Source organism: Misgurnus anguillicaudatus, chromosome 9 (genome assembly GCF_027580225.2).
Source record: "Misgurnus anguillicaudatus chromosome 9, ASM2758022v2, whole genome shotgun sequence".
Classification (NCBI taxonomy): domain Eukaryota; kingdom Metazoa; phylum Chordata; class Actinopteri; order Cypriniformes; family Cobitidae; genus Misgurnus; species Misgurnus anguillicaudatus.
In genome coordinates this window covers 26,166,723-26,669,743 of record NC_073345.2, presented here as the reverse complement: position 1 = coordinate 26,669,743, position 503,021 = coordinate 26,166,723, and the positions used below count along the sequence as shown (strand labels likewise).

At 37.6% G+C, this 503,021-nt stretch overlaps 7 protein-coding genes and 1 long non-coding RNA gene across 19 annotated transcripts; 2 read left to right on the top strand and 6 right to left on the bottom strand.

Annotated features, from left to right (window-relative positions):
* Positions 1–8,010: 8,010 nt before the first annotated feature.
* whrna (whirlin a) lies at positions 8,011–141,680 on the bottom strand. The gene is made up of 13 exons (XM_055179994.2): positions 141,069–141,680; positions 140,075–140,954; positions 78,100–78,321; positions 64,042–64,167; positions 49,161–49,369; positions 46,234–46,270; positions 32,145–32,357; positions 31,811–32,020; positions 24,753–24,824; positions 21,081–21,558; positions 19,114–19,274; positions 17,939–18,061; positions 8,011–9,357 (listed from the first exon to the last, which is right to left on the bottom strand). The coding sequence occupies exons 2-13, from the start codon at positions 140,798–140,800 to the stop codon at positions 9,175–9,177; spliced, it is 2,760 nt and encodes a 919-aa protein (XP_055035969.2). The 5' UTR covers positions 140,801–140,954; positions 141,069–141,680; the 3' UTR covers positions 8,011–9,174.
* Positions 141,681–171,425: 29,745 nt separating this feature from the next.
* Positions 171,426–194,166, bottom strand: man1b1a (mannosidase, alpha, class 1B, member 1a). 2 transcript variants are annotated; one of them, XM_055180599.2, is made up of 14 exons: positions 193,736–194,166; positions 192,679–192,808; positions 190,597–190,705; positions 190,123–190,310; positions 189,187–189,323; positions 188,388–188,494; positions 187,979–188,170; positions 184,612–184,760; positions 183,592–183,780; positions 182,205–182,395; positions 178,138–178,258; positions 177,687–177,881; positions 177,351–177,482; positions 171,426–172,449 (listed from the first exon to the last, which is right to left on the bottom strand). In XM_055180599.2, exons 2-14 carry the CDS (start codon positions 192,778–192,780, stop codon positions 172,243–172,245), a joined length of 2,019 nt encoding a protein of 672 aa, XP_055036574.2. In that variant the 5' UTR covers positions 192,781–192,808; positions 193,736–194,166; the 3' UTR covers positions 171,426–172,242. The 2 variants fall into 2 exon arrangements, with proteins under 2 accessions (XP_055036574.2, XP_055036573.2); XM_055180598.2 differs by having other exon boundaries at positions 193,807–194,166.
* LOC141366239 (uncharacterized) lies at positions 172,915–174,458 on the bottom strand. The gene is made up of 2 exons (XR_012371341.1): positions 174,331–174,458; positions 172,915–173,098 (listed from the first exon to the last, which is right to left on the bottom strand). It is a non-coding gene; the product is annotated as an uncharacterized lncRNA (long non-coding RNA).
* Positions 194,167–196,284: 2,118 nt separating the features above from the next.
* Positions 196,285–291,025, bottom strand: LOC129423848 (uncharacterized). The gene is given in 68 exon segments (XM_055180337.2): positions 196,285–197,688; positions 200,215–200,397; positions 200,527–200,607; positions 200,693–200,802; positions 201,585–201,750; positions 204,179–204,241; positions 204,386–204,439; positions 204,621–204,638; positions 204,889–204,942; positions 205,030–205,083; positions 205,156–205,209; positions 205,295–205,348; positions 205,552–205,605; positions 205,697–205,750; positions 205,920–205,973; positions 206,098–206,151; positions 206,418–206,471; positions 206,573–206,626; positions 206,704–206,811; positions 208,077–208,130; positions 208,292–208,345; positions 208,523–208,576; positions 208,678–208,731; positions 208,906–209,013; positions 209,138–209,191; positions 209,279–209,386; positions 209,472–209,525; positions 211,292–211,345; positions 211,431–211,484; positions 211,583–211,690; positions 211,787–211,831; positions 212,730–212,774; positions 212,934–212,987; positions 213,110–213,163; positions 213,266–213,319; positions 213,410–213,463; positions 213,749–213,802; positions 215,104–215,148; positions 215,842–215,895; positions 216,009–216,053; positions 216,139–216,192; positions 216,316–216,369; positions 216,501–216,608; positions 216,731–216,784; positions 216,863–216,907; positions 218,275–218,328; positions 218,530–218,574; positions 219,326–219,379; positions 219,456–219,500; positions 219,582–219,635; positions 219,812–219,856; positions 219,978–220,031; positions 220,167–220,211; positions 220,393–220,446; positions 220,578–220,631; positions 220,797–220,904; positions 224,010–224,063; positions 225,281–225,334; positions 225,427–225,465; positions 229,005–229,124; positions 230,544–230,588; positions 234,768–235,313; positions 256,938–257,018; positions 257,204–257,314; positions 258,038–258,233; positions 261,221–261,379; positions 264,283–264,427; positions 290,676–291,025. Coding segments are annotated over 68 exon segments (5,325 nt in total). The 5' UTR covers positions 290,797–291,025; the 3' UTR covers positions 196,285–197,544.
* Positions 291,026–291,520: 495 nt separating this feature from the next.
* Positions 291,521–468,250, bottom strand: cacna1bb (calcium channel, voltage-dependent, N type, alpha 1B subunit, b). 10 transcript variants are annotated; one of them, XM_073871366.1, is made up of 48 exons: positions 468,014–468,250; positions 460,456–460,595; positions 406,623–406,714; positions 406,234–406,386; positions 402,616–402,803; positions 389,800–389,903; positions 362,457–362,572; positions 362,016–362,105; positions 361,686–361,775; positions 361,041–361,259; positions 360,161–360,273; positions 359,790–359,902; positions 359,566–359,697; positions 357,299–357,371; positions 357,059–357,176; positions 354,543–354,610; positions 353,799–353,905; positions 351,627–351,689; positions 348,954–348,989; positions 347,855–348,493; positions 347,524–347,699; positions 342,951–343,077; positions 342,690–342,819; positions 341,709–341,768; positions 340,439–340,545; positions 332,561–332,657; positions 331,362–331,522; positions 329,236–329,376; positions 328,667–328,868; positions 325,356–325,520; positions 324,649–324,759; positions 320,421–320,504; positions 318,183–318,299; positions 316,672–316,737; positions 315,162–315,253; positions 313,834–313,984; positions 312,564–312,691; positions 312,075–312,171; positions 307,538–307,643; positions 307,185–307,292; positions 306,755–306,861; positions 305,410–305,570; positions 305,138–305,258; positions 304,839–304,949; positions 301,593–301,631; positions 297,712–297,949; positions 294,646–294,857; positions 291,521–294,565 (listed from the first exon to the last, which is right to left on the bottom strand). In XM_073871366.1, the coding sequence occupies exons 1-48, from the start codon at positions 468,179–468,181 to the stop codon at positions 294,041–294,043; spliced, it is 6,762 nt and encodes a 2,253-aa protein (XP_073727467.1). In that variant the 5' UTR covers positions 468,182–468,250; the 3' UTR covers positions 291,521–294,040. The 10 variants fall into 10 exon arrangements, 9 of the variants coding, with proteins under 9 accessions (XP_073727467.1, XP_073727466.1, XP_073727468.1 ...); XM_073871365.1 differs by lacking the exon at positions 312,075–312,171 and adding an exon at positions 311,427–311,523; XM_073871367.1 differs by lacking the exon at positions 312,075–312,171 and adding an exon at positions 311,427–311,523 and having other exon boundaries at positions 362,049–362,105.
* On the top strand, positions 362,781–368,900 carry LOC141366190 (GTPase IMAP family member 8-like). Its single transcript, XM_073871677.1, has 8 exons — positions 362,781–362,950; positions 363,315–363,551; positions 365,356–365,459; positions 365,569–366,285; positions 366,843–367,562; positions 367,899–368,008; positions 368,534–368,683; positions 368,829–368,900. The coding sequence occupies exons 3-8, from the start codon at positions 365,396–365,398 to the stop codon at positions 368,898–368,900; spliced, it is 1,833 nt and encodes a 610-aa protein (XP_073727778.1). The 5' UTR covers positions 362,781–362,950; positions 363,315–363,551; positions 365,356–365,395.
* LOC141366189 (GTPase IMAP family member 8) lies at positions 368,975–386,581 on the top strand. Its single transcript, XM_073871676.1, has 7 exons — positions 368,975–369,200; positions 369,339–369,488; positions 380,273–380,980; positions 382,384–383,094; positions 383,199–383,317; positions 384,767–385,430; positions 386,327–386,581. Exons 1-7 carry the CDS (start codon positions 368,975–368,977, stop codon positions 386,539–386,541), a joined length of 2,793 nt encoding a protein of 930 aa, XP_073727777.1. The 3' UTR covers positions 386,542–386,581.
* An 8,480-nt stretch (positions 468,251–476,730) lies between the features above and the next one.
* On the bottom strand, positions 476,731–502,052 carry ehmt1b (euchromatic histone-lysine N-methyltransferase 1b). Of its 2 annotated transcripts, none has more exons than XM_055181015.2 (27): positions 501,953–502,052; positions 494,970–495,057; positions 493,501–493,997; positions 493,221–493,380; positions 491,557–491,693; positions 490,861–491,013; positions 490,702–490,767; positions 490,478–490,595; positions 489,061–489,198; positions 488,412–488,548; positions 488,098–488,241; positions 486,791–487,020; positions 486,147–486,341; positions 485,963–486,045; positions 485,776–485,882; positions 485,462–485,584; positions 485,220–485,321; positions 483,760–483,864; positions 483,488–483,642; positions 483,091–483,258; positions 482,825–482,969; positions 482,504–482,581; positions 481,164–481,279; positions 480,714–480,800; positions 480,446–480,524; positions 478,514–478,689; positions 476,731–477,033 (listed from the first exon to the last, which is right to left on the bottom strand). In XM_055181015.2, the coding sequence occupies exons 1-27, from the start codon at positions 502,004–502,006 to the stop codon at positions 476,850–476,852; spliced, it is 3,825 nt and encodes a 1,274-aa protein (XP_055036990.2). In that variant the 5' UTR covers positions 502,007–502,052; the 3' UTR covers positions 476,731–476,849. The 2 variants fall into 2 exon arrangements, with proteins under 2 accessions (XP_055036990.2, XP_055036991.2); XM_055181016.2 differs by having other exon boundaries at positions 490,702–490,764; positions 501,953–502,050.
* Positions 502,053–503,021: the final 969 nt, after the last annotated feature.

Here is a 503,021-nt window from a genome sequence, read left to right as displayed (position 1 = left end):
AGCCAATGAGCAGCCGGCTGGGGCTGGCTGCAGGATGACTTAAAGGGCGTTTTGCAGGTAAAATTTTTCAACGAATTTGTGCAATTTGCTTGTTGATAATAAACATTTAAACTGTTATTCATTGTATTTTATGTTGTTGGGTATCACAAAACCCGAAAAAGTATGAAAAAGTACAGCAATTTGCAATGATTCTCCTTTCCCTCACAACGCACTGTATGACGTCACGCTGGGGAGAGAATTGACCAAAGCCGCCTTGAGAGCATTGAGAATGACTATAGAAAGACGAGTAAAGTACAGTTCTGATAGCGCAGATAATAGATAAATACATACATACATACATACATACATAGATAGATAGATAGATAGATAGATAGATAGATAGATAGATAGATAGATAGATAGATAGATAGACAGATAGACAGATAGACAGATAGACAGACAGATAGATAGATAGATAAGATAGATAGATAGACAGATAGATAGACAGACAGACAGACAGATGGATAGGCTAGTATAGAGAGATAGGCAGACAGCCAGATAGCATAAGGTTAGCATATCTTCGTGTAGAAAGTAAACAAACAATTAACATACTCGTGCATGCTGGCTTGAGGGGGTCCATGATCCTGCCTGAAATGGGTGTAACTTTATGCGATCTTCAGCACAAACGGTTTTGGCAGCATGTCTCTAATCCTGGAAGGTGAGTGAAGCACGTCACGTCTGTTCGCGGGGACCAGCGACCCAAACGCACTCACTTTCTTACAGCCAGTAGCGGAATGGCAATCGAGAGAGTCGGGACTTTCCCGGGCCGATCTGATAATAGTTATACATTTCGAGTTATTTTAGCAACACCGTCTGGCGGCGTGATGTGCGCCGGTTCCCGCAGCCCGCTGGTCAAACTGTGCAGGCAGCCTCTCTGCTCAATAAAGTATATAAAAGTGCTCAACCTGTTCGGCTGGTCCAAACATGTACAGGATTTATAAAAATACGGTGATCAATGAGCGGTTCCTCCTCAAATGGCATAGCCTTTCGTGATGTAAAAAGCCGCCGAACGCCTGTTTATTACAGTATGTATGCGGTCGGATCCGAGTATGCTGCAGCTGCTGACTGCTGCTGCGTATAAAATGATCGTGTGATTCGTTATAATCGCATAAACAATATAACAAAGCATCCTTTTATTTCACAAAACAATATATTTGAGATATTATTTGATAGACTAGTAAGTGTGGATTAAGGATGTTTAAAAATCTCTAGCCTGGTGGTCAGGACATGAATGGATCAAATCAGCAGATTTGCGAAGTTTTATTTATCTCCACATATATCATAAATAATAATTAGCAAGGTAACTTTGCAGTATAACACATTATATATTTCCTACGATGTATATATGATTTCCAAATTATATACGTAAGTATTAAACAGCCATAAATGTCTCATCTATCTCTATGGCTCTGGCTGAGTCTTTCTCCACTTCTCCCCAACGTGACGTCATCGCAGAATTGCGTTAAAAAAAACCGTTAATACCAAAAACGTAAAAAAAGTGGTCTTTAAGACCATTTTTGAGACATTTTAAAAATTATACACATATCTTGAGTGATTTATGTACCCATTAATCGACAGTGGTGGTTAACCTGCAACATACACTTTAACCTCCTCGCTCATGTTTTATCAGACAACTACTACTCAAGATTTTGCTTTAGTATAATTTTCGGGGAAATTAAAGCGGGATTCGGGATTAAGATTTTGCTTCAGTATGATTTTCGGGACAATTAGAGCAGGATTCGGGATTCGGGACACTAGCTTAGATTTCGGGACTGTCCCGAATTTTTCGGGACGTCTGGTCACCCTACAAGTGGCTCTGTTGGAAATATTTTGATTTCAGGTCAAGCACTGTAGGAGAGAAATTTCAATCACCGTCCATTATGACACAAGCAGACATCAGGGTTTCTTTTTATTCATCTTTATACCTATTCTTCAAGAAACCACTTATTTAATCAGCACTGTTTTTAAAGCTCATCTAAACATTGTTGTTTGACATGTGATGGATGCGTACTCATGCTGATAGAGCTGAGGCAGTCATGACGAGACATTAAATATTTATTCAATTGCTTGACAAGTGCAGATATCTGTCCTGTTTTGTCCGTATTTTGTAAACAAGAATTATCTGGGATATCACTGTAAAAAAAAATCCGTAGAAATTGCAGCTGGGTTGCCGGTAACTTACCGTAGATTTAAATTTATGTTACTGGCAATATTTTGTTCAAAGTTAAATGAACAATAAACATTTACAAGTCTTTGTCTTTACAGAGTAAAACTAAAGAACAGCATCAAGCAAAACATTCTGGGAAACAAAATCTGAAGCAAAAAAACAGAAAAAGGTTGATGATGATTTCTGGTTCCCAGAATGCTTTGCATGAGGCTGTTATTGTATGGTTTTATTCTGTAAAGATAAAGACTTGTTAATATTTAAAATTTATTTAACTTTGAACAAACTCTTGCCATTAAATAACATAAATGTGAATCTGCGGTAAGTTGCCGTAAACCAGCTGCAACAACGTTGTAATTTCTACGGAATTTTTTTACAGTGTATTGAGAAAACCCAATAGGATTTTACATTATAATTTTGGCATAACCTTGATTTGCCACATATTGCACAAACATCCAGGGGTCTCCAACCTTTCTTTGGGCAAGGGCTACCACAATGTATAAAACAATCTGGAGGGCTACTTTTTGATATAGTTTACTGCAGTGTTTCCCAATCCTGGTCCTCGAGGACCCCCTCCCAGAAAGTTTTAGATGTCTCCTTATTTAACACACCTGATTTAACTCATCAGCTTGTTAGGGAGACATGTTACCCATTTTGGAAGGAGGCTGAAAAGTTGAATCAGGTGTTTTAAATAAGAAGACATCTAAAACTTTCTGGGAGGGGGCCTCGAGGACCAGGATTGGGAAGCACTGGTCTACTGAAAACTTTTTAGTTTTACTTGTTGATTTTATTTTATTTTACTTGTGGATATGTTTAAGTATTGTTTAAAATGTTAACATACGTAAACCAAGCCAAGCTAATATAATTTCTGTAGAAATTACAGTATTACTTGGTATTACTGGCAACTAGCTGCCAGTAACTTACTGTAGATTGTACATTTATGTTATTTACTGGCAACAGTTTGTTCAAAGTTAAATGAACATGAAACATGTTCAGTCTTTATCTTCTACAGTAAGTTACTGGCAACCAGCTGCATAATTACAGCAATTTTTTTACAGTGCACCTTTGTGTTTGTGTGTGATTGAGCATGTCTTTTCTATATTGCATTTGTGCTTTAGTACCAGGCCTTCTTTTCTATGTGAAATTTTCAGATTTATTTTGGATGATTAAAAAAAGGATTTTTTTGCATTTCCCATTCATTTTCAATTGGACCTCTTTTGTAAAAAAATTACACATCTTCAGAACGACCGAATCAAGCCCTGGTTTTTTATACATATATTGACAGATAATGTGGTAAAGCAACAAAATCTTATTTCACTGAAATGAAAGGAACCATTTTTTAACTAAAGAAAATGGCTTGGGGGTCATCCTGACCCCAAGGGACTTATAAGGGTTAATATATGCCCAAAAATAAATGAAAGAAAATAAATAAATGAAATCTATCACCTTCTTGACTTTGCTTATAGGATGGAATATCATACATCCGCAAGTTATTTTGGCAAAAATGACATGTAACCAAATTCAAGGTTATTTTCACTATAAGTGTGTTACTCATATCAGACTACACAAAAAAAAGTGAAGCTGAACACACCACTGATCTACTGGCCTTCCTTTAAAGTGAAACCCAGCCGATGTCTGCCCAGTAACCACTGACCGCTTGCTGTTTAATCCACTATATATATATATATATATATATATATACAATGTTTTAATTCCCATAAAATGTTATAATATAGTATAATATAGTATCTGATATAATTATATTCTCTATAGAATCTCAAGGGGTTTTTAAATATAAATTTTTCCTCCTAATAAAATTAGTTTTTTCCCTTGTTTTTTTTTAACCCCTAGGGAGTCAGCTGACATTGGCTTAACTTAGAACTCTCTTCTATACTCTCGCTCGCTCGCTAGTACGACTTAATTTCAGATTCTATCCTACTTTTGATGTCTCCTGTTTTTTTTTGGTGATTATTAATGCGAAGCTGCTTTAAAACAATTAAACAATTGTGAAAAGCACTATATAAATAAAATTTAATTAAATGTTTAAATATTTGACCAAACAACAACCCAGCATAGGTTAAATTACAATAAAACAGGCTTGGCTCATCCCTTATTGACCCAACACTGGGTTGAAAATAAAAAATTTTAAGTGCACTGTAAAAAATTTATTGCTGCCTTAAATTTTCTTGTTCGATTAACAATTTACAAGGATTTACAAGTGGTTTTAACTTACTATTATTTTGATTAGAAATGAGTTGTTATAACTTAAAATAAGTCAACTTAATTTTATAAGTTGTAGAAACTCATCTCTTGTTAAGATAAATAAAATGATTTGTAAATCAGTTGATTGAAATTTTTTTAAGGCAGCAAAGAATTTTTTACAGTGTGTATATCGGGTGAAGGTGAAGTGACGTCTATATTGCTTGCAAAAATCACAAATAAAACCACGCATGACCAGTGTGTTTTCTCAATGTCTGATTCGTACCTTTTCTCATGTATTTGGAAACACATAAGACTAATCATAAATTATGCACACCTGAAGGTCGACACGGTCAGACATGCATTTTGTTTTGATCTGTATCCTGTCCACCAATAAAACGCAAGCTCCGGTGTCCCACACGTGTGCGAGACAGAACTGCTTTCCATTTGAAGAGCTACATCGCTGGGAAAGAGATGCTGCTCTAAATATCTCTCTTTTTCTCCTCACCTTTAGATGTCTTTCACAATGCCTTTGTGCATTCAGAATTTTGCTGTGAATTGTCTGCATCTGTGGGGTGAGCTTTCAGGAAATGTTTTGACAAAGATGTCTAGATCATTCAGAGAAAAGCATTTTCTTTGCTTTCAGACAACTGGATGAAACCTGCAGTAAACCCAGGCGTGGGGAGTAAAACAGTATAACAGAGTATGCAATAAACAAAACAAACAAGTGCTAAAATTGGACGTTTTAGTGTCTGAATCATTCAAACTTACCAGTCTCTGAGTCCTCCGAGCACAAAGGAAAAGAGTTTAGGGTATCATCGACCTTTTACAAATTATTTACTCAAAATATAGTATTTTAACATCTAAACACTGTTTAGATTTCACATTGGAATCTAATAAAATACGTACTGTGTTTTGAGATGTCATAAAAAAGACATAAAAATGTGGGTTTAAAATGGTGGCTAAGTGGGAAAAAACAAGCCTTATGCTTGCACTAGTCAATTTTTAAAGCCTAAGGAGAGATTGACGGCATGTTCTCATTCAGGTGGCTCTTTCACACATGGTCTATGGGACTGTTTCACACAGTCACACTCTGCCTCTGCATTACAATAACACCCTTCCTCAATTTCCTTTTGCCTCTTATGCAACATGACTGACACATTGCTTTGTGTCACCACCTTTTTTGAATCCACCAGATTCCTCGCAGATGAGATTAGCTTTTTATTAGGTTTAATAGCTGCTCGTCTCTGATTGCCATGTCTCTGATTCAGTATGAGCATAATTGGATAAGGGGTTGCTTCATTTTCTCCCTCCATCTAACCAAATCTGATTTTCCTTATATTGCAGGCTGTTTTCAAAGGCTCTGCCCACAGGCTCTGTTCCAATCCTAGTGAGATACCCATAATGCCCTCTAAGACAACATCTCAAGTGTAATACCCATGAGACACTTGCTGTAGCCTACATATACATTATAGGAAGCAAATCAATGAACTTTACATGAAGTGCACTTCTACAATGTCTAATGTTGCTTCAGATTTCACTCTCTTCCTGAAACTCACGGAAAGCTCTGTGTCCCTGATTGGCCAGCTAATCTGTATGTTGTGATTGGCCTGAATACCTCTGACATCAGCCGGAAATGTGATGCTCCTTACCATGTTTAAAAGATTCGCTTACAATGCAATGCTAACAGGAGTAAGCTGGAGGAATTATGATAATGTCGGTCTTGTCTACATCACCAATCCCAAGAAGTAAACCGTTACCTACAATCCGTGTGTTTGTTGTAGTACAAAAAAAGAGATTTACGTTTTAGACAATAACGCGCATCATTGTTTACTTTGGGCCATGTACCTTTTGCATATCGTTAACATGTACTAATATACACTTACACACCAAAGGAAACGGAAAATCGTGAATCAGGCAATAGGTGCTCTTTAAAATCTGTAACTTTTGCTTCTATATCGGCATCTCTGTTTGAAGCATAACATTGCAGTTTACTTTACACACTCATTTATTGCCAGGCACATTTCAATCCAATAAAAAGACAATCATCACAATCATCCATATCAAAATATGATATAAAAATTGGTTGAATAAATACATAACAAAAAAATAACAATATCATCATAAACTGTCAGAAAAAGGTACAAAACTGTACCTTTTCTGTCACAGGTGTGGTACCCATTTGGATCAGTTTTGTACCTTTGCAGGTATACAAAACATAATACTTTTTTGGGTACACTACTGTACCTTAAGGACCTATTGTATACTTTGAAATGTACAGTTAAATGTTTTGTACCCCTCAAATTTAAAGGATTAGTCCACTTAAAAAAAAAAAAAAAATCCAGATAATTTACTCGCTGTTGATGTCTTCCTTTGTTCAGTTGAGAAGAAATTAATCTTTTTGAAGAAAACATTCCCGGATTTTTCTTCATTTAATAGACTCCACCGGACCTCAACAGTTTACAATTTCAATGCAGTTTAAAATTGCAATTTCAACGCAGCTCCAAAGTGCTCCAAAAGATCCCAAACGAGACACAAGGGCCCTATCCAGCAAAACGACAGTCATTTTCGGCAAGAAAAATAAAAATATGCACTTTTAAACCACAACTTCGTCTTGCACTATCCATGTGACACGCCAGCACGACCTCACGCAACGCGTCACGACGTGGAAAGGTCACGCGTTACATATGCAAAAAACGCACATTTGCAGACGATTTTAAACAATAACATAACACAAGGACATGAATACATTTTTAGTCCACATCAGTGTTGGGGAAAGTTACTTTTAAAATTAATGCATTACATATTAAGTTACTCCCCAAAAAAGTAACTAATTGCGTTACTTTAAAAGTAAATGCCTACATTACTTTTAAGTTACTTTTTCTTACTTGGCTGAAGCTTGATCTCTTTCAGGCCTTGCAGGTGTTTTTTATGATCGCAAAAAATGTCAAGCTCTGGCCTGCCATCTCAGTTTCTGAATCAAATTGTTCCCGCTCAGGTGCACGGAGTGCGTAATTTTACGTTAATATTCTCAGTTTAATTCAGTACATTATTTTATTTTTAAATTGAATTCATTCAACTGAAAAGTAACTTGCATTACTTTTTCAAAAAAGTAACTCAAATGTTAATGTGTACATTTATAAAGTAATGCGTTACTTTACTTGTTACTTCAGAAAAGTAATATTATTACGTAATGTGCATTACTTGTAATGCGTTACCCCCAACACTGGTCCACATACAACAATGTCAGAACGGTCCTCTTCTCCACACTTGTAAACACCGGGGCGGTAGTTTTGCATACCTTTGACGTCATGACGCATTACGTGAGGTTGCGCAAGAAGTTGTGGTTTAAAAGTGCATATTTCTCTCTTGCCACAAATGATGAACGCCCCGCTAGACAAGACTACCACGCCTTGGTTGGGATCACCTAAAGCCCCTTGAAGTTGCGTTGAAACTGAAATTTTAAACTGCAAATTGTTGGGGTCCAACAAAGTCCACCAAATTGAGAAAAATCTATTTTTTTCTTAAAAACAGTAATTTCCTCTCGACTGAACAAAGACAGACATCAACATTTAAAGAAGACATGGGGGCGAGTAAACCACTGGGACCTTTCCTTTTAAAAAGTGGAGTAATCCTTCAACTGGTACACAATAGTTCCTTAGGGCGGAGCATTGTACACAAAAAGGTAAAACAATAATAACATACTTTTTTGACAGTGTACAAATAACTTAAAAGCTTCAGTTTTGCGTACTTATATTCACTGTATATTGGTTGAAGTCAAACTGACACGAAATCCAACTCAACAGTTCAAATGATAAATAATTATTATAAGCTTACCTTTGAGATTTGAGAGACTTTCTGGTTTTACCCAAAAACGTTACTTGCTTTTTGCTACTGAATGAATTAGAAGTACATATATATTACTTGCCGCAATGTATCATGGGATTGCCTTCTCCTGAAAAGATACGTGATGCCGCCTTGGAATTTGGCAATAACAAGGTATCGCCTTCTCTAACAGCCGTAGCAGGAGTGCGTATAAAACATTGATTATGTAGGCCGCTCACTAGGTTTTGGAACAGAGCTGTTGTCTCTAAACACTCCGGCATTTTCTGTCCCAGTGGTTAATTGTCACAAATGGGTAATTACTGCATAATGCTGCAAAACAATTCAATCAAAAACTGAAACCGACTAGCTAAAAAAGCAAATATATATTCTGTAGTGACAAGCATTGTAGTTCTTCTGTAGGGTTAGTCACTATTTAATATGGTCAATAGTATGTCCACCACTTACATTTTAAATATATTCTGTATGTATATATTTATATTTAAATACATTTTTTATAAAATAGCTATGATTAAAAAAACTGTAATGCTTTTCTTGTGTCTTGCTCAATCCCTGGACAAGACGTTGCATCTCAAACAGTGCACAGATCAAAGCCCCGTATTCAACAGCCTCTCGCCGTATTACAGTCACGTGACCGAATTTATTACAGAGGCTGATAAAGAATAAAGTGACTGGAAAGATGATTTCATCCTCTTGAACACACTGCCCAGAACAACCTGAACTTTTCCTCCGTCCTGGCATTTGCCTTCGAAAAGGTCAACAGGGGGTTGATTCACGCAGGATGGCCTTTCGAACACTGTCTGGTTTCAAACATCACAGCGAAAGGTGATTGGATGTCTATTATATAACAGGATTCTAGGGGTTAATCATGGCAAGACATCTCGCTGGGTCCCAGAGCTCTTTAATAGTTCATGGGGATTGTATGGGTCCTATAGAGCCACATTTAACTCTGTGATCAAGAAGTCAATGTAGTCCTTCTCTTTGGTTTTAAAGGCCTCCGCGATGAGTCTAGCTGCTTCCCGATGTTCTTTTCCTCGGAGTGAAACTCCATTTACCTCCAGGATTACTTGACCCACCTTCAGTTGTCCAGAGTTATGGGCTGAACCACCTCTCTGTTGGAGAGACAGACAGATTGGTCATTTAAAAAGTGGCAATATTAATTCAGTAACTATTTAAACCATGTAAAACTATTGTCTACTGTCGAGTAACTCATTTACCATCACAATTTATTTACACACCGCATCTAATTTTTCTTACATATGGTGCTTGAAGGGTGCTAGAACAGATCAGTGGGATCATTTGTTAGAGGAGATTTGGTTTCTAATAGAAGAAAGTTAGATTGATTCCCCCGGGTTAAAAATTGATGGAATTTAAATTTGGCTAAATCGATGTCATTTGTTTTCACATTTCAACTGGGAAACCAGACACATGCAATCAAAGTCGAAAATTAAAACATTAAAAATTTCTCTTCGAGCGAACCCAGAAGTACGGACTTATAATTGGTTGAAAATCCAGTTTTAATCACATCAGATAGTTTTAGGGCAGTTAGCAACTTTGAAATGAAGTTGCTGATCTGGTGAGTGATTATAAAGACCTAAAAAGCATTGTGAGATATGATTAGACTATCAAAGAAGTGGTCATCGAGTTAATGAAGTGAAAATGTTTCTGTGGATTAACTGGTAGAGCATTTTTTTAGCAACCCAAAGCTTGCGGGTACGGTAGAAATGCCAGTTAACACACATAGCCCTACTGATAACATTTTATACTTTGGATAAAAGCGTCTACTTTTCATGACTGTAATATACATGCAAAAATTATAACTTTTAGCATTAAGTCTGGTCTTCTTTGCAAATGATTCCCATCAAATAAACATGAAACAAATAATAGCAGATGACTTTTACACTGCATGGTTTAAAGGGACACTCCACTTTTTTTCACTCCACTTTTCTAGAGTTAAACATTTGATTTTTATCGTTTTGGAATCCATTCAGCTGATCTCCGGGTCTGGGCCGTACCACTTTTAGCATAGCTTAGCATAATCCATTGAATCTGATTAGACCATTAGCGTCGCGCTAAAAATAACCAAAGAGTTTTGATGTTTTTCCTATTTGGGGCTTGACTCTTCTGTAGTTGCATCGTGTACTAGGACCGACAGAAAATTTAAAGCTAATCAGTAACTTTGCTGATGTAACATGGCTGCAGCAGGCGTAGTGATATTACGCAGTGCCTGAAAAAAGTCCCCTTAGTTACTTTCAATAGCAGGGGACTATTTTCAGGCGCTGCGTTATATCATTGCGCCTCCTGCGGCCATGGTGCGGCAGCGGGGTTCTTGATTATTGCGCCAGAATGAGAGTATAGTTCCTAGCCATATCTGCCTAGAAAATCACAATTTTTAATTTTCTGTCAGTCTTAGTACACAATGTAACAACAGAAGAGTCAAGTTTTAAATAGAAAAAATATCAAAACTCTTTGGTTATTTTTGAGTGCGATGCTAATGGTCTAATCAGATTCAATGGATTATGCTAAGCTATGCTAAAAGTGGTTCCGCCAGACCCGGAGATCGGCTGAATGGATTTCAAAATGGTCAAAATCAAATGTTTAACTCTAGGGGAGCTGGAGGATGAGCATATTTTCAAAAAAGTGAAGTGTCCCTTTAAGTGACTCAATTCAGTTTTTTTCTCTTATGTGGCACTGATTGGTAATGACCAACAGATGTGTAAGAAGGAATAAAGTGCAGATTCTGATGTTCTCAAATCAGTTTCAGGCCTCATTCAAATAAATTGGATATGAATCGTATAAGTGCATTTGCATCTGCAATGTACAGTAAGTGAAAATATTCTTGTGTGAAGACAATCCCTGTGTCCCAATCTGCATATCCAACCTAAATAGTATTAAAAAAAAAATTAGAATTAGTATGTCCCAAATCACAGTATGTTAAAATGAGTATCCATAAAGTTCCCGTGTGGTCTATGGTTTTAGGTGAAAATTCAAACACTTCCATTTCGCTTAATTTTGTCCCAGTGTGTGCATACTGTGTTGTTCTGCACTCAACAGTATGTACTTTCCCAACACAAAAACAGTACATACTATTAGGGCATAGTATTAAGCCCTATTCGTATGGGATTAGTATTACCTGGTGACTTCTAGTGATTTGTAATAATTAAAGAGATTGCCTGTTATCTTTCTCCTGTGCAAACCAACCATGTACGCAAATGACCTACCATATTTCGCTGAACACAGAGGTCCTGTGATAATATTAGTAGTCCCGTGTGAATCGGCATCTCTGTAATTTGGCCAGGATTTGGCGGGGTCGTATATCATTATTCAAAGCTTTTGTGACCTGTGCGCCCTTTTATTTAGTTTTTTTTCGGTTTCTACGCCTCTCGGAGTGCAGCTGAGGAGTCCACATATAATACAGAGACACATCCCTCTGCTCCTTATGGCTTCTTTCCTTGTGAAACTTGAGGGATTTGTTATATATTTCTGATTTTAAATCTAATCAGTCTGTCCTCGTCTATGTTTGATTATTAATATTCAGAATGTGCAGAATTGTCATTGTTTGAGATCTCTGAGTTCAGGTGGAGCTGTCAGCCGTGACATCGCAAAACCGTTTCTAAAATTAAATCCACTGATGCTGGCTGATTGGTACAAAAACTCAAATGAACAGTGTAAAGGTACCTTTAACCGTTGTGTGTATAGGCAAAGGTGTTACACAAATCCTCAACGTCATATCCGGAGTCAGTAAATGTAAGTAAAATCACAGGCTTTGCTTATCCCGTGTGAACAAGCCACATAGAACTCAAATCTAGGGGGGTAATTTCCAAATCACACAAGGTCCCCAAATAAAACCAATCCTGTGCGAATAGTCCTCGAGTATGCAAATTGGAATGCAATTACATCTTTGAAAAAGCAACATTTGCAAATGAAGTCAACCGAGGTGGACACCACCCACAATTACATGACTCTTAATCACTGCATAAAATAACATAAATCTATGTTTATAATTGCAGCAGATGCCATTTAGTAAAGTGATCTCATCCAAATGCTACAGTGCCTGATGCTAAGGTACACCAAGGTGTTTAAACATGGCTGAAAATGGCAGGTGGATGCCAACTGTGAGTGCTGCCAGCGTTTCTTTAGCTACAGTAAGCACCTTGGTTGCTATGATAGTTCGGTTTTGTCGTTGTACGATGCACCGGTTGGTTGTGGTATTTCTCCCGCCCCTCCACCACTGTGATTGGACGGCTGAGTTAAGAGTTACATTGACCAACTGAACGTTTTATCCAAATTTGACAATTTTTCAACTCTGGGTGCTTAGCACGATGCTTCCATTGGAAACAATTGAAAACATGCGTTGCCAGCAAGCGAAAACACCTTGGTGTACACGCCCCCTAGAATACAGATCACTGCAGTCATTCTTAGGGTGACCATACGTGGCATTCTTCCCAGATGCATCCTGGCCAGGATTTCGGGTTCGTCTTCCGGAAGTCGTATTTGTCGACCGCATACATCATAGAGGATTATTATTATTATTACAGAAAAGCAACATTTTAAGGTAAGAATGAAACTACGATTGTATTATGTTTTTAAGTGAATGGCGTATGCGGTCAACAAATACGACTTCCGGAAGATGTACCGAAATCCTGTCCAGGATGCGTCCGGGAAGAATGGCACGTATGGCCACCCTAGTCATTCTGCTTCAGAAAGTGACATTACTTTAAAGGGACACTCCACTTTTTTTGAAAATATGCTCATTTTCCAGCTCCCCTAGAGTTAAACATTTGATTCTTACCGTTTTGGAATCCATTCAGCTGATCTCCAGGTCTGGCGCTAGCACTTTTAGCACAGCTTAGCATAATTCATTGAGTCTGATTAGACCATTAGCATCGCGGCTAAAAATAACCAAAGAATTTTATATTTTTTCTGTTTAAAACTTGACTCTTCTGTAGTTACATATGTACTAAGACCGACGGAAAATTAAGCTAGGACTTTACTCTCATTCTTGCGTAATAATCAAGGATTTTGCTGCCGTAACATGGCTGCAGGAGGCGCAATGATATTATGCAGCAGTCGAAAATAGTCCCCTTAGGGGGCGTGCACACCAACACTTTTACGACCGCGGCCGGCGCATGTTTTCAATTCATTTCAATGGAAACTTGGCGTTTTTCAAATAAGCCAGCAGCTAGCGGTTTTCTTCCGTGCTGAAAACCGGTGCCCGGCGGTTTTTACGCGCTCGGCGCTGAGCACAGAGAGTTGAAAAATGTTGACCTTTGGAAGAAAAGCTCCGCTCGTCAATGTCAGTTTTCACACGGCCGCCCAATCACAGTGAAGGAGGGGCGGGACATTACCACAGCAACCAACCGGCTCGCAGCTGAAGTATCAAAGCTACCAAAGCGCTCATCTGAAGAAAGCTGGCACTCAGCTGAAAAACAGCTGGCATTCGGCGTCCTCAAGGCGTTTTCAGCCGCGTTTAAAAGTTTTGGTGTGTCCAGCCCCTTAATAACTTTCAATGGCAGGGGACTATTTTCAGCTGCTGCGTAATATCATTGCGCCTCCTGCAGCCATGTTACGGCAGCAAAGTCCTTGATTATTACGCCAGAATGAGAGTATAGTTCCTAGCCATATCTGCCTAAAAAATCGCAACTTTTAAGTTTCCGTTGGTCTTAGTACACAATGTAACAACAGAAGAGTCAAATTTTAAATAAGAAAAATATAAAAACTCTTTGATTTTTTAGCGCAATGCTAATGGTCTAATCAGATTCAATGGATTATGCTAAACTATGCTAAAAGTGCTAGCGCCAGACCAGCTGAATAGATTCCAAAACGGTAAGAATTAAAATGTTTAACTCTAGGAGAGCTGGAAAATGAGCATATTTTCAAAATAAGTGGAGTGTCCCTTTAACAACACAAAGTAGTAAACTAATAGCAAAAGCCAATTAGTTCTCACCAACACACTGTATTATTTCATACAACGGCAAAACATGACAAAAGAGGCTCACATTATCTCATCTGCGGCCTCTTTGTTGTTGGATTTTTAATGCTTAGCTGATGAATCGCCCACAGCTGGGGAATTAAAACCCACCCATGCCTGTCCATTTGCACACTCGCTCTCTCATTTACACCATTTGGGTCTCATTCATGAACTGTACGTAAAACCTGTGTGCATATTAATGCAAGGATTCATTAAGTTTGAATTTACAATTTCTTCTATATTTAGGATGAAACACATAACCAATTCAAGCCACAAAGCAGAGTAGCAAAAATGATAGCTTAATAAGTTCTGAATATAAATCATATACTGCACTGCAAAAAATTATTTTCAAGAAAAAAAATTCTTAGTATTTTTGTCTTGCTTTCAGTAAAAATATCTAAAAATTCTTAAAATAAGAGTCTTTTTTGATGAGCAAAATGACCCAAGAAAATAAGTCCTAAAATAAGGCCAAAATGACCTAAGAAAAATTTTTTGCCAATGCGGTAAGCAAAAAAATCTTGAATTTTTTTTGAAACACTAAATTCAAGACAAATTCAAGAAAAATTTGCTTACCCCATTGGCAGATTTTTTTCTTATACACAAAATCACTTAAATTTAATATTTGTGGTCTTAAAACTTGACTTATTTTCTTGGGTCGTTTTGCTCATCAAGAAAAATCATCTTAATTTAAGAATTTTTAGATATTTTTACTGAAAACAAGACAAAAATACTAAGAATTTTTTTCTTGAAAATAATTTTTTGCAGTGTGTATATAAATGCCTTTATTTATTTAGAAAACACAGATTTGTCAACATTGTAATAAAGATGAAGGCACATATGTCTATGCAACTTTTGTGAAAAATCTTGCACAAAATCCTTCTCTGCACATCTTAGCCAATGACACCCTTTATTTCTAGCTACCATTATGTCTCCTTAAGTTTCTGCTCATTCTGTGCTTTCTGTCTTTTATAAAAAAAGTGCTTAATTGCTGCAAAAAAAAGGCAAAGAACAGTCCTGTTACTTCAAATTCGGCTATCAGAATCTAATACATAATATTCTCTCCGGTACATTGAGACACAGAAAATGTAAGAGCATCATTCAACATAACGCCATCATCTCTCACAGCAAATTGCACACCTAACCATCTGCGTTCTCACGTTTTTTGTAAAAGAAAAGACTGAATCAAGTTTCAAACGCAGCACCTGCTTACCGCGCTACAGCTGAGCACAATTGTCCGTCTTTAACATTTACTGTACAGCAATGAAACTGTAGCACAATGCTCATTATTTAATTCACTAATGCTGTCGGCGCTCTTATAGACCTTTTTGTAACTGACGGCACGCAGCTTACGATTGCAACTTCATTTCGAGTCTGTCCTTGTCTCAGACTTGCACCTGACAGAGGGTTTAAAAAATATAATAGACTTTAAAACCTGGCAGCCACCCAATCCGTAGAAACCTACAGGGTGGTATTATTCTGGTGATTCATATTCAGTATTGACATTTAAACAGAAGTGTGTGTTGAAGATTAGTACGAATGTATAAGTAGTGTTTAAAGAATGCATTATAGACTGGATTTTTTACAATTTCTAAAGAAACTGTGAGAGGGGGCTTATTCGTGCAAAAGTCCCCTACACAATACCAGAGTGTGAAAGTTTTATACAGACCCCATTTACACAGAACTTTGGGCCCAGAAAATTTCTGTAAAATTGGCAGAAAGGGTTCTGTGTTTTTAAGAAAAGTGTTTAAGGAAAACACTTTTAAATTTGATATTTTTGGTCTAAAAACTAGACTTATTTTCTTGGGTCGTTTTGCTCATGAAGAAAAAGCATCTTAATTTAAGAATTTTTAGATATTTTTACTGAAAACAAGACAAAAAAGAATTTGTTTTCTTGAAAATCATTTTTTGCAGTGTAGATATGATTTAGGTTCCTCTCATTTTAACAATCGCCAGTCCTAGGAAGCATTTATGTATTTGGCAGACGATTTTATCCAAAGTGGCTTAAAATGCATTCAAGGTATACCTTTTACTAGTATATGTGCCCTCTGGGATCAAACCCATGACCTTTGTACTTTGTACTGAATGTGTACTGAAAAACAGACCTTAAATAAGATGTGCACCAATACAATATTTGTGCCAATACCAATATTCAATTACTTGAAATGACACCAATACAGATAGTTTCCAATAGTTTTGCTTTATTCTGGTTGTTTCAAAGGATTATGTTGTAAAAATTCTGTTGCCATTGTCAACCAATTCAAAATAATCACACAAAATGAGTGCTTATGCATTTTTATGCCCCGTTTGATTGCCAGGTTATAATATGCCCTGATCAGCGGCAGTGGCAGCTGGTGACTGCTCTTCCAAGGGCGCAAATTCAAAGTATGTGTTCGGAGTGTCATGTGCATTGCTCGTAATTTCCAAATATCTGTTTGTTGCGTCATGTGAACCATGTGCATCACGTGATTCGTCAAAATAAGTGCCTGCTGCACACGCATTTAAACTGTTTATGATAAAAGAGATATTCACATTCACAAAATACTCGCAAGTACACTAAGTAAACTCTGATTACGCATGAGATTATGCGAGTATCTGGCAAACGCGAGCGTCTCTTTTATCATAAACCCTTTAAGCCCGGGATACACTGCACGATAATTGGCTGTCCCAGACGAAAGATTGGCATCGTGAAACTATCATCGCGATTTCTGTGATCGTGGCTCTCCATCGGTGGTCCTATGTCGTACAGTGAGAGAGGTTCAAAGACGGCCGTTTTCCCGGTCTTGCGTCCAAAGATAGCCTACGATAGTTTTCTGGCAGTGTCAGAAATTCGGCATGATCACCGCACAGTGTGTTTGCTGCTACGACCTGCGCGCCGGTATTTGTTTACCACGAGGGCATGCTGGTGACGTTGCGCAACGTGTGACGCAGCCGCCGAAGCTTCCGTGTCATCATCGTACAGTCTACATGCCTCTCGTACCCGAGGAGGTTAAACGATACATGTCGCACAGTGTGATAAGGTAATGATCTTATAAGAGGCCAAAAATCGTGCAGTGTATTCCGGGCTTTAGACATGTCTGCAGCAGGCACATATTTAAGACACGTGATGCACATAGGTTCACTTGACGCGCCAAACACATTTTGAAATGACAAACCACACACATGATGGACTACATACAGAAAATAAGTATTTAACCAATCAGCATTTTTATCAGTAAGGGGATTTGTAAGTAGGCTATTGACACAAAATCTCCACCACATATTCCATCCATTTTGCACCTTCATGTGTGCACTTATTCCCTATGTCATTTCACTTTATTTATTATGACTCAACTTGTATACTTAAATGTTCTGAATTCTTTGTATAAATTCAGTATTTGTCTTGATGGCTACATCTGGTGCAAATTTTGTGTCAATAGCCCACTTAAAAATCCCCTTACTGATAAAAATGCTGATGTGTCAAATACTTATTTTCCCTGCTGTACATGTTGTGACGAGCTTCGCATTGTGCGCCCTCGAAAAAGAAGTCACCGGTCGCCACTGATCATCTGCTATTTACAGTACATTATAAACAATCGTCAGATGTCCTAAAGTAGGAAAAATGCTTTTATCTGCCGATATATTGCTGCATCCCTACCTTAAATCCACTGTACATTTTCCAAATGCATAGAAATGCAATCAACGGTTGCACTTGTAATTTAAAGAGTCTGGCTTTGCTGACTCACCTGTATGGTAACGATACGTGGGAGAGGCTGACGTGTGTTCGCTCCCCCTTCTATTGCGATGCCCAGCGTACTGGCGGTTTTTGCCACTCGCACCAGAGCAGAGGTCGGTTCCAGCAGGCCAGGCTGCAAGGCACATCATACGAGAGATAATAAGAGGCAGGATGAGTGAGATATAGAGACAGTGAGAAGGAGGACAGTAAAGTAGCAAATCAAAGGAAGAGAGAGAATTACGGGGAACAGAGATACGAGCATATTTGGCTTTGATGATAGATGTCTATTTGTATCTGTGACTGCCTAAGATAAGGTCACATGACGTGGTTTAAGCATACCCACCAGGAAAGAAATATCACAAATGAGATCTCTTTGATATCTCATTTAATATAATTGTTTCGCTAGAAAGCAGTGAGGTTGAACAGAGAACAAACAGGCTTCTGTATAAAATGCCTGACTCTCAGATGCTTCTCCTGTGATAGCAATCCCAGAAATATCATACACGCGTACTTGTCTTCACAAAACTGTCAGAGGAGATCAAACCGTGCTCATATTTGCAAACCAAAGACGGACATTTTGATACATACAGTACATTTCTAATCAATTCCCCCCACATTCAGCTTTACAATCATCTCCAAAGGACCTCTCTTTACAAAGCTGATACTTAAAATAATAAAATATAAAACGTTAAAAAAGAGCTATATAAGAGCCTCTTCTGAGCAATAAACCATTCCTCCGGCTAACCACAATGTCCTCAGATAGCACTATTTGTCCATTCTGCAAGATCAATGGCACAGCTTGTGCATATAAGAAAGCAGAGAGGCATCTAGCTAAACGACGGCCACCAGAAAGACAGATGTGTCTTGGTTCAGCAGAATGAGATTGGTTTTTCAGACAACTGAATATGAGATGAGATGAGATGAATTGGACAAGTCAACAAAGGATGAACTGAAAAACTCAAGTGTATGCATGTACCATAAGCAGAAGAGAAGTGAGAATTAATGGTGATAAATTCAAGCGCTCTCAATGACACAGAGGGACAGAATACAGATTAAGTTGAAAAAACAGGCAAACCTCTTTTGTTAAAATACTCTCATTCACTTTTAATGTCTTTCCTTTTTCATTATAATTCATTTTCACACATCAACTTTTTCCCTCCCTCCCTCTCTTGCCCTCGGTCTCACCGGTTTGGCAGCCGTCTCTTTTCCGTGCCCATCCTGTTGGGTTCTGGGCCGAGTTGGACGCGGGCTGCTGTCCTTACTAACACATCCGGATTCTGCGATGTCCACACCGCTGTCCTCACTGAGGGTCTGTCCGCTGTCCGAGAGCTGAGACAATGTCCCTCCTATAGCAGATGGATGTACATTAAATAATGAAAATGATCTTATTGATTATTTATCTTCATGTTGTTCCAAACCTACTTTTTATAGAAGGGAAAATCTTCACATAGCTTATTTGCATTCACCAACATACCAACCATGGCTCTTATACTGCAAAAAATGACTTTCTTAATTAGTATTTTTTTCTTGTTTTCAGTAAAAATATCTAAAAATATTTAAATTAAGATGCTTTTTCTTCATGAGCAAAATGACCTAAGAAAATAAGTCTAGTTTTTAGATAAAAAATATACAATTGAAGTGAATTTGTGCTTGAAACAAGTAAACTATCTGGCAATGGGGTGAGAAAAAAAATTACTTTTTTCTTAAACACTTAATTTAAGCAAAATTTTCTCACCCCATTGGCAGATATTTTTTCTTGTTTCAAGCACAAATTCACTTAAATTATATGTTGTTTTGTCCAAAAAATAGACTTATTTTCTAAGGTAATTTTGCTCATAAAGAAAATACATCTTCATTTAAGAATTTTTTGATATTTTTACCGAAAAATCATTTTTTTGCAGTGTACAGAAAACGTCTCGGTTACGTATATGTAACCCTGGTTCACTGCAAAAAATTATTTTCAAGAAAAGAATGTATTATTTTTGTCTTGTTTTCAGTAAAAATATCAAACAATTCTTAAATTAAGTAGCTTTTTTAGTGTATAAGAAAAATTTTCAAGATGTTTTTGCTTACCCCATTAGCAGATTTTTTTCTTGTTTATGCAAAAAATCACTTAAATTTGATATTTTTGGTCAAAAAACGAGATTTATTTTCTTGGTGCGTTTTGCTTATCAAGAAAAAGCATCTTAATTTAAGAATTTTTTTAGATATTTTTACTAAAAAACAAGACAAAAATACTAAGAATTTTTTTCTTGAAAATAATTTTTTGCAGTGTGCACACATGCTTCGGTATATGCCAGAGAAAGTGGGCGTTCCTTTCTGCCGTATTTATGCTCCCTGTGCTTCCGTCTATGACGTCATGCCCAGCCATTGGTCGAATTTGATATAAATACTCAGACGCCGTCACGCTGTGTAGGCGTTCCCCATAGCGTCAACTCTACGCTGCAAAAAATGATTTTCAAGAAAAATATTTCTTAGTATTTTTGTCTTGTTTTCAGTAGAAATATCTAAAAATTCTAAATTAAGATGCTTTTCCTTGATGAGCAAAATGACCCTAGAAAATAAGTCTAGTTTTTAGACCAAAAATATTTTTTAATTTTTCTTGAATTTAGTGTTTAAGAAAAAAATTCAAGATTTTTTTGCTTCCCCATTGGCAGATTTTTTGCTTGTTTTATGCACAAAATCACTTAAATTTGATATATTAGGTCTAAAAACTACACTTCTTTCTTGGGTTGTTTTTCTCATCAAGAAAAAGCACCTTAATTTAAGAATTTTTTGATATTTTTACTGAAAACAAGACAAAAATACTAAGAATTTTTTTTCTTGAAAATATTTTTTTGCAGTGTATGACGGAGCGTTGAAGTTCACTCAAAAGGAAACGACTGTTTAAAGATTCATATAAAACTACTACTGTTTTGTCCCGAAGAATAAAATAAGAGCATATGTTTTGGAACAACATGACTGTGAGTAAACAACCAAAATTTTTTTGGGGGGTAAACTATCTTTATACATATTTATAAAAAGTATAAATATTAAAAATGTATATATTTGGACATTGAGAATAATAAGTTGTAGCCATTAAATGGTTAAAAAATGGTCTGCTACAAGATATTTTTGGCTTTCTGACAATCGACTAGATCCGACAATCTCACCTCGAGCCTGTGGCAACGGTCGCACTTCATTCACATCTGGTTCTGCATTAGGCCTGTGCACTTCAACCATGACAAAGTGCTGATTGGGTGCTGGAGAGGAAGGGGCGGGTTTATCAGGGCATGGGGGTGGAGGCCCAGGGGGTGCAGGAACACTTGGAGCGGGTGCCGGTGCCATAGATCGGGTTTGGATAGGTGGCTTTACTTTGCTGGGAGACTGGACACGTGGGAAAGGCCCGATAGGGTGCTGGCTTACGACTGACAACTGAGATACCGGGACCTCAGTTTTGGGGTGAGGTTTGGAGTGTTTGGGTTCTTTGGTCTGTGTGCGAGAAGGGGCGGTGAAATATAAGCCGGATTGGGTTGAGGTGGAAGATGGTCGTTTACTAAGTGTGGCTTTTCGACCCGGGCGGCGTTGAGCCCCTGGGGGAGGAGGTGGTTTAAAAGAGGGAGGGGACTCTGAGGTGGATTGTACCTCATCCTAGGATGAAAGGAGAGCATTATGTTGTCATTATTCATCATTTTATCCTTAAATCATTTTGATAGGGTTGCAAACATATTATTAGTGGAAATACAGCACAATTGACATTGAACCAGACACACAAACAATGCATACAACAAAGCATAATCATCCATAATTCAGTGCTTTGAAAACACAATCAAGACTCAAACTCAGACAAAGGTTTCTCTCAGAACCATGGGCTCATTCAGACCAAAAGGCAAGAAACGTGAAACAAAATAAAAAAAGGGCCATGAAGAAATTAAGGCTGAATGAGGTGAGCAGAAGCCAGATGAATGAGGTGTCAGTGTCAAAGTAATCAAACTAAAATGCGAGTCATATGAGTGGGTTTTATTTTGGCCTGAGAAATCTCCGGAAACATTGCGCTCAGACACGGTTGACCCGTTGGCATCGGTTCGTGTGGAATGGCCTAATAGAGCTGTTGGTGCGTGATGGGGTTTCATCAGAGTACCAACAGGAAACTCTTGTAAGAAAGACCCCAATCTTCCCTGGGCATCTCACTCACAACAGGAAGTCAACATTGATGGTATAATCATCTCCCTTCCTTTTCTCTCTCACTTTCTCTCTCAAAAACGATCAGTTGTCTGTGTAGCCAAGCCTTCACAACCATTTCATATCACACCGTATTGTAATAGCAATAAAAAAGCCATCTTCACACCGGTCATAAACTCGCCATACTGATTTTCAAAGGCTCCATTCCAAAACCTGTGGCCACAGCACTTTAAGACGAATGCTGTTCCGAAAGTAAACCATCTTAATAAAAAAACATGCATTGAATGTGTCCTTCCTAAAGTATGCAATCCCAGAATGCACTGCAACAAGCTCCTTTAACAAAATTAATTCAGCACACTGCAAAAAGTACTTTCTTACTAAGTATTTTTGTCTTGTTTTCAGTAAAATATCTAAAAATTCTTAAGATGCATTTTCTTGATGAGCTTACCTAAGAAAATAAGTCTAGTTTTAAGACAAAAAAACCCATAAAATGTAAGTGAATTTATGCTTAAAACAAGAAATAATGCCAATAGGAAAATAAAAAAATCTTAAACATTTTTCTTAAACACTTAATTCAAGAAATTTTAAATAATTTCAATAATTTAAAAAAATACATCTTGATTAAAGAATTTTTTTTATATTTGTACTGAAAACAAGAAAAAAATACTAAGTAAGAAAGTCATTTTTTTTCAGTGCAGGGTGAAAGAAGTGAGAAAAATAAGTAGCCCTTTTTTTAAGTACTTGTACTTACCTTATACATGTATGGTAAATATGTTGTACTTATAGACAAATGTGTCGTACTTACTTTTGAGTATCTACATGGTAATTAAATGGTATCATTACTGTACTTACCAGTGGTACATGCTTATTATGTAACTCTAGATAAGTACTGTGTAATACCAGATAAATACTTATCTTATTTTATGATCTTACTAGTTAATACCTGTATAACTCACAGTGGCATACTGTATAGAGACAGAGCACAACGCGTCATAACCTGAAAACCACGCCCACCGGGGGGAAAAACAATCCATCCGTCTCCATTGACTTTGTATTGTATTGCGAGAGGCTGCCTCCTTGTCATTTCAAAGCTGCTGTGTGACAGGATGTACAGCTAACAAGCTTAAAAAACCCAGAAATATGTTTTTATAAGCTGTCGACCCAAAAAACAGGCGTTTCAAGACACAAAAGTGGATATAGGCAACTACTCCATACTACTAGAACTACGCCCACTTAAGGGAAACGTAGTCGGCGATCCACTTTTGTATCTTTAAACACTTGTTTTTTGGGGTGACAGCTTATAAAAACATATTTCTGGGTTTTTTGGCTTGTTAGCTGTACACCGTGTCAGACAGCAGCTTTTAGGCATTATGTTTTTTGTTATAAGTCAGAAATGACAAGCAGCCTCACGTAATGCAAAGTGAATAGAGATGGTTGGATTGTTTCCCCCCAGGTGGGCATGGTTTTCAAATTAGCATAACTGCACTCTGTCTCTATACTGCTATATCTTAGGTGGTAGGTCCTATGTAATTACTGTGTAAAATGTGGCACTTTATTTTACAGTCCTGTTTTCATGCAGTTACTATGGAGGTACTAGTGAATGTACCCAGTTGTTAATACGTACGGAATTCAATGCTTAGGTTTAAAGGGTACAATAAAGGACAAAGATTTTGAGTACAAAAATGGCACATCAGTAGTGTTTGTTATTAGTTATCATATACGTGCACTATAAATATCTGTCAACTTACACTGGCCTGTAAGTACGACACACTAACCATGTATATACAATTTGTAAGTACAGTAGTGTTTCACGTTAGTATACATACATTATATGTACTACACCCTTACCATGTACATACAATTTGTAAGTACAGAAGTGTTTGTTATGTTATCATATTATATACACTATAAGTACCTGTCATTAACCCACACTTGCCTGTAAGTACTAAATACTTATAATATACATTCATTTGTAAGTACAGTAGTGTTTCTTGTTAGTTACAGTATACCTACACTATAAGTATGTATCTGGTATTACCCAGTACTTATATAGAGTAACATAATAACTCCGAAGTTTGTACAACTGGTAAGTACTAATGTAAGAATAATGATTTCATTTAATTACCATGTGGATACTCAAGAGTAAGTACCACACATTTGTCTATACGTACAACATACTTACCATAAATGTGCAAGGTAAGTACAAGTACTGTAAAATAAGGTTGCTACTGGAAAAAATGTCAATCCAAAATACACTTATTTATTTAATAATTGAAAGTATTAAGAGTTTAAAGTAATATATAAAAATATTTCACCAAAAAGGTGTGTCTAATAAAGTATCATCTGTCTATAAAATATCTCGTGTGCTGGGTTGTTTCAACTCATGGTTGGGTGAAATATGAACAAACCCAACCGTTGGATTAAAATGAATCTAGAAAATGTTCATGTTTGACTTACCATGTGTTGAAACAACCATCAATGTTTTTTTTAAACCAAACAGTTGGGATTTTCCATATATGAAAAGCATTTTAAGCTATCCTATGTGGGCAGTAGGCCATAAGAACCACGCAGGGTTTTGAGCTGGTTTCCCATTTTCCAATTTTTTTCCAGCAAACTCTCTCCCTCTTTTTTCATTCTCCTCTTTCTCATATCAATGAGCTTACCAGAGAGACGTCAGGCAGGGCGTTGCTCTGCTCGAGAGATTGTTCCCCGTTGTTCTCTGTCATACTTTCGTTCTGGTGAGAGAGAAAAAAGAGAGACAATAAACAAGCGAAAACGCAGCTGTGCGTTTATACCTCCGACAAATGTCCGTTCCAAATTGCATTTCGTTAAGGGCCCATTTCACAGAGGGACATCAAACCGCGATTGCATTTACAGTCCTGCAGTTCAATCTTGCAGCCACTCTCATTTTCTGTCTAACATGCATCTGTCACACACGCAATGTCAAACAAGCACACACACAGAGACTTTATTCTGAAAGCCCTGATTTAGCATGTGCGGGTGATCAGCTGAAAAAAAGGTTTTGTGTTTCAACGCTGACGGCTTGCATTTAGACCTGTGATTTAGCTCATTAAACCCCCTCCCCACCCAAACCGAAAGCCTCATCAACCCACTTCATTTGCTTGCTCACCACTTACAAAGAAGGCTTATGGGCTCATTTGTTTTCAGCAAGACAGGCAAACCTTACTTTGTGTATATCTGTGGATGGGTATTTGTGTGGGTGTCAGCCATTTTGGTAATATCCGTGATTACTGATTTGTTTGGACAAATCAACTTTATTAGTATTGTTGAGTAGATATCATTTCATAATATACATATTCCACCACTAGGGCTTTATAATTTTATTTGCAACAACAAATGCACTTATTAATATGTCTATATAGCCAGCACTACACCAGTATCAATGTTAACATTTTTGTTTAAAGTATATCCACAAATCTTAGACATTATAAGTGTTAGCAAGAAATAGTTAAAGGGCACCTATTATACAAAATCTACTTTTACAAGGTGTTTGGACATAAATGTGTGTTGGGAGTGTGTTAAAGGGACACTCCACTTTTTTGAAAATATGCTAATTTTCCAGCTCCCCTAAAGTTAAACATTTGATTTTTACCGTTTTGGAGTCTATTCAGCTGATCTCCGGGTCACTTTTGGCATAGTTTGGCACAATCCATTGAATCTGATTGGACCATTAGCATCGCGCTAAAAAATAAGCAAAGAGTTTCAATATTTTTCCTATTTAGAACTTGACTCTTCTGTAGTTACATCGTGTATCAAGACCGACAGAAAATTAAAAGTTGTGATTTTCTAGGCAGATATGACTAGGAACTATACTCTCATTCTGGCTAATAATCAAGGACTTTGCTGCCGTAACATGGCTACAGCAGGCGCAATGATATTACGTAGTGCCTGAAAGTAGTCCCCTGCTATTGAAAGCTACTAAGGGGACTATTTTCGGCTACTGCGTAATATCATTAAAAGCGCTCACTGTCTGTTGGTAAAAGAGTAAGGACAATTGCTCATTTGCATGTAAAGGTACACACATAAACATTGCTTTTTTTGCTACCCGAATAGGGGCATGTTGGACATGCTAAAACAAATGATCTGTGGGGTATTTTGAGTTAAAACTTCACATTTAGATTTATATTACATTTTGTAAATATGGGCATAATATGTGCCCTTTAGAATTATGAATCTTTAGCGATTGATACATCACATATCCATGACAACAGAGATCAGCATGGTACTTTTAAATATGGTGGCAGGTTGATAATATAATAAGTGCAAAACATACTACATATGACTAAACAGGGGGTGCGTTTCCCAAACAATGACGTAACTCGTTGCTGAACGACCATAGTACGATGCATCGTTGGAAAAACGAACTACCTTGTCACGACTGTTTCCCGAAAGCATAGTAATTTTGGCGCACATTCGTCGTTTGAACGATGTTGGTTAAACACATAATCTGTGCAAATCGATTTAATGTCAGATTATTGCTGTAAATAACATATATTGCATCGGAAGACTGATTTTGTTATCGTGATTTAGTTATCTATTGTTTATTTTCAAGATATTTAATTCACGCGCAAGTTCCCTCTTACGTCACTCCTCCCAGTATATATGATAATAACAAGGAACGATGCTTCTAACGACAGGTCAAGAGCTGCCGTTCCAATGACAGTTAGCGATGCAGTTTGCGAATGTTCGTTTGAACGGTGGTTTCGGGAAACACCAAATCGTTGAACGATGTTAGTAACGATGGAACTTACGATGTTCCTTGGCTAACGATGATTTTGGGAAACGCACCCCAGAACATAAATAAAAAAACTGAAAACAAGAAAAAAAATCAGCAATTATGATAATGATTTATCTTTATAGAGCAATGATAATAAGCAAAAATGATAAACGAATAATAATAATATAAGTATTTAAGTAATAATAGTATGTATAATAATAATAATAATTCTAAAGATGGTTATAATTACAGGAATATTTTATAATGACAGCAATAATAATAATAATAATAATAATAACAATAATAATAACAGTAATAATTACATTGCTAAAAGCAATGCTACATATGATGATGATAACTATAGTTTATGTCCATAATAATCACTTCATATAAATAATAATAACAACAACTATAATATTATGTTAAAAGATGGTGATGATAATAATATTTTGTGGTGACGTCAACAGTAATATCAATAATGATAACGGTAATAATAATAATGATGATGTAATAATAATAATAATAATAATAATAATCTCATGTGTATCGCGACTAGTTATCATATGCATGTTTTTTAAGAAACTATACTACCAAGAACTAACCGAACAGAAGCCCAATTCACTTCCATAGTATTCTTTTTTCCTATTATGGATGTCAATAGGGCTTCTGATCGGTTTGGTTACAAGCATTCCTTAAAATATCTTCCTTTGTGTAAAGAAATTTATACCGGTTTGTAACAACATGAGGGCGAGTAAATGATGACAGAATTTGGGGGAACTATTCTTTTAACAAAATTGCTGTCTTAACGCAAAGAAAACTTTCTATTTTCTAGTACATCGTCGTCATGTAATCCCACCCTAAAGCTGACATCCATCACTCAGAGAACAGGTTGTGTGCATGGTCCAAGTCTTCCAACTTCCCACAATTTCCTGCTGTGCTCCACTAGAGCATAAATGAGGATGCTCTCTCTCAGAGGTTTTTTTTAGCTATAGGGTGGGGGGGGGCTTATCAGCTGTGACAGCTCTGTGTATGGCTGGCGAGGTGCGGTTACATTGCAAGAGTCCCAAAGCGATCGTTTCGTCAACAGAGATCCGCAGGGCTGCGGTGTGGGCGACTGCCGCTGCTTGTAATTACTAGAGCCAGAACTGGCAGGTCTACAATAACACCAATCCACAGAGGAGGGCCCCGAACAAAGCTTGCATACAAATACGCTCACTTGAACATGTTCGCTAATTTCCAAAGTGCTCGCATACAGGTGCACTCTTGCAAATGACTCGTGCAAAGTCACGGGTGACACATTATTGATTTGTGATGGATACAGCCGTACACACGAGTCCTAGTGTCTGATCACTGCAACCCACACATACACACACTGACAAATGATTCAGAGAAATGAATCATTTTAGGAGGGGTCAATCCATGCAGTGAATGTAGAGTAGATTACTGTTTGAGTGTGCATTTATCTAAAAGTAACCAATTCAAGCCCACACCACAGAAAGATCACTCTATAATTGGTGTGCTTTGTGTACGCACCTTTACAAAAATGTATTTCAATAACATTGTATGATGATAACAAACAGAAATGGTAATACAGTATATAAATGCTGATCCTGTAGCTCAATTGGTAGAGCACTCAGGTGTTAGCAGCATATGTCAGGGATTCGAATCCCAATAAACACATACTGTAAAACAGCTTGAACGCCCTTTGGATTAAAGCATCTGCCAAATGTATAGGTTTTATAACTAGTACCGTAAAACTATAACTTGATGTTTTTGACATTTTGAAAAGCTTTAACACTAACAATAGTGCATGGTATTTTGGTTTTGGTACATTTTTGTAAGGGTAAGTGACAAACTGTTTAACCTACCTCCATCATTTCTATCAGAAAGATCAGTCTTTAATGTTTTATTGAGAGGGATGGGGAACTGTTAGTTAAACTCTGTCTGTCATTTACACTGTTTATAAATCTTTCACGGAAAACTCATCAATCAGTCAAAACAACATCACACACACCTGAGACTATTACATTCGCATCCAAACAGCTACACTATCAAAAAACACATAGTGAAGCTTAAGTAAGACACTCATAGACAAAGCCAGAAAGACAGGACGAAAAGCTTTGACTGAACGGACAAAAGCCGTTTCCCCAGCAACTCTAAAATCCTTTATCTTATATAATAGTACTCAACATTTGTGAGTCTCTTTTCCTTAAAGGGACACTCCACTTTTTTTGAAAATACGCTCATTTTCCAGCTCCCCTAGAGTTAAACATTTTTTTTTACCATTTTGGAATCCATTCAGCTGATCGCCAGCGCAATAATATTACGCAGAAGCTGAAAATAGTCCCCTTAGTATCTTTCAATAGCAGGGGACTATTTTCGGCTGCTCCATAATATCATTGCGCCGCAAAAGTCCACAGCAGTCACAGAGGCAAAGTCCTTGATTATTATGCCAAAATGAGAGTATAGGTCCTAGCCATATCTGCCTAGAAAATCGCAACTTTTCATTCTCTGTCGGTCTTAGTACACGATGTAAGTCAAGTTTTAAATAGGAAATATCTAGAAACACTTTAGTTATTTTTGAGCGTGATGCTAATGGTCTAATCAGATTCAATGGATTGTGCTAAACTATGCTAAAAGTTGTAGCGCCAGACCCGGAGATCGGCTGAATGGATTTCAAAACGATAGAAACCAAATATTTAACTCTAGGGGAGCTGGAAAATGGAGTGTCCTTTTTGAATTGTCTAACAGTTTTGTAAACTCTCTTTCACAACACACACACACGCACGGTTGAATTAACTAAATAATAGTAACTATTTTGCATGGAATATTTTAGCATACCTGTACCTAAATTAAAGGGATACTACAGCCAGATATCCAAATTACCCCATGATTTACTCACCCTCAAGCCATCCAAGATACACATGTCCATCATCTTCCAGATGAACAGAATTGGTTTTAGTAAATGTTCTTGCTCCTCCTAGCTTTATAATGCTAAAAACAGTGATCAGGGAACAAAATTCTGACTTTAACCACCCAAAAAAGCATTCATCCTTTACAAAAGTAAATCTACACGACTCCAAAGGGGTTAATATACATATTTCAAACATTATTAACTATAATAACTAGCTTCCGGCAACAATGCCATCTTGGACTCTCGTGATTCATTAACTCTTTCGCCGCCATTGACGAGATAACCCGTCAACCAAGAGAAAACGCTTCCCTGCCAATGACGAGATTTTCCGTCTTTCCGCAATACCGCTATTATATTATAACTTTCGCAACTTATACAACCCGGAAGTAGCGCCTCACGTGAAAGAGAAAGAACTCCGTGTATGTTTTAAAGATCGCTCTGCATCTGATCTCTATCAAAAGTCCTTCACAAAAATGGAATTATCTCAGCTTTTTGCTCAAAATTGGGTGTTTTTGAAGAAACCTACCCATGTTTGAGAGGTGATTACAAGAGAACTAATGAAGGTAGGATGAAACGGTTTTTTTTTTTGAAAGCAGAGGGTCTGTTCTTTCATTTGATATATTGTTTGTTTATATATTTAAAGAAGAACATTTTCTGGAAGGCATTAAACTTTTGTGAAAATCATGAAAAATGCTGGCGCTGGCAACTTTTTTTTTTTAAACGCTGGCGGGGAAAGAGTTAAAGAGTTTTAGCATAGGTACATTGCGCAGTGACTTTCCTGAATCATGTGAGTCCAAGATGGCGTCGTTACCGGAAGTTAGTTATTATAGTTTATTTATATTTTTCATAAATCACATCGATTACCGGCTGAAGACCTTTATTAACCCCTTGGAGCCATGTGGATTACTTTTGTGAAGGATGGATGCACTTTTTGAGGGTTTTAAAGTCAGAAGTTGTTTCCTGATCCCTGTTTTCTATCGTATTATAAAGCTTGGAAGAGCAAGGACTTTACTAAAATAACTCCAAATTTGTTTGTCAAGAAGATGATTTCAGGTGATCTCCTGGCTTTCTATGTCATTTTGCACCTTGTTCTCACCTGTGTTTAATACTTATTCCGTGTCATTTCACTTTATTTATTATGACTCAACTTTGTATACTTAAATGTTCTGATTTCTTTGTATAAATTTTATATTTGGCTTGATGGCTACATCTGGTGGAAATTTTGTGTCAATAGCCCAGTTAGAAATCATCTTACTGATAAAAATGCTGATGTGTCAATTACTTATTTTCCCTGCTGTGTGTCTGTGTAAGTTTAAGGATCGCTTTGAATCTGATCTCTATCAAAAGTCCTTCACAAAAATGGAATTATCTCAGATTTTTGCTCAAAATGTTTTTGAAGATACCTACCCATATTTGAGAGGTGATAAAAAGAAAGCAATTTTAAAGCAATTTATTGTATGTTTATATAATTTAGGAAGAATATTTTCTGGAAGGCATTAAACTTTTGTAAAAATCATGAAAAATTCTGGCCCTGGCTGGCAACTTAAAAAAAACGTTGTCGAGGAAAGAGTTCAAGACGGAGGAGCTACTTAATATCTCCCACCCTAAGTTTATGTTTAATGCAAATTATATTAACACTTCAAATAAAGCTGCACATTAAGGCTCTTCAGTAGGTCTGGACAACTCTGGGCCGGATCCGCACCAGATCTGCACCAAAGTTGGCAGCTTCAGTGTGGACCCAATGCATGCCCAGAATCGTCTGATGTATGGGAGTCCTACAGTGTAAAACAGTCTAATAGATTGCAGTCCCAGAAAAGTATGGGAGATCCTACAGACTGCTGCGTCCCCCACAACTGCACTCATAGCCCACCAAGATCATGAATTGCATAGTGCAAATTGAGTTCAGCACGTACCTCGTGGGGACGTTTATGCTGTTACCTGATTTATTAAATTGATATAATGAATTGGGTGCTACAATAACACAGACATTGCATGCAAACAAACAATGAATGCATTCAACAACCATGAACTCCATATACCACGCATACACAATTTTTTCTTCCTCTTACCCTTGCGGAGCTGAGGGTCGTGTTGGTCATATAGCTGGCCGAGGATGAAGCCAGAGTGTCGGGGTATGACACCATAGAGAAGGAGTCCTGAAATCCAGCACCTCCGTGTCTGGCCTTCAGAGCTTCAATCTCTCGTTTCAGAACCAGACTGTCAAACCTCTCCACATCTTGAGGGGTCACAAGTCCCCTGACTTCAGACAGCAGAGAAAACTGCAATACATACAAACTTTATTAATAAATATTCATTAATGTGCAAAATAATATGTTCCAATATATAAAAGCAAAGTATATACATTTGACATGAAATGTAAAAAACTGCATCATATCTGTTCACCTTGGCATGTGTATTGAGTAACTCAAAAAGCGCCATTACGAGCTGCTCCACGCCGACATGACCGTCTCGATACTCCTGGATGTAATAACCCATCGTTTGCCTCTCCGTTTCAGTCAGTAGATGTCTGGATTGTTCCTCCAGCATCGCCCTGCTTTGGTTCACCAGACTAGACAGAGTGACTTGGGAACCTGCCATACCTTTATAAAAACCAGCCTGAGAGACAGTAAAAGAGACATTGAGTAATATGTGAGCTATATGAGAGGACACAGAAAGTGTAACAAAAAGTTGAAATATTATAAGAGCCGACTAATATTTAGTTCCACACGTCTGTGGTTCATTAATCCTGAAGGCAAATATCTTAAGTCTTACGTCATTTTTAAATGAGGACATCACAAGATAAGCCTGGTACATTTATGCTATAACTCTTATCTTCATAAAGGAAAGGGATAAGAGTGCAGTCACTTATTCAGCCACTTATCCATGTTTCAGTCACTCAAGAGCTGCTTTCCCTTTCACTAAGCTTAGAATGAAAAAGTACTGCTTCAGAGTTACCATAATAATTGATCAGTTTTACTCAAGAACAGCTTTACAGTAAAGGATGAGACCAAAAAAGACACATAAATTTGGGGGAAAATACCTACTTAACTCGATTAACTTAGTTTAACTGCTAGAGCAACATGAATGTAAATAGATAACTAGCTTACTGAATGACTCAGTGGCTAACTCTTTGTCTGTCTGTTTTCCTGCATGTCTGTCTCTTCACTGTCTATCTGTTAAGGGCAGGGTATACTTTTTTAGTGTCCGGCAGCTTTCAAGGCATACTCAGCCGTGTTCGACACGTACACAATACAAATGATTTCTTATTTAAATTATTAATCTACCAGGCCATCAGGGCAGGGCTGTGGCTCAACCAAAGCTTTTTCAAGCTTTGGTTACTATTTATATTTATGTTACTATCTATTGGTATCTATTTACTGTTTGCCTATATGTTTGTGGGTTCGTGAGTGTGTGTGCGTGCATGTGTGTGCGTGTGTATGTGTTGGATCATGCTGATCATGCTGAGTTGTGGTATTGTACATCCACTGATGCTCAAAACAAACGAAGTTCCTAACGGATAAATACAGTTCTTTGAAGTGAAGTTGAAGTATTTACGTCTATCTGTCCATCTTCCTGCATGTCTGTCTGTTCACCTGTCTGTCTATCTATTGACCTGCCTGTCTGTTAGTCAGCCTGTTTGTCTTTCTGTTGACTTGTCTGCCTTTTGGTCTATCTGTCTGTTGGTCTGTCTGTTTTCCTGCATTTCTGTCTCTTTGCCTGTCTGTCTGTCTGTCTGCCAGCCTGCCTGTCTTTTTGTTGACCTGTTTGTTGACCTGTCCGCCTGCCTGTCAGTCTATTTGTCTGTCTGTTGACCTGTCTGTATGTTAGTCTATCTGTCCATCTTCCTGCATGTCTTCCTTAGTCTATTTGTCTGTCTATCTATTGACCTGCCTGTCTGTTAGTCTGCCTGTCTTTCTTTCTGTTGACTTGTCTGCCTGTCTGCCTTTTGGTCTATCTGTCTGTTGGTCTGTCTGTTTTCCTGCATGTCTGTTTTTTGTCTGTATGTTAGTCTGTCTGTCTAACAGCCTGCCTGTCTTTCTCTTGACCTGTCTGTCTGCCTGCCTTTTGGTTTTTCTTTCTGTTTTCCTGCATATCTGTCTCTTTGTCTGTCTGTCTGTCTGCCAGCCTGCCTGTCTTTCTGTTGACCTCTTTGTCTTTCTGTTCACCTGTCTGCCTGCCCGTCAGTTTATTTTCTGTTAGTCCGTCTGTTGACCTGTCTGCTTGCCGGTCAGTCTATTTGTCTGTCAGTCTGTCTGTTGATCTGTCGGTATGTTAGTCTACCTGTCTGTCTTCCTGCATGTCTGTCTGTTCACCTGTCTGTCTGTCTATATACCTGCTTGCCTGCCTGCCAGCTTGCCTGTCTTTCTGTTCACCTGTCTGTCTGCCTGCCTGTCTGTTAGTCTGTCTGTCTGTCTGTCTGTTGACCTCTTTGTCTGTTTGTTGACCTGTCTGCCTGCCTGTCAGTCTATTTGTCTGTTAGTCTGTCTGTTGACCTGTCTGCCTGCCTGTCAGTCTATTTGTCTGTCAGTCTGTCTGTTGACCTGTCGGTATAGTCTACCTGTCTGTCTTCCTGCATGTCTGTCTGTTCACCTGTCTGTCTGTCTATTGACCTGCTTGCCTGTCAGCTTGCCTGTCTTTCTGTTCACCTGTCTGTCTGTCTGTCTGTCTGCCTGCCTGCCTGTTAGTCTGTCTGTCTGCCAGCCTGCCTGTCTTTCTGTTGACCTCTTTGTCTTTCTGTTCACCTGTCTGTCTGCCTGTCTGTCTGTCTGTCTGTCTGCCTGCCAGTCTTTCTGTTGACCTGTCTGCCTGTTAGTCTGTCTGTCTGTTAGTCTTTCTGTTTTCCTGCATGTCTGTCTGTTAGTCTGTCTGCCAGCCTGCCTGTCTTTTTGTTGACCTGTTTGTTGACCTGTCCGCCTGCCTGTCAGTCTATTTGTCTGTTAGTCTGTCTGTTGACCTGTCTGCCTGCCTGTCAGTCTATTTGTCTGTCAGTCTGTCTGTTGACCTGTCGGTATGTTAGTCTACCTGTCTGTCTTCCTGCATGTCTGTCTGTTCACCTGTCTGTCTGTCTATTGACCTGCTTGCCTGCCAGCTTGCCTGTCTTTCTGTTCACCTGTCTGTCTGTCTGCCTGCCTGCCTGCCTGTTAGTCTGTCTGTCTGTCTGTCTGCCAGCCTGCCTGTCTTTCTGTTGACCTCTTTGTCTTTCTGTTCACCTGTCTGTCTGCCTGTCTGTCTGTCTGTCTGTCTGCCAGCCTGCCTGCCTGTCTTTCTGTTGACCTGTCTGCCTGTTAGTCTGTCTGTCTGTCTGTTAGTCTTTCTGTTTTCCTGCATGTCTGTCTGTTAGTCTGTCTGCCAGCCTGCCTGTCTTTCTGTTGACCTCTTTGTCTGTTTGTTGACCTGTCTGTCTGCCTGTCAGTCTATTTGTCTGTCAGTCTGTCTGTTGACCTGTCTGTCTGTCTATTGACCTACTTGCCTGCCAGCTTTCCTGTCTTTCTTTTCACCTGTCTGTCTGCCTGACTGTTAGTCTGTCTGTTCGCCAGCCTGCCTGTCTTTCTGTTGACCTGTCAGTCTATCTGTCTGTTAGTCTGTCTGTATGTTAGTCTATCTGTCTATCTATCTATCTATCTTCTTGCATGTCTATCTGTTCACCTGTCTGTCTGTCTATTGACCTGCTTGTCTGCCAACTTGCCTGTCTTTCTGTTTACCTGCTGGCTTCCTGTCTTTTAGTCTGTCTGTCTGCCAGCCTTGCCTGTCTTTCAGTTGACTTGTCTGCCTAGCTGCCTTTTGGGCTGTCTTTCAGTTTTCCTGCATGTCTGTCTCCTCGTCTGTCTGTCTACCAGCCTGCCTGTCTTTCTGTTGACCTCTTTGTCTGTTTGTGGACCTGTCTGCTTGCCGGTCAGTCTATTTGGCTGTTGACTTGTCTGTATGTTAGGCTATCTGTGCGTCTTCCTGCATGTCTGTCTGTTCTCCTGTCTGTCTATTGACCTGCCTGTCTGCCTGCCTGTCTATCTGTTGAACTATCTGCTGGTCTGTCTGTTGACTTGCCTATCTGTTAGTCTGTCTGTCTGTCGACTTGCCTGTTAGTCTGTCTGTCTGTCTATCTATCCATCTATCAGCAGTTTGGTGATTGGTCCACTGGGTTTCAGGTGCAGCCAGGTAGCACTAATGTATATATCAGGGGTAGGCAACGCCGATGTCCTGCAGAGTTTAGCTCCAGCTCGAATCAAGCACACCTGAATTAGCTAATCAAGGCCTTAAGAGTCACCTGAAAACTACAGGTAGGCAAGTTTTTATCAGGGCTGGAGCTAAAATCTGCAGGACATCGGCACTCCAGGACCAACGTTGTCTACCCTGGTCTATGTTATCAAACAGTCAAAAGACACAAGGCTTTGAACTGAGCATGATCAATACAGACAGGGACGAGAGAGAGAGGAGAGAGAAGGCTGATCATATCTACTCTGACCTGAACTTTTCATGTCCTTATTTTTTTTCATACTCCCCAGAACAAAGCTTTGTGGTAAACATCTGGAATGGGTAGATAACCTCTACTGTTGAGCACTTCGACAGGAACTAATGCATTTGGGTTGCTTTGTACGGCACAGCATTTATTTTCACATTATTCCTGAGGAAAAGTCCTGAACACTACAGTCCATTGGGCTAATGTCCTTTACTGGACAGTGAAGAATAGACGGTCTGAAAAGTTTTGCTATATTTGCATATGAAAGCAAGAAACGTGAAAAGGAAGAAATTAAAAACAAAGGTGGGAAAGTGTGTAAAAATCCCTGTTGAAAAGACCAGATTAAACCAGCATGGTGGATCTTCATGTATCAAAAAAGTGTTGCTGGTTCATCAACATCCCTTACAAACATCAACATTTGCTCAATTTCAACAGGGTTGCAAAAAGTGTGTGAAGTTATAGAGCTGGTAAGATATCCAAATAAAAGCATTTGTTTTTCAAGCATGGGATATTTTCAACCCAGCGTTGGGTCAAAAAGAGACAAACTTAACTGTTGGGATAAATTACAACCAAACAGAAACTTCCCTTTACTTCCCTTTCACATCATTTTAAAAATGTATTGATTTCATAAAGACGAATGCAGTGTGAGGTTAGGATTACTGCTGAACCCGGATTCAACATCGCTTGAAAAACAAATAGCTTCTGAGGCCAACTGCAGTCGAGATGGACCCAGACATCTGATCACCAAACCATCTAATGAGAACGCTAGTGTCTGTGCAATCGAAAGTTCTGACCTTCAGAGTATCTGTGGGAAATCATCTCCACTGCTTAATAACGAAAGAAACAAGATGATCAATAAACTAGCAGGAAAAATATGTGGTTTTCATAATTCCATATGAATGATAGCAGTCATGATTGGATCAATCACCATGCATGGTTACCCATTATAACATCAATAGACTGGTGAGCTCTTTAATTACAAAAACACGTAACGCTGATCATTTTTAGTCCTTGAGACAGCCTGATCGGAGCAAGTATTTTTTTCCGTCCTGATTTTTGATTCAGACTGAGAAACTTAAGTCTTGTCCCCACACGTTACACCCCAATGAATTTGAATAGGGCTCAAATGAGACAATTTAGCCTCAGACTGAGCTTTATCTGAAAGAAACAAGATTTAATTTACCAGGAGCTGAGAGACATTTGATTTAGAGCATAAATATAAAAATGAGAAAATAGCATGTCAGAGGGGATTTGTTTCAGGATTGTGGAGGTTTGGGAACCGCAGAGGAGTTGGCCTCGGGTAAAGAGCAGGGGCGGGCAGTATTTCAGTCCAATGTACTTTAAAGTAAGGTGTAACAAAATTGCCACAAACAAAAAAAAGCTAACTACTAAATTAGATCTATTTAAAGTAATAACAAAATCCGTAAAAATATACTAAAATATAAGGGAAAACAATCAAAATTAACTATTTCCCTGCCAGCTTTATTAATAAAAGTTGCCAGACAGCACAAGCATTTTTTATGATTTTCACAAAAGTTTAATGCCTTCCAGAAAATGTTCTTCTTTAAATATATAAACATACAATATATCAAATAAAAGAACAGACCCTCTGCTTTCAAAAAAAGTTTCATCCTACCCTTTATTTGTTCTTTTTTATCACCTCTTAAATATAGGTAGGTTTCATCAAAAATACAAAATTTTGAGATAATTGTGATTTTGTGAAGGACTTTTGATAGAGATCCGATTCAGAGCAATCCTCAAAACATACACAGAGTTTGAACTGTTTGCCCTAAGGGAATACTTCCAGGTTATTTTTATGTTTTTTTGAGGAAAACATTCTAGGATTTTTCTCATTTTAATGGACTTTAATGAACCCCAACACTTAACAGTTTTAATGCAGTTTAAAATTTCAGTTTCAAAGGAATCTAAATGATCCCAAACGAGGCATAAGGATCTTATCTGGCGAAACGATTGTCATTTTTGGCAAGAAAAATAAAATATATGCACTTTTAAACCACAACTTTTCATCTTCCTGCGGTCGTGTGACTCGCCAGCGCGACCTCATATATACGTCATCATCACGTCAAGAGGTCACGGATGACGTATCGAAACCACACCCCAGTGTTTACAAGTGTGGAGAAAGAGGACCGTTCCGACGTTGTTGTATGTCGAATGATACTAATTAATGTCTTTGTGTGAGTTTATTGTTTAAAATGGTCCGCAAATGTGCGTTTCATATATGTAACACGTGACCAATTACGTGAGGTTGCGCTGGTACGTCACACAGCCATAGGAAGACAAGAAGTTGCATATTTTTAATTTTTCTTGCCAAAAATTACAATCGTTTCGCTAGATAAGACCCTTATGCCTCATTTGGGATTGCGTCTAGAGTCCCCCAAAACTGCAATCCCAAACTACATTAAAACTGTTAAGTGTTGGGGTCCATTAAAATTAGAAAAATCCAGGAATGTTTTCCTCAAAAACATAATGTCTTCTCAACTGAACAAAGAAAGAAATCAACATTTTGGATGACATGGTGGTGAGTAAATTATCTGGATTTTTTAAAGAAACTAGTACTGTAATTTTGCTATAAAAAAGAACTGTGCAGGTGCAGGGAATCAAATCTGTGACTCGTTTAAATGAACCAAAACACTACAATGAATCAGATTTGATTATGTCACTGGGTGGAAAGGGGTCTCGCCTACTAGGAACCCATTTGCATCTTATCACAAAACAAATAAGCATTGCTTCAGATGACAGCATATAAGATAAATTGCCTAACACTGTCTATACAAGCTGTGTCATTCTGATCATAATGTTTGGTGCTGATGCGACCTGCAGCTGATGGTCACCATGTATCTGTTTTTTAAAGCACCGCAGAGCCGCATTTCCCCTCTGTCTAAATTAAAATTATGAAATAAAAATTAATAAAAAATAGGATATGTGTGATTTTTTTCCTGATATGAACTGTATTGTGCATTTTTATAACCGTAACCTGTGACTTTATGGTTTAATTTTAAATAATCATTTGCTTGTATACAAAAAAATGTGTATCATCGATTTTTTCAAGAGGCAGTGACACATTACCTAAACCTGCTAAAAACAACCAGCACCCAGTGGAACAGCCACAAGCAGAATGATGTTCAACAATATATGAAAAAAAAACAATACAAGATTTATTTCTCTAACCAGTGCACACTGCTACTGCTGCATCTTCTCATGAGTATAGCCACCATTTAAACTACAGCTTCATTTCCCCCCTCAGGTCTTGTGCATCTAAGATCACGTCTCTGGCAAAAAGCCGATTTTTACACCTCTTCAAAACAGTGTCAGAGCGAAGCTGTCGATAACTGATGTGCTCAAGGCTCACAGGAGATAAGCTGCCTGAGATAAGCAAGCTTTCTTCTACACAGGCCAAACATCAAAACATTCATATCTCATGATGCTTTAGAAGATTCTGTAATATTGAAGAAAAACTTCAGGCTGCAAGGAAAATGTTTACAAAGACATGAATTATTTAACTTAAATGTATAATTTGTGTAATTTAATTTAAGGTAAACTAATTCTCCAGTTCAAGTATATTTTAAAACTACACTCTAAAAATTGCTGGGTGGGTTTTTTTACCCATGCTGGGAAGATATTGGACAAAACACATGCTGGGTTAAAATGACCCAATGTTGGGTTGTTGTTATACAACCATGGGTTAAAATATCCCGGCAGTTGGGTCAATTTTAACCTAGGAGTGTGTTCTGTCCAATATTTACCCAGCATGCCAAACGGTGCCTGCCGTGAAGAGCCGTGTCCCTAAAGGGACAGTTTTTTGGGTGCACAGGCAAGGCGTGTGGACCAACTCTTCACTTAGTGATTAAGGTTCAAATCGCTGTAAATTGTTCCTTGCATATCAGTATCTGAAAGGCAGCCGTGTCTGCTGCTTTTAAAGATACTGCTTACAACTGTTGCTTCTCCGTTCCAAAATCCAAACAAATGAGAAATCATGGCCGGCTCTAAATCCAGCTGTGGGAAATGAAAATGACTACTGTGCGCAAATGCAAAAAAAACTGAATTTGTTATTATTATTTTTTATATTTTTATCATAGACAAAGGCTATACAATTAATAAATGACATCTTATTGTGATTACGTTAATTAAAAATTAATTAATATTAAAACTTATTAAAGAGTAACTAAACCCTAAACCAACTTTTTTTAGTTAATGACCTTTAAGAATGATGCTTTATTAGTGCTCTTCATTGATTTTAGTAAGTTTTTTGACGTTTGGATTAGGGACTCACCGATATGGACATTTTGGCCGATACGATAACCGATAACTCTTTATATTTGGGGGCTGACAACCAATATATATATATATATATATATATATATATATATATATATATATATATATATATATATATATATATATATATATATATATATATATATATATATATATATATATATATATATATATATATTATATATATATATATATATATATATATATATATATATATATATATATATATATATATATATTATATATATATATATATATATATATATATATATATATATATATATATATATATATATATATATATATATATATATATATATATATATATATATATATATATATATATATATATACACATCCCTAATTTGGATATAAAGTGTTTCAATACTATAATATATGGTGTAAAAACGTCTGAGTGCTGCCCTCTTCAGGTTGAACGGTGGCTACTGCAGTTGAATTTTCCTATTGGATGTTGGGTCCAAAAAGTAACTCGTGACGTAAGCAGGTTCAAGCTCACCACGCCCTTGTTACGATCTCACCACGCACTTGGTACGAGCTTAGTTCGTCCCCTCTATCTCCGTTGGGATCTGCCCACTTTTCTTGCATTTTTCAAATATTAACAGTGGGCGGAGTCAGGCTCTGACCAGGGGTTTAGTTACGCTTTAAATTCATATTTTATGACATGTCCGGTACACGCTTAAAAAAATGCGGGGGAATGAGCGTAGGTTAGTATTAGCTTTTGCAGGCAGTCAACAAATTTACAAAAATGGACATACGCACATATTTCAAGACTTCATGTTTCAGACATTAGATTAGAACAACAACACGTCAAAATCAATTTTGCTCGTAATTGCTTTATTTCAAATTTAACATTAGTTTCTGAACATATAGCTGTTTTTTTTAAATAAATGTGTGGGGGGAGTTTATTCTTGAAGGTGTAGGTTGTTTACCGCATGTAAATATGAGAGCACTCGTAAAATAATGTGAGGATGCCTGAAAGAAAACCTGCAACGCATGCCCCCCCTCCGGGCATTTTTGATTGGTCCACTGTACTAGAACTGACATTGATGAGCTTGACACTGCGTTTAAAGCATGCCGCTGCAAAAGACGAGCGCCAAACACATCGATCTATGAAGAAAAACAATGAAATTAATGCGAAGTGCAATAAAAAAAACACGTTCTGTGTGAATCGGCCCTTAGCCGTATGTGGCGTTCACACCAGCCGCGGTAGAGGCGGCAAAAACACGCTATTTGCGCGTAGTTGGACGCTTGAACATTTTGAGTTTACTCGCTTCATTCGTGCGTGAAATTATAGTCATTTGAGACATTCACGCGGAAATATCTGCCAAAGTTCGGATTTTTCAACTTGCGCGTTTCCCGCAGCAACACTCAATTTGCGCGAAACGCGCCATTCGCGCAACACGTTCCATGCACTCTGCCCCATCCGCGCGTACCGCACTGCAGGATGCCTATTTGCGTCTTTGCATTGAATTAACATGTAAATCACTCGTGCTTGCCGCCTCTTCCGCGTCTGGTGTGAATGCCACATTACCCTAAAGTTGATTCACCCTCCGCCTATGTCATCAACCTACAGTGTTTGCCGTGGTTTTAAGCCATCATTATTCGTAATGAACGCAACTGCTCTCTGCGTCTGTCATTTTTGTTTTATTTTGTGAGCGTTTGAAAGTTGTGTGAGCTTATTTCATCAATTGCTTTGAAATATCTGAGAAAGCCCTTCCTGTACATATGGGTGATTCTCACGAAAACTTGGTTTTAAAAATGTCAAGCATGAAAATGTAAAAATTGCTTAAATTTACTTTTTTTCCCACCAGACATTGAAAAACAAAGTCTGGAGTAAATGGGAACATTAATTTAAAAACTTTTACTTATCATTTAACACTTTTTGTAACATAATTAAAAAAATTTGTCCTAAAAAATCTCATTACTGCAACAGTCAGAAAACATCAACACTGACATATTTTCAAAATGACATGACAAACCTGAAAGAACATAATTTGTAGATTCTGCACATGCATTTAAAATCAAAGTATTATGTTTCTATTAATTAAATTAACATTTAATAAGCATCTGTTGCGGTAATGATAATCAAAATGTCGTGTAAGCATTCTGACAAGACAATATTTCAAATTAACTGTAAAAAAATGATCTTACCTGGTAGGCATCTTGAAGTAACTGGTCCATGTGCTTGGTCACTCAAAATCAAACCTTATTAAAATTCTGTATGTGTGCTTAAACTGTTCTCAAAAAGTGTTGCGGAGGATGAGAACATCAGGCATGGACACATCATTTTCCTAATTTTTCTTCATTATTATTATACATGAATATTCAGTAAATATTTTTTCTGTCATTTTAAGTAGTCTAGCAAAACATCAATTTATTTTTTACTTAATATTTTTGTGTTAATTTGATTAAATTACAACATAACGCATGTTCAAACACAGCCGGACACATTGCGGTAATGAGAATTTCAGCAGAAAATGAGATAAAATTTACAATTATAAATTCTTATGTTGAAATCACACATTGTGCAAGGTAGAACACAGTATTGTGTTAATTCTGATGCTTTTTAATGTTACTATATTACACATTTTAAAGCTAAAATCATTAGTGCCGTGGTGTTTCAATGGTTTCGTGAGAATCACCCATATACATGTACAAACGTTGAACATAATATTAGTGTGCATCAACTTTAACCCAGCATTTCTCCTGTTCGTGTTTTAACGAATGCAAAGGGACTCACCCATAGACCATCCCCTCGAAGCGGTCAAAAGACACGGATTTAAACACCAGGTGTAAACGGGACTGTCTCTCTCTCTCATCCACTCGTGATCCGATTGACCAAAACACATCTTAATACCAGGTGTAAACATGGCCTTGGAGACTTTATTTAGCACAGCTGAAATGGGTTCGGGGTGCATTGAGTTGGCAAGGAAGGGTTACCTTCAAACAAGCTCATAAACAGTACAGAGACCTTGCATCAGGCAGTGAAGTAAAGCGTCTTACTCAGCAAAGACTCTACAAGGTCACTCGGCAAGAATTTCTGGCCCGCAAAAAACTTCGGCACGGAGCTACAAAACTTCAGAGGCTAAATAATTGCTGCGCAGTAAAAGATAAGGGAGAGAATTTACATCGCTCTTTCATCCGACTGACAGCGAGACCAGCGAGTCAGAAATAGAAAAGTTGTGACCCCGCATCATTGTTTGACTCATTTTTATTTCATGAGCCCAGTCAGTGTTAAACCAACCGGAAAGCGTAAAATACAACCAGATGCGAATTCAATCTCAAACGTCTGGTTCAGAAATGAGTTTCAACTAAGCAAATGATACAGTGATAAACGGACTTTTTTACATGCTGTACGTGTACAGACAGTTTCTAAAGTACGTCTTCATTTTCGGAGTCTCCTATGCAACACTTAACTTACTGTATGCTATTTCTTTTTTACAATTATTAAATGTTTGAAATGAAAACATAATGAGGCATTTTTGTGATTATCAATTTATATGCTTGGATCGCTTTGAGGTCAAACGCTTGATAATCTTTCTGGTGAAAATATATCTGAAGCAATGCACATTTCACTGCGTGTGCTATTCTCCTCCAGCTACAGTGATGAAACTGAAGTGATTATATTGTTATTAACCATAATTTCAATGTTTTTATGCTGGAATCGAATAATTTATGTGTGTGCAGATAAATTTAGACATTTGTGTCTATATATCGTGCGTGATTAATGACTGACTGTGCTTTCTCCCCCCCAAAAAATGATGCATGCAACTTATCAACGTCCTCTGATGCATTATGGAGCCAAGGCTCTTTGGGATGCAAAACGAGCAACGCACTGCAAAAGCTCATAGCCCGCAGACACGTCCGGTCCAGACAGTCTATCTAACAGTGTCCTTTCGACTGTCATTCTCACTGTATTCAATATTCAGCCTCGTCGTATAAAGCAAGCTCTCACGCTTTGCTGGAGCTTTATTGGAAACCATTGTTTTATGCATATACCTTGTAAAACCCTGTTAATCAGGCGGGTCACCTTGCTGTTTTTTTTTCTTCTTCAAACTTTTTAAATCTTCTTGCCACATTTGCTTTTCTTTAGTATATACGCATACTGAATTTTTACCCCTTCTCTTCTATCATTTTCTTTCTTGGCAACCTTTCCAATATATGTTTGCCCTTAGTTGCATACATCTAAGCCACCACACACATGCATATACACAGTGACTGGCAAGAATATTAAGAGTATATGTCTTCAGCATGAATACAGATCACTTTGGATACGGCATGCCCAGGGGATCAAAGACTCTCCACAGTGACATCCTTTTTAGCCAGAGTTAGAAAGTGACGCTACTCGAACCAAGACAGCAATTTACAGCGATACCACCTTCCTCTTTCATCTTTTTTGTCTTCGCCCTTCCCACGTCTTTCATTTTACTTTCCTTTACCTGTTCACCTCATTACGTCCCCTTGGCTTTCTTTGTGTCCGCGGCATAGAGCGAGCCACACAAGAGGTGATTGTCTAACAGATGTCAGAGCTGCAGTGCATATTTAATTTAAGCAACACTGGCGTGGGTTCAACCCGTTCCCATATCAACCTCACGGTTCATTGATAGCTACGTTGCGGCTGCTGTGTCCAAATATGCATTGACCCCATTTTTCTTTTGATTAATCTGGCAAAGGTAGCAAAAAACACAATGAGATTCTTTCGGTCATCAAAGCAATGCAAATATATTGAGTCTGATCTATTATGCTGCTTAAATCACTGAATGTCACTCATTTGCATAAAGACAATATAACTTTTCAACGGAGGACAAAAAAGATGGCCCTTTGAACATTAAAAAGACGCAGAAAAAGATCCAGGAGGCGTTTTATGGGTTCTTGTGAGCGGGGAAAGATGATAATTCAAAAGCAAAGACTATAAATGGGGTTGAGTCCTTCAGGAACACATCACACAGAAACTTGTCATCGTCGCTTACTAACGTCAACTTCATGTCGTTCCAAAACCAGAGTTTCTTTCAATTGTGGAACACAAAAGGAGAAATTCTGTTTTTTATACAATTATAATGGGGACTGAAGCTTTTAAAGCTTCAAAAAGATTGCAAAGGCACCATAAAAGTATTTAAAAAGTGGATTAGACTCTTTGTTCCTAGTCTTCTGAAGCCAGACTTTGTGTGAGAAACAAACAAAATTTTAAGCGACTGACAGGAAAATATGCACTATTTTGCATGTTGAGAGTGGTAGCATTGTCCAAATTTATTTCACAAAACCAGTCTGGATGGTCAGATGGTCATTGATTCATACAGCGGTTAACAGCTCACTGGAGGGGATTATTATTATTATTAACAGCGAATAATGACTATTGGTCCGTTTCTCACACAAAGCTTTTATATGCCTACAGGAGACTATACACAGCACAAGACCATTTTTATGATACTTTTATGATGCACTTGTGTCCTTGTTGAAGCTTGAAGGATTTCGTTTTCGATCATTGTAGATTGAGTGCATGGAAAGGCCTGACCTTCATAACTTCTCTGGTGTTCCACAAAAGAAAGAAAAAGATGAGTTTGCAATGACTTGAGGGTGAGTTATTTGGGGTTTTCATTTTTGGGTACATTTTTTTATTCCCATAGTAGCTTGGAAGATACCATGATCATGATGTCTCAACATGACATCAACAGGGACAAAAAGAAGTGAACACTTTATTCGAATAAAGAAACAAATACTTACCTTTCCTGATGCTGATGCTCCCTGGTCCAGAGAGAGTCTGTGGGAGAAAAGGTACAGATGAAGAGTTCAATAACGTATATAAAAGGTACAACCCCTCAAATAGATGATGTATCTGAAAGATGTGCTTATTCGTCATGTATGAAACTAATGCTAGAGATGTTAGGGGGCATGCACACCAAGGCTTTTACACAATGCTAACACATTGACCCCAGGGGATCTTATGAAAAACTTTTTTTACTTGAAGTCAACAAAAATCAAGCAGGACAAAGAAGTTTAGCTACGACGTCCCAAAGATGACAGCAGCAATGACAGTGTTCTTAATATGACAAAAGTAAGTGTTTTGATTAAAGCCATTAATGTTTATTTTTTTATCAGTGTATACTAGTTAACTAAATGAATATAACATGGCAAAGATGAATTCACATTTATATATTAATTCAATAGATTTATAGCTTCTGAAAAAAAACTTGTCATGAATTTATTGCATTTTGCAGAAAAAATCAGTTTTATAATAAATCTTAGAAAATGTTTATGATATTATAATCTAAAGATGCTATGTGAATGTTTGTAACTGAAAATAGTATTAAAAACGTCAGATTAATGCCAGACCTCCATGTAAAAAAGTTCCTCGCATTACATTCACACGGGGCGAAAGCGTTAACGGTTGACGGAAGGCTTGTCTGAAGCGTGGCCAACGGCCAATCACAGTGGCCGCAACACATGCTCCGGTCTTCCATAAACGTAATTGGCTGGTTCTGCCTAGGTTATCTGCATAAGGCGGTCTGATTGGCTCACGCACGCGATCGGATCCATTATTCAGTTCGGCAATGCATGACATCACCCATTGAAAGTGAATGGGAAGCGTTAACGCTTATGCCCTGTGTGAACATACCGTTATACTGCTGGCAGTATTATATTAACATTAATATCATTAGAGCCCAAGCACCAAGGTGCGAGGACCCTATTGTTCTTTAAAGAGTTATTATTATTTTATCACATTGTATTGCATATAATATATTAAATCATACTAACTTGCTCCCCGTCATCAATTAAGAGAAAACGCTTTCCTGCCAATGACGAGTATTTTGGGAGTATCACCCTAGGACAAACACCTGTATGTCCGTGTAAGTTTTGAGGATCTCTCTGCATCTGATCTCTATCAAAAGTCCTTCACAAAAATGTAATTATCTTATGGCGCTTTTCCATTGCATAGTACCCCACGGTTTAGTTTAGTTTGGGTTGGGTCAGCTCACGTCCAGCCGTTGGCGCTCCGCGGAGCCTCATTTAGGTTGCATTTAAGCATATATAATGCTGGCGTGCTCGTCGCAAATGTTCCGCCACAAACTGCAAGTCTGGAAAAAACTGTTATGGTGTCACTGATTCTCAACATGTGGATGTTTTTCATCGCTAAATGGGAGTTTGGGAACTTAAAGCAGAGCAGATGACAACATGTTTGCTCGAGACAGCGCAAGCTAGCATTGAGGTAAAGCTAATTTTTTACATTATAGCGATGACGTGACGATTCTCTCAGACCAATCAGGGATCTACTGTGTTTTCGCGTCACGTTTGGTATCAGCTCGGGTCGCTTGGAACCCCAACCGAGGTGGTACGAAAAAAAGGATCGGGTACTACGTACTGCACCCAATGGAAAAGCTCCCAAAAGTAAGCTGACCCGACCCAAACTAAACCAATCCGTGGGGTACTATGCAATGGAAAAGCACCATTAGCTTTTTGCTCAAAATTTGGTGTTGTCTGGGAAAGAGTTAAAGAAAAACAATACAGTTCAGTGGGGGCACAAGTTTTATAATCTTTGTACAGATGGCATATTATTGTTATGTTATAATTTATGTATTGTCACTTTAAATATTATATACATTTAATTTTGCGCCATGTCAGGTTTATTCTGTGATAAGAACATGCTTACGCAGTGTGATAAAACCATATTATACCACAAGCTGTTGAATGCTTTATTCTGATTGGCTGAGAAATGCTGCAGAGATATACATTACTTTTCAATAAACGCACACCTGACCTTGTAAAATGTCTTAAAATATACACCAGAGCAATGTCTGTGGTAACCGTGGTATAAGCAAAATAACTGACTCCGGTCCTTTCAATTATTTAAAAATAATGCACGCCCGTGGTGTAAGGTGGCATTACCACCTTAGTTGTGCCATATCATTTAATAATTCAAAGGCCCGGCATCAATTATTCCTTACAAATAACACATCCTAACAACCACTCATATATCACATCCTAACAAAATCGTAATCATCAAGTAATCATTAAATGATCGAGTCCATCAGTAGCAGTAAAAGTTACAAACACATTCCTCTGCCAGTTGTCCTTGGTTTTTTACACGTTTAGCTTGATGAAAAGCTGTTTCATAAAATACCACCTTGCATTTTTGCTCCAGCATGAGCTCATCAGCTAACCTCCATTAAAAAGCAGGACCAGAGTGCTGGCGCAGGACACACCTGAGATGTTTTATGACACTGTTACAATCCGCACACACACACACACACAGCACAGACACAGATTCACATTCTGCAAACAGGCCACAAAACACCAGCAGCATCTATAATAATCTTCTACAGCCCTCTGCGATTAGGGCTTGGTGAGAAGAGGCTGATATTTGATACTAAACAATTCAGACAATTCAGGGCAAATATGCAGAGGATAGTGGAAAATAAAAAAGGACCCGGAGGATTTTTCCACTGTTTTGAAAATAACACTGTTGAAAAAGCAACGAACTTGGGCATCATTTGTTAACATCACCAACAAAATCGCTGGGTCATTCATTTCTAACTTGACAGTGATATTAGAGAATATACAGTAAGTTTAACTTGCTGTCTGTGATGCTGATTCATTCTCCATTTTACTAACACATCAGTATTGGGTATTGACCCATTTAATCTTGTACTCACCCTGTAACACTGCTGCTAGCTGAACTTTCTGTGATCTGTGAGCTTGCAATCCACTTGGTCTCGCCCACTACGGTGCGGGCGTGCGGCAGTCGCCCGACATCCTTTACCGTCATCATTAGGTGGTGAGAAGACTTCAGCACTCGCACGGCCTCGTCATGCGGGATGCCCAAGAAACTTCGTCCGTTGACCTCCAGGATCTGATCCCCCACCTGTGGAGATGATGGGGAAGAGAGAGGAGAGGTTGGGTGGTCTGGTACAGGCAGAGCTGGGCAGCGGGTAGAGAGAATTGGAGACGGGGGTGGAGAGAGGTGCGAGGCATCCTGGTAGGTTTGGTTCAATAAAAATGATGTGAAAGGATCAAATTTGTGGATGAACAGAAATGTTTGGTTTTAATTACATTTTCAGAAAGACAGTAAATTTAATGTGGGTAAACTGGGCCACAAACATCTATGGAAAAATATAGACACACTCGCAAGAGTAATGTGGTCTGTTTTTTCTGCATCTTGTCAGTAGAGTTCAGGCAGTCTCATTTTAACCATCCTTTCATCTTCCTACACGTTCAATCTGCACTTATTCTTTTTCCCATAATCCCTTTGCTTGTCACTCATTTCTCATTCATTTTCACTTATTTTGTTTTTCACACTAAAGTTATTTTCAGATGGGATTAGTTATATAAGCAGGTACATGGAATATACATACTGTAATTACCAGAACTATTGTGTGGTTTTAATCCAGCCCATCTCAGTAATTCTTCTTGACCTTTTATATAAATGCATACAATTTGTGTCTGGCAGGACAATAAGTGGATAGCTATAAAAAAAATCAGCTTATTATAAAAAGCTGTTCCCTTTCAAGGGAGCTTCACGCTGCATCACAGAGCTGACGCTTTTGGATCGCCTACAGCGTGACGTTGTCCGAGTATGTATATCAAATTCGACCAATGGTTGGGCGTGACGTCATAGACGGAAGCCAGAGAGCATAAAGGGATGAAAAGAAATGCCCACATTATCTGGCTTATGCCAGAGCGGGTGTACATGTACGCGGGAAGTATGGCAAATGAGACGCAGCGTTTCGTTCCCTTCTCAGGAAACACAGATTACATACGCAACCTGAGACGTTTACATGCGTTTACATGGAAATCAATAAATCAGCTATACACAGAAAACTACGTTTTCACAGGATTTGGAGATTTGTCAGCAATAGTCTGCTTAGTCATTTAAAAAGCTGGTGGGAAATCTGTCTAAAGCTTTACGGTACATTCAAACGGGGCAAAACGTAAACGCTTGACGGAAAGCTTGTCTGAAGCGTGCGCAACAGCCAATCACAGTGGCCGCTACACATGCTCCGGTCTTCCATAAATGTAATTGGCTGGCTCTGCCTAGGTTATTTGCATAAGGCGATCTGATTGGCTGACGCACGCGTAGCTGCTTGAAAAGTTGAGAAATTTTCAACTTCTGCCGCGAGCAATGGCACTGAAGCAGCGCCGACGAATCCACAATTCAGTTCGGCAAAGCATTACGTCACCCATTAAAAGTGAATGGGAAGTGTTAATGCTTACGCCCCCTGTGAATGCACCGGTACTGTTGTCTGCAGAACCTGTAAATGTAACACAAGTTTTAAATTTCGCAGTTTCTCCGGCATCTAATAGTTTACATCTAATGCGAAATCAAGGTAAGGTGCAGAAATGTACCTATGGCGAGCGGATTTAGCTTCAGCCGTTTATGAGCTTTCCCTGATAAAAGAAAATAGTTTTATACGTTAACATGACCTTACACATTATCAGTTTATTAAGCATAATCAGAGTAACTATGCATTTACACCAGCCGCAGTAGAGGCGGCAAAAACGTGATATTCGCCCGTAGATTGATGCTTAAACATTTTGAGTTAACTCGCTTCATTCGCGTGTGAAAGCCGCGCGTGAAATTCTAGGTATTCAAGACATTCACACGGAAATTTGCGTCATGGGAGGGGCTTCCGCGACTCCGCTCGCTTCCTGTAATCATGTCACTAAGGGCGCACTCACATTATCCAAACCAAACCATGCCCCAGCGCGACTGTCACCCCTCCCTACTCCCCCAAATGCACACACTAACACTGTACTTTTTATCAATCCGAGTCCACCCGTGCTTTCGTCATTAAGATGCGATTGTTTTGAAAAAAAAAAGCAGGAAGTAAAGCTCTCTCTTAACACTGGAACCCACCGTAAGGATAAGTCTGTGTTTTTATTCGGAGTCGTTTGGTGCGCGATTACAGACAGCCCTCTCACATGTCATCATATTGCTTAGTTGATCTGTCACGTGTGCAGCTCGCACATTCACGTAACCCCGCTGCTCGCATCAAAAGGTTTTTACGGAGGCAGACGAAGGTGAGTGGTCGCGCAACTGACGTCTTCACCTTTTGAATCGCGCTCAGGCGCGATTGTGCTCACATCACAGCCTTCCGCGCCTGAGCCCAAGTGAACCGCGCTCCGGCCCACCTCTGCACCCCGGCCGCGGCGCGAGTTCAGATTTTTCAACTTGCGTGTTTCCTGTGGCAACACTCAATTCGCGCGGAACGTGCCATCCACGCTGCGCGTTCCACATCATTCGCAAATGGTTTGCATTGACTTAACATGTAAATCACTCGCGCTTGGTTCCTCTTCCGCGTCTGGTGAGGCACAAAGACCCTAAAGGGCTCGTTATAGTTGAGCATAGGTCCTACAGCGTAGCCACAACGGCGTATGTTCCGCGTCGGTTTTCATTTATACTTTTGCGTCGTCGACGTGCAAACACGCGCTGACCGCTGGTAGGCAGTATCCACGCGTGTAACCACAGTAGCAGCGCGACCGTCAAAGAAGAAGACGTTAACCCACAAATGAAGAAGAAAAAGCAACTTGTGTATTATTTGAGAAGCCAAGCAATGATGGAAGAAAATAAACAGCAACTTTTGTTACAGTTTGAGTTAAATCACTCCTCAATTTAGCTCATCTTTGTTTTCACCATCGCAAACGGAAATACCTATGACGCAGTTTTTTTTACCTGAAGGAATCTGGTGGACCAATCACAGCGCTTGCGGTCCGCATAGAACTGACGCGCTGTTAAAAATTTTGCCAGGTGCACGTAAGGCAGTCAGGGCACCTTTCTGTAATGTGACCGTTTTGCAGTTTCTTACCTTAAAAAATATCAACATACAAAACCTACAACAATAACACAGAGTAAAAGTTATATAATTTGTGTAATAGATAATTGCGATTAACTGAGTGTACATTTTCAGCTATAAAGAAATTAATTATCATATGCAAACTGGCAATAAACACCACAGATGTCCACATAAACAATAAATTTACAGACATGTCCTGAATAATAACGCCATCTGAATATTTCTATTCGTGAGGCCATTAGTGTGGGATCTTTCTCTCTCTCTACTTCTCACCCTCGCTTATTCTGGATCAATACCTCCATTCTGAAGACTCTTGAGGTTAATTAGGAAGACTCTGAGGTAATCACAATATTAATAAATTATTGAGTTGATCAATTCGGACACAACAATGCTTTGTTTTTCAATTGAACACAAGAGAGACTTGAATGGTTCGAAATCGATGCAGCAGATAACAGAACGCTTGCTTCCCCAGTGATACACCAGATTATTAATTTATAGCTTCATCTCACTGCATTACTCATACTGTATGTGTTCGTACATTCTGTGGGATTTCACATATGGTGACTATACAGTAGGAAACCCATCAAGATGCTGAGAACCATGAGGGTTATTTCATAAAAGTTTTACATAGCCAAAAATGAAAATTCTGTCATCATCATGACACAAAAGAATATTCACATTGGATTTTTCTTCACAATGAAAGCATACTGTAAAGTACTTCAGGAACACATGGTTCTGTCTGAAGGTTATAAGATCGTAGACTCAAAGAATAGTCAAATTATTATAGAAAAAAGGAAATCACAAACCATGACAGGCTAAGAAGTGCAGGAGTCATTGAGAGTAATAGTACTGCATAGTACTGAATACCGTACAATTTGGCCTTGAAAAAGCACAGCCACTATCTGCTGAATATATGAAAAAAGTTATTTATGCAGATGATAAGCCGAAAATGTCACGTGACACAAGGCAAAACAAACACACTGGTTAACTTCCGAAACTATATCATTTTTTGTTACACTCCTAAAATAAAGGTGCACAATATAAATAAATAAATAAATAAATAAATAAATAAATAAATAAATAAATAAATAAATAAATAAATAAATCATTTTTTGACGAACTGGGGACTTCAATACTATTACGTCCGTTGCATTCTCTTCTCCTATTTTCTTACCATTTTCGCGTCGGTTTAGGGTTAGATTATGCAAAATTAAACAGTGTATGCGAAATTAAACAGTGTACGCGAAATTAAACAGTTGTCACCTGGCGTTGGGGTTAGAAACAGTTGTCACCTGGCGTTGGGGTTAGAGTTAGGTTTGGGTAGGGATGTCATTATGTAAATCTAACCCTAAACCGACGCGAAAATGGTAAGAAAATAGGAGAAGAGAATGCAACGGACGTAATAGTATTGAAGTCCCCAGTTCGTCAAAAAATGACGCGAAAGGTATACCCTCCGCGTCACATATTGACGAATGGTCAAGTGTCGTCAAATATTGACGACATGGGGTGAGACTGGGTTGATATATACATATATATATATATATATATTTATATATCAGTATATCAGTTAAAATGATATTTCATCAGAAAACGTTTGAAGGTTTGATAGGTCTGGTAAGTTTTTAGTATCCAATAAAAAAAGACTACCCTTTGCCTTTTTTAATTTTTAATTTCTTCAATCTTTTTCCCACTTTTAATCACCGTTTACCTTCCCTTCTCTCTCTATCAATCGGTTTTCTCATTCTCTCTAACAACGGCCTTGCATTGAATATGGACATCACACTGCCAGACCCATTCATCTATTCATTCATCATTGTACTTAATGAGCATTTAAGACTTATGCCTACAGTACTCAAGGTTTGAGTAATACTAACTCAGTGACAGGAAAAGCTATACAGACGACCGAACTACATACCCCTCCACCACAGACAGAGGTATGGCGTGTCAAAATGGATTACAAATGAGCAGAAGTGGTCATGTTCACAGTCTAAAAGGCTTTTATAAGTCCAGAGGGATTTTTCACAGCTTCCACTTCTAGGACTTTATAAGTCTGTGGAAGTCTGTGCCTGCTGGTAAAGAAGGAAGGCAATCAAAAGAATTGAAATTTTTTGGCTAATTTATTTTACATATCACAGTAATGTGCCAAGCGAACGTTACCAAGTGAAAGTTTTCAGGGCAAATGACTTTCTGCTCAAGGACTGAAGTAAATTAGCTTTATTTGACACTGCACCAATAGGGAAGGTCCCGGCACTCAATATGACTGATAAGGATCTTGACAGCTCGCAATTTCAAACGCATGTGTTGTAAAATATTAATAGGGTGAAAAATCACATTCCATAGATCTAGCTCCAAGCTACAGTATACAAGCAATTTTAAGGGTAATTTACATATAATACAAAGCATCACTTTATACGGTTATTGTAAACAAACTGGGAAGGTCATATACAGTATTTTTTGAGTTCCACTTTCTGCATTTTTGCCACTTTTATGAAACATGACTATTTTGGAAATGATTTAAAGCGGAATCGAACGCTAGACATTTTAGCCTGTTATCAAGTGTAATTTATTTCCATTTTGCATTTTACATGAGAAAAAATAAATTTGCACAATTTCGATAATTAAATTGAAAGTGTGTTGAAGGGGAATTTTCGTAATGGTCTTTGATGGACTCAATTAACCAGAATGCACTGCACGAAACTGAGTCATTAGCTCCACCCATTAACCAATGATCGATGCAGCCTTCAGGCTTGTTTTACTTCATTCGGCACCACAAGAACTGGCAGCCGGATGACAGCAAAGTTCCGCGAGAGCGATTTATTTTTATTTATTTATTCATTTAGCTGACGCTTTTATCCAAAGCGACTTACAATTGCTATATATATGTCACAGGTTGCACGCCTCTGGAGCAAATTGGGGTTAAGATTTAAAAGCAAACTCCTCCATATGATTTCGCAAATTGCTCTAACGTTTAGCTCATCCTGTGCAGCTGTCAAAGAACGTTATCATCTATTGTCAATCATCTCGCCTCAACACCTGTCCCCATTTAGAACGTTCAGAATTATGTAGTCGTGCATTTTTCTTCCGGTGACGAAGCGTCAAATCACTGTTACTATAGTAGTTAAAAGCTTTCATTATTTATATGGAGTTAGTACATTTTATGGCAGCACAATCAACTACATATATGTGATGAAATATTGTGTTGGAGAATAATGTTGTTTTAGGGTGGAGTTCCGCTTTAAGCAACAGTTCATCTCAAAACAGTTTATCCAAAAATATCTGCTCATCCTCCTCCAAACCTGCATGACGTCTGTGAAACACAAAGAAAATGTGCAAATATTATAAGTGAAATGTTTGAAGAGTATCTATGAACATTTCTGTGAAAGAAAGAATGTAAGGAAAGGGAATGAGGGGGAAGGAGGGGAATGGAAAGGAAAGGAGGGGAAAGGAAAGCAGGGAAAGGGGGAGGAAGGAAAAGAGGGCAAATTAAAGAATGGGACAGGAAAGGAGGGGAAAGGAAAGGTGAAAGAAAAGGGAAAGGACAGGAGGGGAAAGAAAAAGGGGAAAGGAAATGATGGGAAAGGTGAAAGAAAAGAGGAAAGGAAAAAGAAAAAGGAGAAGAAAAGGAGGGGAAAGGAAAAAGAAAGAGGAGAAGAAAAGAAGGGGAAAGGGGAAATGGGAAAGGTAAGAGGGAAGGAAATGGGAAAGGAAGGTAAGGGGGAAGGGGAAAGGGAAAGGGAAAGAAAAAGGGAAAGGTAAAAGGAAAGGAGGGGAAAGAAAAAGGGAAAGGTAAAAGGAAAGGGGAAAGGAAAAGGAAAGAGGATAAGGAAAGGAGGGGAAAGGAAGGGGGAAATGGGAAAGGTAAGAGGGAAGGAAAGGGGAAAGGAAAGGAGGGGAAAGGAAAGTAAAGGGGAAAGTAAGGGGGAAAGGAAAAGGAAATGGGAAAGGAAAGTGGAAAGGAAATGAGTAAGGAAAGGGGAAAGGAAAGAGGAATGGCGAAAGGAAATGGGAAAGGAAAGGAGAAAGGAAAAGGAAAGGGGAAAGGAAAGAGGAAAGGGGAAAGGAGGGGACAGGAGAAGAAAGAAAAGGGGGAATGAAAGGAGGGGAAAGACAAAGGGGAAAGGAAAGGGGAAAGGACAGTAAAAGGGAAAAGAAAGAGGAAAGGAAAGGGGAAAGGAGGGAAAAGGAAAAAGGAAAGAAAAAGGGGATAGGAAATGGGAAAGGAAAAGGGAAAGGAAAGAGGAGAGGAAAGGGGAAAGGAAAGAGGAGAGGAAAGGGGAAAGGAAAGAGGAAAGGAAAGGGGAAAGGAAATGGGAAAGGAAAAGGGAAAGGAAAGAGGACAGGAAAGGGTAAAGGAAAGGGGAAAACGAAAGGAGGTGAAAGGAAAAGGAAAGGGGAAAGGAAAGAGGAAAGGAAAGGGGAAAGGAATGAGTAAAGGAAAAGGGAAAGGAATGAGTAAAGGAAAGGGGAAGGGAAGGGAAAGAAGGGGAAAGGAAAATTGAAAGGAAAGAAGGGGAAACTAAATGGGAAAGAGGAAAGGAAAAAAGAAAGGAAAGGGGAAAGGAAAGGGAAGGAAATGGGAAAGGAAAAGGGAAAGGAAAGAGGACAGGAAAGGGTAAAGGAAAGGGGAAAACAAAAGGAGGTGAAAGGAAAGGGAAAAGGAAAGGGGAAAGGAAAGAGGAAAGGAAAGGGGAAAGGAATGAGTAAAGGAAAGGGGAAAGGAATGAGTAAAGGAAAGGGGAAGGGAAGGGAAAGAAGGGGAAAGGAAAATGGAAAGGAAAGAAGGGGAAACTTAATGGGAAAGAGAAAAGGAAAAAAGAAAGGAAAGGGAAAGGACGGGAAAGGAAATGGGAAAGAAAAAGAAAAGAGGACAGGAAAGGAGGGGAAAGGAAATGGGGAAACGAAAGGAGGTGAAAGGAAAGGGAAAAGGAAAGGAAATGAAATGAAAGGAGGGGAAAGGAAAGGCGAAAGGAAAAGAGGGGAAAGGAAAGAAGGGGAAACTAAATGGGAAAGAGGAAAGGAAAAAAGAAAGGAAAGGGGAAAGGAAAGGGAATACATTTTTCATGAAGAAACCAATTTGTATCATGATAGAGTAGATACTTCAAAGATAATTGTGTGTCTCAGGTTGTGTACAATGTGAGCTAATGGATGAGCAGTTTTTCAGAATGCTGAATTTCAGTAAAATATCTCAGTAAAATAAATGAAGTACTAAAGCCTTTATCCATTTAGGGTTTTAGTAATTTGACCAGTACAAACTACATCGCCACTCCCATTAAATTGTTTTATCGTCCTGCGGCCAAGATGTGCCCTAATTGTATTGCACATTCCCCATTCAGCAAAGTTATGGAAGACCAGAGTAAGGTTACAATAAATAATCCAGAGTAATATATTCCCATACACATAAAAGACTACAACTGCGGAAAAACATGCCCAATATGTGTAGGAAAAAATCTAAGGTTTCAATTAATGCACAATCAAGTTCAAGTTCATTTATTTATAGAGCACATTTAAAACAGCCACAACCCTGACCAAAGGGATGAACATTAAAGCCAGAGCATAAAAAATATAAAGCAGAAAAACAAATACATTAAAAAACCAAATGCATATAAAGTAGAAAGAAAAAAAACATGGTTATGTAATGATCTATATCCCAGTAAGAGTATTTTAAAATTGATTTTAGATTGAATAGTTGAATACTGGTTCCCAGTATGGGGGTGATGTGGTCACATTTGCGACTATTTTTGAGGAAATAATTAACTCTTCTGGGATGAGCAGAGATTTTATGTTCTGTAACACTTTCACACAGACACTAAGAAATAAAGATTTTATTCAAATCAAACTACAAAGGCTGAATCTGGCTTTAAGACCCCATCTCAAACCGGTTTTGAGTTTCTATTCTTCAGAGTCAGAGATAAATAAAAACCGAAAAATGAGAAAGAACAACAAATGTTGTCTGTAAATTGCTAGTGTTGCTTGTGGGTGAAAATGTTAATGCGGTCATAATCGTTTCAGAAATGGAATTAAATTCATCCATCACTGTTGTGCTGAATGTGTGATAAGCACATTTCTCTGAGGCACCACTGAATAATCGTCAGTCTCACCTGATATTCAGTGAAATTCATTCATGTTTCCAGTCCATTTTTTTACGGCTGGAGTAGAAAGCATCTGAAAGTAAAACTTTTAAGTTCTGTGCCACTAACTTACTGCATCGGATAGAGTTAAAAGACCAGAGCGACTAAAATACGCCACAGTTTTTATACTGCTTTGATCACCATTTATACAGCAAATTAAATGAACCACACTCTTGAAAATAAAGCGTTCATCACAGTGAGCCATTTTTGGTTCCCCAAAGTAAGTTTTTCATTTTATATTTGTCTATATTTGGCATTGGGGTCAGGGGTCACAGGCTGCAAGCAGTGTAATAACACAATCGCTCCGAGTGTCAGACTATCTGGATAAAAGCTTTTTTCTTTACTCTGCAATGGTGGATTATTTTCAAGGCAATACTATGCTCATAACGACAGCAGTGGCCACAGCTGTCAAACCAAAAACAGGGCCGTAAAAACACCCATATGACCGCCTGCTATATTTCAGGTTTTCTAAAGGCATGCAATAACTTTTGGTTATTTATTGAAAATCTTGCCATTGCTCATTTTGACATTATCATGCAACTTTAATGAATTATGAATAAATATTGAATAATTTAATGAAAATATATATAAAAAAATTCCCTCAAAGAATGGGAGAAAGGTTATTTTATTTTGTATTTTTGTGTCCCTTTTGAGAAGTGTAAATTACAAGATTTATTATAACACAACCTTAGACTCTTAAAAATAAAGGCGCCACATATCCATGATGTCATAGAAGAAGCATTTTTGGCTAGACCTGTCCTTAAAGAACCTGCCTGTTTTATTTATAAAAACGACATTGCTGTGAAGAACCCTTGTAGCACTTTTATTTTTAAGAGTGCACACTATATGCTTATAAATACTATTTTATCAACACTTTTCTAATATAAATATAACTGGTTGATTCTCACGAAATCCAGATTAAGAAGGTGTCCAGCATCAGAATTTTTTAAAAGCCCTTGAAGCCAATTTTTTTTGCACATATAAAATTAAGGTCTGAACTTAATATAACCATTATTTTTAAAGGATTTTAAAATATTTCCTATAGAATTTTACACATTTTACATACATTTTTTAGATGATCATTACTAAAAATTATCATTACCGCAATGCAATGATATTACATTAAATATATCTGTTTAAAAAGTCATGTTTCGGTAATGAGAACTAAAAAGTAGGGCTGTCAATAGATTAAAAAAATTAATCTAGATTAATCGCATGATTTCATGAGTTAACTGCGATTAATCGCAAATTAATCGCACATTTTTATCCATTCTAAATTTACCCTAATTTAACACTTTTCAGGTTTTTAATATTCTAATCATATATACATATATAGATGCTTTATGCAAATGTATGTTAACAACAGCCTGTTTACATTTTAACAGAATCCCCAGCCATTGTTTTTTATATGAATTTTCCTTTCAGAAAATTTTCTTTCTCCATTTTTGTTTGCTGCTGCATCATTTGTGACCTGTGCTGGCAAGTTGAGTCGGAATTAGCAAATTTAAAAAAAATAGTTGTTCATATTTTGACATTCTCTATTAAAACATAGAACAATGCATGATTTGTTGAAATATAACAAAATATGACAGAACTACACGTGTTTGAAGTTGAAAGAGTCAAATTACCACAAAAATTTCCACATCCATACATTATTTTACAACATCAATACCTTAAAATCACTGGTAAAACTAATAGATTTAGCACACACAAAGCAAAAACATCATCAATGTATGTTCAACTTTTTTTCCTTTTGTTTGATTGACATTGAGACAGACTGCTTAAAATCTAAGTGATCTAATATAATGTTACACATCAGATAGTTTTACCCAACAGTTAACCAAACATTTACTTAAAACATAACAGATTATAGAGCCTACCTGCGTGAATTCTTATCAAAACAGATATTTGTAAAACTGTAATTTTGTGTAGATGTCTATATATCCGGGTCGCGAACTCGCGCGTCTGTGTTCACGCGCTTCAGATATCAGTCAGTCAGAGGGGATCGCTTTTGAGTCTTGTCGCTCTTAATAACTCTTTAACATTAATCAGGTACCGAACTTTATCTCTCTTAATGACTCTTTTAACATCAAGCAAGTCCTGCAGTCTATTTTCTAAGTCATGCATAAAAGCGAAACCAAAATGAATTGAGACGCATTTTTGTATTAGATTAAGCATTAGGAGGACGGTAACGTTACACCTCTCAGACGTATAAATAAAGATCATATCAGATGTCCAACGAGCATTTAGAGCATTGGATTTGGTAGACAATTTGCTTAATGTTCTTATTTCTATGAAAACCTTTTACTCATTTAGAGAGAGTCACATTTGTCTGCGTCTCTGTTCATTCAACTATGGGCTGGACCAAGGGTCAAACAGAAATTGCGCGTTGCGTTAATCTCCGTTAATAAAATTAGTGGCGTTAAAATGAATTTGCGTTAACGCGTTATTAACGCGTTAACTTTGACAGCCCTATTAAAAAGTTCTATGACAAACAAAATTTTTACTTTTTTCTGGAAAGAACAAATAAGAACTGCTTACCTGGTAGCCATCTTGAGTGTCACAGTCAATTATGTCCCTTCCAACTAATTTTTTTTTTGAAAATGTTAGTTACTTGAGGCCTTAAACAATGATTGAAAATTGTTGCGAAGGATGAGAAAATTGGTCTTGGACACATTTATAATCCTTATTATTGTCTCTACATTTACCAATGATCACCAAATACCACTTTTCTTTACTGTAAATGTTTATAGTATAACATGCACTGAAGCTTTTTATTTTTTAGATTTTTTAATTATAAATATTTCCATGTCAAAGAAACCAAATCCAGTCATGGACACGTTGCGGCAATGAAAATTTCCCCCTTAAATGTGGAAAAACAACAAAATTGTTTTGTATGATGTCATTTGAAATCATGCAAAATAGTACATGAAGAGATGTTTGTTCTTATTTTTATACCTTTTACTTTTTTTTATCAAAATGACACCTCATAAGTCTAATTTTGTGAGAATCACCCAACTATGATTTTAAAACAAAGTGCATCTATTACTGTTTTGCATTGACGTACATTTGATTTTTTTCCCCATGCTTGTGTGCAAGTTTAACAGCATTCATAAGGTTGTTTATCACATACGTAGCATGATAAATGCTGGTGAAGTTGCTTTCATGTTTGTGGACCTTATTGCAGAGAACTGGGGCATTGTAAACAGAGTCTGCTGCCAAATAGGCACCCAGAAACCCATCTCTCATCTTTCTTCAGAACTGGCGTATGGCCTGAAGATAAAACACCCAACTCTCTCTCACTCCACTGTGCCTGGATCGCTCTTCTTTTACACTGTCATCTTTTAATCCAACCATAAATCTAACGGCGGTGCACAATGCAAACTGCAGGTGTGAAAAGAGTTGGAAATGTCATCTGATGATAATAATAAAAAAATGGTATTTATCTTAAAAAGGCTGCAAAAATGAAAAATGGAACTGAATAAAGGATTAAATGCAGAATGTCCAGGTGAATTATTCAGCGATGCTTTAGAGTAGCCAGAGAAATTCACAGTGGATTTTGTAAAGTCCTCCTCTACTTTCATACACACAAAGTTGAAGAAAATCTCAAAATGTGAAGCAATATGAAAATCGCTGGAGATGTTATTCAAACAGTCTTTGATTTATGATGTGGGATGTGAAAACAGTCTGTCTATTAATAGCTAATGTCCAGCAAAATCTTCCTTATTCATTATAAAGCCTGCAGTATAGTCTGTTTTTTTACATGTATGTGAACATGCGTGCACATTTGAACGCACAACCTTGCAAAGTAATTTTAACACATTATGTGTCATTTTGTGTTGATTTTGTGTAACACAAGTTGTGTTAAAATGTGTTGTTTCAATAATAACACAGAGATGGGTGGATTCTGAGACAACGCATTTAGTGTGTTGTCCCAGAATCAACACTAATGTGTAATCTGGCGGTGCACGTACAGTGCAGTACTTTCTAGTAATAAAAATTGTGTCACATTCACTGTGGGTGGGTAAGTGTTAAAAATGAACCATACTTCGGCCTTAAAGAGCCACACAGATCCAAAACCGAAACTGACCTGTATTGCAGTGTGTCATGTAACTGTCCATCAATGTAAACAATGTGCAAAGTAGTTGAACCAAAAAGTGCACGATAAAGTTATTGGCTTCTAAAGCAGAGTCGACTCTGAATTGCTGAAACGAGTCATTATATGGATTGGATCTCCTGCCTGACTTTTTCCACGTCACACAAACGCTTCCACGTCACATGAGATACTAATCTCCGCCTACAGCCTTGCCTGCGGGAAAAACGAAAACTATGGACTGCCCACAGCTAGTTATTGTGTGTAAACATCATATCATGCTGTGTTTTCAGTTTGTGTGGTTTTCACTACCAAAGGAGACTTTTTCAAGGAGGGATATACTAAACGTGTCTGGCTGTGAAGAATCAGTGGTTAAAATTAATTTTTAATGGAGGGTTTTAGACGCTTGGCAATGAAAGATGGTTCAGTACCCACTTTATTTGGAACAACATGCGTCTCCTAACCACAACCTGTAAGTATGATTATAGCTACATACTTGCTTAAATGAGTGTCAAATATCTATCGTCGTTTTTATGGCTTGGATTAATGATGAATGATATCGTTGTTTCAACTCTAAATATACTGTCAGAGAATCACGTTAGCAAGCGGCTAACGTAACGCATGCTCACTTAGGGTTTTGCTATGACCCGGTTAGTTTACATAAATGCTTAAATGAGTGTAAATTGTTAGTTTCTATCGTCATTTTTATTGCTTGGATTATTGATGAATGATGAGAGTCATGTTAGCAAGCGGCTAACGCATGCTGCACTTACGGTTTTGCTACGACCCGGTTAGCTTGCGTAAATGCTTAAATGAGTGTAAAATGTTAGTTTCTATTGTCGTTTTTATTGCTTGGATTAATGATGAATGATATGTATTGATGTCGATAATGTCTTCTCAGTAAATCGTGTTAACACTAGGTCAATACATGTTGCACTATTGTTGGTCTGTGCCACTGATCTGTGGTCTGTGCAGTCATTGAACGGCTTCATACGAATCGTTTGGGGATCTCTGAGAAATGGGGTAATTTTACATTTATATTTTGAGAAAATTACAGTGTTTTTTGACCTTGCATGCATTTAAATACGTTGTCCGGGACTTATAAACAGTGATAGGATGCTTAAAATTGGCATCTTACTGGCTCTTTAAGCTTACGAAAACACAAAGAGTAAATTCTTAACCACAAACACTTTACCGACACAGAAGCGAAGACACAAAAGCCTCCCATGATTCATTTCATGATGTTGGTTGAGATAATGCCTAATGTGGAGCTATAATCTTGGCAAAGAATGGCTTCTTTAAAGAAGATAAAATATATAATATAACATAACATTTACTTAATCACTACACACTTCAAATACTTAAAATAATTGTATTAGTTATGTGGAAAAAGTACTAATAAAGATTAAGTGAGTGTGTCAAAAAGTTGGCAGCATAAAAGAATCACAAAATTAAAGAGAGAGAAAAGATTGCAACAGTGGGACAAAAAACCAAAAGGGGAAAATAGGGGTGTAAATAGTACCTTCAATCCACCACACTCTGCTGCAGACCCTCGGTCCACTCCTGTGATGTAAATGCCCAGAGAGTATTCAGCCCCACCACGAATCATGAGACCCAAAGAACGTCCATCATCCAACACCAAATTCACCTGACAAGAAGAAAAGAAGTGTTAAGATAACAAACTAACACTTTTAAAGGCACAATTTGTAATTTTACCGCTAGAAGTCGCAAAACAATAACAAAGGTGTAATATAACAAAACGGACAAACTACGGCTGCGTTTGTCCCTTTTATTTAAATTTTAACATTTCCCAACTCCATGAAAAATGAGAGCTATATTACATTGCATCTATACACCCATACCAAGAACGCTGAGGTACAAAACCAACTAAAGTGACTCACCCTCGACCCCTTCAACACCCGCCGCAAAAACACAACAATAGTACTGCGATTAAAATGCATTATGGGATTCCCGCAGAGCCAATCAAACAGCTCCATCCACGGAGTCACCACCAACCCTGCGCACTCTATGAAATCAAAGCACCTGACGCCCACCAGCACGCTGCTTGAAAGGTTACCACCAGCCATCCCTGAAAGGTCAGGGTGCGTAGGGCCGTACAGCATTTGGTGTTTGTCATCGTTCGTAATGTTACACATTTATAAACATCACCGTTGTGAATAGGTGTTTATATAGCCTTGGCTGATTTATACCTGCATAAAACTCTCCATATAATCATATTTAACAATTTTTGGCACACGAAAAAGAACAGGAAAATAAAGTTGGATAAGGAATAATGTTGAGTCAAATTCAAGCTTAACAGTGTGACGGCTATAATGAAAGATTAACGAAAAGACGAATAGGTTATCTTTAAGAGACGGCAGAATTGATTCAGTTTGTTTCCTGTGGTCTAAAACAACATAGTGATTGATTGTTTAATTTGTCTGACCAACACTGAGCGCGTACAGGACCCTAGGCAAATAGAAAATATGCAAACAATTTTTTTTTCTTACTTTTCAATTATTTTATATACATTGTTTGAAATTCATTGCGTGACTGCAGCCGTCTCGGCTTCGCTCAGGTCTGATGGATTAATTGTGGAACAGACTGCCTCTTAATGTTTCATACATATTCAATAATAGTCTTAAAACATGAATGCTTGGGTTTGGATTTGCTCCATATAGACAGCATTTTTCTAAACTGATACTGGATCAGAATGGAAATCCATCGAGTCAAAAACATCAGTGTTTTATCTGTTGAGTACACACTGCACACTGTACTGCAAATACAGTGGCAGCACACAACATAAACGTGTGTGTAGACATATTAACTATTTTGGGAAGTACTGTAAGTTATTTACCATCTAATTACTAAAAATGACACCAACAGTTGCTGTCAGCTGTGGCATTTAAGGCAACAACTATTTAGTATACCATTCTAAATCTTTATCCTTATACACATCCCAGTATCATGAAATTACATACCTATAAACTCTAAAAAACAAACGGTGCTATATAGCACCAAAACTGTTGCTTTGGATCGTAACCATAGAAGAACTATTTTTAGTGCCATATAGCACCGGTGTAGCACCTGTGTAGAACCATATAGGGGCCATATAGCACCACTATAGCACCACATATGGTTCTACAAAGCACTATATGGTTCTACACAGGTGCTTCACCGGTGCTATATGGCACTAAAAATGGTTCTTCTATGATTACGAGCAAAGAACCACTTTTGGTGCTATATAGCACCGTTTGTAGTCACGTAAATTTGTGAGTCTTTTCCATGAAACTGACACGCTTTTCCGCCTTTTTGCGCCTATTTTCTTTCCATTGTCGTTTCGGTTTAGGGTTAAATTTACATAAAATGACATCCTTACCCAAACCCAACTCTAACCCTAATGCCAATTTAATCATAAAATATAAAAAACATAAATCATGAAAAAAGGTATAAACCAATACTTAAAGTGATTTCCTAATGCAAACATCAAATCTAACCATTAACCGAAGCGTCAATGGTTTGAAAACAGTTGAGAAACAAATACATGACAGTAGGGCTGTGCAAAATATCTAAATATTATTTTTAAAAACCCATCAAATCCAAGTCAAACAACCTCCGCCGCTGCTGTAGTTGTCGCTGTCTAGTTCTCTGTCATATACGGCTATCCGGCCAATGTCTCAGAAGTTAGCGGGAGTGAGAAAATGACAGAAATTTTAAAAACACAGACGTGTGGAAGCACTTTGGCTTAAAATTTTTTTTTTTAATTCAGCTCTATTTTTTTTACATTTTTGATTAAAAAAAGGAAAAGTATTGCAATGTATCGCAACATGCAACGTATTGAATTGCATCGTATTGTGATACAGTTTTATCATGCCCTATGTATCGTGATACGTATCTTATCGTGAGGCCCTTGCCAATACCCAGCCCTACGTGACAGTGACACGTAAACAGAAATGTGTGACTAGGGCTGTTGAAACCAATTTCAGTAATTGAATATAATTCGAATTAAAAAAATTAATAATAATCGAATGTTAAAACTACTATTCGAATGGGATTTTTAAAAAAATGTAATACATTTTTTTAAGTGTTCACTATCTAACGCATTTATGCTGTTAAATACCGCTAGCTACCTCGACCCGTGTTTCCATCGGCTAATTGAAACGAAACCAGCAGCAGGAGGTACGTGAGAAAGAGAAAGCGGAGCTGATAGCGATTGCGGAGGAAGGTTATGAGGATGACAAGAACGGAGCAGCCAAGGTGAAGAGGACACAGTGTCAGGAGAAAACCGCTCTCAGTGCTATGGGCGACCGTTTTGGGAATGTCTTTAATGCTAATTTGTTTGGATAAGTTTGTCTTTTTGACCAGTGACAAAATACTTGTTCAAGATCACACTTCCTCTAAGGTATGTTTAAATGAAAAAAGAATAGTGAAATTGGAGGCCAGGGGATGTGTGTGCTGTGTGTAAGTATTGTATAACTAATGATGCGATCTACGCAGCCCTCATACGAGAACAAAGAGAACTGCGTTGATAATGAAATTGTTCATTAAAGTTGACAACTTTGTTAATTTTGTGTCTAAGCTTAATCATTAATTAGCAAGAAAGATATCACCTGTTATTAAATAATTACATGTTTATTAGTAATACTGCAATGTCTTCTAGTGGACATAATTTAAAACAAGTCAACTATACGAGCTCATAGTGGCATTGGCAATGCATAAGCCCGTTTTTACAATGTGTGTAGATAGATACATAGTTAATGTTAATAAGTCAAATTTGAGCATTAAACAATCGATTATAAATCGAATATTAAAAAAAAATAATGAATGAAATTCGAATGGGATAATAGAGGAAGATTGACAGCCCTATGTGTGACATGTTCACACAAAAAGGCGGAAAAGCGTGTCAGTGTCACGGAAAACACTCACAAATTTACGTGACTATACAGGGTTGATATACAACACACCGGTAACTATTGATTTTAAAGACAAAACTATGGCTAGAGTTAGGGTTGGGTATAGACAAGGGTGTAACTTTAGATTGAGAAGTGGGGGGGGGGGCACAAAATGGGGAAAAATGTTTTAGACTTAAATCCCATTTCCTGCATTTATTTATGTTTAGGGACTATGGTGATACAAAGTCCTGGAAATAATTAAGTTAATTATAATTAATTTTGCCAAAAATAATAATAGGATACTAAACTATGTATAAGAAAAAAGTTATTACTTTCTTTACTGTTTAATAGGGACTGTTCACCAAGACTCGAGAGAACCATTTTATAAAGTCAAAAATGTTAACTATTAGGGGAGATTTTTTAGAATAAATGTAATTTTAAAAGATAATGTTATAGACAGAGATATATTTTTGGTATGTCAGTAACTCATAAGTGTGGTCTATCAATACCAGGTGGAATTTTGAACAAATGATAAACGACTTTAGTATAATTTTTTAAACATAAGTAGCGCATTGTTACTTTTGACCCTGACAGCGGGTCAAAAGTAACACAACAAAACAAGATATATTTTTGTGTTACACTTGTTTTTAGTAAATATACATGACTATGACCTTGTTAGTATGTAACTGCAAACATATTTTGTTGTTTATTTAAAAAAAAAAATTTACATTTTCATTCTAAATTTCAGTTTCATCAAATGTTTCAAAAGCAACCCGACCGTATCAACTTAAATTGTTAAAAAAAATTTAACAGTTTAAACACTGAAAATGAAATTAAATCAAATTAGAATAATATCAATTTTCAACATAATGCAACAGTATTAGCAGTGGAACAAAAGTAACAATTGTTACTTTCGTCCCGACAGGAACTCCTGACATTTAAATCTGATTTACTTTTATTTTGAAAATCTCTGAGAAGTCAAACTTCAGGATGTGTTACAGCACTAAATAAGCAGATTGATCAGTACTGTGACACATGAAATGAGAAACCCAACGCGTTATACAAAAAAAAAAACAGCTTAAGGAATTTACTTATATTGGTTGAAAACAGCTTTCCCTGACCTACATGTGCTAAGCGGTGACAAAATAACACAATATTTGTCAGCTCTGTCAAGGATTGCGTGATAAAGATGCTGTCAGGAATCTCAGATATTGAACCCAGATGCAGACAGCGGGTGAGACACAAACAAAATATATATACATTTACACTATATTGCCAAACGTTTTGGGACCCCCTTCAAATTACTGAAATCAGGTGTTTCAATCACTTCCATGGCCTCAGGTGTATAAAAGCAATCACCTAAGCATGCAAACAGCTTTTACAAACATTTGTGAGCTCAGTGAAGTACAGTGATAGGTTGCCACCTGTGCAATAAGTCCATTTGTAAAAATTCACAAATGAATATTCCACAGTCAACTGTTTTGTAATATTATAACAAAATGGAAGCATTTGGGAACAACAGCAACTCAGCCACAAAGTGGTATGCCAAGTAAAATCACAGAGCGGGGTCAGCGCACGCTAAGGCGCACAGTGCACAGAAGTCTGCAACTTTCTGCAGAGTCAATAACTACAGACCTCCAAACTTTGTGTGGCCTTTAGATTAGCTCAAGAACGGTGCGTAGAGAGCTTTATGGAATGGGTTTCCATGGCCAAGCAGCTGCATCCAAGCCTTACATCACCATGGTCAATGCAAAGCGTTGGGTGCAGTGGTGTAAAGCACACCGCCACTGGACTCTAGAGCAGTGGAGACGTGTTCTCTGGAGCGACAAATCTCGCTTCTCTGTATGGCAATCCAATGGACGAGTCTGGGTTTAGTGGTGAACGGTACTTGCCTGACTGCATTGTGCCAAGAGTAAAGTTTGGTGGAGGGGGGATTATGGTGTGGGGTTGTTTTTCATGCTTCCAACTTTGTGGGAACAGTTTGGCGATGGCACCTTCCTGTTCCAACATGACTGTGCACCAGTGCACAAAGCAAGGTCCATAAAGACATGGGTGAGCGGGTATGGTGTGGATTTGGAGAGTCCTGCCCCCATACATTTAAGATGGCGGCTAAGTCACTGCCACTGGGTATAGATATATAGTGAGTATTACACTACCCAGTCTCACAAGGTTTCGTGATATAGTCACATAATATTTTGATTCTTTTTTCGTGATATTATCACAAATTTTCACGTTTTTTCGTGATCGTGTAATGAATTCCTGTTTTCGTGTGATTATCACATATTGGTAACCATTGTCGCTTCGGTTTAGGGTTAGATTTGGTGCTTGGATTAGAATGTCACTTTAAGTATTGGTTGATACTATTTTTTCTGATTTATTTTTTTATATGTCGCCTGGCGTTAAGGTTAGAGTTGGGTTTGGGTATGGATGTCATATTATGTAAATCTATCCCTAAACCGAAGCGACAATGGTAAGAAAATAGGACAAAACAGTTGAGTAACCAATAAGTGATAATCACACAAAAACAGGAATTCGTTATACAATCATGAAAAAACGCAAAAATTTGTGATAATATCGCGGAAAAATAATCAAAAGATTACGTGACTATATAACGAAATTTCGTGAGACTGGGCTGGTATTACATTACTTTAAACAGAATATTAGTTGAGAATTAACAATAGATGCTGACTGTGAAACACAAATCTATCTTACACAAATCATTCCATTATTATTATTTTAGTTTTGTAGTTTTATTTCTTATTTGAATTAGCTATTATTTTAATATTTTAAGTTTATTTTCATGTTAAAGGATAATTCCGGTATTTAACACTTTGAGTCTCATTTCTGGTTTGTTTTGGATGAACTACAGTGATGGACACAGAAATTTTGACAATAGGTCGTGTCTTGACTTTTCGACTCATTTAGAAGCGTCTCTTGACTGCTTCAGAATGGAAGTCAATGACCATGCACAAAATGTCATTAAAACAACACTTGACGTTTATTTTCAAAACTGTACTACTCACCGAGTGGTTCGTGGTGTTCGTTGATGATTAAAAACAAATATATTGGCGCAATGTATGATTTCAATCCGTGTTATTTGCTATAGTGGAACTATTTTTTCAGATACCTCACAACCGCGTATATACTTCCGCTCTATATTTGAGTCTGAAGCATGAATGAACGTAGTCCAACAAACTGTAATAAAACGGTAGCATACTTTCAAAATCAAGTTTATTTATAACACTTACACCATCCAATATGTTTTTTCATTGGCAGAACAATAAAGAAGATATTTTGCAGAAACCCCAGTGCTCCGTCATGCAAGTCAACAGATCCGCACACTTTAAGAGCTAAAGCATATATATCCAATACAACAGTAATCCCCCATAACTACGTGTGACATATTGACGTCTTGTGAAGCAAATCAATCACTGAACGTTATTTACAACATTATTAGCGTGAATGCCAAAGCAGGAAGCGCGTTTTCCGTTTGAGGCGAACTTCCACTGGTGCCGTTTGGTGGGTGTTGGCTATGGATGTTGGTCTCTCTGTGCCACCTATAGAGGGGAGCGTGAAGCGCACTTCCTGCTTGGCAAAAGCTCTGCATTAACGCTGTAAAATATTTATATATATATATTCGAATCTCAAAACTGAAAATCGAATGTCAACCCACGGAACGAATATTCGAATATTCTGGTCAAATATGGGAAATATTTATTCTGAGAGAAACCAAGCGAAAAAACAACAACCACATGTAAACAGTCCCATTTCTGTTTCCCGGCGGCGGAGTGATATATCAGCGAGCAATGAGTCTTCCAGAGAAGTCAATGGAATTTTACAAAATGCCAAATAAAACACGACAGAAACTGTATTTCGCTACACAACTTGTTTTTAATCATCAACGAACACCACGAACCACTCGGTGAGTAGCACAGTTTTGAAAATGAACGTTAAGTGTTGTTTTAATGACATGTTTGTGCATGGCAATTGACTTCCATTCTGAAGCAGTCAAGAGACGCTTCTAAACGAGTCAAAAACTCAAGACACGACCCATTGTCAAAATTTCTGTGTCCATCACTGTAGTTCATCCAAAACAAACCAGAAATGAGACTCAAAGTGTTAAATACCGGAATTATCCTTTAATTTTAGTTGATTTTTAGTCATTCTGTTATGACCATTTGTCATTTTATCATATTTTTGTAGTTATTTTTAATAATATTGTAATATATTTGTATATATTATAATATTGCTAACTAACTAAACTAACTTTTAGTTTTTTTGTTTGTTTATTTTTTTCATGCTTGTAGTTAATTATTTTGGAGCCTTAACTTAAACTTTCTGAAAGGGTTCTGTGTGTTTTTGTCTTTCTATGTTCATATCTTTTATTTTGAAATAATCATGTCTGTATTGTACTTCCATGTTCATGGTCATTGTAGTCTTTTGTGTTACCCTGCCATAACTATCTTGTTATTCCTGATTGCCATGTAGCCCTTTTGTTGATATTGTTCTTTGTTGGATATTGTATGTATTCCTCGCTGTCGTTTACATTTTGGATTTTGTTCTTCATGTTTGGATTATTAAACTTAATATCTGCACTTCAATCTCTTCATTTCATGTTTTGGACAGCTTTCACACTTTCATTATATTGCTGAGGCAACACTTCTAATAATTTTTTTTTAAAATGCTGTTTTTTTTCCAAACTCAGCATTGGGTAAATGTATGGAGCCCCTAAGGGGACATGGAGCAAAAATAAAAAAAAAGTTAATTTCGCGTGCGCAAGTGAAACTTTCGCTTTCATGTGCGCAAGATAGTTTCACATGCGCGCACAATACTACATGTGAAACTATCACGCACCCGCATGAAAGCGAAAGTTTCATGTGCGCATGCGAAAGTTTCACGTGAGCACATGAAACTAAACTTTAGATTTATTACTCCAATGTCACCTTAGGGGCTTGGTAAAAAAGGGACAAACAGCAGTCGAGTTAAATTAACCAAGAAAATGTTTATATTTGACCAAACAATGGGTTAAAAAAAACTGCATTTTGGATTGAAACAACCCACCATAGGTTAAATTACAACCCATTGGGTTGGGTTTGTCCCTTATTGACCCAACGCTGGGTAGAAAATAACCAAGCATTTTTTTGAGGGTAAGATTTAAACAAAATTGTAGGATTATATTTGTTTTGATTTCACTTAACAGACATGTTTAATAGTTTTAGTAAACAATAAAACCTAGTGATGCACCGATGTATCGGCCACCGATATTTATCGGCCGATTTTAGATGAATTTGAAACCATCGGCATATCGGCAATAGCACGAGAAAGGCAGATACCAATTGTTTATTAATTAACTGCATAAAGAAATCCATTATATGTAAAAAATGAGTTGATGTTGTTAATTAAATAAATGCTGAATAGCAAAAACCACCTTTGAAGGTTGTCATGCTGTCTTATTATATTTGTTTTAGCTTAATTTGTGCCTCTCTTATTATGTTGGTCAGTTGAATGTTAATTAGATCCAATCCATGTTCAGTAAAAATAATTTGATGCAAAAATAAACTAGCTAATAGACCAACTGTATAGTATTGTATACAAGTGTTTAATATCGGTATCGGCCAGAAGTTGTCTGTTTAAATCGGAATCGGTATATATAAAAAAAAAAAAATCGGAATCGGTATCGGCCCAAAAAAATCCTATCGGTGCATCCCTAATAAAACCTCTTTAGTTTCCTACAAATTCAATTTTAGGAATGTATCTGAGACAATGTAAGACAATGAACAGTCTCACAGGAATTATCAGGTTACTACATGCAGTTTATTCATCTCTGTCTTAAAAACGCTCTGCTGTCCATTAGCCACTGTAGATGATCACAGATACTGTAGTATAACCCAGAGGTATGTGCAGTGACAGTGGATAAATTATGATTTACAGAGAGTGGCATCAGTCCAACGGCCCTCTGATCTCAAACACATTGTCAACGGCTGGCACAGATACAGAGTGATGGAGAGCCTTGGTTTATGGAAATAACAGCATAGACTGCATTTCATGAAAGACAAGGCTAATCTTTCATCTGCACCCCTCTTACGCACCAGTGAAATCTCATCTCCGTAATAACACACCGCTCAACCTATTCCGAAGCATTTAAAGAACTCCAAATCGACATCCGTAATTAAAGCTGATGAGCTGTAAACAACACAAACTTTCACACCGAGTGTTTAAAAACTCCTTAGCGTTTTCTTTTATTTTAGGAGCTAAACTACTAATCCTGGCCTAAAGGGAAAACATGACTAATTATCAAACACGCTTCATCCGCGCATCAGTCTCTCCCACTCAAGAAGCCTTTCTCAAGGGTCTATTCATTTGTACTTATAGACTGGGATAAAGTTGCTTTATACAATATTTGTTTACTAAAAAAACGTAATTCAAGTGGCTGCAACACTGTCAGGAAAAATGGTCCCTATAGCTGTCACTGGAGCGCTACCCTTTTAAAAAATAGACATTTGCACCTAAAGAGTTTATATTAGTACCTCAGAGATACGTTTTGGTACCAAAGAGGGCATATTTGTACCTCTTAAAGGAATAGTCTACTCATTTTCAATATTAAAATATGTTATTACCTTAACTAAGAATTGTTGATACATCCCTCTATCATCTGTGTGCGTGGACGTAAGCGCTGGAGCGCGCTGCGACGCTTCGATAGCATTTAGCTTAGCCCCATTCATTCAATGGTACCATTTAGAGATAAAGTTAGAACTGACCAAACACATCAACGTTTTTCCTTTTTAAGACGAGTAATTATACGAGCAAGTTTGGTGGTACAAAATAAAACGTAGCGCTTTTCTAAGCGGATTTAAAAGAGGAACTATATTTTATGGCGTAATAGCACTTTTGGGAGTACTTCGACTCGCCTGAAAAGTCCGCTCCCCTTCTCACTCTCATAATGGGAGAGGGAGGGTGTTACTGCGCCGAGTCGAAGTACTCCCAAAAGTGCTATTACGTCATACAATATAGTTACCCTTCTAAATCCGCTCAGAAAAGCGCTACGTTTTATTTTGTACCACCAAACTTGCTCGTATAACTACTCGTCTTAAATAGGAAAAACGTTGATGTGTTTGGTCACTTCTAACTTTATCTCTAAATGGTACCATTGAATGAACGGGGCCAAGCTAAATGCCATCGAAGCGTCGCAGCGCGCTCCAGATGATAGAGAGGTATGTATCAACAATTCTTAGTTAAGGTAATAACATATTTTAATATTGAAAATGAGTAGACTATTCCTTTAATACCAAATGTATACATAGCTGTACCTAATATTAGGACCTTTTCAAAGGGTACTGCCCCAGTGACAACATGGGACAATTTTTTGACCATTTTCTGACAGTGAAGGCTTTCGTTGTACTTGTATGACTGTAAATGGATTTCCTTGGAATCAAACCCACGACTTTTGCACTACTAATAACGTAATGCTCTAACAATTGATCTACAGGAACATTAGTAAATAGTTGTACAGCGACTCAGGGGTCTTCAACCTTTTTGTAAGCAAGGGCTACCACAATGGATAAAACAATCTGCAGGGCTTCTTTTTTGATATAGTCTACTTAAAACGTTTTTATTGTACTTGTTGATATATGAAAATATGTAATAAATAATTAAATATTAAAATTGAGGCTATTAATAAAATGTGCTTTGGCGGGTAACTCAAAGACTCTGTGGGGGCAACCTGGGCACTTGCCCTTATACATTGGAGTATATATGAAGAGTTTCTTTGCAAAACGAGATAACCGTTTTTTTTATTGTTTAGAAGTCTCGTTTTTTGGTTGTGCATTCCAATTAATTTCAATGCAACTGCAGTTGGTTTGTTTTGATTTAAACCTTCATAACTTAAAAAATACAGCTAAGTAGCACCATAAAACAAAATAATAACATGATAACATAATAATAAACATGTTTTGACAAAAATGTTAAAAAATGGTTTATCTAGTTTTGCAACAAAACTCTTCATATACAGTACTGTGCAAAAGTCTCAGGCCACCATGTCCCAATTAGATTTGTTGTTTTTGCAATGTTATAGTGATCATATATAAATGTTTCTCAGTCTTTTTAATAGAATACATCCAGAAAATACAGGAAATGTGTACAGGGTTTCCCGCAGCACATTTTAGTTCAGGCGGCCCGCCTAAGCTTGGAAACCCTACCGCCTTAACTATATCGGCAAAAAAAAAGAATAGCGCGTACACCAGGGCTATTCAATTAGTTTTTCGTGGGGGCCAGTTCATGAAAAGCATCACAAATGAGGGGCCGGAGAAATAACAGTGATGTAACGGAGATATACATTTTCCTACATTTAAACATACTAATGTTATATTCTGAAACTACATAAAAACAAAATCAGTGCATTGTACAATAGGCTTTTTCTACAAACATGTATTTTCAGACTGCATTCAACAACATAAGTGCATTGTTAGATGTCTAAGTAGGATTTTCTACATCCAGACATGTTCATATGTTATTAATAAATATTTTAAATTTTGCATAACAACATAAGTGCATTGTAAAATGCCCATGTAAGCTTTATTTTACATTTAAATAGGTAAATAAGATCCATATCACACTCATTGAGAATTTAACTTATTTACTCACTTAAGTACACATAACAAAACAGTTTATAATATGGAACATAATTGTTTTATGCTGTTTTTTGTCAAAGCTAATTATTACAGTAGCCATATTTACACTACAACCGCCATCTTAATAACTGGCAAACAGTAGGCTAGCTTCGAATAAGACAGAATATGTTTTTAGATTTCGCAAGAGGAGTGAAATCAGGTGTATGTTTGTCAGCGCGATGCACATACAGTGGTGCAGGTGCTGGGCTCTGAGCGATGGGCGATTAACTCGTTTTAATTGCATTCTTGTGTGAGAACGTTGACTCGCATAATATTTGAGCATTTAGTCTGCTTTGAATTTTGGAGAAACTTTTTGTCTAGTTCACAAAATCGTTTCAACGAGTTTCCTTTATTAAGACATCTAACGTAAATGTCATTGTGGATAAGCAAGTCATTGAGCTGACATATCAGACAACAATTGTCGGAAAAGGCAGTGTTTTTAAGCTGGAAATACATCAAATAAAGTTAAAACAGCCATAGAGACCGGTCTCTTAACTCACCACTGTCAGCTATTGCATCTTGAGACGCGGGCGCGAGCGGGGGAGACCAAAGCGCGATTATAAACACGTGACACAGCTGCTCGCACCAGTCACGTGACTCGCGCTCTGCAGCTCATGCTGTATGAAACAGACGCACGCGCATCAACTCGTAACTGTACGGCCCGTTCTCTAACTTACTAAATTTATTCTACAGATGTCTTTTTTACAGACTACATAAAGGGCCGGATCAAATTACCTGGGGGGCCGGGTTTGGCCCGCGGGCCGCCAATTGAATAGCCCTGGCGTACACGCTTCACACCGCAAGCGGGGACGCGCACCACACGGCCAAAATGAGCAAGACGTGGTCCGGACCGTCACTGTCTGAAGGAAAACTAGCCAATTGATAAAACATCTTGGAGAATAGCGCGGACGCGTTTCACACCGCGAGCATCCACGCGCGCCACACGGCCGAAATGAGATAAATACGTGGTCCGTCATGTCTGGAGGATAGCCAGTTGATAAAACGCGTGTCCGTGAGAATTGTAAGTGGGGTTATTTAAGCCTGTTATTGTATTAGTCTATAGTTCTTGAAAATTTAAAGTAAGTTAGCTGGTGATTTTGTTGTTTAAGCAACCTGCTAGCTAGGTTTTACATGCCTGTTGATTAATTGTTGAGTGCTCTTGCTCACTTTATTTATGTGCATTATTTACATGCTAGTTACACTCCTTTAAGATAATGTAATTAATAGTGGGAAATAATCAGTTTTTAACATTTTTGCGCCATCTATCATCGTTCGCCTGACGTTCTACAACATCTGCTTCAGTTTGTGTTTATTAACCCTTTAGTTTCACTTCATCATGCAGCTATTCCCATCTGTTAAAAACATTTAATTAATTAATAATCCAGTATGTGTTCATTTTCTGTCATAGTTTCAAAATTAAGTTTTATTTGAGTGTTTTAAATAAAAATATTTTAATTTTCATCATGACGCATACACCCCGCCCCTTTGATTGCCACACCCTCTGCCCCGCCCACTCGCCCAACCCTAACACCTTAACTAACACATTTTCTGCAGGAAACCCTAGTGTATATAGTTTTAAAAACTGTATAAAATGTAAACTGATGTGTCAAGTATTTAGGGTAAACTCCCATTCCACTTGAGCAATAGCAGGAAACTGCAGGATCTCTTAAACCTAAATAAAATTTAATCCTAATTTCTAATTTTAGAAATTATTTTTTTACTTCATTCTGCTCAAACACGCTATTGTTTGACACAAGATGTTTTTAGTGCCAAGAGAGGTCACACTAAACACAGATGATGCCTAAAGACGACATTTAGTCCTGAAAATGTATTTTTTGTACATATTTACTGTATTTTCTGTTTGTATCTTAATAAAATAGATTGAAAAATAAACATGGAAGGACATTGAAACTTCTAAAACAACAAGTCTGGTGGTGGTGGCCTAAGACTTTTGCACAGTACTGTATATAAATTAGTAAAAGCTCATCGTAGCAGACATACAGTATAGCAGCTTGTATGTACCTTCTTCTCATCGCCGTCCTGCAGCAGTTGCATGTGACTCCGGCCCTGACTGTTGGTCCGGCGCAGTGTGGCGCTGCGATGCTCCACCAGCAAGTCAGGGGGAGGTGACACGCTGCGACCCTGTGGATCGACCCAAGTATAAACGTGATTTGTGACATAGCCGCCTGGGATCCGCCCCACGGACCGCACTGACATGGAGAGCTTTTTGCTTCCCTTCAGCACCTGTGAGAGAGAAGAAGTACAATCAGTCTACAGCGAGATGAAGATGAGACAGTTACTGGAATGGCAAGTTATTCATGCGAGAACATGAACTTTTCCACTCCATATGACAAAGCGCTCCATCATCCATAATGCAGTGTTTCCTGGTGATGTAGCAACTTAACGGAAGTACAAACGAACCATTTTAACTCACAGCTACTTTAAGCAGGCTGTGTGAATTTGACTCTTAAATGAATGTTTTGAAACTTAAATAGTACTTACATAGCCCCTAGACCTCAGTTATCATGAAAAAAGCCACAAAATTTCAATTTTGACCATATGTGACCTTTAAAAAAGCCTTGTGAAATGTCCCCTTTAATTTTCATTTTTGGATGAACTACCCATTTAAGCAGGATTTACTGAATCACAAGCCTTTATTTTAACGCCAGACTAAAAATGAAGCAAGTAAGTTTTTTAAGGAAACTTAAAAAAATCTAATTTTATGAGTCATTACAGGCTGTATGACATAATTATAATATAATTTAATTCAATTCAGTATTATTTGTATAGCATCCTTCACAATGTGCATTGGTGCAAAGAAAATGTACATTACTATTAAACAATCTTTGAACCAACACAAAATTAGCGTTTTAATACAAATATATAGTAGTTAGGCCCACTAATGGTATTTAAACCCCTTAAAAACAAAACACACACAAGGGTGACTTTATGGGAAAGATAGACAATAAACTAAAACCTCCTGCGGTGTTTGGCTCATTGGTCTCCGATGGCCTGCTATGCTCACTATCATTGTGCAGATCAAATATAGTGTCATTCTCACTGCGGGACACAGCAGATTCAGCTAAGTGTGAAATGACACAGTTTTTCACTTTTAAAACACACACACACAACACACTGGTATATTCAAACACGCCCCTGCTGAACGTCATGTTCTCTAAGCGGCTTCATGATATCTACTTCCCATGCAGTTCAGACTTCAGTCCTAAGGCATTTCTTTCTGTTGACTCTGACCTAGTTCTGCTAAATGTCTATTGAGTTCTTTGGGTGCCAAACTATCACGGCCCAGATTGGAAGTGTAACAAAACAAAATTGCTTATTCGTGAGTCATTCCCCAAAACGGCAACCTTCAAACGGTAGGCGCTTCTTGAAAATCTTTTTAAAGTTTGGATTTATTTTGGATTTAATCTGCTCTGTACTGCAAGCAGCTGGTTTCGTCTCTTGGATACGCCAGGATTTTCCTGGGTTATTTAATGAGGCGATGAGTTTTGGGGGATTTTAGAGCAAAGATAAACAATATCCAGGTGGATTGGAATGACAGTAAAATAAAGCATATGAGATAGGAAGATAAAAAGGAAAATGTAGAGAATGAGGGTCAAGAGGTAAAAACAACAGCTCGGTACCTGCTGTGAATGCTAACAAATAAAAACCGCCTGGCAGTGAAGATCTAAATGCATCTCTGCATTAAAGTGCTGACTGTGACACTGTCTGATGGAGTGTGTCAACAAATGAGGAGAGGGAGAGAGAAAGAGAGAGAAAGAGAGGGAGGTGATGGATAAAAGAGAAAGGAAAAGTAGAAGCACTTGATAACATGCTACATGTCTTCTTAGGAAACAAATAATGCAGTGTGTGGAAAAATGCATTAGGAAAGACCGCAAGAGACATGGAAAAACATAATAGTACAGTGCCCTGTATTTTTTTTGCTATATCTGCAACTTACAGTTAATTCAGGTATCTTGATTACATAGGACGAGTGATGTACAATTTCAATAGAGTACACCAGTACTGCAAGATCAGGAACTCTTCATGCACACTGATAATATGATTTGCATAACTTTTATAGTGCAAGAATTCTAGTCACAATGTAATCACTTTCATATCTCTCCCTTAACATGATAGATTTATAAGTGAAACCAGTTATTCAAAAAGATGAAAGCAGGTCAGGACTTAATCCATCAAGCCTCAATTGGATAATAGAAAATAAGAGTTATATAACAGCTTGATGCGGAGCCTAAATGTGAATTTGCTACAACAATAACTAAATAGTTATATGCTACTGTTTAACATGAAAAATTTTAATAATAGTATGAATAAAACTTTGAACATTTGCTGTCATACTTTGTATTGCTAATGTACATGTATTTTTCAAAAATATGTATTTTATATATTTTATAAGCCTCTTTTTTATGTAACCAGACTGTGAAATCCAGGTTAAAGTCTCATAATCTAAAATGATAAGATTTGAAGCATAAAAATTTGATTTCATTCATTGATTTCACAATGATTTCAATCTTTGACACAAATTTAAAGATATCAATATTAAAGATATCAAGGTTATATTTTCACAGAATTTACATTTATAGAATGATTTTATGTAGAAAACTACGGAAGGCGAGAGAGGTTGTGTACTATTTTTATTTTTGCTTGCTTGTTTTTTCATGATCACAACTTAATTTCCCGTTATGTCGACATAACAAAAGTTGTATTCATGTGATGTGAGTAAAGCTTAAAGATTAAGTTCGGTATTTTACACTTAAAGCCCTGTTTTTAGATTGTTTATGAAGAAATAGAACGGTTTTGACTGAAATTTGGACATATGATGTTGGCCCAAGAATTTTCCTAAATCCTTCCTAAAATGCATTAAACTTTCGTTAACAAAGACGTGAAACTCACCAAGTGGTCAGGGGTGTTCACTGATATGCTCACACAAAAATCGCTGCAAAAGATGCTTTCCAATAGCTGTTCCATCAACCGTCCAAATTATTTATTATGGGGGGGTTCAATGGTATTTCATGCATTCTGTCTTATTAACACAGTTATAGAGTTGTTTCCTCATGCTAAACGTAGGCAAAAGGTCAAAAAAGCAGTTGGGCGTGTTACAGAATATTTCTGGGCAGAATGCACTTCGCCAGGGTTCGTACAAGTTTCGGAAAGTTTTTTTCGATTACAGGTCCAGCTGACGTTTCAGGGGTTTCTATACGTATCACTTCTTTATATGGGCACTTCCCCCGGAAAACCCCGGCCACCCGTCAATCAGCGGGAGACGCTAGAACTTACAAACATCACATCAGGCGACAGCTTTGTTTCATTTCAAAACTTAACAATGGCACGAAAGAAGAAGTGTGTATTTGGATGTAAGGAGAAGAAAGCCAGCCTTATGAAAACAATGGATATAGTTTATTATCCGGGATAGCAGCGGAGTTTTGTGTGTGTGTTTGATGCGGTGGATTTCATTGAGTTGCACGCGGTAAGTTAGACTTCTGTCTTATGTTGGAAATAGGCACATGCATATTATACAAATGACACGAACATGTAGTGAATTATAAGTTAGAAGTGTTGTAAAGTGTTGCATGACTCGTACTCGCTCCTCCCGCGGTAGTAACTCCTCCTTCTTCATTTTTTTGTACGTTATCGGAAAGATTCGGTAAAGCTAATCTTTCTTTTATAAATCTGATTAAACTAAAGACTCTTCTGAGATATGAAGGATGTAATACTACTCTATAGGTACTCCAGATTAACATCAGAAATGCAGAAACAGCGCGTGTTGCGCGAGCTTTAAGACTATCGGCAATTAGTGTGTGGTAGATGTGTGGTAACGGCAAAGACCCCCACTCATATGCATCAGCAGTCCACTTCAAAATACATGAAATATCATGGACAGGAAATTACATTATGACATTTGGATTATGTCAGGATAACGAGAAAACAACTTTTGTTATCTTGAGATCATGAGAAAATAAGTCATGATCACGAGAAAACAAGTAAGCAAAAATTTAAAATATGCAAGTCCTCTCTTGGCTTCTTTGTGTGCTAAAAAAGAGATTTAGCTGGGTTTTCACATACAGGGTTGCATATCTATACTGCATGCACTGTAATATGAATTTCATTTATTTACTGTAAAGCAGCCTTGCAACACTGCAAATGTGTGATTAGAATAAACAAATGTAATTAAAATATCAGTGGCAAAGCAAATAACATAACATGTGAATGATAAAAAATTACAAAAAAAAATTCTAGGATAATGTGCACTAAAACATTGTTTTATTAGATTATACATTCCATTATTTATCATAATAATGACGCAATAATGGGTCAATTACATATCAAAGGTGGTGTGTGTACATTTTAGCGGCATCAAGTGGTGAGATTGTGAATTGCAACCAACAGCTCACCCCTTAATTTCAAAACGCACATGGAAGCCGCCAAAGAACAAACATGTCGTCATCTTAGACAATCTATGGACAAAAAACGCACAGTTTGTCCGTTTAGGGCTACTGTAGAAACGTGACGGCAACTTTTATGTAAGGGGACCCGCAGTGTATGTAGATAAAAACGTCTCATCCTAAGGTAATAAAAACAATACAGTTCATTATATAAGGTCTTTATACACCCCTGATAATAGTTATGTATATTATATTGCATTTCTGTCAAGAGATCCTTCTAAAAGTTACACAATGCACCTTTAAAGACAATTTGCAGATCTCAGCCTGACCAGCACACACATAGCTGCTGGCCACTAAATTTATTTATTGTTGTTTCCATTGGGAATATAAAGTATCCAAGAGCGGAATCAGAAATCGAGTCGTAAACTGTAAATGTTAGGACATGCAGCGCTGGGCGTGCACTGACCAGCTGGCACAGATACTGACGCAGGCAAGACAGTTTAGAAGGCATAGATAAACAGACAATCTGTGATCGTTGCTAAGAATTTGCATAACAAAAAGGGGCCAATTAGATGATCACAAAGGGTAATTGGGTCTGGTTAGCAGTGCTGTGTGTTCAGAATGCGATTACGGGATGCATGGAGACATGCTGAAAGAGAAACGGAAACATTTGCATGTGATTGAATGGTTTTGGATGGAGACCAGTGGGTCTACAGTATTTAAGAATCGATGTAGTACAATCAGATGAATTAAAGATTAGTCATTTAATGTGCACGTGTGACGTTTCTGTATCTGGTCTGTTTTGCATAGGTGTTTATTTTCAACTGGCATGTGAAGGTGTTCATTTGCGAGCAATAATTTTCTGTGCATCACAATAAATGTCATCAAGCGTTCCTTTAGTGGAGCTAATTGGTTCGATTACCAGGGAACACAGATGCTGGTAAAATGTTTAGCCTGAATGCACTGCAAGTCACTTTGGATACAATTGTCTGCCAGATGCATAACATAAATGTTATTGATCAGAAAATGCTTTTTAATTTAAAGGTGAAGTGTGTCACTTTTTCGATATAAAAATACTTTTTGTGCAACATCATAAAATGAAAAAAATAAAAATAATTAAAATTAAGCCATTCATTGGCTGATATCCTACACTGTCAGAAAAAAAATTGTCAAAAGGTGTCACGAGGGCAGTACCCTTTAAAAAGGTCCTAATATGTATCATTTAGGTACAGATACATGTATGCATTTGGCACCAATGATTAAGGTACTAATATGATACTAATATGAACTCTTTAGCTGTAATGGTGTACTTTTTGGTGTACCACCCCAGTGACAGCTAGGAACATTTGTTTTTTAATTTTCTTGACAGTTTTCCTGACAAAATTAAGCAGACATAAGCAAACATTTACAGTAGCTCTCTACTTAAAGGTGCACTGTCACGGTGTAACTTTTCGGAGGATCTCTTGACAAAAATGTAATATAATATACATAACTGGGTGATTCTCAAGAAACCATTGAAACACCACGGCACTAATGATTTTAGCTTTAAAATGTGTAATATAGTAACATTAAAAAGCATCAGAATTAACACAATACTGTGTTCTACCTTGCACAATGTGTGATTTCAACATAAGAATTTATAATTGTAAATTTTATCTCATTTTCTGCTGAAATTCTCATTACCGCAATGTGTCAGGCTGTGTTTGAACATGCGTTATGTTGTAATTTAATCAAATTAACACAAAAATATTAAGAAAAAAATAAATGGATGTTTTGCTAGACTACTTTAGATGACTGAAATATTTACTGAATATTCATGTATAATAATAATGAAGAAAAATTAGGAAAATGATGTGTCCATGCCTGATGTTCTCATCCTCCGCAACACTTCTTGAGAACAGTTTAAGCACACATAATTTTAATAAAGTTTGATTTTGAGTGACCAAGCACATGGACCAGTTACTTCAAGATGGTTACCAGGTAAGATCATTTTTTTACAGTTAATTTGAAATATTGTCTTGTCAGAATGCTTACACGACATTTTGATTATCATTACCGCAACAGATGCTTATTAAATGTTAATTTAATTAATAGAAGCATAATACTTTGATTTTAAATGCATGTGCAGAATCTCCAAATTATGTTCTTTCAGGTTTGTCATGTCATTTTGAAATATGTCAGTGTTGATATTTTCTGACTGTTGCGGTAATGAGATTTTTTAGGACTAATTTTTTAAATTATGTTACAAAAAGTGTTAAATGATAAGTAAAAGTTTTTAAATTAATGTTCCCATTGACTTTGTTTTTCAATGTCTGGTGGGAAAAAAAATTAAGCAATTTTTACATTTTCATGCTTGACATTTTTAAAACCAAGTTTTTGTGAGAATCACCCAACTATATTTTCAGTGGTATATAAAGACCTTACATAATAAACTGTTTAGTTTGTATCCCCTTATAAAGAGCCATTTTTATGTACATACACTGCGGGTCCCCTTACATGGAAGTCGCCATTTCGCGCGCCATGTTTCTACGGTAGCTCTAAATGGACAAACTGCTCTATAGAGCGTGTTTCGTCACTACATTGTCTCAGACGGCGACATATTTGTCCTGTGGGGGATACCGTAGCTTCTCTATGCGTTTCCAAAGGGAGGAGTGAGTTGTGGACTGAGCCGTTGGTTGCAATTCCCAATCTCACAGCTAGATGCAGCTAAAACCTACACACAGCACCTCTAATCTCATTGCTTATTAAAGGCAGGGTGCACGATCTCCGAAAGCCAATGTTGACATTTGAAGTCACCTAAACAAACACGCCCGTACCCCAATAGAATCTGGACCTTCTTTTGATAGACCCGTCCCACACATACGCAACCCAGGCAATGATGCCGTTTGGTAGACATGCCTCTTACTGCTGATTGGCTACAAGTGTGTTTTGGTACTCAGCCCAACACTCTTTTCTTGCGTTTCTCAAGCACCCCGCCTTTAAGCTTTGTTTTTCGAAGACTCTGAATGGCAAAGATATACTGTAACAAGCAAAGCAGTGCTGGAATTCTACAGTAAGCCGTTAGCAACAGAGAAACAATGATGTACTTACCAATGCTTGCTTTGTTAAATATTCAAGAGGTTTGTACATCATAGGGGCCGTTATGTTACAACATCAAAGAAGAACAGTGACAGCAAACAGTGTTCCTGTAGCTCAGTTTGTAGAGCATTACATAAGTCGCATAAAAGGTTGTGGGTTCGACCCAAGGGAATAGGGATGTGCCGGTGTTCTGTCGCAGGACCATGGGGGGCGGCACAATAAATAATAACACAGAAGGTGTGTTAGTATAGGAACAACACATTTAATGTGTTCATTTATCACAGAATAGAGTAACACGAGTAACCAACTCATTTAAATTTTACTAATTGTAACCGCGTTACTTGGTTAAAAAAAAATACTTTGTTACATGTTTATTACCGCTTAAAGTAGTGGAATTACAGTAACAGAATTAATTGTAGCGCGTTACTCCCATCACTGTTTTTAACACAACTTGTGTTGTCCCTATCATTTATTTTAACATGAAATAATGCATTTAAAGGGATAGTTCGGCCAAAAACGATATTAAACCCATGATTTACTCACCCCCAAGTTTTCCAAGTTGCATATGTCCATCGTTTTTCAGACAAACACATTTTCGGATATTTTAGAAAATATTTTAGATCTTTCAGTTGAATAAATGTAATGTTACGGGGTCCAGCCATAGTCCATGACCTTCAAGTCCAAAAAAAGTGCGTCCATTCTTCACAAATTAAATCCAAACTGCTCCAGGATGATAAACAAAGGTCTTCTGAGGGTAATCCGTGCGGTGTTGTTGTAGAAATATCCATATTTAAAATTCTATTAACGTAATTAACTACCTTCCGGTAGCGCCGCCATCTTAGACTCAGGAGAGAGTATTAGCGTAGTGTACGCACTTTTCTTAGTGACGTATGACAAATTTGGAGGGCGGGGGGACAGAGCAGCAGCAGAGAAACCTCTGTACGCTGCGTAAGCGCTCATCCTGAATGCGGATGAGACTAAGATGGCGGCGCTACCGGAAGGTAGTTAATTACGTTAATAGAATTTTAAATATGGATATTTCTACAACAGCACAGCGCGGATTACCCTCAGAAGACCTTTGTTTATCATCCTGGAGCCGTTTGGATTTAATTTGTGAAGGATGGACGCACTTTTTTTGGACTTGAAGGTAACATTACATTTAATCAACAGAAAGATCTAAAATATTTTCTAAAATATCCGAAAATGTGTTTGTCTGAAAAACGATGGACATATGTAACTCGGACAGCTTGGGGGTGAGTAAATCATGGGTTTAATATCGTTTTTGGCCGAACTATCCCTTTAATGGCATGACACACACAATGTGTAAAAAATTAATACATCGTTTTTTGCAGTGTATAGATATAATGTTAAAAGAAATAACCTAATAAAAAACTGGAAAAATATGAAATATTTAATAAATTGTATTATAGAATACAATATATTATTGCTTTTTTAGTATAACCCATTCAAATCCTTAATTTTTCTAAATATATTAAAGCATAACGTGATGAAAACGCTATGAGAAACCTTAAACTAAAAGGAAACATAAAGGGAACAGCGGATCGCATTGACCCACGGTTCGGCTTGCATGCGACTCGTGGATTAATACACAAACTTAATTAGAGAAAGTTTATAATTTGCACGTGTTTCAATAGCTTGCAAATGTTAACACTTTAGTGATTTTAAACAATTTAACCACAAAAGGCGCTATAGTAGGCAGTTTTCTGTACGCACAGACACGCATGCCGCAGGTCACATGCAAACAAAATCATCTGCAAATACCAGAGTATTCTTTTTCTGAAAAAAAAACATTTGTTTATGTCTTATTTGTTGTTATTTTCCTGAACCGGCACATGCCTGTGACGTAAACTCGCAATTGATGAGAGCCACCGTGAGCAGACTTTTGTGTTTTTACCCTTTTACCCAAAAACGCTGTCGTCATGTAAACGAAAGGCACATCCGATAAAGTATTTAAACATTTTCACCCTAGAGCATTCTCGTGTAAACAGCGCCATTGCACGTGAGGCTGCATAAATATCATTGTAACTTTGAAGCATTAAATCTTCAAAATATACGGTCATGCGGCACATCGTTTGAAAGCTTAGACTCTCAGGATTCCATTAGCCGCACACACAAAGCATAATATGATTTATAGCAGTCATAAAACTGTAATCTAGTTGTTAGTTACCTGAACCAGGCGGCGCCGATTTAGGATATTTTTACCTTGAAAATCTTCCCTTTATTCGCTTCGGTGAAATTGCCCAAAACAATTAGTTCATAATCCCCAAAAGTCCAAGGAAATGGAATATCCAAGCCTTTTAATCCAAAACGATTTGTTCGCCACACAATCTTGACGTTTCTGACCGAATTACGATATAAATACTGTAAACAATTAGTTCACTACCGGACATTTGTTCGACTCTCACTTTCATTCACGATTTATAGTGATATATTCAGGTGTCACGTTCATTGTGCAACGTCTGAGGAACAAATATGCCCCCTTGTGGAATTTCAGCCGTTTCATAAGAGGCTACGTCTGTGTCACTAATGTGAATCAAACAACCCAAGACAAAGAGAAAATCACTTCTGTAGCTCTAAAAAAATTATAATTATATTTAATTTATAAAATAAAGACAGTGTTATTATTCATTTAAATCGATTTCTGTACTTAATGCGCAATGTTGTTCTTTTTTATAAATATTTGTAACTTCTTAATAGATTTTTCCCACCCCTTTTAGCGGATCAGAAAATGTATCTGATCCGTGCCTCAAAAAGCGTAATGTGATCCGAACCGTGAGTTTTGTGATCCGGTACACCCCTACCAGGGAATAAACACAATGATAAAATGTATAGCTTAAAATAAATAGATAAAAGTCTCTGACAAATGCATTAATGTAAATTCGAAAAGTGCACAAAATGAATTGAAATAGGCTATACGCTGCATGCCCAACTTTCCAATCCGTGTTATTAAGATCATAAATATAAGACTGTTAACCTATACAGATCACAAGTTTTAAAGATACAGTACATTTATCTCCTTATTCAAAGTGACTTAATTGCATTTTTATCAGTATTTGTGTTCCATATGTCCAGATTTGTAATTTTGTGAACTGTTCTTCTATATCTACTGGAATTAATGTATTTTCTGCTTTTTCCGACCTTGCATAAAGTCTGGTGTGCAGAACTCTAAAGAGGTCTTTTTTACAAGTTTCCATTCCTATGGAGAATGACTAAAAGCAGACGAACGGTGCTAATTGGACAGAAAATGCAGGAAAGCGCACATTTGTGAAAGCACTCAATGCTTTCGGTCTCTTCATTTTTGCACCCATAATAACCATCTACCTATGACTGCCCATTACCATCTCTCACTCCCTCAGGACATGAATACATATGTAAAATCTTGTCTTGGAACACAATTACTAAAACACTTCTTGTTCTGTCCCCTAAATGAGAGACTTTGACAAAGGGTGCAACAAAACACAATGTACTTGGCTAAAAAGAACATATAATGCTTACAATTAAGCATTAAAAGCTCAAATAGAGAAGAAACGTCAGCTGTAGAATGATGATGCTGTGAGGTCTGATAAAGTTTGACAGCTCTGGACGGAGATGACATCCTATCCCTGAGGGATCGATCTGACAACACTGAGTTGTTACTGCAAATCTTTCCATATATTACTTCTCTATGCTTTCCAGCTTTTCTTGTCTCATTCTTATTTATGAGTAATTTAGAGAGAGAGAGAGAGAGAGAGAGAGAGAGAGAGAGAGACAGAGAGACAGAGAGACAGAGAGAGATTGACTTAAGGGCAGATTTTGTACTTGAATTGAAAGAAAGATTGAAGGAATTTTTTGCTCTCTGACTAAAACATGACAGAATATTTTGAGAGGGTTTGCAAACAACAAAAGCAAACACATGGTGGGCTGTACAAATATACAAATGACAATATCATCTATCTATCTGAGTTTGTTAAAGACGTCTATGTCGGAGAAAATTTATTCAGCTAAAGCTGACACGAGCCAAGATAAACAACTTAATGCTCTCTTTACATTTGCAAAAAAGGAGCAATCGAGCTTTTGAATGCTCAGAATATTAAACGGGTAAAACACAAGTCAAAAATTAAATTAAACGTTTGCTTGAAGATTTATACCAAAGGGTGCTGCAAAAATTCACACAGCCAAGTGAAATATTTATGGGTCTCCCCTCCAATGAGTAAAGGCTATATGTGACGGTGCCAGTAAACCCAGTTAAAGCAACACTAAAGGCTTTTTGCTCTTTGCTCCCCCTACAGGTTAGAAGCGTAATTGTTCATTACCACTGTCGTACTGTAAATACTGCAGCATAGCTGGCTCTGATCGGATTGTAGATCTGCCGTAAAGCAAGTTTTTGTAGTTTTCACTCGAATTACAGGACCATACCCGACGGTTGGAAACTTCTTAAGTGCGGTTTTGGCCGATAGAGGGCTGCAAAGCGAATGTGAAAGTGCCATTCATCCTGTTTCGAGTGGATGAACCACTGAAACTTTTTTGGAAACGTTATTTTAAGGTAAAAAAAAACTCTTTAGTGTTGCTTTAATGTCATTTCACTGTTTTCTACGTAAAATCATCCTATATAATGTAAAGAACATTATGTGAAAATATAACCTTGATATCTTTAATATTGACTGAGTACCGAATTTTTCGGACTATAAGCTGCGTTTTTGTTCATAACGTGGCTGGTGCTGCGTCTTATAGTCAGGTGCGCCTTGTAAGTCAGTATGAATTAATTTTGACATTTATGAGGCAAGAAACATCATTATCGTCTACAGCCGCGAGAGTCCGCTACAGTATATGCTGCTCATGTATTTATGTAATTCAATGGATTCAGTGATGCAGAATGACTAGTCACGCTAGTTGGTTTATTTAGGTTAATTTAGACTATTCAACCTTCCAGGTAAGTTCTGTTTGCTATGGTTTATTGTTTAAATAACTGATAATATTACTTTAACGTACAGAAATCTATTCAGCCTGCTGTTCTGTCTGCTATTGTTTAGTTGAATAACTTGCCTTTCCAGATCAAATGTCTGTTCTTTGGCTTGGATTTTGTGAAATAATTTTCAAAATAAACGCGACATATAGTCCACTCTGACTTATATATGTTACTTCGTCTTAATGACGCATTTTTGAATGATGCGGCTTATACTCCGTTGTGGCTTATACTCCAAAAAATATGGTAATACCATGTTAACGCAACGTTTCCAAAAAAATTTCAGTCGTTCATCCACTCGAAACAAGGTGAACGGCACTTTCACATTCGCTTTCACCACACTAGGGAATGTAATCCTGGTGGGCAAAGATAAATATGATTTATTTTCCCAGAACATATTATATGTATTAGTAAATGGCACCACTGGCAGTGCCCTCTGGTGCTCTATTACACATTATATTGATTATGAAATGGTATTTTATTTTTTCTCTCAAAAAGAAAGATGTCTGAAAGTGAGACAGAGGTGTATAGACAGAGTGAACTGATATTACCAATATCTTAAACCCAACCCAGACACTAAAGTCTGCAGTCCAGACAGATTTTAATATGAATTAAAACGTTCCTATCATTCTTCCAAAATTAAATTAGCTAAGCTATGCTATCCACATAAACTTTATAGCTCTATATTTTTACACCGTATAAAATAATGTGATCGATAAGTCATATATAAAATTAAGCTAAGCCATTTCAAGTGTTTTTTATGAGCTATTGCAACTTATCTCAGGGTGTTAAATGGCTACAATGTTGCAATTTCATCTTGGTTCGGTTCGCATTCGCAAGGCAATATTTTTAAACAGACGAGAAAACTCTCCTTTAATTGGTCAGAGTGCATCTGTTTATTTTCGGTGATTCCGCTCAAAGTTGATGTCAGGATGGACAGACAGCATCATTGAAGGATTATTGTACAATCGCGGACGATGCCACAAAAGTATAAATGAAAACCGACGCGTAGGACCTACGCACAACTACACTCATCTAAAGGATTATTAGGAACACCATACTAATACTTTGTTTGACCCCTTTTGCCTTTAGAACTGCCTTAATTCTACATGGCATTGATTCAACTGAAAGCATTCTTTAGAAATGTTGGCCCATATTGATAGGATAGCATCTTGTAGTTGATGGAGATTTGTGGGATGCACATCCAGGGCACGAAGCTCCTTTTCCACCACATCCCAAAGATGCTCTATTGGGTTGAGATCTAGTGACTGTGGGGGCCATTTTAGTACAGTGAACTCATTGTCATGTCCAAGAAACCAATTTGAAATGATTCAAGCTTTGTGACATGGTGCATTATCCTGCTGAAAGTAGCCATCAGAGGATGTCTCTGAACAGGTTCACGCCCACTTTTGGGGGAAATCGCACTAGACGTTCCATTGGCTTCCATTCAAAATAGCGGAACAAAGCAACCTTCGTACACAGCCGGCAGGCGTAAATAACTTATGAAATCACTCAGATTAAACATGTTGAGTAATTATCTGTCCACCCTGCCGGCCATAGAGCGCGAAAGATAAATTAACACATTTAATTTGGTCAATATAAAAACATGTCTCTTTCATTCTCCCAGCATCATCTTTAGATTATGAGACTTTAACCTGGATTGCACAAACAGGGTCACATATACAAATATTTTATGAAATGTGAAAATAGACAAGGATATCTTTTTTTTCTGAGTCATTACATTGCTTTTTGAAATTTAGTTTCGGCTGCCTTAGATGTAACGGTGCAAAGTTTCCTGTTCTACTTTTTCTTGAAAGTGCTAGAAAGAAATTAGGAATAAACAAAGAAAATTAATGGGATCATTACTGAGAACATAACACAAGCAGGAAACAACTAAATAGATAAAGAGTCTTACACAAGCAGTTCTGTTTATTTTTAAGGCTTAATGATGGTCACTATACAGAAGACAATTAAATTAAACTATTATGGAATTTTTGCTAGTTTCTTTTAAAAGGTTAACCATTGTGTTAAGCTAGGGCCGCACTAAAAGATTTTTAAAATCTAAGGCCCTGTTTACACGAGAATGCTTGAGGGTGAACACGTAAAAATATTTTAGCGGATGTGCCTTTTGTTTACACGTCGACAACGTTTTTGGGGCTTAAAAACGCAAAAAAGTGAAACCACCCTCCAGAGTGGAAATCTTAAAAACGCTTTACCGTTGCATTCCTGGCTAAAGGGTAAAAACGCAAAAGTCTGCTCATGGTGGCTTTCGTCGCTTAAGCGTTTATGTCACAGGCCAGTTCAGGAAAATAACAACAAACATGTCGGATTATTTCCATACGTCGTACCTTCAAATTGCCAAAGCAGCTCTGATAAATATACAAGAGTCTTTCCAGCAGTTGTACGAAATATTCACAGCTAGTATTACTAATCAGAGAAGGTTCATTAATTACCTCCATCAAATTGTTGATGCGCCAATTTTTCAGATCAAACCGGACAGCTTTGGACGAGATGTGGGAGAACAATGAAGAAGGTTGTACGCAGGCACCTGGACTTGGTGTTGTTGTGTGTCTGTGCTTCACATTGCCACCTAGCCGCCTGGAGTGCATACTACATCGAATATCACACACTTTTGCTTCATCATATGCACACAGATTTCCCCCCAAAACGCTTGTATGTACGTGGCATAAAAAGTGATAATGCAACACCACTTTTGCGTTTTCTCTTTAGATTCGTTTCTGTGTAAACGTAGCCTGAAAGACAAACATGATGGCAAGTTTTGTCCTTAAAGTGTGTGGAGTGCTGTCAAGTGGTCATGACAGCACACCACACCATCAGATTACATTGACACACAATGCGAGTCTTGACTGAGAACATTGGAAATCTCGCTGAAATAATGCAATGTTTCTCGCTGTCAAACGTGACTTCACAGTAAACAAACATGGCGGACGACGGGCAAAAAGAAATGGCATTAAAACATTTTACATTTCTGATGTCCATCTTACTTTGGACTGGGCCAGGTACGCCATGACTGCAGTTGTTATGGTTTTGTCTTTCATCAGCTCGCTTCTGAATGGGTATCATTTCGTTTGACGTGACAATCTACAGCAGGCGTACGCGTTTGTCCTCAAATTCCCCCCAATGTGTGCCGGCCTTAAGCAGCATAAAAGGACAAAGGTTCAATCCCAGGGAACACACAATAATGATATAAAAAGTATGTTGAATGCACTGTTAATCACTTTGCCATAAATTATGTACATTTATGTACATTTCAACGGATATTTTTAACCTGAAATGATGTCACATAAAAAAAGTTGACTGGGACAATAGACTGTAAAAAATATGGATGTAGTGTCCATGACATCACCCAGAGGTTTGTGAAGAGCTTTTTTGAAGGCAATAGTAAATGGTGCCTGCCATCGGCATCTTGGCCACGCGTCACCGCGCAACACTCGGGGATAACCGAAAATGGGTAAAGAGGCGGTTTTAGGTGAAGCTGAGGTGGTCTGCTAACGTAAACATATTATTTTCTACTGTAAAGTTTTTTTTAACATGGGGGTCTATTGGAATTGACTCCATTTTGGAGCCACCCTCTAGTGGCCTGTCGATGAATTGCAGTTTAATTCTGCGTTTACACCAGTCACGGTAGAGGCATCAATCGCGAGTGATTTCAATGTTAAGTCAATGTGAAGATGCATGGCGCGCGACTGGAGGTCTCGCGGCGCAAATGAGGCGTTTAGCGCGGCGTGGTAGATGCAATTTCGCCTCATTCACGTGTACAGTTCGCGCAAATTGAGCGTTGACGCGGGAAACGTGCGAGTTGAAAATTTTTAACTTTGGCAGAAAAACGCGCCACGTTAACCAATAAGGAGCTTGCTCTAGTAGTGACGTGATCAGGGCTTGACATTAACACCCGCCAACCCGCCAAATGCGGGTAGATTTCGGCTGTGGCGTGTAAGACAGCCAATCCCACTAGCCATTTTCGCAGGTTGAATATTATATTTTAATTGTAGTTTTCTTAAATTTAAGCGACATGATAAACAATGCGTAATGCGACACTGGGAAACTACAAACTACAGAGACCGTTTGTTGAGACACGCGCGCGCCATCAGCGGAGCGCTGCGGACCAAAGCGCCATCTTCCAGATGATCTGATGGACTTGCGAATGCACAAGACGCAGTCTGAGCGCATACACACTTCGGAAAAGATAAAACAATTGCATGGAAGTGATTAAAGAGATATAAATTGCGTGCACACTCTCCCGGCAAGAGCAGCGAGAAATTCAGCGAATACCTGAATGCACACGAAATCAAAGGAAACCCGCCAGCTGAGAGGTTCATGCATCATTTTAATGAACGCTACTTTGGGAAACAATAATGCCCTCTTGATTTTTGTCATTAAAAGTCTTAAAGCACTTTTAACAGAAACCACGATCAAGCTTATAAAATACAATCTGCATAAACAAGTTGACAGTAAAATTCATGTACATTTCTTGACAGTAGCTATTTATTGTAGTTCTAAACGTAGTTCCGAGAGGAGCCTAAACATTCAGGTCTGTCAATCATCATTATGGGCATATATAAGGCAGCCTTCCGGCCTCCGGGTTCAGCTGCAGTTTTTCCGGCATCCCTCCTCCTCCCCATCTCCTCCTTCACTGCTCTCTTTCTTCCTCTGTGCATTTCTGTTGCAAGGGGGGGGGTGGTTGAACTTGGGGCTCGAGCCCCGGCCTCAGGTTCGCTCTCTCTGAAGGTTCAGAGCTCAGCTGTAGAGCTCCCTTCGAGGACAGCAAGCCAAGTTTGTTTACCATTAATCATTAAGATCTGAATGCGCAGGCGAACTATTGAACTGCTATTTAATGCTGAGTGGCTAGTAACTTTGGAAAACAACTAGCCACTTTGTCTGGTGAGCAAAAAAGTTAATGTCAAGCCCTGGACGTGATTACAGGAAGTGATCACAGAAGCCACTCCCATGTCGCGAATTTCTGCATATATGTCTCGATGACTCGAATTTCACGCACGGCTTTCATGCGCAAATGAAAGGAGTTAACTCAAAATGTTCAAGCGGCAAACTAGACGCGGTAGACGCGAATTTGATGCTTCAAAGGCGGCTGGTGTGAACCCATAGTACCTGTGTCTAAACCTGCAAATCTGTTGGTTCTTGTCACATGACCTGCGTTGCGCTTGTGGCATTCTAGAAAGTTGAAATGTTTTTAACTCGATACCGTGCAGACGCGCCTGGAAAAAATGAGCGCGTCGCACCGCGTGCGTGTCGCGACCGCATCGCTTTCATTATGAGTGCGCACCTACATTTGAAATAACAAACTTGAGCGCACAAAAGACGTGAAATGTGAATCGCCCCTAAGTCACTTCCGTATTGTCTTCATCACAGAGATCGAAAGGTTGCCCTTCGATTGGGACTGACATCCAATCTTGCAACCTGTACTTAAACCTTACCTTTAAAATATAATCAAAGGTGTCATTCAAGAAGTGTGAGTCATGGTTACTATATGAGAATTTCACTTGTCAGGCCAATCAGAGAAAGGTCACATGACTCAGCTTTCTGTTTTATCCCTGTCAACTTGTTTTTGTTCTTTTGTCTTATGTTTGTTGATTGGTAATGATGCTCTTTCCTTAATGCACTAAATCAGTTGAATTGGAAAATCAATGCTGATTGTATCTTATTTTCATGGTCTTCTGTCTAAGTGTAACAATTCAATGTGTGTGTGTGTGTGTGTGTGTGTGCGTGTGCGCGCGCACGTGTGCGCGTGCGTGTGTGTAGACAGAGATGAAGTGTTGCCCATGGTCTGGATCTACACTGCTGCAGGCTGTTTTCTCTGATACGTTCAGTAGCCATCTATGCGTAAAATTAACTCCACCACCAGGGTCTCTGCCAGAGGGAAAGCTTATACACAACACAAACAGTAACTTAGTGTGCCTCTTAGGTCACCTCTTGTCCGAAATGACTAAATAAACCTAACAATTATCTATATGAGAGAAATTAAAATATATAAATATGAAACATAAATATATATTTATGAATAAATGTAACTTATCTTGATCCTAATAATTAATACAATGTTTGCCATACAAAATCAAACTATAAGCAATGATGTCATATTTAAGCAACACTAAAGAGTTTTTGCTCTTTGCTCCACCTACAGGTTAGAAGTGTAATTGTCCATTACCACTGTCGTAAATACTGCAGCATAGCTGGCTTTGATTGGATTGTAGGTCTGTCGTAAAGCAAGTTTTTGTAGTTTTCACTCAAACTACAGGACCCCGACCCGACGGTTGGAAACTTCTTTAGTGCGGTTTTGGCCGATAGAGGGCTGCAAAGCGAATGTGAAAGTGCCGTTCACCTTGTTTCGAGTGGATGAATGACTAAAACTTTTTTGGAAACGTTATTTTAAGGTAAAAAAAACTATTTGGTGTTGCTTTAATACTTCATAATAGTAATTAAATAGAGCTTTGGATGTCCAATAACAGCATATGTTCCATAACAAATAAGTAATAATCTTAAAATTGTTTTTGACTACAGTGTTAAAAAATTGTGTCAAACTTGTTTCTTCGAATGTCTGCATGGGACTCTTGGTGTCAAAGGGAACAAAATCAAGCTTCATACCAAAAGCAGCCCTGTTAAAGCAATTCTGCAGCCATGATCCACTCCAAGTGATGCATACTGTACAGTTCATTAAATCCTGCAGTGCTTCTCATCAACCATTTCTTTTTTGAACACAGTGGGCTTGCGGTAGGTGTTTATATAAGAAATCAGGCTGTAATTGTCTTTCTGGTCCTAAATTTGAGTGGTATTTCCTGTTTTGTGGGTTTGGCAATCTGATTGAGCGCATAAAGATAGGCTGACTGTCTGGATCACTTCATTAGTGGCTTGTCAGTGTCATTTGTGGCCTTTTCAACCGGGTCCAATTATGGTCCACCCACCACCTTGACAATGGAAGAAGCAGACGTGCATGAGTCATGGCGAGCCCTGTTGCGCGGGGAATCGAATCAGATGGCAAATGACAGCCAGATTTAATTATATAGAATAAGAGATAATCTGCTTGGAATTTTTAGACACATGTCCACTTACAGGTGCAGACCACATGCCAGAATCCACTTTAGACTTTAAACTTTAAACCCACCGCAATCACTTTGGACTAATAGAAAATACACATATCTCTGTAAAGGCAAAAAGAGAAATCCAAATCTGCAAGTTGCACATGAGCAATGGGTTATAAAATTGCACTGCGTGAATGGTCTCTAATTGCAGCCGCATTCAGGAGCCCTATGATGACAAAAGTAAACAGAAAGATTGGTTCATGAGATCGGCAAATTTAGCGAGTACCGATCGAGTCATTTAATGCTGTTATCGGCCGATACCGTTTTGCGGCCGATCGATCAGAGCATCCCTAGTTATGTCTAATTGACTAGATAACTTGTCAATGGTTGAACGGAAATTGAGTGTAATCTCAGGCTATGTCCACACGAAGCCGGTGCATCCCCTATCCGATCATTTTTTTTCCTTGCTCTAAAAAAATTATCCGTAAACACGAAACCACTGAAACCGACTGAAAGCGGTGTAGTATATATGCCGGACCAGTATGTGGCGCTGTAATTCTGCCACAGATATACACTATACACGGGGAAAAAGACTTTGAGCATGCGCATAACCAACGTATGATGTTGTCCATTATCGATTGTTGGTCACCACAATTGCATAGAAGCAATATATTTTGCTGTAATAAAGCTAGTAGGCTTTAGTAGCACGAACACAATCACGTAGTCCGCCGTTATTGTTGTTGCTGTTACGTGTGACGCTTTCGACACGTGATGTGATGACGTTTTCGCTTCACAAAATATACGGATTGGCTGTACAGACGAAACCGCAAGGTTGTCGGTTTCAGATTTATCCACTTTAGGACCCGGTTTCAAAAAATTGCGGATTCAGTCTCCCAAAACGCCGGATCCGTGTGGATGAAACGCCAATACGATAACAAATTTATACGTATACGGTGATACGCGTCTCCGTGTGGATAGCCCCTTTTTTTGTTAATCTCCTAGTTCTAAATGCCTTTTTGTGTTTCTTGTTCAAAGCATTAAATAAAAATACCTTGTCAATGGCGGGGAAAGAGTTAAAATCTGTGAATCTCAAACATTTTCAGTTTATCTTATTTTTTTACAGGTTTACAGCGTATACTCAAACACATACTAGGACGCATTGCTAAAGTAGGCTAATAAACATGACAAGATGATTGTGTGGTTTATAAAGGTGTGGTATTATGCTTATATTAAAGCTGCACGATTCTGTATAAAATGAGAATCACGATTCTTTTGCCTAAAATTAAGATCACGATTCTCTTACGATTCTCAAGAACTTTGTTAATTTTAAAGATGTACAACCCCTGAACATTAGTTTAACATTAGTTTTTACAGGTGCAAAGAATTATGCTTCTGAAAGTTTCAGATAAGTGTACATAATCTTTAAATTCAGTTAATGTTAATTGTAGAGTTAATATGTATTCATTTCATTTAAAGAAAAAAATTTAAGTAGACATGGATTAACATTACTTTATGGTAATGAGCTATGACGCGGTTCGGCACCAACCAATCGCAAGGCAGAAACGTTCGGCGCCAACCAATCGGAAGGTGGAAACCTCCGCTTTAGAGATTTCCAGAGAATGCATTCAAGCGTTTTTTGATGCTCTCGCTGGCAGCGTGAACGTCCATCGGGTGAATAAATCTACATGCACGCTTAATCTTCACGCCCACTACACTTGGGCCAAATACAAGAAAACGTAATTTAAGCAGTCAAGTGCAAAGTTAGCAAGTGTGGTTATTTGGATGCAGCCAATGTACACAAAAGGCCAATTTCTCTCAAATATTGTTCACATATCTATTTAAATCTGTGTTAGTGCGCACTTCTCCTTTGCCAAAATAATCCATCCACCTCACATGTGTGGCATATCAAGATGCTGATTAGACAGCATGATTATTACACAGGTGCAACCCAGTCTCACCCCATGTCGTCAATATTTGACGACACTTGACCATTCGTCAGTGTGTGGCGCGGGGGGTATACCTTTCGCGTCATTTTTTGGCGAGCTGGGGACTTCGGTACTGTTGCGTCCGTTGCATTCTCTTCTCCTATTTTCTTGCCATTTTCGCGTCGGTTTAGGTTTAGATTTACATAATGACATCCCTACCCAAACCGAACTCTAACCCCAACGCCAGGTGACAACTGTTTCTAACCCCAACGCCAGGTGACAACTGTTTAATTTCGCGTACACTGTTTAATTTCGCGTACACTGTTTAATTTCGCGTACACTGTTTAATTTTGCGTAATCTAACCCTAAACCAACGTGAAAATGGTAAGAAAATAGGAGAAGAGAATGCAACGGACGTAATAGTATTGAAGTCCCCAGTTCGTCAAAAAATGACGCGAAAGGTATACCCTCTGCGTCACATATTGACGAATGGTCAAGTGTCGTCAAATATTGACGACATGGGGTGAGACTGTGTTAACAGGTGTGCCTTAGGCTGGCCACAATAAAAGGCCATTCTAAAACGTGCAGTTTGACTGTATTGGAGGGGTTTGAAAACCAGTCAGTATCTAGTGTGACCACTATTTGTCAGTGTAGTTTTCTTTAGACACAAACACACACACACACACACACACACACACACACACACACACACACACACACACACACACACACACACACACACACACACACACACACACACACATTATATAGACCGTTTCATTAGACGCACATGCCTTGTCGCGGTTACGCACCTAAACCGAAGTGAACTTACCGACTATATTTAATTATCGGTCGGTGGCTAAACTGATCTCATAACAAATACCTTGTCAAAAATAAAATGTTTCGGTTGACTAAAGACGAGGGGAGATGGTGAACATGGATCACAAATGTGTGGAGAGCTTTGGCATCCAGACAAGAATTCAAGGACCTGAAGCTAAAATTGTGTATTAATTTTACACAGTAATGTTAGTTGATACACGTTAGATATGACATATGAAGGTAATTTACTTGTCATTTATTTCCATTGTTATCAGAAATAACATATTGTAAATTTACTCATTGCATTTAGTCTACAAAAGTCGCTTGTCTATGTTTTTGCTACTGAAACAGTCAAAACATATTACATACTTATATTATATTGTGGTGGGAAGTTTTACATGGGTAAGCAGTGCACACCTGTAAATGTAAAAATCCCATTGTTAACATTGCAACCTCACCCAGCGCAAATATTTCCAAAACAACTCCGACCAACCACAGATCAATTTCCTACCATCACACCTCGCAAAAGATGAAACAGAAAATGAGGGCTGGAATGAAAAACAAAGAGAGAGAAAGGGAAAGAGATGGACTTGTTTGTGGACTCAGCCTTTCAATTACATGACCTTCTGCTTGTGCGGCTTTAATTTTACCATCAATCCAGTGGGGTTGCGGCCCACATCTCATTGCCTGCCTGGGTGACAAGACAGAGTCCAGTTTAACAGCTCAGCCACCATCACGCACACATACCGTACAGTACACACAGGTGCAGCCAAATACACATCCAGTCAACATCAATGATCTCAGCCAAGCTATTAGCTTTTTATAAGCTCACCCCAAACAAAGATACAGTAAGGTTTATGAGATCATTTCCACTCTCTGCTTACCTTTAACCTCAAAGTCATGACTAATACAGAGATCAGTAAATACTATGCAGAAGCCTATTGTAAGTTTGGATCTGATCAGATGATGTAAGAATAATGAGAGCCTGTCATTGGTTCAGGCCTATGCATGGGTCTAATGCACATTTGTGCACATATGTTTGTTCCTGAAGCTCAAAGGTTATGGGTTCACCTCGCATGAACAAACATGCTGATAAAAATATAGCCAGGGAAGCATTGGATAAAAGTGTTTGCCAAATGTATTTTTTAACGTATACACTCTTCAGATGCATATGCATCTGGGTAGCCATACGTGCCATTTTCACCAGACACGTCCTGGCAAGGATTTCGGGTGCGTCCTCCAGAAGTCGCATTGGTTGACCGCATGAAATGTAACGGTTGCTTTTCTGAAATAGAACCTGAAATATTAAACCTCAATGACGTATGCGGTCGACCAATGCGACTTCCGGAGGACGCACCCGAAATCCTTGCACGAAAATGGCACGTATGGCCAACCTATGCAAGAGGGAGACAAAAATATCCTATTATACATTATACTCCTTCCCCCCTTACAAAGTAAACCATAAGCCTCCTAGATGGACAGATAAGAAGGTTTATTCCAAAGGCAGAGTTCTCATCATAGTAACCCAGTGTGAGGCTTACCAGCCCGAGAACGAAAGGTTCTGGATCAGTCTGGCTTTTGATCTGTGAGATATTCGTTCAGAAACATTCAGCACAAGTTTAATAGTAGGTACAGTGTGCACCTGCCCTGGCTTATAAATTGTTATAAATAATTAGGCTGTTGGTACAGTTTTGCCCATAGCTAAACAGTGTGCAAGTAATACATGTGTATTGATCCAACTTGGTGAAATGGTAAATATATTACTTGCATTGTGCTTTGAAAACACTAATGCAAAGCACACAATATAATAACTACAAAGCGCAGAGGAGCAGGCACTATCCCATAGAACAAAATTAATCAATAACCATTTAAGGGCCATTTTTGTTCTTGCTTTGTCTTTACCGATAAAAGCTACTTTCTAAAGTTGAAGGCTAGGTCAATAACTCTCCATTTTCCTAAAGAAATCACAGAAGTTCACTCTTATAGCAAATTTCCCTTTTTCCAATTGTAAATATGAAACACACACATAAAATCCCATTCAAATAGCACTTTGGTCCCAGAAAATTTCCGTAAATTTGGCAGAAAGCCTTCTGTGTTAACACAAAAATGTCCCGTAAATGTTCTGGGATCACTCCCATAAAGAGAACGTAGTAACATTGCCATAACATTTACAGAACACATCCTGTGTGAACAAGAGGTAGAAACAGTGAGCTCGTTTACATGCACACCAATAATGCAACTATTTCCAATAATGCGAGTAAGGACTTAATCGCAGTAAGATGTTTACATGACTGGAGCTAACCTCTTCACTCCGGTTTACATGCAGTTTTTATTTTTGGATTATTCACATAGCCCAATGCAGAGCACATATGATGAACTCACATATATGGTCCACTGTTTTAATTTACTTACGTTAAATGACAAACACGTTGTTATGGATATATTTCATTATCCGGTGCCGTGAAGATATAAATATGACAGTGCCTGTAAAGGGCGTTCACATTAAAACGATATAAAAATATAGTTTTAAAAATCGTTTTATATTAAAGATAATAGCAGAGTTCACACAATAACTATAACGATAGCGATTTTGGCGATAAACCATTGACAGATCAAATCTATTTTAACTTGAAGTGCACGCGCACTTAAATGCAGTAAAAAGTTAAAGCTCATTCATTGCTGAGGTCAGGTACCCAGTGCTTATGCAGTTGCTGTGAAATTCAATACTTAATGCTTTTTCTACCACACTGACTACGCCAAAAGGTAAGATATTATTACACAAACTACTACATTCATTGTTTAGTTACGCGAAACGCAGCGAGTTGAGAACATCTGCTGGTTTCCCGCTGTGTAAATGCAAGAACAGCATATTTACATATTCAGTGACATTTAAACAATTGCAAAAAAGTTTTTATTACAAGAAATATCAAATATTAGGTAATGCCGCGCTCGTTCAGCGAATTAGCATGAAGTTATCATTATGATGTGGTCACTAATATATTTATCGTTTAAAGGTTTTATACACTGCAGTCGTGTTATTTGAGCTGTTTCTGAATGAAGGCAGACTGCTGACAGCGAGTCGTGTTGGCAGAGTTCATGTAAAACTTCCTAATGTCAAGTTTAAAACAAATTTGTGCTTTAGTTGCATGACTAAAACACACGCGCACTTCAGTTAGTGCGGTATAAATGCGATTAAAGCGTTTACATGGACGCATACTGCGATTATAAACGGCATACGCCACCTCTTTTAATGCGATTATACTTACTGCGATTATGAGCTTAATCGCATTATTTTTATCGAATTATTGCGTTTACATGAGGTATAACTGCAGTATTGCCAAAATCCTATTATAATCGCATTATTGGTGTGCATGTAAACGAGCTGATTGTCGTAAGGGACGTGTCGTAGTGAGGACGCGTGAAAGTTACTAAATGAAGAAAGATAAATTATTCTGAGGTAAAACGAAATGTAACATAAATAAAAATTTTATATACTTTAGGACGCTACCAGATCAGTTTAACGTTAGCTGCCTAGCTCTTCGTTTTTACAACAATCAAAAGGTTCTAACATCATATTCTCTTCATGGAAATCACTAAAAATATTATTTTCATCCTCACATATTTTAAAAAATAAAATAAATTGATAGAACAATGTTAGCCTCTGAGGTAAAACGAAATGACAAATAAATAAACATTTAATTCACTTTGGGTTTACAGATCTTACCACCGCATTTGAATCGCCTATTCGTTATTACAACAATCAAACGCTTCTAACATCATATTCTCCTTATATACACGTCAAATCCATCGGAAATCAACCAAATATATTTTTCTTCAAACATATTTAAGTTACTTAATGAAAAAAGAGAAAAAAAGAAACGCTAAAACAATGTTAGTCTCTGAAAACAAAATGACTCATTGTTTTAAGTGACTTGAGTTTGCACTTTATTGCTGAGCACAAGAGCATGCATGTACTCGTGAAGATGTCGGCAAACTGGACTGAAGCAGAGATTAGGGAGCTCGTCACTATACGAAGCAGAAATCATTTACCAGCATGACAGAACAATGCATCACGTGCTCCTTAAGATCTTGTCATAAACAAAAATGCACACGCATGGTTTCCCAAGAAGGAAATCACGGATAATTAGCAAAATTCAGACGTTGTGGCAATAAATATATGTCACCTGTATTTACGGGATCTTTACGTTATGTGTGTGAATAAACACACAGATTCTGAAAAATCATTGGCAGTGTGAATGAACAAAGAATCAAACGATCCATGACAAATCCCATACACATTTTCCGTGTGTTTTCCATAATCCCTGTATGAAAAGGGCTATAGACGGTTTCATTGGACGCACGTGCTGTGATGCGATATGCGTCTAGTCCGAACTTTACTTATGGTTTCAGGTTTTTTTAATAGTCTGACTAGTTTCTAAACTGAACTCATGAACAAATACCTCTGATGTTTTGGTTTCCTAGATTATCAGAAGTTATGTAAAGTAAACAACTTTATTTAGTGTATTTGGTGTAATACAATGTGTTAGCATGGTTTATGGTTAAACAATTATTTTCCACATACTGTACTTTTGTAGCTCCAGAAATACAGCTTTGGTCAAACGCATTGATTTTGTACAAAATCCCTGTCCTTGACTGGTCAGCTAATCTGTACGTTGTGATTGGCCTGAATACCTCTGACATCAGCCGGAAATGTGACACTCCTTACCATGTTTGAAAGATTCACCCACAATGCAATTCCCGACAGGAGTTAACTTACAGGCTGTGAGTCTAAGCGGGAGGAATTATGATAATGTTGTTCCTGTCTACATCACCAATCCCTGGAAGTAAACTGTTGCCTACAATCCGTGTGTTTGTTGCAGTCCAAGTAAAGAGATTTACATTGGAGACGATAACTCGCGTCATCCTTTACTTTGGGGGTTTTTACCTTCTGCATATTGTTAAAATCTACTAATACACACTTACACACCAAAGGTAATGTAAAATCGTGAATCGGACCATAGTTGCTCTTTAAAGTTGTATTAACTTAAAAAAAAATACTTCAATTGGTAACATCTAAAAAGGTAACATTTTCAACTTAAATTATTTATTTAAAGTGAGCCAATTAAAGTAATTTTCTTAAGTTCTTAAGTCTTAAATTTTCTTAAATCCAACTTTAACGTTTTACAGTGCAGTCAACTGAGCCAAAAACAGAATAGCTGTGTCCCAATTCAAAGGCTGCGACCTTCTAAGGACGTATTTTAAGACCGATTGCGTCACAGCAGCGCGACTTAAAGGATAATTCCGGTATTTAACACTTTGAGTCTCATTTCTGGTTTGTTTTGGATGAACTACAGTGATGGACACAGAAATTTTGACAATAGGTCGTTTCTTGAGTTTTCGACTCATTTAGAAGCGTCTCCTGCCTGCCCCAGAATGGAAGTCAATGGCCATGCACAAACATGTCATCAAAACAACACTCCACGTTCACCCCCAAAACTGTGCCACTCACCGAGTGGTTCGTGGTGTTCGTTGACGATCAAAAACAAGTTGTGTAGCGAAATACAGTTTCTGTCGTGTTTTATTTGGCATTTTGTAAAATTCCATTGACTTCTCTGGAAGACTATTGCTCGCTGATCAGTGGTGTCAAAAGTATTCATATTCATTACTCAAGTAGAAGTATAGATACTAGGGTTTTAAAAGACTTTTGTAGAAGTTGAAGTATCAACTCAAGCTTTTTACTCAAGTAAAAGTGAAAAAGTACTGGTTTCAAAACTACTTAAAGTATAAAAGTAAAAGTAATGTAAGGAAAAACATGTCATTAGAGAAAACAGCCTAGGCCGCACCACAGGGGCCTTTTGGGCACTACCCTATCTCCTCTAAAAAATGTTTCTAAAGGCCATAATAACTATAGTGTTAGTAAAATGTTAATGTTAAAAAATTTGGGATGCACTAGGGCCAGGGGTAGGCAACGTCAGTCCTGGAGTGTCGATGTCCTGCAGATTAGCTCCAACCCTTATAAAACCTTGGTTACCTGTAGTTTCAGGTGACTTTAACCTTTATTAGTTTGTTCAAGTGTGCTTGATTAGACCTGGAGCTAAACACTGCAGGACATCAGCACTCCATGTTGCCTACCCCTGCACTAGGCTATCTGTTTCAACCACATACGGTATATGCCCATTAAAAATTAACGCATTTTAATACAATGCAAACAAATACATTAAAGCAGTGGTTCTCAAACTGGATGTCGCCAGATGGTGCCAGGGGCCCCAGTTTTATAATATTTTATGAAATACATTACTTTATTATAAATTCTGTGTAATTAAACCTCAGAAAAATAAGGCTACTAAACAAAAGCAAAAAATTGTATAATTTAAAATGTTTTGTTTAATTCAAATTTTAAGTTTTAGAATATTTATGTCAATCCACTGTACACAAGGGAGGCCGCAAAAAATGTTTGATAACAACTGCATTAAAGAACCATATATGTGTACTACTGAGCATTAACATTTGTTCCATAGAGAGGAAGATATAATGACTAGTTGCCTATAAATATTGTAATGGTGCAAAAAGTCAATCTTCAGAGCAGTGCTGGTGGCCAAACTTTTACAGTGGTGCCCTCTTAAGTTAAAAAACAACAAAATCACACACAACTATAGTATGTGTGAGAATACAAATATGCTATTGTTATCATTTATAATTGTATTTTGACAGCAACACAAACTACAATTATACAAATATGCAATTATATATTATAGCCTATATTTCCTCATCTGTACTTGTGTAGCTAATGGACTTTAGTATACTTTACTTTAGTCAGTATATATCCAAGCAATTTTGGAGAATTACTAAATGTCTTTATTGTAAGTAAATTAAAAGTCAGGTTGAAGGAAACAGCTGATGTCTATTAACAAAAGCAAAAGTTGGTATGTATGGTTATGTGTTTCATTGATTTAACACTCAAGCATTCAGCTAAGTAGGTTTTGTTAATGCAAATAAAATTTACGGCAGTTATTAGCATATACAAAACAACAATGTCTTTAGCCTAGATATCTTTGCCATGCTTCAAAACGCAACGCAGCACAATGTCATTTAAGTTGAACAACTGAAGTGACATGATATAAATTGGTATTGTTACACTATTTAAATCACACAGATGAGTTGGTGCCAGCCGCCAGCTATACATTTACACAGGCTTGTGAATGTGAACTGACCTGAAAGTGATGCGCGAGTTTTATCTCGTACTTTTCCATTTGAAGACAGAATGCTGCGTTCTGTTACTGTACAAACAGATGGCGGATGATATCAAAGCATCGCGAGGGGAGACACTCTGCATGCTTTCTAATCGCTCTCGCGGTTCTTTTATGTTTCTCTGTGCAGCACTATCGAACAAACTTTTGATCATCTGCAGCCAGCTGGGGGGCGGGGATTGCGTACAAACCAATAGGGAGTCGAAATGGTGTATGTTTATACTTCTCATCCAACCACAATCGGATTCATCTGGATGATGCAATTTATCAAGATAGTTTTTTTTAACGATGACAAGCCGGAATGTAAAAAAAGAAAACAAGTTGAAATTAATAGAAGTAACGAGGCGATTTTTAAAATGTAAGGAGTAGAAAGTACAGATAATTGCGTGAAAATGTAAGGAGTAGAAGTAAAAAGTCGTCTGAAAAATAATTACTCAAGTAAAGTATAGATACCCAAAATATCTACTTAAGTAAGGTAACGAAGTATTTGTACTTCGTTACTTGACACCTCTGTCGCTGATATATCACTCCGCCGGCGCCGGAAAAGGGACTGTTTACATGTGGTTGTTGTTTTTTCGCTCGGTTTCTCTCAGAATAAATTTTTCCCATATTTGTAGGGCTGGACCAGAATATTCGTTCCGTATTTCAGTTTTGGGATTCGAATATATATATAAATATTTTACAGCGTTAATGCAGAGCTTTTGCCAAGCAGGAAGTGCGCTTCACGCTCCCGCTCTATAGGTGGCGCAGAGAGACCAACATCCATAGCCAACAGCCACCAAACGCACACCAGTGGAAGAGATTGCCTCAAACGGAAAACGCGCTTCCTGCTTTGACATTCACGCTAATAATGTTGTAAATAACATTCAGTTTCTTGCAAAAACTGATTGATTTGCTTCACAAGACGTCAATATGTCACACGGAGTTATGGGGGATTACTGTTGTATTGGATATATATGCTTTAGCTCTTAAAGTGTGCGGATCGGTTGAGTTGCATGACGGAGCACTGGGGTTTCTGCAAAATATCTTCTTTATTGTTCTGCCGATGAAAAAAACATATTGGATGGTGTAAGTGTTATAAATAAACTTGATTTTGAAAGTATGCTACCGTTTTATTACAGTTTGTTGGACTATGTTCATTCATGCTTCAGACTCAAATATAGAGCGGAAGTATATACGCGGTTGTGAGGTATCTGAAAAAATAGTTCCACTATAGCAAATAACACGGATTGAAATGATACATTGCACCAATATATTTGTTTTTAATCATCAACGAACACCATGAACCACTCGGTGAGTAGTACAGTTTTGAAAATGAACGTTAAGTGTTGTTTTAATGACATTTTGTGCATGGCCATTGACTTCCATTCTGAAGCAGTCAAGAGACGCTTCTAAATGAGTCGAAAAGTCAAGACACGACCTATTGTCAAAATTTCTGTGTCCATCACTGTAGTTCATCCAAAACAAACCAGAAATGAGACTCAAAGTGTTAAATACCGGAATTATCCTTTAAGGCCAGTAAGGCGGTCCCATTTCAAAGGATGCTCAGAATGAAGCCTCAAAATGCGTCCTCATTTCTCTGCGCTGTTAAGGATAGAACGAATGGATCCTTAACAGCCGAGGATATCCCAAGAGTCATTGCGCGTCTGCAACGGCTGCATATAATGGGTGGATATTCTAAAATAAACAATTAAAACCTTTATTAAATAAAAGTGTATTTATCAGAAAACATTTTTTCTTGTCACTGTTTTAGTATTATAAGTTATGTTTTGTGTTAATAATATTCTTTTTATGATGCGTATATTTATAAGGTTGAATAATTTGGTATGCTGTTGAATAGTTTAATAAACATCAACGTGTCATATTTCTAAAATAAATTAAAATTTTTTCTGATGTCATATTGATTTTAATAAGTCAGAAACGTGCAGGTGGGCGCGTGCAGCAGGTGACGCTAATTATGGGTCCTCCGAAGGTTAGACCGTCTCATTTCAGTTCTCTTCGCGAACTTCTGAGGCTTCCACCTTGAAAGACCGAGTGCTCACCTTTTAAGGTCAAATGCTCATAAGGTTGCAGCCCTTGAATTGGGACACAGCTAGCGTGACGGACAGTTTAACCAGCCAATGAGCTTCTCTTAATTCCCACCTGTATTGCACAAGCCTCGCTCATTATACATAAAGCCTATAAGGAAGTAATTAGGTAATGACTGGACTACGAGAGACCAATAAACAAAGCTTGTACAATAGGCCCCCACAGACAGAGACTTAACGTAGCAATTCATGATGAGGGCATCAGGGGGCCGATAACCGTTTTATGGCATCCATTCTCTCTGCCTAATCTATTGCCAAACACATCAGAGGCTTTTATCGTACATAAGAGGGGGGAAAGTGTTTTTCGCAAATGTGTTGACTCTACCGCAACAGAATTTGAAATTGTGTAGATTACACAAAAGATGCCCTTAATAAAACAGCATAATGCAAACTATACATTAAACAGACTATGGGGCAGTTTTCTGGACAGGGCTTATCCTAGTACCAGACTAAAATAGATGTTTAAGCTGCCTTAATATAAAAAGATCTTGTACTGACATATCTTAACATACATTAGTGCCACTGATTTGTCTCAAAATGCACAACAGTAATGTTTTTTGTAAAAACTACTTAAATATCCTAAAATAACTAATTCACTTTGGGTTTGAAAACTTTCCCCAAATGTTAATGAAACTCTGATTTAAAGGGACACTGCACTTTTTTGGGAAAATATGCTCATTTTCCAGCTCCCCTAGAGTTAAACATTTGAATTTTACTGTTTTGGAATCCATTCAGCCGATCTCCGTGTTTGGTGTTACCACTTTTAGCATAGCTTAGCACAATACATTGAATCTGATTAGACCATTAGCATCGCGCTAAAAAATAACCAGAGTTTCAATATTTTTCCTGTTTAAAACTTGACTCTTAATACACAATGTAACTAGGGGTGGCACGGTTCATGAAAAAAATCCGAACCGTTCGGTTCGCTTGTCTCGGTTCGGAGCGTGTGTGCGTCGCACGGTTGACGGGTAATGGCATGCGCAATGTATGTAGCCTCGTGCCCTGTATGTGACCTCAGATAGCGTGTTTCCCTTTTGCGCGAAAGAAGAGGTGACTGGTGTGGATGAGTGCTGCAGGTCATGTTATGTGTTGAAATGGCAAGTGGGAAGGAAGTCTTCCCCGGAGTTGGAGGATGCGCCAGCGTCGTATAAGTTTGGTGTGTGGATTTTTTTACCTATGATGACAGCGGAAATCAAACAATAGATAGAACTGCAGTCTATGGGTTGAATGTGTTCGAACAGCCACACGCGACAGCCTTCTCTCCGACCATTTATCTAATCTGAGGTACTGAACACAATTGTTTTACGTCTTTTCTGACTTCTGCGGGGAACATATGGTGAACAGCGCTATTTTTAGCCTTTCATTGATAAAACGAAAGCGGCTGATTTCCGCATAGTTTCATTTTGCTAGCGTGTGAAAGTTGCGCAATCTTATTTCATAAATTGCCCCTCAAAGTAATCAGGACAGAAGTGGTCAAAAGTGGACAAAAGAGACGGATGTAAATACTACAGGTGTAAACGTTATGTTTCTCTCTCGTCCACATATATTTAAGCAGCCTCTCAGTGATAAATCTTAGAGCGACATTGAAGTTGGCAGTTTGATAAATGCAAGTTATCTTTGTGTGCTAAAAAGGCACATAAGTTCATGTAGATGGCAATACACAGTAAAAAATTTTGCCAAGTAAATAAAAAGCATGTTGAAATCATCAATGTCTTCCCTCTTGCTGTATCAAAATCTTGCCTGGCTTTCCTCAGAGATGGTCCCAATAATGTGCTTAAAGTCAAATTCAGTTTGTGCATTATTACATGATATAACTTTTTAATACTGTTATCCTAAAATGTAGCCTAGAAATCTAGACGCACCCTAGCGGCCGCAAAATATATTTGCTGCCAGGGTTTAGTCTAGGCACTCACAATACACTTAACAGCTCCAAAAACCAAAATTTGGTCAGGCCAATCACATCGTGTGTAGCGTCTGTGGGGCGGGCTTAACATGATGACGACAGAGCTGCCTGTGACGGTTCCTACTTGAAAACAAAGAATGGCTGCTGCTGCTGGCGAACAGCTTTCTTTTGAAGCGGCTTTGGCCGCGACTCTGGAGGACTTAGACTTATGTTTTTCTTTGAGAGAAGAGCAAATAACCCTACTGAAGTCATTTTTAAGCAAGAAAGATGTGTTTGGAGTTTTGCCGACTGGTTACGGTTAAAGTTTGATATACCAATTAGCTCCACTGGTGGGGAAACGCATGGGACTCATACGTCACCTTCTTCGTTGCTCTGATTGGTCATAGCGCTATCCTATTGCGTACAGAGGCATTTTGAGGGACAACCTTATATCCCGCCCCTTGCATTGAGCCGTTTGTGTGAAGAGTTGCCAGACCTTACATCTTGATGTAGGTCTGGCTAACCAGGCTACCTAAAATGTGGATAATTAAGACATTAATAAGATAATACATTTCTGGAGTGTTAAAAAATGAAAAGAAAAAATAACAAGAACCGTACTGAACCGAGAACCGTGACCACAAAACCGTGATACGAACCGAGGGTTTTGTGAACCATGCCACCGCTAGATGTAACCACAGAAGAGTCAAGTTTTAAACAGGAAAAATATTGAAGCTCTTTTTTTTGCGCGTTGCTAATGGTCCAATCAGATTCAATGGATTGTGCTAAGCTTTGCTAAAAGTGGTAGCGCCAGACACAGAGATCGCCTGAATGAATTCCAAAACGGTAAAAATTAAATATTTAACTCTACAGGACCTGGAAAATGACTTTTTTCCCTCCAAAAAGTGGAGTGTCTCTTTAATGTATACTTGTGCAAAAATACAGAAAATGTAAAGGGTTCACAAAATTCCAAGCAAAACTATAAATGCAAAAACAACAGTTATACTGCATTAATGTGCTTTCTTTCATAACGTTTAATTTTATGGTTTCATTTACAAAAGCATATATTATAATAAACTCAATGTATCTAGTGGTTTAATGCTGTAAATGTCATTTGAAAAGTAAACCGGGCATCACAAATCTGTGTTGAACTATCTTTTGCATCCAAATGTTTTTTCCACTGTCAAATAAGAATTTTAAAAGATACGAATTTTGATATACGCCACTTATAAATGTCAAAACTTTCAAAGAAAGCAGATTGCCTTCAGTGCATGATAACAATTGGGAACTGTGAAATGCAGAAAGACGTCTGCTTTTTTTGTAATGTCTGATATTTGTAGACTTCCTCCCCGTAGTTTTCACCCACTCCATCCTATAAAGGGGCTCAAAGTGCATAATTCCGAAAGGAGCAATGGTTTAAAATAAGCACTCGTGGACCGACAGGCTGCTGGGTGGGTGGATGGATTGACACATGTAAGAATGGATGGATGTAAAATTGAAAGGTATAGATGGATGTGAAGTGGCATTATACCTACAAAGCTGTCTGAAGTGATGTGAAAGAGGTCATGTGTTATTTCAAATAGTACTTGATGGCTGAGAATAGACGCTATATAGCAAGAACTTGCTGTAGATTAGAGGATGGGTGCTGACTTCAAGAGAAGGGCCTTCACAGCATCACAACATGAGCTTTTGACACTTTGTTATGTCTGCTTTACTTTCCTCCGGGGCGATACCCTTTTAAAAAGTACACCTTTGTACGTAAAGAGTCTATAATAGCACATCAAAGGTACATTTTTGGTAACTAATATTTGGTATCCTTTTTAAAGGGTGACAGCTTGTGTACCTTTCTTACTGAGAGTGCCATTTTTGGTGGTGGGTTGTGGGCAGTGGTGGCTCATACAAGGGGCGCAAATTCAAAATAAGTGTTCAGAGTGTCGTGTGTTGCTCCTGTTTTTAAAATATGTGTTTGTTGCGTCATGTGAACCATGTGCATCACGTGTTTTGTCAAAATAAGTGCCTCCTGCACACACGTCAAAACCGTTTATGATAAAAGAGACGCTCACGTTCACAAAATACACGCAAGACACTCCTTTAACAGTAAACTCTGATTACGCATGAGATTATGCGAGTATCTGGCAAACGCGAGCGTCTCTTATCATAAACCCTTTAGACGCATCTGAAACAGGCACATATTTTGACAAGACACGTGATGCACATAGGTCACTCGATGCCCAGAACGCATATTTTGAAATTACGAACCACACACATGACGGGCTACATACATGTTGTGACGAACTTCGCATCGAGCCACCTTGAAAAAGAAGTGGTTGTGGCTATGAATTTTGTTTGTAAAGACCTTATTTTTTGTGAAAATCTATTGTAAGCATGAACAAAAGCTACTATTAGTACCTTGCAGGTTAACCAAATGTAGGACAATCATTCTGCTCCGTAAGTGAATAACTTAATTGAAGTTAATGACCGTTGTGTGTGCAGGGTTAAGCTGATTAACATCGGGTTATGTTATTCTTTAATGGATGGTCACATGCCTCCTGTTGTCCTGAGCAACACTACTGGGCTTTAGCAGACCCATTAGTTCTACTTAAAAGCTAACACATCTTTCCCAACAAAGGGAACGTGTAGGTGAGAGAGCGAGACTGTAAGAAAAACCGAGAAAGAGGAATAATTGAAAAGCCTGATCCCTAGGTTATACTAATCCGGTTTAATTAACTGAAAATCCTCCAGCGTCTCATCAAAGCCAGCTAGTAGAAAGACCGAAAAGGAGAAATGACAAATTGCATGGTGTGTCATATTAAACACTGTCTACCCTGCCTGTTCCTCCCTGTTCTTCTCTGGTTTGAAGAGGCAGCTGTAGGGCGCACCTGCTGTTGCGGGTACATCTATTGTAGCTCAAAGCACTTTACACCAGCAGCTGTGCAGCTCAAATTGCCTCTTAACCCTTCCGCAGCTTCACTTTTCCCAGCATGCACCACTATGCCCGCGTGACAGTATAAGAGAGTTATTCAGATGCTGGACTTTACAGTACAGGATTTCATTATTGATAAGTGCCAGTGTATGTTTGTTACAAAGATGAGACAGCATTTCAGCGTGTATATATTTATGTTACCACTAGTAAATGGGACGATTGTGTGGGATTTACCAGTGGCGGCCGGTGACTTCTATTTTCGTAGGGCGCTCGATGCAAAGTTCGTCACAACATGTATGTAGCCCATCATGTGTGTCGTTCGTAATTTTAAAATATGTGTTCAGCGCATGGATTAATCCTATGTGCATCGCGTGTCTTGTCAAAATAAGTGCCTGCTGCAGACGCATCTAAAGGGTTTATGATAAAAGAGACGCTTGCTTTGCCAGATACTCACATAATCTCATTCGTAATCAGAGTTTACTGTTAAGTTAGTGTCTTGCGAGTATTTTGTAAACGTGAGCGTCTCTTTTATTATAAACGTTTTTGACGCGTGTGCAGCAGGTACTTATTTTGACAAAACACGTGATGCACATGGTTCACATGACTCAACAAACACATATTTTGAAAACGCAAGCAACACACATGACACTCCGAACAAATATTTTGAATTTGCGCCCATCGGAAGTGCAGTCACGAGCCGCCACTGGCATTTACAGGTAAAATATATGTAGATATTGTGGTTTATTATCTGATTTATCCTTCCACCATCTTCTTCTGAGCAGCTATAATCTGCCTCATATCCATCTCTCCCTCAATTCTCCTACTGTCTCATACATCACACTTTTATAATACAGCTGGTGGCTTTGAGGGAGAGAAATGAGATATGGGGAACAAGAGAGACAGAAACAAAAGATAAAGAGAATGAAAATGCGGAGTTGTTTTAACCCATGGTTGGGTAAAATATGGACAACTGTTGGTTTAAATTAACCTAGAAAATGTCTATATTTGTGTCATGTGTTAAAACAACTCAGCATACACTCTAACTGTGGGTTCACACCAGATGCGAGTTCAATGATTTGTGCGAGTAGATTACATACAAAGTCAATTCAAAGATCATAGCCGGCGCCAGACCATAACAACAATAACTTGCAAAAACAAGACATTAAAACAACAAATACAGCAAGCACACACTCATACAACTAGTACAGACTGTCAGCTCACCGTATAAAGTGCAAAAGACCACAAACTATGCGCAAAACTATTGAACTTCCACCGCGGCGTGAGTGCAAGCTGAGCTCCGCTGCGCTCGCGCTTGGCTCGACACAACAACAAACCACCCTCGCGCGGCACAAGCCATTGAAATGAATGGGTTTCATAACGCAGGGCACACCGCGTCCTAGCTTTAAAAAAGTTGCTTTACCATAATCACGTCGTAATGCTGTTAACGGTCTATAGCCACACTTCACATTTAAGCTTACGTAATTTAAAACAACGCTAACTTACCTTTAAAATAGCTGAAGACGGCGTGTAAGAACATTAAACTTCCTTAAAACAGTGTCCTGTAGATTTGTAAATTCCACCTCGACCTCTAATCTCTGAGTTTGAGCCAGTCTGTGTTTGCATGAAGATGAAGCAGGCGGTGCTGGTTCGTTCTAAATGTTTTTATATCCATATTTTACACGATCCATAAAATGCCGCGAAAAAACACGTTGCTAGTATCAAGTCACAAATATGCTAAAGACGTTAGACGGGTGAGACGCGGCAATACATCCAATCAGAGAAACTGGTCTATTTTAATTAAAGAAAACATATATCAACTATATTTTCCTCATTTGATTACATTACAAGTCATGAAACATTCAATGTTTAATTTATTTTAATTATTCTTGATATATATTAAAGTAATAAAAAACTTTGTAGGGGGGCACAACAACCTGTTCGGGGGGGCACTGCCCGCGAATGCCCCCCTTGACGCCGGCCCTGGCAAAGATGCAATTAGGTGCATGCTATTCGCCTCAAACACGTCTTCGCCCAAAATATTCAACTCGAGCAAAAAATTTTCATGACATGAAATTAAATCCCGAAAGTAATCTAGAGCGAGTAACGCGATCCCCTGCGTTTGGTGTGTACATAGCATAACAGTGGGATATTTTCAATCCAGCCTTTTGTCAAAAAGGGGAAAAACAAAGACGTTGAGTTAATACACTTATTAGTAGTTAGTTATGTTAACGATGTGTTAAGGTATTCAGGCCAATCACAACGTACAGGTTAGTTGGCCAATCGGAGGATACAGCGTTTTTTAGAACGATGAGCTTTGTACAAAATCAATGTGTTTGAGGGAGACAGGGCTTAAAGGAGCAACAGTAATATACGGTATGTGAAAAAAAGGATTAGACTACTCCTAGACTAAAATAAATGTAAGAGTTGTCCAAACTAAAAACAACTTGCAGTAACATATCTTAAAATACATCAGTGCCCTTTGTTTTGCCTCAAAATGCAAAGAAGTAATGTTTTTAGTAAGACATGTTTGTTAAAACTAGTAATATTTCCTAATTAAACTAAGGCCTAGTCCTGGCTTAAGCTAATCCCTGTCGGGAAACCACCCGTTTTAACAGATCTTGTGTTGTCCCTTTAATTTATTTGAACACAAAATCAAAACAAAATGACATATGATGTGTTAAAATAACACGTTTAACAGATTTAGAGTTTAGGTGTTAAACCAGTCACCTAAGTCAGTGGTTCCCAAACTTTTTCAGTGGTGCCCCCCCCTTGTTTATGGTGCATTCCTTCGCAGCCCCCCAAAGAAAATTTGTGACAAAAAACTGTTATAAACTCAACATTTTACTAAAACACATATTAAATTATACAAAAAAGTAGTGCTTTTGGTTAGTAGCCTTATTTTTTTATGTTTAATTACACAGAATTCATGATTAATTAATGTATTTTATAAAATGTCATAAAACTGGGGCCCCCCTGGCACCATCTAGCGGCCCCCCTGGGGGCCCCGCCCCCCAGTTTGAAAACCCCTGACCTAAGTCGTGAATGCACTGTCAAAAAATTTCAATAAATGGTCCCCAGAAGTCACTGGGGCAGTACAGTACACCTTTGCAACTAAAGAGTTCATAGTAGTACCTCAGAGGTACATACAGTATTCATAGCAGAGTGTTTATTAGTATGTCAAAGGTACATATAAGTACCAAAAGCCGCACATTAGGACCTTTATAAAGGTTACTGTCCAAGTGACAGCTTGGGAGCAGTTTTTGAAAAAAAAATTCAAACTTATTTTGTGTATTTTGTATAATACAATGTGTTTGTGTGGTTTATGGTTAAAAACACATTATTTTCAGATTTCACTCTCTTCCTGAAACGCAAGGTCTTTACCACAGCACCAATCCCAGGAAGTAAACTGTTGCCTACAATCCATGAGTTTGATGTAGTCCAAGAAAAGAGATTTACGTTGAAAAGATAACTCGCGTCATTGTTTACTTTAGGGTATGTACCTTTTGCATATGTTTAACATATACTAATAAACACTTACACACCCAAGGAAATGTAAAAAAGTGAATCAGACAATAGGTGCTCTTTAAAACAATGATGAGCTGATATGGCACCACAATAGCAAGCACAAACCGTTTGACTATTCTTTATTGCCTGTTAAGTGAGAAAGATACTTCTTCTTAGGAGCAGAAAAGTGTCATCGACTATACCAGCATGGGCTAACTAACCGAACATTGACCCTCTCTGTCTCTAATCTGAAATGTGTGCTTGGACTTAACAACCCTTTGGGGACCAATTTATCCACAGTAGTGAGCTAAAAAAAGTCCCCCTGGGGACATTTGGGATTGTTCTCATTTGTAAAAGCAGTGTATGAATGGAGTATATTGATTGATAGTTCACATTAGAGCTATAAGTAATTTTGCAACTACAATGTCTAGAAACTCTTATTAAAATATAAGTAGACTGTTAGGGGTAGGGTTAGTAGAATAAGTTGACGTAGTTGCAAAGATACTAATATCTGTCGGGGTATCATCACAATAAAGTGTAAGCAGATGTTAGGCAGACAGTCTACTAATACTAACAGTTGACAAGAGCTTGTATAAGTTACTTATAGTTAGTAAAACGTGTTACCTTTAAGTCTATAGTAATCACATAGAGACAATAAAAATATGCTCATTTTCCAGCTACCCTAGAGTTAAACATTTGTTTTTTATCGTTTTGGAATCAATTCAGCAGATCTCCGGGTCTGGCGGTACCACTTTTAGCATAGCTTAGCATAATCCATTGAATCTGATTAGACCATTAGCATCGCACAAATTTTTTTTCCTATTTAAAACTTGACTCTTCTGTAGATACATCATGCACTAAGACCGACTGAAAATTAAAAGTTGCGATTTTCTAGGACGATATGGCTAGGAACATTCTGGCGTAATAATCAAGGATTTTGCTGCTGTAACATGGCTGCAGAAGGCGCAATGATTTTACGCAGGGCCTGAAAATAGTCCCCTTCGTAACTTTCAATAGCAGGGGACTATTTTCGGGCACCGCGTAATATCATTGCGCCTCCTGCAGCCATGTTACAGCAGCAAAGTCCTTGATTATTATGCCAGAATCAGGGTATAATTCGTAGCCATATTGGCAAAGAAAATCGCAACTTTGAATTTTCTGTCGGTCTTAGTTATTACCAAAAATGGTAAAAATCAAATGTTTAACTCTGAAAATGAGCAAATAAAAAAAAGAGTGTCCCTTTAAAGTGGATCTCTGCAAATGCATGTAATAGTGTTTTTTAAAATAAAAACCAAATATTTATGATATTTTTTACATTTATTATTACAAACCTAAGCCTAAATATTATGCATGATGAAAGACTGACCCAGTGCACTTGCTGATAAACAGACGCGTGTACGCGTGCACACACACACACACACACACACACAATCACAGGCATATAATACAATAACCATCAAGCAAACCAATCTAGGGTACAATTTAAAACCAGCCTAAAAGCCATTTCCCAGTTCTTATCAATGCATACTAACAATTTTAATCTTTAAACGGGATCATGAGAGAGTATTATTGTTTCATTTACGATCAGCTTTAGTAGAGCCAAAAAACAGTTGTAAGGAAAAACAAAGAAATTCCGAGCTTGTGATTCTTACTCACAGATTGAATCCCACAAATGCCTCAGATCTGTCAACAGCTGGGAGAAAGGCATAATACGCATGAAAAATGAGTGGGATAAATACAGTCTTGTGTCTCACAACCGTTTCTCAAAGCTCAATTTAGCACTAAAGCTTCTTTTATAACTAGGAGATATTAGACACAGGTGGCTAACTGCTGCACTAAGCATCCATCCCATGTGGAATGTAGCTGCGATTTTTCAGTATAAGGAAACTGCAGCAAAAGAGATTCTTACCCTATTCAGGCCATTGTGGGCGGGTTAATGTGGGTGAGAACCAAAGGCGAGATCCATATTAACCCCAGGGCCTCCTGCACAGCCAGAATGTTAACAAAAGATAAATTTGAAAGGTGCACTGGTGCATCAAAATTACTTAGTCGTCACTTTTAGCCAAAAAAACTGCACTGCACTGCAATGTGCTATATAATTTTCCTAAATAATCAGATTTACAGTTTTCTCTTGGCAGAAAACAAAATATAAAAAGATTAATTTAGACTTAAGTAGAGACCTAATGCCCCATTCGCATTTCAAGCGACGCAGCACCAAAGCAACATAATCCCATTCATTTTAATGGAGAGCTGGCAATATACGGCAGCACGAGTGACCGGATGGGGCGTGCCCACTGATCTATATAAATGACTGGATTGCGCATGACGTCACAACTGTGAAGCCACCGCCATGTTGGTATACCCAAACATTCTATTAAATAAATGGACGCGATCAGATTTTAATGATAAAACATCACTTTACTAGTCTTCGTTTTTATATCTGAAGTTACCCTGTACATTATGACAACACAAACGTCCTAAGCATGTACATAGTTATTTACTGAAAGTTGAACATTTTAGTTTTTAATCTGTTATTATACATTCATCTTCATTACAGTATCAGATCAGCAGACAGACCGCAGCATATTTAGTATTAACGACAAACATGCTCATTCTGAAATCTAAACAAATAATCATACTTTGTACAGTATGTGCATGCAATAATTTGCTGGTTTTATGTTATTTAAACTTACAAGTTACCTAAACTTATTTAGAGAAATAACGCTGACCGTGTAGCTGAATGTCAAAAAAAACTTTATTTATACCCGTGTCATTAACAGAACGCAGCAGACACACTCACATTAACGTTTTTTTTACAAATCCATTTTCCTGCCTGATTTAAACATAAACATTGCAAATAACACCAGAATTAACAGTTAATTTACGTACACATATCCTTAAAATAATCTTGCGTGACTGATACGCTGTAAAGCGGGTGAATTTAAAACATGATTTTGAATGGAAGTCAATGACGCCGTCTGCCGGTTGGGTATACCAAGATGGCGGCTCGAACTCTGCGCTGGCTTCACCTCGCGCTGTTACGTAAGCGTTCCATGCGCAATCCAGTCATTTATATAGATCAGTGGGCGTGCCCGGCAATGCGAGAAAGTTGAAAACAGTTCTATGTGCATCATGTGTCTTGTCAAAAGAAGCGCCTGTTGCAGACACGTCTAAAGGGTTTATGATAAAAGAGACGCTCGCGTTTGCTAGATACTCGCATAATCTCATACGTAATCAGAGTTTACTGTTAAGAGAACGTCTTGCGTGTATTTTGTGAACGTGTGATGCACTTGGTTAACATGATACTCTGAACTCATATTTTGAATTTGCGCCCTTCGAATGAGCAGTAACAACCCGCCACTGGTAGAAAATATCCAGAATATCTGGGCTCTTTTGACTTGGGTGATAAGTAACTGCAGCAACCACCCTGGCCAACACCTTGCAACCACCCAGCAACGCCCTGCCAACTTTCCCTAAACTTGTGTTTTGCCCAGGCAAGCATTTTCTTTAGCTTTCCTTGCGAAACAACTCTCCCGAAGCAACCCTTTGCTCAAGAACACAATAAAAACTTATGACTCTCATTGCAAAGATCAAATCAGCCAGCATTTGATTACAAGTTGTAATCTTTAACTACTACACCACATAACTCTTATAATGTTGAGAGCTACAACACACAGATATGTCATTTCTACTGTGTGAGACATTTTTATGTCCCCCTATCAACACATGGATCTAAATGTGTGAAAAAATGATAAGAGTTTACAATAAGGTTGTATTTGTTAACATTACAAAATACGGTTACACTTTATTTTAAGGCGTCGTTGTTACGTTGTAATTATATATTTAAGTACCAAGTAATAATCATCAACAACAACATGTACCTACTGAAGGGTTGGGGTTAAGATTAGGGTTTGGTTTAGGATTAGTTGCATGTAATTATGCATATTTAACTGTTATTACTATAATAATTACATGTAACATGTGTAACAAAGACACCATAAAATAAAGTGTTACCCAAAATGCATTAGTTTACATAAACTAACAATATAGTTTTTCAGAATTTATTAATCTTTGTTAGTGTTAGTTAATGCCAATACAGTTGTTTATGTTAGTTCACACTGTGCATTAAAGGTGTAGCGGAGGATTTTCTCGAATTTTAGAAAAGAACCGCCTTTCGCAACTTCTTTAAAAAATGCAATTGCGCAACACTCCTGATTGACAAATAGGAGGACCAATAGTCTTGATGATCCACCCAGAAAAAAGAAAATCCTCCGCAATACCTTTAACTAAGGTAAAAAATACTTATTAGTCAATGTAGAAATGTACATAAACTTAGATTAAAAAGGTGGTATTTCATGCATTCGGTCTTATTAACACAGTTATAGAGTTGTTCCCTTATGCTAAACGTAGGCAAAGTGTCAAAAAAGCAGTTGGGCGTGTTACAGAGTATTTCTGTGTCGAATGCACTTCGCCAGGGTTCGTACAAGTTTCGGATTTTTTTTTTTCGATTACGGGTCCAGCTGACGTTTCAGGGGTTTCTATACGTTTCACTTCTTTTTATGGGTACTTCCACTGGAAAACCCCGCCCACCCGTCAATCAGCGGGAGACGCTAGAACTTACAAACATCACATCATGCGACAGCTTTGTTTAATTTCAAAACTCAACAATGGCATGAAAGAAGAAGTGTGTTTTTGGATGTAAGGAGAAGAAAGCCATCTTCCAAGCCTTATGAAAACAATGGATATAGTTTATTATCCGGTGTGGCAGCGGAGTTTTGCGTGTGTGTTTGATGCGCTGGATTTCATTGAAAAGTCCCAACCGGGTCATGAGTTGCATGTGGTTAGTAAGACTTTTGTCTTATGTTGGAAATAGGCGCGCGCATATTATATAAATGACACGAACATGTAGTGAATCATAAGTTATAAGTGTTGTATTGTTGTATGACTCGTACTCGCTCCTCCCGCGGAGTAACTCCTCCTTCTTCATTTTTTCAAACGTTATCTGAAAGATTCGGTAAAGCTAATCTTTCTTTTATAAATCTGATTAAACTAAAGACTCTTCAGAGATATAAAGGATATAATACTACTCTATAGGTCCTCCAGATTAACATCATATATGCAGAAACAGTGTGTGCAATGTGAGCTTTAATAAATGCTGTAGAAGTATTGTTCATTGTTAGTTTATGTAACTTGCTGACAAGTTGACACCCTCATGTGAGCTAACTATCAAATCTCCAATGATCAGTGGAGAAAAAGAAGAAGAAACATGACACGACACTAACTCAAAATCACTGTCTGAAATAACAAACCAAGCACAAGTGAACCATGTCATCATTGTTTGACTACATCATTCAATCCACTGTATTCTCAATGGTAAGCAGTATGTATCTGTCACTAACCCCTACTGTTCATGAGGAACATATGAGCATGTCTTCATGTGATCCTGAGTGGCAGAACAATTATATCACCTATCAAATCCCTGCCCTCTTATTACAGTGCCCTTCAATCATAACACTCGACAGCTGCTCGCCCCGCCCTCCTTCACCCCGAACATTCCCCAGATGCTGCGATTTTCCCTGACACAAGATCTTGAATGTACAGCCAGCCCGAGGAGATGAACGCTTGAGTTGATCTCTTCTATTGGCAGTGGCCCACGGGCAAAAATCTCATCAGTTTGTCTCTGTGGTTTGGGGGGGTTGTGTTTTATGGTGACAAGGTCTAAACTCAGGCCTCATACCCTGGGAGGGGATAAAAGTTATCTGCAGATCTGACGGCCAGGCATCACATCCACCAACAGAACTCATTTTTCCAGAAACATAAATCTCCAAAGCGGAATCAATTATCTTGGAACAGGCGCCGACTTAAGACCTCAAGTACGGCGGCTTCTGCCGTTGCATCATAATCCACAGAGATATAATAAAACATTGCGACCCTTCCTGACCCCAGACAAATCTGTGCAGAATTAATATCTCCATATGCCTCGGACCCCTCCCCTGAATACTTTTCTCCATATCGGAGAGGTAAACAGTACATGTTTGAGGAATTAAACTGAGTCCTCTTGAAAGCACATTCTCACTAATAAGCGATTTTTAAATCTGCCTAAACATCTTAATTATCTCTCTAAATCTCAATCCAATGTGACCAAACAATATGTCTTCCTCAGTTCTGAACAGATATGAAAGCTTCCTATTTTTTATATAAGATAATAAACCCAATACTGTTTGGAGGACAGCAGCTTAAGGCATTAAGAATTTTTAAGCATTGCTCCATGACAAAGTCCCGGTGTGTCAACAGATTAAATTTATTTATTTATTTAACAGTAATTTAGGTTTCATGCCTTGGGTTTTTAAAGCCGTGTGAATAAAATATAAATGTAGAAAACAAATTGCACATAGTTTTAGCTGCACCTTAATCATTTTTCAGGACAAAGCACCCTTAGTTAAAGAGGGAGTAGGGTCTCAATTACACATTGTATAAAGAGTTATAAAGAGTATATATTCATCCACATCAGTTATAGTTATTATTGCACTGCAAAGCATTTAAAATCATCGCTACTAATGCTGTCATTACTTTAAGTTAACTTATGGTGTTTTCAGACCTGTACATCGATTGCTTTGTTTCCGAAACCAGGGGTTAAATGGCTACAATGGTGCAGTTTCATGTTGGTTCGGTTCGCATTCACAAGGCGATATTTCCAAACAAACCAGACTTTGTTAATACAAGTACGTGCATAGAGGTCAACCGATATGTTTTTTTCTCTGGAGACAATTTAAAGACAGAACGCGTGCGCGCGCGGCTCTGCTCTCTCTGTCACGCAAACAAAGATCATCATCACTCATTAATCACATGAAATGAGCCTAATCTTTGCACGGACAGTGCACCGCGAGAGTCCGTCGCGCTGTTGTACTGGCTGCTTAATTCGCGCGATCCCACCATCGTTGGGCTGTAAAGCTGTAAGGCACGGCTGCACACACACGGGAGCGATCTGCTTGCAGCAAGAGGCAGCGTCACGAGCATAGACATAGGCTGTGTCCCAATTCAAAGGCTGCTACCTTCTAAGGACGTATTTTAAGACCGATTGCGTCACAGCAGCGCGACTTGAGGCTGGTAAGGACGTCCCAATTCAAAGGATGCTTAGAATGAAGCCTCAAAATGCGTCCTCATTTCTCCGCGATGTTAAGGATAGAACGAATGGATCCTTAACAGCCGAGGATATCCCAAGATTCATTGCGCGCCTGCAACGGCGGCTGGATATTCTAAAATAAACAATTAAAACCTTCATTAAATAAAAGTGTGTATTTATCAAAAAAAGTTTGTCACTGTTTTAGTATTATAAGTTATGTTTTGTGTTAATATTATTATTTTTATGATGTATATATTTCTATGGTTGATTAATTTAATTTAATATACTGTTGAATAGTTTAATCTACATCAACGTGTCATATTTTCTAAACTAAATTAATATTTCTCTGATTTCATATTTATTTTAATAAGTCAGAAACGTTTCCACTATGTCCTGCTGACAGGCGCAGCAGGTGACGCCAATTATGGGTCGTCCGAAGGTTAGACCGTCTCATTTCAGTTCTCTTCGCGAACTTCTGAGGCTGCCACCTTGAAAGACCGAGTGCTCATTTTTAAGGACCCATGCTTATAAGGTCGCAGCCCTTGAATTGGGACACAGCTATTATATACGTAGACACCTCGTAGACGGAGCTGCCTATTGGAGCTGACGTATCGCGCGGCCGCCATCTTGGATGGGTCTCCAGTGCGCTCCCTTGCATTCATTTCTAATGCGGAATAATCATAACTCCCCTAATTTTTACCGGATTTTCACACCGTTTGAGTTGTTGTAAGCGGCAGATATTTAGTTATGATACAGGACGCTTTCACACATTGAAAAATACTGCTTTCATGCTAAAATACTTTGTATTATGCTCTTTAAGTATTGCATATTGACAGAGGCAGACACTACTTAAGTATTTTACTTTCTACATAAAAGTTAATTTTCAAGTATCTGTATTTTATCAGTGTTTTTCTTTGATCATAATTTTTACTCCACTACATTTCATAATTTTTTAATAAGTTTTTGGTTTATATTTAATACTTAAGTACATTAAACATCTACTTTTTTTTACTTTTACTTAAAAAATACTTTAGTACTACTTTTACTCAAGAAAAGTAAAAGTACACAATTTTTATGTAATTTTTACATAATTAGGTATTTTATGTAATTAGGTATAAAATTAATTTTAATATGAATGAATTAAGAATGAATTGGCTGTGAGAATTTTCATTCCAAAATAGCGGCCGCGCTACTGAAGCGCCATCTAGTGGCTGTTGCCAAAAACGAATCAGAGTTTCCCCTCTTGTTCTTCTTTACTCTTTGCTACAGAGCTTTGACGACTCTGTCACAACAAAACCCTCCCGTTTTATAGCAACTTCCCATTGCCACCTCATGCCTGTATCCCTGAGAAACCTTCAAATGTGAAGAAAAAACAGTGAGAGATCATGAGAGAGAGAGTACCAGTTCCTGCTTAACGTTGACATAATATTATAAATAATAACGTAAAATAATCTAAATGATTGTTCAATCTTACTTGTGAAATGTAATCCCATGTGATCTGGAATCAATACTGCGCCGGTTATTGCAACCGTAAGCTGCACAAAATACGGGCATAGTTGCTTTCTTTCCGTTAATTCCGATTGACTCTGGTGCTATCGTACAGTGAAGAGACCCATCCAATATGGCGCCGACGCTTAATGCGTTCCAGCACGTCATGAGGTGTCTACGTATATAATGTCTATGGTCACGAGTTCTACAACAACGCTTAGGTGCCCGCAGATGCGCCTGCATATTAATCGGCCTAATTTTGCAGCAAAATCGTCCGAAGCCGATTTTTTTAAATATGCCAAAAATCGGCCAATTAATCGGCCCAGCATTTGTTTAAAAAAATGAAAATGGCATCTACTCCAGTAAATGCTTTTTCTGCGGGGGACCCACCCACATTTTCAACGCCCAGGTAGCATTTGTGCTCAGTCTGCAGATATCTGGGCACTGGTTTTAAACAGGCGCAGTAGCACGCACACACAAAAACACACACACACACACAAAACTTCTTAAACAGCGTGTGAGCACTGCATTGAGATGTGTTTCGCATCTTGTGCTTAAATATTTCACTATTTCAAAGTAGCTTTTTAAAAAAAGTTGCCAGCCAGCAATAGAATTTTTATGATTTTCACAAAAGTTTAATGCCTTCCACACCAATCCTTTCTTCCAATATATCAAATGAAAGAACCGACCCTCTGCTTTTAAACAGCAAAAAACAATGTATCTTCATTTGTTCTCTATTTATCACAGTTTCTTCAAAAATACTTAAAAGCTAACTCCATTTATGTTAGAGATCAAAGAATGGTGGTCAAAACATACAAAGAGTATTTACTGGTTTTGGATTTGTAGACGCTTAAGTGATTTATAAGTTGAGTAAGAGCGCCACCTAGTGAAATAGCGAAAATATGGATTGCCGTAAAAACTCGTCATTCTCTTAAAGGGGACATATTATGAAAATCTGACTTTTTCCATGTTTAAGTGCTATAATTGGGTACCCAGTGCTTCTATCAACCTAGAAAATGTGTTAAAGAACAACCCAGTAATTTAGCTTTGGTAAACCATTCTCTGCAAGCATAGAATAGGAAATTTGGCTCCCCTTGTGATGTCAGAAGGGGATAATACCACCCCTTAATCTGCACTATCCAACCACGGCACTGCCATTTAGTGCAGAGATCAGCTCATTTGCATTGTAAAGGGCACACCCAAAATGGCACATTTTTGCTCACACCTTCAAAGTGGCAATTTTAACATGTTATAATAAATTATCTATATGGTATTTTGAGCTAAAACTTCACATACGTACTATGGGGACACTAAAGATTTATTTGACATCTTAAAAAAGTCTTGTGAATGTCCCCATTAATTGACAAGATAACTCGTCAATGGTGGGGAAAGAGTTAAATTGGAAATGTGAAATTATAAACTTTTGTGACTGCAGCACTGGCTTGTTTGCGTGTGTTAAGTGCACAAACAATTTTAACACGTTATTTTCCCCCATAACTACTTAATCTAATTAACGTGTTAAATTAACATCCCTAATTTTTTTAACAAGTAAATGCATTAGCTAACATGAACTTAAAAGTATAATGCAATATAGTTTTTTTATAAATGTATTCATCTTTGTTAATTTAAGTTGAAGCCAATACATTTGGTTATTTCAGTTCATTGTGTATTAACTAATGTTAACAACAAAGCTAAGGCAAACAACAAAGTCAAGACGGAACATATAGAACTGATCTCTTTTTTACATCTTTTATTTCAATATGTGAGTATTTTTAAAAGATATGGCTCGGTAGATATCACGAATGTGTCTGCGTTGGGATTTGTGTAAAACTGCTTTGTTTATGTTTTGTATCACTGGCATCAATAGCTCTTTTCTTATTGCATTTTAAGTAATGATAAATATGAACTACTGCCACCTGCGGGTACAAAAAGTTACCTCCTCTGATGTAGGCGCAGAACAGATTTGGTATTTGGCCAACATTCGTGTGGTGTGGCAGGGCAACTTTGGACCCATATGCAGCCAGCATGTGGGCAACAAGAGCCGTCCTCACAGTTTTCGCTATTTGGCGTGTCATTACACTGTGAAATTAACTAATGTTACCAAATACAATCTAATTGTAAAGTGTTACCACTTAATATTGCATTTTTGATTAACACAGTAATTATATCGAAAAATTGCTTGAGATTGCCTTGGGACCCCCGTTGAGCTCCACAAATGCATGAACTAAAGACTCGCATGATGAAGATAATTACAATCATTTAATACGCAAAGCCTTATAAACACAGACTCAGGTGTGGCTTATTACATTTTAATGCTATGTGTTTTCATACTGGGCACTGAGATGCTGCCCACCACCCTCGATGACGCTGGTTACTGACTCAACCTTGCATAAATGCACACCACAGAAAGAGAGGGTCAATTAGCAGATGAATCCAGTGAACAGCGCGGCTATAAACCCATCCAGCAAATCAGAAATGACATCCATTGCCAATAAAATCCAGATCGATGGGCCTGGAGCAGATCATTAATACAGAATCTCAATACACACTGTATAGACAACTGGGGCAGATGACAGTAAAGCTATAGCCCTGAGAGGAAAGAAAAAAACTACACAAAAGTAATCTTTGTAGGTCATTACCGCCATTTCTCTCATGCGACAGTGAAAATTGTCAAGTGTAGTCACTCAGGGTAGAAAGGTACAGCTCTGTAACATTGTCACATGCACGTTGACTAAGACTCAGTGTGAACTTCCTCACAGAGTGGGGCGGCCATTTAGTCACTTAATGTTTTGTTCCCAGCAGACGGGCTAAACAGCCAATCTCACACTGTTACTTTACTGCTATGCTCAGCAAACGCTAGAGAGAGGTCATTAGAGAGTCACATGACACTAAAAAACAGATGGGACAAACAAAACAAACCCACATGCTGGCGATTCATGTTGCGCTTACAAATTTCCTGTTACAGACAAACGCGCTCACATGCGTACAAGCAAGCACACTACTGCAGTAAAATGCATTTACTAGATGTAGATGGTTGTGTTCATCTCACACGTTATGCAAATTGTACCCTGGGGTCATGTGAGTACATCCTATCAAATGTCATTTGGATCAATAAATCTCTTCAATAAAACGATACACTTACACAAATGTGTTGCATGCACATGCAGATATGCGTGCATGTGCGTGTGTGCAGTTAAACATTAATAGAATAAGGAATACGGATATTATGAAAAACTGGATTTTGCATTCAGGGCATTTGTACACTAATCAAGTAAAAAAATTGGAGAATAGAGAGGGACAGAAACGGTTAGGTTATTTATGTATATGACCGTATATAGAAATGCATTATGCGAGCCTGTGTGAGTGAGGAGGAGGGATGTAAAAAAATTGGGATGTAGATGTACTGTATGTGAAGCTCAGATGCAAAAGCTGTTAATAGTCACCTCGGTCAAAAATGAGATAATGGTATTATCCGAATGCTCTTGACGCGTATTATATGTTCATTAAATACCTTTGGTTCAAATCCGCTTAATCTCGACCTCAGGAAATTTAAAGATGTCGCTTTGTTGGCAAAATCCGCTAAACACCACCTTTATTTTTTGACTCTCTAATTCTTCTAATTGTGGGTTCACACCACACGTGTTTGAGGCGTCAAATTTGCGTCAAAAACGCTTGAACATTTTGAGTTTACTCGCTTCAATCGCGCGTGAAATCCGCGCATGAAATTCTAGTCACCGACACATTCACGCGGAATTTCAAGTCATGGGAGGGGCTTCTGCGACTCCGCTAGCTTCCTGTAATCATGTCACTACTAGAGCAAGCTCCTGATTGGTTAACACGGCGGGTTTTTCAGCAAAAGTTCATTTTTTTCCAACTTGCGCGTTTCGCGCGAACTACACAGCCAAATGAGGCGGAATTGCATCTACCACACTGCAATAAATGGCTCATTCACGCTGCGAGACCTCCAGACGCGCGTCAACGCGTCTTTACATTGACTTAACATTGAAATCACTCGCGCTTGTCAACCTGGACTTTGGAGTACTTGGACCTGAATACAACCCAAATGTGACAGTGACATGGATCACAGCGCCCCCTAAAGTCTGGTTGAGTTTCTTTATTTTTACATTCTGACTATTTGCAATGTTTCTATTTGCATCTTTAGTGATTTTGCAACTGTTTACTGTCTTGTCCAAAGAAGTGTTTTTTTGCACAAGTGGAGTTTTTTGACAAAAAAACTTTGCATGCACATAGAGGGTTTTGCCGCACAGTAAAATTTGTTAAATACCAATAAAATAAGTGACATTTGTGAAAATAAGACATCTCAATTACTCACTAATAATTAAAGTGTAATTACTGAACCTAAACATAAGAGCCTGATAAAAAATAGCTTATTTACAAGAAAACATGTCAGACGCACTTAGAGGGTTTTGCATCTGAACTCCTCATATGTTAAGATGGTTTATTATCATATGTGCGCATATTTACATTTACATGCAGACTCACATACAGTAAATAATATATATGCTTGTATATGTAATTATTCATACAGCCGCCTTAATTTTTATTTTCAATTTTGAGATGTTTTGGGTCAACATTTCAATCAACCAATCAAATCTAAGGGATAAGTTTAAATTTAATGTAAAGTTTAGGCTTCCATTCCTACGATTTCCGTTTGATTTTAGTAATATGTTAGTGGTATCATGTAGGATAGGGTTTTTCTACAGGAATGTTGACTCTGGAAACTTGGAAAAATCAAGTTGAGCTCATACATTCTTATATTTATGTATACACACACACAGACAGATGGTAAGTCATCTTTACATATTTACATCCCACACTTTTCCCCTCTCTCTCTGTCTCTGTCTGACATGACTTGTGTACGTGTTGAGACAAGGTGGAGTTTCTTCAATTATTTACTAGCACAAGTCAACAAATAAGGCATCAGCCAATCACATGCCAAAGCAAGCGAACTGGCCAATGAGAAAAGGCTTGCATATCATCAATACTGCAGTGTCTCATTAGAGACACAGCAAATTTTAGCTCAACATCCGTTCTCTCTCACTTAGACTAAAAGCGTCCAGTCATCCAAATACAAGAGCTCATGCAACAGATGGCCATGGACCAGAAAGCACAATAGGAAGCTGGGTTCAGCAAGAAGGGGGAGGTGCTTGACTATATCTGATTACATGTCTGTGTCTTTCTTAAAGGCTTAAGAGAGGACAAAAACAAGAGGTTTATAAATTACGTCAAACTTCAATTACTTATACCACACACAAAATAATGATTATATTAAAAAATGTACATCCATAAAACAGATGAACAAGTCGATTTGGAGCCGAGGTTGGTTGTAAACACTGTGTCTTGTGTTAATACATTCATTGTTATTTATGTTACAATAAAATGAGTGGTCCAGTTATTTTATAAAGCAATACATTACCAATTATGCATACAGCAGACAGTTTTATTTAAAGTGACTTACAAATGACAGTCGCTACTAAAGCAACAGATTGTAGTAATGCAAAGCTTCAGAATTACACCCAGCGGTACAAGCATAAGCTTGTAGTGTTTCAGAAAAGTACAGATGTACAAGCTAGTTAAGATTAGATGTACAAGTAATAGAAGTACAGAGTATAAATAAATCAATAGACACAGTGTCATGGTCATAAATGGCCCCAAGCTGTCACTGGGGCAGTACCATTCAAAAAGGTCCTAATATGTACCATTTAGGTACAGATATGTTTACCAATATGAACATTTGAGGTACTAAAATCTGTTTTTAGGTGCAAAGGTGCACTTTTTTAAAGGGTACCACCCCAGAGACAGCTTGGGATTATTTTGTACCCATTTCTTCTGACAGTGAACTACGGTGTTTCCATATTTTTGAACATTATTTTGCCATTATAATTCCATGTTTCTTGACCTGTAAGCTGATAGCACCTCGGACTACTTTGAAAATACCATGATATTAACAGGAAATTACAATACTACCACTAACTGTACCATGGTGACCACAGTAGGGATGAGAGGGGCACAAACTAATGCAGGGTTAATTGTAACGCCTAAAAAACAAGTCTCCAGTATACAATGATAATGAATTGAAAACAATGTAAATACTATTCATCAAAATGATAACTGTTAATACAATATCAGGGGGAAATGATATTGACAATTATGATAATATTTTGTCTTAATTGTGCAGCCCTATAAAAATATCTATTTATATGCATTGATGCATAATACAAGGATGATCATGCATGGATGAATGTGTGGATTTTCACCTGCTAGAAAATTTGATTTAAACACAAATAATTCAATCAAATTCTATTTATATACTAAAGGTGGATATTGTTTATATATCTGCCTATAATAGATAGATAGAATTTGATTGAATTATTTGTGTTTAAATCCAATTTTCTAGCAGGTGTTACAACAAACGGTTGGAACTGTTTGTTACAATTAACCCCACCTATGGGGTAAGTTGTAACGTTTGAACTCCTGTCACTTTTGGTGTAATTGTACGATAACGGTAGGTCCCACAAACAAACTTTAAGGGCCCTATTTTCTAAGCGCATTGTCTAAAGCGCATGGCGTATGTTTAAACGGGCATGTCCGATGCCACTTTTGCTAATTAAACGACGGGAAAAATGGTGTGTTCATATTCTCCTAATGAGTAATGGGTGTGTTTTGGGCGTAATGTTCAATAAACCAATGAGAGTCTTTGCTCTCATCCCCTTTAAAAGACAGTTGCGCTGGATGTCTAATCCCTATTTAGATGACAGACTTTGTAAACTAGAAAAGTAAGCGGAAGAAGAAGATGACACCTGGTTTAAGAATAATGTTTAAAAAATTGGTTGTTTTCATTTTTATTGAAATTTTAAATTAAAACCTTTAAAAGCGGTTTTCTTTCAGTCATAGAAGTACAAATAGCAATCTTTTAAATGCTGTAAATGTATTGATATCGTACATAATCATTGTAATCTCATAAAATAATTTGCAAATATGCAAGAAAAGGATTGTACTCTAAAAATACAAATGTGCGGAGAGCCGAAGCGATTCAGCACTCGGACAGCCCCATGTTTTTTTTTTAAAGAATTACTTAAAATGTTTCTCATCTCACCATATCCACAGGTACAGAGTCATCATATACAATAAATCCGTAGGGTAGTAATTAAAAAACATTTAAAAACAGATGCATTTGTTTAAAGCAAAGCATTTTTTTACTTAGGCTACAGGTGAAGCAGCTCTTTACGACTTTTAACGTCTCATAATCGGTCCTCAGTTATGTTCAAGAGACTCAATAATAATCTTTTACATTCAATTCTTTAATCTTTCATATTTAAAAGCGTTTTTGTGCTGCTGCGCATTCATGTATGTGATAAGCAAACCCGCGTTGTCATCCCGTTTATAGGTGCATATTACTAACTCGCTCTTAAAATAACAAAAACAATATAGCGCCATTGACTTTAGACCAGTTTTTAAAACCTGGTCTAAAGTCAATGGCGCAATATCAAGTCTATTGTAGTTGCCTCAAAATAGCAATGCGCCAACAATGCGCCTGAACACACCTCGTTTTCAGACCAGAACGTCCATGGGCGCAAAACTGGGCGCAAATGCATTTGCTATTTAAACAACGTGGCGATGAAAATGATAATTGCGCTGGGTTGAAACTAGCCAAAGACACTTTCGTCTCGCATTGCGCCAGGTGTATGATAGAGCCCCAAGGATTAATTTGTAACAGAGATGTGTGTGTAGATTGTGTAAAAAAATGATTAATCTAACTTTATTATTTTTGAATGATAGGGCCAAAGTCAAAAAGCGTTAGGTTGTGCCACGCTCTACGTACATATTAGCATAGGAAATGGATCCCATTGTTTCATTTAATTATTTTAGCATAACGTAGAAGACTTTGTGTAGCTGTTAGTGGAAGATTTTTTCAGTATTCAGTATTTTTAATCTGAGTAAGAAACAAACAGTCAAATATTTTCTGTTTCTCTCCAGGTTCCCTGCAGCATGGAAGAGAGACTGCCAAGTCAGAGCGTCACGCTTCACTTTCAAACAATAATTCAGCATTTGTGTATGTGTGTGGTGTGTGTGTGTGTGTGTTTGTGCATGAGAGAGAACAAGAGAAAATGGGATTCATTCATTGCAGCGCTATAAAAAACTGATGTAAATTTAGTATCACTGTTTTATTTTTTAGTTTTTATACATAATGGCTTTGGAGCCATAAAAGGTCATAAAAGTACTTTTGGCAAGTGAATACATTTTTACCGCACTGTGCTTTTTCATGCTGTAATATGTTAAAATACACACCGAAGCCAAAAATCTTTCATAATTCTTTCCTTTAACAAGGACAAACGTCAAATCCATTTAATAAACGTGCTAAAAGGAGTCTTGCCATCTAGCACATGCTCTTTATTAAACGCAACATTTATAACATTGCCTAAACTCCTCGTTTTCACTCCCTATCACATTTTCAATTCAGGCAAAACAAACCCACACTATTAAAGGCAGGGTGCATGATTTTTGAAAAACACTTTGGAAAAGGGAGTCGGGCCGAGTACCAAAACACACTTGTAGCCAATCAGCAGTAAGATATATCTACTAACCGACATCATTGCCTGGGTTGCGTATGTGTGGGGCGGGTCTATCAAAAGAAGGTCCAGATTCTATTGGGGTAAGGGTGTGTTTGTTTAGGAGATTTCAAATATCAACATTGGCTTTCAGATAGTGGTGTGACGGATCCCAATTGATTCATGATCCGTACGGATCACGACCCATGGTTCGGCTCGCATGCGATTCGCGGATTAATGCGCAAATTTAAATAGGGTAAGTGTATCATTTGCACGTGTTTCAAAGGTGTTTCACTTGATGTGTAAACTTTAGAGAGTTGTGCTACTGTGTCTCAAACTGTAGTCCATTAAAATACATTTGGTGAATAGAGCAATGAAAAACAAAGTTTTTTTGTGAAGCGACTGTTTATGCTGCACCATTTGGAATTCGCCCTTCGTCTGTGTGTGCGCACATTTAAGTGCACTCAAAAGTGGACACACGGAGAGACGCGTTTCAAAAAGCAAGCAAACATAATATCTTTCTGTTCTTGACAGGGCACATACAAACAAAATGATCTCCACAGTATTTTTTTATAATAAAAATATTTGTTTATGTTTTAAGTATAGATTACACAGAAACAAGTCCGTGCTTATCTTAAAGAGACAGTAATCTCAATTAACCTACCTAAGTCTGTGTCATTAATGGTAATCAAACAAGTCAAGGAGAAAATCACTTCTGTAGCTCTAAAAAATAATAATTATATTACATTTATACAATAAAGACGATGAAATTATTCATTTGATACGATTTCTGTACCTAATGCTAATTTTACATTTTTCCCACCCCTTTTTTGCTGATCCGAAAAATGTATGTGATTCGAACCATACGTTTTGTGGTCCATCACACCCCTACTTTCAGAGATCATGCACCCCACCTTTAACCAAAAAGGCTTGATGTGCCATCCCAGTGGCAGACCTGTGACCAGTATATCACAAAGATGAGGGGGGTCTTAAAGTTAGAGCAATGTGGACTGATGATCCACAGGTAGTCATTTATCAACAGATACCCAACAGGGAGTAATGGGCGATCATTAATCCTGGCTAGCCTCAAATTGATGAGGTCTGTCAGAGATAGCCAGTGTATGTTCTCCGTTTTATGGTGAAAGTAAATCAAGATAAAGAACACAATGGTTCTGATGTAAACCCATGAAATGCACAACGATCATGGGAGCATGAATCAATGTTTTGGGTACAAAGACAAAAAGTTTTTAAAGTGCTAAACTTTTCAAAATGCTAGACATCTGAAGCTTTGGGGGTGTATCTCTAAAATAAACAACAGCAGTGTGGTTGTCTTCACACGTGTAGTGAAGTTATTTGGTATATGCAGGATAGCAGTGTTTTTTTGTAAACTGAATACAGTTTTGTTAACCCAGCCACAGCCTAGCCATAATAAGAAAGCTGCAAACTGTATCTGACATCAGGACTGAATAAAATATTATGTACCAATGTGGTATAGCACTGAAACTCCGGCACTTCTGGATTTTGTAAAGCTCATGACAGACGTCTCCGCTTTCACAAGCGGCTGGCTGCCTCCTGCAGTTTTTCACCTCTCATTTGCATTTGACACTTTTTGTCGGCTGTCAATCCCACAATCCCCTGCACAAGCCTGTCGTTGAGCTCTCATACAGAATGAATTGAAAACAGCCCTTAGCTCTTTACACTGCACTAGCGGACAGGTACGGTTAGAGGCTTGACCTAGTAATGAATCTTCTCTCCTGGCTCTAACTGAGATTGCACTTGGTTCCATCTTGGATGGTAAACACTTCTGTCTTAATCATCTCTTAGTGTCAGGACAACCAAAGCAAGAGGGATTCACCCTTTTAAATCTTGAGCCAATGTGACAGCGGTTTATAAAATAAATGCTGTTGTTTTGGTTTGTTTAGGAGACACAAGAGCATTAAAATACAATCAAGCCAATGTAATCTAACAGATGCTCTAAATGCAAAGTAAGAGTAAGGAAGAAGGGGAAAAGGAACATATTGTTACTCCCATGCTTAAGGCAAGAAATGGGGTTAATACCAGAAGGTATCATCATTTATCAGAGTATGTGAACAGTAACCGCACTGACAGGTCATATTTTATTTCCCCTAGCCAGTGAGATTAAATCTCAGATGTTTCACGTAAAAAACAAATCTAGTAATCTCACACCTGTCTTCTTTAGAGTTCTGGAAGAGATCTCAAAGTCTCTATGCTTTTATTTGTCAGGAAATTAAGTTTGAGATCAAACAATTTTATTATACATGTATGCAAATGCCATAAAAAGAACCATTTTTGGTTCCTCAACTATTCAGTCAAAGGTTTTTAGAAGAATCATTTCTTCCATGCCTTTTTATAATTTAAACAAGCATTTTTCACAGCATAGAACCAGAAAGGTTCTTTGAATGTTAAAGGTTCTTTATAGAACCATTCAACCAAAATCGGCTTTATTTTTAAAGAGACACTCCACTTTTTTTGAAAATATGCTTACTTTCCAGCTCCCCTAGAGTTAAATATTTGATTTTTACTGTTTTGGAATCCATTCAGCTGATCTACGGGTCTGGCGCTAGCACTTTTAGCATAGCTTAGCACAATCCATTGAATCTCATTAGACCATTAGCATCACGCAAAAATAACCAACCAAAGAGTTGCGAATTTTTTCCAATTTATGGATTATGCTAAACTATGCTTAAAGTGGTACCGCCAGACCCGGAGAAAAGCTGAATGGATTCCAAAAAGGTAAAAATCAAATGTTTAACTCTAGGGGAGCTGGAAAATGAGTATATTTTCAAAAATGTGGAGTGTCCCTTTAAGAGTGCAGATAGTAACTTCAAGAAATAAGTTATCTTGGACGTATACTGTACTCAATTCATCTGCACCAACAGAACCCACTTTGCTCATTGAAGTCCAGCAGAAGGTCGTCTTCAGCCTGTCCATTCACTCATGCAGATCAATATGATTAACTGGGAAGAGCTGCTATGTAATAACAGTAGGGTGACGGGAATTTATAAACCTGCTGTTCCCTGTGCCAGTTTTCCCTAAAATAAAAACGATACCGAAGGGCACCAAACAGTTAATTGCTAAAGTGAATTTTCTGTTGGCACGCAGCCTTATTGAGATATGAACAAACGAGGGAATTTAAAAGAGTGTGCTTTCCTCAAGAGAGCTTTCAATAAGAGATGTGTCCAAGGAATTAAGTAGATTTTAGCCATATGCCAATACTTGATTAGATTTGGACTTGCAGGTTTCGTATTTATGTGTTAATATTTATGCATTAAACAGATGTTTTTATTTAAAACGATTTAGTAGTGCATTAGTTTACATGATCCCTGGGTATTGAACCAATGATTTTGCCATTATGATATGCTTTACTATAGTTAATGAGCTACAGGAAAATGTCTTGAGAAAAAAAAACACGCTTCTGAAACTTGTTTAAGATCAGTACTGTGCAAAAGTCTTAGGCCACCATCAACAGCTTACTTGTTTTAGCAAAGTTTTAATGTCCATCCATATTTATTTTTCACTCTTTTTTAGGATACAAACAGAAAATACAGGAAATATGTACACAATATTAAAAACAAAATTTTTTTTAGAACTAATTGTCTTCTTCAGACATCAGTCAGTATTTAGTGAGACCTCTCTTGGCACTAAACACATCTTGAGCTTTTTTGAGGAGACTGAAGTCCTGAAGTCATTCGATTAGAATTAGAAATTAGGATTTAATTTTATTTAGGTTTAAGAGATCCTGCAGCTCCTTGCTATTGCTGAAGTCGAAGGGGAGTTAACCACAAATACTTGACACTTCAGCTTATACTTTTATATTGTTTAAATGGTCAAAAATGGTCCCTAAAGGTTCCAAATGTGTACCAGTTATACAGATACATTTTGACATTTTTTTTTAAGTGTGCTGTGAAAGTGTGAGGCCAAAGTGTGAGGTGTGTGTTTACTTTGTTTTCTCAAACTTGTGTCTTTGAGGTTTTTGGATTGCTGGTCATCTGTTTGTGCTATATTAAGGTTGCTGGTTTTATCAGCTGACAAACACTGCAGACATGATTCTTGATGAGTATTTTATGTTAATTTGGTAGTGCATTGCATTAGCAACACAAAAGTCGTGGGTTCGATTCCCAGGGAACACATCTGATAAAAAAGTAGCTTGAAGGCACTGTAAACCCTTTTGGATAAAAGCGTCTGCCAAATGCGTAAATGTAAATGATGACGTCTCAGAAAGACAGAAAGCGCATTTCAGAACCATGGACAGCGCTCCTGCTTCAAGTACAGTTGGACTACAAAAAATGTGGCAAATTATTTTCTTGCAAGTATGCTTAGTATGTAAAATAAATGAGCAGAAATAACACTTATTCTTAAATGTCAACTGAATGAACTCGCTTAAGGTGACTAAGTATTATCGATGAGAAATCTGCAAGCCATGTGCAACCATTTAACCCTGGTCTACAAGCAAGTCAATAAAATCGGCATTTGTAAGGACCTTTACCAATTCATCTCAATACAAATTCAGCTGCTTGTCGCGCATAAATAATCAATCAAGGAAAGAATCGCGGTCTTCCTCCGGTTCCTCTGTGGTCAAATGACCGGGTAACACGGTTCTGTGTGTGCCATGATCAGGCTTATGATTCATTTCATGAGAATGAGTTGCCAGTGTCTCACAGAATTAAAAGGACATTAAAACTAGTTCCCTTACAAGTATAATACCATCAACAATAGTCTGGGAAAATGTGCACAAATAAAGAAGCACAAAATATAGTGATTATAAAGAAATACGCACAACGGAAAAATATCCAAAGCGTACATTTTTATTGTGTGTGTTCATTTATTTGTTTTACTAACTAACTAACGCAATGCCCTGCCAATGAAATTACTGTACAGAATCACCTGTATTTCATTAAAATATAAACATCTTACCTTAACCGCCTCTGCGTGCGTGACCCGATCAAACACTTTGTCGTTCACTTTCATAATCTGATCTCCTATCCTCAAACCCTCTTTTTCCGCCAAGGAACCCGGTTCCACCAGTGACACATAGATCCCGACCCCGTGCTCGGAGCCTCCGCGAATGCTAAATCCCAAACCCTCGTTGCTCTTGTGGCGCTTAAGGGTCACCTGTCGGATCTCACCAGGGGGCTCCGGTAAGAAATTCTTGCCCAATAGAGGAATAAGATTCGCTGTCCCGTCGCTGCTGGTGCTGATGTTGTCAGGGGAGGCGCGCAAAGCCACTGAATGGGCCGGGAAATGAGCCCCTTGCGTTGGACTCGAATTAGCGCCATCGTGGGCACCTTCCGGGTCACCATTTCGCGCAAGGGCGTCGGATTTTAAGTAGAGACCCTCTGAAGTGTATTGATCGAAGAGAAGCTGATCCGAGCGCGGGATGACCAACCGCAGCATGGGCAAAAGCTGACGCTTGCTCGGGACGTTGAGTATGACTTTGAGGGTTTGGACCAAATCGTAGACATTGCGCTTGGAGTGGTATACGTTGAGGCAGTGGATGAACTGCTCTCTCTCGAACTCGCTGAGCAGCAGGTTGAGCGCGTTGTGAAGCTTCTTTACGTTGGCTGATAAGGTGCGCGCACTGGACGCCACAGAGTTACCCGAGGAAGAGTTCAGCGACAGGCGCTCTAGGTCTGTGCTCATCCTCTCGCCCTTTGCATGGATTACAGAGCCACGATGAAGTGGAGAGGTACGACCAGCATTGCGGTGCCGAGTCTACATGAGTATGTGAAGCGGCGCATTGCGCGTCGGTACCCTGATGTTACCCGTCATACGGGTGCCATCGATCACCGTAGCCCTGAAACGACCAAACAAATATATAGTTGTTAAAGCAAGATACAAAAAAGTTCATAATTTAAATAAGTTTAGTAGTTATAAGTTATGCATATTTGGATATACATAAAAAGCGCACCTTTCCAGCAATAGTGGCTTCAAGCCGCGATGCGTCTCGTTTTCGTTAAAAGGGTCAAGTGGCTAGAGCTTCTCCAATGTCTCCGTCAACTGTGAATCCCTTACGTTCGGATTCTCCACCTAAAACCCAAAAGCTCCAAATTGACCATTATCAAACCCTTGCGTTCCCATTCATAGATTTTAAAGCGTAACGTATAACTTGCAAATTCATTAATCCTCTCGTCTCTTGTTTTGAGGTTATGGCACCAGAACTACAACGTAAAGTTGCTTTTCTTTTGGCAAGCTCAAATGCGCAAAAGTAAAGTTGCAAAGCTCTTAAGCTCCTTGGAAAGCACCTGCTGTATTCCAAAGCCAGAACATCCAACAGGTTGTAGAGTTATTCGTTGCATTACAGCGAAAATAAATAAAACAGCAGGACAGAGCTCAACAGTCGCCGTCCAGCCTTCAGCTGTCGGAGAGGATCGACTGAACAAGCTCCGATGCGCCCCTACACAGGAAATGACGCAGCTTATGTGGCGCGCATACGTTGCTTAGTAACCAACAACACACGGGTAGGGAGGGCGAGCGCAGCGCAGGACTGGCAAATGTCCAAATGTTTATTTTTAGACTCATGGAAAGCAGGAATCAAACGTATTACATTATATACAAACTCAATTACAAACTTTACATTAATAAAATGCATGTATGCCAATGCTGCACCATAAAAACATTCAAAATAGGCATATGCATATGGAAAAAAGTAATGTCTGTAGGAAATATTTTTATAATATTTGCTTTTAAGACTCACTCAGGTTAAAACAGGAAGAGTTTAGTACAAAATGAAGAATGGTCAACTGGTATTTATTTGACAAAATTATTTGGCAAGAGGTCACATTTGTCTACTACTGTATATACAAATTTGTTAAATTGCTAAGACTATAATTATTTTGAATTTATTTAACCTTTGATTCTAGATTTAAAAAATTGTGTAAATGTGACGTAATTTTTCTTGCAGAACACATAATAAAATATTTTAAAGAATGTTATAACAGCATTATATGGACACAAAAATTCTCAAAATATCTTCTTTGGGTTCAGAAGAAGAAAATGAGGGAGAATAAATGTTAACAGAATTTTTAGTTTCCTTTAATGTCACATCATGTTTAACCTCTCAGCATCTCTGACTGCATTAGCAGTTTACATTACTAGAGTACACGATGGAAAGACTTTAAATCAAAATCATTTACAACATTTCAGAATTGATCCCATTAAAGAACCTTGAAATCCAGCCACAAATCTGAGTCAGCGTTTACACATCTAAACCAAAAGGACATTTTGCTGGCACTGGCAAAGATTCACTATTGAAAGCTCTGCTCTCATCGGTGACAGCAAGACACTGCATCAGAATATTTACCCACTTGAGCTTTGGGCACAAACCACAGTGGCATGATTCCCAGGCAGCACAAATCAGATGCTCTTCAGTCCACCTGGATTGGATAATGAGATGTGTGCATGCTTCTCGGGGCTGGGAAACACACACTCGCGGGTCAGGGAGGGAGAAAGAGAGGAACAGTGAGTGATGGATGGCTGTAATTAATGCAGTTACTGTGCGTAAGCAACAAGACAGCACGGTAAACACGATTATTCTGCCATGACTCCGATTTGGACATAGGCAGGGTAACAATGAGCTTGAATTCCAGTCTGGTAGGCAGACGAGAAGTAATTAACTCTATCCTCCATCCTTGCCTGCATGAGCATCGCTAATGAGTTAGGCTATCCGTTTAATTTTCAATTTATAGCACTACACCTTATTGCACATAATGGCGATGCTAAAAAATAGCCTGTGGCATTAAATGGCATACGAGATACGCAGGGAACTAATGGGAGGCACATGTCTTAAAAATGCACACTTTTGCACAGGTGAGAGGATATGATGTGAATGTGTTTATATACAGTATAGGCCAGATATGAATGTAAGAGATTAATCTCCACGCCGGCTGTATTAATCTCTGTTTTGAGAGAGACACATTAGTATTTTATGTAATAGGCTTAGGAAACAAGAATTAGGCCTGATTCATTTCACGCTATTCGCTGAAACCTCCAGGTAGCCTGACTCATTCAACAGCTTTGACACAAACCACACTAAAGACCCCAGAGAAAATCACATTGTGCATATACACTGCAATTAATCTAAAAACTCACAAAAAAAACAACACTTAAGGTCTAAAAATGTTTCTTCTATTGCATCGTTGGGAAGAACCTTTAACGCACCTTTATTTTTAAAAGTGTTTTAAAAGTAGCTCTATAAAATCTACATTATCTTAAAATAGAGACACAGTGGGCTGTAAACATGCATCTGTGCCACCCTGTATCGCGAAATTATACCTACACTGCAAAAAATTATTTTCAATAAAAAAATCGTAGTATTTTCAGTAAAAATATAAAAAAATTCTTAAATTAAGATACTTTTTCTTGATGAGCAAAACGACCCAAGAAAATAAGTCTAGTTTTTAGACTAAAAATATAAAATGTATGTGATTTTGTGCATAAAACAAGCAAAATAATCTGCCAATGGGGTAAGCAAAAAATCTTAAACATTTTAATTAAACACTAAATTCAAGAACAATTCAAGAAAAATTTGCTTGCCCCATTGGCAGATTTTTTTGCTTGTTTTATGCACAAATCACTTAAATTTGATATTTTTGGTCTTGAAACTAGACTTATTTTCTTGGGTCCATTTGCTCATCAAGAGAAAGCATCTTGGTTTGGGAATTTTTGGATGTTTTTACTGAAAGCAAGACAAAATTGCTAGGAACATTTTTTCTTGAAAATAATTTTTTGCAGTGTATAGTCACGTAAATTTGTGAGTCTTTTCATTGACATTGACATGTCATGTATTTCTGTTTACGTGTTATTGTCACGTATTTGTTACTCAACTATTTTGTCCTATTTTCAAACCATTGACACTTCGGTTTAGGGTTAGATTTGGTGTTTGCGATCGGGTGTCACTTTATTGGTTTATTTTTCATGATTTTTTAAATATTTTATGATTTTTAAACCATTGTCACCTGGCATTAGGGTTAGAGTTGGGTTGGGGTAGGGATGTCATTTTATGTAAATCTAACCCTAAACCGAAGCAACAATGGTAAGAAAGTAGGAAAAAACAGTTGAGTAACAAATACGTGACAAAGACACGTAAACAGAAATGCATGATATGTTCAAAAAGGCGGAAAAACGTGTCAGTGTCACGGAAAAGACTCACAAATTTACGTGACTATAGGAACGTAATTTCATGATGTTGGGTTGATCTGTGAGCCATTTATCTGCTCCCACGTCTCTGTTCTTCATGCATCTCCAGTGTCACAGGGACAATTCATCTGTCTCAGATCTTAAGACTGGTCGGCTTATGGAAGTCTCTGCTTTATTGCATAACGTAAATTAGTCTGCATTCCCTGGCCTTATAGAGAGATGAATGGGTCCAGTACTGATCTATTTCTTTGGCACCGTTTCTCATTTTCACCCGTAATTTATTCGTCCTCCAGGCGGTTTGGGATAAGCAGGGTACTTTTTGATATACAGTGTAAAAAGTCAATATCTTAATATGCCTCATCACTCAGCGTAGATTACAATGCAATGGAATTGGTAAGTGTATAGGGATTCAGCCTAAGCCCCGTTTGAAGTTAAGTATTATAGAGGTCCTATTTATATTGAATTAATCTTTTATAACAAGTTTAACCGAGCAAAATTGTGACTAGCTTTTTCGTGATTTACATAAAATCATCCTATACAATGTAATGAACTTTTGTAAAAATATAACCCTGATATATTTAATATTGACTGAGTAACACCATGTCAAAGATTGAAATCAATGATTGAAATCAAACTTTTATGTTTCACATCTCAGAATTAGTTTGAAACTTTAGCCTTACTGTAAAAAACTGTAGAAATTACAGTATTACTGGCAGCTGTTTGCCAGTAACTTCCTGTAGATTTAAATGTATTTTATTTACTGGCAACAGTTTGTTCAAAGTTAAATGAACATTCAACATTAACAAGTTTTTATCTTTACAGAATAAAACAAAAAAACATTCTGGGAACCAAAATCTGAAGAAAATACAGGAAAAGGTTGATGAGGATTTCTGGTTCCCAGAATGCTTTGCATGAGGCTGTTACTTAATATTTTGACTGGAATTTGTTCATGTTTAATGTTCATTCAACTTTGAACAAACTTTTGCAAGTATGGTAAATAACATTTAAATCTACAGTAAGTTACTGGCAAACAGCTGCACTTTAAAAAATTGCTGTAATTATGCTGCACTTTAAAAAATTGCTGTAATTATGCAGCTGAATAAACACTGAAAATGTTTTATGTTCATTTAACTTTGAATAAACTGTTGCCATTAAATAACATAAATGTAAAATCTACAGTAAGTTACTGGCAGCTAGTTGCCAGTAATACCCAGTAATACTGTAATTTCTACAGATTTTTTTACAGTACTGTAACTACAGCTAATTTTTACAGTACTGTATTTCACAGATGGTTAGAATTTTATACAATATTAAGGAATACAAATTAGGGATGCGCGATAATTCACATGCAATATCATGCGCAACTCGTCAGTAAAGCCGGTTCCTTGATTAGCAGTAAATCGGCATCACCTGCTATTCAGATGGAGTAGCATTTATTACACAAAGCCGTAATTCACTGACAAGCTGGGCCATAATGCTCTGCACAATTCTCTGAAAACAAGTCTTAAAGGCGGGGTGCATGATCTCTGAAAGCCAATGTTGACATGTGAAATTACCTAAACAAACACACCCCTACCCCAATAGAATCTGGGCCTTTTTTTTGATAGACCCGCCTCACAAATACGCAACCCAGGCAACGATGTCGGTTAGTAGACACGCCCCTTACTGCTGAAGTGTGTTTTGGTACTTGGCCCGACTCCGTTTTCCAAAGTGTTTTTCAAAAATCATGCACCCGCCTTTTAAGGAGTAGTAGTTCACCAAAATAATTCTGTCATCATTTACTCACTCTCAAGTTGTTATAAACCTGTATAAATGTATTTGTTCTGATGAACACAAAGAAAGATATTTTGTGGAATGCTTGCACCAAACTGTTTGGAAGCCCCATTGACTTTCGTAGTAGGAGGAAAAAATAATACCATGGAAGACAATGGGGCTTTTGATCGGTTTGGTTACAAACATTTATCAAAATATCTTCCTTTGTGTTCATCAGAACAAGGAAATGTATACAGGTTTGTAACAAAATAAGAGTGAGTAATTGATGTCAGAGTTTTCATTTTGGGTAAACTATCCATTACGCCACAGTTCAAAAGTCATTACAGCAGATTGAGTTGCAACGTGGGCTTTGAAAATCGCACCAGGTCTTCCGTTAAAGGAATATTCAATTTTCTTGGAAGAAAGGTCCAGATGGTTTGCTCACCACCATGTCATCCAGGATGTTGGTGTCTTTCTTTGTTCGGTCGAGAAGAAGTTGTGTTTTTTGAGGAAGGCATTGCAGGATTTTTCTCATTTTGATGGACACCAACACTTGGCGCTTAACTCAACACGTAACAGTTTTTTCAACAGAGTTTCAAAGGACTATAAACGATCCCAAGGCATAAGGTTCTTAACTAGCGAAACGATTGTCATTTTTGACAAGAAAAATAAAAAATATGCTCTTTTAAACCACAAGTTTTCGTCTAGGTCCGGTCCAGCGCTATCTAACGTAAATGCGTAGTGACGTAGGGAGGTCACGTGTTACATATATAAAACGCTAATTTGCGGACCATTGTAAACAATTAAGACACAAATACATTAATTAGTATCAGTTGACATACAACAACGTAGGAACGGTCCTCTTTCAACACACTTGTAAGCACTGGGGAGGAGTTTCGCGTTCGTCCTCTGTGACCTCTTGACGTCATGACGTATTGCGTGGGGTCACGCTGGCGCATCACGACCGGATCTGGACGAGAAGTTGTGGTTTGGAGGTGCATGTTTTTTGTTTTTCTTGTCAAAAATGACAATCGTTTCGCTAGATGGGACCCTTGTGCCTCGTGGGATCGTTTATAGTCCTTTGAAACGCCATTGAAAAAAACTGTTAAGTGTTGAGTTAAGTATTAAATGTTGGGCTCTATTAAAGTCCATTCAAATGAGAAAAATCCTGCAATGTTTTTGTCAAATAACATAATTTCTTCTCAACTGAACAAAGAAAGACATCAACATTTTGGATGACATGGTGGTGAGTAAATTATCTGGATTTTTCTTTTAAGAAAATTGACTATTCCTTTAAGTTTTTCGGGATTCCTGCAGAATCTTAAAAACAAAAAATACAACATCTGTGGCTGCAAGCAATTAAACGTGCAGACTGGGACAATGCAAAGATCAAAGAGGCTTGTGTTTGTAGTGCTCACTTCATTTCAGGTAAGTCATCATTTTTCAGCCCTGTTAGATTAAACTAGAAAGCCTAAATGGTATGAACAGTTTGACCCCATGCTGCGCGCACCCAATAGTCATTCAATGTTTACAAACCTTTAAGGGGTCTATACATTATGCATTTTTGCTTTTCACATAAACTCATCATCTTAGACACATTTCGTAATTTTTTGGGAAAATACAGTGAAGACATGTAGTTAAACGATATTTGTTATATAACCTGCAGTCAAATTTTAATAAGATTAAACTCCACAGATGTGTGTATGGCTTAACCAACAAAATGTCCATGTATCACAATGTGTGTCATTGTGCCCAGCACTATTTTCCTCTTTGCATTGCATTCATTATTATTTATATTTATTACCCATCATATTTATGGTTTATTACCGTATTTACTCTGGACTGCATGCCACTGTTCTCTGCTGCCACAAATCAGTCATTCTCTTACGTTTCATTATGGTAGGATTACGCACTTGATATGGACCATAAGAAAAATGCTCCATCCATAAAACACACAGGCTGGTTAACCCACAATAAAACCTTTCAAACAAGAATACTTGCCTATACCCTCATAAACAACCCTGTACATTCACAACCGCAAACTTTCTTTTCATCCTGGAGTTCAACGTTGCACAGCAAAGCTATTTCGCATTATAGATGGTATACAATAATGCCAGGAAGCGTTTTTCTTCCTATTCGTATTGATCTAACAGTATGTGGTAGCAAATACTATTAAAGTTATAATGACAAGAATTGATTGCTTCCCCCGTCTTTTCACTTTTGTTCAGAAAAGCTATCATCAGCTCTCTTTAATGGCTTTAATCCTCCACCATGTCGTGAAGCATAAACATTATAGCTTTCCAAACAAACCGAATGCACCCTGAACGCTTAGACTGGTGCTCTGTATGTATAATTCTCAGTGCAGAAAGCAATTTACAGCAAAAACGGCTAAATAGGTCAAGATGATTACTGCAATCTCCTTAGCAGCTATTCAGAGAGCACTTTTCCTCTGAACACCATTGAACTTTACCAGTTTGCCACAGACTATTGCCCAATTCTGACTGTCTGTACGCTTTCTCCCCCCATTAAATTGAGTGGAAGTGCTTTAAGGCTTTCACACGTTGAAGTACTGATGGTCTACTCCACACCAACGGCACAATGTAAGACCAACCAAAAAACATATTTTAGCACAATAACAGCTTGCACCATTAGATACTACAAACATATTTGATATTTTTGTGAGGGTTTAGAGATGGCAGACACTTATTTTCTCCCATCTCTGTGTTTTGTAGTGTTTGCCGTGTATGGGCTGGAACCCTTTAAAGCTTTAAGTAGGGCTCCATTAGTGTGGGCTTTTAGCACACTACTGTATACGTTAAGGGGCTATGCAAATATTTATACATGCACTGTGTTATATACAGCTGTGGGGCATTTGTCGCCATGCACATCTAACCAAAGTCTCCTAAAAAGACAGGCCGACAGACAGACAGAAACACTGTAGATGGATAGATACGGATGAATGATACGGATGGACGGATACGGATTAATACAGATGGACAGATACGGATTAATACAGATGGAAAGATACGGATGGACGGATATGAACGGGATGGATGGGATGATAAGATGGAAAGATAGCATGAATGGAAAGGATGGATAGATAGGATGGATATGGATACATAGGATGGATATGCTGTTGGATAAGATGGATGGATGGATGGATGGATAGAAAGGATGGATATAGGATAGTTGGATAAGATGGATGGACAGACACGAATGGAGTAGAATGGACATGGATATGGATGGAAACGGATGGATGGATACAGATACTGGCAGACGGACGGACGAGATGGATGGGATGATAAGAGGGATAGATAGGATGGATAGATATGATGGATGGATAGGATGGACATGGGATGGTTGGATAAGAAGGATAGATAGGATGGATAGATAGGATGGATATGGGACGGTTGGATAAGATGGATAGATAGGATGGATGGATGGATAGGATTTATATGGGATGGTTGGATAAGATGGATTGACACTAATGGACAAGAATGGACATGGATGGACGGACACGGACGGAAACAGATGGACGGATACCGATGGACGGATACGGACAGAAGGACGGATGGGATGATAAGATGGATAGATAAGATGGATGAATAGGATGAATAAATAGGATGGATAGATATGATGGATGAATAGGATGGACAGATAGGATTGATGGATAAGATGGATATGGATGGATGGATAGATAGTATAGATATGGGATGGTTGGATAAGATAGATAGATAGGATGGTTGGATATGGATAGATAGAATGGATGTGGTATAGTTAGATAAGATAGATAGATAGATAGATAGATAGATAGATAGGATGGATGGATGGATAGGATGGATATGGATGGATATGTGGACATGGGATGGTTAGATAAGGTAGATGGACTGACACGAATGGACAAAAATGGACACGGATGGATGGATATGGATGGTCGGATACGGACAGATGGGATGGATGGATAGATAGGATGGATGAATAGGATTGATAGATAGGATGGACGGATGGATGGACAGGATGGATATGGGATGTTTGGATAAGATGGATAGATAGGATGGATGGATGGATGGATGGATGGATGGATATAGATGGATAGGATGGATATGGGATAGTTAGATAAGATGGACAGATATGATGGATGGAATGGATTGATGGATGGATGGATGGATGGATGAATGATGGATGGATAGGATGGATATGGGACGGTTGGATAAGATGGATAGATAGGATGGATGGATGGATAGGATGTATATGGGATGGTTGGATAAGATGGATGGACACAAATGGACAAGAATGGACATGGATGGACGGACGTGGACGGAAACAGATGGACGGATACCGATGGACGGATACGGACAGAAGGATGGATGGGATGATAAGATGGATAGATAAGATGGATGAATAGGATGAATAAATAGGATGGATAGATATGATGGATGAATAGGATGGACAGATAGGATTGATGGATAAGATGGATATGGATGGATGGATAGATAGTATAGATATGGGATGGTTGGATAAGATAGATAGATAGGATGGTTGGATATGGATAGATAGGATGGATCTGGTATAGTTAGATAAGATGGATAGATAGGATGGATGGATAGGATGGATATGGATGGATTTGTGGATATGGGATGGTTAGATAAGGTAGATGGACTGACACGAATGGACAAAAATGGACACGGATGGATGGATATGGATGGACGGATACGGACAGATGGGATGGATGGATGGATGAATAGGATTGATAGATAGGATGGATGGATGGACAGGATGGATGGGATGGTTGGATAAGATGGAGAGATAGGATGGATGGATGGATATAGATGGATAGGATGGATATGGGATAGTTAGATAAGGTGGATAGATATGATGGATGGAATGGAATGGATTGATTGATGGATGGATGGATGGATGGATGGATGAATGGATGGATGGATGGATAAATAGATGGGAACAATTATCATCAAAATAAACTATATAATATTGCATGACTGAATAATAAACCTACAACAATCTTTTGTTTAGACAAGGTAAGGAGAGTAGGTTCAATCAATAACAATTTTCACATCAACCTTCCTGGAAAATTCTCACAGACAGTGCGTGACATGATCTTGCATAGATGCTGAAAACAAAATCCCCAATATTTGGAACAGCACATCTTTCAAAACATCTGCAAATATCTGCAGCAATGGCAAGCAGCTGGCCTTTTAATCGATTTTTTACACATATAAAGTGACGTTTTAAGGTCGACTCGATCCGTTAGCAAAACGCAGATTATTGAACATTCTGATGCTTCTCTTTGTATTGTCGAAGCTGATCTTCCCTTTTATTATGGATGTCATTTCGACATCACCCATCTTTGTTTTATAAGTCTGGCTGAAGCGCTTTTAAAGTGTTAATGGTGTGGGCGTAGCGCGCACCTGTCAGCTCATTTGAGCGTGCTCTCTCCGGTTCGGCTCAGAGCTCCTGTGTTTATCCTGTGCTTATAATCGTCAGTCCGACAGTCTGTCCCTACGGAGTCGCTGTCAGACCACCGGGGACTATAAGTGACGCACACAACCCACGCACCGCAGGCCTTCTTCAGACTGAAAACACACTTAATCTTACAATACCTGCACCAGGAGGAAGCAGTCTGTTTCATGACATGCAGGAACTTATTTTGAAATTTACACCTCCATACATACAGTACCAGTCAAACTACATCTCGCTCGTTTTGCTGCCAATCTCCTATTTTTATTCCCTCCTGCTTTTTATTCACCTTGATGTCTGGTCTGAAAGCACCTCCTTAGTTTCTGGAAGAAATTCCGAGTCAAATTTGTAGCAGTGTTACAAATTGCTTGTTAATGTCTAAAATACATAATTTCTGTCCCATTTATATGTAACCCTGTCAAATTCAAGCTAGACTCATGATCTAATGAGATTTGGAGCATCAAAGTTTGATTTCACATTTATTTCAATGTTTGACAAGACCAGTCAATAATATTAAAAGTTATCAAGGTAATATCTTTACAGTAAGTTCTTTACATTATATAAGAATTTTATATAGAAAAGTGTAAATCCCCAAAGAATTACTTTACAGTAGCTGGGGTTTCACAGACAGCGTCATATATATTTAGAAACTGAATGTAGCTGGCTTGATGCTTACAGGGTCAAAGACACAGCACATATTTTTCAATGAAACTGGTCGAATACCAGTTGAATGAATACATCTACTGTATAATGATCTAACCACACACAAAGCATTGTGGGATGTCAGCAGAGGACCCATATGTGTCTTCAAAAAGAAACCTTATATATGTAAGAAATTAAACTGTTGTTAACACGTTAAAGCAAATTAATTTTAATGCAACTAATTTTATTAACGTGAATTTCATAAAAAACAATTTCTGTTTGACCCTTGGTCTAGCCCATAGTTTGATCAATTGAGACGCAGCCGCGGTAGAGGCGTCAAGCGCGAGTTAATTCAATTTTAAGTCAATGTAAACGCGTTGATGAGCGCCTGGAGGTCTCGCGTCGCGAATGAGGCGTTTAGCTTTGTTCGCGTGAATGACGCGAATTGAGCGTTGCCACTCAGATTAGGGCTGTCAGGACCATGAAATTTGGCTGACGGATAATTGCCTAATAAATTGTGCTGATTATGGCGATTAAGGCTATGTCCACACGAAGCCGGTGCATTCCCTATCCGATCATTTTTTTCCTTGCTCTAAAAAAATAATCCGTAAACACGAAACCACTGAAACCGACTGAAAGCGGTGTAGTATATATGCCGGACCAGTATGGGGCGCTGTAATTCTGCCACAGATATACACTATACACGGAGAAGAAGACTTTGAGCATGCGCATAACCAACGTATGGTGTTGTCCATTATCGCTTGTTGCTCACCACAATTGCATAGAAGCAATAGATTTTGCTGTAATAAAGCTAGTAGGCTTTAGTAGCTTCTGTAGCACGAACACAATCACGTAGTCCACCGTTATTGTTGTTGCTGTTACGTGTGACGCTTCCGACACGTGATGTGATGACGTTTTCGCTTCACAAAATATACGGATTGGCTGTACAGACGAAACCGCAAGGGTGTCGGTTTCAGATTTATCCACTTTAGGACCTGGTTTCAAAAAATAGCGGATTCAGTCTCCCAAAACGCCAGATCCGTGTGGATGAAACGGCAATACGATAACAAATTTATACGTATGCAGTGATACGCGTCTCCGTGTGGACAGCCCCTAATTGCCTGTTTAAGGCTTTGACGATTAATTGTCTGTTTTATTGCTTTGACATTTTATTCTCATATTTGTATGTTGTATGTATGTATATTTTACCTGGCAGTTCATAATGCTGATCAAAGTTTTTCAGCATTTCTTTAAATGCTGTTTTTCCACTGTATTGAATGACTTTGCAATGTTTCGCGTTACACTGTGAGTTAAGGAGCGTCATCTGATACTGTTTATACAGGTGCTGCAGCTCCCCCTTGTGTTTTTTAGAGAGATTGGCGATCATTGCGGTGATCTGAAATCATTGCGATGAGGTCAAACAATTGCGACAAGACGATTATTTAATCATTGTGACAGCCTTAGCTCTGATTGAAAAATCTGAACTTTGGCGGGAAAACATGCCACGTTAACCAATCAGGGGCTTGCTCTAGTAGTGATGTGAATACAGGAAGCGAGCTGAATCACAGAAGCCCATGACGCGAATTACCGCGTAAATATCTTGATGACTAGAATTTCACACGTGGCTTTCACACACAAATGAAACGAGTACACTCAAAATGTTAAAGTGTCCAACTACGCACAGTAGATGGGGATTTGACGCCTGGTGTGAACCCACAGTTAGACAATAAATGTGACCCGTGCTGTCAAAATGAGTCAGAGGTTTCTTTTTTTTCTGAGAGGTTTACCGTCCTAAATGCTTACACAAAGGATGGTTGTCCATTTACTTATGTGTCTGAGATCTTGGTTTCGGATTTTAAAACATGCAGAAATTAGAAAATAGAGTGCAGGACTTAATTGATGTTAAAATAGTTATTAAGAGCGACAAGACTCAAAAGCCATCTTTCTCACGCTTACTGACACATCTAAAGCATGTGCACCCAGAACATTCAGCCACAAATGGTTCTTCTATGGCACCTTTTTTTTAACTGCCACCTGAATACATTCATCAGTTTATCACCGAGTCTTCTGGCGCAGATCCTGCAAACTCCAGCAGAATACTTGATCCCTCACCTCAACAAAGATACTATCAAAAAGAACAACTTAAACGTAAACGTTACTCCCAGCTACCAATCAATCCACTCCTCCCCTGACTTTTAAAAGGGTTCATCTCTTTAGCCCTGGGCTTTCGAACAGTTTGCAAGCTCTTACTAATGCGTCCCCAGGTTCACCTGCAGCTCTGAAAGGATTTCTCATGAGGTTGAGCCAGCTGGAACAGAGGACCAACCTTGTGTTTACCCCCTAACCACACCCTGGGGTCTGCCTAACTTCTTCTCATCACACCCTAACAGCTGTATCTCAAACTCAAAGTGAGCATCATTCATTTTAATGAGGACATTTAGCTGACACTAAGGGAGAGAATCATTAGAATGCCAAAAACATCACTTTCCCTGTTAAATGCTTGTGGGTTTCACTTTAGGAAAGGTGCAATTGAACCTATTAGTAAGATAGGAGTTGGAAAACTTGTTTAATTTGGGTATTTTTAACACTCAAGCGTATTTTTAACCCTTACATGTTTGGCCAATCATCATTAGATATTCAAGTTAAGTTATATGGCTTTAGCAGCAACACCATAACAGCTTTTATGACCCAAACTCAACTTCCGGTCAAGTTAGACCAGTCTCTCTCTAGAAGTTAGACTATAACGATTTTTAATAACAAGCAAAATATATAACCAGTAAATTACCCAAGTCATATCATAGCTTAAGCGTCAAACATTACACTTAGCTAAGGTAACTGTGTAAAATTAATGTATGCAATGTTAGCAAAAGGTCCTTGCCTGGCGGCAGTGGCGGCCAAATCCACACATCGTTGTGATCCATACTCGCTGTGTCCCCTCGTCTTTTGGAAACCGAAAATTTTGCATTTTCCACAATGAATTTGATCCATCCAGAGGTCAGTTTAGTCGCTGTCCAGACTAAACAAGCACAGAACGGTTAACAGTTACCTTGGGACAGGCGCGTATACGCAGCAACACGCGTGCGTCACGTATACACAAGATCTACTAATTTCCCCATTAGTAGTAAACATTTTATTATCAATTACAAAATTAACTACCTAAAGCTCTATATCTTCGTATTTAATCAACAGATGCATAAAATACAGTATAACGATTAATTAACAAAAATTAAAGACACTAGAGAAATCAAAGCAAATCATAAATAAAAAATAATAAAAAATAAAAATATAAAAAATAATCAAAATGCAATATTTCCATATAATTAACATCATTTTATCATGTAATTCAACGTTAAAACAACATTATAATTTATGTACCTATTTATGTAAGTCGTTTTGGACAAAATTGTCTGTACAACCCTAATTTTTTTATAATGTATTAATGATAAGACAGACATGATTTCCCATTTCTTTATTTTTTTCTGTAACACTTTACAATAAGGTTCATTAGTTAACATTAGATTAACTAACATGAACAAACCATGAGCAATACATTTGTTATATATAGTATTTATTAATCTTTGATAATGTTAGTTAATAGCAATAAAGCTTTTATTGTTTTTTCATGTTAGTTCACAGTGCATTAACTAACGTTAACAAGATTTTAATAAAGTATTAGTTATTGTTGAAACTAATATTAACAAAGATTAATAAAAGCTGTATAAGTGCAGTACATTATTAGTTCATGTTAACTAATGAACTTATTGTAAAGTGTTATCAATTTTTCTGTTTCAGTTATTTCATAAACATTTATATTTTATTATTTAATGTGTTACCAATAACATATAAGCTATGAGACACTACTGTGAGCTAACCCTGACCCAAATGTATACCATTGGTGGGCGGCAGTGACTCAGTGGTTCATGTAGGTTGTCTACAAACCGGAAGGTTGGTGGTTCAATCCCCGGCTCCACTGGACCCAGAGGTGGGTAGAGTACCCAAAATCTGTACTCAAGTAAAAGTACAAGTACTTATACAAAAATTTACTCAAGTAAAAGTAAAAGTAACAATCTAATTATTTACTTGAGTAAGAGTAAAAAAGTATTAGATGAAAAAACTACTCAAGTAGTTAGTTTCTCATTACTTCCGATCTGATTGAAAAGAAACGTAAAATCCCTGAATTTCAGACTACTTTGAGGGCTTTCACAAACCTCTCCTTAAAAGTCTCATTGTTCTGCTTACATACTACTTATAAACCTAGGTTAAAGTAAAGCAGTCGTTCTCAGTCCTCCATCACCACATAACTTGTCATTAAAAAAAAATCTTAAACACACACTTTTTCTGACAGTTAACTGTGTCTTTATTTTCATGTTCACAACAAAATTTGGCTGCATCTGCCTTCAAACAAGCTTACAGTAAGCAAAAAAGAATGTGTGTGTCTGTTTGTTATCATGTTTTTATATGAATAGGTTATTTTCATTGCCATTAATGTTCAATTAATCAACATAAGGAGCTTGATAAAATGCTTATTTTAGAATTTCAAATGGAACTTATCTGTTTTTGCAAATCAACTCTACATTTATTATAATATATAAAACATATTTCTTTAAAAACATACTTTATTCTTTTATTTTTATAAGTATATAGATTCTTTAGGAAGGAATTAAATAAAATACAATCCAGTTTTTATTCGTATGTATTTTCTACATTTAAGTAAGGTGTCCGGGTTATGTGTAGGGGAGAACAGGCGAATAGTACAATTTTTCAGAATTTTTTAAAAAATTTTAAAGATAATGTTTCAGACAGAGATATATTTTTGCTGTGGTCAGTAACTATCAATACCAGGTGGAATTTTGAACAAATGTAAAATGACTAGTATAATTTCACTTTGAACATAAGTGGTGAATTGTTTTTTTAACACAACAAAACAATGTAGATTTTCGTGTTACACTTGTTTTTATTAAATATACATGACTATGACCTCTTTAATATGTAACTGCAAACATATTTTGTAATTTATCTTTGTAAAAAATAATGAAATTATATTTTCATTTTAAATTTCAGTTTTATCAAATGTTTCAAAAGCAACCAACAGTACAAACTTAAATTCAACAGTTTGAACACTATGAAAATTAAATTAAATAAAATTAGAATAATTTAAATGGTACAAAAGTCTTACTTTCGTCCTGACAGGATCTCCTCACATTTAAACCCGATTTACTTTTATTTTGAAAAAGTCTTGAGAAGTCAAACTTCAGGATGTGTTAGAGCAGTAAATAACCTGAAGATTGATGAAACGAGAAACACAACGCGTTATAAGAAAACAATGACCGCTTTTGGAATTTACTTATGGTTGAAAACACCTTTCTGGATCTACACCCGGAAAATGGTGAGTAAATAACGCGATATTTGTCAGCTCTGTCAAGGGTTGCAAAGATGCTGTCATAGTTTGGGATGCAAATGTTATCAGTCCTCTGAGAAAATCGCTTTGTTACTTTCGTCCAGCGTTACTTTTGCCCCGGTTTTCCCGTATTATTAATGCAAGACTTAATATTATGCTGTTCAATTTTAGTTTTATGAGGAAATGATATGGAAATGTGCAGATGTGAACGTGTGTTGTTTGTAATGTTAGAGTAATTTTCATTGCTTGCACAAGAACGCATATGACAAAAACAGTGCGTGAAATAATATTATAATAAGGAACTGCACAAAGTGACACCTACCGCCGTTATTTCAGGTTGGAGCTTGAATTCCTGTACGCTGAGATGTCAGTTCGTTTTGGTGCACAAAGCATGCATCGCATTATGAAACTATTCTTTTTGACCTTTTGTAGTGTAAACATAGACCAAACTTGAGGCCACGCGTGATCTGCCTCCAATAGCTTGCCTTGCATAGGTCATCCTCCGCTTCAGTCATCTCCTTTCATCTACGCGCGCTAAATTGTGATACGTAGCCACCCCTCGCAACGCACGCAGCCTCTCTAACGTCTCGCGAGACTTTTGAACAAGCCATATAAACTTAAAAAATAAAATATATTCATTAATTATTACCATTTGAAAGTAGCGTAGTAACGCCACCGAATGTAGCGAAGTAAAAGTACAGTTTTTTAATTAGAAATTTACTCGAGTAAGAGTAAAAAGTACCCATCCTTAAATTTACTCTAAAAGTACTAGTTACCCAACAAATGTACTCAAGTAAATGTAACGAAGTAAATGTAATTCGTTACTACCCACCTGGACCAAGTGTCGAGGTGTCCTTGAGCAAGACACCTGACGAGCTGGATGGCGCCTTGCATGGCTGACACTGTCGTCGGTGTATGAATGTGTGAGTGAATGGGTGAATGTGAGGCAACTTGTAAAGTGCTTTGGATGGCCATAAGTCTGTTGAAAGCACTATATAAATGCAGTCCATTTACCATTGGTTGAGCAAATGTTATGCCATATTTAAACAAACAAAAAAGACACAATTCACCCTTAATATTATCAACAATATATGTTGAAATGTAAACCCCAAGTCCCATAAGGTATGATGTAACAACAAATCATGTAATAGGACCTCCAGACCATTTTTACTGCATTTATCTTAAAGAGCACCTATTGTCCGCTTCACGTTTTTACATTTCCTTTGGTGTGTAAGTGTGTATTATGTTAACAATATGCAAAAGGTACAAATCCTAAAGTAAACGATGACGTGAGTTATCATCTCCAACGTAAATCTCTTTTCTTGGACTACAACAAACACACGGATTGTAGGCAACAGTTTACTTCCTGGGATTGGTGATGAAGACAATACCGACATTATCATAATTCCTCCCGCTTGGACTCACAGCCTGCAAGTTAACTCCTGTTAGCAATCGAATCTTATAAACATGGTAAGGAACATCACATTTCCAGCCAAAGTCAGAGGTATTTATACCAATCACAACGCACAGATTAGCTGGCCAATCAGGGACGCAGAGCTTTTCAAATCCATGCGTTTCAGGAAGAAATTGAAATCTGGAGCTACAAAAAATGTACGGTATGTGGAAAATATGTGTTTTTTTAACCATAAACCACACAAACACATTGTATTATACCAAATACACAAATAACGTTGTTTTTTAGCAATAAAATAGGTGCACTTTAACATTCAAGAATACAAATAAAACACACTGTACTTTGAACTAGTTATATAGTTATGTAAGAAGTTGGATTGAATGCATACTGTCATTTCTGATTTGACATTTAAAGCATTTAAGTAAGTTAACACTAGTAAACAATCTTTGTATACTTATACACCTTGGTATTTTGGAATGATTGTTGAATATTCTTTGTTTAAATTAAAGTTTGTAATGTGATTCATTTCAGAGCTGTTTGTTTGGTTCATGGCTTCGAATTGTTTACTGAACATTTCTGCATACCTATTGAGAAAATTAATGACAAGTTATTTTCAGAACAACAGGTGCTAAAAGTGTTACTGCCATGTTTTAAAAAGCGGTTTAACTGCAAATCAACAAACAAGATCAAACTAAACCACAATAAAAATCATAACAAATTTATGATCTGGGAATTAACAATTAAAATAATTTAAAGGATTTGTCAGTCATGTTAAAATAAAATAAAAATAACTTGGAATGTAAAAAATACTACTACAACCAATGAATTCTTCAGCAGTCACTTAACACATACTGTGCCAGTGGTGAGCTTGAGATAAATGTCAACATACTTTTTAATTTGGTGCCCTTTTCTTAGTGCTGCCAATACAGAAAGTGGAAGCCATGTTTGATGAAGAGGCAGAAATGGTGCTGATGAGTGGAGAGGCAATTATACTGAAGTTTCTCAGCACCGAGTATGAAGCAGTCGTGGGTCTGTTATACCTCGGCGTCATGCAGAAAATTGGCTGTGCTCAAGCTGTGAACTCTGGGAACAAATTAAACTCAAGGAACCACATCAGGTCACGCTTCCACAGCTGTAGTCCAACCGGTCTGTGGTCAAACAGGTGCACAACTTTCATCTGTATTTCTCAAGCTCTCGCCCAGATAGGAACCCAGTCCACTTGGTTTCTCAACCAAATGATTGTTTTTATTTCACTTTGAAATTCAAGCATGACACTAAAAGTTAGGGCTTTATTATTCAGCCTATATTTGAGGTGACAGGTGATGAATAGAGCGATGGCATGTTTATTTCGAAATTTCAGACATAAGCAGTTCAAACTTCAACATCCATTTCAATGATGTTTTATTAACAAAGTTCGGGAGGAACACGTTCAAATAATCAACCTAATCACCTCAACTACGACCAGCTGTTGACAATCAGCAATCAGGTATCCACCTGATTGGCATCAACAGAAACCTATATAGACTGGAAACCAACTCACCCTCATTCCTCGATAGTTTCAGCATGAATTGAACATTGCTTAAACTTAAGACAAACATCAACCAACGCCAACATCTTCTCTGAGAAGTTCCACAATCTCCATATCTCTCTCCAACCAACTCTTCCATCTACAAAATCCACACCCCGCCGCAAAGTCACAAACTAAACAAGGAAAGATCACAAAGCTACATCTACTCACCAAAAGGTTTTCCATCCTCGCAAGAGCGGTTTCGTCAGACCGCACCAGCAGGCCTTCAGCCTGTCCAGGTTGTGATCAAGATTCTGCCGCCAAGCCTCAATCATTTTTTCGCTTTGAAGATGGCAGCAAAGCAGCCTGCCGTGCACTGCACGATGCAACACATCCCAGCGATACAGGTTTCCCATCCAGCTCAAGCATGTTTCCGCCAGCGGTGTTATAGCCCTGCTTTCACAACCTTTCCGTCTTATTTCTAATCCTTTCCCCTGCCTGTGTCTCCACCATCGGGCTCGAGCACGAGGCTGCCTCCGCTAGCAGCATATGCCCAGACGCCCCTACCTATTCTCCCCTGTTTTCTTATAATTATAAATCAAACCGGTATGACATACATACACAGCACACATTAATTCGTACCTTACATCATGTTGCCAGTTGCGCAAGAAATAACTTCAAAGCCACATGCACACCACCATACCGTGGATAGTTGGAGAGGCCAGCTGGCTTGTCATGACTATTTCCCGAAAACAACTTTGTCGCACATCCGTCGCTGAACTATGTTGGCTCAACAATAAAGTAAATGATGTCAAGACAAATTAATCTGTTCAGATCGATTTAATTTCCTCTTATTGCTGTAAACTACATACATCACATCTAAAGCTTTTGTTGTCACGTTTTAGTCTCTGTTGTTTAAATCCAAGATTCGTCTTTCATTCGCAAGTTTCCTTCTACGTCACTCATTCCAGGGATTCCCCAGGGTCTTAAAGCTCGTAGTTCTGCACAGTTTTCCAAAAACAGCGCTTCATTTCTGTTTACAACCTAAAAGACATGAAACAGACTTTGTTTATATTTAGATTACGGTTATAGAAATCACTGCATGCTGCTTTCTTATTTGTTTAAAAGCATGATCTACCCAAGTCTACATGTTATACTAACTATAGAACTATATTTCTAATCACAGCCATCCAACTGATATTTGGACATTTAATGCGGCTGATAAATAACGTCACTGAGCCTGACTAAACTTACGAGCACTTTATTTGAGATCTTTTCAAATAAAAGATCATGTCATTTAATTCAACATGGATGAAAGTGCAATTTTAAATAAATTATTTATTGATGAATAATGTTCTATTAAAGAAGCGGATTTTGTTTTTAGCCTATTGCCATCAATCATAGTTCTTAGAAATAAAATTGAAATCGGCCAAAGCATGTATCAGCATGTCACAATTAAAGTAAAAAAATGGAATTCTGAATTAGCCAAGGAAATTGGAACCAGTGCATCTTCACTTGAAACCCCCACCTCAAATGCCTCTTTAGATACCATCCTCCAAGCTGTATCCCCCAGAATCCTACAAACCTACCCAACCCCTTGAAAGAGCTTCAAGACCTTCTACTCTTCTTACAGCCTGTTTTTCCTGATTTTGTCCCTACTCACCATCTCATTCATATCCTACCTCAATCACCACAAGAACCTCAAAGCCAGCTCTATTAAAGGATACCTAAGTGGAATCCAAAATTCCAACAAACTTCTTTTTTCGGCTCACCCTCTCCAGTATTAGCTCGCACCCAGACATCCCCGCTCGTTAGGAATTAAAAGAACCCACTTGTCCTGATGCAAGACAGCCATTAACCTTAGAAATACTCACCATATGCATCTCCACCCTTTGTCGAGATTTCCACTCCACTAACACTACCCTCATACTCTACGCAATGTTCATTCTGGCCATCACTTGCAACTTCAATCCAAATAATCACCCAACAGTTTCAGATCTATCACTTCTGGACAACGATACCATTTCTTATTCCATCAAACAAAGCAAGACGGACCAAATGAGGAAAGGCCATTCCATTTACATCTTCAATTTCCAAACACCAATTCAACCATACCAGACTCCACTAGCATATCTACATTCCAGCGACTCCCAGGCTAGATCCACATCAAACCCACTCTTCACAGATGACTCAAATCGCCGGGTTACACGCTTCCGGTTCCAAAACACCTTAAATCTGTCCTACTTCTATCTGGCTTCCCAGCAGACCTCTTCTCCAAAACCTACATTCGATTGAATCGCTCCAACATCAGAGAAGCCCAGCGAACCCTCATCAGCTGATCACACCAGAACCAGCCTGCTCCAAAACAACACAACAATAAGACTCTATCCACTGCCGCAGCAGTGATGCTTCCTTGGCTCACAGGAGCCCTGCCTTTTCACAATCTCCACTGCCACAGCAGTGTCACTTTCCCTGCTCCCGCAGGAGCCCTGCTTTTCACAATCTCTGCTCCCGCAGGAGCCCTGTTATCTCAACCGCCGCAGCGGTACTAATCCCTCTGCTCCCGCAGGAGCCATGCCTTCTCACAATCTCCACTGCCACAGCAGTGTCACTTTCCCTGCTCCCGCAGGAGCCCTACTTTTCACAATCTCCACTGCCACAGCAGTGTCACTTTCCCTGCTCCCGCAGGAGCCCTGCTTTTCACAATCTCTGCTCCCGCAGGAGCCCTTTTTCTCCAACCGCAGCAGCGGTACTATTCCCTCTGCTCCCGCAGGAGCCCTGCTTTTCTCAATCTCCACTGCCACAGCAGTGGCACTTTCCCTGCTCCCGCAGGAGCCCTGCTTTTCACAATCTCTGCTCCCGCAGGAGCCCTGTTTTTCCAACCGCCACAGCGGTACTATTCCCTCTGCTCCCGCAGGAGCCCTGCTTTTCATAATCTCTGCTCCCGCAGGAGCCCTGTTATCTCAACCGCCGCAGCGGTACTATTCCCTCTGCTCCCGCAGGAGCCATGCCTTCTCACAATCTCCACTCCCACAGCAGTGTCACTTTCCCTGCTCCCGCAGGAGCCCAACTTTTCACAATCTCCACTGCCACAGCAGTGTCACTTTCCCTGCTCCCGCAGGAGCCCTGCTTTTCACAATCTCTGCTCCCGCAGGAGCCCTGTTATCTCAACCGCCGCTGCGGTACTATTCCCTCTGCTCCCGCAGGAGCCCTGCTTTTCTCAATCTCCACTGCCACAGCAGTGTCACTTTCCCTGCTCCCGCAGGAGCCCTGCTTTTCACAATCTCTGCTCCCGCAGGAGCCCTGTTTTTCCAACCGCCACAGCAGTACCATTCCCTCTGCTCCCGCAGGAGCCCTGCTTTCACATCTCCACTGCCAAAGCAGTGTCACTTTCCCTGCTCCCGCAGGAGCCCTGCTTTTCACAATCTCTGCTCCCGCAGGAGCCCTGTTTTTCCAACCGCCGCAGCGGTACTATTCCCTCCTCTCCCCCACGACCCCTGTTTTCCCATCTCCACTGCCACAGCAGTGTCACTTTCCCTGCTCCCGCAGGAGCCCTGCTTTTCACAATCTGTGCTCCCGCAGGAGCCCATTTCTCCACCACCACACGGTGCTGTCTCCTCTGCTCCCACAGTTTTCCACTGCTCCCGCAGGAGCCCTGTTCTTACAATTTCCCCACTGCCGCAGCAGTGATGTCTCCCCTGCTCCCGCAGGAGCCCTGTTTCTCCACCGCCGCCGCGGTGCTGTTTTCTCTGCTCCCGCAGTAGCCCTGCTTGTCACAATTTCCAACTGTCACAGCAGTGATGTTTTCTACGATCCCGCAGGAGCCCCGTTACCTCCCACTTTACATTCAGCAATTTTTGGGGGGGACACACACAGTTCCCAGCTGCTGTCCGATGCTAGTTTGTGATCTTTTGGGGGATTGTTCTGGGTCAGGCCTAAGGCTGAGCCCGGAACCCTCTCCCCGCCAGGAAGCGCTCCGGGCTCAGTCCATTAACGAGCTCGGAGCCCTCTCCTCGGACAGCACGCCAAATACGCATATTAATAACTCTGTTCTGAATTATTTGTAAGTGTGAACTCGTGAAATGATGTTTTATTAACAAAGTCCGGGAGGAACACGTTCAAATAATCAACCTTATCACCTCAACTACGACCAGCTGTTGACAATCAGCAATCAGGTATCCACCTGATTGGCATCAACAGAAACCTATATAGACTGGAAACCAACTCACCCTCATTCCTCGATAGTTTCAGCATCCCTCCACCTCCCCGCGCGATTGCCTAAGTCACCTTACTAACCAGAACAGGTGGGATTGTTCTGGGTTCGGGCCTAAGGCTGAGCCCGGAACCCTCTCCCCGCCAGGAAGCGCTCCGGGCTCAGTCCATTAACGAGCTCAGAGCCCTCTCCTCGGACAGCACGCCAAATACGCATATTAATAACTCTGTTCTGAATTATTTGTAAGTGTGAACTCGTGAATATGCATTGCATTTATCTTACAAATTTAAGAATACAAATAAAATACACTGTACTTTGAACTATAATAGTTATGTAAGAAATTGGATTTAATGCATTGTACCAGGCACGGCTCCACAGAGGGTCCAGAGTGGGCTTGGCCCACCCTGGCCCCACCACATAACAGCCAATCTTTTGGCCAAACATTTGCAATGTTATACTATATTAACAGACATGAGAATAATTCTTAAGAAAAACAGCATTTCAGGAAAAAAATAAAATTTTTAGTTTGTAACAAGTGTGTTTTACTTGATGCAATTAGTTATTTTAAAAGAACTGCCCCTTTTTAACAAAACATGACAAGAATAAACCCAATTCTTACAGTTCATGCTTCACTCAAGTAACAAGTTTGTTTTAGTTGATGTAAATAGTTATTTTGAAAGAAGTGCCCCTTTTATCAAATCTAAAGTTACTTAATTGATACAAGATTTGTTAAGGGGTCAAAAAATATTCCAAATTCAAAAAGAGAGAATGTAAAAATACCATTTATATATAAATATAAAGTTACTAAACAGTTCCAAAATATGTACAAAAAAATAATTAAAAATGAAGAAAACACAAACACAACAATAACAAAAAACCCTATACAATTGTCTTAAATATATGATATTAAAACTATAGACATGTAAAAATTAAAGCATTAAAGCAGTGGTTCTCAAACTGGGGTCCGGGGACCCCAGGGGGGCTGCGAGATGGTGCCAGGGGGCCCCAGTTTTATGACATTTTATAAAATACATTCATTTATTTATTATGAATTCTGTGTAATTAAACCAAAAAAAATAAGGCTACTAACCAACAGCACTACTTTGTATAACTTAATATGTTTTGTTTATTTAAAATGTACAATTTTAGAGGACATTTAGCTGATTTTAGTACACAAGGGGGGCCGCACACGGAAATAGTTTGAGAACCACTGCATTAAAGAACCCCCCAATCCAACCGGCCCACCTGGAATATCACTTGGCCCACCTTTTATCTCATATCTCGAGCCAGGCCTGCATTGTACTCATAAACAGTTAAAACTTCAATATGCACAGCAAAAATAATGATTTTTTTTCTTTTTTCAACAAAAATATCTAAATATCTAAAAACCAACCTTGATATTATATGCATTTTTTGTATCAGGTAAATGTATTATATTTATAAATGTTTAGATAAATTTACTATAAAAACAGACAAGAATACTACTAAGGAAATAAAGGGGCAGTTTCCCGGACAGGGTTTATCCTAGTACCAGACTAAAATGCTTGTTTCAGCGGAATTACTTTTTAAAACACCTTGTACTTACATATCTTACCATGTACGCTGTGCTTTGCATTTTTGCCAAATAATTTTGTCCATAAAATACCTTTAAAAATTAGTGCTTTGTCCCATATACCTTCTCCCCATCACTTTTGGCCACTACGGTACTGTAACTTTAATGCAATAATTTTTTTCAAGTGTGCCTCCAGCAACGAATGCTAATAGCCCAGCCGAAGCAAAAACTACTTTACTTTTATTTTAGATTTTTTTAATGCAGTAAAGATGTTAAGCAACAGTTGACATATATACAACAAAATTATGAAGTTTAACTGTACAGTGCAAATAAAGATATAAACATCTCTGTTTGTGAAGCCAAATAAGGCAGATTCTCCAAGTTGTATTTCGTGTACAAAGATGAAAATGGAATGGCTGAAGTTACAGTACAATATTCAGAGATAATATCCACTTCTAAAGGGTCATTTGGCAGGACAGCGATACAGACAGACAGGTTTTCAAGCATGTCATCATATAATACAAAAAGAAAACATATACAACGATTCAAAAAAATCACATTAGGGTAAGAGCTCTCCTTTGTTAGGAAAAATTATTTTTGCTCTGTACAAAAGAGAAAATATAACATAAGCAAATCTTCAAAATAAAATTGCATTGCACTGTCCATTAACAAATCCTTACTGGTTATATCATATAACCATTGCGCAGCGTAATCTGCTTCAAGTTTCATTTTTACACTTCATGACCATAAACATCTCCAGATACCCGCTTCTGTCTCACAGCATACTTTAACATTATCACAGTTCGAGCGTGCTGAATCCTTATAAATGTGACCTTCACAACGCCTTACCAGATCTGAGTCCACACCGAGTGGACTCCTTCATTTAACGCTCGCTGGTAAGCACAAGCTGTAATCACAAACCTCTGATTGCTGTGAAGAGAGCGGAGAGCAATCAGAGTGAAATCTGTCATTATCACACAGATCAATCCAAATTCTGTCAATCGAAAGGCACAAGCGATGCAGATTTCTACATCATATCAACCGGGTAAGCAAAAGAGATTTGACGGGAAACCTGTGAATTGTAAAGCAAATGTCAATCACCTTGAAATGGATCGTTTCAGATAAAAGATTTTTTTTACGCCGTCTGACAGGTTTCGAAAGCTTGAATGTCGTGACTGTTGTTTGAGGGATAAGATGATAGCAGAAGCAACACTCGAGTACAAAAATAAACTCACAATGTCTAGGTGACATTTCCAAGCATTGTTAGTTTTTGGAAAGACATCAGGGAAAGTCGTATCAGGGTCTACTACTCTAGGATATACATGGGATAATTAGGATTTAAAGGCTTAAACAGTCAGGAAAAAATGGTCCTTAGCTGTCATTGCGGCAGTAAGTACACCTTTGTATTTAAATAGTATAGTACATATTGGTTACCAAAGAGTGCATGGGTGATTCTCACGAAACCATTGAAACACCACGGCACTAATGATTTTAGCTTTAAAATGTGTAATATAGTAACATTAAAAAGCATCAGAATTAACACAATACTGTGTTCTACCTTGCACAATGTGTGATTTCAACATAAGAATTTATAATTGTAAATTTTATCTCATTTTCTGCTGAAATTCTCATTACCGCAATGTGTCCGGCTGTGTTTGAACATGCGTTATGTTGTAATTTAATCAAATTAACACAAAAATATTAAGAAAAAAAAAAAAAATGTTTTGCTAGACTACTTTAGATGACAGAAAAAATATTTACGGAATATTCATGTATAATAATAATGAAGAAAAATTAGGAAAATGATGTTTCCATGCCTGATGTTCTCATCCTCCGCAACACTTTTTGAGAACAGTTTAAGCACACATACAGAATTTTAATAAAGTTTGATTTTGAGTGACCAAGCACATGGACCAGTTACTTCAAGATGGCTACCAGGTAAGATCATTTTTTTTACAGTTAATTTGAAATATTGTCTTGTCAGAATGCTTTTGACATTTTGATTATCATTACCGCAACAGATGCTTATTAAATGTTAATTTAATTAATAGAAGCATAATACTTTGATTTTAAATGCATGTGCAGAATCTCCAAATGATGTTCTTTCAGGTTTGTCATGTCATTTTGAAAATATGTCAGTGTTGATGTTTTCTGACTGTTGCGGTAATGAGATTTTTTAGGCCTAATTTTTTAAATTATGTTACAAAAAGTGTTAAATGATAAGTAAAAGTTTTTAAATTAATGTTCCTATTTACTCCAGACTTTGTTTTTCAATGTCTGGTGGGAAAAAAAGTAAATTTAAGCAATTTTTACATTTTCATGCTTGACATTTTTAAAACCAAGTTTTCGTGAGAATCACCCGCATATTATGCACCTCAAAGGTACATATTAGGACCTTTTTAAAGGGTACTGCCCCAGTAACAGCTACACTTAAAATAAAAATGGTGCTAAATAGGACTAAAAGTGGTACAAGGGTTCGTAATCCTAGGGGAACCATCTCTAGTGCTAAACATCACCTACCAGTGAAGAACCATACTGTGCTATGTTAAACCAAAAGTGGTGCTATACTCATGGTTTAGCACCACTTATGGTTCTACAGAGGTGCTAAAAATGGTTCCCCTATGATTACGAGCTTAGTACTATTTAGCACCATTATTTTTAAGGGTGTAGGGACCATATTTTGAAAATGTTTTCTCACACTGCACCCATGTTTCATCCCAAATATTTGACTGGTTGCTCATGCAGTTACAGTGAATAGGGACTTAAAGGGATAGTTCGGCCAAAAATGATACCAAACCCATGATTCACTCACCCCGAAGCCGTCAGAGATGCATATGTCCATCATTCCTCAGACGATGACATTTTCAGTTATTTTAGAAAATGTTTTAGATATTTCATTTGGAATCCTTCATTCACAAAATAAATCCAAACGGCTCCACGATGTCTAACAAAGTCCATCTGAGGGCAATCCGCGCAGCTTCGTTGCAGAAATATCCACATTTAAAACTCTACAAACCAAAACAACCTGCATCCGGTGATGCCGCCATCTTGGTCGCATCCGCATTCAGGATGAGAGCTTCGCAGCGTACGAAGGTTACTCTGCTGCTGCTCTGTGCCCCCGCCCTCCGAATTTGTCATACGTCACTAAGAAAAGTGCGTACACTATGCTAATACTCTCTCCTGAATACAGAGGAGTCTAAGATGGTGGCGCCACCGGAAGGTAGTTATTTCGGTTTATAAACTTTTAAATATGGATGTTTCTGCAACAACACCGCGCGGATTGCCCTCAGAGGACCTGTGTTTGTCGTCCTGGAGACGTTTGGATTTGTTTTGTTGAGGATGGATGCACATTTTTTGGACTTGAGGGTCGTGGACCCCGTAACTTCACATTTAATTAACTGAAAGATCCAAAACATTTTCTAACATAACTGAAAAACGATGGACACACGCATCTCGGACAACTTGGGGGTGAGCAAACCATGGGTTTAATATCATTTTTGGCCGAACTATCCCCCCAAGCTTTCAAGGAAACATTACCATAAAAGCATTTACCATTCACCAGGTTTTCGGGTGCGTCCTCCGGAAGTCGCACTCGTCGACCGCATACGTCATCGAGGTTTATTATTGCAGGTTCTATTTCAGAAAAGTACCCGTTACATTTTAAGGTAAGAATGAAACTACGATTGTGAGAACCTTGATGAGATATGCGGTCGACAAATACGACCTCCAGAAGACGCACCCGAAATCCCTGCCAGGACGCGTCTGGGAGGAATGGCACGTATGGTCACCCTAGGTAAAATTAACACAGAAAATGTTTATATTGACCCAGCAATGGGTTAAATCAACCCAGCATTTTAGGTTGAAACAACCCATAGGTTAAATTACAACCTATTGGTTTGGGTTTGTCCCTCTTTTAGACTACTTTAAGAGCACTTTTATTGCATCCTTTTTACTTATTAAAAAAAGTCCTATTTCATTGAAATGTCTTGTTTTGTGAGACACAACACTCTAAAAAAAAATGCTGTGTTACTTTCAAACCAGCACTGGGTCAAAAAAGGGACGATCCCAGCCGTCGGGTTAAATTAACTCAGAAAATGCTTATATCTGACCCAACAATTGGCTGGGTTTGTTTTGACCCAACGTCCCATTTTTCCCAAGTGTTGCGTAAACTATCCCTGTAACAGACACAAAATAATCTAGAACTAATCTTTGTAACATTGTAACAGATGGCAGCGTGTGGATATAGATTAGCAATGCGCTCTGAAATAACAAAATATTGCAGATTTAAAGGCACACTCCACTTTTTTTGAAAATATGCCAATTTTCCAGCTCCCCCAGAGCCAAACATTTGATTCCCACCATCTCGGAACCCACCCAGCCGATATCCGGGTCCGGCGCCACCACTCTAGCATAAAACTTGACTTTTATGTAGTTACATCGTACACCAAGATGGATGGAAAACAAAAAGTTGCAAATTTTCCGTCAGTCCCAGTACACAATGCAACCACAGAAGAGTCAAGCCTTAAATAGGAAAAATATCGAAACTCCTTGGTTATTTCTGAGCGCGATGCCAATGGTCCAATCCGACTCAATGGATCATGCTAAGCTAAGCTATGCTAAAAGTGGCAGCGCCAGACCCAGAGACCGGCCGAATGGATTCCAAAACGGCAAAAACCAACGTTCAACTCCAGGGGAGCTGAAAAATTAGCACACTTCCAAAACAAGTGCGATGTCCCCTTAATAGCAGCAACAACTCCAAAAGTAATCATTTAGACTACTGATGAGAGACATTCAGTCTCCTTTAAGCAACATTTTCAAATATTTAGCATTTCATCATCTGTGAAATAATATATACACGTTTTAAGTGAGTGTTGCATCGCTTTCGAAACCGCTTTCGAAATGTGTTCATCATAACAAATCTACAGCGCAGTTATTCAAGCAGGTCTCCAGGCGGCCTCGCTACATCAAATCATTAATGCGCTCAGTGAAGTCAACCTAAATAAGAGAAAAACACATAATCCCGCATGACTCCAAACCAGCCCCCCAAAAAACAACTAAATTTAGTGATGAACTTCTAAGTACATAATATTTTTCTTAATGATGTAGGTATATAGTGATGTCTTCTTGTAACGGCTTGTAAAAAAGGCGAGACACTCAAGAGCATTCAACTAAACATGTAGAAAGAGAAACATTTATAAAGTCGTCTTCATTTTACAAAGTGCATTTTTCGCAGTGTGTGATTTCAGCACCTCACACCATCCTGTGATTTACGGTGCTTCGGGAATAACGTTCATGTCCTGAACTATTAAATACGAAATATTCCAAAATTGATCTTTGTATGTAACTTTTCTGTATGTGTTTAAGCATCCGGATGGGTTTATCCAACATGCAAGAGCGCTGATGGCACTTTGCAGTCCTCACATAAACTCATCATCATGTCCGCTCAGGAAGTCTATAAGGCTCACTTGGTTAACATTAGTTGATGCAATAAAATAACATGAATTAACAATAAACAACTCTTGCGTTTAGCATTACATTAAAAAAAATTGATTAACGCAGTAAATATTGTTCATTGTTAATTCATGATACCAAATGCATAAATGAATGCACAAACGAATTGAACCTTACAGAAAAGTGATACTGTACACTATTACACATTATTTTTATACAAGAATTTAAAGTAGACACCATTTTCAAGTCTTTCACTGACAAGAGATTTCATTACAGCCCAAGCTGTGAGTAATACCTCGCCCAAATCTGTTCTTATAAGATCCATTAGAAAATGCAAAAACTCTCGGCATATTGTAATAAACCTCTCTTGCACAGTAAAAGGTCAGTGCATAATAGCCTGCCACCTCTATTCAAAAACCAAATCCTCACTGCAGAGCGGCCCACCATGAGAATCCATCTAATGCAAGAGCTCTGAGGATCAACTTCTTGTGGAAGCCTGCATCAATTCTTGTTAAAGGTGGATGAAGAGCCTGGCCCCTCTCGTCAGGAGGTGGACGGCCATATGGGCAGTGGATGGGCCTCAGTGTTGAACACATACTTATCCAGACTGATCAGCTCAGTGTCATCAACGAAGAGCAGAAAGAGATATTTCAATGTCTCTCCAAGGAAGAAACTCTCCATCTTATCTCTGGGTGCAGGGTTCGAGGGGTCACGGACGTTACTTATGGAGGTGTAGCCCCCACTTGGAACCTGAGATAAGGACGAAATAAAAGTATTGTGTGATAAAGGCATGTATTGTTTTTTGTATTAACAATTACTCAGATTAGTAATGAGGAATGTGTTATGTATGTTTTTGTGATTATAGAAAATGACATAGTATTTAGATGCTCAAGTCCTGCTTGAAATCAATAATATCGCATTTGATAAAATATTAAACCACATGGTATTTAAAGATTAGAAAAAATATATGCAAAATATATTATGAAAAGTTTATAGTTGACTTGGGCTGCAAGATTTATGGATATTTTCTAGGGATGTCACAATGATTAAATAATCGTTTCAACGCGATTGTTTGATCCAGTGCCGGCCTGAGCCTCTTGGGGGCCCTAAGCAGAATGTGTTTGGGGGCCCCCCTCCCACCCCGCGGACACAAATGTCACGCTCTAATGTTACATTATAAATGAATACAGTGAGGTTAAATAATGAAAAAAAATCTATACTTAAATAAAATACTTTATTCTTCAATGTGTCATGTCATATTAACAGGCTATGGAATGTTAACATTGGCCAGCAAGAAAAACCTCATCTGCTGCATCATCAGCTGTGGAGGCACTGACACTTGATGAAACATCAGGGGCGGGTAGAGTTGGTTGTGCTCCAAAGTACTTCAACAGTGTTCCTGAAAAAAATAGCATTGGATAAGTGCATAGTTGATCGAGCAGAATGAGTTTATTTTGCTAATTTTTCATTACTTACACAACAAGCAATAAATAAATAAATATGAGGATAGCACTGTTACATCACTACCCACCACCATATAAATAAGATTGAAGTCTATTTTCATCACAGAAATCTTCCTACCCAACATGGTATTGGTATATATTCTCATAAAGTCCAATACCATCTCTTACCAAAGATCTTAGAGAGCGCATGTGCTTTGCCTATGAAGCTGGAACGTTACCGATGTTAGAACGTTCACTTCAACACATACAGCAATGCTAGCTAGGGGTGTGATGGATCACAAAACTCACGGTTCGGATCCCATTATGGTTTTTGAGGCACAGATCTGATCATTTTTCGGATCAGCAGAATAAGGGGTTGGAAAAACTAATAAAAAATGAGGAAATTACTTACAAACATTTATAAAAAGAACAAAGTTGCACATTAAATAAGGGCTAAAATTAGCATTAGGTACAGAAATCAAATCAAATGAATCATAACACTTTATTGTATGAATTAAATATAATTATTCTTTTTTAGAGCTACAGAAGTGATTTTCTCTTTGTCTTGGAAGGTTTGATTAACATTAATGACACAGATTTAAATAGGTTAATTAAGGTTACTGTCTCTTTAAGAGAAGCACGGACCTGGTTTCTGCGTAATCTATACATAAACCGCCCAAAGACATAAACAAATGTTTTTATTGGAAAAGAGTACTGTGGAGATCACTTTGTTTGTATGTGCCCTGTCAAGAACAGAAAGATTTTATGTTCGTCTCTCCATGTGTGCCCTACTAAGTGCACTTATACGCGTCGCGCTCACACAGACGGAAATACAGACGGCGGAGCATAAAAACGTTATGTTATTTTCAGTGCTCTATTCCTCAAATGTATGTTAATGAACTACAGTATGACACAAAATAGCGTAACTCTCTCTAAAGTTTAAAAATCAAGTGTTAGTGTTCGGATCTCTGAAGAGAGCTGGGCTGGACAATTTAAACCGCATGGGCATGCAGAATACTGCTCAGTTTAGCGCCTTTTTGCGGGATAAATAGTTTAAAATCACTTGAAATGTTAACTTTTGCAAGCCTTTGAAACCGTGGGTCGATCACGGTCACGGATTAACGTCGATCTGTCACACCACTAACACAAATTAAACATAACGTTACTCTATATAATCATGCAAACATACCTTTATCTTGCTCTTTTTTTCCTCATCCTCGGTCCTTTTCTTTGTTCTCTTTTCGGCCCCAGAGGGATACATCCTTTTTTGTGACATGTCAAATGGCTCATCATTGTTTACAGTGAGTGACGACGTCGTGCACTTGCGCGCCGACGCGCAGGTGGCTCAGGTGTCTATGTTGCGCCTGACTAAAACGCTAGCACTGCAGACACATAGTTGTCTGCAAATCAAAATTTTCTTGTCTTTAATTATTCATTTATAAATTCGTATTCATTCATTCATCCATTGATATTACCTGTTTAAGTTATTTAATTGTATAAAAAATAAAAATTAAAAAACGATTGGGCCGGGGGCCCCCTGGTGGCCAGCGGGGCCCTAAGCAGCCGCTTGGTTCGCTTATGCCTCGGGCCGGCCCTGGTTTGACCTAATGATTTCAGATCACCGCAATGATTGCATATCCCTCTAAAAAACACAAGAGGGAGCTGCAGCGCCTGTATAAACGAGACCGTATCTAATGGCACTCCTTGACTGACAGCCACTACAGACATGTGGTCCAGTACTATGAACTTAGTAGGATTGGCTACTATTTAAGGCCTGTTCTGGTATAGTCAGTTTATTTTTATTTATTTTTTATTTTTAGTTATTTTTAACTGGTGTAGTGTTTGAAAGATATTAAATAATTACTTTTAAATATGTGTTATGTGTATTAATATTTGCTGCCAGTTAAACCTTGTGAAATATTTCATTTAAATAATCACAACAATGTGTGAAAATTATTTCACGAAAAACAACCAAAAAATCTATGAGAATTAATCGTCAAAGCCATAAAACCGGCAATTAACCGTCAGCCAAATTTCATAATCATGACAGTTCTAATATTATCAAAATATTGCAAATATGTTCTATACATACCACATAGTGTGGGTGAAATAAGTATTGAACCCGTCACAATTTTTCTCAGTAAATATGAAGAGTTTGATTCCAAAATGAGAAAAGTTATGAAGGCTTAAATAAAAACAAAACAACTGCAGTTGAATTGATATTAATTAGAATGCAAAAAAAAAAATCAGATTTCTGAACAATTTAAAAAATGGAGTTATCTCGTTTTGGAACCGAACTCTTCATATATTTCCAAAAGTGCGTTTACATAAAATTTTCACCAGATGTTGGTAACATCCTAAGTAATCCATACATACAAAGAAACCAAAACAAGCAAGTTCAAAAATTAAGTTATGTGTAATAATGTGAAATGAGACAGGGAAAAAGTATTGAACACACGAACAAAAGGGAGGTGCAAAAATCATGGAAAGCCTTTCAAACATCTGGTGAAAATTTCTTGTCAATAGCACCTTTGGAAATATATTTACTGAGAAAAATGGTGACGTGTTCAATACTTATTTTACCCGCTGTATAACAAGTAATATGTGAGCCTGGACCACAAAACCAGTCATAAGTTGCACGGGCATATGTAGCAGAAGCCAAAAATATCTGTCAAATTGTATGACATTGTATGGGTCAAAATTATTAATTTTTCTTTTGTGCCAAAAATTATTAGGATATTATGTAAATATTTAGGATATTATTTAAAAAAATTTCCTACTGTAAACATATCCAAACTTTAGTTTTGTGAGTAGATGCAATTGCTAAGGACTTAAAGGAATAGTCTACTCATTTTCAAAATTAAAATATGTTATTACCTTAACTAAGAATTGTTGATACATCCCTCTATCATCTGTGTGTGCGTGCACGTAAGCGCTGGAGTGCGCTGCGACGCTTCGATAGCATTTAGCTTAGCCCCATTCATTCAATGGTACCATATAGAGATAAAGTTAGAAGTGACCAAACACATCAACGTTTTTCCTATTTAAGACGAGTAGTTATACGAGCAAGTTTGGTGGTACAAAATAAAACGTAGCGCTTTTCTAAGCGGATTTAAAAGAGGAACTATATTGTATGGCGTAATAGAACTTATGGGAGTACTTCGACTCGGCGCAGTAACACCCTCCCTCTCCCATTATGAGAGTGAGAAGGGGAGCGGACTTTTCAGGCGAGTCGAAGTACTCCCAAAAGTGCTATTACACTATAAAATATAGTTCCTCTTTTAAATCTGCTTAGAAAAGCGCTACGTTTTATTTTGTACCACCAAACTTGCTCGTATAACTACTCGTCTTAAATAGGAAAAACGTTGATGTGTTTGGTCACTTCTAACTTTATCTCTAAATGGTACCATTGAATGAATGGGGCTAAGCCAAATGCCATCGAAGCGTCGCAGCGCGCTCCAGCGCTTACGTGAACGCACACAGATGATAGAGGGATGTATCAACAATTCTTAGTTAAGGTAATAACACATTTCAACATTGAAAATGAGTAGACTATTCATTTAATTTGGACAAATTTAAAGGCATTTTGATATTTTTCCAGCCTCATATTTAAGTTTAAAATAATTGTTGTATCGTGGCCAAATATTGTCCTATCTTACATCAATGGAAAGCTTATTTACTCAGCTCTTAGATAATGTATTATTCTAAAAAAAAAAGACGCATATGACTGGTTTTGTGGTCCAGGGTCACATATATAGTCAGAAAGAAAAAAGAAAGGAAAAATGCTAAACGCGTATGTTGGTTATAAAATTTTCAGTCTTCACACTTTTTTCTTAAATATAATTTTAATTAATTTTACAAATTCAACATTTTTCTGTTTGTTAAACTAACTGGAACATAGTTAATGTGTTAAAGTACAGATGTGGTTACTCCCATTAGAGCACCTGTTTTAACCAAAGGGAAACTGGGTTTATACAACCCCTAAAAAATTACCTTAGGATCAGTTAGTAACTTCAGAAATGACTGACAAAAAATTACTTCTATAAAAGGAGTTTTGCATTGTTTGTTTTGCCTATGCAAGCAGATCTGCAGATGCACATAGTTTAATATCTCATCATCTAATTTAAATGTCATTCATACATTTTTAAGAGTCCAAACACAACTTCATATGCAAATTTTTTAGGTAAAGAAAGTTGCTGTTTTACTCACTCTTGTGTATTTGTTGAAGCTCTGAAGTATATCCCAGCCCCAGTCTCTATATTTGTTGTCTTTGGTGAACCTGTACATGTAGAACAGACTCTCCACAGTCTCCGGCCTTAATAAGTTGTGTCTGTCTGCAGGCTTCACATATTAAGAGAGTTTGACATCAGCATCAAAAGCTTACATACACAATAACCCTACAATGAAAAAAATTAAATCCCCATTAAAACAAAGCAAACATGCTGTTTCAATTCTCTAAATAATGTGACATAACAAAAACTAAGCCCCGCCCACGCCCACAAACTGAATAGTTTAATTTTTACAGGTAAATGAATTTCAACACACCTTCACATCAATGTCTCGTCCATTTTGATACTGCATGTTAAAGTGAGCGATCTCAGGACTCAGACCCGTCTCCATCTGCGCGTACATCTGATGGCACGTCTCCATTAACTGCTGAGCCAGGTCCATGTGATCATCTGGTAGTCCATTATGAGTACCGAGTGCCAGTGTGCCCGGCAGAAAACACACCAGATGATCCTGGACCAGCCAGAGAGAGAGAACATTATGATGAAAAAAGAGAATTATAAAGGTTTCGCAAAGGTCACACAGGTCTCGAAACTCCATTTGGACTCCATTACGTTTGTTCTGTTTCCATCCGTGCAAGGAAGCCATTAACTTCACTAGATTTAAAAGCGCGATTACAGAAACAGATGCTGCGGGGTACAGATTCAAGATATTAATAGAAGAGTTTGGAATGCCATCTGGTAATTAAAATGAAGTTTAGACTTCTCACCATTTTGGGATTGAGGTGACCGTTGGCCAGCTCCCCTACGAAAGTCAGTTTACTAGGAGAGGTCTGTCTCAAGAGATTCTTTTTGACACCTTCTATAGCTTGAAGATAGTCCTCTAACAGTCTGCAAAAAATATATACAGACTGAGTTAGTTGAACTCTTTCGCCCCCTAGAGTCATAAATAAACTCCTGCATACAGTATCAGATGTTAAAGGGGACCTATAATGCACAATCCACTTTTACAAAGTGTTTGGACATAAATGTATGTTGGCAGTGTATGAACACAACAACCCTACAATGTTAAAAATGTAACCTCTACTTCTTTTTTAATCCCCATTAAACTAAAGCAGACATGTTGTTTTGATTCTCTAGTTAATGTGACATCACAAAAACAAAGACCTGCCATGGCCAATGGCTGACTGGTTTATTTTATTCAAAAGCTTTTCTTTTCTATTTTTTAAGTTAAATTTTTGGCCATTTTGCATTTATTTTTGACAGAGATTGAGGAGAGGACAGGAAAGTACAGGGAGTAGAGAGGGGTATGGGATCGGCAAATGGCCGCGAGCCGGGAATCGTACTCGGGTCGCCGAAAGTGCGAAAGCACCACATGTCGGAGCGCTGCCCACTACAGCACAATGTGTTAGCACATTGTGGTGCTAATTCGACTAAAGATACTATTGTCTCAGACTGTATTCACAGAAATCAGATCTCAAATGAAAGCGCTCATTGTCTGTTGGTAAGGGAGTGAAGCTGTAGCTCATTTGCATTTAAAGGTACAGACACGAAAACAGCGCACACTTGAAAAGTTCATTGAAAATTCTTTCATTATTAAATAGGAAACTGTCTTACTGTTTGGGATCTTCAGTAGTCACATGTATTGTGTACACATGTGTTTAGTAAGACGTGGGACAACCAATGAAATTTTAAGTTCTCAGTGTGCCACCAAATACAAATTTTTCACTCAAATGCATTTGTTTTGGTTTCAATTTCACGAAATAAACTCAAAATATTAACCGTTTTCTGTATTTTTTTAATCAAACATCATTTGAATTTAGGGCTGGACAATAATTCAATATCGATAATTGTCGCAGTATATATTTTTTCAATAACGATGATATGGCTTCTAAACACATTTCCGATATTTCGATATACTTTACATCATCCCGTGGCCGTTCGCATGTCACGTCTAAAAGCATGTGTTTAAACGCCGGTCAATGTGTTTCTTCCTTCAGAGCGTGTGGCGTCTTTCGCATGTGTATATATATATTTATATTTAATTATATTTTTATATATTCTAAATTCTATATTATATATATAACATTTCTATATATTATATAACATTTCTGAAATAAATATATGTATGTGTGTGGTTAAATATACACTGCAAAAAACGACTTTTTGTATTTTTGTTTTGTTTTTAGTAGAAATATCTAAAAATTCTTAAATTAAGATTTATTGTCTTGATGAGCAAAATGACGTAAGAAAATAAGTTTGGTTTTAGACCAAAAAATGTATCATTTAAGTGAATTGGTGCTTAAAACAAGCAAAAATATCTGCCAATGGGGTCAGAATTTAAAAAAAAAGTTTATTTTTTCTTAAACACTTAATTTAAGCAAAATTTTCTCACTCCATTGGCAGATAATTTTGATGTTTTAAGCACAAATTCAGTTAACTTGTATGTTTTTTTGTCTAAAAACTAGACTTATTTTCTTACGTCATTTTGTTCATCAAGAAAATAAATCTTGATTTAAGAATTTTTAGATATTTCTACTAAAAACAAGAAAAAAAATACTATGTAAGAAAGTCATTTTTTGCAGTGTACATCATAATTACACACAGCAGATAATCATATATTATGCAAAAAAACAAAAACTTTTGTTTTGTATGTGATTAATCTTTGCCCAACACTAATTTTAAAATGAAAATATTTGTTTTCAACTGAAGAAATAAAGTCATATACATCTGGGATGACATGAGAATTATCAAGTTTGGGTGAATGTCAAAATGAAAATAAAAATACTGCACAAATTTGTTATTTCACGCTCTAGATGGTGGTATTTTATTCTCCAAGGGTTAGCGAGACCTCGCAGATAGCTCTCTCAGGATATGAAGGTCATAGAAATGGATCACTTTCACAGTCACATAACCATCGACCCCATCCTGAGTAAATTTGATGTTGCAGACCAGAGATATTTATCAAACTCATTACCAGTCTGTGTCTACTGAAGTTCGTACCATTGAATCATTCAATCCAGAAGCCTTTGAAAACATCATGGGCACGAAGCAAGTGTGTGATGACAACACCAGCGGGAAACTAACAGGCCTCAGGTGCGAGCAGATGCATCACAATGAGAATAAAAGTGTGTGCCAATCCAAGGTCACTGTGCGGTGTTTAGTCTCCCTAAATGCTCATACAAAACACCTGTTGTTTATTTTACAAGGAAGCTGCCGATCTAAACGTAATAATGTTTCTCAATAACAAATATTTATATTTACACACATGCATTTGGCAGACGCTTTTATCCAAAGTAACTTACAGTGCATGCAAGTTTACATTTTATTAATAACATCAATATGATACACTGCAAAAAATTACTTTCTTACAAAGTATTTTTGTCTTGTTTTCAGTAGAAATATCTAAAATTTCGTAAATTAAGATGCTTTTTCTTGATGAGCAAAATGACCTAAGAAAATAAGTCTAGTTTTTAGACAAAAAATATACAATTTAAGTGAAATTGTATTAAAGGAACAGTATGTAGGATTGTGGCAAAAACCGGTATTGCAATTACAAAAATATCCTGGCCAGACCACTGTTGTGAGTGATGTAAGTATTTGAAATGAAAATGATTTCTTAATGTCTAGTGACATATCAGGCCATTTTATGATTCATTTATATAAATTTCTTACATACTGTTCCTTTAAAACAAGCAAAAATATCTGCCAATGGGTTGAGAAAAACCTAAAAATAAGTTTCTTTTTTTCTAAAACACTTAATTCAAGCTAAATTTTCTCACCCCATTGGCAGATAGTTTTGCTTGTTTTAAGCACAAATTTACTTAAATTGTATAGTTTTGTCTAAAAACTAGACTTATTTTCTTGGGTCATTTTGCTCATCAGGAAGATACATCTTGATTTAAGAATTTTTAGATATTTCTACTGAAAACAAGACCAAAATACTAAGTAAGAAAGTAAGTCATTTTTGCAGTGTATTAAGCTATACCACACTGCAAAAAATACATTTCAAGAAAAAAAATTCTTAGTATTTTTGTCGTCTTTTAAGTAAAAATATCAAAAAAATTTATATTAAGATGCTTTCTCTTGATGAGCAAAACGACCCAAGAAAAAAAGCCTAGCCCTCAGACCAAAAACACCAAACCCAAGTGATTTTGTGCATAAAACAAGCAAAAAAATATTTTTTATTAAACACTAAATTCAAGAAAAATTTGCTTACACCATTGGCAGATTTTTTTTGCTTGTTTTATGCACAAAATCACTTAAATTGTATATTTTTGGCCTAAAAACTAGACTTATTTTCTTGGGTCGTTTTGCTCATCAAGAAAAAGCATCTTCATTTAAGAATTTTTAGATATTTTTACTGAAAACAAGACAAAAATACTAAGAAAATGTTTTATTGAAAATCATTTTTTGCTGTGTGAATACCAGTTAAAATCTGTGAGTATAAACCAATTTGGACTATATTATCATTTAATATAAAAAATATGATGGCACAATAACGATACTGAGCAACAGATGTGTCCTGTTCATTTATGAATGCGTTTTAGGGCAAAGCATCTCTGTCTCATGTCTATATTGTTGTTAAACCCTCTTTATACAATAATTAAACAGGCTCAAAATCAATTTTATCCTGCACAATTTACCCCATCTACGACTGGACATGTAAATCAATCATACCACCCCATCTGTGACCACAACCATAACCTCAATCCATTAGGCTCAGTGAGGATGGGCGACATTCAGGAATCCATTAGCTACCAACACCAGTGGGTTATTGACATTAACGTGCTGAATTCATGAATGTGCTTTTGTATCTGTTGTTAGCATAGCTTACTCGGTTTCCTTTTTGCCACCCTGTAGCCACTGCTTGAGCAGGTACTCGTAGTAGCTGTCGGCGCGAGCTCCCAGCGTGAAGGCTCCTTTGCGTGTGAATTTTCCGCTGTTTGTGTTTATGAACATGGGCACCAGACCATCATGCTTCCCCTCTAACTTGTGCACCTGTTTGGTCACCTCCTCAACTGCTTTCTGAGAAAAAAAGGGTGATGGGAAAATTACTGGACATGTGTATGAACATCTATGGAGCAAACAAGCACACCAAGATTTCTGTTGTTGATTTAAAGCCTAATATATTCAAATGTGTACTATATGCAAATATGAACTATATGTAATCCAAGTATTTTCCCCCAAAATTTTGATAAAAAACATTGCTGTGTTTTGCCACCCTGATCAGCCCAAGGCAGCAACATTAACTCAACAAATGGTGTGCATTGAGGGTGAGACAAGCTTTTCACCGACCAATTACAGAAGAGTGCAGTGTTCGAGAAAATCTCTTTGCAGGAAATCTGTTTGAAAACCATTCAGTTTGGTGTTGCTAATGGCATACAATGTACAAACTTTAAAGGAAAACACCACCATTTTCAATATTTTACTATGTTCTTACCTCAACTTAGACAAATTAATACATACCTATCTTTTTTCACTGAGTGCACTTTTAATCTTTGTACAGCGCCTTGTGAATGTGTTAACATTTAGCCTAGCCCCATTCATTCCTTAGGATCCAAACAGGGATTAATTTAGAAGCCACCAAACACTTCAATGTTTTTCCTATTTTAAGACTGTTACACGAGTAGTTACACAAGTAAGTATGGTGGCACAAAATAAAACTTGTGTTTGGATCCATAGGAATGAATGGGGCTAGGCTAAATGCTAACACATTCACAAAACACTGAACAAAGATTAAGTGCACGCATTGCAAAAAGATAGGTATGTATTAATTAATCTAAGTTGATGTAAGAACACAGTAAAATATTGAAAAACGGTGGTGTTTTCCTTTAACTTTAAGATGTAAAAATGTTTGCATATAGACCGTTTCAGCAGTAACAACATAAACAAGCGGCTGCATGTAACTTCCGGTAAACTCCGCTAAGAATAAATAACAACAAAGTTCTTTAAACATAGTTTATTTATATAACAAGCAAAAAAACAACACATAGACTACCTAGGAAACCAAAACATTTGTTATTTTCGACGAGGCATTTGTTCAAGAGATCAGTTTAGCAACTAGTCAGACCATAAAAAAAACGAAAACCGGAAGTAAGTTTCGGATCCAGACGTGTATCACGTACGTCCGATGAAACCGTCTATAGATAGGTAACAAATTCGAATGCATACAAGTGGCCCTGTATGTAAGGTAAGACAGTTTTGTAATCTGGTTGTTGTACCTGGTACTGTGGGTCCTGCGTGAGTCGACTAAGCTCTCTGAACTCCAACTGAATGCTGGTCACCTCCGCAACGGTGCTGTCTGTGGTCCAGCGTGGAGGGTGAGCTGTACCTTTGCCGATATTCACATCAGAGAAAGGGATTTTGGATGGTGTCTTAAAGGCAGGCATTAATCTGAACCCAATATCCTTCTATATAAACACAAACATAAGTGTGAGTTCACCTGTAGTCCAAAAAAAAACAGTTCTATCATATCTGACCCTGGACCACAAAACCAGCCGTAAGGGTAAATTTTTTGAAATTGTGATTTATATATCACCTCAAAGCTAAATGAATAAGCTTTCCATTGATGTATGGTTTGTTAGGATAGGACATATGGCCGAGATACAACTATTTGAAAATCTGGGATCTGAGGGTGCAAAAAATCAAAATATTGAGAAAATCATACATATAGTGAAAATCTGACTTTTTCCATGTTTAAGTGCAATAATTGGGTCCCCAGTGCTTCGATCAACTTAGAAAATGTGAAAAGGAACTAACCAGTAACTTAAAAAATATGAATAAATAAACCATTCACTGCAAGCATGTGAAAAAACAGGTCATTGAAATATGGCTCCCTTGTGATGTCAGAAGGGAATAGTATCGCCCCTTAATCTGCACTATCCGACCACAGCACTGCCATTTATTGCAGAAGTCAGCTAATTTGCATATAAAAAGACACACCCAAAACAGCACATGTTGCTCACACCTACAAAGGAGGAATTTTAACATCTTATAATAGATTATCTATATGATATTTCAAGCTAGAACTTCACATGCGTACTCTGGGGACATCAAACATTTTTCTAATACATCAATATCCTCATGAAACATTATTTTTATGTAATATCCTAATGATTTTTGGCATAAAAGAAAAATCAATCATTTTTGACCCATACAATTTATCCAGGTCAACAGTGGTCCAGGCTCATATATGTGTTTAAAATTGTACAGTTATTATATAAATCATGACATGAACTTACAGCTTTATCCAAAAACAGTGTGTCGCCGGTCAGATGGTATGTGCTTAAGAGACCTCCCAAAATACGAATAGTACTTTCGAAAAGATTGACATCCACATTCTTAGAAAAGGATAATTCTGTCTCGACCCACTTCCTTGCTTCTGCAAACTCTAATACAGAAAGAAAAGAAAAGAGAAAGGGGAATGAATCATAGAGACAGGGTGAGAATACGAGATAAAGGAAGAATACAATTTTGACTTTATCACTTAATATATCTGAATTTAAAGAGGGTTTTTTTTTCAACAATGGGCACTTTTAAACTCTTAACTATTTAAAAAAAAAGTTTTTTAATACTTTTCATAACTGAAATTATTCAAATTGGGTGTACTAAAATAGATTTAGTAAATCAGTTGTATATATATTTTTTGGATCAAAATAAATGTTAACTTTACCACATGTCAAATTATGTGCAGTATTAGGTTTGACAGAAGTGGAAATAACATTTTAGGCATTTGTGAATTTGTCAAACAGCTAGACTTTTACATCATAGATACACATAAAATGTAATAAAAAATATGTTTACACCTTTGGCCATAATATATTATAATTATTCTTATCATATGTAACAAACACCTAAATGCAACTAGGGGGCTGAAGCCCACATGAGGGCCTCAACAGATTTCCAAGATGGCCTCAACATTATTAAAAAAAGACAAAACAAGCAGAAAAATAAGCCAAAACAATTAACACATTTCTTATTGTTTAGTTGGTTTTTTTGTGTAGAAATTGGCTTCAAATATTGTTGTGGCAAGGGGATCTTGAAGTAAAAATGGTTGAGAACCACACTGCAAAAAATTATTTTCAAGAAAAAAATTCTTAGTATTTTTGTCTTGTTTTCATTAAAAATATCTAAAAATTCTAAAATTAAGATGCTTTTTCTTGATGAGCAAAACGACCCAAGAAAATAAGTCTAGTTTTAGACCAAAAATATCAAATTTAAGTGAATTTGTGCATAAAACAAGCAAAAAAATCTGCCAATGGGGTAAGCAAAAAAATCTTTAACCCCATTTTTTGCTTGTTTTATGTACAAAATCACTTACATTTGCTAATTTTGGTCTAAAAACTAGACTTATTTTCTCAGGTCGCTTTGCTCATCAAGAAAAAGCATCTTAATTTTAGAATTTTTAGATATTTTTAATGAAAACAAGACAAAAATACTAAGAATTTTTCTTTCTTGAAAACTTTCTTACTTAGTATTTTTGTCTTGTTTTCAGTAGAAATATCAAAAAATTCTTAAATCAAGATGTATGTTATTGATGAGCAAATGACTTAAGCAAATAAGTCTAGTTTTTAGACAAAATATATCAAAGTTAAGTGAATTTGTGCTTAAAACAAGCAAAAAATATGCCATTGAAATTAGAATTTTTTTCTTGAATTTACTTAGTACAAGAAAAATTCAGCTAAAATTGGCAGATTTTTTTTGCTTGTTTTAAGCACAAATTCACTTAAATTTGATATGTTTTGTCTAAACTAGACTTATTTCTTAGGTAATTTCTACTAAAACATAAGTAAGAAATTCTAAGTAAGAAAGTCATTTTTTTGCAGTGTATTATTCTTGGTTTTATGCACACATCACATTCTATATTACATCTCAAGTACGCTTTTACTGAAAGTGTCCAAAAGTAAGAAAAACTGCTTTTATCTGCTGATACTAGGGGTGTGACGAGATCTCGTGCGACGAGATCTCGCGAGATTAAATGTGTATCGCGAGATTAAGTGTGTCTCGCGAGATTTCTTGCGTAGGTGAAATTCTGGCCGTTTCTCAAATAAAAGACTGCTTCCTTCGGAGGTCGCATTTTTAAACTGCATTTACTTCATAAAGACTGTCTTATTAGAGACTACTAATAATTGTAAAGTTTACTAATAATTTAGTTAATCGCAAATTGATGTAATATGCTCACGACTTGCGAATGTAATGCTCAGTTAATGATCTGAAATAAACCTTAATGACGTATGCAGCCTGCATATGCGAACTCCGGAGGATGCAGCTTTCTGTTTGACCCTTTTAGGGGCCAGTTATACACCAAAAGCGTTTATGGCAGTTGCAGGCGCCTTTTTTGAATGATATTCTATGGGCATGGAGCGTTTGCGCGCTGTTAATGCGCGCTGAGCGCCTTGCGGTTTTTACCGGCGGCCGCAGCACGCGCCTTTGAAGGAACGCTGAAGAGCGGAGAAGCGCCCGACGTCATTCGCGTCTTTCTATTGTCCATTCGAATGAGGGGAGATGCGGGCCTTACGTTGTGTGAGGGAGGTTTACTGTTGCTTTGAAGAACCGGATTACACTCGCTCACTCTCTCCTGCGTGTTTGTGCACCTCTCACCCTCAAACAAGGTCAGAGCAAGCGTCATCTTTTTAAAGTTTCTGCTAATGTGTCAGTTAACAGCAAAAGAGCGCTCACGCTTCAATATTTGATTGACAAGACAGCTGACTAGGTGGTTGCCTAGCAATATTAAAAGCCGCGTCGACTCGCACTGTTCTTCTTTTAAAAAAGGCAGTGCGTCGCGCCTTGCGTTTCCAAGCGTTTAAAGCGTAGTTGGTGTAATTAGCCTCTTACAGTGCATGCATTATATCTGTCTTTTACTGCATTTGCTTTTTTGTTTGGGTTTCCAATAATGTTCGTTTGGGAGCTCGTATGAAGTCTGAGACGTGTTGTGTTTGTCTGATGATCAGTGTCAGATGTGAAGTCTCAGCAGATTAAACCATCACAGAGTTTACATGATTTAATGTCTGCATGTTCATTTCTATTGTAAAGAAATGGACGTATATTAAATATTCAAATGGATTTAAACATTGTTTGGCTAAAAAATAAGCGTTTCTCTCCGTCTAAAGTGAAAGTAAAGATAGCGTCTGCGAGACGATTCAACTATCTCCCCCTGCAGGCATTTGTTATAATATATACATAATGCTTTTTATTTATAGACAACAAATGTAATGTGTTTGTTAATGTAATGTTGTTTAATGTAACTTGGTTTTAATACTTTATTTGAACCAATTATTATTGCATCTTCGATATTATGTAATTTTAAAGGCTACTGCTCACTTGGGTCTATTTTTATTACCCAAAAATAACAAATTACTTCATTATCAGTTAGTAAAATAATTGTTAGGGCCAGTCCTTGATTAGTTAAAACATTTAAAAACAACATGATTTCAGTTTCTTGTTCATTTATTTTATCATCGAGGGTTTCTTAAAAAGTGTAAAAATATCGTCTCGTCTCGTTCTCGTGAACCCAATCTCGTGTCTCGTCTCGTGGATTAAGTGTCTCGTCACACCCCTAGCTGATACAGATTATAGGTCAATATATAGGTGCTGTGTAAGAAGACTCACCTTCCTTCAGATCCAATATCCACATGGTGTCTAATGCGTCTATCAGAGTGAGTCCCAGACCAAACCACTCCGCATGAGTCCTAGAAATGGGCTTGAGTTCATCATGACCCCAAGCAAATGCCTTGTAGCCCTTCCACGCATGTTTAAATGCCTCCCGCACCGCCTCAGCTCGATCCACAGGCTTAACTGTAACTATCACGAACACACAAGCATTAAACCTGCAGCTACTGTATATCTGTGCCACGAAAGCGAGAATATTTTGAACAAAGATATCCTGGCATCACCCTGACTGACAAAGTCCCACAATGCTTTTGTGCAGCAAACACTGCTGACATTTTCTTCAGAAAAGGTCAAAGTTTAGTTAGCCATATGGTCGGTATGAAGGGACAATGGGTGTGCATTCAAATACCTGGTTTTAAAGAGGCCCCCTCCTCGAAATCAGTTCCAGCCTCTTTTCCATGAAGGGTGATTTGGAGCTCTGTCCCCTGTTCTGCTTCGATCATCGCCCCACGCCAGCTAGAAGCACAAAACATCACAACAGAGCGGTTAAAAATTCTTCTTTTGTCACGTTCAGACCAATGATCCCAACTCAGTGACAAAGTTATCTGCTGAGACGTTGCACTTTATCAGTGTGAAGGCTAAGATTCAATTCTCAAACACCCCGCAGTTACCACGGCAATTACATGCAACCAGGAAGCGGAACTATGGAAAAATCACGGCTGGAGAAAATAAGGTTTATCAGAAGACACTTAAAAGATGCTGCGGTTGGCAGCTCATGTTTAATAAACACGTCCCAAAGGCACTTTCAGCATAGAAGAGACCGTTTTCATCTCCTGCTACACAGTTTCATTACATCTCTGCTTGTTCCCGTGGATTTTGTCATAAATTTGTGCTCAGATAAGTATTTAAGGAACAACAGTGTGAAGGTGCGTTTGTGGAGAAGATAAAGGCATCAGACAGCCTGAGAATCTAAATGAGATGAATAAAAAACAAATCAAAATATCTCTGCTTACTCAAAAGGTCACACACCAAGCAAACAAACATCACATTATGTAAACTAAACCTGAAACTATTATAAAAACAGGCACAAAAATAAAGGTTACACAAAAATAAAGTAAACCACAGGCACTCTTTAAAATAATAAATAATCACAATACGCACATGCCACATAGAAAAAAAAACATTGTACTCATGCAATGTGTCCAAACCTAATGACTGTTTTTGCCTCAGTTCCCCCTTCATCTTCTTTCATGATCACAGGTTTTTCTCTATCTTTAAGCTGTGGGTCTGTCACATTTACTCGTTTCTGTAGAGCTGGTGGGCCGCGTTTACTGGGGGGCTTCCTCTATGGACAACAAACCGACCGACACAAAAAGACAACAAAGACATTTATTTTATATACACCTTTCCACAAGCTCAAGGTCAAAAACATGGTACAAAAGAGTACAAGAGAAAACATTTAGGGGTGATTTCCCAGACATGGATTAGCTTAAGCCAGGACTAGGCCTTAGTTTAATTATGAAATATAACTAGTTTTAACAAACATGCCTTACTAAAAACATTACATTGCATTTTGAGGCAAAACAAAGGGGGCTGATCTATTTTAAGATATGTCAGTGCAAGATGTTTTCAGTTTGGACAGCTCTTACATTTATTTTAAACTAGGTCTAGTCCCCGTTATGTTTTTTATTAATGGCTTATTGTAAGTCATCTCTTTCTAATTAACTATTTAATAGCTCTCTTAAAGATACAATAGTTAGCCAGCAACATTTGGTCAACCATGGTCACAAAAAAGGTTTCACAAAACTAACATTCTTTCTTTTCATTTAAACACCATGCCTGCTTGGCTATTTTCATGGCGAGAATAATGTCTAATTAAGATTAGAAAAGATTAATTAATTTCATCTAAAAATCGTAGAACTATGTATTTGCATCACTAACAAATTTTTGCTGGTGAACAATATGGCAATACTGGTTCACCAGGTAAGACCAATACAAAATCAGTACTAAGCATAAGCTTGAACCAGAATGGAAATTTCGGTTTTAGCTGGTCTTTTCAGTAGAGACTTGGATATTACTAAACGTAACTAATATTGAGCCTGGAAAATCCTCAATAATTCTTTTAAGTACATTCAGTCACAAACCATGGCTTGGGGTTTGGGAAGAAGCGGAATGTTTGGCCTTTGAAGCTCCGGCAGAACTTCCGGTGGGATATCCTGAATGACCCCAGGGGCGACCCCTGGGAGCTTTGGGATGAGGCCAGGAGGGATGGGCCTAAGACCTCTGTTATCCATTTCGACCCAATCCTCCTTCATGGATCGATCAGAGAGGCCTTAATCAATGTTAGAACAGAAACCAGAATCAGAAAAGCATTGGTTTAATATAGAGATCATATTTGAATTAATAAGGCAGAGTGGATGATTTAATAAAATTGCAGAAGTCTAAATTAATAATTTGAGCTGTGATATTTAATATGACTGCAGAAATGTGATTAAACATAACCCATCTGTTATTAATACCTATTAATATTTCAGATAGGTAATAAAGAAAGGCAGAGGTTGTCAATCAAACCTTTAATTAAATACAGTAACAGACCAGGGATAAATTTTGTCCTGTACCTCTCCACTGCTCTGTCAGATTGGAATAAGACAAGATTCCACAGATGAAGAGGAACGCGAGGAGGAAGAGAATGAGACTGCGTTGAAGTCTAGACAGCTGTTTCCATTTCTACCCGAGAAAAACACATACAATTCAAGGACAATTTGAGGAAGAGTGCAGCAATTTTACATTTAATGGCTTGATGTGAACTTGATGAATAGAGCAACTAAAATGATTGCCAAAAATGACAAGGGAAGAAAAATATCATTTATCAAAAAATCAAATCAAGAGAATGTTTTTCCCAAGTACCTCTTTTTATGTTATTTAACAAACTGAACTGAATCAACAAACATCTATGAATGAAAAGGTTACAAATGAAAAATTCAATACAAAGGATAAAGGTAGATAATGATATTTTCAATAAAACTAAACGAATCTGTTATGGCTATAAGCTAAGTATCCATACAGTAAGTGTTTTATAGAAAAAAATCAAGTTCATACTAGAAAATCAAGTATATACTACATTAATATTGCTCCTGTATCTCGAGTGTTCTTGTAGCCTAATTGGTAGAGCATTGCATTAGCTGCTCAAAAGTTCATGGGTTGGATCCCCAACATATTGAAAAATGTATAGTCTTTTTGGATAAAAGCATCTGCCAAACGCATAAATGTACATGTAGTAGATTCATATTTGTGAGAGAAAAGACAACAGGTGTGTTCGATTTCATGCGTCATGCTGCGCAGACCGATCAGCGGCTGACTTAAAGCAGTGCATGCCGGTTAGCTGGTGCTTAAGGCATGTGACTGTGACGTATGGTTTTAAATTACCACGAGGGCATCTTGAGAGTAGCCGGCTGGCTCTCCAGAGCGGCTGCACGGAGTTCTGATGACGACACAGCTTTTCGTGATTGGTCGCCTGACTGATGACAACGATCATGTGCGTTTCAAGTTTAATCCAACCTTCAGTTTCACTAATAAACATTATAAATTCATGTCTTATAACTGGTTAAACACATCAATATGCATAAATATGTTATATTGTGTCGCGTAATAAAATAAAAATGAAAATACCAAACTCTATTGGTATTTTAAAAATGTAGGCTTGTTCCCTTTATTTTCAGGCATACAGTATAAGCAGCAATTAAAATATTCGATAAAAAATGTTTCTGGTTGCAACTTTTTATAAAAAAGTTTGTTTTTATCAAATTCACCATCTTATTCACTTCATTCGCAATTAAAAAAAGGAAACAGTGCACACGTCACTACTGCAACAGCAGGTGTCCGGCTTGACGGCTCCGTCTTCAGCTCCTGTCTCGACTGCAAGTGGCAAACCTCGCCGATCGGTCTGCGCAGCGGCGCATTAGCTCGAACACACCTAAGGGCTTTGATCTGAAAAGGACTACAATTAAAGGAAAACACCACCGTTTTTTTATATTTTACTAAATTCATCACTGTTTGGATCCTAAGGAATGAATGGGGCTAGGCTAAATGCTAACACATTCACAACGCGCCGTACAAAAATTAAGTGCACGCATTGAAAAAAGATAGGTGTGTATTAATTCGTCTAAGTTAAGGTAAGAACATAGTAAAATATTGAAAAACTGGTGGTGTTTTCCTTTAAAACACGTTTCAATTTAATACAACAATATTGAACGTCATCAACACATTGTTATATGAATATTAAACAGAGCTCTCAATGTAGTCAGGAAAATAGCCCCCATTTACACAAACAAAAATAAGTCATCAGTGTTTAAACTTAATTTAAACAAAGACAATATAAATAATGATACACATGTGATCAAATACATCTTAAAGGGATAGTTCACCCAAAAACTTTTACTCACCCTGAAGTTGTTACAAACCTATATAAATTTCTTTGTAAAAAATATTTTGAGCAATGATTGATATCAAATGGTTATGGAGCACCATTGACTTCCATAGTATTTTTTCTATACTATGGAAGCCCATGGTGCTCCTGCTTTCTGCTTGATTACAAATATCTTTAACAAAGAAATTATGACATTATTTTCATTTTTGGGTGAACTATCCCTTTAAGATACAAACAGATGAAAATGTCCCACTTAGTATAAAGTACTACTAACCCTCCAGCAGGACTGCCTCCGATGTTTGCCATTGGTGTAACTGCTACTGTGCTGATCTCCCAGTGTCAGAGAGACATAATCCTTCCTCTGTGGCGACAACATCCCTATTACAGTCCACCACTCCAAAACACTTCATCAAATAGGTGAGAAAAGAAAAAAACGTGATGCATAGATATCAAGTGATTTTCCCACATATCACCTGAAAACAGTATTAGTAACACAAGATGAACATTTAAAAGGGCCGTTGAACCGACAGCATTGTTCTTTGCAGGTCCCTGAGGAGATTTAAGGTGTAAAACAGATCTGTTCACACGATTAATTATCATCAGACTAAATCTGGAGCACACCAGGGCAGAGGGCTTAGCACAAACTGCATCCATAATCTGGGAACAAGTATGAGACCCGACTACACTGTGCGAAGAAAGCAACAGGTAAAAGGAGATTAAATCCATCTGTTTGCTATTATACCCACCCGAGCTTATTGGATATAATAGATTTAATGACACAGGCCTGGCAAGGTGACACTAACATGTTAAAGTTGATATGGGTGTTAAATGTACATCGCCCTTAATACAAAGTTTAACACGGTAATATAATCTTTTTGAGTCTGTAATTTAAGTTTAAGAAGTAAGGTGCACATAAACAGAAAGAACTGAAACAGAGAGACGAGTTACTTAATGTGACCCTGCTGAGAAAGCATTAGAGAAATACTAATGGGTTTATTGGTTTTAATGGAAACTATAATGGTCTCTGGTGGGATGTTATCTGGCGGATAGGATCCAGCATAAACACCATTAAATCCTACTAAAATGAGACCCAAAAACTGGACGTAAAGGAAGTATGTAATGGTTTTAATGGTCAAAGGCTTCTGATGGTTCACAATGGCATTTTTTTATTGAAACCATTAGAAATAAGATGCTGGGCACGCGGACATCCAACCATGCATCTGTAAATCAATTTACATCAGCCATGTCAGATTGTATACTGTAAAATAACGCCAATAATAGACTCAGGAAACAATAAAGTAACAACAAACAGTGGTTTCATTGTAACTTACAGACATTACTCATCCCATCTCTCCTGAGGTAACGTAAGAGAGTAGTGGCCTCCAAATTTAGCCATGTTTACCTTTTTCTGGTCGATCCTCTTTGAGGCGATGGTTCAGTAACACAAGTCCAAGGAGGTCAGAGGTAATACATCCCATCCGTAATGTAAACAGTATTAATATAGACTCAGTCGTATCGCTTTTAATGCGTATGCGCGTGCAGGAGAGGCTATCATCAGGCTAGACAGCATCATCTCTCTCTCCTGATTCAGTCTGCCGTCCTAACAGACGCGTGTCGCTACGATAAAACACTCAGTTATACTAAAATGTAATTTATTCGTAAAGTATCTGTGTAAATATTACACGCATAATAACTGCCTAACAGTCAGACAACCGCGTGCAGTGTAATGTTTATGTGAGGGCTGCTTACACTACCACGTGATCACGCACACGCGTCATTGTGCTGGACACGCCCTCTTTTATTAACTCATTCATACGCTGCAAAAAATGATTTTCAAGAAAAAAATCCTTAGTATTTTTGTCTTATTTTCAGTAAAAATATCTAAATATTATTACATTAAGATGCTTTTTCTAAGTCTAGTTTTTAGACCAAAAATATCAAATGTAAGTGATTTTGTGCATAAAACAAGCAAAAAAATCTTGAAATGTTTTCTTAAACACTAAATTCAAGAAAAATGTAAGAAAAATTAGCTTACCTCATTGGCAGATTTTTTTTTTTTTTTTTTTTGCTTGTTTTATACACAAAATCACTTACATTTGATATTTTTGGTCTAAAAAATAGACTTATTTTCTTGGGTCATTTTGCTCATCAAGAAAAGCATCTTTTTTTAGATATTTTTACTGAAAACAAGACAAAAATACTAAGAACTTTTTTCTTGAAAATCATTTTTTGCAGTGTATGCTAAGTTACTTACAGAATACTAGTACTAATTCATTAAAGTATGTACTGTTATGTGCAATTGTACACTGTTTTGTGCAAGTATTGTTATTGCTATGGGCAAGAAGTATATATAAATATTTATATATAGTGTGTAGCAAATACATACTGTATACAAACAATAATACAAATTCTAATGGTTTCTTATACAGATACCATTAAGAACTATAGTGTGTTAACATTAAAACAATTACAAAACATATTTATGTTGTGTGTTTTCATCTTCTTCCAGTAGGATTTAATGGTGCTCTGTTCCTATTCACCAGATAACATCCCATCAAACTCCAGTAACATTAGACCCACAGAGAACAAAGTTTCCATTAAAACCATTATAAACATTACACCCATTAGAATTTCAGTAATGGTTTATATTGTTATTTTACCAGGAGGTAATGATTCTCATTACTCAAACATATATTAGTGAGGACATCCAATATTTTCATAGCAGGCTAATGATTTTTCCATCCCTCACAATCACCCTCACACAATCCTTTAGATTTCATTACTGCGCTGTACATATCCAACCAACTCAACTTAAAGGAAAACACCACCAATTTTCAACATTTTACTATGTTCTTACCTCAACTTAGACGAATTAATCCACACCTATCTTTTTTCAATGCGTGCACTTTTGATCGTTGTATAGCGCGTCGTGAATGTTGGCATTTGGCCTGGCCTCATTCATGCCTATGGCTCCAAACAGAGATGAATTTAGATGCCACCAAACACTTCCATGTTTTCCTTATTTAAAGACTGTTACATGAATAGCTACACGAGTAAGTATGGGGGCACAAAATAAAACTTTTGTTTGGAGCCATATGAATGAATGGGGCTAGGCTAAATGCTAACACAAGTGCTGTACAAAGATAAAAAGTATGTATTAAAATAATCTAAGTTGAGGTAAGAACATAGTAAAATATTGAAAAACGGTGGTGTTTTCCTGAAAGCCAATGTTGACATTTGAAATTACCTAAATAAAATCACACCTCTATCCCAATAGAATCTGGACCTTCTTTTGCCTGCTGAAAAAAACAATAAAACCATTACAGAAAAAAATACCAATAGGAACCATTAGCTTTTACCATTAAAACCACTACACTGTAGTGTGTTTTGGGCCATATTCCATTAGAACCAATACATAGAACCAACACATACCATTAGAGACAAACAAAAACCAATACACTGTAGTGTGTTTTGGGCCATATTCCATTAGAACCAATACAATTCCCAATAAAACCAATAGAATTTTCTGTAATGGTTTTATTGTTTTTATCAGCAGGGTTGATAGACCCGCCCCACACATATGCAACCCAGAAAATGATGTCGGTAAGTAGACACGCCCCTTACTGCTGATTGGCTACAAGTGTGTTTTGATAGTCGGCCCGACTTCCTTTCCTAAAGCGTTTTTCAGTTATCGTGCACTCCGCCTTTAAACGTGATGTGGCGATTATAAGCCTTATACGTTTTTTAACCAGTGAGGACCACCTATGATTGTTTTTCAGATTTGGCATAGTTGAACCCTTATTTTATCTCTGATCACTTTAACTGTGAATGGATGTCTCTGTCAATATACCTCCTGTTTTTATCCGGAGCGTTAACAAAGCAACATCACAAAGCATTCAAAAGAAACTGTTTTTAACAATGATGCAGAATGGATCCACATGATGTAAATGATACATTATTATAGAGCTGATACTCAAACAGATGACCAGCATACAATTTTCAACGTAACCACAAATACAAAACACAATATACATTACAAAATATAATTGAACAAAATGTAGTTTTTCAAGGTAGGCAAGTTTAACATGAAGCACCTTTTGCCTAAAACACAATAAAAATGTTTAAAATTAGATGAGTAAATGCACTATTTTGGTTTGTGTTGGTCTATAATGAACATATTCCATGAAATTGTTCCACTAAGAGTACTAGTTTTTACTCATGGAGATGAGTCCATTATTTCAACTTGGATCAAAGTCATTATAAGTGCTCCCTGAGACCAACATACAGTAAATGTGAACTATAAGACACTGTGTTTGCTTGAAATTTCAGTCTTATAACAATAATGTACATTAAATAAGTGGTTGCACAGATGCAGAAAGCTGACATCATTTTCAAACCAGATTTGCTGTCTGTCTTTGTCTTTCGAGAATATTAGCACCCCTAAATCAACCAATACATATATTTAAACACTATTGTACTGAAGACACTATGGTTACATATGACAAAAGCAAAAAATTGTACTGTAGTACAGTAATTTAAAACAAAAGTTTCCTGATATTCAGACCTCGGGTGTATGGAAACCTCACAGCACTTATTAGGACCATGTTCATGTTATTTTTATGAATTTAAGGTAGACTCTTGGATGAGATGGAAAATAATTTTTAGACACTCAAAAGTATGCAGTCTGCGTTATAGTCCTGTAGATTAATATACTGTAGGTTAACTATACAGAAGAATACAGCTAGAACGTGGAGCATGCGACCACATAGTGGTTGCATAAGAACCCTGTCAATACAAATATTCGAGGAGACAAAATAACACAAAGATACAATCCAGCTTCATCTACAATGTTATTCCAAGACCAGCTAGTGATAAAACAAATAACATTAGGTACAAAACTATACATCAATTACAAAACTGAAAGTCTCTGTAAACAGAAAGCACAATGTCCATTTGACCATCAGCACCCAGACAGACAGAAGACTCCTGTGAAGTCGCTGTCTTAAAGAAACGGTGTAGGATATTTCCTTTAATGCAATCCACCGATACTACAAACGCCTTTAAAGTGTCCTGCTGTCTTTCTTTGTAGCATGTATTTTGTGTTAAAACACAAGATCCACCCCTATCAGCCAGGACGTGTCTAACTGAAGCACACAGGACCGATGGTGAATCCAAATTCGTGACCACTGTTGCCAAAGATTCCTATGTCACGTAGAGGAAGCAGGTTCATGTCCTCAAACTGGAACACAGACTCCCGTGGCCCGGGATCCGTTTCCTTTGCAGACTGGTTAGCAACACACAAACATAAAGTCTGTTGCAGTTTGACAAAAAACTGTGATTGTGTGTGAAAAACAATGACATGTAATAGTTTATTTAAATTGGAATTTGCTGTATTGAATTTAATAGAGAGCTGCAGGGATGACATATTTTTGGGGTTACCTCAGTGGGATAGGATTATCAAAAAAAGTTGTATGATTAACAGATCAACAAAAGGTTATATTACACTGCAAAAAATGATTTTCAAGAAAAAAAACTCCTAGCGTTTTTGTCTTGTTCTCAGCAAAAACATAAAAATATAAAAAAATTCTTAAATTAAGATGCTTTTTCTTGATGAACAAAACAACCCAAGAAAAAAAGTCTAGTTCTTAGAGCAAAAATATCAAATTTAAGTAATTTTGTGCATAAAACAAGCAACAAAATCTGCCAATGGGGTAAGCAAAAAAATCTTGAAAATTTTTCTTAAACACAAAATTCAAGGAAAATTCAAGAAAAATTTGCTTACCCCATTGGCAGATTGTTTTGCTTGTTTTATGCACAAAATCACTTGAATTTGATATTTTTGGTCTAAAGGCTAGACTTATTTTCATAGGTCGTTTTGCTCATCAAGAAAAAGCATCTTAACTTAAGAACTTTTAGATATTTTTACTGAAAACAAGTCAAAAATACTAAGAATTTTTTTTCTTGAAAATCATTTTTTGCTGTGTACTTGCACAAATCTTCACAAATAAATCTAACTTTTATGAATTTTGAAGTCTAAATGCATTTAATATCAATTAAAAAGATAAATTTAAGAGCACCTATTTCATTGCTAAAAACAATGTTATTTTGTGTATTTGGTATAATACAATGTGTTTGCGTGGTTTATGGTTAAACACATTATTTTCCACATACCGTACATTTTTGTAGCCCTTTTTTCCTGAAATGCACGAATTTGGTACAAAACTGTCCGACAGTAATTGGTCAGATAATCTATAAGTTGTGATTGGTCTGAATACCTCTGACGTCAGCTGGAAATGTAATGCTCCTTATAATGTTAGAAAGATTCGGTTGCTAAGTAATGTAGAGGCTTCGCATCGGGTCCTGATCACACTGTCGGGGCTTATTTCCCGATAACTACCGGCTGCCTCTACATTATCCCGCTTATTACACGGCTACTTGCCACATAAGAAAAAAACTGGACATGAATATGAATTTGAAACATTTTATTGGCATATTTGTTTTAAATTAACATTTTTATCCTGCCGCGAAACTTTGCACAGATGTATAAAATGATCGTAATACCTTATTAAGATCCTCTGCTTCATACTTGTCTGTCTCCATTTTTTTCTCTTTTAGCCAGTCTTTGAGAAGTTTTAATGCCCATTCTGTATTTTTTTGAGTGTTGGCTTCGTAGCTGTCAAGTTTTTGTCAAGTTCAGTCTCAGTAAGCTCTCTGTGTCTTGTCGTTGTTCGTTCTTCTATCCACTGTTTAAATGTTTTGTTTTTTCCGTACATGTTAAAATTAATGTCAAAGTTGTCCATTCTTAATTGTGGCTGTCCAGTGTTTGTCACAAGATGGCGCCAAACAGTAATCTTTATTGGCGCGGAGTGATTTTAAATCGTACAAGTAGTACCGGCTATGCGTTATTACTTTGGAGCGGTTATTATTTGAAAATGAACCTGCAAATGTCTCAACTGACCAATCAGAATCAAGCATTCCAGAGAGTCGTGTAATAACAGGAGTTAACGTATAGGCTGCGAGTCCAAGCAGGAGGAATTATGATAATGTCGGTCTTGTCTACATCACCAATCCCAGGAAGTAAACTGTTGCCTACAATCTGTGTGTTTGTTGTAGTCCAAAAAAAGAGATTTACGAGATGATAACTCGTGTCATCGTTTACTTTGGGGTTTCAACCTTTTGCATATCGTTAACATGTACTAATACACACTACACACCAAAGGAAATGTAAAATCGTTAATCAGATAATTGTAGCTCTTTATGGCTAATAGCGAATTTACAATCTATGGATGTTTTTTTTGGGGGGGGGGGGGATTTTGGGGCCTTTTTGAGATTTTCATGTGTGACGGCATATCCTCACAATGAAAGTGCCCTTTTTAAGACAGGAAAAAACTTTTTACGAGTATGAAGTCTGTGAAAATGTCTTGAGCTTGTGTTAACCCAAGATCTTATCTAAGCCAATTACCGAAAACCCCATAAAAACCATTGATTTCGGGATAAGAAAACCAGAAACGCTAAAATGGTAACTCGTTTCCGGATTTTACCTCCAAAAATACGCCATCCCAACAGCTCTATATTAAAAAAGCAACTCCAGACATTTTGAGACCTTGGGGTAAAATTACCCCATTATTCATTATTATGAAAGCAGTCACAATGTAAAAAAGTACAGTAATTATCCTAAAAATACAAAAACGTATATATTTATAAAAATTTTGCTAAAATATAACCGGGACATTTCTATAATTTGATCCAATTTCCTCTATTTAATGTGATGATAATAATCAGAGGCATTTTAAATGTTTACACCACATACCATGCAGTCTTGCAGTTCTCCTAAATAGCTCTGTTTCACAGCATCAGTAAGAAACTGGACCTGGCGCTGTGTCTGTCCCAGTTGCTGTCCAGGGGAACAGGAGTACGTCACTCTTTGCTCCGCTCGGTTGCTTTGCAGTCTTAGAAAGCGAAGCTGGACCACACTCAGGGCTGGATACTCAAACTGACCACAGGAAATTACAATTTTTATATTTGGCCAAAATGTATTTTTAGGCACAGCTACTATCAGATATCAACACCCTTAATATATAATAGGAAGTAAAAAGCTCTGTAGACTGACAGTACAACTTACCTTAAATCCTCCCTCCAGGGAACTTAACCAGTAGAACCTGCTGTTATCTCCAGAGTCGTTCTGCCAATGTCTTATGGGCAGCTGTTGAACATGAAAGTAGGAAAATAAGAATAATTTTCAGTGTCCTTTGATAGAGCCACTAGTGAGATGTATGGCAGGACATTACATGTGCATCTCTGGGGTGAAGGCAGGTCTCTGCTCCTGTCTTTGAGAAGTTACAGTAGACCAAAAGAGCATCTATAGGACTGCCTTGGTTTGGGTCAATGTAGTAGAAACCTGCAACAATAGTTATATAATTTATTTTTATCCAAGGCAACATACAGTGCTTTCGGTAGGAATAATGCAATCATCACAAAACTTTAACCACCATTTTCTTTTTTTTAACTCTTTCACCGCCATTGATGAGATATCTCGTCAATTAAGAGAAAACGCTTCCCCGCCAATGACGAGATTTTCCGTCTTTCCGCAATACCGCAACTTTTTAAACCCGGAAGTATTGCCCTATGGCAAGCGCCTGCATGTCCGTGTCTGTTTTAAAGATCGCTCTGAATGGGATCTCTATGAAAAGTCCGTCACAAAAATGGAATTATCTCTGCTTTTTGCTCAAAATGTGGTGTTTTTGCAGAAACCTACCCATATACAAAAGAACCACTGAAGGTAGGATGAAACGGGTTTTTTTTTGTTTGAAAGCAGAGGGTCTGTTCTTTCATTTGGTATATTGTATGTTTATATATTTAAAGAAGAACATTTTCTAGAAGGCATTAAACTTTGGTGAAAATCATGAAAAACGCTGGCGCTGGCTGGCAACTTTTTTAAAAGATGTCACATGGACTACTTTGATGATGTTTTTATTACCTTTCTTGACATGGACAGTTTACTGTACGTAGATTTTCAATGAAGGGTCAACAATCTCTCGGACTAAATATAAAACATCTTAAACTGTGTTCCGAAGATGAATCGAGGTCTTACGAGTTTGGAACGACATGAGGGTGAGTCATTAATGACATTATTTTTATTTTTGGGTGAACTATCCCTTTCAGAAAAACACAAACGCTGACCGCTGGTGTAGTTGGAATGGCATAGCCACAGCTCTAGACAGGTGGAGGCTGGATGCTGCTTGCTACCATCAGGAGGATCCACCAGCAGCCGGAGGTCACGGTACAGCGAGTCCAGCAGTGTCTGAACCAGAGAGTAATTGGGCTTGTCTGAACTGTACATCAGGTCCTATTGGAGAATAAATGTCAGGCAGAGAAAGTGAATTGTGGAGCATTTAACTGAGGGTCTAACAATAAGTAAGTCCTCCAGTCACTGAATTACAGAAGATAAATGGCACATTTTATTTCTGCATATAATGCAGCAAAGGAATAGTTTCTTTAGTCAGACTCTGAATCAAAAACAAGGTTAGATGTATAAAACAGATATGAATATACATACAGTAAAAAACAGGTAAATTAGGCTTTGATTAAAAAAGCATAAGGGGGGGTGTACACCATAGCATTTAACTGTGGCTGAAAATGCCAGGCAGATGCCAACTGTGAGAGCTTGCCAGCGTTTTTTCAGCTGGGCGCTTGGGTTGCTATGATACTTTTGTTCTGTTTATCAGGTGTTGTACAATGCACTGGTTGCTTGTTGTGGTATTTGTTCCACCCCTCCTCCACTGTAATTGGACGGTCGAGTGAAAGTGACATTGACAAGCTGAGCGTTTCACCCAAACTTAAACATTTTTGAATGCAGAAAGCTGGCGCTGACTGTACGTTTACTGTAAATCTGTTTTCTCAAAACTAATGTTTTGATAGTAGCGAAAGTTTACATCGTATGTTTCTCCGGAATCAGCCAGTGAAGAACGTCTAAGCTATATTCCAATTGGTTGCTGGCATTTTGCCGCTGCTTGCCGCTGAATCGTAGCCTGGCTCCGCCCTCCTACGTGCTTCCGCTTAATTTTCATTTCGCTTCAGTACTACGTCTGGGACTGCTCCGTAGAGTTTCGTTTTCTCCTGCAAAAATCTGCGGGACCAATCAGCGAACAGATGGGGGTGGCTAAGAACGATGACGTTGAGGTCGTGCGTCAGTTTGAGTTGTAGTTCAGTAATGGCAGCGGAGAAAGACGTGAGAAAATCTATTCGTTCCGTTGTTGCAAAACTGCCGAATATACAGAAGTTAAAGCCGGAGCAAAAACCAGGTTTGCTAAGTTTTGTTTGTCTGATTATTCTTACTTGTTGTTCCAAGCCGGTTTCGGTGCATGATATACGTCACGACCAAACATTAGCGATTGGTTATCCAATAGTTTTAAACTTCAACAGAGGACCCTCCTTAACGAAAGTAACGCTTTGCAATGGAGCGTGGCCAGACTCTCTGTACAAATGAAATGAATGTACAAGAGTCTGGTTGGACCAGGCTAGCTGAACCGCATCATAGCTCATTACCATAAAGTTGAGCTTCTTTCAACTTTCTGACTGACGAAACACCCAAAACGCGACGCCGATGGATTTGCAGCTGAGAGAAGCCGGCTTCCATTGTAAATGAATGACTTCCAGTAACTTTGGAAGCTCAAGCCGGCGGCGGTGTGAACGTACAGTTAGCGTGGGAAAAAACGCCAGCTGATGCCATATTTGAAAAGTGAGGCGCATCCATTGGAGACAATTAAAAACAAACGCCGGCCGGAGGTGTAAATGCCTTGGTGCCCTGCTGAAAAAAACAGCATCAAACCAGCATGGGAATTATGCTGGTCTATGCTGGTTTGATGCTGGTTTAGCTGGTGGTCCCCAGCATACCAGCACCAAAACACAACATATGCTGCTCTTGCTGGTATGACCAGCATGGGATGCTGGTGCTAATGCTGGTGCTGATGCTGGTTTAGCTGGTGTTCACTAGCAAACCAGAACCAAAACACAACATATGCTGGGCTTGCTGGTATGCTTTCAGCAGGGTGTTCATGCCCCCTAAGTAAAACAATTTATGGTAAATCCTTCAAAAACAAAAATATTAGTTTCAAACCAGATTTAAATTACCAGGAAACAATTTCGTCAATTTACATGTGCACACAAATTTGTCAGACACTTTTTAGGTTATTTTATTAGAATCTGTGTTCCTGGGAATTAGGGGTGCACCAATAAATGCCGATATACACTAATAATACGTGGCCGATAACTATTTTGAATCGCACAGCCAATATTACTCACGGCTATTTTATGTACTACGGCTTTTGATCAGTAAGTCCTTATCGATCAGAAATCACTGTTAGTTTGAGTTGTTTAAAACATGTATTTGAGAACGCAACACGCGCCAAACATAATCATTATACATATTCTTTATTATCGTGAAAATACTTAAAAAGGTTTGAAGAACAGCAATATAAATAAATCCTTAAGTCATTTCCTGGATCTGTGTGTCATATCTGCGTGTGTAATGGTTCTTCGTCTGCAGTGCATATTGAGTTTCTACACGAGAGCACCCTCTGGCTTTTGGATATAGCAGCATTTTACCATATTTCATTGAGAAGGATAGCAAGCATCATCGGGCGATATATCAGTGCAGATTTTGTGATGCTATCGCATTGCTGTACCATTAGAGGTACACAATTACAGCATAAATCTGAATAGCTAATTGCAATGTGTGTACAGTGTCAACAAAACTAAGACAACTTACAACTTACCTTCATCTGGGTCAGGGTCAAATTCAGAGAAAGACCTGGAGGTCCTGGAGGACCCGGTGGGCCCTACAATAATCAAACAAACAGAAATCTTCTCTGAAGATTATGTGGTTGTAAACTCTTACAGTATTTGATAAGTAGTTGTTTCATTTTCTGTAAGCAAAAACTGTTATCATATAGTTTGCTGTTGCTCACAAGAATGTAACTTACTGGTAAGCCCGTGAGTCCTGGGGGCCCAGGAGGCCCCTGAAATCCTTTAAGTCCCTAAGATTAAAAATTTACATTTTACACATAAAATTTAACATGAACAACATATTATTTTATTGAAGGCTGTTTAATCTGCAGCACTGATCTGTGTAGTCTCACTTACAATAACTTTGGTAGACTAAAGATTAAATCTTTAACGGCTTTGTTTTAATTTATGACAACAAATTTAAATTCATACCTTGTCTCCAAACAAGCCCTGTAGGATAGAGGAGATAAACAACACTAAAATTAGAAATGATCTTCATGCTCATTTATACATAAAACAGACTGCACCTGCGATAAAGCAGTTTGCTATCCCTACTTGTGTCATTAAAAATGAATTAACCGTGCTTCCATATCTTGAAAGGACAGGCTGCATGTTAATGCATCTGCAGCAGGTGCGACATTAATAAAAAATGGTGCTCATAGTTTAACAAATATTTTAAAATATAAAATTTTATATTTACCGGTATTCCTGGTATTCCAGGTATCCCTCTGGGCCCAGCATGGCCGATATTCCCCTTTAGGAAAAGTATATACATTTTTACAAGCATAAGCACTTAAAATTACTAAAAAAATTCCATACCAAACCATATTTTTTCTCTTACCTGTTCCCCCTTTGGTCCTGGAGGTCCAGGAGGCCCAAGTGGCCCTAGATTCCCCTAAAGAGAACAAAGATTCTTTTAAGACTTATTTTAAACACTAAATTGCCACCTTTTTTGGACTTTTTTTACCTTTAAGCCGTCTTTTCCAGGTGGACCAGGCGACCCTTGTTCCCCCTTCTCACCCTATTATGCGATAGTTAAGGTATTAATATGAATAACTCATTTAAAAAAGGCATAAAAGTCCAACCTGAGCACATTTTAAACATACCTCAGCTCCATTAACCCCCTTATCCCCAGGATCTCCTCTTAACCCTGGTATTCCCTGTCACACAAAGAAAAAAAAGAAGTTTATAATTCATTATATAGATCACGAATTGGTGCATAACCATCTTAATACAGTGCTCCTGTATAGTTCAACTGGTACTGATAAATGTATAGCTTGAACGAACTGTAAGTACTGTAGCATAAATATGAATATAAATACAACATTTCATTGGTACAGTAATGCCATGGACCGTTACTTACTATACTTCCGCCCCATCCAGGAAGACCTTTCTCTCCCTCATCTCCTTTTGTTCCCTATTGGACAATCAAAAAAATAAAATAATTCAAGAATTCAACACATCATGTGTTTTAGTGAAATGTAAATGTTGTTTATTTCATCTCTGACCTTTTCTCCTCTTGCTCCTCTGGTTCCCCGTAGCCCTGCTTTGCCTCTTTTACCCTTTGGATGTACAAACATATACCGATTTAATTTATTCATTTAATTAATTTATTATAGATTTAAAATAAAAATATATACATACTTATGTAGTGAGGTATATTACATGAGATGTACAGTATTAAACTAAAGTACCTAAACTATAGTTTTAGATAATATCATATTATCTTACCCTTCGTCCAATGTGACCCACTTTTCCTGGTGCTCCGTTTTTGCCATCATCCCCCTAAAGATTTCATCAATATAAAAAGAAATTGCAGATAAGAGCATAAGAGAATCTGTATTCTGATTGGCTACCTCAACCAGTTCTTACATCTGAAAGCAAAACAAAAAGGTCATTGTGACCTTACCTTCTCTCCTTTCATCCCTTCTCTTCCTTCGGGTCCCGAGTTACCCGTGCGACCCTGCAACAATCAAAATTCATTAAAGGCCTGATGATCAAACAGCACTTTTGAGTTAAAGAAGCACATACTGAATAACAAAAGAGTAAAAGAACAAAAATGAGGCAGGGTCTTTTCAACAACAGCCCTGTTTAACTCGGTTACCAGAATATGATTTGGGTGATGCAATAATAAATGGCCAAACACTAAATTTGACAACATGTCAACAGAAAAAAATGTAATGTAATTCATGATGTGTAGTCACAGAAGACCACTTATTTAGCACTAACCGGAGATCCTGGTTGACCTGGTAAGCCTGCTTCCCCTGGTTCACCTTGTGGCCCCTTGGTGGTGATGAAAATTTTGAGGTTAATCAATTACTGCAGACTTACTGCCCATACAGTGCATTATAATACAGTATATTCCAGGTTTAAATGGTCTTTACCTCTAAACCAGGCAGTCCCGGTGGTCCCTGAATACCTGGAAGACCATCTGGACCCTAAAGTAAGATGATAATAGTGGATTTGCAGGCATTTTAAAGTTGTCAGAATATAGAAAAGTTCATTGTGTGCTCACCTCTGGCCCTGGTTCTGCTTTATCACCTGGATCTCCTTTTTCTCCTACAGGTCCAGGAAGACCTTTGGGGCCTAAAAAACCCTGTGGACCAACCAGGCCGACACCACCCTAAGCAGCAATATATACAACAAATAAGCCACTAGGAGATGAATTGTTGTTTTCTGTTATTCTGACAGATGCCTTTATTATATTAAAGGGATACTTCACCGATTTAGCATTCAGCTTTGTATCTGTAGAAACCCGGCAGTATTACTGAATGACCATGTTTCCCTCCATCATTTCCCCCTGAGAGGAGAGATATCTGCATTTTGGTTCTGCAAAAAAGTCCTCCGATGATGCAAAAATCGTCATATTACATCATCGGAGGACTTTTTTGCAGAACCAAAATGCAGATATCTCTCCTCTCAGGGGGAAATGAGGGAGGGAAACATGGTCATTCAGTAATACTGCCGGGTTTCTACAGATACAAAGCTGAATGCTAAATCGGTGAAGTATCCCTTTAAAAACTGACACTACACATTATTTTGACATTACATTTGTCAGAAACATAAATTATTTAGTATGGAAAAAAGCTAATTTTGAAGCTTAGACAATATGTGATTCAGTCTTTAAAAGCACAGCTACAGCTACAATCTTACAATAGTTTTTTTTAAATCAGGGTATATTTTGTATATTATATTTCTGTACATTGTGTGTATTTAACCAATCGCTATCACTTTGTTTATGTAAATGAGGAAAAGTCATGTCACTGTGTGGTTAAATACGGCGTGCCGCAGGGATCAGTTCTAGGTCCTATCCTTATTATCAAGAAACTAGAATAAGTTTTCACGGCTATGCAGATACCCAGCTTTACATCTCCTCATATCATAGCAAAACCCACCAGTTTTCTAAGCTAACAGGCTGTATTAGTGATATCAGTGACTGGACGGCAAATTACTTCCTTATGCTAAACTCCAATAAGACAGAGATCCTTATTATTGAACTGAATCGCTCCAAACAAAACATGTCTATCTATCTATCCACAGACCGCTTCCTGTTTATATTTCTAGTATATACCTAGGACTTTCGCTACAAGGTTTTTCTCCTAGGAGTTTTTTCAACCCCTAGGGAGTCAGCTGACATTGGCTTAACTTAGAACTCTCTTCTATACATTACATTATTACTACACCGCTTTACTCTGCCTTTTATGTTGTGCATCGATTTTTCTGTGTTTTCTCCTGCTTTTTTAATGTAAAGCTGCTTTGAAACAATTAAACAATTGTGAAAAGTGTTATATAAATAAAATTGAATCACATTTCGATGCTCAAATCAGATTAACAGAGCCTGGATTTTACAGACAGTGTTCACATTTAAAACTAAAAAACAAGCTTTACCTGTGCTCCGTCTTTTCCCATCTCACCTCTTACACCTTTGGGACCTGCAATTCCCTGGTTTAAAGCAAAATTACAGGGCGAATATATTACACAGTGAAACAACAAATATTAATATTTTTGGACATACAATGAAAACTATTCGAATTTAAACAAGACGTGTCATGTTACAGTATATGCTTTGCAAAAGATGAATAAATATTTTAATAAATCAGAACCTCAGGTCCAACATCTCCTGGTTCACCAGGCAAACCACTGGGCCCAACCTCTCCCTATAAAAGAAGATGGGTGTGAGATCAAGAAATGTAACTATTTCTGTCCATAGCTGTCCAATTCGCAAAATCATTTCAGTGTACTAATACACATGCAGTTCATGTGCACGATACTGATTCACTGATTCATACTAAGTAAGATAAGATGCACCCTATAAGAAGAATAAAATGTGTCACCTTGCTTCCTGGAGGTCCGTCTGGCACCATTCGACCTGGTTGACCTGTTCCACCCTAAAATACAGTTAAACAGAATCAAATCAATAACTTATTAAATTATTCTCAGGTAAAATACAGTAAAAGACTCACTGTAAAAGATGTCAAATATCACTCACCTCTATACCTTTCTGACCTGCAGGACCAACGCCACCCATGAGCCCTGGCTCACCCTAACAAAAACACACACATAACATATCTAATAAAGGCACAATTAAATTATTTAAGTCTTCCATACTCTCATACTCAAAAGGGAACTAATGACAAGAAATTTCTGATGAAACAGACATGGGTAGATGAAATATAATGTAAATGATGTGTGATGATAAAATGCTGATTTGGCTCACCTGCAGGCCAATCTGTCCTTTGATTCCCTTTGACCCCGTCTCTCCTTGATTCCCCACATCTCCCCACGGCCCCTATAAACCAGTGAACCCCCGTGGCCCGATATCACCCTGAAAAAAATATGACTTATGACTACAAACATCTTATTACATTTCGGTACAATTGTCACTGTATTGGCAATGTGTTCATAATGTTTGGGGATGGGTACAAATGTGAACTGTATAGATGATTAACCTTTTCTCCTTTTGGGCCTGGATCACCAATAACACCAGCTGGACCGGTATCACCCTTTATCAATAAAGACCAAATTACCATTTCAAAAGATAAAATATAATGAGATAAATAGGCTTCAGAGATAACTTTGCAGACCCTTACCTGTCTACCTGCTGGGCCGGATGGACCCATTAGACCTTTTGCACCTGGAGGCCCAACATCTCCTTTTTGTCTTTGAGAACCAGTCTTTCCTATGGCACCTTTGTCCCCCTGGATGTATGTGAATATATTTAAAAACAAACTTTTTTAAATCTAAAAACCATTATTGGTAATGGCGTAGTAACTATCACCATACCTTATCGCCTTTCCATCCAGGAGGCCCCTCCAAACCTGTTGGACCAAGAAGACCCTGTAAAGGAACCAAGAATCAAACAAGACTGCAGCTTTCTTATATAATGGCGCTTTTCCATTGCATAGTACCCCACGATTTGGTTTGGGTCGGGTCAGCTTACTTTTGGGGGCTTTTCCACTGGGCGCAGTACGTAGTACTCAATACTTTTTTAGTACAACCTCGGCTGGGGTTCCTAGAAACCCAAGCTGATACCAAAACATTACGTGAAAACACTGTAGATCACTGATTGGTCTGAGAGAATCGTCACTACCAGCGTCATCGCTATAATGTAAAAAAATTAGCTTTACCTTCATGCTAGCTTGCGCTCGAGCAAATATTTTGACATCTGTGCTTTACTGTAAGTTCCCAAACTCCCTTTTAGCGATTAAAAACATACCCCTTGGGGCGTCCGTGCGCCCCAATTTTTTTTTAATGTATATACACATTTAACTATAAATATTTAATTTTGCACAAGAAAACAACACTTATTAATGAATTTACATAATGTTACACAGACCATGTTTAAATTTCAATGTTTCTGGACAACTTGTTCACTTTATTTGGTATTAATAAGCTGCGCACTGGAGTGCTGGCTGCTGGCCGCTGCTGGCCATAACTCTTCTTAAGTGGAAATAATAAAGTAAAATAACGAATAATAATTATATAATAACGAATAATAGTTTACAATAGGTTGCATGTAAATATCTGTGCATAAGTGCCACCAGTACTCCGTCAGAGCGGGTCTTCAGCACCGCGGCGAGCAGCCTGCAGTCCAATGTGCAGCTTATTAATATCAGACAAAGTGAACAGGTTGGTATTTCTGGCCAGAAACATTGACATTAAAACATGGTCCGTGTAACGTTATGTAAATCCCGCGTCTCGGTCTGATTGTTGTTTTCGTTTCCTTGTTCTAGACGTTCGCTGAATTCTGGGTTTATATTTTAAACTGCCGCTTCATTGCAGTATAGCCACACAGCTATTTAACAATAAGCACAATCTCCCGAGACACCATAATATGCTACTAATATTTCATAAATAAGAGCCGTTTTCTTATACAAAATTAAATATTTTAAGGTAATTGTACAGTGTTAAAACATGTAAAAAGACAAGATTTTAACAATGTCAAGATCAAATGCCTGACAGGGTTTGTGTGTGTTTCCAAAATATTTTCAAAATAAAGAAAAACAAGACAAAGCTGTGCAGTTTGTTTCTGTGTAAGTTTATGAACAAAATGCTCGGAACACAATTGTCTGTGATTAGGGGCACCAGGTGAAATCTTGCCTAGGGCAGCAAATTGGCCAGGGCCGGCCCTGAAAACATCCACAGATTGAGAATCAGGAACACCATAACAGTTTTTTTCCAGACTTGCTGTTTGTAATGGCACATTCGTGACGCGCAGGTCCGAATATATGCTTAAATGCAACTTAAATAAAGCTCAGCAGAGCGTGTCGACCGACGTCACTGGTGTTTGTACAGAAACTGTCATGTGAGACAGAGGTAGTGATAAACGTATGTGCAAACATCTATTTGTGGTGGCCAATTTTAATTTTGTGGTGGACTGAGAAATAAATAAATGTATGGGGATGTACAAAGACGCTCTCACTTGTATGATGTCACAGCAGTAGGCAGCGCCTATAATCCCTCCCATTCCAAAGTGTTACTACTGTAAACTTGATGGAAAAGCTAACCAAGCCAAAGTGAGGTGAGCTGACCCAACCCATACCAAACCGTGGGGTACTATGCAATGGAAAAGTTCCATAATAGTAAGCTTTTCTGTGCCTAACCTGGGGCCCTTCCAGTCCAAGTGGCCCATCGTCACCAGCGGGGCCCATCATTCCCTGCAAAACCAAGCATATTAAAAATGTGTCATATAATAATATAGCACAGTTTATGCCGTTCCAAAAGCCTCTTGATCACGTGCACCTTCTCTCCTTTCTCCCCATCCACACCAGGCCCTCCACTTGGCCCTTGAGGACCCTAAAAGAAAAGAGAATTGAGATCATTCTCAATGCTAATCTTCAATGTGAAACTTTTGAAATCCATCATTAGGTACTATAAGGGAAACTATTACTTACTGGAACACCCAAGGATCCGATTGGCCCTGGGTCCCCCGGTGGTCCTTTACTTCCACGTGGTCCTGGTTTTCCAATGGCCCCACTGACTCCTTGAAGTCCTGGAGGTCCCTTTAGTAGTCAATCAATCATATAAAATAAGTTTTACGATTCATCATTAAAACTTACAGTAACAGCCAAATGTTAATGTAAATGAAATATGCTCACACATGCTCCATCTGTTCCCAAAGGCCCAGGATCCCCCCGTTGGCCCTGCAGAAAAGTAAAAAAAGATGATTTTTAAGGGATAGTTCGGCCAAAAATGATATTAAACCAATGATTTACTCACCCCCCAAGCCTTCCAAGATGCACATATCCATAATTTTTCAGACGAACACATTATCAGTTATTTTAGAAAATGTTTAAGATCTTTCAGTTAATCAAATGTGAAGTTACAGGGTCCACGTTCTTCAAGTCCTTCCCCAAGGAAATCCAAAGGCTCCACGATGATAAACAAAGGTCTTCTGAGGGTAATCCGCATGATGTTGTTGTATAAATATCCAAATTTAAAACTTTATAAACAAAAATAACTAGCTTCCGATAACGCCGCCATCTTAGTCGCGTCCGCATTCAAGATGAGAGCGTACGTAGTTTACAGAGGTTTCTCTGCTGCTGCTCTGTGCCCCCGCCTTCCGAATTTGTCATACGCCACTAAAAAAAATGCGTACACTACGCTGATACTCTCCTGAATACAGAGGAGTCTAAGATGGCGGCATTATCGGAAGCGAGTTATTTTAGTTTATAAAGTTTTAAATATGGATATTTCTACAACAACACCGCACAGATTACCGTCAGAAGGCCTTTGTTTATCATCGTGGAGCCGTTTGGATTTCTTTGGGGAAGAATAAAAGCAAATTTTTTGGACTTGAAGGAAGTGGACCCTGTAACTTTACTGTTAACAAGTGAAAGATCCAAGACATTTTCTAAAATAACGGAAAATGTGCTTGTCTGAAAAATAATGGACATATGCATCTCGGACGCCTTGGGGGTTAGTAAACATGGGTTTAATATCATTTTTGGTTGAACTATCCCTTTTAACCATAGCACACCAGTAAGGTCCCAGTGAGTTTATCTTTTATGATATTTAATATTTTTCAGTAGTGGAATATACCTGGGGTCCTGACATGCCTTTCTCGCCTACTGGACCAGGGGGACCCTAAACAACACACATAAAGGTTGAGAACATTAGTCACTACAGCATACAAATGACACAGTATTACACCTGTGGCAACTGAACGGTTATAATAATAATAATAATAATAATAATAATAATAATGGTTTGACATTAGTTAGACAAGCTCTCTCACACACTTACTGGAAGTCCAGGCTTCCCAACAGGTCCCGGAGGTCCTCTAGAACCTGGCTCTCCCTGCAAAATAAATAAATTTACTTATTAATTTAAAGTTAGTTTTGATGAATATCATAAATAATTTCATAAAATAATGCATTGTTTGTGTGATGGCTAAGGCTGAAAGAGTAACGTGTCTTTACTCTCTCTCCGGTGTGGCCTGGTCTTCCTCTCATGCCCAAGTTTCCTGGGAAACCCTTGAGAGAATGCACAGAATGAGCCACTACAAAAAAACATTACCTTACGCATCATTCTCTTCCCATTCCTCTTTATAAGAGCCCTGTGGAGGGGTCACTTACATACATGCCAACAGGGCCCTGTGGTCCCTCCGATCCTGTCTTTCCTGTAAAACCCTAGAAGAAATACACACAAACACATCACATAAAATTTGCACGATGACATGAACTGTATGGTTATAGCAAACAAACAGGTCATAAACTTACCCTCTCTCCTGGTGGTCCTGGACTGCCCATAGGCCTGTCTCGTCCTGGTGGACCCTTTTATTAAAACACATTTATTACTATAGGTAGCATCACATCTACTGTATTTGCCTGCCTGCTTGTATGTCTTTTCTCTTTAAAACTTTACATTTTAACAACACGTGTGATTTAGTCTATGACAATCGAAAAGACATTCTGTGAAAATTTTACCTTGATATCTTGAACGATTAAAATCAATGTGATATCAATGAGTGAAATCAAACTTTAATGCTTTAAATTCAGCCCTTTAAATTATTTTTAAAAGGTATGTGACACTGACAGGGAATAGTAAAGAAAACTCACCATAGACCCCGGTGGTCCATCTTGACCAGACTCTCCAGCAATCCCTTGCAATCCCTAAAGGTTTGAGAAACCAGCCAAGATTGAGAACCTCAAGTTGCTACAAACCATTGACCTTTACTGTCAAGGCCTACTGCACTTTACTGAAGTCTTTATAGTTGGTATGGTGCAAATGAAACTTTGACAGCACAGGGTACGCCCACCTCTGTTTGTATAACCTCTTTATGATTCATAAAAGGCATAGCCCATCCTCTATAAAATGTGGTCATTTGTTTTTAAATGCCCCGTGCAGATGCTCAATCTGGTGGAGTCATGATAACACTGACTCTTACTTTATTACAGAAAGTGCTCATGTCAGTTACAGATCCTACATAAATAGTTTTTTAGTACAGTGGCTGCATTAAAGGGACACTCCACTTTTTTTTAAAAAATATGCTTATTTTCCAGCTCCACTAGAGTTAAACATTAGATTTTTACTGTTTTGGAATCCATTCAGCCTATCTCCAGGTCTGGCGCTAGCACTTTCAACATAGCTTAGCATAATTCATTGAATCTGATTAGACCATTAGCATTGCGCTAAAAAATAACCAAAGAAATTTTTCCTATTTAAAACTTGACTCTTCTGTAGTTACATTGTGTACCAAGACCAACGAAAAATTTAAAGTTGCGATTTTCTAGGCCAATATGGCTAGGAACTATAATCTCAAACTGGCGTAATAATCAAGGACTTTGCTGCCATAACAAAGCAGCCATGTTACGGCAGCAAAGTCCACTAAAAAGTGGAGTGTCCCTTTAATAACTAACCCATATAAAAACAGTATAGACTTTAAATGGGACATTTCACAAGACTTTTTTAAGATGTAAAAAAAAATCTTTGGTGTCCCAAGAGTATATATATGTGAAGTTTTAGCTCAAAATTGCCACGTTGTTGGTGTTAGCAAAAATGTGCCGTTTTTGGGTGTGTCATTTTAAATACAAATGAACTGATGAAATGCAAACACTGATCGCCATAATGGTGGTTTGTTGAAACTAAAACCCAATTGTGCTGTCAATTATTCTCTCTCTCTCTGCACTAAATGACAGCTGTAAGCTGATTAAGGGGCGGTATTATTATAATAAGATCCCCTTCTGACATCACAAGGGGAGCCACATTTCAATGACCTATTTTTTCACATGCTTGCAGAGAATGGTTTACCAAAACTAAGTTACTGGGTTGTTCTTTTTCACAAATTCTAGATTGATCAAAGCACTGGGGATCAAATTATAGCAATTACACATGGAAAAAGTTAAATTTTCGTGAAATGCCCCCTTTAAAACTATGGGTTGGTGGAATTTTCTACAAAGAGAGTTGAACCCACCATTGGTCCCTTATTTCCTGCATTACCCACAAGGCCTTGCGGTCCCTGAAGAATAAGAAAGAACAATTAAAATCGAGCTGAATGAAACAACGTGTAACCAAAGTGTTGGTTAAAGTAATTTGAGGAAACTATGGCAATGATATCCTGTTTGTACGTTGAGATTGAAGTACCATGTATATACTATAGTACATGTTGTAAATATGGTTTTCAATCAATAACATGATAGATGCCATCACAATATAATTATTTCAAATTGTTAGACTTACAAGTAGAAACTATATGTGACTCTGGACCACAAAACCAGTCATAAGTCACACCGGTATATTTGTAGCAATAGCCAAAGATATCAATATTAAGGATTTTTATGCCAAAAATGATTAGGGTATTAAGTAAAGATCATGTTCCATGAAGATATTTTGTAAATTTCCTACTGGAAATATATAAAAAATATTGATCAGTAATATATTTATTAGTAATATGTGTTGGTTAGGACTTCATTTGGAAAACTTTAAAGCCAGGCGATTTTTTTTGCACCCTCAGATTCTTTAAATAAGCTTATTTATTCAACTTTCAATTTACCCTTCTGGTTTTGTGGTCCAGGGTCACATATCATGTCATTTTTATGTGCTTTCACAATACTATTATTAATTTACAGTACAGTACATGGTGCATGCATACAGTATATAAAAATGATGCTTATTTTACAGTCGTCATGGTATTAGAATATAGAATGGGAACCTGTGTACCAGGCTTTCCTTCAGCTCCAACAGGTCCTGGTGAGCCAGGTAAACCCTGCAATAAACACAATATAAAACTGACATCCTGCACAAAAGACTTTCTTAAGCTGCGATGGTACAGATTTGGCCTAATCTCTTTTTGCCTTTGTGCCTTTCTTGGACACTTACAGGGAGTCCAGGCATGCCGGCATGACCCCTCTGCCCTGTTCGACCCTGAAAACAAGACAATCAATGAGATGAATTTGAATGAAAAGCAAATACAGTATATGAAAGATACTATGGCAAAAAATCAAATTACCTTAAGCCCTCTAGGGCCAGGCTTTCCTTGAAGGCCTTCAGCACCTTTGTTCCCCTTCATTAAAACCAAGATTAGACATTAGTAATTAAGAATATTGTAAAACTCATGTCAAATTGAGTGTTTTCATAATCTAGCACACTGTCAATCGCAATCTCTGTAATAAAGCGCAATTCTGACCTTTGGCCCCTCCTTGCCCACTTTGCCATCCAGACCAGCTTCACCATCCTCACCCTGTGTTTAAAGGAAGAGTATTAAGACTCCTTAAATGACTGTTACGATGGACAGACAAGTACAAATGTAAATGTGACTTTTTTAGGTAATTGTACATCAGGAAAATATATTAATATAAGTGTAACTCATACCTGAAACCCTTGCTCTCCTGGTAGACCTCGGTTTCCTGGAAAACCAGGAAAGCCTGTAGGACCCTGCTCACCTTGAATGCCTTGTACCCCTAGTGAACCTCTGCTACCCTGGGAGAGGATTGTTTATGATAAGTAAGGTACTTATTATTTGTGGCAGATGAGTCCACCTTGTTAATATTGTGATAATGACCAGCTGGAATTAAACTATGCTGTGCTTAATAAATATTTACCTTGTTCCCTTTTGGTCCAATGTCTCCCTTGTCACCTTCAGGTCCTCTGTTACCCTAACAAGACAGTAAGGAACATTAGAGCAGAAATAAACAGATGTGTAGTCGATGTATAAACAGACGTTGTGAACTTACATTGATGCCAGGGAATCCTTTCAGGCCATGTGCTCCTAACATGCCCTAAAATAAAGAAGGGTAACAACCATAAGAATGTGTGATGTACATTTAGTACTCTAACATACAGAGCACAAAGATTTGGCTTTGGCTACATTTAATCAATCATTGTTTAACATGAAAAAGTGGAATAAAAGAGTTCATTATTTGATTTGGATGTTTTTTTTAAAGGACATTGTAATTTTTGAAATAATAATAATCAGGGTTCCCACACCTTAGTTAACTTCAAATTCTGGGCCTTTCTAGGTCCAGGTCCAATACCGTCAAATTCAAAGACTTAATGTGAGGACACATTTCAACTGAGAGCAATTGTGTTACCTTTAAGGATACTTTGGTACAGTTCCCTTTCGAGGGAACTCGCGCTGCGTCACTGCGGTGACACTTTGGGGACGCCTCCAAGGGTAAGTGCGTCTGAATGTGTATATCAAATTTAAACAATGGTGAGGCTTAATGACAAAGACAGGGTGACGCGAGAGCCAGGAAGTATATCGCTATCTGAAATATTGCCAAAGACGGCATTACAGGGAAGTATGGCAAGGGAGACGCAGCGTCTCATTCCCTTCTCAGGGAACAACAGTTACATACGTAACCCGAGACGTTTTTATGTGTCAAACACCACTATGCCAAAAAGCATTTTGGTATGAATCAACATTCGCATACAGAAGATATAAGCATTTAAAGCGAACAGTTTAGCACATGTGCTTAAAAAGTCTAGAACTTTTATGATATTATCCTACACTACACAGGGAATAATATGGATTTTTTTCCAGAAGACTTCTTGCACAAAATAGATTCAAGCACTTTCAATGACCTGTATCCATGTATGTATATTTTCAAAAACTTCCCAGGGCCTTGAATTTGTTCCCCCAGATTCACAAACTTTCAAGGATTTCAAAAACCTGTGGGAACCCTAAATAATAATAATAATAATAATAATAATAATAATAATAATAATAATGTAAGGTTTGCAGTTATCTTGGTGTTCTGGTTAATTTCTAACATTCAGGTTAATTTCAAGTTCATTAATAGTGATGTCAGTATTTAACCGAATAGTTTTTCTAAGCTAGACACCTTGTGTTCATCTTGTGATGAGATGGAGAAGCTCCATCTGTCAGTGATTAACAGAGAATAAAGCATGACAATGTTCTCAATATCAAACAACACACTTGGCTAAGAGAGCATTAAACATTGTGTCATGTTTTTCTAGTTAAAAAATACACAGTATTGTTACTGAGAAAAGTCCCAAACTAATTTGAATTTGACTTTTGGAAGATTTACAGGAATGTCATATATTGAAAATATCAGCGAGCCATATATCAGTTGTGTTTTCCCCATAAAATGTTGACTACATTTGAACTGCATTTGACTTTTACCATTAGTCCTTCAAATCCTGTCTCGCCTCGGGGGCCGACCGGCCCTTCAGGTCCCTGTGAGAGACAAATGACATAGTTGGGATACATAAACAAATGCTTAAACAGTGTTTTCAACTAATCAACCTACAAATAGCATATTTACAGATTCTGCAAATACATTTTTAGGCATTAAAAAACAAACACATCACCTTTAAATTAAAATTAAACCAGTTTAGAGGAAGATATTATAGAGTGAAAAAAAAACTGTATGCTTACAGGCTCTCCTTTCGGGCCAGGTAAACCCTCTCGACCTGACAGTCCCTGTAAAAAAAAAACAAGAATATGTTTCATGATAAAAAAATCGTTGTCTACTACAGGCTAGTTCCTTAGTATGCACTTTAGGGTGGTCCTTATTTTTCAACTTTTAAAAGTTCATGGTCTCACCCCACCAATATGTTCGAAAAACTAAATTAAAAAATTGAGCAAAATTTTTTCAATATTATTTAATATTTAGAGTTTGCTCTATTATTATTTGAAAAGAACGAACCTGCAACTGTCTCAACTGACCAATCAGAATCAAGCATTCCAGAGAGCCGTGTAATATAACTCCTGTTTTAGTTCTGATATGTCTTTCAAAGCAAGAAAGCTTTAATGTGAATGAAGCACAATAGACAATATACACTGAGACAATGGCTGAAGTTACCCTCCAAGAAGCAAGTTTTACGTGTGTTTTTAAATGGTCCAGTTTTGCCAAAAATGTGATTTCGGAAATATTCAAAGGCTTTGAGCAACCGCTAAATATTGTAGGAACAATTAAAAATTTGGCAGAGTGTGTTTTTATTGATATCCTAACACATTTAGGAGGTGAGAGTTGAACATTAAAAAACAAAAAATTGACCCATTATAAGGACCACCCTAATGCACTTACTGTATATCTGCATAAAATGTATAACAACCAACTATGCAATCTCTTTTCAAACAAACTTTCTCATTTATTTTGGGCACTGGATTCAATTTATACCAAAAACATTGAGTCATTTTACAATTTTTAGAGTAATGAATTACCACTCACCTGCGGGCCCCTGGGCCCTGGAGGTCCGATCTGTCCCTCTAATCCCTGAGGACCCTAATTATAACATAAAGGGTTATGTACAGGCCATTTATCAGTAACTTTACGCAACTCCAAATAACAAATGACATACCTGTTTCCCTGACGGGCCAACAGCTCCTGCAGGCCCGGGTTCGCCCTAAAAAAAATCAAACAAAATTGTACATCTAGAACAAATTATATAGAAGGTATCACAATTATAAAGAACAGTTTCACTTACACGAGACCCGTTAGGTCCTTGTGCACCGCTTACACCTGTCCAACCATTAGGTCCCTAAAAACATTTATATACACATCGGCTTATAGTATAATGCACATTTATTCAATCATTTGGCACAGCAAGGTGATACTGTAATGTGAACTCTAGATCTTCTTGATAAGGCCCTAAAGCTGATATAAACAAAGCAATACAGTATTATTTTGTTGTTGTTGACAATCTATGCTACTTACTGGTGGACCTGGAGGACCAGGTGGTCCATCTATCCCATCATCCCCCTGTAAAAATGAATAATTATATATAAAAAACCTTTACTGGGAGGTTTTGTACACATGTGCATGTAATAAACAAATGTTTTGTAATTGGTGGACTGTAAATAGACATCATGGCTTTGCTTACATCTGGCCCTGGTGACCCTTCTGCGCCCTCCAGCCCTCTAATGCCTTGAGGACCCTGAAAAAGAATTACAAATACAGACAAGTGATGTTAAAATGATAACAAAAATTTTAGGAACTGTAAATATAGTTTAAAGTCAGATGTTATTTAAGGAGTAAATGATCATAGTTTGACAAACACTGGTAAACTTACAGGAGGTCCGAGAGAACCAGGAGGGCCAGGTGCTCCTTTTAAACCCTATAAAGATAAACCACAGGTTTTACAATTCCACAAACACTTACAATTACCCCAAGGGCTTAAATAAAAATTTAAGTACACAATTATTTTTCAGACCACTAGATGGCAATACATACAATTATCTCAAGCAATGCACCAACATGGTGTGTTTGTATTGACTGTTGGTTTAATCATAGCTTACTTTCTCACCGGCTTTTCCCATTTCTCCACATGGTCCTTCTGGTCCCATAAGGCCCTGCAATTAAATAAACAGTGTAAGTTAAAGGTAACAGATTGGCCTTTTGGGTGATCAAACCAACAATCTTTCAGTTACTAATACCAATCTTTAACCACTAGTTACCTTCACATTATCTATAACTATCTTACCTCCTCCCCCTTCTCTCCAGGTGAGCCTGATTCTCCTTTATAGCCCAAGGGACCCTGTGTTAACATACACAGTAAAACAACAACTATTTTCAGGTCAAGATGCTGTAATGAAATACTTGAAATAATTGTTTACCAAAATGAATATTGTGTGGATCATACTATTACAAGAGTCATTTTATGTGTATCATGTCACAACACAGATGTTATGCATGGATTGACCTTTGGCCCTGGAATCCCTGGAGGCCCCTGAAGTCCATCCAACCCATTTTCTCCATCCTTTCCATGGACACCTGCTCTACCTATAACACCTTTAGGGCCAGGATCACCCTACAGAATGGTAAAACAAATCATAAATGGGGGAAAGATGCATTGCAATGGTAATCATAATGGCATCGCCTACAGTATATTCACTTAGATCATTATCACGTAGCATATAAAACGATACTTGGGTGATTCTCACGAAACCATTGAAACACCACGGCACTAATGATTTTAGCTTTAAAATGTGTAATATAGTAACATTAAAAAGCATCAGAATTAACACAATGCTGAAATTCTCATTACCGCAATGTGTCCGGCTGTGTTTGAACATGCGTTATGTTGTAATTTAATCAAATGAACACAAAAATATTAGGGAAAAAAATAAATGGATGTTTTGCTGGACTACTTTAAATGACAGAAAAAATATTTACTGAATATTCATGTATAATAATAATGAAGAAAAATTAGGAAAATGATGTGTCCATGCCTGATGTTCTCATCCTCCACTTTTTGAGAACAGTTTAAGCACACATACAGAATTTTAATAAAGTTTGATTTTGAGTGACCAAGCACATGGACCAGTTACTTCAAGATGGCTACCAGGTAAGATCATTTTTTTTACAGTTAATTTGAAATATTGTCTTGTCAGAATGCTTACACGACATTTTGATTATCATTACCGCAACAGATGCTTATTAAATGTTAATTTAATTAATAGAAGCATAATACTTTGATTTTAAATGCATGTGCAGAATCTCCAAATTATGTTCTTTCAGGTTTGTCATGTCATTTTGAAAATATGTCAGTGTTGATGTTTTCTGACTGTTGCGGTAATGATATTTTTAGGACTAATTTTTTTAAATTATGTTACAAAAAGTGTTAAATGATAAGTAAAAGTTTTTAAATTAATGTTCCCATTTACTCCAGACTTTGTTTTTCAATGTCTGGTGGGAATAAAAGTAAATTTAAGCAATTTTTACATTTTCATGCTTGACATTTTTAAAACCAAGTTTTCGTGAGAATCACCCACTTCCAGAAGCTTTTGGATGAATCGCCTGTTTTCATAATGCATAGATTGCAGATGATGCAGCAAAATTCAACTCACAGAAAAAAGCAAAAACCTAGGGAGAAGTGGGTGGCATAAAAAGTACATTTGCTTATATGCTTGTTTATAAAATGCTACTATACAAAGCTAAAATATTGTTGGTATCAGGGTCTATTAATGAGATAAGGGTGTCTTGTAGTGCATTGCATTGTAATTGGTAGGGTGTTGTGGTTGCAGTGATATTGCGTATAGACCGAGGGACAACCTATCGATCTCACTGATGAAGCCAGTACTGAAGTGATTTAAACTGCAATTCATCGACTGGCCTCCAAAATGGAGTCAATCCCCATGTTAAAATGCCCAACTTTACATTAGAAAATAATAAATTTACAGCCAGGTACAAAAATAGTTTTTAGTTTGTATAGCTAATTTTGCCCTTCATGACAACTGTGAGTGGGGTGAATTTTTTTGTAACTTATCCATTTAAATTATATTAAGCCTTAATGTTCTGCATAATTAAGGGCGTGGCCACTTGAGTGACAGGTGAGCTGCCACTGCTGTCACTAGAGTCGAGCAAGGCAGGCGTGGTTTTAGCAACCTGCCACCTCAGCTTAACCCACGTCCCGCCTCTTTACCCATTTTGGATATCCGCGAGTGATGTATGGTGACGCACGGCGAAGATGGTGACGAGAGGCACCGCCTACTATTGGTTTCAAAAACGATCTTCAGAAACCTATGGGTGACGTCACGGACACTACGTCCATCTTTTGTACAGTCTATGGTATAGACATAAGGTGAATTCAACAGATGTAAGGTAATAGACTAATAGACAGACATAACTTAAAAGTGGGTTTAAAGGTCCACTGTGTCGATTTTAGCTGCATCTAGTGGTGAGATAGTGTATTGCAACCAAAGTCCACAGTTCAACCCTATCTTTCGAAACGCATAATGAAGCTACGGTTGCCACCACAGGACAAACATGTCATCGTCTGAGACAACGTAGTGGTGAAACACGCTCTATAAAACAGTTTGGCCGTTTAGGGCTACTGTAGGAACATGGCGGTGCAAAATGGTGACTTCTATGTAGGGGGACACATGGTATATGTAGATAAAAAACGTCTCATTCAAAGGAAATAAAAACAATACAGTTCATTATGTAAGGTCTTTATAGACCACTGATAATACAGTTATGTATATTATATTGCATTTCTGAAAAGAGATCCTCCTAAAAGTTATACAATGCACCTTTAAATCCTAGATGCTATGTTGGCCAGCCCTGCAGAAACATCTAAATCCATTCATCCGTTCTTGTGTGAATGATACAATCGGCCAGCGACTGAAATATGAGGCATGAGCTTTGAGGTAAAAGGACTGGACACACAAATTTGCGTCTACTACAGGCTACTGTGTTATTTTTCATTGGTCATGCCAAAGTGTCAAAATCACTGAGGTAGTGCCAGCCTTATATTTACTGTCATTCAAAACTAATCCTGGCATAGGCCATCATAATATAGCATGCAGTATCTGTCACAAAGACAGATATAAATAAGGTTGCATGCACTCTTGGGAAAATAAACAGAACTGCGATTGCAAGCCATCTGATGCCTTTTAGCAGCACAGACGCGACATGTAACTGTCATATTAAATCATACAAACCGCAATGGGGAATTCAGATTCAAGAGCCTTTGTTTACATCTGTGGTTAAGTCTCGGCAGACGCTTTTATCCAAAGCAATGTACAGTGCATTCAAACTATATATTTTCATCAGTATGTCAGTATGTGTGTTTTCCCTGGGACTCGAAGCCACAAACTTTTGGACCACTAAAGCAAAGCTCTAACAATTAAGCTACAGGAACACCTAAGAGGATCTTCATTTATTATTTCGCAAACAGATGTAAAAAAGGCAGGAGTTGCCAAACCTGAATACTGTAACCCACCCCCAAAAATCATATTTATTGTAGCTACTGGTATATTCAGTGACTAGGTGGATTAAGTGACATCATCAAAAACGAACATTAATATCTGAAGTAGTTCCTTCTCTCTTTACTGGTACACATTTGGTTTTTACATCACATAACATCAAACACATTATGCAAAATGAATGTGATGGAGCCCAAAGACATTACCATGTCTCCCATTCGCCCTTCAGGCCCTCGATCACCTGGTTCTCCAGGTGGTCCCTGGAGGAAAAAACATGGACAGAAAGAGATGCTAATTTAGCAGACCAGTTGTTACCTAATATCAGGAAATACTCAGGTGTGTAATACCAGCCCAGTCTCACGAAATTATGTACCTACTGTATAGTCACGTTTTGATTCTTTTCCATGATACTGTCACGAATTCCCGTGTTATTTCGTGACCGTATCACAAATTTCTGTTTACGTGTCATTGTCACGTATTGATTACTCAACTGTTTTGTCCTATTTTCTTACCATTGTCGCTTCAGTTTAGGGTTAAATTTACATAAATGACATACTTACCCAAACCCAACTCTAACCCTAACACCAGGCGACAATGAAAAAAAAATCAGAAAATATAAATAAATAAATCAGAAAAAATAGTATAAACCAATACTTAAAGTGACATCTTAACGCAAACACCAAATCTAACCCTAAACCTCAGGAAAATGGTTTGAAAATAGGAAAAAGCAGTTGAGTAACCAATACGTGACAATGACACGTAAACAGAGATTTGTGATACGGTCACAAAAAAAAAAAAATGAGGAAATTCGTGACAGTATCGAAAAAGAATAAAAAATGTACGTGACTATAGATAATACATTTCGCGAATCTGGGTGGGTCACTGAAAAAAAATGATTCATTGAATTTAATCAATTTTTTTAAGGTAAGTGGTTACAAACAATTTATTTAAGCTACATTTAAACAAAAGTTTTATATTTTTTTTACCTTACTAATCTTTTTTGTTTAAATATAGCTTAAATACATTGTTTGCAACCACTTACCTTAAAAAAATTGATTAAATTCAATGAATCATTTTTTTCAGTGTAATACAGGTGATGCATCAAAGCCTCATTAAAGAGATAGTTCACCCAAAAATGAAAATTCTGTCATAATTTACTCACCTTCATGTTGTTACAAACCTGTATAAAATTCTTTGTTCTGATGAACACAAAAGAAGATATTTTGAGAAATGTTTGTAACCAAACCCATCACAGGCACCATTCACTACCACAGCAGGAAAAAAGAATAGTATGGAAGTCAATGGGGCCTCGGTTTGGTTACAAACATTCCTCAAAATATCTTTCTTTGTGTTCATCAGAACAAAGACATTTATACAGGTTTGTAATAAAATGAGAGTGAGTAAATGGTGCCAAAATTTTCATTTTTGGGTGAAATACAGTATCGCTTAGGTGCTACATAGACAAAATCTGGCTCACCTGTGGCCCAGGTCTTCCCATCTCCCCTTCCGGCCCAGGTGGACCCTGCGCTCTCTACAAGCTCACAGAAAACAGAAGAGAATCAGTAATATCCCATATATCTATTCACCAAAACATAATGCCTCAAAAACATACTGGACACTTACAGGCCAGCCTGCACGGAGAAGCTGGAAGAACGAGGTTTGCTGGAGCAGATGAAAGAAGAAGAGGAAGAAATAAAAGTTATCATGATATTGAACGATCACAGAACTCTCCATGTGTAAAACCTGACAACTGTTTTCCTGCACAGCTACAGCACTGATCTCTACATTTGATTGCTTTTTCTTAAGCAGTCACAGCCATAACAGAGCTATTCTGGTTATACTAAAGCCTTAATGATCCACCCTCCTCCAACCAGACACCAGGCTTAAAGCCGCCTTGTAACCATAAACTACAAAGAACTCACAAAGGCAACATCTTGCATGCATGATAAAAACGGACCCTGAAAATGAGCTTAAAGGTCACAGGCTGCTTTCAATTAGAGAACGCTCGACGAAGCTTTGGTTTTCACAGATGCAAGCTGAGATACAAAGCTAAAACGTGATGGGAGAGGTGGGACTGAGTGGAACCGTTTGGGTTTTAAAGAAAGAGATTAGTTGCAAGAACAGTTTTTGACCTCATGGGATACAGCAGTAGTAGAGATAAAAGCACTTTTTTAGCTGGGCTGCTTAACCCTACTGCGGCACGCGTTCCTGCATTAAAAAAAAAATATTTTTTAGGTATGTTGCCTGGAGGCAACAATGAAAGGAAATGAAGCAAAGACGTTGCTGAGGTCAGAATATTAAATCTAATAAAACGAGTTTCTTTAATATTTACATTTTAAATATTTAAACTTTTATGCCAATGCCACATTTAGCAGATGCTAAACTGTCTTATAGTGCATTTAAGGTAGAGAAAAAAGGTACAAGGTACAAAAGTTGTCACTGAGGTGGTACCTTAACAAAAGAAGTACACTTTTATACCGAAAAGGTGCATATTGGTCAGTACCTCCAGAAAAACGTGATTTTGCAATCGCATGATTCAATGCTTAATCAGCCAAAGTCTGCATATTTATGTGGTGGCCGCATTTTTAAAAATACGCTGCACTTTTGCGGCATAAATTGCAGATTTCCACTTGCAAAATATGCAGGGCTTGCATGATTTCATAGAAAAAAGTCAGATATCTTAGCAGAAAGCTGAAAAATATTGCATCTACTTCACACAAGCGCAGCCATGTCCCCTGTTGCCATGGGAACGTTATGAAGTGACGTAATTAAGCGACGTGAACATCAACAAAAAGTTCTCGCAGTTTTTGCAAGTTCCCGCAATTTTTCCAAGTTCCCGCAATTTCATCGCATAAAATTGCATAAATATCCTGCATATTCCATCGCATTTTTTAAGAAAACGTGCCGCAAGATCAATGATTTTTGCCCGCAACAATCACAAAAAAACTCAGCGTTTTTCTGGAAGGACTGATTGGTACCTAAAAGGTACTGTACATATTTGTATCAAAATGGTACATATTAGGACCAGTGTTGTTTTCGTCAACGATGACGATAACGAAATGATTTCGTTGACGCACATATTTTTTATGACGCTAACGCGACGATCACTAGCTAAAAATGTCTCTAAGTTGACGAAAACATGACGAGACGCTTTCGAGTTTTCGTTGACGAAACGCGACGGAACGAAAATGATTATAAGTCTGACGTTCATAATGCATGTCATTTCTGCCTATTTTGCGTGAAATCTGTCTGTTTTTAGCTCAAAGTATCAGCAATGCTGCCGCTTTCTATCCTTGTTTTGGGTCAACACAGTCTCAATCACGCTCACGCCCACCACCCGGCTGCCGCCATGCCGCGCAGGCGCACCAGATTTCAAACAACAACAACAACACACCTGCGGCTGTGACGAGTTCGAAGGACCGTAGTGCGACGCCAATAAACGGAAACGACGAGATGATTTATGGACATACTTTCAGTATAATCCATCAGACAGAAAAACGGAATGCATATTGGGAGACGACGGTAAATGTGGCTACAAACTAGGTGGGAAGAATACCACCAATCTCAAGGGGCATCTGAAGGCTCATCACGCTAATATTTTTTAAAGGTAACTAACAAGTCACGCTGTTAACATATCATATACATTCAATTTTACTCGACAGTCGGCTTGTGACACATTTCATGGTAAGCTTAAGGTTTTACATGTATCTACTTGTCAAACCTAAGCCCTTTTCCAATACTTTTTGTGGTGTATTTAAATAAGGCAAGGCACGCGTTTCTCAACTTTAGAAGCGAGGTCTCAGCGTAACACACAAACTCAACATGAGGGTATATTAGGCTCAACTTTTTTATTCATAACTTTTTGTTATGACATGTGCAGAAGGCACACCGACTAAAACAACGGCAAGCCCTCAGGGACAACCTTAATGCACATTTTAATTGTATTAAATATACACCACACTTTTTAACCTAAATTCATTGGTTAAAAAATACTTTTTTTACTAAAATTGACTTAAACTTGACTAAAACCTTTTTGCGTTTTCGTAGACTAAAACTTGACTAAAACCTTTTTGCGTTTTCGTCGACTAAAACTTGACTAAAACTATAAATTTTACAAGTGACTAAAATGTGACTAAAACTAAAAGCATTTTCGTCCAAAAGACTAAGACTAAAACGAAAACTAAAAGGGCTGCCAAAAACAACACTGATTAGGACCTTTTTATAAGGTACCGTCCCAGTGCCTCTTTTTCTGAGAGCGTGGGAATTGAACTCATGGTCTTTATGCTATTAACTCTTTCCCCGCCATTGACGAGTTATCTCGTCAATTAAGAGAAAACATTTGCATAAAAACGTGTTCCTTATGAGGTTTTATGTTAATCTGTAACAACGGAATTATCTACTAGATGGATAATTTAATTTCCCACTAGATTAATTTACCCAATTTATAATAAACTGAAGCAAAAAAAAAATTACTAATTTACTAGTTTATAAGAGAAAAAAATATAGATAGGATGAAACATTTTTTCCTTCATTTGTTTGTTTGTTTATTGTTTGGTTGAAAGCAGAGGGTCTGTTCTTTCATTTGATGTATTTGTATGTTTATATATTTTTAGGAAAAAAAGATTTCCTGGAAGGCATTTTGTGAAACTTATGTGAAAATCACAAAAATGCTGGCGGGGAATGAGTTAACGCATGTGCCTAAATCTAAATGTTTAGAAAACACACAACATGTACTTTATTAGTGGTTTATTCAAAATAACACCTTTATTATTAACTATTTATTGTCATTTAATAAGCATTGTGTGCTTAAAAGGTAAAGCAAAACATTTCGTTTTTTATTCTTGATTCTACATTGTGCAACAGCGGCTTAGACGTGTTTTGATGTACAGTACAGGACAGTTCAAAGGCTGTATGACACAAATACCCCATTACAGCAACAAGACAGAATTCCTCCCTTTCTCTTTCTCCGAGGGCATCTTTATTCAATCTTGTCTATGATGCTTCTCTGAGCTATTACACTACAGATACAGCTGTGCACTGACAGGAACTTTAAAGGGATGAAGGATGGGGTTTAATTTGGTTGATGTGGAGAACACAGACAGGGACGGAGCAACGATGGGGAGGTCAGAAAACACATGGACACAAAGAATGAAAAGATCAGAATGATAGGAAGTACAGAGACAATGAAACAAAAAACTTACCTGAAATTTAACCCATTCATCAGGTGTGTTGTTCCACAAGTAAAGGGTGGGCAGTCCTGATGGTCCGGGGTGTCCTGGAACTCCGGGGCGACCTGGACGCCCCTTTAACCCAATGGCACCCTAGAAACATCACAGTGGTCAGGAGGACTAAATAAAAAGACTTAAAACTTGAAATGTTATTGCATTATTACACTTACATATGCTTAAAATCTTACACAAAATCAAAAACGGATGAAAGCTTAATTATTAAAATTCCACATTTAAGTACACATCTGCATTACATAAGCAGACAAACAGCACATGTTTAATATGCAAAACAATACATGATAGATCAGTAAAGTTTAAACATAACAGTATTAAATTACTTTAGAAAATCAAGTTATAACAACATTTGGATTTCCTAAAGGAAATTGCAAGGCAACAAATATTGTGAAAGTTTATTTTCACTTTTAGGCTGTTGAAAGGTTGCCTACAATTATTTATCAGATGTGAGAAGCAGTTTCCCGGAAAGAGCAATTCAGTATGCAAATATTAAAACCTTTTATTGCTCAGATTAAATAGTTCAGGAGATTTCTCAGAAGTGTCATTTCAGTATCAACTTAGTCTCAGATGTTTCTTCAAAAATGGCCTTTGACACAAATGAGACAAATGCATTAAGTGATGTAAAATTAATGTGAATTATATAGGTAATATGGGGTGGTTGGACAGGGATTAGACTAGTCCTAGACTAAAATAAATGAAAGAGCTGTCCAAACTGAAAACAACTTAAAATACATCACTGCCCTTTGTTTTGCCTCAAAATCCACACAAGTAATGTTTTTAGTAATTGTTTGTTAAAACTATATTTCCTAATTAAACTAAAGCCTAGTCCTGGTTTAATCTAATCCCTGTCCGGGAAAATGCCCCAGTGTATTGATTCAGGTCAAATTGATGAAAATAATTAACTAATAATTAATAACATTGACTTTTTATTGCAGACTATGACAAATTTGAACTCCGTTAAGATCACTTCTAAGATCTAATTTGTGAGATTTTGGATCTTCTTCTCATTTAAAATAAGATGCAAGATACTAAAAGTTTCTATTTGCTCTCAATTTAATTGTATTGATATCTTGGAGTAATAATTGAGATTTTAAAGAGATCTCATCTATGATTTTTCTTCTTTTAAAGTTTCCTCTGCAGGGAATGATGTCACTGACTGCTTATCAATTTTGTTATATGACATCAGAGCACAGTGAAAAAGAAAAAAAGGAAAGAAAATGCATTGCACTGTAGAGTCAATAAATCACATTTTACATTTATAAATGTTGTAAAAAACAGTGGAAGCCAGATTTACAGAACCTTACCTAAAGGCATGTTTTAGCAAGCATTTCTGATGCTATTGGGACTTAAACACGTGTCGTCTGACGTGATCAAGGTCATTAACGGTCATGAAAGGGTCAGCTGTCATGACCGCAGGCATGTGAACTTTGCATGAACTTCAGCGGAACACTGGAAGACTAGTCTGTTTCTATTTAGTAAATACACTGGTTATCTTACCTTATCACCTTTAGCTCCCGGATAGCCAGGACTCCCTGGACATCCCTAACAGTAAAAAAAAAACATTTAAATATTTAAAGTCACAGAGCATAAAATCCACATTTTATATATTGGCAATGCAAGCTTGTTTAATGGAAATATATAAATGAAATTGAGACCCAGATAGTCTTTTTTTCTGGGGGGGGGGGGGTAATTTCAGCGCTTTGAGATCTACATTTAAAGGCGCTATAGAACATAAAGTTTATTATTATCATTATTATTATGCAATATGATGTATTATCTTACATAATATTGGGCCGGTTTCAGACAGGGCTTATCCTAGTCCTAGACTAAAATCCATGTTTGAGCTGCCTTAATTTCAAAACACCTTGTACTGACATATCTTAACATATAGCATTGTTTTGTCTCAAAATGCACACCAGTAAGGTTTGTTCGTAAAAACTACTTAAATGTCCTAATATAACTAAGGCCTAGTGATAGATTAATCTAAACCCTGTTCAGGAGACCGACCCGTAAAGTTATACATGATTCTGTGAAGGTATAACCTTGATATCTTTAATATTTACTGAGTAAGGTCATGTCAAAGATTGAAATCAATGTGAAATTAAATTTAGGACTAATCTTATAATTAGATTTTGAGACTTTAGCTTGGATTTCACAGACAGGGTCACAATTAACAATAACAATTTGAGATATTTTCGAACATGTTAATGATGATGTTTACCCATTTCAAAGGTTCAGAGGTCAGATGAGCTCATAAAAGACCTACTCATTTTAGTGGCAGGGTAATACGAGCACATCATAAAACTTAAACATGACCCTTTTAGCCATCACAACACATCAGATGTCAACATGCTTCCTGCTGGATGACATATCATGTGACTAATACAAGTGAACAAAAAAGCTTATTAATAGGAAGGTGATCATACTTTTTTATATGAACAATTAAAATATAACAAACACAAGTAAAACAGTGATGGAAGACAACATTATAATATTTCAGGTAAAGGGGGTTGATAGATTCGCGTTGTTATGGTTGAATAACTACAGTAACAACTACAGTATTTCGAATAACTAAAAGAATCATAATGTTATTGTAGCATTACGCAGATATTAAAATATCATATTGCAAGTTTTCTACTAATTCCTTTGCAAACACAATACTACATTAACACACTTTAAAAAGTCTCCATACTGTACATTTATGCATTAAGCAGATGCTTTTATCCTTAGTGATTTACTGTGCATTCGAGCTTAGTGGTAGAGAAGACTGAGAATCAGTCATGGGTTCGAACCCAGAGAACACACATACTGATAAAAATGTATAGCTTGTAATGCGCAGTAAGTCGCTTTGGATAAAAATGCATGAATGTAAATGTGTAGCCTGATCTCACAAGAATTCATACATATGGTAGGGGAGAGCGAAGGCGAAAGTACCATTTTTCAGAAAAAACGTAATTTTAAAAGATAATGTTATAGACAGAGATATATTTTTGCTGTGGTCAATATCTCACAAGTGTGCTCTATCAATACCAGGTGGAATTTTGTAAAAATGTCAAACGACTTTGGTATAATTTTACTTTAAACTTAAAGGAACAGTATGTAAGAAATGTATATCAATTAATCATAAAAAGCCCTGATAAGTCACTAGACATTAAGAAATCATTTTTATTTCAAATACTTATATCACTGACAACAGTGGTCCGGCCAGGATATTGTCATTTAAAAAGTGGAGTTGCAGCCCTCAACTGATGTTTATGTTGTCATGTTGTGTATTGGCCACCAGTTGTGAGATTGCAGTACCAGTTTTAGCCACAAGTTTTGTGATTGCAGTACCAGTTTTGACCACAATCCTACATACTGTTCCTTTAAGTAATGAATTGTTACTTTCGACCCCACCTGCAGGGACCAAAGTAACACAACAAAACAAGATAGATTATTGTGTTACACTTGTTTTTATTAAATATACATGACTTAGGACCTTGTTAATATGTAACTGCAAACTTATTTGTAATTTATCTTTGTAAAAAATAATGAAATTACATTTTAATTTTACATTTCAGATTTATCAAATGTTTTAAAAGCAACAACAGTACAAACTTAAATTGTACACTCTAAAAAAACAAACGGTGCTATATAGAACCAAAACTGTTGCTTTGGATCGTAATCATAGAAGAACCGTTTTTAGTGCCATATAGCATCGGTGAAGCACCAGTGAAGCACCTGTGTAGAACCATATAGGTGCCATATAGAACCACTATAGCACCAAATATGGTTCTACATAGCACTATTTGGTTCTACACAGGTGCTTCACTGGTGCTTCACCGGTGCTATATGGCACTAAAAACGGTTCTTCTATGATTACGAGCAAAGAACCACTTTTGGTGCTATATAGCACCGTTTGTTTTTAGAGTGTAGAGAAATAGTTTTTTTTAACAGTTTGAACACTATGTAAATGAAATTAAATCAAATTAGAATAATATCGATTTTCAACATAACAGTTTTAGCAGCGGGACAAAAGTAACAAGTGGATCTCCTCACATTTAAACCCGATTTACTTTTATTTTGAAAAACTCAGAGAGGTCAAACTTCAAGATGTGTTAGAGCACTAAATAACCTGTAGATGGATCAGTACTTTAACACATGAAACCAGAAACACAACGCGTTATAAGAACAAAATTACCGCTTTAGGAATTTACTTATCATGGTTGAAAACATCTTTCTGGAACTACACCCAGAAAACGTTAAGGAAATAACGCAATATTTGTCAGGTCTTTCAAGATGCTGTCATAGTTTGGGATGCAAATGTTATCAGGGCTCGGAGAAAATCGCTTTGTTACTTTCATCCCGCGTTACTTTTGCCCCGGTTCTCCTCTATTTTACAAGTTGGCTAAATCGTATGAATTCATATGAATTCATGGTTGCACATGATTGAATAAAATTTTCTTAAAATTATTTTTCTTACAAAAATTTTGGATCTACGTAACTTAATTATGTACACCAGTTCAACATGATTGAATTGAATTTTTTTTAATTAATGTTAATTTCATTTTAAGAATGTGCAACCGATGTCCAGAAGGTTTTTTCTTCAGTGTACAATTAACATGAAAAAAATCAATAACCCCACCCCTAACCCCAACGTCACAGGTGTTAAGGCAAACATCCAAAAATGTACAACTTAGTACGAGTTAGCTACCTCGTAAAATACCTACAAAATGCCATTTGATAGTGTTGAAATGTTATGTACTGTAAATATCTATATTCAGTGGCGGCTCGTGACTGGTCTTCCGAGGATGCGCTAATTCAAAATAAGTGTTCGGATTGTCACGTGTGTGGTTCCCTTTTCCAAAATATGTTATGTGTGTGGAGAGATCCTGTGTGCATCACGTTGTTTTGTCAAAATAAGTGCCTGCTGGAGACGCGTCAAAACCGTTTATGACAGAAGACAAGCTCACGTTCCCTAAATACACGCAAGACACTCCCTTGACAGTAAACTCTGATTACGCATGAGATTGTGCGAGTGCACACGCGAGCGTCTCTTTTCAACTTCAAGTTCAAGGCAGCAGGCACTTATTTTGGAATGACACGTGATGCACGTGTCATATATATATCTTTCTCTGGGAATTAAACCTTTGATCCACAGAAGCACCTAATGTAGGTTTCAGGAGCCATTTTTGTAAAAATTTGAGTTTTAATCTAGTATAAAGCCAACTGCTTTAAATCTGGCCTTCGTGAGAAATAATGGAGGTCTTTGCGGTACCCGGGTCGCTGGAGCTCAGCCAGATGCCTCCAGACGACAAAACATCTGGGTTTGCTTCTGTTAGGCCCAGTCTGTTTTAAAACCAGGTGAACGTGACATTTTAATTGGGTGATGGAGACAATATAATTCTGCTTGCAGCAAATAACAGCATATAGAGCCAGGACAATTACGATAAAGCCTGCGGCGGATGTGCTGACATACAGTACATCGCATACCGTGTGATACAGAACAGCTTGAAGCATCAAAGGTTTTAATCATTTTATTTATATACTGATGATCTAAGAAAGACTTGTAGTGTTTGCCATTTTCTTTCTGCACTGGTTTTCCAGTTTTTAGATGCTTCAGAAGGTTAAAGCAATTGAGTACTGTCACTGGGTCTGCATTTATTTTAAATCCAGACTGGTTTTACTAAACTCTACATTTATAAAAAAAAGACAGAGCATTTATATTAAATGTATACTTACAGGTTCACCAGGAGGCCCCATTGGCCCCGTAGGTCCCCTTTGGATGCGATACATCCTTCCATCAGAGCCTTGCACGAGGTCCCCGTGCCTGCCTGTTAGTATAACAGTAGATGGACGCTCTTCAGATGCTCCACTAGATCCTTTGGAAACTTCAGGAATTCTGGGTGATACGGTGGTTCCCCGGTCTAGGTTCTGCTTTAACAGGTTGGACTCTTTGACTTTAGGACTGGAGGTGGGTTCCCTAACATCCAAATTGATTATCGTGGTATCCCCTGGTTTCTTTGGTAACGGTTTGCCAGTTTTTTCCTTATCGATGGTAATGTTTTCATCTAAACGTTTAGACGTGGATTCTGGCTTCCCATCCCGACTGCCTGCAGTTGGGAAGGTCTTCGAAGGTTTGCCACCATTTTTGGACAAGATGTTATGGTCCACAAGGTCCGTATCCTCATCTACCTCAAATACATCACCACGCCCCACAACACCAGGACGTTTGGATCCGGTTGGCAGAGTCCCATCGCCGCGTATAATCCCACGTCTCCGCAGGCCCTGTCGAAACATCCACACAAATGATTCGCTTTAATCAGCTTGCTTTCATAATTTGCACAAAGGCGTTCGTAAAAAGCTGATGTGATCAGTGTCATTTCTTATAGCTTGTGCGCGCCAAGAATGGTATGTAAGCTATTATTTATATCTGTTTGTAATTTGTGTTCTCATCTGGAAGACTTGTGTTCGGTATCCTGTGATGTGTTTAATGTAGATGTAGCCGCTGGCATTGCTGCACAGTGTGTAATTTACAGTGAAAATATCTCTGTGGTTTACTGTAAAGCTGCCGTTACTAAGACACTCAGGTAAAAACAAGAGGGCCTTATCCCTAGGCAGACAAATATTAATATTTAATCATAAACCACAACAACGTGTCAAGATCAAAAGCACATACATGACTTATATGAACAGATTCTTTACAAACAAGGTTTACCTTCGGGGTCCGGACTGACTGTGGCACAAAAAATCTTAAACATATGAAGACACTTATAGTTACAAAAGTGCTGAATAGGTAGGCAAATCCTAAAGTTTGAAACGGAGCCAAAAAGTCTTTTGAAAAGAAAGAGAGGAAAAGACAGAGGATGATCTGGTTTGGTTCTAAACAAATAGATGCAAATTCGAAAACAGCCCTTATCTGTGATAAAACAGCCACATCATTGTGTCAAAGTATTGTTGCTGTATATTATATCAATATGACATGCTAAATTGAAATATACATCTACATATACATCTATTTATAGACTGCTGTGTTTCTATCTAGTTGCTTTATATGCATAATGTGTCAAAGGCAGGTGCATTAAAACTGCATACATTACAAGAATAGAAATAAGTTTTGTGATGAGTCACAGATATTAATTTATACTAAAACCAGCAAGCTGGTCAATAAAAAAAGCATGTATGGCTTGATCACTTTTAGTTTACATAAAAATTTAAAGTTTTAAAGTTCCTAATATTTACCATTAAGTGCATATATGAAGAGTTTGGTTCCAAAACGCGATAAACGCCATTCAAAATTAGTATTGTATCAGGTCAGTATTAAAAAATTAAAATTAAAAATTTTTACGCACAATCTGATATCCTGTTATACTCTCATCTTTTCTGACTTTTTTTCGAAACCACGACAAATGGCAGTCCTCCTTCTTTGCAGAATGCAATAAATCCACTTAACCAATCACAGCGCACCATTACAAACAATGTCGACGCATTGAATACACACTGAATCCTAGTTTTCCTTATCTACTTCTTGACTAACAAAAAAACAAAAACAAAAAAATACTTTTTATGGCATTGATAAACCTGTGGTGGTTTTCTGTGGCGGGGAAGAAACGTAAGCCATCAAAATTAAATAATTTATGTGAAAGGCACTCGGGCGAAGCAAAAAATGCCGGCTGTTGCTTGTTCCAACACGAAAGCATCAAGCTACTGTCATGCTAACACATTGACCACACGGGATCTTATAAAAAACTTTCCGTTATTTTACTCAAAGTCATTGAAAATCGAGCAGGACCAAAACATTTTATAGCTAATCGCTGTCAAAATGTTCAGCGACGACATCCCAAGGATGACAGCAGCAATGACAGTGTTATTAATATGACAAAGTAAGTGTTTTGATTAATGCCATTAATGTTTATTTATTTTTTTAATCAGTGTCTCCCACTAATTAACTAAATGAATATAACATGGCAAAGATGAATGGACATTTATATATTGATTCAATAGCATTTTGAAAAAAATTATAATCAGTTTTTATAATAAATCTTTGAAAATCAAATATGGATTTGAACTTTTAATGTTATTATAACCTAAAGATGCTATGTGAAAGTTTGTAACAGAAAATAGTGTTTTTCGTCTTGTCACTTTCTTGGTATAGAAAACACGTTTTTACCCAAATTATTCAAAATGGATTTATTGCGTTTTGGAACGAAACTCTTCAAATTTATACATTTGGTGCCAATACTGTATGTCTATTTGGGGCTGTTTACACTTGGTATTAAGATGTGTTTTCATCGATCGGATCACAAGTGGACGAGACACATTACGTTTACACCTGATATTTAAATCCATCTCTTTTGTCCACTTTTGACCGCTTCTGTCCTGATTACTGTGAGGGAGTGGTCTGTCGAGACGGTGAGCGAGTCTCTCCGCTGTCATTTTATTTATTATACGGTTTACACGGATGACAACTAATATTATGTCGGAGTCCACCGGGTTTGTAAGTAAACATGCTGGACAGTTTTTTGTACATGAATATGTAAGAGCTTTCTCTGATACTTCAGCGCAATTGATGAAATAAGATCGCGCAACTTTCACACGCTTGCAAAATGAAACTGAGGAGATCAGCAGCTTTAGTTTTATCAATGAAAGGCTAAAAATAGCGTTTTTCACCGTGTGTTCGCGCCAGAAGTCTGAAAAGACGTAAAACATTGTGTTCAGTACCTCAGATTAGATAAATGGGAGGAGAGAATGCATTCGCGTGTCACATTCAACCACATGTGCGTTTACACTACAAAAGCAATCCGATCAAAAGGGGTTTCGACTACCTCTGAATGTGGTTGAAAGTGGTCGAAAGTGGACGAGCTCAAAACGTTTTGAACACCGTTTACACCTGGCATTAACGTCGTCCACTTGTGATCCGATCGATGAAAACGCATGTTAATGCCAAGTGTAAACAGCCTCTTTGAGATACCAATAAGCTATCTTTTGTACCAAAATGTGCCTCTAAGGAGGTACTAAAATACTGTTTAGGTGCAAAGCTGTACTTTTGAAAGGGTACCACCCCAGTGACAGCTGTGGTACATATTTTGTCAATTTTTTTCAGGCTACTTTGTTACAACTGTACTTAAACTGAAGGAAAAACATCTCTTTCATTTTACAGAAGAAAGTTATGGGTTTAAAATGACATGAGACAGAATTTTGATTTTGGGTTAACTGTGCCTTTAAGGACAGGCCGTCTGTGAAGGTTAGATGGAAGAGGCTTTGAAAGAGGGGAACCTGCTTAAACCCTGTGGCTTAACAGGACAGCTCACAATGGCTCTTTCTTTGGCCATGGGCTGATAAACCGACACTTGATCTCCACCTGGCTGTGGAGAGCTGTCATCCAGCTTATCTTCCAGTTGTTAGCCTGATATCCCCCACCCTGCCAAAGGGGGTCTGATCAGTGATCACACAGACTTAAGTGCACACAGCATAGAACCTATAACCCCATTCATCCACAAGGGGGCTTCCTGTCACCAGGACCACCACATGAAAATATTGCAAAACCAAAGTGTTAATCAAAGAGGAAAATAGGAAGTTTCGTAGACATATTTTACTTTAACACATAACTCTTCCCACAATGTGCTACAGACATGAAAGATATCTCATAAAACAGGATTAGAGCAATATATCGTACAGCAACATTATTTTGTAAATTTTGAGGTTTTTTTCAACTTGGACATTTAGCAACTGCACAGCAAGCCCCGCCATCCATCCATAACACTGTAGCATCATAGCTGTGACCTTTAATAGTTACAACTGACTTTGTCTTCAGATTTGTGTTGGTAATGCTTATTCTGAGAAGGAAGAAAAACAGAAGCTGTAACAAGAATGGGCAAAGATCTGTCTATATAGAGGAAGACTGCTGTGACAGACCGAGTACAAACAAACCCTTACTTTGAAGCAAAGACCATTTTTCACAAAATGAAAATGAATGTCTCAAACCTAAGGAAAACATAGCACATACGGTTTGCCATTTTTTTAAAACAAAAAAGGGAATGAGACTAGGACAATATCAGCCACTAGCATTGCTTAATATCTATATTTGCGTTTAATAAATAAAAAATGTAAAAACATTTATATTACTATTATTTAAGGTCTGTAACAAAAACTCGACAATTCTGAACATCCTCTGACGTGAAGACAGTTTAGACAGCTTAGTAAGAGGGCCAGATGATAGATATGTGGGAAAAGTCTAAAGTTTCCTAAAAAATGAAATGTACCCTTAGGCGTAGCAGATTATTTACACCCGTGGAAACATCAGTGGTGATAATGCGAGTGCAGAAGCAAAAACAGCTTAAAAAATTCAAACAATAAGAATTATTGCCCCAGATTACCCTTTACTGTTGCAATGTAAAATTTAGCGTCCAGCGTATTGGTCAGTGTCTAAATACGCATGTGCAATGCCTAGAAAAAGCCTTACAGAGTTACACACACACACAGAGGCCATCACGAAGGGGGATGATCTGAAATGATCTATCACAGACACACAGGCATTTATACTGTATGAGCAATGTCAAACCAGCCGTATCTTGCATTTTTGTCTGAAACACAATACAGTGTCATGTAAAACACTTTGCATGCCCTGACAGAAGGTCCTGGACTTTTAAATGATTTCTGAGGTGGGAATTGGAAACAAAGTACATTTTATACAGAGAAAAGATGTTAATAAAGAACAAAGGAAACACAAAAAGTTACTAAATTAATACAGCTGCCTCTTTCATTATGTTATTTTAGTCATAAAACTGGTTTAAAAGCTGTTTTTCTGTCACCAATGTCCTAATGTCAGTCTGGGGATTCAATTTAGCTCTATGTATTATTATATAAAAATGCTAATTAAGCGAAGTGGATATTCTAATATCCTAATATAAAATTTTAATATTAAAGGGATAGATTACCCAAAATTGAAAATTCTGTCATTGTTTACTCACCCTCGTGTTGTACTTAACCTGTATAAGCTTCTTTATTGTGTTGAACACAAAAGAAGATATTTTAATAAATTATGGTTAGCACACAGTTGATGGCACCCATTGACTTCCATGGTATTTGTTTTCCCTACTATGAAAGTAAATGGGTACCGTTAACTGTGTGGTTACAATAATATATAAAAACAAAACTCATACATGTTTAAAACAACATGAGGGTGAGTAAATAATGACAGAATTTTTATTTTTGGGTGAACTATCCCTTTAATTTTCTATAAATTATATTGTACAATATGTAAGGAATAACTGACAATTATTTAACTTATACTACGGTTACCACACCTTATATGATATATTTAAAAGGATTCGTCCGGATTTTGTACGTTCCAAAACGTCATTTTAAAGCTGGCAATGGAGGCTTGAGCCGTTGATAGCATTTTATGCAGTTATTAGAAAGAGAGTGAGAGTGACAGAGAGAAAGAAAGAAAGAAAGAAAGAGAGAGAGGGCGAGCGAGAGAGAGATTGTGTGAATGAGGCTACCTCTGTGCGTCCCTAAACAGCGCTGTTATTGCTTCGGAAAATCGTCTGTCATGTTGTTTTTGTTAGTCAGTTATTACAGTTAACTATGCAAAGTGATATGGAACTGTAATGCGGTCAAGAGAGCTGCCTGATACTACGTTCGCCGTGCGTTTCCCAGAAAATAATTGCACACCTCAGAACGTTAATCAGCCAGTCAGATTCAAGCATTCAATAGCCCTGTAGTATAAAATGAATTATACCACAGGGGCTGTTGAATGATTTTTTCTGATTACGGCACGTCGGCAATTATTCTTTACATATTAACTCTTTCCCCGCCAGCGTTTTTAAAAAAAGTTGCCAGCCAGCGCCAGCATTTTTCATGATTTTCACAAAAGTTTAATGCCTTCCAAAAAAAGTTCTTCTTTAAATATATAAACAAACAATATCTCAGATGAAAGAACAGACCCTCTGTTCACGTTTCATCCTACCTTCATTAGTTCTCTTGTAATCACCTCTCAAACATGGGTAGGATTCTTCAAAAACACCCAATTTTGAGCAAAAAGCTGAGATAATTCCATTTTTGTGAAGGACTTTTGATAGAGATCAGATGCAGAGCGATCTTTAAAACATACACGGAGTTCTTTCCCTTTCACGTGAGTCGCTACTTCCGGGTTGTATAAGTTGCGTAAGTGATAATAGCGGTATTGCGGAAAGACGGAAATTCTTTGGTGGGGAAGCGTTTTCTCTTAATTGACGAGATATCTCGTCAATGGCGGCGAAAGAGTTAAAGGGGACATTTTACAAGACTTTTTTAAGATGTAAAATAAATATTTGATGTCTCCAGGGTACGTATGTGAAGTTCTAGCTCAAAATACCATATAGATAATTTATTATAGCATGTTAAAATCGCCACTATGTAAGTGTGAGCAAAAATGTGCTGTTTTTGGGCATGTCCTTTAAAATGCAAATGAGCAGACCTCTGCAATAAATGCAGTGTTGCGGTTGGACAGTGTAGATTAAGGGGCTGTATTGTCCCCTTCTGACATCACAGGGGGAGCCAAATTTCAATTACCTATTTTTCACATGTTATCAAAGAATGGTTTAACAAAACTAAGTTATTGGGTTGATCTTTTTCACATTTTCTAGGTTGATAGAAGCACTAGGGACCCAATTATAGCACTTAAACATGAAAAAAGTTACATTTTCATGATATGTCCCCTTTAAAAGCAGAATTTGAGTTAAATACGTATTCATGTATTGTTTGAGTGAGTTTAAGTCACTTTCTACAGTACATAGTCCACACTGTCAAATAAATAAATAATAAATAGTCAAGAAATAGCCCCAAGCTCAGGTACACCTAAAAATAATTAGTAATTCAGGGGTGCACAGTGCGACCAAAGAGTGCACATTACTATCAAGTATTAGGTACATATTAGTACCAATGTATCCATACCTAATTGGTACATATTAGGACTTTGTAAAGGGTACTGCCCAAGTGACAGTTTAGGACCTTTATTGACCATGTTTTTGACAGTCCATGTCTGTATTTATTCTTCATGCTAATACTGAGACCTCACTTCCACGGTACATATTCAGGAAAGGCAGAAAAATCTTCACAGCACCATTACTTTGCAATAAAAAATAATTTGCAGAACCATTAAATGTCAAATATAGTCCAAATTTGCAGGCTGACACTAGACATGAACCTTGCATTTGTGGTAATCTGTGTTAAACCACCTCAGTAAAAAACTAAATTTCCCCCATATAACCCCAAACAACTGTAACCTCTCACATCTGAAGCCAAACCACAGACACTTTTAAGGCGAGACTGAACTAACACTTTATTACACAGACGAAATATAAACCAGAGCACAAACATTCTGTACGAACTAATTTTTATAAACCATTTAAAAAAGCCTGGCATGTCAGGTTAGTTGTGTCAAGTAGTAGTGAATACTTTGCAAAACAAACATATTTCAAAGGGTTGCCAGGGTGAGACCATACCTTTGGAATGTGAATCCTCCGACCCTGCACTCCGAATGGCATCAAATCAAACAAAATCCAACCCAGTAAACACATCCAAATCCTCATGATGGTACATACACACATGCACACTCGCATTCACTCGCCCATTCACACATCACCTACAACAAAATGCAGCTGAACTCACAGGTAGACCAGTCAAATACACACCCACAGTCTATCCACCCACATATATACTCATGTATGTCATCTACTTCATACAGTGAGACACCTGTATGAATGTGTGGCCTCCGGGGAAACTGAGCTGGTGTGTGTGCTTGTGTTCGCAAGTGGATAGAAGGCTTGTAAAAGTAATTACATGCTTGCCAAAGCAGATAAGCGCTAATACAAAAACACAATACAGAAACAGAAATGTACACAATTATTACTAAGTTTATAGGGACAAATAGGCCAACGGTAAATAAAAACACTATGCACACTTATGCAGGCACAACATTCATTTGGCATTGTCTGACAAAATGCACCAAAATGTCATACGCACCAAGCATTTCTTGACGGTTTGTAGAATGAGATGATTATCTGTATCGAGTTAAAGCGGAGCCATAAACACCCCCTTCAAACCACAACACAGGAATAATGACATGACATCTACAGCAATGTGCAGATTCCCTATACTGTACTGTTAAAATTTCCATCAGTCCGTCTGTCCCTATGTCATTGAACAAGAAGTAAGAGAGAAATGTCTTTGCATGACATAGTCAATTTGCATTCACTGCATTTGATTTATTGGGGGTTTGGGAATGGACTGTACTAAATCACTGACTCCGAACTGATCATTAGAGTCAGTGAGGCTGAGGGCAATGGCAACAGCAAGATATTGCCCAAGGACATATAGACAGAGAGATACAGTACAGACGCCTGCACAATGATATATAATCATACTTTCAAAAAAACGACATTAACTTGAGTAACTATTTGTATAGATAAACTCTAACAGGACCACAGCCCCATTATCTGATAATTAACTGATAATTGCCACTCTGACATCCAAAAGAGAAACATTCGCTATGACATGTAAAACAAAACAAATACATACAAATAGATATTTAAAGGGCACATATTATGCAAAATCTACTTTTACAAAGTGTTTGGAACTAAATGTGTGTTGGCAGTGTGAACACAACCACCCATTCTTTTTTAATCCCCCAAAAACTAAAGCAGTCTCATTAGATGCTGTTTTGATTCTCTTGTTAAAGGGATAGTTCACCCAAAAATGAAAATAATGACTCACCCTCATGTCATTCCAAACTTGTAAGACCTCTGTTCATCTTCGGAACACAGTTTAAAATGTTTTATATTTAGTCCGAGAGCTTGTTGACCCTTCATTGAAAATCTACGTACGGTATACTTTCCATGTCCAGAAAGGTAATAAAAACATAATCAAAGTAGTCCATGTGACATCAGTGGGTCAGTTAGAATGTGTTGAAGCATCGAAAAAAACATTTTAGTCCAAAAATAAAAAAAATTACGACTTAATTCAGCATTGTCTTTTCTTCCGCATCTTTTGTGAAGGGCATGCGCGAAAATAAAGTCACGTGACTGCAGTGACACGGATGACGTGTTATCCTCAGACGTGTTTGCAAAGTTGTTTTTTATCCGAAACTTACAGCGTGCGTCTCCCTTAGACTTTAAACGAAGCCCGGGCACAAAAAAACAACTGGGGCGCACCAGATAACACGTCAGCCGCGTCATACGTCATCCGCGTCACTGTAGTCACATGACTTTAATCCCATGTATGTGCTTTACAACAGACGCAGAAAAGAAGACAATGCTAAATAAAGTCGTAATTTTTGTTATTTTTGGATCAAAATTTATATTTGATGCTTCAACACATTCTAACTGACCCACTGATGTCACATGGACTACTTTGATGATGTTTTTATTACCTTTCTGGACATGGACAGTATACCGTACATAGATTTTTAATAATAAGTCAACAAGCTCTCAGACTAAATATAAAAGATCTTAAACTGTGTTCAGAAGATGAACGGAGGTCTTACGAGTTTGGAACGACATGAGGATGAGTCATTAATGACATTATTTTCATTTTTGGAAATTTCACTTTTTCCTCCCACCCAAATAGGGGCATTTTAAACATGTTATAACAAATAATCTGTAGATTATTTTGAGCTAAACTTTACAAACACATTACAGCCACACATGAGACTTATATTACATTTTGTAAAAATGGGCATAATATTGGACCGTTAACTCTTTCGCCGCCATTGACGAGATAACTCGTCAATTAAGAGAAAACGCTTCTCTGCCAATGACGAGAATTTCCGGCTTTCCGCAATACCGCTATTTTCCACCAGGTGGTGCACTTCCGCAACTTATACAACCCGGAAGTAGCGCCTCACGTGAAAGAGAAAGAACTCTGTGTATGTTTTAAAGATCGCTCTGCATCTGATCTCTATCAAAAGTCATTCACAAAAATGGAATTATCTCAGCTTTTTGCTCAAAAATGGGTATTTTTGAAGAAACCTACCCATATTTGGGAGGTCATAAAAAGAAAACTAATGAAGGTAGGATGAGTTTTTTTGTTTGAAAGCAGAGGGTCTGTTCTTTCATTAAATATATAAACAAACAATATATCAAAAGAAGAACATTTTCTGGAAGGCATTAAACTTTTGTAAAAATCATGAAAAATGCTGGCGCTGGCTGCAACTTATATTAAATGCTGGCGGGGAAAGAGTTAAAGGGATAGTTCACCCAAAAATGAAAATTCTGTCGCTATTTACATTTACTTACTATTCTGAAAAATGTTTGTAACCAAACCGTTCGCGGACCCAATTCACTTCCACAGTAGGAAAAAAAATACTATGGAAGTGAATGGGGCCCACGAATGATTTGGTTACAAACATTTCTCAAAATATCTTCGTTTGTTATACAGGTTTGTAACAACATGAGGGTGAGCAAATGATGACACAATATTTATTTTGGGGTGAACTATCCCTTTAATAAATTACAAACATGTTGTAGTAATCTGTACTAAACAGCGAGCAAATGATCTCATTGCTGCTAAGGGGCACCAATTACAGTAAAAGAGATAAACGCATTGTCTTTGTAGAAACTTATTTTGGGCTTCACCCTTCAGCGAATCCATTTCATAAGAAGATAACTCTTCTGTGCTGTTTCAAATGACAATAAACAAATAAAGTCAAAGATACTTTTTATGTTTGGTTGGCCTGAACCTGCTTGTATGTTTATTTAGATCTGTGTACCAAAAACTATATACATTTTTAATGTTAAAGAGTATGCACTACAAACACCATACATCTTAATGTTTACAAGCCTGCGATACGAAGGAAAAATATTTATTACTGGTAATGAGCATGCATGCCCAGCAGACAATTTTGCATCCAAACAAAATGTTAATATCCAAACACAGTCCAGACGTCTAAGCTAAAACAAGTTAAAATTTAGGCTGTCAGTAAAAATTTAATGGAATCGTGTAGAAAAACACAGAAAATATGTTCATCAATAAACCAAACACCTTAATCACTGTTGACTTTGCTTACATGATGGCATATCATACATCATGCAAGTTACTAAAGCAAAAACAACCAAATTCGAGTTTCTTTTGGCAAGAAGTGTGTTACTTAATGCTGGGATATATTGGGTCTATAGGTAACCTATATGGTGAAATGACTGCTTTTGCTTTTACATGTTACAGTAATGTTAATAAGCACTACAATCTGCTGATCAGGCTTTTCAGCTCATCTGATATTGAACTTGTTTTATCTAGTTAAATGACAGAATGAGAGCTTATACCAACTTACATCATAGGTAAGATTAATCCTGCGATGACAGATGTGTTTGTAAGTTCTAATAACCCCCAAAGTTGCGTGGCAACTGATCCATGAGCTCATCCTCGGTGCTCAGTCCGTGCATGTGTGCCAATATATGTTGATCTTTAGGGGATCTTGCTTATAATAAAGGATGTCAGCTAAGGGTGATTTCTGTGCCACTAGCAGCACCAAAACAATCAAATGGTCCCTCCATTGACCTGTGGGTATTAAATGTTGCTTGTAAACAACAAGTGCACCATTCTTGAAAAAGAGAGATGAATTATGTCATAACAAACAGTGTACAACAGTTTATGTGCCAAACTCTTTGAGTTTACTCGCTTCATTCGCGTGTAAAAGCAGCGCGTGAAATTCTAGTCATTCGAGACAATCACACGGAAATTCGCATCATGGGAGGGGCTTCTGCGACTTCTACTTCCTGTAATCACATCACTACTAGAGTAAGGTCCTGATTGGTTAACGCGGTGTGGAAATCCGCTGAAGTTTAGCTCAATTCGCGCGTAATCACGTCTTTGCATTGACTTAACATGTAAATCACTCGCGCTTGCCCCCTCTACTGTGTCTGGTGTGAACCCTAGCTTTTATTTATTGTCAGAATATTGGGAAAGGAATGACATAGTGAGAGACATTTTTTAAAATGCCACGGGCAGTGGCGCCCCAGGATTGTTTTCAGGGGGGCACAAAGGGGCCAGTACAAATCTTAGGGTGGCACAATTAAAAAAATTATTATGCCTGAATCTAATGGTCCACAGTTTTCCCTTTGCTTTTAATGCTACTTGTATAGTTATTCTTATTTATTACTAGTATATGATTACCTAGAGACAAATAAAAATAGCAAATAATTGAAAGATCAGATGGTGGAATAGTATTAATCTATCAAAGATGAGTATCGACCGATCATCGTTTGATTTGTGTATTTAAAATACATTATTTTATTAAACTATACAATGAGTTATATGAAGTGTTATCCAGTTAACATACTGTAATTAAATGAGTGACATACTTTAGTCCTTGACATGTTTCTAGTCTTCTATAAACTTTTCTCGACGTGGGCACCAATCTTACCTCTCTCTCTGTCTCTCTCTCTCTCTCTCTCTCTCTGTCTCTCTCTCTTTCACACACACACACACACACACACACACACACACACACACACACACACACACACACACACACACACACATATACATACACATACACATACACATACACATACACACAAAGACGCGTTTGAAGGGAAAAGCGCGTGTTTTCGGCAATTGCGCAGCCCAATTCGAGTCATTGGCATTTCGCATCGCCCCTTGCGAGGACGCGTCTGTTTGATTGCGTCTTTGCATTGACTTTGTATGTAATCTACTCGCGCAAATCGTTGAACTTGCGTTTGGTGAGTATGCCCCATAATGAATGGAAACACATTATTCCCTTCGCGGCACCGCAGACAGCGAGTGCACATGCACAAGTGCAGCGGGTACACTAGCAAGAGTAGAGTGAGACCTTCAGCCTATGTGCCGGGCTTTTTTAAGGGGGCACAGTGTGCACAGCTCACAGAAATGTGTGCATACACAGACATCAAACGAAAAACGAAATATTATAGATTCTTCAGTCTTTTCTATGGCACTTACATTTCTAACAATCTGAGCGCCCCAGCCTTCATGCAAAAACCTCCAAAACAAAAGTGTTGACTAACTTTTATATCAAATACTATTCAATCGGATTTATGACATATTGGCATCATATTTACATCTGAAACGGCATGTTTTGTTTATTTACGTTTTGTTTAATGACTTCTAATTGTGTCATTAATGCATTTTGCAAAACAACTGCATTATCCTATGAAATTAATGTAATTTTAAATCCATAAAGTACATAAACAACGAAAATGACATAAGCTATAGCCACGTGATTGATTGTAATGTTCAATAACGATTTAAAACAATATGTTTAGATAAAATTATTAGAGTAACGGACTTTTGCATTAAATGTACCTCGTATGTGAGCATGTGTGATTCTGCGCCCCCGTGAACTCTGGCGAACTTTGGCGTTGTGCCAAGAAGATAAATCTAGAAATCTCTACTAATATAACGTCCAGACGGTCACATTTTAAACTATACATTTTCTACACAGAGGAGGTTAACTGCACATTACCGTCCTGGGGTTTGGAAATGTTGTGGGCGTTTCTTATACGTTTTAATTCCTCAGATAGCCAAATGCAACAGCAAAGCTTGTGAGCGCACTCCGACGCTGATGACGCCAGATTAAAAAAATTTAACAGGATCAAAGCAGCGAAAATGACAAGTGAAAGTGACAAGGATGCAGCACAGAATTGATAATATTGCGCATATTAAACAGATTAAATGACAAGTAACAGATTAATGGATGCTTCTTTGATTTTGAGGTTGCATGCAAAATCCAGTTGGCTCAAAAATCTAGGGTCAGTTTGAATGGGCATGACGTCTCTGGTGCCGGGGTTTAGCTCCGGATGGCCCCAGCCCAATTTAAACCCTGACAGTGATTATCTAAGTTGAAACAATATGCTTTATATAACGTAGAATTAACTGAGTTTTACTTACTAGTTTGTGAGTTTCTTCTGTTATGCATGCAATGGCTGAACAGGAGCGAACAGGACGTCACGTGTACGTTACATGGATGGTAGTGCGGCTGCGCGTAATCGCGGGTAAAGGAGAGGGGAGGGGTTAAGGTTGTATTCTATTTAACACATTATACAAATGTATTTTATTTTTTTACATAGTGCTTTTAGTGTACATTTTAATGAATACATATTACTACTATTATTTCAATCTAAAAATCTAAAAAAAAAATGACATTATGACATTACCACATTAATTTACCATGGATTCTGTGTAATTAAACCTACAAAAAATAAGGCTACTAACCAAAAGCACTACTTTGTATAATTTAATATGTTTTTAATAAAATTAAAAAGTTTTAGTTTTAGAGCTGTTTTTTGTCATACATTTTCTTTAGGGGGGCCGCGAAGGAATGCGGCGTACACAAGGGGGGTCACATGCTGAAAAAGTTTGAGAACCACTGCCTTAAACATTTTGACAAACTATATATCACTGGAAAGCTCTAAGAGTGTAGATTTCATATTTCATCACCATTTGGGGAAAATTATGACTTAGTGAGAGTCAGTTTCTAAAATGTCACAGGGCCACAGGTGAACCCAGTTTGTTTTTACATATGTATAGCACTAATAGCCTTTTCTTAACCTAAACAATTTTGACAAACTATATATCATTGGAAAGCTCCAAGAGTGTAGTTGTTATACATCATCACCATTTTGGGAAAGAGTGACATAGTGGGAGTCAGTTTCTAAAATGTCACGGGCCCATTCAATTCAATTCAATTTTATTTATACTGTATAGCGCTTTTCACAAGTGTTAATTGTTGCAAAGCAGCTTTACATGAGAAGATGTAGAGGAGAACACAGAAAATCAATAGATAATATAAGAAGTAGAGGCCCAATTTGTTTTTACATATTTATAACACTAAACCTAAAAAAAATCTTTATAAACTATATATCACTGGAAAGCTCAATGTCATTGAATGATAATAGAATGATAATGATGATAATGTAGTGACAGGTTTTTGTTACATGACCCCACTCCCATAGAAATGCACATTAAAGGGGACATTTCACTTTTTTTAAATGTAAAAAAAATATTTGGTGTCCCCAGAGTACATATGTGAAGTTTTAGCTCAAAAGTCGATTATAACATGTTAAAATTGCCACTTTGTAGGTGTGAGCAAAAATTTGCCATTTTGAGTGTGTCCTTTAAAATGCAAATGAGCTGATCTCTGCACTAAATGGCAGTGCCGTGGTTGGATAGTGCAGATTAAGGGGAGGTATTATCCTCTTCTGACATCACAAGGGGAGCCAAATTTTAATGACCTGTTTTTTCACACACTTGCAGAGAATGGTTTACCAAAACTAAGTTACTGGGTTGTTTTTTTCTCATTTTCTAGGTTGATAGAAGCACTGGGGACCCAAATATAGCACTTAAACATGGAAAAAGTAAGATTTTCATGATAATTAATATATATTCATAACACTCTATCGTTGTATAATTCTACAAAAATGTTAACAAACTATTGTATATATCATTGAAAAGCTCTAAGAATGTAGTTTCATATTTCAAAACGTTTCGGCAGTAATAATAATGCAGTGACAGTAATTAAATAATTTGTGACAAGATTAGGCAGCAAACCATTGACACCTAGTGTCCGTTGTTGGTTAAACTTCTAAAAGTGTAACACAAACCTAATTTTATTTGTGATTTTAACTTGAAATTTGGATCACAAGTACTTGAGACTTATGTCTTAAATTGTGAAGCGTTTCTGGCGTGAAACATTTCATTTTTATAATTTTATGTATAAAATATATACTTTATTGCAATATTTTTATTTATTACAATAAATGTAAACTGCTATTCAGTGAAAACCTTTAAAGTGTCTTCTTTAAAACAAGACCAAGATTAGGTTTCTAGACCAAAAACTGGCAGCGTTCAATGCACATCAACTTTGCACTCCACACTCAAAAGGGTGGGGGGGGGGAGTTGTGACAGAAAGGGGGTTAATGATGTTTGTCTTTCAAAACACCCATAATAATAAAACCTGAAAATATTTTATGAAAGTAATTTTCCCCTCTAGGCACAAAGCTGGCAATGCTTGTCAACACATTTGTCAGTTAACAAACAAATTACCTTTAGATATTAAAATGAGTTCAAAGGCATGTCTAAAGCTGTTGAATTCTGAGTAACTTCCCTGAGGAGGACTCAGGACATCGTGCACTAACCCAAACAAGTTTAGTGCACGATGCACCTCTACCAAACAAATCCCACAAAAAGAACAGGCCTATTCTAAACACACAACCAATTTTTAAACAAAGTACACTGCCTTTCAGAATAACAATCCATCAATCAAAAACAAACAGACACTAACAAACACACACACAAACACTGGGCCAAAAAACATACTATAAACATACATTATACATACTATAAAACTAACAGTTAAGGCCCTATGCTCACCAGAGAGTTTTTCCTTGCGGTTGGCGTAATTTCACTGGTCACACAATTCAATTATGATTATTATGTAAACGATTCAATTAAATAATTTGTGTAGCATCTGTAACGTCTCTATTGAGTGCTTTACATCCTAAAGAACTTTCAACAGGAGTCCATGAAACTATAAAATGCGCTTCATTTACGCTAATAGCTTTTCGTTGCCAATAGCATTTTGTTTCTCTTTCCCTGTCTTGTCGTCATTCCCGAGGACAATTGGACTAACAGACCCAGTTCCATCTGCCGTGGAGGTCATCACGCCACTGATCTATTGGCCTTCCTTCAACGTGATGCCCAGCCGATGTCAGACCAACGACCACCAGCTGCCCCCATCTAATCTATTTATTTGTGTATATACACATATACATAATATATATATATATATATATATATATATATATATATATATATATATATATATATATATATATATATTTATACAACAGTTCTTTCTGGTTCTCGAATCTGATTGGCTAAGAGCTATGCGATATTGTGCTGATAACGGCACTGTAACCTCTTCACCTTTCGTATTATTCCGCCACCTAGTGAATGGAGGTCCTAAGCAGGCTCATCTCTGAATGGAAAAACACAGACGCGTTGTTTTGAATCACTCTCCGTGTGTCACATTAGTTTACTAGCTCATAAATCAGTCTGTGAATCCCCAATCGGAAGTTATTATTCCGTCAAAGATCAGCGCTCTTGGATGTTACGTTAAAGTTAATGGGAGAAATGTCTTGTCACATCGTGTGGACGATTAACACTTGGAAAGAGGAATATAAACACTCGGTTTTTTCTGGAGCTATATCTTTTATCAGAACGCGAAAACACTGTGGAACTGCAGGTAAGCACCGCAGCTTTTAAATGTGGACATTGATCATTTACTTTATCGTGACGTGACTATTAAAACATGTTATGAGATATCGCCACTGGTATATTTATAAGCAGCATGCAAAAACATCTCTCTGACACTTATAAAAAAAACGTTTTGTATAGTACTGACAAGAACAAAGTTTAATAATAATAATCGAGTGCTCGTATCGCGTTAAGAATAAATGAGAACGCAATAGTAACGTTATACAAGTATAGTTTTATTAACTTTTACCTCGCGCCAAAACAATAACAACACAAAAGACACTAAATATGAATAAAAAACAAGTAATAGTTTCATCATTACACCAAATACTGCTGATTTGATCTCATTTTGACGATCATAAACAAACAAGGCCAACATGAGAGCCAGGGAATCCCTGTCAGAGATGTAGCCCAGAGAGGGCGGTGGTCAGCGGGGCGAGTGAACACTGACGTCCGCTCATGCTTTGGTTCTCATTCGTACCGGATCTTTGAAGCAAACGTTCAAACAGGCGCTATCTTTACTAATCGACTGCAGATTTAAATATAATACATACATATTCTCGACTGAACTAATCTTAAAACTACACTTTGTGACCAAGAAACGGTAATATAAAGTAACGGCTTTTCCGTCCATTGAGTTGTTATGAGCTTCAAAGCAGCCGAAAGTTTTACCTGTCATTCTGGCCGCCCTCAAATCCGTGGCGGAAGAAGTAGTTCTCAAACAAAGAGGCTTTTAAAATAACTCCGTTGTTGTTTTCTAGTTTTCGTTTTTCAAACGTGTGCCGTCGAACTGTTGTATAAAAGCAATATCGCTCTCGGAGTCGTGCGATACAGCTCTATATCATCACGGCTGTGACTGCCTCCGGCACTCGGCCGACGGCCTCGTGCCTCTGGCCTAATCACAGCCGTGATGATATAGAGCCATACCACACTCCTACTCGAGCGATATTGCTTAAATATATATATTTCTAAATATATTTCTTACATTTCTAAATCTTTTACCTATTGCATAAAATATCCTCTATAGAATCAGCTTTTTCTGTCTCCCCCCAAGGGTTTTTTTTTATGATGTGTTTTTTCTTGCATCTTTTAATGCAAAGCTGTTTTGAAAAAAATAAGCAATTGTGAAAAGTGCTATAAAAATAAAATTGAATTGAATTGATTTACACTGTCTCCTGCATGATAGGCGAGTAATTTTTGCATTAGCATCACAACGCATGGTAAAATCTATTATACAGTATTTAACAGCCCTAAATCATAGCAGCCAAAGTGCTCAGCTGAAGAAATGCTGGGTGCTGGCTTTTCCAGCCATGTATAAACACTTTGGTGGACACGGGGCCTAGCGGTTATCTTAAACTGGGCATGTCATGTAGGTGGATTTTATTCTGGCCTGCACCATGTCACAACCTCTGACCTTTGGTTACGTTAAAGGGCTTGAAGAAAGCCAGATGTTTCTTATTAATCGTTCCACTAGGAAAATACATCCATGAAACTGGCAAACTAAAAACAGCAGAGACATCAAAGGGAAACACCATTGTACGTGCACAGTCAAGAGGTTACACCTGAAGAAAGACAAAATCAGGAGAAATAAAACCGGTTATATTTTTAAAAAATACTGGTCTTTAATCTTTGAAATCTGTCAGATTTTTGTCAAAACGTAATAGAATACAAGTGACTGATTGTGGCACATGAAACGTTAGATGTTTAAACCATTTTCCACTTTGGTTTAAATTCTCATGGAGTCCATCAATATTCATAGCTTTCCAAGTTGGGTCAAAGCCCAGGATGACCCTGAATCCACAAGCCAAATAACTCACAGCTGTCAAACACACATGGCGTCTCATCAGGACCATGCGTGCACTCGACCGGGACTGGTCTAGCTCAGTTACACTACGCACCAGCTTTAGTCGGCTTAACAGAGGACAACTGGAAATCTCTCATAGGCTTGGTATGCGTGCTCAGATTTACTTTGTAGTATGCAGCATGAATTTTTGTTTGTTTGTTTTTATGATTTTTTTATTATTGGGGATTCTTTTCAGTTTTGTACAGTACACAAAGCAAATATCTGACAGGTGACATGACTTTAATTACCCTAGTAAATGCGACTTTAAATATTGCTTAAGAGGTTTAATATGTTGTAAGCAATATATAGTTGTTCACATGCAATGCTTAAGGCCACAATTCCAGGTAGTTACACTAAGTACTGTATCTAATAAACACAAGATTTACAATTTTTTCACTGACAGGAACGCTATTATTGACACTGTCAGCAGAAACTGTAAAAATAAATGCTTAAACATGCCAAGATATGTGCGACACGGTAGATACATGAGCGCAAGTCATGATGTGCCCAGAACAGGACTGAGCAAATCCAATAACAAGTTCATAATATCATAATATCCCAAAAGACGTCTAATAGCCATCCAAACACAGCCCAGACGTCTTAGCTAAACAAGATAAAATGTGGGCGGTCAATGAAAATGTAATAGACGTCTAACATAGCTAAAACTAAAATAAAATAAATAAATAAATGAAGCAAGGTGGAATATCATTCATCTCACAATTTATTTTGGCAAAAACACCACATTCAAAGTTATTTTGGGTAGAAGTAGGCTACTCATAGTTGGACTATATTGGATCTATAGTTAACCTCTGATGAAACCATTTGCTTGCTGGAATGTTTTTTGTTAAATTAACCATAAATGTCCTATTTACTTTCTTTGAATGAAAACAGAACACAAAATAGTGGACACTGCAAAAATTATGATTTTCAGAAAAAAACAGCATGAAAAAATAAGAAGGTAACTAATAACAGACTACATCCCCAGGGGCGTTGCTTGCTAGGGTCGGATGGGATGATGGGCTGAGGAATGACCTCACAGACACAGCAAATAATTGTATTTTTATTATATTATTTGCAATGTGAACATACTAAAGAAACCGTTAAAAACAGTATTTTAGTTGTTCCTATTTATCGTTGGTCTGTCTGTCCTCTTGGTGGTTGTCATGTTTCTTTTTTTGATGTTTTTTTCCTCACATAGAAATTGACATTGTAAGCTGTGAGAAGTTAAAAAACTTTTAAGTTATTAAGAATTGATAAATAGATTAGTTGTTTGTTTTATTATTACCTAATGAAATACGATGTTCGATGACTGTCTTGTCAACCTGCCAGACTAAACAGATACTGAACAACTCAAAGCGGAATAAGCAGAATAAATGACACGTAAAATAAAAGTTGATCTACTGCAGACAGTCAGACTTTGTGTACTAGAAAAAACAAATACGAAGTAAAATATAAATGCAAGCAGAACAAGGGAAAAAAGGAAATAAAGTTTGGGTGAGCAGTTTAAAGAAAGCAAGAAAACCTCATTATATACAAAAGTTATTAACAAAAAGAATAAATTTTCTTGTCCACTGCAATCGTCCCTCTCTTATTGAGAATCATGCAACACTAGATTTTAAAGAAAAAATGTGAGTGGTGCTTGCTGTGGCAAATCTTGGGACACAAAATGTTACAACAAGGTTAATGAGTCAAAGAGCCCACCCCCATGTCTCTACAACGTTCTGATGCAGAGATATAGCTCTTGCAAAACAGTATTCTCATTGGTGGATACGGAGTGAACTGGCATCCACCAATGATTATACTCCAAGCCATTAAAGGAATATCCCAGGATTTATTTTTGGAGTAAATCTGCAGTAGTTTTAAGCAAAAAGAACCATTTTCCTATCTCAAGACCAATGACGAAACCGTGCATGCAACCTCAGATCATGACTATGATTACATCTAGCTAGTTTCATGATTATACACTTTAGTTTAGCGAAGAAAAAGTTAATTTAATTAAACCAACTAGTGGTGCAGTCATACCATCTTTTTGGTGTGGCCTTGGACTCTGCCCATACATCAGCGTATCAAATCTGGTAATAAAATCTCATCTCGGCCATTTCTGATAGAAATTTTAACATGATGCCAATATAGTTTTTTTTTTCCTACGGTGGTTTCAAGTTGATCGGTATAACTCTGTTGGTAATATTTGTGTGTATTATTTAAAAGCTCTTTTGCTGCGCAAAACTAAGCGTAAGGTGAAACCTGCCATGTTTGGACTCTATGCCTCTTCAGGGCTTGACCCCTAAAAATAAAAAAAAAATTGTGAACTTTAAAAGATCAGGGGCTTTTGACTAAACATAAGGGGTAGCGTTTGGGCGAGCAGTTTAAAGAAAGCAAGAAAACCTCATTATTTCAGACAAAATATTACAAAAGTTATTAACAAAAATAATCTATTTTCAAATCTGGTAATAAAATCTCATCTCGGCCATTTCTGATGGAAATTTTAACATGACGCCAATATAATTTTTTGTTTTTCCTACGGTGGTTTCAAGTTGATCGGTATAAGTCTGTTGGTAATATTTGTGTGTGTTATTTAAAAGCTATTTTGCTGCGCAAAACTAAGCGTAAGGTGAAACCTGCCATGTTTGGACTCTACGCCTCTTAAGGGCTTGACCCCTAAAAATAAAAAGTCATTTGTGAACTTTAAAAGATCAGGGGCTTTTGACAAAACATAAGGGGTTTTAGCCCCCAAAGCCCCCTATCGCAACGCCACTGTGCATCACCATGGTTCAGATCGACTTAGCATTGCTACTCACAGTTATTTTTGCACGAACAGAGTCTCCGTCCTCGGTTGTCTCTAATAAATCCTCCAGATCATTTGAGGACAGCAGGAGTTCCTGGAGAGAGACAGAAAAAGAGAAACATGTCTCTGTTTTTGAAACCAAATTAAGATTCAGAGAGGCGTGGCATACAACGCAATTTAATTTCAGGCGTTGCTTTATGCATTAAAAATCGGCAAAGCTTGTAAAAGCTATTCTGATGAAGAGTATGGTTACTGTGGAGTCTCAAATGGCTCGCTTACCCCCTCAGGGTGTATGCGGGGAGATCGAGGTGGTTTGTGTCCTTTACCGCTACAGTGATCTCGCGCTGCATCTGGGTCTCCCATCAGAAACGTCACTTGCATTAAATCGCCCTGTAGAGATGAATGAAACCACATTATACCTTGACAGATGCACACACATGCATACAACTCGCATGGCTTCACAAAGCATGCACGCATGATTACAAACAGACAAAATGACTATCAACTGGTTCTACACTTATAAACATAAAATGCAAGAAAATAAATGAAGCAGTCACTAAAACAGTGCACGTACGGAATATAAATGTATGTGGCATTGGAAAAAGGCTTCAGTCATAAAAACTACAAAAAAGATCAAGCTTAGTTTTAAATCTTGTGTAATAAAATCCATAATCAAAGAGTGCTAGTTATAGCATTTATTTTAAAATTTGAAAACCTAATAAATCAATCCCATGTTCAGGTTTTCATCAGACATCTTTTATGTTGGAAACAACACTAACAGATTGTAAAAGACATAAACGACATAAAAAACATTAAAACGTTATTCGCCTGTCAGCAAAAGAATAGACATTCCATCTGGTATCTTGGATGAGTATAAACACAGATGTTAGGATTGGGCATACTAACTCCAATGCGCTGAGAGATCCTCTATAAACCCAACTTTGGGTTAAACTGCCAAGAGAGACTGTACTGGAGATGTATTTACATCTTGTGCCGAGAGCTGATGAGATGAAGGATTATAACTGTTTCCATCCAGCAGGAAGTGGATAGATATTTCATGTTTGTACAGTATGTTTGAGCCATACAAATCGCAAGTTTATTTTGCATCCTTACCTCAAATGGGGTCTCAAATCCCTCAATGATTCCTCCCACCATCACTAGGCCATCTGTGGAGATCCCCAGACCCTCTTTGTAGGCCCAGTCCATGCTCTCAACCATAGAACAGTCCACATACAACGCCAAGCGGCCTGTGGAGACGCTGAATGCCACGCGATGCCAGTCGCCGTCAGACAACACTGTCACAGGAAACCTGGGAACAACAAGACACGATTTTAAAAACTGTGATGACTTAATTTTCTTGTTAAAGGAATGTTAAAGGAATACTTCATCCAAAAATTATATCCAATCATATACTTTAGCAAAGTTAAAAGGGGATATATCATGAAAATCTGACTTTTTGCATGTTTAAGTGCTTTTGGGTCCCCATTGCTTCTATCAACCTATAAAATGTGATAAAGATCAACCCAGTAACTTAGTTTTGGTAAACCATTCTCTACAAACATGTGAAAAAAATAGGTCTTGAAATTTGACTCCCCTTGTGATGTCAGAAGGGGATAATACTATCCAACCATGGCACTGCCATTTAGTGCAGAGATAAACTCATTTGCATTTAAAGGGACACACCCAAAAATTTCACATTTTTGCTCACACCCACAAAGTGGCCATTTTAACACGTTATAATAAATTATCTATATGGTATTTTGAGCTAGAACTTCATACATACTTTGGGGAAAGCAAAGATCTTAAAAAAGTCTTGTGAAATGTCACCTTTAAGGTATGATTTCAGAAGACTTAGAAATGAATGTGTTTTCTGTAGCTCAAGAGCAACAAAAAATGTGAAAGTTTGATCCCAGGGACGACAAATACTGATATAAAAATATAGATTTAGTGCATCCCACAATTGCTGTCAATGTAAAAAGGACATGAATATAGCAATAGAGTTTAATAGATGGTTTTATATTTTGCTTTCAAATCCATTTTTGAAGCCTTATTCCCAAAGTTGCATTCAACTAATTTTTGGTGGGTAAACTTAGTGAACAAAAGACAACACGTTCTGTCTCATTTTCTCCATTATTTTGTACATGCAAAGCCTTTAACTAAACAAAAATCCATAGGAGAACACAGTTATGAACATTACAATACAAAAATGTCAGCATTATGATTAATGAAAATCACAGAAATTAAAAATATTAGCATAAAACTCTCATTTATTTTGTCATGCACTTGGAAAATTTGGCAGCAGGTCCAAATATTTACATTTATACAACAGTTCTTTCTGGTTCTCGAATCTGATTGGCTAAGAGCTATGCAATATTGTACTGATAACGGCACAGTAACCGCTTCACCTTTCGTATCATTCCGCCACCTAGTGAATGGAGGTCTAAACAGGCTCATCTCTGACTGGAAAAACACAGACGCGCTGTTTTTAAACACTCTCCGTGTGTCTCATTAGTTCACTAGCTCATAAATCAGTCTGTGAATCCCCAATCGGAAGTTATTATTCCGTCAAAGATCAGCGCTCTTGGATGTTACGTTAAAGTTAATGGGATTAATATCTTGTCACATCGTGTGGACGATTAACACTTGGAAAGAGGAATATAAACACTCATATTTTTTCCGGAGCTATATCTCTTATCAGAACGCAAAAACACCGTGGAACTGCAGGTAAGCACAGCAGCTTTTAAATGTGGACATTGATAATTTATTTAATCGCGACGTGACTATTAAAACATGTTATGAGATATCGCCACTGGTATATTTATAAGCAGCATGCAAAAACATCTCTCTGACACTTATAAAAAACAGTTTTATATAGTACTGACAAGAACGAAGTCTAATAATAACCGAGTGCTCGTATCGCGTTAAGATGAAATGGTAAACCAATAGTAACATTATATTAGTATAGTTTTATTAACTTTTACCTCACGCCAAAACAATAACAACACAAAAGACACTAAATATGAATAAGAAAACAAGTAATAGTTTCATCATGACACCAAATACTGGTGATTTGATATAATTTTTGACCATCAGGCCAGCATGAGAGCCAGGGAATCCCTGTCAGAGATGTAGCCCAGAGAGGGCGGTGGTCAGCGGGGCGAGTGAACACTGACGTCTGCTCATGCTTTGGTTCTCATACGTACTGAATCTCACTAAGCAAACGTTCAAACAGGCGCTATCTTTACTAATCGACTGTAGATTTAAATATAATACATATATATTCTCGACTGAACTAATCCTAAAACTACACTTTGTGACCAAGAAATTGTAATATTTAAAAACGGCGAATCCTTCCATTGAGTTAATATGAGATTCAAAGCAGCCGAAAGTGTTACCTGTCATTCTGGCCGCCCTCAAATCCGTGGCAGAAGAAGTAGTTCTCAAACAAAGAGGCTTTTAAAATTACGCCGTTGTTGTTTTCTAGTTTTCGTTTTTCAAACGTGTGCCGTCGAACTGTTGTATAAAAGCAATATTGCTCTCGGAGTCGTGTGATATAGCTGTAGGCCGCTGGCCTACGGCCTCGTGCCTCTGGCCTAATCACAGCCGTGATGATATAGAGCTATATCACACTCCTACTCGAGCAATATTGCTTAAATAAACTACTATGAACTACTTTGACTTTTTCTGACATTTTCTTAATGTTATTAATGAACATAATGAATGTTTTATTGAGTGCATATATTGATACTGATTATTGGCTGATACATTGGTGCATCTCTACTATGAACTAATAACTTTATGAGTCATGACATAAAAATAAATAAAGAGAGGATGGTTTTGCCATCATATAAAAAAAGATGAATGACAGTTAAAGACAAACATGCAGAAAAAAGGAGGTAAAGAGAGAATAAACAGACATAACAGGAATAAACAAACATAACAGGATCCACTTAGAGGTCTCATTTGAATGATCTTTCTCTTCCTGTCATCACGGCTTTGGGGGCGAGCAAGTAAAAACCACAAAACAATCAGGATCACCAAACACTGTAATTGAGTTTACAGATGGTTCCGAAACATTTCAAATGGCTCAGCAAAGACAATTATCATGTTTTCTCTTTTACAAAACAACTTCATTCTGTGATTAATTGTTTGGATGTCTAAACTCTTGTCTGCTTGAAAATAACTAAACAAAATATGGGAAAAAGTGTGTTTTAGAGACAGATGAAGGGGTTGAGTTTAACTACAGTAAATGTATTTGCTCTGGAAAACAAAAAAAAAGGACACGTGAAAACTCACTCATAATGTCGCTGCTGGGTACTGATGAAGGTGATGGCGTAGGCACTGATGCGGACCTGCAGTAAAATGTGTCCGTCCGGGCTAAGGAAGGTGAGCAGGCTGCGGTCTTCAAGCTGGGAGCTGCGCAGACGCAGCAGCAAACTAAACTCATCAGCAAACCTGAGACAAAATTGTTCAAAAAAGAAAATTCATAAGGCACGTGAACTATCAAATTGTAGCATTGGGTCAAAAATGGACAAACCCACCCGGTTGGGTTGTTTTAACACAAAATGCTTGGTTGGTTTAACCCATTGTTAGGTTAAATATAATTTTGTTGGGGGTTAATTTAAATCAGCACCTGAGTTTGTTCCTTTTTGACCCTTTTTGATTTGTTTTGCAACCCATGTAGTTGGGTCACATATGGACAAACCCAACTGTCGCGTTATAAGTAACCCTATGCTGGGTTGTTGTTACCCAGCTAAGGGTTGAAACAACCCATCTGTTGGGTTTGTCCATAGTTGACCCAACTATGGGTTACATTTTTTTTACTTATTCCCCGCCAGCCTTTTGCACGGTTCACACCAGACGCAGCAGAGGCGGCAAGCGCGAGTGATTAAATGTTAAGTCAATGCAAAGACGCGAATTGGCATCCTGCGGCGCGGTACGCACGGATGCCGCTTTTTACTTGAATTGAGTGTTGCTGCGGGAAACATTCGAGTTAAAAAATCTAAACTTTTGCGGATTTACGCGCCGCGTTAACCAATCAGGACCTAGCTGTAGTAGTGAGGTGATTACAGGAAGCGAGCGAAGTCTCAGCGGAGTCGCAGAAGCCCTTCCCAAGACGCGAATTTCCGTGTGAATGTCACAAATGACTAGAATTTCATGCGCACTTTCAGGCACGAATGAAGCGAGTAAACTCAAATGTTCAAGCATCCAACTACGTGCGAATAGTGCATTTTTGCCGCATCTATCTGGTGTGACTAGAATTTTTCGAAAAGTTGCCCGCCAGCATTTTTTGTGATTTTCACAAAAGTTTCACAAAATGCCTTCCAGGAAAATATTCTTCTAAAAAAACATACAAATATCAAATGAAAGAACAGCCCCTCTGCTTTCAAACAAACAATAAACAAAGAAACAAACAAAACGTTTCATCCATTTTTCTCTGCTTATAAACTCTTAAACAATAAACAAAGAAACAAACAAAACGTTTCATCCATTTTTCTCTGCTTCTAAACTCTTAAATATGGTTATTTTTCTTCAAAAATATTTTTTTAGCAAAAAGCTGAAATAGTTGCATTTTTGTGAAGGAATTTTGTTAGAGATCAGATTCAGAACGGTTATCAAAACATACACGGAGTATAAAATTAATTAATATTTTTTTGCTTCAGTTTTTTAAAAAATGGGGTTAGGGCTCAGTCACACCAAAAGCGTTTATGGCAGTTGCAGGCGCCTTTTTTGAATGATATTCTATGGGCAGGGCGCGTTTGCGCGCTGTTTATGCGCGCCGAGCGCCTTGCGGTTTTCTGCCGCCTGTCGCGCACGCGTTTTTGAAGGAGCGCTGAGAGCGGAGGAGCGCCTGACGTCATTCGCGTCTTCCATTGTCCAATCGAATGAGGGGAGAGGCGGGCGTTACGTTGTGGCGAGGGAAGTTTACAGTTGCTTTGAAGAACCGGACTCCACTCGCTCACTCTCTCCTGCGTGTTTGTGCTCCTCTTATCCTCAAACAAGGTCAGAGCAAACGCCCTCTTTTTAAAGTTTCTGCTAATATGACAGTTAACAGCAAAAGAGTGCTCACGCTTCAATATTTGATTGACAAGACAGCTGACTCGGTGGTTGCCTAACAATATGAAAAGCCGCGCTGCACTGCTCTTTTTTAAAAAAGGCAGTGCGTCGCGCCTTGCGTTTGCAAGCGTTTAAAGCGCTTTTGGTGTGACTGAGCCCTTAGTGCTCCATCTAGCATAAAACCATAAAAACTCAAGAACACGTTTTTCACGCAAATGTTTTTTCTTAATTGTCGAGATAACTCGTCAATGGCAGGAAAAGAGTTAAGAATGAGAATACAAAGAAAAACCACTATCAGTCTTAGCTTATCTAGTGAAATAGTGAATTTATGGTGGTCCATATTATAAATTCATGGTGGTCCATGAATTTATGGTGGTCCAGCTTATCATTTAAATACTTTAGCTGGTGTACATTTTAAAAATATACTGGGTTATTTTCAACACAGCGTTAGGTCAAAAATTGATAAACCCAGCCCCTGGGTTAAATTACTTAAGAAAACACTTTTATGTTTGACCCAACAATGAGTTGAAACAATAAATCAGTGTTGTAAAACATAAATTACAACCCAGTGGGTTGGGTTTGTCCCTTTTTGACCCAACGCTTGGCTAAGTTGGCTTTGCTGTGTAACCATGTTCCAAAGCACAGCATGTATGGAATGACTAATTTAGGCTGCAGTCACACCAAAAGCGTTTATGGCAGTTGCAGGCGCCTTTTTTGAATGATATTCTATGGGCAGGGCGCGTTTGCGCGCTGTTTATGCGCGCCGAGCGCCTTGTGGTTTTTTGCCGCCTGCCGCGCACGCGTTTTTGAAGGAGCGCTGAGAGCGGAGAAGCGCCTGACGTCATTCGCGTCTTCCATTGTCCAATCGAATCAGGGGAGAGGCGGGCCTTACGTTGTAGTGAGGGAAGTTTACAGTTGCTTTGAAGAACCGGACTCCACTCGCTCACTCTCTCCTGCGTGTTTGTGCACCTCTCATCCTCAAACAAGGTCAGAGCAAGTGCCCTCTTTTTAAAGTTTCTGCTAATATGACAGTTAACAGCAAAAGAGCGTTCACGCTTCAATATTTGATTGACAAGACAGCTGACTCGGTGGTTGCTTAGCAATATGAAAAGCCGCGTCGCACTGCTCTTTTTTAAAAAAGGCAGTGCGTCGCGCCTTGCGTTTGCAAGCGTTTAAAGCGCTTTTGGTGTGACTGGCCCCTTAGACTGGCATAAATAAGTATGTTGAAAGGGAGTTTTAAGACTAAAAGGTAAACTAGTTTATTTTAATGGGAGTATGCTGTAAATGGTAAGTGTGTGTACCTGTGTCCAAACACCTGGCGTAGGGGTATGGAGAGGGTGGAGTACAGGCCTACATGCAGGACTGGAAATGTATGATTCTCCTGGGTTACAGATGCATTGCTGTGATTGGCCACCTGCCATAGATGATCGAGCAAGTCTATTTGTTCTGTCAAATAAATAAAAGCAAGAGAAAATAGTCATTTTGAGCACATTTTTAACAGGTTATGTATATTATATTGCATTTCTGTCAAGAGATCCTCCTAAAAGTTACACCTTTAATGTCTTGGAAAAAGATGCCGATCAATTTCCATTGGACCAACAGAATACCCTACTGAAAAATCCAGCTAAGACCAGGTGGTTTTAGCTGGTCTCCAGCTTGGTTTAAGCTGGTTTTGCTGTAGGAAGCTGGTTTTGCTGGTGTAGCAAACTGGCCTAGCTGTGTTTTGGTAACTTTTTAAGCTGGTCTAGCTGGACTTAGCTGGTCAGGCTGGTAGACCAGCTGGCCCACCAGCATGACGAGCTTTGTCAGGCTGGGAGGACCAGCGTAAACCATCTTAAACCAGCTACCTGCTTATGCTGGATTTTTCAGTAGGGTACCTACAGCAAATTGTGAATTTAGTACTCTCTCTCTTATTTATTTAAAGCAAATGCCTAGAGCAGGACATTATATCCTGTTGTCTATAGCCATTAAGCGCCATGAAGTGCTTCAGCATGATTAAGTCTAACGCGACCACACTTTTAGCCTAACCTAGATTACATAATGGAACCCAGAAACATCTGTTATGGATAGAGCAGAAGGTACAGATAAAAGTCTAGCCGGTAAACAAAAGGCCATGTTGTCTAAGTGCTCTTATATGCATTTTTCCAGTATTATTCATTAGCTATCTTCAGACCTCAGCTCTGAGGTAAACCTGTTTGAGAGCAGTCACTCAGGTACAGAGAAACAGACCAAGTCAGCTGGTCCTAAACAGTGCAGTTATACCCCATACTGCCCACCACTGTGCTCCCTTATTAATGTGCTCATTTCCTGTGGGTGCTATGGGTTTTATTGTACAAAGGACACAGTTATGCTGTGTGTGAGCTCATGTTTATGTCTATGTTGTGTGTCGGTGAGTAAGCATGTGTGTTTCGAATGCCTCCAGGTTGGATGTGTTTAATGCGGGGGATTGTATAACACGAAAGAAATAAATCACTGCATTGAATCAAACAACACACCTGGTCTGGCTAATGGATTTGGGGAGGTTTCAACCCATCACCAGTGGTGGCGCGGTCATCGTTGCGCCATGTTGTACTCTACGGATTTTATATAGCTACACATTATGGTTTGAAGATCAAACAATCATCTAAAGGAAGGGGCCCAAAATTCTGTCTTGCATTCCCCCCTTGAAACTGTTCATTGCGCCCCTGCTCTACGGGAATCAATCCATCACCCAATTCACAACACCCAATTTTTCACCCAATTCACAAACCACCACAAAGACTAATCAGATTTAACAAAAGGACAAACTATCATGCAAAACTGGAAGAAAGCTCAACAAGCCCAAACCTGGCTGCAAGGTACAGTAGGTCAAGTCTCACGAGGATGATATAACCCAAACAATGTATAACATTGCACAAAATCACAGGATTCTGTACTTTGTTCTCTTATTAAAGAAATATTCCACTTTCATAAAAATATTCTGATAATTTACACTTTACAATAAGGTTGTATTTGTTAAGGTAAGTACTGTAAATGCATTAGCAAACATGGTTTGTGCAGTCTAGGCGGTTGAACCATAAATCTTAATATATCATTAAGGTTTGTAGTGTGAACGTACATCCAGCCAACAACATGAGCTATTGGAAATTTTTACTTATATATTCTAAACATTTGGCTTTCCTCCTCCTTACAATGCTTTATATACAGAAACAAACAGACCAAAAGTCTTAGAAAACAAAACCAAACCAGGATATGATATCATATTTACATTAAAGCTTAGATGACTTTAGACCAGATGTGGAAATGCTGTTTGTATTTAAATAAATAACATAACATAAATAGAAAGAAACAGAAAGACGTAACAGTCATTCAGATTATAACTTTACTGTAACCGGAGAAATATGAAAAGGAAGTGTGATGGCAACATGGTGTTAATTATTAGTAAGCGAGAAGTAAAGAGTCAAAGAACAAAGAAAAATGACTGAAAGAGAAAGCAAAGATTCGCCTTCAGGAACGATCAGGGTCAAATAACTGCTAACCAAGTTCACCCAAACAACATGACTGATGTATTTTCTCTGAATTTTAAACAACACGAAAATGACAACATGAAAGAAAAACATAAACCAGACGCCTGAAATGACTCTCACTCGAAACGTGTGTTCATGGACTACCGCCATCCCCTGAGGGCAGCACTGTGTCCTTGTTACAAAACACAACTCATGTTTAAAGCCGTATGTGACGTGAGAGACCACTTACTTGGTGGGCAACACAAATAGTACTGCCTTTAAACTCTCTGCAAGGGTTGACATCTCGCTATTCAAGCATTTTCCATAGGATCGGGCCTCGGTGTGGCTTAAATGGTGGTGTAATGGTGTGGGGGATGTTTCCTTGGCACACTTCAGGCCCCTTAGTGCCAATTAGGCATCGTTTAAATGCCACAGCCTACCTGAGCATTGTTTCTGACCATGTCCATCCCTTTATGACCACCAAGTACCCATCCTCTGATGGCTACTTCCAGCAGGATAATGCACCATGTCACAAAGCTCGAATCATTTCAAATTGGTTTCTTGAACATGACAATGAGTTCACTGTACTAAAATGGCCCCCACAGTCACCAGATCTCTACCCAATAGAGCATCTTTAGGGTGTGGTGAAACGGGAGCTTCATTCCCTGGATGTGCATCCCACAAATCTCCATCAACGGCAAGATGCAATCCTATCAATATGGGCCAACATTTCTAAAGAATGCTTTCAGCACCTTGTTGAATCAATGCCACGTAGAATTAACGCAGTTCTGAAGGCGAAAGGGGGTCAAACACAGTATTAGTATGGTGTTCCTAATAATCCTTTAGGTGAGTGTATATTATTAGTGGTATAGAAAGACCTTACAGAATGAACTGTATTGTTTTTATTATCTTAGAAAGAGACGTTTTATCTACAAACATCATGGGTCCCCTTACATGGAAGTCGCCATTTTGGACCGCGATGTTTCTACTGTAGCCCTAAACAGACTATGTTGTCACAGACAATAACGCGTACTTTAGCTCCAATATGTGTTTCGAAACGGAAGGGTTGAGGTGCGTACTGAGCCAATCTCTTTGTTAGATGCTGTGAAAAAAATCTACACAACGGACCTTTAAGCCATCATGTCTGGAAACCGTACCACAACAATATGGATGTGCCATGGTAAACAAACATTACACATTAACCTGTATTTACCTGTATCCACCAGTTAAGCTAAATAAAAAGGACTAAAACAAAAGTAAGCAAACACAGCCATTGACTTTAAGCAATGATGCATAATGATCATGAATGATCAAACAACTAAGAACTATTTGGATAAAGACTGTTTGTCAATTCTGTAAGCAATTATGCAAATAATTACAGCGTCTGATGATAACTTCATGACATAACACAAACCAGTATTGTTTTCCAAGACATGCATCAAAAGCCACAATTGCATCCCAAGCGAATCTAAATCCATGCCTATCCCCTCCAGCAAAGACCCTCCTGATAACTCACACATGCTTTCCCGTCGGAATGCTCCTCAGAAGACAAACAAGATTTGTGGCCAAACGTGGACCACTTGGAGAGGACAAGACACACGAAAAGAGAGAATTACATCAAAAGTGGGATGTGAAAAAGTATGGAGGAATGTGGTGGAGACAATGATATGGCAAGATCATTTAAAGCCAGTAGGTCAGCTTGGGTCATTGGTAGTAATGCTTTTCCTACTTTCTCATAAGTCTTTGTGGTGTGGGTAACAGAACCGTTCCCTAGACTCAAGATGGGACGGCTCTTTAAAATAACAATATAAAAGCAAATACAGACCGGGCAAGAGATAAAAATATGAGCGATGGACAGCTCAAGTTAAAGTTTCAAGCAATAATAAAACCAATAATATCCTATTGCATGTATATTAATCGTACATCACAGGAACTGTTAGGTGAACTTTTTCCTTACCTGTTTAAAGGGACACTCCACTTTTTTTGAAAATATGCTAATTTTCCAGCTCCCCTAGAGTTAAACATTTGATTCTTACCGTTTTGGAATCCATTCAGCTGATCTCCAGGTCTGGCACTACCACTTTTAGCATAGCTTAGCACAATCCATTGAATCTGATTAGACCATTAGCATCACGCTAAAAATAACCAAAAAGTTTCGATATTTTTCCTATTTAAAACTTGACTCTTCTGTAGTTACATCGTATACTAAGACCGTCAGAAAATTAAAAGTTGCGATTTTCTAGGCCGATATGGCTAGGAACTATACTCTCAAACTGGCGTAATAAGGACTTTGCTGATGTAACATGGCTGCAGCAGGTTTAGTGATACTACACACTGCACAAAAACAGTCCCCTGCTTTTGAAAGTAACCAGTCGGTCTTAGTACACGATGTAACTACAGAAGAGTCAAAAATATAGAAACTCTTTGGTTATTTTGTAGATTTAATAGATTGTGCTAAGCTATGCTTAAACTGCTAGCGCCAAACCCGGAGATCAGCCGAATGGGTTCCAAAACTGTAAGAATCAAATGTTTAACAAAAGGGGAGCTGGAAAATGAGCATATTTTCAAAAAAAGTGCAATGTCCCTTTAAATAAAAGAAGCCATAATACTGACTAAATAGCATACGGTTGAAGATAAATTATGAGCGGAGCCTCTTCAGCATGCTATCAAGTTGAGTTTGTTCAGACTGAGTTCTGCTCCTACAAGCCCACAACACAGTGCCAGATGAGGATGTCTCCATTGCATGGGAGGTACGTTGATTTTATGGATTGCATATGCAGACACTTAAAACACAGAATTAGTTTCATCACGGCATATAAAGCATGCATACTGCATGGCGTAATATATCAAAGGCGCAATCCCATGGCATAAACTACATTACTGTCTTTGAAACCCAGTTTTTAGTCATTGAAAAATGTTTCATTTGGACCAGCCCGAGTATGTTAAAACTGGATTGATGAACTGTGATACAGAATGTCTGAAAGCTCTCAAAGGAGATATGGAGATGAGAAACCAGACATATAGTTCACTTTTTAAGCAGCAGGTGAGAGGTCAGGGGTCACGCTGTTCCCATGTGATTAAAGCTCTGTAGTGATGACTTATAAGAGCCAGTTTAAAATTCCCCAAACGCTCTGTTCTCTTATGAAACGAAGTTCACGCATTTCATCAAATGGAAATACCATCTGCCTCGAAGGATATTTCCGCCCTTTTAACTTACACGCAAACTGCGTTTTGTATTGGTTGGCTGCATGCGTTGTACTTTTACAGAAACCCATTATAAAATTAGCATGTATTCATCATAACACATAATCACTTTCAATCTTACTTTGAAATGTAACAGTTGCTTTTCTGAAACAAGACCTGAAATAATAAACCTTGATGACGTACTGTATGCGACCTCCGGAGGATGCGGCGTTTGAAATGAGTTGCAGCTGCAGATTACTTTACCCAGCAGATTTCACTAGAGCAGGACATTACACCCTCGATCAAAAACTGACCGTTTGACTGGCCTATAAAAACCTCATGTCATTTATATCATTCTGCAGGACTTGAAAGTACAGTTACTGCCTGCTTTTTATTATGCATGGCACCGCCATAGACCAAATCAACAGATCCATTCATCCCTTGCTGGTGTGTTTGATTCCTTCAATTTATTCCAGTAGAGTTGTTTCATAAATTATTTCAAAGCTTTTGGTTTATACAAGATTACAGAACCTCATCCGAAGCAGATTTTCTTTGTATGGGATGCACGGATGTCTTCTATATTTAGAGCTTATGGACCTGGAGGTGGTTAGTGCATCAAATCACAATCATCTAGTAAAAAATTAAGCAGATGCTGTAACATTATAACACAGAGTTCTTTATTTAACAACACAGGGATTTCAAGGGATACTAAATCTGTAGCGAAACAAAAGCTTCCTGAAGAATTCCTGAGAAGTATGGTAAAAAGACTCCATACTCCCTTTTTAAGAAAAAACACCTTCAGTTACGCTACCTTGTGCTCCGGAGTAATGACTTGTCTAATCTAGTGATAGGACAATATATTGCAGAGGCCAATATATCGGCCTATATTTTGATTTGTTTAAAGGTGCAGTGTGTAAATTTTAGCAGCATCTAGTGTTGAGGTTGCGAATTGCAACCAACAGCTTAGTCCACTGCTCACCACTGCTTTTGAAACACATAGAGAAGCTACGGTAGCTGCCACGGGACAAACATGTCATCGTCGGAGACAAGTTAGTAAAAAAATTGTATTAAAATGGCGGCACAAAATGGCGACTTCCATGTAAGGGGACCCTCTTTGTATGTAGATTAAATGGTCTCGTTCTAAGCTAATAAACACATAACAGTTCATTATGAAAGGTCTTTTTACACCACTGATAATATAGTTTTGTATATTATTTTGCATTTCTGTCAAGAGATCCTTCTAAAAATGACACACTGCACCTTTAATATTAAATATTATATTAATTATAATAAATATAAAATTAAAAAATGTAAATAAATATTTTTAATCGGCCAAATTTCTTTATTACTTAAATTTGATGTTTGTAATAAAAAGACACTCGGTGTAAAGCCAAAGTCTGACAGACAGTAAAATGACCGATCGTAATTCACTTTTTAAAGCAACACTATGTAGTTTTTTTACATTTAAATAATGTCTCTAAAATTATTTCAGTGATAGAACAACTTTTAACTGGACAAATTGTACTGTTGCTGCAACCTGAGCAGCCTCCTAGCTGCTACAAGCACACTCTGAAAGTGGCGGTGGAGGGTAGGAAACACAGCCCCGCCCCGCCCCTCCCCCTGCCTGCAGAAGAGTGTCTGATACCAGGCACTGTTGCGCTTTTCAACCACATGGGGGAGCTGTAAGTCATTTTTACATGGAAACTACATAGTGTTGCTTTAAAATGACATTATGTTGTGTTACACAAAACACCACACTAGTTTAACACACTTACAGTACTGTGAGATCCACATTAATTATGTCTTGTAAATATGTTTTAAATACATTAAAAGGATATATTTATAAATGTTATGCATAACTAATGCTTTTTTAGTTTCGTTTCACCAATTTTCTGTTTGTCTCTTATTTACTTTAATAACATTTGTATTATATTGGCCTCATATTGGCCAATCGGCCATACAGCTTTCTTATTGTCGGTATCGGACATAAAAAACATATTAGTCAACCTCTACTTATAACCTTATACAGTATGAAGTAACATAAAGTAAGTAAAGCCCTCCTTCTCCAACCCAGTTTCACTGAAAAAAAAACTATTTTTGCATAAATGTACACAATGTGAATAGTACAAAAATTACGATGAAGACCTATCATTAAAGAAACAGTATGTAAGAAATGTATATCAATTAATCATAAAATGGCCCTGTTATGTCACCAGACATTAAGAAATCATTTTAATTTCAAATACTAATATCAATGACAACAGTGGTCCGGCCAGGATATTGTCATTTAAAAAGTGGAGTTGCAGCCCTCAACTGATGTTTATGTTGTCATGTTGTGTATTGGCCACCAGTTGTGTGATTGCAGTACCAGTTTTAGCCACAAGTTTTGTGATTGCAGTACCAGTTTTGGACACAATCCTACATACTGTTCCTTTAAACCTAACATCACAAGAGCGAAAGCAGAGCGCATGAATAAGAATACGAATTCATACAAATTAGCCATGTCGTAAAATAGCTACGAACTGCCTTAAGATTGTGTTGCACTATCCAAGTGAAATGGCTGACCACCAGGAGTAATGCATGGCGATCAGCTGATATCCGCCCTGGGCATCTTTCGTCTGGACACCGTGAAGCTCCATAATTGGGGGAAGTAGAGTCGCCTGCCACAACGTCTTTCCTTCAGGATCACATTACGCTAATGGCACGGGAAGAGCCGGCGAATAGCTCAATTACTGTAGCCCAATTACATAGGGCTGCCTGAATAGATTGAGGTTGGATGGCACTAATCATCGAATGATTAAAGACTTCCAAGTAGATACGCTAAACATATTTAAGAAAAAGATACTGCTTGCTGACAGCCCAAAATGTGGTTGGTGGATGAAATCGGTCCAGATAAATAATTCAGAAAGACTAAAAGCACAGGGCAGTTTTCCTGAACAGGTGAATAATATTAGGTGACTAATGTTCCATACTCGGACAAAATCCAAGGCAATGAGAAAACATCTTTAGATTGAAGCTTTTTTATTCAAAAACCATGTTCGGTGATTTTTAGAGGACAAAATCTGCTTCTTGTTTTTCTGCTTCTCAAAACCTGACACAAGCACAGACAGATCTGCTCTGCCGCTCATCTGGAAAGCGAATGAAAGATAAAGGTCAAAAGTAACCACCCGGATACGGGGGGCAAAAATCCCACTGGGTGCAAGTGGGAACTCAAGGGAGAGGAAATAGACCTAGTTAAAAACAATTATCTTCCACTTACTATATTTTCTTGTTGCACTTCTGAAGATTCTGGAATAGCAATTAGCTCTGGACAACGTGGAAACCAGTATTTTTTTCAGTTATGTGCTATTTTGTCAATATGAATAGCATAATGCTTATTTGCCCTTGTTGTTCTTGGGCATTAATCTTATATAAAGGTTTCCAATGTATAAATGCAACTTTTCATGGTAAATAAGCCATAAGAACATCCCAACAAAACACTACGGTTTGTATATACATACAGTACTGTGCAAAAGTCTTAGGCCACCATGCTACAATAAGAAGTGTTGTTTTTGCAATTGTATAGTAATCATATATAATTGTTTCTCAATCTCTTTATTAGAATACAACCAGAAAATACAGGAAATGTGTATATAGTAGTGATGCACCGATGTATCGGCCACCGATATTTATCGGCCGATTTTTGATGAATTTGAAACCATCGGCATATCGGCAATAGCACGAGAAAGGCCGATACCGATTGTTTATTAATTAACTGCATAAAGAAATCCATTATATGTAAAAAATTAGTTGATGTTGTTAATAAAATAAATGCTGAATAGCAAAAACCACCTTTGAAGGTTGTCATGCTGTCTTATTATATTTGTTTTAGCTTAATTTGTGCCTCTCTTATTATGTTGGTCAGTTGAATGTTAATTGGATCCAATCCATGTTCAGTAAAAATAATTTGATGCAGAAATAAATTAGCTAATAGACCAACTGTATAGTATTGTATACAAGTGTTTAATATCGGAATCGGCCGGAAGTTGTCTGTTTAAATCGAAATCGGTATCGGCCCAAAAAAATCCTATCGGTGCATCCCTAGTATATAGTATTAAAAACTGTATACAAATGTAAACTGATGTGTCAAGTTTCTAGGGAAAACCACCCTTCCACTTGAGCAATAGCAGGAAACTGCAGGATCTCTTAAACCTAAATGAAATTAAATCTTATTTCTAATTTTAAAGAAATTTGTCTTTTTACTTCTTTTTGCTCAAAAACGCTCAAGATGTGTTTAGTGCCAAGAGAGGTCATACTAAACACAGACGATGCCTAAAGAAGACATTTAGTCCTAAAAATTTTATTTTTAATAAAATTGTACATATTTCCTGTATTTTCTGTTTGTATCTTAATAAAAAGAGTGAAAAATAAATATGAATGACTATTAAAACTTTGCTAAAACAACAAAGCTGGTGATGGTCAGACATTTTCACAGTACTATCTGTATATCTAGTATGAGTGATCCTTGTGGATATTTGCAGGGGCAACCAACTTTACTGCTTTCCTGTCATAAATTTAGAAATTGTAGAATATCTGTTCAGTGGCCGTGGCATAACTATGCAGCAAGACATTTTTTAAACAAAGAGACTTGTTAAATCTCGGGAGTTAAGTCAGGCGTGTCTGCAGTTCTGTTCAAGCCTCTCGGATTTGTTTGAATTGACGGAGCTTGGCAGCCTTCGACTACAGAGAAACAGGAACGTTCCATAGGGAATACACTGGAGCAAAACCTCAAAAGACCCATCGGAGGAAAGAAGACTTTGCTTATAATAGCTGTTCCGAAATTCATCTGCCAAGATGTTAAGGATCATTAGGTAGCGTCAGATTACTTGCCTTGAAATGTGAGAGACAGCAGAGTTTTAACAACTTGGCAAAATGATCTGGTGTGATACATACAATTGCACAGCGATAACCGGGACATCATTTTCGAAGCGTAATGCTCAAAACCACAGTAAGCACAAGTGCACTACGGTAGAAAAACGGGTGGAGAGCCAATCAATACATGCAGTATCTTAATAGACACGTATGTGAATACAGTACTTTTCAGCAAAGAACAACTGAAGACATACAGTATGATTGGGTTTAAATGGACATACGCGCATATTTTACAGTAACGGTGGTCGATACGCGTTCTTCCAATCTTTAATTAGAATGGCCAAGTCGCGTTTCATATTGACAGATGAATACGCTCAGTTTATTAAATAGCCTAAGTCTTAGTTTATTAAATACACTTAGTTTATTTAATATTAATTATAAATGTATTTAATGTCTCTTGCAAACTAAGAAGGGACAATGAATCAATACACTGGCATGGTAATGCTAGACAGATACTTTGTTTGCACAGTCCTACCGTAATTTTGTCACTCCTAGACGTACGTCTGGCGTTAGGGGGGAAACGTTTACCTCGATGAAGGAAACTCATTGTCTCACCAGGCTATGTTTATTCGGCTATCCAGTGCTGAGCTTCGATGAAACTTTACGAGACCGGCAAGATGCTTCCACAGGGCGGGAGATACGCGGCGTGATTGACAGCTTTGACACCAAATGGATATATGTGAAAATCAGATGACATGATTTCACAACTTTTCATTGGCCATTTAGATATGTGAAGCATACTGTATACGGAAATTAACCAGGACGTTCAATTTGTCGAAAAATCTCAAAATCGGCAAAATGGACATACGTGGTTTTTATCGGACAGTGACGATATAATAACTAGATTGATCTCACGAAAGTCGTGTTATTGTCACGAAATATTTGATAAGCATGAATGTCTTTTTCGTGTCACTTTCGTGAATTTCTATAAATAGTTTTTCGTGTCCATGGCACGACTCTTTTTCTTGTCATTTCATGTATTGTTTTCTCTTTTTTCCTATTTTCTTACCATTGTCGCTTGGGGTTGGAGTTAGAATCACTTTCTGTTACATTTTAGACATCCTAACCCAAACCCAACTTTAACCCCAACTCCAGGCGAGAATATTTTTAAAAGCGGAAGAAAAACATGTAGAAACCAATACATAAAATTGCATCCTAACCCAAACCGCAAATCTAACCCCAACCCCAAGTGACAATGATTTAAAAATAGGACAATACATAAAATGACACGAAAAAGAAAGTCGTGCCACGGACATGAAAAACTCTTTATAGAAATTCGTACTTAGTGACATGAAAAAGACATCTGTGCTCAAGGCACGTAAAAAAGCTGAATTTCGTGCCATGGACACAAATAAATTTATTTATAAATCAATTTTTTTTTACTATAACACGACCTGCCGTGAGATCATGTTGATAATAAGACATACCACAACACGCAACACATCACATCACATGACACAACACAACACACACAACATAACACAACACAAAACATATAACATAACATGTAAGTTAGTTATTTAGATAGATAGACAGAGAGGCAGGCAAAATATATAGGCACAATAAGAATATCACACCTGTAAGTCTGTTTATATGAACCATGTGTCTATGTATTTTGTGTAAATGGTGCAAATAGTTTGTTGAATAAATACTAAGGTGAAAGTTACAAGGCCGGAGAGTGAAAATGTATATCATCTTGTGTGTGTGTGTGTGTGTGTACCATACATGTGAGAAAACACAGGGGACCCCTCTTCATCTGAAGGTCAGGAGATGACCGCTTGTAACCGTGTTTCGCACCAGATGAGAAAAACAGAGAACACAAGCTCACAGCAGACCCCTGATGCTACAGACGCCTGCTACAAGCTGAGCACAAACATGTCTGAATGTTCATTGTGCTTGAACAATGCCAGCACAAACACTGCACAGAAAGCATTAAAAAACGGCTGCATTCACATCAAAAAAACATCACGTTCATCTGTCGAGTCTGGGTTTTAGACATGTAATTTATAATCTAACACAAAGAAAAGTTTCTTTGTAGGAGTCTGAATAAATGGTCAAATTAAATGAGCAGTGGGACAAAAATTTAATATAACAAGAACAACTTATTTCAGGCAAAGCCAACCAGCTAATTTGGGAATCATATAAGTAGATCATCTATTACGGACAAACTCCATTTTGAACATTAGCCAATAAAATTTTACTTAAAAGCAATTTGGGGGATATTTGTGTAGATTAACACGCACAGCTTAAGAAAAACATACAGATCATAACATGACCCATGTTATCCAAGTCGGCATTAACATATTAAAGCGATTTCCGTGAAACCCGATTAAGACCTTTGTTGAGGTTTGGCATCCAGACATGGAAAACATTATAAGATGCTAATTTTTTATAAAAAAAAAAATATGAACTCATACCTCATTTAAAAAAAACGTAGGCAGTCATGCTCATTAATATTTTAAAGCAAGGAAGGGAGAATAAATTTACTTTCATTGAAAACAGTATAATTACAGGATATTGGAAATTCCAAGAATAACATCTCTGGTGATGGGTTATTTGTGTGAACATGCATAACACTATAACACACAGGGCACTCGAAGATCAGCCAGAAATGTGATGTTACGGAAAAGCCAATAAGTAAGCATTTGTTGTATGACTTATTAAAGATCACTGTAGATACACTGATATTATGCATATTGTTCCAATTCCCCTACTGAAAAAATCCAGCAAAGACCAGCATAAGCTGCTAGCTGGTTTTAGCTGGTTTAAGGTGGCAGTAGCAGGTCTAAGATGGTCATCCAAGCACGGCAAAGCTGGTTAAGCTGGTGTGTCTTTTAGCTAGTCCAGCTAGACCAGCTTTAAAAGTGACCAAAACACAGCTGGACCAACTTGCTACACCAGCATTACCAGCTAAAACCAAGCTGGGAGACCAGCTAAAACCAGCTCACCAGCTTATGCTGGTCTTAGCTGGATTTTTCAGTAGAGACATGACTACTTTATTGCATGTCACTGTAAAGACAATTTCTCAGAGGCTTTATTCACATCACATCAGCACACAAAGGCTAGTGTCTCAACCTTAAACTAGGGTTTGGGCGATTTTAATTTTCAATTAATGTGAATTTATGTTTTGACATGATTTTAACTCTTTCCCCGCCATTGACGAGTTTTTCCGGCAATCCATATTTCCGCTATCATCCCCAGGTGGCCTCTAACCCAACTTATAAAACCCGGAAGTAACCACTAATGTCAAACAGTTCAAACTCTGTGAATCTATATCAATAGTCTTTAGTTTCTTTAACCAGATGTTCTTACATCTTATAAAAAGAGTGTTATTGTAAAGAGAATGTTACTGTGGTATTGTTGTATTTATGTTTTAAGTTGACTAGTAAAATAAATCGAAATCGTGAATCTGTCATCTGTTCTCAAAAAAATCTATATTTTTTTGCCCTATCATCCCCAGCCCTAATGTAAACGGTCACTAAAAGGGCAAGACAATATCATAAATGACTCCAACATGGCCATTTAGTGGCTTGTAAAATGTTCTTGTAAAAAATTTACTACCATACACCCTACAAGCTGGACTGAATCTTTTCTCCACCCACATCAACCACAGCTAGATTTAAACGTAGACCTTCAGAGACCAAACACAAGCAGGGACCCAAACGTTACAAGCTAAGAGTCACTTTCACCCAGAGCGTCTTTACATTGACAGGTTTTAAATAAGAAACAACACACAACCTGAATAAAACACAACACACAACCTCAGTCTAAGGACACTTACGTCATGACTGCACAAGAACATCATGAAAAAAAAGTGAAATATGCTGTTATCACTGACAAAACACATGTCTTCATTCGATTTTAATTGGTGGTACAAGGATACGCATAATATTGGCTGATCATTTACATTAATAATATGTTTAAAAAATAGTCATAGTCTGCTTATTCATTCAAGTACTCATATTTCTTGCCACCCATAACAGTGGTAAAGCCAATGTCTAACAGCCAAACATTTAGCAGGACTCTTACTTGGCAGACCTTGAACAGTAATCATTTCGTTAAGCTTAAAATGTCCGGTAAACTCAATTCACACAAAGACATTAAAGAACCTAGTTTAACAATGAACGAAAATCTGGGCTGCCACCAAAGCAGATCAAGTCAAGAGGCTTTAATGTCATTTGAGCCATATACAGCAGTGGAGTACATTGTGAAATGACCATGGCTTTCTCCAGGACCATAGTGCTACATAAAGACACTGAACAATATAAAAACAACACAGAGCTAAGACTAAAAAGTAGTTTAACCTAGCCACATAAAGTGCAAATGTGCAACCTAGTGCAAACAGTGTCAGACAAAAGACAAAGACGCTGTTTAACGTTACATCTAGTACTAAGATGCGTTGTAAATGTGCTCCAAGTGCAAAAAGGCAAAGTGAAAAAACTCAGAGTTTGAACACGTAGTTGGGTGTTAAAGGAATAGTCTACTCATTTTCAATATTAAAATATGTTATTACCTTAACTAAGAATTGTTGATACATCCCTCTATCATCTGTGTGCGTGCACGTAAGCACTGGAGCGCGCTGCGGCGCTTCGATAGCATGTAGCTTAGCCCCATTCATTCAATGCTACCATTTAGAGATAAAGTTAGAAGTGACCAAACACATCAACGTTTTTCCTATTTAAGACAAGTAGTTATACGAGCAAGTTTGGTGGTACAAAATAAAACGTAGCGCTTTACTAAGCGGATTTAAAAGAGGAGCTACATTTTATGGCGTAATAGCACTTTTGGGAGTACTTCGACTCGGCGCAGTAACACCCTCCCTCTCCCATTATGAGAGGGAGAAGGGGAGCGGACTTTTCAGACGAGTCAAAGTAGTCCCAAAAGTGCTATTACGCCATAAAATATAGTTCCTCTTTTAAATCCGCTTAGAAAAGCGCTACGTTTTGTTTTGTACCACCAAGCTTGCTCGTGTGGCTGCTCGTCTTGAATAGGAGGGGCGTTGATGTGTTTGGTCACTTCTGACTTTGTCTCTGGATGGTGCCGTTGAATGGATGGGGCTAGGCTGGATGCTGTCGGGGCGTCGCGGCGCGCTCCGGCGCTTGCGTGCGCGCGCACAGATGGTGGAGGGATGTGTCAACGGTTCTTGGTTGGGGTAATAACATGTTTTGGTGTTGAAAATGAGTAGACTATTCCTTTAAGGAAACCGTATATAATGTTTACAGGGTTTTGCAGTGGATGGAGAAAGTCTTGCAATGCACACTACTATCAAAGTGCTCGTAAGAAAACTCCGATACAGATCACTTACTGTATAGGTATCCTGGATGCAGAACAATGATGTAATTCTAAATACTTGGATAACAAGGCTCAAAAGTAACCCCTTCAAGTGTAGGAACATGATGTCAAGAAATTATACATAGCCTCTGATGATTAACATGTCTGACAGAGACCATAAACTGTGAAACTTCAACCCTGGTTTTTGTACAAGGGGAGACACAAAGACAAATCAAGAAAATATGAAGAAAAACATATTTAGGTGTGACAAATGTCAGAGCTTCTGAAGTTGCCCTCAGAAACGACTGGATCATGATGATGTCTGACCTCGGACTGCCTGCTAGAAAGTCTGCCGTTAATCAAGACAAGTCAAGCAAAGAGATCAAAGAGATTTGACAGAAGTCTCAGACATGCAGTAACAAAGGGCTCTAAACTTACATTTAAGAAGGAAAGGATAAAAGCAGGTTTGAAAAGTCACGGATAAAAGGCACGAAGCAAAGTGATATGGTAAATTCGAGTTACACTTAAAGGGTATCCCGACTATGAACACATGTATGGGTTTATAGATTAACACTAAGATTGGCTATACTGTATGAATGTGAAATTAAAAACAGGACAAATGTCATATTTAAAAAAGAATGAGTAGGTTGGGATTTTTTGAGGTAATGAAAATATTTAATGTGCACCTATTTCATTGCTAAAAAACATGTTTTTTGTGTATTTGGTATAATACAATGTGTTTGCGTGGTTTATGGTTAAAAAACACATTATTTTTCACATACTGTAAATTTTTTTAGCTCCAGATTTCACTCTCTTCCTGAAACGCATGGATTTGAAAAGCTCTGTGTCCCTGATTGGCCAGCTAATCTGTACGTTGTGATTGGCCTGAATACCTCTGACGTCAGCCGGAAATGCGACGCTCCTTACCATGTTTGAAAGATTCGCTCACAATGCAATGCTGTCAGGAGTTAACTTACAGGATGTGTACAAGTGGGAGGATTTATGATAATGTCTGTCTTTACTACATCACCAATCCCAGGAAGTAAACTTTGCCTACAATCCGTGTGTTTGTTGTATTCCAAGAAAAGAGATTTACGTTGGAGACGATAACTCGTGTGATCATTTACTTTGAGGTTTGTACCTTTTGCATATCGTTAACATGTACTTATACACACTTACACACCAAAGGAAATGTAAAAACGTGAATCTGACAATAGGTGCTCATTAATGTGGCTCTATCAATAGGCGCCAATTTCTTTTTTCCGACAGTGGATGCTCGGCACAAAGTCACGTAATGCTTAGGTTGATTAGAAATGGCAGACGTTACAGGAGCGCCCAAGTGCTTTGGAAAGGAGGAAAGCGACATGTGAAGCGACCCTTATTCAGCTTATTATTAAAGCATTGTAGATATTACTCGTGAGCAGTGTTGGGGGTAATGCATAACAGGTAACACGCATTACATAATAATATTACTTTATAATTAGCTTGACATTTTAGCGATCATAAAAACACCTGTAAGGCCTGAAAGAGATCAAGCCTCAGCCCAGTAAGAAAAAGTAACGCAAAAGTAACTTCCATGGAAGCAATTAGTTACTTTATATTGTATTATTAGTAACTTAATATTGTAATGCATTACTTTTAAAAGTAACTTTCCCCAACAATGCTCGTGAGATCCACCAATCAGAGAGGTTCCCGAATTACAAAAGCATTTTTGATAAAAATTAATTGAGCATATCTGGCATTTTTCTGTGGGTGCACGGCCATTTCAGTGAGATCGGCGCCTATGGTTCTATTAATGGACTTTGGGGCTGTCCACACGGAGACGCGTATCACTGCATACGTATAAATTTGTTATCGTATTGGCATTTCATCCACACGGATCCGGCGTTTTGGGAGACTGAATCCGCTATTTTTGAAACCGGGTCCTAAAGTGGATAAATCTGAAACCGACACCCTTGCGGTTTCGTCTGTACAGCCAATCCGTATATTTTGTGAAGCGAAAACATCATCACATCACGCGTCGGAAGTGTTACACGTAACAGCAACAACAATAACGGCGGACTACGTGATTGTGTTCGTGCTACAGAAGCTACTTAAGCCTACTAGCTTTATTACAGCAAAATCTATTGCTTCTATGCAATTGTGGTGACCAACAAGCGATAATGGACAACACCATAAGTTGGTTACAGTATGCGCATGCTCAAAGTCTTCTTCTCCGTGTATAGTATATATCTGTGGCAGAATTACAGCACCCCATACTGGTCCGGCATATATACTACACCGCTTTCAGTCGGTTTCAGTGGTTTCGTGTTTACGGATTATTTTTTTAGAGCAAGGTAAAAAAATGATCGGATAGGGAATGCACCGGCTTCGTGTGGACATAGCCTTTGACAAATATAAAGATTTAAAGCATGAAATTATTCAAAGTCGAGGTAACTTTTAAGATATTACTACATTGTTAGTTATAAGCACAGCTACAGTAGAACACTGACCAATGAGCATCCTGAACCAGAACTACACATTTTAAATCAAATTAAAAAAGAAAAGCTTTAAAATATTACACCCGCTGCTTATTAAAACCACTGCTGGCTATAAACACAGCACAGTCATAGTTTGGTTCTATAAACACTGTGTGCCATGTTTGGCCCATATGTACTAAAGTCATAAGATGTTTATTTTCCCAGATTGGCTTGTGGTGATGTCATTCATGAATAACTGCAGCTCATAGAGTAATGGCCCTCAAGCACGTGCCAGCAGAAACAGGTCGCATTGTCAGCTGAATAGTCCGATACATGCGTGCGTGCCTGAGCGCCTATGAATAACATGAGATCATCTGGCATACGTTTAATGCGAAATACAAGCAGCAATGCTGTTCCGCTTCAAATGGGTCCACCTTGATCCACACTTTTATGATAAATTACAATATCATGATAGCGTTAAGGTTTCCCTTAAGGCAAAGTGGTGCCAAAAGTACCATTAGGTAGGTCCAAATCTACACCAGGCTCACTTCTGTCAGACAGCCAGCAGACAGACACTGCTCCTAACACACTCCGCCTGTTTTTACCCGGGGGGATTTTTGAGCTTTTTCCAGCCTGGATGCTGAAGACCTTTCAGTTCACATTTACAGGACAGAACGTAACTCACAAAAGCCACATTTCTGGAGAATCAAAGCGGATGACAAAATCACAAACCGATGATCCGAAGATGAAGACAGAACACACTAGCTTTAATCCGTAAAAGTTTAGACCAACTTTCCTTTTCTAAATATTAGAGATGAATAAATCATATTGATACCAGGTGTTTGACTTTTTCGGGAACAAGATATTACCATGGTTGCTGCTTTACTGTTTGAAACAACATCCATCTGAAGAGACATCAAAACTGTCCATGCCATCCACATCCTTATGGGCAGATGTGCTTTGTTTACAAGCTAAAAAAACATCAATATGAATGTCAAAGCTCACAAAATAGTGTCATAGTTGTGATGTATTTACACTTACCTAAAGGATTATTAGGAACACCTGTTTAATTTCTCATTAATGCAATTATCTAATCAACCAATCACATGGCAGTTGCTTCAATGCATTTAGGTGTGTGGGCATGGTCAAGACAATCTCCTGAACTCCAAACTGAATGTCAGAATGGGAAAGAAAGGTGATTTAAGCAATTTTGAGCAAGGCATGGTTGTTGGTGCCAGACTGAGTATTTCACAATCTGCTCAGTTACTGGGATTTTCACGCACAACCATTTCTAGGGTTTACAAAGAATGGTGTGAAAAGGAAAAAAACATCCAGTATGCGTCAGTCCTGTGGGCGAAAATGCCTTGTTGATGCTAAAGGTCAGAGGAGAATGGGCCGACTGATTCAAGCTGATAGAAGAGCAACTTTGACTGAAATAACCACTCGTTACAATTGAGGTATGCAGCAAAGCATTTGTGAAGCCACAACATGCACAACCTTGAGGCGCATGGGCTACAACAGCAGAAGACCCAATCGGGTACCACTCATCTCCACTACAAATAGAGAAAAGAGGCTACAATTTGCACAAGCTCACCAAAATTGGACAGTTGAAGACTGCAAAAATGTTGCCTGGTCTGATGAGTCTCGATATCTATTGAGACATTCAGATGTTAGAATTTGGCATAAACAGAATGAGAACATGGATCCATCATGCCTTGTTACCATTGTGCAGGCTGGTGGTGGTGGTGTAATGGTGTGGGGGATGTTTTCTTGCCACACTTTAGGCCCCTTAGTGCCAATTGGGCATCGTTTAAATGCCACGGCCTACCGGAGCATTGTTTCTGACCATGTCCATCCCTTTATGACCACCATGGCATGTACCCATCCTCTGATGGCTACTTCCAGCAGGACAATGCACCATGTCAAAAGGTCGAATCATTTCAAATTGGTTTCTTAAACATGACAATGAGTTCACTGTACTAAAATGGCCCCCACAGTCACCAGATCTCAACCCAATAGAGCATCTTTGGGATGTGGTGGAACGGGAGCTTCGTGCCCTGGATGTGCATCCCACAAATCTCCATCAACTGCAAGATGCTATCCTATCAATATGGGCCAACATTTCTAAAGAATGCTTTCAGCACCTTGTTAAATCAATGCCACTTAGAATTAAGGCAGTTCTGAAGGCGACAGGGGGTCAAACACAGTATTAGTATGGTGTTCCTAATAATCCTTTAGGTAAGTGTATATCTACTACAGTGTCAGAAAAAATGGTTTAAAATTGTCCTAAGCTGTCACTAGGGCAGTACTCTTTAAAGAGATGTAATATATGTACCATTTAGGTACAGATAGGTCTATATTTGGTACCACTGAGGTACTAATATGCACTCTTTGGTACCAACATGTACCTTTAGGTACTAATACCTAACACTTTTAGGTGCAAAAGTGTACTTTTTCAACGGGTACCACCCTAATGACAGCAATTTTCTGACATTTTTTTCTGACAGTAGACAAGAAGTCTTACACCTCAAAGGCCAAACCTTTATTATAATTATTATTTTATGATTTACAACTTTTCCCCAGCTGCCAGTCTGTCTGACACTGACATTAAATATTACATTGCCGTTTTATTGGGTGTAAAAATAAGTGTTAATAAATGATGGATGTGACAGGCCGCAGACCTCGCAGGAGTCTCCGGAGTACACGGTGCCAACTCTTTATTCAACCCTCATGGGATGACAAGGACACCATGTGAGACATTCACTTTTATTACTATAAAAACATACCAATGAAGTCACTGGCATTGTTCAAACAAACCACAGAAATCTGTCCGGCTTATATGGTTTTCTGAGAAACCCATGTAATCTGAAGGGCTTACAAAGGCAGTGAGATAAGACGTGACCTTTAACAAGTTGGATGGTAACAATTTTAAACCCAGGTGTGATGTTAAAACAGGCTTACGCTGGGTGTCTGAATTCAATTACCTCACGTGTTAGGCTATCGCATGGCGCAAAACATTTCCCGTGAGGGGAAAGAAGCCAGATTATGTGTAACGCTGATACGGTAAAGCGCTTAACAACTTCTTTCATGTGACGTGAGATGAATGTGGCAAATAAGTCTTATGAATGTGTGGATATAAGCAGCTGCTGAATAAGCACAATCCTTCATGGCAGTTTTTAATAAACACATGTTCCTGCTTTACTAGATAGCATTAACCTTAATGCAAAACTATTTATTAAAGAATACAAAGACACACTTTTGGTTTTTATTGTTCTCAATTATCCGGCACGTGGTGATCAAGAAAACAAGAGTGTTGGCCAACTATATAGCAATGATAAAAATCAAAAGGTTAAAACATCTATAAAAACAATAATTATGCATGTTTTGCATGATGTCAGATAAACTCACAAGCTTATCGTAACGTTTCACTGATAATGTTATGCACACCTAAGCGTTTTATACATAATGGCACTGTTGTTTTAGCAGTTGGTTTGTCGACTAGTTTTATGAGAACCTTCAAAGAAGTCCAAAGAAACCTGAATCGTTGTCCAACTAAAACAAATTAATCTGTTCGAAAAATACATTGACACTAATGTCGTTGAAAGAAGCAAAGCTGGACACGACTCAAGTACAGCATTTGACAATCACGACACAAACGCAGCCCTTCTTTCAAATCCACCATATTCACACGTTTTAAAACCATGCAAAGCGCCATGAACCAGCGCCGGGCAAACATGTTTGTCATCTAAATGGTATGTGCTATTTGACAAGCTGTTAAAAGAATTGTTTAAACACAGCGATGGGCAGCACTCACATCTGTCAGAATAACTGGTCAATCCTCTAAAATTTTTATCACCTGTGTTTGGATTTTGCTAAAACAACAGAACCCTTGCGGGCAAAGCGGGATTTGCTGCACGGGCATTACAGCAATAAAATTTTAAATGCCTGTAACTTGGCACCCAGCTCACTAAAACAGGTGATGGTTAAAAAACTACCTGGAGGAGAATCGTTGCATGTACATTACATAACAATCACCTTTTCAGTCTGAATCTCTTACGCTACAGGTTTTTTCATGCTGGCTCGAACAAGATTTCTCAGCGATTGCATTTACTCTTAAACTGGCGTCTGGATTTAATAAACTAGTTTAAGGATTCATCTGTCAGTCTGATCATAAAATGAGCTCATAAACCCTAGTCCACCTTGTGTAGGTTGTTTGCAGAGACCACAGAAGATTGATTAAAACTAAAAAAAAAATCAGCTTAAACTAATAAGGGTGATTTTGCCACACAGGGTTTAGATTAATCCAGGACTAGGCCTTAGTTAAATTAGGACATTTAAGTCGTTTTTACGAACAAACCTTAAAAAAAAAACAATATTTGTGTGCATCCTGAGACAAAACAATGTCAGTGATATACAGTATGTTAAAGCGGACATTTCACAAGACTTTTTTAAAGATGTAAAATACATCTTTGGTGTCCCCAGAGTACATATGTGAGGTTTTAGCTCAAAATATCATATAGATAATTCATTAAAGCATGTTAAAATTACTAGGGGTGCAACGGATCACAAAACTCACGGTTCGGATCATATTACGGTTTATGAGGCAGGGATCGGATCACTTTTTAGATCAGCAAAAAAAAGGATGGGAAAAATCAAACAAATCAAGAAATTACAAACATTTATAAAATAGAACAAAGTTGCACATTAAGTAAGGTCTAAAATTAGCATTAGGTATACAGAAATCGAATCAATGAAATAATAACACTGTATTTATTGTATTAATTAAATGTAATTATTATTTTTTAGAGCTTCAGAGGTGTTTTTCTCTTTGTCTTTGGTTGTTTGATTAACATTAATGACACAGACTTAAGTAGGTTAATTAAGGTTACTGTCTCTTTAAGACCAAATAGGCACAGACTGGTTTCTGTTTCTAATCTATACACGCACTGTAGACATAAACAAATGTTTTTATTAGAAAATGAATGCTGTGGAGATCATTCTGTTTGTATGTGCCCTGTCAAGAAAAGATAGACTTTATGTTTGCTTACTTTTTGAAACGCGTCTCTCCGTGTGTGCAATATTAAGTACGCGCGCACACACAAACAGAGGGCGAATTACAAACGGTGCAGCATATAGTCGTCCCACATAAAAAGTTACGTTGTTTTTTATTGCTCTATTAGCCAAATGTATTTTAATACACTATGAGATACAGTGACGCAACTCTCTAAAATTAACACATCAGGGGCCTCATTTATAAAGCGTGCGCACGCACAGATTTGATCGTAAAGTGTGCGTAGGCAAAAATCCACGGCAAAGTCCATATTTATAAAAACTGTCTTTGACGTGGAAAAGTGCTTAGCGTCACGTCAGGGTCTGAGCAGACGTACGAACTTTTGCTTGTCTGATTGCTGCAGGTTTTTGGAAATATAAGCCATTCTTTCTGTTTGAAATTGGGTTTAAACATTGACAAGCGCTCTTTTATTTGTCTGACATTAATTACGCATCGTTGAAAGGCGGAGATCTGAAACAGCTCGGCTGCACGCACAAGTTCAAGTTCATTTGCGATTTATAGATTTGAAAGGGGTACGCACGTTTTCTATTCTATTATCTATTTTTGTTAAATGATCGTAAGATCAAATGTAGGATGGTTTTTACGCAGCATTTTTTAAATTTGAATCTGCTGATCTTTAAAGGATGATCACGTCTGACTGGAGCTGCACCGGACACATTCAACTGCACGTGCATTTGTGCATAAAGTAAACTGCTCACTGTAGCGCCTTTTATGTGGTTAAATTATTTGAAATCACTTTAATGTAAACATTTGCAAACCTTTGGAACAAGTTCAAATGATAAACTTTCCCTCTTTAAATTTGCGTATGAATCCGCGAATCACATGCGAGCCGAACCATTGGTCGCGATTCGTACGGATCACGGATCAACTGCGATCCGTTGCAGCACTAAAAATTACCACTTTGTAGGTGTGAGTAAAAATGTGCCGTTTTGGGTGTGTCCTTTAAAATGCAAATGAGCTGATCTCTGCACTAAACGTCAGTGTCGTGGTTGGATAGTGCAGATTAAGGGGCATTATTATCCCCTTCTGACATCACAGGAGGAACCAAATTTCAATGACCTATTTTTTCATGGAAAAAGTCCGATTTTCATGATATGTCCCCTTTAAGATATGTCAGTAAATGTTGTTTTTAAATTTTAGCTTGGACTAGGATGAGACCTGTCCGGGAAACCGCCTCATAGTTTCTTATTAAAGCGTAACTAAACCCCTGGTCAGAGTCTGACTCCACCCACTGGTAATATTTGAAAAATGCAAGAAAAGTGGGCAGATCCCAACGGAGATAGAGGGGACGAACTAAGCTCGTACCAAGTGTGTGGTGAGATCGTAACAAGGGCGTGGTAAGCTTGAACCTGCTTACGTCACGAGTTATTTTCTGGACCCAACATCCAATAAAAAAATTCAACTGCAGTAGCCACCGTTTAACCTGAAGAGGGCAGCACTCAGACGTTTTTACACCATATATTGTAGTATTGAAACACTTTATATCCAAATGTCAAAAAACTTACTAAAATCAATGAACAGCACTAATAAAGCATCATTCTTACAGATCATTAACTAAAAAAAGTTGGTTTAGGGTTTCTTTAACCAGCCCAATGACCAAAAATCCCTTGTGAGGTCCACACTTTTGGTGGTGTTCTTGTTTTTATGAAAGACTATATGCATGTAAAAACTGGCAAAAAATTAAATATTGATGCTCCAATTGATGGTAGTGATATTGGAGGGTGCAAAAAGCTGATTTTGTTCATGTTTGTTGACAAAGCCCTTAGCAACATTGCAACGTCTGGAACATATCCATAGAAGTAACACCCCTTTCTGCACTCCAACGTGCGCACAGCAGAAATAAACACAATTTCAAACAAAAAAAAAACCAAAGTCAAACCACAGCACTCAGAAATGTAAGCATAATTTGTCAAACTTATCTCCTTGGGCATGATCGCATGCATCTACAGTGTACAAATGATGACTGCTGGGTGATGATTCATAAGGAAACACTGCTGCTGATCAAACTCCAAATTAACCAGTTAGAACAAAGATGGACAAAACACAAAATATGAATGCAGGTGGTTAACACACTATTTCTTACTTTAAAAGCAACTCTATATTTGGAAACCTCTTCTTATACAGTATTTACTAATGTCTTTATAAATAATGTATCAGATATTGATAGTCTGTAGTCCAACAGCACAGTTAATGCTGAACGCCAAACTGTGTATTGTTGTGCATGTTATTATGCAAGTAAACAGAATTTTTTTTCCAGAGATTTAGATTGAATGCATTCAGAAAGAAAGTGACTGTATATGTTTGAAGAGGTGATGGCATCCTTTAACTTTTACCAAGAATGCTGGAACTAATTTGCTTCCCTCACATCTGCCACAAATCTGTTGAACATGTGTTTAGCAAAAACCTGAAAAAACGGGAGAGGAGCTTTACGCAGGAATCACTGTGTCAAGTGTTTAGTATAGTGTATTTACACAATCTGAGCTATAGCACAGTGAAGTTTGTAGTTCTCGTGTTTGGAAAGTCTGTAATGTTACACAATGGAATTTAAACAGGCAGGATAAATAATTCATTCAACTACCTGCACCTGCTACTGTACCATAAATTAAAATATTACACAACAGCGGCTCCAAGAGGGAAACGTCAGATATCAGTGAATAATGGGTTTATATTCATGAAGCTTGTGTTCAATGTTAAAATTGTATGATAAATAGCAGATGTAGGCTATTATAGATGCTCATCAGTTTAACACATCCATAATTTACATTTAATGTATGCATTTGATAAAAATTATGCATGCATTTTATCTAAAGTGACTTGCAGTGTCAGGATGTGTGTTCAAAGTGAACAAAAACTGCTGTAGTATACTTTAGTATTTACTATAGTAAACTGTAGTAAATTATCTATTACTTTATTATAACAATTACTACACTTTTTAAAATGCATACCATGGTAATCTGACGTATTATCTCTATAGTGAATTGATAAGCTTTAGTAAATGCTGTAGCATACTATAGTAAGGTTCAAAAACACTACAGCGTCTTGGGATTTTACTACAGTACCTTTCAAGAGGGATGAGATTAAGTTATATGCGATTGTAAAGGTAAAATGTATAATAATTATACAGTATAAATATTAGACAGTTTAACAAACCGCAGAACACTGTTGCAACAAATTTAAATATTAAATGAAGAGTGCAATACAGTATTTAGGAATATATAACAAAAAAGTAAATATCTAAACAACACGAAAAAGGTTTCTGTATTAATCTAAATGAATGTACATAAATGGAAAGGAAATCTTGATGAACATCTTACCTGTCAGCATCATTCCTGAACCGCTTTCCACATCTGCTGTTTCAGTTGGATCAGTTTCAGGGATGCTGGCTTTCATAAAGGTAAATAAAAACGCTGTCCACACAAAAGTCTCGAGCAACATGATTGACTGAGTTATAACGACGCGAACTGTGATGTTTCACGCAGTGACCTGCGCTCATCGCATTAACTTCACTAATTTAGTGAATAAAATCCAGAAGATGATGAGATTAATCTAAGGAAATTGGTAAAAGCTTCCCGGCTTCCTCTAGTTTCTCTTTAATCAGTCGTTATGTTTGGCGATGCCTACACATCTCTGAACGCAACGCACCTTGCAAACGGCGCGAGCTCGTGCCCCCGACACATCTGTCCAACTCCAAAGGACCCGCCCACTCCGGCGCCGCGGACCAACGAGAAGCAGCGTCCCCAAACTCATTAACATACCGCAGCTCTGAGGAGACGCGAGACCTATCAGCAGGCACAATACAACGGTGGAGCATCCCAAATCAGATATTTAAATAAATTAATTCAATATTTACAATACAATACAATATAATGAATAAAGTAATTAATAAAAAAATATAAGTAATTTAAAAATACAATGAAACATTTCATTGAACACTACAAAACGTTAATGCTACACACATTATATATATTAAAACGTTTCTCCAGTCCTCATGGAACATTTATATTGTTTTTTTTTTGTTTTTTGCAAAACATATTATATAAAAATATTTTTAAGTGAAAGGTTTTGACAAATGCATGTCAACTTTTAAGATTCTGTGTAATCTCTTCAACAAATTAGAATTAGCAAAAAAAAAAAAAAAATGACAGCAATAATAGTTGTTTTCCAAGTTTTATTTTCATGTCTCTCAATTCAATAATGCTTTTCATACAAAATGTAATGGTAAAAATAAAACTAAATCAATGAGCAGAAATATGGCATCATAGGATCAGGAGTGAGGCAGTCAGTCCCAGTGCATCGCTCCTTTGTGTCCAACAATTCTTTTAGCAACAATTTGAGAAGAGAGGGTCTTCCAAATCTGTCCCAAAAATCTGGAGGTAAGCGTATCAAAGATTGTTTAAATAAAAAAGCCAATTAATTCTTCATAGAAAAACATGGACGAAGGTGTACAATTTCCTACATGCACATACTATATGTCATCATAACATGCAAACATGACATCATCCAGGGAGATTAGCCACAGATCATTTGAACATAGCACTGCATGAAACAAACTAGTGCTAAAATAAATTTGGCACTCTTTTTCTCTTTTTTTCAAGAGGAAAGGTGATGTCTAAATAAAGGACAGTCAAAAATCTATTGGGTGCACCGTGCACTTCACTCATTTTCAGCTAAACATGAAAACGGTGTCTGGAGGCAGTTCACTGACATCACGTACTGTAAATAAACTGAATGCCTTCACATTAACCATCCATTTTTGCGACAGGGTGCGTACATTTAGAATAACATTTACTTTCTAGTGCAACCAGTACAAATACTACTACATTGTATATTTTTTAAGGGGACATGGAATGCGCAAATAAGAAACGCATCCGGCGTTAACATCTGATAATTCATTTGACCCTGCTGCATTTTGGTTTAGTGAGCTACACATCTGTAGATCTCTGTGAAAAGCAGAATTGGTCCCACTGGTGCTGAAGTTTGTGAGTTTGTGAAGTGCAGGTAAGCTACAGAATGAGGAGCAGTCTTATTAAAGTGTCATTTTGTTGCATAGCCCTACTGTACGCCAACAGTCAACATTTTCCTGCACGTACAGATAAATGACTCTTCACTAAGATTAAAACATTAACAGATGAGTTTACTCTGCTGATCTTGTACAAGTTCATTTTGGACTGAAGATCAGCACATCATGGACATCCACAGTACTTATCAAGATTTATTTTAAGATTTGGAAAATAACACATGTATTCTGTCTTTAACAATATTTTTGGATAATTTCTACACATTTTAATTTAAACAAGCACAGGACTTGCAAATGCAAATATTATGACAACAGTTGCTAAGGTAGGATTGTTCAGTAACACTTTAAGGCAGTGTTTGGCAACGGGTCAATTGCAGACACAGCCCGACTCACAAACTGAAAATGTGGGCAGAACTTTAATTTGAATAACTTTCATCAAAAACCTTACAATATTGGGAGATTGCAACACACTTTTTATTAAAAAAGACCCACTTTAATTTAATACTTTTGTGGAAATTTAAAGATTGTGCAGAGACGACTATAAACTTCTCCTTAAAAAGCTCTTTAATACTTCTTACTCTCTCATCCATAAACCATATAATGGGTGAGAAACAGACATGACCTCTTATCTCACAACAAGCTCACTGGAAAACAACACTGACATTAACCAACATCCATATTTAGCCATTCAGACCTCATTATATCTATATATATCATTATTTCTTATTTCACCTGCATCGTATTAATAATACCCAATACTCTCAAAAGACCAACAATCCACCAAAATTGTTTTAACACTAAGGTCTCTGTTTTGTGCAACCCAAAATCTCTTTCATCAAATACATGCTGAAGTACAATAATACACAAATATCAATCACATTAACCTACAGCGTCTGTTCATTGCCCCGTAATGCTTCATAATGCATCACACTGATGTGGCAATAAATCTCAAAGTTTAGGCACTTGGTATCTTAACTCTCAAGAGTAAGACAAAGATTAGACCTTACATAATGTCCAGCTACACTCGGATCATTTACATTTATAAGGTACAAAATGAAACGCTGAGAAAAGATATTTATTCTGCTGCAGTCTGATAGAAAACCGAGCCCAGATATTTTAGTGGGAGAAAACTGCAAGTGTATTCCACTCGAACCAGAGAAAAATTCAGCAGCACACCTTCATATTCCTAAAAAATAACTTTTCAGTCATTGTGTCCTGTGCAAAGAATCTAAACAAGCTGAACTAAATATATAAAGAAAATTTTCACTTTTTGAATCTGCATTAGCAGGCCTGTATTTTTTTCACTTTTCTGGATCTCTTTCACTAAGGTTTGAGGTTTGATCACATGCACAGCTGATGACTGTGATCGTCTCCCTGCATTCGGCCCCTAATGAAATTAAAGAGGTGGGGGGAGCCACTTAAAGCTGAACTATTCATGCTTAAAGCGCATCAAGAATTCCGTATTAATTAACAAAGCCTTCCAGCTAGCTTGCGTATCCTTTCAGTTAAAAAGTAAAACCTGTTTCTTTCTAAAACAAGAGGAAAGCACCTTTCCAAAACCATTTACGCTCGATGGGAAAATTGTGTAAACTGTTGACGGAACTCATTTTTCCAGCTCACCACCATTTAAAGAAGATAAAACTCATGCTAGATTAGATCATGCTAACACCAGTCATCTTTGTCTTTCTCCTGGTAGCTTCCAGAAGGTCTTCCGCTGAACCCAGGGGCTGCGTTCACTCCAAGAGAGTAGTGATACCCGTTGGGCACGCCACTTTGGCTGCGCGAGAGCAGCATGGACGTGGGGGCCGAGCCTGAGGACATGTGGGTCCTGGGGGAACGGCCCGTGCCGTACGTGCTCAAGGCATCCTGAAAGTCTTCAGCTTCAGAGTCTTGCTGAAAGAGACCTAAATTGGGGTCAGAGCCGATACGTGTGACAGGCACGGGGGATTGGCGGTGGGCGTTGCCGCTGAGTAGGGCGTCGTGTTCCGACAGGCCACGACTAAGGCGAGCGGGGCAGGCCCCTGTGGACTGGGCAGTGTTGAGCTGGATCGGGGAGGAGTTGGCAGTCTTGTAGGCAACAGCGGGCCGTGGGGTGAGGGGAGTCTGGGGGAGCTGTCTACGCCCTCGGCAGGGTGTGCTGGTGCCTGAGGTATGAACGATTGAACTTCCTTTAGCTGTGGTACTTCCCTGAAACACAGTGGGTGAAGAGTGAGACAACTAGGCATATAGTGAATGACATTTTGAAAGAGACAAAATATGAGCCAGACCTGTTTTAGCATGTTTGCGTCATGTGGTTCTCCCGGTGATGTAGACCTGCTGGGTCCGGCTGACAGGCTGTGTTCATGGTTGCCATAGCGATCGCATGAGTAGTATCGCTGTTTCCTCTCTGCTGCTGAGGATGAATGGTGCTTCCTCTCGTGAGAGCGTCCACGGTCTCGCTCCCGTGCTCGTTCCCTAGGCAATGATTCGCCGTTTGGATCTGTTGATGTGTAGAAAAAATAAGTACAGGTATTAAAATAATTATTTGGCATCCTTAGGTTAAGGGGGTTGCCAGGGTGTTGTGTGGTTGCGTTTTTTTATCCCATTGCTATTGTAGTTGCTGGATGGTTGCTAAAGCGTTGATAATTGGTTATTAACTAGCACGATCTGGTTCCAAGCGGTCACTGGGGCAGTACCCTTTAAAAGGTCCTAATATGTACCATTTAGGTACAGATATGTATACATTTGGTACCAATATGTACCCAGCAGGCATTTCATTGTTGATTCACCGTTGAACCAACGTCGAGGACAAGGTTGAATCAACGTTGAATTACCTTTTGATTTGGCAAATTTATTCAACGTTGAACAACAACTGACATTATTTAAATCAAATTTCAATGTTGATTTTTAAGCATTTTATTAACCTTTTGCAACCATTTACCATTCACCGTTGTTTCAACGTAGTTTTAACATTGTTTCAACGTTGTTTCAACGTTGAACAAACAACTGACCTTATTTCAAGCAAATTTCAATGTTGAAGGTCGGTCATATGCCTGCTGGGTACCTTTGAGGTAATAATATGCACTCTTTACGTGCAAAGGTACCACCCCAGTGACAGCTAGCAACCATTTTTTGGCTATTTGTTTTGACTATGTGTACCAAAAGTTAAAACCTAAGCCTTAAAGAGATAACAGAATGAAATTTTGTCTTTCACTCATTTACTCACCCTCATGTTGTTTCAAACCTGTATGATTCACTTCAGTGAAACACAAAAGATGATGTTACGTAAAACCTAACAGCTTTGACAGCCTTACATTCATTTTAAATAAGCGATTCCACGCAAGAAAGAAACCGTTGACAGAATTGTCTGATAAACGATTCCTTTAAGCGTAAGTAGTTCTTAAATATTTTGGTTTTTCGATGCTTTTCTCAAAATGTACAGCCCATGACGACCCTAAGGAAGTCACTGTGGACTCAGACAGAGCACCAGGGGTTAAACTACATCAACAGGGATGTTAGCTTCAGTTAGGTCGCTGTTTGTTGTGATCTTTCGAACTACAGAGGAACAAAAACACGTAAAGGAAGATGTATGTGGGTGTCTGTATGTGTTTGAAATTCGAGTACAAACACGCTCGAGTGAACGAGCTTTCGGTGGACTGATGTATTGCCCCATTTCAACTCAGTCAAAGCTGACTGATCTATGAACAGCAGGATTAGACTCCAGCTGTCTTCAGCTGAAACATGTTTACCTTACAGCGCTTTCAAAGACTAGAATGATGAGATGTAGAAGACAAAAAGAAGTCATCAAGTCAATAACAGGTAGGTGACTCCTCATGCTGGTACTGCTCCCCACATTATATACATCTGAGCTGTTAGAAAACTCCTGCTGACATTTCCAGACACAATGTCCAAATAAAAAAAAATAATAATCTGATTAAAGTACATTTGCTCGCTTGGTGGTCAGTGAGTCCCGCTTTTAAGTCAAAGAGAGAGGTTAACTTAATACATCCTAAACCTAAAACTTTAGAGGGCAATACAGACTTTTTCCTGGAAAGCATGATCATTTTAAAGGATTATTCCACTCATCCCTTATGTTATCCAAGATGTTTAATGTCTTTCTTTGTTCAGCCAAAAAAGAAATTAAGCTTTTTTAGGAAAACATTCCAGGATTTTTCTCTATATAGTGGACTTTAGTGGACCTCAATGGTTTACAGTTTTAATGCAGCTTCAAAGGGCTATAAACCAACCGAGGCATAAGAGTCTTATCTAGAGAAATTATCGTCATTATCGCAAAAAAAAAGTACTTTTTAACCACAACTTCTTGCCTTGCACACTTGTGAGGCGACAGGATCGCCGTGATTTCACAAAGTAATTTTTAAAAGCTCCTAACCCAAACATAAACCTAAATCTGACATACACCCTAATCCTGCAATCTGATTAGTTAATGAAAATGTTGATCCAGGACCAACAATGGTGTTAATCTAGGATCACATCCTACTTTGTAAAATCAGATTTACCAAGGCGACAGCGTTACCTTACATATTACGTTATCATGTCAAAAGGCATGACGTATGCAAAACTACCGCTCCAGTGTTTACAAGTGTGGAGAAAGAGGACCGTTCTGAAATTGTTGTATTAAATCTACTAATTATTTTCTTTGTGTCAATTTATTGTTTAAAATGGTCCGCAAGTGTGTTTCACATAAGTAATGCGTCACCTTTTGATGTGATTATGTAATATGTAAGGTCGCGCTGGTGCATCACACGGCTAGTGCAAGCCAAGAAGTTATGGTTTACCATTTTTTTTCCGAAGATGACAATTGTTTCGTTAGATAAGACCCTTATGTCTGGGTTTTCCTTAAAATTTCTTTTCAACTGAAGAAAGAAAGACATGGGGGTGAGTAAATTATTCTAAAAAATTAACTTAAAAATAACCAAAGAGTTTCGATATTTTTCCTATTTAAAATTTGACTCTTCTGTAGTTACATCGTGTACTAAGACCGACGGAAAATTAAAAGTTGTGATTTTCTAGGCAGATGGCTAGGAACTATACTCCCATTCGCAAATTTTAATTTTCCGTCGGTCTTAGTACACAATGTAACTACAAACGAGTCAAGTTTTAAATAGGAAAAATATCGAAACTTTGGATATTTTTTAACGTAATGCTAATGGTCCAATCAGATTCAATGGATTATTCTAAGCTATGTTAAAAGTGGTGCCGCCGGACCCGGAGATCGGCTGAATGGATTCCAGAACGGTGAAAATCAGGTGTTTAACTCTAGGGGAGCTGAAAAATAAGCATATTTTCAAAAAAAGTAGAGTGTCCCTTTAAGAGTGAAAGAAAAATCGTTCTACCCGTAGTGCACGGCTGCTCCTCACTGATGGCTCGATCCAGTGATTTGTGCTTCTTGTCTCTGCGTCGCTGACAGCGATGATGATGGTGGTGATGATGATGATGGGCTCTTTCCTGAGCTGCGGTCTGGCCCACTTTAGGCCTCTCCAGATCGTATTCGCTCAGATGGACCTCCTGTACCCCTCTGTGAGGAGTCAACGAGGACGTAGACCTCCGTATGGGACTCATGTCTGCTATCGGCTGTGTGTTGAACAGAGTGAATATAGTCAACAGCAGAGAAAGGATATTTAGTAGATAACAGACATCACTAGCACACCACTAGAGTTCTCAAACCACTACATAGACCTGTCACAGATACACAACACCAGCTGAGCATGAAAACACACTTCCACTGAAGAGCGACGTTCAGAGCGCTCGTCCGGCCAGGGAGACACGCACACTTCGGCATCACGGTCCGATGCAAACACTGTGTAAATGCTGTCATCGAAATGTCTCTCACACACAGACTACATGGCCGGAATAGTTGCTGCGTGAACTATCCGCAACAAAGCAGCAGTCACAGATAAATCATTGGCGCTCATAGTAGAACAATCTATGCATTTACATTTAAATATTTTAAATATATATATTTTATCAGTATGTGTGTTCTATAGGATTCGAACCAGCTGCTAATACAATGCTGTATTAATTGAGCTACAGAAAAACTACTGAGGATATATATATTCAGTATGCATGATAAACTAGGTTATTTTTCTGTATGCCAGGGTCCTCAGACATATCCATGGCTACTGCTTGGCTGCTTGAGTATCTGAGCATTGATCAAGTATCACTCACTAGTGCCACCTAGTGACAAAAGTTTTTAAAAACTATAATAAGCTGCACATCCCCTCTTCCCACAACTTCAAAAAAACTTCTTTTACTCCATTTATTCTTGCAAGTAAAACCTAAAATTTAATCTAATGCAAATTTGCATCTGACTGACTGGTTAAACGTTGAATACAGACCTATAAGAAAGCTACTACACTCCTTAAAATAAAGGCGCTAAAAAGGTTCTTAACAGCAAAGAAATAGAAGAATCATTTTTGGTTATCCTAAAGACCCTTCAGTCTAGGCTTTAAAAACATATTTTTTATAAACTGAAGAACCTTTTCCCACTACAAAGAACCTTTTGTGCAACAGCCTCAAGGGGACTCCAGGAGGTTCTAAGGGGTCCCCAAATTTAAAAATGTATTTATTAGGTGTTTGTCTTATTTCTTGCTACATACATTTCAGAATCATTTAGCCTATATTTTCTTTGTATCTTTCTAGTGTGTTTTTCTTATTACAGTCCCCTTATTCTTACTTATTGGGGTTTATATTCCTTGTAAAGCTGCTTTGAAACATGATTTATTGTCAAAGTTGCATGTCATCCAAAATGTTGATGTCTTACTTTGTTCAGTCGAGAAGAAATTATGTTTCTTGAGGAAAACATTCCAGGATTTTTACAAGTGTGGAGAAAGAGGACCGTTCCGACGTTGTTGTATGTGGAATGATACTAATTAATGTCTTTGTGTCAGTTTATTGTTTAAAATGGTCCACAAATGTGCGTTTCATATATGAAACACGTGACCTTTCTACGTCAGTACGCAATTACGTGAGGTCGCGCTGGCGCGTCACAGGACCGGAGACAGACGAGAAGCTGTGGCCCAAAAGTGCACATTTTTTATTTTTCTTGCCAAAAACGACAATTGGTTTACTAGATAAGACCCTTATGCCTCATTTGGGATCATTCAGAGTCCCTTGAAACTCCACCGAAAAAAACCGCCAAGTGTTGAGTCAAGTGCCAAGTGCTGGGCTCCACCAAAGTCCATTAAAATGAGAAAAATCCTGGAATGTTTTCCTCAAAAAACATCATTTCTTCTCGACTGAACAAAAAAAGACATCAACATTTTGGATGACATGGTAGTGAGTAAATTATCTGGATTAAAAAAATAAAAAAGGAAAAATCCTTTAAGGGGACTGTAATAAGAAAAACACACTAAAAAGATACAAAGAAAATATAGGCTAAATGTTTCTAAGGCGTCCCTCACAAAAAGTTCATCTTATTTGAGGGTCCTTGAAAACCCCTGTCTTATGGGACCGTATGACCTGACTAAGAACCTTCCCAAAACCTTTTGTTTTAAGAGTGTAAGGTATATATGGATATTGATGTGTGAAGAGAGGGTTGCAACTTTTACAAAACTAGGATGACTCACAACTTACTGAATGACACACGTTTATACTTACAGTACAGCACACAGCTGTGTTTATAAGCACCTCACAACATTTAATAAAACAGCATAAACAGTAATTTCATCTTTAAGAACGTACATACTGTATTTCCTAAACCAAGTCCTTATCACTAGTGACACAAGCACTATCTCAGTATGAATTTTGCTTCAGCCATAATTTCCAGTGTCATTTGGTTTCATTTTTGCCGCATTAGATTGGGTAGCTCCGCCCAAAGTCTAAAGGGCCGATCACATTATAACACTAACGATAACTATAATAATATAGTTTTTAAAAATCGGTTTATATTAAGAATATATTTATATAATAAGAATAGCGGAGTTCACACCACAACTATGTTGATAAAGATAAAAAGAACGATATCGTTGAGATCACTTTCTGAGCGATTTTTCCTCACCTGATGAACGATAAACCATTGACAGCCAATCAAATCTATTTGAACCTTGAAGTGCATGCGCACATAAAACGACAGTGGAGAAGCTCTTTGCTGAGGTCCGTAACATAAAATTACTTCAGGTATCCAGCGTTGATGCAGTTGCTGTGAAATTGACTACGTAATGCTTTTTCCCTCATACTGTATATTGACTGCACCAAAAGGTAAGATAGTAGACAAATTATTAGATTCGCTAAACAAAGGGGAACTGGAGCGCTGCTGGTATCCCTTGTATCCTCTGGTGCTCTTGGAAGGGTAAATGTTGTGAAAATAATTGGAAAAAACAAATTCCAAGTCCAGGCACTCAGTAGGATGCAAAAGTTAAAAAGCCTTTATTAATATTAAAGGGCTAAAACATTAAAACACCAACGCGTATCGGCCCACTGGCCTTCATCAGGGTGTTGGTAACCTATTAGATTCACTGTTTAGAATTACGGAAACGCAGCGTGTTGCGGACATCTGCTGGTTACCCGCTGTGTAAATGCAACACAGCATATTTACATATTCAGTGACATGTAAACAATTGCAAAAGTTTTTTTTACAAAAAATATCCAATATTAGTTAATGCCATTAAAGGCAAGTGATTTGCGCGAGTGCCGCGCGCGTGAGCAAAATAGCATCGTCATCATCCAGGGATATGGACGCTAATATAAATATTATAGTTGATGTTATAGTTATTGTTATAATTTGAACGGCCCTTTATCCTATTGGTCCTAAATCTTGAACCACTGTACAAAAATGTTTGGTTGCCTTAAAATTAAAAATATTAGTTGGCAACAATTTTTACACTACTTTTTTCAGTCAACTAATATTTTAAGTTGAAGGAACTAATCTTTTTTACAGTGTAATTTTACAAATTACTTGAAAAATGTCCATGTCACATGTGATAAGGACAACTTACTGCTATAACACTGATAATCACTGTGAAGAGTGACAATGTTTTGTTTACTCTAATCCTGTTTTTGTACTTTGGTGGTTTAACGTTCCCTATACCAAGCTAAAACTTGTTATATACTTGTTAAGTTTATTTTTTGACTAAAAAGTGTGAATTCTAAATAAACTGGAATGGACAAAGCACACATAAGCCAACACTGAAATGGAGTGGCTGGCAAATGGAGAGAGAGAGAGAAAGAGACACACAAAGAGAGAGTGAGCGATTGCAGGTGGATCACTTGTACATACTGCTAGGTACGGTCCGGCGGTGTGGCGTATGTGGCTCCGCTGTTGGGCAGGAAGAGGAAGAGGACACATAGGTGAGGACAGCAGCACACACAGCTGTGACAATCATGGATACGGTAACAGAGCGAGACAGGTGGATCAGACATCAGAGCGGTGGAGGAAAGAGGTTGCAATAAGATCAGAATAAGAATCGAATTATGTCAGTGAAATGTGTTAAAAAATGTATGATGGTTGTGTTTTGTGATTATGATCACGGTGTATAAATGGTTACCTGGGCTTTATTTATAGAATCATAAAAAAATCATAAATGCATTCAAAAACAAGACAAAAACAATTATCTAAACATCTTAAAACAAGATATTGTATATTTACCTAGATTTTATGCAAAAAATGTTGATGCACAAAAGCTGTTAAGATTGCAAAAAGACCAAAAAGACTTTTATTGCCGTTTCCATAAAGATGCTGTAAAATAAAACGTACTCAAACTTTTTATGAGTAGTTAACTTATCTGAAGGCTGGTGTATATTTGTTTGCACAATGTAATGAAGCTTTCTGTGGTATACACTCGAATGCAGATGCAGTGATGCATACCTCATGGCCGGTATCTTTGTCTGTTGTCTTTCCTGTCTAGTGTTTTCATTTTAAACCACAGGATTATAAATAGTGAATTTTACTTTTAATTTCAGTTTAAAATTTTAGACTGATTCAGATTTGTTTGCTAAAGAATCTAAAAGCATCTGTAAATCGGAATTTCCTCATCTTCCAATAACAAGAAATGCATGAATGATGGAAAGGAGATTGTGTTAACAAAGTATGGACATGAGATGGCGGATAAATGATAAGAAAGCGTAAAAGAATTCAAATGACATGTACTGTAGAGAATAAAGAGACAGAGAGATGTGAATGTGTTTGACCTGTAAATGCAGGTAAAGAGAAAGTTGAGAGATAAAAAGGACAGCACAGAAGACCAAACACAAGACCAGACGGGACAAAACATTTACAACAATGATGCTGGACACTGTGACTGTCTTTTAGCCATGTGGCAAAAATAGCAAATAAAACACTAAAACAATAAAACTATATACACAGATCTACATTTAAAAAGCAACATTGAGAGAATCTGAATATGAAACATGTAAAACACTTATATCTGAATAAAGGGGTTAAAATCTAAAAAAAAAAATAAGGATTAGAACACAAAAAAGACAAAGAAAGATACATTTCTCTATAGTTAATATCTTGATAGCATGTTAAGATTTACTCTCTCTCACACACACAGACAGCATGCATTTACTTACAGTGTAGCTAACTAAAGAAGAGTTAAAGATTACTATTGTTTTATATACAGCTGAATGACCTGAAGAGACAAAATGTGCCTTTCATCAAAAGAATGAGTACTAAAAATTTCAACCATCATGTATCATCCATCCATCATGTACTGTATCATCCATCCATCAAACATCATGTATCATCCATTCATCTATCATGTTTCATCCAACCATCCATACATCATGTATCATCCATATATCCATCCATTATGTATTATCCATCCATTCATTATGCATCATACATCATGCATCATCCATACATCCATCAAGAATGTATCATCCATCCATTATGTATCATCCAACCATCCGTGCATGATGTAACATCCGTCATGTATCATCCATTCATTCATCCATCCATCCATCATTCATCCATCATGTATTATTCATTCATCCATCCATCATGCACAATGTATCACCCATCCATCCACCCATCATGTATCATTCATTCATCCATCCATCCATCCATCATACATCCTGTATCATCCATCCATCCATCAATAATGTATCATCCATCCAACCATCCATCATGTATCATCCATCCATCCATCCATTATGTATCATTTATCCATCATGTATAATTTATTCATTCATCCATCCATCATGTATCATCCATCCATCCATCCATCCATCATGTATCATCTATTCATCCATCCATTATGTATCATTTATCCATCATGTATAATTTATTCATTCATCCATCCATCATGTATCATCCATCCATCCATCCATCCATCATGTATCATCTATCCATCCATCCATCATGCACCATTTATCATCCAACCATCCACCCATCATGTATCATACATAATGTATCATACATCCATCAATAGATCCATCCATCATGTATAATCCCATCATGTATCATCCATCCATCATGCATCATCCATCATGTACTCTATCATCCATCTATCATACATCATGTATCATCCATTCATCCATTCATCTATCATGTTTCATCCAACCATCCATACATCATGTATCATCCAACCATCTATACATCATGTATCATCCATATATCCATCCATTATGTTTTATCCATCCATCCATCCATCCATTATCCATCATACATCATGTATCATCCATACATCCATCAAGAATGTATCATCCATCCATTAGGTATCATCCAACCATCCATCCATCATGTATCATCCATCCATCATGTATCATCCATTCATCATGTATCATACATAATGTATCATACATCCATGAATCCATACATCCATCATGTATCATTCATCCATCCATCTATCATGCATCATCCATCCATCATGCACCATCTATCACCCATCCATCCACCCATCATGTATCATTCATTCATCCATTATGCATCATACATCATGTATCATTCATACATCTATCAATAATGTATCATCCAACCATTATCTATCATCCAACCATTATGTATCATCCATCCATCCATCCATCCATCTATCTATCCATCATGCACCATGTATCATCCATCTAGCCATCATATATCATCCATCCATCATGTATAATCCATCATGTATCATCCATCCATCATCCATCATGTATCATTCATTCATCCATCCATCCATCCATTATACATCATACATCCTGTATCATCCATCCATCCATCCATCAATAATGTATCATCCATCCATCCATCCATCCATCCATCAAGTATCAACCATCCATCCATCCATCCATCCATCCATCCATCCATCCATCCATCATGTATCATACATCATATGTATTATCCAAACATTTATACATCCATTCATCCATCCACTTTTCTTATGAAATCAAATCATTTTCTCACACATCAGAGCACATTCATTGTCCATTCATAAAGGCAACTAATGGAGAAAGTGAGCAGTCAGCATTCACCTCATTTTCTTTGCAGGAAATAATTTATTAAAAAAGCATATTTTTGTTGTGTGTACTGTAGGCTTTGAGATACCTGAATGCCAGTGTTAAGTCTAGGCATGGAAGCGGCTCTGCCATGACCCTCCAACACAGGGTAACCACCCACATCAGAGTCATTCTCCATATATGTCATTTCTAATAATTCCTGCAACATATGAAGACCATATGAAGTAAACAGTTACTTTACCTGTCTGTTATTATTGACTATGAAGAACTGGTGGAGAATAAGATAACATGATTTGATGATTTGTGATTGTGATGATTTGTGATTGTGCTATGAAGAACTGGTGGAGAATAAGATAACATGATTTGATTGGAAGGCTGCTGCAGTACCTGAGATCTGGAAGTGTCTGTCCCATCGTCTGATTGGCCACGTGACCTGTTCGTTTCCTGTATGACTTCCTGAGGGACGTCCCCCGAGGGAGACTTTTTCATGGCACTGCTCTGGCTTTGTCTGTAATCACATACAGAAAAATCTATTTTTCAAATGTTAGCTCTGGACAAAGAAGTACTCCAATAACCGCCTTTATTAATGCTTTTAAAGTCCTAGCCAATTCCTATAGGAAATAATAGCGCTATAAATACCGGGAATGTAAGGCACTCACACTGTATCCCCATTGGTCAGGTGAAATGTTGTGGGTGGGAGCTGGGACTGTGGTGTGGAATCTGATTGACAGGGAGGAGGGTCTTTTGAGACCAGGGGTTCCTGTTCATGCATGTGCGTATGAGAAAGCATTGGTTTGAAGAGGACTCCCACTTTACTCTGCAAAACAAAACATAATGAATTTGGCCAGGTTTAAGCTATTCAGAATTGCAAAGAGTTGTATTATCCGGCTATGAGTAACCCACTTTTTAACTTTTTATTTAAAGCGATAGTTCACCCAGAAATTAAACTTTTGTATTTATAATGTATCATCCATCATGTATCATCTATCCATCAATCCATCATGTATCACCCTCATCCATCCATCCATACACTAAAAAAATGATTCATTGAATTTAAATCAATTTTTTTAAGGTAAGTGGTTGCAATCAATTTATTTAAGCTACATTTAAACATAAGTTTTATATTTTATTTTACTTTACTAATCTTTTTTGTTTAAATGTAGCTTAAATAAATTGATATCCATTCATCCATCCATAATGTATCATCCATCATGTATAATGCATCCATTCATCATGTATCATCCTTCCATCCTTCATATATCATCCATCCTTTCATCCATCATGTATCATCCATTATGTACCATCCATCCATCATGCATCATCTGTTATGCATCATCCAACCATTCATCTATCATGTATCATCCATCCATCTATCCATCATGTACCACCCATCATCCATCCATTCATAATGTATCATGTATCATCCATCCATCTATCCATCATGTACCACCCATCATCCATCCATTCATAATGTATCATCCATCCATCCATCATGTTTCATGCATTATTTATCAGTGGTCCATTTATCCATCAATTTATCCATCCATCAATCCATCACGTATCACCCATCCATCCATTATGTATCATCCATCGTGTATTATCCATCAGTGTTCCATCCATCCATCAATTTATTCATCCACCCATCCATCCATTCATCACGTATTACCCATCATGTATCATCCATCCATCATGCATCATCCATACATCCATCAGGGATAGCCTTAATTTCATCCTAGACCCGGTATTATCCAGCTATGAGTAAACCACTTTTAACTATTTATTTAAAGCGATAGTTCACCCTAAAATTAAACGTCTGTCATGATTTACTCATTCTCAGGTTGTTACAAACCTGTATATTGACTTCCATAGTAGGAAAAAAGAATACTATGTCAATGGGGCCTCTGATCGATTTGGTTACAAACATTCCTCAAAATATCTTCCTTTGTGTTCATCAGAACAAAGAAATTATACAGGTTTGTAATAACATGAGAAGGTTTTACTCTGTATGCCTGGAGCCGCCTGCTGCTGTTGAAGTCTCTTGGCTCGGTTCTGCTTATAGTAGTCAAAAATCATCAGGGCAGCATAGACCTTCCCAACTGTCAACTCATTATCTAGAAGAAAGTGAAAGGAGATCCTGAAGGTTAGAATTTGTTACTGATGTCCACTAGGTGGAACCAAATACTCAGTAAACTGAATAAAATGGTTCCATTGTTCCTGTAGCTTAACTGGTAGAGCATTGCATGATTAGCAACACAAAGGTCAGAGGTTTGATCCCCAAGGAACACGCATACTGATAAAAATGTACAGCTTGGGTGCACAGTAGATCGCTTTGTATAAAACCATCTGCCAAATGAATAAATGGAAATTTACAGATAAATCACTCATTTTTTTATTTCAGCCAAAACATATTTTTTATTGGAGGTGCAGATCTTACATTTATGAGGTGTCACCAGTAAATCCACTGTTTTCGAGGATAAGCTAGGCCAAATTTTATTTATTTCTTTCCTCAATTCAGCGTCACGCAGGTGCTGTGCCAGAACGCCTGTAAAAACAATAAGCATATAATGCATGTATGTAAATTGCATCACTGTCAGCCAATAATACTCCACTGTTTTCTCACAACCTTGTTATTTAATCAATCATAAAGTCAGCCGGGAAAACATTTATCAATTAAACTGTAATTTTTCATTGGGTACAAGCACTGCTAAAACAGTTGAACTATACAGCAGTTAAGGAGCAACCTGTGTGACGGACGTCTCGCCCGAGGGGTTTTAAGCGGGCACTAACCTGATGCCAGCTTAATCTCCAAGGCGGTCCGGATGAGACCCATTAGAGTGGATGTAAAGTGAACAGTGTTGTCTTCAGCTATAGGCATGTTCATCTTCACCAACCGCTGTGAGGTCACGGACACAGATGTGTGATTAATATCATATATACGTACAGTAATGCTGTGATACATAACAATTGTCAATGAGATTTTGTGTGCTGGAGAGGACACCGGGCTATGCAAATTAGTTTTCATCGATTGTCATTTCCGCAGTCACAATTCAGCACACAAATTGTCTTTTCAGGACATTAAAATTATGAGAGGAGGAGATGGTTTGTATACACTTCATGCAGATGGATGCAGATGAGTTATGCAAATGAAAGACGTCTGCATTTCTCTAGTTAGCAAACAGTACTGCGTTCATGTCTACAATGAAATTATAAACATTTTTAATAACTTTGGATAACAACGTCTGCTAAATGAATAAATAATAAGTTATTGCTTATGAAAGCTTCATTAATAAGCACAAATTACTATCTTTAGCCCTTTATATTAAAAGGTCTCATTATTAAATAATACAAGCGGACAACATGTACAGTGACTACTATACTGTCCTTGTAGAGAATGCAAACGCATGGCATTTGTTAGTGTGCACTGAAACGTGACATGTTTGCTAGGATGGCTGCCTTTCTTGTGCTCTTTATTGACAGCCATTGATGGTCCTCAGCAGAGGATGATGCCCAGAGGGCGAGACGAGGCATGCTGACCTACCAAAACCAAGATTACAGAACAATAACAGCGTTCGGCGAAAACAAAAACACAAAATCAGAGCAGACGCTTCACACATTAGCACACCCCAGGGTAAAAAATAATAAAAAAGCAAAGAATAGATGTACAGTAGTGTGTAAGAACATAACAGCATGCAGAGATAACAGACGCCGCCTTCATTAGACAGCAACTACCGATAAAATGGGGTAAAGGACGCATCAGTGAGCGCACATCTACAGTATAGCTTGCTTTTCTTTCCTCCCTGTTGATTCAGCGCTGTAAGGTGGTGGTGGTGGAGGGGATTTGATCTATTTAGAGCCTTACTGCTTCCTCAAGCTTATACACAAATGCTGTGTGCCCTCAGACATCAGCCCGGCAGACAGACGCGAGTGTGTGTCTCTTGAATGTTACCCATTCAGACAGCTGGAATAGGGTGTGTAAAGCTAAAGACAGCTCTTAAAGCGGCAGAATGGCATGTGTGATACAGGCAGCACTGTACCAGTGAGGCAACTATCTCAATAAAAGATGGGTCATTCCACCGAATCGGTGCCATTTCTGTCCCCAGGTCATTATATGTATAACAATGTAAGAAAACTAAATCTAACTAAAATACATTTAATTATTAAAGGTTCCGTTCTTTCTGTGTTTTTGAAGCTTTGATTGTGTTTACGGTGTGCAATATGTGTTCATGCAAATGGGATCAGAAAGAATGTGACCTTTAAAGGTGCAGTGTGTCATTTTTAGAAGGATCTCTTGACAGAAATGCAAAATAATATACAAAACTATATTATCAGGGGTGTACAAAGACCTTTCATAATGAACCGTTATGTGCTTATTACCTTAGAACGAGACCTTTTTATCTACATACAAAGAGGGTCCCCTTACATGAAAGTAGCCATTTTGTGCCGCCATTTTTCTACAGAAGCCCTTAACGGACAATTTTTTTTACTAAGTGGTCTCCAACGATGAGATGTTTGTCCGGTAGCAGCTACCGTAGCTTCTCTATGTGTTTCAAAAGCAAGGGGTGAGCAGTGGACTTTTCGCAACCTCACCACTAGATGCCGCTAAAATTTACACACTGCACCTTTAAGCAAAGTGGCCTTAATGTTAATCTAACACAAAATCTTTTAAAATATTAATAAAAACTACATACAACAATAAAAAATAGCGTTTAGCATTTTTATCTGTCCCTGCTCTCTATCTCTATACTTTACCTTTAAATATAAAGCAAACAATTTTTAAGATATCTTTAATTTTTTGCATTTTGTGTGGGTCTATATCCCATCTTTGCTTTAAATATTTTTTACCATTAAAAAGTCATAATATTTTAGATAAATGCACATTTTAGTCATGTCCCAGGATTTTATTCAGTCCTGAAAATGTATGAATATCCCGCAAATCACATTTTCAAGAGGAAGTGACATCATCTTCTGAAGGTTTGATGTGAAGATCAAAAGTCACTTTTCTCATTTTCTTTTCTGTATAATTTATGATATTGGCTGTGTCCCAATTAAAAAGGCTGCGACCTTCTAAGGACGTATTTTAAGATTGCATCACAGCAGCGTGACTCGAGGCGAGTAAGGCCGTCCCAATTTAAAGGATGCTTAGAATGAAGCCTCAAAATGCGTCCTCATTTCTCCGCGCTGTTAAGGATAGAACGAATGGATCCTTAACAGGCGAGGATATCCCAAGATTCATTGCACGTCTGCAATGGCTGCATATAATGGCTGGATATTCTAAAATAAACAATTAAAACCTTTATTAAATAAAAGTGTATTTATCAGAAAAACAAATCTTGTCACTGTTTCAGTATTATAAGTTATGTTTTGTGTTAATATTATTCTTTTTATGTTGCGTATATTTCTAAGGCTGATTAATTTGATATACTGTTGAATAGTTTAATCTACATCAACGTGTCATATTTTCTAAAATAAATTCATATTTTTCTGATTTCATATTTATTTTAATAAGTCAAAAATGTCTCCGCTGCGTCCTGCTTACAGGCGCGGTGTGCGCGTGCAACAGGTGACGCCAATTATGGGTCCTCCGAAGGTTAGATCGTTTCATTTCAGTTCTCTTCGCGATCTTCTGAGGCTTCCACCTTGAAAGACCAAGTGCTCATCTTTTAAGGTCGCATGCTTATGGTTGCAGCACTTGAATTGGGACACAGCTATTGATGCTATGACTGTGAATGTCAACCTTAATGCTCATTCCTGTCACCTATATTATTTCTTTGATGTTATTGGATTATTTTAAAATAAAACATTTTGGTAAATCACTAGAATTTGCAAAGTGTCTATTAGCACATATTTACTGCAGCTATATTTAATGTATTTGCAAAAACTCAGTCCTGTTACTTTCAGTGCTTTTATCAAAATGCCTCCATCCTCCATTAAGAAACCATATAAAAAAAAACTAGTTACCTGAGATTGACCTAAACTTATTTTGAAAAGTAAAACTTGTGTTATTAGATTTAGTGTTAAAAAAAGAAAAATATCAACTTCGATTTTGACGATTTACAACATGCAAATGGCACCGATTCGGTTTTTGAAATTTTCTTATATTCTTATATTATTTTATTCTTTACTTTTTATTATGTGCTATGGAAAAGATTGTAACACATTTATCCCCATGCAATTTGCCTTTGGGAGACTTTGGGGCGGTTTCCCGGACAGGGATTAGACTAGCTATAGACTAAAATAAATGTAAGAGCTGTCCAAACTGAAAACAACTTGCACTGACATATCTTAAAATGCATCAGTGCCCTTTGGTTTGCCTCAAAATTCACAGAAGTAATGTTTTAGTAAGGTATGTTTGTTAAAACTAGTTATATTTCCTAATAAAACTAAGGCCTACTCCTGGTTTAAGCTAATCTATGTCCGGGAAACCACCCTTTTGTGGTTTTTCAGCCGAGCTCACTTCGTGTTTATTCTGCCGACTGTTTTTGTACCGTTTCAAATTTCAAAGTATTTAAACCTAGTATTCAATCTTAACTTTAGAGTACAGAAAACATCAGAAAGAGGAAACACTGAAAAGGAGCAAAACACACAAGGAAAACAAAATGAGCCAATGAGAGCACAGAAGAGGGGCTGAAGAAGAGTCGGGTGTTACTGCAGAAGGGTTAGGGGGCGGGAAGTCTACCTTGTAGGCGATTCGCGGAGGACATTTCTTTCCCAAACCCAGAGGAGGGGACATGTGTCGAAGCATCTCGTACATATCGAGGTAAGACATGCGTCCACTTCACAGGGTTGAAAGATCACATGAGAAAAGGAAAGGCCAGGAATAGTGATAAACAAAAAAAGTGATATGAATGAAACAAAACATTGTTATCACGGATTCTGAAGGAAGGCAAAGGGATTCGATACCATCCTCCCTCGTGGGGATGGATGGATCATGCCTGTCTTCATAACTATACAGGCCGTTCCTGAATCAGGAATGAAGATTATGGCATGAAGCTTCTGTCATTGCATGCTAGGATGCAAATCACGGCTAACCAATCAGATACTCAGAAACAAAGCTGTGAAAAAGCCTTATTTTAATAGAGCAAATAAATGCTGATCAAGTACATAAATATTTACAATATGCATTGTAAACATACAGTATGGGATTAGTTTGGGATGAGGGATTTATCATTTGGCTTTGTTTCCTTTAGTTTCCATGGTTACCCATAATGAAATTAGTAAGGGAGGGAATTGTAATCCAATCCAATGTCAACACCATCAAGCATTTATATGGGTGTTTGATTTTACAGCACCGCCCTTTAAAGGGAAGGCGTGTAGATTTTCAAACCTTGTATGCCACCCTGTTAGGGCAGTTCTTTCCTAAGCCAAGAGGGGGCAAGATTACGCGCAACAAATTGTACATATCCGTATAGCGTATCCTTCCGCTGCAAAAAATAGACATGGGTTACAAAAATAAAGACATTTAAGATCAGTTATTCCCAGATTAAATTTACATACCATCAACACATTTATTCAAATACTTTATGGTTATTGAGACAACCGTGCATTTTCAAGTTAAACTGACAGAGATGATAAATCCGTTCTGCTTGAGACTAAAATTGGCTGGCATGCAAAAGATAAGATTTGCAGTCCCCAGCACAGACAAAGCTCGAGGATTTGATGTTAGCCATGGCTGCACTGTAAAATAGGATTTCTGAGACTTAAATCAGACACAGCGCAGTGTTGAATTCTTAAGTCGGCATCCTTTCGAGCTGTCGTCTCATTTTAAAGCGGCTCTAACTGTCAGTGAGGTGCGTCACGGAGGAGTGATACGCACCAGGCGGCGGGGTCATACTCCCCCCAAACGCGGATGTACTCGTCCAAGTGATGAGGCCCGAGAATAGAAGCGTCACGTGTCAGGTACTCGAAGTTATCCATGATGACGGCGACAAACAAGTTCAGCATCTGAAGAAGATTCGTCAGCATTACAAAACATAAAACAGCATGTCCTTGAAACAAAACAAGTTTACTTGAGAGTTACAGAAGTATAAGATAATATTCCCGTTCTCAGCATACGTCTAACATTTTTTTTTACATTTACTTTAAGCAAGATTAAAAAACAACAACTGAAGATCAATTCTCTGTAAACAGGAAAAAACTTTTTTCCAAACCTAATTCAAACATACTGTCTTTGTAAACAAGTCTTATTATTTTCCACAACTGACTCTCGTGTCTTTTTTAAGTGAGTAAATGATGCCATTGTGTTTTAAGGTGTACTGTCCCTTAAAGGGACACTCCACTTTTTTGAAAATATGCTCATTTTCCAGCTCCCATAGAGTTAAACATTTGATTTTTACCGTTTTGGAATCCATTCAGCTGATCTCCGGGTCTGGCAGTACCACTTTTAGCATAGCTTAGCACAATCCATTGAATCTGATTAGACCATTAGCATTGTGTTAAAAAATAACCAAAGAGTTTATATATTTTTCCTATTTAAAACTTGAGTTACATCGTGTACTAAGACGACAGAAAATTAAAGTTGCGATTTTGGCAAGGAACTATACTCTCATTCTGGTGTAATAATCAAGGACTTTGCTGCTGTAATATGGCTGTAGGATGCGCAATGATATTACACAGTGCCCGAAAATAGTTCCCTACTATTGAAAGTAACCAAGGGGACTACTTTCAGGTGCTGTGTAATATCATTGCGCCTCCTGCAGCCATGTTACGCAGCTAAGTCCTTGATTATTACTCCAAAATGAGAGTATAGTTCCTAGCCATATCTGCCTTGAAAATCGCAACTTTAAATTTTCTTTCGGTCTTAGTACACAATGAAACTACAGAAGAGTCAAGTTTTAAATTGGAAAAATATCAAAACTCTTTGGTTATTTTTTAGCACGATGCTAATGGTCTAATCAGATTCAATGGATTGTGCTAAGCTATGCTAAAAGTGGTACAGCCAGACACGGAGATCAGCTGAATGGATTCCAAAATGGTAAAAATCAAATGTTTAACTCTAGGGGAGCTGGAAAATTAACATATAACATATCCCTTTAAAGAGTATACTGTATGTCCAAGATTTAAATTTGAGATCTGCTCTCACTAACCAAGAAGGAACAGAGAAAGATGAAGGAGACAAAGTAGAAATAAGCGAAATCACTGCCACACTCTTTTCCATTGGAGCCAGAGAGCGGGTCACACGGTCTGTCGCTCAGACATGCCAACATGATCTCATGCCAGCCTTCACCTGTAGCACTCCTATAACACAAATACACACAACATCATTAAAACTGTACTGTTTGCAAAAATAACTTCTTATGCTGCGTTCACATCAGCCGCGGTAGAGGCGTCACGTGCTTTCACTGTTAAGTAAATATTAAGATGCATTTACGCGCGGTAGACACAAATCCGCCTCATTCGCGCGTCTAGTTCCCGCAAATGACGAGTTGAAAAATCGGAACTTTGGCGGAAAATCGTGCCGCGTTAACCAATCAGGAGCTTGCTCTAGTAGTGACGTGATTACAGGAAGAGAGCGCAGAAGTCCCTCCCATGACGTGAATTTTCCATGTAAATGTCTCGAATAACTAGAGTTTCGTAAACTCAAAATGTTCAGATGTCCAACTACGTTTTTGCCGCCTCAACCGCATTTGGTGTGAATCCAGCATAATAGTTCGGAGCCGGAACTGGAGGAATTTTGCCAGAAGAATGGTCAGCTTTACCATCTAAGACAATATAGAGCCTCATCCACAACTACCACAAAAGACTCATTCGTGCGTCTAGTTCACGCAAATGACGCAAATTGAGTGTTGCCATGGGAAATGCGCGAGTTGAAAAATCTGAACTTTATCAGAAAATCGTGCCACGTTAACCAAATAGGAGCTTGCTCTAGTAGTGACGTGATTACAGGAAGCGAGCGGAATCGCAGAAGCCCATCCCATCACCAATTTTCCGCATAAATGTCTCAAATAACTAGAATTTCATAAACTCAAAATGTTCAGACGTCCAACTACTGTACGTGCCAATAGCGCGTTTTTGCCGCCTCAACCGCATTTGGTGTGAATCCAGTATAACAGTTCGGAGCCGGAACTAAAGGAGAATGGTCAGCTTTACCATCTAAGACAATATAGAGCCTCATCTACAACTACCACAAAAGACTTTAAGCTGTCATTGATGTTAAAAGGGGCAATACACACTATTAAGGGGTATGTAAACTTTTGATCAGAGTCATTTTTGTAGTTTCTGTCATATTGATTTAAAAAAGTAAACTCATTTGATTGATAATAAATGGCTTCAGCCAAACAATAACCATGAGTGAAATAAAAGTTTTATCATTTATATTCTCTGAAAAATTAAGAAATCATAAATTCTGCCAGGATATGTAAACTTATGAGCACAACTGTATCCCTTTGATATTGTAATTTTGCAATACAAGTACCTGAACAACAGCATCAGGGCCTGAAAAAAGGTGCGAAAATTGTTGTGATGATTGATGGCGGAATCATCAGTCAGTTGGATGTTACCGAACACCTAAAAGAGACAGAAAAGCACATCGGCATTTCAGTTTTGGATCAAGGACAGAGAAAGTGAGCAGTTTTGCTGTAGAAGAGCAAACAATGTGTACGCTTTCCCTATCGAGAGCGCATCAAAATACCTGCAGGGGTGGGAGTCAATAATTCAGACTGCCTGGAGGGTTTGTTACAGTAAGTATCTGCAGTATTAATAAGGCTACAGAGACCGACTGCATAAACTATGACTCATGCTTATTCATATTCTGACTTCAAGTCAGACAGCACACGCAGTATATAAATAAACACGCCGACTCACCAGATCTACACAGCGGTAATGCACTGACACTCAGCCAAAGGAATCAAAATAATCTGACAGCCAAATAAATAATAACAGATATACATCTTGGACCACAGACAGATTTTAAGCATATTGTCATGCTGTATGTGCAACAGTACACCAAATAATAACTTGTATACGCTTGTACAAGTCAGCAGTGCATTTCAAACTTTTACAACTTTGAGCTTTTTTTATCTTATCCAGGCAAAAATACCTCTATAGGAACGTTCGATGGAAGTTAATCTCAAAAGATTATTATAAAAAATAATTTACATTTCTTCCTCAATTCGCTAAAACAAGCATAACATTTTGTTTGGTTTTTTAATAAATGTCTATAGGACAAAACATCGTAAATAACATATTTTACAAAACAATTAATACTTTAACAATGCTGTTAAAGCCTTTAGGATGTCTTACAGTGTCACTACAGTGTCAGAAAAAAATGGTGCCTAGTTGCACAGGGCCAGTACCATTTTAAATACAGATATGTATACATTTAGGGCCAAAATGTACCTGTGAGGTACTAATATGCACTCTTTGGTACCAATATGCACCCTTGAGGTACTAATATGAACTCTTCAGGTACAAAGGTATACTTTTTAAAAGGGTACTGTCCCAGTAAAAGTAAGAGACCATTTTGACCATTTTAGGTATCATAGTCATTTTATGGTGGATGGAGAAACGAGGGTTGTGTTAGTGGAAGGAGTTTAGCTGATTATACAGCTTGCTGATGATGTAATTTCCTCCAACCCACAGGATACAATTAGCATTGATTTACAATGCAGTCCTAATATACTAGATGGCAGAGGCCATCATTTCCAACACAATCTGGGAGATTGCCTGCATGCACCGACCTAAATATGCAATCAAAGATGGGATCCAACGGCTTTCTTTTTCATAAAGGCTATGATATGAAGCTTTCGATAAGAAAACTCTGCAGTTTATGATGCATCGCTGTAGCTTTTTTTTCAATGAGTGTATCATGTTGAAGCCAGATGCATGCTGCAGCTCTGGAGATGAGATTCATTGGTGAAGCTGGCTCAGATGGCACAGCAGCTGGGTGTGAATGGTGTCTTAATGATGTTGTGACCGGTTGTTACCTGCATCCCGATGATGGCATAGATGAAGAAGAGCATAGCGATGAGGAGACACACATACGGTAGAGCCTAGGGGAGAACATAAAGTTACAGAAGCAGATTCAAATGCATACTCAAAAATGCATGCAATAATAAGGTTAAATGTATGATTTCATTGCCAGCCCTACTGAAAAATCCAGCAAAGACTAGCATAAGCTGGTAGCTGGTTTTAGCTGGATTAAGGTGGCAGTAGCTGGTCTAAGCTGGTCCTCCCTGCCTGGCAAAGCTGATCAAGCTGGTGAGTCAGCTGGCCTTCCAGCCTGACCAGCTAAGTCCAACTAGACCAGCTTGCTACATCATCAAAACCAAGCTGGGAGACCAACTAAAACCAGCTCACCAGCTTATGCTGGTCTTAGCTGGATTTTTAAGTAGGGAGTTTTGCTTTTTTTAAAAAAAACATGAAATTTACAAAGCATTGACACTTTTGTCTACATGCTAGTGTACACTTCCAGGGACATTCCACTTTTTTTGAAAATATGCTCAGCTCCCCTAGAGTTAAACATTTGATTCTTACCGTTTTGAAATCCATTCAGCTGATCTCCAGGTCTGGCGCTACCACTTTTAGCATAGCTTAGCACAATCCATTGAATCTGATTAGACCATTAGCATTGCGCTAACAAATAACCAAAGAGTTTCGATATTTTTTCCTATTTAAAACTTGACTCTTCTGTAGTTACATCGTGTACTAAGACCGACAGAAAAAAGTTGCGATATTCTAGGCAGATATGGTGAGGAACTATACTTTCAAACTGGCGTAATAATAAGTGACTTTGCTGATGTAACATGGCTGCAGCAGGCGTAGTGATATTATGCGCTGCCCGAAAATAGTCCCCTTGGTTACTTTCAATGGCAGGGGACTATTTTCGGGCAGTGCGTAATATTATTTTATAATATTTTTAATATAATATTAATGGATTGTGCTAAGCTATGCTAAAAGTGGTAGCGCCAGACCTGAAGATCAGCTGAATGGATTCCAAAAAGGTAAAAATCAAATGTTTAACTCCAGGGGAGCTGGAAAATGAGCATCATTTAAAAAAAGTGGAATGTCTCTTTAAAAGTTTATATGAACACTTTTAAATTTCGGTTCAAACCGAAATGTACAGGGTATGATATGGGGTATTATTATAAATAATAAATGAGACTGCTTTTGTTTGTTTTTTAAACATACTCTAGCTTAGCAGATGGCACAACAATCTATTCATCAATTCAGAAGTATTAATTGACATAATAATTTGTCATACTGTTTATTATCTCAGCATGATCTCACACGAATACTTAATTGTTTTACAAGGTGGCTAATTCATATAAACTTATTAATGTGAATCATACAAAAATTATGATTATTACATATAAAAGCAATAATAAAACCCCACCCATAAAACCAACGTCACTTGGGTGAAAGCAGGTCATACTAAAACATACATTTCTTTTGCCACCTCATAAAATTATAGCAACATTAAAGGTTAAGGTCTCACCTTAAAAGACTGAACAAAGGTCCACAGCAGGATGCGTATGGTGTATCCCTGCCGGAGAAGTTTAATGAGACGGGCAGCCCGGAAGAGTTTTAGGAAACTCAGATTAATCAGCTTATCCTAGAAACAGACGGAAATAGAGATCAGAGTTGCATCGCTGAATCTCGGCATCTAATTCCGACATGAGGGTTCAGTCAAAGGGTCTGCCACAGCCTCTGTTAAGTCTCTGTTAGATCTGATAAGATTATTGATAAGGTGTTACTAGACACACTGTCCTAACCAGGCAGTTTCCAAACATAAGCACACTAAACACATACTGTGTTTAAGTCTTAACAAAAGACATTTCTCTTTAACAAAGCATTTACATCATTTATCTAGTAAATATAGTTAGCTTGCAATAGTTAGCATATCCGGAACAAAGCATTTGCATAACTCGTCTGGGTAATATACTTATGCCGCAATAGCTAGCCTGTCTGGAACATTATTACTACGCTCGCTAGCACGGTTAATCTTAACCGCTGTATTCTGCTGCTTATGTTTACAATTGGTCTGTGTTTTCTCCTGCATCTATTCATGTAAAGCTACTTTGAAACAATTAAACAATTGTGAAAAGCCCTATATAAATAAAATTGAATAAAAACTGAATTGTGTGAGGTGAAACAATCAATTAATTATTCAATTAGTTTTACTTTAAGGTATAAGTACACTTATGTGGAGCAAAACAATAAAATGTCATAGTGGGCGGGGATACCTAGTGAGATGCTAATAAAAAAGCCAAGCATTTGGCTAAATGCTGTCTGTTACTAAATTCGAAGGCTGCAGCCTCCGGAGGTCGCATATAGCTACAGGCTGCATACATCATCAAACCTGGTTTATTTAAGTTAACTGAGCATTACATTCACAAGTCATAAGCTTATTAAGACAATTTACAATTAACTAAGAATAATAGTTAACTTTATAATTGCTAATATTCTGATCTTGATGACGTATACAGCCTACAAATGTAACCTCTGGAAGCTGCAGCCACTTTATTGGATCCCGCCTAGTTAGGACACAGTGTTTACAGTATCTCATGCATGTCTCTGTTAATAATTAGTCTCATACTGTTGCATTATTAGCCAACAGCTTTGCATAACATGCTTTAAGAAATGCAAATTTTGTAAAACAAACTGATAAATAAGGAAATTCATCCCTGTCATCATAGCTTAGTTCCGGATTGAACAAGCCTGACATTAGTGAACTCAGCATCAACATTAGCATAAGATGTGTGACAGAAGGAGAGGTCTGGACAGAGACGCAGGCAGGACATGACCGATGAAGCCACTTACCGTCTGTGCAGTCCGGTGGGGAAAGAAGCAGACAGGTGCCAACAGAGATTTAGCATGAAAATAGAGTCACAGTGAAATAGTTAGGAGATGCTAGAGTCTCTCTCCGAGACACAGAGACGTGGCTGTCAAAGATCATTGGGGAGATCTCCAGACTGTCATATGCACTTGAGCGGATCACTAAGTCTTATAAGTTCAATCATTAGGGATTAAACTGAATGATTTGGAAACAACACGAAGAGGTTGCTTAGAACGAATCGGTTTAATGTGCCGTACTACAATGCACTTTATACAAAGTCCAATTTCTGTTTCTTGATTCTGATGTGCAATGGGAGATTCCTGAAGTGTGCCTGTAATGTTAACCACTGAACACAGAAATAGACACAAACTGAAAGCAGAGTAGAAATGCAACACAGATGTGACACAAAAATAAACACTGAAAGCTGACAAAGAGAGAGATTGTAATGTTTGGAAAAAATGTCATTGTAATTGTGCATACTATGCGTAACTAAATTTAAATGAAGTCATTATCAGTTTTGTAGCATAAACACCACCCCTTTCTATGTAAATTGGACATCTGATTGGTTGTGGTGCAATGATGCTGTACAACTCTATTAAAGCATGCCAAAACATGTCTATTTAATGCATCCTCCACAAACTTTGTACTCCGTACCAAGCCATTAAATCAGCAGCTGCACAGTTAAATTGCATTCAGCACAGATTTTGTGGCTGTTTATTAAGTACCATAATTATTTTAATAAAACGGAAGCTAAAACAATATAAACAGAATGTGTGACTAAATGTCTCTATCAAATTCTTATTGAATATCATTCAAGGTTTTTCATAATAACAGCGTGCTTTGCATTGGAAAACTATTCTGAAAAGCTTTGAAACCGAAGTGTTTCTGAGGACTTACCTTGATCTCTGTGACTAAGATGTCTGTGATGCTTCCCAACACAGTAACAAAGTCGAAAATGTTCCATGCCTCCTTCAAGTAGTTCTGCACACATTCAGAAAAATATAGGAGAAAACTAAACTAAATCCCAACAATGTTTAAAACCTAAAAGCATCTTAAATGTTATCTTATGGTAAAAGGCCTTAACTGCAACAAACAAACTGCAGCGAAATATAAACAAAATCAATGAACATGTTGTGTAAGATAAACATACACTTAAACGTGTAAACATTGACTTGTTAAGATCGCCCACGGACTATCTTTCCTCAATTATATTTTATAGTTATATGGTTATAAAGAAACTACCACAATGCACTGACTATCTTAAGTGCCAGGTTGCCAGGTTGTTCTGAAGACTTCGTCCATATTACTAAATAGTTGCAAAAATGTTCTAGGAGGTTGTCAGGTTGTTCGAAGGACTTTGGACCATATAACTATAGACGGTTTCATCGGACGCATGTGCGCTGACGTGATACACGTCTGGATCCGAACTTTACTTCCGATTTTGTTTTTTTTAATGGTCTGACTAGTTGCTAAACTGATCTCTTGAAGAAATGCCTCGTTGAAAATAACAAATGTTTTGGTTTCCTAGGTAATCTATGTGTTGTTTTTTTGCTTGTTATATAAAATAAACTACGTTTAAAGAACTTTGTTGTTATTTATTCTTAGCGGAGTTTACCGGAAGTTACGTGCGGACCACGACAGCCACTTGTTTATGTTGTTACTGCTGAAACCGTCTATACGGTTTCTAAAATGTTCTAGGAGGTTGCCAGGTTGTTCGATAGACTTCGACCATATTACTATACGGTTTCTAAGATGTTCTAGGAGGTTGCCAGGTTATTTGATGGACTTCAACCATACTATAGGTAATCTACTATACGGTTTCTAAGATGTTCTAGGAAGTTGCCAGGTTGTTCGATGGACTTCGACCATATTACTATACGGTTTCTAAGATGTTCTAGGAGGTTGCCAGGTTGTTCGATGGACTTCGATCATATTACTATACGGTTTCTGTTTTAGGAGGTTGCCAGGTTGTTCGATGGTCTTCGACCATATTACTATACGGTTTCTAAGATGTTCTAGGAGGTTGCCAGGTTGTTCGATGGACTTCGATCATATTACTATACGGTTTCTGTTTTAGGAGGTTGCCAGGTTATTCGATGGACTCTAACCATATTACTATACGGTTTCTAAAATGTTCTAGGAGGTTGCCAGGTTGTTCTGAAGATTTTTACCATATTACTATACAGTTGCTAAGATGTTCTAAGAGGTTGCCAGGATGTTCTAGGGACTTTGAACATATTTCTATATTGCTAATATAGAAATTGCTAATATGTTCTAGATGGTTGCTAGATTGTTCTGAAGATTTTGACTTTATTATTATTATACACTTGCTAAGATGTTCTAGGAGGTTGCCGGGTTGTTCTAAGGACTTCGACCATATTACTATACGGTTGCTAAGATGTTCTAGGAGGTTGCCAGGTTGTTCTGAAGATTTTGACTATTATTATACAGTTGCTAAGATGTTCTATGTGGTTGCCATGTTGTTCTAAATACTTAGAACATCTTATCAACCATATGGTAATATGGTCGAAGATAGTTATCAGTTTGTTCTGAATACTTCATCCATATTACTAAACAGTTGCTAAAATGTTCTAGGAGGTTGCCAGGTTGTTCTGAAGACTTAGAACATCTTAGCAACCATATAGCAATATGGCCGAAGATGGTTGTCAGTTTGTTCTGAAGACCTGGCCATATTACTATACAGTTGCTAAGATAATCTAGGTGGTTGCCAGGTTGGTCTAAGGACTTCAAGCATATTACTATACAGTTGTTATAAGATGTTCTAGGAGGTTGCCAGGTTGTTCTGAAGACTTAGAACATCTTAGCAACCATGTAGCAATATTGTCAAAGATGGCTGTCCGTTTGTTCTAAAGACTTGGCCATATTACTATACAGTTGCTAAGATGTTCTGGGAGGTTGCCAGGTTGTTCTGAAGATGCTAAAAAATACTATACTGTGGCTAATATGTTCTAGGTGGTTGCCAGGTTGTTCTGATTATTTTTACCACATTGCTATACAGTGGCTAAGATTTTTTAGGTGGTTGCCAGAGTGTTACTAGGTCAAGTCAAACAAACTCACCAAGGTCTCTGTGATATTTTGGTTTTTAGATATGGCATTGGTCCTTTTTCAATGTATGTATCATAGGAATTTCTCACCTCTTACATCATCCACCCTAAGTAAGAGCAATATCAATAGTGACATTGTGTGCTAAATAAAGTGCAGACACACAGGCAGCCTCAAATGCAAACAGTGATAAGTCATGTCATAGATCTTATACAGCAGGCTGATCTGTCAGGTGTCTTAGCCCTGTGCCCGTTCCTCTTCTGAATGCCGCAGGGATTTGTCAAGCGCTGCTAGACAAGACGGTCAGAAGCACATGAGCGAGACACATTCATCAGCCTAGAGCGGCAAACAGGTGGAGGTAAACACGAGCATCATGCGCTGTGAAAGCTTCTTAACAAATGAGCCTGGCAAATGGAGCTTGTGATGAGACCTTCTGCTGTGGGTCAGACCAGCCGGCGCTGAAGGGAGATTTATGAATCGCTCTTAAACTGTACACTCATGAAAACTTCTCACCCACAGGGTTGCCATTACCCTCTCGCTGAGATCACAGTGTACATGCTATCAATGGACCCATAATGGTGGTGAAATAACCAACAGAGCTCAATGTTTCCCACTGAAATCACTCATTCATTTTTTTTCACGTTGCTCTGATCTTCACAAAATTTAATAACATTTATTTTACAAAGCCAGATATTATGAAGTCTGGTTTACTTTATAGACGGTTTCAGCAGTTACAACAAAAACAAGCGGCTGTCACGGTCCGCACGTAACTTCCGGTAAACTCTGCTAATAATAAATAACAACAAAGTACTTTAAACGTAGTTTATTTACAAGCAAAAAAACAACACATAGATTACATGGGAAACCAAAACATTTGTTATTTTCGACGATGCATTTCTTCAAGAGATCAGTTTAGCAACTAGTCAGACTATTAAAAAAATGAAACCAGAAGTAAAGTTCGGATCCAGACTTGTATCACGTGCGTCCGATGAAACCGTCTATAGCTTGATTTGGCAAGAATGCCATAATATTTACACTCTAAAAACCCATGTTTCAACCCACGGTTGGGTAAAATATGGACAAACCCAACTGTTGGTTGAGATTAACTCTTTCTCTGCCATTGACAAGTTATCTTGTCAATTAAGAGAAAACATTTGCATGAAAAAAGTGTTCCTGATGAGTTTTTATAGTAATCTGTAATACCGCAATTACCCAATTTATAAAAAACTGAAACAAAAAATAATTTATTAATTTTAAACTCTGTTTATGTTTTGATAATCGTTCTGAATCTGATCTCTAACTAAATTCCTTCACAAAAATGCAATTTTTCAGCTTTTTGCTAAAAAAAAATTACATATACAGTATTGATATAGATAGGATGAAACTTTTTTCCCTGTTTTGTTTGTTTGTTTGTTTATTGTTTTGTTTTTTAAGTAGAAGGTCTGTTCTTTCATTTGATATATTTGTATGTTTATATATTTTTAGAAGAAAAAAATTCTAGAAGGCATTTTGTGATTTTTTTTGAAAATCACAAAAAATGCTGGCTTTAAAAAAGGCTGACGGGGAATGAATTAACCTAGAAAAAGTTCATTTTCGACCTTCAGAAGTGATAATTAATAAATAATTATTCTATTTATTTATTTATTAAATAATTATCTTATGATAGAATTGTTTTACCTCGGATCTGAAAAAAGTGTTATTTCTGTGCCATCACAAAAATGGCACAGAAATAACACAGTTACCCTTTAAGATTTAAACCAAAAGTCAGTCAAATAGTCCTTCGGACGAAGAATTTAAACATATTTTCTATCCTTATCGGTTGTATAAAACGTGTTCACTTTGACTCCCAGTATTGCGTAACACCCACCCAGTCCATCCGAAACTGTGACTTCAGCTGTTTTTGCATGCAGTGTATGTGGATCACAGCATGCGATGCACATCAAACGGTCTTAACAGTTGGTTGCTCCTGTCTAACGTACACTGATGTAACTACTTGAAACCTGAATTTCCAGTACAGCTTTAAATAATGATTAAAGATCAGCAACAGTGTCTCCAGTCTTACCAGAGGACCGAAGGCGATGACCTTGAGGATGCACTCCAGTGTAAAGAGAGCAGTGAAGATGATGTTCAGCCACTTCAACATGTCTTCATATGGGTCAGGAGCTTTATAGAACTGCAAAAGAAAAAAACATGCTGACTCTGAACATATTCACATAATCTAAAGTAAATCTGTAAAACACGCTCTCAGGAACCTAAAACAAGGTATGATTTATTCATAGCTGAATATTTTCATGCAATAATTAGTATCACTGAACTTTGAAGTCTTGTGGTATTAGAGTCTATTGCTTTGCAGTGTCTTAACACTCCCGCTTAAAGAACTGGAGGGCACTATCTGCTGGCAGCTATCCAAACAAACAATCGACTGATGAACTCTGGGTTGCAACAACACTCATCCCCAAGGAATGACATTATGTCTCTATGCTTGGAAGCACTGATTCAATCTACTTGTAAATAACAGACTATGTAAATGTCTTTCAGAAAATTGTTTCTAAACACATTATAAATGTTAGAAAATGTTGAACTATGTAGTACTGAATTGTGGAGCAACATGATCTCATGGAAATCTGTTATAGTTACGGAAAATTGGATCACTTTATCCGTGTCCAAGTCTCAGAATTTTTGGGTATACTATCATTTTAACTATCAATAAACGTGTCCAAAACTGCCACATCACAATACCACAGCAGGTGGTAAACATCAGATGTTTACCTTCATCATGAGGACCACGGTGTTGACGGCAATCATGGTCAGGATGGAGTATTCGAAAGGGGTGGACACTACAAACTTCCACATCTTGTATTGGAAAGATTGCTTGTCCGCAGGCATGTACCGGGTCAGGGGCTTGGCGTTGATGGCGAAGTCGATACAAGCTCGCTGCAAACATCAAAGTAGGCTTTATCTCATCATTAAGTCCTCAGTAACATTCTGAACAGCAGATCTATGAGTAGATAGCTACACTCATCATCCTAATCACAAATGATGTATCAATGCTACCAAAGTCAACGCTGTTTGACAAGAAGTAGGGGTGCACGGGGCAAAAAACTAACGTGGGGATAGTTGTAACACGGACTGTTTACATTGTTGGTCAAGGTTGAGCGTTTTGTTTTTCCGGTATTTTTTCACGCCGCCAAAAGACGATTTCCCACAAATTATTGAAAAATATTTTCTAGAAAGTTATTGATGAACGAGTGTTGGGTGTGTAAGATACCAAATCCAATGCTATGTCATATTAATCAGTGTCTTGTTGACTAAAACATAGCATCATTTTAAAATATGTCTGCAGCTCTTGGCAACTTTTTAGGTGTTCTTGAAAATATTTTGACCCAGCGGGGTTAATTGTAACGCTGTGTTACAAATAACCCATCAGCACTTACGATATGAAAACCGCTAACGTTAGCGTAATTCTTGCCGTTGTTTTAAATAGGCTACACATGAATGATTGCTGGCTGCCAAAAAAAACGTGCCTGTCTTATCAAAAATCATGTGTCAGATTTATTTTTGTTCATATCTTTAATATTGATTGAATAAGGTCATGTTAAAGATTGAAATCATAATGAAATGAGCGGCTAAAATTTAATGCTCATTATCTCAAAATTTGATTTTGAAACTGTAGTATGGTTATTACAGACTGGGTCACATATAAAAAAGTTTTGTTATAATTGTGCTGCTTTTTCTAACATATTTAGACATTTGTATCCATTTATAATTGAACTATTGTTAGAAAAGGGCTGGATGAATGAATACAGTGTGGATACCTGTCTATTATAGACAGATATATAAACAATATCCACTTCAAGTATATAGACAAAATAGTATTAAAATATTTGCCTGCAAACTTATAGTTTTAGCAAGTGTTACAACTAACCCCATGCCTGTTACAATGAACCCCACCTATGGGGTAAGTTGTAACGTTTGAACTTCTGTCACGTTTGGTGTAATTGTCCAAGAATGGTAAGTACTAGAAACAAACTTCAAATGTTCATTTGTAGCAGAGATGTGTGTGTTGCTTGTGTCAAAAAAATTAATCAAACTCAAATATTTTTTTAATGATTGAGCCAAAACCAAAAAGTTTTAGGTTGTGCCCCGCTCTCCCCTATAATTGATCTGTCTTCTCCAGGACACATACTTTTGGCAAAGTTTAAAGCAGCATTGCATGAATACTATACCCAATCAAATCCCAGAATGCATTGCATAAAAATCAAAAAAAAAAATATATATATATATATATATATATATATATACAGGGTTTAAATTGGGCCGGGGCCGTCCGGGGCTAAGCCCCGGCACATAGGCTGAAGGTCGCGCTCTGCTCTTGCCAGTGTACTCGCTGCGCTGGTGGGTGTGTACTCGCTGCGCTGGTGCGTGTGCACTGACGCGAAGGGAATAATGTGTTTTCATTCATTATGGGGAATACTTACCAACGCAAGTTCAACGATTTGCGTGAGCAGATTACATACAAAGTCAATGCAAAGACGCAACCAGGCGCGTCCTCGCACGGGGCGATGAAAATTACGCTAATTGGGCGCCGCAATTGCCGCTAAAACACGCGCTTTTCCCTTTAAATGCGTCTTCGCGCAAGTTATGCAACTCAAGCGAAAAAACTCAGAACTTCAAGAACGCGCTCTCACGCAGGATCATTTGACGAGAGAGAGAGACAGAGAGAGAGGTAATAATGGTGCCCACGTCTAGAAAACTTCATAGATGACTAGAAACGTGTAAAGGATTAAAGTATGTATGTCACTCATCTAATTACATTGTGTTAAGGATAACACTGGATATAACTATTGTATAGTTTAATAAAATAATGTATTTTGATTACACAAATCAAACCTAACTATATGATTGTTTTAGCTGCTGACCAGCATAGGGAATCTCTATGGCTAATTTATAAGACATGTTGTTGATACAGTACTGTGTGTTGTACCTTTTCTTGTTAATTTAGTCTTTTGGGGTAGCCTATCTTATGCCTAGAATTATTCAAGGAGGTTGATTCTTTTAACTTCCTTTAAAGTTTGATCAATTGTGCATAATGACATGTGCAACAAATGGATATAGGGTGTCAAACTCATAGATTTGCATCATTTAAAATTCAGATGCTCTTTTTAAAATATTTTGGGTCAACCTCTGGCACAGATTTAAAGCTGAAACTTATCAACTTCTATCAGAGAATGTCATTGAAACACACCAGTGGCTTTGCTATCATCAGTATTAAACATGTTACCCCTTGAAGTACCCCTCCCCCCCGAGCCCCCCCACATAACAAATCCCAATTTAACCCCTGCATATATATATATATATATATATATATATATATATATATATATATATATATATATATATATATATATATATATATATATATATATATATATATATATATATATATATATATATATATATATATATATACATATACTTATTTACAACTGAATACTATTGATAAAATAAAATAGTCTTCTGAGTTGATGTATATCTACAGTATTAAAAAATGGTTTTATAATAGTTAAGATGCTGCCCACATAGGCAGTAGACAGCAATGTTGTTCAGTAGGTTTCGGAACAGAAATAGAGATTTGTGCTTGAATGGTCCAGTAGCTCCTCCCGAGGTTTTCTGGTGTGTTTGTCAGAGGAACTTAGAATCAAGGTAGTGAAAACATAGACGGACAGCTGTGTTGGCCTCACACAGTTAAAATACAGTCTCATAAGAGAGCTACTCTTCCAGGCATCTTGTAACTGTCTGTACATATCCTGTATGATGAGACTTTGACCTTGAACATGTACCACATTACTATTTTAAACTCACTGATACCGTTTGCTGTCAGCCATCCTCCCACCTACTCATCCACTCACTTTAAAGACCCAATAAAAAATATTTACACACACGCATTTGCATTTATTAACCTTATAAGTCTAAACTGTAATTGAGTTCATAAATATACAAATGAGAAACACTAACCCAGGGCTAAAATGATTTACAATGTGAAATTAGGCGTTTAACTTGCCCCTGATCGTCCTACACACCTCGTTCTTCTCCAAGCTGCATTCTGACATGGCTTTATCTCCTTGCTCCTGGAACGTGATGATGATCAAGGCCACAAAGATGTTGACAAAGAAGAAGGGGAAGACGATAAAGTAGACCACGTAGAAGATGGAGGTTTCCATGCGGAAACCCGGACTGGGACCCTGGTCCTCATATGTTGCATCCACGGAGTGTTTCAGCACTCTGAAGAAACACAGAGAGAATATGAGCAAGATGACTTTTATTATACATAGATGTGTAGATACTTCTCACATTGATACTTGATACTGGTATTCTATTGTTATGTTAGAAAAAAACTTTAAACTGCAAATGTATTGTAAATAACTGTATTTACTCAAGCTAGAGAAAAAACGACTGAAGACATTGACTTAAAACTGCAGAGAGGGGAATATATTTGTGATTTTAACACAGTAGGGATGCAAGAGATCTCAGAGACCCAGAGGTGTCTGTTGTTAAAAATGATTTAAGTTGTGGATTTTCTTTTTGCATGAATTATTCCTCTCTATAAAAATGGATATTCATGTTTTGAAGAATAATTATACAGACTCACGTTGGCCAGCCCTCTCCTGTGGAGACGGTGAACAAGGTCAGAAAGGCCCAAAGGACGTTGTCATAATGAAAATCATACTTCTTCCATTCCCGCGGCTGTGTTATGGCCACTCCATTGCTACCATACTCCAGAAACTGCCCCCTTGAGAAATGAACAGTCATTTCCAATTATATTCACATTCATTCACCTTATCCTAACCCATTCACATTAAGATATGTGTATGTATGAATGTTTACCGACACATGTCTGTCCATGTCTGTCTGTGTGTCTGTCCATGTCTGTCTTTTTATTATTAATACATACAAATTTAAATATCAATCTAACCTCATGTTTGTCTGTCTGTCTATCTTTTATTGATAAATAAAAATGTAAATATCAATCTAACCTCCTGTCTGTCTGTCTGTCTATGATATAAAAATAAAAATGTAAATATCAATCTAACTGCCTGTCTCTCTGCCTGTCATTGATACATAAAAATGTAAATATCAATGTATCCACCTGTCTGTCTGTCTGCCTGCCTGTTTTTCTGTTTGTCATTGATACATAAAAATGTAAATATCAATGTAACAACCTGTCTGTATATCTGTCTCTCGGTCTGCCCGTATATTATTGATAAATAAAAATGTAAATATCAATTTAACCACCTGTCTGTATATCTGTCTCTCTGTCTGCCTGTGTATTATTGATAAATAAAAATGTAAATATCAATTTAACCACCTGTCTGTCTGTCATTGATACATAAAATGTAAATATCAGTGCAACTACCTGTCTGTCTGTCTGTCTGCCTGTCTTTCTGTATGTCATTGATACATAAAAATGTAAATATCAATTTAACCACCTGTCTGTCTGTCTGTCTGTCTGTCTCTCGGTCTGCCTGTCTATTATTGATAAATAAAAATGTCAATATTAATGTAACCACTGTTCTGTCTGTCTGTCCATCTGCCTGTCATTGATAAATAAACATTTACATATCTCTCTGTCTATTATTGATAAATAAAAATGTAAATATCAATGTAACCACTGGTCTGTCCATCTGCCTGTCATTGATAAATAAAAATGTACATATTAATTTAACCACATGTCTGTCTGTCTGTCTGTCTGTCTGTCTGTCTGTCTTTCTGTCTATTATTGATAAATAAAAATGTAAATATCAATTTAACCACCTGTCTGTCTGTCTGTCTTTCTGTCTATTATTGATAAATAAAAATGTAAATATCAATTTAACCACCTGTCTGTCTGTCTGTCTTTCTGTCTATTATTGATAAATAAAAATTTAAATATCAATTTAACCACCTGTCTGTCTGTCTGTCTTTCTGTCTATTATTGATAAATAAAAATGTAAATATCAATTTAACCACTAGTCTGTCTGTCTCTCTGTCTGCCTGTCTATCTGTCTGTCTATTATTAATAAATAAATATGTAAATATCAATGTAACCACATGTATGTCGGTCTGCCTGTCTCTCTGTCTGTCTATTATTGATAAATAACAATATAAATATCAATTTAACCACCTGTCTGTCTGTCTGTCTGTCTGTCTGTCTGTCTGTCTTTCTGTCTATTATTGATAAATACAAATTTAAATATAAATTTAACCACCTGTCTGTCTGTCTGTCTTTCTGTCTATTATTGATAAATAAAAATGTAAATATCAATTTAACCACTAGTCTGTCTGTCTCTCTGTCTGCCTGTCTATCTGTCTGTCTATTATTAATAAATACATATGTAAATATCAATGTAACCACATGTCTGTCGGTCTGCCAGTCTCTCTGTCTGTCTATTATTGATAAATAACAATGTAAATATCAATTTAACCACCTGTCTGTCTGTCTATTATTTATAAATAAAAATGTAAATATCAATGTAACCATTTGTCCATCTGTCTGTCATTGATACATAAAAATGTAAATATCAATGTACTGTAACCACGTGTATGTCTTTCTGTCTGTAATTGATATATCAAATGTAAATATCAATCTAAACTCCTGTCTGTCTGCCTATCATTGATACATAAAAATGTAAATATCAGTCTAAACTCCTGTCTATCTATCTGTTTGTCAATTTTTGTTTTTTCATTTATTCAGTCTGTAGACTGTATGCAGGCAGTCTTGTCAAAGCACATCTGTACCTGCAGTCTTTCTCCAGGGTTTTGGACTCATCGGTGCAGTGAAAGAACTTTCCTTTGAAAAGCTGCACGGCGATGACGGCGAAGATGAACATGAAAAGGATGTAAACGATGAGGATGTTCAGCACATTCTTCAAAGAGTTCACCACGCAGTCAAACACGGCCTGGGGACACACAAACAACACATCAGACCCCGGCAACCTTGCCGTCACACACACACACATCTTCATTAAAATCCATCTGAGCCCAACAGATCGTCTTGTGTTACTACCATAAAGCTCATGTGAAACCTTAATAGCTCTAAATCACACGATCACTTACAGTAATATGTGAGGTAGGGGGTGTAAATCATCTCATTTTTCTGTCATTTCTGCTCATTTTTATGCCTTCAGGGTATCATTATTGGCTGAGCAATGTATATTTTCTCACCAATAATGTTAATGGGATCTTCACATGCAGAACCAACCTTACAATGACCCTTACACTTTGTGTGTGATATTTTTATACTGTGAGGCAAACTGAAAATTTATTTATTACTCTATTACTTTTGCTAATGCCACTCGTGACAAATCTTCAGCCGCGTAAAATAATGTATTTTTAAACATACAATTTGGCCATGTAATGAGAAAATAAAGTGTCTCTAAAACGATTTGTGTCCATGTGTCCTTGGGGGCATTTCACAGACTTCTATGGCTTTTATACAGAGTAAGTTATAAATACCATAGCCCAAGCCTAATTTTATGCATTTTTACAAATTAAAAAACTAATTCCGTCAGTTTTTGCTCACTTCTAAGAAAATTATAATTAAGTAGTTAAACACGCACGCATGCACACAGTAATTGCATAACCTGTACAAAAAAAAATCAGCTATTGTGCAATACTTTTAAAAAAATAAATATTTTATTATTATTTATTGTATCGTATACTACACTGTATGCAGTAAGCAGTCCATATAGCAGAAGATAGATGCACACAGTTTTTTTTTAATAATAGACAGGTAAGAGTTTTGTGGACATTTGACAATACAGAAAACACCAGTATCAGTTTTTTCCATCCTCACCTGAAGCTGAATACACATTGAGCTCCTATAAACAATTTACTTCCACTTTGGTGAATATTTTTACATAATCTTGCTCTCTCGAACCCACCTGCAGGCTCTCTGCAGAGAAGAAACATAAAGGGTTAAATGGACAAGACATTACCTTTAGTTTGGGCAACCGTTTGATGGTCTTCAGGGGCCTTAGCACTCGAAGGACCCTCAGCGACTTTATGGTGTTAATATCCTTGCCTTTGGTCCCTCTGTGTGAAGAAAGCCACGAGTTAGAGATGTTTCTCAAAATCTAATATCTTTGGGGTCACACACACACTTGATAGGGTTTGATGTCATCTGGCAGCACATGCATATAGCATAAACTCAATTTAATATAAATTTAATGAGTTAATTACTTTCTCCAGCCCATCATGTAATTTTGAATTACATTAGCTAGAGGTTATTAGGTTAGTGGAAAGCATGCCTTTGAAGCAAGGATATTTTACAGAAACATACCTACCTCTGAGGCTGACTATAAATATTTAATACGTCGGGGAAATAGCGCTCTACTACAGAAAACAATTCATTATATGAATGGTCTCATTGGGGGAAACCACTGTCGGCCCTATTATGAAAACTGATGAGAAGCTTTCAAACAACAATTTAAACCAGCCTGGTTGGATGTTTTCACCTGGATTGCGAACAGGATACTTGAAGGACAGGTCATAGAGAGCCATATTTATGTGACGAGTCTGCTTGCTTCTTCTCTCCCATGAGGTGAAGATACACTGGCATGCAATGTCCATGCAATGTACATCAGTCTCACACACACCACATAAACATGGTGGTGGATCTGTGCACACTAATATAGTCAACTATACTCCCATACACTCTAAAAACTGCTGGTTTATTTTCAACTCAGGTCAAAAGGGAACACACCTTTTGATTCAACCCAAAATGCTGGGTTGTTTTAACCCCTTGTTAAACATTTCCTCGGTTAATTTAACCCAACGGCTTGGTTTGTCCCTTTCTGAAGCAACGCTGGGTTGAAAATAACCCAGCAGTTTTTAGAGTGTAGATCTTAGAGGACCTATTGGTCTCCAGCCACCCATCACACAAGAGGTCCAGTCCAAACTAAGCGTTTATGATACAGTAATAGGTCACATACTGTAACAAACCCTGATTCCTTGGCATATTTCATTCTAAAACCCAAGGGCAACATTTAAAATTATGTTTTTGGAAAAAAACGTTTATGACAAATATGTTTTTTAAACAAATTTCATTTATATTACTGTAATACCAGAATGAAAATCACAATGACATCTTAGGTTGTCAGCATAACTTGAATTCTTCTTGTATTAAAGGACAAGTTCGGTATTTTACACTTAAACCCTGTTTTCAGATTGTTTATGATGAAATAGAACGGTTTTGACTGAAATTTCGACATATGCGGCTGCCCAGAGAATTTTCGTGTGTTTGCTGTTTCACCTCCCACCTCTATAATGGCTGTATAGGTGCACTGAAACAATCCTTCCTAAAATACATTAGGCTTTCGTTTACAAAGACGTGAAACTCACCGATTGGTCAGGGGTGTTCACTGATATGCTCACACAAAATTACCATTCGTTGTAAACTTGTGGACCTATTTTTCCATACGCCTCACACCTGTATATTCTTCCGTTGAGAGCTTGAATAATAGACACTCCAGCCCAGTTGGTGGCGATAATCCGCCATTGCCAATTGCAAGAATACAAAGAAGGTTCCCGGCGCGGAGTAATACCGTACCTCACAGCACATCTAATACAAGTCAATGGAGTTGGCAAAAACTACGATAAAACTTGTTGGAAAGCATCTTTTGCAGCGATTTTTGTGTGAGCATATCAGTGAACACCCCTGACCACTCGGTGAGTTTCACGTCTTTGTAAATGAAAGTTTAATGCATTTTAGGAAGGATTGTTCATGTGCACCTATAAACCCATTATAGAGGTGGGAGGTGAAACAGCAAACAGACGAAAATTCTTGGGGCAGCCGCATATGTCGAAATTTCAGTCAAAACCGTTCTATTTCATCATAAACAATCTGAAAATAGGGCTTTAAGTGTAAAATACCGAACTTGTCCTGTAACTATTGTAAGAGTTGTGTTTGTGTTCTTTGTTTAAGTCTATTATTATGAAGTTTTGTGTTCCGTAGTCATGTCTCTTACTTTGAAAGTGTTCATTGTGATGGTTGTTTTTTGTTTCCCTTTCCCTGATGTGTCTTGTTCTGATTGGTTCCCTGTATGTATATAAGCCCTATTGTGTAGCATTGTCTTTGTCTAGCTTTGTTTATATGTACGTGTGGCCATGCCATGCCTTATGTTTCATATCGTTTTGTTAATAAAGCTAAACTTGGGTCTACACTAGAGATGCGCAGGTCGTCCGTGGGATAGTCACGGAATTTTGTGCTAATTTTTCCGTGGCAATGTAACTTCCACAACGGATTTGCACAGCGTAACTTGTCTTGATATCCCCAAACCTTTGGCCTCACGTCACGGAAGCACCAAGTAGCTCCAGCTGCCAGCCACAACAACAAAACAAACCGAGAAATAAAAGATAAAAAGACCATCTGCGGGAGAAATTAAGGTAGGGAATTTGTGAATAGACAATAAAAAAACTTGTATAAGTGTTCAAAATGTTTATCATTCTCCTATATCTATATTAATATGACCATGCTGGTTTCTATGGTTCATTCGCATATGTTGTTGACAGTTTACAGGGTGATGTAATCTAATGGCTGTTTCCAAGCACTTTTAGGCTAAAGTAAAGCCTCTTTTTATTTACATTACAAATGCCTAGTATGTCTATTTTAATGGTTGTGGGTGCGGGGCGGTGCGGATTGTAAAAATAGATACAGTGGTGCGGGGCGGGTTGAATAATATTTCATAAAATATTTCATAAAATATTTCGCAGGCCAAATATTTCATAAAAGCGGGACCAGCGGGTTGCAAAAACGCAGACCCGCGCATCACTAGTCTACACTCGTCTCCTCTCAGTGAGTACAGCGTTACAACTTTATTGTACTATATATAAAATGCATTTGGTTCTTAATAGCCCAAGTTGTTTTTTGCATTACAGTAATAATGAGAATTAAGAGGGACAATGAGATTAATGAGATTAGGGGATGTTACATTTCACGAAATAATCACAATGCAGAAAGTTGCAACAATTCCAAAACAGAGCATCAATCTGTTAATGCAAACATAATTTTTGGGATTTTCACCCAAAAAAGTTGGAACTATTTGCTTTCCAGAAGCCTTTAAAATACACAGAGAGCAAAACAGCCATCTGCTGTTTTTAGTGCTGAGCCACATGGGCTGCGTAACAAAGTCAACTTCTCCAGACAAGCGCATTACAGAACGTCTGCTGATGTTTACATGATGCCTTTGCCAAATGACACCAAAAAAACAGCTGGATACACACAAGCTTCATTCTCTAAACAGCGTCTTCAGCATTTATAGATGTTTTGTAAAGCTTTTTATGCATCATTTTAAATATAATAAGCATGGGGATAGCGAGGCAAAATGTCATAATGTAGGTTTGATTCTCAGGGAACACATACTGTACTGATAAAAACGTTTACCTTGAATGCACTGTAAGAAGGCATAAATGTAAAAGTAAACAATTTGACAACCATAATCATATCCAATTCAGCTGTCCTGTGACCTCGAGCATACAGGGTGGATGAAGAACTGTCCTCTAGACACAGTAGTGTACGAGTAGTAGTTTCTATAATTTTGCAAAGGTCAGAGGTCATGTCATTGGGTAAAAGTGTGTCCATCACACCTCTACAAAGTCTAAAGGGGGGTAGATAAAGGAGGGGGAGGTATTTTTGGTGCGGTCAGTGGAAAGGTGGGGGTCGATATGTTTTCATAGATATTTAGACTGTCCCCACCTGGTCACGCTTTGCTGCGATCTGATGAAGAAACCATGCACATATACAAAAACACACATATAATAAGCCACATCACCACACAGAATAAGCACTAAATGTAGATCAACACCAAAAGAGAATTAAATCCAGCTATAACAGAGCAGAAGAAAGCTTTCATTGAGCTAAAAGACATGACGGACAGCGAAAAGGAAATTTAAAAGCAACATTACAGTAACATTACAATAGTGATGCAGTGAATATAGTCATCAGTTACTGTCTGCATATGATTTTACTATAAAATAAATCATGTAGACACATCAAAACACTGCAGCAATAAGGCAATAAATCATTTCACACTGTGACAAAATCGCAGAACTAGAAACGTACAGCTGCAGACACACACACATACACGCATACACATAAAAAAACATTAATACGGCTAGAGATTCATGCAGTCTTTGATAATAGATGTGGATTGTTATGGGTATTGTAAAAGATACATTTCTTTAGTACACTCTGTGTAAACACCTCACATCCAGGCGATATTATAACAAAATCAATGATAGTGACTCTCTTATCAATCACACACACACGCACGCACGCGCACACACACAAACAGGCTTGTAAACAGAGTACAGGTAAAAACAAATGCGTACCCCATTAAGCTCCTGAAAGCGATGCAAGCGAGAAGAAATGATAGGACAGATAAAGGAAGCGAGAAAGAGACAGAGATAAAAGAGGAAAACTACATGAGAAACATTAAGACCCACAGGACCAGAAACACAAGCGCATCAACTACTGAAAGACAGAAGAGGAAAAAAGAGATTACAGCAAAGGTTTAAAACACAAGCAGAAGACAATCATAGAGAACTGAACATGCCATGAGATCAAGTTACAATCAATGAGTAAAATACCCCAAAAATAGTCTGATGTCCCACAAGTTCATTTTTATCCAAACTGCTTGCTACTTTTATAATATGGAGGTCACTGAATATGTTTACTATGCATAAATTTGGTTCCAAAACGAGATAAACGCCATTTAAAAAAAAATAGTTCCTGACAAAATCAGTATTGTATCAGGTCAGTATTAAAAAGTAAATTCTTAAATTTTACGCAAAATCCGATCGTCTTTTCTTTCCTTTTTTCCAAATTGCGACAAAGCCACTCATCCTTTTCTGCAGAATGCAATAAATCCACTTAACCAATCACAGTGCACCATTCCACACATTGTAAACAATAATGGTGGGCGCTTTGAATACAAACGGAATCCGAGTTTTCCTCGTCTACTTTGTACTTCGTGATCACCAAACAAACAAAAACAAAATAGTAATTTTGATGGCACTGACAAAGCTATATATATAAATATATATACTTTCTTGGTATAGAAAACACATTTTTACCGAAATTAGTCAAAATGGATTTTACCGAAATTAGTCAAAATGGATTTATTGCATTTTGGAACTCACAAATATCAATATATATATACAACAAGTATGACAAAAGTGGTATTAATTTTTCTAGGACACATCAGATTATGTAGTTGATTTGTTTAGTTGTGTGCTTAAAATTAAATATTAAGGATTTCTGCCACACTTGTATAATGTATATATGTATATATATATATATATATATAAAAGGTATTCATATAAATATTTGTACATATTTAGTAAACAATTGTGAAAGTATGTTTTCTCCACAGGACCAGAAATGTCTCTAAAGAAAGACACATTCATACATATTGTTATGCCTCCAGCAAAAACACAGGTACCAGTCTGAGCCGGTGGAGGATTTCTGCACTTGAAAACAAAACACATACTGAACAGCTGCTCTCAAAAGCACAGCGTTTTTCCCATCAGCCCTTTTTCAGCTATTTTAAAGCACCCGAGGGTCTTTCTGTCAACTGCTGAGGTGGAGAGAGACTGTTAAGCATCTGCATATGACGACTAAGAGGACTGAGTCACACTTCATAACTAGACCTTGCATTTGTTAGACGAAGCGCATGCACACACAAACACACATACACAACCATGTGCGCATTAAGGTTTTTACAGGACATTGTGATGCTGGGCTGCTCTGTGTGGTTGTCACGGCGATGCTCTGTGGTTACTAAGGTGCTCCAAGTTGCTGTTTAATACATTGCTATGAGGTTTTAAGGGTACTGTGATAGGTTGTCAGGGCATTGCTAAGTGGTTGATAGGGCGTTCTGGCTGGTTGCTTGTGTAGATAATCAAAGTCAACGGAGCTTATAGTCTACTGTACATGAACTTCTAGACACTAAATAGTGCACACCAACATGCATCCCTCGTTTCCGCCTTTGTTTTTGTCCACCAGTTGCTTAGAAAAATTACAAAATCAAGTTTTACACAAAGGCGTCTATGTGTGACACCATAACAACAATGGTGGTCTACAGGACTGTGTTTGTACTACTCAAGATAGTGAGTTTATTAAAGCTTAAAGGAATAGTCTACTCATTTTCAATATTAAAATATGTTATTACCTTAACTAAGAACTGTTGATACATCCCTCTATCATCTGTGTACGTGCACGTAAGCGCTGGAGCGCGCTGCGATGCTTCGATAGCATTTAGCTTAGCCCCATTCATTCAATTGTACCATTTAGAGATAAAGTTAGAAGTGACCAAACACATCAACGTTTTTCCTATTTAAGACGAGTAGTTATACGAGCAAGTTTGGTGGTACAAAATAAAACGTAGCGCTTTTCTAAGCGGATTTAAAAGAGGAACTATATTTTATGGTGTAATAGCACTTTTGGGAGTACTTCGACTCGGCGCAGTAACACCCTCCCTCTTCCATTATGAGAGTGAGAAGGGGAGCAGACTTCAGGCGAGTCGAAGTACTCCCAAAAGTGCTATTACGCCATAAAATGTAGTTCCTCTTTTAAATCTGCTTAGAAAAGCGCTACGTTTTATTTTGTACCACCAAACTTGCTCGTATAACTACTCGTCTTAAATAGGAAAAACGTTGATGTGTTTGATCACTTCTAACTTTATCTCTAAATGGTATCATTGAATGAATGGGGCTAAGCTAAATGCTATCGAAGCGTCGCAGCGCGCTCCAGCGCTTACAGTTCTTAGTTCTAGGTAATAACATATTTTAATATTGAAAATGAGTAGACTATTCCTTTAAGTTCACAAAATGTTGCCAATTTATGGACTTATTTGTTGCGCAGGTTTGCATTGATTCTTTTTAAAGCATCACCAACTACTGGCCTAGCACGCATAATACAGCGTTTTTAGTGTTGTTTGTATCCTTTATTTAGATTGTTGGTGTGGTATATAAAAAAGTCAAAAACACAAGGAAATAGACAATTGTTGTCTTGTAAATGTCCCCTTAGTCACTATTAAAAATGGAGCAAAACAAGGTAAGCACATGTGCTAAGGTTTCCTGATTCCTGCGCTTAAAGCAACACCAAAGAGTTTTTTTTTACCTTAAAATAACGTTTCCAAAAAAGTTTCAGTGGTTCATCCACTCAAAACAGGGTGAATGGCACTTTCACATTCGCTTTGCAGCCCTCTATCGGCCAAAACCGCACTAAAGAAGTTTCCAACCGTCGGGTAGTGGTCCTGTAGTTCGAGTGAAAACTACAAAAACTTGCTTTACGGCAGACCTACAATCCAATCAGAGCCAGCTATGCTGCAGTATTTACGACAGTGGTAATGAACAATTACGCTTCTAACCTGTAGGGGGAGCAAAGAGCAATAAGTCTTTAGTGTTGCTTTAAGGGTTTGGGCAAATCTGCTAACCCCAAATAAGTAGCTAATAGTAATAATGATGCTTAACAAGCTCCACTACTAACCAGTGTTACTGTGTCAATACCTGACTCATCTCCTTCAGGAAATATTAAACCTGTCACCTTATCACTAGTACAGGTGGGGGGCACTGCTTAGGATCTCATTATAAGCTAACAGCAGGTGCATACATACTAAACTGATCAAAAATGCACACCGACACCACACATCCCCTTATCACAGGACTCCATCTCACACCAGATACCAAACGGCACACAGTCACATCTTATTTCCTTCATTTTCAACTGAATGCTCTCTTAATAGATATGAACTGACAGTCAAGACTTTGGTGCTCTGACAGAAGTACAAAAAAAGACATAAACAGACACTCACGAGCAGGCGAAAGCCACCAGGGCGCCGCTGACTACGATGAAGTCCAGTATGTTCCACAGATCCCTAAAGTAAGAACCAGGGTGCAACAACAGCCCAAGATCGATCATCTACAACAAAGAAAATAAACAAAAATGGAGAAAGAAAAGCTATGGATTAACTTTCATGATGCACAAAAAAAGCTTATCTGCATCGCTATAAAACAATGTATTTTACATTAATATGAATTATATTTCACAGTGGGTTTTATTATTGGTGGCTTATTATTGTAATTTTTGCTGATACTTTTGAAAGGGGATAGTAATAGCCACCTCATTTAACATTATGCAAAATATGCAGATTGCTGTTGAGTGTAAAACCTCCTTAAAGTATTAGTCCATTTTCTTAAAAAAATCCAGATAATTTACTCACCACCATGTCATCCAAAATGTTGATGTCTTTCTTTGTTCAGTCGAGAAGAAATTATGTTTTTTGAAGAAAACATTCCAGGATTTTTCTCATTTTAATGGACTTTAATGGACACCAACCCGTAACAGTTTTAATGCAGTTTAAAATTGCAGTTTCAACGGACTCTAAACGATCCCAAACGAGGCATAAGGGTCTTATCTAGCAAAACGATTGTCATTTTTGGCAAGAAAAATAAAAAATAAGCACTTTTAAACCACAACTTCTCGTCTTTCTCCGGTATTGTGACACGCCAGCGCGATCTCATGCAATACTGTACGTCATCACGTCAAGAGGTCACGCATGAGGTATGCAAAACTACTGCTCCAGTGTTTACAAGTGTTGGGAAAGAGGACTGTTCCGACGTTGTTGTATGTCTAATAATACTAATTCATGTCTTTGTGTCAGTTTATTGTTTAAAATAGTCCGCAAGTGTGCGTTTCATATATGTAACACGTGACCTTTCCACGGCATTACGTAATTACATGAGGTCGTGTTGGCGTGTCACAGGACCGGAGATAGACGAGAAGTTGTGGTTTAAAAGTGCATTTTTTTTTCTTGTCAAAAATGACAATCGTTTCGCTAGATAAGACCCTTATGCCTTGTTTGGGATCATTTAGAGTCCTTTGAAACTTCAATTTTAAACTGCATTACAACTGTTACGTTTTGGGGTCCATTAATGTCCATTAAAATGAGAAAAATCCTGGAATGTTTTCCTCAAAAAAGATAATTTCTTCTCGACTGATCAAAGAAAGACAACAACATTTTGGATGACATGGACTAATTCTTGACAAGACTCAATGACAAGGTGAGACAAAGTTTTTTTTACCTTTATAACCATTTCAAAAGTAAACACACCAGTGAAGACGTAGTCCAAATATTTCAGCACCTGAGGAAAAAGCAAACCATTTGAGTATTAGGAATATAAGCTCATGTTTGGTTTGTGCAGTCATTACTAATTTTTTATGACTCTGCATCACATCCATTAAAGAGAAAATAATCACTTTGTATTTTGCCGAGTAGTTAATTTCAATTGGAAGTGATCATCCCTATGCCCAATTCTCTTGGAAGATCAAACTCTTGATGAATAAATTCTGGGAGTTGCACAATTGTGTCTCAGATTCATACTGTGGCCGATTAAAATACACTTTGCGAACAGAGTAATGAAAAACAACATCATTTCTCTTTATCTTGAGCAACGTCCCCTTCCCAAAGTGCCCTTCGAAAAAGTGGGAGTTCAAGGGAGGGGTGTTTATAAACTTAAAAGGCATTTTTGCTCTGTTTGCATTTGTATTGTTTTACTACACACTTATTTTAACTACACATCTTTTTATTTTTTATAATACGCATAGTTTCATGGTATTTTTTCAGGGGCAACCCTCAAATAGGGAGGCTTGTCCCCTCCAACCTCCCCAGGATTTACGCCCCTGGATACAGTATAAATTCTTCTTCAAAAAGAAAACACAGAAGAAAAGCTGAATATTTTCCCTCTTTCATTTTTCATACATGAACAGCAAATGCTTAAGTCGAACGAAAGGAAAAACAACGGCCCATGGGAGTGTCTATAAGTACAATATAATGCCAATGTGGGGCGACAACCCTCTGTAAGACAGTTCAGACAAGAGCTACCATATTGCCCTGGAAAACTGTTCTTCAGTTATGTAAACAGTGATTTTATAACACCGCCTTGCAGTGATAGACGATGAAACTAATCAATGACATGATAGCTGGAGTAATAAAGATAAACATTAAAAACTTTTTCTGAAACCAAAAGGATTAAGGGTAACAGAACAGTGTGTGTATGTCTTACATTGTTGCGGGGGGCATTGGCCTGCACAGGGTCTTCGGCTGCAAGTGCGATGCTGCTCATGGTGATGACTGTGAGAATACACATCTCAAAGTATCGCAAGTTCACCACATAATGACACAGCCGTCGAACACTACAAAAGGAAAAGGATAACATCATACTGTAAAGTGGGTACAATAAGCAAAATGTCTTTTTAGAACAATTCAAGCGACATATTGGATTTAGTACTTATTGTAGTTATTTTCTATTATAAGAACCACTTACGGGTTTGAGGGACCAAACACAAACATGGAGCTGTATGGCAGGATGTGTTTAGGAGCGTTTTGATCCAGCTCCTCAAGATCTTTCTTTTCTTCATTCAGCAGTTGGCTGTCACCATCAATGTTGTTCACTGTCAAAGAGATGATCATTACAGCAAAGATATAAAGCAAAGTCACATGTTTCAAAGAAACAATCAATGTGGTCGGCTTGTTTTGTATCTTTTAAAATGGTTCTGTAGAATGTAAATTAAATATACACAGACAGTTTCTTTCTGTGAAACAAGAATGCTAATTTAACTTATTTAGTATACCCAGGTTGCTAATTTTACGGTGCATTCACACGAGGCGCAAGCGTTAACGCTTCCCATTCACTTTTATTGGGTGACATCATGTGTTGCCGAACTGAATTGTGGATCTGTCTGCGGCGCATCAGTGCCATTTCTCAACTTTTCAAGCGGCAATGCGTACGTCAGCCAATCAGATCACCTTATGCAAATAACCTAGGCAGAGCCAGCCAATTACGTTGATGGAAGACCTGTTGGCCACACTTCAGACAAGCCTTCCGTCAAGCGTTAACGCTTTTGCTCCGCATGAATGTACCGTCCGTTGAGGTGTATAATTCTTTATTTTTTTAGCTTGAAAGCCATTTTTATGGAAATGGACACACAATTAGACCTGGGACTTTCAAATTGGGGTCCAAGGACCTTCAGGGGGTTCTAGGGCAGGGGTCCTATCTTTTGGATAAAATGGATAAAAACTGGAAGGCTACTTTTTTGATATAGTCTATTCGAAACTTTTTTGTTTTACTTGTTGATTTTATTTAATTTGACTCGCTGATATGTTTTATCATTGTTTAAAACATACATAGAAGAAGGCAAGCTAAAATAAAAAATATGTAATAAATAAATATTAAAATTGAGGCTATTAATAGAATGTAATATTTATTTTTTATTTTTTTAGGTTTCAAGGTTTATCTCTCATTTCTTACCAACATAGTTTATACTGCATTTGCTTTGTGTGTTTTTCTTTATTTCAGTCCCCTTTATCTCACTCACTGGGTTTTGTAATCCTCGTAAAGCAGCTACAAACAAAATGTATTGTCCAAGTTGCTGCAATACAAATCAATTTTACAAGTGCAATACAAGTGTAGCCAATAAGATTTGTTGTTATACATAAAAATACTTGATACATATTTTAGGTAAGGGGTCCCTCACAAAAGGTTCATAATATTATGGATCCTTGGCACTATAAAGTTTAAAAAACACTATATTAGACAGCTTTTTTGTTATACAACATAAAAAAACATGTTGTATATGACTTTAAAGCAATATAAGAGTAAGAAGATTAATATTTTACTGTTTATTATTTTATAATAATAGTAATGATAATAATAATTATAATTAGGGCTGTCAAAAAAATAAAAATATTGCATATTAATTCATTCCGTATTGAACTTTAAACCTGGAAACATTCTAGCCACTATTCGACTGTAAAACGAAGGGGGGAGACGAGAATTACCCTGGCGGTGACTGGATCATTGATTGGAACATTTACTTATAAAAAACTGCCCGATGAAAGTGATGATAAAAATAAAGTCGTCTGCAATGTCTGCAGCAAGGAATTTGCATATCACCGGTCCACTCTAAAGTACCACATCAATGCAAACCATCCAGGAGTTAACGTTAATCCGGAGGTACAACCTAGCACGTCCCGTAATAACAAAGGTAAAGGGGCTGATTTTTTATTTAAGGTTTATGTTGCACAATTGCACAAAAAGCCCTGTAAATGATACTGCACTGTTAAACTTTTGGTAAATAATCTTCCTGAAGCACTTTTGCATTTATTTCCCCAGAAAATTACTGTTGGTCATTTTGTTGATTGTTATGGCCATTATTTGCACAATGAAAATAATAATAAAAGACTTTTTGAACCTTAATGTCACTAATGCTGATTATTCATTGATTCATTTAAATTGAAATATTTAATTTTTTACAGAAAAAAAGGATGCAATTAATTTAGATTAATTAATCACAGAGTATGTAATTAATTAGATTAAAATTTTTCATAATATTTCAGCCCTAATAATAATATATTTTATTTAAAGGTGTCTTTCATGGGACTAATGGCACCTTACAAAAAGTAAAACATAGAACAGTAATAAAATGCATAACAGACAATTTACAATAAATAAAAAAAATAAAAATAATGCAGCTTAAAAAAATGTGCCTGTCTAAAAAGATATGTTTTTAACCGAGATTTAAAAGTCAGCACTACTTCGGATGTCATAAGGAAGCTTGTTCCATAAAAAAGGGCAGCATAACAATGTTAAAAAAAGTTAAAAAAAATTGAGATGGCCATAAAAAACATACTATACTGTATTACTACTATACTATACTATACTAGGGATGCACCGATACCACTTTTTTGAATTACGAGTACTTGCATTTCAGTACTTGCCGATACCGATACAGAGTACAGTACTTAATAAAAAAAAACATGATTTAAATTTACAGGTAACAGCTTTAGTCATATAATTTAACAAAAAACCAAGGGACTAGTTTTCCAGTTTGTTGTAAACTCTGCCTCTTTGGACAACACAAGAGGCATTAACCCCTTACATGCCGCTCAAACATAGACATTTCTCAGTTTGGTTTCGATCCCCGGTATTGGGGGACTTTTAACGAGTATGAGTACTTTAGAAAATGTGGTATTGAGGCTGATAACCGATACCAGTATCGGTAACGGTGCATCCCTATACTATACTATACTATACTATACTATACTATACTATACTATACTATACTATACTATACTATACAACAGTTCTTTCTGGTTCTCGAATCTGATTGGCTTAGAGCTATGCGATTGTCCTGATAACGGCACTGTAACCGCTTCACCTTTCGTATCATTCCGCCACCTAGTGAATGGAGGTCCTAAACAGGCTCATCTCTGAATGGAAAAACACAGACGCGCTGTTTTTAAACACTCTCCGTGTGTCTTATTAGTTCACTAGCTCATAAATCAGTCTGTGAATCCCCAATCGGAAGTTATTATTCCGTCAAAGATCAGTGCTCTTGGATGTTACGTTAAACTTAATGGGATTGATGGCTTGTCACATCGTGTGGACACTTGGAAAGAGGAATGTAAACACTCGTTTTTTCTTCTAGAGCTATATCTCTTATCAGAACGCGAAAACACAGTGGAACTGCAGGTAAGCACCGCAGCTTTTAAATGTGGACATTGATCATTTATTTAATCGCGACATGACTATTAAAACATGTTATGAGAATATCGCCACTGGTATATTTCTAAGCAGCATGCAAAAACATCTCTCTGACACTTATAAAAAAACGTTTTATATAGTACTGACAAGAACAAAGTTTAATAATAATCGAGTGCTCGTATCGCGTTAAGAGTAAATGGGAAACCAATAGTAACATTATATAAGTATAGTTTTATTAACTTTTACCTCGCGCAAAAACAATAACAACACAAAAGACACTAAATATGAATAAGAAAACAAGTAATAGTTTTATCATGACACCAAATACTGCTGATTTGATCTCATTTTGACCATCAAAAACAAACAAGGTGAATATCAGAGCCAGGGAATCCCTGTCAGAGATGTAGCCCAGAGAGGGCGGTGGTCAGCGGGGTGAGTGAACACTGACGTCCGCTCATGCTTTGGATCTCATACGTACCGAATCTCACTAAGCAAACATTCAAACAGGCGCTATCTTTACTAATCGACTGTAGATTTAAATATAATAAATATATATTCTCGACTGAACTAATCTTAAAACTACACTTTGTGACCAAGAAACGGTAATATAAAGTAACGGCTTTTCCGTCCATTGAGTTATTATGAGATTCAAAGCAGCCGAAAGTGTTACCTGTCATTCTGGCCCCCCTCAAATCCGTGGCGGAAGAAGTAGTTCTCAAACAAAGAGGCTTTTAAAATATCTCTGTTGTTGTTTTCTAGTTTTCGTTTTTCAAACGTGTGCCGTCGAACTGTTGTATAAAGCAATATCACTCTCGGAGTCTCAGAGGCCTACGGCCTCGTGCCTCTGGCCTAATCACAGCCGTGATGATATAGAGCTATATCACACTCCTACTCGAGCGATATTGCTTAACTATACTATACACTACACAACACTACACTGCACTACACTACACTAAACTACAGAACACTACACTACACTACACTATACAGTACTGCACTACATACTATGATATCCTATGCTATGCTACACTACAACTGGTACTCAGTTACACTCCTTTTCATTTCCAAACTCCCCTTACATTTTTATTTTGTAAATATTTTAGTTTTAAATAATATTTTACTGTTATTTAGTTTTACAAATTTTATTTCACTGCAAGCTGTATAGTTACATAACTGTGTGTATGACAAATAAAAATACTGAATATATACTACACTTCACTACACTACACTACTTCTACATACTGTCTTTTAATGACTGAAACTTGTTTACCATGTAACATTCATGCACACTATTTTAAAGTTATTCAATTATAATTATATATAATTTTATTTGAAAATGATAATCAACACTTACTGGGAATGATGGTGGTCTCTCCTGGTGGAGCAGTAATAGTAACAGGAATGTTGACTCCGGTTAGACAGGCTCTGGTGCTGTTTTTTAGATTATCTTTGTCTTCTGGCTTCTCTTCAGTTGGAGACTGCATGGGGCTGGTGGCTAAACTGCTGTCTCCTGTTTCTGTTGGTCTGCCCCTGTTACAGCAAAAAATGTGAACAAAATAACACAATTATGTAAAAGACACATTTCAAAGAGCTAATTGAATGCCATAATTTATCATAAACCCAATCTTATCAGAGCAGAAATACAGAGTTGGTTAAAATTTTAGTTATTTCACTCAAGAATTCACCTGTGTCCTCTTCCTCCTTTCTCCCTGAATTCCTCTCCATCTAGCGTAGACTGAGCTTTCATTCGTGGTCGATGTCTCCTTCTGTCTCCATTACTTACTTCTCCCTCTCTGTGACCTCGTACCCTGCTCTCGCCCCTGCCTCCGTTACCAACCGTACCATTGCCATTCCCATTAGACCGCCTCGAGTGGTGGTGTCTCTCTTCCACCTCCCGGCCCTCTTCTGGAGATCCAGGTCCACGATAGTACCTATGTCCTCCATCCTGACTGGCCGTGCGCTCCAGGCACCCATGGTGGTCTCGGTTTCGGCTGTGATGCCTGTGGTGTCGCCCCTCTCCCGTATCTCCGTTTTCTCCTCGACATCGGTGGTGTTTCCTCTGGTGGGCGGAGGAGGTTTGTAACTCTGGGGTCGGGGGTTTAGGGTTTTCTGTGGTGCCTTCTCGATTGTCCACTACTAGCGGGCGATCGTGATGGGTCTTCATGTCAGGTCGGAGGTGCAGGGCCGTAGACACGCGCAGACGCTCTTCGGGCTCTAATTCGTTGTAGAGGGCTTCGCTGCTGCTGAGCACGTTTTGTCTGCGCAGCTGGTTGGTGCGCTGCTCCCATATGGACATCTTCTGAAGGGACCTTTGCTGTTCTTTACTGAGTAGGAGGGGAGAACGTTCACTTGAATTACACACATATGTTGTGTCTTACCCACATCCATGTACACACCACTGCTTGTTAATCAAAATGAGATTTAATTAAATAAATGCCATCGGATATATACTGTAGTATAGTCGGGTATGTAATCGATTAAAGTGGACTTTAAAGGGAATGAAAATAATGTGGTGAATGATATGTCTTACAATTTCCAAAAAAGCCAATTGGTTGGTTGGCAGAGACGTTTTATTTCTACATGTCATGCCCCTGGGATTCATGCATCTCATTTAGATGTAACTTACGTCCAAATGATGTTCCATTGTCAGAATGAGATTATCGAGAGGCTAAAGGCACTCAAAAGTGCTAATGATGTACTAACAAGCTGTGCTAATAATAACAACAAAAAAATAAAGATGTGATAACAATTATAAAATTAACATCCTGAGCCATGGCACTATACCTCACAAAGCGACGACACGGAGTGTAGACATAACTCCTATGAGACACATTCAGGGTCGCACAATACACAAAAACGACAGACATGTTAAAGACAAACAAACACTGTATATGAACAGGAGTTTAGAGAGAGGAAAACACAAGATGTGTGAAAGACACAGAACAGATGACAAAGACACACTTATACATGTAAATGTTGAATACACACGTGGCACACAAACAACATGAAGATTTCGGTTTGAGTCGAATTTCAATGCACACAAATTCATGCATTACAAAAAAAATGTTCGTTCAAATGACCGCTGCAGCTTGCAGACAGCACACCCAGGCTGCTCTGTTTAGTTTGGCCTTCATTCATATTGAAAAACGTCTTCACTGTCAAAGGATAAAAAAATCAAAGTGGCCTTTGAAAGGCTTCACATATATAATACATCTATCTAAGGGTGGGAGAAGGTACTGTAGAATAACAAGCTCAATGTGTGCTTACAAATACAGTACTATACACTCACCTAAAGGATTATTAGGAACAGCGGTTCAATTTCTCATTAATGCAATTATCTAATCAACCAATCACATGGCAGTTGCTTCAATGCATTTTGGAGTGTGGTCCTGGTCAAGACAATCTCCTGAACTCCAAACTAAACGTCAAAATGTGAAAGAAAGGTGATTTTTGCAATTTTGAGCGTGGCATGGTTGTTGGTGCCAGACTGGCTGGTCTGAGTGTTTCACAATCTGCTCAGTTACTGGGATTTTCATGGATAACCATTTCTAGGGTTTACAAAGAATGGTGTGAAAAGGGAAAAACATCCAGTATGCGGCCTTGTTGATGCTAGATGTCAGAGGTGAATGAGCCGACTGATTCAAGCTGATAGAAGAGCAACTTTGACTGAAATAACCACTCGCTACAACCGAGGTATGCAGCAAAGCATTTGTGAAGCCACAACACGCACAACCTTAAGGTGGATGGGCTACAACAGCAGAAGACACCACCTGGTCATCTCCACTTCAAATAGGAAAAAGAGGCTACAATTGGACACCAAACACCAAAATTGGACAGTTGAAGGCTGGAAAAATGTTGCCTGGTCTGATGAGTCTCGATTTCTGTTGAGACATTCAGATGGTAGAGTCAGAATTTGGCGTAAACAGAATGAGAACATGGATCCATCATGTCTTATTACCACTGTGCAGGCTGGTGGTGTAATGGCGTAGGGGATGTTTCTTGGCACACTTTAGGCCCCTTAGTGCCGACTGGGCATCGTTTAAATGCCACGGCCTACCTGAGCATTGTTTCTGACCATGTCCATCCCTTTGTGACCACCATGTACCCATCCTCTGATGGCTACTTCCAGCAGGATAATGCACCATGTCACAAAGCTCGAATCATTTCAAATTGGTTTCTTGAACATGACAATGAGTTCACTGTACTAAAATGGCCCCCACAGTCACCAGATCTCAACCCAATAGAGCATCTTTGGGATGTGGTGGAATGGGAGCTTCGTATCCTGGATGTGCATCCCACAAATCTCCATCAACTGCAATATGCTATCCTATCAATATGGGCCAACATTTCTAAAGAATGCTTTCAGCACCTTGTTGAATCAATTCAATGTAGAATTAAGGCAGTTCTGAAGGCGATAGGGGGTCAAACACAGTATTAGTATGGTGTTCCTAATAATTCTTTAGGTGAGTGTATGTGCTTACTAATAAGTTATACTAATTTCTGCTCTTACCAGGACATACCTGTCAACATTGGGATTTGAAAATAAGGGAAAATTCCCAAACGCAACATTACCAAACACCAAAATGTGCGCGTTTGTGTACACAGGAAGTAGGTAGACCTGCCTGCTGAGTTTAATGTAGTGTGCACTGCATTTTTTTGTAACTTTGCGTATCGCCCTGCATCCTCGGGGCGCTGCTAATATACTGCTACTTGCTTTATCACAGGTGAAGCAAACATAGTATTACATATATGCAGTGGGCACACGCTTTTATCCAAAGCGACTTACTGTACATTTACACCGTCCGTCGTCATTTATTTCAATGAGTGCCGACAGCGAGCTCCGGCAAGCTATGATGCAGATGCGGCGGCAAACAATGGGATACAATCCGAGGAAAACCGTGAGAGTTGACAGGTATGCTAGGACTAACTAACTTATACTGTACATTAATTACACTACTTAGAAACCACCTGTAACAGCTTGGCAACCAGCTTAGCACCTGCATTACATTATTCTAACAAATATTAAAATTATACGGACTACATAACACTCAGACTTTAAGTTTGTTTTTAAATATAAGATAAAATTTGGTCAATTTAGACAAAAATTCTTGGCGCGCTTTCTTTCTAAGAGCATTAATACGAAAGAAAAACGAGAAGAACCCTACTAATACCCATACTAACACCAGACGCTTACATATACACAGCTTTAATAAAATAAAGGGCTGCTGATAATGGCCAAAATGCCAGTGCTGAAAAAATGGACTCTGTATGAAAGCATTTGTCTACCACTTATAGTGATGCTATAACTCCCCCAAAATCAACGAGACTAGTCACGATCCAAAAGACAGGGAGAGAACAATGAGAAGATAAAACCAATGAGGAGAGGAAAGGAGAACAGGAGGAGGAGGACAGGAGGAAGAGAGGAGGAGAGAAGGAGATATTGAGAGCAGAACTCACAGTGAATGAACGCTGCAGACTGAAGATCTACGAGAGATTGCATCTCGATTTTGCTTTACAAAACTGCACATGCGAAACAAGAACAAAACAAACGCATGAGACACACGCCAACAGAATTGTGCCGAGAGAGCAGATGGCAGACAGGTGACTTTTACGCTGTCTGTGCACCTGTACTCCATGTGTTTCAAATACAAGACACAAACATTGGTAACACCTTAAAAGACACAGTAACAGACTTGTGATGTGAAATGATTGTTTACAAATGGTACAGTTTGAAATTTTTTGACCCTTCACTTCAATGTCACCAAAAAATTTAAGAGCTCAGATGCAAAAGCCACTAAACATCACCTCCATCAAAAATAAGATTGTCATATTGACCGAATGCTCTCAACACGTATTATGTGTTTATCAAATACTTAAAATACGCTTAATACCAGCCTCGGGTCATTCAGAAATACCGGTTTGCTGACAGAATTCGTTAAACGTCACAACAATTTTTCAGCAAACTCCTCTAAGTGCATGGAAGAAGAATTTTATTTTTTTACCCAGTTAACTCATTCCCTGCCATTGACGAATTATCCTGTCCATTAAAAGAAAACATTTGGATAAAAAGCGTGTTCCTGATGAAAACTAGCCTGTATGGCTAAATTTGGCAATTTTTATGCTCTATGTTTTTGTCCCATTTCTTAAATAAATAAACTCAAACTCATAAAAAAACGTGTTCCTGATGTGTTTTTATGGTAATCTGTAATACCGCGATTATCCACTAGATGACGCTCTTATCCAATTCATTAAAAAACTGAAGCAAAAAAATGTATTAATTTTTACACTCCGTGTATGTTTTGATAATCGTTCTGAATCTGATTTCTAGCAAAATTCCTTTACAAAAATGCAATTATTTCATCTTTTTGCTAAAAATATTTAAGAGTTTATAAGCAGAGAAAAAATATAGATAGGATGAAACTTTTTTTTTTTTCGTTTTGTTTGTTTGTTTGAAAGCGAGGGTCTGTTCTTTCATTTAATATATTTGTATGTTCATATATTTGTAGAAGAAATTTTTCCCAGAAGGCATTTTGTGAAACTTTTGTGAAAATCGCAAAAAATGCTGGCGGGCACCTTTTCAAAAAAAAAAAAATAAAAGAGTTAATAGAGGTTTACCATATATACAGTATTAGGATATTGACCAAATTTTTGAGCCTTTGACCTTTATTCAGAAAGGACAATGAAGAGTGACTGGATACTTGTATAGATGTGGAGATTTTGCATGTACTTAGAGGGTTTTGCAGTGAAAGACAAATTTGTAAATTTTGTCAAAATGAAAATGACTAAATTATTTGTAAACATTTTAATTCCTGACTATTAGCCATTAAAGAGAAATTGCTGAACCCAAACATAAGAGCCTGATAAAAATGCTAATTTTCAACAAAACAAAAAAAAAAACGTGTTAGATGCACTTAGAGGGTTTTGCATCTGAGCTCTTTACTTATTCATAAAAGCTAACAATTCACACATTAACAAACTAATTAATTACAAAACAATAATCAAACCACATCACTAAAGTGTATGGTCTGCAGTTTTGTAAACACATTTATGTTGTGATTTAATGTTATAACATAAAATTGAGGTTAATAATGTGAACTTCATGTGCTCTGTAAACAAAAAGAAATAGTTACACATATGAAAACAAATAATGGTAATGACAAGTGGAACAACCAGAGAAAATAATCATTAGAAAATACTGATTTTTGTGGACAACAAACATGCATAACAAACAACAAACAAAACAAATGAACTTAAACAAATTCATATATTATGTATAGTTTTTTTACCTTACAGATGCTTTCTTGCTAAATTTGCACATTTAACATGATATCATACTACCTCTGCAGGTAACATAACATACATTAAAATACAAAATGTAAAAAAGAGAATCTTGCTTAGACTAATGTAGCATTAATGCAAACTTACCCTAAAGCACAAAGTTAACAAAGTTAGGAAGAACAGACTACACAGAGCAGGTGTAGGAGAAGGCCAGGGTCACATTGATATTGATTGAAAAATCAATCAAACAATCACAACGACAGGACATAACAAACAGCTTCGGTGTACATAATAGAAAAAGTCCAATAGCACAACAAAAGTTGAAGAGAGCAATGTGTAACAGAAACTTACGCTGCTATGGAGATGTTGGCCGCAGACATGGGACTGACCTCCTTCACCTCCATGGCCTTCTGAAGAGCAATGCTCTTCTTCGCTGCTTCCTCTTGCTCCTCTTCATCCTGTAAACAAGGGTATCACAGAAAGTTTAATAGCCAATTAGAGATAAGAATTAAGGTAACAGGGGAGATATTTTGCTCAGGATGTTGTAATGGCCACAGTGTGGAGATGCGGTCAGATGTTTTCAGCAAATGCCTTGAGACATTTACTGGATGTCAATCATTTTGCATGCTTGATGCTTTATCTCAGATTACAGATTTGATTCTTAGTTTGTGTACTGTACAGTATGTGTAGAGGTTTTGGGAAAGGGTGAGATTTTGGGAAAGGAGTGTGTTTATCTCAGAGGCCTGTAAAGAGTTAATATTGTTCAAATGTGACAGCAAATATGTCAAAAGTGCAGAAGGATCATTCACAGATTTAGCATTGGATTGTCAACACATGGGAACTGTTATCACGCTATAAGTCTAAGCTATGACAGGTGACACGAAAATCTAGATAGTCTTTTTATAGAAAATCTCCCCTTACCTGACAGATATCACTGAATCATGTGTCCTGAAATACTACACCTGTCAAATTTTTTGTTTAGCACATCATAACACTTCAAACCAATGTTGGCATGTCAATCATTTTGTGCAGTTTATATGAAAAGCATAGGTCTTGAGACATCACTTACAAACCCTAAAGTCTGGAATAGATTACCTTTGTCAGCTCTTGTGCATTGGCAAGGTTATCCACAGCGATAGCCAAGAATACATTGAGAAGTGTGTCTGGTTGTTATCAGGTTAGAGAAGCATCTATATTACATATTACAACATTCATTAGTTTTGCATTAAAGGGACATCCAACTTTTTTTTAAAATTTACTCATTTGCATTTTGCAGCTCCCCTAGAGTTAAACATTTGATTTTTACTGTTTTGGAATCTATTCAGCTGATCTCCGGGTCTGGCGCTAGCACTTTTAGCATAGCTTAGCACAATCCAGTGAATTTAATTAGACCATTAGCAACGTGCTAAAAAATAGCCAAAGAGTTTGGATATTTTTCCTATTTAAAACTTGACTCTTCTGCAGTTACATTGTGTACTAAGTTAATAGTCCCCTGCTATTGAAAGTTACTAAGGGGGCTATTTTCGGGCACTGTGTAATATCATTGCGCCTACTGCAGCCCAGTGGCGGATGCAGAACGTGACATATGGGTGGGCATGGATTAAGTCCGGGTGGGCCTGAATCTATGGGTGTCACTTATGAATAAGAAACTATAACAAGTCTATAAAATTCGTCAAAACTTCAGAACACTAATTTAAACAGCATACACACACACCCGAACTGCACGTCACATTTTTGACATTATTGATACTTTAAATTGTAATGCAACTTGACATTTATTAAGCCTTTTTGGTAAAAAAAATATTGGGCTCTCATAGCCTACAAAAAAGAACCTGCACACAGTGACAGGAAATATAAATGAACCCAAAAAAACCTTATACTTTTTTAAATAACCTATTAAAGTGTTTAAATAAATACGGTTACTAAATGCTTAAAATGAAGCTTCTAACATCATATTCTCTTCATGCAAATCACTAAAAATATATTTTCGTTCTCACATATTTAAGTTAACTTACTAAATAAAGAAAGAAAAAGGGAATTGCTAGAATAAAGTTAGACTCTGGGGTTAAACGAAATGACAAATAAATAAACATTTAATATACTTTTTGATGAGCACAAGAGCAAGCCTACTCGTGAAGAGCGGAGCCGAGGAGCGCGCATATCAGACGTGAACGAAAGGAATAATGGATTTAATGCTTTCACTTTATTTCCTGACAGTTTCACTTGTTAGTGAGGATAGTAATGGCTAACAAGATTACGCCGAATTACATACAACATAATTACCTAACTAAATCTGAGAGAATGCAAACACATTACAATATTTTTTCCTCCGCCCGACGGCCAAGGCGCATCATTTTTTTTAGCCCGACAGGAATTCGCCATAGCCCGTAATGGACGTCGGGCAAGCGATTTTGCGAGGTTTGTTTTGTAGAAAGACTTTCTTTAAAGTGAATTTCGTTTTGTATAAATTGTATCTTAATATTAATCAATGTTTGATCAAACAATTGCCTCGATTTAATAAATAAGAAGCAAACCAAGAACGTCTGTGGTGTGGATTGAAGTGAACCCACTATATTTCCGCAGCCTACGTCTTTCTGCTTTAATGCATTTCTTAAATTAATGTCTCAATTACACAGTAGGCTTATAGGTTGTTATGATAGGCTATTTGTTGCTTAAAAGCAATAGGCTATATTGTATAAAGTGTAGCAATAAACGTGGCTTGACTTATAGTGCTGCTATATCGCTATATCAAACAACATCACTATGATCAGATGTTTTCTTTCTATTTTTTACCCCGCTGTCATATTTGTTGTGTGTTTATGTTATTGAGAGGAAAGCGCGCAGCACATATTTATAACGTGTTGTTATTCAAAATACGTTTTCTACTTGCTTGCAAAAAAAGTTCTCAAAGTGATCATGGCTGAAAGCTGCTTGGGAATATTTCATTATAACGCAACATTCAACTGCTTTAATAGTTTTTAAATAGTTATCAGGCTTACTTATAATTTTACTGTTTTTAACATAACATGCAATAGATAAATTACACCACATAATGTAGTATACATGTCTAACTATACAGAGTAGTATTTTTTACATTTCTGATTGGGCGGGCCAGCTGTCAATCTGGGCGGGCCCAGGCCCACCCAGGCCCGCCCATAGCTCCGCGCCTGCTGCAGCCATGTTACGGCAGCAACGTCCTTGATTATTGAGAGTATAGTTCCTAGCCATATCGGCCTAGAAAATTGCAACTTTAAATTTTCTGTCTGTCTTAGTACACGATGTAACTACAGAAGAGTCAAGCTTTATATAGGAAAAATATTAAAACTCTTTGGTTATTTTTTAGCGTGATGCTAATGGTCTAATCAGATTCAATAGATTGTGCTAAGCTATGCTAAAAGTGCTAGCGCCAGACCCGGAGATCAGCTGAATGAATTCTAAAACGGTCAAAATTAAATGTTTAACTCAAGGGGAGCAGGAAAATTAGTATATTTTCAAAAAAAGTTGAACTTCCCTTAAGACAGATTATTATTTTAGCAGTATTTCATCAGGAAAGCAAATTTAACATAGATGTACTGCACATCTTTTTGTCTGTACGCTAAGCTCTAGGATACAGTTTCCAAAAAGTGTAAGAACAATGAAGTAGACAGATGAGAACATTCCACTCCGGACGCCTCCTTGAGACTCAATCCCGTGATACATCACGGCATTCCAATCCTCTCCTGTCAAAATCTTCAAGAGGCACAAACAGGTCAGGCACGCAAAATAAAATACAATACTCTTTGCAAAAAACAAACTGTTTCATAAGAAGCGCACATTAAGCATTCATGAGACCAAATGAATATAAAGTGTACCTGGAAGACTGTCATTATGGCTGCAGGAAAGCTGTCAAAGTTAGTTGTGGGCGTTTCATCTTCAAAATTAAACCTAGTTGGAAAAATAGGTCGATTACACCATGTAAAAAGCCTTGAGAGCCAAAATTAAGACTCTGTTGTCATTTATAGTTTGTTTACTCCCAAAAAGTTAATGAGTTATTGATATTAAGACTTTTTTCAATGTTTTATCCTTGAGCAAGACACCAAATATTACCAGTTTAAAATGATGGTGCTTATAAGCATCAACTTATCACTAGAAAGAACTTAAATGTACTGCATCCATACAAACAAAGAAGTATTTTAAAAATGTATCATTTTAGTTCAAATCTGTAAAAGTATCCTCACAGATTACTCATACTTCAGCTCATAAATTTTGCACAAGCAACTGTGATACTGTAGAGAGCAAGTTCAAAATCATCATCATCATCATCATCATCATTATTTAGTCAATCATCATTAGACCAAGAAAGAATGAAAGTGAAACAAGTGAGTAAAGACTAATTCAGATATTACTATAATATTATATCACCAGATCTCATCTACATGTAAACACTCACTGTCTTCTAGTGCAGACAACAGATCTGAACAAAATGATGTCTTGAGGGCCTCGAAACCGAAGAAGACAATCAAACAATAAAAACAATGCACAATGACAGAGGCTCATTTAACAAGATGTTCTGCTGGAGGGCTACATCTCAAATTCTTCATCTCATTCTAATTTGCATGAGCAACTGAAAATCACAAGTATTTTTGCAACCTAATCATAGAAGACATCAATAAACTCCCAAGTTTCGTTTAAAAGCGACCATAGAGAGCACTTTTCTGAAAAATTATTGTAGTACAATTACCTGCAAACGTTATAGTTTGGGTACACTGCTTGAAAAAATTGTCAAAATATGTAACCAAGCTGTCACAAGGACATGCATGCAGTACCCTTTACAAAGGTCAAAATATATACCATTAGGGATATGAATACATTTGGTAAAACTCAGCGGATTTAATGGCCATCATTGACAAGCACGCATACCCCGTGCTTGCTGTTTGCTTTGACCAGAGCCGTACACAGAATTTAATAAATACCGAGGTCCATATAAGTATTTTTCTAGGGCATGCACCCCAAGAAAACAAATCTTATTTCTCTGCTCTACATATATGAATTTTATATTAATCAGAAAAACAAAGAATCAAATAACTATAGATTTCAAACTATGATGAGGTCAAAGTACCACAAGAGCGATGCTCGAAATCATTCGAGGAGTTTGCTTTTAAATCGCTCTCGCTGAACTTTGACGTCATCCGGCTGTCGGTTTTGCGGCACAGGATGAAGTCGAACAAGCCTATTTACTGTTGAATCGGTCTAGCCACGATTTTCACGCCTGAAACGCATTTGGTGTAAACTCAGCATTAGAAAACACACCCCTGGTTAGTTAATACGATCATGCACCATTTTTAAACCCTTGTTAAAGAGCTGTGCACGAAAGAGCCAGTGGAAGGTGTGAATTAACACTGACGTCACAGCATGATGTGAAGCGCCATCTATCAGAACACATCCTCATTTATGAGCATCATAACTATTTTGTGTCCCAATGAAGAATCTACTCTCAAACAGGAGACTTATTTGGAGTGTTGTGGATATAATTTCCCATGTGAATCCTAAATATGCCTCTCTTCCTGCGACACACGCTCTTTCTGCAATGACTAATAGATGCATTCACAGAAAAGACTGCTACTTTATAAGACGCTGTCTATAAGCTCAGGGTTAATGGGTTCAATCTTTTAACTGGAAGTATTTACACAAGGTTCCTAATTGACTGGTGGATATTTGTTACATGTAGCCTAATAGCATGGTGGGGGCATGGTGACTAAAGCTTTTATTCATCAAGCTTGTTGTCAGCGGGTTGCCGTTCATTAAAGCAAGCAGACACATTGAATAATCAGAGCTTACGGTGGAAAGATCTAAATCCCTGCTGGCATGCACCATCAGTCTCTAACACATGGGTAGAGGGATTACTGTGGACGGATTGGGATGAATGGATTGGATTTTGACAAAACATAAACAATAAGTGGGGATGGAGAAGAGTGAGTTCACTTTAATTCTTTGGTCAAAATTCAAGTGTGCTACAAGCAAGAAAGTGCCTGAATGATGTCATACAAGTTTGATTTAACATGAGAGTATATAAAAGTGAAATCCAGGATAAAGTCATTGTGTTTTGACCAGCATGTAAAATAATTTAAATTTGACTTACTGGCCTCCAAAGAGCTGCATTCCCAACAGAGCAAACACCACACTGAAGAGGAAGAGGAGGAAGAGCAAGCTGATAATGGACTTCATTGAGTTTAACAGAGAAACCACAAGATTCCTTAGAGAGTTCCAGTATCTGCAATGAAAGCAAGATAAGGGGAGTAAATAAAATGGAGACAATCTACTCTCAATGTATACACTGACTGAAGAAGATATTAATCTACTTACTTGGTTACTTTAAATATACGGAGCAGACGCAGGGCTCTCAGAACACTGATGCCAAAAGACGCGCCGGGCTGGATCGCTGCCCATATCACCTCAAAAATACTCCCCACTATCACCTGACAATATAAACCAAGAATTTCTTAGTTACAGTACTGTATGTGTGTTTGCTTTGTGTTGTTTCTCATTTAAACAAGCAGATAGCCATTGTTAAGAAAACACTTTTATTTAAATTACTTGAAAAAAATCACTTAGTCATAATCTCTGCCTTTCCCTGTGGCGTTGAGGAGTCATGAGTATCATTGTACGACTGGATCATAATATTAGACTGGATCAGAATTCACTAGGCCTTTCTGAATCATGAGCATGTGACTCACCCCAAAGTCAAAACAGTTGAATGAAGAGTGAAAGTAGTTTCTGGGCCCCAGGCCGTACATCTTCAGGGTCATTTCTGTCAGAAACAGACCCAGGAACACAAACTCTGCCAGGTCTAACAGCCAGTAGAAATGAAAGAAGAGATTAGGTTATCCATCAACAACCAAGTTTCTATCTTGACACACACAACCATTCATACTTCATCCAACGTTCATACTACAAGGTAGAGCTGGGAATTTAGATAGCTAAAACAATTATACTTCAATATTTTTCAGCCTTTTGACATGCTGACTATTTTCGGGCAGTGCGTAATATCATTGCGTCTCCTGCAGCCATGTTACGGCAGCAAAGTCCTTGATTATTACGCCAAAATGAGAGTATAGTTCCTAGCCATATCGTCCTAGAAAATTGCAACTTTTAATTTGTCGTCAGTCTTAGTACACGATTTAACTACACAAGAGTCAAGTTTTAAATCGGAAAAATATCAAAACTCTTTGGTTATTTTTTAGCGTGATGCTAATGGTCTAATCAGATTCAATGGATTATGCTAAGCTATGCTAAAAGTGCTAGCACCAGACCAAGAGATCAGCTGAATGGATTCCAAAACGGTAAAAATCAAATGTTTAACTCTAGGGGAGCTGGAAAATTAGCATAATTTCAAAAAAAGTGGAGTGTCCCTTTAAAGATTAATAACTTAACTCAGAATTCAAATTAGTGTTAATTTTAGTGTGGATTTTCTCGAATTTTAGAAAAGAACCGCCTTCTCCACTTTTAAAAAAATGCAATTGCGCAACACTTGTGATTGACAACTAGGAGGACCAATAGTCTTGATGATCCACCCGGAAAAAGAAACTCTTGTCAAACAAGAAGTACACCACTTACACAAAGCCCTGGTGAGCCACTCAGGCTGGTCATAGTGAACTATGGCCACGCACAATGTGTTCAGTCCCACCAAACACAGGACGATCCAGTAAAAACTTTGTGCCTTCACCATCCGTCGAATGAAGAAGCGAACCCTCTTCTCCTTCCGACGGAAGTACGACGAGCTGTCATTCTTACTGCTCTTTAGGCTTGCTCTGGCAAACGGTGATCCAGGAGGCGCTAGAGAAAAGGAACACAAATTAAGTAAAATATATTCTTTAGCTTTAGACATCATGTCCATGGATCATTGGCTGAACATCGAATGCATAGGGCACAGTTGGAAACACTTCAGGAGTTTCAAAGTTGTCATCTGATGGGTTGAAGTCTACAAAATGTATAGTAGCTGTACAGTATCATGTTCTTTCTCGAGTTCACACTTATAAATAAGTCAGATAAAACAAATGGCATTGTGTATTTGGCACGTTGACTGAGGAGAGGGCTCTGTATTTGGCACAAACCCAGATTTTCTGGTTAGAAAGGGTGGTGGAAGGATGCAGGAAACTGTTGAGGAATATGAGGGTGTCGACTTGCCCCAGCATGTGCAGCAAATGTTTCAGGTATGTTAGCTGTTTTTGGTAAGAGACAAGGTCAAAGGTGAAGCCTTACCAACAGAAGAGATGTCTGTGAAATGTTCATCTCCTTCCTCAGCACTTATGAGGTCATTTCTACCCTTTCTGCTCTTTGCTCTTTTTAAAACTAAACAAACAAATGAACACGCACACACATAGTTAGTAAGCAAAAAACATCATACCAGACTAAATTTTCCTAGAAAATTTGGAAAAGTGCACAAAAATCCAACTGTCGGACGTCCACTTTGCAAACTTGAGGAAATCTACAAACCTACAGGTTTAAGAATAACCTTCCTTCCACTGGCCTGGTTTATCATAGCAAACTATGATAAATCAGCCCCATGCCCTACAGTAGCCCTCTTTTCACCTGGATTGTTCTGTTTTCTCCTATACCACGCACCATCCAGAGGAGATTTCTCCTCAGCATTCTGGTCCTCCTCAGCCAGCAACACCTCCTCTGTAACAAAAAAGTTCAAGTAAAATGTATTATGAATTATATCACATTATAAATTATATTCAGAACCATACATGTTCTGTATGTTTAGGTTAAAGCTATAGGATAGACAATATTTTTCAAATTAAGATACACAATACATTTGTTTAAATTATTTAGACCACTTTTGTTGTTGCTCTATAGGGGGAGTGAGATGCTTTCAAAGCTGACGTGCTATAGGCTTCACAATAGAACTGCCTGCCTTAGCATTAAGAAATATAATTTAAATATTTTAGCAAATTAAGCAAGTGAGAACAAAGATTGTGTGTGGATATACAGCAAAATACATACATAAAAAGTAGATCTAAGACTCACCTGCTTTGCAGATCCACTCCAGGTATCCAGTGAGCTCTCTCTCAATCTGCTGTTGTCTGCGGAGCTTCAGGAACTCCTGCCTCTTCTCCACTCGTTCTCTCTCTTTGGCAAACTCCCTGAGACCAAACACAAACATATACACACACAATAATGCATTTTGTCACTAATTTTTCAGTCTTATGCGTCTCAGTTCATGCAATAGAAGTAGTATAACATTTTTGCTGAAATTGCTCTCTCCTTTCAAACAGCTGTCCCCAGTGACAGAAGGTGGAGCCACCTGTGTACAGTAAACTACACAAACGAAAGTAAAAGTTAAACAGGCAGATACAGAAAACAAAAGGAGTACGACACAGGGAATTTTTCGGACTGAAACAACTAAAACTAAATCTATCAATCAATCCATGTTTGATCATTAAAACTGTATGCAGACAAACTACTAAAAACCAGGGTGAAGAAAGAGGAAAGGCTACACAAGACAAGATTTTTAATGTGAAGTAAGTAAAGGAATGGGTTGTCTGTGTGTTACTGTGTTTATGAAAACTTGTAAGCGCCATCTTAAACCTTTTAGATTAGCTGTGTTTGCTGACAAATTAGAACAATGGCATTAAAGAAACATCACGTTAACTTACAGTACAGTATTTTTAAAGAACACAGTGGGGCAAAGGTGAGCAGTTTTTTTAACTTTCATTTGAATTTTAAACACATTCAAGCATTTATACCTACTACTGGCTAGTAAGGCTACTGTCATCCTATCTGAGCCCTTATATAATTTTCCTATACCAGAAAGTAAATTTTGCTCATATTTAGTTCAAAGATGGTCACAAATTTTTGCTGAAATTGCTCTGTCCTTTCAAACAGCTGTTCCGGTGACAGAAGGTGGAGCCACCTTTGTACAGTAAACTACACAAGAGAAAGTAAAAGTTAAACAGGCAGGTACAGAAAACAAAATGTGTACGGCACAGGGAATTTTTTTCGGACTGAACAACTAAAATTCAATCTATCAATTAATCCATGTTTGATCATTACAACTGTATGCAGACACACTACTAAAAACCAGGATGAAGAAAGAGGAAAGGACAAGATATTTAATGTGAAGTAAGTGAAGCAATGGGTTGTCTGTGTTTTACTGTGTTTATGAAAATGTTGTGTACTGTACTGTACTTGCAAGCGCCATCTTAAACCTTTTAGATCAGCTGTGTTTGTTGACAAATTAGAACAATGGCATTAAAGAAACATCATGTTAACTTGCGTATTTTTAAATAACACAGTGGGGAAAAGGTGTGCAGGTATACTTTAATTTAAATTTTTAACACATTCATGCATCATACCTACTACTAATAATCTTCCTTTATCAGGAAGTAAATTGTAAATTGCTCATATTTAGTGCAAAGATGGTTGCAAATTTACATGAGAAATGATTAATTTAAACTTCAAATGAAATAGTCCTATTTGCAACATGAGTAAATCACACATACAGTATTAACTAAATTTTTACTACTGACTATTTTGCCATTTTGGTGTTTTGTGAGAATACTGTCCCTAAATACTGTACTGTATGTCTGCTGTATTTTAAATAAAAGCTAATAATTTGTGATGCAATCTGGGAAAACCCATTACATGTTGAAATTGACCCAATGTTAGGTTTTGATATCATGTGAAAGCTGACTAAGCCCTTTCCAAATCTGTTTGTTACTGTCATACTATATCTTGTCTAAAACAAAAGTTATGCTTATATTTAGTCGGCTTATCGCTGTGATTTTCAGGAATGCAATTTTGAGAAAAACGGGTTTAAAGAAAGGCAATGAAAATAAAAGCACAACAATCAAATATTACAAGTAAAAGTCACTTTACTGTGGTAAAAGATATGTAATCAATGTATTTTACTTATTGAACTCATTTTCTCTTTGTATAAGAGCCTCATAATAAGTTACTCTATTTACCGTTTAAAATAGAAAATAAATTCTAGTGTTGATCTATAAAATCTATAATACTATTTAAAGGTCCCGTTTTTCCTGATTCCATTTCTCAAACTTTAGTTAGTGTGTAATGTTACTGTTAGAGCATAAATAATACCTGCAAAAGTATAAGACTCAAACTTTACTGCCAGGCAATATATTTTCTTTAACAGAAATGTTTTCAAAGCCTACAGCAAACAGCCGGTTTGGACTACAGCCCTCTACTTCACGGATGAATGAAGTCAAAATAGGAGTTTTTGACTAAACTCCGCCCACATAAATACATCAGTCGCCAGCTAAGCTCAAATGGCTCTGGCTAAGCTGCTATCTAATCACAACACACTAAACAAACTACACAATCAGAACTTGTTACGTATTTCTGAAGAAAGGACTTCACAGAACAAAGAAAGACATCAGCTCGTTTTTAGGACAGTGAAAACAGTGCTATAGAGATACAGTAAATAAGGCCCTGTTTACACAAACATGGTTATTTTGAAAATATAACCATGAGAAAAACAGGTTTTTCTTCATTTGCACCCTTCGTTTACAAACTGAGAATTCGCCTCTAAAAACCGATTCTTTCTAAAAACTTCGGCCAGAGTGGAGATTTTGAAAATCTTTGATTGCATGGTTGCATGTAACTGAGACAAACAGATGTTTAGGCACCCAACGTCACAGTACCTCAAAATTTGCATAGATATTTTCAGAAATATATGTCATAGATGAAGAGATGTTATTTTTTTATTTTTCTGAAAATGTTCCTGCGTGACATCTGATGGGTTTTCCCAGAATGCTTCACATTTGTGCCAAAGGTTTGTTTACATCTATGCTACCAAGCTGGAAAGTTTGTAGCTGGCTTGCCCTCAACCATTTGGATGCATACTATCTAATTAAAAATAATAGTCAAGATGACTTTTTAAACAAATTTCTATATAATCTATCAGTATTTAGATATAAGAAACAAAGAACTGAAATACAAGAAAAATGTCAGATCAAAGGACAAAGCAAGACGCAGCAGTGCAGGAGAGCTTCCAAATATCTGATTCCAGTAAGTTTTCAAATGCCTTTAAATCTCTTTAGACATGTAATTTCCCAAGTTTGACTTTAGGCTTGTCTTTTGAAATGTAAATTAACTTTTTCTTTAACTTTTTTTGAAGACAACAAACTCTCTGAGATAAGAATTGTGTTGATTGGGGGTCGGGAAATGTTTGGAAGAATTGAAAGTGGAAAAAGTTCAGTCGGAAACATCATTCTGGGAAAAGATACTTTTGTTGTTGGAAGAAGAACGGCACAATCTGTTCAAGCTTCAGCAAATGTACATGGACGACATGTGACTGTGGTTGACACACCAGGCTGGTGGTGGCATTACACTCTGGAAGACACTTCAAAGTTTGATTTACTGGAAATCAAGAGAAGTCCAACACTATGTTCTCCAGGACCTCATGTCTTTCTTCTGGTCATTCCTGTAGATTGTACTTTTCATAAACCCTACAGAATGGCTTTAGAGAAGCATCTGGAGTTTTTGTCTGAGACTGTCTGGCATCACATTATTGTGTTGTTCAGCTCTATTGCTCCATATGATGATATAGCTTTAAAAAAACATCTTAAAAAGTGGCCAGACCTCCAAATGTGTCTAAGCAAGTGTCAGAACAGATATCATATTCTCAACATTCATGAAAGGCATGACAGATTTCAAGTGATTGCACTGTTGGAAAAAATTGAGAAAATGGTGGTAAAAAACAATGAACAATATTTTCAAATTGCCACAATGTTCTCTTCAGAGGAAAAGAGAGACAATTCAGAAAGAGAACAAGCCACAAAGAAAATACCTGCTGTGAAAAGAGAAAAATCTGAGCTGGATGCACACATCAGAGGTAGGAAATTCATTACTATATAGCAAATAATATCTGCCTATAAGAGACAGGGTATCTGATTTGATCCAGAAACATTTTTAGTTATGCTGGTTAAAGTCTTCTCGCATCCTGATAGAAATCTCTATGTTAAGTTGTCTAAATGCATTTTTCTAAATATATGTCATCTGTGAAAGGTGTAAGACCAAAAAATGTTCAACAAATCATTTAACTCGAACCGAAAGCAATACTTGGACGCAATTATTAGGTTAGCATTTTTCAAAATCAGATACCCTACCTTTAATTAATTATTTAGTTTAAAGTTATTCAGTTTAAATGCAAGGGTGTTCAAAAATATGTAAAGTTGTCTCTATTATACAAACTGCTTAATGTAAATGTTTAGAGCCCTTATGACTTTCCTATAAAGAACGTTATTTTGTGTATTCGGTGTAATTCAATATGTCTTGTGTAACTTTGCAGATCGTTAACATGTACTATATCACACACTTGCACACCAAAAGAAAATAGGGGCTATTTAAGCAATTAGTACACTTTTTTGATTTTTGACTGTTATGTTTTAGATGATAAACAACATCTGAGCGACATACAGATCCTGATACTTGGAGGAATAGAGGGTGGAAAGAGTTCTACAGGCAACACCATTATGGGCAAAGAAGTTTTTAAAGTTAGTGAAAAAACAACCTTTCATGAAACGGTGTGCTGTGCTGTTGCTCATGCTAAAGTACATGGCAGGCAGCTGACAGTGGTCGACACCCCAGGCTGGCACTACAACCACCCTCTTGAAAAGACACCAGAAATGGACAAACTTGAGATTAGACGTAGTGTCTATCTATGTCCTCCAGGTCCACAAGTGATTCTGTTAATTGTTCCAGTTGTCACAGCATTTAACAGGCCTGTTTGCAGAGGGGTGGAAGGACACATGAGTCTTTTAGGGAACAATGTCTGGAATCATACAATTGTGTTGTTTACCTGGGGAGATTGGCTTGGAGATACAACCATTGAGGAACGTATTGAGGCAGAAGGAGAGCATCTGCAGTGGCTATTGGAACAGTGTGGAAACAGATATCATGTTTTTAACTGTAAGGTACACAATGACAGCACACAAGTCACTGAACTCTTTGAGAAGATTGAGGAAATGGTGATTGAGAACAACAGCCTTCACTTTGTTCCAGAAATGAATGAGAATCCATCCACTGAGTATAACCGCAAGATGAAAACAGCCAAAACAAACCTGATGAAAGTGAGCAGACAAAGAGATATCCTTCAAGAACTGCTAAGGGGTAGGTGCACAGCTTACATTTTTTAAAAATATGAAATTGCAAGTGAAAAATATACATGTACGTGTTCTAAACATAAACCAGTTAGTTCCTAGATAAATTACACAGTTACACATTTTCAATTGAAGCAAATGTGGTCAAAATATATAATACTTGTTATAATTAACTACAATCCTAAAAGCACTGTGAATGACCTTGTACATTAATAAAAAAAGTATCTATAGAGAAATAAAACTATTTAAGGATAATTATTTGTAATGTATATTTTATAATTATAACTGTACATAATATTTGTATTAAGTTGTTTGTTTTATGTATCAAAATTTATTAAAACTATAGAAAGGAAATACAATCTCTCAGATGTGAGGATTGTGCTTCTTGGAGCAGAAGAAGTTGGAAAGAGCACGTTTGGAAACATCATTCTGGATGGATATTTTTTTAATCAAAAGGTATACTGTACACATTGCCTTAAATTTTTACAGAAAAACAAATTAGCTGTACATGTAATTTCAACTTACTTCTTTAAATGAGTTGCTTATAAAGAAAACTTTAGGGGCCAGATTTTCTGACAGCTTTCGCAAGTGCTTTTGCCATTAAAACTACTGTCAGGATTTACTAAAGACAGGTAAACAATGAGCACTGAAAAGGCATGGACATGATTGTTTTTGCTTTTGTTATAATATTGCATTTGTAGTCAATTTACTTGAATTTGCACATTATTTAATGTCCAAAAAAGCATGTGTTAAATTGAGTTCTTTAACGTACACCTTGTGAGTAATCACCTGCAGAAATTTCCACTTCAATCAGCGCTTTTTTTTAAATTGCCCTCTCATGCTAATTTGCCCTTTGCCCTATTTAGTTAACCTTGCCCTAAATTGCTTTAACTATTTTGATGAGTTAAAGTGTTGTACTAACTTTGTTTGTTGATAGCTTCATTAATAATAACTTGATATTGAATATTGAAATTTTTATAGGGTTATGAGATCAGTGATACAAATCCATTCACAAGACAATGTGTGATGAAACAGAGGAAGATTGAAGGATATCAAGTCTCTGTGGTGGACACACCAGGCTGGTCAACATCAACTATGGAAAATGCAAAAGAAATTTTACGCAGTGTGACAGTTTGTTCTCCGGGTCCACATGCATTCCTGCTCGTGTTACCTGTTTATAAGTCATTTTCAAAAACAAATCAGGAAGCAGTGACAGACCTAATGAGGCTTTTTGGCGAGAATGTCTGGAGACATACTATAATATTATTCACTGCAGAATACTGTTGGACAGCCAGACCAGTTGAGGAATTTATTGCATGTGAAGGAGAAGCTCTGCAAGAGTTGGTAAGAAAGTGTGGAAACAGATATCATGTGATAGAGAATAATTGGAGTAACAGATCTCAGATCACAAATTTGCTAAAGATGATTGAACAGATGGTGGCTAGAAACAGAGGAGAATACTTCGCTTTAGTAAAGAAAGAAAATAAACCAACGTCAACAGCCATAAAGACAATGACTGAAGAAGAGTGGATGAACCGTGAGGATGAACTTATAGATAGGATGCTGGAGGCAGCAGTGGTGGATCTGGATAAAGAATCCAAGCAGTCATCTCACAGAAGAGGAAGCTTCGATGGTGCAATTCCAAGCAGTATGTTTCTGTTTACTGATGGTTAATGTCCCACCATCACCATATTAAATTACTGTATTATATTAATATAATAATAATCGTGTGTGTGTATATATATATGCTACCTACATGTCTAACAAAAATCCATGTTTTTTCCAGTGGCTGGAGATTCTGGATTTTCTGATGTCAACAGTCTATTTGAAGTTGATCTTCGTAACCCGGTTTTTAAAGTGTCTCAATGGCTCAGACGCCCAGGAAATGATGTATCATCTGAATATGACACCATGAGCATTGTATCCAGTTCTCAATGTCAGAAGATGGAAGTCAAAGATGATATTCCAGTGCCCAAACACCCAGCAGACAATATGAAATCTGTTATTAATATGAATTAGATAAAAAAATTCCTGCATTATACAGTATGGAGTCTGTAAACAGGAATAATCACAACATTAAGATATAAGCTTTTAATATGTTAGACAATGACCAGCAGTAAATTTTCACCTGTACTTAGTGGATCGTAATTTTTTTTCAAGCTTCCATCAATCACACCAAGAGTGATTTGATCATATGAATACTAATCAATATCAGTACAGATAATGGTAATATTTACATGCAATTCTCTTATACTATTGTAATGTGATTAAAGCTGGTGTGTGGTGGGCTTTCTGGTGCAAACGCACTGCAGAAAAGCACTATATATAAATGTAACAAATTATTATTATTATTATTATTATGTAAAGGATTAAAGCTCATGTAAACAGAATAATATAATTATGCTCATAATTGCAATAAAATATGAATTTTGCATTTGTGAATAGGCAACTGAGATTAATGTATACATTAGAAGATTATATACACATATTATGTGCTGTCACACAAAGATTCAAACAAATCCTGTTTAATCAATGTTTAGAGGTAGACAAGAAGATCCTGACAGCACCATGTACAGCTAACTGCTTCAGCTTCTGTACAGACACAATGTGAAATAGGAATGAATAAGAAAATCCTTATTCCAATCCTCATTCCATTCCAGTGTCTGCTGAAACAACACAGTCTCACACCCATGGCGTCAATATTTGACGACACTTGACCATGCGTCAATATGTTGACGCGGAGGGTACCCCTTTCGCGTCATTTTTTGACGAACTAGGGACTTCAATGCTGTGAGGTACGCGAAATTCTCTTTCCTATTTTCTTACCATTTTCTACCATTTTCGCGTCAGTTTAGGGTTAGATTTACATAATGACATCCCTACCCAAACCTATCCCTAACCCCAATGTCAGGTGACAACTGTTTAATTTCGCGTACCTCATAGTATTGAAATATTGACGCCATGGGTGTGAGACTGCGTTGGCTGAAATCCATCCTAGGCAAACCTCAGGATTGACAAAGTTATTTAAATGCAATGCAGCTCAATCAAAAAATTATATTTTATTTTAAACTTGGGATAAATGTTGTCAGTAGTTCACAGAATATGTATGTATATTAAACTTACTGAACTTACCTGTAATTCTTGTTTTCTGTGTGTTATTTCAACAATATTTTTTGCAGGTCTTAGCAATACTTATAGTCAACATTGCAGTCATTTAAAGCAACAATTCATAGATCAGCAAAACACCTGCATCTTGTACTCCGCTAAAATGGGAAATAACACCATCCTTTGAGAAAATTATTCTTTAAATTATCTGTAGCATTTAGATGTTTGAAGCATAGCACAGCTTTTGACCAATCAGCAATTAGCATCTTTAATTTGCATTTGGCAAGAGCTGTCAAGCAAGCCAACATTAACAGCTTTCAGGTGGCTCAGTGAGTCAAAGACACTGACTGAAGAAGTATGGATGAAGCATGAGGATGAACTTATAGAGAAGATATTAAATGCTGGATAAAGAATCAAAGCGGTCATCTGATGAAGCAGACAAAGAGGAAGCTTGGACTTTTCCATTCCAAATATTATGTTTTTAATTGTATCTTTACAATGCCCACAATCTGCATATTAATACATAAAAATTACCATTCACACGCAAGGGCGTAGGTTTGCTCCTGGCATTGGTGGGGACATAAATAAAATTGTCGCATTGCAAAAACAAGACAAAGACAACTCAGTATGCTCTTTACTCAGTGACATCTGACTCGCCACCCCCGGTGCCATCCCAAATGTAATGTACTATAATAAACAATTTATTATATTTGTTATATCCTAGAGCCTAATAAACAGTAACTGTTTAAGTCTTTGTCAAAAAAGAAAAGAAAATCACTTTGTAACATATATGAATCCATATTTACTTTATAACATTGAAGAATATGCAATTAATATTTAATTCTTAATTTAATTTGGCCAAAAAATCCCAGTGTTAAAGTAGGTATGTATATCATGCTGTTTCCTGAACAACGTTTATTAATGTTTCTGTAGTTCACATTAAATCTTCTTTTCATTAAAAGACAGTTAATCAGTGTGAAAAAATTGTTTAAGTTTAAAATGCAACCTTACATTATGTCTACATCTGTGCAAGTAATGACCACAGTGCAGTAATGTAAAGTATTCAGCAATCATGACATGATTTCATGTTTTTACCATGTTGGGGTTATTTTCTTTCATGGATTAGGGACCCCCTAAATAACCTTGCTACCCCATTTATAAAAGGTTGACACGCGTTTGCAACTCCTCAGGTTAACATGGGATTGTCATGTATTGGTGAAACCAGGGGCATTGCTAGACATAAAGCTCTACTGGGGCACGGGCCCCCCATTATTATTTTTTTTTCTTGAAAGCCTGCGGTGTGCAAGATACAATTTCCTTTGCTTAACCCACTATTCCAGCATTGCAACAAGTACTGGGAAAGACAAACATTTATTTAAAAATATTTAAGTATCATCTTCATATATACATATATACAGCATTATCAACATGTTTAAAGGCATAAAAATGATTAATAACTTCTTTTTTTATTTTTAAGAATATTTTCATTTTATGACTGCTACTAAAACAATCTATCTTAGTTACTGTATGTAATGACCTAGAGCTAGTGAACTAAATATTAATTTCATATCTGAAAATACAGAACAGTATAACACAGTTTTTGTATGTGAACAATGCAATTTTATAGACTATTGAACATAAGTTTTCCTGAGATTTTTCCTCTAATGTTTGAGCCCTGACAGGGTAAGATGTTATGTCTTTACTCCCTTAAACTCATCATCTCTCATTTTGGCTTCCCTTTTCCTGCTTTGCACAAAACGTTTCTGATGTCCATCACATGCGTCAATGATCGGAAACTTACTTTAGTCTCGTCATGTTTTCATAAACCAACTCAATCGCGTGTTTGTATACGGCTGCGCACGGCAAAACAGTCGCGCACGGACATGAATGGGTGCGTGGACGCGGACATGAATTGGGGCGTGCACGCGTCAGTGCGACTGCTCAAAAGTGAATTGGGTAACTACATTGCATATAGATCCGTTTTGCCGCGATTGTCTTTGTAAAGGAAAATAACTGCTAAAATGTAAACTTGAGATTTACACAGGGGCACAAAAGATTTACACTGGGGCACATGCCCCAGTAAAAGGGGTCTAGCGACGCCCCTGGGTGAAACGAACACTGTCCTTGAATCATTGTGACACAACTTGTTCTGTATTTTGTGCATGAAACAGTTACAGTGGGTATAATAATACTTTCTTCCTCACTTACCTGTAGCCCGAATAATCACGCGCGTCTTGTTGAGTGAACTTTGGCGCGTTGTACAAAGTGAAACCATCCTATCACAAGTAGCGAGTCATAAGACAAGAGTTAGAGGGGCGGGACTCAAGAAATGCTAATCCAATCATATTAGCAATGTGAGTTAGAGAGGCGGGACTCAAGAAATGGTAATCCAATCATATTAGCATTGTGAGTTAGAGAGGCGGGACTAAAAAATGCAAAGCCAATCATATTAGCGATGTGAGTTACGGAGGCGGGCATTGCAGAGAACGAAAGCTGTTAACCGTTTATGTACCACATATAGCGTTATTTTTACAGAACGGGATTGCAAAAGATTTTTAATCTCATTTAAATGGTTCCTGAAAAAATATAATAAGTAAAAAATTGAAAACACAAGAATAAGACGGACATCAGTGGTTATATATTAATACAGATTAATTTTGGTCAAAATTATTGCTAGGGACAATTCAGTCTTCCCTGAATGTTGGTAAGGACATTTCCCTAGCGTCCCACCCTAAATCTACGCCCATGCTCACACGTACAGTAAATTCAGTATAAATTATGAAAAAAAAATTCGAATGGATTAATTTGTAGCCTCACTAGTTAAATTTCGAAACAAAACTGTAGCCTTTACATTAGTGTCGTGAGACCAGCCACCTTCGGGTTACAAGTCCGACTCTCTAACCACTAGGCTGCAAACGCCCCTTGACTTTGCAAATAAAGAAGCATTTCTTGGTCAATCAAAAAAAATTGTCATACTATCATACTATTTTGATGTAATTTAGACCAATCTACATTTTAATGTAACATACTGAAAACAGTTATGATCTGTATTGAAGAAAAAAATAGTTTTTTTCTAATTTACAATAAGGTTGTATTTAACAATTAGTTAATGCATTAGTTAACATGAACTAACATTGAACAACACTTCTATGACATTTATTAGGCTAATCTTTGTTCATGTAAATTTTTGCCTTTACTACATTTATAAAAGAAAAAGGGTTATAACTGTTAACATTAATGCACCATAAACTAACATTAATAACTCAATTGACATTGACTAACATTAACAAAGATTAATAAATGCTGAAAAACATCTCGGTTACGGATGTAACCCTCGTGACCGACGAATTGTGAATCCCTACCAAAACGCCACTAGGGGCTGACCTCTTCCAGTGTCTGCAAAAAGCCCTCCAAATCCCCTTAAGGGAATGGAGAAATAGGATAAGGCAGAAAGGCCGGGCACTAGATGTTCCTTTAACCCCACAGTAGTGCCAGCGACTGGGAAGCACCCTACCAGAGCGGGATAGGAACGCTGCGGAAGCCACCGCCCCTCTTAAGGGCTGATGGTGGACTAAATAAACAGAATAAGGACAGCCGTGGCTGTGTAAGCAAAGCAGTGCTCTGCTAAGGGAAACGTGGGCTGGTAGGATTAACCCCACGGAATAATACTCACAAAGGAACCCGTTGGGACACAATGTGGAGCCCAAGCCAAACACGTAGGTTCGTAAGAATACAGCTAGTGAAAGGCTGACAGCCAATGCTCCGCAACAAAGGCTGCCAAGGCAGCGGAGGAAGAGCAATTCAAACCATTACGCATTTTTGCTCTGATGGCCTTCCATACTGAAACTCAATTTGGAGCCTCAGCCGGAGGCTGCAAGCCGACTTGCGAGTCTGCTCTCCGTACCCTCCCTGGTGAGGAAAGAACACGAGAGGATACAGGCTCGATACGAACATTGTAAAATCTAATGAATGTATTAGGTGTCGCCCAACCAGCAGCTCTACAGATGTCTGTTAGCGAGGAACCACGAGCGATAGCCCAAAATGAGGCAACACCCCGTGTGGAGTGCGCTCTCAAATAAAGGGGCAAGAATACCCTGAAGATTATAAGCCAGGGCGATAGTATCAACTATCCAATGAGACATCCTCTCCTTAGTGACAGCTTTCCCTTTCTGCTGGCCACCATAACAAACAAAGAGCTGGTCTGAGGTCCTGAGGCTTTGGGTCTGCGTCCCCCGGGGGCAGCGCTTGCAAACTCACCACCTTATCTCTGAAGGGAGTGGTGGGAACTTTGGGTACGTAGCCTGGTCTGGGTCTCAATGTTACACTCGAGACAGCAGGGCCTAACTAAAAGCACGAATCGTCAACAGAGAATGCATGTAAATCCCCTACTCTCTTCATGGAGGCCAATGCTAGCAGGGTCAGAGTTTTCATTGATAAAAAACTTCAGACTCGCAGACTGCAAAGGCGTAAATAGGAGACCTGAAGGCTTCAGCACCATGGACAGGTCTCAGGAGGAAAGAGGGAGGGCGCGAGGGGTTTAGCCTGCGAGCACCTCTTAAAATGTAATAATTAAATCATGCTGGCCAACTGATCTGCCGTAGATAAGTGAGTGATGAGCAGAAATAGCGGCAATATCAACTTTAATGGCGGAGGGACAGCCTACCATCTAACCTATGTTAAAGATATAAAAGCATAATGTTAAAGGGCATTCTCTGGGGTCCTCGCGTTGCGAAGAGCACCGGGTGACGAAAAGGTTTCATTAAGCGCGTAAGCCCGTCTTGTGGACGGTGCTCGAACCGCGTCGATGGTGTTAGATACCGCTTGCGATAAATCACCTAAACCTTGCGCGCGCTCAACGACCATACATGGAGATCCACAGGTCGGGGCACGAGTGCCAAATGTGCCCCTTCCTTGAGAAAGAAAGTCCTTCCTCAGGGGAATCCGCCAGGGAGGGCTGTCGCGAGGAGCATTAACTATGAAACCAATTCTTGGTCGTCCAGTACGGACGATTAATAAAAGGCTTTCCTCGTCCTGCCTGACTTTGCATAGTGTCTGCGCAATAAAGCTCACTGGAAGGAATGCGTATTTACGCACCCCCCGCGGCCAGCTGTGTGCCAACGCATCCACGCCGAGGCTGCCCTCGGTTAGTGAATAAAATAGGCGACAATGGGTATCGTCCGGCGACGCAAACAGATCTATCTACGCACAAGCGAACTTCTTCCAAATTAGCTGGACCGTCTGGGGGTGGAGTCGCCATTCGCCGGGGGCGCAGCTCGGGAAGCGCGTCACCGCTGTATTGAGCGATCCCGGGATGTAAATGGCACGAAGGGACCTCAGATGCTTCTGACTCCAAAGGAGGAGATGACGAGCAAGATGCGACGAGTGACGAGAGCGCAAAACCGCCTTAACGGTAAATAACGCAACAGTCGCAATGTTATCGGTGTCGACTAATACATCCTTCCCTCGCATCTCCATAGCGGAGCGTACAAGTCCCTGATATACAGCGCACCGCTCGCGGCAGTTGGGGTGCTATGCACACCCCAGAGACTGCAAGCCCGTCATACGTGGCAGATCAACCCGTGCTTAGAGCATCGTATGCTACCGAATGGCAGGAGACCCCTCAGAGGCATATCTTGCTATCAGAAATGCTGGGTCTACCACGGGGAAAATTTAAATGACACGCAGGTGTAGTGTTTACACGGTGTATGCCGGTGCGCCACGCTCTCCTCAAGACTCGATCGTAAAGCCAACGCTGAAGCGGTCTCATATGACGCAGCTCGAGCAGTGTCACAGCCGCAGCATGCTGTCATATGTCCAGGAGCTTCTGAAATTGTTTCAGAGGGACTGCGTACTTCCCTCGAATTAAACCGAGGCAAGTCAGAACTGACTAGTTGCGCGCTTTTGTAAAACACGCCAATTAGTTGATCGAGTCTAATTCCATACTGAGAAAAAGGATCCTCTGCACGGGGCAAAGTTGCTCTTACCCAGTCGACCTGATGACTTAAACGAGCGAGATGCCGAAGCATTAACTCTCTGAGTTCGCGCACGTCTGCCAAGAACGGGCTATTATAAGTCGACATAAATAAAGAAGAACACGAACAACACTCTCTCTCTGATATTTAAATGCCGTGACTAGCACTTTCATGGAGACACGGAGAGAGAGAGACAGCTCGAATGGTGTACTTAATATTAATATGCCCACCCCACGATGCAGAGCGAAAAAACGGTCTAAGGCGAGGGGAGATGGACACATAAAGTACACGTCTTACAGGTCTAAGGCTGCAAACCGATCTGAATATTGAAATACGAGCCTCGGCGTTATCATCCAAAAAAAAGACCACCTTTGTAGAGCCGGTGCGTAAATCAAATCGATCGTAACCCACCGCGTATTTTGGGTACTATGAGATAAAGGCTGGAAAAACCCTATCATCATCATCTCGGTAAGAGGGACCGGCTCGATACATCCTTCGCCAGCAGGACATCGACTTATGCACGCAGTACATGTGCATCGGACACTTTCACTATAGTGAAACGAAAAGCCCGAGAATTTTGGGGTTGTGGAGAGGGAAGAGGAATGCACTCTATGTGTGGTTAAGTGGGTACCGGCTAAACAGCCGGTGGAACACATGCAAACCAAGAATTTTCCACCCGACCCTCTATCGGGGGAAGGAGCGAATCACCGTCTCCTGAAGAGTGATCCTCTGCCAATCCAGGTCGCCCGTTTACTGGCCACTTAAACTCCCGATTTCACGGGAAGCGGCTAAGCGGGCGGAGCGAGCTGCTGACGACCGGTTCCCCCGCGCTGCCGAGATGGGGTCCGAGGAGGGGAACGGAGGTGGTCGCCGCAGGACGCCGACGGCGAGAGGCAGACTGAGGAGCCGGCATGGTGGACCAGGGGCAGCTCTCCTTCGCCGGGGCATGACCTAGGAGATCGCCTCAGTTTGCGCAGCAGAGCTGTACGACTCCACGGGCTCGCCGAAGAGGCCGATCTGTGAGACAGGAGCATTCAAGAAGTTGTTCTCGCCTGCGTCCGTCAGCCAGACACAGCCAAAGGTGGCGATCTTGAACCACTGTGGTGAACATCGCACGACCGAAGGTCGCGGCCTCCCTCGTAAATCCTTGGTGAACCTGTAGCAACGTTATTGCGTGCAGGGCTGAAGCCGCCTCTCCACATGCCTGACGAACAGCGCCCGTAACCGGACGACTGTCTGCAAACACGGGAGGGAAGGGTTGGGTGGTCCCTCCAGGAACGCAGCTGCATCGCAACCCCCCCGCTCCACTGAAGGGGTCCCCGCCCTTAGCGGCTCCATTGGTGAGGGAGGTGAGGGGTGAAAGCTGAAGCTGAACGGCCAGATGGCCGCAAATCACGTCAGCTCTTCGTGCCGTCGGGAAAGAAAGGCACAAGACAAGAGGACTGAGAGGCCCGAGCAGCTCCGAAATAACAATCACGTGGGCGGTACGGTTCGGGCGGAGAGGGGTTAACCTCTCCAACTCTACCGTTTCCGCCGCTCGAGCGGGCACGGCCGCCATCTCCGGAACGACTCCACTTCGGAGGAAAAATTGGACACCCCTCTGATGCTGCGGAAGTGAACGGGACCAGAAGGAGGTCCAATGGATTCGGCAGAAATCGTAGAACACGACTCTGCAGTCTCCATCGGAGCCTCAACCGGCGGCGTCAGCACTGCAAAGGCGCGGACAGCATTCCCGTAGAAACGTCAGTCGTCTCCGCAATCCAAGAGGGTTATGCCCAAGCATGAAGACAGCGCTCGTGACCGTAACTGGAACCCTTATACCTCTCGCATCCAAGATCGCACGGACGAAAAGCAATCCTGAAAAGGACGCTGATCTCCAAATATACGAGAGAGTGGCTGTCTTTAAAAAGACACAGAGCTCTCACGTATCACTCTTTAGGGAAATCACTCTTTAGGTGCTCAGCTGATGATGCGCACAGGGAAAGGCAACGCACACACTAAACTCAAACAAAAAATATGCAGAGCAGTGGAATACTGCGAGCGTCCGCTGTGTTAGTACTGCTTGTCAATCAACTTCAGCAACCGTTCCCAGAAGAGCAGAGAGTAGCTTCTCAGTCAGATAAAGCCGGCTTTCGAAGCGAAAAAGCTGATTTCCCTATTTGCACGTGCTCCTTATATACGCACCTGGCGGGGCGGCGCCAGCATTATGCAAATATCTCAATGCCAAGTTCATTGGCGTTTTAGTAGTATACGAAGCAGATTGGTCTCTCTAAGCGAGTTCCCAATTCGTCGGTCACGACGTGACGTCGTAGTGACGGACTGAAAGGGAACTATATTGTTCATTTTTTGTTCATGTTAGTTAATGCATTTACTAATGTTTACTAATACAGCCTTTTTGTAAAGTGTTACCGGCCACATCACTGGTGTTACCTTTAATCACTGGTTCATAATATTTTGTCAAACCGCTCTCTAAAATGATATCTTCAATCATCATTATTTTTATGCCTATATAGTTTTTTTATAGTTCTTCTCAGTTTTATGTCACTATACGTATATATACACTATACGTATATATAAAACTAAAACAAATAATGGCCATGTCTACATGCACTCTCAACATACAATTATAATGTGTTTAAGGCAAAAATACAACTAAACTGTGGCTCATGTAAATGAAAAACAGCATAATCGAGTAGCCAAAGGAGTTGAAAAACAAACAAGAATCAACATGAATTGCATAGAAGTTTCCACATGCCAAATAGTTTTTTGTTTAAGGTTCATGTCAGATCATGTTGCACACAGTCCTACAGTAGAAAAATAGATTTTCAGTTAATATCTAAATGGGACATGATGTTTGAGAGCTCTGATCATTTTTAAAAATATTTAGCTCCTTTTCTGATCCACAAATATTAAGTTGTGGCTTTCAAAAAACATTAGGGTGAGTAAATTAACTTTCTATAAATTATGAATTTAACTTTAATTTACAGTAAATGGCGGGACTTGGGTTTGGGTTTTAAGACATACTGTATTTATTAGTTTACATAATATTTAGAATTTAACAGATACTTTGTTTGCAGAAGCTATGGGTAACAAAACGTTTTATATAGTTCCTGCAGAAATACAGTAAAATAATTGACAGTACAACTAAAACACTTGATTAAACTATCAAAGATTTGCTAACTTCCTCTGTACTCACCTGATTATAATAAAAGTAATTTTCTTAGTCTTTGTCTGGTGTTAAATGTACTGTATAATTATTTTAATTTGTTTGACTTTTCTACTTTGGTTTTCAGTACTGTTTCTGGGTTTTATAACAATGTCTACCTTTGGCTTTTGCTCGATGATGCCAATTTATTCGTATGATTGTTAGTATTATTTACAGTATACACTATAAGACATTTAAAAAAGATTTTAATAATAAAACACCAGCATCTCATAATCAATTTCAGTATTTTGAAGATACAAGTAAAACAAGAAGAAACATGTCAATATACTGGACAGGGCAAAACACTGGGGTGTTGGGGAGAAATGGAACATACGGTTTCTGTAAGTTTTCAAATGTTCTCATATTTACAATTACTGCTAACCAATATTGTATTTATAGAAGTAACTTGATGACTAAACAAATTTTACTTTTTTTGAGACAAAAAACTATCTGATATAAGAATGGTAATGATCGGGTGTCGAGAGCTGCGAACAAAGCGAGGAAGTGGAAAAAGTTCAGCAGGCAACATCATTCTGGGAAGAAATGCTTTTGATGCTGACAGAAGAACGGCACGATCTGTTCAAGCTTCAGGAGATGTACATGGACGACATGTGACTGTGGTTGATACACCAAGCTGGTGGTGGCATTACACTGTGGAAACCATTCCTGAGTTTGATAGACTGGAAATTATGAAAAGCCCAACACTATGTCCTCCTGGACCTCACGCCTTCCTTTTGCTCCTTCCTTTAGATGCCTCAATTCCTCTAGTGTATGCAATAGCGAAACATCTAGAGTATTTCTTCAAGAATGTCTGGAGTCACACTATTATATTATTCACCTCCGTTGATGCAAATGATGATTACAGAACATTGACCAGTTTTAAAAAATGGACAGACTTTCAGTCGCTTCTCAGGAAGTGTCAGGACAGATATCATGTTCTGAATATTAAAAACAAAGACAACTCTCAAGTGATCTTACTGCTGGAGAAGATTGAAAGAATGGTTGCTCTAAACAGTGGCCAGTACTTTGACATCCTCAGAAGTGTCTCTGTGTGGAATGAAAGAGTGAATGTAATAGAGGAAAAAGTCAAACAGAGACTTCTGGCAGTGAAGGAACAAAGAGAGAAACTCCAATCACAGATAAAAGGTAAAAATTCCAATGCATAATGCCAGTGATAAAAAACGTGTCTGCTCATGTTGTACCTGAAAAGAGGCCGTCAACAGTGGCGGCTCGTGACTGCTCATTCGAGGGGTGCAAATTCAAAATAAGTGTTCGGAGTGTCATGTGTGTTGCTTGTGTTTTCATAATATGTGTTTGTTGCGTCATGTGAACCATGTGCATCACGTGTTTTGTAAGGGATAATGTAGAGGCAGCCGGTAGTTATTGGGAAATAAGCCCCGACAGTGTGATCAGGACCTGTATCACACTGAAGGGGCTTATTTCCCAATAACTACCGGCTGCCTTTACATTATCCCGCTTATTACACGGCTACTTGCCACATAAGAAAACAACTGGACATGAATATGAATTTGAAACATTTTATTGGCATATTTGTTTTAAATTAACATATGCAAACTGATCCATGATCCCTGGTATGCGATAAATAGGCCCAACACCATAGTAGGAGAAACATGCCCATATCATGATGCTTGCACCTCCATGCTTCACTGTCTTCACTGCAGGCCCGGATTGGCCATAGGGAGAACCGGGAGGATTACCGGTGGGCCGGTCTGTTTTTTTTTTGGTGTTGGCTTCGTAGCTGTCATGCTCTATTTTGTCAAGTTCAGTCTCAGTAAGCTCTCTGTGTCTTGTCGTTGTTCGTTCTTCTATCCACTGTTTAAATGTTTTGTTTTTTCCGTACATGTTAAAATTAATGTCAAAATGTTCCATTCTTAATTGTGGTTGTCCAGTGTTTGTCACAAGATGGCGCCAAACAGTAATCTTTGTTGGCGCGGAGGAATTTAAAACATACAAGTAGTCCGGCTATGCGTTATTACTTTGGAGCGGTTATTATTTGAAAAGAACAAACCTGCAAATGTCTCAACTGACCAATCAGAATCAAGCATTCCAGAGAGCTGTGTAATAAGTCAAAATAAGTGCCTGCTGCACACACGTGAAAACCGTTTATGATAAAAGAGACGCTCACGTTCACAAAATACACGCAAGACCCTCCCTTAACAGTAAACTCTGATTACACATGAGATTATGCGAGTATCTGGCAAACGTGAGCGTCTCTTTTATCATAAACCCTTTAGACGCGTCTGCAGCAGGCACTTATTTTGACAAGACATGTGATGCACATAGGATCTCTCAACGCGCAGAACACATATTTTAAAATTACGAACCACACACATGACAGGCTACATATATATTGTGATGAACTTTGCAAGTCACCGGCCACCAATGTCTGCTAACCATGTAAAATGTGGTGAAAGTGATTGTCATGAAACACTTAATGCTAAAAACAGGTAAACATAAGCTATAACCTTGTCTATCCTTAAAGAGATTTTTAGCGGTCAACAGTAACACCTGACTTTTCTCCTGAATAGACAAGCAACAACATCTAATGGATATTGGGATTGTGATACTTGGAGCAGGCTGGTTTTCATGCAGCTCTGCAGGTAATGTCATTCTGGGCACAGAGGTTTTTAAAACTGGTGCTTACAGAACAACAGTTCGCTGTGAAGTTGTTCGTGCTGAAGTACATGGAAGATGGCTGACAGTGGTTGACACTCCAGGCTGGCATCTTGACAGTCCTCTTGAAAAGACACCAGAGATGGACAAACTAGAGATAAAACACAGTGTATGTCTATGCCCTCGTGGTCCGGATGCCATTCTGTTAACAGTTCCTATTGACACAGCATTTAAGAAGTCTTATCAAACAGCTGTTGAAGGACACATGAGTCTTTTAGGAAAGAACGTCTGGAATCATACAATCGTGCTGTTCACTTGGGGAGATTGGCTTGGAGATACAACCATTGAGGAACGTATTGAGACGGAAGGAGAGCATCTACAGTGGCTTATAGAGCAATGTGGAAACAGATATCATGTTTTTGACTGCACAAAACACAATGACAGCACACAAGTCATTGAACTCCTTGAGAAGATCGAGGAAATGGTGATGGGGAACAACGGCTGTCAATTTGTAGCAGAAAAAGACAGAAATTCATCCATTGAGTATGACCTCAAGATGAAAACAGCCAACACAAACATGATGAAAGTAAGCAGACAAAGAGACATCCTTCAAGAACTGTTGAATGGTAATGCAATGCCAATGTCCATTAATGCAAAGCTATATGAAATATAAAAGTGAATAATTTATTTCAGCTAATTTTTCATTCTGTCACTACTTCCTTTATTCTAGACAAGAACTACAATCTTTCAGATGTGAGGGGAGTTCTTCTTGGAGCAGAAGGAGTTGGAAAAAGTATGTTGGGAAATATTATTCTGCAAAGAAATTGTTTTGAGAGGACACTGGATGAGGTATTTCAATTTACAGTACTTCAGTACAGTACCAATATATACAGAGCGCAGATGCAAAATCATCTGACATGTTTTCTTGTAAATGTGCATTGTTTATCAGACTCTTAATGGATTCTGCCAACAATGCGGTATTTCTGAATGATCTGACGCTGGGATCAAGTGGATGAAAAAATTATTTAATGAACGTTAAATGCATGCCAAGAGCATTTGTTTAATATCATTACTGAGTAAGCATTTAGCGGCTTTTGCATCTGAGCTCCTTATATCTTTAAAAAACGAAGTAGGGGTGCGCGGGGCACAAACTAACGCATGGGTTAATTGTAACATGGACCGTTTACATTGTTGCACAGGTTTGAAGGATTTGTTTTTCCAGTATTTTTTCACACTGCCAAAAGACGATCTCCCACAAATTTATGGAAATGTATCATGTTTTTCCATAGAGTTATTGATTAACAAGTGTTTTGGTGGCATGTACATTTTTTCATCATATGTTTTTCAGGTTTCTGAGTTGGGTGTGTAAGATACCAAATCCATTGCTATGTCATATTAATCAATGTCTTGTTGACTAAAACATAGCATCATTTTCAAAATATGTCTGCAGCTCTTAACAACTTTTTTGGTAGGCTTAAAAATATTTTCACCCAGCGGGGTTAATTGTAACTCTGTGTTACAACTAACCCCTTAGCACTTACCATATGAAAACAGCTAACATTAGGGTAATTCTTGCCTTTGTTTTAAATAGGCTACACACGAATGATTGCTGGCTGCCAACCAAATAAATGCTTGTCTTATCAAAAAATGTGTGTCAAAATGTATTTTTGTTCATATCTTTAATATTGATTGAATGAGGTCATGTCAAAGATTAAAATCAAGATGGCTAAAATCAGACTTTGATTTTCATTGTTGTACAATATCCACTTCAAGCATATAGACAAAATAGTATTCAAATATTTGCAAACTTAATTTTTAGCAAGTGTTACAACTAACCCCCTGCCTGTTACAATTAACCCCACCTATGGAGTAAGTTGTAACGTTTGTACTTCTGTCACGTTTAGTGTAATTGTGCAAGAATGGTAAGTACTAGAAACAAACTTCAAATGTTTATTTCTAGCAGAGATGTGTGTGTTGCTTGTGTAAAAATAGAATGAATTAAACTCAAATATTTTTTTGATGATTGAGCCAAAACCAAAAAGCGTTAGGTTGTGCCCCGCTCTCCCCTATACATCTGATTTTAGTAAACGTATGTTAGCAAATAAATACAGCATGGCATATTTTTAACATGAATACTGATGTACACATGATATTCTTTGACTAGAGTTGTACAACTTTACCAATATACAAAATGAACAAAAAACTAGCTACTTTTGCCTGAATTTCAATATCAGTTAATTTATCAAAAAATCATCCAATGATTACACATTATGATTGTAACATTGTCTTTCTGTTCAGAACTACATAATACCTACAATGCAATGTGTGATGAAACAGAGCAGAATTGAAGAATGTCAAGTCTCTGTGGTGGACACACCAGGCTGGTCAACATCAACTCCAGAAAATGTAAAAGAAATTTTACGCAGTGTGACAGTTTGTTCTCCGGGTCCACATGCATTTCTGCTTGTGTTACCTGTGCGTGAGTCTTTCACAAAGAAATCTCAACAAACAGTGGAGGAGCTCATGAGCCTTTTTGGAGAAAGTATCTGGAGACATACTATAATTGTATTCATTGATCAATTCTGGTTGAGAGACAGACCAGTTGAGGAGTACATTGCATGTGAAGGAGAAGCTCTGCAAGAGCTGCTAAGAAGGTGTAAAAACAGATATCATGTCCTAGAGAATGACTGGAGTAACAGATCTCAAGTCAGGGAATTGCTAAAGATGATTGAACAGATGGTGGCAAGAAACAGAGGTGAATACTTCACTCTGGAAAACAACCAAATAAAACCAACAACAATATTCAGTGAACCAAAAATACTGACTGAAGAGGAGTGGAGAAAACGTGAAGATAAACTTATAGAGAAGATGCTGGAGGCTGCAGTGGTAGATCTGGATGCGGAAAAATCCAAGAAGACATCTCCCAGAAGGGAGCAAAGCTTTAACAAGCCAATCCCTAGTAGTAAGTATTTTGTGTGAAGTTTTTGTTTAAGGGCGCACCCACACTATCCAAACCAAACCCCCAAAGCCTGGTTTGTTTGACTAGTGTGATCGCTCTGTACCGCGCCTGGGCGTGGATTGGTTAATCGCGCTGCGGCCGGGTTGCAGAGGTGGGCCAGAGCGCGGTTCACTTGGGCTCAGGCACGTAAGGCTGTGGTGTCAAAAGGTGAAGCCGTCAGTTGCGCGACCACTCACCTTCATCTGCCTCCGTAAAAACCTTTTGATGCGAGCAGCGGGGTTACATGAATGTCCGAGCTGCACACGTAACAGATCAACTAAGCAATACGATGACATGTGAGAGGGCTGTCTGTAATCGCGCACCAAACGACTCCGAATAAAAAACACAGACTTATCATTACGGTGGGTTCCATTAAGAGAGCGTTTGACTTCCTGCTTTTTTCAAAACAATCGAATCTTAATGACACAAGCACGCCCGGACTCGGATCGATAAAAGTTCAGTGTGAGTGCGTGCATCTGGGGGAGTAGGGTGGGGTGACAATTGCGCTGGGGCATGGTTTGGTTTGGATAATGTGAGTGCCCCCTAACTAAAAATGAGATTATTACTATATCGTTGTTGTGTAAACTTATTTCCTACATACAGTACTTCTCTATTGTAAACCGGCATTAAACAAATTTAGACAGAATAACCTTTTTAATATATTAAAAATAATAATATATATGTTTAAGGACATCATAACCTAAAATAAAACTCTAGAAAGCTTTGAAATATGGGACCTTTAAGTGTTTAATAAAGAAGATCATTTACAAGAATACATGACAGACATACGTAGAGGATTTTGCATCTCAGTTCTTCGTATGTAAAAAAAATCAATCTAATAACATTCTTTCTGTTTCCAGTAAGTGGAGAGTCAATTCAGAGCCACATATTTGAATACCCTGTTTACAACTCTGTTGTAAAAGTATCTGAATGGCTTCAGCATCCCAGGTACAGGTACCACGAAGCATCATCTGGATATGACACCATGAGCATTACAAGTTCTGCAGATCTGACAGTGGTTGATGAGGAAATTGACAGAAACGATGTTCCGATACCCATGCCCAGACCATTATAATATTTCATTTACCAACACATGGCATGAAATGTTCTGCCCATATTACTACCCATTCTAAAATAAAAAATGTGGACACTTGGATGAAATACCTACCGTAGTTCGATTTTCAGGGAATGCATGTACTCATGTGTATCATAAATGTGAAGTCACTTTGGATAAATGTCTGCTAAATACATAAATGTTAATGTAAGATTGTTTGAGAAATTATATAACTGTATAAATAAATATGCAATATCATGTTTAATATATGGAATACAAATGAAACATTATATTTAATATACAGCAAACATGTACTGTAAGATTACTGTAAGCTGTAGCTCAATTTAATGTTACTATGAAAATGCACTATTATGTGTTGAATTTCTGGAATTATCATTAAAGGATAATTCCGGTATTTAACACTTTGAGTCTCATTTCTGGTTTGTTTTGGATGAACTACAGTGATGGACACAGAAATTTTGACAATGGGTCGTGTCTTGACTTTTCGACTCATTCAGAAGCGTCTCGAGACTGCTTCAGAATGGAAGTCAATGGCCATGCACAAACATGTCATTAAAACAACACTTAACGTTCATTTTCAAAACTGTGCTGCTCGCCGAGTGGTTCGTGGTGTTCGTTGATGATTAAAAACAAGTTGTGTAGCGACAGTTTCTTTCGCGTTTTATTTGGCATTTTGTAAAATTCCATTGACATCTCTTGGAAGACGCATTGCTCGCTGATATATCACTCCGCCGCCGGGAAACAGAAAAGGGGCTGTTTAAATGTGGTTGTAGTTTTTTCGCTCGGTTTCTCTCAGAAGAAATTTTTCCCATATTTGTAGGGCTGGACCAGAATATTTGAATATTCGTTCCATGGGTAGACATTCGATTTTCAGTTTTGAGATTCGAATATATATATAATAGGGCTGTCAATAGATTAAAAAAATTAATCTAGATTAATCGCATGATTTCATGAGTTAACTGCGATTAATTGCAAATTAATCGCACATTTTTATCCATTCTAAATTTACCCTAATTTAACACTTTTCAGGTTTTTAATATTCTAATCATATATACATATATAGATGCTTTCTGCAAATGTATGTTAACAACAGCCTGTTTACATTTTAACAGAATCACCAGCCATTGTTTTGTATACGAATTTTCCTTTAAGATTTTTCTTTCTCCATTTTTGTTTGCTGCTGCATCATTTGTGACATGTGCTGACAAATTGAGTCGGAATTATTTAAAAAAAAAATAGTTGTTCATATTTTGACATTCTCTATTAAAACATAGAACAATGCATGATTTGTTGAAATATAACAAAATATGACAGAACTACAAGTTGAAAGAGTCAAATTACCACAAACATTTCCACATCCATACATTATATTACCACATCAATACCTTAAAATCACTGGTAAAACTAATAGATTTAGCACACACAAAGCAAAAACATCATCAATGTATGTTCAACTTTTTTTCCTTTTGTTTGATTGACATTGAGACAGACTGCTTAAAATCTAAGTGATCTAATATAATGTTACACATCAGACAGTTTTACCCAACAGTTAACCAAACATTTACTTAAAACATAACAGATTATAGAGCCTACCTGCGTGAATTCTTATCAAAACCGATATTTTTAAAACTGTAATTTTGTGTAGATGTCTATCCGGGTCGCGCACTCGCGCGTCTGTGTGCACGCGCGTCAGTCAGCGTGAAAGATCGCTTTTGAGTCTTTTCGCTCTTAATAACTCTTAACATTAATCAGGTACCGAACTTTATCTCTCTTAATGACTCTTTTAACATCAAGCAAGTCCTGCAGTCTATTTTATAAGTCATGCATAAAAGCGAAACCAAAATGAATTGAGACGCATTTTTGTATTAGATTAAGCATTAGGAGGACGGTAACGTTACACCTCTCAGACGTATAAATAAAGATCATATCAGATGTCCAACGAGCATTTAGAGCATTGGATTTGGTAGACGATTTGCTTAATGTTCTTATTTCTATGAAAACCTTTTACTCATTTAGAGAGAGTCACATTTGTCTGCGTCTCTGTTCATTCAACTATGGGCTGGACCAAGGGACAAACAGAAATTGCGCGTTGCGTTAATCTCCGTTAATAAAATTAGTGGCGTTAAAATGAATTTGCGTTAACGCGTTATTAACGCGTTAATTTTGACAGCCCTAATATATAAATATTTTACAGAGTTAATGCAGAGCTTTTGCCAAGTAGGAAGTGCGCTTCACGCTCCCGCTCTATAGGTGGCGCAGAGAGAACAGAAAGCGCGCTTCCTGCTTTGGCATTCACGCTATTAGTGTTGTAAATAACGTTCAGTTTCTTGCAAAAACTGATTGATTTGCTTCACAAGAAGTCAATATGTCACACGGAGTTATGGGGGATTACTGTTGTATTGGATATATATGCTTTAGCTCTTAAAGTGTGCGGATCTGTTGACTTGCATGACGGAGCACAGGGGTTTCTGCAAAATATCTTCTTTATTGTTCTGCTGATTAAAAAAAAACATATTGGATGGTGTAAGTGTTATAAATAAACTTGATTTTGAAAGTATGCTACCGTTTTATTACAGTTTGTTGGACTACGTTACGTTCATTCATGCTTCAGACTCAAATATAGAGCGGAAGTATATACGCGGTTGTGAGGTATCTGAAAAAATAGTTCCACTATAGCAAATAACACGAATTGAAATCATACATTGCGCCAATATATTTGTTTTTAATCATCAACGAATACCACAAACCACTCGGTGAGTAGTACAGTTTTGAAAATGAACGTTAAGTGTTGTTTTAATGACATGTTTGTGCATGGCCATTGACTTCCATTCTGAAGCAGTCAAGAGACGCTTCTAAATGAGTCGAAAAGTCAAGACACGACCCATTGTCAAAGTTTCTGTGTCCATCATTGTAGTTCATCCAAAACAAACCAGAAATGAGACTCAAAGTGTTAAATACCGGAATTATCCTTTAACAAAAGCAAATCTAGATGTCATGATCAAAACATTCAATCAATTGATCATGTGACCATTAAACTTTGTACAAGAACAAGTACAGTATGTGTTAGTCTGATTATGTAAACACCAGTGAAGAATTGTGACACATGACAAATATAAAACACATAAAACTGATAATCATTATGTCTTAAATGATCGACTAATTTTCTGAAAGACTCATCAACTGTACATCCATAAAGTGTCAATGACTCTGCGAGGTAGCTGGAAAAGGTAGAAAAAGCTAAATCAAATAAGAACTTACCCTGATAAGACACCCAGGACGAGGTTAAGCATGAAGAAGGAGCCGATGATGATGAGAGGGATGAAGTACAGCCAGTTCCAGGTGTTCCCCGAGGCATCATTGGTCTGTGCACACAGATATACAGAGAGTGAACTTACATTCATTTCAGCATGATATAAAATACAATAATGTATGTATGTTCTTGTGAATCATGAAAATAGGCATCTGTCTCACCTAGAGGAACAAAACTAAATAGATGAATTACTGTAATTAAGCCATTAAAAATCCACTCCCACATGCAGTAAGGCAAACTGCATAGGCAAAGCCTCAGGCTCAAGCTTACAACCGCATCCTAATGCAATAAATGTTTTGGAAAACCTGACTGGAATAAGGGAATCTTTTTGTAAAAAGTGCATCTCCTGTTGTACACAATGATACATTATGGGATCCTTTTTTATATCTCAACTGTTTCTTGTGGAACGCAACTTGCATGGTTTGCTTAAGTCGCATGCTTGTCAGATTCTCAGAGAAAGGACTGCAATAATCTCAGACGCGTTTGCTCTAAAGCTTCTGCTCCTTAATTCATCTCCCAATGGGAGCCTTTCAAGACAAAACGTGTGGATCAATCTTGCCTCCTCAATAATTACCCTGATGGTGCTAATGCCATTGATTGTGTATCACTTTGAAAAAGCCTTTAATTGAGGTACTGGTAAGAACTAAAGCTGCTTAATAAACTCTAATCTACTTAAGCAAGTGCATGGGAGATCCGACATGCAATACATTTTATTTACCCCCGTATGGTTCTTCATAGGTGCTTTATAGGTGCTATATAGAACTACAAATAGTTCCCCTATGATTATGAGCACTAGTACTATAGCACCAATTTGTTTTAGAGTGTATTTATATATTCATATTGTCATTTTCTTCTATAAATGAAGAGTTTGGTTCCAAAATGCGATAAACACAAAAAAAGAGAGTCACTGCCAAAATCAGTATTGAATCTGGTCAGTATTTAAAAGTAAATTCTTCATTTTGCGCAAAATACAATATCCACCGTGTTATTGCAACAATGGCGGAACGTTAAATACACACGGAGTCCTAGTTTTCCTCATCTACTTTGTACTTCGTAATCAACAAACAAACAAAAACAAAATAATACTTTGATGGCATTAATAAAACTGTGGTGGTTTTCTGTGACGGGAAAGAAACATAAGCCATCAACATCTAATAATTTACAAGAGAGGCACTCGGAAGACGGAAAAATGCCGACTGTTGCTTGTTTTCCCGACAGCATCAAGCTTCTGTCATGCTAACACACTGACCCCAGGGGACCTTATGAAAAACCTTCCATTATTTTACTCAAAGCCAACGAAAATCGAGCAGAACCAAAACATTTGACAGCTGATTGGTGTGAAAAAAGTTCAGCGACAATGTCCTAAGTATAACCGAGCAATGACAGTGATCTTAATATGACAAAGTAAGTGTTTTGATTAATACCATCAATGTTTTTTTTTAATCAGTGTATACCACTAGTCAACTAAATGAATATAACATGGCAAAGATTAATGCACATATAAATATTGAGTCAATAGATTTATAGCATTTTGGGAAAAAATAATCAGTTTTTATAATTAATCTTTGAAAATCAAATTATGGATTTGAATTTTTTACGTTTTTATAACCTAAAAATGCTATGTAAAAGTTTGTAACCAAGGCTTTGAATCGGTTCACGGAATGAAAACAAAAACCACACTCTTAGAAAGGATGTGTTAATTTTTTACACATCTTTGTGCGTTAAGCTTTTAACACATTATGTGTAATTTTAACACATTATGTGTCATTTTGTGTTGATTTTGTGTTACAATATAACACAAGTGGCCCTTTCTTGCACCCAGCGCAATTGACTTTGTCAGTGACGCATGTATCATTCATATTTTGCATCGGCGCACAGCGGGTTTTTCCCTCCACAGACGCACGTCAGCAAATTAGAGAATGAACTTGCGCTCCCTGGGCGGTTCAGCGCAAGAAAGGAGGCGTGTTCCGGCGCAAACCATCCCTGATGCTATTTTGCAGTTTCAAAAAACAATTGCGCCACTGACCAAAAAAAACTAGTCTAAAGTCAGTGACGCGTTGCGCGTTGTTCATTATTTTAAGGGCGCATGCTTGACCATAATGTATAGCGTGCACAACGCGCACACAATTTGCTTATCTAATTTACACAGATGCAACAGTTATTTTTGCAAATCATAAATTGTTACAATAAAAAAATTTAACACATGAGATAAGGGAAATCATAGTGGTGAGCATTGTGGTGATAGTTTTTATTTATTGTGTGGCTGCGTTAAAAAATTATCATGCAAATAACGATTAAAATATTTTCATAAGTTTGTTGTGTGGCTGTATTACGTTTATTTTATGTAAATAATAATTAAAATGTTTTCATAAGAAACCTTTATGTATGTAAACTTGATTTCTAAGTGTACTTTGGGGTTGGACCTTGCTTGCGTTTCTTGGGTCTGATTTCAAAGCCCCCAAACCTTTTCAGCAGTGAGGGTGGACGCAGCGATGTCCTCTGCAATTGAGACAATTGTAGCTATTTCCTCTCACGCCTGTTTAACCTACGCTGATTTGGGCGGGTTTCTCCTATCCCCATACAAAACAACTTCTGTGTCTTTGACTGCTCTAACAAGAACGTCTGTCTCCTCGGCTGTGAACCGCTCCTGGCGTGCGCCTGGTAAATCCGTCATAATGATAGCAACCCGCCATTGAACTTGCGCTCTTGCGTTTAAAGGGAATGTTGGATAGTGTTCTGATTGGTTTATTTGATGTTACGCCCAAACCACACCTATGAATAATGAACCTACTTCAGACCAACCCCTTATTGATTTGCGCCTGGCGCAAGAGTTATTTCTCCCGCCGGGAAAATAGCAACAGCGCCCAAGATCCGCCCACAAAGTCACTTGCGCTTTGCGCTTCACACTTGCGTTTCAGATCGTTAAAATAGGGCCCAAGTTGTGTTAAAAGTAACACAAAATGTTGTTTCAATAATAACACAGTTATGGGTGAATTCTGGGACAACGCATTTAGTGTGTCGTCCCACAATCAACACTAATGTGTTGTTTTTAACACATTCGTTCTAAGAGTGCAGAAACTTTTGATGTTTTGCAAGGAACAGAAACGAAACCAGAAACTTAAAAAAAAGTTCCGGAACAGAATCGTTTATTTAAAATAATGGTAACCGGTTAATACTATTATTTTTTTGTTCTTTGACAAGATTTTTGTGCGATATGACTCGGTGAAGTTCACTTCCGGTCGTTGTTGACTCATCTGTGAAATGAGAAGCTTGCCACCAGCAAGTAGCCTATCAACTCCAAGTCTCTAAGAGATAAATATTATAGGCTACCAAGTATCTCAAGATGTTTGTGATTCGCGGATTAATAGGCAAATTTAAATAGGGTGAAAGTTATCATTTGCACGTGTTTCAAAGGCTTGCAAATGTTAACACTTAAGGGATTTTAAACAATTTAACCTCAAAAAGGCGCTAAAGTGAGCAATTTTCTGTATGCACAGACACACATGTGGTTGAATGTGTCCGGTCCAACTCCAATCAAAAGTGATTATCCCTATGCCCTTCAAAGATCAGAACTCTTGATGTATAAATTTGAGAGAGAGTTGCACTACTGTGTGTCATACTGTAGTCCATTAAAATTCATTTGGCGAATAAAGCACTTAAAAACTATGTAATTTTTACTTTATGTGGCATCTTCTTCCCGAAGTGCCGTTTGGAATTCATCCTCCGTCTGTGTGTGTGCGCGTTTTTAAGTGCACTCAAAATTGCATACACGGAGAGATGCGTTTCAAAAAGCAAGTGAACAATCTTTCTGTTCTTGACACATATAAACACAATGATCTCAAAATACCACAGTATTCTTTAAAAAAAAAAAAAAAACATTTGTTTAAGTTGATTGCCAATAAACGATATGGCAGAAATTGTCCTTTTCTTGATTCATGTATAATGCTGAAACAAATGTAGGCATGTCAGAATTACAGTTATGCCGCTTACATAATGTAGCCTTTTTTAATGTTTGATGACAAGATAGAGACTTAAGGAAAATTATGTAGACTAATAATTTAAGTTTAATGTCCTAATGATCAGCCTACTTATTTGTATGTCCCACAGCTGACATGGAACGTTATTAACCGGTTCGGGAACTTTATTTTTTTGTTCTAACTGGTTCAGGAACGTACATTTTAGGGTTGAACCGAAAACCGGAAACTGTTTCTGTTCGGAACGAACCAATTGGGAAAAAATCTGGTTCAAAGCCCTGTTTGTAACAGAAAATAGTGGTTTCCGTCTTGCCACTTTCTTGGTACAGAAAAAAACGTTTTTACCGAAATTAGTCAAAATGGATTTATTGCGTTTTGGAACCAAACTCTTCAAATATTGAATAGCATAGAAGGTACTTAAAAACGGCCTCTTAGTATAAATGCATGACTTCTAGAATCAATAAATCTCTCTTTATCCACCATCTCTTGGATTTATTTTTAGAGCATAGTGCATTATGGGATTGCCTTATATGTGAAGGATGCTTGTGATGCTGCCATCAAATTAGGCTAAAATTATATATCATAGGATTCAGCACATTGCTGACCTTTCAGAAAAGTGCATACAATACATGATGCCTTAAAAGACAGCTAATACAGAGCAATTGCGATTTTTGCTCTATTTTCACCCACAATGTCTTTCTCGTGCATGCGCTTCCTCTTAAAAGTAATTGTGGCTATAAATGGGAAGAATACGACAGTTTTATTAGCACATTAAATATTGATTTTAAGAACAGAGTCATAACATGACAAAATAAAGTCTCAGTGTTTTGAGAATTATCTCATAATAGGCTTTTGATGAGAATAAAGCCATAAACTGAGCATGAAGTAATATCTGAGCATAAAGTGATAGAATAAGTGCAGTATTGTATTGCATGAATAAAGTTGAATAAAAATACTCTTAATAAATGATAAGTCTTGGGGTGTTTTATTAATCGTGGCACTGGAAGCAAAGTAAAACTAAAGTAGCTGTTTACTATTATCATTTAGCAGGCAGTGAAGCAGCGTTCTGGAAGCACAATCTGTTCTGCCATTACAATAATGATAAAGGCAGAACATTTAAAAAGGTCTTTTATTACTGCAGTATACACTACACTGTCTCAGTCTACAGTACACACAGGGATTTCACTCCTAATTAAGTAACAGTGAGCTGAACAGGATGAACTGTATGAGCTCCCATGAGGGACAGAGATCCATGTGAACCAGTCACTGCTCTGTACCCAGAGGAGGCTGTCTATTGTCCCTTACACTGATTAGGAAATACTTCGGGAATTGCATTTTCCTGGAAAGCCAGAGCAATTTATCACTGCAGAGTATTACAATGTACAATTTCACTGGCTCAATATCTATACAGTACATCCCGAATGAACACAAATCAAGACTAGTATTTTATTAAAAACACACTTATGGGTTATCATTTATGGGTTAAAACAACACAGCGTTGTTTTCTATACACACCTGTTACAGAAAATATTATATTGTTATGGCCTTTACCACCATTGTGATCAATGACAATAAATAAAAATTATTAAAATATAACTTTTTAAAAAAGCACAAAATGTATTACTTTTGAAACCAAATGTGGAGGAGAGGGGGGCACAACCTAACGCTTTTTGGTTTTGGCTCAATCATTAAAAAAAATTCTGAGTTTGATTAATTATATTTTTACACAAGCAACACACACATCTCTGCTACAAATGACCATTTAAAGTTTGTTTCTAGTACTTACCATTCTTGGACAATAACAAAGTGCAAACATTAAAACTTACCCCATAGGTGGGGTTCATTGTAACAGGCAGGGGGTTAGTTGTAACACTTGCTAAAAAATAAGTTTGCAGGCAAATATTTCAATACAATTTTGTCTATATACTTAAAGTGTATATTGTTTATATATCTGTCTATAATAGACAAGTATCCACTCTGTATTCATTCATCCAGCCCTTTTCTAACAATAGTTCAATAATAAATGAATACAAATGTCTAAATATGTGAGAAAAAGCAAAAGCAGTACAAATATGACACACAATTTTTTTATATGTGACCCAGTCTGTAAAAATTATACTAGTTTCAAAAATCTAATTCTGAGATAATGAGCATCAAAGTCTGATTTTAGCCATCCATTTCATTATGATTTTAATCTTTGATGTGACCTTATTCAATCAATATTAAAGATATGAACAAAAATAAATTTGACAAGTGATTTTTCATAAGACAGACACATTTATTTTGTTGGCAGCCATGCAATCATTCGTGTGTAGCCTATTTAAAACAACGGCAAGAATTACGCTAACGTTAGCGGTTTTCATATCGTTAGTGCTGAGGGGTTAGTTGTAACACAGCGTTACAATGAACCCCGCTGGGTCAAAATATTTTCAAGCCCACCAAAAAAATTGCTAAGAGCTGCAGACATATTTCAAGACGATGCTATGTTTTGGTCAACAAGACACTGATTAATATGACATAGCATTGGATTTGGTATCTTACACACCCAACTTAGAAACCGAAAAAACGTATGACGGAAAAATTTACTTGCATGCCACCAAAACACTTGTTCATCAATAACTCTCTGGATAAACATTATAAATTTCCAATAATTTGTGGGAAATCGTCTTTTGGCAGCGTGAAAAAATACAGGGAAAAAAACGCACCTTATGCAACAACGTAAACAGTCCGTGTTACAACTAACCCAACGTTAGTTTTTAGATAAGTTTAACTATAAGAATATTGATCATATTTATCATAATCTATTTTACAATGTTATAGCGCTAATTTTCAATGCACTATAGTGTAATCCACAAATGCTTATATATCAGTAATGATACATCATCTTTCTAAATGACTAAATGAATCAACTGTCAGAGTGAAGTGTAATTTGTCTAAATCACTTCATGAATAAACTCTCAGATCAGCTTAGTAAAGTATAATTTGTCGGTCAATCTTTATAGGGAGACAGATATCAATTGTACGTTCGCTCGACTGCAGTGATCAAACTCTTCAGCCAACACCGTGACATAATAAAGACATAGTACACCCTGCATCTCTGTCAATGCAGTCTTTCAAAACCACTCTAATTAATTACATAAAAAACAAGAAAGAGAGAGACAGAGAACTACAGTAGAAATAATCCACTACTGCGCAATCCAAATATAAATGTACTCTGTCAAATCCGATGGGCTATTTTTAAAGATATTTTTAATGAGCACAAGAATTTGTCTGACAACTCATGATGTCTGTCTGACAGGGTCAAGGTGCACAGACGGCTGGTGAGTCAGCTCGCTCTAATGAGATGTGAATGCATTGGTTACACAACAAACACACCATGGCTATTAAAATAGCAAGACGACAGCATTTGACTGTCAGGGTAAGATTAACAGTTGTGCTAGCTACTGTAAATGCAGTATGGTCACAGGGCTGCCAGACACACAATATCTCATTTTGGGCAGCCTGCCCTTACACATGCCATCAAATAAGACATTTCCGCAGCCCAGGTTGAGGCGAATGTTTTACAGACAAGCCAACATTTTTTTTTATTAAATTTTTGAGACATTTTTGTTACTTTGCACAGTGCAGTTTTATCAATATGTGGGTTTCATGGGAATACGCAATGCTCTAACTATTAAGCATGCTCATTTAAATACACACATCTACACAATAAACATTTCCATCACATACTCTTGGGAAAAATCTTGTGTTGTTTAACCCATGGTTGGGTCAAATATGTACAAACCCAAATGTTGGGTTATAAATAACACTATGATGGATTGTTGTATAGCCCAACTGTTGGGTTTGTGTATAGCTGTGTCCCAATTCAAAGGCTGAGTCCTTAGAAGAAAGCATACTCGAAAGCGAGAACTCGTCCAAGGTCCCAAAGAGAACTGAAATGAGAGGGTCTAGCCTTCAGAGGATCCATAATTTGCATCTTCTGCTGTACGCGCCCATCACACTTGTCAGCGACACAGCTGAGCCGTTACTGACTTATTAGAATATATATGGAACCAATATTATTTTATTTTAGAAAATTTGACATGTTTATGTAGATTAAACTAACCAACAGTATATCAATTTAGAAATGTACGCAACATACACAGAATAATATTAAAGGAATAGTCTACTCATTTTCAATATTAAACTATGTTATTACCTTAACTAAGAAGAGTTGATACATCCCTCTATCATATGTGTGTGCACGTAAGCGCTGGAGCGCGCTGTGACGCTATTACGCCATAAAATATAGAGGAACTATATTGTATGGCGTAATAGCACTTTTGGGAGTACTTCGACTCGCCTGAAAAGTCCGCTCCCCTTCTCCCTCTCATAATGGGAGAGGGAGGGTGTTACTGCGCCGAGTCGAAGTACTCCCAAAAGTGCTATTACGCCATAAAATATAGTTCCTCTTTTAAATCCGCTTAGAAAAGCGCTACGTTTTATTTTGTACCACCAAACTTGCTCGTATAACTACTCGTCTTAAATAGGAAAAACGTTGATGTGTTTGGTCACTTCTAACTTTATCTCTGATTGGTACCATTGAATGAATGGGGCTAAGCTAAATGCTATCGAAGCGTCGCAGCGCGCTCCAGCGCTTACGTGCACGCACACAGATAATAGAGGGATGTATCAACTCTTCTTAGTTAAGGTAATAACATAGTTTAATATTGAAAATGAGTAGACTATTCCTTTAATACAAAACATAATACTAAAACAGTGAGAAGAAACTTTTTTATTTTTATTTAATAAAGGTTTTAAATGCTTATTTTAAAATATCCAGACGTTATATTCAGCCGTTATAAAAAAAGTGTGACTCATAGTCTTATACGAAAACACGGTATGCGCAAGCTCTTTGCAACATGTGGGTGTTACTTTAATACAGGATCTGAGCAGAACCCCTGGACAAACATGACACAGCAGTGCTTATTAAGCAGAAAGCTATTAAAATCTAGCACAGTGAGAGAGAAATAAAATTAACAGGCATGAAACAAGGAGTGCATGGTGTGCATGACTCCACAGCCGCTAGCTACACTGGGCCAAAGTTCATTATAGTTGGAGATAAAACTAGAAACATTACACTCTAAAAAATGCTGGGTTATTTTTAACCTTGAGTTGGGTCAGAAATGGTGGAGCCCAGCAGTTGGGTTAAATTAACCCGGAAAATGTTTAGATTTGACACAACAATGGGTTAAAACAACCAAGCATAGGTTAAATTACAACCCAACGTGCTGGCTTCGTCTTATTTTGATCCAACGATGGGTTGAAAATGGCAAGCACAACCAAGGCCAGACTCAAATAAGATGATTTAGTAAACCGACTGTGTTCACATAAAACTTTTATATCATCTATAATCACAAATTCATGGTTTTGCAGAATTGGATAAAAGTCAAGTAATTATAACCCAATAAAATCCCATAAATCCATTCTGCCTGTTCCATGACAGCGCTATAAACACATCAATATAAAAACTCGCATCCCAGTTACACTGACATGCAATCTAGAAAACACAGCGCTGCCATAATTCTCATTTCATGATGTAGTCCATCTTTCATTCCAACAATGAGCGGCATCTCAAAGCAGCATGTTCTACTCAATCTTTAATAGACAGCTGATGGTTTGTCTCCATCTCATAGCATCTCTCTCTCTTTCTCTCTCTTATTTTTTCTCATCGCTCTCTACTGCATCTGTTTAATAAATGTGGCCCTCTCAAAAATTGAGTAAAAATAACTGAATACACAGCTGCTGCAGTGCTGCTTTGAAGATCTGAGTCGTATGATGAACAATATATATTCATTTACACTCTATTTGTCACCAATTATAGCTCATTGCTTATCAATGCTAATGGATTTAGAATTGCATTCAGTCATTGATGCCTTTATAAATATGAATTTCAAGCCCCCGGGTAAGGAGCCGTTTAACTGCAAGCTCCAACAGTTACAAATTGATAGTAAAATAATGAACTTGGTTCTTACAGGGACATGTTTACAGAAAAGCTTCAGAACTGAACCTGCCAAACCAGTCTGTGGTGTCATGTGATCCAAATTCCAATGCAATATGATACATTTACACATAAACAATGGCTTTTTTAAGTTGCCTTGTGTTTTATAAAAAAAGGATTATCAAACTTGAAAGGAAAACACCACCGTTTTCAATATTTTACTATGTTCTTACCTCAACTTAGACGAATTAATACATACCTGTCTTTTTTCGATGCGTGCAGTTTTGGTCTTTTGCGGTGCTTCTTGAATGTGTTGGCATTTAGCATAGCCCCATTCCGTCCTAAGGCTCCAAACAGGGCTGAATTTAGAATTTAGCCACCAAACACTTCCATGTTCCAAGTCTGGTCAACCATTTATTTTATTATGTTTACTTTTTAATATTAATTGTTACATTACCTCTCTTGTTTTCCCTAGACATATAAAGAGGTATGTAACAAGTGGGGGCTCGTCTGGGATAGGGAGCCATTTTATTTTTTAAAGACAGTTACATGAGTACTGTAGGTACACGAGTAAGTATGGTGGCACAAAATAAAACTTTTGTTTGGAGCCATAGGAATGAATGGGGCCAGGCCAAACGCCAACACATTGAAGAAGCGCTGCACAAAGATCAAAAGCGCACGCACCGAAAAAAGATAGGTATGTATTAATTCATCTAAGTTGACGTAAGAACATAGTAAAATATTGAAAAACGGTGGTGTTTTCCTTTAAGAAACTCAGCCAGGATTTCCAAAGCTAAAAAAAAGATTTTAAAACAGAAAGTGGGTGGAATTTAAAGAAAAAGAGTGTGAGAGAGAGAGACATAGAGAGAAAGAGAGAGAGAGAGAGAGAGAGAGAGAGAGAGAGAGAAAGTCAACACAATTACTACATTTGACACGAACAGGCTTGGCAACATTTTGACTTTATCTTTGCATAATTCGTCTCTCAGACTGTGACAGGGAAGCAGTAACAGTGTGGCATATGTTGCCCAACACCATGTTCTGCCAACCTGACGTTCTGCACAAATTTGTAAACTGTGAGACGCTGGGCAGCAGGTGAAACTACAGCGATCTGTCTCTTCTGTCATTCAGCAGTGTTGAGTCTAAAATCCCCGAAGGCATTGCGGTGTATTGCGAACCACATACAGTACATGCAAGGCTTTTATTGTTAATGGCTGACCTGCGGTTAGAACAGATGGCCAGGTTTATGTAGGCATGGGGGTCGAAATGATGTCAAAAGGTGCTGCGCTTTGTGAACATGCCCACTTGCATATTTTATCTGACTGTGTGCAATTAAACAGAGCAAGATTTTTTTCACTTTGTATTCACATCAGCACACATGCAGATTTTGGTCTCATGAGTTTAACACTCAGACAAGCAGAACATGGACTGTCGGATGTTCTGAAGCACAATGCATAACTCAGAAACACAGACGCCTTTGAGATTACACATATCAGAATGACAAAATTGAGAATGACTTAAATTAAATGAATTTAAAATGTATTTGAAGTAGCAAACATTTGAAGTCAAATTAAATTGGAAACATAAAGAGAATCAATTTGCTTTAAAAAGTTGAAAAGTATGTAATTTAGTTACCCTTATTGTTTTTTCAAACTAGATGACTTTCATCCACAGACACAAAAGGTTCATTTTAAATCTTGGTTACTATTTGGTCCACACAATGATAGCAAATTAAGAAATGCTTGAAACTTGTGTGGGGAAAAATAATTGGTATGACTTTGTTAAATGTTATTTAATTGCAAATAAAGGATAAGTCAATTTTCTTAAAAAAAAAAAAATCCAGATAACTTACTCACCACCATGTCATCCAAAATGTTGATGTCTTTCTTTGTTCAGTCGAGAAGAAATTATGTTTTTTGGGGAAAACATTCCAGGATTTTTCTCATTTTAATGGACTTTAATGGAACCCAACACTTAACAGTTTAAATGCAGTTTAAATGATTCCAAACGAGGCATAAGGGTCTTATCTAGCGATTTTTGGCAAGAAAAATAAAAAATATGCACTTATAAACCACAAATTCCCATCTTCCTCCGGTTGTGTGATGCGCCAGCGCGACCTCACGTAATGCGTAATGACGTCGAAAGGTCACGGATGACGTATCGAAACTACGCCCCAGTGTTTACAAGTGTGGAGAAAGAGGACCGTTTCCGACGTTGTTGTATGTCGAATGATACTAATTAATGTCTTTGTGTGAGTTTATTGTTTAAAATGGTCAGCAAATGTGCGTTTCATATATGTAACACGTGATCTTTCGACATCATTACGCAATTACGTGAGGTCGTGCTGGCTCGTCACATAACCGGAGGAAGACGTGAAGTTGTGGTCTAAAAGTGCATATTTTTTATTTTTCTTGACAAAAATGACAATCATTTCGCTAGATAAGACCCTTATGCCTCGTTTGGGATCGTTTGAGTCCTTTGAAGCTGCGTTGAAACTGCAATTTTAAACTGCATTAAAACTGTTACGTTTTGGGGTTCATTAAAGTCTATTAAAATGAGAAAAATCCTGGAATGTTTTCCTCGAAAAAACATAATTTCTTCTCGACTGAACAAAAAAAGACATCAACATTTTGGATGACATGGTGGTGAGTAAATTATCTAGATTTATTTTTTTAAGAAAATGGATTAATCCTTTAAGTATATTTCTCTTCTTCATTCCCATTTAGCATCTTGTGGGTTTGGCAATCAATGTGTGTGTTGCTCACTGAGTGTGCGTGTACGGTTGTCAAACACAGATTTTCATGCCTACTCACATTGTATAGCACATCAGTCCATCCTTCCATGGTGATGCACTGGAAGACTGTGAGGATGGCGAAGAGGATGTTATCAAAGTTTGTGATGCCAAAATTCGGTCCTTTCCAATACTCATCGCACTCTTCTCCAGTTTTACATTGTCTTGAGGGAGGCTCTGCACCACATGGATAATCACCAACCTGCTCTCCTACAAACACACACACACACACAAAGAGAAAAAAATATTTAACACAATGACGTTTCAAAAAGGCGAGGAAGATTTAGACAGGTCACTATGTCAGGAGAGACCCATACAAACATTTGTTAAAACTTTGTAACTGCAACTCAGAAAAAAAGTTACAAGAAGGTTTAAAAATTTTTACTTTTGTACCTAAAAGGTGCATATTGGTACCTCAAAGGTACATAATGGTACATATTAGGACCTTTTTAAAAGGTACTGTGCCAGTGACAACATTTGTACCATCATTTTTGTACGTTGAATCCTTTTATTGTTTTCCTCGCTGTTATAAGATGCTTTGGATAAAAGCATCTGTTAAATGTAAATCTATATATTATGTACCTTATACACATATGCATAATAATTACACACTTCAAAGAGACTAAACATTGCATACAACATTCATGACTCGCACTGCCCTCACACAATTTGTGGGATCAAATAAAATGTTGTAAACCATGCGCATTGCTGACAATCTAAACCAGGGGTCTCCAAACTTTTTGTAAGCAAGTGCTACCAAAATGGATAAGACAATATGGAGGAGTATTTTTTATACTTTTTTAAAACCTACAAAAAAACTTTTTTCTTTTACTTGTTGATTTTATTTTATTTTACTTGTTAATATGTTTTGCCATTGTTTAAAATGTTAAAGGGGACATTTCACAAGACTTTTTAAAGATGTCAAATAAATCTTTGGTGTCCCCAGAGTGCATATGTGAAGTTTTAGCTTAAAATATCCTATAGATAATTTATTACAGCATGTTAAAATTGACACTTTGTAGGTGTGAGCAAAAATGTGCCGTTTTGGGCGTGTCCTTTAAAATGCAAAGGAGCTGATCTCTGCACTAAATGGCAGTGCCGTGGTTGGATAGTGCAGATTAAGGAGCAGTATTATCCCCTTCTGACATCACAAGGGGAGCCAAATTTCAATGACCTATCACATGCTTGCAGTGAATGCTTTACCAAAACTAAGTTTTCATAAGTAACATTTTCTAGGTTTATAGAAGCACTGGGGACCAAATTATAGCACTTAAATATGGAAAAAGTCAGATTTTCATGGTATGTCCCCTTTAACAAACATAAAAAATCCAAGCTAATATAAAAAATGTAATAAATAAAAACTAATTTTGAGGCTATTAATGGAATGTGCTTTGGCGGGCAACACACAGACTCACCTTGCGGGCACCATGTTGGAGACCACTGATCTAAACACTACTGACTATTAAAAAGTCATGTCTCGTTTGTACGTCTATTAGGATAAAAGCGTCTGCTAAATGAATAAATGTAATAGCAATAAACAGAATAGCAAATCAATACGCCCACTTTAGCTTTCTGTATATAACAGCAGAAAAAAAACCTGCATTTATCCAGCCGATATATACTTTATATTCATCCCTTCCAACCAGGTCAAACGCACACACTCTGTGTAAAGTATATACTCTACAATCATCTTGATTACTGAGATCAATGGGTTTATGCATTTGGAGAGGAAATTAGTACAACAAAATCTCTCTCTCTCTCTCTCTCTCTTTCTCTCTCTCTCACTCTCTCTCAAGCATAATAGCACCTGCTGATGATGCTGATTGAGGGGTGAGGCGGCCAGCAGCTGAGCACATGTTAGCAGCTCAGCCAAAACCTAATTATTAACACCAGCTAATTACACACACACTGAAATAAACCATTCACACACGTTACATTAAAGACATGTCAAGATCCCTCACATCATAGACACACAACTACAGTACAAACATGCACACACATGGTCTCAGCTGGCACAACAAAGCTTCAAGAGCCATGCTGTGCAGATCTGGTGGCTCTTCATGCTCCTGCTGAAAACAACTCCTCCCCCTTAACCCCTCAAAAATGCAACACACTATTTTATATTTACACCCTTAAAGTACCTTAAAGGGGCATTTCACCCGTAGAAACATTAATCTTTATTGAAAGTGCATCATATTTGTAGTCGAAATGTAACATACATTTAGAATTTGGTGCCTATTTGACTGAGAAAAGGGGTGTTTGTAGTCTCACTCCCTCAACAAAGATATTGCACTTCCTTCTTTCAATGATGCAATATGATGATTTTTACATCATTGAAAGAAGGAAGTGCAACACTGAAATCTGTATTTCTCCTGTCTCAGCGGCAACTGAGGAAATGATGCATGACCATTCAAAAACATGACTGGGGTTCTAACTATACAAAGCTTAATGCAAATGGGTGAAGTGTCCCTTTAAGCGTGAAAATATACTCTTTTGATTATGTGTTGTGTGTGTAAAGCTAGAATTATAGTTACGTTTTTTATGCATACCCGAGGGTCTGCGTACAGTGCGGGTGACGGCAATTTCGTCAACGAAATAGTATGCTAGCATTGTACCCGCACTGCCAGGTTTTTGTAATCGTGCTTACTTTTTTCGTGGAGGTATAGGAGTATGTAGAAAGTAGCCCAGGAGATGCATTGCATTTTGTCCAAATGCGCTTGCATTGAACGTCTGTGTTCACATACGAGTCAAATAAACTATGCTTTGCAAGGCTGTGCGTTCGACCGTGTGCATACATTCGCTTAGATACATGTAAAAAACAAACTGTACTCCAGCTTAAAAGTGTCAGATGTGTGATTAATGATTTTTACAATACTCTACAATACAAAATGTAGATTGTGTAGATTTTGTGTAAAAATAAAACACAAGGTGTGTTTAAAGTAACACAAAATGTGTTGTTTTAATAATAGCACAGAGATGGGTGGATTCTAGGACAACACATTTAGTTTGTTGTCCCAAAATCAACACTAATGTGTTGTTTTAAACACATCCGTTCTAAAGGGGGTCGCACACCGGACTCGCAGCTCAGCGCCGCGCCGTTCTATAAAAATCACATTGTTTTCTATATACGCACACTGGCGTAGCCAAGTGGTGCCTGTCCGCGGCGCCCAGCTTTGACTCAGGAAGTTGCTCAAATCTCTGTCGCGCCACCACAGAGCGCCACTCACAGAGTTTAACATTAAATAACATCATATTTGTCCCAAATCATTAACGATTAACATTGGCTGCTAACGTATATTTTGCAATTCAAAGTAGACGCTATCTGACTAAACTAGCGCTTTTTAATGTGCACTTCCGGTTTATAAAACCTCTGAGTTGTCCTAGACGCGACTCGACGCGGCGCTGCACGGCGCTGAGCTGCGCATCCGGTGTGCGACCCCCTGAAGAGTGTATGCTTTAACTATAGCATAGTAAAACCATGGTTAATTTTTGTAATGGACTGAACAGCACACAGAATAGGTTAAATATTATGGGTAAATATTAGTAGCAAGGAAGGTAGAGGAAATTCAGAATGAATTACAACTCAGCATCACATACTTTCTACTGTAATATAAATGTGCGGTTTCTGAAGCAGACATACCTGTATCTTGTTTAAAGCAGGTGAAATGAAACTTGCCCATGTAGAACTCCACACCAATAATAGCAAACATGACAATAGCAAAGAAAAGCAACAGTCCAATCTGAAGAAGAGGAACCATTGCCTTCATTATAGACTTTAGTACTACTTGAAGACCTAAAGAAAGAGAGAAAGATTTAGTTGGTGTGTGTAGATGTATACAACCTGATCTCACGAATTTCTGTGTTATAGTCATGGAACATTTGGAATATTATTTAAATGAGCAAAATATTCCATGACTATAACACGGAACTTTGTGAGATCATGTTGGTGTATATGACCAATATTTCATATTATCACTTGACAACATCAAACAATACAAACTGGACTGTTTATAACCATCAGACACTTACTAGGAATTCCTGACACCAATTTGAGGGGTCTCAGCACTCGAACGGCCCGCAGTGTCCTCAAATCAAATTGTGAGCCCAAAGTGGTTAAGATCCTAGAACACAAAAATATTTACTTTATATTACACAGTTTTTTTATATTTGGTTAAATCATTGGTCAATATATTTTAGGACACACACATGTTTAAGACTTTCCCCGACATTGACAAGTTATCTCGTCAATTAAAGGTATTGCGGAGGATTTTCTTTTTTCTGGGTGGATCATCAAGACTATTGGTCCCCCTTGTTGTCAATCAGGAGTGTTGCACAATTGCATTTTTTAAAAGGTGGAGAAGGCGGTTCTTTTCTAAAATTCGAGAAAATCCTCCGCTACACCTTTAAGAAAAAATGTTTCCCTGCCAATGACTAGTTTTGACGGCAATGCATATTTCGCTATTATCCACTAGGTGGCGCTCCTACTCAAATGATAAAACACTTATGAATCCACTGATTTAAAAACAATAAAAACTCTGTGTATGTTTTAACCATTTTTTGAATCTGCGTCTTTGTAAATGACTTTTGTTAAAGGAACAGTATGTAGGATTGTGGCCAAAACTGGTACTGCAATCACAAAACTTGTGGCTAAAACTGGTACTGCAATCACACAACTGGTGGCCAATACAAAACATGACAACATAAACATCAGTTGAGGGCTACAACTCCACATTTTAAATGACAATATCCTGGACCAACCACTGTTGTCAGTGATATAAGTATTTGAAATGAAAATGATTTCTTAATGTCTAGTAACATATCAGGGCCATTTTGTGAATTATTGATATAAATTTCTTACATAATGTTCCTTTAAAGATCATTTATCTCAGCTTTTTGCTTAATTTGGCCTTTTTGAAAAATTAAGATGAAACAGTTTTTTGTTTGTGTCATAAGTGATTTCAGATTATACACAAATATTTACAGAATTAGAAATCTACAAAGATTTACCACAGGTTTGATCTAAAAATAGATGAACAAGCCTTTCTTTCAAATCTCACATTATATCAAATGACTGGATCGTCCTTTAGATCAGTCAGGAGTCCAGTGAATGAATTTTAAAGGGGGCATCACAAGAAAACTCGGCACTGAACACGAGCCTGTGTGTGTGTGTGTGTGTGTGTGTGTGTGTGTGTGTGTGTGTGTGTGTGTGTGTGTGTGTGTGTGTGTGTGTGTGTGTGTGTGTGTGTGTGTGTGTGTGTGTGTGTGTGTGTGTGTGTGTGTGTGTGTGTGTGTGCGTGTGTTCTGAGAAATCAGCATAAACTAATCTAATCTAATCCCATCATCGCGGTGGCAGTGCTGATCTGACAGCCATTAGATGTTGCCAAGGCAATGGGACTGTCTGGCGTTCAGCACATGAGCCCATGCGTCCCCTAAGGAGCTATGGAGCAGAACCAACCGGACGAATGGGTGTGCATGTAAATATTAGCACTGTTGATCGATTACAGTTTTTAATTCAATTTATTACATGTTACACAGATGAATTCATCAAATTAAAGCTATAATGTTTGCTGAAAATAATGGACAGTCCTTCCGGAAAAACGGGAAGTTTTTTTGGTGATTGTTGTGGGCCAAAATCCTTTATCTTACGGCACGTTTTCTTAAAAAATGCGATGGAATATGCAGGGTATTTATGCAATTTTATGTGTGAAAACTGTGTGAACTTGCAAAAACTGTTTGCAGCTTCTCATTGATGTTCACGTCACGTAATTACGTCACTTCCTAACATTCCCATGACAACAGGGGACATGGCTGCGCATGTGTGAATCAAATGCAACATTTTTCAGCTTTCTGCTACGATATATATTAATTTTGCGCTACGAAAACGCGGGGATTATGAAATCACGCAAGCCCTGCATATTTTGCTTGCAGAAATCAGCAATTTATGCGGCAAAAGTGCAGCGTATTTAAAAAAATGTGGCCCCCGCATAAATATGCGGACTTTGGCTGATAATGCATTGAACCATGTGATCGCATAATCTCGTTTTCTGGAAGGACTGAATGGAAACGGTTTCTTTAAAATACATCTTCCTATCCCAACTTAATATGCAAAGACAGCTAAAAGCCGCTCGAAAGCTGTTTTGACTAAAGTGTTAACACTGTGGTGCTTCTATAACTTTATCCCCTAGATATGGTAACATTTTGTGAGGGACCCCCTTCATAATATATGTCCATCAATATTTTTATGCAAAACATTTAAAGTGTTTTTAAAGTGTTCACTGAAGTTTAATAAATAGTAAGTGTTCATTAAAGTCCAATAAATAGTAAGTGTGGTATTATAGACCAGTGGTTTTCAAACTGGGGGGCCGCGAGATGGTGCCAGGGGGGCCCCAGTTTTATGACATTTTATGAAATACATTAATTTATCATGAATTTTGTGTAATTAAACCTAAAAAAATAAGGCTACTAACCAAAAGCACTAGTTTTTTGTATAATTTAATGTATTTTTTATTAAAATGTTGAGTTTTAGAACAGTTTTTTGTCACAAATTTTCTTTGGGGGGCCGCGAAGGAATGCACCATACACAAGGGGGGCCGCACGCTGAAAAAGTTTGGGAACCACTGTTATAGACAATATATTGTTTCTAAACTTAAAGGTGGGGTGCATGATTTTTGAAAAACACTTTGGAAAAGGAAGTCGGGCCGAGTACCAAAAAACACTTGCAGCCAATCAGCAGTAGGGGTAATGTTTAATAACCAACATCGTTGCCGTATTTGTTTAGGTGATTTCAAATGTCAACATTGGCTTTCAGAGATCATGCACCCCGCCTTTAAATAATTACTACTGTACACTTAGAGCAATGTATGTGTACTGCTGCAGCTTTTACAATAAATTTGGTGCTTTACGAAGAACACAAACCTTGGGCACTATAGTGAGAAAAACACACTGGAAGTACGTATGTTGCAAGAACGGAGTGATAAACACATAAAAATATCACATTTTGCTTGATATTTTCAAACTGATATTTGCTTGATATTTTCCAGACCCCAGTTTGAAAACCTCTGCTATGAAACACATCTGTATGTGCTTCTCGAACAGTCTGACGCAGGAACATCTTGTAGAAAGTATTTGTTTTCTCGATACCTATTTGAAAATACAAATTTTCCATTATATTTGGTAATAGAAGTGACACAAAAATGACACACTTGTCCTTTACGGTAATAGCTTGAGGAGTCTTACAATAGGGGGCATGAGGGTTTTAGCACATTTTTGACAGCTGGCCCGCCCAATCATAAATGTAAAAAATACTACTCTGTATAGTTAGACATGTATACTACTTTATGTGGTGTAATTTATCTATTGCATGTTATGTTAAAAACAGTAAAATTATAAGTAAGCCTGATAACTATTTAAAAACTATTAAAGCAGTTGAATGTTGCGTTATAATGAAATATTCCCGAGCAGCTTTCAGCCATGATCACTTTGAGAACTTTTTTTGCAAGCAAGTAGAAAACGTATTTTGAATAACAACACGTTATAAATATGTGCTGCGCGCTTTCCTCTCAATAACATAAACACACAACAAATATGACAGCGGGGTAAAAAATAGAAAGAAAACATCTGATCATAGTGATGTTGTTTGATATAGCGATATAGCAGCACTATAAGTCACGCCACGTTTATTGCTACACTTTATACAATATAGCCTATTGCTTTTAAGCAACAAATAGCCTATCATAACAACCTATAAGCCTACTGTGTAATTGAGACATTAATTTAAGAAATGCATTAAAGCAGAAAGACGTAGGCTGCGAAAATATAGTGGGTTCACTTAAATCCACACCACAGACGTTCTTGGTTTGCTTCTTATTTATTAAATCGAGGCAATTGTTTGATCAAACATTGATTAATATTAAGATACAATTTATACAAAACGAAATTCACTTTAAAGAAAGTCTTTCTACAAAACAAACCTCGCAAAATCGCTTGCCCGACGTCCATTACGGGCTATGGCGAATTCCTGTCGGGCTAAAAAAAAATGATGCGCCTTGGCCGTCGGGCGGAGGAAAAAATATTACATTATTTTAACTTAAATATGTGAGAACGAAAATATATTTTTAGTGATTTGCATGAAGAGAATATGATGTTAGAAGCTTCATTTCAAGCATTTAGTAGCCGTATTTATTTAAACACTTTAATAGGTTATTTAAAAAAGTATAAGGTTTTTTGGGGTTCATTTATATTTCCTGTCACTGTGTGCAGGTTCTTTTTTGTAGGCTATGAGAGCCCAATAATTTTTTTACCAAAAATGCTTAATAAATGTCACGTTGCATTACAATTTAAAGTATCAATAATGTCAAAAATGTGACGTGCAGTTCGGGTGTGTGTGTATGCTGTTTAAATTAGTGTTCTGAAGTTTTGACGAATTTTATAGACTTGTTATAGTTTCTTATTCAAAAGTGACACCCATAGATTCAGGCCCACCCGGACTTAATCCATGCCCACCCATATGTCACGTTCTGCATCCGCCACTGCTGTACAGCAGAAAATGTAATTTTAGCATAACATCATTCTTGCAGCAGGCAAAAAGTGTCTACAGTTGTTCAGTTTGGAATAGCAGCTTCTTTTTTTACTGACACATGATCCGACTTACAGAAAAGCTTAAAAATGAAGAAAAAAAGGATGAAATTGAAAGATGGATGTCTAAAGAGAAGGGCAGGGGAGATGTGAGGGAATGATGGTGGCAGGGTTGCGGTGGAGGGATCATGCAGAGGTTTGTAAGCATGAGCAGATATGCCCCATTAAATATGACAGTGCTGCCTGCCGCAACACCCCCGCAATCTATCTTTACTTGTTTCCCAAAGACAGGGGGAAGGAGGACAAAGTCGAACACAGAAGAGGAGTAAACCAAAGTTTTCAACCTTGTTTCTTTTTAAAGACAGTTGACCTTTCAACAATCTGTCTTGTGTGGATACAAAAGCGCCCTCTGCTGGACTGACAGGAGAATTAAAGTTGTAATGACACAGAGTCTAAGCTCATGCAAAATTTAAAGACCATAAAACAAACCACACATCTACTAACAGAGAAATTACAGTTCACATGCAGTACACGCTAGGGGCTGTAACATATTGTATTATGTTGTATGCAAAATAAACACATAAATAACACATTTCATAAACTATGAAAAATTCATAGCAGATTAGCTATATAATGCGTCTGATTTATATGCTTTGGCAACATAGAGCAACCGAACATCATATATATTTTACATTTTCATTTTATATTTATAACATTTTACTTTTCAGTAGCATTAATACATTTTCCTGTAGGCTATTGTATTAGTTTGAATTGGTTAATAATATGTAAAGTATGATAAAGTAAGTATATATGTAACCTTCAAATCCACTACTGACTATTTTTATATGATTTCTCAAAGTAAACTTTAATATAAATGCTCTATATATACAATGCTTATTGTAAAGGATTCTAATAGGGGGATGCTGTGAGTGGTTTGGTGAGAGAGCGACACCTTATTATTTTAAATGTAGCAGGGTGGCTGGCAGCGAAAAGAGAGATTTTTAATATCCTGCTCCTCGATGACAGGAAATATCTCTACATGAGGTCAGTAAACTCGGACACAGAAAATAATACTGGGAACAATATCTGCTAAGGTATTTGTCATAAACACTCACATACACGTGGTAACTTTTCTTTGGGGGAAATCTCATACACATATATGGTTAAAGCCTGAATTTATTTATCTTATATTTACTTTTATCTGTTAAAAAATTGTCAAAGTGAATGTAAATGTTTACTACTGCAGGGAGATTCTTGGGTTATGTACTTGGGTTTGGTGATTGGTATTTAAACGCATGCAGGGCCGGAGTGGGACTTATTTTCAGCCCTGGAGTTTCACCACCAGCCCTGTTTGAGGCGTCAAATTCGCTTCTGCCACGTCTAGTTTGATGCTTGAACATTTGGAGTTTACTCGCTTCATTCACGTGTGAAAGCCACGTGTGGAATTCTAGTCATCAAGACATTCACACGGAAATTTACCTCATAGGAGGGGCTTCTGCGACTCCGCTAGCTTCCTGTAATCATGTCACTACTAGAGCAAGCTCCTAATTTGTTAACGTGGCACGTTTTTCCGTCAAAGTTCCAATTTTTCAACTCACGTGTGTCCTGCGGCAACGCTCAATTCATGCCATTCACGCGAACTAGACGCGCGAATGAGGCGGAATCGCGTCTACCACGCCACGCTAAACGCCTCATTCGCACCGCGAGACCTCCAGACGCGCGTCAACGTGTCTTCACATTGACTTAACATTGAAATCACTCGCGCTTGATGCCTCTACCGCAACTGGTGTGAACGAAGCACTATACCGGCCCACTTTACTTCATGACTTACTATATTAAAATAATATAATTAAATCCTCAGTAACCTTTAAGTCTGCAATAGTGCACTGTTCTCGGCTGCCTTGCAATTCATGCTATGATTTTTGCCATAGTCATGCAGCCCTTACTGTATTTTAAGATTAGTCAATTAAACTTATTTCAAAACTACTGAAAGAGAATGTGTTTGTGTTTTCCCCTATATTTCTGTTTTTTTTTTTTTTTTTTTTGGAAACCCCTGATATACAATACACATGCCAGCTTGATCAAGTATGCAGGGAAAATAGACGGAAAAATACAAATCCTTCTCTTAAGTTGTATTACTTAGATACTTACTACCTTGTGTCAAATATGAACAAAATAATGGACTTTCAAAATTTCAAAAAAAAAAATTCCAATAAACTGATGAGTTTGGTCTTGCAATAGAATAAAGCTTATTCATAGATAATTCATTGTTACATCTAAGATTTAGATTTAAAAATAATTACGATTTGTAGATCCTTTTCCTATTAAGTCACGCTCAATTTTATTTTAAATCTAGATGTGCAGCAAACGCACTGAAATATGGAGGCTGAAACAAAACTCGTGTTCACAGGTGAGCGCTTTGAAATGCATAGAAAACAGAGCATCCTGCGTTTTCCATGTGTTTTAGAGTTAATGGACCCTGATGCAAGAATTCTTCCAATAAGTGGTCTGGAGTCGGGACACAATCAACTTGGCATAAAACGGTGGCGACATCTCCCACCCGCAAATTGCGCAAATGGGGTTGGATAAGTGCTAGCAGACTACAGCAACCTTCAACCCGGTGGCATGACAATACCGGCCCCTCGGCCAAAAAACAGAACAGTCCTCCCTATGGCCAATCCGGGCCCGTTTAAACCTAAAGTGTAACATTTTGGTAAACCTTTATTGGGATAGTTCACCCAAAAATTAAAATTCGGTCAGTCATCACTAACTCAATCTCAAGTTGTTCCAAATAGAGGTCTTTACGGGACCACTTAGATCCACATTCAGATTTACATTCAGGTCCAGTCAGGTTTAAAAAAATGCCACTGGGTCAGGTGGGACTCGGGTCTAATTTTCTCTGGTTTGTCTTGGGTCAGGTCTTTCTTAAAATATAAAAAGATTTGATTTATGCGCGTCTGTTTTGGTTAAAGTGATTCGGGTCATTTCGGTTCAGGTACATTTCTTTGGCCTCAAGAAGATCTCTAGTACCAAATCTGTATCATTTCTTTGTTCTTCTGAACATAAAGAAAGAAATTTTGAAAAAATGTTTGTAATCAAACCGAACCAGGGCACCATTGGCTTTAATAGTATTTTTTTTTCTTACTGTGGAAGTCAATGGTGCCCCAGATTGGCAAAAAATGTTTTATCTTAATTTGTGTTCAGCAGAACAAAGAAATGTATACAGGTTTGAAACCACTTTCATTTGTTAAAGGGTCATTTTTACCTTTTTTTGGTTACTTTCAATGGCAGGGGACTGTTTTCGGGCAGTGCATAACATCACTACGCCTGCTACAGCCATGTTACATCAGCAAAGTCCTTGATTATTACACCAGAATGAGAGTATAGTTCCTAGCCATATCTGCCTAGAAAATCACAACTTTTAATTTCCATCGGTCTTACTACACGATGTAATTATAGAAGAGTCAAGTTTTAAATAGGAAAAATACAGAAACTCTCTGGTTATTTTTTAGTGCGATGCTAATGGTCTAATCAGATTCAATGGAGTGTGCTAAGCTATGCTAAAAGTGCTAGCGCCAGCCCCGAAGATTGGCTGAATGGAGTCCAAAACGATAAGAATCAAATGTTTAACTCTAGGGGAGCTGTTATATTTTCAAAAAAAGTGGAGTGTCCCTTTAATTTTACTTCATATTAATTTCAGCATTCACTAATACATTGTAAAATCAAAAGTTGTAACTGTAAACATTAGTCAATGCACAATGAACATAAACAATTGCATTCGCATAAATCACAATAACAAAGATTTTTTAAATTTATAATAGCATGTTACAACCTTATTGCATTGCGTTACCAACATTTCCATGCCACTAACTAAATGAAATTGCAAAAACAATGTTTTCAAAAAGGGTGATCTGAATGTTTAAATGAACAGATCAAGGCATTAAATTAATAGAGTCAAAATAATAACAATCCAATAGGAGAAAATATGAAGAGTTTGGTTCCAAAACGCGATAAACGCCATTTTTGAAAAAAATGAGTTACTGCCAAAATCAGTATTATATCAGGTCAGTAGTTAAAAGTAAATAATTAATTTTACGCAAAATCCAATACCCGCCGTGATATTCTGTCATCTTTTCTCCCTTTTTTCCCAAAATGCGACAAACGCCACTCCTGCTTTTTTACAGAACGCAATAAATCCATTTCTGATATTACAGCGGACCATTCACGCAGTTAAGCCAGGCATGGCGGCGCGCTGAGTGCACGGAGTCCTGGTTTTCCTCATCTACTTTGTACTCCGTGATCGACAAACAAAACAAAGTAATGCTTTGGTAGCATTGCTGGACCTGTGATGGTTTTCTGTGGCGGGAAAGAAGCGTAAGCCATCAACAGCTAATAATTTCCGCGAGAGGCACTCGGTTGCTTGTTCTCCAGACAGCATCAAGCTTCTCATGCTAAAACATTGTGTTCTTACAAAGTAAGTATTTTGGTTAATGCCATTAATGTTTATTTTTTAATCATTGTATACCACTAGTCAACTAAATAAATATAAAATGGTAAAGATGAATGCACATTTATACATTGATTTAATAGATTTATAGCATTTTGAAATAAAAAACTGTCATGGATTTATTGCATTTTGTGGAAAAAAGAATTAGTTTTTATAATAAATCTTTGAAAATCAAGTTATGGATTTGAATTTTTTATGTTTTTATAACCTAAAGATGCTATGTGAAAGTTTGTAACAGAAAATAGTGGTTTTCATCTTGTCACTTTCTTGGTATAGAAAACACGTTCTTACCGAAATTTGTCAAAATGGATTTATTGCGTTTTGGAACCAAACTCTTCATATATTAACACTGAAAAAAAATAGTACATGATCATTATTCCTGCCAGGTAAACACTTTACAAATTCTGCAGAAAACAAAGCCGATTGAACAAACAACTCAAACAAAACAAAATAATGCAGATGAACTGACAGCAGATTTGGCTTTGCACATAACATAACCAGTATAGAGACAATAGATGTCAGAATAAGTATGGCATACGGCTGTAATTTCACGCAGTCATACCAGAATAAAGCAGTAAGAGATTCGTTTTAAGTTTGAAAGTGTGCCTATACACTCACAGAGCCAGACAATGTTGGACTAAAAATGACTGACAGCTCCTGATTTTCTCCACTCCAGGGGCGAAGGGCAGCTGACTTCTGCTGAATGAGACACGCTAAAGTCGGTACTACAAACACGCGAGTGGGATATCTCACCCTCAGCGGGGGCGCTGTACTATAATTACTGTTGCGCACAGACACAGCGGTGCGATTGAGTTTTTCACAGGTTTCACAAAGAGACTTATCCCTTTCAGATCATCATGTAATGTCTGAGGAAGAGCTGTCAGTCAGCCTCGGGCACAGAGTCACCTCACAACCTCAGCACTGAGATCAAGAAACAAGATGAAGCTGAATACAGAGGGATGTGTTTATTGAATATGTTACAAGCTTCCTTTTGGCAAATTGGGATTTGATGAATCAAACACCCTTTATGTAAGAGTTAGGACAATACAAGAAAGAGCATAAAAACATGTTGGTACAAGAAAATACAGTATTTTTCACATTAAAAAAAGCCAGTAGGCCTGTACTTTTATCTTAAAAAGACTTTAGTTGAAGCTGCAGTCTGTCTTTTTTAGGGTGAACTGTCTCCTTACACAAAACTAAATCTGTATAATTAGTATAAAATCGTCCTCAGGTTGGACAGTGATTAAAAGCCCCCCAATTTTTTTTTTTTTTTTTTTGAGGAATTTCAGCACCTTTTGACTCCTCTCATTTGGATAAGTGAGTGCAATCTCAGGCCATCTGCTATCAATTAGTCATAGATCATTTCTGCCACGTCTCTCTTTATTACTTGCCACAAGCCCTGTTTACACCTTACAGTACACTTAAAATGGTCAATTGGATCACAAGTGGACAACACTAAATACAGGTTTAAACGGGGTGTAAAAGCTTTTGACCTCGTCCAATTTCGACCACATTCAAAGGTAGTCGAAAACGCATTTGACCAGATTGCTTTTGTGGTGTAGACGTCCACATGGTCGAAAGTGTTCGAGCAGCCACAAAAGACCGCCTACTCTCTACCTATTGATCTAATGTGATGTACCGAGCACAATGTTTAAAGAGCCCACGATTCACAATTGTAAATTTCATTTGGTGTGTAAGTGTGTATTAGTACATGTTAATGATATGCAAAAGGTACAAACCCCAAAGTAAACAATGACGCAAGTAATCGTCTCAAACATAAATCTATTTTCTTGGACTACAACAAACACACGGATTGTAGGCAACAGTTTACTTCCTGGGATTGGAGATGTAGACAAGACCGACATTATCATAATTCCTCCCGCTTGGACTCACAGCCTGTAATGCTGCGTTTACACCAACCGTGTTTGAGGCGTCAAAATCGCGTCTACCACGAACCACGGCAGGCACAAACTAGACGCGCAAACGAGGCGGAATCGCGTCTTCCGCGCCAAACGCCTTATTCACGCCGCGATACATCCAGACGGGCATCAATGCGTCTTCACATTGACTTAACATTGAAATCACTCGCGCTTCACGCCTCTACTGCGGCTGGTGTTAAAGGATAATTCCGGTATTTAACACTTTGAGTCTCATTTCTGGTTTGTTTTGGATGAACTACAGTGATGGACACTGAAATTTTGACAATGGGTCGTGTCTTGAGTTTTTGACTTGTTTAGAAGCGTCTCTTGCCTGCTTCAGAAGGGAAGTCAATGGCCATGCACAAACATGTCATTAAAACAACACTTAACGTTCATTTTCAAAACTGTGCTGCTCACCGAGTGGTTCGTGGTGTTCGTTGATGATTAAAAACAAGTTGTGTAGCGAAATACAGTTTCTGTCGTGTTTTATTTGGCATTTTGTAAAATTCCATTGACTTCTCTGGAAGACTCATTGCTCGCTGATATATCACTCCGCCGCCGCCGGAAAAGGAAAAGGGACTGTTTACACACACTAAAAAATATTGGGTTGTTTTTAACCCAGGGTTGGGTAACCACAGGACAGAACACACCTCTGGGCCAAAACGACACAACTATTGGGTTGTTTTAACCCAACTATTGGGTTGTTTCAACATGGTTGATTAACAATAACCCAGCAGTTGGGTTAAAACAACCAATTTTTTGGGTCATTTTAACCCAGAAATGTGTTCTGTCCTATAGTTACCCAGCCCTGGATTAAATATTTTTTAGAGTGCATGTGGTTGTTGTTTTTTCGCTCGGTTTCTCTCAGAATAAATTTTTCCCATATTTGTAGGACTGGACCAGAATATTCGAATATTCGTTCCGTATTTCAGTTTGGGGATTCGAATATATATATATATAAATATTTTACAGCGTTAATGCAGAGCTTTTGCCAAGCAGGAAGTGCGCTTCACGCTCCCGCTCTATAGGTGGCGCAGAGAGACCAACATCCATAGCCAACAGCCACCAAACGCACACCAGTGGAAGAGATCGCCTCAAACGGAAAATGCGCTTCCTGCTTTGACATTCACGCTAATCATGTTGTAAATAACATTCAGTTTCTTGCAAAAACTGATTGATTTGCTTCACAAGACGTCAATATGTCACACGGAGTTATGGGGGATTACTGTTGTATTGGATATATATGCTTTAGCTCTTAAAGTGTGCGGATCGGTTGACTTGCATGGCGGAGCACTGGGGTTTCTGCAAAATATCTTCTTTATTGTTCTGCCGATGAAAAAAACATATTGGATGGTGTAAGTGTTATAAATAAACTTGATTTTGAAAGTATGCTACCGTTTTATTACAGTTTGTTGGACTATGTTCATTCATGCTTTAGACTCAAATACAGAGCGGAAGTATATACGCGGTTGTGAGGTATCTGAAAAAATAGTTCCACTATAGCAAATAACACGGATTGAAATCATACATTGCGCCAATATATTTGTTTTTAATCATCAACGAACACCATGAACCACTCGGTGAGTAGTACAGTTTTGAAAATGAACGTTAAGTGTTGTTTTAATGACATTTTGTGCATGGCCATTGACTTCCATTCTGAAGCAGTCAAGAGACGCTTCTAAATGAGTCGAAAAGTCAAGACACGACCTATTGTCAAAATTTCTGTGTCCATCACTGTAGTTCATCCAAAACAAACCAGAAATGAGACTCAAAGTGTTAAATACCGGAATTATCCTTTAACATAAGTTAACTCCTGTTAGCATTGCGAATCTTTCAAACATGGTGAGGAGCGTCCCATTTCCTGCTGACGCCAGAGGTATTCAGGCCAATCACAATGTACAGATTAGCTGGCCAATCAGGAACACAGAGTTTTTTAAATCCGTGCATTTCAGGAAAAGAGTGAAATCAGGAGCTACAAAATTGTACGGTCTGCGGAAAATAATGTGTTTTTTTAACCATAAACCACGCAAACACATTGTATTATACCAAATACACAAAATAACGTTGTTTTTAGCAATGAAATAGCTGCCCTTTAAAACAACACAAGCAGCAGTACGCTAACATAAAATTAGTCTGCATCAACTTAAACCAATCATTTCTCCTGCTCATTAAAACGACTCACCCATAGACCACCATCCCATCAAAGTAAACATGATAGAAGCGTACAAAAGTAGACAAAAGTGGATTAAAACGTCAGATGTGAACAGGAAAGTGTCTCTGTCATCCACTTGTGATCCGACTGACCACAATGCATCTTAATACCAGGTATAAACAAGCTCTAAGATGTCACACCCGATCAAAACAGCAGAGGTCAAAGGTCAGCATCAGAGTTTTGTTGTGATGCTGTCTGGAGGTGCATGACCCACAACGACAGGTGTATCAGTGCCAACTGGATTCATTGCCATGGCACCCATGAACAGAGCGTTAATGAAGTCATCTTGCCTTCCACAAGGCACCAGCATCATACAGAGAGCTTTAATGGCTTGGAGACAATAGACACACACACTAAGACACAATCACACAAACACAGCAGTCTGTCACAATGCTGCAATTACACCCATAAAGACGTACTTATGACACATGCACACACACACAATGACACACAATTAAAAAAGCCTTTTGTGTTACCCATGCTATTGTCATTCTGAACACATACACACAATAAACTAGACACAAGAGAAAAGCCAACAAATATAACAAACAGTATAGTTTACAAAAAATAGTTACAGTGGAGATTTTATTTTTATGTCATTTTTGGAGGTTCCATCCACTTTCATATTATAGAAAATAGCAATAGAGCATTCTTTCTTGTTTTGATCTTTTCTTGTTTTGATCTACACCAGAAAATGTATTCTAAAGGAAAACACCACCATTTTCAATATTTTACTTTTTTCTTACCTCAACTTAGACGAATTAATACACACCTATTTTTTTTCAATGCGTGCACTTAATTTTTGTACAGCGTGTCGTGAATGTGTTAGCATTTAGCATAGCCCCATTCATTCCATAGGATCCAAACAGGGATAAATTTAGAAGCCACCAAACACTTCCATGTTTTCCCTATTTAAAGACTGTTACATGAGTAGCCACACAAGTAAGTATGGTGGCATAAAATAAAACGTGGTAATTTTTTAAGCGGACAAAAATGAGAACTGTATGGCGGAAGAGCACTTAGTTTGCAGCACTAACAAGGAATACTTTAAAGGAATATTCCATTTTCTTAAAAGAAAAATCCAGATAATTTACTCACCACCATGTCATCCAAAATGTTGATGTCTTTCTTTGTTCAGTCGAGAAGAAATTATGTTTTTTGAGGAAAACATTGCTGGATTTTTCTCGTTTTGATGGACTTTAATGGACACCAACATTTGGCGCTTGGCTCAACACGTGACAGTTTTTTTCGGCGGAGTTTCAAAGGACTATAAACAATCCCAAACGAGTTATAAGTGTCTTATCTCGCGAAACGATTGTCATTTTTGACAAGAAAAAAAAGATGCTCTTTTGAACCACAACTTTTCGTCTAGGTCCGGTCCAGCGCGACCTAACACAAATGCGTAGTGACGTAGGGAGGTCACGTGTTACATATATAAAACGCACATCTGCGGACCATTGTAAACAATAAACTGACACAAAGACATTAATTAGTATCAGTTGATATAACAACGTAGGAACACACTTGTAAACACTGGGGTGGAGTTTCGCGTTCGTCTTCTGTGACCTCTTGACGTCACGACGTATTGCGTGGGGTCACCTGTCGCATCACGACCAGATCTAGACGAGAAGTTGTGCTTTAAAAGTGCATACTTGCCACCTTTCTTGTCAAAAATGACAATCGTTTTGCTAGATAAGACACTTATGCCTCGTTTGGGATTGTTTATAGTCCTTTGAAACTCCGTTGAAAAAAACTGTTACGTGTTGAGTTAAGTGTTTATTGTTGGTGTCTATTAAAGTCCATTAAAATGAGAAAAATCCTGCAATGTTTTCCTCAAAAAACAAAACCTCTTCTCGACTGAACAAAGAAAGACACCAACCCTCTGGATGACACGGTGGTGACCAAATTATCCGGACCCTTCCCCCAAGAAAATGGAATATTCCTTTAAATAGGGAAAAGAAGAGCATAGTAATATATTGAAAAGGTGTTTTTGCTACAACAGGTCACATACATGTTCCAACGCTAAATAAATGAATATACAAATTTGTATTTTTGGGTGTGCTGTTCCTTTAAACACATCACTGCATTCATCCTTCAGTTAATAGCAGATCTGCTCTCATTCTCCGTGCTCCCTTAAGCTGATGTTTGCTGATGTTTGTCTCCACCGTAGCAAAAACAGCAGGCAACAGTACGGCAATGTCTCTACAGGGACGTCTCTAGTACTCCAAATGCTGCAATAATCTCCCAACTGCCACTATTGAAATGTCAGTCTAAAAGTTACATCATCAGCACCTCCTTTAATTCTCTTCACCATCAGTTTCTGCAAAAACAATAGCTTTTATTAACACCGGCCCTTTAAAGTGTCCCCTGGTTCAAATGTACTAACTGATGAAAATACCAATAAAAACTAAATCTACTCTTGCTGTCATGTTTCCATGTATTAGTCATATCCAGTTTGCATAAAAAATGGATGCTGAGGACACAGCATCCACATCAGAAAATCGCAGTGATCGCTGAGACTCAACCTCATGCGTGTCAGTCCATTATCATTGTGAATAATGAAGTTTCTGGATATACAAGTCTTGATAATCATTAATCTGGTTATACTGTTAGTGCTACTATATACAGTAATGTAGCTCATAGTAGAGCACTGCATCATGGGTTTGAACCCAGGGATAAAAAACACATGATATACCTTGTAATGCACTGTATGTCACTTTGGATAAGTGTCTGCCAAATGCGTAAATGTAACACTAAAAAAGAAATAAAGCACAATATTTGTAAAGCCCTCAGTTTCCCGTTAGCATCATAAAGTTTAAAAGGAGGGGTCTAGTCTACCTTGAGTTTTGGGGTTCTTACTGTATTTCCATTTCAAATGTCCACCACAGGCCACCAATATCTACATTATAGTGCAAACCATTAGTGGTTTGTGAATTGCTCAGCATCAGAGCTAGATAAATAGTGTGTCTTTTTAAAAAGTGTCTGTTCGTTCTCTTTCAACGGACCCATTAACAAAAGACACATTTATGGTGGAGCAAAGCGGTGGCCCCGAGGGAGGTGCAGTGAGTGTCATTACTTTATTACAGGCACCAGTGCTCAGGTAAATAAGACAGGATGAAAAAATTTGAAAGGATTGGCTGACCGCATCATACTAGTCTCACGTTCATAATAAAGGTCTAAAGGAAAAGCATGTCAGCAAGAAAAAAGCATGCATCAAGGGTGACAACATACTAAATGAATTCAAAGTGGAGAAACATCTTAACTTTCTTCAAAGCTCACATAACACACGCTGTTTCTGCATTTCTGATGTTAATCTGGAGTACCTATAGAGTAGTATTACATCCTTTATATCTCTGAAGAGTCTTTAGTTTAATCAAATTTATAAAAGAAAGATTAGCTTTACAGATTCTTTCCGATAACGTACGAAAAAATGAAGGAGTTACTACCTCGGGAGGAGCGCGTACGAGTCATGCAACACTTTTTAAATTATGATTCACTTAGTGGCGTAGCAGGTCAGTCCCGGGCCCATATGCAAAAAAAATTTACGGGCCCCCTTAAGTCAAAGCTCCCCAACCTTGCCTGTTGGCACTGTTAACTGTTGCGCGCAGATCTGTTAACAACATATACTTTTAATAAGGTACTCAAATATTTTTACTTTACTTTTTTACTTTAAAGGGTAGATTTAAATAAAGAAAAACTAAATGTTTTGGGTAGTTTTTAACTGCCTTCTCTTTTCTCTTTAAGGCCCCACTTTTATGTTTATATTTGTCCATCCTTAATGTTCATGTAGATAGCTGCTATAGTAACCTCTCACACTGTGTTTACTTTTTTTTGGCGCAGCAATGCGTCATGTAAAAAAATTATCGCGTAGTAGTCTACGGCGGAAGAGGAGTGCAAAAAATAATAATAATCGCAAACAAGAAATGACGGAGAAATTAGACATTATGAAGAAATAAGAAATCGTTACACATGATATGCATACAAAAATATATTTATTGCGACCACAAATAAAAATTAAATAGAAATTTAATTTTTTATTAAAAGCTGGGACGGGCCCAGAGCCGGGCCCCCTATTGGCCCAGGCCCATTTGCACGTGCATACCCTGCATGCCCAGACGCTACGCCACTGGATTCACTACATATTCGTGTCATTTATATAATATGCACGCACCTATTTCCAACATAAGACAGAAGTCTTACTTGCCGCATGCAACTCATGACCCAGTTGGGACTTTTCAATGAAATCCACGCATCAAACACACACACACAAAACTCCGCTGCTACCCCAGATAATAAACTATATCCATTGTTTCCATAAGGCTGGCTTTCTTCTCCTTACATCCAAAAACACACTTTATCTTTCGTGCCATTGTTGAGTTTTGAAAGTAAACAAAGTTGTCACGTGATATGATGTTTGTAAGTTCTAGCGTCTCCCGCTGATTGACGGGTGGGTGGGGTTTTTCGGGGGAAGTGCCCATAAAAAGAAGTGATACGTATAGAAACCCCTGAAACGTCAGCTGGACCCGTAATCAAAAAAAACTTTCAGAAACTTGTACGAACCCTGGCGAAGTGCATTCGGCACAGAAATACTCTGTAACATGGCCAACTGCTTTCTTGACACTTTGCCTACATTTGGCATGAGGAAACAACTCTATAACTGTGTTAATAAGTCAGAATGCATGAAATACCATTGTACCACCCCTTTAAAAATATAAAAGCCATGAACGAGCAATTTATTGTTGCTTAATCCTGCATACTGTATACATTGATTTACTGCACACTTGTGTGCATTCATGCATATACAAGCACTCCTACAGTTAATGTAACTCCTTTATCTAAATAGAGTCCCTGATGAGCACTATTGGATGAAGAGTAATACTGTGTATATGTTTGAGAGAGATATTGTTGGGGGAAAGGGAGGGAGCAAGAATGACAAAAAGCGAGTGAGATGGAAAGCAGGAAGACATTAAAATGAGCTCTTTTTTCATGCTCGCTGATGTACCACTGATGCATCATGGGTAATTGTGCATGCACAGTTGGAAGTTAACTGCAAAAGCATGCCGAGTGTAAATTGCTCCTGTCTCTGGTTCTTCCAATCTCTCATACAAATTTGCCAAAATGTCAGCCTGTTTGCTAAAGCTATTTGCAAAGCTAACCAAAAAGTCTTCACTGCAATGATAGCAATGCAAAACTGCTCAAGTATGCACAATGTGTAAAATAAATAGTTGTTCAAAATTATTTTACTTTGCCATTTGTTATCCTGTCTGTGACTAAAGTCTCGTAATTAGGACATTAGGAGCATTAAAATTTGATTTCAATCATTGATTTCAATCTTTGACATGACCTTACTCAGTCAATATTAAAGATATCAAGGTTGTATTTTCACAGAATGTTCTATATATTATGTAGGATGATTTTAGGGCCAATTTAAAGTGACAGTTCACCAAAAAATGAAAATTCTGCCATTATTTACTCACTCTCAAGTTGTAACAAACCTGTATCAATTTCTTTGTTTTGCTGAAAACAAAGGAAAATATTTGTAATTAAGCAGGAAACAAAACACCATTGATTTCCATAGGAAAGAAAAATACTATGGAACTCAATAGTGCTCAAAAACGATTTGGTTACAAACACTGCTTAAAATATCTATCTGTGTGTTCACCAAAACAAAGAAACGTATACAGGTTTGAAACAACATGAAGGTGCGTAAATGATGACATTTATTGGATGAACTATCCCTTTAAAAGAGATATTTATATTTTACATTTTAGCACATCCAAAGTGACTTACAAAAGTAAGTTATGACAAAATTTTAAGCACTTCAACACAACCTCTTCACTGTGATGGGAAATAACATTCTGTCGTTAGACAGGGCCACACAAATATAAACCGGATCCGGCAAGCATCTGTTCAATTACACCCCAACCCCTCAAAGTGCCTAAAGAGAGCTCACCAATCAACCAGAATCTAGGCTGGATGTGTCTCCCCAGCTGTGCTCCTCAAAGCTTCATTTATCTGAACACTTACAAGCCACCACTCAAGAGATGCTCATAATATCTAAGAACGGGCAACTCTAAAGAGTATTCAGATAAAAATGTACATTTAAAGACCTTGTGAAATCCAAATTTGAGTTTTACAGTTATTTTGTGTACCTGCCTAGAAGACAGACAGATAGATGCCAGAAAGACAATAGGACGATAGATAGAACGATAGATAGATCGAACGATAGAACGATAGATAGAACGATAGATAGAACGATAGAACGATATAACGATATAACGATAGAACGATAGATAGATAGATAGATAGATAGATAGATAGATAGATAGATAGATAGATAGATAGATAGATAGATAGATAGATAGATAGATAGATAGATAGATAGATAGATAGATAGATAGATAGATAGATGGACGGACAGACAGACAGACAGACAGACAGACAGACAGATAGATGCCAGAACGACAATAGGACGATAGATAGAACGATAGAACGATAGATAGAACGATAGATAGATAGACAGACAGACAGACAGACAAATGCCAGAACGACATTAGGACGATAGATAGAACGATAGAACGATAGATAGAACGATAGATAGATAGATAGACAGACAGACAGACAGACAGACAGACAGACAGACAGACAGATGCCAGAACGACATTAGGACGATAGATAGAACGATAGATAGAACGATAGATAGAACGATAGATAGATAGATAGATAGATAGATAGATAGATAGATAGATAGATAGATAGATAGATAGATAGATAGAGAGACAGACAGACAGACAGACAGACAGACAGACAGACAAACAAACAGACAGACAGACAGACAGACAGACAGACAGACAGACAGACAGACAGACAGACAGACAGACAGACAGACAAATGCCAGAACGACAATAGGACGATAGATAGAACGATAGATAGAATGATAGATAGAACGATAGATAGAACGATAGATAGATAGATAGATAGATAGACAGACAGACAGACAGACAGACAGACAGACGCCAGAACGACAATAGAACGATAGATAGAACGATAGATAGAACGATAGAACGATAGAACGATAGAACGATAGATAGATAGATAGATAGATAGATAGATAGATAGATAGATAGATAGATAGATAGATAGATAGATAGATAGATAGATAGATAGATAGATAGATAGATAGATAGATAGATAGATAGATGGACGGACGGACAGAAATGTATGGATAGACAGACAGACAGACAGACAGATAGATGCCAGAATGACAATAGGACGATAGATAGAGGATAGATAGAACAATAGAACGATAGATAGAACGATAGAACGATAGAACGATAGATAGATAGATAGATAGATAGATAGATAGATAGATAGATAGATAGATAGATAGATAGATAGATAGATAGATAGATAGATAGACAGACAGACAGACAGACAGACAGACAGACAGACAGACAGACAGACAGACAATAGGACGATAGATAGAAGATAGATAGAACGATAGATAGAACGATAGAACGATAGATAGAACGATAGATAGAACGATAGATAGATAGACAGACAGACAGACAGACAGACAGACAGGCAGACAGACAGACAGACAGACAGACAGATGCCAGAACGACAATAGGACAATAGATAGAACGATAGAACGATAGAACGATAGGAGGATAGATACAGTAGATAGATAGATAGATAGATAGATAGATAGATAGATAGATAGACAGACAGACAGACAGACAGACAGACAGACAGACAGAACGACAATAGTTCGATGGATAGAACGATAAGAGGATAGATAGATAGACGGACGGACGAACGGACAGACGTATACTGGACAAAGCAGATGGGTTCTTTTCCTTTACGACTGTACAAGACAAAAAACCTGTTTGCTCAAGCTGTAGTTTGTTTGTTTTGTTTTAATCATTTGTCCTTACGATTTTGCAAAACAAAGGTACCTCTAAAGAAAGCCAGTATGGATTTATCTGGACACGAGGGTGAGTAAATGATTGATGATGTAGTACTTTTACTTTAAAGCCAATAACATTCATATTGATTGGTGACCTATGACATGAATCATTACTAAAACTACCTGCCCCACAGGAACACTATTAAAATTGCAACAGAAAAGACAACACATACAATATAGTAAGTATAAGTTATAAGCCCATATTATGGACAGATATCTAAAACATTCAATGAATAACACACTATAGATCTATAGTGTAAAAAAACTTTTTCCTACACACCACAATCTCATTTCGAGAGCCACGGTAGCCCCTCAGATAAAGTCTACATTTCATTTCCTGTGCCACAGGTCACAACAAACATCAAAGCCAGACATATGACTCGCTCCATCTTCCTGTCAAGTCTCTTTGTCAGCCGAGCACACAGGTGTACACTACAGGTGAACGTGGGGGTTGAATAACACTGAACAGTGGAACATGTTTTTTTTACCCTTTTATCGGGTTTATTTGCCTGTTTAGGACACAAACATTCAATGAAAATGAAGAATTTGCTGTACTCTGAGTCATTTCCTGAGGAATTCATGAGATAAACACATTAGTAGGTCCTTAGATGAGGGGGCGTGGCAATTCGAGCTTACATAACAATAATTTTAACAGAATAAAGAATACACAAAATGGCCACTATTGGCCAAACTGAGCGGATAAGAATGATTGAAACATTGTCAGAGCAAAAATGAATGTTTTTAAACAGCAATATTTTAGTTTTTCTCTACATCAAATGTTTTTTAGTCCATAATTTTCCTCCCACACTGCACACTTTACCTTCAGGTGATAAAGTCTTAACTAACAAGCAGATTCATTAAATCAGTTTGGTTGGATTAGAGAAGCATCTAGTTTCATCCTACGTGCAGTGCTGTGGAGACGACTAGGAAATTGATATTTGCAAAACACCATCTCCATTACAATAAATGCATTTACAGTTTTCCTTGACGCAGCATAACCTCCAGCGCCTTTAATAAACAGATTTGCATGCTTTATAAAACAGCCAAGACACGACACATCACTAATGATCCAAATGTGACGGCTAAACTTGGCAGCAAAATAAACGAAAGCTCATTTGCAGAGTTGATCACAAACAACAGAAGTCTCAATGTGTTGAAACAGTGTAGAAACATTATCACCGACTATATTTTTTCCACAGATTCCTTCTGTGAGGGAGCAGAAACAGAAGAGGTTATTTTAAACCAATCGTATTTACGGAAGCCTGAATTGTTGAGTTTTCATTTTCATTACGCATCAGTGAACCTCTTTCAGGTCTCAGGCTCGGCACAGTCAATGCTTCATTGACCTTAAAGGCCCCGGGGCCGTACGTTTGAGAAAACATATTAACAAAATGACAATAATTATTCTTTGAGATGGGCAGATCATTATTTATTTACCATGATGATGTAGGTAATAGTGGAACAGACGTTTCGGCAGCTGATGGATCTCCCTCTGACGCTCTCCGCTCAAGGAAGGGGCGTAATCCGATGAGCTGAGCTGACTGCTCATTAGCACGACGGCAGGATGACGAATTAGGCACAGTTTGATTCAACTTCGATTGCACTTTCAGACCTCATTGTGGGTAGAAGTGAGTCTTAGTGCGCCATCAATTCCCTGTTGTACCGCAATAAATGTCACCTCTGAAAATGTATTTTATTTATTATACCTATTTTTTTTTTAAATAGGCTAATTTTCTAGCTTCCCTGGAGTTTTAACCATTTTGGAATCCATTCAGACGATCTCAGGGTCTGGCGGTACCACTTTTAGCATAGCTTAGCACAATCCATTGAATCTGATTAGACCATTAGCATCGCGCTCAAAAATGACCAAAGCGTTTAGATAATTTTCCTATTTAAAACTTGACTCTTTTGTAGATACATCATGTACTAAGACCGACTAAAAATTAAAAGTTGTGATAGTCCCCTTGGTAACTTTCAATAGCAGGAGACTATTTTCAGGGTAGGGTGAAATATCATTGCGCCTCCTGCAGCCATCTTACATCAGCAAAGTCCTTGATTATTACGCTGGAATGAGGGTATAGTTCCTAGACATATCTGTATAGAAAATCGCAACTTTTAATTTTCCGTCGGTCTTAGTATACGATGTGACTACAGAAGAGTCAAGTTTGAAATAGGAAAAATATTGAAACTCTTTGGTTATTTTTGAGCACGATGCTAATGGTCTAATCAGATTCAATGGATTATGCTATGCTATCCTAAAAGTGGTAGCGCCAGACCCAGAGAGCTGAATCGATTCCAAAACAGTAAAAATCAAATGCTTAACTCTAGAGGAGCTTATTAAGGAGCTTTAACACTACTTGCACTATGCAATTTTATAGCTTAGGATAAAATGATTTGGGGGTTTTAGACTGACCCTGTAAATCGAGTTGACATGTTGTTTAGTTTCAGTTGTGTTTCAAGTTCTGCTGGATTAAGATAAAGACAGTGCTTATCTGGTGAGATTTTACAAGATTATGGCTGTAGCTGTATCTCTTCTAGCCACAACCGAGTGATGCTCTGTAAGCATCATTTCTGATCCTTTTCACTTCGGTGGAAACTTTTTTTCTCAGTGTTACTCAAAAAATATATGACCCTGTAGTTCATACGACAGGAACATTTCACCTGGCCCTCTTGATACGATTCAACCCCATTCCCAGGGTTTACACAGTTCCTCTGCGTTTGTGATCAGGCCCTGCTGTCCATTCAGAAATCAAATGGGCATGTAACACCAGCAGGTGTCAAATCCCACTGGGATTCTGACACAATTCTTTCTGGAAGCTCATTCGTAAAGAGTGAATTGATGTTTATATGGTCAGATAAGAAAGTCATTTTCAGCTTATTGTCACAGATACTGCTGGTAGCATGTAGGTAGGCCGAACAGATCTTCAATCATCAAAGCAGACGTTAGATTTAATGGCTTAAAGCTGCAGTAAATGAAGTAGAAAAACACCAGATTCTACTTGGAAAGCTGCGCTGATTCACAGTCCTGCCAGCCGCACAATTCCAACCCAAATGGTCTGCTGTCTGTTGTCTAGACTTACAATTACACAGACCGCTCTTTTAACAAACCCACACTATCATAAAAACAACTGCGGTTAGCATCTATACTATCTCTGTCATGCACAAAAACACATTTGCATTTGTTTACTTTGTCACAATACCAATGCGGCTGTTGTCAGAGGGAGGGGGACACTCGGGAATGTTGTCCCCTTTTATGCGGGGGTTTTGGTAATCATCTGGCAACCATTTTTTTCTTCTTCAATATTTCTTATCGCACATACATTATATTATTTTGAGAAAAATAGACCAAATATAGCCATTAGTTCAATGTCTCTCCTAAAACACAGCTAGAGGGAGGTGCATTTCATTTAATGTTACAGCTACACCACCAAGCTGTCTTTTAAAAACACCAAGTCCCAGAGAGCCCCCTACAAAAAATAAAAAAACCTGAATCAAGAGACAAGATTAAAGAAAGTTAAGTTTTGGAGAAAATATTCATGCAGACTAAGTTGCAAATTATACCTGGGGGAGCGGTTTAGTTTATTTACACAAATGCATGATGTGGATGAAAGACTATAATTACTTTCACTGGGACACATGACAAACAGAGCTTCAAACGGGAAGAAGAGCATCTCCACCCAAATTTAAAGAGCAGTCACATATAAAAAGGCTCAGAAGAACAAGAAAACCTTGTCAGTTAGATACGATATGATCACAATCCACCATGATTAGTAACAACAGGATAAAGCGGGAGGAAAAATATGTGTCTTTTTGGTGGATGGATGTGAGAGCTAAAGGGACACTGATTTCCATGATTTCCATGAAAAGTGCCCTTAGACCTTGAGAAAAGTCATTTTTATGTTCTCAGCAGTGCGTCTGGATGTAGAAAAGGTGGGAAAGGAACTTTGATTGCTGTTTAATGGCTTGGGAAATAGGGATGAATGTAATGTCAGGTTTAAAATTAAGGCACCAGTTTTGGTCAACTGTGGGAAAGAAATAATGCACAGGTATTACTAGTATGATATACTGTGATACATGTGATGCAGTTTCAATTGCAATTTGATCAAAAAATATTATCAAACATTGTCAAATTTCTAAATATGTACCCCAGCTGTCACTATAGCAGCACCCTTTCAAAAAGTACTTAAATGATTAGTCAATTTTCTTAAAAAAAATCCAGATAATTTACTCACCACCATGTCATCCAAAATGTTGAAGTCTTTCTTTGTTCAGTCGACAAGAAATTATGTTTTTTGAGGAAAAAATTTCAGGATTTATGTTATTTTAATGGAATTTAATGGACCCCAACACATAACAGTTTTAATGCAGTTTAAAATTGCAGTTTCAAAGGACTCTAAACGATCCCAAACAATGCATAAGTGTCTTATCTAGCGAAACGATTGTCATTTTTGGCACTTTTAAACCACAACTTCTTCCTCCGGTCCTGTGACGCGCCAGTGCGACCTCGAGTAATTGCGTAATGCTGTGGAAAGGTCACGTGTTACATATATGAAACGCACATTTGCGGACCATTTTAAACAATAAACTGACACAAAGACATTAATTAGTATCATTCGACATATAACAACGTCAGAACGGTCCTTCTCCACTAAACACTGGGGCGTAGTTTCGCATACGTCATCCGTGACCTCTTGACGTGATGACGTATTACGTGAGGTCGCGCCGGCGCATTACACGACCAGAGAAAGACGAGAAGTTGTGGTTTAAAAGTGCTTTTTTTGCCAAAAATGACAATCGTTTCGCTAGATAAGACTCATTTGGAATCGTTTAGAGTCCTTTGAAACTGCAATTTTAAACTGCATTAAAACTGTTACGTGTTGGGGTCCATTAAAGTCCATTAAAATGAGAAAAATCCTGGTCTTTTTACTCAAAAAACATAATTTCTTCTTGACTGAACAAAGAAAGACATCAACATTTTGGATGACATGGTGATGATCTGGAAGAAAATGGACTTAACCTTTAAGAGTTCTTATTAATACCTCAGAGGTACATATAGGTACCAAATGTATACATATCTGTACCCAATGGTACATATGAAGAGTTTGGTTCAAAAACGCAATAAATTTGTTTTGACAAATTTCGGTAAAAACGTGTTTTCTATACCAAGAAAGTGACGAGATGAAAACAACTATTTTCTGTTACAAACTAGCACATATAGCATCTTTAGGTTATAATAACATAAAAAAATTCAAATCCATAATTTGATTTTCAAAGATTTATTATAAAAACAGATAATTTTTTCCGCAAAATGCAATAAATCCATATTTTTTTCAAAATGCTATAAATCTATTGAATCAAAATATAAATGTGCATTCATCTTTGCCATGTTATATTCATTTAGTTGACTAGTGGTATACACTGATAAAAAACATGAATGACATTAATTAAAACACTTACTTTGTCATATTAAGTACACTGTCATTGCTCCTGTCATCCTTGGGATGCGATCAGCTGTAAAATGTTTTGTCCTGCTCGATTTTTGTTGGCTTCGAGTAAAATAATGGAAAGTTTTTCATAAGATCCCCTGGGGTCAATGTGTTAGCATGACAGAAGCTTGATGCTGTGTGTGAAAACAAGCAACAGCCGGCATTTCTCCGTCGCCCGAGTGGCTTACGTTTCTTCTCCACCACAGAATATGCCATTAAAAGTATTATTTTGTTTTTGTTTGTTTGTTGATCACGAAGTACAAAGTAGATAAGAAAAACTAGGATTCCGTGTGTATATTCAACGTGCCGCCATTGTTGTTTACAATGCGTGGAATGGTGCGCTGTGATTGTTTAAGTGGATTTATTGCATTCTGCAAAGAAGGAAGAGTGGCATTTGTCGCATTTTGGGAAAAGGGGAGAAAAGATGACAGAATAACACGGTGGATATTGGATTTTGCATAAAATTAAGAATTCACTTTTTAAAACAATACTGATTTTGGTGGTAACTCATTTTTCTTAAAATGGCGTTTATCGTGTTTTGGAACCAAACTCTTCATATTATGACCTTTTTAAGGGTACTGACAGCTAGCTGGAGTACATTTTTTGACCATTTTTACTGACTGTAATATCATGATTCAGATTCATGATAAAAATTCTAAATTAATTCAACAAGTAAGAAACATAAATGCTATGGCAAATACAAGTACAGTATTAATTGTCATTGTGCAAAACAAATGCTGGGTTGTTTCAACCCATGGTTGGATTAAATATGCACATTTTCTAGGTTAATGTGAACCAACAGTTGGATTTGTCCATATTTTACCCAATAAAGCATTGTTTAACTGTGTGACCCTGAAATGAAAGCAAATTGAATCATGATGATTTCCATCCCTAATGTTTGGGGCACTTTAGTTGACAGTAGCTGCAGATTTGTCATGTTTTGGGGATTTGATGTGCGTGTTTGCATGTGTGTGATTGAGTGATAGAGAAACGTAAACCACACTGGAAAAAGTAATTCTGTGTCACCATAGAAACAAGGCAACAGGATGACAATGAGTCCATCAGGCTTACTGAGCACAGCAGCAGAGATAATACAGAGGAAGGGAAGCAGGGGAGAGGGGGGTGAGGAGAATGACAAAAGCCAGAGAGAGGAAAATCATATGCTGACTTTCATTTTGAAGTTGGCACAACAAAACACATATCAACAATAACCCAACACACTGGCAAAGTGAGAGAGAGAGATTTTACTCCATACTGTAATTTACTCCATAACACTACACTGTCCAGTATGCTGTATTACATTAAATAGGCTTCACTTGTGGTGGGCCGGTGTGCTACGCTACACCCCAACATCAATGGGACACAGATCCTTAGAAGTGTGCTTTGAAGGGACAGGTAAACTGAGAGACCCTTGAATGGAGATACAAGGACTAACCCAATGGGACTACAACTGCCACAAAGCATCATGGGGGTTTTATTTAGATCTGAGCTAGCACTAACATTTAAATGTCAGGTGAGGAGAAAGAAGGACTTGTTGGCATAAAAGCCTGAGGCTAAAAATAAAAAAAAACAAGAGAGAGAGAGAGAGAGAGAGAGAGAGAGAGAGAGAGAGAGAGAGAGAGAGAGAGAGAGAGAGAGAGAGAGAGAGAGAGAGAGAGAGAGAGAGAGAGAGAGAGGTCATACAGCAACATCAGTGCTCTTTAGTGCTTCATATAAAAGAATTGCTGAAAGCAGGTGGGTGTTTAACATCTAGCTACTGTTTTTGTAAACAAAGGTAATGGTTTCAAAATTGTCTGCTAAATAAAAGCAGTGTTTGCATTACAACATAATCTAATTAAATATGTTTGTTTTACTAACCCACTGAATGTTTCTTACAGAGAAATGTCAGTAAGGCATTATAAAATAATTTTTGGTTCTTTTTGAGGTCCATGTACAACAACAGTTCACCAAAAAAATAAAATACAGTTTATATACACTCATGATATAGCAATTTCTTGGGTCAACGTCCAAAACAGTTTTGAAGAATCTGTCTTTTATGCCCAGAACTAAAATTGAGGCTTTTCAGCTTAAAATAAATTGCATGAGGCATTTTGCCTAAAAAAATTCAGAACACTGTACTGTATGTAAAGCTTATCGCTTTTTTCCACAAATCAAATGTGCGTCATTTCAGATTAGGAATGTCATCGTTTGTTAAACCTCATTAAAGAACCAGCATTCTTCGATGCATTCACGTAATTTTCACTAAAACAGGACATTAGCGTGGGACATAATGAGTGCCTCTTTTAAAAAAAGCCAATAGTTAGAAGCTGAAGTGCAGAATGATGTCATAAAAATCATTGATATGGCAGCAGTGCGAGACTGTACATTTCTTACTGTATATCTAAATGCTAAATGTTTTAGAGCACACTGTGTTAATACCTGGTATTAAGATGCGTTTTGAGCGACTGAATCACAAGTGGACGAGAAAGACGCATGTCAATTTACACCTGGGGTTTTAATCTCTTTTGTCCACTTTCGACTGCTTCTGTCATGATTACTTTGAGTTGATGGTCTTTGCACTGCAAAAAATGACTTTCTTACTTGGTATTTTTGTCTTGTTTTCAGTAAAAATATCTAAAAATTCTTACATAATTGTTTAGACAAAAAATATATAAAATTTAAGGGAATGTGTGCCAATCAAAAATATCTGCCAATTGGGTGAGAAAAAAATCTTAAAATAAGATTTCATTAAATACTTAATTCAAGCTACATTTTCTCACATCAGATTTTTTTGCTTGTTTTTAGCACACATTTACTTAAATCACTAAGTATATTTTTTGTTCAAAAGCGCATTTTGCTCATCAAGAAAAAGCATCTCAATTTAAGAAGTTTTAGATATTTCTACTTTAAAACAAGACAAAATACTAAGAAAGAAAGTGTGTAATTTTTGCAGTATGGGCAAGTCATTAAAACACAAGCAGGAGAAATGATGCACTGCAAAAAATGATTTTCAAGAAAAAAAATTCTTAGTATTTTTGTCTTGTTTCAGTAATATCAAAAAATTCTTAAATTAAGATGCTTTTTCTTGATGAGCAAAACGACCCAAGAAAATAAGTCTAGCTTTTAAACCTAAAAATATCAAATTTAAGTGATTTTGTTCATAAAACAAGCAAAAAAATCTACCAATGCGGTAAGCAAATTTTTCTTATATTTTTCTTGAATTTAGTGTTTAAAAAAATTTTCAAGATTTTTTTGCTTGTTTTATGCACAAAATCACTTAAATTTGATATTTTTGTTCTAAAAACTAGACTTATTTTCTTGAGTCATTTTGCTCATCAAGAAAAAGCATCTTAATTAAAGAATTTGTTGATATTTTTACTAAAAACACGACAAATGAAGAAATGTTTTTCTTGAAAATCATTTTTTGCAGTGTGGGTTTAAAATGGCGTGCACTAAAAATATATCCTGCTGCTTGTGTTGTTAGTAAACATACTGCACAACATTTTTGTATATTTTTTGTATATATATAAGGACTTTCTCTAATATTTCAAAGCAATTGATGAAATAAGTTAGCAAAACTTTCCCACACTTGCAAAATGAAACAAAAATGAACACTGCAAAAAATGACTTTCTTATTTAGTATTTTGGTCTTGTTTTCAGTAAAAATATCAAAAAATTCTTAAATTAAGATGCTTTTTCTTGATGAGCAAAATGACCCAAGAAAATAAGTCTAGTTTTTAGACAAAAAATATCAAATTTAAGTGATTTTGTGCATAAAACAAGCAAAAAAAATCTGCCAATGGGATAAGCTACATTTTCTTGATTTTTTTAAATTTAGTGTTTAAGAAAAATTATCAAGATTTTTTGCTTACCCCAATGGCAGATTTTTTTTTTGCTTATTTTATGCACAAAATCATTTAAATTTGATATTTTGGTCTAAAAACTAGACTTATTTTCTTTGTCGTTTTGCTCATCAAGAAAAAGCATCTTCATTTAAGAATTTTTAGATATTTTTACTGAAAACAAGACAAAAATACTAAGATTTTTTTCTCTTGAAAATCATTTTGTGAAGTGCATGACGAGCCAAACACATATTTTGAAATGACGAACCACACACGATGGGATACATACATGTTGTGACGAGCTTCGCATTGTGCATCCGCAAAAAAGAAGTCACTGGCCGCCACTGGTAGGCGGTCTTTTCTGTTCGAACACATTCGATCACATCACAAAAGCAATTTGGTCAAATTCGTTTTTTTTAACTACCTCTGAATGTGTTCGAAACTGGACGCGCTCAAAACTTTTACACCATGTTTACAGCTGTATTTAGCGTTGTCCACTCGTGATCCGATGGACTGAAACGCAACCAGGTGTAAGCAGGCCCCCTTAGATATATTTAATGCTAACATAGTCTTCATTTCACAGGATCTTTAAGGTTGGCATCATCATGTCTAATGGCAAAATGGTCACAAGTCTATATTAATCAGGCTTTAGGTTTTTTCCCTGTGGCTGTTCTACGCACAGCACGAAGGAACACTGCTAAATCAATTGCCATGGCGACTAAAAGGCCTCCTGATGCTCTGAGCCCTGTCTTCAAAAAATGGCATGATAATGAGAGCAGTTCATCATATGAGTCACTCGCTGTACAGGACCAACCCAAGTGTGCTGCGTTTGAAGCTCTGCTTAACTAAAACTACATTTAACACATTGTTTATAGTTCATTTGCTCTATACGTGTGGGTTTTTTGACTAAAGTCTCATAATCTAAAGATGGAGCATCAAAGTTAGATCTCACAATCTTTTATATCTTTAATATTGACTAAGGTCATGTCAAGGATATACTTTCACAAAATGTTCTTTACATTATGTAGGATGATGTAGTAAATCACAAAAATGACTTTACGTGGGTTTTTACGGGCAGGGTCACTTTATGTGACCAAACGTAAATGGATTCTTTATATTCACATTGCATATTCTTCAAATAAGTAAAAATGAAAACCAGTATCCACAAGTGAATCACTTCCATTTTCACCTCTAGATCTCCTGGGACCATCTCTGTTCACATCATCAGATGTGTATCTCAAGTGTCTTCACTAGAGACCATTCACTGAACGCAACCTCTCCTCAAACATCTAGCCATCTGCTTCACTACATATAGTAGATTAGTGTATTAATAGATTTGGAACACTTTATGCAGCATCGCAATGTATTCTGGAAATTTCTTCTCTTAGAAAGAGACTAATGCTGCATCCGAAACTGCCTACCTCCATAGTATATAGTAAGCGAAAAGCAGTAGGAGAGGAGAGTAATATGTCCGAATACATAGTAGTACCCGGATGACCTACTACTTCCGGTTAGATTTTGAAGTGTGCATACGATGGACACTTCACTATCCCATAATGCCCCGGGAGAGTAGTTATTCATGAAGAAGAAGAGGCGTTGTCATATTAGGAAATGGCGGAAAGCGACGATGCGACTGTATTTGCGCTGGTACGACATGACGACAATGTATGTCACGTGGTGTATCAACATGGCGGATGTAGTACGTCAAAATCGCATTCATACTACCAGGATTCATACTATACAGTGCCTACTGTCTTCATTTCATTCAGTACGTACTGTACAGTATGCGGTTTCGGACGCAGCCAAAGGATTTGATCAAAATGAAAAGAAGTGGCATAATTAAGCTATTAAGTGAAACTGCATTAAAATTGGTAACTTGGTAGGATCTGGAAGAAAGCGCATTACATAAATGACTGTTATTACATGACTGAATGAAGGCATGTTAACAGTGAGACTAAAGTCAAATAGGCGATTAATGAACCATACAACAACTAATTTGCCTGTTAGTCTAACTATCAGCATGCTGTGACAATGATGATATCATGTAATCGGCCTATGCACATTCAAGTTTACATTTGTATGAATCAGTAAGTCCTCATGAATCAAAGAAACACAACTGGGTGATTCTCACGAAATCCAGACTTAGAAGGTGTCCAGCATCAGATTTTTTAAGAAAGCAATTGAAGCCAATTTTTTTGCACATATAAGATTAAGGTCTGAGCTTACTTTAACCATTATTTTTAGAGGATTTAAAAAATATTTCCTATAGAAATGTTTACATTTTTAGATGATCATTATCAAAAATCATTACCGCAACATGATATTACATTAAATATATGAATTTACATACTCATGTTTCGGTAATGAGAACTAAAAAGTTGTCTAGGTACTATGACAAACAAAATTTTTACTTTTATCTGGAGAGAAAAAATAAGAACTGCTTACCTGGTAGCCATCTTGAGTGTCACAGTCAATAATGTCCCTTCCAACAAATTCTTTTTTTGAAAATGTTAGTTCCTTGAGGGCTTAAACAATGATTGAAAATTGTTGCGGTGGATGATAAAATTGGTCTTGTACACATTTATATTCCTTATTATTGTCTCTACATTAACCAATGATCACCAATTACCACATGTTTTTTTACTGTAAATGTTTATAGTATAGCATGCACTAAAACTTTTTATTTTTTTATTATAAAATTTTCCATGTCAAAGAACCCAAATCCAGTCATGGACACGTTGCGGTAATGAAATTTTTCATCTTAAATGTGGAAAAAAAAAATTGTTTGTATGATGTCATTTGAAATCATGTGCAAAATAGTACATGAAGAGATGTTTGTAACTGTATATGCTTCTTATTTTGATAGCATTTACTTTTATTATCAAAATGTTTCATGACACCTCATAAGCCTAATTTCGCGAGAATCACCCAACTGTACTAGAAATATAGCTTTAAAGTGCTCTTTCATTTCACAAGTGGTAACTCAATGGTAGAGCATTGCATTAGCAGTGTAAAGGTCATGGGTTCGGGTTTCAGGAAAAAATGTATTGGCTGAAAGAACTGTAAGTCACTTGGGATAAAAGTGTCTGCTAAATGAATACATGTAGAAGTAAAAATAAATACACCCATTCTACCTTTTCCCATTTTTAGATTTTATGAAAAAAATACATATTTTTAAAAGAAAAAAATAACACAAATTAAAAAAAACCTTATCGTACAGGTGTAAATGACAAAGTGAATATTATACATGAATATTACTGTCAGATATGCTGGCTGGCTCTTTAAACAGAGGTGACAGGAAACAACGTGAACACTGCGGTATAAATGCCACAGCCGAAGGTCATCCAAAAGTCTGAGCTGTTCTGCTATACAGTAACAACATGAACGCTCACATGAACCTTTATTTCACTAATAAACTAACTACATAAATATGTCTAAACTCCAGCTGAGCGACTAATAAAAGGTTTAGAGACACAAATAAAATGTGTTTTGTTTGTATTCCTCTTTGACCGCCTCAAGGGTCTGCAGCCATTCTGAAAACTACATTAAAGTGCTTTGTGACAGCGTGCATTGTCTCTGTCACACAGGAGATGAATGCTACTGAATTAAACCATTTTTAAAGCTGCTACGCGAGAGCTGTGAAGTCAGCCGTAACACTTCATCCGACCTGACGCATCCTAAAAATACCATGACACATTTTTTAAAGCTGACACAGAGAGGTAAAGGATACATTGAACGTTGCACTTCAGCTTATCCGTTTATTTAAATAAGCATTTTAGCCCGTAAAGGAGTGTAAACCAACTGTCTGTCTTTATTGGCTTTGTATTTTATAATTTCCGCAAGTGTAGAATGGATGTGCAACCTGCCCGCTGTCCGTTTGGTGTGCCAAGGCAACTTGGACCCAAACACAGCCAACACACAGGCAATGTGAGACGACTTCACAGTCTGCGCTACTTCGCTGGCATCGGTTTACAGAAATCAGTATACAGTACAGGTTAACAAAGTGTTTATTATGACTTATCAATAGTCTACCTACCAGGCTTTTGTGTGCATTGAGGAAATGTTTAGATGCACTGCCTATCTCCAAACTTTGGTCTGTTTAGCTACACTTTTTAAAAAGGACAAACAACAAGCTATACGCCCCAACAGCAGACAGTAAAGAAGGCAGCCGAGCTCTTGCAGGCAGATTGTTTTCCTGCTTGTGTGTTGACTCACAGACTGATAAGCAGAGAGTGGCAGACTGCGTCCTTTGAACAGACTTCACACAGAGAACATAAAGCTTTGTAAAGCAATTTCCCCCCATCCGTTCCTATATTCCTCTCTTAAGCCAATGAGAAACACTTGCAGTTGACCAGAAAAAAAATCTACAGCCATGACATGGAGTACAAAAAACCCACAGGATTTCCCATAAGTCACAGCAAAGGCTTTGGGAATTATGGCATGTTATGCATGAATACAATTATTTGATTTATGCTAGGCAGTATTTAGTGTGTACTGTAATATATTTAATATATTGCAGTACACACTGAATACCTATTACCTATTATTGCTATTATTTTATTTATAAATTATGGATGTGAAAAGATTAAAATATTAAATCTACATTAATTGCATGATGTCATGAGTTAACTCGCGATTAATTGCACATTTTATCTGTTCTAAATTTACCTTTATTTAACATTATATTTTATGTATAAATTATGGATGTTAAAAGATTAAAATATTTAATCTAGATTAATCGCATGATGTCATGAGTTAACTCCCGATTAATCACACATTTTATCTGTTCTAAATCGGCCTTAATTTAACATTATTTTTCATTTATAAATTATGGATGTTAAAAGATTAAAATACTTAATCTAGATTAATCGCATGATGTCATGAGTTAACTCGCGATTAATCACACATTTTATCCGTTCTAAATTTACCTTAATTTAACATGACATTTTATTTATAAATTATGGATGTCAAAAGATTTAAATATTTAAAGCAACACTATGTAGTTTTTTTACCTTTAAATAATGTCTCTAAAATTATTTCAGTGATAGAACAACTTTTAACTGGACAAATTGTACTGTTGCTGCAACCTGAGCAGCCTCTTAGCTGCTACAAGCACACTCTGAAAGTGGCGGTGGAGGGTAGGAAACACAGCTCCACCCCTCCCCCTGCCTGCAGAAGAGTGTCTGATACCAGGCACTGTTACGCTTTTCAACCACATGGGGAGCTGTAAGTCATTTTTACATGGAAACTACATAGTGTTGCTTTAATCTAGATTAATCGCATGATTTCATGAGTTAACTCCCGATTAATCACACATTTTATCTGTTCTAAATCGACCTTAATTTAACATTATTTTTCATTTATAAATTATGGATGTCAAAAGATTAAAATTTTTAATCTAGATTAATCGCATGATGTCATGAGTTAACTCCAGATTAATCACACATTTTATCTGTTCTAAATTTACCTTAATTTTACATTATATTTTATTTATAAATTATGGATGTTAAAAGATTACATTTTTAATCTAGATTAATCGCATGATGTCATGAGTTAACTCCCGATTAATCACACATTTTATTTGTTCTAAATTTACCTTAATTTTACATTATATTTTATTTATAAATTATGGATGTCAAAAGATACAATTTTTAATCTAGATTAATCGCATGATGTCATGAGTTTGAAAAATGAAAAATAAAATTTTCAGGACTTAATGTCTTCTTTAGACATCGTCATTGTTTTTAAAAAACAATTATTGATATTTTTTAAACTGTAATTCTGTCTATTTGTGCATATATCGGGGGCGGCACTTACACATCTGATGTGTCAGTCAGCATGAGAAAAATCATTTTTGAGTCTTGTCGCTCTTAATAACTTTTAAAATTAATCAGGTCCCAAACTTTATCTCTCCTAATAATTATTTAACATCAAGCAAGTCCTGCACTTTATTTTCTAATTCCTGCATGTTTTAAAAACCAACATCTCGGACGCGCAAGTGGATAGAGACGCATCATTTGTGTATTAGTTAAGCATTTAGGATGGTACATCTAAAAAGCAGTTTAATGACCATTTAGAGCATTGGATTCGCTAGACGAGAGCTTAATGTTCTTATTTTTATGAAAACCTCCAAATCATTTAGACGCCACTGGTCACATTTACTGTCTACAGCTGCGTCTCAATTTATCAAACTATGGGCAAGAGTCTAGACCAGGGGTCTCCAACCTTTTTGTAAGCAAGGGCTACACCACAATGGATAAAACAATCTGAAGGGCTACTTTAAAAAAAAAAATTATATAATTATATAATATTTGTTCTATTATCATCAATATCCAACAATCGTCGAATGAATGAGGTAAAAAATCGTCTTTTGTAAACACATGGGAAACTTGCTTGTGAACTGCCTCAGATAGCACAGATTACAACAAATGCTACACCATCTTTAATCTTAGGTCCTACTCTAAACAATGAGTCCATTCACAGCATTTTCTTTGGTTGTGTGTATTAATAATCCCTTGCTATTTATTATATGTGCAAAACAAAATATAAATTTTTATGTGAAAAATGTATTTTCACACCCTTCAGTAAAATAAAAATAACTTTTGAATTCGACATGCTGAAAAGATCATTCTTTTTTTAGGTGTTTACCCCAGGGGGGCCGCGAGATGGTGCCAGGGGGGCCCAGTTTTATGACATTTTATGAAATACATTAATTTTTCATGAATTCTGTGTAATTAAACCTAAAACAATAAGGCTACTAACCAAAAGCACTACTTTTTTGTGTTATTTAATGTTCATTTAATGAAACATCAAAAAGCGCCTATTTATTTTTGTGTTTATTAGATGTTCATTATTATGTTTAGAACTTTCAACAGTATTTTATTAAATTTCAAAGGGTTTCCTGTAAAATGATACCAAACTTTTGTATGTGCACCTTAGCATGGGTATGGGAAGCTTTTGAAATTGGGTAGGCGAAAAATCCCCAAAATAGCCTCAGAATGTAAACGGTTAATACAATTAGTGGCGTTAAAGTAAAACACCACAGTTTTTCAATATTTTACTATGTTCTTACCTCAACTTAGATGAATTAATACATAGTTATCTTTTTTCAATGCATGAACTTTTAATCTTTGTACAGCGCTTCGTGAATGTGTTAGCATTTAGCCTTACCCCATTCATTCCTATGGCTCCAAACAAAAGTTTTACTTTGTTCCACCATACTTATTCGTGTAACTACTCATGTAACAGTCTTTAAGTAGGGAAAACATGGAAGTGTTTGATGGGTTCTAAATTCATCCCTGTTTTGAGACATAGGAATAAATAGGGCTAGGCTAAATGCTAACACATTCAAGAAGCGCTGTACAAAGATTAAAAGTGCACGCCACGGATATAAAAAAGATAGGTATGTATTCATTTTTCTAAGTTGAGGTAAGAACATAGTAAAATATTGAAAAACGGTTAGCTTTAACGTGTTATTAACTTGTTCATTTTGACAGCTCTTACAGACACTGGATTACAGAAATCGTCATATGTAGCATAGCTATTTTTGTAGCATTAGCTAACAAGCCATTGTATGTGCAAAAAAAATTAGGATATAAAGTAAAGATCATGTTCCTGCCGCAAATATATCAAACAAATCATTTTTCATTAGTTAAATGTGTTGCTAAGGGGTTCATTTGGACATTTACATTTTTTTGCACCCTCAGATTCCAGATTTTCAAACAGTTGTATCTCGCCAAATGTTGCCCTCCCCTAACAAACATTCATGGAAAGCTTATTTTTTCAGCTTTAAGATGATATCAATTTTTAAAAAATTACCCAAGTTATGACTGGTTTTGTAGTCCTGGGGCCGGTTGCACCAGCTGTGCGTAAGTTACAACGTAGCTTAGTTACGATGTAAATCGGCACTAAGTTACAACTTACGTATTACTAAATGTTTTTGCGTTGCACCATTAAACTTAGTTTAAACGTAACAATACATTGTAACTAAATATTTACGGAAGCCTCTGTCCATGAATAACGCTTGGAATAGGATGTCAGACAGATTATATTACATCGATGAGCTCGTATAAATTATGAAGAGCCGCGAGTTCGTCAACGAGTTTTCAACAACTGTTTAATTTTCTGTGTATACATCAATTAAAATAAGATTTAAAATTTCTTCCTGTTTATTTTCTCCTCCATGTGTGGGCTAGATATTTTAATTAAAAGTGTAATGTTTTGAGTTCGATAACGTTTGCTTTAACGTCTTTTTTAACTTTCAGTTTAGGCGAGACAAGAATGAGTTTGAATTTACGTACTGTTCAGACTATTTCCTGTTTACCCATTATAAGGCTTGTGATTGGGTTAAGAAAAATAGACGTCATTCTATGCGACAACTCAATATTTTACGTAGAGCTTACGACCTACTAGCTGCGTTCTGCCTTAAGAACAAATGGTGCAACCGAATTAAGTAAAGAGTTAGTTATAAACTAGCTAGTAGTTACTAAGCCTCTAGTTTGGACTTTACGTCCCAGTTTAAGTAAGAACTTACGAACGACTGGTGCAACCCTACCCTGGGTCACATATTACTATTTTATTAGAACAGTATGCATAATAAAAGCATTTCAAACAATGTAAACATGTGATATAGAGATTACTTATGTCAGAAACAAATAAAAAGAAAATAAATACAAATCTTAAAAACAGGTCTGATAGTACATCTAGATGGAAGATAAGGTCAAGCTCATTGCATTCTGCACTGCACTATCACGTTTTTGATATTAGGTCATCAGGGTATTTCATGCATATGGATGTGCATACTGCACAGAGTATACATATAGTGTTATATAGCTTGGTTGAGCATTGCATTTGCAAAGCAAAGGTCATGAGTTTGATAACACACATGTTGATGCAAATGTACGTTGAATGCTCTGTAATCCGCTTTGAATAAAAGCCTCTGCCAAATGCATAAATGTATATGTAAACATAATGCATAATGCAGAAACAGCCACCGTTTATGCCATTTTTAACCAAGCACCATATAATTAAATAATCACATAACAATGACAATCTTTTCATAACCCATAACCTATTATTCTTGCAGAATGTAAATTCACACAGCCTCAAATTCTGTACTGATGTGGTGCCAACACTGCTCAGTGCCTACATTTAGCAGCTGTCTATTGAGAAGCTCTCCAGATATGACCATAAGATGGCAAACAAAATCACCACAGACCAGACGACGATAATGACAAAATCGATAAAAACAACAGAAGCGGTGAATTACTCTTGTACCCATCACCATTACGGCGCTGTATGCTCAAAAGCACTTGTTGTTCCCTGAGCATCATAAAATCGACTAGATGAGCATGCATTTGATGTATGATGTGTCACCTGTTATTCGGGTCACCCCTGCCCGAACCTTCCCTTCAAGTGTACTTCAAAAGGTCTGCTCTACAGACACAGAGACAAACAGGGGGGCGAAAGGTGACCCCCTCCCTTAGGGGGAGGTATACACAGCACAGCTCTGTAAAGATGCAGACGCAAATGTCACAATCTTTCTACAATGTACTGACCTCTCTCCTTCTTTCAAACACACACGGCGCACAACAAAATCCTCGGCACCAAGACGGCTCACAGGGCAACAACAAAAGATTCAAAAGAACAATGTCAGAATCGCTGTAGCCATCTCAGACACAGACGGGAAAGTGAATACCGCAAGATCAATGGCAGACGTGCAACCTAACAACTACTTCTGCAATAATCATTTGATGTTTGATAGAATGGACGTGAAAATGAAGAATGACAGTGCATCTGTGCCACCTGCTGCTTGCTTGGCTGTCATACGTTGACAAGGGCATCTGTTGACCCTCTCTGTTGACATAGTGGATATTAATCTTCACTTAGAATTGAGCAAGACACATCGAAGCAGGTGCTGAGCTGCTCAGTTTCTGAATCATTCATTCATGATTCTTATTCAATCTCAGGTCACCTGACAGGAAATAGCAGTACAATACAAGTAAACTGTCTTAATTGTACAATAAAACTAATTAAAAAAATTATAAATAATGACTTTCTAATTTCTATTTTTTCTACAATATAAAAAAAAGGTTATACAAAGGCTTCTTTACAGCAAAAATAGTCCCTGAGTGACTGTGAACAGCAACAGACGATGCGTCCAAAAGGACGGAAATCGGGTGACGCAAGTAGTATGTCCAAATTGATAGTATTCAAAAAAAGTACCTGACCTACTACTTCCGGCAAGATTTTTAAGAAGTGTGCATTCAATGGACATCCTGTGAGTCCCTGGGAGAGAAGTCACCCAACAAAGAAGGAGAGGTATTGTCATATTTAGAAATGTCGGAAAGCAGTAGAGCGGCTTAATTCAGATGTAAACACATAAGGAAAACCGCTGTTCCTTCCGGTTAAATTGCAATTATGTCACGTGATGCATCAACATGCCGGATGTAGTACGTCCGAATTTCATTCACACTACCCACATTTAGTGTTGGGGGTAACGCATTACAAAGTAAGGTGCATTACGTAATAATATAACTTTTCTTGAGTAACGATTAAAGTAACGCATTACGTTATAAATGTACATGTTAATATTTGAGTTACTTTTATAAAAAAGTAAGGCGAGTTAATTTTTAGTTTAATTAATTTGATAAAAAAATAACGCCCTTAAAGGAATAGTCTACTCATTTTCAATATTAAAATATGTTATTACCTTAACTAAGAATTGTTGATACATCCCTCTATCATCTGTGTGTGTGCACGTAAGCGCTGGAGCGCGCTGCGTCGCTTCGATAGCATTTAGCTTAGCCCTATTCATTCAATGGTACCATTTAGAGATAAAGTTAGAAGTGACCAAACACATCAACGTTTTTCCTATTTAAGACGAGTAGTTATACGAGCAAGTTTGGTGGTACAAAATAAAACGTAGCGCTTTTCTAAGCGGATTTAAAAGAGGAGCTACATTTTATGGCGTAATAGCACTTATGGGAGTACTTCGACTCGGCGCAGTAACACCCTCCCTCCCCCATTATGAGAGGGAGAAGGGGAGCGAACTTTTCAGGCGAGTCGAAGTACTCCCAAAAGTGCTATTACGCCATAAAATATAGTTCCTCTTTTAAATCCGCTTAGAAAAGCCCTACGTTTTATTTTGTACCACCAAACTTGCTCGTATAACTACTCGTCTTAAATAGGAAAAACGTTGATGTGTTTGGTCACTTCTAACTTTATCTCTAAATGGTACCATTGAATGAATAGGGCTAAGCTAAATGCTATCGAAGCGTCGCAGCGCGCTCCAGCGCTTACGTGCACGCACACAGATGATAGAGGGATGTATCAACAATTCTTAGTTAAGGTAATAACATATTTTAATATTGAAAATGAGTAGACTATTCCTTTAAATAAACTAAACATAGTCACGTTGAATCACACACTCTTCGTGTGCATGCCTGAGCGGGAACAGGTTGAGTCAGAAACCGAGATGGCAGGCCAGAGCTTGACATTTTTGCGAGGGAAATATGCAATTTCGGAACTTCTCAGCCATAAAAAAACACCTGCAAGGCCTGAAAGAGGGCAAGCCTCAGCCAAGTAAGAAAAAGTAACACAAAAGTAACTTAAAAGTAACATAAGTATTACTTTCCATGAAAAGTAACTAAGTAACACAATTAGTTACTTTTTGGGGGAGTAACTTAATATTGTAATGCATTACTTTTAAAAGTAACTTTCCCCAACACTGCCCACATTTATACTACACTGCAGAAAAATGGTTTTCTTACTTTGTATTTTGTATTTCTGGATTTAAGATTTTTTTTTATTTCTATTGAAAACAAGATGCATTTTCTTGATTAGCAAAATTACCTAAGAAAATAAGTCTAGGTTTTAGACAAAAAAATAAAGCGTTTGGTTCCAAAACACGATAAATGCCTTCTTTTTTTATAGTTACCGCCAAAATCAGTATTGTATCAGGTCAGTATTAAAAAGTCAATTCTTCGTTTTACGCAAAATCCAATATCCGCCGTGTTATTCTGTCATCTTATCTCCCTTTTTTCCAAACTGTGACAAACGCCAGTCCTCTTTCTCTTCAAAATGCAATACATCCTTGTAACCAATCACAGCGCACCATTCCACGCATTGCAAACAATATTGACAGCACTTTGAATACACACCGAATGCTAGTTTTCCTACTTTGTACTTCATGATCAACAAACAAACAAAAACAAAATAGTAATTTTGATGGCACTGATGGTTTTCTGTGCCAAAAAAACGTAACCCATTAAAATCTAATAATTTATGTGAAAGGCACTCGGGCGAAGGAAAAATGCCGGCTGTTGCTTGTTCTCACACGACAGCATCAAGCTTCTGTCATGCTAACACATTGACCCGAGGAGATCTTATGAAACACCTTCCATTATTTTACTCAGTCAACAAAAATCGAGCAGGACCAAAACATTTTACAGCTGATCGCTGTCAAAAAAGTTCAGCGACGACGTCCCAAGGTTGACAGCAGCAATGACAGTGTTCTTAATTTGACAAAGTAAGTGTTTTGAATGATTAATGCCAATAATGTTTATTTTTTTAATCAGTGTATACCACTAGTCAACTAAATGAATATAACATGACAAAGATGAATGCACATTTATATATTGATTCAACAGATTTATAGCATTTTGAAAAAATAAAATCAGTTTTTATAATAAATCTTTGAAAATCTAATTATGCATTTGAATTTTTAATGTTATTATAACATAAAGATGCTATGTGAAAGTTTTAATAGTGGTTTTCATCTTGTCACTTTCTTGGTATAGAAGACACATTTTTACCTAAATTAGTCAAAATGGATTTATTGCATTTGGGAACCAAACTCTTCAAATATAAGATTTAAGTAAATTTGTACTTAAAACAAGCAAAAAATAAATAAATAAACCAACAACATGTTTATTGCAGTAAACATGTGTGTCTTTTATCATAATGCTGCTGTCTCTGTTTTACGACAGTAATACACCATTGAGTCATTGAGAACAGCATCTGTAGCCTGTCTTTGTTTCATACAATCCAATTTGCTGTTGATTTAGCAGCAGGTATTATATGACTGTCACATAATTATTTAGTTGATTCAATTCACCTCATTCGACTGATCGAGTGCAGAGTCACTGTTAAACTTCACAACCTGAAACTGTGAACTGGAAAAGAAAATAATCGACAAAACTCTGCTCTTCTAGAGAACCGCAGGGCAGGCGTGCCATCTGGCCAGCAACGTGAATTAAATAAATGAGATGGACACAGACTCGATATAAACAATTGTGCACAGGAGACTTGGCTTTCTTCCTAATTGAGATTAAATATGCCCTTGCATATATATTTATGCCCAAGCATATGCTGTTTTTTCAGATGGGATTCTGATATGTTTGATATACCATCAGGTTTCTTAACTAGCTTAACTAGCTTCATAATAAAGACCATGCCAGTCAAACAGCTTTGCTGGTAAAATGCAGTGTTAAGCACCAGCTGAAAAACCAAAGCAGAATGAATCAGCATATATTGAAATGGTCAAGTCTGGTCTCTGAAATAAGCGAGACTGTGTTTTTGCAGATAACAACAAACTTCTAAATACATTAAATCCACAACTAAAGTCCTGTTGGGAATAACATGTTTGAAGAGAAAGTGCAAATAGAACTGGGAAAACACATCCCTGAAACAATAAGAGTAGTTTCACACAGTACGCGGCAAGCGACTACAGCTTTTCTCGTGTAGTGGAAGGCTATGTTTATTTTCAACAGTGTTTCACATTTTGCTGCTTTCCGCACGTCTTCTATTGAAAATGAAATTTGAGACTGCCGTGTAAAGTGTGAAACATCCATAAGACACACTAATAACGGTCCTTCACGATGCCGTAGAAAAAACATAAAAAACATTTAACTTCCAAAAATCCTTTTGGTTTGAAAAAGAAAAGAGCTTTGCAGTGATTAAAGGTTCTTTGGATTATAAAAACGCATGACAGAAATGGTTTTTCTATGAAGAAATTTTAAGCACTTCTATTTTTAAGAGTGCAGACGCAGACAGTGATTACAGCAGAAAAAGACACAGCTTTACATTGTGACCCAAAATTCCTCCTGCACCCTGCTGAGGACAGACAGAGAAAAGGGAACTGCGGTCACCAGTCATAGTAAATGTCAGTCAAAGCTGGCCTGAGAGCTTTGGGCTTTTAAAAAAAGAGACATGTCAAGGAGCGCGACAGGAAGACAAAAAATGTTACTGTAATTTTCTTTGCTCTAAATGTTATCATGATTTTATGTTCTCTAAATGTTATCATGCTTTTCCCAAAGAGATGACCTACAATGACTTCCTCTCATAACAATCATACTATCAGGATTCAGAGCTGGAAACTGCGGATTTGGGTGTTTGCATCAGGTGAGACATGAAGCATAAAAGAATACAACAGGAGAGAAAAAAGGACCGAAAGACAAAAAGATTCAGAAGAAGAGAAAGATTCCCTTGGGATTTTGAAAGTGCTGGGAATAACAAGAAAACATACAGGAACAGTCCATGTACAATTTTTCATCCATGTAGTCAACTGTGGGATATGTGGGATATACATTTATAATAGTATAATGACCACAATAATCTACAAAGTCTCACAAAATTATGTACCTATAGTCACATAATTTTTTTATTGTTTTTCGTGATACTGTTACGAATTTCCGCTTTTTTTTCGTGATCGTATCAAGAATTTCTGTTTATGTGTCATTGTCACATATTGATTACCCAACTGCTTTTTCCTATTTTCAAACCATTTTCGCTTCGGTTTAGGGTTACATTTGGTGTTTGCGTTAGGATCTCACTTTGATGGATTAGTCAATTTTCTTTAAAAAAATCTAATAATTTACTCACCACCATGTCATCCAAAATGTTGATGTCTTTCTTTGTTCAGTCGAGAAGAAATTATGTTTTTTGAGGAAAACATTCCAGGATTTTTCTCATTTGAATGGACCCCAACACTTAACAGTTTTAATGCAGTTTAAAATTGCAGTTTCAAACGACTCTAAATGATACCACAACCACATTTTCTCGTCTTCCTCCAGGCCTGTGACGCGCCAGGGCGACCTCACGTAATACGTCATCATGTCAAGAGGTCACGGATGACGTATCGAAACTCCGCCCCAGTGTTTACAAGTGTGGAGAAAGAGGACCGTTCCGATGTTGTTGTATGTGGAATGATACTAATTCATGTCTTTGTGTCAGTTTATTGTTTAAAATGGTCCGCAAATGTGCGTTTCATATATGTAACACATGACCTTTTGACGTCATTTTGCAATTACGTGAGGTCGCGTTGGCTCGTCACCCAGTCGGAGGAGGAAGAAAAGTTGTGGCTTAAAAGTGACTATTTTTTATTTTTCTTGCCAAAAATGACAATCATTTAGCTAGATAAGACCCTTATGCCTCATTTGGGATCGTTTAGAGTCCTTTGAAACTGCAATTTTAAACTGCATTAAAATGAAAAAAATCCTGGAATATTTTCCTCAAAAAACATAATTTCTTTTCGACTGAACAAAGAAAGACATCAACATTTTGGATGACATGGTGGTGAGTAAATTACCTGGATTTTTTTTAAGAAAATTGACTAATCCTTTAAGTATTGGTTTATACAATTTTTTCTGATTTATTTTTTTATATTTTCTCAATTTTAAAAAATTGTCTCTTGGCGTTAGGGTTAGAGTTGGGTTTGGGTAAGGATGTCATTTTATGTAAGTCTAACCTTTAACCGAAGCGACAATGGTAAGAAAATAGGACAAAACAGTTGAGTACCCAATACGTGACAATGACACATAAACAGAATTTTGTGATACGTTCACGAAAAAACGCAGAAATTCGTGACAGTATCACGAAAAAAAAAATTACGTGACTATAGGTACGTAATTCCATGTGACTGGGCTGCAATAATAGCCGTAGTTTCTACGTCATATAAATTAAACACTGACATCTATCATTTTTACATGTTTATAATATGAAAAACTTTCCATTATTTTACTAGAAGCCAATGAAAATCAAGCAGGACCAAAACATTTTACACCTGATCGCTGTCAAAAAAGTTAAACGATGAAGTCTCAAGGATGACAGCAGCAATGACAGTATATGACAAAGTAAGTGTTTTGATTAATACCATTAATGTTTACTTTATATCAGTGTATACCACTAGTCAACTGAATGTATATAACATGGCAAAGATGAATGCACATTTATATATGGATTCAATAGATTTACAGCATTTTGAAAAAAAACTTGTCATGGATTTATTGCATTTTGCGAGAAAAAATTATATTAAAAAAAAATTAAATTATAGATTTGAATTTTTAATGTTATTATAAACTAAAGATGCTTGAGATTTGTAAAAAGAATCAAAACATTATGTGACTATACGTACGTAATTTCGTGTGACTGGGCTGCAATAATAGCCGTAGTTTCTATGTCATATAGATTATACACGGACATCTATCATTACATGTTTATAATTCTTTTGTTGAATTTTCTCTTCTGGTTGGCTCATGTGAAAGGTGGGGGCTTGACTGAACAAAAATATCAGGGCATTAAGTGAACGAGAATGATTCATTCAATTAAACCATTTGTTCAAAAACACTGACTCATGAACAAACTCCACTAAACACAAGAATTTTAATCAGCTCAAAACCTAGCGCAGGAGCCTCAGAAAGACACATTGGCACACGTTCAAATGGCACTCCATTATGAACCTCTTTGACTCCGCCGCAAACAAAGAGAGACAAGGTCTCGGCTACCTTGAAGCAACTCATTGTATCCGAAACGCATGAAAGACGTCAGAATTGGACATGAGTCTTTGAACTCAGTGCTTTGTATCCCTAGATAAGTAGACTTTATAACAAGCCTGATGAACGACAACCGGAACCCTGAATATTCTGAGAGGGACACACATGATGCCAAACACCACCAAGCCTTTGATGTTAAGATGGACCGGTGCCAGACGGACAAAATATTCTAGCAACCTGTTCTCCGGCAGGTCCTGGAGCTCCGGAACATGCAAATAAAGGAAGCAGAACAATAACAATAATTGTTAAGGGAAAGGTAGCTCATTTTTCTAGTGCGAGCCTGAAGCCTTGGGTGCTGTCAGGGCGATTAATGGCATTTTTAAATGACTTACACAAAGACATCATAGTGGCGTTAAAGGTCAGAACAGGTCAACCGCAGATGTGGTTGTTACTTACCGGCTAAATGTTCAGCCGCATGTAACCACAGAAGGGGGAGGTGGGTTTGTAACCATGGTAACAAGCTAACGTGAACCATCATCTGCTCTATAGATGCAGGAGCACTAAGTTTCTAGAGATGAACCAATATGACCCGAGGGCTTGTTTGGATTGGTTTGAATAAACTCGTGTCAACCAATAAAAATAAATTAGTATGGGAGGGAGATTCTGTACAGATTTGCTCATAATCAGTTTACATTTATGCATTAGGTACATGCTTTTATCCATGGGAACATTTTATTGCACATTTTTACAAGATGTATTATAAATCTCAAGTATGCCTAGAGTGTGTATGTGAAGTTTCAGATCAAAATACCCTACAAATTATAGTGTCCAAAATGCCTTGTGTGAGAGCATTTTGTTTTTGTGTTTATACCTTTAAATGCAAATGAGCTACTGCTCCTCACTCTCTTACCAACAGACAACGACTGCTTTCGGTTAAAAACAGATCTGATTCCTGTAAATACAGTCTGAGACAATAGTATATTTAGCCGCATTTAGCATGCATATGTAGAAAAGCTTTTGTGTAAAATTAACCGGTGAATCAGTGACCGTGGGCGGGGCTTTATCAGTGTGACATCACATTAACAAGAGAATCAAAACAGCATATCCAATAAGACTGCTTTGAAAGAGAGGGTGGATTTTTTTTCATTTTAGGGTTGTTGTGTTCAATTCAGCTGATCTCCGGGTCTGGCGGTACCACTTTTAGCATAGCTTAGCACAATCCATAGAATCCGATTAGACCATTAGCATCGCGCAAAAAAATAACCAAAGAGTTTGGATATTTTCCTATTTAAAACTTGACTGTTCTGTAGTTACATCGTGTACTAAGACCGACAGAAAATTAAAAGTTGCGATTTTTTAGGCCGATATGGCTAGGAACTATACTCACATTCTGGCGTAATAACACTGCCCAAAAGTAGTCCCCTTGGTTACTTTCAATAGCAAATGTTTAACTCAAGGGAGCTGGAAAATGTGCATATTTTCAAAAAAAGTGGAGTGTCCCTTTAAGATACATTCAAAGCTATGCATTTGATCGGTATGTGTGTTCCCTGAGAATCCAACCCATGACATTCGCACTGCTATAGTAATTCTTGCAGCTGCAGGAACACTATACGTAAACGAAAAACAAATCTATGATCATGTCTATGGCCTGGACTGGCTAAAATGACGACAGCAAGTCACCACAGACCTAAATCAACAATAGAACCATTTTGTTGTTATTTTTTCCATTATAGAAGCACTCCGTCTTTCTCTTTTCTCTCTGTTTCTCCTAGACATCGCTCTATTGATCTGAACAGAGAGACCAGAGAGGCAGATTTATCCCTCTATTAGAGGCTTTTGCTGTCTGATGGTTACAGATCAAAGGTTTGCTTCTGCCCAGAGCAACAGTGATACACCGACCTATTCATTAAACAACTAAAGATTAAGTTAAGTCTAGTTTAGGGTCGTCTAAGCTGATCTTTCCAGAGAATCAGAGCAGAAAGAATCGTGGCCGAACGTCTTTTGTTTTCTATCTAAGCACACACATACACACTCATATATATGCACTATATTTAGATATACAGCTGACATGTCCTGCTAACTCTAAAGTAGTGGTTCCCAAACTCTTCGGCATGCGCCTTCCTTGTGCATCCCTTCGTGCCCCCTCCCCAACAGAAAATTTGAATTAAACAAAACATATTAAATTATACAATGTAGTGCTGTTAGTTAGTTAGTAGCCTTATTTTTTTAGGTTGAATTACACAGAATTTATAATAAATGAATGTATTTTATGTTTGTATATATTTGAGAACCACTCCTCTATAATGTGTACAGGGGCATACATTTATTACTTTAGCCTAACCAAACTAAATATCACATCTCGACAATGAGCAGTTGTTTGGTTGGCATCTTAAAGGCAGAATGAATCATAGCATAGTAAGAGATACATATGCGCAACCCGTCCCTTACACATAACAAATATTTACACATTTATTTATATCTTTCTACCTTGCTAGAGAATACAGTAAATAAAATAATTAAAATCTAAATGTACGAATCTGGCCCAGCCTCAACTGCAGAACAGAAGCTGGCTCTGAGAATGAATGATTGGATATGAAAATCATGCATATGAAAATTAAACTATAAATACAAAAGATTAACAGCGGTGTATGAAGGCTGCCTGTTGGCACGGTGCTGTGAATACTGCTAATGAATGATAACAAGTCGAGTAAAATCCTGAAGCAGCATATTTTTTCATTAGAAACCAAGTCCAATATTAAACTGTATATCAAGGGATGCATATTAAATATTTCCTTATATGATTAAACTAACCTGTACTGTACAACATTATTATAACCCTGTTCATGGTTGTGTCTAACAGGAAAAGAGATGTTTTGGGCACATAGTTTGTTATATTATTACTACTATTCTATTCAACTATTCTCCTATTTTTTTTATTTGTAATATGCCCTAATGTAATGTACTCTTATGAAAAATGTAATAATAACAACATGTATACTATATATTGTTTTTATATTTGCTTTATACCTCTTGTTCACAAATATGCATTTACTGTAAAGCTGCTTTGCAACAATGTAAAATTGTAAAAAAGCAATAGATATACATTTTAAATTGAATTGAACGCAATCGATTCGTGTCATGCTGATCTGAAACGAATCTAAATTGAATCTGAATCGATTCAATTGAGTCGTGTCGAGCCGAGGTGAATCGAATCTGAATCGAACTGAATAAAAAATAAAAAAATTATAAAAAATGAATCTAAATCAAGAATCTGAACCGTATCTGATTCTGAAATTAACTGAACAGAGCTCAACTGAATCTGAATCGAATCTGAATAAAAAATTTATCTAAATCAAATCAGAATAGAATCTGAACTTAATCGAATCTGAGCTGAATCCAAATCGAATTTGAGTAAAAAAAATTAATAAAAAATGTATAAAAAATTAATAAAAAGTCTATGGGGAAAAGAATCTGAACTTAATCGCATCTGAATCTGAACTGAACTAAATCTGAACCGCACTGAACTGAAATTAACTGTAGAAATGGAAAATTGTGAAAGCAATTTTTATAAATTGAATTGAACTCAATTGAGTCGTGTCGAGCTGAGGTGAATCGAATCTGAATCGAATTTGAATCGAATCTGAATCGAATCGAAACTGAATCGAATTTGAATCGAATCTGAATAAAAAATTTATAAAAAATGAATCTAAATCGAATCGGAATAGAATCTGAACCATATCTGATTCTGAACTCAACTGAATCTGAACTCAACTGAATCTGAACTGAATCTGAACCGCACTGAACTGAAATTAATTGTAAAAATGGAAAATTGTGAAAGCATTTTTATACATTTATAAATTGAATTGAACTCAATTGAGTCGTGTCGAGCTGAGGTGAATCGAATCTGAATCGAATCTGAATAAAAAAATTATAAAATTTTATAAAAAATAAATCTAAATCAAATCGGAGTAGAATCTGAACCGTATCTGATTCTGAAATGAACTGAATCTGAACTGAATCTGAACTGCAATTGAACTAAGCTAACTGAATCAAATGAAGACCTTGTTCAAACTGTCAGTCCAAATCCGATTTTGATGCATATCCAATTGGAATTGAATATGAATCGAATTTGAATCAAATATGAATAAAAAATTTATCCAAATCAAATCAGATTTTAAATTAATACATTTTTTTATAAAAAATGTATTAAAAAATGAATCTAAATCAAATAGGGAAAGAATCTGAATTCTGAACTTAATCATATCTGAACTGAACTGAATTTGAACTAAATCTGAACATCACTTTACTGAACTGAAATTAACTGAACTGAACTAAGCTAACTAAATCAAATTAAGACCTTGTTCACACTGTCAGTCCATATCTGATTTTGATGCATATACGATTGGAATCCAATTACATGTAAAACATGTGAACGCCCAAAAACCCACATGAAATCCGTTTTTTTCTAATCCGTTTTAGGCTACATCCAAAGGTGGTTTGAAATGCTTTTCAAATCGAATTTCCGGAAATCCATTTCACTCTGATCGCATTTGTGTAGCTTTTCAGGTACGTCATGCTGTCGCGTCATGTAAAATGTAAACACGTCAGACGTCAAGGCAGATTGTCGTGCCAGCGCGACATCATTGCCATAGAAACAGATAATCTGGAAAACCGCTGAACACCACAGGACGCACAGATCGGATCTGAACAGTTACACAATGTGGACAGTGAGTTTACATTCATTCAGTTAGCAGACACTTTAAAGCAACTTACAAATGAGAGAGCATTTAACATTTTGTTTGAGGAGGAGATACATGAAGAGATAACAAGTGGCTTTAAAATTAAACTGTATCAAATTGAATTGGATACTCTGCACTATCTTTTACAAGCTATCAGTAAGTTACCCCCACAGTTCATTTTTAACGAGAAGGGTCAATGAAACCATGGAGGATTTGTCTAAGAGTCGCCTCTGTGTTCCTGCAGCTTGACTGGTAGAAACAAGGGTCACCTCTTAGGGAACACAAACTGTCACAAAAATTATATACTCCAAATTCATTATTGAGCTATCATGGCTGTTAAGCATAGTATAACTCATAAAATATTAAAGCCTGGGAGACAGGCACAATGGTTTGGAGAAAACACGGTGTAACACGGACCTTTCTCATTTATCACACTGATGGCAGTCACGGTCTGCGTCTGCATCCTGGCGCCCGCACTCTTCCCCTTTCTCCAAACTAGCTTCATTTCTAATTAAGCCCTTGCCTGAAAATGTCTCTCATTTTGATGCTCGCCCTTACAGTGCCGCCCTCTCTGTCACCTCTGCCGAGCCGGCGTCTTGTAGATCTGTACGCTGCCCATTAAAATTCAGCCTTGCGATGAAGGCGGTCACTGTACCTCTCTAGGAACTGAATTATCTTTCGGAAGGAATCTAAAGTGACAGGAAAAATGACACCACCAAACCTTCAGCCAGGATTTCTTGGAATACACAAGCATGCACGTACACACCAAGAGGATGGACAATGAGAGAAATGAAGCAGGACAGAAAGATATATGAATGGATTGATGGGTAATTCACAGCTGTAGCTACTGATGTGATTTCAGAGTGACAAGAAATGAGAAAGCAAACACGAATAAGAACAGAACATGCTATTGTATCATGGCTTAAATAGGTTGCCGGAGGACAGCGTAAGGCCAGACTGTTGTTGTCCAGGTAACGATAACCGATAGAAACAACAGCGCAAAAGAGTGATGTACCCCCAAAATCTACATACGGGGCAAGGTCAAAGTCATCTGTGCAAAATTTGGCTGAACTGAAATACCCTGGAGGTATTAAAGTCACTTATAATCACACAGAGAAAAGAAACATTTAATTAGCTCCATGTCATCATCATGTTAGCAACATAAACATGTAATCCTGCATCAGTGATTCAGACAGCATGGTGTCACAGCAGTGTGCATCAATGCATGGTGTTTTACAAAGGTAAACATGGTAGAGAGACAGAGAGAGAGAGAGAGAGAGAGAGAGAGAGAGGGGAGGGGCATTACATGAACCATTCTGAAAAGACCAGCGAGCATGAATATGCTGCCCAAGCTGGTTTGGGTTAGTCATGACAAAAATGTTGCTCAACCATCACCAGTCTCCCTGATGAAGTTGGCTAACCATGGTGTTTTTTCTAGTTAAGATTGTTGAAACCTGGTACCAGCACCCATGCACCCAGGTAGTCTTTTCAACAGGAAATATACTTGTTAACTTATGTCTCTGAGTGAGCTGATCTCCTGATTTAATAAAGGATTAGCCATGGGGTACTGTTCACATCAATACACATGCAAACCAAACTACACTCTCAGAAAAAAAGTACAAATGCTGTCACTGTGACGGCACCCTTTAAAAAGATCATTATTTGTACCGAAAGAGTACATATTGGTATCTCAAAGGTAAATATGTGTACTTTTTTAAAAAGTAGCACCCCAGTGACAGCCAGTACCAGTGCCAGCACAGTGCCAGAACATATTGTAACAGATATTGTAGTGTTGCAAAAATAACACTGCTTTATTCCCAAAGACTCGGGAATGTGTCCACACATAGATGTTTGTGAACTTACCCTGTCAGAACGACCACAAAGTCCATTACATTCCAGCCGTTGCGTAAGTAGGAGTCTTTGTGAAAGACGAAGCCCAGGGCGATGATTTTAATGCCAGCCTCGAAACAGAATATCCCGATAAAGTAGGGTTCTGTGTCGTCCTGGAGGAAGAGAGGAAACAGAAGGATGACTCTTTTTCTTTCAAAGAGAGTGTGTAATGAAGCATGGAAGAAGAAAGATAGAAAGCTGGGGGAAGAAAATTGGTTGAATCTTTTCACTTTTTTACGTGACACACATACAGTTGAATAGGTCAAGATGTATGGACCTGCTTTATGATGAGTAGAGCGAACATGCGACCCTGGTGCAAATCTGTCTGACAGATAGACAAACAAACAGACAGATGGACGGACAGGTAGGTAGATTCGATGGATGGAGACTGAGATTAGGGTGCAAAGCTAAAAAAAAATGTGGAAATATTCCAAGTTGGAAACTTAAGGAATTAAAGGAAATTATTTGTAAAATTTTGGTAATTTATACAAACTGTATTACATACATATTAACTTCCTCAAAATATGACTTATCTTTATCCGTGTGTCAAAATTCCCATATATTGTCATGTAATTTCCATAGAAAGTTTCCAAAATTCCCAAAAATGTGCAGCCGTAATTGAGATGATAGATGGATAGATTGATGTATAGACGAATGCATAATAGGTGCATGGATTTATAAATGAATGGATGGATAGATGCATTAATGTGTGGATGGATGCATGGATGTACAGATGGATGCATGGATGGATGGATGCATGGATTGATGAAGGGATGCATGGATGTACAAAGTGATGCATGCATGGATGGATGAATGGATGTACAAATGGGTGCATGGATAGATGCATGGAGGGATGGAGGCATGGATGGATGCATGGATGTACAGATGGATGCACAGATGCACAGATGTACAGACGGATGCATGGATGGATGGATGGATGGATGCATGGATAGATGGATGGATGGATCCATGAATGGAGGGATGGATGCATGCATAGATGTACAGATAGATGGATGGATGCATGCATGGATGGATGGATAAACGGATGGATGAACGGATGCGTGGATGAACAGATGGATGGATGCATGGATGAATGCATGGATGGATGGATGGATGGGTGCATGCTTGAATGAATTTACAGATAGATGGATGGATGGATGCATGGAGGGATGAATGGATGTATAGATGCATGGATGCATGGATGGATTGATGGATGCATGGATGAATGGATGGATGAACGGATGCATGGATGTACAGATGGATGCATGCATGAATGGATAGATGTACAGATGGATGCATGGATGGACGGATGGATGGATGTATAGATGCATGGATGTACAGATGGATGCATGGATGGATGGATGGACGATGGATTGATGCATGGATGTACGGATGGATGCATGGATGTACGGATGGATGCATGGATTGATGGATGGATGTATAGATGCATGGATGTACAGATGGATGCATGGATGGATGGATGATGGGTTGATGGATGCATTGATGTACAGATGGATGCATGGATGGATGGATGGATGGATGGATGCATGGATGGATGGATGCATGGATAGATGGATGCATGGATGGATGGATGCATGGATGGATGAATGGATGGATGCATGGATGGACGGACAAACGGATGGATACATATACAAATTATTTATCTGTATATACTATATATAGGTTAATAGACGGATAGATGTATTGAAAGATAATTTGAATGGATAGATGGATAGATGGAAAGATTCTGCTGAAAAAATGTGCTTTCAACTTTAAATCTCTTAGAAAGAGTTTCATTCCTGGCTAGCACATATTGCATTGCTTTTGAACTTCGTCCCATTAATGTCACCTGAGTCCTATGGCTCCACGGGCACTTACACCAAACTAACCTCTATACCGCTCTGCTCTCAGAAATCCCTGCCTTTTTATGAGTGCAATTATCAACCCAATTGGCAAACAAGTCTTCTTACAACACTTGTTTGATGGAAAACTTATCCTTGCGATATAATTTTATATGGCAGGCGTCACTACAAAACAGCATGACACATAAAGCTTGGCGCTTAATGGGAAAAAATAGAAACCATTTGTACTGTCATAAAAATTATGCTGCTTTTGGCGACAGATTATATAACATTCCATTAACAGACAAAATAATAATTACAACAAAAAATTATTTATGCTGAATACTCCCCAGAGCAACATCAGACTGTATTGGTGTATGTTTAGTCAATAATATCATAATTATCATTCTGGTGCTAGACAGCACCTGTTATGCTTTTCTCTATGAAATCATTTGGCAGAAATGTGCTTGCGGGAGCAGGTGCGAGACTGCGCGTAACAGATGATTTATGGGAGCCGAAAAAAGAGTGAGCACGGCTGCGTGAAGCATATTTCAATCTATTATGTATAGATTCAAAGAGTTTATTAATAATAAACATCCTGTCTGTAGTGTTTAAGTATCAGGAGAGGATCTGAGCTCCGCAACAGGTAGGGAATTGTTGGTTGCATCACTGTGTTAACCAAACAGATGATGCTGATGAGTTTAACAGGTCGTATTTCCCAGATGCAATCTGTGGCAGCTGATACATTAAACAATAAAGAACTTAACAACACTACTTTAATGGATTATTTTAACATCTGCAATATCCATTGCAACCTTGGGACTGTATACTGTAAAAAATACTTTGCTGCCTTAAAATTTTTTGTTGCATCAACTCGGATTTACAAGTCATTTCAACTTACTATTATTTATCTTGACTAGAGATGAGTTGTTATAACTACAGGTGAGTTGTTATTACTTATAAAATTAAGTTGACTTTTCTCATATATATATATTTTATATATGTTCTCTGTTGACATGACTTGTAAATCTGAGTTGATTTAACAAAAAGTTTTAAGGCAGCAAAGTATATTTTACAGTGTACCATACAAACTCAGGGTTACAGGATTAGTTCAAGTTGACAAAACCAAACCAATGCCATCAAGCTTTGTTGGTACAAGCTATTCTTATAGTACCCAAAATTGGCACAAACTAATCCTAAACAGTGGCGTAGCAAGTCAGTCGAGGGCCCATATGCAAAAAAAATGTACGGGCCCCCTTAAGCCAAAGCCCCACCAACCTTGCCTGTTGGCACTGTTAACTGTGGCGCGCAGGTCTGTTAACAACATATACTTTTAATAAGGTAGTCAAATATTTTTAGTTGACTTTTTTACTTTAAATAAAGAAAAACTAAATGTTTTGGGTAGTTTTTGACTCGTGACTAACTTCTCCGCCTTTTCTTTTCTCTTTAAGGCCCCACTTTTATGTTTATATTTGTCCATCCTTAATGTTCATGTAGATAGCTGCTATAGTAACCTCTCACACTGCATTATCTTTTATTTTGGCGCGGCAATGCGTCATGTAAAAAAATTATGGCATAGTAGTCTACGGTGGAAGCGGAGTGCAAAAAAAATAAAATAATCGCATAGAAGAAATGACGGAGAAATTAGACATTATATAATCACTACACATGATATGCATACAAAAATATATTTATTGCGGCCACAAATAAAAATTAAATAGAATTTGCTTTTTAATTAAAAGCTGGGACGGGCCCAGAGCCGGGCCCCCTATTGGCCCGGGCCCATTTGCACGTGCTTACCCTGCATGCCCAGACGCTACGCCACTGCCTTAACTTACCTGGCTAGCCAACTAAACCGGCTTCTTGGTATAGGCCCCTGGTCTTTAAAAAAGCAAATCCCAAATCTGAATTTTGCCAACGTACGATCTACGGCCACACAACAATATAGACAATATGGACACACCTAAAAATTGGTTTAAATTTACTTTTGCTGGGTTGTTTCAACTCATGGATAGGTCAAATATGGTCATTTACTAAGTTAATATAACTCAACAGTTGGGTTTTGTCCATATTTTACTCACCTGTGGGCTGAAACAACCCTTTATTTTTAAAATGTTAAGCAAAAATGTTTTAACTTATTGCTATTGTGTTTCAATCCGACTACAAGCCAAAAACAGCACTAGGATACAGCATGAGGCTGTGATTGACCCATCAGCTTTTAATGTAATTTCTCTGTGATCACTGTGCTCCTCAGGGGAGTTTGAAATCCAACATTACCGTCTACAAACAAAATTACTGCCTTAATCTTCCAGGCAGTCCAGTACCGGCTTAAATATTGCAGCATTGCATTATATAGCAGCTACGCTGTATCACTTTGACTCAGCAGACACAATTTCACTGCTGTCGTGAGTGGGCCATATGAGCAAAAGAGAAGGATCAAAGTCTCTCCGCATGGTTAAGGGTCGAATCACAGGGAAGCGGTGTTACGCGCGCATTTGTCAATGGTTCCCAGCAGGCTGGGTTTTAATGAGGCAGTCGTACGGCTCCTGTGTGAAGCGCTTTGGATGGGCTTTCTGACAAGAGCCTCTGCTCCGACAGGCTCGCTGGTCACCCACGCTACCAGTGCAAGACCGCTAAAATGATCAATCAATATACTCCAGAGGGATTGTCGGGTCTGTGGGTGGAAAGAAAAACAAGCCAAATACATGCTGATATCTCACTGTCTTACTCTCTGCTCTTCAGAGAATGTCCTGTCCATGCGTTTTCTCTCTTTTGAAGACGCCAGGAATTTGAATTTAGCATTCTGTGGCTTTTAGTCCATGCATATTTGCCTTGAGGCCATCTGTATGCTAGTGTACAACTACAATTTTAGACATTTAAAGGAATAGTTTTCTGAAAGTTGACAATTCTTTCATAATTAAAGAAAATGGCATATAATACAAAACATCTGGTAATACATGGCATCTGAAGCATAACAATACATTTTTGATAGAAACATATCAATCACTAAATAAGCTCAAACTATTAAAGGTGCCGTAGGATGTAAAACTGTATTCACCTATAGGCACAGATGAATAATACAAGCTCTGTACATGGTAATGACATATCGTGAGCCTCAAACACGATTGTTCTTCTTTATCGAAACCCTGCGCATGCAAAAGACCACTGAAAAAGAGGCCAATCTCAACATGCAACCCAGTATCACGAAATTACGTATACCTATAGTCACGTAAATTTTTGATTCTTTACCGTGACATTGTCACGTTTTTCCGTGTTTAAACGTGACCGTATCACGCATTTCTATTTACATGTCACATATTGGTTACTCAACTGTTTTGTCCTGTTTTCTTATCATTGTTGCTTCGGTTTAAGGTTAGATTTACATAAAATGGCATCCTTAACCAAACCCAACTCTAACCCTAATGCCAGGCAACAAGGGTTTAAAAATCAGAAAATATAAAAAATAAATCAGAAAAAAATAGTATAAATCAATACTTAAAGTGACATCCTAACGCAAACACCAAATGTAACCCTAAACCGAACTGAAAATTGTTTGAAAATAGGAAAAAGTAGTTGAGTAACCAATATGTAACAATGACACGTAAACAGAAATGTGTGATATGGTCACGATTAAAGCGGAAAAACGTGACAGTGTCATGGAAAAGAATAAAACATTTGCGTGACCATAGGTACATACTTTCCTGATACAGGGTTGCAACATTACACCGACTTTGACGTAAAAGTCTAGATGTACGCCCCAACACATTAATTAAGTACAATGTTGTTACAATGCTAAAAACAAAGTTGTGACTGCTGAGTTGGCGCTATGATAGTTAATGCTATATGCTAGCGTTTAGGCTAAAGTTCTACTATAGACGTTACAGTTACGTTTTGCAGGTCCATACTGAAAAAACACAAACTTACTACTTGAAAACGTCCATTAACGATCTCCAAACAATTGATTATTCCTCAGAATCTGTATATTCATCTAAAACAGGCTCAAACATAAGGTCTGTTTACACACACAAACAGCTACTGAAATGAGCTGCTCTGTGAAACAACCAATCAGAACAGAGCTCAACATTATTATTCATGACCCTTTCAAATAAGGTAATAACAGACCATTTCATTCTAAAGACAAATCCTACGGTTCTGAATTTTAATAAATCTACATACCTTCTATGTAGATATCAGAAAACAATGAAACATGCATTCTCTGGCACCTTTAAAGGCAGGGTGCATGATCTCTGAAAACCAATGTTGACATTTGAAACCACCTAAACAAACAAGCCCCTACCCCAATAGAATCTGGACCTTCTTTTGATAGACCCGCCCCACACTACGCAACCCAGGCAACGATGTCGGCTAGTAGACACGCCCCTTACTGCTGATTGGCTACAAGTGTGTTTTGGTATTCGGCCCAACTCCTTTCTCCAAAGTGTTTTTCAAAAATCATGCCCCACGCCTTTAACAGTTTTAACTTATAAACATTGTTTTACGTCAGAAAACATATCAAGATGCAAAAGCTGCTAAACGGCACCTCCGTCAAAAATGAAATAATGATTGTAACCAAGTCCTCTCGGGACGTATTATACGTTTATCAAATACTTTGCTTCAAATCTGCTTAATCTCAGCCTCAAGCCATTCAGAATAAAAATAACGGTTTCTTGGCATAACCTGTTAAATGATTTTTCTTTAACAGAAGTCATTTAAGTGCCCAATTAAAGGGGATCGATTTGCCTTTTACCTTTAACCAGTAAAGACGGTTAAGAGTGACTAGGGACGTTTTTTAGAAGTAGAGATTTTTGTATGAAACACAATTGAATTTGCTAAATACCAATGAAATTACTAAAATTATATTTGTGAAAACAAGGCATTTCAGTTACTGAATAACCTTTTCAATGCCATTAAAGGCAGGGTGCATGACTTTTGAAAAACACTTTGGAAAAGGGAGTCACTTGTAGCCAATCAGCAGTAAGGGTCATGTCTACTAACCGACATCATTGCCTGGGTTGCGTATGTGTGGGACGGGTCTATCAAAAGAAGGTCCAGATTCTATTGGGGTAGGGGTGTGTTTGTTTAGGTAATTTCAAATATCAACATTGGCTTTCAGAGATCATGCACCCCGCCTTTAAAGTGTAATTACTAAACCTAAACATATGAGAAAAGCTTTACAAGAAAACATGTCAGAGGCCCTTTTTCATCTAAGCTCTTGATATATTAACCCACCGGAGTCATCTGAATTACTTTAATGATAGTTGGATGTGCTTTTTGTAGCTTTGCCATATTAGAAAATAACACAATGTCATTTTAATATAAAATTGTGTTTGTGTTTATCTAAAGAAACTCATATACATCTGGGACACAATGAATGTGAAAAAATTATGACAGATTTGACATATTCTGGTAAACTATTCCTTTAAAATGTGTAGTATTTTCTATTTTTACAGTTATACCATTTATTCGCTTTGTATTCACAGGAAATACATCAACACTGACAAGAAAACGAAACTTGCCAAATAATTTTATGAGGTTTTTAAAAAAAAATATATAGTAGACATATTTGAGAGATAAAAATCGGATATCAAATAGACAAGGATGGATGTCTAAATCAATAAAACCTTTGAAAGGACCAGTCAGGAGGAAATAAAGACAAGAATGAGAATAAAGAATAGCAGAGGATTGCTTACCAGGCGTTCAGACATTGGAGTCTTGTCCATAGCTGGGAGATGCTGTTCAAGGGCCAACACGATGCAGTTGGCAATGATGGTACTGAGGATCAGGTACTCAAATGGAGTGATGGAGTCAAGGAAAAATATCAACACATGCATAACATTCATAACAAGTAGATGAGACATCTACAATCTGATGTGGATGCGCTGATTTATGTGTGTATTTAAGTCAAGTTTCTGTGCCACTAGTGTCAACTAACCAAAACAATAACTTGAACTATTCGCCTTACATCAAAATCACCGGTTGCAAGACAATGTTTGGATAGCATCACTAAGAAATCAAGTTAGAAAATGGCTTTGTTCTAATTGTCACTGCACATTGGTGTACAGTCATAATGTTTGAGGAGCATCTTAAGAACGTCCTCGGGGGAAACGGCTTGAGATTTTCCTCACATATCACACCAAGGACAAAGGGTCTGTCTCATTTAAACAGTAAATCAACACCCCCTACAACCATAGAGGAGATGAGGAGAAAGCGACCCTAACACAGCACAACTCACATGCCTCTAAGCTCAATCAATCAATAAAATGGGCACCATGCATGCTTGTGTCCTTGGCACCCCAAGATGGCCATGTTCAAACCCAGCAACAATGCTATAGTAGCATTGTTTTCCTGTTGGTATCCTAATGCTGAAATCATTTACAACATCTGCCTCTATAAAGGAAATGACAATCTTCAATGTTCAATCTTTTTGAATCAATGATAAAACACAAAGACATTTAAATGCTTGCCCATGAGCAACTGCAATCCAATACAATCTCACAACAACTTGTAACTATTTTACAAGTTGGTGGATTCAAATGAATAGTTTGCTTTCATCCTAGTGATGTAGGGTTTAGGTGGGTCTTCATTATTGCTTTTTTCTTATAATTGTGCAATTCATTTGAATTAGCCATTATGTAAAATAGTTAAAGATAAGCCTACGATCGTATACGCTCTCCATCCTCATGCATTCATGAAATGTTTGTGTAAGCCCACTGATGTCATTGTTTAGTATTAAAATCTATGCCATTCTAAGTGACATACTTTATATATACTATAGCATAGTGAAGTACTGTATAGAGCAGGGCTGCTAGCATCTTTATCGCATTTCATTCTTAGAGGATCCTTTTTTCCGATTCCATAGCTGTCCCCTACAGCTATAATCTTTATGGAATTGCTATTCATGCAGGAAAGGAAAGATCCAATGGTCACTTCAATATTATTCTTGTTGCCCCTTGGGGGACTTTAAAGTACACAGCACACCACTGTAGAAACACCCAGAATTTAACGGATGCATAAACTACAACTGAGTGTAACACAAAATTTATTTTTTTAAACAAAATAAATAGAAAATATAGAGGAAGTACTAATAAACATTTTGTCCTTTGTTGTGCACTTTTAGATTTCTTTTGCTATTGTAGCTGATTTTTTATGTCCTTCTGCTTTTTTAAGAGGAATGGACAAAATAACAATTTCGTCTGCACCAAAGTTCAAATGACAATGAAGATCTTGAATCTTGAGTCATTTGTACCGAGAAGCGTGAGCGCTCTCCGAGGTCCTGAAACATCAGCACAACAGTGCTTATACCATCAAGACTAACTAACCTAACATACATTTTTCAAAATTAATATTATAAAACCAACAGTTCTCAATATACAGATATGTTTGAAGCGGTTGTTGTAATAAATCAATATCTCTACACTGATAATCACACAATTTTGCATGCTTGGCTGAACAGCAGTGATACAAAACATCTCTTGACCTCTTGATTTTAAAGAGGGGGTTGAGGCACTGAATTGCTCTTGCATGGTGATTATTTCACCACTTTGAAGAAAACAAATTCTCAAATCTAAAACGTGATAAACCATGATTCTTATACAGTATAACCACATGCTCCGTCTGTTCCAGGTATTACAAAAAGTGAAAACAAACAAGATGGACATCTATTGACTAAAACAAGAGTGCACTTGTTGGTCGGCACTTGTTTTACTTTTCATCTGCCCGAGTGCTCGACTTTGGCACGCTCCAGTTAGAAAATAAAAGCGGTGCATCAGCCAACACCCCGACACGAGCACCGGCTGCCTTAGTGCGTAAACACAACAGATGTTGCCAATCACCATTTTACCAAAAATACGCATAATTTATCAGTTGGGTTGAGTCAAATTTGAACAAAACGTGCATGCGTTGTTGCGTGCGTAAATAAGAATGACACATAATGTTATGAATGGATGAATATAGTAGAAGTAGTGCTAATGTCAAAAGGTGATATTTGGACATCAAGGATATGGCCATTCGGTGATTCTCTTTGCGTATTTCCGTATGGCATTGTCCTCGCTGAAGATGAACAGGGACCGGTTGACTGTGAAACAGTTCTGTTTGGTTTGTTTGGGATTGTATAAAGCCATTGTCCTGGCTCTCTGAGCCATCGACTGTTTGTACATTCTTTGACCGCCCGGGGGACCTCCTGCCCGGGCTCCCCCTCTCCCAGCGCCCGGTGGACCTCCATAGCGGGTGGGCAGATCGTCTCCAAAGCGAGCCATCCTAGACATGCAGATATCCAACAGGTAAAATCCAAACTGGCATTGAATAAAAGACGCAAGATGAACATTACACTAAATACATCTGTAACCACTTAAACTCCCCATTAGTTGCGTGTAAAACAAGAAAGTCTGCCCTTTGTGGCAATTCCACCGCGCACATTCACTCCATTGGGCAAACAGCAAAAACGAAGAAAACTTGTCATACGATTGTAATTCCACTGAAGTGCATTTAAAACAAAGAAAAACGCGTACGCGTACAAATCATGCCACATCTATCCAACACGACACCGATCCACGCGCTGACAGGTCACGAAACCAAAAGCGCACACCATCATTTACGCGTCACACTAAACGAAACATGGCTTAAAATGCAATGCATGTCAATAAACGGGTTGAAGGTATCCTGCATTCACGCGCACACGGCTGTGTGTTTGTTCCGAAATGATGCGCTTTTCGTTTCCACCTGCTGCCACGGCGCGCACGGTGCCAAATGAGTGCGCGAGACTCACTGCACGTGACTTTAAGCGGCCCTATAGGGAGGACCACCTGCTGAAAAGAGAGAGCGGGGGGCGGGGTGGTCTTAATTGATCATCAATGAGTTATTATCTTTAACCATTCATGTTGGATTGTTGGTTTACAGTAGATCTAGTGAAAACAGTAAGTAAATGCATCGAGGCGCATATACATCCAAAAATGATTTTACTTAGAAATTCTGTATATTATGTTTAAATGTCACACTGGGGCCAGAAATCACAACCACTGAACACCTCATAAACATTACATTTAGGATTGGTGAGACTAAAGCAAAGGAATGATTTGAGAATTAACCTCTAATCAGTTCTGACCTTGCTCATGGGGTTGGTCATTTTAATTCATTAGGTTTTAATGTTTTAGGCACACATCCAGAACTATAATGATGGTGCAAGTGGCTTATTCCTTTGGACAGATATGTTGGCTGAAAGAACAACCTGCATACATCCGTAGATTTAGACATTTATAGCTACATGAAAGAAGATTGACTACTATAGTTTTATATTAAGCAGGAGACTTATCACTTATAGGAATTTGCTGGGGAAGCTAAAACACACATTCACGCTTTCTGCCCAGAGCCAACAGTCACTCAGACAGAGCAAAGATTCTCTATCCAAAGAAACTATCCGTCACGTTCACATGTAAAGCCCACGGCTTTGAAGTCAGCAAGTGTAAAGGATTTTCTGTGTGCATGAAGCTATGCCAGATCCAAAGGCACAAAAATCTCACAAGAAACTTCAGGCTTTGGAACAAATCTGTGTCTGTCTTTTACTTCATACCAAAGCTTCATCCTCAAATACTGTAGGGCATTGCAGTGGAAAGGATTTCAGTGCACACACATCTTACCAAATGATAAATACAAAGAAAACCACTTTAAAATCTCAGTTGTGTTGTAAATTTTGTTAATTATACTCACTTGTGCACTTGTCAAGGCTAAACATTACTCAAAAACATGTTTGTTAGGTTTAAAGTATTAGCTTCATCAGTTTTTTTGTATTAAACATACACTGTAAAAAATACTTTGCTGCCTTAAAATTTTTTGTTAAATCAACTCAGATTTACAAGTCATGTCAACAGACATGAGTTGTCACAACTTATAAAATATAGTTGAGAAAAGTCAACTTAATTTTATAAGTTATACCAACTCACCTTTAGTTATAACAACTCATCTCTAGTCAAGATAAATAATAGTAAGTTGAAATGACTTGTAAATCCGAGTTGATTCAATAAAAATTTTTAATTAAGGCAGCAAAGTATTTTTTACAGTATAGTACAACCCATTCATAATCAATAATTAATGTGAGCCTCTGGTTACTCTGCATGGCATCTGTACAAGCATGGAGGAACTGACTTAACCCACTACAAATGATCTGGGATCAGTTGGTTAAAAGTAACAAAAATGACAAAGAAAGCATTGCAAAAATGCAAAAGAAAAGTTAGTTCTACATTTCTACATTTTTAAGGGATAGTTCACAAAAAATTGTCATCATTTACTCACTATCATGTTGTTATAAACCTGTATAAATTTCTTTGTCCTGCTGAACACAAATGAAGATATTTTGAGCAATGTTTGTAACCGAACTGTTTTTAGGCACTATTGGCTTCCATAGTATTTGTTTCTTACTGTGGAAGTTAATGGTGCTTTTCCTGCTTGATTACAAATATCTTTGTTTGTGTTCAGCAAAACAAAGAAATGTTTACAGGTTTGTAACAACATAAGGGTGAGGAATGATGACAGAATTTAAATATTTGGGTGAACAACCCCTTTAAGTGCCACTTAAGATGTTTTTCCCTTGAACCTTTAGACCCCCTTGTGGCTAAAAACTAGATTTCAGATTCTCATTACTATGAAATTCAGTCTCAGTCTAAAGCTTCAGTACAGAAGATGGTTAAAAACACAAATGTCATTTATCTCTTTCTGCTCACCTATCTTGAAACATTTCGTGAGCACTGATGATGTCTGTATCTCTTTGCTCATTGGGTCTCTCCAGCTCAATAACAGTGTCATATTTGCTGGCTTCTGCAGGTTTCTGCCCATCAAGTGATGCCCGGCTTACATACAGACCGTTTTCAATTGATAGTTCTGTTATAGCTCCCCTTCTTCCCCTCCGCTCATCTGGTGGCTCAGAGGTTCCAGCCCAGGAACTGAACTCTGAGCCCACGGTCAACATCCGCCATGTTCCAAATGTAGCCAATCGAACAGCTTTGTTGTTAGGAAGAGATAATGAACACAGATTGACCAAAAAGACATAAAAGAGTGAAATTAAGAGAGTAAGACAAGTGCATGTTAGATGTTTACAATTCTAAAGATTTCACAAAAGGCTTCCTGTGAAGTTAAACATAAACTGGCAGTGGATCAATAACAAGTCTGGTCAAAGTAAAATATTTACTTTTTTGAAATTGAGATTTTTACATCATCCAAAAGCTGAAAGAATGAGCTGTGCATTGATGTATGGTTTGTTAGGATTGGACAATATTTGGTCAGGATACAACTATGGAAAATCTGAGGGTGCAAAGAAATCAAAATATTGAGAAAATTGCCTTTAAATTTGTACCAATGAAGTCCATAGCAAATGATAAATAGGTCAGTGACAAAAAAGGTTTGGCAATATATTTTAAAAAAATCTTTAAAAATATATATATTTTTTAAAAAAACTACATCAGGTTTATTTCAATGAACATAGTTAATTTATGTTGATTTTATGCAATAAAAAATTACATTTGCACATTTTTTATGAAAGTTAAGACTGAATGGACTTGAAAATGTTAAATGGTGTAACCCCCAATTGCACCAAATTAAATGTTAAATATTAAAATTAAATATTTTTCCACCTTGATGGCATACGCGTACTAAAAAAGGCGTAATAAAAAAAATCATTTTAAAATAATTTTATTAGTTATTTCTGAATGTAAATTTTAATGCTGCTGAAAGCAGCTGTTTTCTAAATAATCTTTGACAAATGATGTAAAATATATATATATATTTATTAAAATATAATTATATATTATGTCACATTTTTTAATGAATATATTTATGTTTTGAAATTTATTTAAAAATTTTAACCCTTTTACATTTAATTGAACCACATTGTCCCAAATACATTTTTTGATACATTTATTGTAGAAAATGTACAAAATATCTTTTTACTTAATATTTATGATTTATGACATATGATTTATGACATAAAAAGATAATTTTGACCAACACAATGTATTTTTGGCTATTGCTACAAATATATCAGTGCTACTTTTGAATGGTTTTGTGGTCCAGGGTCACAAATACAAAATATATTTTTTAAGAATTAATGAAATGTAAAGAAATTGATACATTTTCAATGAAAGATTTTTGCGTTGTCATTTGCTTGACAGCTAAGCACTTTTTTCTTTAAATCTCATTACCACATAACAAATTACAAAAAATCATACGTTATTCTCATCATTGACTTTGTATTAGATTACTCTTTGTATTCTGATTTAAAAAAAGTTGTCATTCAAACAGTCTCAAAGCAAATAATCAGGTAAAAAAAATACTTCACTTTTAATGAAAAATCACTTTATGGTTTAAACCACGTCATCTAACTATACCTAACGGCCACTAAATGTCCCTAAAGCAAGTTATTTATAGCATCATCATCACTAAAATAAGTAGAAAGCTCATTCGCAGGTGCATAACAACTCATTTTAAAACCAATTATGAGACAGAAACCTCAATGTCCTACCATAAATCACAGTGGACTTTCTCTCTTCCCAGTTAAAGTTACGTTGTGCTGACCTCATGACCTCGCTTATTTAATCTTGTGCAGCTCTATTAATTTTAATCCATCAGTTTCTTGTAACACGCTGTATCCACAAACCACAACGCTTCATAGTGACCGCAGAGTCGTAGTCAAGTCTCACAGATTGTCACGGTGGAATGCGGAAAGGCGGTTTCCTGTCTGCAAGTTTAAAACCTTTTATCATCAGGCCAGAGGTCATCTATCAACAGCCCGTATTTCACTGAATCAATTACAGCAATGCTTTCTATAATCAGGAAGAGACAGTTTATAAAACTGAAATAAAGCTTCCTGCATTTATAGACTTGTTTATGGATGCACTGCCTAAAAGTGAAACTCAAAACTGTGTTTTTAAAAGATGTTGGACAAATAGGAGAGCCATTTTTTTATTATCATTCACATCCAGTGGCTTTCATCATCATCATGTAGCGCTTCATGTCCCAAAAACATGAATTTTGTTCTGTCTGCATAAAAACAACAGAGATATTTGGTTTTATTAGTAGTAAATTTATTGAAAAAGAAAAACACAACCGATTGGATTGTGCATCATGTTTCACTGTCCAGAAATATGTTACAGTTTTGACTTTTTTGTCGTTTTCTCCATTTTTTGCAGTTTTGTGCGTCTATACGTCTTGTTTTGCACAAAGCACATGACTACGCTATTGACATTTAAAAAGACAGTAAAAGCTTCACCATCAACGAACTTATGAAGCAAACTTAATACAGGCTAAATGTCAACTATAGTAAGAAAACAGAGATAAATTTAAAAATACAAATGAATGAAAAATGAAACGCGTCATCGTATTTTACAACTTGTATTCACTTAGTATTAAAAAAATAAACATAACAAAAACCTTTTTGTCAGCACCATTTGCATTTTCCTATCGTGATCGCATTTCATTCAACCAGAACTACATTTTCATGCTTATTCCTAAAGCATGTGAACACATTCTGTTATTGTAACCGAAGGTACGTACAGAAATATCTTACAGTTTCTTTTGCAGTGATGATGATGATGCAGGTAATTCGTATTTTCACACCTGTAACATGCAAGAAATGACCCACAGGGCTGCTTCAAGATATAGATTTAGTTTAAGTCTTGTCCAGGAATTATTTTTAGCATCGTAAAGTATCTTTAGTCCAAGTCTGGACTTTACAAACTTGGAGAAACAGGCCAAGAATGTGCAGTTTTTGACATCTTATTGTATTTTGGTAGCATTGGCACGACGCCCTGCGTCTGTGAGCCAATCAGGGGACAGCATGTGTCCACGTACAGAGCTCATACAGAAGCCTATATACTGTGTGATGTTAATACAGCTCCATATATGAACTTTTGTAAGTTGTAATGAGAAAGTATCTGTATTGGGAAGCACAGGGTCGATCTTTCAATATCATATCATGATCCATTATCTGTAAATGTATAAAAAATACAAACGGCTGCAAGATAATGTGCGAAGAGCTGAATGATCATTACATCAAATTCATTCGGAAACTTTCAGATCTTTTCTTTACCACTACGGTAAAAGCAAGTTTGTAAAGATAAGAAGAAATAGAAAACGTCAGAAATCGTAAAACATAATGAATTGTGCGCTAACAAAATCAACGGCAGTGGCCCCAACATTGCCTTAATTGTGGGAGAACGGATCCATTTTGAGTTCGTTTTATGACACTGGACCAAGTTTACTATTATCCAGATGAAATGAAACACTTTAAGTCCAGCCCATAAGTGCAGTTCTCACCTTCTGTACACCAAGAACATTTGCAATGCAATCGCTGAGCATTTTTACTCCTGAATCAGGTTGTCCAAACGGCATAGCACAAGCAACCCAGGCTTGCTTGAGTTTATTCTTTGTCGGGCACTGTTAGTGATGTCAAAGGTGTGCCCATGCTGGTGGTGGTAGGTGAGAGGCTGGTAGAAAGTACAGAACCAGATATCAGATGCTAGAGATTATAAAGTTTGGGGGAGTCTAGCTGGGGCTCGATGGGGTAGATGAACTGGTATCGGGCAGGGCGCTGGGCTGCTGGTCGCCGGGCGTGCTGTCCGCCTGTCTCTGGGCGATGACGGCTGCTGAGTGTTTACACTTGGATGAACCACACTGGCAGCTGAACAATTTTCCCTTTACGTCCCAGAAGTGATCACCGTAATCAAATCTATGGATGGATAAGAATTTGAAAGAGGGATTAAAGCATTGCAAAGTTCACTGATCTGTACCATCCATATTGTTTCATGTAGTGCAATGGTTCCCAAAACACACACATTGGATGTCTCCAATATCTGACACTTAATTATGTAAGGCATTATGTATAGGCAGCAGGTTGTTATCGCAGAAATAATCCCAACACTGTGATCAGGACTCGACGCGAAGGGCCTTGTGCCAGACTGAAGGGGCTTATTTCGCGATAAAAACTGACTGCCTGTACCTTATTCTGCTTATTACATGACTCATAAGTAAGGTAAGGAACATTAAAAATTTATTTGAAATATTTTATTTGCTCATTTTTAACAAACGAATAAAGAATAAAGGTATCTAATAGGGTGATTCTCACGAAACCATTGAAACACGACGGCACTAATGATTTTAGCTTTAAAATGTGTAATATAGTAACATTAAAAAGCATCAGAATTAACACAATACTGTGTTCTACCTTGCACAATGTGTGATTTCAACATAAGAATTTATAATTGTAAATTTTATCTCATTTTCTGCTGAAATTCTCATTACCGCAATGTGTCCGGCTGTGTTTGAACATGCGTTATGTTGTAATTTAATCAAATTAACACAAAAATATTAAGAAAAAAATAAATGGATGTTTTGCTAGACACTTGATATGACAGAAAAAATATTTACTGAATATTCATGTATAATAATAATGAAGAAAAATGTGGAAAATTATGTGTCCATGCCTGATGTTCTCATCCTCCGCAACACTTTTTGAGAACAGTTTAAGCACACATACAGAATTTTAATAAAGTTTGATTTTGAGTGACCAAGCACATGGACCAGTTACTTCAAGATGGCTACCAGGTAAGATCATTTTTTACAGTTAATTTGAAATATTGTCTTGGCAGAATGCTTTCACGACATTTTGATTATCATTACCGCAACAGATGCTTATTAAATGTAAATTTAATTAATAGAAGCATAATACTTTGACTTTAAATGCATGTGCAGAATCTCCAAATTATGTTCTTTCAGGTTTGTCATGTCATTTTGAAAATATGTCAGTGTTAATGTTTTCTGACTGTTGCGGTAATGAGATTTTTTAGGACTAATTTTTTAAATTATGTTACAAAAAGTGTTAAATGATAAGTAAAAGTTTTTAAATGAATGTTCCCATTTACTCCAGACTTTGTTTTTCAATGTCTGGTGACTGGTGGGAAAAAAGTAAATTTAAGCAATTTTTACATTTTCATGCTTGACATTTTTAAAACCAAGTTTTTCGTGAGAATCACCTAATAAATAAATAAATAAATGTATATGTACTGCTAAAGGTCCTTCCTGGTACAGGGCATGATGCAGCACATGATGGGAAGTTAACGTCTATACGTAGTTATGCTAAATATGAAATTAACTGATCATGTTTCCAGTTAGCTGGTAAAGTAAATGATCATAAAAGATATAAATCTGACCCCAGTTCATCTCCAGCATTAATGTTCTTGCTGGCGAAGAAGGCGATGTGAGGAAACCTCAGGTCCTGGTGTGAAGTGAACACTCGACAGGGGAACAGATTCGGTTCACAGTGATGGTTTATGAAGCGGCTGATGTTACCATAGAAACGGGCATCGACGCAGTACATATCACCGACCTGGAACAAGAGTGACAAACAACAACAGGACAATGATTTTAGCAGGGTGCTCTTAGAATGAAGTATATATACTGTTTATGAGTGCAAGACTTGTACAATCTCTCAAAGATGCAATAAAAAACAACAAATTAATTATGATAGAAATAAACTAGATTTTTATATTTTCTGCAGAAAATGTTAGTGAGGCATGGTCTTTTAATCACCACCATCATAATATATAGGTGTTGTGGTTGGCCAGGGGTGTTGCCAGGTCTGGGTGTTTGTGTAGTTGCCCCCAAACCCTTTACATCTATCTTTTCATTTAACTTTGCCGTTACGTTGTCAAATTGAAATGATTTTTTTCACAAGAGTATATTTGCAAGTATATATTTTTTAAATAAAATGTATTAAAGATACATTTTAGGCATCTTTATTGGAGCTCAAAGTACACTCACCTAAAGGATTATTTGGAACACCATACTAATACTGTGTTTGACCCACTTTCGCCTTCAAAACTGCCTTAATTCTATGTGGCATTGATTTAACAAGGTGCTGAAAGCATTCTTTAGAAATGTTGGCCCATATTGATAGGATAGCATCTTGCAGTTGATGGAGATTTGTGGGATGCACATCCAGGGCACGAAGCTCCCGTTCCACCACATCCCAAAGATGCTCTATTGGGTTGAGATCTGGTCTCATTGTCATTGTCATGTTCAAGAAACCAATTTGAAATGATGGTGCATTATCCTGCTGGAAGTAGCCATCAGAGAATGGGTACATGGCAGTCATAAAGGGATGGACATGGTCAGAAACAATGCTCAGGTGGGCCGTGGCATTTAAACAATGCCCAATTGGCACTAAGGGGCCTAAAGTGTGCCAAGAAAACAAGGCATGATGGATCCATGTTCTCATTTTGTTTACACCAAATTCTGACTCTGACCATCTGAATGTCTCAACAGAAATCGAGACCAGGCAACATTTTTCAAGTTTTTCAACTGTCCAATTTTGGTGAGCTTGTGCAAATCGTAGCATCTTTTTCCTATTTGTAGTAGAGATGAGTGGTATCCGGTGGGGTCTTCTGCTGTTGTAGCCCATCCGCCTCAAGGTTGTGCGTGTTGTGGCTTCACAAATGCTTTGCTGCATACCTCGGTTGTAACGAGTGGTTATTTCAGTCACAGTTGCTCTTCTATCAGCTTGAATCAGTCGGCTCATTCTCCTCTGACCTCTAGCATCAACAAGGCATTTTCACCCACAGAACTGCCGCATACTGGATGTTTTTCCCTTTTTACACCATTCTTTGTAAACCCTAGAAATGGTTGTGTGTGAAAATCTCAGTAACTGAGCAGATTGTGAAATACTCAGACCGGCCTGTCTGGCACCAACAACCATGCCACGCTCAGAATTGCTTAATTCACCTTTCTTTCCCATTCTGACATTCAGTTTGGAGTTCAGGAGATTGTCTTGACCAGGACCACACCCCTAAATGCATTGAAGCAAATGCCATGTGATTGGTTGGATAGATAATTGCATTAATGAATAATTGAACAGATGTTCCTAATAATCCTTTAGATGAGTGTATATCGAAACCCGCGCCTAAGCGGGTCGTGGAGCCCATGCTGGAAACCACTAGCATAGATGCTCAAAACATTTTTCTTTGCCAAAAAAGGGCAACCCCAGAAATAAACATATTTCAAGGCCAAAACACAGACAGTATGCTATTTACGGAAACAGACACGGGAGGTAATGTGATTTTGTATGCATCTTAAAAACGTCCTACCTTGCTGTCCAGACTGAAAAGATAAGAGTCGTTCTCCCTGAGATCTGCCTCTGCATCAGAGATGATCTCACCCACGTATCTATTGCAAGCAGATGAGACATTAGACTGTAGACACTAAACACACAATCAGATTCATACACATCAAATAAACATCTACACAAACACAGCTAGACTGAAACACCTCACAAAAATCAGATATAACACATACCTGAGTGAATCACATAAAGAGTCAATGAAGCTCACAGTGGATGGAAATAAGAAAACTTACTCGCAAACGAAAGTCCCTTGCGGGATATCCTGCAATGTTTTCACACCCCATCCCATCAATTGTGTTCTGAACAACTGCAGTCTTACCCTGAAAGACAGTTTATTAGGAAAGGTTATTTTCACATCAAACACTGAAATCGAATGTGATATGAATAATGACTTTGCCTGTGGCTGATAATGATGCCGACTTAGTCAATAAAAAGTTGGAACACGGGTGCACATCGTGTTTCTGAATATGTTTTTGGAGTGAATTTTACATAAAATAAACCTACATAGTATAAAGAATATAACCTTGATATATTTAATATTAAAATCCATGAGTGAAATCAAACTTTGATGCTCCTGATCTCATAGTTAGATTATGAGACTTTAGCCTGGATTTCACAGACATAAAGGAGTTAATAGTGTTTAAGGTGATGTATTGCCTACAATGTAATTGGGTGCGAGGTACCTAAGTCCGTTCTGCACTACACGGTTCTTGCAGGTTCTCCAGCAGGAGCAGGCATGATTACACTCAAAGATGAGGGGCGGCTCCTCCCTGCAGAACTCGGGCAGCAGGCGGCTCTCCTGACAAAAAGAAAACACACATTGTGCTTGGTTAATAATAATAATAATAATAATAATAATAATAATAATAATAATAATAATAAATGTTGTCTTAGCACGGCTAATAATAATAATAATAATAATAATAATAATAATAATAATAACAATAAAAACAATAATAAAATGTTGTCTAAGCACAGCTAATAATAATAATAATAATAATAATAATAATAATAATAATAATAATAATAATAATAATAATAATACATTTTTGTCTTAGCAAAGCTAATAATAATAATAATAATAATAATAATAATAATAATAATATGTTGTCTTAGCATAGCTAATAATAATAATAATAATAATTCTTATAATTATAATAATAAAAATAATAAAATGTTGTCTTAGCACAGCTAATAATAATAACAATAATAATACATTTTTGTCTTAGCAAAGCTAATGATAATAATAATAATAATAATAATCTCAATTTTGTTTTAGCACAGCTAATAATAATAATAATACATTTTGTCTTAGCAAAGCTAATAATAATAATAATAATAATAATAATAATAATAATAATAATCTCAATTTTGTCTTAGCACAGCTAATAATAATAATAATAATAATAATAATAATAATAATAATAATAATAATAATAATAATAATAATAATACATTTTTGTCTTAGCAAAGCTAATAATAATAATAATAATAATAATAATAATAATATGTTGTCTTAGCATAGCTAATAATAATATTATTATTATTATTATTATTATATTATTAATATTATTAATAATAATAATAATATGTTGTCTTAGCACAGCTAACAGTTAATAATAATAATAATAATAATAATAATAATAATTATTATTATTATTATTATTATTATTATTATTATGGCCACATCATCATACTACTTGTGTTTTGCAAGTTTAACCTCTAGGTGGAGATGTTTGCCAAATCAAAAAGATATTAACAGAGGTTTAGTACTTTCTCTCTTAAGTGTCTTCACAATTTGCAGGTTTAACATCCAAGCTACATTTATTTTCATGCATTTGGAAAACACTTTTATCCAAAGCAACTTAAAGTGCATAAATGCTATATTGTAAACTTTACATCTGCGTGTTGCCTGGGGGTCAAACCCATGACCTTTTGTGCTCGACAACTAAGCCACAGGAACATTGAATACAAAGCAGTTTAGTTTGCGCTATGGATGGGGAGCGTAAAAGGTCTGACTTACTTTATCATACCAGCAGCGCAGGCTGAGTTGGCCACACATGCAGTTGGCTGAAGAGCAGTCATCTTTACAGACACAGTACTGTCAAGAGAAGAATCATCCATCATTTACATTTTTTATTTAGAGGTTTATCATCCATTCAGTCACCACTGAAAAGGTCAGTAAAAAGGTCTGGTGCTTTGGCCAAAGAGCGCCCACTTACACAGGAAGTGACTCGTGAAGCAATTAATGTTTCTTAAAAGCACAAACACAGTTTATGTCTGTTCTTACAACGGTGAAAGCCATAGAGGAAAAATAAGAGGAGAAGGCTGTGAGCTTGTTTACCTGCAAGTGAGTGATGTTTTTGTCAATGTTCATTGGGGAAGTCACACAGCTATCAGGAATATATTTGTAGTTGTCAGGATAAGGTTCGCTGTCCACCCCATTCACACATGGAACAGGAACTTTCTCGTAGCCTCTTGCGATATCCCTAAACAACAACAAAAATTGAACTGTGATGTACAGGGTTGTTTTGGCCTTAATTCTCAAATAGATTAGGATGTCAATATTGTGAGCTGATGAACGCAGATTAGAGCGTTAAGCAGCTGTACCTGTTCAGAAGTTTCCCTGCTGGGACGCTCTGGCTGTTGTTAGCTTCTCTTTGCTTCTTGCTGGCTTGTAGGACGCTCCAAACCTTTGAACCTTGGCTACAACACTGCATGGGTGTATCTCCCTCCTTGTTTTTCCGACTTGCGTCTGCCCCCCGTGACAGGAACGTGCTACAAGAGTGTCGGATTTTAGTGGGTGTACAGTTTGATTGACATGTAATCGTCTAGAGTTCGAATATTAGATTTATTGAAAAAGTTTCCATAAAATTTTTTTTTTTTTTTACAAAAAACATGCAGTAACATTTCTGCATTCAATTATCTCCAAACCTCTGATTTTTCAAGAAAGTCACACCCTGAAATCATTCCCTCTGGAAATTTGTCCCGACTCAAGTCTACCCACCTAACACACTCGTGCCGGTTCTCCCGTGCTGCTATGTGCAGCGGTGAGTCTCCGTGGATGTTGATGACATTGACATCACACTTCGCTTCCAGCAGGATCTCTGCGATCTCCACGCAGCCAGAAAACGCTGCCCAGTGCAGGCAGATATTTTCCTCCTGGAATACAAGTTCACAATTACAACGGTGAAAAGAAGCAAAGCAATTTTTGTACGTTTTAGGAGCTAGCTACAAAAGTGACACAATTTTTTTTTTTTACTAAAATGGCAAACTAACCTTGTCTCGAATGCTGACATCGGCCCCTTTGGAGAGCAGTAGTTTGACTTGGTCTACATGTTTGTATTCAGTGGCCCAAATCATTGCTGTCCAGCCGCCATCATCCTGGAACAGAAAAACCATAAATGTATTAAAATTATGTTTAAATTCTAGACTAAATTAAAGTTTGGTAGAATTATACCAAATGAAAACTAAAACTCATGAATTATAATTGAGGAGTTCAGATGCAAAACCCTCTAAATGCATGTTTTCTTGTAAATTAACAGGCTCTTATGTTTAGGTTTAGTAATTTCACTTTAAAATGGCAATGCAAAGGTTATTAGTTATTTATTTTTGCAAATGTCACTTTAGTCATTTCATTGGTTTTTATCAAATTTGACTGTCTTTCGCTGCAAAACCCTCTAAGTGCATGCAAGCTTTTTGGCAAAATGTGATCCACGGTCGTTTATACAAATCATCTTCTGTGCACTTAGAGGACTTTGCTGAAAAATCAATGTGGAGTTAAGCTGAATGGCCTGAGGCCGGAATTAAAGGGGACATATCATAAAAATCTGACTTTTTCCATGTTTAAGTGCTATAATTGGGTACCCAGTGCTTCTATCAACCTAGAACATGTGAAAAAGAACAACCCAGTAACTTGGCTTTGATAAACCATTCTTTGAAAGCATGTAAAAAAGGGGGATTTAAATTTGGCTCCCCTTGTGATGTCAGAAGGGGATAATACCGCCCCTTAATCTGCACTAACCAACCACGGCACTGCCATTTAGTGAAGAGATCAGCTCATTTGCATTTAAAAGGGCACACCCAAAAATGGCACATTTTGCTCACACATACAAAGTGGGGATTTTAACATGCTATAATAAATCATCTGTGAGGTATTTATTTTACATCTTAAAAAAAGTCTTGTGTGATATTCCCTTTAAGCAAATTTGAAGCAAAGGTATTTGATGAACAAACAAGACATGCTGAGAACATTCGCTCAATATCGTCATCTCATTTTGGTCGTTTAGTTGCATTTACATCTAGGCTTATCAATTATTCAGTTGTTTAATTTACCTTTTTGGAACTTAACAGTATAGAATACTGTTTTTTATTAAGTTTGTGAAAACATTAACAAAAACACTAAGCATTTTAAAACTTTTTCCATCAATAATGTTGCTTTAAGGAATTTCAGGGGTTGTGTTTTGCAAGATAACCAAACAAAAACCACAAAATAATTGGCGTGTAATAAACTCCACAGTTTGGTTGAAAAATGTATTTTAAATGTCTGTGTCATCAAAATAAATTACCAAAACAAATAAAGCTGTTTATATTTGAGAAACTCATTACACGGGCGGGGAAACAAACAACTTTTAATCATTAGTTTAGATGTCTACAAAACAGGTCAATTTTCTGTGTTTAACGGAGTGTAACTAATAACCGAAAAACGCAAGCGTGTTTACGTACAAATTACTCCATACCTGACAGTTAATATCTATGAGGCCTGTGGACAGCAGATGTTGAACAATGGCAAAATGGCCATTCTTAGCAGCAAGATGAAGGCACGTTGAACCTTCAACATCCTGGAAAAAAAAGAAACAGGATGTGAACAGTTTACTTATTTATGAAACGGAAGCTGGCCATTACATTGATTTAAACAAAAAGAATGGTCCTTCAAGATCAGTATTTAAACAAAACAGTTTTTAACGGATGATGTGCTGACCTTGTGAGATACGATAGCACCAGCCCGCAGCAAGTAGCGTACTGTGTCTAGGTGGTTGTTCTCGCAAGCCTCCATCAGAGGGGTTCGTTGGTCCTCGTCACAAATGTCGAGGTTTGCACCAGCCTGAGAAATATGATAAGAGATTTAAAGATAAGCAACATAAATAACATCCAAGATTTTTAATGCGAGTCAAATCTGTTGTTGAGGTTCGGTGTCACTTTTGGGTGTCCCTTTAAATTTAAAGGATGTAAAATTATGACTATAACTATACATTAATATCCATTTAGAGTTAAAAGAAAGTAGGGCAACTTCACCTGAACCAACATGTGGCACACTTCCTCATGACCTGCCTCGGCTGCTCCATGAAGCGGTGTACGTTTGCTTTGACTCTCCATTTTAAAGTTAGGGTCTATCCCATCCACTGCATTAACAGAACAGAAAGTTTCCAGCACAAAGGAGACGTACATGGACAAAACCATAACATTTATCACAGTCTCTTACCCAGCATCAGAAGCACCTTCTGCAGTTCACCTTGTTTGGCAGAAATGTATAGCTGTTTTGGATGAAACCGGAGTTTCTTGGGTCTATAAATGGAAATGAAGCAGTGAGAGGTTTATAGTCTGAATTAATGTAATCTGGCTAATTTAGTTTAAACAATAGTCAAAAAATAGCAGTGTTTCTTTACTTCTCTGCATCCAGAGCCAGCAGGACACTTTCCAGAGTTTCTTTAGGAGGTCCTGTTAGAGGTCCAGTAGAAGTTCCTGCTCCCACAGTCCCTGATTTGGAGCCCAGAGGTGACACGGATGTTTCAAGCGACTCTGGAGGTTTGGATAAGGAGCTGTCCGCACTTCCCTCCCCAAGAACAGACAGCCGAGTGGACCTGTAAATAGCAGTAAATCCATTTGATTTAATAATAATAATCCTAGACCAAAATAGTTGGTCAATGTTTGCTTTAATCTAGACTAATTTTTATAAAAAAACAAATCAAGATATAAACATTTCTATCCATCATTGACCATTCCATTACTGTTCCAGGATCTACAGCGGGGAAATTAAGTATTTGACAAATCAGCATTTTTATCAGTAAGGGGATTTTTAAGTGGGCTATTGACACAAAATTTCCACCAGATGCCGCCAGCAAACCAAACATTGAATTCATTCAAAGAAACCAGAACATTTAAGTATACAAGTTGAGTCATAATAATAAAGTTAGAAATCTGATAAAAATGCTGATGTCAAATACTTATATTCGCCGCTGTATAAGGATGTTGATCTTCAAGCTTGTCCTACTGTACTTGCATAAATCCCATTTAAAGCTTTTTTACATACCCTCCGGTTGTGGTGTCCGCTTTGCCTTCTGAAGTGCTGGGGGTCGATGGACCTTGGGTGGTGAGAGGCACAATGGAGGTCGTATCAGCCTTGGCAATGGTGACCTCTTTGGCTTTGCTAACCTCCTCTCCACAATGTGGACAAAAGCTTTGACCGTTCAGAACTGAGGCACAGGCACGATGAAAACGATGGGAGATGTTCACTTCTGGCTGGCACTCCATGAAGGTACCCTACATGGTGGGCACATGAAACATCTGTAAGTCTTTGGTGTCCTTTTAGCATGTGCCTTAAAAACATAGTTCACCCAAAAATTAAAATAATGTCATTAATGACTCACCCTAATGTCTTCCAAACTCTGTTCAAGACCTCCGGTAATCCTTGGAAAACAGTTTAAGATGTTTTAGATTTAGTCCGAGAGCTTGTTGACCCTTTATTGAAAATCTACATACGGTATACTGTCAATGTCCAGAAAGGTAATAAAAACATAATCAAAGTAGTCCATGTTACATCAGTGGGTCAGTAAGAATGTGTTGAAGCATCGAAAATACATTTTGGTCCAAAAATAACAAAAATTACGACTTTATTCAGCATTGTCTTTCGCTGCTGTTGTGACGTACAACGTGGCTGACGTATTATCTGGTGCGCCCCAGCTGTTTTTTTTGTTGTTGTTTTTTGTGCGCCGGGATTCGTTTACACTTTTAGGGATCACGCTGTTCGTTTGAAAAAAAAACTTTGCAAACATGTCTGAGGATAACACCTCATCCGCGTCACTGCAGTCAGGTGACTTTAGTCTTGCGCATGCGTTTCACAACAGACACAGAAGACAATGCTGAATAAAGTTGTAATTTTTGTTATTTTTGGACCAAAATGTATTTTCTATGCTTCATAACATACTTTGATGATGTTTTTATTACCTCTCTGGACATGGACAGCACACCGTACATAGATTTCCAATGAAGGGTCAACAAGCTCTCGGACTAAATATAAAACATCTTAAACTGTGTTCTGAAGATGAACGGAGGTCTTCCGCGTTTGGAACGACATGAGGGTGAGTCATTAAAGACATCATTTTCATTTTTGGGTGAACTATCCCTTTAATGTTCAATCTAAACTAACTGACATCAATCTCTCAGTTCAAGACCACACATACTAAGATCTTGTCTTGCACCTTGCTATATCTTGGCCAGGTCACCGTTTCAATTGAGAACGTGTTCTCTATGTGCTTACCTGGCTAAATAAAGGTTAAATAAATAAATAAAATCTGAAGGATCTTAAGGATCTTCTCTATGAAAAGGAGAAAGACTCACTGCTCTGCAAAAGTAGCCACAGCCTGGACAGCACTGATGTTTGACCATGCCTGTGCGATGGTCCTCACACAAAACCAGCAGTTGGACCGAGTTTGAAGGCCTCATCATCTCGTGCTTCAGCACTGCGCTCTGACATCGACTCAGCTGTCACAGAACAACAAGGAACCAATCAGAATAGTGATCAAAATGATGGCTTTAATGTGGTTATCATCATCATTTTGGGACTAACGGGCTTTAAACCTCATGCCATGTCCAATAAAAACATTCACATCCAAATAAAACCAAGATCATAACCACAAGAGCAGGCACCTCACCTGGCCATCAACGCTCTCTGTCGCCATGCACTTCCTGTCCGCCAGCGTGAGGATCTCTCTGCTCTTGGGTGTCTCCATTCGACAGCTGCAAAGAGGAAGTTCCTGTACCATATCAGCATCTGTGCTCTCCGCTGGCCCTGAAACACCACTCTAATAATCATGAACCAGGACCAAATAGAGACGTGCATTTGAAATCAAAAAGCTGCTGAAAGATAATCACTTCACATCCTTTATTTATAGAGCACTTTACAACTGCACCAACAGACCAAAGTGCTGTACAATCAAGATGCAACAAAAAAGTACATGCATTAAAAAAAACACAAAAACATACAATCCAATCCATATCACTGTTAAGCAGTTTGAAAATTGTGAGTAGGTTGTGTTTAATATGCTAGTAATATGGATTACACAGCAATGAACGCATGACCACCAGGGGGTGTCACATCAGTAAAGCATTTCAAGCGATGATGACTCATTTTAGCCAACATGGTGGTCCAACACAAACCCTGACAATAATCATGCAATGAGCCTTGTACTACTGTCTCAGCTTCAGATCAGATGGACATACAGAAAAAAATGTAAGCAGTGCGAGATAAACACCATCCTGTTTCAGATATAAAATTAAGGGGACCTTTTAAATTAAAATCACCTGTGTTTTGAGATGTCATTAAGGCCTCCTGTGCTGGCAAGTTTAGTGAATCTAGTGGGACTTCTTTATACTCCTTTCTGTGATCCGAAGGTGCTGATGGTGGACTCTGGCTCTCTGATTGAGACTGGGTATCCATACCTGGAGTTATGATTGGACAGACATACGAACTTGTAAATAAAACTGATCATGAAAGTACCAGTGTTGACCTGGAGTCTCCAAAAAAAAAATTATGCTCTTCAGATACACTGTAAAAAAGATTCGTTGGTTCAATTTAAAGGGACATTCCTTTTTTTTTTTAAATATGCTCATTTTCCAGCTCCCCTAGAGATAAACATTTGATTCTTACCATTGTATCGAAACTCTTTGGTTATTTTTTAGTGCGATGCTATCAGATTCAAGGGATTGTGCTAAGCTATGCTAAAAGTGGTAGCGTCAGACCGATGATCAGCTGAATGGATTCCAAAATGGTAAAAATCAAATGTTTAACTCTAGGGGAGCTGGAAAGGAGCATATTTAAAAAAAAAAAAGTATAAACCTTTTAGTTTAATTAACTTTTTGTCGAAACTATAGTAAAAATAGTTGTCAACTAATGTTTTTTAAGTTTAATTAACTTTAGGAAAGTAACCAGGAAAGTTACTTTTTAGGTTGAACAAACTTTTTAGAGTGTATAATAATGCCAGTCAGACTAGACTTTTTGTTTCATAGACTTCTATTCCTACCCGTTCGATTGCAGCAGACCAGAAACGCAAACTCATGTGGAAAAAATTTGCATTTCGCTGTGTTCCAAAGTTCAAGTTTGATGAACTCTGACCTTGAGCGGTGCGATATATCATTTCTGTATCAACATCGCAATGCACAATCATACTTGCAGAACTTGAAGGACATCTTTTTCAAAAGAAAAACTATTTCGGATACCTTTGCCAGACTGTATGGGAACGATTTCAAATGGCATTGAGAAATCACTATAAAAGAAATTCAAAGCAGAAGTTTATTCCTCTCGAACAGAGTTTCCGAAGTGGTCTAGTGAGGTCATTCAGAACTTCTTAAATATGTAAATCACAGAACAACAAAATATCAAAATGTAAGTTCCCCCCTCAATGTTTGTATTATCTGAAGATGTGTGAGCAGTACATGGTCTATACAACTATCACACAATCCCTTTTGTACAATTATAATAAAAGCAACAACAATGTAGCAAACATGGCAGAATCCATGATGTGCAAATAAAATATCATGTGCAGTTGCTGCCTAAATACGCAAGGGTCTGTAAATGTGTTAAGCATGCTAAAATTGTAGTGTGACTTCAGAGGCTTTTATCAACCAGTTTTGTAATCAGAATTGTAAAATAATAGGAGCACAAGTTACATTGAGTATCATGAATCATTTAATGTGATTTATTCAATTTAAATTGCTGTACCAGACAGTCCTTCAATCCGTGCTTTCAATTTCCTCTTTCGCTTTCTTGATGGTCGTAGCCAGGCTTGATCTCCCTTTATCTTCTTTTTCCATTTCTTCTTCAAGCTCGACTCTGAACTCTGAGGAGGGCACAATTGAATATATTGAAACAAACTATTGACAGTTATCTCAGTTACATTGTGTCTTCTAAAATTCAATGATACAAGATAACGTTTGGGAACTCACCAAGTCTGATTCATCCCCTTCCTCTTCACCTTCCTGTGACTCCTCCTCAGACTCCTCAAGACCCTGCTGAATAAAATGTAAATGAAGAAATTTTCCAGAACAAAACATTGGCTCATGAATAATGGTAGATTATCTACAGCATTTTGGATAAATTTCCACCTGAGAAACCGAAGCCATATTGGATTCATCCTGAGAACTTTTGGCTCCATCTTCTGTAGACACCTCATCCTCCATGTCATCTCCTTCCTCTGACTCCTCATCATCAGACTCAATCTCCATTCTTTCTCCATTTACATGCACTACATCTTTTGGCTGCAGAGCAGCAAAGACAAAAACAAGATCCACTTTAAACGACATAATTGAGACGTTTCTGAGCTTTGCTTCAAGAGTTATTGGGGACATACAATGAAAATTCGACTTTTTCCATGTTTAAGTGTTATAGTTTGGTCCCCAGTGCTTTTATCTCTGCAAGCATGTGAAAAAATAGATCATTGACATTTGGCTCCGCTTGTGATGTCAGAAAGGGATAATACCGCCCCTTAACCTGCACTATCCAACCACGGCACTGCCATTTAGTGCAGAGACCAGCTCATTTGCATGTTAAAGGAAACACTCAAAACGGCACATTTTTGCTCACACCTACAAGTGTCAATTTTAACATGCTATAATAAATCATCTATATGATATTTTGAGCTAAAACTTCACATATGTACATGGGAACACCAAAGATTTATTTGACATTTCAAAAAAGTCTTGCGAAATGTCCCCTTTAACAAAAATTCAGTTCAAAAGACAAATCCAAAACAATAAGATATCAATGCAAAAGCATTTCAAATTCAGACCACAAGCTCTGACCTGAGGGTTGGGTGTTGACTGCGAGATACGTTGAAACATCTCCAAAACTGTGCGTTGCTTCAAGACTTTGTTTTTCTTCTTGGGCGAAAGGCTGTATGTTCCCATCTTTCTCTTTTTCTTCCTTGACATGGATGCTACTGTGAGCAAGAGAGGTCTAGATTTAATGGGCAGCTTATATGAATGAGAAGAAACGTGCAAGCTTCTTATGAAGACAATATAAAATCTCATTCAATCTGTATTCCACAACTGGAGCGGCATCTTTTGTCTGAGACATTTGACTTTGTCTTGCGTCACAGCTTGTGTTGTTGACGTGGTAGTGAGCAGTCAGTTCAGACAACAATTGTATTTACTTCTTATAGAAAATAAGATAAATGTAACTAAATTTGCTTTGGCAGCCTGACTGTGCGTTCACACCAGACGCGAATGAAGCGAATAAATCGTGCTATTCGCACGTAGTTGGAAGCTTGAACATGAATCGTGAAATTAGACGCAAATATGCTCATAGTTGGAGAAACAAATTACACCTTGTTAAGACTGTTTCCGAAAACATTGTAACTTCGTCGCACATTCGTTGTTTAAAACATATTGGTTCAACAACATTAATGATGTCACGTGGAAGGTGTAGTACTAATTAATCGGATCGATTTAATGTCAGATTATTGCTGTAAATAACGTACATTGCATCAGAAGACTGATTTTGTTATTGTGATTTAGTTCTCTGTTGGTTTATTTCAAGATATTTAATTAATGCGCAAGTTCCCTTTTACGTCACTCCTCCCAGGGATTCCCCAGGGTCTTAAAGCTCGTAGATCTGTGCACATGTGCAGTTTTCTAGAACAAGGCTTTAATTTGTTTACAAATAAAAAAGTTTATATATTAAAAATTATGGATATAGAATGCACTACATTTTTTTGCCTATTGTGTTTCAAATCAACGCAAGTCTACATATTATAAAAACAAGAAACTACGCTTCTAACGACAGGTGAAGAGCTGTTGTTCAAACCACACAAGCTTGCGATGCAGCTTGCTAATGTTCGCTTGAACTATGGTTTTGGGAAACACCAAATCGTTAAACTTTGTCAGTAACGACAAACTTACGGCAGTAGTTGGCTAATGATGCTTTTGGGAAATGCACCCCAGATTGCGCGACCTCCTCACTCACTTTCATCCAAGCAAAAAACTTATTCCTGTTTCTATAAAAGTACGAAGATGTGTCGTACAGCTCCGGGGGTCCACAAACAGCGATGATGATTTTGTCCTCTATTGTGGTTTCGTATTTCTGTCTCAGCTCGCTACATCGTAATTACGTCACTATAAAAGCAAGCCATTGATTGGTTAACGCTGTGCAAAATTCCACCAAAGTTTAGATTTTTCAAATGTGAATCATGCGTTATGTGCGTCAAACACACAAAATGCTCAATTCGTGGCACGTCATTCGCGCGAATCGCGTCGCAGGATGTCTACTGCATTTTTGCATTGAGTTAACATGTAAATCACTTGCGTTAAACGCCTCGTTTGTGTGAGCGGTGTGAGCGCACTATTAGGTTTACCTTGGGTATGTAAAAAATCAAAACAACACATTTTAAATAAAAACAAAAACCTTCAGTAGGTCACTCAAGTAACGCATACATGTACATATCACACCAAGTAGTGTGGTCTGTAACCTGTTTGTGGCTTGGCTGGTGTGGTCGTCGTCAGTACAGATGTGGCATCAGTTTGGCTTTGAGGTAGCTGATTCTGGATTGGAGATGGCTGCACTGCCTCTGGTTTGTCCACACTGTCATTTTTCACCACAATTGGCTCCTTATTTTCCCTATTTAAAAACTGTAGCAGGAACAAAAAACATGCTTGATAACCACAAAACAAGAACTATCTTGCTTTGCATGCATTATAGGCTCATACAGGATCTTCACTGCCGAGTGCTCAGTTAAATTTTTTAGTTACCTTTAGTGTCTGGTTCGAGGCTGGCCTTGACATCGTTTTGCGTGCACGGTGTATCGTTACGGGCGGGGGCGTGTTTGGCGCTATGCCATTTTTAGTTTCTGTTTCAGCGCGTCTCTCATTTGGGATTGGTCCTAGGCTTGTGTCAATGTTCGGAGAGCCCTGCTCAGGGGATCGCAATGTGGATGTTGCAGAAGGAGAGTTTTTAGTCCCTTGCCCCAACGTGGAACCCCCAATGGGGGACCAGTTAGTCCTGTGTGGGGTAGAGACTGTGTCCTCCTTCTGTTTGCTTAAAATATATCCATTACTGCCCACCGTAGACCCATGGGGCAACTCGGTCTCTAAAAGTTCATTCTCCATGACTGAAGATCGGGCTGGTGACCCTTGCGTAGAGAGGTCCTGCTCGCTTCGCTTTGTGTCTGTGTTTTTATAGGTCCCGTTCAGTTCTGCGGGCTTACTGAGGGGGTCTGCCCGCCCATTCGAGTGATCTTCATCTCCACCTACATCACAAAAATAATGGCGTGGTAAACAAAGGAAGATGGACTGGATAAAATAATGCTTGGATGCAAAGTTCAAAAAAATAAAATAAGTCAATGTGAGAGGTTTAGAGCTGACATTCCAGTTACCCGAAAAATGTCTTTATGTCAATATGTGATGAATGTCTTTATGTCAATATGTGATGAATGTTATGTAAATGGCTAATATAGATGAAGTTAGGTCAGATTTGCAAGAATGACTAGTGTGACTGGTCAGAATGGATATAAGTATAAGTATATAAGTAAATTAAGATTTCTTCCGTATGGTTAAAGGGCCATTCCACTTTTTAAAAATATGCTCATTTTTCAGCTCCCCTAGAGTTAAACATTTGATTTTTACTGTTTTGGAATCCATTCAGCTGATCTCTGGGTCTGGCGCTAGCACTTTTAGCACAGCTCAGCACAATCCACTGAATCTGATTAGACCATCAACATTGCGCTAAAAATAGTCCCTTGGTTACTTGAAATAGCAGGGGATTATTTTCGGGCAGTGCGTAATATCACTGCGCCTGCTACAGTCATGTTACATCAGCAAAGTCACTGACTATCCTAGCCATATCTGCCTAGAAAATCACAACTTTTAATTTTCTGTCGGTCTTAGTACACGATGTAACTACAGAAGAGTCAAGTTTTAAATAGGAAAAATACTGAAACTATTTGGGGTTTTTAGCACGCTGCTAATGGTCCAATCAGACTCAATGGACCGTGCCAAGCCAGGCCAAAAGCGCCAGCGCCAGACTCGAAGATCAGCTGAATGGATTCCAAAACGGCAAGAATCAAACGTTCAACTCCAGGGGAGCTGGAAAATGAGAATATTTTCAAAAAAAGTGGAGTTTCCCTTTAAATTATAGGCCTACCTGTAAAATGTTCAGCTGTTATTGAAAAATAAAGACCACTAACTTGTTTTCATTGTATATAAAAAACACTATTATTTACCACCTTCTTGATCACTGTGTGACTCTTTCGTGCCCTCTGACTTCATGGATTCCCTCTTGCCCGTATTCCCATTGGCCAAACCGGAGGGCTGAAAACAAACAAACATAATTGCATCAAAGAGATTTTATGAACGATTTAAATATAATTTTTGACATTGTCTATGAAATTTAGGCTAAAGTTTCATAATCTGATTATGAGGTGTGGAGCATCAAAGTTTGATTTCAATCTTTGACATGGCCTTACTCAGCGAATATTAAATATACCACAGTTTTGATTTTATGATTTTAAAGGACAAGTTCGGTATTTTACACTTAAAGCCCTGTTTTTAGATTGTTTATGGTGAAATAGAACGGCTTTGACTGAAATTTCGACATATGCGGCTGCCCTGAGAATTTTCGGTTGTTTGTGTTTCACCTCACACCTCTACAATGTGTTTAATGGTGCACTGGAACAATCCTTCCTAAATTGCATTAAACTTTAGTTTACAAAGAGTGGTCAGGGGTGTTCACTGATGTGCTCGCACAAAAATCGCTGCAAAAATGCTTTCCAACAGCTGTTTTAGCATTCGTTGTTAACTTGTGGAGCTATTTTTCCAAACGCCTCACACCCGTATATTCTTCCGCTTAGAGCTTGAATAATAGACACTCCAGCCCAGGTGGTGGCGCTTATCCGCCATTGCCAATTGCAAGAATAGAAACAAAGTTCCCGGCGCTGAGTAATACCGTACCTCACAGCACATCTAATACAAGTCAATGGAGTTGGCCAAAACTACGACAAAACCTGTTGGAATGCGTAATTGGCAGCGATTTTTGTGTGAGCATATCAGTGAACACCCCTGACCACTCGGTGAGTTTCACGTCTTTGTAAACGAACGTTTAATGCATTTTAGGAAGGATTGTTCCAGTGCACCATTAAACCCATTGTAAAGGTGGGAGGTGAAACACAAACACCCGAAAATTCTCGGGGCAGCCGCATATGTCCAAATTTCAGTCAAAACCGTTCTATTTCATCATAAACAATCTGAAAACAGGGCTTTAAGTGTAACATACCGAACTTGTCCTTTAAGGAAACAAAAAATGGCTTTAGGTTTTCACAGGCAGGGTAATATACAGTAGTATGCATAGGTCTTAGGCCACTATGCCACCATTAGATTAGTTGTTTTTGCAATGGTTTAGTAATCATATATTATTTTTTCTTAGTCTCTATTAGAATACAATCAGAAAATAAAGAAAATGTGTATGTAGTATTAAAAATAGTATAAAAGTATAAGCTGAAGTGTCAAGTATTTGTGGTTAACTCCCCTTCCACTTGATCAATAGCAGGAAACTGCAGGATCTCTTAAACCTAAATAAAATTAAATCCTAATTTCTAATTCTAATCGAATGACTTCAGGATTTCAATCTCCTTAAAAAAACTCAAGATGTGTTAAGTGCCAAGAGAGGTCACACTAAATAATGACTGATGCCTAGAGAATATAGTTCTGAAAATTGTTTTGTCTTTAATGTTGTGTACATATTTCATGTATTTTCTGTTTGTATCTTAATAAAAAGAGTGAAAAATAAATATGGATGGACATTAAAACTTTGCTAAAACAACAAAGCTGGTGATGTGCTTGGCCTCCTAAGCACAGGTCAAGGTCAAATGTATTTGTATAGCACCTTAAAACACAAAAGTTAACCAGTTTGCTTCACAAACAAACAAAAGCACACAATATAAACATGACCATAAAAAGTATGTTAATAAGTGTGTTCCAAAGTTTTGGGCGTCGACTGAAAAGGATCTGTCTTCCTTTGTTTTCAAGCATGATTTTTATATGCTTTTGTTTGTTTTACAGGGAGCCAATGAAGAGAAACCTGTATCAGTGAAAAATTTTCCCTCTTTTTAGACCCAGTCAAAAAGTACGCTGCAGCGTTTTAGACAATCTATATTCGTGAAAGTGATGACTGACTGATTCCAGCATATAAGAAATTTTAATAATAAAGCATGAACAACAGCCTCCATATCCCTAAAGGATAGAAGATGCTTTACCTTTCTAAGTCGCTTTAGCTGGAAAAAACAGCCCTGACACACAAATCTTTAACGTAGGAGTGATTTTTTTTGACTGCAAATGCTCCAAAATAACACTGTATTTGTCAGTCTGTGGCTTAGGGCAAAATGGGTACAGTACTGTATATCATTCTGGAGTGCATTAAAAAGTACTGACATGTTATGTAAACAAAGAGAATCAAAAGTAACAAAAACTGGTCTCATTCCGAGGGGTCAAGATTGCATCAAAGTTCACAGTCCAAAATTGACATAGTCCAAACCTGCAATAGCCTGTTTAAAACAAATAAAGTGGCAAAATCAAATTGCTAATTCAGATCAAATGAATGATCAAGATAATCATTAAGGTTGTTGAGTCCATTTCAAAAAACACCTACATTTCTAACTGGTGATCTGAAAAGAAACAATGCCTGGGAATGCGAGAGGCTTAACCACAACCAAAAGGTTCAGTCCAAACAACATCTCAGTAACAAAGGCTTTGATTGGCTGACATAAAATGCTTTGTGCTGTCAATCACTCGAGTCACTGCAATCCATAACTGACTTCCACAAACACCCAACAAAACATTTAGACAAAACCCACACAAAAACAATCAAGTCTTCATTTACCACCATCACTCCATTATTAAATCTGTGATGTACCATCCTGAAAATAACCAGGATGTGAGTGGCGATAACATGATTAAGATAAAGAATGATAAAGTTTAGCATGCTTCTGCTTTCCTTTAACAGACAATATCTCTCCCTCTCTCTTTCTCTCAAATCTGTTGCTTTCGTTGTAGGCTGATGGTCCATTGGAGGCAGAAAGACACAGCTGTTCTCTCCCCTGGGCTGATCCTGAATCTGATAAAGTCCATGTGGAATATCTCTTCTACTGAAGCAAAACAAACCATTGGGAACACATCCAGTTTCCAGTAAGAGTTTCTGATCACCTTGCAAAAAAATAATAAGAAAGATGTTGTATCGAGAGATGTTGTATTGAGAGGCCTAAGCAGTAGGCCTTGATAAAAATTAAAAAGAAATGACCAATTGGGAAATATCATTTGTTTTTTTAACCCAGTCTGAATGCAATCTCAGTACATAATACGGGGTCCTCTAAGAGGCTGAATCCCATCCTGATAAAAAATCATATTAATTTAAATGAAGAAAGTCAGATAATGGCCAGAACAGCCACGGTCAACCATCAATAACACCTAGACAGACACTGTAATAATAAAGGGCGATCACAATCCCATCCGAATCAGCACAAAGAATCATAGCAATCTAAATCGTACCATCAAACCTGCAATATTGTGCTAATGATGTCAGATATTCCACATCTAATAACATGAACAAATAAACCACTATACAAAGAGCATTAATGCATAAGGCTCTTGGTGCCAAGGAGACCCTCACTTAACAGGACAGCAAAATACATGAATGATCTTAATCAGCTCTAGAAACCAATCAGACTGAGAAGATCAAAAAGATCACTCTGGCCTGGTAAGAAGTCCTGGATGATGCATAATCCTTTGAGTTCTTACTCATCCTGCTACCACATCCATCAGTACCCAAGTAGCCAGGAGAAACCTGCAACTGCAACAGAGTCGGGTGATCGCCTTCATCAAGGAGTTGCTTTACCCAATTCATCTGCAAACATGTTAACAAACATGCAAAAATGAACCGTGGATAGGAAGCAAACAACAAAGAATGAGATGATGAGACAGACTTGTTGATTTGTTCCTCAGATGTCTCCAAGCCATGCAACAGACGTAGTGCATCTAGTTATATCAGATAACACTTGCACATACCAGCCTACAACTACAGAAGTGAATCTCTGCGACCAGGCTCAAAAGGAAGAGGTAGGTCAGAGGGTGCAGCAATTACAGACAAATTCAAGCGTTCCCCACCAAGCTCTGCCCCTCCCTCGCCCAATCTCGATCCCCAGACCTTCTCTGATTGGCAGAGGCACGGGCTGCCTTCCCTTGCACGACTAGAAAATGTCTGCCACTCGTTTGAGCTCCTCTTGCAACAAAGGAGGTCGTCTGCCTTTCTATTCCCCTCGCTCACCACCAGGGGAGCCACTTCATAATAAAAGTCCCCCTGCAAGATCTGCACCTACTGGCATCATCTTACCCAAGACTACCCCAGAACTGGATGAATTCAACTACATCTCTGGTATAACATAACGGTCACCTTGAATACCAAACATCTACAATCAGTGAGTGCTACTTCTTTACAAAATAAAAAATATTAAGCTGCAAGAATCTTGTTTGTGGTTATGCTTATCTACTAAAGAAATTAATTGAGAGCATTTTTGCTGTTGAAATGTCTCAAGAAGCAAACCATGTTCATCTAGGCAACATGACTAAACATATAGCATACATATTAAAATCAAGCATGAATGTATAATACATGGACATGGTTGGTATTTTATATGGTAAAAGTGGTGAAGAAGAGAAAATATTAAAAGTATCTACTAGGCGCATATATACACTATAGAGTATAATGTGATTTACATGAATTTCCTGTAGCTGAACTGGTAAGCCATTGTGTAGCAGCACAAAGGTCTTGGGTTCGATCTTTGAGGAACACATCTACATGGCTTAAATACACTAAGTAGCTTTGGATAAAAGCATCTTCCAAATTCATAAATGTCTTACTCGCTTTCCTTTGCATTTTTATGAGAACCATATTTTGTTTATCAATTCGGTATACAGCCAGATAACACCAATTAATTATTTGCACAAGCTTCAGATGCTATAATGGACTTAACTGTGGAGCACTACCTACTAAACTTAGTAGCCTAAATCAGCCCAGTGTGTAGCAGTCAAACACATAAATTAAAGAATATGAATTAACATACGACATACAACGAGATGTATTTCTGACCCAATAGTCACGACCCAAGCTTTTGCAGTTTAAAGCAGAGGCACTAAAATGCATTCAAAGCTGCCATGGGGGGCAGAATTTAGTCATATTTAGTCAATCCCCTCTTGTTTTGCCATTTCTAACCTCAATAATTGTGTCACATTCTTTTATCACAACCAGAAATCCTGTCAGTACCACCGCTTTATCTCAACAGTTTTACCTTAAAAGATTTTCCAGTGACCTTTTCTTTACCAAAATACCCTACGAGCATTCCAGCTGAAGTGGATCTCGGATACAAGAGATCCACATTCCTCTCATTGAAAGAGAGCATGGCCCCCTACAGGTCAGAGATGGAGCATGCTCACTAAAGAAAATGGAAGGGAAGGGCCTGTGCTCCTATCCACCATGTTGTAACCAGACTGTTTACTGACACAATGAGCCAGACGGAGAATTTGATTTTCACTGGGTAAGGGGGATTGGATTGGGATTTGGGCAGACTTGTGATAGGAATGCCACATTAATCTGCACCGATCCACTCGATCTAACATTCATTTTAAGAATTTACACTTAAATAATGATCAAGAATGGAAACTAAACTATTATGCATATTAACATAATAACAACTTTGCAGCATCTCTTTAGCTAATAGCTAAATGACGTCTACTTCACAAATAAATGAGGACCAAAGCAGCTTACGTTCTCAAGAGCTGGGTGGGATATAGTTTTTACACTAATGATATATTTCATTGCGTAAGGAAAGAGCAAACACAGCATTGCTTTCACATAACTTCACAGCTATGGACATAATCTGCTTCTCCGGTATCTGCTAAGAATTAACCAAAAGGCCAGCAGCATTTTTAAGAATCGACTCTAATGATCTATGCTTTGGACTAGAGGGCCACTTTGGAGTTTGTGTCATATCAGAGATCAAAGTGCATCAGAAGCCAATTTTCCAAACCGCAAAACCCTGTAACAAACTGGTGAATGGTGTGCAAGGGCTCCTAGACAGGTGAATGTGTGTCTGCACTGCAGAAGGTACACACGTCTCATGCAAAGACATCTTGAGGCCACGTGAAAAATGAGATGATTCACACATTCATTGCAGTTTAATACTGAATCGTGCGGTACATCAGAAGTAGCTGTGACTCATGCATGAATGACAGTGAATGAAGAAACCGAAACATAAGCCAAAGAACAGTGCAATCCACAGAAACAAGCCCTTTATAAACAAGGAAGGATTTTATTACAAAATGACACCAAAATATGTTTAACTCCATATAAATTGGCATAATTTTATTCAGTTCTGATTAAACAAAGATATTAATAGAAATGCCAAGCAAACAGAAAGTATATAAAAAAGAGCCACATGCTTTAAGCTGATGCAGATCTTGCAGCTGCAAAGACAAACCACCAAACTGATCCTTGTTAAATCATCTCTTCAAAATGTTTTAGATGACAATTCCTCGTAAACTTACAAAAATGCAAATGACACTTTCTTCTTTTTTGTATGTGTAATGTGATCAAGTCTCCTCTCATTGGCAGTCTAGGATCCCTCAACAGGCCCAGGCCTGCAAACTTGTTTGTTTTCTTCATGAACACTATGACAATGTTTGAAGTAGCATATTAATGTATGCATTCTGTATCTGTACCGTGGTATACCCAAATGAGTCATGACCCACTGCCGTATACAGCGAAGTCGACTATGATGAATGCAGTATCCCACAATGCAATGCGAAATAACCTTAACTTAAGTTTTAAGGTTTACTAGATTCAGTGTAAGGCCTCTAGGATTCCTCTCAACTGACCATACAATATAAACGAAAGAAAGGTCCAGAAATAACAGTAGAGAAAAATAAAATCAAATGTGGTCATATAGAAATACACCAATACGTGTTTGCTGTCCAGTATTCGAAGATGCCCCAAATCAATGTCAGGTATCGACATACAACCACATCTGCCCACAGACTGTATTAATCCCTGGGATTCTTTCCAAAACATGGCTGCTTTCGACATCCATACTTTATGATTTCAAATGCAACCTTAAGTACAAGCTGCTGTTGAGAACTCAAAACAAATCTGCTCTTGTTTCACCTGAAACCGATGGATCATGGGGCAGCTGTGTCTCAAAGCTTGAGATGAAGCCATATTTCTGTCATATTTAAGTGCGTCCCACTCCTTTGAACATCAGCAGAACAAGTGGTCCACAATGGACCTAACATGAATGCAGAGATGAGAAAGGGATGATAAAATACAAGGAATCAAGATGACGAGTCTCGAATGATGCACACTCAAAACCGCAAGATGAAGAACCAAAAGTGTGCCGCCATCTGTATCATACCTGCTTTCAAACGTTGGCCTCCGATGGAGAAAGAGCTTCGAGCCGACTGCTCCTTTCTCTTCTCCTCCCGCATGCAAGCATTCAACCGGCTTGTTGATCATGTGACCCACAGGCTCCCTCTGTTGGTCGAGCTTCCTAAACCTTACACTGAGCATGCTCAGTCAGTTCAAATTTCATGTTTTTTCTCCCTCAAGCAGCCATTTCATTGCTGTGAAAGAGCAGGTTTGGTGGAGCTCTACTCTGGCAGGAACCAGGAGCAAGGCTGTGTGCTGTCCCTAATCTGTTCTTGTCTCTCAAGAGGTCTTTATGTTCACTTAGTAGGGCACAATTGTCAAATGCAAGGGCCTGAGAAACCAGTGGGAGCCTGGATGGTTTGTTATGTTGATGCGAATCAAATCTGTAACAACCTATATATTGAGATACAACCTTTATGGTTTTAATCTTACACAGCAACTAAATGAAGAAAACTACATGCTCCTATTTTAAATTATGGTGTTTGGTTGTGTAAGTTTGGTGTAAACAGCACAGGCAAATGCAGGCGCAGAAAGATTCACAATTGCATCTTTAGGAATCTGTCTGTATCCAATCATGGTAAAACCCATTACATTTAATTAAAGGGGTAAAAACGCTGCACTTCCGTAAGACGCATGTAAACCAAATCCCATTTCAAATGGTAGCATCATAGTGGCTCTGTAAAATATCTGAGAAACAACAAGCCTTATTCTCCTAAACAAATGGGTTTTAAAAGGTACGGTCTAGCATCTGTAACTAATCTTGTAGTCAAAAACAAACTATGATATTTCATTAGTTATCTGATTTTAC

Bases quoted from the DNA above. Each gene is read 5' to 3' on its own strand.
- man1b1a (XM_055180599.2), bottom strand. From the start codon at position 192,780: ATGTTGTCGCCACAGAGGAAGGATTATGTCTCTCTGACACTGGGAGAT. The intron at 183,781-184,611 runs GTAAGTTCATGT...GTGTTTATATAG, and splicing joins CACTGTTTTTGGATAAAGCT to AAGGATATTGGGTTCAGATT. The intron at 172,450-177,350 runs GTGAGTAAAACA...TCCTTATCTCAG, and splicing joins GCTTCAACAAATACACAAGA to GTTCCAAGTGGGGGCTACAC.
- cacna1bb (XM_073871366.1), bottom strand. From the start codon at position 468,181: ATGTCTCATCTACTTGTTATGAATGTTATGCATGTGTTGATATTTTTC. The intron at 359,903-360,160 runs GTGAGTCACATG...TTATATTGTCAG, and splicing joins TCAACTGTTTTGACTTTGGG to GTGATAGTGGGGAGTATTTT. The intron at 359,698-359,789 runs GTAAGTAGATTA...CTTTCATTGCAG, and splicing joins CGTATATTTAAAGTAACCAA to ATACTGGAACTCTCTAAGGA.
- LOC141366190 (XM_073871677.1), top strand. From the start codon at position 365,396: ATGTCAGATCAAAGGACAAAGCAAGACGCAGCAGTGCAGGAGAGCTTC. The intron at 368,009-368,533 runs GTATACTGTACA...AAATTTTTATAG, and splicing joins GATATTTTTTTAATCAAAAG to GGTTATGAGATCAGTGATAC. The intron at 368,684-368,828 runs GTTTGTTCTCCG...TATTCACTGCAG, and splicing joins AAATTTTACGCAGTGTGACA to AATACTGTTGGACAGCCAGA.
- LOC141366189 (XM_073871676.1), top strand. From the start codon at position 368,975: ATGATTGAACAGATGGTGGCTAGAAACAGAGGAGAATACTTCGCTTTA. The intron at 380,981-382,383 runs GTAAAAATTCCA...TCTCCTGAATAG, and splicing joins ACTCCAATCACAGATAAAAG to ACAAGCAACAACATCTAATG. The intron at 383,095-383,198 runs GTAATGCAATGC...CCTTTATTCTAG, and splicing joins CCTTCAAGAACTGTTGAATG to ACAAGAACTACAATCTTTCA.
- ehmt1b (XM_055181015.2), bottom strand. From the start codon at position 502,006: ATGGCTTCATCTCAAGCTTTGAGACACAGCTGCCCCATGATCCATCGG. The intron at 485,585-485,775 runs GTGAAGTTGCCC...CATATTTCTCAG, and splicing joins TGTGCCACATGTTGGTTCAG to GCTGGTGCAAACCTCGACAT. The intron at 478,690-480,445 runs GTAGGACGTTTT...CTCTTGTTCCAG, and splicing joins TTTTCAGTCTGGACAGCAAG to GTCGGTGATATGTACTGCGT.
- whrna (XM_055179994.2), bottom strand. From the start codon at position 140,800: ATGAGCACAGACCTAGAGCGCCTGTCGCTGAACTCTTCCTCGGGTAAC. The intron at 32,021-32,144 runs GTGAACAGATAT...TATGTATTGCAG, and splicing joins TACTCAATACACATGCCAAG to TTTTCTCTGCTGTCTGAAGT. The intron at 18,062-19,113 runs GTGAGACCGAGG...TGTGCCTTGCAG, and splicing joins AAGAGACGGCTGCCAAACCG to CCTGGCCTGCTGGAACCGAC.